Source organism: Plecotus auritus, assembly GCF_963455305.1.
Source record: "Plecotus auritus genome assembly, chromosome: 6".
Classification (NCBI taxonomy): Eukaryota; Metazoa; Chordata; class Mammalia; order Chiroptera; family Vespertilionidae; genus Plecotus; species Plecotus auritus.
Genome location: NC_137773.1, coordinates 40,581,629 through 41,008,467, shown reverse-complemented (window position 1 = coordinate 41,008,467; position 426,839 = coordinate 40,581,629). Strand labels below are relative to the sequence as shown.

The window sequence follows — 426,839 nt, the reverse complement described above, 5'->3', positions numbered from 1 at the left end:
GACTTGATATGCAGAAGCTTCTGGAATGTAGTGAACATAGTGCAGTAACATTAAGTAGTAATGGGTAACTTAACTGCGTTTCGAAGTAAGAATAAAGTGCTAACGTAATATAGTGTTGGCCTCTTCAGAGTAGACAATCTAGTTTGCTTAGCAAGTATGTTTTAGACGCTTTATTGGGTATACACTAGATTATAGCATGGCTCCAAAACCTATCTGTAACCACCTAAACATAACCCCAATTTACCTAAGTTTTAAAAGATAAGTAATCCACATAAATAATCTAAAATACCCAGAGTGAGAGGGAAGACAGATATAACCAGTCTTTTTCTCAAAATCAGTTGTGGAGTTACCCAAATCACAAAGATCTAAGCTAGCAGTTTATTATTTTTATTTGAGTATTAGAGGAGTTCATGGAAGAGTTACTTGAGACCCATTTTAGGATATAAGTATGGCTGGTAGGAATCTGAGGGAGCAGAGAATCCCACCTGACTTCCAGCTTTTCGTCTCTTTCTTGAAAACACTGTTAGGGCCACTTATCATTCAGGCTTTCCTAATTTAACTTGTGGTGTAAATTTGCAGCAAAATCACAGTATAGATTAAATGTCCATACTGATTGTTGCTTTGGCCAAGTTGTGTTTCTACTACAGATAAACCATCAGCTCAATAAAAGTTGGGAGTTCTTTTTCTCCATGTTTTCCATTTTTAGTCCCATTTTTCTCAAATGGAAGCCCTCTCTAGGAGGGCTTACAAGTCTTTTAAAAGGCCTTGTCAGGGACAAGGTCTTACAATGTTTGTTTCCAGCACCACATGCGTGGCACATAATAAATATAGAGAAATTAAGATTCTAAGATTAAGATTCTGCTTGGTGCAATCTCGACCCTGTCTCTGTGAGCGCGCTGCGATCACTTTCGGCCACCAAGCGGCGCTAAGGCGCCATCTAGGACGAACTCACTACGTTTTCCACAGGGTTTGAAGTTTTGAGTTTTTAAAAAATTGTCAGCATGGTTAATTCACAAGTTTAGAGGAATTTTCGCCAGGCATGAATAATGCTCCAGCCAGGGGTGGGCTGCAGAAGGCGCTCTGAGTCTCTGGGCGCATCTCAGACATCTTGGGATCGCAGTGGGAACTCATACTGGGGGGTCGAAGAGGTCCCCGCGCGGAAGTGGGTGCAGCCTGGCGCCCGAGACAGCTGAGGGCGGAGGTGCGTGCTGCACGCAGGGTCCGCCAGGCACGCGCTGGAGGCTCGGAGGAGCCAGCTCCCTTCCCGCTCCCGCCCCCTTGGCGCGCAGGGCTGACCGGGCCGCTCCTCCCCTGGGTGGGTCCCGGCTCCTTTTCTGGCAGAGTCTATCTGCATAGAGGAAACTGCCCAAAGTGGCTGTTGTGGAGTTGCTGGAGGAGGGTAAGGGGGCGTGCGCCGCGATCCGCTGCTGCCTGGAGCCCAACCCCTGCGCCGGGCCGACCTCGTGCCTCGGGTTCTCTGCCTGCTCCCGGCGCGCTCAGTCTTCAACCCCAACTCTGCACCGCCCCCTCGGACAGCACACGCAAAGATCGCGCCATGAGCCCGGGCGAGCGCGAAGGCGGCAACACGCGGAAGGGCGGTCCGGCTGGCGGCGGCGGGGGTCGCCCGGCGATGGCGGTGGGAGCCTGGGCTGTGAGCGCGCTGTGCCTGCTGCTCTCCGTGGGCTCAGCGGCCGCCTGTCTGCTGCTGGGCGCCCAGGCGTCGGCGCTGCAGGGCCGGGTGGCAGCGCTCGAGGAGGAGCGGGAGCTGCTGCGGCGCACGGGTGTCCCGGGCGCCCTGTCTACCTGGGCGGAGCCGCACCTGGAGCGCCTGCTGCACGAGGTGAGGAGCATTGGGGGCGATCCCAGGAAGGGTGTGCATGGGACTGGGGGGAGTGTCCGTGCCCTGGGAGCCCCGGGCAGTGTGGCAGTCTCCCCGAGGAGGGTTTGCCTGCTAGTTCTGTGCACGCGAGTCCACCCTGGTGGCCTGCGCGAGGAGCTGAGGTTGGCAAAGCAAAGTGCCGGCCCCGAAGGGGTCCTGCTGCCCCTACTCCAGCCTAAAGGTCTCGTTCCAGTGCTAGCGGCCTTGGGAAAAGTGAGTTAGAAGGGCCGTTTGGGGACGAGTTAGAGGGAGAGAGAGGATCCACGGGTGTGTGCGCTCTGACCGGTTGCTTCCCGCCTGAAGTGGACGCAGGGCTCCTCATCTGTGCCGGCATAATGAAGAGGCTCAAGGGGAAGTGTCTGGAGGGTGACTCTCATCATTGGCAGCAGCTGCTGTTCCTAGCAGCTGCTCTTCCCAACGCTGGTGTACCTGGAGGGGCGTGGGACCCCAGCAGGCAGGCGGCCACGGTGGAGGAAAGCCCCAGACAGACCCTAGGGCTGGGACCTTGAAAGGGATCTGGTCAGCCCGGCCTGCGCACCCTGCACCCCCCAGAAAAATTTGTTTCGAGGCAGCTCCATCCTGGAGATGCTGTGCTCTGGAGCTGCTGCAGCTGATTGTGCACTCCGTGCCACCGAGATCTGAAGGGATGCCCACATGAGACCGGTAGAGTGAGGGGAAGAAAAACATTCTGGGCCAGAAAACTGGGTGCCAATTTCAGGCTGCCACCTGGGCGATGCAAATACATCTGAGTTTTCTTGAAAGCATATAAGACTCTGACACTTTTATTACAGTTGCTGCATTTGGGTTCTCAAAGCCCTCCCCCAGCTTTTGTGCAGCAGTGCCTCTCCCCATAGAACCAGGGAGGCTAGACTGACTAGAGCTTCCCTGGCTGAGCCCAGCTTGCCTCCCTGTTTGAGCCATCCTCTTCCTTCCGGGAAAGGTGGATCCCAAGGGCCCTGCCCAAAGGGGTATCTTCAATTGTAGCATGAAAAACACATGTTTCAGGGTAGAGGAGAGGAAGGACAGGTCTGTTACTACCAACCCCCGGAACTGTACAGAGCTGTGATCTTTAAGTAAGGTATCCAGCGGTCTATCCATCATTGAGTGAATTTGGAATCCTTGGGGAGAATGGGAGAAGACAGCACCACACCTTCTAGTTCACCATACCTATTTCTTAGCACTTTAATTTAAGCCAGCATTACATCTCCTCTTGCTTGGATTTAGGCAAAATTGCTGCTTCATGAAATGATTTTCTCTTTTTTCCTGGAAAGTGTCTGCAGACTTGAGAAATCTCTCCAGGGTCCTGCTTGGCAACTCCTGGTGATGGTTTCATAATTGCAGCCCATTATCTTTTGGCAAATCCCTAGAGACCAGAGTGTTGAACTGATTTATGAAAGGTCAGTAAAGTTTCTACCTGTTAGTGCTAGAACTGTGGCTATTCTTTTGGATAGGAGACCCCTCTGAGTATAAAAATAAACCGCAAGCCCGGATGGAGTAAATCAGAAATCCCAGGAGAACCTTTTGCAAAGAACTTGCAAATTGTGTTTATTCTAATGGGGGGGGGGGCGGGGTCTGGGAAAGCAGCCACTTCTGAGGAGTGTGGATGGATCCTCGAGTCCTGAATTTGGAGGGTCAGCAGGGAAAGCAGTGGCTTCCTGAGGCGCGGAGCAAACCAAAGTTCTCTCTCTCTCTCTCTCTCTCTCTCTCTCTCTCTCTCTCTCTCTCTCTTTCTCTCCCTCCCTCCCTCCCTCTCTCTCTCTCTCTCTCTCTCTCTCTCTCTCTCTCTCTTTCTCTCTCTCTCTCTCTCTCTCTCTCTCTCTCTCTCTCTTTCTCTCTCTCTCTCTCTCTCTCTCTCTCTCTCTCTCTCTCTCTCTCTCTCTCCTAGAAAGGCAAAGGGAATATTTTGGAATCCTGGCATTTCCACTTCAGATTTGCTGCACAGTTCAGCATTCTGACATTAGCATGTACACATCTCAGCACATCCTACAACTAACTAACTAAACTTGGTATCTGAGGGGCATGTGCTCAGAGTACTAACTGGCCAGTTTTTCCATCCCAGTGGAGCATCAGAGATGCCATGGTGTGAATGCACTGGGGGTTGAGCTTCTGGCTGTTTGAGTGGCCCCTGTGAAAGGTATCTGTCTCCCAGGGCCAAGCTGTTTCTGCTTCTACCCATTCTTCTCCCAGATGTCACTGTCTGGAGAATGTGCACACCCTGGCTGGTAACCCTGAGAGTCCCTAGCAGAGATGAAGGGGCTGTGGGAGGCACATAATGGTGAGCTGGTAATTGGCTTTAAATAGATGGGAAGATGTTTTTTGAACTATTAGATGTAAAAGACAAATGAACTGAAAATAGCTTCAGGAAAGAACATTTGTACTTGAACATGTTTTTCAGTTCTAGTTTGTTTTCAGTAAAGCCTCTTTTAAGCTGGAGCTGAAGTAGTTGTGTATGTGAGAGTGCCTGCAGGTTGTCCTTTTACCAACAAGTTTGTTTTCAGAGTTTTGGAGGCAGAAACCACATCCAAATTAAAGAAGAGAAATCCTTACCAACCACACGCCACTTTAAAGTCAGAAAAAGTTTATTTTAAATAAACCAACAAAAGCCACTGTTAATATGGGGCCCACTGTGTTTGTTCCCTTGGGAACAGAACTATGAAATAACTTATTTGGGACTGGCTGACGTGCCTGACAATGTAGATCCAGAAGCTACAATAAGGGAATATTCATGTTAACTGGTGATTATCCTTCCATGCTACAAAATAAGAGAAATGGTTTTCAGTACATAAAAACAGGATTTTTGAGCGAGAATCATTAACAATAGTATCTTTAGTATGATCCAAAAATATAAATGCAAAATAAGCATCTGATATATGTTTTTAAGGTGTTTTAAATAGGCTGCCTAAGTAACCAACCCCCAATAGTTACACCTATAGTTACAATATTACAAAAGCTTGAATTTTACTACCGTAAAAAGTTTAATTCAAGAATGAAAGAAACATTAAGTTGTATTCAGAAGTCATTTCCAGCTTACAGTGGACTTATTGTTGGCTCTTGGTCTTCCATTGTCCAGACCAGTCAGTTCAGAAAACAAGAAAAACCCAGAGACCAAGGGTAAAATTCAAGCACTTTCCTTCCCTACCATCAACTAGATATATTAGTTGTTACCATAAAACCCAGAATCAACTGCGGCTTTTTCAGTCTCTGTCAGTCACTTGGCAGTCTGTCACGTGTCAGGACCGCTCTGTGGTGTACATTTTAATAAAGAGGCTCAGTTTTCAGTCCCGTGGCTAGAGATGGGTAACTACATTTGTCCCCTTGACATTTCCTGGCTCCCAAACCAAAAAAGTTTCTGTCCAATACTTCCTGGCACACTCACTTTCTCTGCTCTTTTTTTTTTTTTGGGGGGGGGGGGTGTGGGGCAGTTTGGAAGAGCTTCATAATAATAGCAGCATGATTAGATTGAGCCAACTGTCAGGGTATTCCTTTCACAAACATTTTTTAATTGTTAAATTGGACTTTTACATATTGGCTTTTTAAAAAATCTTTATTGTTAAGAGTATTACAGATGTCCCTCTTTTATCCCCTCCTCCCCCCCTCCACCCAGTTCCCAGCCCTGCCCCAGGCCTTGGCCATCCTACTGTCGGTGTCCATAGGTAATGCATATATGCATATAAGATCTTTGTTTAATCTCTTACCGCGTCCCCTACTCCACTTCCCTCTGAGAATCGTCAGTTTGCTCTATCTCCATGCCTCTGATTCTATTTTATTCATCAGTTTATTCTGTTCATTAGATTTCTTGTTTATTTTGATTTTTAGATTCAATTGTTGATAGGTATGTATTTGTTGCCATTTTGTTGTTCGTATTTTTTATTTTTTCTTCCTCTTCTTAAAGAATACCCTTCAACATTTCATATAATACTGGTTTGGTGGTGATGAACTCCTTTAGCTTTTTCTTGTCTGTGAAGCTCTTTATCTGACCTTCAATTCTAAATAATAGCTTTGCTGAGTAGAGTAATCTTGGTTGTAGGTCCTTGCTATTCCTCACTTTGAATATTTCTTGCCACTCCCTTCTGGCCTGCATAATTCCTATTGAGAAATCAGCTGACAATTGTATGGGTGCTCCCTTGTAGGTAACTAACTTCTTTTCTCTTGTTGCTTTTAAGATTCTCTCTTTGTCTTTAGCCCATGGCATTTTAATTATGATGTGTCTTGGTATGGTTCTCTTGGGTTCTTCTTGTTTGGGACTCTCTGTGCTTCCTGGATTTGTAAGTCTATTTCTTTCATCAGGTAGGGGAAGTTTTCTGTCATTATTTCTTGAAATAGGTTTTCGGTATCTTGCTCTCTCTCTTCTTCTGGCACCCCCATAATTCAGATGTTGGTACACTTGAAGTTGTCCCAGAGGCTCCTTACACTATCTTCATATTTTTGGGTTCTTTTTTTCATTTTGCTCTTCTGGTTGGATGTGTTTTGCTTCTTGATATTTCAAATCGTTGATTTGATTCTCAGAATCCTCTACTCTACTGTTGAATCCCTGTATATTATTCTTTATTTTAGTCAGTGTATGCTTAATTTCTGACTGGTCCTTTTCCATTTTTTTGGAGGTTTCTAGAAGATTCTTGAGTAAACTTATAACTGTGGTTTTGAACTCTATATCCAGTAGTTTGCTTTCTTCCATTTCTTTCATTTGTGACATGTTTATTTGTCTCTGCATTTTGGCTGCTTCCCTGTGTTTGTTTCTATGTATTAGGTAGAGCTACTGTGTCTCCTTGAGTTGGTAGAGTGGCCTTGTGTAGTAGGTGTCCTATAGGGCCCAGTGGCTCAGTCTCCCCAATCACCTGAGGTGGACACTCTAGGTGCACCCCTTTGTGGGCTGTGTGCACAGTCTTGTAGTTGAGCCTTGATTGCTGTTGGTGTCACTGGGAGGAATTGACCTCCAGGCCAATTGACTGTGAGGACCAGCTGGACTACAGTGAGAGAGCTTCTATGCAGAAGACACCCCTATGGAGCAGGACTTGCTTCAGTGGGGCTTTAGTGCTCACTGAGTCTGCCCCTTGAGTGTGTCACTTACGGATGTGAAGAGTTGTAATCTGGTATGGTCTGATACTGACCACTGGGTACACTGGCTCTTGGGTCTCCAGGAAGCTGCAAAGTCAGCCTGTGCCTGGGGCCACCCAGCAGGAGCTACAGAGAGATCTGCAGATTCTTCCTCTTCATCGGGTTTGGAAGTGCCCAGGTGAGGTCCAGCTATGAAGCAAGGCAGGCTGGTGCTGGTGCAGGGTCTTGGGCCTTTTATTGATAGGTTTGGGGCTCCCTGACCCAGCTGCAGCTTGTTTGAGAGATATTAGCCTGAACAAGGACAGGCCATTCATATGCGAAAGCTGCTGCACACAGCTTGGGTGGGTTTGTAAATTAGATGAGGTGGCTCTTCGGGAATCACTAGGGCAGAGCAAACAGAAATGGCTGCCAGTCAGTCCTGCCACTGGGGAGGTCCTAGCACAGGAACAATGATCCCTGAGAGCACTTCCGCCTGGGAGAAAGTCGCTCCTGAGTTCCTGCCCCGATGCCTGATAATCCAGTTCCTCCTCGTATGTGTGTGTGTTCCCCAGAGCCTCGCCCTGGTGCTGGGGCTCAGAGGAAGTAGGACCTTGTAAGTTCAGTTCATGATGCTGGCCTTTAAGAGGAACAGCTGGGTCTCCAGCAGCCTCTGTGTCCCTGAGCCCCGATCCGCAGTGGTTTTTACAGCCCGTAGTTCTTACTTCCCATAGGGACTTCTTTTCCCAGCTCTGGGACCCTGGGCTGGGGGTCTGGTGTGGGGTTGGGACACCTTGCTACTCCAGGAGGCCTCTGCAGAGACAGTCTCCTTCCCGATTAAAAAGGCAGCACACGTAGGTGCCAGACCAGCCCGTTTCGCACCTCCACACATCCTACCAGTCTCAGTGTGCTTTCTTCTTTACTTGTCTAGTTGTAGGACTTCCATTCAGCCAGCTTTCCAGCTGTTCTGGATGATGGTTGTTCTGTATTTTACTTGTAATTTTGATGTGGTTGTGGGAGGCGGCAAGTACAGGCGTTTACCAGGCCACCATCTTCAAATCCTACGTATTGGCGGCATTGCTCCTGAACCTGGGGAACCTGAACTGAATGAATGTATACCGGCAGGCAGAGAAGGGTTTCAGTCCCATCATATCACTCACTCTGTCATCTAACGTCTTCAACTTTCTAAGTCTCAACTTCCTCTTCCCAATATGCTGGTCACAACTGTCTGGGTAGTGACAAGCAAAGAAGATAACATGGAAGAAAGTGTTGGTCAGTAAGTGTGCTTTTGATGATGAGTAACAATACCTGAGTGTGGTCCCTTAAGCAATACAATCATTGAATTAGCTTGCAGAACCAGAGAAGCCTGGAAGTCATTCAGAAGGTTGTGGGTTAGTTTAGTGACCTGACCACGATGGGTGCTGCAATTCTAAGCATGAGTCTTCACACAAGAGTAGCCAAGGTAGAAGGGAAGGAGGCAGGAAAAAGAGTCATCTTCTTGATTGGCTTTCTCTATTATTTGAGTCAGAGGGGAGATTCCCAGCACCTCTTGGCAGACTTCCCTCATAGCCAGCAGACTTCCCTTATAACCAGAGCCAGGGCCCATGATCACCATTATCCTGTCACTGGCAAGGGTGATGGAGCTGGCCAATCTTGATTCATCCCCTGAGGCTGGGCATGTTGTGGCTTTTTGAGAAAAGAAGACTGAGAATGGCTAGGGGTCCGGTGAATGCCAGTAAGTGTTGTTACCCCAGAGGAGGACGGAGCAGTATCCATTGACCTGCCACAATTTTCATAACCAAACCCCCTTCCACTGCAGTGTTTCCCAAGCTCCATGCTCTGGGAACACTCTTCAGCCAAACAATTTCTGTTCCCCTCAGGGTCCACTCTCCAACTCTGCCTCTGGCCATAGTCAAAGGCAAGGTTGCTGTGCTTGGGATTCTCTCTGGTCCAATCTCATGCGTTGCAGTTTATGGTCTTTAACCCTTAAGCAGATGCTGTTCTGATCCCATAGTGACTAGCTGGAGTGGCCTCCACGCTGGGAATGGCACTCTAAAGCCCGGCTTTCCAACTTTCCCCACGTCAGACAGGGGGACGATAATACTTATTCATCAGGCTGCAGCAAGTGGAAGAGACTGCTTGGGCTGGAGGCAACTGGCCCAGTCACTCTGAGGAACAAGGAGATCAGTGCACCTGAAACCATGTATGGGGCCCTGTACCCATGAGGTGTGCGCAGGCAGCTCTGCTCCTGCTCCTCTCTGCACCCCCCTCATCCATAGGCCCCTTGGCTTTCTCAGTGGCCATATCTCACCATGGCCTCCAAGTCCCCTGCCAGTGCATGTACAGTTAGGGTCATGGTCCCCAGAGCAGAATGTCCCTTTTACCCTCACTGATATCATCTCATGAGAGTCAGCCTTTCCAGATGCCTTTGGGTCCTTGTTCCTTCAAATAGCAATGTGACAGATCCCTAGCTCAGACTGGCTTAAATTAAAAAGGGAATTTATTAGCTTGCGTAACTGAGAAGTCCAGGGAAATGCTGCTCGGGCACCGCTAGAGGCACCTTGATTTTGTGTTTCTCTGTATTGGCTCCATATTTCTCAAGATGCCCTTACTCTCCCAGGAAGTGGCAGGGCAGCTGCCAGCAGCTAGAGTTTCTCTTTCCCAGCAGCCCTGGCAGAAGCCCCCTGGTTCACTCTGAGGGTCAATATGGCCACTGAGGACAGTGGGGCAGCCTCTGATCTGCCAGGCTTGCGGGCGGGGTTCCTGTGTCACATGTATGAACCTCACTGGTGCTGAAAGGACTGGGAGTGGAGGATGGTCCTAGAGGACAGCTTGGAGTGCTGTTATTAGAAGGAGGAGAGGACACGGGGCTGGTAGATGACCATCCAAGGAATAGTGAGAGAGGGGCTTGGGCAAGAAGCTGGAGCCACATTCTGGAGAAATTCCTACCTGATGTCTTGAAATCCAGGTAAAGGATTTTTGATCTAATGAGACAGGCAGTAAGTTGTCGGTTTTTGTTCTGTCGGCATATATATGTACTAGTGGCCTGGTGCATGGATTCGTGCACATTGAAAGAAAAATAATTACAGCGGGGGTGGGGTGGGACCGCTGCCGCTGGTCGCGCTCTGCGGGGCGATCGGGCCCCCACTTGCATCTGCCTTGGCCTGGTGCCGCCTGCTCACCTGCTCCACCATCCCACCACGAGTCCCGCTGTCGTCAGGCCCATGGGAGCCGGCAGCGCCTTCAGTGATGCCCACTGCCAGCGCCGCATTGGCGAAGCCCGCCATGTTCCGCGCCGCCCCCTGGTGGTCAGCGCACGTCATAGCGAGCAGCTGAACTCCTGGTTGAACGACCACCTGAGGGGACAATTTGCATATTAGGCTTTTATTATATAGGATTGATAAATTTGGGTTTATCTGAGGCAGTATTGAAATCTGTATTTCTCTCTGAGTATAATACATTAAAAAATGTGAACTTAATAAGTTACAGAATAACTTAAAAATTTTGAAACTTCCCCATGACAGCCTCATGAAATGTGGAAGACAGAGGTTATTGTCCAGAGGGAGAAATGTGTCTGAGATGGAGGCAGTGACATGGCTGGGGCGCACAGAGCCAGGCCTGGGCTCCCTCGGGTTTACAGGATGCCATAGAACGGAGGAAACGGAAGGATGGGCAGGCACCCTGTGTTTGAGTTCAGTGTCCAGCCTACAGCAATGTGGACGTGTCACATGTCAGGGCCACCTGGTCCAAGGCCCACCTTCCTCTGCCTACTTTCATCGGCTTCTCAGGAAGTGTTCTCATGAGGAAGGAGGCCCCACTCCTCTGGCCTGGTCGAGGACTCTTTGGGGCACTCTGAGTCCCGGTGACTTGAATAGAGAGATGCGAGTGCTTGGGCGTTGCCACAGCCTTGCCTGAAGCTGTGTGTCATGGTGGCTTTGGGAGGCCTGAATTTGGAAGAGAAAACATTTTGGACAAGGAGTCAGAGGCCACTGTCTTAGTCCATTCAGGCTGCTATAACTGGGTGGCAAGAAAACAACAAAACACTTATTTCTCAGAGTTGTTTGTTAAAAAGCAAACATTTATTTCTCACATTCTGGAGACAGATGCTATAGTGAGAGCCTACTTCCTGGTTCATAGAGGGCTGTCTTCTCACCGTGTCCCCACATGGCAGAAGGAGGTCCCTTTAATAAGGGCACTAATCCCCACCTCCTCACACCATCACCTTGGGGATTAGGTTTCAGTATAGGAATGTGTGGGGACACAAGCATTCAGTCTTCGGCAGCCACTGGCTGCCTGCTTGCTGTGTGGCCCAGGCTGGTCGTGGGCCCCTCAGAGCCTCGGTTCTCTCCACGTGAGGTGAGAACACGACTCAGGCTGTCCGGAGGAGTCGTGGTTCAGAGTAGAGCAGGGAGGCCAGGTGGTATCTCTTGGGCAGCAGAGGGTGGTGAGCTCTGAGCACTGGGACCCACTGTCTTTTCCTTCCAGGGACCCTGGTGATGATATAATCCTCCACTTTCAGAGAAGCCCTCCCCCTCACCACATTTCTACAGGTTTCTCTCCTTTCTCTAGTTCTAACCCCACCAGGAGGCACTGCTCAGTGCCGGCGATGGAGAGTTCTTTCAAACCTGCTCTTTGCAGGGCAGGTGTAGACTCTTTTCTCTTTGCCCCTGGACACGCTCATCAGCTCTCCAGCGCTGCTTCTCCTGAGATGTGACCACCTCCTTTACTGAGGATGTTAATTCCAGTGTTGGGAACAGCACACCAACTCAGCAACCCTTCCCCATCCTCCTTTAAAAAAAAAAAAAAAAAAAAAAAAAGAACCAAGCTGTAATATTGATTTAACACAATTAGGTTATTGATAATCACACCACTCTAAAACAAGGACTATTTAACTTTTGGCAGCATCCATTTCAATTCTTATCCAAAGACAGATTTACACTTAACTAATTATTATCGCAGAGCATACACCATTTATCCCTTGCTTGTATATATTTCAAGCTAACAACAACAAAATTGCTGCAGCCCTGAACAGTGGTAGCACCAGCCAGTGCACCAAAGGGTTCGATTCCCGGTCAAGGGCATGTACCTGGGTTGCAATTTTGCTCCCCACCCCCGGTCAGAGAGCGTGCAGGAGGCAACCAATTAATGTGCAATCTCACATCAATGTCTCTCTCTCTCTCTCTCTCTCTCTCTCTCTCTTCTCCCACCCTCACTTTCACTCTCTCTGAAAAGCAATGGGAAAAAAATATCCTTCATGAGGATTAACAAACCAAAACCAAAACCAAACAAAAACGTTGTTGCAGGCCCAGACAATGTGACTCGACTCAGTTGGTTGAGCGTCATCCCCATGCACCAGGAGGTTGCTGTTCAGTTCCAGGTAGGACACATGCCTGGGTCGGGGCATGCAGCAGGCACATGCCTGGGTCGGGGTGTGCCGCAGGCAGCCAATGGATAGTTCTCTGTCTCTTTCCTTCTCCTTTTCTTTCTCTGGAATCAATAAACAAAACAAAACATTGTTGCAGATGCTGCACAATCTTTATGGTCATGTTTCATGACTGTAGAGGATCCCATCCATGGGATCTGCATCCTCTATCAACACAGCATCTAGGCTCCCTCCACATTTCTGTGGGCATAGATAACGGGACAGCCAATGGTTTTGTGGGCAAAGTCTCTTCTGTTATTCTTTAGGACAAAGAGTAACTGCCCATAGAGGAATATCTTCAGGTTTGTTTTTTTTTAAATATATTTTATTGATGTTTTTACAGAGAGGAAGGGAGAGGAATAGAGAGTTAGAAAAATCGATGAGAGAGAAACATCAATCAGCTGCCTCCTACACATCCCCTATTGGGGATGTGCCCGCAACCAAGGTACATGCCCTTGACTGGAATCGAACCTGGGACCCTTCAGTCCCCAGGCTGACACTCTATCCACTGAGCCATACCGGTTAGGGCCAGGTTTTTGTTTCGATTTTGGAACATCTAAGCTTGTCTGTGACATACATGTTTATCTTCCTGGCATAGTCTGAAACTGTCACGCCATTGTGAAGTTATGCTTCAAGCTCTATGCTGAGCAAAGTAGATTCAATCCATCTTTTGGTTGAAATTTTGTTTCAGGTGGATTTGTTGTTGTTAAAGCAGAAAGTGTTTGATAACCAAAAAAGCCTTAAAATAAGATTTGGGGAAACTCTGAAGATGTCTCAGAATTAGTCTCCTTTGCTGGTGTGGTGCAGAACCCTTTTCTGAGCAGCATTTGGCAGTGCTGAGCACTGCGCTGGGTCCCCGCTGTGACATCCAATTCTGTGAACAAATGTAACTCAGTTAGGGGACGTTCTCCGGAGGCCACACACACCCTCCAGCTCTCTCGGTTCGATTTTCTCCATGTGTAGGATAGGGATTAATCTTTAATTGTTGACAAAGGCACTCAGAAGACATCCCTTCATCATATCCGGAAACATATTTTAGGAGTAAGCACGAACGATTGGAAGAAAAAATAAGTTTGCAGATGTCGTTTTAAAGAAAGGCACGGCAGTGCACTCCTAGAGGATTAGGGGGAACGATGAGGTCCCTCCCTTGTGCCTGCCCTGGGCAAAAGGGTTCACATACATTTCCCTGTTACATAACAGCCCCAGCCCAGCCCCCCACCCCCGTGAGGTGGCCTTCCCTTCCCAGAGTGGGACAATGACTGGCCTCAGGTGGCAGCATATGCCTGAATCTGGGTAACCTGACTCCTAGTCCCCCTCCCTTTCTACAGTCGCCCTGCCAGATGCCACCCCACCCCTCCAACCCCCAAAAAGGGAAGCAGTAGCAGCAGCTTCTTTCTGTCTGTGGACATCCTCCGTAGGTGGCAGACCCGTAGGGTGGAGGGCAAGACTAGCTTTAAGCAGACCTGGGTTCACCTCTCATCCCTACCATTTCCCAGCTGTGTGACTTTCGGTAAATGGCTGGTTTTCCAAACTTCAGTTTGCCCATCTGTTAAATGGGGATTATCATCCTTGCCCTTAGGTTTCTGTGGGGATTAACCCCGTTGATATGCCCGAAGTGCTTCAGCGCATCATACAAGTCCTGAAAATGGCTGTTCTTATTAGAATGCTTTCTTTGTCTAAGCCCAGAAGGAATGTCTGTGTCTAATTGGGGAGGAAGCCCCGTGGTTACATGGCTGACCTTAAGATCCTTTTAGCACTGGGATTCTGCCAGCCTATTAAGGCCATGCAGAAGTAGAAAAGGTGTGAACATGTGTCCTGTTTCCGAGTCAATGATGGGGAAATGTGTCTTGTTGAAAAAAAGCAAAGATCAAATCAGCTTCATAACCCCATTTTTTCTTACTTTCATTTGAGCAAAATTTCACATTTACAACCAAGCTAAAAATGTAATTATTCTTGAAAATTAGTATATGGCTTTTTCATTGCGAAAGAGCTTCAAACACCTAGTAAATTCGCTTTGATTAATAGGTTTGTACATTTTTGTGATTACTCAATGTAGTACAAACTTCCTCAAATGCTTGTGAGTAACCTGGTGAACCAGAGGCCTCACACACATCTGTTTCAGTTCACACTGGTAAATGAGAAAATTTTAATTTCTGATGTAGCCACAAAATTTGGGGGGGTAGGGAGGAGTGCTTTCAAATGGGTAATGTCAACTTCTAAAACTGAATTCGCTTCCAACTTTGAATTGTGAAACAAATCATAAAGCAATTAGAATGTGTTCTTGTGTTTTAGAAGACAGTTTACATAAAATATACTCAACTTTGGGCCTCCGAGGAGGATCATCACATAAAAAAAGCAAAGTCTGTCCATTTATTTAACTACGCCTTTTTGTGTGATGTATGGGCTGTTAGCATCTACAGCATCTTGTTTCCAGACCCAGGTGGTGGTGCAAATGAAGGACAAGGTCACATGGCAATGGGATTAGAGTGTGTGTATTAGAGTGTATACGTGTGAGATCAATTATGCATACATGTCAGCATGCATGTGCACACACCCAAGTGAGTACATTGTGTGTCCACACATGTGAGTGCATATGTGTGAGTGCACACGTATGCACATATGTGCATGAGTGTGTTTGTGAATATGAGTGTGTGTGGGGGGGAGTTATGGGGCATGTACGTGTGTGCTTGTGTAGGAACCATTGAGGGAAGCGGGAAGGGTGAGACCTGACCTCATCGCCTAACCACAGAAGTTGTCCCTGCCAAGTCCTCCTAAAAGCCTCTCCAACTGTGGGCTCTGGAGTTAGAAGATTGGGTTTGAGTCTGGACCTGCCTCCAATGAATTGGCTTTTCCAAGCCTCCACTTCCTCGTCTGCAAAAAGGGTGCTTCACTTCATTTCTCTGAGAATTAAGTGATGCACTCTTCCCGGGAGAAGCTGCCAGTTCCCTTCTTGCCTGCCCTGTACTTTGCTAATCCTAACAATCAGATGGCTGCCAGGACTATTAGCCTTCAGTGCTAGGGGTCTTCCCCAGGCACAATTCCTCCTCCTCCTCCTTCCCACTCCTGTAAGGAGGATCCCACCTTGTAGACTTGGCCTTATGAGCTGAGCGGGAAAGAGATGCCTCACTACTCAGTCTGCGGGACCTGCTGATGGGCTTTCTTTTAGCCCCTTTATTTCAGTCCCATTGGTGGGGCCCTTCTTGAAATAGTTACTTGTTTGACTGTCTGAGTCCTGCCACTCCATGTCCCAGGGAGTTCATATTCTCAAGTTGGTCTCCCTCCCCTTGCTCATCAACCCTCAATGCCTCCCAGGCCAATAAGGTGAAATCTCCTCACTCAGCCCAGCATCCCAGTCCTCCGGGTACTTTCCACCTCCTCTCACTTTATTCCCCTTGGGCAGGTGGGAAATCTGAAGTAGGTAAGTGAAGGTGGGGTAGGGTGTCTGGGAGACTCCATCTCAATCAGTTTGCTACGGCTGCCTTAACAAAGTACCATAGTCTGAATGGCTTAAACAACACAAATTTCTTTCCTCACAGTTCTGGAGGCTAAAAGGCCAAGATCAAGGTGTCAGCAGAGTTAGTTTTTCCTGAGGCCTCTCTTTTTGGCTGGCAGATGGCTGTCTTCTCCCTGTGTCTACTCATTGCCTTTCCTCTGTGCATGTCAGACTCCTAATGTCCTCTTCCTATAAGAATACCAGTCACATTAGATATCAATAATTACCTCATTTTATTTAATTGCCACTTTAAAGACCCAATCTTCAAATACAGTCACATTCTTAAGGATGGGGGTTAGGACTCTAACATGTGAATTAAGGGGGGACATGATTCAGCCCCTAACACCATCTAATTAGACTTGACACATGAGGGGAAACCCCAGACACTGTGGCCAGGACCAAGAGAGCAGTGACAGTGGGAAGCAGGTGGAACTCAGTGTTGGGATTTATTATTTTTAAAAAATATATTGATTTCAGAGAGGAAGGGAGAGAGAGTGAAACATCAATGATGAAAGAGAATCATTGATCGGCTGCCTCTTGCACGCCCTCCACTGGGGATCAAGCCCATAACCTGGGCATATGCCCTGACCTGGAATTGAACTATGACCTCCTGGTTCATAGGTTGATGCTCAACCACTGAGCCATGTCAGCCAGGCTCAGTGTTGGGATTTAAACAGGCCAGACATGGTGGCTGGGCCTCTGGAGAAGACTGGCCATGGTGTGGAGAAGGCTTGGAAGCCATATACTGGAGCAGCCTGAGGCCTCTCCTCAATGGGTCAAAAGCCATGATGGAAACCATCTATTTCTATGGTGGGATTTCCTTGTCAGACCAGGGTGGAAAATCTCAGAAGGCAGGTTGGATGGGAAGTGAAGTGTATTTGAAAAATAATGAGTGGGAACACAAATTAAGGATTTCTGAAGAATTGCATTTTGTTTGCAGACCAACCCTTTCAAAACACACAAAGATACTGAGGGACTGAGCGGGACCATTAAGGAAATGTTTGCCAATGTGGTTTGGAACAGAGTGACTCCGTGTGCCAATGGGAGTCCCTGATTAAGCCCACATTCCTTAGAGAAAAGTGTCTGAGCTCCTGCCAAATGCTTGGGCAGGGCTGGATGCTCTCACCCACCTGACTGTAGCAAGGTTTACCTGGCACTGAGGCAGAACCTGAAGCTTAGTGTGGTGAGCCCAGGATACCAGCTCCACAACCCCGGCCAAGCCTGTGGGAGCCGTGACTGGGGTTTTTGTTATTTGGCTTTCTTAAGTATATTTGGCATACAATTAATTGACATATTTTAAATGTACAATTAGATATGTCTTGACCTGTGAGACCATCTCCACAATCAGGGTAGTGAACACTTTCATCGCCCTTAAAAGTTTCTTCTGCCTCCTTGAATTCTCTCTCTTCCATCCTTCCCCACCTGCCACCAGATGTTACTGATTTCTGTCACAATTGCTTAGTTTCCATTTTTGTAGAATTTTTATATAAATGGAATCATGCATTCTTTTTTGGGGGGGAGAGAGGTCTGATTTCCTTCACTTAATATAATTATTGACATTTTGTTTGATAATTTTGCATATATCAGTAGTTCATTCTTTTTATTATCAAGTATTATTATGAAGATATCCCACAATTTGTTTTTCCATTCACCTGTTAATGGGTATTTGAATTGTTTCCACTTTTTGGCTGTTACAAACAAAGCTGCTATGAACATTCATGTACAAGTCTTCATATGGAATATGCTTTAATTTATCTTGGGTATAAATACCTTGGCATGGAATGACTGATCATCTGATAGGTATATGACTAACTTTATAAGAAACTTCAAAACTGTTGTTCAAAGCCATTGTATCATTTTACATCCCCACCAGCAATGTATAGAGTTCAATTGTCCATATGTCTTTTTTCTCTGCCTGCTTTTATCACTGGTTTTAGGCAGTTTAATTCATGATATGCCTTGAGGTAGTTTTCTTCATGTTTTTGTGCTTGAGTTTCATTGAGATTCTTGGATCTGTGGGTTTATATTTTTCAAGTTTTGAAAGTTATTTTGGCCATTACTACTTTAAATATTATTTTTCTGTTCTTTGAGGACTGTAATCACCTGTATACAATTAGGACACTTGAAATCCCAAGTTTACTGATGTTATTCTTTCTTTAAAAAAAAAATTTTTTTTTAAATTGATTTCAGAGAGGAAGGAAGAGGGAAAGAGAGATAGAAACGCCAATGATGAGAGAGAATCATTGATTGGCTGCCTCCTGGATGCCCCACACTGGGGATTGAGCCCACAACCCTGGCATGTGTCCTTGACCAGAATCGAACCCAGCACCTTTCAGTCCATAGGCTGACACTGTAATCACTGAGCCAAGCTAGGGCTTATTCTTTCTTTTAAATTATTTCCCTGTGTGTTCATTTTGGATAGTTTCTATTGCTAACTTCCAGTTCATTAATCTTTTCTTCTGCAATGTCTAATCTGCCATTAATCCCTTACACCTTGTTGCTGTTGTTTGCATCTTAGCCATAATAGTTTTCATCTCTAGAATTTCAGTTTAGGCCATTTAATATTTTTGATGCCTCTACTTAACTTTCTGAACATATGCAGTGCAGTTAAGGTCTGTGTTGCACATTAGCAGAGTTGATACTGGAATTGGATCTTCCTGAGGAATCAGAGTCATCTGTCCATCATTCAAAAATTGTCCTCAACAGGGAGATTTCAGGGCTTCATTTAGGCTCTTCTTCTACTTCCAAGATTTTATTTATTTTATTTTATTTTATTATTTTCACTGAGAAGATGGTATTACAACTACAGAAAGAACTTCTAAAGAAGTAAATTACCATAATTCCAATACCAAAGCGAGTGGTATTTGCTAGTTGCTGCCACCCCAAGCCTGAATTTTTACACTGATGTAGACATTTTATTTATTGTACCATAAATATTGTTCCTTGTTGCTATATGGTCTTCATAACACTATTTCATGAAGATATGACAGTTTCAAGGGACTCACAGTCCCTCCCACTGTTTTGAGGAGGCACAACTTCCTCATGAATATCTTTTTTTTTTTTTTTTTTTGCTTCTGTTGATTTATTTCCTTAAGGGTATATTCCCTAAAGTAGTAATTTTTGTCAAAGGATCAGAATGTCTTTGTGGCTTTATTTGGAGCATTTTACAGATATTAATCATTACATCTTTTTTTGTATGTTAATTCATATTTCATCAAAATGTAGCCATTTGACGATGTGATAGAAAATCTGGTGAAATGTTCCAGACTAGCGCTCCAACAGCTCGTTAATAAATTTATCATCTGACCATGTAATGCTATTTTAAAAATCATGACTTTCCCTGATTAATTTTCCCTCTGTTCTTGCCATTCTTCCCTCAAAACTTCAAGTCCCCCTCCTCTTCTTCCTCCTCCACACTTCAGGAGGGAATGCTCCCCAAGTCTTCGTCTTTTCTCAGAAACTCATCCTTTGTTTACTTTTGGAGTCAGGACTTGTTTGCATATGTAAAACCAGGACCATATTGTTTGCAGATGCAAGGGGTACTACCAGATAATCGAATATAAAAAGGCGAAGCTTTTAAGTCATTTCTTACAAACCTGGACACAAAAGAATATTTTCTTAAAATTAAAAAAAAAAAGCACATGGAAATAAAGATTGTGGGATTAGGTTTCTAATTCAAACATTTCCCTCTGTGTTCTTAGTAGGGACAGTTACAAATACACAGAAAGTTAGGGGCCTGGAAACAGGGGAGGGTAGAGGATTAGGAGAGAAAACTTTGCAGATTCACCATCTGATCCAGAAAGATGAATGCATAAAAGGAGTTAGAATAAATGACAGAACAAAAATTCAATCCCAGTAAGGTATGATCCCTCTAGTAGCATTAACAGTAAGGTGTGTCTTTTACCCTTTCATCAATAGTTTCCTGGTTAGCTTTTTATTTTAACATCAGAGTAGCTTAAAAGTAATTGTGTTTCCTATCAGTATTTGATAGAGCCCCCCTCCCCTTTAGGGCAGAGGCCCAGATGAGACAGCAGTCCTTAAAAGCTACATGTTTTGTTTTATTTTCCAGTATTAAATGCTTTTATTTAAGAAACGGGGGAGGGGATTAAACGATAAAACAGATGAGAGCTCCACTAACAAATTGGCCTAAACTAGAAGGCTGGATTCTTTTTCCAGGTAAATTTTGAAATCGATACCTTTCAATAATAGCATCTGCGGATACAATGGGGAAAAGGTGAGTTCTGAGGTGCCACCCTTGTCCACATGCCCAGGCAGCTTCTGCAGCCTTGGGCTCAGTGAGGACCCACGTGGCTGTGGTGCTCCAGGGACCAGTGCACCAGGCTAGGGCTGGGGTGGTGTTTGCTGCTGCCAGGTGGGGAGCTCATTCCCCCCTCCACTCTGCCCCATGGGAGCCCTGGAGAAGCTTTGGGGGTTGGAGTGGGAGGCATTCTGGGGGATGGGGGGCTGCTCGCAGGTCGCTCCAGCATAGAGCAGGAGTGCATGGCAGGTGGGGAACCGAATTGGGGCTGAGACCTGACCATGTTAAGATTTTGGAGGCCTTCTGGACCAGAGGTGCCATGAGGATGGAGAGGTTGGATGCATTTAAAGGCAGCACCCTATTCCCTCTGCCTGCTGCAGCACTGCTTTCACACCCCTCCACCAAGGTGTCATGACCACACATCCGCATGCTCCCCCAAAACTTGGCCTTAATTCTATCTGTTGTCTGTTGCCCATCTGGAAAATGAGGGTGACTGGAGACAGGGATGGAGGCTTTGCAGGCAGCTGGAGCTAACCTGGTTATGGTGTGTGTGTTTGGCTCCGGGTCCTGGTGCTGGGCTGCTCCAGCCAGAGACAATACAGGACTTGGCTGGAGTCCCGTCTTCTGTGAAAATTTCAGGTTTGGCCTCAAGGGCTCAAGACCAGGGTGCCCTTTTCACATCCGACAAAGCAGTGCTTTAAAAATTACATTTTCATGTTTGAAACTCAAATACTCCTTCTGCCCGTCACAGTGCATTTTTTCACTAAGGTTAACACATTAGGGATTTGCTTTGTTTTGCTTTTAGAGAGGCTTTTATGGGTTTTTGTTTAGTTTTGTTTTTCCTAGAGAAAAGTTAATACTTTGCATATTCTTGTCAGGACTCAAGCCTAGGCTAGTTTGGGGGTTATGGACCAATTGCTTCACTTTCCTAAATCTAGATTGGGATTTGCGACTAATTTGTCCTTTTTTTTTTTTTTCGCCTTGTGTTCCCTCAGTGAGGCAGGAACAATAATTCGGGCCACAGAGGTTACTCCTAGGGTCAAATCAGGCAGGATGGTGCCAAGCTGTACTGTGAGCTCTCATAATAGTAGAGCTGTGACTTCTGATTTGATTTCTGTGGTAATTCTTTTCCCTTCACCTAAATCGAGCATAAGGCTGGGCATCCGCAGAGATCTTTGTTGAATTGTACAGAACCAAATTTTCTAGGGCAAACATCCCCACAGGTAAGAAGAAAGGAAAAATGCCATCCTGGTGGAGTGAGCCTGGGCCTGGTGAATTGGGGCTGAGCTCGGTGGGCTGGGGGGGCCGGGGGGCTTCCAGGGCGGACAGTGTGATCCGAGTACTGAAAGCTGCCACCAGGGCTCTGCCCAGCCTCCCACTTTCACTCGGACCGCACGGTCATTTTGGCTTTCCTTGATTTGTGTTTGAAAATGTTATAACAAAGCAGAAATGTGCCGCCTTCTTTTCAGGGACTCCCGAGTAATTGCTCCATGTTTATTTTTGTTTTTTCTCTCATTCCAAAACTGTCTGTAGAACTTAATGACCTATTAAAAATGTTCTCAAAAATACCCCCCATCACTGTCGATCTAGTTTTTTGTGTTTGTTTTTTTTTTTGATACATTGGTTTTTGCTGATTTTTCTATTTTGCCGCTCTCTCTTCTCAAGCTCATCCTCATTCTCCTCCATTTTCTTCTTGTTTCAGAAGTTGGAGGGACTAGTCAAGCTCCGGACTGTTCGGGAAGCGCCATCGGAATGCGTCTGCCCTCCGGGTAAGTGGACATTTGATCCTTGCTGGCTCCTGACTTCTGTAGGCCTGGCTTCTCTCTCTGTCTGCTCAAAACTGCCGAGGACATGGTCAAGATGACTGCCTTGGGTCTCGGGCTGTATGTTGTACCTTGTTGCCCATCATGGGGCCTTTCTTCCTACCTCTTCCCTAGCAGGCATGTCATTAGTCAAAGAGCACAGCATGATTAACTGTTTCGGTTTGATGGGAATGGTGGCATTGGCGGGGGAGCTGAGAACAATTAGAGATGACTTATAATAAAGGCATAGATGCTGGGACAGTACCAGCCATTCCATTCTGAAGATAGAAAAACAGGCACGAACCAGCCACAGGGTATTATCATTGTGACCTTATCTCTATTTCAAACCTTGGGGGGTCTACGGGGGAGTGGGAGGGGGGGGACAGGTCGTGATAAATAATCTGTCCAAATATTTTGTGTGGGTTTTTTTTTGTTTGTTTGTTTTCATTTCTTTTGGTGGAGATAGATGAAGGGAGCAGGAAACATGGTCTGAATTATTCAAATAATCATCTCTCTCTTGGGTTTTGGTGGTGTAGACCAGTATGGCTGTGAATAGAACTGGGATTTGTTGATTCCTAACTCATGTGGCTCGAATCCTGATTCATATCAGGTCTTCCTGGTTGTTCTCATGGGAGCTTTGCACAGACGATGACTGAGAATTTAGGTGTGTAGTTGCAGCCCTGGCATTTTTAGTGTTAGCATTAACCTCTCGCAGGATGGTGTGTAAAGCAGTGAATGAGTGGAAAGTCATAATACTTCCCAGGCTTCTTTCCATGTTGGATAAGGTGACAGAACATAGATCATAGCAGCTGAGCCAGTGGCCCTTAACCTTATTGTCACACCTTCCATCAGCCAAGTTGCATGGCATTTCCCAACCTCCTTCACTGGTCCAGAAATGAAGCATACTGATAATCAACATCTCAAGGTTGGGAGATGCCCAGGATGTCTGCAAGGGTGGACCTCCTGGTGTGAAAACTCAGTCTTTGGGGGCCCAGCAGGAGAGGACCTGATGGTCCAGCTTGAGCTAGCTTTTAGTAGTAGGACCTCCCCAAGATTTGATAGGAGGAAAAGGATATGACAAGTAATGACATCACTATTTGTTCAGTAAGTCAGAAGTTGTGTTTCAATGGGGTAAAAAAATCCAGACTCATAAATAATATTTGGATGATCTGCAAAATGTATAAAATAGGAATGATCCCCCCCACACACACTTTTTCTGAGTGTTGAGGATGTTTTTAAACTGGGAGGCACAATGCATTCATAAGATATGAAATCAGTTCCGTGGGTTACAGCAGTGTTTTGAAATGTTGAACTAGCATAGACTTGAATAAAACTATTGGAGTGAAGTTTTTGTTTCAGCTATTTCTATTTGTAGGCATGACCTGGATGGTGAAGTGAACTGGGTTTCATGCTGTGGGCTGCTGACAGGAAGCTTGAAAGTCCCAAATACATATGACAGATGAACTGGGAGGAGGAGGCAGGGATGGGGCACCGAGCTCCCGAATAAATCCAAGGCAGGTCCAACCCTTGTTCTTCCACTTATTAACTATAAGGGTCTTCACCAAAAAATGATGACAATATTGGAGTGAACTCTATAGGCTTTTTGAGGTCATAGAGAAAATATAGGTCAAAGCCCATGACCCAGAGGCAATCTTGTGTCCTGTCTTTTCCTTGGGGGACCCAAGAGGGTCTCAGGGAAAACTATGGAGGCTGAAAGGCTGGTCAAAGCCTCCAGTTCCCACTGACAAGAGGACAGTGGCCTTCCCTGCTCTCTGGGAGGGGCCCTGCTGGCAGTCAGCACTGTGCTGCTGTTGTCCAGGGCTCGTGGCTGCCATCAAGCCATCCTGGCAGCTGTGGTCAGTGTGGCCAGGCCCCGATGCACACTCATGCCCATGCCTGCTACACTTTCTCTCCTGTCACTTTGAGCTGGAAGACTCACTTGAGCCTTTTGGACCAGAGCCCTACATTGATGCAAAATCCCGGAGGCTGGCACATTCTCCAACAGAGGCCTTTTCTCCAACACCAGAAGCCTTAACTCATTCCCTTTCTCTCTGGCTCTGATCTGCCCTGCAGACTTTGGGAGTCCAGACACACAGACCACCCTTGCATAGCTTGGGTCCCATCTGATCTTAGATACCCGCAGATCCCCCTGGCCTGGCTCCTTCCCACGCCTGGAGGACAGTGTAATCTTTTGTCAGATCCTAGGATGCAGCAGACTGATAATCGAGGCCAGAGAAGGGGGGCGCCTCTTCTGTGTGTGCTGCCCATTGTGAAGCGACACTCTGGGGGAGCCATGAGGCTGAGAGGAGGGGCAGGCTGTTGCTCCTGCCTGAGTCAGTGGAGGGGGACTGGCAGGGCTGGGCCCTGAAGTAGTCCTGTGATCTTGGACACGTGAGAGGCCCTCAAGCCTTGCACCCCTCATCTATAAAATGGTCTAGTGGGTTGAATTGTGTTCCCCTAAAAGATATGTCCCAGTCCTAACCCCCGTAATTATTTCAGGGGTGGGAATCTTTTTTCTGCCAAGGGCCACTTAGATATTTATAACCTCATTTGCAGGCCATACGAAATTATCAAGATAAAAAATTAGCTCTGCTATATTTGGTCGAACATTTAATTAACTCACCCCTAAAGCCTTGGCAGGGCCAGACCAAATGATTTCGAGGACCTTCGAGGGCCAGACACTCCCCATCTCCGCCTTATTTGGAAATAGGGTCTTTGCAGATATAATTAAGTCAAGGATATCAAAATGAGATCATCCAGGATTTAGGGTGGGCCTTAAACCCAATGACGATTGTCCTTGTAAGATACAGGAGGGAGAGATTTGGGACACAGAGACACAGAGGGGAAGGCCCTGGGAGGGTGGAGGCAAGATCAGACAAAGCCAGGACCGTGGAAGGTGACAGCAGCTAATAGAAGCTGGAGGGGCATGGGAGGGAGTCTCCCTCAGAGCCTCCAGAAGGAACCCATCCTGCCAATGCATTGACTTTGGGTTTCTGGCCTTCAGAACTGGAGATGAGAAATTTCCATCATCTTAAACCACCCAGTTTGTGCTAATTTGTTGCAGCAGCCTTAGGAAATGAAAACAAATGGGAATAATAATTGTCCTGAGGACCTTACAAGGTTTCTGAGAGGATTGAAATGGGGGGGACAGAGGAGCTTCCCGCACCCGAGTGTGAGCATGAATGAGGTGCGAGTGTGGATCAGGTGTGCGGCTGCACCCTGGGAGGCGCCTGAGGCTGCTTGTTCTCACAGCTGCCCCTAAACTCTTCTCTGCCTTCCACAGACACTCCCAGGCTTTAGACCCTGCAACTGAGCCATGTCCCTTCCGTATTCCAACACCTTCTTATGCGTATTTAAATGCTTAAAAATGGCCCTAACCGGTTTGGCTCAGTGGACAGAGCGTTGGTCTGCAGACTCAAGGGTCCCAGGTTCGATTCCGATCAAGGGCATGTACCTTGGTTGCGGGCACATCCCCAGTAGGAGGTGTGCAGGAGGCAGCTGATTGATGTTTCTCTCTCATCAATGTTTCTAACTCTCTATCCTTCTCCCTTCCTCTCTGTAAAAAAATCAATAAAATATATTTTAAAATAAATAAATAAATGCTTTAAAATGTTTGAAGTTTTAAAATGTTTAACTTTCAGTAGGAAATAATATACAATGTGTTAAAAAAAATTCAAGGCCTACCAAAGATTACATGTGAAAAATACCCCCCCCACCCCCCCCACCACCACCATTCTCCTGCCCCCTGCCCAGGAGCTGTTACCAGGTGGCAGAGTCTTCCAGAGCAGCACTGGCTGACAGGACTTTGTGAGATGATAGAAATGCACATCGTCCAGTTGTCCAGTTGGTGGCCCCACTAGCTGCTCATGGTTATCAAGCCCTTGAAACTGACAAACTGAATTTTTATTTAATTTTAATTAATTTTAGTTTAAATCGCCATGTGTGGCTAGTGGCTATGGTAAGACAGCCTGATTTTTGAGAGTTTATGGACATTTCAGCCAGTAGCTTCCTTCCTGTTTTTAAACAAATGCTCTCATAGGTTGCTGTCCCTGTGTTGCTTTTTTCAGTTTGCAATTTCCATTTGAGATGGTCTGACTCCGTCCCATACCGGAGAGCAGGTGCTGCCTTGTTGGGGTTGAATGATGGAATCCTGTCTAGTTCTCGGGCTGTCCTCTGAGGAATGTGACCAGACCCCGCAGGGACACTGGTTTGTTTCTTGTCCTATGTTCTTAAAGACTGTCCTCCAGGGAACTTGTGGAGGGAAGGAGGGCTGCTGCTCGCCCTGTCATCTGCTTCCCCGTGCTTTGTCCTGAAGCCCATCACAAGCCAGGCATGCTGCAGGGCTGGGCGACATTGGGCTGGAGGACAGGAGCCCATAGCATGTTGGGGAAGGTGGCCCTCAGAGCAATAATCCTGAAACCTTGCAGGAGGGGCTGGGAGTGGGGGTGGCCCTGGAGCCTGATCTGTGGGAGACTCCGGCAACACCCCGCCTCACTGGGCTCTGAAGTTCCAAAGGATGGCTCCGAGCTGGCACTTTGGAGCCTGAATCCACGTGAACAGCTGCCTTGTGTCCCATCCTGCACGTCCTGGAGATGTGGGCCACTCTGGTGTAAAAGGTGGTTGCATTAACTAACTCTTTTATCAGAAACCTCGGAACACTAATTAATGTTCTGATCATGCTACATTAATAAATCAAAAAAAGGGAAATTATTAACTCATGTAACTGGAAATGAAAAGGTCAGAGGCAGAGCCAGAATCAGGTGTGTCAGGCTCAGGGCCTCTCCCTCCCTCTCTAAGCTCTTCTCTGTCATTTTCAGACAGTCTCTCCTCGGGGCCTGAAGGTGGCCCCAAACAGCTCCACAGGTAGGTCACTCCTTCTCAGCAACCCCAACAGAGCGCTCTGCTTCTCAAAAGTCCCAGCAGCAGGGAATGGAGAAGTGTTCTGGGCTGAATTGTGTCCTCAAAATTCACGTGTTGAATTCCTAACCCCCAGTACCTCAGAAAGTAGCTGTATTTGGAAATATAGTCTTTAAAGAGGTAATTGAGTTAGAATGAGGTCATTAAAGTGGACCCCAATCCAATATGACTGGTGTCCTTATAAGAAGGGGAGATTAGGACACATATATGCACAGACGAAGACCAGCCCAGGGGAGAGGCCTCAGAAGGAACCCACCCTGCCAACACCTTGATCTTGGACTTCCAGTCTCCAGAACTATGAAAAAATACATTTCTCTTATTGAAGCCACCCAGACTATGGTACTTTGTTATGGCAGCCCTAGCAAAGTAACTCAGGGGGCTATTGTTGAACGGGTACAGAGTGCCTGTTTGGAAAGATGGGAAAGTGCTGGAGATGTTCAGTAGTGGTAATGGTTGTACACATTAAGAATGTAGCAAACGCCATGGAATTGTGCACTTTTCAAAAGTTCAAATGGTAAAAATACATAGTTTTGTATGTATTTTACCACAATTAAATAAAACATCCCAGAATTGACCCGGAATGTCTTGGTTTGGGGCAGGTGCCTATCTCTGAACTAATTACTGTGCCTGGAGCATGGATGCACTGATCAGCTAGGTCTAGGTCATGTGACCTTTCTTGGATGGGGGTTGGTGTTGATGCTGCCAGAATGTGGACTGAGAATGGGGGAGGGGGTTGCCCTAAGAATTTTAGGGTGCTCTTCCCAGAAGAGAAAATGATACAGCTGCGTAGACACAGATGGGAGGTGACCATGTCAGTCCTGCTTCAGGGACAGTTGGCTAGCCACTGAAGCACACAGTCTTCTCCTGCTGTTGAACTTGTCCAACAGGCAGCATGGCCCCGTGGGAAAGCACTTGGACTCTCAACCCAGACTGCCTGGTTCAAATTCTCTGTCACTACCTCCATGACCTCGGATGAGTCATTTATCCCCTGTATGCCTCAGTGTTTCATCTGTGAAATGGGGTTTCTGATAGCATCTATCTTAAAGGATCGTTGCAAGGATTGAATGAGTAAATACATATAGAGGGTTCAGAACAGGGCCTGGCACTGCTTCTTGAGAGTCAGTTGTGGTCACTCTTAAGCCAGATCCATTGCCCCCAGGCCAGTGCAGATCCACCATGTGCGGCCCGTTACCTTCTTCATTTTCGTTGACGTCAGTCGGGACTGTCAGAGAGGTAGGGAGAGGAAATTCAGAGTTGGTGTTTGGCTGGGACTATTCTGGGGGGAAAGAACAAAGGCTTGGCAGGCTTTATTGGAATGTCCTTCTGGGATGTGGGTGAGAAAAGGCTGGTGACAGAGCACTGGAGTGAGAGAACCAGAAAGAAAAGAGACTGTGTAGCCTGGGGACTCCTGTCGGGCACTCATGGCCTCCAGAGGCCACATGCAAAGCCCCTTCACACAACTCACTGTTTCTAACCAGGCTCGACCTGCCTTGGAAATGTTCAGAACTTTTCGTCACTGTGGTGATACCCTCCATTTCCGTGTTGTGCCTTTTTTGTATCCTTATATAATAGACCAGCGACATTGCGTGTGGTTTCCACATGAAGTTCACTGTGCTTGCAGTGCAGGGTGACCTTCCAGAAATTAAGAGACAGATTAATCAGAGTTAGAGTTTCACTGCTCTGCAAAGTGTTTGGGAGTTTGAGCTGAGGAGTGAAAATCTACCTAGGAGAGCACAAAGCACAACGTGGAAATGACACAGACCCTGATACATCCATCGACAGCTTGTGGGAATGTTACAGAACAGAACAGACTTGGTAGAAACTGCTTGCATTCAGCCTATTTGTTCAAGCCATTGGCTTGGGAAAGAGCTTAGCGAAGGGAGTATATTTTCCTAGTACTTTGATGCTGGAAATTGTTATCCCCCTTCCAATTATTTCTTATTTGTAGAATTTTTAAAATGATACTTTTTTATGTATTGAATCCTAGTTGACTTGAGTTTATGGTAAATTTAAGTAGCGTAATGATAGTTCAGTTATACATGTCAGGCTGTGCAAAAAGGAAGGAAATAGTTTGTGTGTCTGATTTTTGGGGGGAGGGCTAGAATTCTCTAGAGAATGGTCTCAGTTTCCTCTCTACCATGCATAGATATTTGTTCGTCCATTCATTCATTCATTCATTTATTCATTCACTCATCTCTCTGTTCCCTATTCTGTAATTGTCCTGGGGGCTCTCTTGACAAAGGTTGTTAGAGGGATTGCAGATCTTGGCCGTTGGAGGACAACAGCACAGAAGAACTACAATATGTTGAGAACAGAAAGAGTATGAAGAGGAAAGTCCTACAGAGACTAAAGGGAGGGAGAGATCACCTCAGATCAGGATTGCAGATTTGGTTCCAGCAGAGAAACTCACTGAGAGGGTGCTGAGGGTGGGGACCTTATCTTGTTCCCTATCATGTCCCCTGACCCTAGAATGGTGTTGGGCATGTGAAGGAGAGATGGTTATTGTCTGCTAATGACTTCATTGGAGGAGAGGTCACGAGAACTTGAATGAGGGCCATGAGAATTGATGGCAGGGAGCAGCTGTCACAGTCCCTGGACCATGTGGTGGGCAGAACTCACAAACAGGATGGATGGGCTTGGGAGTGGACAGAAGTGCCCAAGGCTACAAGCCTGGGGGAAGGTCGATGCCCCAGTAGACACAGGAAATCCCCAAGAGGGATTTGGCAGGCAAGACATATAAGCATGATTTTGGACAGTGGCCTTTCGAACCACTTTGTAGACCCACTGATGAATGGAAGAAAATAATTAGAAGTCTTCTCTTAAGGCTTCGTCTAGCCACTCGGAATCTATTAATTATAAAAATGTACCGTGTCCTGTAAATAGAAGTCTCAAGGTTTAACTATGTACTAACCACTGGGATCCAGGGATTTTCTTGTGACCACCAGAGGGAGCCCACTATATTCATTAAATTCTATAGAATTCTAGCAGGAATTGAAGAGGATAATTAATATTTTAAAAATTTACTGGAAAGCACACAGAAGTTCAAATCAAGGGCAGTAAAACACAAAGTTCAACATAAATAACAAACACATGGTTCATAGTCATGAGATAAAAAGTGTTTTCGCAAAAGAATAAGGAAAGCCAAATACTTTTGTGGAAGAATAGGCGAAGGATGTGAATATATGGAGTCCCCAGTAGAAAAATACAAATGGTGACACTTCCCTTCAGTGAATACTTACAGAGCACCTGTTCTGCTCCAGGCACTGCTCTGGGCACTTTAGAAGATGGTCCATGTCATGAATAATTGTGGAAATACCTAGTAAGATCAGTTTTCAGCAATCAGATTGATAAAGTTTAAATTGTTTCCATCTTTCTGGAGGGAAGTTTGGCTTATAAACAAAAATTTGAAAAGTACAAACTTTCTGCCAGCACTTTCACTCCTAGGCTCTTTATATATTCTGACAGCTGTGTAAAGGTGCTTGTACGTTGATGTTTATCAGAGCATCACCTGTAGTAGCAAAAACATTGAAAATAACACAGGGAGACCTTTATAGAGGAAATACAGCCACAGCTTTTCAATAGGGAGAAAACTGATTTTAAAGCAAAATAACATCACAATGTGAACAGTGGGTGATTGCATTATAAGTGCCCTTCATTTTTTTTTCTTATTTGCATTTTCTCTCTTTTTTAAAAAATATATTTTTATTGATTTCAGACAGGAAGGGAGAGGGAAAGAGAGAAACATCAATGATGAGAGAGAATCATTGACTGGCTGCTTCCTGCACGCCTTCCACTGGGGATCAAGCCTGAAACCCTAGCGTATGCCCTGGACTGGATTAGAACCATGACCTCCTTTTTCATGGGTCAACACTCAACCACCGAGCCACACCGGCCAGGCACATTTTCTGAATAGTCCAGAACAACAAGTAAAACAGCTAAAAGGTATTTACCTGAAAAATAGACAGTTTCTGTTTCTGGCCCTGAGCTGGACACAGCCCTGTCCACATGTCTTCCTGGATCACACACCTATACTGCCCACCTCCTGGGAAATAGCTCCATCTGACTTAATGTCTACTGTCCACTCAGCAGGATACCTGACCCTCACCGGTATTCCGAAAATGTTTGTGTTTAGTAAACACTGTATTTCTAGAGGATCTTTTAAAGCTGAGAGGGGCACCGTAGAGATTGTTTCACATAGAAACCCATGGAGAGTAATAGAAGCAGGTCTTCTGGAATAAGACAGGCCTGGACTTGAGTCCTGGATCTGCCAATTAGAACTGTGTGAGTTATTGAACTTTTCTGGGCTTCAATGAATTATTCTTTTTTTTTTTAAAGAATATGTTTTTATTGATTTTTTTTTTTTTTTTGAGAGAGAGAAACATCAATGTTGAGAGAAAAATCGATCAGTTGCCTCTAGCATGCACCCTGACCAGGATCAAACCCGAAACCTGGGTATGTGCCCTGACCGGGAATCGAACCGGTGATCTTTCAGTGCACAAGATGACGTTCAACCAACTGAGTACACTGGCCAGGGCTGAGCTACTCTTTAATAATGGCACAGTAATTCCAAGTGTAGGTTTTATTCTTCATTCAAAAATATTTACTGTTATATTTGGGGGGCACAGAGGTGAACAAAACAAAATCTGTGCTCTGATGGAATTTCCATTCCAGGTGCCCAGGTTAGGGTAGAGAAGACAAATGAACTAAAACAGGTAAACCAATAAATAAATGATAACTGTAAATTATGATAAGAGCTATGGCGGCGTGAACAGGGTCCTTTGGTAGAGGGCTAAAGGGGTGCTGATATTAAGATATTCTTTTTTAAAAATATATATTTTATTGATTTTTTACAGAGAGGAAGGGTGAGGGATAGAGAGTCAGAAACATCAATGAGAGAGAAACATCTATCAGCCACCTCCTACAAACCCCTCACTGGGATGTGCCCACAACCAAGGTACATGCCCTTGACCGGAATCGAACCTGGGACCCTTCAGTCCCCAGGCCGATGCTCTATCCACTGAGCCAAACCGGTTAGGGCTGTTAAGATATTCTTTAGAAAGGGAGACCAGGGGAAGCTTCTTTGGGAAGAGGACACTGACAAGATTTGTGTGATGAGAAGCCAGGCATCCCAAGATGCTCCAGTGTCCCTCAGAATAGCAAGTTGATTCTTAGGCAGTCAAGAGGTTGGGGTGTCATCTAGGAGCTGGGAAGGGTCAGTGTCTGAAGCAAGCAGGTGAGGGCATGATGAGATAATGTGGGAGAAGTGGCTCAGGTCCATGTGGCCCGGCCCTCTTGGAGTGTGTATTTCATCCAAAAAGCAGTGGGAAATTGTTGCTGGGTTGAAAATAAAGAAGTAACATTGTCTAATTTATGTTTTCAAAGCTCTGGCTAATGCATATGGAGAGTGGACTTGGAGAAGTGCCTGAAAGGAAAGTGGGGGTCGAGGAAGTGAGGAAGCCAGTTAGGAGGTTATTGCAATGGTCTAGGCCAGGTGTCACCAGTGCTTGGGCTAAGGGCATGGTGGTGGAGGCAGTGGAAAGACTTGATGAAGTAGATGTGTACTTTAGAGGTTACATTGGCAGGACTCAGAGGACGACTGAGTAGTGGGGAATGAGGGAGAGAGAAGATGACTCTCCAGTTCTGGATGACACCCAGATTTTTGACTTGGACAGTTCAGTGGTGCTATTTGCTATAATGGGGGAGAAGAGGTTTATTATGACCTATTCACTGTGACATGACTATGGGACATCTGAGAGGAGGTACCCAGGCAGCTCCTGGATGAAATGGCACAGTAAGGTGGAGACAGTGGCACAGGACCTGGCCAGAGTGGGCTGTTGTCTGTGTGTGTTGACTCTGAGCACACGTATGTTGGGGGTGGTCATGAAGACAGCAGTGGGCTGTGGTGTTTGCCTCCTTGCTTACTCTGGAGGCTGGCAGACCTGTTCCTCACTGTCAGGGTTCTCCAGAGAAACAGAACCAATAAATATATCTTACATAAAGAGATTATATGTATCTTTATAAAGATGCTAGAGGCCTGATGCATGAAAATACATGCAGGAGTAGGCCTTCCTTCCCCCAGCTGCCAGCACCGGCTTCCCTCTAGCACCCGGGACCCGGGCCGGCTTCCCTTGGGCCCCAGCTTTGTCATGAAGGACATCCAGAATGATGTCCAGAAGACATCCGGTCTAATTAGCATATTACCCTTTTATTATTATACATATCTTGGGAGGGGGCATTGGGGGCTGGGTAGAGGTGGGCAAAGGAGGGGAAATGGGGGACATCTGTAATAGTGTCAACAATTTTTTAAAAAGATATATATATTTATAGACATGTATCTTTATAAAGATATCCTATCTAATAAAAGAGTAATAAGCAAATTGACCATACCTCTGCTACACCCACAAGCCATGCCCACCAGCCAATCAGGAGCGAGTATGCAAATTAACCCAGCCAAGATGGCTGCAGCCACAGAGAGAGCAGGAGGCTTGAGTTGCCCCCGGTGATGGAGGAAGCCAAGTTTCCACAGCCCTGGCCTGCCTTGGCCTCTGCTTAAGGCTACAAAGTTTCAATTATCCTATCTAATAAAAGAGTAATATGCAAATTAACCGTCACTCTGCTACACCCACAAGCCATGCCCACCAGCCAATCAGGAGTGAGTATGCATATTAACCCAACCAAGATGGCTGCAGCCATGGAGTGAGCAGGAGGCTTGCGTTTCCCTGGCAATGGAGGAAGCCAAGCTTTCCACACACACTGCCAGGCCCAGGCCTCCACTCAAGGCTACAAAGTTTCAATTATAGAAGATAAATAAATCCCAACAAAAATGGCTGCAGCCGCGGAGCAAGCAGAAGGCTTGGCTCTGCTCAAGGCTACAAAGTTTCAATTATAGAAGATAAATAAATCCCAGATACCAGGGCCTCCACTTGGGTCACCAGGGGGCGTGGCCAGCCAGCAAACCACCACAGGCCCCTCACCCAGGCGGCCCCACGCCCCAAGGGAACCCTCACCCTGATCCGGGACAGGGCAAACCAGCTGGCCCCCACCCATGCACCAGGCCTCTATCCTATCTAATAAAAGAATAATATGCAAATTGACCATCACTCCAGCACACAAGATGGCTGCCCCCATGTGGACACAAGATGGCTACCACAAGATGGCCAGCAGGGGAGGGCAGTTGGGAGGGACCAGGTCTGCAAGGGAGGGCAGTTGTGGGTGATCAGGCCAGCAGGGGAGGGTAGTTGGGAGGGACCAGGCCTACAAGGGAGGGCAGTTAGGGGTGACCAGGCCAGCAGAGGAGGGAAGTTGGGGGCGACCTGGCCTGCAGGGAAGGGCAGTTGCGGGGGACCCAGGCCTGAAGGGGAGAGCAGTTGGGGGGGACTAGGCCTGCAGGGGAGGGCAGTTAGGGGTGACCAGGCCTGCAGGGGAGGGCAGTTAGGGGCAAACAGGCTGACAGGGGAGCAGTTAGGCATCAATCAGGCTGGCAGGGGAGTGATTAGGGGGTGATCAGGCTGGCAGGCAGAAGTGGTTAGGGGCAATCAGGAAGGCAGGCAGGTGAGCAGTTGGGAGCCAGCAGTCCTGGATTGTGAGAGGGATGTCCGACTGGATCGGGCCTAAATGGGCAGTTGGACATCCCTTGAGGGGGTCCCAGATTGGAGAGGGTGCAGGCTGGGCTGAGGGACACACCCTCCTCATGCACGAATTTCATGCACCGGGCCTCTAGTATGTATATAAAAAGTGATTTATGCCCGGCCGGCATGGCTCAGTGGTTGAGCATCGACTTATACTAGGGTAAATGAGGTCACGGTTCGATATCCGGTCAGGGCATATGCCTGGGTTGCAGATTCGATCCCCAGTAGAGGGTATGCAGGCAGCCAATCAATGATTCTCTCTCAATATTGATGTTTGTATCTTTCTCCCCCTCTCCCTTCCTCTCTGAAATCAATAAAAAAGATATTTTTTTTAAAGTGATTTATTTTAAGCAGTTGGTTCATATGATTATGGAGGCTGGCAAGTACAAAATCTTCAGGGTGATTCAGCAAGCTGGAGACCTAGGACAGCCAATGTTCTAGTTTGAGTCCAAAGGCCGGGTGCTGTAGAACCAGGAAGGGCTGATGTTGCAGATCAAGTCCAAGGGCAGTCTGCTGGAGAATCCTCCCTTGTTTGGGAAATTCTCTTTGTTCTATTCAGGCCTTCAACTGATTATGGAGGACAGTCTGCTGTACTCTAAATCCACCTGTTTGAATGTTAATATCATTTCAGAAATCCTCACATACACATCCAGATTAATGTTTGACCACATATCAGGGCACCATGGCTCAGATGATAAATGGAACTACTTGTCACATTTACCTTCTCTGTTACTTCTCTCAGGGTTCTCCTCCTCCCTCGTCTCTCTCTCTCCAGTCCATTAGTTCTCTTATCCTGTCTTTCATGTGCTGACTGAGCCCTCCCTCTACCACCACCACTGCCTTCTTCAGACCCTCATCACCCTTCATCCTTTCCATGCCTTCTCAGGATTGGAGCAAAGCGATGAGTGATCTAAAAGCCTTCTCCATGGTCTTCAGGATCAAATGTGCAGTCTGTGTTGGCATGCGTCAATTTAATTCCTGCTTTCCTCTCTTGACCCATTTCTCCTACGCCCTATAGGGTGACTGTTTCTCAATCAGCACCCATGTGTCATTCCTTTGCTTGAAATGTCTCTCCCCTCCTGTCTTTCTTTTTGCTCCAAAATATTTTATTAGTAAAAGTTTTATGAAAAAAAGATTGAAGAAAAGTTACCTGTCACACTGAATAACATATTGAAAGCATGTGTATGATTGTGGTTTCTAATTTCTCTACAAAATTAACCAGCCATCTGGAGTAAAGAGAGTCAGAAATAGTAAATATAGTCATATCAGTTTTTGGAACACTTCAAAGTACAAAAAACATTGTGCTAGTTTTTAAGTGCAAAGAAAGGTCATCATAAAATTGACGTTAAAAATTCCAAATAAAAATCTGTACATCAAGGATATTTTTTAGGCCTTTCGTGTGCCTAGCACTCTGCAGAAAGAGAAGAGGGGACCCATCACATCAGGAGTTACAGGTCTGGCCCATTTCAGCTTACAGGACCATCTCCTACTTTCTCAAGGGGAACGTGTCTGTCAGGTTGAACGTGTCCCACAGGTGTCACCAGGGAGACATAGCGGTCCTGTCCGTGCCGTGCTTATCTACAAACACCATGCTGAAGAAACAGGGAGGGATTCTCAGCGACAACCTGAGCTGCAGAGCGAGGGCCAGAGGCATAATCTCCGCTCCTATCCTGATGATGAGGGTCGAGGGTCGGGCACACGCCCACCAGATCTACCACGGTGATACGTCGGAGATCCAGGCTGCCCGGTGCTTGCTATAGCATTCCCAGCTGCAGCCTCTAGAGGAGGTTTCGGGCTGTGAGTGTAGTCACAGTGATGAGTCTCCTTTTCTCATAGAGCTGATCCAGAAGTGCAGCTGCTGCTCTGATGCCCACGTTGACATTCATGGCTGCAGAGGTGGGCTCCCTGCCAGACCAAGCCAGGTTGGATGGACATACTTGGACAGGGCTCCCCTGTAGCTCATAGCCAGCAGTGCAGAACTCAGAGGTGGCTCTGTAATTACCCCCGTCGCTGGAGCACTTCATGTAACCATTCTCCGGGGCATTGAGTTTGCCACAGCATCTGACTGTAGGGACACAAGCCCAGATGGATCTCACTGCTGAGCTCCCCTCAATAGTCTCCCCTCCTGGCTTTTTACTTGAAGAATCTATATTCATTCTTCACAGTCCAGCTTTAATCTCACCTCTTCTGGGAACTTTCTCCATTTTCTAGGCACAATGTATGGCCCCCTCCACTCTGATCCTACCACACTTTGGGTATCCCTCAAAACAGTCCATAATGCAACTGAGGTTGCTTCACTTGCCTGTCACTCCCCCTCCACCCCCGCCTGTGAAACCCTGAAATTTCCCCCATGCCTGCATGGGGTTCAGCCCATACCAGATCCTCCAGTGAGTGTTAGATGGGGGTGAGGGAAGAAAGGACAAACGAAGCCCTTACTAAAGGAGCACGTGGAATTCAGCTCATTTTATAAATATGTTTGGGTGAGTTGTAGAGTCAGAGTCACAAGTCTGTTAGAGGACTGTTACAGAGAAGGGGTAGTAAAAGCTGTAAAAAAAGCTGCCACCGTGACATTGTGCTTCCTGAATTCCACTGTCCAGGAGCCCGCCAGCCGGCACGGGGCAGCTTCTTGACTCAGGTGTTGGCCCCTTCTTGCAGTTAGACTTTATCCTTACTTCCTTTCTGTTTTCCCCATGTTTTTACCTCTTGGCTTTTTCTCCTTGATCATCTTAGGCTTAACTCTGGCCAGGGCTTGGCTCTGCTGAGTTCTGAGTTGGCTCCAAGGCCAATGATTGGAAGTCATTAGCATTTGGTTTGGACCTGGCCAAGGTCCCTTTCCCATGAATCAGATCCGGTCCTGCCTGATGCCTTGGGGTACTTGCCACTCAGTCAGAAATGTTTTCCTACAGGGAAATGGTGCATAAATATTCTTCCTGAAAAGCCTCCTCAACCCTCTGTACACTTCCTGTGCATTCTGTTGCAATCCCTAAATTATATATATATATTATTGTTTAAAGTATTACATATAGTAGTACATATATCTCCTTTTTTTCCCCATTGACCTTCCCCCAGCCTCCCCTACACCCTGTCGCATGCCCTCATCCCACCGCCCCCCCCCCCGCAGTGTCTTGTGTCCATGGGTTGTGCTTATATGCATGCATACAAGTCTTTCGGTTGATCTCTTTCCCCCCTCCCCAACACTCCCCAGCCTTCCTGCTGTAATTTGACAGTCTGTTCGGTGCTCTACTGCCTCTGTATCTATCTTTTTGTTCATCAGGTTATAATGTTCTTTATTTCCCATAAATGAGTGAGATCATGTGGTATTTTTCTTTCATTGCCTGACTTATTTCACTTAACATAATGCTCTCCAGGTCCATCCATGCTGCTGCAAATGGTAAGAATTCCTTCTTTTTATAGCAGCGTAGTATTCCATTGTGTAGATGTACCATAGTTTTCTAATCCACTCATCTGCTGATGGGCATTTAGGCTCTTTCCAAATCTTAGCTATGGTGAATTGTGCTGCTATGAACATAGGGGTGCATATATCTTTTCTGATTGGTGTTTCTAGTTTCTTGGGATATATTCCTAGAAGTGGGATCACTGGGCCAAATGGGAGTTCCATTTTTAGTTTTTTGAGGAAACTCCATACTGTTCTCCACAGTGGCTGCACCAGTCTGCATTCCCACCAGCAGTGCACGGGGCTCCTTTTTCTCCGCATCCTCTCCAGCACTTGTCGTTTGTTGATTTGTTCCAATACCTAAATTGCCTACATTGAGGAGGGTTTGGGAGCTATGTAGACCTGGGCACTCCCCTACGGCTCCCTGGTCTGGGAGTCTCGCCTCCACACACGTGTCTCTCTGCATGTCTTCTCTCTCCTTTGACCACCGAGCCTCTCGGTGTTTCCTCCTGAGGTCTCACAGAGGTTCCGTGTGCTACCCCAAAGCTGGGCTGTCCCCAGCTGTGAGAGGTGGCACAGGCATGCCCTGCCATGAACCTGCCGTCCCATCCTCATGTGTGCCTTCCACCCTCGTTGGGCTGGTGGCATAGACAGAGAGAGCTGCCCTTGCTAAATTGTAGATAGGATTGGTTATGACCAAAACACATGGAAATATCCCCACTTTTCCTTTATCTCTTAATCTAGATTGCTCAAGGCCACTCCGGCACGTGGTGTTCTCATTTCATTCTTCCTAAGTGTTTATAGCCTGGGACGGCCCAGCTGGTGCAGGAGGAGGGAGACGGCTATGAGGGCTGGCCTTGTGGGTCTGCACTGTTCTGGGAGCAGAGGCGAGGGAGGGAGACCCTATGGATGGCGAACAAATGAGCGTTCCTTGGTCACTAGCAGCAGAAAGTCACTCAGGCAGATTGAGACGGAAAGGGGAAATAGTGGAAGGAACGCAGGGGCTCACAGAGGCGGAGTGCCTGCTGAGGAAGAGGCGTGGGAAGGGAGCATGCAGGGCAGCTCCCAGGTCCAGGCTGCAGGAAAGGGTGGGCAGCCCCCAAGTAGAAGCCTCAGCCGAGCATCTGCACCGACTCTTTCATGTGTGCCTCTTGCCCAAGATTCAGGGTCTCAGGAGAGAGAGTCCTGGGTGGGCCTGGACCCCGTGTCCACCCCTCTGCCCCAGGGGCTTCCACTGCAGGGCTGAGAGGCCCAGAGAGCACCCCCCACCTGAGTGCCAGGATGCAATGGGGGGCTCACAGTCTGGGTTTGGATGCAGGTGAGCCTGCCTGTGAAGGCCAGTTGTGCCACCTATCGGTTATGTGACCTCAGACACCTTATCTGACTCCTCATTTGTAAAATGGAATAGCATTATGTACCTGATGGCTTTGTTTTCAGGATACACTCAGATCAATGTATGGGGAACATCGATCTCAGTGTAGCCTCAGAACATTTTTGGCATACAGTAGGCATCTAATAAAGTCTGTTTATTTACCCGTAGGCCCCTAGGAGGTGGGAGAGCCAGACACAGATCATTTCGTGGGCATTAAGGGAGCAAGGACAGCATAGGGTGGGGCACTTTTCTTTTGTTGCCTCCTCCACGGAAAAGAAGGTCATTTCTGCTTAGACTCTTAGTTCCTTTGATGCCAGAATCCCTGTGTGAACCTCCTGCTCACAGATGGCAGGAGAGCAACTGCTTCCTCATAGAAGATCCACAGTCAGCATTTTAAAGTCCTTTCTTTTGGGTGGTCTTGGGGTTTCCCTCAGGATCCAAGGCTCTTCTTCCCTGCCCCACTATTCTTGTTTATTCGTCAGCCCCATCTTTAGAAATAGGACCGAATGCCTGAATGCGGCTGAGCTGCCTTCCCCACCAGGTCATGATTTTCATTACCCTAATGGGTTTGAAGTGGCCTGTTGTCTGGTCATTTCTTCAGAATTGGCCCTTGTGGCCCACTCGCTCACAGGCCTGCACAGAAAGAAGTTCAACGCTTGGAGGCTGAGGCTCCGAGGGGAATAGAGCTCACTAGGAAAGAACTTCCATCAGACAAAGGACAACTGCATGACCAAATCAAGGAGGGCCTGGACCGCTTCCCCCATTAGAAGCTCACACATCCATCTTCCCTTGCAGTGCTTTTTGGAAGATGTGTCTTAAAAAATGTATAGATCCTGGCCAGTGTTTCTCAGTAGTTAAGTGTTGACCTATGAACCAGGAGGTCACGGTTCATGTCCCAGTCAGGGTATATGCCCAGGTTGCAGACTCGATCCCCAATAGGGAGTGTACAGGAGGCAGCTGATCAATGATTCTCTCTCATCATTGATCTCTCTCTCTCTCTCTCTCTCTCTCTCTCTCTCTCTCTCTCCGTCCCTTCCTCTCTGAAATAAATAAAAATGTATTTTTAAAAATGTATAGACAAGGCCACCTGAGCCCCTGAGTGGTTGGGCAGCAGGTGAAGTGGAAGCACAGCTCAGAGAATGCACCTGAGCTGTGCCACCATAGGAGGACTGCACAGTGACTCTACCCCTGAGCATTACCTCCCGTTGGTGGAATTGGCTGTCACACAGCTGAGGATAAAGACAGATCCTGTAAAAAATAAATAAATAAATAAAAGACAGATCCTGTAAAAATAAATAATAAATAAATAAATAAATAAATAAATAAATAAATAAAAGACAGATCCTGTGGGCCCAAGTGCTTCCTGACAGCTCAGTGGTGCACAGGACAGCATCTTTATGATGTGTGACTGAGGGCCTTGCAGTGACCTTCAGGGCGGGGGGTAGTGCATTTTCTCTGTATGCTGTGGATGGGGTGCTCTGAGAGGACAGGGGTTGTCTCCTGAGGAAGGCCAGGAGCAGCTGCCCGGGAGTGACTGTCCTCTTCCTCCCCCGTCACCCCTGAGGCATGATTTGGGCTTAATTTCCAGGAGGGCAAAGTAGTGCCTCTCTGATCCTGTTTGTGCCCTAAAGTGTACATTCTGAACTCTTTCTTTCCCCACTAGGGATCCAGGAGCTCCATCAGGGACTAGGAATAGAGGGGGCTGTGGGTCAAGTTCTGCACTGGGGCACTGGCCCCTTCACCATGGAGGTAGTAAAGAAGGGGACGTTGTATGTGTGGAGGGGGAAGATGCTCAGGAGAGATTGCTTGCAGGAGGGAGAGTGTGCCTCAGGATGTAAGGAGATTGTCTTTGTGGAAGAAGGTGGAGGTGAGAGGGGATGGAGAAGTGATGCATGAATCCAGATCTGCCCCATCCTCACTGGGGGCAGGGACTGTGAGCCTCTCAGAAATGGCTGTGGGATGATTTCAAACCCTCTGGCCAGAATCTCCGAAGGCCGACTGAGTTGGTCTCCAAGGCTTCACTTAGGAAGTGAGCTTCTCATTTGCTACCTCACTGTGTTTCGTGCTCCCAGTGACCCTACAAATGTCCACAATGCCCTTGTCCAACAGCCCTGCTCAGCTCCTGTAGATGCATGCCAATGGCTTCTTTTATGGAGGCCATCCCTCTCATATTTGGTCTTCCTCTTTTCCTGCTGCCTTCTATTTTTCCCAGCATCATTGTCTTCTCCAGAGAACCCTGTCTGCTCATGGTGCACCTGGAGCAGGACAGCTTCAATTTTTTCATTTTTGCTTCCAGCCATTTTTGCTTCAGGCTTAATTTGCTCTAGGACCCACTTGGTTGTCTTTTGGGAAGTTCGATATCTATAGAGCTTTCCTCCAACACCATGTTTCCAGTGAATCCACTTATTTTTCCTATCAGCCTTCTTCACTGTCCAACTTTCACATCCACACATGGTAACTGACTATACGAGGGTGTGGATGATCTCTGCCTGGGTCTCTAACGACACATCTTTGCTCGTAGTGATCTTTTCTTTTCTTTTTTTTTTTTTTTAAATATATTTTATTGATTTGTTACAGAGATGAAGGGAAAGGGATAGAGAGTTAGAAACATCGATGAGAGAGAAACATCAATCAGCTGCCTCCTGCACACCCCCTACTGGGGACGTGCCCGCAACCAAGGTACATGCCCTTGACCGGAATCGAACCTGGGACCCCTCAGTCTGCAGGCTGACGCTCTATCCACTGAGCCAAACCGGTTTCGGCCCCTAGTGATCTTTTCTAACACTCTCGTTGCTGCCCTGCTGAGTCTCTCTCTTCCCTTGAATTCTTGGCTTTAGTTTCCATTGGAATTGATGACTAAAGCCAAAATGAACAAAATCTTTACCCATTTCAGCATCTTCATGGCCTGTGCTAAAGTTGTGTGTTTCTTCTGTGGTCATGATTGTTGTTTTTCGATGTTCAGATGCAGTCCTGCTTTGGCACTTTCTTCTTTCACTTTCATCAGCAGTCATTTCTAATGGACTTCTTTGCTACTTTCTGTTGGGACCTTTTCTAGTTTTCCTCCACACCAGTCATCTGCATATCTTGTTATTGGTATTTCTTTCATCAATTTTCACTCTTTCCAGGGACCCCTTTCCAGTCTTTACAAACTTATTATTGTAAAAGTAAACTGTGCTTACAATTAACCCACTGTCTCTACTCAAAAACAAAACAAAAAACAGAAAAACCCATAGCTCTAAAGTTAAAAAAAAAAAAAAGTCTGCTTTGTACCTCCACCTCCCCAACCTCTGCAATCCCATGAACTAGATGTAAATCTTTAATCACTTTAGTGCACATTCTGCCAGATTTTTTCCTGTACTTAAACAAATACCCACATTTATTTATTTATGTATTTATTTATTATTTTAGAAAGAGGGAGAAAGAAACATTGGTGTGAAAGAGAAACATGGATCAGTTGCCTCCCCTACACGCCCCAATCAGGGATTGAACCCTCAACTTGGATATGTGCCCTGATTGAGAATCCAACCCGCCACCTTCTGGTGTAGGGGATGACACGCCAACCAACCAAGCCACACCGGCCAGGGCAACCAAATACCCACTTTTAAATTCTTTAGAAATAAAACGATGTTTTTTGTCTTCACAACTTAAAAGTACTGTTCTTTGTCAGTCAACCTAAATAGGCTCCAGGTGCCCATGGCCATGCTCAAATCACCACCAAACCCTGACTCCAGGCAGTCAGCTGGGGGGTCCCTGCATCTTTCTGGCCTGCCTTCCCCCCCCCCCCCCCCCACACACACACACACAGCCTTTTCCTCCAGGAGCGCTGGTCCTTCTTCCTCCTCTGCCTTCCTGGACCTTTTCCAGTTTGTCTCCACATCAGTCATTTTCACTTTCCCAATCATGTTCACTCTGCAATGTAAAAGTCTCCCGCTTTGTTTCCAGCTCCTTTTGATTCTGGCCTTCCTGACCTTTCTCCCATCAGCCTCTCTGAAGCCACAGTGATGGGGTAGAGTGTGTGTGTGTGGTGGGGGGGGGACGGTGGCAAGCTAAGGCACTTCCATAGGAGGCAGTGGAAAGGCAGTGAATACACACACACTTAATACTGTGTCTGCAACCACAAATAGCTTTTGTCATTCTGATATCAACATATTCATACCTCTGATGTCTGCCTCATTATTTGTTTTCACTGTGTGTCAAAATAAAACTTAATACAGGCAAGAGCACATTTCCTAAATGCTGTGTGATGAATTGCCAGACACAACACACCTGTGTCCAGGCCAAGGAACAGCCTGTTTTAAGCTCTAGATGGATGGACTCACATGGTGTAGATTCTTTAGTCCTCAGCTGAGCAGTATATGTATCCATGTTTAGTTTTGGATCATTCATTTCTTTACTCATCGTTCTATTGTTGGGCATTTGAGTAATTTCCAGGTTTGGGGCTATAATGAGCAGTTTGGGGCTGCTATGAGCCATCTTGTATGTGTTTTGTGAAAATATGTGTGCATTTCTGTATGTTTACACTGTACAGCAGAATTGCTGTGCATAAGGTGTGCAGATGTTAAATTTCAGTAAATACACCTTTTCCAAAGAAGACGATAGTCTCCCCAAGCGTGGATGAGAATTCCAGCATTCCAAGTGCTCACAGTCTCGCCAGCCGTGGGCATTTCCTGTCTATTTTATTTCAGCCATCCTGGTGGCTGTGCAGGTCTTCGTCTGGACTGCCTTTTCTGTTCCATTGTTCTCCCCCCGCCCCCCCACCCCATCCCCCGAGCCAGAACCACATTATTTTAGTTACCAAAGCTTCGGTGTTTTTGTGCTTCAGGATTGTCTTGGTTATTCTTGGGCCTTTGCATTTCCATATAAGGTTTACAATCTGTTTGCCATTTCTGTGTGTGTGTGTGTGTGTGTGTGTGTGTGTGTGTGTGTGTGTTTAAAAGCTGCTGAGACTTTAAATGAGATTTGTTGACTATAGAATTAATTTAGGGAGAAATGACATCTTCACAATAGTGAGGCTTCCAATGTATGAACATGGCATAACATTTTACATTTTTAAGTGCAGAGGTCTTGCAAATATTTTATTAGATTCCTTCCTACCAATTTACTGGTTTGTGATGCTGTTTAAAATAATAATAACATTTTAGAAATCTGCTTTCTGTTTCTGCTGATGATTTTTCATGTTGCCCTTGTTTCCAGCATCCTTGCCACATTCATGTGTTAACTCTCATATCGTCTATAGAGTTTTATTGGTTTCCTATTCGTATGCCTTTCATTTCTTTTCTTGACTCATCGCTTTGGCAAAAGCCTTCAATAGTGCAGGATAGAATTATTACCATTTCTATAGAAGGCCCCCTGTTTTAGGAACTGAACTCAGAGGACACAGTAAGCATGCCCATTGCTTTAGGTTTTTAGCAGTTGTCAATCAGATTAAACTTTCCTTTTAGTCTGCTCAGAGGCTGTGTGGAAAGTTCTGGTTGGGTATTAAAACTGGTCACGTGATACTTCTGCATTTATAAGGTTATCATATGATAGTTCTTCCTTTTTTTCTGTCAAAATATTGTTACACTGATTGATTTTAGAATGTTAACTATCCTTGCATTCCTGGGATAATCTCCACTTGGGTGGGATACGTTATTTTAATATGTTGCTGGATTCAGTTTGTTTGGGGATATTGTACTAGTATCTGTCTTGATAGAAAGATGGTCTGTACTTTTCCTTTCTTCTCTTGTCAGGTTTTGGTTATCAAGATTATGCTGATCTCATAAAATGAGTTGGGAAATGTTTGCCCTGTTTCTGTTCCCTGGAAGAATTAGGGTCAGGTGTATTGTTGCTCCTTTCTTAAATAGTTGGAAGAAATCACCAATACAAACATCTAGACCTAGGATTTTCTGTTGGTTTTAATTAATTAATTCAGTTGTTTTAATAACTATAGAAATCGGCATTATTTTTATGCTAGCTTTATTAAGTTAAACTCCTATACCATATAATTCATCTATTTAAAGTATACAATTCAATGATTTTCAGTATATGCACAGAGTTACGTAACCTTCACCATAACCATTTTTAGAACATTTCGTCAATCCCATCATCTCCCAACCTCTCTACACTCTCAGCCCCTGGCAACCACTAATCTGCTTTTAGCTTCTCTCTATTTGCTTATTGTGGGCATTTCATTTAAATGGAATCATGAGTATGTGGCCTTTTGTATCTGGCTTCTTTCACTCAGCATACCGTTCTCCAGGTTCATCCATGTTGTGGCCTGTCTTAGAATTTCATTCCTTTTTCATGCCTGAATAATAGTCTATTGTATGGCCATACCACATTTTGTTTATGCATTCATCTGTTAGTGGACATTTGAGTTTTCACTGTTTGGCTATTATAAGTAAAGCTGCTATGAACATTCCTGTACAAGTTTTGTTTTTTTTTGTTTTTTGAGAAGTTATGTTTTTATTTCTCTTGGTCATGTACTCAGGCATGGAATTGCTAACTCATATGCTTCATTATTTTTTATTGCTAAACCATAATATGGATATACCAAAGTGTACTCAACAAGTATGTTCCTGATGGTCTTTTAGATGTTTTTATTTTTGCTTTTAAGCAATGTTCCAGGCAGTGCTACTCAAAGTGTGGTTTTTGAATGAGTGCTGGACCTGGTTATGGGTCTGTCACAAGATTGGGATAGAAATTGGGAGTGTTTGGAAACTGTTATAGCATTTTAACCAGTAATTTTATGTCTGTTGAATCTTTTGTTTTAAAAAATGAGCTAGTGCTTTTATGTTTTTGGTTTTCTGAATTTCATTTTCTACTTTATTTTATTGTATTTCACAAAAGTACTGGTCCCTGACAAACGGTAAGTTAGAATGTAAAAAGACAACTGGCTGCCCTCCACAGTTAGGTTGTGCACCTCCTGTCCACATGTGTTCCTGCAGGAATCATTCCTGGAGGCAGAGATGGCAGACCGAGACCATACTCTGACAAGTGAACAAGCCATTGGGCCTAGTCTGTGAGGAGGAAGGAGGAGCTTCTGTTCAGCTCCTTGGCACTAATGATGAGGATGAGTTGTGATGCAGTGAACAGGTAAACGGAATGCAGTATATATATATGATGGAATATTAGGCTAAAAAAGGAAGGACTTTTTGACACATGGTACAACATGGATGAACCCTGAGGACATTCTGCTAAGTGAAATAAGACGGGCACAACAGGACAAATACTCAGGATTCCACCTCTATGAGCCACTTAGAGTAGACAGATTCATAGAGACAGAAGTACAATGGTGGGTGCCAGGGGCTGGGGGAGTTGAGAATGGAAAATTGGTTAATGGGTACAGAGTTTCCATTTGGATGATGAAAAAGTTCTGGAGATGGATGGTGGTGATGGTTGCACAACACTGTGAATGTGCTTAATGCCACTGAACTGTACAGTTGAAAATGGGGCAAGAAGAGGACAAGACTAGAATTCCCGCTCTCTCCACATCCTTTCTGTGCGCTCACATGGTGGAGAGAGCAGGAGTTCTAGTCTTCTTCTTATAAGGACACAAATCATTAAGCTCCACCCTCATGACCTCGTCTAAGCCTAATTATCTCCCAAAGGCCTCCACTTCCAAATAACATCAAATTGGGGTTAGGGCTTCAGCATATGAATTTTTAGAGGACATAAACATTCAATTCATAGCACCCATTCACTTTCATGTGACCTTGGACAAGTACCTTCAATGCCTTGAGACTCAGTTTCTCCATCTGTAAAATGGGGACAATAATAGCCACTGCCCCACTTTTATGGGGTTACTGTGTGACCCAAGAAGAATCATGTGCATATACCTTTGTAAGCTGCAACTCAGGAGCTTAGACTTGTCAGGGATCAGCTTGTGTGTGTTTCTGGAGCTTTTTTCTCAGGGCATCTTGGGGCCTTTTAGCTGAATGCATGTGGCATTAGGTGGAAGGACACTCCTGCTGCTCTGTATCTGCAAGACTCCTCCTAAAAGGCCATTTCCATCCCCATGTGTTTTAGATTAAGGCAGCCACAAAGTGAGCTGGCCCCAGGAGTCTTGCCCAAGACATGAAGTTATCAGAGATTCCTCTTAATGACCTGATTATTTTTAAAGGGATAAGACGTCATCACCACTAGGTAAACAAATTCAGCCAAAAATGTGCCTGCTGTAAAGACCCTAGTTGGAACCCTCAGTTTCTCGATTCTGCACAGGGGTGACTTCAGGCCTCGGCTGGGACAGGACCCCAAAAGGGTATCTTTTAGGTGAACTCCACCCACATCAATAGATGACACACCCAAGCCAGCTTTTGCGCATGCCTCAGGTGTGTGGGCTGCAGCCGGGCCTTTATGCTAGGGCCCTCCCCATTCCGGTTGTCAGTCGGGAACTGTGCAATCTGTCTCGTCCCACTGGTTATCTGAGGAATGAGAGGCTGTGTTTGGCTAGGGCCAAGCTACCTTCAGCCATCCCAGGTTTGCTGAAAGAGGGCTGAGAAGGGGCTCTGAGCAGCAGCCTGTAGCCAGGTCCCAGAGGAGAAGGGGAAAGCTGTCCTAAGCGGGTACAGCAGTTGTAGCTCCCTGGGGCCACCGGTCTTTGCATAGGCCAGGCACCCCTCCCCCACCTCACCCCAGTTGGTGACCAAGTCACGAGGACAGTTTGTACTCAGTGATGTGCCTGTGCAAGCTGCAACACACCAGTCATCCAGCCGCCTCCTGGAAATAGAAGCCGAGTTAGAGCTGTTCTGGTGGAAGGCTGAGGTGGGCCCCAGGGCCCAGGCGGGAGATGAGGGGGTCGGCCGCTGATCTCAGGACGACAGATGGAAAAGTGGAGGAGGCCAAGGCTCCTCGTATTGGAGTCAGGAAGCTGGGAGAGATTGGTGTTTGTGAAACATTTAGAGAGCTGTCTGGCGCAGGCATTCCCACCCGGACACTCCTCCAGCTCCTTCATCTGGCACAGAAGGAAAAGCTCCAGGGCCAGTGAGAGTCCGCCTAGAGCAGCCCCAGGTCCACGGGCCTTCGCCCTGCGGCCACCACGCTCAGCACCCACCTCCTCATTGCTTCCATCCCTGGGCCCCGCTTGCCCCACACCTGTCCATTACCGCAGGCCGTCACCTCTAATGACCAGCACACCTTTTGCAGTGGCTTTGGACACCTCCTGCACAGTGCCTCTGGGGTGTGGCTGAGCTCCCAGGCCAGTCCCTCCCTTCCCTGCCGGGCCTGAATGCCGGGGCAGCCTCTCCCCTCCCACCTGGGGGACTGCGATGAGCAAGGCTGTCATTGTGGACACAGCAGCTGAGGATGAGTAAAGATAGGAGCAGGGCACATGTCGTTTAGTATAACGACCAGGTTTGCCGAGGAGCAGTGTGGCTGAACCGTTCCCTCACCCTCACCACAGCCATGTATTGACCGGGACATCTGGCAGCAGAGGCGTGTGGCTGGGGCCCTCCCCATTCCGGTTGTCAGTCGGGAACTGTGCAATCTGTTGGGGTTCAAGCCCTTTGTGGCTAGCCTGACCCCCTCTGTGTCATTGTCCCCCAAGCTCAGGAAAGGAAATACCCCATTGCAGACTCACCTGGCAGCCCCGCCCTGCCCCCCAGGGGCTGTGTGCCTGCACCTGGGCGATGAGAATGTAACTGGAACAGGCTTAAGCATCAAAGGAAGTGTACTGGGCTCCGGGGAATTCTGGTTCCAGAGGCAGTTGACATCTTGGTGTGTTTGCCTGTCCCTGGCTCTGCGCTCCCAGGTTGGTTTCATTCCCAGGCGGCTCTTCCCCTGTGAGGACCGTGACAGCCCAGCCCTGCCAGCTCCAGGCCCCATCCTACCAGCTGTGCAGCCACAGCGGTCCCAGAAGGATCTCACAAAGGACGTCCACAGGCCTGGCCATAGCTGCATGTTCCCCAAACCCGCCACGGTAGCTTTGCTTGGCCAGGCCTGGGTCATATGCCCACCCTTGGGCAGAGGATTAAGATCAACTTCACAAAACCCACATGGGCTGGGCGTGGCAAAGGGTGGCTCCCCGCAGGCTCTCCAGAGGAATTTGGGGTGCTAGTAACAGAACGTGGAGGGACGCTAGGAAGGTTCACCCACAGATGTGGACTCCAATGCCAGTACCCAACTACATGCCTTTGCTTCTCATCCCCCAGCCCAGAATCTGCCCTCTGCCCTCTGCCTCAAGGTCCTCCCAGCCTCACCTCCTCCAGAAGGTCCCCTCTGATTACTCTGCCTCACCCCATACCCCCACACCCCACCCTGTGCTTTCTTCCTCTCCAGAACCCCCCGGACACCACCTCTGTCAGCCTGCCTATGTGCAGTGTTTGTCCATTACTGCAGGCCATCACCGTCTTCCACTGTTACCCGCTTGGGGTATTTTTCTCCACATTTATTGGGAGGTCTTTCCCCATGTTGATGAGGCTTTTCCTGTGAGCCTTGGACTCATTGTCTTTTTCAGCTGTTAGGTGAATGAATGAATGAATGAATGAGTGAATGAATGAATGAATCAGTCAGTTGTTGAGCCACACAGTCTGTAAGACTCTGGACAGGGAACTCTGAAAAAATAAACCCCTGTTCTGTGATGTCAAGGAGGCAAGAGTCAGCCCCTGCCTGCTTGCCTGTGGCCAGGCTGGTCTAGAAGCTGGGATGCAGAAGAATCGGCAAGTGTGGTGCGATGTCCCCACTTGGTGAGAAGGGCCAGGAACCAGTCAGGTCAAGGCCCGACCATTACCAGGATGTTTGCCTGTGCTGGACAGTATTGCATCTGTCCCCATCCTTTTGGTGACCACATCCTGGTTTTCCTTGGGTAAAACCTCCTTCTCTAATCCCAAGCTATGGATTGGAGTGGGCTGACTCCACCATCTAGTGATAAGCACATAACCCAGTCAGCCCCCCAAAACGCAGTTTCTAGACTTTTCCTGGAACCAGGGTATCTTTACACTGGGTTGCAGAACTAGTGGAATTGGCACTGCAGGGGCCTCAGGATGCATAGCCCTTCCCCCTCCCACCATGAAAAAAGCCAACACACACAGAGAAACCGGAACTGGAAAATGGGGAGGGAGAATCTTGATGTTGTCATTGGAGCCCCTGGATCCAGCCTGAATCGTCATGGATTTTTCAGTCAAGAGAGGAAATGCATTCTCTTTGTGTTTTTTTTTTTTCATTTGACCCCATTCTGACTTGAAGATACAAGTCCTGACTGATGTACTGCCATAGTGAAAGCAGTTGTTCCCCAGAGATCCCGGCCCTCTGACACAGAACCATCAATGCTCACTCCCCTGGGTGTTTGCATCTTCAAGGTCCTTGTTAGAGATCACACAGACACACTGTCACGGACAGGAGGGGTTCTCGGGAAATGGCTAATTCAGCGGGTGACCGCCGTGTTCACAGCCCACGGGCCTCGGTACCAGGGCGTGTCGCAGTGTGGCCCTGTCTCAGGCAGGTCGGGGTCGGGGGCGTGTGTTGCCCACCTTGAGAAACGTTTCTTTCCCGTGTGCTTCACTCCAGGTCTCACTTAGGGTTCTCTGTGTTTGTCGGTTTGAGTTTCACATGCACTGTTGGTTCGGTCATGGAAATAATTACATGCACTGATAAAGCGTGGCAGTGAATGAAAGAAAAGGCTATAAAAGGCCCCGCCCTAGAGCTTCCAGGGACACAGAGGAGGAAAATTTCTGTCTGTGGTTAAACAGGAACAGAGCTTTGGAGCTGCTCTTCCGGGCCAGTTCCCGTGAAAACCATCTTTAACTCCGGGCCACATGCATTGCTAGGAGCTTGTCCACAACATGGAGTTTTTTAAAAATTCAGCTCCGGCCCTACCCGGTTTGGCTCGGTGGATAGAGCATTGGCCTGCGGACTGAAGGGTCCCAGGTTCGATTCTGGTCAAGGGCACATGCCTGGGTTGCGGGCTTGATCCCCAGTGGGGGGCGTGCAGGAGGCAGCCAATCAATGATTCTCGTCATTGATGTTCCTATCTCTCTCACCCTCTCCATTCCTCTCTGAAATCAATAAAAACATATTTAAAAAATAAATTCAGCTCTGGGCCTGGATAGGAGGTGATGCTAGGAACAGAAAATACAGGGCTGGGGGTGCACCGTCCATTACTGACACTATCTCTGTGACAATTATACCGTGGAAGCCAGGCTTGGTGTCCAAGGATTCAGGATGGACCTTCCTATTCTCAGACAGTGGGGGGAGACGGCAAGACATGAGGAAGGATGCCCTTCGGCAGAAGTGGTCGGCAGTCCCTATGCGCTGACTCTGGAGCCTGGACAGTGCCCCTGTCTGGGTGCTGGGTGCCTGCCTGGCCTATGACTTCTGGTGTTGACCATGTCACCAGACTGCCTGAGGATCACAGCGCCCAGCCCCCATTCTGCCCTCCAACAATGCCCAGTGTCCTCAAACATTAGCTTGTTGCCTATCCTTGGGTACAATTCTTCCTCAAAAAACTGGTGGACACCACTCGAGGTTGAGGATGGCTGTGAGTGGCCCCAGTGTCCTTGCTGGACGACTAGGGTAGGGTGTGTGCAGCTTTCAAATGATCCCCCGGCTGCATGGGGAAGGTGGCAATGCCTTTCCCAGTCCTGGGGTAGATGACTGGGACCAAACTTTTGTTCCTGTTAAGTAAGATATGTCCCGACTGGAATTCATGTGGCCAAATATATATATATCTTAATAGGCGAGCAGAAAAATCCTATCCCAAGGCTGGTTGTCCTCCAAAGGCAGTAACATGCCTGCTGAGTTTTCCTCTTTCTTCCTCTCTTGCTCCCAAGTTACAGAAAGCAAAACATCCAGGTCATGTTTCCAAATTTCATTTCATAAACTGAAAACACATTTTAGGTCTCAAAGGGCAAAAGACAACTTTATCTAGTTAAAGCTGAAAGATTTTAAGGTTTATATATCATGAAGTCATGTAACTCTTTCGTCTTTTTTAGGCAAACTAGGAGAATTGTTACTTTGTTAAGAGTTCATATTCTTTTTTTTTAATTATTTTATTGTGGTAAAATATATTTTCCACTTCAATCATTTTAAGTGTACAATTCAATGGCATTCATTTTATTTATAATGTTGCCCAACCATCACCACTGTCTATACCCCAAACTTTTTCATCAGCCCAAATGGAAACTTTGTAAACGTTAAGCAATAGCTCCCTATTTCCCCAAACCCTCAGCCCCTGGTGTAACCTCTAACCTACTTTCTGTCTCTATGAATTTGCCTAGTCTAGATATTTAAATAAATGGAATCATATAATATGTGACCTTTTGTGTCTGGCTTCTTTCACTGAATGTTTCCAAGGTTCATCCACATTTGAGTATGAATTAATACTTTATTCCTTTTTATATACTACGTTTTGTATATCCATTCATCTATTGACAGACATTTGAGCCACCTCATTCTTAAGTTTCAACCTTGAACTGTTTTGGGGAGTAAATTTAATAGTAACATTTTTATTCCTGTAAAGTCTTCTTTTTATAATACCACTTGGACGATTGAATAGAATGAAATAGAACTAGCCATTATTGATTGTCATCTATAAACCAGGTTCTATGCTAAGGCCTTACACATAACATAGTACCATCTCACTTAATCCTCGTAAAAATGATTTGATGTCAATATTATCACCCCATCTTACAGACAAAAAAATCTGAGGCCCAGAGAGGATAAGGGACTTGTTTAAGGTCACATAGCTACTAGTAGAACGTGGCTGAACCGAGCTTTGAACCCGGGTCCACCTAGCTCCCAAATCTACGTGTTCCCATCTTTTCTGCGCTCTCTCAGTAATCATGGAGACAAAGTGGTTCCTGCAGCTTTGTCACATTTAAGATGTCTCCTTCCCAAGTGTGTTGACACAGCCTTGAGCCCTGGTCCAAAGTGACCCAGGTTTTGTCCTTTAGTTTTAGTGTGTCCCATATCAGCTCTTCAGTGATGAGGGAGCATTTGTAGGAGTCACATGAATACGTGCTCCTAGGAGGTGTTACGGGAGTTTGGACGAGGCCTTTGAGTAACGAATAGATCTCTCTGCACTGCAACTGGGGAACCAGTGACCAGGTACCTCCACTGAGCCCTCTGCTCTGGCAGCAAAGTTATTGATCACACATGCATTCATTCCCTTTTCATTTCTACCTCCCTCTGACCGTCTATCCATCCATTCATCTGACATTCATCCACCCAGCCATCCATACCTTCATCTGACCATCTGGCATCCATCCACCCAACTACCCACTCATCCATCCGTCCATCTACCTAGACAATATTTGCCACAGGCTCTGGGATATATGATGGGCCACATCGATGATCAATGAGATAAACATTCTTTAACAGGGGATGGATCTACTCAGTAGAATGTATTAAAAGTCAGGAAACTTTATTCCAAAATCCTGATTCCTGGTAAAACTGGAAGACCAGGCAGTGCAGAGCCCAGCTTGCCCCATGGCAGGGCCCACCGGAGCTGTGAGCACCGTGCAGAGCCTTTGCCTCTAGTTCACCAGCCCCTGCCACGCCCCGTTGTCTTATACCTGGACCGAGCTGCCTGCCTGGTCCTAGGAGGCCTTTCAGTCTGTGTCCACCCCCCGCGTCCCCCCCATCCCCCCATTAGACTAGATTGTGTTTGCAGCAGCCACTTGCTGTCTCACGGTCTGCCTGGGCTTTTTTCCAGCACATTCTTCCCCTGAGCTCAGTTTCCTCATCTGCATAATGGGCGTTGGCGGGGCGGCGGGTGGGGGGGGGGGGTGTGGCGAGGAGATAATAAAAACTGAAAAAGATCTGCAGGCTGCAGTGTGCTACTCAAAAAAAGGGACTGCCGTCCCTGCGAGCCTGAGCTGGCCGGAGAGAGGATGGGAACAGGGCCTTGTTGAAAGGCTGGGTGTTAGGTTTAACAGGTTCTCCTTTTAATTGGGGTGAAACATTCGTTGGCATCCTTCCTGCACACTGCTTAGTACCCACAGAGAGGCCTTAGGGAGCACTCTGACCCTTTCCCCTGTGTCGTCGATGCTGTCGTCGATGCTGGGATGTTGGCATTTTTTACTCCTCTCACCGGGTAGGGGTACAGGTTTGCTTTTATCCACTCATCTATCTCTGCAACAAATCTTTATTGCACACCTATTTGCCAGGCACCATTCTAGACATGGGAGATATGAGAGCAGAATAAGACTGACAGCCATTAAGGGGCTTACCTTTACCCAGGAATAAATGACTGTGTGTCTTGCCATGTCTTGCTGGACGCTTCTGGCTGTTCTTGGCAGGGTGGGGGTGGGGCTGGATGGATAGATGGGAGGTGGGTGTGTTGCTGTAGATCTCACCACTGGAGTCTGTGTCCCAGCTGGTGCTGGCCCCAGGCCTGGATGCATCCTATCATGGCCTGCTCAAGGGGTGAGTGTGTCCCCCAGAGCCTTGCCCAGAGACACATCTGTCCACAATAATGGACACTTTCCACGCACACAGCCAGCGGATGGTTCGGCTCTGTGTACAGGAAGACCCGCTTCGCCAGTTACAGCAGCAGCCCTCATTCTTTCACTTCGCTGCTAATTATTTAGCATTGGGACAAGTGTGAGGTGCAAGGATACCTGGTGGGCAAGGTGGGCACAGTCCCCACCCACATGGAGCATTTGGGGGAGACTGGGCGGTGCGGGGGGGACAGCTAAACCAGGCCTGAGGAGGCAGGGCGCTTCTGAAGGGAGGTGACACCTAACTTAAGAAGGGTAAGTAGACACTGGGGAGAGCACCGGTAAACGTCTAGTCTAGAGAAAACTGTGTTTGGCAAGTGGGAGCCTGGAGCATTCAAGGAAATAAGCATCCAGTCCATGTGCTTAGAAAGCAGAGTCTGTACGTGGAGGGGGTGGGGGCGGAGCAGTGATGCTTGCCAGCAGAGAGACTGGGAAGAGGGTCACAGCGTTTAGATCATGTATCCTGTGCACCATGATCAAGGGGTTTGAAGGTACCCTAAAAGCCAGGAAGATCCAGGGGGGGTGTTTCAGGCAGGACATGCGTTGAGTGCTTTGGCCTTTTAGTGGGGCGGAGGATGGATTCGAGGGGCCAGACCTCAGGCAGGGGCTGGGGGCGAGTGAGGAGGCTGCTCAGTGGTCTGGGGCAAGAGGAGAGGTGGCAGCTGATCCTTGCACAGGTGTTTTGGAATAGAATTGATGGTGCTGGGGCTGCATCCCCCATGAGAGGGGACAGAGGCAGGGGGCTTGGGAGGTCTCGGCTGCTGGTGAGGGTGGCCATGAGGAGCAGGAGAGGGGAGCAGGCTGGTGGAAGAGAGGATCGTCAAGGGGGAATGTCACAGTGGAGGTGCCCAGGATCCTGGGAATTTGGTTCTGAGGCTTAGGGATCCACAGAGGGGGCGGGGGAGAGGGCTTGGCACCAGCATGAGGAACCCATAAAGATGAAGAGAACCTGTTTAAGGGGAAGGCATGGGAAGAGCAGGCCAGGCCGTGGAGAGGAAAGTCGGGATGGAGGCCCCGGGTGAGCAGGTCACCAGGGTCAGGTGACACCAGGGTCAGGTGGCACCAAGCACTAAAACATGTCCTCTGGATTCGGCATTAAAGAGGTCACGTTAACATTTGGTGTCGTTATTTGGAGGGAGAGTGGGTTGAGGAATGGTGGGAGGTGTGGGAGGGGGAAGAGATGAGGCTGAGTGGCCAGCGTCTGGAAGGGGCACAGGTGCGGGAGGTGTTCTAAGGGAAGGAGCTCAGAGCAGCCAGGAGGGCAGGAGACAGGCGTGCAGTGAGTTCGGTGTCGAGGGCCCTGAAGAAGCAGGAAGAGGTGGGGTCCAAGTCCACCAAGGAGGATGGTGGGTGTTAGGAAGCTGAGACAGTCCCCCCTGTGGCCTGTTTCCTCAGTGAAGGAGGGGTGCATACTCAACACTGGCAGGGGTTTGAGGAGACTGGAGCTGAATGGACAAGAGGAGGAAGGATTCCAGGCATCCGAAGGCTGTGGGAGATTTGTGGACCTGCCCTTCCCTCACCACCCCCTCCCTACGCAGGCTAGCTAGGGCCCCCAGCCCCTGGATAGCTCTGCACTCACTCTGGACTTGTGCCACTCCTCGTGCCACTGCTTGGCCGGCCCTGCCCAGCCCAAGGAAAGGCTCACAGCAGGCACTGCCTAGTCCTGAACCCATCCCCACCAAGATGGGCAGACTGCAGAGGAGGCTGATGGACAGGGAGGCTGAGATGGGGTGCTGTGGGTGGGGCACACAGAGGAGCAGAAGGGGCCCAGGGCATTGTGATGTTCCCCTCCTCCTCCCCCCAAGCAGACATCCCCAGAAGGGCTGGCTGGGCACTGAGCCCGCCCAGCCCTCCTCCACATCTGCAACTCAGCTGCTCCAAGAAGCTTGCCCAGCACACAGCTCTTGGGTGTCCATTAGAACAGACAGCAACTTTCTTCTGCATGAAAATGTTTTGCTTCAAAGAGACGGATTTTATTTTTATTGGACTCGGGGGGGAAGTAGCTCTAAAAATTAAAACTTCAACAGAAAACACAAACGGTTCTTGGTCCCCTTACTTGGCATTGTTCCTAATTATTAAGCCAAGCTCTGAAAATGCTGGGTTATAACTTGGATTGACAGCCAGTGTTATGCATTTGTGGATGATAGTAACCTGTGCCCTATGGGGGACTGGTATTCTGAGGCTGGAAATATATGGTCAGTATCTGGACTTGGGTATTTTTCTTCCCAATCTGGATTTTTCCATGCTGCCCCGCACCCCGGGATTCCCACAGCATCCTCTTTGTACATTGCTGGGGGCAGCTGGCTCTCAGCCGCAGGTCGATTCACATTGTAGCCCCAGACCTGTGGCCCCAGGATGTGGGACCAAGTGTGATGATGGATTTTGAATTAATTGATTTGTTGACAAAAGAATATCCAGTCTATAGAAAAGTTTATTTGAGTCACAATTTTGAGGACATGCCCAGAAGCAAAATCTCAAGGGTTTAATCAGAAAAAGGATTTTTTTTTTCAGCTCACCTAACTGAAATCCTCTGTCAATGTGACAATGTTGGGAATTGTCCAGGGCCTGGCACAGGGGGATGGGTTTGGGACTGGGGAGTGTCTGCTGTGAGTCTTTCTTTGGGCTGGGCAGGGCTATCTCTTTGCGCTGTTCCCTCCTGCCATGTGTTGGCCCCTGGCAGCTCCAGGCTTACATCCAACGAGATTAGTGTCCTGGAGGAAAATGAGAGAGCCTCTCTTCTAATAGCCCAATATGAGCTCCAGAGCGGTTTCTCATTGGTTGCAGAGAGTCATGTGCCCACCCCTGAGCCAATCATGGAGACCCTGGGAGGCCAGGCCTAAGTCATGTGACCATTCCAGAACCAATCATTGAGATCCTGGGAGGCGAAGCTTGGGTCATGTGCTCACCTAGTGGCTGGGATGCAGCTCCCTGTTTTGAGAATGGAAAACTGGGGACTGGTTTCCATAAGGAGAGGGATCCGTGGGGTGGACAAATCAGTAGACCTGACCTACAGCCTCTTTAATCCGTAGGCTGAGCAGGAGATCCTCTACTCACTGTGTGCTCCAACAGCAATTGCTCCAGTACTTCTAGTAGTGCTCCGCACCCCATCAGGCAACTAAATCTCTCTCCCTCTCTCTCTCTCTCTCTCTCCCCTGCCACATAGTAAACTGTTAAAGTAATAGGCTAAATAAAACAAAATGGAGGAAAGAAACCAGCAAACATTTATTGACTATTACTCTGTGCCAGGCCCTGTGGCGGGTATTTTAAGCAAGTTAATTCTTTTTGAACTGTTACTATTATTATTCCCATTTTACAGATGAGAACCTTGAGGATGGAACATTAAATGACTGGCCAAAGGGTTCACAGTGAGAGACTGAGGATTCAAAATAGAGTTTTCTCAAAAGAGTAAAGTTACATGAGCAAGGCTATAATTTACAACACACTTTTTTCCTTTTTTCTTTTCTTTTTTATTGCACTCTGTACATAGCCAATGATGGGAACTCTTCCAAGGTTCCACCCAGAAGGGGCTGGTTGGGGACGGTGGCTCGTCGCACAGGGGGGTGATGTGAAGCTGTAAGAGGGACTGAGGAAGGTCTCTGCACATCACTGTGAGGATGTAGTGCTAACTGGACAAGGCCAGGCACGGCCCGTGCATGCAGTATGCCGCCTTTACGTAAGTAAAAGGGGGGAACGCTGGATGTACATATTCATATTTGCTTAAATCTTGAAAAAGAAACAATAGAAGAATAAACACAGATTTACAAACCAAACAATGTACCTTGTTTCATAAGTTGGCTTTGGAATCATGTAAACATTGTACATAACTAAAACCCCAAATTAAACAAAAAAGAATAAAAGCCATCTCCTAACACTGAAAACAAACAGAAACAAACAGTTCTGTATACAAAATTAATGGCAAAACCTCACAGAGAATTGTTTTGAGTGACTTTGAAACAATTTGTGTAATCCAAGTGGGACAGAGACAAAAACAACCACAAATAAAAACTAAACTGCATTCAGTAGTCTTTTGGTTGCTAATAAGAGGGGAATTGTTGTTTTGAAATGATTATATACACAAATATACATATTTAACCATAAGTAATTACATTAGTGTCTTCAGAAACCGAGGTTTGCAGTATAAGGGAAGCAGTACAAGCATACAACCTTGTAAATTAAGTAAATCTTGTCATCGTTAATGAGAATTGGTAACAGCAGCATCAAGTCCTTGCTTTATTCCATAAGTAACTGCATTAATGTTGCTAAGAACAACCATACAGGTCTCCTGCCTGGGCTCAGACCCCCCTTTCCACCTCCCACCAAGCCTCCGTTCCCACTGGCCCAGGCGTTCATCTTTGCCCACAGTAGATGGGGTGGGTATTCATTGGATGGATGGGAGTGAGTATTTCCATGGCTCCTGGAACCCCAAAGTCTGTTTGGAGGATGTGCCTTGGATCCCCGGGTTTTCCTGATCACGACCCTGAGTTCAGGCCCCAGCTGCTGCTTGTGTGTGCAGGCCACAGTGGTGTGGGGCACCCAGAAAGCCCGAGGCCTCCAAGAACTGTCAGTCATCCATGCAGGCTAGGAACCACCCACCCAGGACTGGGACCCAGCGGGCTCAGCCCCACTGCCAAGGACAGGCTTCAGTCTTGGGGCGTGGCACGGCTATTCAGTCCTGCTCAAGAAGCAGGCCTTTGCTACTTTTGTTTTCCTTTGTTTCTTTATTTCTCCCATCCAGCGTCTCAAATCTTCTGGCTGACCTGCCTCACCTGTGCTTTGCAGGCTGTGGGTGCACTGCTAGGCGGGCATGACCCACCAGAAGTCTCGGTGGGGGTCTGAAGGCCCGGCATCTATGGACTTGAGGTTCCGGCTGTGAGACTCAGCACAAGGTCCCAGCCGGCCAGGCTTCCTGTCCTCTCTGTGGGGCCGCTGCCTCAGGAGGTGTGCGAGCCCTCGTGGTCAGGCTCAGCCTCATTCAGGTCCTTCTATGGTCCAGTTCCAATGATCGGGCACCCCGGCCCTGAGTCCGGCCCCCGAGCCTGGCCTCCATCATGCTCCTCCTGGGCCTCAGCCAGGCTTTAATGGGCTGCCAGTTACCTTTGTGTTATGAGTTGAATTGTGTCTCCCAAAAAGGCGTTGAACTCCTACCCGCCCCTCCCACCCCGCCCCAATACCTGTGAATGTAAGCTTATGTGGAAATAGGGTCTTCACAGATGATCAGGATGAGGTCAGTTAGGGTGATCCCTAATCCAATATGACTGTGTCTTTATAAAAAGGGGAAACTGGGCACAGAGACAGACACACAGAGGGAGAACGCCGTGTGGACGTGAAGGCAGAGACCAGAATTACACATCAAGAAACGCCGCAGTGCCTTCAAACCCCCCAGAAGCCAACCAACCCTGCTGACGCCTTGCTTTCGTACTTCCAGTGCCCAGAACTGTGACTGAAGGAATTTCTGTTGTGTGAGCCACGGTCTGTGTGCTTCCTCACAGCGGCCCCAGGACACCGAATGGGGACCGTCACATACTTGTCAGGCCTGACTCTTGTTTTAAAAAGCTTTGAGCCAACACTTAAAAATCCAAAGACCTCACGTAAAACTCAGATTTCCAGTTTCCTTGAAAAAGTCAGAACATCTGCCAACCCTGCTTGGCCACAGGTGGCAGGAGCAGAGTCGTGGTTGCCCCTTTTATTGGCCAGGGATCCCACAGACAGCTCAGTGCATGTCCCAGGGGGCACGTGTGTGACGTAGACAAGGTGCTTCACCCCCACAGATGCATTTGCCTCTCAGCGGGGCCCAGCCTGGCCCCAGCAGGCATTTGAGTTTTCCCTCTTTGTTCCAGTGCCTCCACAGCCAGCGCTGTACCTCCTCTGTTCCCCAGGCTCACCTAGGTAGCCTCCCACCTACTTCACTGTGTGTTTGTTTCCTAACCACGGAATATTGTCTTACAGAACCACACCAAAGCTTCTAATGTCAGTAAATTAACCTAAAAATGCCCTTTACTTCCCCTCCTCTAGGACCAGATACAGCTCTGCCTCCTCAGCATGGTTTAACCGGGAGCATGTCCACAGACTTCCTTTGTCTTTCACAACATTGACATTTCATGAAATCACCTCTCCCTTCCTACCCCGCCTTTAAAAAAAAAAAAAAAAGCAGAGTACTCCTTGTGTTGAGTTTGAGTGTGGTGTCTTCTGTTTCTGAAGACGCTTACTAGTATCCCTGACTTGCATTGTATCCACGCTCCCCCGTGCTGTGGCAGGGAGCTGCCGTCCACCCGGGGCTGGAGCTGCATATGGTCCGGTATGTGCATGGGCTGCCGTTCATTCGCATGTGGATGGACACTCGGCTTTTTCCAGACCTTTCTGGCCATGGACAATGCTGCTAGGAACAGCCCTGCACGCCTGTTGGCACGTGTGTGAGTTTCTCTAGAGTTTATCCAGAAGTGGTGCTGCTGGCTCATCAACCATGCAAACGTTTGACTTTTCAAGATAATTCCAAATTGTTTTTTCAAAGTGGGTGTGGTCCCTTCGCAATGAGTCAGAGGTCCTTCGACTTGATATCGTTTGGCCACCAAGTGCAGAGTGTGTGAGTTACTGTCTCGTTTTGGTTGTTGCAATGAGCATTCCTCAGGTGACTAATGGCGATGAGCATCTTTTCATGTCCTTTGACATGCGTGTGCCATTTTCTGGGAAGTGGTTAGTAATAGCAATAGTAACACCACCTCTTGTTTACAACTGGGGATGTGTGAGGAACTGTTCTAAGCACACACACCATTTAATCACAAAGCAGCCTAACGAGGTAGGTACCCTTATTATCCTCTTTTCATGGATGTTGCCCATTTCCTTTCCGGTTGTCTTTTTCGTCTTGACTCCTGACTCTTTCTGTTTTAGCTGGGTTTCTCTGACACCACCCTGGCAGGCGGGAGGGGAGGTGGGTGTCCAGGTCCCCACTCTGCCTCTGTTGACACCCACGGGGCACCCTCTGTGACTGCTGGGCAGGTTGGGCGTTCTGATACCCAACATGGTCTCCAGCAATAAGCCAGTGGCGCCTCATTACTGGCCTGCTCTGATACCACCACCCCAGCAGGGGTGTAGGGGTGCCTCCTTGTATATAGCCTTGAGGAGGTGGAATCCAGGCTCCCTACTCAGCCCTGGAGGGCCAGTGAGAGTAGAGTCACTCTTTTCCCTGTGTGGAGTAGACAGGTGATTGTCTAAACATCCTGTCATGCCAGGATGCCCTTTTCCTGGTTCGTTGGCTAGAGAGGGCAGGCTTTTGCTGGGGTGATTTGGATCTGTGCCCCTTGGCGCTTCTCGGCTCTGAGTCTGGGGTGGGTGAGGCAAAAAGAAAATGCAGGGACTCCCCACTGTATCCTGGGTCCTGAGGTCCCGAGCTGGTCTGCTTTCTCTCCACCACAAGTCTTATGTTTTACATATAATGCCCAGGGCTTCTCGTTGCTGTGAACAAAGTTTGCAATACCTGGTCAAATGGGAGCCTTGAACAAAGCAGGCAAAGTGACATTTTTGCAGATGACTCCCCCTTTTCAGAGTACACTGATGTCAGTGGATGAGCACATACTACGGCTCCTGCAGGAAAAGGCAAAAAACCTCCTTTAAGTAATTTTTTAAAATTTTAGAATAGATTTGGGTTTACATAAAACATGTGAAGATAGCACAAAAAACTTCCATAGACTCTGCACCCAGTGTCCCCCATAATTAGCATCTTACATTTGCATGCTACATTTGTTACAATTAACGAACCAATATTGATACTTTATTATTATCAAAATCCATACTTTATTCCGCTCTCCTTAGTTGCTACCTAATATCCCTTTTCTGGTCCAGGATCCCATCTGTGACACCTCATTGCCTTTGGTTGCCATGTCTCCTTGGGCTCCTCTTGGCGGTGGCAGGTCCTCAGACTTTCCTGGTGTTTGATGACTCTGACAGGTTTGAGGAGGCCTGGCCAGGTGTTTGGTGGAATGTCCCACAATTTTGGTTTATCTGATGTTTTTCTTGTGGTTAGACTGGGGTTTGGGATTTTTTAGGAGGGAGACCACAGAGGTGCAGTACCATTGTCATCCTGTGGTATCAAGGGTACATGCCCTCAAGGTGACTTCTCACTGTTGGTGTTAATCTGGATCACCTGGCTGAGGTCATGTGTCTAGGCTTCTCCACTATAAAGTTACTCTCTTCCCCCCTTTCCATACAAAGTGCTCTCTTTCATTCTCCAAATTTAAAAAGCATCTTTTATTTGTTTACATCAGTGTTTCTTAACGGAGGGACAATTTTTCCCTTCAGGAGATATTTGGAAAAAGTAAACTAAAATAGCGTCTTTTCCCTGTTGGGTGAATACATGTTTCTTATATCTGAGAATATTTGTATTTGTTTTGTACTGTTTTATTTTTGCTGATATTTGTCAAGTATATCTTTTCCCAGCTTTTTGCTTTTAATATTTCCATGGTCTTATGCTTTAGGCATGATTCTTTAATCATCCAATTGTCAATCTTTTTCTTTTAACTAATGAGTTTAGTCTGCCTATCTATGTAGTAATTACTGATAAATTTGGGCTAGTTTCTTTGGTCTTTTTAAAAGATTTATAATTATCTCACTTTTTCTAGGCATTTCTTTTCTAGTTCTCACCTTTTGTTTGATTATCTTAGTTTGTTGTTTATATTTTCTTTTTTTATCTGTTTCCTCTCTAACAGTAGTACTCTGCTACTGTTTTCACCTTTTCCTCAAGTAAACTTAATAAATAGTAAGATGTACAAACCTTACGTGTTTGCCTTGATTTTCTTTCTGAACACACTGTAGACCATCAGTTATTTTTTCTTAACACTTTAAAGATATTCTACGACTTGCTGACTTCAGATTCTTGTGTTGAAAAGTCTACTGTCATTTTAATAGTCATTACTTTAAAGGTGAGCTGCCCTTATTTCTGTGGATACTTTTAAGGTCTTCTCTTTGCCTTTGGTGATGTGTAGTCTTGTTTGTGTTCATACCTTGCCTTACTCTATTGCATTCTTGTGATATGTTTGTGTATATGTTCCAGTTCATTAATTCCCTCTTCAGCTTTATCTAATTTGCTCTTTAACATACCTATTGAGGTTTTTATTTCAACCATTATATTTTTCATGTTTGGAAACTACATTTTCCCCTCAGCTTCTAATTAATTATTCATAGTCTCTTTTGTTTTCTCACCTTTGTGATGTACCATTTTTTTTCTGTAAACATTTTATACATAATTTCTTTAACTCTATTTCTGAAAATTTCAATATGGAAGAGAAGATTGTTTACTGTTTCTGCTGAGTCTCAGTCAGAGTCTTGCCTTTTGACACATCAGTCTTTTTTAGGGGGGGCAGTTTTATTTTTTTATGGCAACACACATGTTAATCTTTGAATATGACCCCTTTCTTCATGGAAATCTATGAGACTTCTGTGTTGAAAGTGGAGAAGATTTCCTCCAGGTTGCATTTGCTTCTCCAGTAGACGCTGTGGGGAGCCACTGCTCTGGAACCGTATCCGTCACCTTGAGGATTTTGACTCAGTGAAGGTGGAATTCCAGCCCAAAGTTTCCTTTGCTGTTGACTCAAGGTCCTGACAGCAATGCTTCTATTGCTGTTTGCCCTTGGGACAACTTGACCCCTCCTGGCTCCTCACTGCTCAGGCTGCATGTAGCTCATATCTGGTTTGTATTTAGTGGGTGATAAATGTTCCTTGATGAAACATTTACTCTTTTGACTGCAGCACTGGCTCAAAGAGTGCTTCCTGTCCAGAATACCTTGACATCCTTGACGCCAGGAGCAGCGTTCTGAGATGAGATTTTTTTTTTTTTTTTTTTTTTTTTTTAGCTCTTCAGCCAGGGACCCAAATGTAATCCTGAGAGCTTAGAAAATATGTCTCAGTAGAACAAGGATCCTTTCCTCTGAAAAATCAGTCTTAGGCTCCAAGGTTTCAGAGATTATGAGATTCTACGTGAGAAATTTCTTTCTGAATTTAGTGCCAGGAAAGCCTTGTCTTCCCAGAGGGATTGGCCAGCTTCCTCTGCCTTATGGCAAGAGCTTTGTAACACATCTTACTTCCTTTCTAGCGCAAGCTGCCTGGAAGCATTGGGCAAAACAGATGTCATTTCCTACCAGCATTTTTAGTCCTTAGGACTGGCTTCCTCCTCTTTCTCATTTGTGTGTGAGTATATATATATATGTATATGTGTGTATATATATATATATATATATATATATATATATATATATATATATACTAGTGGCCCAGTGCACGAAATTCGTGCACATTAAAAGGGGATTAATTAGAGGAAATAATTTAATATTGCTATTTGCCCTTTCTCTATAATAGAAGTGTCAGAGATGAAAGAAAATTAGTAAAATGTATATGAAAACCTTCCTCCTGTCAGAGTCGGGCTCACCATGGGACCCAGAGTCAAGTCCCTGCCCACCCACATTCGCCTCAAAATCGCGTGAGACCCAGACCCGGCCACCCACCCCGCCATTGGGCTAGATCCAGACCCAGCCATTCCCACCCTTGTCAAGCCCCACTGGGCAGGGGACGTAGCCTCAGGTCCCCTGGCCCGGCGCCAGGACGGGGGGCATGGCCTGAGGTCCCCCAGCCCAGACTAGGGCAGGGGGCATGCCTTGAGGTCCCCCATCAAGCCCTGCCAGGTGTGGGACATGGCCTGAGATCCCCTGTCAAGCCCCACCAGGCGGGGGTGCGCAGCCTCAGGTCCCCCTGCCTGGCACCGGGAAGGGGGCACAGCCTCAGGTCCCCTGTCAAGCCCCACTGGCAGGGGGGTGCAGTCTCAGGTCCCTGTCAAGCCCTGCTGGGCGGGGGGCGCGGCCCGAGTTCCCCCGACCCAGCACTGGGGATGCACCTTGAGGTCCCCCGTCAAGCCCCACTGGGTGGGGGAGGGCATAGCCTCAGGTCCCTGCTGATTGCTCATTAAGGCTCCTTATGGGAACTTGGCTTCAGCTGTGGGTGTAGCCATCTTTCTGACGGAGTGATGGTTAATTAGCATATTCCCTCTTTATTAGATAGGATTTTTTTTTTTCTATTGATCCTTACAGAGGGGTAGATAGGAGGGAGGAGTGGGGAGAGAGATTGAGAGATAGAGAAAGAGAGAAAGAGAAAGAGACACCTATGTGAGAGAGACACATCGACTGTGCCTCTTGCACATGCCCCGAATGGGGCCAGGGGTCAAACCTGCAACAGAGATATGTGCCCTTGACCGGGAATTGAACCTTTGACTTTTCAGTCCATGGGCCAACGCTTCAACCACTGAGCCAAATCAGCCAGGGCTATATGTATATATTAATAAATTTATAGTCTATTTATCTCTGTATCTCTTTTATGGAAAGAGGCAAGTTATAAGTAAATTACGTTAGCCCTGGCTGGGTAGCTCAGTTGATTAGAATGTTGTCCCAGTACACCAAGGTTGCAGGTTTGGTCCCTGGTCAGGGCACATCCAAGAATCAACCAATGAATGCATCAATAAGTGGAACAACAATCAACAAATCAATTTCTTTCTGTCTCTGTCTCCCTCTCTCCCTTCTTCTCTCTCTAAAATCAATTTAAAAATAACTAAATTAAGTAAAAGTTTATAAACATTTTACATTTCCTTCCCTTGTGTTCTTGAGGTATCCAAAGGGAAGGTGTAACATGAGATATGTATGCAGGTTGATCTGGCTACAAGTTCTGAGGCTTCATACCTAAGGCATGAGTAAGCGAGGCATTTCGTCCTCTGCTCCCCTGTCTTGTGGGCAGATGTATCCCGACCGTTCTGAATGGCGATTCTCCCGCTCACTTCCCTTGCCTTCATGGTGGACTGGTGGGAGAGTGAATTGCTTTGGAGCTTCACCCAGCTTACGAGTAAGAACTAGACCTTGCCTACTGGTATATTAAGACATTTTCCCAGAGAGTTCAGAATGTACTAACACGCGTTCAGCTAGTGGAAAGGGGTAGGTATGTCATCCCCATATTATAGATGGCAGAACTGGGGTACCCTTGACTGCTCATTCTGTGAGTTCTGACTCTTGCTGTGTCTCATCCATTGCCTCATAGTTACCAACTACTAAACAAAGTGCTTCAGAACATGGGCTGTGGCGCTGGGCTGCCTATCCATATCCTTTCACTACTCACCATGTACTTACTGTGTAGCCTTTAGCAAAGCTACTCAACTTCTCTGTACCTCAGTTTCCTCATCTGCAAAATATGCAAAGTAATAGTATCTACATCCCAGAGTTGTTAGGACAAAAAGATTAAATATAGGAAAATGCTTAGAATGTATAGAAAGTACTCATAAATGCTGGCCATTGTTATTACTATTTAGTGTTACCATTGTTATTATTGCTGAAGGGTCTACAGTGGACAGAGAAGTGACCATCGGAACCTCCCAGTTGTCACATTCTGGGGACATTTCCCCATCTTGTACAGAACTTAACCCGTGGGAATCTCTAGTTCAGATCTACTGCTTCATTATCGCAACTCACTGCTCTCAGGGTCCCTGTGCCCTCTCTCCTTCCCTTCCTTCCCCACTCTGCCCGGCCAGCTTCACCCACCCTCGTGGCTCCAGGCGCCCTCATAGTCCGATGGTTGCAAATTCCTTACCTGCTTTTCCTCTGGGCATTGGTGCTCTACGTCCAACTTACTGTCAACTCTTCACCCTTCCTCCCCATCTCAGAGTGGCATCTAGCATCCTTCTAGAGGATTCAGGCTGCTAAGTTAAATTTTTTTTTCATTCATTCATGCATTCACTCACTCATTTTTTCATTCATTCCAAGGAGCGTGTCAGGCTTCTAACCCCTCCGAGGTTCGTGATTGGCCCCCAATACTGGGACTATGTTAGGCCACCCTTCACACCCTTGATTCAGGCTGCTGCTCTCACTATGAGCAGAATATTTAGCTCACTTAACCCAAAAACCCAGCTTCTCTGAGTTACAGTTCAGTGTGGCCTCACCAGTTCTATCTCAGGTTATGTAGTGGGTACCACAACACTGGGAGCCCTGCTGATGACAGTTGGACCCAGGGAGCCTGTGGTCCAAGTCTCATGCCTGCAGATAGGTCAATGGCTGATCACTTCCCACATGGGAGAATCTGAGCGAATCTGGGGTCAGAGTTGGCAGGGTCAGAGATGACAGCGTCAGATGTGTCTCTGGTGACCCCAGTTTTTCAAGGACCCAGCCCTGACCATGGGTATACCATTATTGTAGTCAAAGACTCAGTACCGCCATGGCCATCTGATGCTACTCCCATGTGGCTCCAAATTTAATGGGACCCAGAGACAAGTGTGCATATACAAGTGACAGAAAAATATTCTTTCTCCTCATGATCCAGCTGGATGGTGGGTGACAGTCCACAAAGCCTGGCTCAGGTAGGGTCCATGATGATAGCAAGAGGATACCGAATATTGGAGAAGGCGAACAGGGGACTATTGGGAGGTGTTAGGAATGTACCAGGGAGAGGTACTCTCTTGTTTGGAGCATCAGTGAGAAGTTTGTCATGGTGTTCGATGCCTGTGCCCCTCAGCCAACTCCTCTGAGGCATAGGTGGCCTCAATATGCCCAGCCAAGTCTGCCCACTTGGCCCCATTGGAGTGGTGACCTGCTGTGTTAGTCTGCTGGAGCTGCCATAACAAGACCACAGGATGGTGGCTTACACAACAGCAGTTTATTTTCTCACAGTTCTGGGTGCTGGAAGTCCAAGTCAAGATGTCAGTAGGTTTGGTGTCTGATGAGGACTCCCTCCTTGGGTTGCAGACTGCCACCTTCTTGCTGTGTCCTCACATGGCCTTTCCTCTGTGCAGAGAGAAAGAGAAAAAGGGAACCTTTGAGTTTCTTCTTCTTATAAACCCCCAGTTCTATCAGATCAGCGCCCCATCCTTATGACCTCATTTAACCTCAGTTACATCCTTAAAGGCCCTGTCCCCAAATATAGTCACATGGGAGATGAGGGCTTCAACATATGAATTCTGAGGGGACATAATTCAGCCCATACACCTACTTCCTTCCCAGCATGTCACTTTCCTGGCTTGTGACCTGTGTTGCAGAGCCAGCCCGCTCCTATCCCTCACCTCTGCATGAAGGGCGGTACAATGTCTCTGGCACCCTCTTGAAATATCAACTGAGTCAGAAACTGAATGTGGCAAACAAAAGCAATTTTATTCGAAGAATGTTATAACATCTGCACAACCTCCTTTTGATATAATTGAGACCCTCTGGGGTATTGCAAAACCAGACCTGATCCACACCCCTTTATCTCAGAACCAGACCTGATCTGCACCCCTTTATCTCTTTCACCCCTGCTGTGGTTTCTCTAGCAGCTGAATTGGAAACAGAACAGATTGCCAAAACAAACCCTGATGTTCCCACACACAGGAAAGAGGGGCTTAAATTGCACTTTCTTGAGTAGGGGCAGTACATTCACACTGGCAGCTCGTACCTAATAAAAGTCTGTTCTAGGATTTGTGAAAGACATAGGTTTTCGATTGGCAGTGACTTACGGCCTGGCATGATCGCAGGCTTTGTCCTTAGCCCGCCCTGAAGAAGACCTTGCTGAGGGCCCGATGTGCTCAGCCCCCCATCTGGTGAGGACTGCCCCCAGAGTAGGAGGGGTTAGGCTTTGGAAGGACCTGGAATCTTTCACCTGCAGCCCCCGTGGCCCCTCATGTCAGACCTGCCGGCCACCTCTGGCCCACCCAGGACCAGATGGACCAATAGGAAAAGTTCTTTGCTTGCACTTAACTTTCTGGGACCTTCAATGTGTTGGAGCTGCCGGAGTGGCCAGCAGGGCAGTGGGGCCTGACAGCTGGTCCCCAGGAGCTGTCCTCATAGAGGCGCTTTGGTGCTGGTATGAGGGTCGTGGACAGGAGGACAGTGCACTGGTGGTGCTGTTTGGGCTGCGTCCATAGATTTCTAGGGGAGGGCTTCTGGCATGGGAGGTATTTCTTGTACCCCAAGACCCAGAGAACACTGAGCTCCGGGCCCCTGGAGACCCACTCTCCCTCATGGTGAGGATCAGAGCTTTATTTACTCAGTGCCGTCTCTGTGAAATGCTTGAAAACGAGATCCTCAATCAGATAGAGTCCCATCCCTCAAGGAATTTCTATTTTAAGGCTGCAGATCTACACGTAAACCAGCAGTAAAAGATTTACTTAATGGATAGCACACGTGTAGGGCTTACTAAGGGCCAGGCACTATTTCTAAGCAGTTAACAAGAATTATGCCATTAATCGTTCTCTAACCTTGTGAGGTAGATAACACTGTTATTGCCATTCTACAGATGAGGAAACTGAAGCACAAAGAAGTTTAGGAACTGAACCAAGGTCACAGGACAGAAGATGTTGGAGCTGGTTTTCTCATCCAGGGAGCCTGACCCCCAGGCTGGACACCTCTCAGGAGCCCCTGCGATGAGTGGGGGCCTCCGAGAGGACCGAACACCTGAGCTGGGGCGAGGAGCTTGTCCTGGGGGTGTGGGGGGGGGGCAGGAAGACATCTAGTGGAGGGCACGTGTGTGCAGAGGTGGGGAGATGTTGAAGCACCCGGCCTGTTGGGAGTGGGGACTGATCTGGCCTGGCTGGGATCAAGTTCTTGTGTGACAGCCTGGCAGCCAGTGTGTAGAGACTGGAGGTGGGAAATAGGCAGCCAAGTGTGGCCTTTCTCGGCCTGCACCGTGTTACAAATGATCTTTTTAAAATACGTTTTTATTGATTTTTTTTTAGAGAGAGAAAAGGAGAGAGAATAGAGAGATAGAAACATCAATGAGAGAGACATAGATTTGCTGCCCACAACCCAGGCATGTGCCCTGACCGGGAATTGAATCTGGGACCTCTTGGTTCATGGGTCAATACTCAACTACTGAGCCACACTGGCTGGACCGAAATGATTTTTTATATTGTGGTAAAATACACATAACCTAAACTTCACCACTGTAACCATTTTGAAGTGTACAGTTCAGCAGTGGCTTTAAGTACATTTACACGATTGTGCAAACATCACCTCTGTTTCATTCAGAAACATTTCATCATCCCATAGGAAACGCTGTCCCCATTAAGCAGCTACTCCCCATCCCCTCCCTCAGCCCTGGCAACCATCTGCTTCTGTCTGTATGAATGTGCCTGTTCTGGATACAAACTTACCTCGGCCACGTAGGAATCAGGCAATAGGTGGCCTCCTGTGACCGGCCCGTTCACCTTGCACACCTTCAGGTTCACCCACGCTGCAGCTTGGGTCAGTGCTTCATTCCCTTCCATGGCCGAACAAGCAACATGTTTCTTTTTAGTCAGAATGCCTTTCGGGGGGGACCTTGGGTGCCCTATTTTACCCCAGTCACTCCCACCCTTTGTTACCTGTAAACACTGGTGTTACCTGCCTGCATTATCTGTTTCTGCCTTTGGTTTTAGACCAGCAATTTTCAACCTTTTTCACCTCATAGCACACATAAACTAGTTACTAAATTTCTGCTGCACACCCAAAGTATATTTTATTTTTTGCCGATCTGACAAAAAAATATAGGTTAATTTTGATTGATATACAATAATAGTAGTAGTAGTAGTAGTAATTACCTACCCTTTTTGCTCCAAAGTGACTTTTTAAAAAATCAGATGCCTATACATATATAAGGATTTCTGGTACCAAGAATTAACTAACCAGATGCAACCTTATAATGCAACATGGCCAATAAGATGCAACTCTAGTATGTAACCTATATACTTTCTTTCTCCCCCTATCACTCCCCTTCACTCTCTCTGAAAATCAATGGAAAAATATCCTCCGGTGAGAATTAACAACAACAAAGAAAAACTACTCTTCATTTTCATTGGTTAATTTGCTTTGCTTTATTTTCAATAGATTTGTCATTAGAATCACCCCCAAAACAGAAAGAATGAAAACCAACCCCTTTTGAAAATCTCGTGGCTAGCACAGAGTTGGTGCTCAGTTAAATGTGTTCTGTAATAGAAAGAAGGAAGTGGGCCTTATGAAATCTCTATTCCTTCCTCCTGTGTGCAGTTAATGACTACAATAGAAAAGTGTCTTTTTAAAGGCAAGCTCTGTTGCCCGAGCCGGTTTGGCTCAGTGTATAGAGTGTCAGCCTGCAGACTGAAGGGTCCTGGGTTTGATTCCAATCAAGGGCACATGCAGGGGCTCGATCCCTGGTGGGGGGCGTGCAGGAGGCAGCCAATCAATGATTCTCTCTCATCATTGATGTTTCTATTCCTCCCTCCTTCTCCCTTCTTCTCTGAAATCAATAAAAAATATATATATATTTTTTTTAAAGAGTAAGCTCTGTTGCACAATCCTCTGACTACTTTGTGGGATAAAGATGGTCAAGTTGGAATTGGAATCCACAAACAAATTAAACTGCATCTAAATTGGAAAAATAGACAAAAACAAAATCAAAAGAAAACAACACAAACCAGGGAAGAATGGGTGTGCATAGGGATAGAAGCTAAACTTTCCTGGATATGCCTTGTGGTTTTTAGATTTGACTTCAAAAACATGTAAATATTTAAACATGTAAAAAGTTAAATGATTTTTTTTTTAAAGTTAAACGATTTTTGAAAACTGGACCCCATACTTACTTTTCATACGCGTCTTCCCACTTCCAATCCGTGGGGGAAGGTGTGAGCAAAGAGAATCAACAGGGCTGTGTCTTGAGGAAGGTTTCCTGTGAGGCCTCCTCCTTGGAGCTAAATTCCAACAGTCTCTCACTGGGGATGCTGTGCAGCGCCAAGGGGCCTACCCTTTGGAGATATTTTTTTCCTTTTAAATCCTGTTTCATGTGGCATCTAATAGAGTCCATCCTCATCGTCTCCCCAGTACTTCATTTGAAAGAGAATTATGTGAAATTACATGCAAATGCTTAACTCTCATTTAGGTGTCTGGGTAGCTCAAAATTGGTCATTTGCAAGCCCTAACATTACACCAAAGTGGTGATCAGTGACCTGTTAGTTTATGACTCTATTCACATTTTTTTTCTTGTGGTAGAATATACATAACATAAAATGTACCTTTTTAACCATGTTTAAGTGTACAGTACAATGTCATTAAGCACATTCACAGGACGCAACTGTCACCACTACCCATGTCTAGAACTTCTTCACCTCCCCCAACTGAAACTGTTCACCCACTAAACAATAACTACCTCTTTCTCTCCTCCTCCAGGCCCTGGCAACCACCATTCTATTTCTGTGTCTATGAATTTAACTATTCTAGGTACTTCACAGAAGTGGACTCACACAATATCTGTTCTTTTATAACTGGCTTATTTCATAAGTACATTAGCATAATATCTTCCAGGTCATCCATATTGTAGCATGTATCAGAACTTCATTCCTTTATATGACTGAATAACATTCCATTCTATGTGCAAATATAGATAGAGTGTTTGTATTCCTCCCACCCCTATTCATATGTTAAAATTCTAACTGCCCTAGCTGGTTTGGCTCAGTGGATAGAGCGTCAGCCTGTGGACTGAAGGGTCCCGGGTTCGATTCAGGTCAAGGGCACATGCCCGGGTTGCAGGCTCGATCCCCAGTGGGGGACATGCAGGAGGTAGCCAATCAATGATTTGATCTCATCATTGATGTTTCTATCTCTCTCTCCCTCTCCTTTCCTCTCTGAAATTAATAAAAATATATTTTTTAAAAATTCTAACCTCCAAGGTGATGGTATTAGGAGGAGGGGCCTTTGAGAGGTGATTAGGTCATGAGGGCAGAGCTTTCATGAATAAGAGGCCTGAGAGTGTTCTCTGTCCTTCCTGCCATGTGAGGACATATCAAGAAGGCTGCCATATGCAGCCTGGAAAGGGGCCCTCACCAGACCTGACCTTGCTGGCCCTAATCTTTTTGGACCTCCAGCCCCTAGAACTGTGAGCAATATATTTCTGCTGTTTATAAACCACCGCGCCTGTGGTATTTTATTATAGCAGCCAGAATGGACTGAAATTATATATGTTTATCTATTCATTTGCTGATAGACACTTTGGGTTATTTGCACCCTTTTGTCCATTGTGAATAATGCTGCTTTGAACATTGGTGTACAAGTATCTGCTTTGAGTCCCTGCTTTCAAGTTCCTTTGGGTATATACCTCAGAGTGGAATTTCTGGGTCATATGATAATTCTATGTTTGACCACCAAACTGTTTTCCACAGTGGCTGCATCATTTTACATTCCACCCAGCAGTGCACAAGGGTTCTAATTTATCCACTTCCTCGCTAACACTTGTTATTTTCTTCTTCTTTTTAAATCATAGCTACACTAAGGGGTGTGTAGTAGTTTTGATTTGCATTTCATTAATGACTAATGACATGGAACATATTTTCATGTGCTTATTTGTCTATCTTTTTGGGAGAAATGCTGATTTGAGTCCTTTGCACATTTTAATTGTGTTTGTTATTATTGAGTTGTGGGCATTCTTTATACTTTCTGGATATTAATCATTTATCAAATACATGCTTCCCAAATATTTTCCCCCATTCTGATGATTGCTTTTTCACTCTATGGATAATTTCCTTTCATGCTAACAAATGTTTTTAATTTTTTATCTTTTCCTTTGTTGTCTTTGCTGTTGGTGTCACATCTAAAAAATCATTACCAAATTCAATGTCATGAAAAATTTCCCTTATGTTTTTTTCTAAGATTTTATAGTTTCAGTTTTTAAGTTTAGGTCTTTGATCCATATTGAGTTAATATTTGTATATGGTCACATTTATTGTTGCTATAAAGAATGTTTGTGAATATCCCTGACATCTTACACAAAGATGGGTTCACAGTAAAACCTGTGAAAGGCAGACTTTATATACTGTTGACTAGATATCTGTGAAAACTGGACTGATTTAACTGGGGAATTTCCACTGAGAAGTTTCCTTTGGGGTTTGGACTGTTGGAGGATGGAGGATAACTGAGACACTGCTGCTGATTGCATTTGAGACAATACAAAGGCATGCCATTCAAAGCAGGAGATTGAAAAATAACTATGGGATCATTAAAAAATGTTTACATAGGAGAATGCTCATGGGCCCCGTGCTTTTAAATGGTCTGCAGTGGTGTGGCAGGCATCTTGGGATGGGTGGAGGTGGGGAGGGAGGCACCAGGGTCCAGCTTGAGAGCTCCCTCCGCCTCCTGGGAAAACAGCAGCAAGGACTCAGGGGTGGCGGTGACCTGGGAGGACAGCAGGACTAGAGTCTGGGGAGGCTGGGTCTGGAGCCTGCCCTGTACAACAGAGGCATAGTTCAGTTTAGTTTGGTTTGGAGAACAGTCTTATGTATGATCTCACATGAACCTGTCCCCCAGCTTCAAGTTATCATCTATTTGCTGATCTGGTTTCACCTATCTCCTCTATCTTTTTCTTTTTTTTCCTGGAGTATTTTATAAACAACCTTATATTTGACTTGCTAGTATTTCATTGTGCGTCTCTCAAGGCTTAGGGCTTTTTCTCTCTTGCATAACCACAATGCTGTTATCACACCTAAGATGAATATAAATCCCAAACATCCTATACTTTCAGCCCAAATTCAGATTTCTTTACTTGTCCCCAATTATGTCATCTCAACATGGTATTACCCAGACTTTCTGACCACTTCCTGGTCCCACATCCTCAGGCCTGAAGGAGCCAGAATTCTTTCTGGAATGCAATAAAGAGTTGAAGGTACCTGGTGTGAGGGTGGGGGGTGGCCTCCCCCTGCCACCCAGGCCCTGGGGTGAGCTGGTACCTCCAGCGGAAGATAAGTGAGGATGCCTGCAGCAAGCCGAGGGGGAAGCCAGCACCTTGCAGTTGTGCATATTCTGTCCCCAGTTTCTATGACACCTTGGACAGGTGACTTTGCCGCTATGAACCTTCCTTTCTTCATCCATAACATGGAAATAATAAGACTACCAGCTCCACATTAAGTGGTGCACATAGAGGGCCTGGCAGTGTTGTTAGGTATTCAGTGAAGATTGGCTGTGGTCATCAGCAGTGCCATCACCAGCATTACTGAGGTGATGACCGCTATCCTGGTGAAGATCGCAGGTCACTGAGACTGGCGCTCCTGCTCTAGGCTGTCTCCCTCGGCCGACTATGGCCTGAGAAAGCCAGGGCTCCAGGGAAACCCATATTTGGGAGCACGATCCCTCTTAGAACACTAATGATGTCTTGATGCCCAGTACAGTGCCCAAATCCAGGAATCCTGGCAGTCTCTGTCCAGCTTGCATTTCAGGGCCCTGGGGTCTCTGTGCCCGTGTTCACTGGGGGAGGCCTGTGACAATGTCTTCTGTGAATGAAGGGGACAAGCAGAAGGCACCAGCACCTTCAGAAGCCACATCTGTTTCTTTTGTCACGACTTCTCTTTAAACCTGAGTATATTTGGCTTCAAAAATAAAATTAAATTAAATTAAATGGCTTTAGGTATTTTTCCTGATATTAATTGAAAACATTAATTTGATTCCTCCAGACACTCTCTCCATGGACACAGGAAGGGAGGGGGTTGGCAAGGGAAAGGTTTGCTGCCCAGATGGGGCCCCTTTTAGGGGAGTCCATCCAGATGTCCCCGGGCCGTGGGCCTTGATGCTAGAGGATGCTGGAAGGAAAGAGCCACTTCCAAGTAAAAGGGACCAGAGCAAGAAGACACGCAGCATCTGGGTGATAAAATACTAGCATGTAGGTGAAATAAGAAAAGGATGCTATTGTCCTGCGTCTGGAGGCTGAGCCCTTCTGCAGCACTCAGACCAATAGCTCAGGGGGACAACTGTTCCAGTTAGCTGGGATAAGCCTGGTTTGCTTCCATTGCATCCCAAACCCTCACTGAATTCCCCCAGGCTTCTTGGCTTCCCATTGGTTCTTCTGGCCAAACCCTGGTATCTCCCCATCTCTCACATAAAACTCCAAACTGTGCTCAGAAAGAGCTTTCAGCCCTAGCTGGCTTGGCTCAGTGGATAGAGCATCGGCCTGCAGACTGAAGGGTCCCAGGTTCGATTCCGGTCAAGGGCACATGCCTGGGTTGTGGGCTCAATCCCCAGTAGGGGCTATGCAGGAGGCAGCCGATCAATGATTCTCTCTCATCATTGATGTTTCTATCTCTCTCTCTCCTTCTCTCTTCCTCTCTGAAATCAATAAGAAATATATTTCAAAAAAAAGAAAGAAAGAAGGAAAGAAAGAGAAAGAAAGAAAGAAAGAAAGAAAGAAAGAAAGAAAGAAAGAAAGAAAGAAAGAAAGAAAGAAAAGGAAGGAAGGAAGGAAGGAAGGAAGGAAGGAAGGAAGGAAGGAAGGAAGGAAGGAAGGAAGGAAGGAAGAAAGCTTTCATCTCCAGTGCTCAGTGGGAGGCAATGGAGCTTGTCAGGGTCCAACAGGACCCTGCCTACTCCCCACCCCACCCTGACTGTAAATCCAGCGATGTTTAGGCCCTGAAACCTTCCAGCCCAAACAAGGGGCCTGAGTGACTGTTCTTCTAACTGGCATCTGCATTCTCATGTTTAGTTCTCTCTGAGCCTCAGTTTCCTCTTCTGTGAAATGGGGACAACCAGTCCTACTTCATGGGACTGCCATGAGCATAGCTTCCCCTGCTAGAATCGGCATCCCAAACACTCACACCTTGTGAAAGAAACGACTTAGCTACTGCACTTCCAACATTTTTCTTCGCCTTCTTTTATGTTCTCTTAGGAAAAGAGGGAAGGAAGGGGGGATAGGTCAACACTTGTAAACATCCATGTTTTCACTTAAAGACGGTTCTCACTGTTTTGTGTTTCTGAGCGGAGCCTTCAGATGTGTCCTTCAAGATCCTTGCTTCCCCACTGAGCAGCACACAATGATTAACCACCTCCCTTTGGACCAGACTGCCTAAGAGATCCAGTGGTGCCTAATAAGGAGGCATGAATGATACTCTTCTGGGGCCAGTTCTGTGCACACTGTCTGCTTTTCATTTAAACAAGCCATTTGTTTGTAGACAAGTTGGATTGCTGGGTTACATGGGTGACTCTGCCTTGCGTGAGTACTGGTACCACTGGCGGACTGTGCTCGCTCCTGCTGGCCTGAGCCCGCCCAACCACTCTGCCTCCGCCATCGCATGGATGGATGCCTCCCCCAAAACACAGTTGCTGTTCCTCCGCTCAGAGCGTTGTGGTCCTCAAGATGACTTAATGGTTTTGGTTGTTTTCTCAATCCTTGGGTTGCCTAGAAAACAAGTTCTTCCAGTAAATGAAAATAAAAGTGTTTAAAAGTCGTATCAACAGCCACAATCTCTCAGCCTTTTATGGCCCTTTGCTGTTAGAAGATGCAGTTCAGCCATGATTGCTTAGAGAACCCAGACTAGCCTGAGAGGGAGGAGGGACAGATATTCTGTTAACCCCACTATGTGGAGGGGCCAAGTGAGGCTCAGAGGAGTAGGGTGACACAGGCAGAAAGTACGGAAGCTAAAACTGGAATCCTGACATTCTGACACCCTGGGTTCAAATCTTGGCTTTCCCACTTGGTATTTGAGAGCTTAGAGAAGTAATTTAAGTCATCTGAGCCTTAGTTTCCTAATCTGTGTAACAGAGAAATGAGTAATGCCTGCCCTGAAGGGAGGATTAGATGAAGTTGTACACACAAAGGCCCTAGAATGGTGGCTACAGGAGCACATGGGCCCTGCCCCTCTGCCATTACTCTTGCTGGGTCAGTAGCAAAGAGCCAGGTGGTCAAGCAGCCCCACCCACATTGTTGACTAGGGCACCAGCACTTGCAGTGAAGTGAGTGGGAGATGGGTGTGGCAGCACAATCCTAAAATAGTCCTCAAGATTCCTGCCCCCTGCGGTACAGCTCTGTTATTTCCTTCCCTTGTGTGTAGGCAGAACCTGTGAATATGATGGGATTCCATGGATTATAGAGAAAAAAGGATTTTGCAGGTGTGATTGAGGCCACTAATCAGTTGACTTTGAGTTCAGTAAAACGGAGATAATCGGGTGGGCATGACCTAATCACACAAGCCCTTTCGATCTGGGTCTAGAAGTCAGAGACAGAGTAAGTCAGAGGGACCTGAAGCATGAGGGGCCTTTGGAGAGGACCCCATTGACAGGTCTCTAGGAGCTCAGATTGGACCCCTTCCCACAGCAAGTGAGAAAGTGGGGGCCTCAGTCCTACAATGTAAGAAACTGAATTCTGCCAACAGCCATATGAGTTCAAAAGAGGCTCCTGAGCTCCAAAAAGGAACTCAGTCCCACTAGCACGATGGTTTCGACCTGTGAGACCCTGAGCGGAGGACGCAGACGTCCACCCTACAGAAACTGTGAGTTAAGGTTCATGCTGCCAAGTGTGTGGTAATGTGCAGCAATAGAAAACTGATACAACAGCAAGGCCACTGCAAGGTGACTCTATTAGTTATCTATTGCTGCACATTACCACAAAACTTAATGGCTTAAACAATAAACATTTATGATCCTACGGTTTCTAAAAGTCAAGAATGCAGGTGCAACTTAACTGGGTGCCTCTACCTCGAGGTCTCTGCGGGACCCCTTCACCCAGGTGTTCCCGTAACTTATTATTTCACTTTATTTGGGTTTCTGCTCCAATGGCACCTCCTCCTCCAAGAGCCCGTCCTCCACTTGCTAGCACTCATCACTCTCTGTCTCTGATGCAGCTGCTTAATTTGTATCATGGTACATACTGTGAGTTAAGCTGTGTCCCCCCAAGAGATATGTTGAGTCCTAACTGCTGCTCCATGGGAATGGAACCTTATTTGGAAATAAGATCTTTGCAGAGGTAACCAAGTTGATATGGTGTCACAGAGGGTTAGGGGGCGCCTAACCTAAGGACTGGTGTCCATAGGAGATGAGGGAAATGTAGACACACCTGGCAGCACCATGTGATGACGGAGGCAGAGATGGAAGTGATGCATCAACAAGCCAAGGAACACCTAGGATTGCTGGCCACCATGAGAAGCCAGGGGAGAGGCAGGGAAGGGTCCTCTTTAGAGCCTTCAGAGAGAACGTGGCCCTGCTGACACCTTCATGTCCAACTTCTGACCTCCAAAACTGTGAGAGAATAAGTCTCAGTTACTTTAACCACCAAGATGTGGGTATTACAGCAGATATGCGATACTGATACAGTGTTATCACCACCTCCTCTCTCTTTCTCTACCTATCTATCTACCTATCAGCTAGTTTATGATTTGTAGTCTATGTTCCCCACTGGCACGAAAGTTCTTGAGAGCACCTGATTTTCTTATGTTTCCAGTGGAATCCTCCATTCCTACATCAGTGTTTTGACTTAATAAAAATGTGCTGAGTGAACTGATGAACATTTATCAAGTTAAAAAAAGAAGTGTCCACAATATAAATCTTCTACATGTCACATTCCTCTACAGTTCGAAAGGTTAAGAAAGAATTGTGATAAGTCCCACTGATCTGTTTCAATATGAATTGTTTTACATCTCACCGGGGAAGAAAAGATAGCAAATTTTTAGGCAAAAATATTTTCAATAAAACCCCCAGACCTGGAATCCAAAAAAATAATTATTCAGTTATGAATAAGATAAAGGGATATAGCTATTTAAAATTTATTTTTTATGTCGCCTACTGCTATATTATCATAAAATATTTGTGAACTAAATTCCACTGACTGCTCGGTTTGGGAGCAGGTCATAGTTTCACTGAAAACAAGAAAAGAAAAAAAGAACTAGGCAGGGTAACCCTTATGGTTAATTAGGAAAGAAATTGATACAAAATTCTGACTTTCAAGGGGCTCCTTTGAAAATCTGATGAAAGCTGAAGACTTGGACAAAAGTGCCCATTCATGCCAAATCTCACATGTACGTTTGGAGTTTTGAGGATTTGCTGAAGCCCGAGGTTAGGAACTCTTGTTCTGAAGGTTTTGTCAAAGCAAGTCCACGATCCTGGTGGGGACTGACCCCAGTCCTCTGGCTGAAGTCCACTTTCCTGTGGCCTGGGGTGAGGTGGGGGTGGTGTCTGTACATCAAAGCCGAGCACCATTTCTTTAGGTTGCAGTGAAATAAAAGTGGTTAGATCTTGTTGAGAAAAGAAAGTGTTTGAATGCAAAATGAATAACTTTGTGTGGTTGTTCAACATTTTTTCTTTCAAAGCTCTTAAGGCACTTTTTTTTAAAAGCAACTATAAACAAAACCTAATAGTGATGCTGGATAAATGTAAGAGTTCTGAGAGGCTCTGTCAATGAGGTTTTGGGGGTGCAGGGGTATTGTTAATTAGCCTGTGGCCTTGACTGTTCAGAGGCAAATGTCAGAAGGAACAGGAGAAACTTTTGAGTCGGACTCAAGATCCCAGCTCTCCCACGCACCAGCTGTGTGATCGTGGGCAAGTTACTTATCCAGCCTGAGCCTCAGTTTTCCCACCTATATATGATGAGAATAATAACACTTACAATTAGGTTTGTTGTGGAAACCAGGAATTACGCATTATAAGCACCCGGCACAGGCTTGCTCTGGGAATGGTAGCTATCGCTGCTGCCGCTGCCATTGTTAATATTATTAATTGACAGTACCTTACATTTCATAACGTATGTCCCATATCTGGCCATGTACCAGAAATATCTGGAAAACATTTAAGAACAATTCCCAGGCCCCACCCAAGAACTATTGAACTTTTTGGAGTGGAGCTCAAGTATGCCGGGCAGCTGCCATTTGCTTCTCCAGACCTGTCCACGCTCTGTCCACCCTGCTCTGGGCCCCAGGAGGCTGACCTGTATGGCCTGTGCGATCTCAGTTGACCTTCCTAAGGTCACTATGGACCAACTGTGCCCCTCAGGCAAGGAGATGGTCCTTAAGCGCCTGTCACACAGCTTCTCCGCGTGGCTTTCTCTTTCTCCAGGTTCAGATGGCTGCCCCCTCTACCCGCCCCTTTAGTCTTTGGGTTGCTTAAAATGTACCTGAGATTTTCATTTCAATGAGGGGTGGTAAAATACCAGACACAGAGACATATGACTTAGAATAAAAGTTTATTACTCACAGTTCCCAAGAGAAGGGGACACCCCACTCCTTGGAGGGCCACTCGGGGAAGCACCAGATTTGGTCAGAAGGCAGAAGGGACAAGGGAAGGCATGGCAGAACCTGTCCTGTGGTTTTCATAGGAGGGGAGGGAGGGGTGAGGCAGGGGAGGCAAACTGAGCAAGCTTAGGACTCCATCGTTTGAATGATTTCAGCAGGCTCTGGACTATGGAGATGGTCCCTAGTTGTCTGGGGCATCCTGGTTGGTGTGGGAGCAAAAAAAGGAAGTGGGGGAGATATGGGCTTTGGATTGGTTGGTTTGCGTGAGACGGGTGTGCCTGAAGACAAAGAGTTCGCTCGTCTCTAGGAATTAGCTAACCCTGACAAGGGCAGTCTCTCCCTGGCCAGCAAAGCATCAGAAGATGTCAAAGCATCATAAAATATAAAAGCCATCATTAATACAGGCCTGGGAACGGCACCATTCCTAGGCACCAGCTTGGTAAGTTTCTCTATTAAACTCTCCTCCAACACCCCCTGGAGAGTGCTCCCTGTGTTCTGCCAGGGACCTGATGGGGAGCTGCAGGGCTTTTCATATTCCCCAGGCGGTCCTGAGATAGCTGGTCCCTGGAGTAGACAGGTTTCCAGAACCATCTTTTGCATGCATGGAACTGATGGTTTGCAAAGCCATTTCAGGTCTAGTTAGATCTTCGTAGTAAGTCAGTATGGAAAAAGGACAGTCACCACAGAGGACAGCCAGGGATGGACTAAAGCACAGACTCCTCCCCTCCACCCACCCCCCGCCCCAAATATATATTTTTATTGATTTCAGAGAGGAAGGGCGAGAGAGAGAGATAGAAACATCGATGAGAGAGCATCATTGCTCGGCTGCCTCTTGCACACCCCCTACTGGGGATCGAGCCTGAAACCTGAGCATGTGCCCTGAGCAGGAATCGAACTGCGACCTCCTGGTTCATAGTTCGACACTCAACCACTGAGCCACACCAGCGGGGCTCAAGCACAGACTTCTGAGGGGAGGTTCCTGACACTTCCCAGGTGTCCGCTGCAGACCTCAGACTGGCTTCTCCCAGTGGGGCTTATGGAGTGGACCGCTGCTTAGAGGGGTCCCAGCGAGGGGGTGATCCACTGAACAGTGTCCTGAAGGAAAGGCCACTGAATTCTGTGGGAGTCCAGACAATTCCAGGCAATAGGAACGCTGGGTCATTTCCAGCCGAGTGGGATGCTGTGTCTCATGAGCCAGTGTGTCCTCCATGGCCTTGTCCCCCTCCCCATTTTGCATCTGTGTGTTCTTTCCCCCATTCTGGCCTGTTGATGAGCTTAGATTTAGACCTTCCCATTCATCTGCCCACACTGGCATCCTTTGGAGTTTGTCCTGCCCTTCCAGATTGAAGCCCAGCTCTGGGTCTGGGTGGGGAGCCAGGGTCCTCATGGCCTGGGAGGGCACTGCCCAGCTCTATGGTTTTGGAATATTCTTCTAGGCCGTCTCTAGAGTGAGGGAAACAGTAATCAAACAGTAATTGGTGGGCTGGGTCTCAGGGGTCTGTAATTGCAGAACCTCAGGCCTGCTCGCCTGGCCCGCAGACACTGGCTCCTGCTAAGGAAGGACACAGGGCAGAGAAAGTGGGGGGGGGGGGGGGAGGGCAAGAGCTCAGTAGTAGCTGACCCAGAGGAGGGGGACACAAAGCCTGGATTGTCAGCTCAAAGCAAGCTACAGTCCCAGGGAGGGGCCTGAGGGAGGGCTGAGCCAGATGTTAATCAACCAGGGCTTGCCATTAATTTATGAGTTTGGCCCAACAGCTGCTCTGCTTTTGTCAGGCAGATGTCTGCACGCTGAACCTCCAGTCTCTGGGTATGGAGGCATGAATGTCTCAGAATATGAAGGGTGAAGCTTTCAAGGGGCTGATTCAGCTGCCTGGAGTGACCACTTGCACTGTTAGACAAATTGGGGGAAATGTGTTTATGATGATTACCATAAGGAAGGCCAGTGAGAGGAGATGTCTAAGAAAAATTAAATAAAACCATGTTAGCGTTTGGGCCCCTGCACAGCGGGCTGGCTGAATGAGACACATCTGTGGTCCATCGCTGCCCTGGGACTGGAAGGGTCTCTCCACTCTAGGACTTCTCTGAGACCGAGGCTGCTGATCACCAGCTGCCACCAGCTTAGCCGGGAGATGGGCGGCATGACTGCTCTGCCACCAGGCAGGGGCTCTCTGAAGAGATGTGGACAGACACCTCGCCAGTCATGGCTGCCTGCATTGTGCTCAGCTCACCCAAGGGCGCCTGGCTGGGGCCCTCGCAGGACCCTGGGTGCAGATCGTCCCATCTCCTGCTCTTCACCCAAGACCTACTCCTGGGACTTTAGAATGTAGGTTTTCTCTCTGGCATGTGTGTATAGAATTTGTAGATTGTGGTGGGGCTTATAAAAACATCACCTAAGAGTAAGGATATAAATACTGCCCTGGCAGATGAGGCTGGGACCAGGGATGCAATGGACAGGAGAAATGAACCAAGGGAGCATGCTCCTGGGGAGTCCCAGGGGTAATGAGGGTCATTCTGAATCACGTTTAAAGTTGAGAATTTATCCACTTCTGGGTATATACCGAAAGAAGTGAAAGCAGTAGCTCATAACAGCACAATAGCCCAAGGGCAACCCAAGTGTCCACCGACAGGTGAGTGGATAAACGAATGTATCATATACACACAATGTAATATATTCAGCCTTTAAAAAGGAAGGAAATCCTGACACATGTGACAACATGAATGAGCCTTAAGGACATTATGCTCAGTAAAATAAGTCAGTCACAAAGGGACAAATATTGTTTATTCCACTTATATGAGGCACCCAGTATAGTCAAATTCAGAGGCAGAAAGTAGAATGGAGGTTGCCAGGGCCTGGAGGGAGGGGGTGATATGGTTTAATGGGTACAGAATGAAAGAGGAAAAAGATGAAAAATTCTGGATGATGGTGATGGTTGTACAAGGTGAATGTACTTAATATCACTGAACTTTAACACTTAAAAATGGTCAAAACGGTAAATGTTGTTATGCATATCTTATCACAAAAATATTTGTTTTTTTAAGTTTTATTTTATTGTTTAAAGTATTACATATAGTATTACATATGTCTCCTTCCCCCCCCCCCAATTGGCCTCTCCGGGCTACCCCCACCCCCCTAGTGTCTGTGTCCATTGGTTATGCTTATATGCATGCATACAAGTCCTTTGGTTGATCTCAAAAAAATATTTTTAAATTTAAAAAAAGTTGGGGACTTTTTTAAAAACATTGAGTCCCCCACCATCCAGATATCACTGCTGACATGTACACATAAGGAACTGTTTGACATTGAAATGGGGACTCAGAACTGTTTGACATTGAAATTGGGACTCAAACATTTTTTATTATTATATGTTTATTTCTAGTCTGCAGAGGCAAGATTTTTTAAAGGAAAGAAATGGGGGGAAAAATAGATACAGAGGCAAAGAAGCATTGAACAGACTGTCAAACTACGGCGGGAAGGCAGGGGAGGTTGTGGGGGGGCTGTAAGAGATCAACCGAAGGACTTGTACGCATGCATATAAGCATAACCAATGGATACAAGACACTGGGGGGGGGGGCGGGGCAGGTAAAGGCACGTACTGGGAGGTAGGGAAGGCCGGGGGGAGGTCAATGGCGGGGGGGAGGAGACATATGTACTACTATTTGTAATACTTCAAACAATTAAAAAATAAAATAAAATAAAAAAAGATGGACACACACACAAAAAAATAATAAAAAAATAATAAAAAAACATTGAGTCCTGTCCCCAAGCATGCCATCGAGGGGAATGATAGGCTCCACAACCCAAGCAGGGGTGCCCTGAGATCTGAGGGAGTGTGGATGCACACCTGGCCCCAAAGTCAGCCCCGCCCACTCTCTGAGGACTGCTGGTCACCCTAGTGTGTATATGTGTGTGTGTGTGTGTGTGTGTGTGTGCAAGCACGCGTGTGTGTGCACATGCACCGGCAGTGAGCCAGCTCAGAGGCATGCAGGAGTGAGGCGTGCACCGATTTCCCAGGCAGAGACGATCTTTGAAGTATTTGAAGCTGGAGGCCAAGCCCTGCAAGGTCTGTCCCAGTCGGACAATAATATTCACCTGCTGCCTCTCTCTCCTACTGGAAGCCGGGAAAGATGAAGGGAAACGATGCTGTGGAGCCTGAGGGCTGTGCCTGAGTCCCGGAAGCCTCCGGAAAAGGGAGTGCGGTTGTCGTTGTTGATCGGGCATTCACCGAGAACCGCCCCATTACCCCACCCACTCTGAGCTCTGCACATTTCCTCCCCAAACATAAACCCCCTCCTCCTCCAGCCACTGCACCCTCTCCCCACGTGAGGGCGGCGCCCCCAGGAGAGGCTGCTCAGGGAAGCGCACACGGGGGTGGGGTGGGGAGGGCGGATATTAAATGCTAGCAACCCACGTTGGAGAATGGCGCCCCCTCTGGATCTTTCTGAGTCTCGCTAGGTGCCGGTAAGCCCTCAGGGCCTCCCTACCTCTCGCTGATCCCCCTTTTCACACACGGAGAGTGTGGGCCTCAGACTCCCCGACTCCAGCAAGCTGCACTGTCTGCTTATAATTTAATAATTTCCTTTCCTGGGATTTATTTTTAGGGTTTCTCTCTATTTGGGGCATGTGGAACTGGTTTTCTGTTTACTGTAGTGTATAACATTTGCTTTTAAAATAACTGAGTGAAAAAAAACGTGAATCGATGTAAAGAGAAATATTAAATCAGTAATAGGAGAAGAAATATGTGGCTCGGGCAGGCATCCCGAAGCGGGTGTGCAGCGGGTGTGGATTTGCAACACTGGGTCGAAGGTTTCAGGGACACGGCCCTTGGGGGTCCCTACACATCCTCCCAATGCCAGCTCAACTGTCACCTCTTCTCTGGAGTTTTCTCTGACGTCCCACCCCACAAACAAGACAGCAGCCCCGTTCACAGTACGTGTCAGGCTGTATGGAGAATCCATTTCCTGAGACAGGGAGCAGGGTGAGGACACCCCCTCACACCCCTTTCCAGCCCCCGACCCCTCACCCCCGTCACCCAGTCCCCAGGCCCTGCTCAAAGCCAGCCCAGGGCAGACCTCAGGGGGTGTTTGTCACTGAGAGGCTGCTGGCCCCGGGCGTGGAAGTGTCTCCCTCCAGGGTTTGGGTAGGGTGAGGTCAGTGTTCCCAGACCTCTCTTTCTCCCAAAGGCCCTGTTAGTTTGTGGCTCTAAAGACCTGGGTTCAGGAAAGGAGCCAGGAGCAGCGAAGTGAAGTAACAACTAAAACAAAGGGCCCTGGCTCAGGCCCTGATCGGATTAACGTAGTCCACGTGTCTTGGCTCACCTTGTTAGGAGCTTCTCCAACGTAACCTTCTCATGATGGTAGTGTATGTGTGGGCTATGTATGTTTCTTCACATGTATTGTTTTATTTGTTCTTCAAAATGACCCCCCAAGGCAGGGACTGTTGTCCCCATGTTACAGCCAGGGAAACTGAAGCTATAGCTTGTACCATGGTCGAGAAGCTAGAATAGGGACACACACCATCTCCTGATTTCTGAACCTGTTCTGCTGTCCCACTCGGCCCGTCGGATCACTACCAGCTCCCCCGAGGTCATGGCTGCCCTCCACCTGGCCCAGCCTGACAGGGTTAGAGCTGCTCTGACAGCCCCTCTCCGCTGGTGATGTTATGGATCCCACACACTCAGCTCCGGGTGGACTGTGACCATGGCTCTGACATTTTCCAGAGTGGCCAAGGCCGCCACACCTAGCTACAAGGACCCAGGAAACAGCAACGTGCTTGGCCCATGGGCTTGTAAGACCCAGATGGAGGGGACCCCACCTGGGGCGGGAATGAGGATGCTGCATCATCAGGTGTATTCCAGCCCCAGGAAAGCGCTGAGGGCCGGGCGCCCAGGCCTGTTTCCTGCAGCTGTTAGAAAGCTCTGGGTCCCTCCAGCTTCAGGAACCGCAGAGTGATTAGCCCTTCTTTTTGTGACAGCTGTAGAAGAAAGAAAACAGATAAAACGGCTTTTAAATGACAAGGCCAGTGGCAGGAACTGGTGCTGCTACTATGAATGGCCTGTGAACCCTGCTCTGTGCACCTCAGTATATCAGCTCAGGTCGTCCTCACAACCACCGTGGTGGGTCCTGTTAATGTTCCCATTGCAAAGATGTGGAAATGGAGGCAAAGCAAGAGAGGGGGTGGGGAAGCGTTCAGGAGGATGGTGGCTGACTTTAGGGCAGAGTTAAGATGCCTCTGAGGATCGCAGCACGGGAGGCAGACGAGTGTTGCATTCACCGAGATGGGATCCAGGACGCAGGAGAAGGCTTGGGCATGTGAGAGAAGAGACTCGCAAAAGGTTTTCTGTTTTGTTTTCCCAAGTGCGGATTTACACGAAGGTCTGGAGTTGACTGGGAAGATGGACTGGAAACAGATTGGGTGGTCACTAGGGCCCCCATGTCAGTCACTGGTTAATCCTATGTAATAAAAGGGTAATATGCAAATGGACCTAATGGTGGTGGAAAGACCAGAATGACCGCTCGACCACTATGAGGCACACTGACCACCTCTCACTCCCTTTCCCCAGCCGGCAGGCTCCAATGGCGAATGTGGAACCGGGGTGGGTGGCACCAGGCCAAGGCCTCTGCCCCGCCGGTCACCCCACACACAGAGGGCGACCTGTGGCAGGGGCGGGGCCAGCGAGTGGGTGGGAATGGCTGACCTCTCGGTCCCATCCCCCCCGGCCATCAGGCTTCTATTGCCGATGGCGAATGGGGAACCCGGGTGGGTGGCGGTGGCGGGGGGGGGGGGGGGGGGAGGAGTGGGGGACGGCTGCAGGCAGCCGGGGAAGATGGCCCTGATTGCAGGCCAGGCCTAGGGACCATACCCACACACGATTTTCATGCGCCGGGCCTCTAGTGTTTAATATCACACAGAGAGACAGGTGTTACCTGATCCCAGGTATATGAGGAATCTAAAATAGTCAAACTCAGAGAAGCAGAGAGCAGGATGGTGCTTGCCAGGGCTACCAGGTGGGAGGTGCTGTCAAAGGTGCCAGGGGTCAGTGACTGGCAGGAAGAGGTTCTGAGAGCCACTGTCCAGTAGCACAGCCAGCAACACTGTATCAGACACTTAAAACTTTACTCAGGGGGTGGGTTCTTTGTGAAGCATTATTATCACTCTCACAAATAATAATAAATAAAGAGGCCGGAGGAGACTTTTGGGGGTGATGGGTATGTTTGTGGCATAGATTGTGGCGATGGTTTCCCAGAAGCATACTCATCTCCAAAGTCCAGTGGTATGTTAACTAGTCACAGCTTTTTATATGTCAATTATATCTTGATAAAGTGGTTTTAGTTTTAAAAATCTATTTAATATCACAAATCTCTCTACTTTTGGCTGCCTAATCCCTCATAGTACTCACCGCCTTTAAGGCCGTGGATAACCTACTTATTTCTATGTTTAGCGCTATCACGTTGTGTTCCCCACCCCCATCCCACTAGAATGTGGACTCCATGAGGGCAGGGCTTTTTGCCATCTGTTTACTGCTGTGTCCCCAGCACCAAGTTCCCCAGAACATACTGGAATATGCTAGAGGGGCCCAGGAAGCACACCCAAGCAGGACAAGGCCTCCTGCTCCTGCCCTAGGCGGGCCCTGCCAGGGGTGCCCTGCCCTGTCCCTGCAGGGCTGCAGAGCCAGCCTGCTCGGAGGGCCATGTCAGGAGGGTTATCTGTGGCCGTGAAGAATGCTTTTAAACCCATGTCTGGGGTTCTGACCTCTTGAGAGAGAAAACAGATGCACTGGTTAACCCTTTGTTGCTGTGGGAGGAGCCTAGTAAGTAGGTTTTTAGGGAGTTGGGTCAAGCTCGAGAATCTCTGGCCTTTGGACCAGCAGGGCTAATGAGAGCCTGTTGTTCCCAGAACCTGACTCTTGGACGTCCCTGAACTGGCTACAGGATCTCGAAAGCTGGCCTAAGAAGCTCGTCATTTGACAGGGTCCTTATTAACAATTGGAAGTCTGGCCCTTGTTTCCCGATGGGATCACTGTACACATGGTGCGAGGCTGTGAATGTGGAAGTGCTGGGGGGGAGATTGCCACTGGGAGGTCAAGAGGTCTTCCTAAGACCCCCACCTGGCTGGGCTTTGGATGTGCTTTTTAAATCGAATGAACTCTCTTGAGGGCTCAAAGTTATTTCTTCACTCATGTTAACAACAATGCATGGAATGTGGCCCATTTTGTCACATCCAGTGGCATTTGGAAGGAGATTGAAGATTTCTGTTCAAGTACAACCCACTGCTGTGTGACGTTGGGCAACTCACTTAACCTCTCTGAGCTATGCTTCCTTGTCTAAAAACCCTGTTGCATGGAGTTGTTATAAGGCTTTGGGCACACAAGGTATTGGAAGACCAAACCCACCTTCCAGGTCAGTTTTGATTGGCTGGCATAGTATTTTAAAGCATCTGAAAGAACAATTTTAAACCATAGGAGATGTACCTTAAAAATTCCTCTTCCCATGTTCTTTAACAAGGGAGAAGCTCTAGCAGCACAGGCTGGCACTCCTGCATTTCCACAGTCAGGGCTGAGTGACAGCCACAACCTGCACCTGTACCCCCCGGAGGACAGTGCCTTATAAGTAGCGACATGGTGTAAGCACAAGCAGTACACCAGGGAGAAGATATTGACTGAGTCTAACAGGTAACTGAACGTGGAAGCACCCAGTGTCCACCCACAGATGGATGGATAAACAAAACGTGGTGTTTACACACCATGGAATATTATCCAGCCCTAGAAAGAAGGAAATTCTGACACATGCTACAACACGGATGATCCTTGTGGATGTTATCCTGAGTGAAATAAGCCAGACACAAAAAGACTAATGGGTATAACCCCACTTATAGGAGGTTCTTAGAGTCGTCAAAGTCACAGAGACAGAAAGTAGAGCGGTGGTTCCCCCGGGCTAGGAGAAGGGGAATGGGGAGTTATTGTTTAATAGATACAGAGATTCAGTTTGGGGTAAAATAAAGTTCTGGAGATGGATAGTGGTGATGGTGGCACAACAGTGTGAATGTTCTTAATGCCACAGAACTGTTCACTGCAAGTGGTAAAGACTGTCCATTTTATGTTATGTGTGTGATACCACAATACAAAGGCGGGGGAGTATGTGAACATGATTTGCTAATGGACCACGCAGACCAGGAGCGTCAGATCTCTGCCCTGAGCCTGCACCCTGGCCCCACCAGTTGTTCTCCTGTAATGAGAGGTGCTCCTCTCCCTGACCTCTCCTACCAGGTTGGTTTCCCCCAGAGGGGAGGGAGGCCCCCTGCTATTTACACCACGTGGCCTGGGTAGGCCAAAGGGCCCAGACCTGCACAGTGTCCTGGGCCACAAAGCAAGGCCCAGATGTTCGAGCTCTTCCTTGTTTATAAACAAAACGTCTGCTCCCATCCAGACCCCCTGTGCTTACATGACAGAAAGGGCTGGGCGGGGAGGGGTGGGGGGAGATGGGCAGCCTTGCACACTTGGAAAGCATCTCTGGGCAAGTTGCTTGTGGGTACCCACCCACTCCCCCTCTTAGCCGGAGCCTCAGGTTGTTCGTGTACTTCTCCCGCCTTAGTTTCCTTGCCTGTAATACAGAGAAACTAACAATGCCCACTGTGAGGGCCACACCTAAGTGAATGTTTGCAAAGCATTCAGAACAGTGGTTGCCAGTAGCCAGGGCTTCATGCGTGTTTATTAGTGTTACTTACCCCCTCTTTTCCTGCCCTTGCCCCCTCTTCCTTCTACTGCCCCTTTCCAGACACAACGCTCTTACTCCACCTCCCAGCCTCAGCTCGGGAAAAGAAAGAAGAATGGACATCTTGGGCTTTTCTGAGAAAATAAACTTATCTCCTTGCATCTAATTAAAAGCAGAGTGTTCCCAAACACTTACCATTCCGAATCTTTGTTTATTCTCCAGTGACAGTAGGCAGAAATCTCTCTTCTCACTCGCGTGTTACCTAGACTGATGTGAAAACCCTTGTCTTGGCGAAAAGGTGTGCGACTCTCAAAATAGCTGGATTCCCCAGAGCAAAACAGCCCATCGGGGCTGCGAAAGTTCAATTACACTGAAAAAAGAATATTTCCCTTTATTTAGCTGTGCAGTGAGGCGTGAAACTGCACCTAACCATCCACTTCCAGGCCCTTTGAACATTTTGCCCCCCCGCCCCCGCTCCACCCCCCTGCCCCCAGCAGCATTTGGGCAAGGTGCGTGGGGCCAGCCTCCAGCTGGTTCTGCTTTACTAATTATTCCAAATAAATAGCAAACACTGCCTTCCTGCTTCTTCCTTCCTTTTCTGCAGTCTCTGCTCTTGGTAAGTGTTCGCTAATTTTCACATCTATTTCCATTTTGGCTCTAGTTCTGAAGAGGGATCCAGGGGGACATTTGTTAATGAAAAATCTGGGAAATTTGATTTGAAAACCATTCTTTTTATACAGCATTTAATTGCTGAAAGGATATGACTGGTAATTTGTAGTTAAATTTGTTAAATCCTGGAAGGTTTTGAGCTTTTTGTTTTTGTTGTTTTAGTAATGCAGAGTTGAAATTAAGTTAAAAAATGTTCCAGCTTTGTAGTTGGCCTGATTTTGTGTTTTCGTCAGCTGTTATGGATGGGGAATGTTGAATAGTACAACAATAGTAATTTAAGGATTTCAGAGCTCAATGGGGGTGATTTACAGTAACCTGAGGCTCTTAACATTATATTTCGTTTAAAATGTTTCCTCTTATTGTGCCTGATTTAATACAGATTCTACTCTTTTGTTCTTTATTTCTTTAAATGACTGAAATAAGTTAAATGCCTACAGGTTTATCTTAGCCCCAAATAGCAAAGATAAAAGGAATCAATATGAAAAACTCCCTATAAGTTATATCAATGACAGAAGAATGTTGAATTTTCATTACTGACCCGGGTAAATGCCTCAGCTGCTTTTGTTTCAAAGTTGTTTGGGGATTGGGCCTGATTGCTGGGGGAGGGGGAGAATCTGACTTAACCTCTTGGAGTCTCAATGCCATCTGTGAAATAAAACAGTGCAATTAGGTGGAGATGTTTACCATGCGTGAAACAGAGCAAGTGTTGAATATATGGCTGCTTTTATCATAATTGCTTCCTTCCAAAAATATTGAATAAGCTCCTACTATGTGCCAGGAGCTGTGCTAGGTGCCAAGAACGCAGCACTGAGCAAACGCAGCAATTCAGACCCAGATTTGCCGGATGGTGTCCGATTGCTGGGGTGGGAACTTGTGGGACGGCTCCTTTAAGTACAACAACAATGGATGTAGAGTTCACCGCGTGTGTTCTCTGATGTGCACTCCCGTTATTTTGGACGGGGGGAGGGCACAAGGAATGCCCTTAGTATTTATGAGAAGACAGCACTTGCCAAGGCTACTTCATGCCCATTCCCTCATGTCACCCTCTCACAAACTCCCTGTGAGGTAGGTACTGTTACCTTCCTCATGTTACAGGTGAGGAAACTGAGGCCACAGAGGTGAGGCAACTTGCCCAAGGTTGCAGAGCTTGCAGGAACTTCTGGATGAGGCACCTTTGTATCAACTGTTGCATGTTGGCTACCCTGGTCTCGCCCAAGTAGAGAAATTGTTTAGCAAACCTAAAAGCATTCCAAGCTTTTAAAAATTGGTTGTCCAAGCTATTAAAAATCGGTTGTGTATTTTCAGAGAGCAGTAACAGTTCACCATGCTCCTGAGGAGCCCTTCCCTGGTGGGATCGCCTTGTGGCTAACCGGGCCCAGGTCTGCTCCAAGCACAGTTTGGGAAAGCAGGAGGCACAGGGGAGTGAGTGGCAGGTCACTTGGCCCCCTCTCCCCAGCCCTTCTCAGCCTGTGGGTGATGGGCCATCTTTGCCACTGCTGCCCCTTGTGGAGGAAACAGCCATTACAATCAGGAGAGGTGGCTAGGAGATGGCCTGGAGCCAGTGGTCAGCAAACTCATTAGTCAACAGAGCCAAATATCAACAGTACGATTGAAATTTCTTTTGAGAGCCAAATTTTTTAAACTTAAACTTCTAATGCCACTTCTTCAAAATAGACTCACCCAGACCGTGGTATTTTGTGGAAGAGCCACACTCAAGGGGCCAAAGAGCCGCATGTGGCTCGTGAGCCGCAGTTTGCCGACCACAGGCCTGGGCTCTCAACAGCAACCAGCCTGGGCTCATGCACTGCTGCTCTCTGGAGAGTGCCTTTGGCTGTACGGTCATGGGAAGCGAGCCACTTGCAAGGGGTGAGGCAGCACCAGGAATTCAGCTCCTGGGCTGCAGCCAGCTCTTATCTCTGCACAGTCGCACGGAAGGCACCTGGTCCTGCTGCCAAAACCGTGAAGTGGCTTGTTTCTGCTCACCTGCCTCTCTGAGACAACGGTTCTCTTAATGGGGGTGACATCCAGACTTTCCCATGGGAATTTTTCTTCTCTTATTTGTTTCCTTAAGTTGAAAAAAAATATGTTGGTATGAACTGAGACACCCCATCCACAGGCCCCCAAAACTTGAATATCATAAAAGGGAGAAAGTGGTTAGGGGAGATCTCTCCCACATTGGACTGAAAACCACATACCAGCAAGGTCTAGGACTTACTTTTTCTTCCCTAGAGGCCCTAATGACCTACAGGTGGGAAAGTTGGTAAGACCTTTTGTAAAATGTCAAGGGCAAAAAAGGCGTCTCCCACACAACCCCCACCCCCGTGGGAGCAGGTATAAGGCAAGAAAAAGAAAGAAAACGGGTGTCATTTTCACTGAAACACAAGGCAGCTAGGTAGCAGGTAGATACCTGTAGACTGAATGGCAAAGCATTTTGGCAGCTAGGCTTTTTCAACTATTTGAATCTTGAAGCTGAATCTTAACGGGAGGAGAGCGGTCACACCCAATGAACTAAGTCCTTTACCGTGTCATCCTCTCCCTGAGCCTCTTCTGATAGCTCAAATTATGTTTCCTAATTGGGATTAACTGGTTGCTAGGATTAATTTTTTTCACTTGACAGAACTTTCCTTACAGGTTTTGTGGGGTTGGTTCAGACACCCTGCCTGTGGTGGCTAACAGTCAAGGGCCCACAGCCTGCCCTGCTCTCTCTGTGGGCTGGAGGCTCCACGGGCCCTGGGCTGGGGCCAGCCTCTTCTACTGGGAGGGTCACTGCTGTGCTCACCTTTACAAATGCCTTTTCTTCTGCTTGGTTCTTCTTCCCTTGGGGGAAAGAACTGCGGGCTCTCTAAAGCTTTCTTGGCCTGAGAAAGGTGCTTCTGTATTAGGTCTGCTTATGCTGTTTATTTTATTAAGTCTGGGGATTCTCTTCGTGGTGGATGTCTCTGGGTTGATGGCAGTTCCAGAGACTGTTGGGAGTGATTAGGCCAAAACAGAAATAAACATACTATGAACATAACAACTTGGCTTTCCCTGGCAAATTCCAAGTTGAATGCTGTTTGAAATACATTTCTGTACTTATAAACTAAGGCCTACTAATTGTAGAAACAGAAAATATAAAGAAGGAAATAAAACCCACCCATTATTCCACCATAGAGAGATAACAGTTGTTATTAACATTACGTTGAATTTTATTCTTTTTGCCTCAAAATGCTTAATGTGTATTTAACTAGATTGAGATAATACTCTATTAATTGTGTAGCTTTTCCATCATTGCCATATCATGAGCATTTCTCCATGGCATTCCATTGTTGTGAAAAAAATATCATTTTAAATGTTGTTTAAATCTTTTGTTATGGAAAATTGAACATATTTTGAACATTTTACAGAAGTAGAGAGAATAGTATGAACCCCAGGTACCAATTGCCTGGCTTTAACAGTTATCAAATCATAACCAATCTTGTTGTAGCTAGACTCCCATCTGTTAACCATCTGGAAGCAAATTACAGGTATCATAATTTGGGAAGGGGTGTAAATATTTCAGTACAGATATTTAGAAGTCAAAGACATTTTATGAAAACATAACCAAAATATCAGTTATTACACCTAAAAAAAATTTTAAATAACAAATACTTAATGTCAATTAAATATCCCATTAGTATTCAAGTTTCCCCATTGTTTCATAATTTTTAATAGTTTGGATCAGGATCCAGATCAGGTTCATCCATTGTGGTTGGTTGATTTGTCGGGTAAGTTTGTTCCGTCTGTGGATTCTTCCTCCTTCTCTTTCCTTGTGCCTTAGAACTTACTTATCGAAGAAGCTGGTCATTTTTCCTGCAGTTTCCCACAGTCTGGACTGTGATGTTTGCATTCCTGGGGTGTCATTTAGGAGGTTGCTCTGCCCCTGTATTTCCTGTAAATTGGTGGGTAGATCTATAGGCTTTGATAAGATTCAGGCTTGGTTTGGGGGTAAGTGGTAGTGTGTGCTCCCACCAGGACAATTCTTTTGTGATGTTAACAGCCATTGATGATTATTGCCCAGATCCATTATTTTATTAGGGATTTGTAAAAACGGTGATATTCTAATCCTGCTATTCTTTATCTATTAGCTGGAATACTTCTATAAGGAGAGACTGTTTAGTTACCCTGTAATAGTGTTCACATAAAAACAGCAGGATGGATCCCCCCCACCAATTACTTACCAATTTTCAAAATAGTGAGTTTGTTCCCTAGCATCTGACGAAGGGGGTCTGCTGAGTTTTATTTTTAATATTTCACCATTCGTAATGGCGAAGCGGAGAAGTTCTAGGATAGGTGCACAGTCTGTAAGGGATAAACACGTGCTACTTTTGATTGGTGGCAGGTAACAATCCTAAAGGTCGTGCATATGCTGGATGCGGTGTATCTAGTGGTCACCACAGAAGTTGATTCAAAGCTCTAGGATAGTGGTCGGCAAACTGCAGCTCACGAGCCACATGCGGCTCTTTGGCCCCTTGAGTGTGGCTCTTCCACAAAATACCACGGCCTGGGTGAGTCTATTTTGAAGAAGTGGCGTTAGAAGAAGTTTAAGTTTAAAAAATTTGGCTCTCAAAAGAAATTTCAATTCCTTGTTCAGTTTCCTTTCCTTCTGGAACCCCTATTATGCAGATGTTGTTTTGTTTCGTGTTGTCCCAAAGTTCCCTTAGGCTCTCCTCCTGCTTTTTAATTTTTTTTTCTAGAAGCTGCTCTACTTGGGTATTTTTTCCCATCTTGTCTTCTTGCTCACTGATGCGGTCCTTTGCTTCTTCTAGTCTACTCTTGATACTTTCTATTGAGTTCTTTACAGCAGCGATGTAATTTTTCATTTCTTCTTGGTTCTTCTTCATTTCCTCTTGGTTCTTACTCATATTGTCGAATTTGTCTTCCATTCTTTTCAGCCACCTTATGACCATTTCTCTGAATTCTTTCTCTAGAAGGTTGCTTGCCTCCATTTCGTTTACTTCCTTTTCTGGTGATGCTTGCTTTTCTTTCATATGCGGGCTGTGTCTTTGTCTCCCCATGGTCTCTCTTCTCTGGATGTCTGGTTATGTAGTTCTCTCTCTCCTTTCCATGGTGGAGTGTAGAGCTCCTCTGAATCCGTGTGTTTGTGCCAATTGGGGACCGGTGTTCTGGGGCTCGCAGCTGTTCCGTGGGTGCCGCAGTTGTGGATTTTCCTCAAAAGAAACTTCAGTCATTGTACTGTTGATATTTGGCTCTGTTGACTGAGTTTGCCGACCACTGCTCTAGGACATCCAGGAATGTGAGCCATCTTTTGTTAGTTGTCCTGTGGCCATTGGCTGCTTAATTCCTCTTATCACTTTCTCTCACTCTCTGGCCTGCTGTAATTTAATTTAGGACATCTCAGAATTTTTCTCTTGTTTTTACCATTAATGATAACTAATGGTTTAGTGTTACCAAATATTCAAAAAAGGGTGCCTTGTGGCTTTATATGTGTGTGTGTTTTATTATTATCATCAGCCATACGTTTATTAGACCACTATAGTTCTATTTAGAATTGCCTTTGGGGTGAGGAATTGGGAGATTTAGTGTTTTTCTTATCCATTAGCAAGATTTTTTTAATATCTTAAGGATGACAACCCTTTATTATCTTTATTATGAATGTTTTCCTCACTTTGTCATTGCCTTGTAATTTTTGTGTTTTTTTAACATATAATTTGAAATTTTTAAGCTAATCAAAGTTGATAATTTTTCTTTCATTGCGTTTATGCTTAGAATGTCCCACCTGATATTAATTAGCTTAGTGTTTACCTCTATTTTCTTCTAGTTTATAGACAGTTTTTTCCACCTTTATTGTTTGTTCCTTCTTTATAAAAGGAACATATGCTTGCCATAGTATAAAAGCTTCTATGACATATAGAAGTCTTCATTTATTTTTTTACTTAACTCTTTTGTAATTTATGGTGTGAGGAGAAGATCTGATTTAACTGTCTTCCAAATAACTTAGCCCAACAATCTACTTTTCTCCTGAATTGTACTCAAAATTGTTTGGTGCATGCACATCTTTCTTTCAAAGTCTGTACCAGTGCCACATTGTTTTAATTCATGTGGTTATGTAATACTCGTTAACTTTCTTGTTATTTTTCTTTTAAATGGCTTAGCTATTCTTGTCTGTTTATTCTTCTAAATACACATGAGCAGTATTTTGTCAGGTTAAACCAATGATATATTGATTAGAATGGCTTTAAGTGGAGTATGGACTTTCTCCTGATGGGAGGGTGTGCTGAGCTGAGGCACTTCAGACAGAAGAGTGATGTGTAGAGGTCTGTGTTTCCCGTGGTCCCTCTGAACTGATAGCCATGTGGAGCCTGGTGGGAAATTCTGCAGCTGTTCGTTCACAAGAAAGATGCTAGGGTCTTGGCCACACAGTGTGGTCTGGCTGGAATGGCCAGGAGGAGATGTGTTAAAGAGAAGGGAAGGAGGGAATGACGTCATACTTGGATATGGCGACTGGAACAGAAGAGAATTAGGATGACCCCTCGTCTCCCACTTGATCAGCTGGGTAGATGGTGGTGCTTTCCACCATGAAGAATTAATGACTCTAAAATTCTGTGCTTCTGTGACTGGAGAAAAAAATGTACTCCATGCATGCTCTGTGTATGTGTATGTGCTAGTATTTATCAAGGGGGCCAGGCGTTACCACTATTCTCTTTACATAGGAAGAAAGAAGGCTCACACTGGTGTACATGGAAGTCCTGGTCCTCCCACATATGGTACCCCTCTCACTGTCACTCTGTGCCATCATCCTTTTTCCCCAAAGAGACTCTGAGCAGAAAAGGTCTAGTGTGGGCCCTCGGTCTCCTTTGTCACCCTTACAGTGGTGGACTCAGTAAAAGATTGCTCCCATTCTTGAATTGTATCCCCCAAAACTATGTCTTGAAGTCCTAACCCCCAGTACTGCAGAATACGACCTTATTTGGAAACAGGATCATTGCCGATGTAATTAGTTAAGATGAGGTCACACTGGAGTAGAGTGGGCCCTTAATCCAAAATGATTAGTGTCCTTGTAAGAAAGAAGATGATGTGAGGACAGACACACAGAGAGAAGGCCATGGGACAACAGAGGCAGAGACTGGAGAGATGCAGCCACAAGCCAAGGACTGCGGGCCACCACCAGGAGCTTGGAAGGGACAAGGAAGGATTCTACCTAGAGTCTCAGAGGGAGCACAGGCCTGCCAATACCTTCATTTCATACTTCTGGCCTCAAGAACTGGGAGAGAATGAATTTCTACTGTTTGAAGCCGCCCGTTTGTAGTACTTTATGTGTATCAGCATCAGGAAATGAATACACGCAATAAGGCAAAAAACACAGTGACATGGAGACTTTTCGCCTACCCAGATCTTCCCTCCTTCATAGGAGTGAGAATGTGTTGTCACCAGGGTCTGTGGAGAAGAAGGGTAATACTGATGCTGAGCCCCTGCTGGGACCCAGGCTCCTTAATCCTTAATAGATTTGCTCATCTGAGCCTCGCAATCCTGCAAAGAGTATATTATCTCCATTTCATAGATGTGGATACTGAGGCCCACTAAAGGACTTGCCCAAACACTAGCCAGGCAAGTCCCCACCCAGTGGCATTGCTTGCGGGCTGTGTGGCCCCTGCTCTGGGATAGGATTCGCCGTGACAGCCGGCAAGCCTGTGGACCTAGGTTATTAGTACATTTAGTACTTTTGATAACTGTAAAGAAAGTGGCTGTTTTGTTCACTTTTTGATCTGAGCTGCTTTTTATAGGCTTTTAAATTTAGAAACTTATTTGAATAAAGTACTATGATGAGCTTTTTTATTTCCTGTCAGCAATTCTCTCAAATGTGGCCTGGATTTGTTAACCTAGTACTTGAGGTGGGACTCGGGGGCTGCATGTTTAAAAAAAGTCCTTTCAGCTTCATCTGTGATCACTTTTCAGGGCTGTTACTTAACTACCCAAATGTTGTGTTCTTATGTACTAATTATTGGGCTCCACTATATGAAGAGGGGAGATGGTTTGCAAAGACAAAGGTATATGTCTCTTTACTCTGAGTGTGAGAGTTGAACACCATCAAATAGCTTTTATGATATTCTGTACCTACCTGGCCATAGTGCCTATATTCCTGCTCCTAAATGGAAGATTGGAGACGATTTTTTATTTTAATATCACTAGTTCAGCAAATGCATGACATAAAGGAGACTTGGAGAGCCAGTCTGGAATCCTGATGAGAAGTGAAAAAAACATGGATGGCTATGGGCAAATGGTTTCACCTCATTGTGCCTAAGTTTCATCATCTATAAAATGGGAATAACATCCATCCACATCATCATTGTATTTGCTTTCATCTTCATCATGGTGAGTTAGTTGACTGAAAAAGGAACTGGAAGTATACCTTGCACCAATCTTGAATCCTACCAGCTCTGTGCCCTGGGATTCTATCAAAGTTGAAACGTTTTAAGTAAGGAGCAGATTTCATGTCCAACTAAAGTTGCTTAAGACTGAATATTGTGATTAACAGAATTGGACAAAATTCCAAATCCACATCACAGTCTCCCTATAGCACTTATAACAGCACTGTATATGTAGGAAGCACCAGAAAGTGAGTGGGTCCAAAGTGCTCCAACTTGTTTTATTTAATGGCTGCTCCATTCGTGTGGTTGAAAAGTGTTGAGGTATGTGGGATGTATACCATTTTCTAGACGCTCAGTTATCTTCCCCACAAAACCCCAGTGCTTTAGTTGTATTCAGTAGCCCTCCAGAAATAGTTCATACATATAAAAGCAGACATGTGTATGTCTCTTTTCCCTACATTTTTACAGCACACAAATATACAGCACTCACTGATCTGCACCTGCTTCCTTCACTTTGCAATCCACCTGGGAGAGCTTTCTTTATTAACATATAAAGAGCTTCCTCAATCTTTTTCTTCTCACTGTGTGGCATCCTTTGCATGGATGTGCCCTGGTTCCTTTAGCCAGTCCCCTATGGACACTCTCTCGCCATGGAGTAAATTCACACATCCGTCATTTCCCATAGGTATCCTGGGACAAAGGGTACATGCGTTGCTAGTTTTGATGGACTTTGACAAATTGCCTATTATCGAGGTTGCACCATTTTACGCTCCTGGTTATACCCTCACCTCAGTGTGTTATCAGGTATTGGATCTCAGCCATTCTCATAAGTAAAACGTACTATCTCAGAGAAGTTTTAATTTGCCACATGCTTATTATCAGTGTGGTTGGACATCTTTTCTTTAAATTTTTCCATAGTAGCTTTTGTTTCCATTAGATGGTTGGATTTTTAATTAACAATCTGTAGTAGCTGTTTGTGTGTAAATATGGGAAGTAAGCTCTTTGTGGTCTGAGTTTAATATATTTCTTCCCTGTGTATTGTTAGTCTTTTGAATTTGCTTAGGTAGTTTTTTTAGATATCCAGATATTCTTATTTTTTATATCAATTTTATCAATCTTATGACTCCTGCATATAGAAAGATCCTCACCACTCTGTCTCTAAAATAATTTCCCTTGATTTCTATTAGACGATTTCATGGTCTCATGTTTACCTTTAAATCTTTATTTGGATTTATCCTTTGTAAAGTATGTGATGTGAATCCAGCTTTTTTCCAAATAGTTACCTTGTTGTTCCAGCTGTTTATTGACCATTCCATCTTTTCCACATTGGTTTGAGACATCACATTTCTCATAAATTAAATTCTTGTACTTAATTTTTTTATTTTTTGGATTTTATTATGTTCCATTGATCTTTTTTAAATTATTATTATCTTAAGTTTTACATATGTCTCCTTTTTCCCCAATTGACCGCCCCCCCCTGCCCCCGCCCAACCATTACCACCCCAGGCAAGCCCCCACTGCTCCAGTGTCTGTGTTCATTGGTTATGCTAATATGCATGCATACAAGTCCTTTGGTTGCTCTCTAACCCCCACCCCCACCTTCCCTGCCATTTGTCTTTGGATCTATTTTTGTTCATCAAATTATGTTGATTATATCCCACATATGAGTGAGATCATGTGATATTTATCTTTCTCCAACTGGCTTATTTCGCTTACCATAATGTCTCCAGTTCCATCCATGCTGTTGCAAATGGTAAAAATTCCTTCTTTTTTATAGTGGTGTAGTATTCCATCATGTAGATGTAGCACAGTTTTTTAATCCACTCATCTGCTGATGGGCACTTACGTTGTTTCCAAATCTTAGCTATTGTAAATTGTGCTGCTATGAACATAGAGGTGTTCTGGTTGGTGTTTCTGTTTTCTTGGAATATAGTTCTAGAAGTGGGATTACTGGGTCAAATGGGAGTTCCATTTTTAACTTTTTGAGGAAACTCCATACTGTCTTCCACAGTGGCTGCACCAGTCTGCATTCCCACCAGCAGTGCATGAGGGTTCCTTTTTCTCCGCATCCTTGCCAGCACTTGTTGATTTGTTGATGATAGCCATTCTGACAGGTGTGAGATGGTACCGCATTGTCGTTTTGATTTGCATCTCTCGGATGATTAGTGACTTTGAGCATGTTTTCATATGTCTCTTGGCCTTCTGTATGTCCTCTTTCAAAAAGTGTCTAATTAGGTCCTTTGCCCATTTTTTGATTGGATCGTTTATCTTCCTTTTGTTAAGTTGTATGAGTTCTCTGTAAATTTTGGAGATTAAACCCTTATCAGAAATATCATTGGCAAATATGTTCTCCCATGCAGTGGGCTTTCTTGTTGTTTTGTTGATGGTTTCTTTTGCTGTGCAGAAGCTTTTTATTTTGATGTAGTTCTTTTTAAAATTGGCTAGTTAGTCTTGCATGTTGAGCTTTCCATATTAACTTTAGAATCATCTTGTTGGTATTTGTATGTGTAGATGGAACTTGCCAAGATAGAGTCATTTATGTCAAGGGAACTAAAATGGAACCAGGAAGCCATGAAGAAGTTTGCCTTATGCTCCTCCCACCCACAACTTTTAAAATTTTAAGCCAACTATGTAACCACATCTTGAACTTTACTTTCTCTCTACCATGGCAACCAGACCATCTGCATTCTTCACCACTAAAGGAACCAATCTCTTTCACCAATCAGCATCTTTCATTTGCATAGAAGACCGAAATGAGGACTGTGTCTATGGTTGCCTTTAGAAATCCCACCTTTGTTTGTCCTCTTTGGAGTACAATTTAAGTTGCTACCTGAATATGTGCCTCTGGGGTTGAAATCCTTTGCTCAAATAAATGCTTTTTATTCTTTGTTACAGCCTAGACCCTTTTTTAGGTTAAGGTGGGCTTACCCAAATGGTGTTAACTGATAGATTAACGGGAAGAATTGACACCTTTATGATGTTGAGTTGTCCTGTCCAAGAACATGGTGTGCTTCTCTGAGGGTTCAAGTCTTTTTTCTTTTTATCTCTTAGAAGATTTGGTCTTTTTCTTCATGTAGATACTTAAATTTCTTCTTCAATTTATTTCTAGGTGACTTGTATTTTAGAATAGGATAGGATAGAATAAAATAGAATAGAATTAGGATCTTCCATTATATCTTATAACTTGATTATTATTTTTATATATAGGAAAGCCATTGATTTCTATATAATTTTTTATGTCACCATACTACTGAACTCTTTCATTGGTTCTGATTCTCTTGGGATTTTTTAGGTAAACAGTTGTATCAAGAATCAGAGTGTTTTGAGGTACTGATTTATAAGAATATTGAGAATTAAGTGATCTTAACATTTCTCCTTTAGGGGACTGAAAATACCTGTTCTTAAAATGCAAATAACTCTTCAGTAGATTTCAAGTTTTCCCTTTTCCCGCTTTTTAATAGAAAACTTGCTTTGAAAACAAAGTCAGTATAATAGAAGTTGAAAATGTAGTTCTGATGGGATTTAATCTTAATAAAATAGAGACCTATAATTCTTTATGCTATTTGTACTCAGAATTAACTTTTATGTAAGGAAAAGCATGTTCTCAAGAACAATTTGGTAGAAAGAAAAAGTACCTAAGTTAAAGCAAGTACCTGGCACATGGTAATGGGAGGAACCCTAAACTGAGAGCTCAAAGACTTGAGTTTAAGCCCTGGCCTTGTCGCCAATTCATTGTAATGCACCCACCTCCTTGGGCCTCAGTTTTGTCATCTATAAAATAGGACTAGTGACAACTACCTAAAAGGATGTTGTGAGGAATCAGATGAGATCATGTATATTGAGAGCATCTAGCACACTGCATGGCCCATGGCTTATATGCAGCACATGATGGCTATTATTATTCAGAGATCTATTAATTTAAGCCACCCTTGTTGTGTTAAGATACAGGTTAGGCTGCTATAACATAGACCCCCCAAATATTGTACTTTAAAAAGATAGAAATGTATTTGCCTCTCGTGTAACAGTACAGGCACAGGCATAGATGCTCAGAGGTATTGGAGACTCAGGTTCCTACTGTTCTGTGGCTCTAACAACACAGTGTCATCTCAGGGCCCCACATGGCGGCCCCACATGGTTGCTCCAGCTCTCACCAATGAGTCATGATTCAGCCTGCAGGAAGCAAGACAAGGATGGGAAGGAAGCACATGCACTTTCTCTTTAAGATCATGTTCAGGAAGCTGCGCACATCACTTCCACTTGTGTGCCATTGCCCAGAAACTAGTCAGGTGGTTGCCCCTGCCTGCAGAGGAACCTGGGAAATGTAGGTTTATGCTGTTCTAAAATTTGTCTTGCTATAGGAGAAGGGGGAAACAAACATTGGGGACAGCTAGCTATTTGGAGCCACAATTTTGATATCTGAAAATTGTCCTGCATACCACCAGATGGGCCTGCTTGTCACCCACTTTGGTGTATAGGGGGTTGCAGGAGTGGGAAGGGCTGAGGATCCGTTATATCTTATTTTATTGCAAGGTCATGAGAGTGTATAATTACCATAACCATAGTAGCCTTGCTCATTCTCTGGGGTTTGCTTTGAGAGGCTGCCATTTCATGGTAAATGGATCTTGTGATGAAGATAATCTGGACTCAGGTATCTTGGTATTTGCTGAGGTGTAGCAGACACTGTTGGTAGAGGTCAAACTTCGATCCTCTTTGTGACCATCTCAGTGCCTGGACAGTGCTAGACTTACAGTAAGTATCCATAAATGTGGATTGATGACTGCTAGACTGATTCTAGTGAAAGGATTGTTTGGACACAATCAGTGAACCTCAGTTCACATCACTTGCTTAACAGCACATGTGGATGTGACCACATGTCAATGCTTTTATCCTAGGAGCCGTGGAAGAGGGCACTCTATCTATAAATCTGCCTAGCGACTTATTAAGACCAGACAACAAAGCTTCCCTGTCTCTCAGGCCACTTCTCTAATTAGGAAAAATAGTAAGTAAGAAGTTGGGATGGGGTGGGGGAGGTACGGCATCTTTGGAGTTTGAAAGCTATGTTTAGTCCGGGACAGCTGTGCCTTTAATTATCCTGTCTGAGTTGACTTTAATGAGCATTATTTTTAATGCCTTCATTTCAAGAGGAAAAAAAGTGCTTTTTGCATCCAAGCGTATAAAATAGTTTTATTCAACTAAGCTTGAAAGACAGAGTCATTGCTGTTGGGTCTGTAGCAACTCTGAGCCAGAAACCTCATATCAGAGTCTTGGCCAGAAGGCAAACGGCCAGTTGCTATTAGGGAATCACAGGATTCAGGCCAGCCTGGGTCCCCCTCTTCCCATGACTCTCTCCCAATGGCAGACACATGGGAAAGCAGTGCTGGACACAGGGCAGGCGGATCAGCCTCCTGAGTCTGACAGTTCCTCATAAACGCTCTTACTGACATGCCATGAAAACTGTGTCCTCACTGCAGGCTAAGACGTCACCATCAGCTCATTGCCCCAACTAGATACCTGGGTAGGCCGTTTAACCCTGTCAGCACCACATTCCAAGGGTCCCCAGGCTGATCCACCCCCTCTGCCTCACTTCAGACCCTTCACATTCTCTCCCTTCCATCTTGCCACCTCGCTTACCTTTTCTTCTTTTTCTCTTTCAACCATACTTTTTTAAATGATAAAAGTAATATAACTACACTTGGAAAACAGAAAAAAGAAAGAGTTATGTATAATTCTACATCCTAATAGCCATCATTAATTTTTATACATTTCCTTCTAGCATTTTTAATTATAAGCATAATTATTCTCATAATTATAATTATAGTTTATAAATCACCTTTTATCTTGGTTTTCCTCTCAATATGTTAATAAGCCTTTTCTGAAAAAATTCTATCCAGTTGTTCAAAAGACATTTCATGTTTTAGTTTACCACCCTCCTGTTATATACCATGGTTGGCCTCAGCCTGGTGGCTAAGTTGGTTGGAGCATTGTCCTGTACACCAAAAGGTTGCAGGTCCGATCCCTGGTTGGATGAGTAGGGAGGCAACTGATCTCTCTCTCTCTCTCTTCCTTTCCCTCTTCCACTCTCTCTCAAGTCAATACACAATATCAATAATAAGGTAAGGATTTTTTAAAAAAGGATACTATGGTTGGCTTCTAATTTTTCACCTTTACAAATGTAGCATTGCAATGAACTTTTTCACTATATGCACAACCTCAGTGTTTTGAACTATTTCTTTAGGATAGATTGACATCTCTTTGACTCTGTGTTTAAGTTGAATTTGCTAATGCTTCATTGCTAATGTTTCATACTTATATTCATAAGTGACACTGGTCCATGAAGTTTTAAGTATCAGAACTTGTGACTTGATGTCCCCAAATGTACTCCCTCCCCATCTTGACAGAAGTCCAGAATCATTCTCTGACCTCCGACATTTTACAAATCCATCTCTTCTCTCCCTCTTTGCAGCACTTCCCTGGGCTGCTCCGCCCATTGTCCTCATAACAGCCACAGTGATTTTTTTTTAATATAAAATGTCTATTTATTAAGCGTTGTAATCAGTAAAAGACAGTGTAAGTTGTTTGATTAGTTGTTGTTTTTATTATTGAGGTAAAATACACATAAAAGTTTACCATTGGAACTATTTTAAAATGCACAACTTGGTGACATTAAGTACATTTACAGTGTTGTGCAACCATCACCATTATCTAGTGCCAGAACTCTTTTATTACCCCAAATGGAAACCCTGTACCTGTTAAGTAATCCCTCCCCATCCCACTTCCTTCAGTCCCTGGCAACCACTAATCTGCTTTCTGTCCCTATGAATTTACCAAATCTGGACACTTTATATAAATGGAATCATACAATATATGGTCTTTTGTGTCTGGCTTCTTTTACTTAGCATAATGTTTATAAGTTTTATCCTTTTATGGCTGAATAACACTCCATTGTTTGAATATACTACACCTTGTTTATCCATTCATCCATTGCTGGACATTTGGGTTAATTCCACTTTTTGTTCATAGTAGAACTGCTATGAACATTTGTGTACAATTATTTGTTTGAGTATCTGCTTTCAAATGATGGACCTGTTTTCAGTGGAGAAAATGGAGTTGCTAAGTCAGATGGTAATTCTGTGTTTAACTTACTGAGGAACTGCCAAACTTTTCCAAAGTGGCTGACCCTTTTATATTCCTACCAGCAATATATGAGGGTTCCAGTTTGTTCTACATCCTTGCCAATACTTCTAAGAAAATATAGTTCAATTTAGGTCCTTAATCCATTTTGAGTTCATTTTTGTGTATGTTGTGATGTACGGGTCCATCAACTTCATTCTTTTACATGTGCGTGTTCAGTTCTCCCAGCATCATTTATTGAAGAAACTGTTTTTCCCCCACTGAATGGTCTTGGCAGCCTTGTTAAAAATAAAATAACTACAGTTGTATGGATATTTTAATGGGCTGTCAATTTTAGTCCATTGATCTGTACAGCTATCCCTATGCCAGGTCCACATTGCTTGATTACTATAGCTTTGTAGTAAGTTTTTAAATGGGAAGTATGAGTTCTCCACGTTTGTTCTTCATTTTTCAAGATTGTTTTGGCTATTTAGGAACCCTTGCAATTCCATATGAATTTTAGGATCATCTTTCCCATTTCTGCGAACCAGGCCATTGTGTTTTGATAGGATTGGCATTGACTCATTAGATCACTTTGGGGAGTATTGCTGTTTAAACAATATTAAGTTCTCCAATTCATGAACACAGGATTTTCCACTTATTTAGGTCTTCTTAACATCTTTTAAGCAATGTTTTGTGGTTTTCAGTGTATAAGCCTTGCACTTATTTGGATACCTTTAGTCCTAAGTATTTATTCTTTATGATACTATTTTAAATGAAATTATTTTCTTAATTTTTATTTTGTTTTTTATTGTTAGTGTATGGAAACACAACTGATTTTCTGTATTGATCCTTCAACTTGGCTAAATGTGTCAGCTCTAAGAGTTTTTTTGTGGCTTCTTCTGGATTTTCTATATAAAAGATCATGTCATCTCCGAATTGAAATAATCTTTTTCTTTTCTTGCTTGGATGCCCTTTATTTCTTTTTCTTGATTAATTACTCCGGTAAAAACTGCCAATACTATGTTGATTAGAAGTGACAAAAGCAGGCATGTTAAAGAATTTCCCTTCTTTTCCTAGTTTATTAAGTGTTGCTACTTTTTATCATGAAAGGGTGTTGAATTTTGTCAAATTATTTTTTTGCATCTATTGAGATGATCAACAGGTTTTTTGCCCTTTGTTCTATTAATGTGGTGTATCACCTTGATTGATTTATGTATGTTAAACCACCTTTCGTTCTCAGTATAAATTTATTCGATCATGATATATAATCTTTTTAACATGCTACTGCATTCAGTTTGCTAGTATCTTTTTTGTTGTTGTTGTTAATCCTCGCCCAAGGATTTTTAGAGAGAATGGGAGGGAGGGAGGGAGGGAGGGAGGAGAAAGAGAGAGAGAAAAAGAGAGAGAGAAGCATTGATGTGAGAGACACATCAATTGGTTGCCTCCCGCAATGGCCTTGACTGAGGCCCAGTTCAAATCTGCAACCCAGGTACGTGCCCTGGATCTGGAATTGAACCCATGATCCTTTGGTGCGCGAGCTGATACTTTAACCACTGAGCCATACTGGCCAGGGCCAGTTTGCTAGTGTCTTATAAAGGACTTTTACATCTGTATTTACAAAGGCTATCAGCTTGTGGTTTTCTTGTCCGGTGATGTTTTAGTCTGGCTTTTATATCAGAGTCAAGCTGTTCTCATAGAATGAATTAAGTGTTCTCTTGTCCTCTATACTTTGGAAAAACCTGAGAAGAATTGGTGTTACATGGTGATCTTGTAAGTACACAATCAGATCCCCATACTCTCGGGTTTAAAGCCCTGACCTGATTTCTCACCAGAATTTCCTAACATTGCCCACTAGATGCTGAATGTGTTTGTTCCTCATTTCCTTCTCTGCTCCAATCACACTGGCCTACAACATGTTTCACATCAGTTCTTCTCGACTAGAGGCAAACCTGAACCCTTTCACTGGGGAGGGAAGCTCTCCTCTGTCCCATCACGCCCTTTTGCGCATGCTCTTCCCTCTGCCTTCCAGGTTTCTTCCTGCACCATTTCACTTAGCTAAGTGTGACTCATCCCTTGAGGATCCTTATCTAAACTTCCAACTTACATATAATAATTTGGGTTCCCCATGGTTATTCTCTTTCATAGTACTTTGAACTTCTTTATAGCAGTGACCTCTGTTGGTGGGGAGCATAGGCTAGCACAGGGGTGGGCAAACTTTTTGACTCGAGGGCCACAATGGGTTCTTAAAGTGGACCGGAGGGCCGGAACAAAAGCATGGATGGAGTGTTTGTGTGAACTAATATAAATTCAAAGTAAACATCATTACATAAAAGGGTACGGTCTTTTTTTTTTTTTATTTCAATAGTTTTATTCATTTCAAACATTTTAACAAGAAGAATGTAAACACTAATTATTATAATTTGAAACTTCAAAAAATGGAGGAATCATAGCACAAAAACATACCTTATATTGAAGATGGCAAAGGCAAAATAAAATTGCCTAACAAAGGAAAGGTACAAAAGCCTTTCAAATTAAACTTAAATATAATAAAATAATTTAAAACTAAAACAAATAGAAAAGAACAAAATGTGCAAACAGTAAATTAAACATTTTCTTTAGTGCAACTTCCAAATTATGCCCGGGACGTAGATGTAGATGGCAATGTAGACTGGGTTGAAAGGTTTTTGGTCTTTAAAACATCAACTTCAGTGGGAACAGTGTTGTTGGTCTCCTTTTTAGATAATGCTCTGATACTGTGCTCTCCAGGGGCGTGTCTCCCTACATCACCACGATAACGTGTCTACGCATTCCCAGGGTGATGTCGGGGGACGCGTCCGCGGGCATTACAAGGAGCCTCTGGAAGATTGAGAGGTTGTTCCTTCTACTGAATGGGTGGATATAAATCCGCCCACTCAGAAGAAGGAGCTGCGGCCGTGTTTCCCGATGTTGCCATGTTAACACTGCTGCTGGTGAAGGAGCGGAGGGGAGAGCAAGAGAACCCTCCGCTCTTTCTGCTCCACAGGCCGGATAGAACAGCCGAATGGGCCGGATCCGGCCCTCGGGCCGTAGTTTGCCCACGCTGGGCTAGCGGGTGATGGGGTGACTGGGGGTTACTGTTATTATTGGGGTGACTTTCTATTTATTCCTGTCTCCGCATAGACTTCAGGTACCATGATGGCCGGTGCCATGTCTGTCTTTAGTTTACCCCTAAAAACTCAGTTCCTGGCCATGTGTCCTTAACATAGTATACACTTGATAAATATTGAAAAAGATTAATTAAAAATTGTCTGTTTCTTAAATGGCTCAAGCAGCATGCTTCGAAAACTAGTTGAACCCAGGACTAGTTAATTTTAGTAGTATCTGTTTTTATTTTTTTAATATCTTAAGTTATATGTAATATTCTCCTACAATATTTTCCAGTCCCCCATACCTCTAATTTCTACTAAGTATAGTGATTTTGCTCTATTTATTATTTTTTTAAAAAATAATTTTATTAAAGTTTTGTTTCTCTCTGCTCCTTTCCTTTAAAAACCACAAATGAATTGTGGGTAGGCATATACACCTAACCCTTATCCCAAGTCCTTTGTTCCTTCTGCTTGAAACACTTCCCACCAGTGGGTCACTCCCTCATTCCAGGTCTTTCTGCAGATGTCGTTTTCTCAGTGAAGTCTTCCCTCACCACATTCTTTCTTTTTAAATTATTTTATTTTATTTTTTTAATCCTCAATCAAGGACATTTTTCCATTGATTTTTAGAGAGAGTAGAAGAGAGAGGGAAAGACAGAGTGAAATATCAATGTGAGAGAAACATTGATTGGTTGCTTCCTGCGCGTGCCCCAACCAGGGCCTGGGCCAGAGAGGAGCCTGCAACCGAGGTACGTGCCCTTGACCGGAATTGAACCTGGGACCCTTCGGTCCACAGGCCAACACTCTTTCCACTGAGCCAAACCGGCTAGGGCTTGCTCTGTTTATTCTTGATTAGGCTTTCAAACCATATATATATATGTTTTATTTCCCTGTGCTTGAAGCTTTTATTTCTCTTTGGATCCAACCTTTATTTTTAAATAGGAGTCTTTTTTATTTCTAAGCTATTTTTATGCTTAATATTTTATTATTTGCTTCTAGTTATATAGTCTGTTGGTCAACTTATATACTTTCTGATTTTGAAATTATATTGTGACCGAAGAATATGTGGCCACCTTTAAAAATGTATGTATATGTTAAGATATAAAGAAAATGTCAATAAATTCCCCAAATTCTCTTTTTATTAGTTTCACCTGGTACTCAGTGAGACCTTTTGAGCTTGAGACTCAGGGAAGTCTGTTGAGTATTTCTTTCATAGTTATTGTCCTCTGTTCTCTCCCCCTGAAATTCCTACTTGAAATATGTATGGATGTGTATCAGATTTTTTTCTCCATGTCTCTTATTTTTTAAATGAGAGGCAAATGAAATGAGATGATAAGATAGAGTACAGTTTAGTGGCATGGCATAAGACAAATTATTTAACATCTTCCTGCTTCAATTTCCCCATCTGTAAAATGGGGCTAATACAGTATCCACCTCATGTGAGGATTAAAGGTGATAAAGTTTACACAACAATTAGCACAGTCTCTGCACATCATATGTGTTCAATAAATGTTACTTGCGCTTTGTCTCTGAGAAGGGAGGCATCACTTGGCTGGTGCCTCCAAGCTCAGAGCAGGAGCCCCATGGGCTTGGGACCCAAACTGGGGGGGAAAGGGCACATGTGTTGGTGATGCTGAGGTCTCAGGGGCCAGAGGTGTATGATGAAGCTGGTTCTGGAAGGTTAAGTGGAATGCTTTGGCTGTAAGTAATAGAAAACCTGACTTACGGTGCCTTTAAACTATTTTTTTGTGTGTTTTTTTCACATGACCAGAATTCTGGAGGGAAGTAGTGGTTGGAGTTGTCTCAGTTGCTTGACAATGCCATCAGGTTCCTAGTCTCTTTCTACTCCCTGGTCCTTAGTGGGTTGGCCCTAGACTTCATACTTGTCTTTCCATGGCTCTAAGATGACCACTCCATCTCCAGGAGTTACGTCTTTGTACCGGGAAGGAAGAAGAGGTGGGACAAAAGGCCTTGTTCCATGGAGCTTTGTCCTTCTTTCAGGAAGTTATTCCTCCCCAGCAGACTTCCTTTTCTGTCTCATTAGCCCAAACGATTGCCTGCCCGTCCAGGGAGAATGAACCAAGCATGAATCAACCCTGGGTCTGGCTTTGGGCTGAGGGCCTACCTTTTATAAAATATGAGGCATCTCCTGGGCCTTCCTGACCAAACTGGGTTCAGTGGTGAGGAAGAAGATGAGAGAAGATATGGTTGTTGATACTTGAACACTGTTAGCAACTTTTTCAGAATGCAGCTCTATATTTCGTATAGCAGGATGTCACAGAGACTTTTTCACCTGCCTACTTAGTAATCCTCAGTCCACATGTGTGAGATGGGAGGCATTCTGGTTATACTGTGTGCATGACATTTACCTGACTTTTGAGAAACAAAACGTGACTAGTTTGTAATGATTTATCCTTAAGGATCCATAGCACCTCCAGGACTCACCACTGTCTGGCCTCAGGAGTTTTGTGCCTCATGGGTTTGTTCATTACACAGCTCACCTAGCCTTCTCTAGCTTTGCATCCTCCTTCACAGTCACCTGAGAGTAAATGTTGAAGCCTTTAAATGGAGTTGCTCTTTTCATTTTATCCAATAGCTAAAAACTTGCTGCCTCCATGTTCTTGTCTTGGGGCTAGATTGCTCTAAGTTGGTCTCAGTAGTAAACTTTTTTGAATAAAGTCTAAGAAAGCCTGTGCTATGCTGGAACCCAGCAAGCAGATTTTTTTTAAAAATATATTTTATTGATATTTTACAGAGAGGAAGGGAGAGGGATAGAGAGCTAGAAACATCGATGAGAGAGAAACATCGATCAGCTGCCTCCTGCACACCTCCCACTGGGGATGTGCCCGCAACCAGGGTACATGCCCTTGACCGGAATCAAACCCGGGACCCTTCAGTCTGCAGGCCGACGCTCTATCCACTGAGCCAAACCGGTTTCGGCTAGCAAGCAGATTTTTTACAAGTGTGCGCAAGGAGGCAAAATCATTTGTTTGATTGGCCTCCTGCTGTGTACCTTCACCACGTAGAAGTTGTTATGGGGTAAAAGAGGCTACAGCCGAAACCGGTTTGGCTCAGTGGATAGAGCGTCGGCCTGCGGACTGAAGGGTCCCGGGTTCGATTCCGGTCAAGGGCATGTACCTTGGTTGCGGCCACATCCCCAGTGGGAGGTGTGCAGGAGGCAGCTGATCGATGTTTCTCTCTCATCGATGTTTCTAGCTCTCTATCCCTCTCCCTTCCTCTCTGTAAAAAATATCAATAAAAAAATATATTAAAAAAAAAAAAAGAGGCTACAGTTACAGCAGTAGGAATACTAGGTGTGGAATTAAGAGACATAGGTGTGAATAAGATAAGCCTCTTAATTTCTCCAGCCTTTGGTAAGGAGGCGATAATATCTACCTCCTTGTGCTGTTGTTAAAATTAAATAGGATGATGTATGTGAACTTACCTTGAGTAGTGCTGTTGTCACTTAGTGGGCATTCAGAACACGTGAGATGAATCTGAGTTACGTGGATAAAATGCAGGCCATATCTTCATGGGGAGATACACACACTTAAACAGCTTTAAAACATGGTAGAAAGTAATAAATGCCATACTTAAAAGTTTCTAGCCATGCAACACTGGTTCAACATGCTAAAATCAGTTGATGAAGTCCACCATATTAAGAACTAAATAAGAAAAAATCACATGATTATACCAGTAGATGCAGAAACGGCATTTGATTAAATTCAATATCCATTCAAAGTAAAGTCTTGCCCTGTCCAGTGTGGCTCAGTTGGTTGGACGTCATCCCTTGCACAGAGAGGCTGCTGGTTGATTCCCGGTCAGGGCACATGCACAGGTTTCGGGCTTGATCCCCTGTGGGGGGCATGCAGGACGCAGCTGATTGATGTTATGCTTTCACGTTGATGTTTCTCTCTTCTCCCTTCCTCTCTCTCTAAAAATCAGTAAACTATTTTTTTTTTAAGTCCTCTTAGCAAACTAGAAGGGAAATAGAAAAGAAATAGAAGGGAATGCCTTTAACATGAAACCAAAGGTAGATCTCAAAAGGTATTATTCTATTTACATGAAATTCTGGAACAAGCAGAAGAACTAGAGTGATGGATCGATGGTCTCAGGGGGTAGGGAGGGTGGGCGCTATGACTGATAAAGAAGAGCATTACAAAAATATGGAGCTAACATCATACCTAATGGTGAAAGATGGGTTGTTCTCTCTAGTAATCAGGGAGATCATTCATTTCTATGCAATATTGTACTGAAGTCCTAGCAAGTGCAGTAAAACAAGAAAACACAAAAGGCTGCCCTAGCTGGTTTGACTCTGGATAGAGCATCAGCCTGCGGACCTGAAGGGTACCGCATTCAATTCCTATCAAGGGAACTGCCCGGTTTGTGGGCTTGATCCCCAGTGGGGGACATGCAGGAGGCAGCCGATCAATGATTCTCTCATCATTGATATTTTTTCTGTCTCTTTCTCTCTCTCTCTTCCTCTCTGAAATCAATTTAAAAATATATTTAAAAAAAGAAAAGGCGTTCAAGTTGGAATGAAAGCAATAAAACTATCTGTATTCATAAATGACATGATTATCTACATAAAAGGATCCAAAGGAACTGTCAAACAAACAAACATACAAACAAAAGCTCTTGGAACTAATAAATGAGTTGTATCACAGGAAACAAGGTCAACATTTAAAATTCATGTTTCTATACATTAGTAACTAACACTTGGAAACTGAAATTTAACAAGCAGCCTCATTTATAGTACTTCCTCCTAAATGAAATATTTAGGTATAACTATAACAAAATATGTCCAGGATCTGTATACTGAAAACTACAAAATGCTGATGAAAGAAATCAAAGGAAAACTAAATAAATGGAGAGACATACTTGGTTCATGAGTTGCAAGATTCAATACAGTTAAGATGTCAGCTGTCCCCAAATTGATCTATAGATTTAAAGCAATCAAAATCTAAACAGGATTTTTTTCATAGATATCAACAAGCTTATTCTAAAATTTATATGGAAAAGCAAAGGAACTAGAATAGCGAAAGCAGTTTTGAAAAAGAAGAACAAAGTTGAAGGATCCACACTAATCAAGACACAGTAATATTTGCAAAAGGAATAGTCACACTGATCAGTGCAATAGCATAGAGAGCCCAAAGATAAACTCACGCAAATAGAGTAAATTGGTTTTTAATAAAGGAGCAAAGGTAATTTATTGAGGAAATGACAGTTTCAACAAATGGTGCTGGAAAAGGTGGACATCTGTATGTAAAAAAAAAAAAAAAAAAAATCTCAACCCAAACCTCATACCATATCCAGATATTAAACATAAATGGATTAAATATAAAAATCACAAAACTATAAAACTCTTAGAAGAAACCATAGGAGGAAATCTTTATGATCTTAGGTTAGGCAAAGAGTTCCTAGAGATGACAACCAAAAGCATGATCCATTGTTTTTTTTAAATTGTTAAGTTTTAACTTAAAACTTTTGTTCTGCAAGAGACATCCTAAATATAATGAGAAGCCTTCATGCTATGATAAAATATGTAAAAATTACATATCCAACAAAGGACTTGTATCAAGAATATATAAAGAACTCGCAAAATTCTGCAATAAGAAAACAAGCAACCCAATAAGTTGGGGAAAAGTTACTTCACCAGAGAAGATATATGGATGACAAATAAGCACATGAAAAGATGCTTAACATTAGGAGCATGCAAATTAAAACCATTATGAGATACCACTGTATACCTATTAGAGTGGGTAAACAAATTCTAACAATGCCAAGTGTGGCTGAAGATGTGGAGCAACTAAAACCCTCATGCTTTGCTAAGAATACAAAATGGTCCAGCCACTCTGCAAACACTTGGACAGTTTCTTAGAAAGGTAAACACACTCTTAGCAAATGACCCAGCCATCCCACTCCTGGGCATTTATCCCAGAGAAATGAAAACGCATCTTTACACAAAAGATCTTACATAGCATTATTCATAATTATTGAAAACGGCAGGGGGGCGGGGTGGAGGATGGACAAATGTTCCTTGGTGAGTGAATGGATAAACTCTTGTTCATTCATGTAATGAAATTCTACTCAGCAATGAGAAAGGAATGCTTGCAATGACTTGGATAAATCTTAAATGGATTATGCTAAGTGGAAAAAAATCAGTTTCAAAGGTTATTATAGTATATGATTCCATTTATATCCCATCTGGAAAAAGCAAAATTATAATGACGGGGAGCAAAGCAGTGGTCACCGAGAGTTAGAGAAAGGGGATGGTCTGACTGCAAAGGGCTAGCCTGAGGGAATTTGGGGGGGGGTGTTGGAGATGTCCTTTATCCTGTAAGTGGTAGCAATTGTAAGAATCCTTACATGTCTTAACTCATAGAACTGTACACTTTAAAAGAAAAAGAATTTTATTGTGTTTAAACTTTTAAGACTCTGGCCAGAATCTGAATACAGAAGGCAAGTGGCCACAAGGCAGCTGGCCCCTGCCTGATTGGTGTTGAATCACCTTCCAAAACAGGGGGGTTCAGCACTGGTTTGGTAGAGTACTCAGCCTCTCAAGTTTCAGCTCCCTTGAAATGTGGGGTTCATTTGCTGCCTCGAACCCAAATGGCGCATGCTAAGTGTTTTCACATGGGCACCACTTCTGTGCTCTAATGGGTTTCAGGGAATCGCCGTAGGTGGGGTGGGGTGTGGACCTGCATACGCGTTTCCTGCGACTGAGGACGGAGGCCACACAGTGCAGGCAGTGGCACAGATGAGACTCCACTGGGACCACACAGATTCACAAGCTGCTTCAAATCTGCCAGGGCCCCAACATTCCCAGCAACTAAAACGAAACAGAGAGACAGCCCGGGGTGCTGGAAACATCCCTGGCCTGGAGCGCAGGTCCCGTGTGACGGTGGGAGGCCACTTTACGTGGGTCTCCTCTGCTTGCGAAATAGAAATGGACTGGGGAACAGAATAGACCAGGGGCTCTCAAACGGAGCTCTTGAATTTTAGGGGTGAGAGGGAAAGGGTTGGAGTGGTGAAGGGGATGCAGGAAGTTGGGCCTGGCTTCCTTGGGCTAAGCAACAGCCCGAGCTGTTCCGCCCTGATGCTTTTATAGACTGGGCCACTGCACGAAGTCTGCTGGTTAAAGAGCAGCTTCTGCTGCTTTAAGCCAGGTTGAGTCACCAGGGGACCAGATGGTCTGTAAGGTTCCCGAGGCGCCTTGGGTTCCCCTGAATATCCACAAGCAAGTTGGTGGTCCCCCCGCTGGGACCCCGACCCCACTGCTCAGTGAGGGGGACGCTCAGGCCTATAAGCTTGGATTCCCGAAGGCTTCACTCTGGGATATCGCTCTGGACAGACTTAGGGGTAGAAAGTTTCTCAAAAGAAGCTCCAAATAATTTTAATGACAGCATTTTAAGTCATGTGGAGGGGAGGGTGATCTTTAAAAAATGTTCCCATCTAAATTTGCAGACCTGTTTGTACAAACAAGTCAAAGGCAATTTTCTTCATGGAATTACCAGCACATGGGACCTTGCGTTATACTTTTGTGCCTGAGACGTGCCTTTTCCTCTTTCCTGACCATATGCACCCCCCACCTCTGCCAGCTCACATAAAACAAAGAGAGAGACCAACTTCGGACTCTTCTCATAATGTTGGGGCTCTTGGCCAAGAAGAAAAGGAGAAAGGCAGGGCCGCTTGGGGGACTGACCAGGCCACAGGACCTGGCGTCACTTGGATGTCCCCGAAGGCCAGGTTGAAAGGTCCTGACCCAGTAGATGGAGATTCAGGGCAGAGAAACTGAGGCATAAGCTGATTGATTGGCCCTCTGCCCCATCATATGCAAGAGAGGAAGCACAGGGTTTCTTTTGTGAAGCTCCGATTCTTCTGTTAGGGGTGCTTTGGGGCCCCTGTCAGACATTGGATGGGTCTGGGCAAATGAGCAGAATGTTAAAGCACTTTTAAGCCCCACCCCCTTCCCCACAAGGTCTCTGTTGTGATACGGGGTCAGGGCTAGACAGCATGTGCGGACACCAGGTGCCCCACACGTAAAGGAGCCTCTGTGCTCAGAGGGGCCCCCTCGGTTTAATGCTCTGCTGTCATCATCTTACATTCTTAATAGTTTTTGATTAAGAGGCCCCACATTTTTACTTGGCCCTGGCCTCCACAAATTACGTAGCCAGTTCTGTCCGGAATTTTAGGTTTGACTTAATAGTTATTGCATTATAATTTTCATGTTGTATATCTTAACTCTCAAAAAATGTGTTTGACATTTCTACTTAGTTTTAAACTTATACTTAGAGTAATCATCTGGACTTCTTGCAGGGATTGCTGCCAGTCTAACTGTAGGGGAATGCGGACTGCCAGCCAGCAAACAGCTTTTTAAAAACCATGTGCGTGTCATGAGAGAGGATGTATAGACAGACACAAACAGATGTATAATCAAGTGCAGGAGGAGTTTCACATGAGGGCAGAACCGCTCTGTCATTGAGCAGACACCCTATTGGGGACTTCTAGCTGCCAGCTGTGCTGACCATGGGGACACTGAGAAACACAGCACAGCCCCTGCCCTCAGGGAACTCCTTGTTTAAAGAAGTGTTTTCCAGACTTTTTAAACCCCAGTACACATACAAATATCATACGTACATAGAAAAGTGCAGCAGTAGTTTTGTGGAACAGTGTGCTTACCATGCAGAAATATTCTATATCCTATTTGATTTTTTTGTGTGTTTTTTTTTAATGCTAGTTGTAGCACATGAAGTTGATTTCATAACCCATTAGCCTAAGTTTAAAAAGTATCACTCTGATGGGAGAGACTGATGTGCAAGCAATGACATTTTGATAAGTGTGATAATGGATGGGGGGTATGCAGACTTCTCAGACGAAGTGTTACTTGCTCTGAGTCTTGAAGGTGGAGAAGGAGTTTGCCCAGTGGAGACGGTGGCCGTGGTAACAAAGAATTCCAGATTCTGGGGCCAGGTCTGCACCTGGGAACAGGTGAGGGCTCCATGAGGCTGGGGACTTGGGGAGATGGTCTTGGAAAGGCAGGGCAGGGCTTCACATGCCAGGCAGGGAGCTCAGTCGCTGTCCTGTGTGAAGCACTGGAAGTGTTTTTAATAGTTTGATTTGGATTATAATTTATGCACCATAAAATTCACCCACTGTAAGTACACAGTCCTGCTTTCGTACAGGTTTTTAGTACATTTATACAGATGTGCGACCACCACCACAACCCACTCTTAGAACCTTTTCACAATCCCCAAGAGTTCCCTCGTAACCATTTCCAGTCAATTCCCATTTCTACCCCCATCCCCAGGCAACCACTAACCTGCTTTCCATCTCTACAGATTTGTCTTTGCTAGAAATTTCAAAGGAGTCATGCAATATATGGTCTTGTGTGTCTAGCTTCTTTCCCTCGGTATCCTGTTCCCAAGGTCCATTAATGTTGTTGTGTGTAGTAGTATTCTGTTGATTTTACCCACTAGGTTATATTATGCATGTGTGTATGTGTGTATGTGTGTATGTCCAATATATATACTGGCCAGGTGATGAACATTTGGGGTGTTTCCAGTTCGGTGCTCTATGAATATAGCTTCTCTGAGCATTTGCGTCCAAGTCTATGTGGACATGCTTTTCTTTCTCCCTGGGGGCAAGCGGAGGCGTGGAATCCCTGCGTTGTGTGGTGAATGCGTGCGTCACTCTTTAGGAAGCTGCCACGCTGACTTCCACAGCCACTGTGCCATTTTGCATTCCCACCAGCCGTGTACGAGGGTGCCGGTGTCTCCACATCTGCAGGATGCTTTGAGGTAGATGTGATTAGATCTGCCTTTAAGAAGATTCCTCCAGCTGTAGGATGGGGGTAACTGGGAAGAAGAAGGAGAGGGAGGAGGCTGAGGCAGAGGGAGAAGTCAAGGGACCACCAGGCTCAAGCTGGGACCCTGGGGGAGGGAGAGGAGGGTTGGGTGAACCCCGAGTACAGGGGACAGAAGCTAAGGAGCACTTCTCAAACTGGCTTCGAGTCACACAAGTGTCAGAGAGAGAAGATGAAGATGGTGGTGAGCTGGGAGCCAGACTTGCATCTGGATAGAGATGATAGTGCTGAGCCCCTGGCCTGTCTTAGGTTCCCATCAAGTGAGGCTGGTTCAGCAGTCAGGTCCCTTAGGATTGTTCCCAAATCCCTGAAGGAAGGGTTCCCAGCCCTGGCTGCCCGTGGGAACCACTGGGACTGGAAGAGATGCACTGTGGACTGGTTGTGCTTTAACTGCTCTGGGTGCAGCCTGGATGTGCAGAGGGTTCCAGCCCCAGGTGATTCCAGCATGCACGTGGACAGCTCCTAGGCCAGTTCCCAATTGGGGTGCACACTTGAAACCTTGCGGGGGGGTTGGGGGGGCGGGGGTTGAGAAACTGTGATGCCTGGGTCTTATCCAGAGCTTTTAGTATCATTGGGAAAGGATGAGGCCTGACCACCAGAACTTTTAAAATCTCCCCAGGTGATCAGAACGTGCAGGCAAAGGGTGAGAGCCGTCACTCCAGGCAACTTGTTTGGACCTGAGAAGCGTTCCAAGTAGATGCTTCCAGGGCCGGCATTTCCCATATTCTTGACTCTCTTGCTGTTTCATCAGTGCACCAAGAAACCTTTTTTCCCCCTTTTCAAATGCACAGATCATTTTTCTGAAGCATTTTATAGCTCATGTTAAAAAAAATAAAACCAGTGCCAGCCAGGTGACTCGGTTGGTTGGAGCCTAGTCCTCGTTCATCAAAAAGGTTGCTGACATACCCAGGTTGTATGGGAGGCAACTGATCGTTGTTTCTCTCTCTCTCTCTCTCTCTCTCTCTCTCTCTCTCTCTCTCTCTCTCCCCCCCCCTCCTTTTCTCTCTTCCTTCCTCTCTCTCTAAAATCAATAAACATACCCTTGGGTGGGAATTAAAAATTAAAAATAAATAAATAAATAAATAAATAAATAAATATAATAAAACCAGATTCCAGTGCACATGTTTTATAAATCCATCTGTTTTACATAAGATATTTACAAATACGGACACAGAAGGAATTTCAAGAGATTTGTGGGTAAGGAACCAGCATATTAGCTGTATGTTGCCTACTCTGTGGTCTGCACAGAGCCTGTATCCATAAACACAGATCAGACACACATGATGAACCGCGTACCTACAGGTAAGACAGCTTATTTAACAGGCCCCAGATCGTACTGGAGAGCTCATTTATGCATACTTTTCTTCCCCAAATATTTTCAGATCGTAAATTAAATAAACAAAACAATGGCTTGTACCTTTTGGTTCCTCCAGGTGTTTGGCACTCATGCATTCCTGCCCATGAAACCCAAGTACCTTTTTAGCAGTAACTTGAGGAGGTCAGAACCGACTTGATTTTTAAAGCGGCACTGTTTTACCAAGTGTGCTTGCCTGTTAGGTTCTCTAGGTACTGTTTGCATTCTTCACACTTAAGGCCTAGTTCTTTGGTGTGGACCAGAGCAGAAGGTCTCAGGACGGAGACAGCTGCCACACTGTGCCTCTGCTTGTCTCTGTCCCTGGTCCTCCCCCAGGGGATTATAACACGTCGCCTGAGATTTTTGAGGCCTGACCAGCAGCCTTGGGTTAACTTCAGACGGGTTTATTCTCTGCAGCCATCGGGGACCACTGAGTCCACAGTGGGCACTTAGACCAGGCCCCCCAGTGATGAGCTCAGCTAAGGCCCACCCCACCATCCCACCTCCCCCTGGGGCCCTTTGCTGGTCAGGGCCCTGGGTCCAGTCTCCCACTGCCCCCAACACTGAGTCACTTTCTTCTGCCTCTTGGCTGATGAAAATGGGAGCTGGTACTGGGGTTGATGGAGACATAGGGCTGCCCTCAGAAGGGCCAATTAAGGGATGGGGGAGCATGGAGCCGTGGCTGAGGGGTCTCAGGTGGGACAGGGGGCACCTTCAGGGCCTGGTCCCTTGGAACTCAGAGCAAGACCAGGGCCGTAGGTTCAGAGGCTGGAGTCACCCCTGGGCAGGGCAGCAGAAGATAGGTCACAGGTCATGCTGAGCAGGTGATAAATTTGGGGCTCAGCTACAGTCCCAACAGGAACACGAAGGCAGGGGCCAGAAGTCCCCCCACACACACACCCCTCCCCCCCACATGTCCATTTACCACTAGGAATGATTAAGGGTGGGGCTCATGCTGAGCCCAGGATGCCATAGAAGCAGGACAGTTCCTGGTGCCCACCTGACCCCAGGCTCTGTGCTCAGTTCCTCACCTGCAATCCCTGGTGGCTCATAAAAGAGCCAGAGGTGATTATGAGCAGCCACCACCCCCACCTCCCTCCATAAATGAGATGAAAGAGCAAGGTTATGCTCCACTGAGGTGGAGGGCATGGAATTAACATTGTACTTGGTGACAGACTTCTGGGCTCAAGTGCCTCCTCTATCACTTAAGAACATGGTGACATTGGGGAGGGAAACAAGGATTCACGAAGAGGCGAGGCTCTGATCCTCAGTCTCTTCCATTACAAAATGGGGGTGTCACCCCTCAAGGAATGTGAGTTGAGCCTGCCAGGAGCTTGGCACAGTTCCTTCATGGGTAAGTGCCCAATAGATGGTAGCTGTTAGTTCTGTGCTCTAAACAGGTGGGCTGTGGAATAAGCATCATTCATCTTCGGGTTCCCACCCCTTTGCTCAGCAAGGACAGCTTAGCTGGGTCACCAGAGGCTGCACGATGACACCACAAGAGGAGCAGTAGTTCAGCCAGCATCCTGGTGCCTTTGTTCTGAGGCCTGGAACTCGTATCTAACGGCACTCGTCACGCACTCTCCCTTTCATCCACGCTGACCTCTGCCTGAAGGCCTGCCTGAGCCCAGGTGCATCCTGTGAGGCTCAGTCAGAATGTCACCGGCTCTGTAAAGTTGGCCCCGGGTGGCCCAGCAGAACTGAACAGGCCCTCTGTGTCCTCCCATAAGGCCTGACCCGTCGCGATGCTGTTTGTAATGGCCTGTCGCATGGCTGCCTCCCCGTGTTCTGTGAACTCATCCGGGGCAGCGTCATATCCTATTATTAACAAAAAGAACAACAAAAAATGGCAGTCAGCATATTCTGTACTAACGAGGTGGCAAGCATTGTGCTCGGCGATTCTCGAACATGATCTGATGCATTCGTCCTCACAGGACCAGGAAGTTGTGAGGCCGGAGGTGCCTTCCCCAGAACCACCCCCAAACATGCAATCGGAGTACAAACAGTGCCTTCTTATGCAGCTCCCACCTCACCACCCTGAACCCAGTCGCCTCCCTCCCCTGGGCTTTTCCTAATCAGAAATTCGGGCGCTGCCAGGGAAGCCTGGGAGACGAGTCCTATTAGTGCCCAATTATACAGAGGAGGAAACTGAGTGAGAGCTGAGATACCTGCCCACAGGTTACCCGGCAGAGCCACCATCAGCCCACTCTGACTCACCACCCCACCCCACCCCACCCCACCCCCGCGCACACACACACACATGAAGTTGAAGGTCACTGCCAGTCCCAGTGGAGCCACACTGTTCCCCAGGCTCCATGTCTGCAAATGGTACAGGAGGTAGTTCAGCTGGGAGTTCCTGCCCTCACCCTGCTCACCCCTTCCCACTTCATCTGGTGATTAAAAGGGAGGAGAAAAAATACAGTACACACGTCCCCCAGGGCTGCAGGGCTCCAGGATCTGGTTCCAGAAACGGAAAGGTTACTTTATTAGCTGTCACAGAAATTTCGCCATGACCCCAAAGTAATTTCCCCAGAGAGAGGCAAATCTCCAGGAGCCAGGAATAGACGAAAAGATTACTGCTTATCCCGCTGGGCCAGCAGCGCCTGTACCCGGCACTTGTTTGGGGTCAAGCGAGCTGCTCTGGATTGGTGCCTCCCCTCCCTGGGCGGCAGAGGCTCCTGGGAAACGCGGGTCCGCCAGCAGCCCGCAGCTCGGGTCATTGCTGGGCGCCCTGCGTGAGCCACGGGCTGTGGGCACAGGAGCAGATGTGGCCTGCTAAGTGGGCATGCTGCAGTCTAGAAGGGAAGCACTGCCTTTCAGGAAGGGCCAGAAGCTCTGAAATCAGATGGTCTGTTACCCTCCAATAGAAACACCCTGCCCTGCAGGAGCCTCTTAGGGGAGGCTGAGCCACTTGGACCACACCCAGGAGGAGCCATGGGGAAGCCCCAGAGGGAGGAGCATGGTCGGGGCCATATACTCAGAAGGCTCCCTATGGCTTCTGTGTGGAAATGGGTTGCAGGAGACAGTATGGGAGCTTTGCACTGTCTAAGCAAGAGGCCACGTGGCCCCACCAAGAAGATGGAACCAGGGCATTCTCAGCATGGATGCCCCACGGGCCGGGATTGCCACGAGGCTCAGACGATCAGGGACAGAACAACTTACTCCAGAGGAAGGGAGAGGGAAGGCACTTCACTATTGGGTGGTGTGGTGGCAGGAGCCCTGGTCAGCCCCAGCTCTGACCTTTGTTGCCTGGCATCATTGCACCTCCTGGGGCTCACACACCCCCATCTGTAGAATGGGGATGACACTCATCTCCCAAGGCTGGGTGAGGGTTACACCCACTGAAATGCGGGCACCCAGCACAGGCTCACATTTCTGCATATCTGCCTGCTCTGCCCACACAGCACACTTGGGCACCTCTGCCAAGCGTGGTAAGAAGACGCCAGTCCAGTGAGGTACTGAGTGCAGTGGGGCCTCAGCTGACTGCGGGGCCACCCCATCTGTGTGCTGGCTCTCGGGACCCCTGGCTGTAGGAAGGGAGGTGGCTGGGTGGTGATTAAGATGCCGGGGCAGGCCCCCCAAACCCCGATGGAGCATCTGAGACTGATGGGCTCGCAACCTCTGCTTCTGAGCCCTCATACCAGCAGCTGAGGGGTTAAAATCCGGATCCTGGGCCTGGTTCTGGAACAAAATGAAGCTCTGAAATAGCCACAGGCCAAGAGAGTGGCAGTGCCCTGGAGGAGCAGGAGACATCCCATCCCCAGCCCAGTCTGACGCTGACATCCTGAGGTCAGGAGAAATGGCTGCTGTCCTGGTTCGGGGGCTGAAGCCCTCGGTGCTGAGAGAGACTGCAGGCCACCAGAAGCCATCGGCCAGGCCAGGCCAGACAGTCAGTCCACAGCATTCATTCGTCCTCTTCACACCGAGTTCTGAGGAATGGAAAGCGGCCCAGTTCCCGAGGCTGCCCAGGTCCCTGTCACTGCCGGGGCGCTGGAGGCCCTGGGCCTCACCCTGAGCTTGGCGTGTGCGGGTTCCGCCAGCCTCCAGGGGCCAAGGTGCTGAGGCCTCCGTGTAAACCCGGAGCCACGTGTCCTCCCACGAGAAACTTGGTGTTTATGGTTTCTATCCAGCAACTACTGAAATGTGTGTTCAGCTTTTATATTTTGACTCCATGGAATTAAGCTTAATCGCTTTATGTTCTGGAAAAACAATAAGAAGCATGGAGGCTTGTGGGGCTCGTCAAGTCCCGGCCCTACGGTGTCCCGCTGGTTGAGGTTTCAACAGGAAAAGTATCTTGAGTGTTTTGTGGTATAGGATGGCTTCTCCTTACATTCTTCTCTCTTCCGTTAAAAAAGCAAAAGCGCTGGCCCAGGGGTGCCCCAGGTCTGGCAGAGGTGCCAGCCTCGAGCTGCCCGAGCACCTTCCGGCCAGGACAGACGTCGATTTAGGAAGCCAGAGGCCTCGCTCTAGGAAATGCCTCCGGAGCCGGGCGCAGACAGCTTGGTGGCCTCGGGTGACGCTGTGCCAGGACTTCCAGTTCCTCTTACTCCTCTGCTTTCTGAGATCTGAGGCAACTGAGAATAGAAACAAGCTTGTGATGGTCAAAATGCCTGCTTCGTTTCCGAAAAGGCTGGGCTGCAGGGCAGAGCCCCGAGGGTGACTTGCAGACGCTTGCCCAGCCAGCCATTGGTGGGGCCTGGCAGGGCCTGGCCTGCCCGTGTCTCCTCAAGAGCCTGAGACAGTGAGGACACTCTGCCCACCTGGCAGGGAGATATGGGCCATGGTGGTCAAATCCTGTCCTGACTGCTCACAGGCATCATTTCCACTGCTGCATGGAGGGTCCAGCGAGGGTGTAGGAGATGGCAGACAGTTCCTTCCCAAAGCTTGTGGGCAAAGCCAAGCCAGATAAATGGGCAGGGAAGAGAAGGGTCTGCCTGCATGACCGAGGCACATGGTTAATGCTCAGGATACGTGCGGGGTTTTAACTGAGATGTGATTGACATATACCATTTATTAGGTTCGGGTGCACAACATAATGCTTCCAGCCACAGTTCCCACCACTCCCTATGGCCTCATACCAGGTCAGCCTTGCTTATTAGAGGAGCTGGTTGTGCCTTCTCATCAGGTTTTGTAATAACCCCTCCCATCCCCGTGGGACAGTGTGAGCACAGGTCCTCATCTTTTCGGATGAGCAAAGTTTCCTTCCTGAAGTTCCAATCCAGGACAGGAGGCCAGAGGAGTGGGTCTCCTGAATGAAATCAGTGACACAGCTGGTAGGTAGCTGACAGAGTCTGGACTGAGAGTCAGGCTGCTCCAGGGTTCCTGGGGCTGCCCCTTGGGGACATGGGAGCAGGCAGGATTCAGGACATCACCGGCTAATGCAGGTGGGAGGCCTCCCTAAAGCATCTCAGGGCTGTGGTTCACTTCCCACCCTGCACAGAGATGGCCTGGCACTGGACTGAGACAGCTCAGATGGACACCTGTGGACTTGGCTGAGGATCTGTGGAAGGGAGCAGGGCTTGTCCAGAGGCCTCAGCTCCTAGGGCACTAGGCCGGCTGGTGCTGTGGTACCTCCCACCAAAGCCGAGACAGCTTACCCCCTCATGACCACTGCAGGCGCCACCAAATCATAGTTTATGGCCCAGGAAGGACAAGAAATCCTCCAGGAACTGTCAGTCTGTTGATTGATTGATTGATTGATTGGGGGGAGGGAGGTTGTGTGGGTGTGTGCTTTTAATAGATTTTTTTTAAAGCAGTTTTAGGTTCCTAAAAAATCAACATCCCTCACCAAGTGGTATATTTGTTATAATGGATAGACCTACATTGACATATCATCATCACCCACAGTCCATAGTTCACCTTAGGGATCACTCTTGGTAGTCTGTGTGTTGGGACAAATGTATGATGTATAGCCACCAATATAGTATCATGCTGCCCTAAAGATACTCTCAGATACTCTGCCTGTTCATCCCTCCCTCCCCTACCCCTGACAACCACTTTTACTGCCTCCATAGTTTTGCCTTTTCCAGAATGTCACATATTTGGAATCATACAGTATGTAGCCTTTTTCAGATTGGCTTCTTTCACTTAGCAATATGCATTTAAGTTTTCTCCATGTCTTTTTATAGCTTAATAGCTCATTTCTTTTTTTTTTTTAATTCTTCATTGTTTAAAGTATTACATATGTCTCTTTTTTCCCCCATTGACCTCTCCCCGGCCACCCCCACCCCCCAGCACATGCCCTTACCCCCCTAGTGTCTGTGTCCATTGGTTATGCATATATGCATGCATACAAGTCCTTTGGTTGATCTCTTACCCCTCCCCCACCCTCCCCCGCCTTCCCTCTGAAGTTTGACGGTCTGTCTGATGCTTCTCTGTCTCTGGATCTTAATAGCTCATTTCTTTTCAGCCCTGGATGACATTCCATCGTCTGTACCCCAGTTTGTATATCCATTCACCGGCTGAAGGACATCTGGTTGCTTCCAGGTTTTGGCAATTAGGAGTAAAGCTGCTATAACATCCATGTGCAGGTTTTTGTGTGGGGGTAGGATTTCAACTCCTCTGTGTAAATACCAAGGAGTGTAATTGCTGGATTGTATGGTAAGACTATGTTTAATTTTGTAAGAAATTTCCAAACTGACTTCCAAAGTACCATCATGCATTTTCATCAGCTATAAATGAGAGTTCCTGTTGCTCACATCCTCTCCAGCATTCGGTGTTGTCAGCGTTCTGGATGTTGACCATTCTAATAGGTGTGTAGTGCTGTCTTGTTGATTTAATTTGCACTTCCCTGATGACATCTGATGTGGAAAATCTTTTCATGTGCTTGTTTCCCATCTGTGCACCTTCTTACGAGGTATCTGTTCCAGTCTTTGGCCCATCTTTTCATTGGATTGTTTGTTTGCTTATTGTTGAGTTTTAAGAGTTCATATAGCAGTCCTTTATCAGATGTGTCTTTCGCAAATATTTTCTTCCATCCCCTGGCTTGTCTGACAGTTTGTTGTATTTTTTTAAAATTTTTTATTGATTTTTAGAGAGAGAGAGAGAAATATCGGTGTGAGAGAAGAACATCCATCGGCTGCCTTCTGCTCTCCCCACACTGGGGATCGAGCCCAAAACCCAGGCATGTGCACTGACCAAGAATCAAACCGGCAAACCCTTCAGTGCACGGACAACGCCCAACCAAGTGAGCCACCCTGGCCAGGGCTGACAGTTTGTTTTTCAATGGCTGATCCAGACCCCATCTGGTAGGGAAGCTGCAGAGTCCCACACTGCAGGGGTGGTATGTGGCTTCCACCACTCTGACAGTCCCTAAAGGGATGGCTCTGAGCCAAACCAGGACCTACGCGCTGACCTCAGCACTGAGCGTGACAGCAGACATCAGCAGGGCCTGTGTCCAGCAGTCGAGTGTACATGGGGGCACACATGAGAACCCCGTGTCCCGGCCTGCCTCACGGGGCATCTGTGAGGAATGGTATTAATGAAGATGAGGGGCAGTGTGAGAGTGAGTCACTGGATGAAGAGGTGGGGGACGCCGGACTCAGAAAGGCACGAGCTCAGATGAGGGCTCCTAGACTAGAAAGGAACTCAGGAAAGTCCGAACCGTTCTGGTGGGTGGATGGACTTGTGGGTGGATTTTTCTCCTTTCCAGTTTCCAAAGGATGGATAATATTCTAGTAGATCTTCGTTGATTAAGACAACTATTTATTTAAAAACAACCAATTCTTGCCCTGGCTGGTGTTCGCAGTGGTTAGAGTGTCGGCCCATACACCAATGGGTCTCGGGTTTGATTCTGGGTCAACGGCACATTCTTGGGTTGTAGGTTCGCTCCCCGCCCCCTGTTGGGGCACGTGCTTGAGGCAACCAGTCAATGTGTCTCTCACATGGATGTTTCTCTCTCTCTCCCCATCCCTCCCTTCTACTTTCTCTGAAAAGCAATGGGAAAAATATCCTCAGGTGAAGATCAAAAAAGAATTTTTTAAAAACAACTGATTCTTACTGTGTCTGCTGCCATTCCTGACCATGCTAAACCAGGAGTTCTGCAGTGGCATTGAGGGGAGGGCCAGGACTGCGAGCCCCCAGAGGAGGGGGTTCCCGCCCGGGAGCAGAACTCCGGACCCTGATGTGGGGGCCTTACTGGGGTGGCGTGTTTAGAGGAGTGGGAAGTTCTGGGGGGCTGGCTTTCTGCTCCCACCGTCACCCGTGGCCACTGTGCCACTATGCTTTTGGGACACAAACCTAGCATGCTTTCCTAATTGGCTGGTATCGAAGCATCTTTCCAAATAAGTGCGGAGCCAGATAACAAAGGGAACTGCAATTGGAGGCAGGTGCTGGCAGTGAGCTCCAGTGTTCTCTGAAACGGCAGATGGCCCCCCTGGAATTCAGCGTTTCATCCCAGCCCCTCCCAGGCTGCCTGCTGACCCAAGCTCTACATTAATGGGTCACCCACTGCAGGCCAGATGTGTGCTAGCTGTTTCCACCACTGTCATCTCATTTGATTTTCATCCATCTCAAAACAGCCCTGTGCAGAGGAGGAAACTGAGGCAAGGGAAGAGACTGGGAGACAGCAGCTCTTCACGCAGTGCTTTAGACCTTACAGGTAGCTTCCTCCCCACTTTTCTCTTCTGGTTTTCTTCATCTTCGTGCCAGGTCTTCCTTTGTGTCTCCCCTCTGCAGAGGAGGAAATGGATGATCAGAAGGAATAAGCTGAGCCAAGGCAGAAAGTAGCAAGTGGGGAGAGAATCAGCCCTCCCTCCGGGATCCCAGCCCTGCCCCTTCCACCCTGACACTGCCTCCTGAGAAGGGGCTGCGGGCCAGGACCCTCTGTGGCCTTCTAGACCCAGATGAGGGCCCTACCTCGTTTACCGAACTCCCCACTGTGCCCTTTTTACACCTGTGATCTCACTGAATCCCCAGATGGCCTGGGAGAGTCAAGAAGAGAGATTAAGTCGTTGGGGTTTTCAGAACCTCAAGGGCTAAGCAACCTGCCAGGGTGGCCCAGCTGGCAGTGTCAGAGCCTGAGCCATAGCCGCGACTGCGGGTTCCGTGTTTCGTTGCGGAGCTGTTATTTTTATAAGGAAGAGCGTCAAGAACCCTTCTTCCTGACCTGGAGAGCAGGTGGCTGCAGCCGCCCAGATACTCCAGCTCCAGGGCGCTGTGGTCTTGTCCTGGCCTAGCACTGCCCTTCTTTGTTCGGCCCCTGGGTAGAGCATTGAATGTTCTCTCTCCCTTTGAAGTGCATATTTTACTGCCTTTCCCAGGGCAGCGCATAGCAGGGGGCACACTGGGACCTGGATCCAAGGATTTTCCCTGAGGCCTCGCTGTTCTGTCTGAGTCCAGCCCAGCGCGCACTCCAGGGTCCCTAGCGGGTAGGCTGATTTTAGATTCACAGGGCATCTTGTGCCCCGTGCTGTGAGGCAACTTCAAGAGGCGTTTTCATAGCCTGTGTCCTGGGGAGGATTGTAGAGCTGCCTCCACACCTAACCCAGGGGAAGTCACTGCTAGTGGAGGAGTGAATGGATGATACATGAATGAATGTGTGCCTGCCTGCCAGCGAGGCAGCAGGACTTAGTCACTTCCCACTGCCTGGGGGCAGGGAGTGAGCATGAACTTCCTCCAACTCAGCCCTTGGAGAAAATTCTAGATGAGAGAAGGCAGGGAGCCCTTGGTATTTCATTGTCGTGTGACTTTGAGAAAGTCATTTAAGTCTCAAGCATCAGTGTCCTCATCTATGAAATGAGCTTTTCCCACCTCTGAGTCCGCAGCCTTCCTGGGTTACCTGCACATCAGGAGAGTGAGGGGCCACAGTTACATACCTCCTCCACCTCAATTTCTGCAGTTCACAGACAGTCACGGTGAGCACATGGTGGGACACAGTGCCAGGTCCCCTCCCTGCGGCAGCCTTAGTTGAACCTCATTTTCCTCATGGTACCAGGATGATAAATGCATCTCCAGGACCACCTTGCAGGACTGAGGGTCAGATGAGGAGAGGGAATGTGCCCAGGCTTGGTACATGTGTTCAGGTTACATTTACATATAGTCACAATCCTATCTAATAAAAGAGCAATATGCAAATTGACCGTACCTTCACTACACCCACAAGCCACGCCTACCAGCAATGCCCACCAGCCAATCAGGAGGGAATATGCAAATAAACCAAACCAAGATGGCTGCAGCCACAGAGAACAGGAAGGAGGCTTGGGTTTCCCCGGCAATGGAGAAAGCCAAGCTTTCCGCCTGCCCTTGGCAGCCGATGCCTCCACTCAATGCTACAAAGTTTCAATTATAGAAGATAAATAAAGCCCAACAGAAATGACAGCAGCCACGGAGCTGGAGAGAGGGTTACCCGCGGCGATGGAGGAAGCCAAGCTTCTGCAGCCCTGGTCTGCTTTGGCCTCCGCTTAAGGCTACAAAGTTTCAATTATAGAAGATACATAAATCCCAACAGAAATGGCTGCCACCACAGAGCGAGCAGAAGGCTTGGCTCCACTCCAGGCTACAAAGTTTCAATTGTAGAAGATAAATAAATCCCAGATCCTAGGGCCTCCACTTTGGTCGCCGGGGGGTGTGGCCAGCCTGCAAACCACCACAGGCCCCTCGCCCAGGCCACTCCACACCCCAAGGGAACCCCCACCCTGATCCAGGACACCCTTCAGGGCAAACCAGCTGGCCCCCACCCGTGCACCAGGCCTCTATCCTATCTAATAAAAGAGTAATATGCAGATTGACCATCACTCCAACACACAAGATGGCTGCCCCCATGTGGTCAAAGATCCTGCCCCCATATGGACACAAGATGGCCACCACAAGATGGCCATCAGGGGAGGGCAGTTGGGGGCGATCAAGCCTACTGGGGAGGGCAGTTAGGGGTGACCTGGATGGCAGAGGAGGGAACTTGTGGGAGACTGGGTCTGCAGGGAAGGGCAGTTGGGGGGGACCCTGGCCTGCAGGGGAGGGAAGTTAGGGATGACCAGGCCTGCAGGGAAGGACAGTTAGGGGCAAACAGGCTGGCAGGGGAGCAGTTAGGCATCAATCAGGCTGGCAGGGGAGTGGTTAGGGGGTGATCAGGCTGGCAGGCAGAAGCAGTTAGGGGCAATCAGGAAGGCAAGCAGGCAAGCAGTTGGGAGCCAACAGTCCTGGATTGTGAGAGGGATGTCCACTGGGATCGGACCTAAACGGGCAGTCGAACATCCCTCGAGGGGTCCCAGATTGGAGAGGGTGCAGGCTGGGCTGAGGGACACCCCCCCACCCCTGTGCACGAATTTCGTGCACCGGGCCTCTAGTTTCATTATAAATACTACAAGTGCTGTTTCATGTGATTATGATAACATACTCAGGTAATGCTTCTCTTGTAATTTATTCCAACTCTATTGCTGAAGGACAAAGCATGACACAGGAATGCAGAATGTCCCTATTCCTAGCATCTTCAGTAACCATGGGGGTGGGGGAGATGATGGATTCAGGATGGGTGGAGGGGTGGGGGCTGACAGGTCCCTTCCCCCCCGTACCCCTCCTCCGACCTGCCTCCCAGGAGCTGTGACACTCAGGCTCTGTTTGGGCATGGCCTGCCTCTGTGTGAGTCATCCATGGGACCACTCCCTGCTGGCCCTTCTGGCCCTCAGTCCCCAGAGCCGAAGGTCTTCTCTGACTTGATTTTTGCTTTCTGTAGCTCAGAACCTCTGTTCTGGTCAAACCTGGCTTTTGTCTAATTTTCAGCAGAAACGCCAATTGGCGTGGCTTTGGGACAAATGCAGCTCCTGTGGGAAGTGTCAGGATTCAAGTGAGAATGTGGGGAACCTTTGCACCTGGAAGGTGCCAAGTAGGTGCTGGGTGATTTCCTTTAGACAGCATTTTCCCAGCACAGAGCTGGGGACTTCCCCCCTACAGAGCACAAGGAGCCCACATGTTATTTAAATGCTATGTGCTTCTAATAAAAATTTTAAAAATAAAAATAAATAAATGCTATGTGCTTCTAAATCATGTTTGGAGATGTAGCACCAGGATTAGCCAACCTCTTTACACAGTCTCAGAACTGGGGAGTATGGAGGATTCCGAGACTAAGTCTATGTCCTCAAATAGAAAGAGAAAGAAAGAAAACTGTCATTGTTTGCAGATGTTATGATACTGAGAACCCTAGAGAGTGCACCAAAAAGCTACTAGAACTAATAAAGAAATTCACTAAAGTAGCAGGATACAAAATAAATATTCAGAAATCAGTTGCATTTTTATATACCAATAGTGAACTATCAGAAAGGGAAACTAAGAAACTTATAAATCCTATTTTCAAGTCCATTAAAATAATTTTAAAAACTATCTAGGAGTAAATTTAACCAAGGAGGTGAAAGACTTGTACTTGGAAAACTGTAAGATACTGAAGAAAAAAAATCAAGCCCTGGCCTGCTGCCTTGGTTGGAGCATTATCCCATGCACCAAAAAGGTTTCGGGTTCGATTCCTAGTCAGGGCACATACCTAGGTTGAAGGTTTGGTTGCCAGTCGGGGCATGTATGGGAGACAACCATTTGATGTTTCATTCTCCCTCCTCTCTGTCTCTCTAAAATCAATAAACACATCCTCAGGTGAGGATTAATAAAAAGAGAGAGAAATTTAAGAAGATAAAAATAAATGGAAGCATATACTATGCTCATAGATAGGAAGAATTAACATCATTAAAATGTCCCAAAAGCGATCTATAGATTCAATGCAATTCCTATCAACATTCACATTTCACAGAACTAGAACAAATAATCCAAAAATTGATATGAAAACACACACAAAAAATAGTCACAGTAATCTTAAAAGAAAAAGAACAAAGTTGAAGATATCATATCAAACTATACTACAAAGCTATAGTAATCAAAACAGCATGGTACTGGCATAAAAACAGACCATAGATCAATGGAACAGGAAAAAAAGAACCCAGAAATAGACCCATGACTATATACTCAATTAATATTTGATGAAAGAGAACATATAGTGGGATAAAGACAGTTTGTTCAATAAATGTTGCTAGGAAAACTGGACAGATACATGCAAAAAAAATGTAATTAGACCATTTTCTTACAACATATGCAAGAATAAACTCAAATGGATTAAAGACTTAAATGTAAGACTCAAAACCATAAAACTCCTAGAAGAAAACATAGGCCATAAAACCTCTGACATTTCTCTTAGCAATATTTTTTCCTGACATATATATTCTCAGGCAAGGGAAGCAAAAGAAAAAAATAAAGGGACTACATCAAACTAAGAAGGTTTTGCACAGCAAAGGAAACCAACAAGACAAAAGGCAACCTACTGAATGAGAGAACATATTAACCAATGATACATCTGATAAGGGGTTAATATCCAAAATGTATAAAGAACTCATACAACTCAACACTAAAACAAAAAAACAATCTAATTTAAAAATGGGCAGAAGAGCCGAAACCGGTTTGGCTCAGTGGATAGAGCGTCGGCCTGCGGACTGAAGGGTCCCGGGTTCGATTCCGGTCAAGGGCATGTACCTTGGTTGCGGGCACATCCCCAGTGGGGGGTGTGCAGGAGGCAGCTGATCGATGTTTCTCTCTCATCGATGTTTCTAACTCTCTATCCCTCCTATCCCTTCCGCTCTGTAAAAAATCAATAAAAATATAAAAAAAAAATAATAAAATATATTAAAAAAAAAATTATAAAAAAAAAAAAATGGGCAGAAGACCTGAATAAACACTTCTCCAAAGAGGACATACAGATGGACAGTAGACATATGAAAAGATGCTCAGTGTCACTAATTATCAGAGAAATGGAAATTAAAATCACAATGAGATATAGTCTCATACCTAGTCAGAATGACTATCAATAATAAATCCACAAACAATTGTTGGTGAGGATGTGGAGAAAAGGGAACCCTTATGCACTGTTGATGAGAATGCAGATTGGTGCAGCTATTATGGAAAACAGTATGGCGGGTCTTCAAAAAATTAAAAATGCAACTGCCTATGATCCAGCAATTCCACTTCTGAGTATATATCCAAAGAAACTTAAAATACTAATTTGAAATAATATATGCACCCCTATGTTCATTGCAACATTATTTACAACTAGAGGCCCGGTGCATGAAAATTCATGCACTCGAGGGGGGGTCCCTCAGCCCCGCCTGCCCCCTCTCACAGTCTGGGAGCCCTCAGGGGCGGGAGGCAACCTGGCGATCAGGGGAAGGCGATGCCCCATCACACCTCTGCTGTTGCCACTGCCAGCAGCACAAGCCTCAGCTGGCCCTGGGCAGCTGGGCAGCCGCCATCTAAGGCTTGCCTGCACCTTGGGCCGGCCCTGGGCGGCTGGGCAGCTGCCATCCGAGGCTTGCTTGTGCCTTGGGCTGGCCCTGGGAGGCTGGGGGGCTGAGGGGACTGGGCGCCACCATCTTGTGGCTGTGGGCGCCGCCATCTTTGAGGGCGGGGCAGTCAATTAGCATATTCCCTCCTTATTGGCTGTGGGCGCCACCATCTTTGAGGGTGGGGCAGTCAATTAGCATATTCCCTCCTTATTGGCTGTGGTGCCACCATCTTTGAGGGCAGGGCAGTCAATTAGCATATCCCCTCCTTATTGGCTGTGGGCACTGCCATCTTTGTGATGGCATGAGGGTCAATTAGCATATTCCCTCTTTATTAGATAGGATAGGCAAGATATGGAAGCAACCCAAATGCCTATAAATAGATGAGTGGATAAAAAAATCTGTGGTACAAATATATAATGGAATATTGCCTGGCCATAAAAGTGAAATCTTGCCATTTGTGACAGCATAGATAGACCTAGAGGGTATTAAGCTAATGGAAATAAGTCAGTCAGAGAAAGACACGTACTATATGATCTCATGCACATGTGGCATTGAAAGAACAAAAGAAATGAGCAAACAAAATTGAGACCAAGTCATAGACACAGAGACCAGACTGATAGTTACCAGGTGGGAGGGGGTTGGGAGGCTGGGTGAAAAGGGATTAAGAAGTACAAATTGATAGTTACAAAATAGTCATGGGGATGTAAAGTACAGCAAGGGAATATAGTCAATGATATTGTAATAACTGATACGGTGCCAGGCGGGTATTGGAAATATTGGTGGCAGGAGGGACTCTTTGTATGGTATATGATTGTCTAGCCACTATGTTCTATACCTGAAACTAATGCAAAATAACATTGAATGTAAACTTTAATTGAAAAATAATATTTAAAGTTCTTAAAAAAAAAAAAAAAAAGGAGAGACTGAGTTCTGGAGGGAAGGAGGAATTGTCACCTGGTGGCCCCTGTCCCATCCATGTGCTCTCTCCCCAGGGCACTCTCTGCCTCAGACTCACCTGCTGTCTGTCCCCTAATGCAGTGAGTCTTAGATCCTATTAACAAATGACAGCAGGTGGGTACCTGTGCAAAAGGGTTTGACTTGATGGGAGGGGTTGCCTTGTGCTGAGACCGTAATCCATCATCAAATTCATCTTCCAACACAGGTATTAAATATCCCCATTTTATAGACGAGGAAAGTGAAGCTCAGAGAGGCTCAGTGACCCAAGCAAGATCACACAGCAATATTAGGGGGAACACTTCGTAAAGTAAATGGTTGTCTAACCACTATGCTGTATACCTGAAAGTAATACAAAATAATATTGAATGTAAACTGTAATTTTAAAAGTGTTAAAAAGAAAAGAAAAGGTCACACAGCAAGTAAGGACATAATCTTCTAGGAAAGCCAGGCGCTTCTGGGAGTGTCCGCGGGCTGACTCTCACACGCTTGTTCTCCTGTAGAAAAATATTTTTCTTATGGAACATACTCATTAGGTCAACCTGTATCTTCAAAAGTGAGATCATGGCTGTTGCTGTTGATAATTCACTTCAAAAAATGGCTTGGGTTGTTCTGTGGGAATTTTTAACACTTCCAGACCCTTCTTTCCCAGCCTAATCAGTTTCTTAAGAGAACATGGGAACAAGAGACCAGAGAGCATTTCAAGCTTCCCAGTAAACAAAGAGTCCCAGTTACCCTGTCCTGGGGCTGAGGTTCTGTGACCCCCTTCTGGGGAGGGGGCATTCTGTTTTTATTGCTGCTTCCATGGGGGGTTTCCCTGGGAATGGAACTCTGTTTCATGTTCTACAGATAAAATGAAAACAAGAAAGGCCCCCATGAGGTCAGCCCTTCCCCCGGGGAGGGTGGGGGAGGGGGGGTGACGACCACCCAAAGCCAGGACTTCAGAGCTCAGTGTGTCCCATTATTTGGGACATTCTTACCCGTTCAAGAACCAAAGCCCACATTCCCCTTGTGCTGTAGCCAAAAGGGAAGTAGCATCACAAGACAGGGAGGCAGGAAGTAGGGCCTGTTCTGTATGAGCCACGGCCCCCCTTTAGTCGGCACAGCAGCCCCACAGAAGTGCTGCAGAGGCCCCTGTTAGAGAGGGAAGCGGAGGAGCAGAGCACGGTTTCCCTCAGGTCCTAAGTGATGGGCTGGAGTGGACACTCGGCCTTGCTGACCAGAGAAATTTTTACTCAGCCCTCCCTGAGGATGCAAGCTGGGCAGGGGGAAAGGCTGCAACTCCAACACTTGGGGCTGGCCCTATTCATGGGGGGCAGCGGAGCACCAGAGAAGGGAACCGTGTCTGGACCCTGCCGTCTGGGTTCAAATCCAGCTCTGTCACTTAAAGCCCATAACCTGGGCCATTGTATATCTCCTGGTGCCTGCCTCCTTCATCTATGGCATGGGATGATGATAATACCTACCTCAGTGGGTTCTGCAAGTAAATGAGATAATTCAGAGTAACAGTGCCTACCCCCGTGCCTGGCACAGAACAGATTTTCGGTGAATATTTAGTGTCATGATCAGTGACTACAGTCCTGGCACTGAAGGTTGGAAGCTGGCCTGGCTCTGCTGTGCTCCCTTAGTCCTGGGACAGTGGCCCTTGGTGTGGCCACGGCCAAGTTGGACACAGTGGGCAATGCCACTTGCCTTAAAAACGAGTGGCCAGGCCTGGATGAGGGAGCAGGCAGTATGGGGGCAATGGCGTATGATCAGTCATCCTCTGAGTGTTTCTTGAGTACCTACTATGGGTCTGACAACATTGCAAGCACCAGGTTGTGACTAAGACAGGCAGGGTCCCTGCTGTTCTGGGGCGTGCATTCGGGGTGGGGGAGGTAGACATTAAATCTGTAACCACATTATATAGTCTTTGTACAATACCTGGATCTCTGCAGCCCTGTACACTGAGGCAAGGCGGTTTACTATCCCTGACCAAGGATTTAGGGCGAGGCCACCAACAGACCCAGAAAAACAAAGTATGATGTGTGTGCCTGAGGCTTCTTTTCAGTTCTTTTCTCTCTCGCCCACTTGTCTCCATCCTGCTACCCCCAAAGGGCTTGGGTGGGACATGAGGTAATTGGGCAGCATGGCTCACTGTGGGGCTGAAGGGCTGGCCAGCCATCTGGTACCCAGGAGGAGACCGGACTGGGCAGCACTCAGGTTGGGTCAGGCATCCAGACTTGGTTGAGATGGACACACAGTGGCTGGTTCCAGTTTCTTATTACAGGGGCAGCAGAATCAGGGTCTGGCCAGGAGGGCTAAAATTAAATCAGAGCTTAATCCATGGAGGAGCTTTAAGTCTAAGTATGACAGGGCAAGAAAACTGAGGCCGGAGCCCAGGCAAGAGGGCTGAGCTAAGCTGATACTAATTGTCATTATGTCAGTAATAAGAATAATAGCCAACCGTTACTGCTTACGGCGTGCATGGAAGTCTCGTGCTTGGTGTATACTATCTCATTCAGTCATCACAATCCTGAGGGACCTGCTGGCATTGCCCACAGTTCACAGATTATGAACCCAAGATATGGGGAGGTTAAGTAACTTAGCCACAGTCACACAGCTACTAAGCTGCAGAGCTAGGGTTTTACCCCAGTGAGCAAAGGATACTGGGCCCTCCAGACATTGGTCCTCCGCACAGGACTGACCTCCTAAGGCGGCTCCATCAGGGCTGATCCCAGTTAGAGGAAGGCCTTGACAGAGAAGCCCAGGACTGAAACATGAAGCCGAATAAATAACAGGTCCTGAATAAATGTTTGTTAATTGAACTGGAAGGAAAAAATGCAATTTTCTTTGGGCCCAAGTCAGTGTTATTGCTGCGGCCCCAGTTCAGAATGTCCTTGTTTTCTGCGGGTATTTTGTGATCTTTATCCTGATGGTAGAGACAGGCCACATCTGTTCTGTTAATGAACCCAGTCTCCTTGGCCTGGATGAAGGGGCGCAGCAAGGGGGCAGGCGCATAACCACCTATAAAAACCATCTAATCAGATGTTGGTGTTACTGGGCATTCTTTCAAATGTCCCTTTATCTTCAAGGGTTGGATTTCCCTCTGATACAGACCCCGTGGTTTTCTGCTGTATAATGATATCTCACTGGGGGAATGTGGATAGGCTGGGGAGGCAGTGCTGTGGTTTTCTCTCAAACGGAGAATCCAGAATGTTGCAGGCCTGATTTCCCGCCGTGGGCAGTGATTAGAAGCACAGTTCTGCTACTGAAGAGAGGATAGATTCTTTACCTGTAAAAATATTTGCAAAAACTAAAAGGTATTCATAGCAAGGAAGACAGTTTTTTGGCTTTAATCTGAAGGTAATGGTCCCCAGGGTCACGCCTCTGAAGTTAGTTGTCTGTGTGTGCACGTGTGTCTGTGAGTGTTTTGTGTACATGATGGTGTGCTTCTGTCTGGATTCTTATGCTGTACATGTGTATTTGTGTGCATGCGTGTGTGTGTGTGTGTGTGTGTGTGTGTATGTATGTCCATAGATCTGTCCATCGGGGAGGAATGGTTCTGCCTTGCCCCAATGCTAGTAAGCACAAGCCTCATTTCAAGACCAAACACGGCTGATACTGTGTTTGGAATGTTTTTCTTGGGTTGGGATTCATCAACAAGCACAATTTGTCAGCAGGCCCAATGCTGGTGCTTAACCACATGAAGTCCCTTATGTCTGAAAACTCCCGCTCTCATGGGGAGGACTCCCCTCCAGGAGGGAAGGGAGATGAAGGAGATGAGGCCAGACCTTGGGTTGTGGGTCAGTCTGTGCTGGGCCTGGATATTGGCAGTCTTCTCTCGCCATCAGCCCCTCTCCGCCTGCACCTATCCACATGCCAGGGTCATCCTCAGCATTCCCACTCCAGAGCCCATTCATCACCTACTTAGCTATGTGACTTTGGGCAAATTATTTAATTTCTCTGAACCTCACTTTCCTTATCTGTAAAATGGGAATGATACTACCACCAGTTGTGAGGATTAAGTGAGAGTTTTAAAAATGGGTATTATTATGGTTAATTCTACCTCCTATATCCCTCCACCCATCATCCCTCTCTAACCACACTACATTATCCTGGTCCAGGCAACAGCTCCTCCCTGGGCACCCTCCCCTCCAGACTCACTCCCTCCAGCCAGACCACCAGCACTGCCACCCTAGGGTCTTCCCTCAGGCAGATCTGACCCAGACACAAAGGAGGAGACAGTTGCTGATGGCCAGCAGCCAGCCAGGGGATGGGAGCAGATGACCAAGCGCCTGCAGCCAGCTCCTCGGCACCCTGGGGGCCTCTCAGATTGCAAGCCTCCGAAGGACAAGGATGCTCCTTCTCCTCTCCGTATGTGTACTTGGGGAATGGTAGGTGCTCGGTATATACTGTTTTCAGAAAGTGAGTGAATAGGAGGGTCTGAGCTGAGGGAGGAGAATGGCATCAGGGCACCTAATGTCTGAGGATTTCATAACATGGCAAATTGCCACTGAACCTGTTCCTGGCTCGTGGCTGAGGGACCCTGGTGTGCTCTGCTTTGCCTGCTACCCCTCCATCCATCCTTCAAGTCCCAGCCCTGACATCATCACCCCTCCCTGGAAGCCCTCTCTGACCCCACCCAACCCTGCATCATCCCTCCCAGATGCTCACTCTGGCTCCGCCCAACTCTGACAACTCCTGGAAGCCTCTCGGGGCCCCGCCCACCCCCTCACCTCTGTTTCTCATCTGTGCTGGATCTGCTACACCCTCCTTTCCTACAGCCTGGCTCTGCTCTCACCTCTTGTGGTCCTGCCCTCAGGAGCTCACAGTCAACTTGTTCGCCTCTCTCCACTAGGCTGGGAGCTCTTTGTGGGCAAGAGCCATGGCCTGTCTCTGAGGACACCTGCACCCTGAAATACCTGAGATCTAACCAACTCCCTGTCTGCTGGTGGAAACAGACTTAGATAGACTAAAGAGGAAACACTCCCCCCCCCCCAAAAAAAATAAAGCAATAACATGGCGCTTATACAACCATACTACACTCCCTCGAAGCTCCCAGCATTCTGACTCTGGTATGTGCTGTGTCTGCCTGCACCCTGCACCAGTCTCGCCCCCTTCCCCATTCCCACCCCCACCCCCACATAGGCTCAGGAGACCTTCCCCATTACCCCAGGCTGAGAAAAGTCCCCTTGTCTATGACCCATCACATGTGGAACTTCCTTCTCCTACTGATATCACACTTTGTTATAATTACTTCATCTGTTGTCTGTTTACCACCAAACTAAAGTGTGGTGAGATCAGAGATCATGTCTTTCTCACTTCTGTGTTCTCGGTACCTGGCACTTAAATAGAGCCTCAGTAATTGTTTGATGATGAATAAATGAGCCCTGAGCAGTAGGAACATCAACAATAACTGAATATATGATATTAGAAAAGTTTTCTGTACTTAAGTTCTGAATTTGTGTATTAAAGGACTCATTGAATTTTAGTTAAATGGTATAAAAAAAACTTCATTTAGATTTCGTGTGGCAAAAGCATTTTAAAAAGCAAAAAAGCAAATAAAAATATTCTACAAACATTCATTTGTGGGGGGGGAGCTACCATAAAGAGGATCCCATGACCAATATCTGCAAAATATCAAAAAGCAGAATAACCTCAAACTTCACCACAGTTCTAAGGATATGTGGGACTGTCCCCACAGAATTTGGGTAGAAAGGGTTATATTCAAGAATTCCATACACAGCTGTGTTGTCATTTAAGGGTGGATATGGAAAAACATTTCCAGATATGCAGTGTCTCAGGCACTGTTATTATTTCTGAGAAAGCTACGCTAGCATCTACACCCATGAGAGAAGAAAGGAATCAAGATCAGGGTCCAGATAGGAAGAACTCTGCAGGCTCCAAAATCAATTCAACCCATTAAAAGCTATGAGAGACATTGACAATAATTTAAAATTATAATCACTGAGTTTAATGCAAAATCCAAAAATTTTTTTCATAAAAGGGTAGAATGCTAAAAGCTTTAAATACCATTTGTGATACGTGCACTTTTTTGTGTATTATACTTTAATAAAAATTTTGAAAATATTTTCTACCATTTCTTGCTAATGTCCTTTAGTGCATAAAAATTTTTCATTTCAATGAAGTCTAATTAATTAACTTTTATTGTTGTTTGTGTTTTTGGTGTCATAGCTAAGACTCCATTGCCAACTCCAATGTCATGAAGATTTAGCCCTATGTTTTCTTCTGAGTTGTATAGTCTTAGCTTTAATATTTGGTCATGGATCTGTTTTGAGTTACTTCTTGTCTGTGGTGTGAGATAAGGGTCCAGCTTCATTATTTGCATATGGATATCCAGTTCTCCCACCATCGTTTGTTGAGGAGACTACCCCTACCCCCACCCCCGAATCTTGTCAAGAATTAATTAGCTATAGATGTATGTTTTTTTTCTGATTCTTAATTCTATTTCATTGGTCTATATGTTTATTCTTATGCCAGTACCATACTGTTTTGATTACTATAGCTTTGTAGTAAGTTTTGAAATTGGGAAATGTGAGTTGTTTAACTTGGCCTTTTTTCAATATTGTTTTGTCTATTCAGGCCCCTTTCAATTCCATATGAATTTGGGATTGGCTTTGTCGTTTCTGGAAGGAAAAGAAAAATCATTGGAATTTTGATAGGTTATTGAATTGACTCCAAAAACTGCTTTGGGAAGTATCACTATCTTAACAATATTAAGTTTCCCTATCCGTGAACATTGGATGTGAAGTTGTATGGTGTGTTTTGGTTTTTTTTTACATTATACCTTTGTTACATGCTTTAAATTTCTGCCCTAGCTAGTCTGGCTCAGTGGATAGAGCATCGGCCTGTGGACTGAAGGGTCCTGGGTTTGATTCCAGTCAAGGGCATGTACCTCGGTTGCAGGCTCCTCCCCAGGCCCTGGTGGGGTGGGGAGGCGGGGGGGGCGTGCAGGAGGCAACCAATCGATGTGTTTCTCTCACACTGATATTTGCCTCTGTCTTTCCCTCTCTCTTCCACTTTCTCTAAAATCAATGGGAAAATATCCTCGGGTGAAGATTTTAAAAAAATTTTTTTTTCTAGTTGAGTGAGTCTTCACTCATTGCTCTTTTACAGAATTATCAAAACTATTTAATGTGTTTTCTCCAGGTAAACCCCAATATTATATTTTTAAGCTCCAAAATAAGAGTGTAGATATAGTTATTGGTATGTCATCAACCTTGTAGGTTACAGAGATGGAGCATCTACTTACCTCTCCAGGAACAGGGATGCCTCCCAGTGTTTGCCTTCCCAGTGTCCCTCAGAAGGGTCATAGTGACATTTCAAGTTGTCTTCACAGGTCCTTTATTTCTTTCTTTTTTTTTTTTTTTTATTGTTGACAGTATTACAGATGTCTCCCATTTTATTGGGGTGACATTGGTTAGTAGGATCATATAGGTTTCAGGTGTGGATTTCTATGTTACAAGCTCTGTATATTGCCCTGTGTCCTACCACCCAAGTCAAATCATTTTTCGTCACCATATATCAGGCCCCCTTCACCCCCACCCCCCTCCTTTGATTTCTTTATGAGTTTTCTCTTATGTGTCTTATCCTTTTCTTGTAGCTATTGTAAATGGAACACTTTTCTATATGCCTTCTAACTGGTTATTATTCATGCATGGAAATGCTATTTATTTTGGTATATTAAATTTTCATCCATTTACTTTATTATGTTCGCTCATTACTTCTATTGGTTTTTAGTTTGTTCTTGTGGATCTGAGGTATCAAATCATATCATGTGTAAATAATTCTATTTTTCATGCCCCATTCCCACATTAGCACCCTCTCCTTTCTTGTAGCCTTCCAGAAACTGTCCAGTAATGGTGGTGGTACACCCTCATCTGGCTTTGATGGGGTGCTTTCCGTTATTCAGCCGTAGGTGTGATAGCTTCTTGGATTGGTTTACGTTACTTTTTTTTTTTTTTCTTTAATAATGCAGGGGAGAGGAAATACTTGTTCCTGGTCTCCCTCTTTTCACAATGCAATAAACCAGGCATGAATAACAAAAGCACTAAACATGCAAAAACCTTGCCATCTGGCCCTGGCCAGTGTTCCCAGTGGTTAGAGCATCAGCTCATGCACCGAAGGGTCGAGGGTTTGATTCCTGATCACCTGGGTTGCAGGTTCCATCCCTGGAGGCAACCAGATGATGTGTCTCTTTCACATCAATGTTTCTCTCTCTGTCTCCCTTCTCTCGCTCCCCGCTTCCATCCACTCTCTCTGAAAATCAATGGAAAAAATATCCTCGGGTGAGGATTAACACACAAAAAAAACATCCTTGCCATCTGGAGATTTTTAAACACTCTCCTAAATAACTATTGGGTCAGAAAGAAAATAAGAAATCACAATATGTTTAGAGAATAATCTAAATAAGAACGGTGCTGTAATAATCAGAAGTCTTGGAATATGAAGCAATTTAAACCAGTAAAAGGGGGAATTTATTGACTCACAAAGCGAAGCAGCAGAAACATCAGGGTGCAGGTGGCCTGGAGCAGGGCCGAGGTTTACCCATCCTCATTTCCCAGAGCAAACATAGAACTGGCCTCTCTGTGACCATCCCAGCCCTTCCGACCCCAGGGCTGCTTGTGGCCAGTGCTTGTGTGGGAGGTAAAGGCAGGCTCTCGGGGATGCACGGGGGGTCGAGCTCAGGGAGGGACCACCATGGCAGAGGCACCCTTGTGTGAGGGCATCATCCATACTGTGGTACCAATAGAAGCTAACGGACTAGGTTTGTGAATGATTTATTACTCCTTTATAAATTAAAACAAAGTCAAGGTGAGCCGCATGCGTGTTTTCCTGAGTAGGAGAGGAAGCATTATAGCTGGTGCCTTCACTCTGAGAATTCCAAGGGGTGCGGGCCCTGGTCTGTGTGAACCCCAGGGCCTTCCCATCCTCAATATCATGTGAGCATCTGTGTCTCTGAGGGATGGAGGAAAAAAGGGGTCTGTTATTAGCGATCTTTGTGCCCATGCTGCATAGTTATTGAGTGCCTACTGTTTGTGGTGGGGATCTGGATCCCAGGAGCCAATAGAGGGGCTGATCTAGGCTCATCTCATGCCCCTCCCTCACCCCATACTTCCACTGTAAGAAATGACCTGTATTTCTTATTACTTCACACCCTACCCACACCTCATATTTACAGTTACCTCATATTCTCACCTCATTGCCTTTGCATATGTTGTCCTTTTACCTGGAATGCCCTTTTCTTTCTGGAAAATCCCTCCTCCTTGCAGACACAGCTTAAGGTCTCTTCCGTGAAGTATGCCACACCCAGCAGAGTTGATTCCTCTCTCCTGGTGCTACCACAAATCTGGTGCTCTCCTCCACTCCGACCACCACATCCACATCCGTGTCCCCTACTGGTCTGTAGTCCTTCATTTCTATATGGAATGAATGAATGAATGATGATGGCAATGATTACACTGAATGCATTACTGAGGCTCCAACACCCAGCAGGATGGCCACTCCTTCTGATGGGCATGGTACCCGATGGGGATCTGGAGCGAGAGAACCCCAGCATTGGAGGCAGACCTGCCTGGCACACAGTAGGCCCTCATGAATGGTTGCTGTACCTTTTGGTTCTGACTGTTCACCACGTAAATAGGGGCAGGGTGAGCAGAGCATCACAGGGAGACACGGGGTGCATGACACCCCAGTCTGAGCCTCTGTCTTCTTTGCCTTTCTGTTTCCGGGAAACCCATGAAAGGCAAGAAAAGACCCATTTGAACCTCCTACAGAAAAATCTCTTGTTCTTTGAGCCTTTTATTGTGAGAAGTTGGACAAGTCTGTGGTTTGGAGTCCTCGGTGGTGGCCTCCCACATCTGTCACTTTCTGAGTTGCCCCAAAAGGCTAGAAGGTGCTTTCAGATCCATAGGTTTTCTTCACAGAAGCCTTTGTTCTTTTCTTTCCCTTCGCCTCAGATAGTCTCTCTTGGAAAGTATTGCAGATGTTGAGTGAAGTTGTGCTCATGGAAGTGGCTTCAAACAATGGCTGCCCATTTGCAAGGCATCCCAGCCAGGAGTACTAAGGACCACTCGGAACTACAAGGCCTCAGCCACCTGGAGGGTCTGGGCCTTTGTTTCCAGTGAGCAAACCTAATGCTCAAGCCTTCAGCACACTGTGAACATGGAATGCCATGGAAACGGGCTGGGACTCAGGAGGCAGGTGGACCCAGGCTCCGGGGCCTGTGCTCCTCGCTGGCGGAGCGAACATCATCTGCCTTTAAAGTGGGAAGAATACGCCTGCCCTCGAAAGGTGCTGCCAGACAATGGTTTAAGTTCTCCGACGGGAGCACCTGTGTATATGTGAGGGACACGCAGACGTGGTGGCGGATCAGAGCCTGGGTTCAAGTGTGGCTCAACCATTACTAGCCAGTGACCTTGGGCAGGTTATTTCTCCCCTCCCAGTCTGAGTCTCCTCTTCAGTAAACTGGGGATAACATAAGGATTAAGTGAGCTAATACTTGAAAAGCTGTATGTATGATGTCTAGCAAAAGTTTGACATGCGTCTGACTTGTAGACTATCTCAGGAAGTTGTTGTTTTCACTCCCTCCCTCACTTCTTACCACTCTAATTATCCTGTAATTCAGATCTGACAATTAATGGATAGTTTATGGTTTACAAAAACAGAAGCAACAGACAATGCCAAGTGATGGCCTCTGCAGTGACTCTCTGGAGTTTTCCTTGTTACCTCACATTGTTCTTGGTTTTGCCATTTCAGACTCATAAGGTATCTTTACTCCAAAGAGATCAAGGTATAATTGATACAAATTTTTACCTAACCTTGCTTATCCAGCAGCAGAAATGACTAGTGAGAGGGGGGTGGGCACTGGGCAGGGAGTGAGTGGAGATGGAGAAGGGGCCATACATGCTGCGTGGGTGGGAGAGAATATTCCAGAACACAGGAACTGATGTGTGATGGAGGATGTGTTGTTGTAGTCACTGCATACCCTTTTAATTAATTGGCTTTTACTTAATAAAACAATTCTGGTTTGGTGCATTCAATAATAATGATTGTAATCATAATAAGCTTTATGTCTATTGCATACCATTGAGGTGCTTGCACAGACACACACAGAAAGAGTTGGTTCAGTTACAGTGAGAGAGGCTGGCTTCCGCACAAGCACAAAGGAAAGGTGCTGGCTGAGGAATCTTAAAGCCCTCAGGTGGGGCTAGCTTCAGGCCCGGTTGGATCCAGTGACAAATTAATGTCCTCAGGATTCTCTGTCTCTTTTTCTTTGCTCCCTGTCCCTCCAGAGGGTCTGGCCTTTGACTCCCAACTCTCTCTCTGTGCTGGAAGGTACAGCTCCACAGCCAGGCCCCAGGGAAGCCGACCTCCAGCTGAGAGACATTGCACGCTCTGCAGTCATTTTCCGTTCATGGTTTCCCTCAGGAGAAGCACTTTGTCTGTTTGTATTTAGATGCCAGCATCCATGCACAAGGCATGGGAGCAGGCCCCTTCCGCCTGCCTTGCCTGGGTGTGCCCCTCACTTGCTCAAGGTCTCCCTCCCTGAGTGGCCTTGCCCCACTCCTCAGTGCTCTCAGCCTATCGAGAGTGTTTCAGTCCGTAACCCCAGGTTCCCCCCTCCCCGTGCCATTGTGTGGTGACCTCTGAGCCCACTGTTTACCATGACTGAGCAAACATTCCAGTGACTGGCACAAATGGCAGCTGTTTCTCCATTTCTTCTTCATTCATCTGTTTAACAGACCCCGTAAGGCTTGCTTAATCTTTCTGTCTGAATCACTCTCACTTGAAGTGGCCTTCATGTCCTTTTCTCTATCTTGTGTCTCTTCTTTGGTCATTACTGGGCTAAGTCCACCAGAGGCAGCCCCATTTGTGTATGTCTGGGCATCTGACCCAAGCAGTTCTCCATCACTCATAGCCTTCATGAAAGTCTGCGTCTTTTGACAAGGCTGCAAATTCTCTTACACTGGATTTGCATCATATTATTTATAGTCACAAATAACCTCCTCAAATAGCAGGTGCATTTACAACACACAGCGGTCAGCTTAACAAAGACAAAGCCAGGCACTGGTTTGATGAAGGGTCACTTAGTCATCACTAGTTTTGTGCTGCGATGACTTAGGCTTCTCTCTGTGAAGCCACAGGAATCATCACATGAGGACCCCCTAACAGTGTCTAAGGAACATAAATCTGATCATTGCAGCCTAAGCTCTTCACACCCTGGCCAATCTCAGTCACTCCAGACCCCATCGGTGAGGCCCCCAAGGTGAAGTCCAAGCTCCTTGCACAGCCCACATGCTCCATGAGCTGCCCAACCTGGCCAGTCCTATTTCTTAACTGTTTTCACACTTGCCCTACATTGGTTCACATCTCAGGGGTTCTGTCCACACCTTCCTCTCCTCCTGGAATGCCTGCCCCTTGATTTCCTGACAGTCATCTCCTCCTTCCAAACTCTGCTCAAGAGTCTCTTCCTCCATGACGTCCTCCCTGCCAACCCCTGCAGAGCTGATTCCTTCTTCCCAAGAACCCACAGGTCTGGCCGCAGCCACTACCCTTGCACCAACCCACTGCAACGCTGTCAACCACATTTGCTTCCTTCACCAGACTCCTCGTTCATTCCCAGGACCGAATGTAGAATATTTATTCAATTAAAATGAAGACAGGGAGAAGGAAAAAAAATCCATATTTGGGGTCTAGAGAAAGCTGTGGCACTTGAGTGTGAAACTCCCCCAAACTCCATTGCCAGAGCAATGAGGGTCATTGAACTCCCGCCCCCCCTCCGCACCCCCATGGGGTGCCCAGGGGGCCCCAAGCCTGCATGTACATCAGAGTCACCAGTTAAAACACAGGCTCCCAGACACCACTCCCAGAGACTGTCCTCAGCCAGTATGGAGAGGGCTCAGAAGCCTGCACTTCCCAGCAAACCACTCCAGCAGCTAGAGTGGCCTGGCCTGGTACAGGCCCATCAGGAATTGGACCCTTCCAGTGTCCACCAGCACTGTCAGGTGACTTCCTTTCATTGTATTTGTTCCAGGTGCTGCTGTAAAATTTGCCATGAATTTGGTGACTTAACACAAATTTATTCTCTTACGGTTTTGAAAGTCAGAGATCCACATGCGTCTTAAGGTGCTAAAATCAAGGTGTCAGCAGGGCTGGCTCCTTCTGGAGGCTTCTAGAAGCTGCCTACATTCCTTGGTTTGTGGCTGCATCACTCCAATCTTCTTCTGTCATTACATCGCCATCTGCTCTCTGACCTCCTGCTTCTCTCTCATAAGGTGATTACATTGGGTCCACCTGGATAATCAGCCTATCATCCCCGTCTCCTTATCTTTCATTTAATCACATCTGCAAAGTTCCTGTGGCTGTAGGTGTTCGTTTCCCAGGACTATCACAACCAAGTGCCACAAACCCGTGGCTCCAAACAGCAGAAACTTATTTTCTGTTCTTCAGACTGGAAGTCTGAAATGAAGGTATCAGCAGGACCTGCTCCCTCCGAAGGCTCTCGGGACGTCCTTCCTCGCCTCTTCCAGCCTCTGGCGGGCCCCAGCCAACCTTGGTATTCCTTGGCTTATAGCCGCATCACTCCCACTTCTGTCTCCATCCTCACATGGCTGCCTTTCCTCTGTGTGTGTCTGTGTGTCTCTCTCCTAACGAGGACACCAGTCATAGGGATTTAGTGCCCACCTGATCCAGTAGGACCTCAGTTTTACTGATTACACCTGCAAAGGCCCTGTTTCCAAATAAGTTCATTCGGATGTTCTGGGCCAACATGAATTTTGAAGGGACATTATTTGCATATTTTCCTATCACGTGAGGTAACGTATTTGCATGTTTAGGGGATTAGAGCATGGACATTTGGGAGAGGGGGCACTAATCCTCACCACAATTAGATGGGGCAGATACAGTTACCTCTACCTCAGAAGCAAGGAAACCAAGGCACAGAGGGGAAACTGATTTGTCTGATATCACAGGCTGGGACTTCAAGCCAGGTTTTCTGACATAAGCCGTGTGCTGTCAACACCCCAGCACAGCTGCATGCCTGACACGGTGCTCAGAGAGAGCTCCAGACTGAGCCCCCAAGTCCCTCCTCACTGTGGGGCCCCCGACTAAGTGAGCTCCCTTCCCTCCATCCCTCCCTGATCCCCCTTAGCACAGAGCTACTGCCCTGAGACTGCCACAAAGGGGGAGGGGAGTACATTTATCGAGCCCTCCCTTTTCCAGCACTTTCATGTGAGTCATCTGTTTTAATTCCTACAAACAGCCCTGAAGTGTCAGTATTATTAGGCCCATTTTACAAATGAGGAAAGAGGGGTTCAGAAATATTCATGTTTTATAAAAGGCGAGGCCAGATCTTGAACTCAGGTTTGCTGGACACCAAGCCTGGGCCCCTACAGTCCTGCCAGCCTGGCCATGTGATGCAGAAGCTCCACACGCCCTTCCTGGAGCCTGGGGGTACAGCTGGCGCAGGGTAGGGTGGCTCAGCCGGCAGGCAGCTCCAGGGCCGCTGCGTCCCAGAAAGCCTCCATCCATGGGACAGGTGGCCCCACGGCCATATCTCTTTGACCTTTGTTCTGTGGACGCCAGGGAAGCCCCAGATGCTCAGCTGTCCTACTCCTTTGAAGTCCACGCCAAGCAGCCCTGAGTCCTGCCAGGGGAGGGGAGAGAGCCCCTCAGGGGGAGCACCGGAACCCAGCGCAGGCAGAGCCGAGAGCCCAGCAGCTTAGCATGACTTCAGCTCAGCGGATCCCCTCAGCCCTTGCCTGAGGGCTTGAAATTCCAGCCCTGCTGCTTGTAACTTTGGGAGTCACTCGTCTCTCTGGGCCTCAGTTTCCCCATTTGTAGCCTGAGGGTAAGGTTGCCATCCTTCTCTCTCCCTATCAAAACGGGCACAGGAACCGAGGAACTGAGTTTTGAGTGAAAAACATTTGTTCAGGCTTCTTTCCTTTGTCTCCAGAGCTGTGAGCCTTCAGGCCACATGGTCCTTTGAACAGCCGGACACCATGTGCAGGCCAGAACCCCAAGGCTTTTGAAATGAATTCATCTCTTGAAGCAAAATAGTAACCAGTCCTGTAAACACAGCTTTATCGTTTGGAGCTCTTTGGGAGGTGAGCTAGGAGAGAGGGGGTGGAGGCCGGCCCCAGCCTTTCTGGAGGGCAGCACACAGCAGGGAGCAGGTTCTTTGTGAGCATGTGCCAGGCGTCATTCTGTGCCAGCCCTGAGTAAACATCAGGCTCAGGGGTGAACCCTGCAGAGAGCCTGACCTCAGGGAGCTCCAGCCTCGCAGGACAGCCAGACATGAGCAGATAACGACTGTGGGCTCTGCAGTATCAGAACCTTGGGCTTCTCCCTGGCTGTCCCAGCCCTTGTCCCTCAGGCAGGTCTGGTCCTCTCTCTGCTTCCTCCCTCGGAGCCCCCATTCCTCCTGTCTTCCCAGGTCATTCATGACAAGTGTTGATGGTCTGGGGCCACACTGTGCACCTGCTTTCTTGGGACAAAGGGGTGATGTCCTGTCCTGTCCTTGCCCAACCATGGTGGGCAGGGTGGTGGCAGGTCCACTCCACTCCTAGGCGCAGGGGACAGTGGTTGAAAAGAGGAAAGAGAGTCTTGATGGGTGGTTATCACTTTACCTCCCTGTGCATTGGCCCTGGTCCCACATGGTCTGACTGGTGCCGGGGCATCTTTTGAACAAAATGTTTGTGACCCATTCAACAAATCTCTTAGCTAGATGACAGCACACAACCGGGAGTTTAAAAACCCAGCTGTAGGTTGTTGTTGATCACGCACCCACTGTGGGTCCTCAGGCTCTTGTCCTCTCTGAGCCTCAGGAGATGATCCCGAGCCCCCAGAGAGACGATGGGGGTGAGCCCCAGAAGCGTTGTGTGCAGCGGGGAGCTGTAATAGCTGCAGTGACATGCCTGGGCTCCAGGAGTGTTTTTCTTGAGCCCAGACGCTGCTGGCACACTCTAAACTCACGCCTTTGTTTCCTTCCCTGCACGGACACATCCCTGGGCCGTACCCTTCCAGGGCCTCTCTTCTAAGGTGGCATCTTCTCCTCAACCGTCAGTGCACTGCGTGCAGGAGGGTCCCACTGACACCTGTGCAGGGTGAAAAGCCACCGTGTGGCTGTGACCCATCCTGGAGCTGCTTTCAAGATGAGGTGGCAGCAGGTGAGAGCGTGGTGGGGGCTGAGGGCCCCAGCACGCTGCTGTCCTCCTCAGCGGGTATGCACGTGGTCTGTCCCCGTGGGACCCCTTTCCATTTGTGTGCTTAGTGCAAGCTCCTCCGATTGTCAGCCCTGTTTACTGCCTACTCGCAGCACTCTCGTCTGGTTTGGTCACCTAGATTTGGCACATGCCAAAGCCACATGGCTTTGGGCCTGGCTGGGCTTCTGTTGACAAATTGATTCCACTTTAGATCTTCGAGACTGAAGCTTTCTTGACACAACCTTTCTTCCAAACCTTGCTCATATGGGGCAGGAAATACTCTAAAGCTATTTAGTTCAGAATAGCTTTCCTGAAATAATTGAGAAGCCACATGACCAAACTCATGACTTCAGTCCCCAGTCCTCACGCAGCAGGCAGATCCCATGGGCCACTCACCTCGAGTGGGGACAGTGGATCCTTAGTCCTGTCCAAGGCCGCATGTTGGCAGTCATCCTCTTATCAATGAGTGATCTGGTTCCAGGGACAGGTGGGGAGGCAAGTGGCATACTGTCAGAAGCCCCGGGACAGGGACTGTGGTCCTGAGCAGGGTGATTTGGCTTCTCCCCACCTATTTCAGGATGGCCAGCCAGAACTGCTTTGTCCACATGAGCGTCAGCTCTGCAGTCTCACTGTGCTCCACATCCTGTGGCCTTGTACTGCAGTAAGAAGTCAGAGAGCCCTAGCCAGTTTGGCTCAGTGGATAGAACGTCAGCCTGCAGACCAAAGGGTCCTGGGTTTGATTCGGTCAAGGGCATGTACCTCGGTTGCAGTCTCCTCCCCGGCCCGGGCCCTAGTTGGGGTGCATGCAGGAGGCAACTAATCGATGTGTTTCTCTCACATTGATATTTCTCTCTATCCCTCTCTCTTCCACTCTCTCTGATAATCAATGGAAAAATATCCTCGGGTGAGGACTGAAAAAAAAAGTCAGAGAACTTGTACTTTCCACTCATTTGTGCTTCTCCCTGCATTAAAAATTGCTCATGTTCTGACGATCACTGGGCAGTTCTGCTTGCAGTATGGGCCTGTGAGCAGTCTCGCTTGTTTTGTTTGTTGTTTTTTATAATGTGTCCCGTGGATGCAGTTTCTTTAATGTTTTAGAAGAAAGACAGATACGAAGTAGGTGTGTTGTTGGATGGACGTGCCCTGAGATTCCGGAGGGACACAGTGACACTACACAAATGCCGGCCTGGCCTTTCAGACGGGTTTTGTTTTGTAACAGCCTTATTGAGCTATAATTCGCTCATTATACGGTTCACACCTATTTAAAGTGTACACGTCGGTTATTTTTAGTACATTCAAAATTGTGCATTCATCACCACAACAAATTTTAGAACAGTTCATCAACCTGAAAAGAAACCCCACACCCAGTAGTGGCAATCCAAATGATCACCCACCATTGTCCCTGAAACCCCTCAGGCAACTACTAATCCACTTTCTGTCTCAATCAATGTCCCTGTTTTGGACTTTGATAGAAAGGGAATCCTAGAGTAGGTATGTGGTCTTTTGTGGCTGGCTTCTTTCACTTAGCATAAGGTTCTCAAGGTTCACCCACATTACAGCAGGTATAAGTACTTCATTCCTTTTTATTGCCAAATAACATTCTATTGTATGGACATATACCACCTTTTATTTAGCCATTCTTCAGTAGGTGGACATCTGGGTTATTCCTCCTTTTGTATATTATGAATAATGTTGCTATGAGCATTTGTGTACAAGTTTTGTGTGGACATATATTTCATTTCTCTTGGGTAAATAACTTGGAGTGGAATTGCTGATCATATAGTCACTCTCTGTTTAACCATAAGGAACTGCTGGGCTGTTTTCTGAAGCTGCTACAGCATTTTATGTTTCCACAGCAGTAAGTGAGGGTTCCAGTTTCTCCACATCTCACCAAGCTTTGTTATTGTCTGTCTTTTTTATTCTAGCCTCCTAGAAGGTATGAAGGGCCACCTCATTTTGGCCTCGTGTGCATTTCCCTGATGGCTAATGATGCTGAATACCTTTTCACATACTTATCAGCCATTTCTTTATCTTCTTTGGAGAAATGTCTATTCAAATCTTCTATTTTTTATTTGAGCTATTTGTATTTTCATTGTTGAGTTATTAAGTTCTTTATACAATATATTCTGCATATACTAGGACCCTTATCAGATATATGATTTGCAAATAGTTTTCTCCCATTCTGTGGGTTGCTTTTCACAAAAAGTACAAAAGCCTTTTAAAATTTTTTATAAAGTCCAATTTGTCAATTTTTTTTTTTGATTGCTTGTGCTTTTGTTATCATATCTAAAAAAACATTGCCTAATCCAAGGTCACAAAGATTTACACCTGTTTTCTTCTAAGATGTTTATAGTTGTATCTATTTAGGTCTTTAATTCACTTTAATTCATAATTGCATATGGTGTGAGGCAGGGGTTCATCTTTCTTTTGCGTGTGGGTATCCAGTTGTCCCAGGCTCGTTGGTTGAAAAAACTGTTCTTTCCCCACTCAGTTGTCTTGGCACCCTTGTCAGAACAGACAAGTTTTAAGAACCTTACTGAATCAGTACACAGAGCACTGAGAGGCTTTGCCAGGCCCTCTGTTGAGCTGTCTCTGCCCCCACAATACCCTATGCACTCGAGGTGTGGATGGGGTTGGGGTCTGTGCTGGAAGACCCTGGGGAGGACAGTGGATTAGAATGGATTGTGTGACCTCTTCCTTTTCATGGCTACACCTTTGTACCTGGGAAGGGAATGTGCCTGAAGTCCACACACAGGTGATCTGCTGCAGAGCGGCGTGCCTCCCTGCTCCTTGCTACCCTCCTCGAGCCGTTTGTAGCTAAATGACCATATGTCTTACAGTTCGAGGACAGTCCCAATTTACACCTGTTGTTCCCACATAATTATTAACCAGCCCCTTCCTCTCTTAAAATATCTTGATGATAAATGATACAGTCCCCTTGGTCATAAAGCAAGCGCCAGGGTGAGAATGTGGGGTCCAACCCATGTACCTTCCTGCCCTCCAGTCCCACTGACAGGGAGAACCGAACTTGCACTTCAGAGTTCTCAAAGCCTCAGCAGATGCATCCTGGATCCCACAGATCCACCCATGAGCACAGGTTGGCAGGACTCGCAGCCTCTGCGGGCTCGAGCAGCTGAGAAGCCATCTCTGGGAGCCTTTGAGATTGGCCCCGATGGAGAGCTTTCCGGGGTCCTGGCTGGGCAGTCCTGCTCCACTTCAGAAAGGGTCAGGAGGGCCAGACATGGCCCTGTCCACGCCACCCATGTGTGCTCACCCCCGAACTCGAGGGTGTGGTCAGGCTTGTATATTCACACCCACCTTGGGTTCTCCAGGGCCTCGAGGAGAAGCCATGTGCTGTGCAGGTCCTTGCCACTCACCTGTCACTAAATGATGAGTAAACATCTGTGGAGGAACCCACAGACAAGAGGGGAAGGCACTTTCATATACAGGGAATCATGGTTTACATCTAACTGATGGAGATCCAGCTATAACGGGGAGGGGGCGGCGGGGAGGGGAGCGGGGAAGGTACAAGTGGAGTAGAGCATAAAAGGAAGTAATTTAAGCAGTGCCAGCAGCTCCCCTCTGCGGGGCGGGATGAGAATCTGCAGCCCCTACCCGTGGGCATCAGCTCCTATGAGCCCATGTGAACACTGACCCTGTGGGTGAAGGCTGAAGTTATACAGCGTATCTTTCAAATGCAAATGGAAGAATCACTGTTGACTAATGCAGGTGCTGCTGATTGGTCTGACTCTTTGTGTAGCTGTCACACTGGGGGAAGGTGCAGCAGAGCCTGGTGCTGCAGGGGCGTAGGCTCCCTGGAGGAGGTGACCCTCTGTTGGGAGGAGGAGTGGGACTTTGCTGGTTGAAGGAAGAGGGAGGGGCTTCCAGTCACAGAAACTTCGAAAAGCAAGCGCTGTGACTTAACTTTGGGTGGTGAACATACAATACAATATACAGATGATGTCTTACAAAATTGCACACCTGAACCCTTTATGTCGCTCAATAAATTCAATAAAAATAAAAAACAGGAAAATGAAAAGCAATCCCTGAGGCAGTGGGAGTATGGGGAAATAAGGTGAGGCCCTGTTATGCAGGCCTTGGTAAGGAATTTTACACTGTAGTTAGTGATTCCCAAATCTGTGTTCCTGGAACACCTGACTCACAAGATGCTGCTGGGACATAGGATTCTACAGTCACACAAGTTTGGGAAATCTCACATACAACTTACCCCCCAAATCCTCACTTGGAGAGTTGCAAGGGATGTTAGCATACTAAAGGCCCTGAGAAGTCCTGTAGCAAACACCTTTTCCGACTGATGACTCAGGGCTTCCCGTAAGCCCTCCGGTAGCCTTCGTGCTTCACAGGAAGCCTGGCTCAAGCAATAACGAGCCATTGCAGGTTTCAGTGAGAGGAAGCGGCAGGATCAGATACCAGTGATGGAGGATGGGATGGCTGGTCTGTGCCGGAGGCAGGGAGACCACCAGCTGGCTGGTCACTGGCTAAGTCGGAGGGTCCATCTCAGTAGCTTACCTAGAAGGATCCAGAAGGAATTGCCTACAGAGAATGGGGGAGACAAGTGAGAAGACAGTGGCCGCCTCCAGGCTCTGTTAATGCTATATCTCACAGGCCCCCTCCCCAAGCAGCTGTCATCAGCCACGGGCCCCCCGGGCCTTCTCAGGACTTGGAAAGAGCCGTTGAAGGCTTCTTACTGCCAGCATGTTTACGTTCAGCAAGGGCAGGTCCTGTGTCCTGAGCCAGTCCCCTCTGGGCTCCAGGGGACACCGCCTCCAACAAGGCACACCTCGCCTTTCGTCACCTTCCAAGAAGGAAAACATGAGATGAAATGCAGTGCATCCCCGTGCCACCTTGGGCCTCTATGCCGCAGCAGAGCGGAGACCTGAACCTCCCAGGGGAGCTCCGAGCCAGATGAGAAACACTTCTTGTACTTTCAGCCAGACCTGCTCGTTGGCAGGCTTCTCTGAATAATTATCTGTAATGTATGCTTCAGGCCAGGGAGCACGTGAGACTCGAGACAGGGAACTGGATATCCAGCTGCAGCTTACGGGCTCCTGCAGGCAAACCTCAAGAAACAGCAAACCTGGGAGAATGGATCTGGTGGAAATGCACTGAGTGGGTATGGGTGTGGGTGGGCAAGGGCACAGGGAGGCTTTCTGTATTGTTCCCTTTCCACTTACTGTTTCCTATTCCTAATAGGTCAATTCTTGTCTAAGCTGCCCTCACTGTAAAGTCTGGGGAGGCCTCACAGGCAGACTGCGCAGGTCTCACTGTTTTCTATGCTTCTGGTTTCTGTAAGGCCGCCAGGGCCTCCCCAGGCCCTCTTTCTCCCCTGGGTGTGAAAGCAGGAAGCCAGAGGAGGGGACACCCAGCTGGGATGCTGGGAGCTGGGTGATCCCACACTGTCCTTTCAGTCATTCATTCATTCATGGTGTGTGTACTGAATGTGGCACTTGGCCTGATCTTTGTATTTGTGTTGGGGATAAAAGATAAACAGGCGTGCCCTGCTCAGTAGTTAGAGCGTCAGCCCGCACACTGAAGGGTCACAGGCTTAATTCCCAGTCAAGGGCACATTCCTGGGTTGCAAGTTTGATCCCTGGCCCCAGTCGGGGCAAGTGCAGGAGGCAACCAATTGATGCATCTCTCTCTCTCTCTCTCTCTCTCTCTCTCTCTCTCTCTCTCTCTCTCTCTCTCTCTCCCTCCCCCTCTCTCCCCCCTCTCCCTCCCCCCCCCCCGTCCCTTCCTCCCTTCCCCTCTATCTAAAAATCAATGGGAAAAATATCCTCCAGTGAAGATTAACAACAATAACAAAAATAAACAGTGATGGGCCTCCAGGAGTTCTTGGTCTAGGAGGGAGGCTGATAAACCCCAAAGTAGCCCATGTTGAAACTGGCATGCTGGGGCTGTGTCCACAGTGCACAGACACACAGCACAGTCCTGATCCCGCCTGGGAAGTTGTGGGCAGGGGGCAGAGCCGGGCCCATGCTGGGTTTGAGAAATAGGGTGTGCAACGGGCAGGTTCAGGTCGGGGTGCTCCGGTGAGAATCTGCATGTGCAAATGCGTGGAGGCTTGAATGAACAGTGTCTTCAGGAGCTGTGCATGGTGGGGTTTGAGCAGAGCATGGCATTTGAAGGGCATGCGGAAAGAAATGCCGCAGAGAGAGGGGATGTCAGGGCCCAGGGAATGGGGGCTTGATTGCCAGGCTAAGGAGTGTGGCTTTTGTCCAGGAAAGAGGAAAGAGGGCCTGGGTGATGGCAGTTCCAGAGAGGGTGAGGGGAATTAGGGTGTGGACGGAGCGGACAGCAGGAAAGCTGAAGCAAAGCTGAAGTCTAAGGGCAAAACCCAGGTCTGCCTGTGGACACTTAATGACCTATTCCATAGTAAAATAGTGGAAGCCACCTGAATGTCTAACGATAAGGGGGCATGGAGCCGTTAAATTTCAAAAGGTCTTCTCACACACAGCCATTTGGAGTGTGGGTCTCACCGCTTCCCGGGTTTCTCCCTGCCCAGGAACTGAGCCCCAGTCCCTGCTGCTCCTGCAGTCCACGGCTACTCCCACAGCCCATGGCAGCTCCCACAGTCCACAGCCTCCCCCACAGTCCACAGCTACTCTCACAGTCCGCAGCCTCCCCCACAGTCCACAGCTACTCTCACAGCCCAGGGCAGCTCCTACAGTCTACAGCCTCCCCCACAGTCCATGGCTACTCCCACAGCCCACGGCAGCTCCCACAGTCCACAGCCTCCCCCACAGTCCATGGCTACTCCCACAGCCCACGGCCTCCCCCACAGTCCACAGCTGCCCCCGCAATCCACAGCTACTCTCAGTCCACGGCTGCCCCCACAGCCCACAGCTACTCCCACAGTCCACAGCTGCCCCCGCAGTCCACAGCTATTCTCACAGTCCACGGCTGCCCCCACAGTCCACGGCTACTCCCCCATAGTCCACGGCTACTCCCCCATAGTCCATGGCTACTCCCCCACAGTCCACGGCTACTCCCCCATAGTCCACAGCTACTCCCCCACAGTCCACGGCTACTCCCCCATAGTCCACGGCTACTCCCCCATAGTCCACGGCTACTCCCACAGCCCACGGCTACTCCCACAGCCCACGGCTACTCCCATAGCCCACGGCTACTCCCACAGTCCACGGCTGCCTCTCAGAGCCTTTTGATGGAACCGAGTGGGAGATGGGGGGACCCCTCCGTTCTGATGAAGATGCTTCCCTCCCCCCGGGGCACAGGTGTCCCAGGTCTCAGTGACTGTGGGGACAGGAAGTTCAAGGAGGAAAGCAGACCCTCACTTTATCAAACACTATCCCTGCACACATACCCACATGTCTTCATGTCTACAAGCTGGAAGCAAACGCCTAAAAATGGAAATGTGTGCGCTAGGTTGGTGGGATGGTGGGTGGGTCTTACTTCTAAAATTTCCTGGAATCATATGTTGCCTTTTTAATATTAATATTGGAAAAAACACAGCCACACACACACACAGCCCTAGTCGGACACACGTGCAGTATTGCGTAGCCTGCCACACTAGCCTTCATTTTTCCAGTTCTCCCAACGCAGCTATGAACGTGTAAATTCCATGCACCTTGCTTTTTTCTGCCTTGATACAAGGAGGTCAGAACACATGGATTTTCATTTCCCCCCAAAATGTCAGGCTGATTATGAATGTAGGGAAGTCGGTGCAATACCATATGCAGTCCAGGCTAAGATGTCAGCTGATGTGGGCACGCTGATCCCACATCCCAGTCTTCTCAGTGCCTTTGGTGTGGGTGAGTCTGGCTTTGGCCTCTGGGACACAAGTCTCTCTACCCCGTCTCTGGCTCCTAACAGACTTGACCAGGTTTTCCATTAGATGGCTCTCTGATGCTGTGGGATAGACACAGATACTTCTCTCTGGGGTGGGAGGAGGGTGGCTCCAAGCACCAGGCTGTGGGGAGACCTTCCCACTGCAGTCAGGGCACAAGGCTGGGCTGCTGTCAGATGGTGCAGGGTAGGCCCCCCCTGCAGGCCTCCAGTGAGCACCCAAATGACTCTCGGAGGCTCTTGCCCTGACATGAGACACACCTGAGGGTTAATCCCAGCCCGGCCTTCTACCAGATGATTGTCACGTCCCCACTGAGCCTCAGTTTCCGCATCTCACAGACCTCCGGGGGTGGGTGTATAATCAGCCAGGAGAGAGGAGGGAGGTGAAGGCGTGCTGGGCCCTGCACAATGTGAGCAACCTGTCTCCCTGGTTTGGGGTCACCCAGGCCCCTGGAAAGGACTTCTCTCACAGCCCTCCAGATGGCCTCCGTAATGCCAGTCGAGGGCTCCGGGAGCGCAGGGAAGAGAAGCCGGCCTTTGAAAAGCTGTGGCCTCGTTTACAACCCGGATGAACATCACCAGGATTTCCTGGGGCTTCGTCTCATGTCAAGACTGAGGAGCCAACACCTCGTGAAAACGGGTTTATAGGGAAGTAGCCAGATAGGTAGGAGCAGCAAGGGGCGGCGTGTGAAGCCAGCTCGTTGTTAACTGCATTGGCGGTCACCAGCTCTGTGTGTTTGATGTGTGTGGGTTGACACCTCTCATCATTAATAAGAACTGTTATTTCTAAAAAACAGCTTCCCCGGACCCTGCTGCTGGGTCTTCTCACCTCATTTCCCTTTCAAATATGAGGGGCCTCTGCAGAGAGGTGAGATCTGCCTGGGGACATTTGAAAGTGTACAATTTATTGGCATTTAGTACATTCCTAGTGTTGTAAGCCACAACCACTATCTAGTTCCAGAACTTTTCCATCGCCCTGAAGGGAAACCCAGCACCTTGCACAGACCCCATCCACCCCTCCCCCTGCCCTGGGCAACCACTAACCTGCCTGCTGTCCCTTTGGATTTACCTAATCTGGACATTTTATATAAATGGATGCATACAACATGTGCCCTTATGTAGCGTCTTCTTTCTATTAGCATCAGGTTTTGGAGATTCACCCATCCTGTATGTAGCTTGGGTCAGCACTTCATTCATTTTTATGGCTGAGTAATAATCCATTGCATAGATTTACAGGTATCCCCCGCTTTTCGAAAGTTCACGTTATGCCACTTAGCTACGCAAGAACTACATCAGTAACCGTTTTTGCGAACAGAAAGAAATCCGAGGAGGGTTTCCACTTTTACTGGAAAAGGTGAAAAGCGGAAATAGCGTCCAGCGTTTGTTTTGCAGCGGCCATTACAGAGCAACGCGCACGCCACTGCGAGAGAGGCCCCACCGAGCTCCTTCCCTGGGGGCCGCTCTCAGCGTCCCAGGCCCCAGAGCTTTGAACTGTGTCTGTGAGCATCTGTGCTCTATCTCGGTTTATTTTGTGCATTCCTGCTTTTACTATATGTTAGTGTTATTTTAGGTTTTATGTGCTATTTGATGTGATTTGGTGGGTTCTTTTGAGGGCCTGGGAACTTTCAAATTGTTTGGAGAAATCTAATCAGGTGGGGCAGGGGTGAGGCAGGACCCGTCCTTGTGGGAAGAGCTGGCTCCAGCTGGAGTGGAGCATTATGCCTAGAGCAGTGGTTCTCAAAGTGTGGTTCCCAGCCCAGCAGCATCACCTGGAAAGGCTCCTATCAGTGTTCAGGGGCCAGGACAGAAGCTGAGGCCTGCTGTCTGGTGAGGGCTCTCCCTCCCAGGTCTGCACTCATGTGTGCCTGCCTCTCCTGCTGTCCCCCTTCCTTCCCTACCCTGCTGCAGGCCCCGGTTGCCACCTGAAATCACTGTACTTCCTTGGCCAGCTAAGGAGCCAGGCCATCCTGAATCACAGCTGACAAGCATCCCCTTCAGGCCCTCTAACCTAAGGGGACCGGGGAGGGGGGGGGGGGGAGGTAGGGGAGAGAGAAGGGGAGGGGGACAGACAGTGGTAAAGATGAGATAGTTCCAAACCCTGTAGCCAGGCTGGGCTTCTCCATCTGCTGTCCACCTGAGTCCTGGGTCTGAGCTCTTTTTTTCAATCCACACCCCTCTGGGGGATCAAGACCCCATTTCCTACTTCCTTGGAGTGGAAGGAGCTTACAACCATACTGATACCTCGGAGGGGACGGTACCGCTCCCATGAGGCTCAGTGAAGCCCTGGGCACCACCAGCTGGCACAACACCTCCCCCCCCCCCCCCCCACCGACCTTTTGAGCTGGGTTGAGCCCCCACAGGTCTTTGATGCTGATCACCAGTGGGGTATCCATGCCCCCCTCAGGTCCCCACCTCCCCAAGGTGACATCTTCCCCCAACCCCTGCCCTCGTTAGTCCCCCTCACGTGAGGAGGGAGCCGATGGGGTTCCCAGCGTTAGCCTCTTTGCGTTGTTAAGGCATAAGCTCTAGCCCTGCATAGGCTTCTCAGAAGAACTGACTCAGAAACAAACCACCCAAAAGCACCCTGGAGGCTGACCATTTTTTTTGAGCTTTTCACTCCCACCCTGACCACCTGACTTCCCCTCCAGGCAAGGTGGGTGCCTCTGATCAGGAGCTGGCCTCCAAACAGCTGGAATGTGGCTCTGCCCCTATGGGCTGTGTGACCTCAGGCAGACATCCAACCTCTCTGGGCTTCTGCCTCTCAGCTTAGAAACCCAGCCCCACAGGGACTGTGCCAAAACCAGGTTCTCCTCTGGGAAGACTCCCGTGTAATTGAAGCCTCAAAATAGGCTTCTCTGTGTTGGTCAGACTGTCACTGGGTAACTCAGTGTCAAGACTGCACCTCCCTCAGGTGGTCCCTGGGTTCCCCACGGGAGAGGGAAAGTGCCAGTGACAGTCTGACCAACAGTTTGATCAAGGAAACCCACCAAGGCACGCTCTGTTTGGTTCGTGCTGAAGAGATGCAATCCCCACGGCCATGCACTTTCTGGGCACTGTGAGGGACTGCCCAGGTAATGATTAACCCAGGACCCTTCACATGCCCCCTTTAGTGCTAATCTCCCAGCAGGAACCTTCCCCATGCTTGTCTGGGGCGGCAGGGGAAGCCTGCTGTGTATCCTCTGGCCTTCCTAGTGGAGAGAGGGCGTGGGGCAAGCTGGCAGCCCCACTGTGGCCCATGCACCTCCCCTGAGTCCTGATGAGAGCTGGCTACAGCTTTACTGTCCTCTCTCTCCAGTTGAAAGGGGCCTGGAAAAGCCACTTCCTAATTATCTCTTAAAAGCAGTGTCACCAGCTCAGATGGTTTGAGTTAATAAGTGAGGGGCCTAGTCTGCTTTCAAGAGTAAAATCAGGACATTAATCTGAAATGGCCCTATTTCGTAGGGTCATAGATTGGAGTGAGCCTATCCAGACATGCCTGCGTGTCCCCAGGGTATGGTCTCGGCCCTGCCTCTCCCTGATCCCAGTCCCCATGCCCACAGCTCAGAAGGGTCTCCCCAGTCTCAAGCCCTTATGTTATGCCCTTAGCAGGACATTCAGGGAGGAACAGGTGGAGTCCATACCTCCGCGTCTGCAGACTCAGGCCCTGTCCTTATGGTCCTTCCCACCAGGGCTGGTTCCCAAACTTGCCATAGACCCAGTCCCCTTGGCCGGGACCCGCACCCTCCCCCAGCCTGAGTCAAATGTCCCTTTTCATTCATTCCTTCTTGTTTTCAAAATGTTGGAAGAAAATGTTTTGATGTAAAAAATTAATACATTACATTAAAAATAATGAATCATGAATTAAATCAACTACAATTGCAAAATCAAAACTTGGAACTTACAATCAGATGTGGGTGGCAATGTTTTTTCCCTTTAGGAGAAAAATACAAAAGCAAACAGAGAAAAGGAACCCACAGACAAGCTCGCATGCAGGGGGGGAATCTAAGGCTGTAAAGTTTTACACGGCTGATCAGAGTGTCCACCCCCACACAGGTCATGCCTGGGTGCCACGCTGGGCTCCTCACAAAGGCCGCCTGCCACCCAGGGTCATGATCCCACCAATGGGCTGCAGTCCTCATCTTGCTTTGACTCTGGTGGCATGTGACCTGTGGACCTTCCCCTGCTCTCAAGGGCCCCTTTCCATGGCTATTACAGACAACAAAGCAAGTGGTTCCTCAGTGGCACGAAGGACTTTAGTAAGAAAAAAAAAGCCGAATATAGAATTTTCTATCCACCAAAGAGTGGCCTGTGCGTACAGTTCGTCACAGTTCACAAAGCATGTTTACATCGGTTGTATTCTTTGGGGGTCATGTTGGAGGCAGCGTGGGTTCAGGCGCGAGCCCCGGATGAGAGACTGTGGAGCTGGGCTCCAGTTCCCACCTGAGGCCGTAGGGCCTCCCTGCGCTTCAGTTTCCCAGTCTGTAAAATAAGCAGGCTGGACGAGGTGAGTGGTTTCTTTAAGTTTGTTTCATTTTTGTCTTTATAAGTCTAGTTTTTTTTTCTCTATTAATTGCAGGAGTAATATGATTTCTTGCTTATTGTCATAGTCTGTTTGAGCTACTATAACAGAATACCATAAACTAGGGGGCTTATAAACAACAGACATTTATTCTCCCAGTTCTGCAGCCTGGGAAGCCCAAGGTCAAGGCGCCAGCAGATTGGGTGTCTGGTGAGGGCCCACTTCCTGGTTCATAGATGGCCGTCTTCTGTGTCCTTACATGGCAGAGGGAAGGGGCAAGGGTGCTCCCTGGGGCCCCTTTATAAGGACCCCAATCCCATCATGAGGGCTCCACCCTCATGTCCCAATCACCTCCCACTGGCCCTACCTTCAAGCATCATCATATTGGGGGGTAGGTTTTAACATATGAATTGGGAGGAGGGGGCACCAACATTCAGTCTATAGCACTTACTATTTAAAAATATAACAGCACGGAAATGTCAGAGTCCATCTTCGTCCCTGCAGGATCCCTCTCCCCAGAGGTCCCACTATTACCAGCTTCATGTGGGACCCCCCGTAAGTGGGATAAATAAAGTCTATGAACAGCTGCACATCAGGCCTTTTTCCTCACATTTATATGCATATATGCCCAGATGTGTGTACAGCTCATGTTTAGCATTTTTACACTTTTTTTCACATTTCTAATAGTGCCTAGAATAGCACCTAATTTGCTAGTTAACTTGCCAAATGTTTGTTGCGTGGTTAAATTAATAAGTTGTTTGGGGGGTGGGGTTGTTTTTTGTTGTTGTTTTTCATTTGTTTTGTTTTTTCACTAAACCCTATGTCTTGGAGATCTTCCTGAGCTTTGTTTTCGGCTGCCGCAACACTTAACCAAACTTTCCCTAATACAGGTTCACAAGCTATATCCCGTCCCTTGGGGCTCCATGTGTACAGAACTCAAAATGCCCCATTTTTGAAAGGTAATATCATGTGTGTGCAGAGCCCCATAACCAGACATGCTGACATTTCTGCAGTGAAATGTAAACTACGCCCCGTAAGTGGGATAAATAAAGTCTATGAACAGCCGCACATCAGGCTGGGTGTGCCTCCAGATGTGTCTGTTGGGATGGGAGATAAACTGTGCTTAGAGCTTTGGGGATGTGGAATAAGAGGGGTGTGGGCTTTCGCACACAGTGCCTCGCACATCCAGACCTGTTGGGCAGACGTGGCTGAACCAGGATCTCCCCACCCCTGGTGTCCTCTCTCTCCCTGATGCTTACAGTCTCTGTTCTTCCCAACTCTGAGAGCTGGCAATGAGGGGGTGTGGTGTGGGCACTCAGGAAGGCAGCCTGCCCCCAGAGGCACCAAAAAATGCTTTCCAACAGGGCCCATCCCTGCCCTACCCCAGCCCAGCAGATTTGCCACCTGCTTATTCTCATCTTCACAGGGGGACTTCCCCCACGGCAACCACTGCCTTTTCCCTCCGGGTCAGTCGGCATTAACTACCCCCAGCTCTGGCCCTCCCTTTGGGACTGATTTTACTGTTCGGATCTCTGAATTTACGAAGACCTTTGCAATATTGCAGGTTGGCTCCCAGCCCTCCCTTCTGGTTTCCACACAGTCCTCTGCTCCGCACCCTTCCTTCTGAGGCACAGGTCTGATGGTGGCGTTTTCCTACTCAATGAGGCACGCCCGCTGCAGGGAAGCGGCCGTGGGCTTCAGGAGGGGGCCTGTCCACCCTGATATTGGAGCCGATGGGGTGTTTGGGCACATGTGCACTCCCAGGGCTCCCGTCGTGGGTAGAGCCCTTCTCAGTCTGGCCCTGCCTTCTCAGTCTCCTCACTGCCCCCAGAGTCCTGCCACATGCACAGGACCCCTCGCTGCCCCCAGCACCGTCCCCTCCTTCAGCAGCCTGTCCTTCCTCCTGCTCTGCCATTTGCTCTCCCTATACCCCCTGATGTAGCTGCCCCAAAGGCTCTCGCCATCCACATGATGGAATCGGCTGCCAGTGGGAGATGAACAGGGGGGCTGGGGAGGAATTCTGCAGGCAGGGGGCCCCAGGAGGAGGGGAGGCCACCAAGGAGATGGGGGGGAGTGGGGACAGGCGCCCCCTGGAGGTGAAGTGGTAGTCATGGAGCCTAATGGCTGGAAAGGAGAGAATCTAAGACAACTGAGATTTCTGGCTGCACTGTGACTCGACTTGAGCAAGTTTGTTTAAGCTGATCTCGGAAACAACTGGATTACTTTGGGGCAGCTGTGGGGTAACTAAGCCACTTGAAGACGGGGGCGGGGTTAGAATTTTGCTTCTTGAACACCATGAGGTCCATCCCTCCCTCACCAAAGGCATGGAGGAATGCACCCCCTTTACGTGGTTCCATGTTTGGAGGAGTTAGTGTTGAGTCTGACAGGTGTGAAACATCAGCCTATTATGGGATCCTGTTTGTTCAAATTACCTTAGTAGTGGCTCTCCTCGACTAATACGCCCCCACTGCCGGCGCCGACCCCAGGCGTTTCGAATGCACAAGTGTCTTGCCATCAGTCTAGTGCAGCTTCCTGCCACGCCCTGCAGAATTGGCCGCAGAACGGTCCACTTTGTCCTTGACACCGTCCTCCAGCAGTGACTCCATCCACGGAGGAGATACAGTTGCTGCGGCTCGTCTCTTGATTTGGCAGGTGGATGGAGCGAGGGCCCTTTGGCAGCGTGCTGGCCTCCACAGGGGAAGGTACAGGCCGCGCGGTTGCTTTGAGGATGTCACATGAGGCGGCCTGTGGATGTTTCCCATGCACTCCCCGCCCTGCTAACTCCTCATTTAGCTTCCTGAGCACTCTTTCATCCAAAGGTGCTTATCCCCTGGAAGTAAACAGGACATGACTTGTACACTGGGGGCTGGGGGAGGAGTTCAGTTGCATCTAGGGAGCTTGCTTTTATACAAATAAACCTTCAGCTCTGCCATCCACTAGCTGTGTGGCCTTGGGCAAGTCCCACAACCTTTCTGAGCTTCTATTTCCTCTTCTAGAAAATGGAAATTAAAGATGTTATGAGGGCACACTTCTCCATAAATAGTTGTTGAGTGCCTACCAGTACAGCAAGATGATACATAAATCAACAAAACAAATCAAAACCATGGCCGATGGAGCTCCCTTTTAGCCGGGAGACCAAAAATAAATGATGACGATGGTAAGTCAGTTATATAGTCTTCTAGAAGATGGCAAGTGCTATGGGAAAGAGAAAACGCAGATGTAGACCCTGGGGATCTGGAGTGTGCAGGTTGCAATATTAAACAGAGGTGGGGAAGGGGTCTGGGGTCCCCACTGGGAAGAGGACATTTGAGCCGGGACTGAAACCAGAAGAGGGGAAGTGGGGTCCCTTTGGCGGGCTTTGGCGTTGTGTCTTCATCTCATCCCCACAGCAACCCTATCTCATTGCTGCCCATGTGCCTGTTCTGTCGCTGAGAAAAACAAGCCTATAAGAGGGGCCCGTGGATAGAGCCAGCTGGTGCGTGGTGGCCCCAGTACTCAAACCCACATCAGAAGTTTGAGGGGTTTTTAAGCCTTTATTTTTGGCCAAGGAGGTTAATTTCTTGTTCCCACCATACTCAACCAGTTCTTCTAAGAAACCCTAAGTTATGTTACCCCTTGCCCTTGCAGTTGGCACAACTCCCCTCCCATCCTCCACCCCACCCTGTCCCCCAATATTTTATACTCATAGATGCCTCTCTGGTTTCTTAGTCCCAATTTTTTTTTTTTTTTTTTTTTTTTTTTTACCTTTTGGCATCATTTGTTCTTCCTCCTTCATTTCCTCTTGGCTGCGCAGGTCTGTTTAATAAGGCCACGGTTAACTCAGGCACCAGAATCAGCAACTAAACCCTTTGCCTAGCAGCTTTAATGAGAAACAGAAAAGTGGAGGAAGTAGCTCTCCTGCCAAGTCTGTACATTATGCCAGGGCTCGCAGCCAAGCCAGGTCCGTGTCGGAACCTGGAACGTTCAGTTGCACTTCTCCCGTGAGCAATGCCCTCCCCAGGGCCGCCCACCCTCCTAGGGCCGCCCACCCTCTAGTGCCCGCCTTCACCTCCTGACGCAGTTCCCATCTTCAAAGGAAGAGCCTCGGCTGCCCCCCCACCACCTTGTTTCTTAAAAAGGACCCAGAAACCCAGAGCTGTGTGTAGAATCGGACTTTTACATCTGGGCAACCAATTCACATGTCTTAAAAACACTCTGCAGGCCAGACAAAGCATGTCTGTAGGTCAGCTCTGGTCTATAGCTGTCATTGTGCAGCCTCTAATCTAAAAATTGCACTGAATTTTCTAGCATAGAGTTGGTCAGGTTTGATTTTTTTTTCTGAACTCGTTCTGAACCAATTTATTAGACCTTCAGAACTGTAGTTCTCAAGTTCAAGCTGAATCAGAAGGATGTATAGGTAATAGCTACAAAATTAATGCCTGGAACTGTTGTCACCCTCAGATTCACATTTGGACTGATGGAAGCCCTGGGCACAAGGCTCCACGCCCTTTCTATATGTGGGCCCCACACGCATTGATTGAGTCAGTCAATACGGAGATCCAGCCATCACAACCATCCAGACACACATAGAATAAAAACCAGTGGGGTGGGCGAGGTGAGGTGGATTGGGGTTGGGGATGGCTTTGTGTGGAGAGGACAGTAGAGGCTCAGCTGAGGGCTGGGAGATGGTGGGCTCAGAGATGAGAAGAGGAGAAGATGTTTCCATGGCAGTAGGAAACCCACCATCCAGAAGGGACCACAGAATCAGGCTCCCTGTCACAGGGCATGTGGGGTGGGAGAGCTTGAGCTTAGGCAAGGCAGGTGCCAGGGTCAGTTGGTCAGAGAGTCAGTGATGGTGCCTCAGATGGAGGCTTGGGTGCTCAGACCCTGGCTGTCCAGTGTCCAGGCCTGAGCCTGAGCTCAGCCAAGGGGACAGCAGGCCTTTGAGTAAAGCTGCCCCGTCATCACCTACAGCTAGAAAAACAAGGCTCGTCACTAGCCTTTGTCAGCTGTGCTCCCTGTCCCACTGTCTCTTAACATAGATCTCAGGGTGAAATGGACCAGCTGTGAATGGGCGTGAGCTCGTCATTCCACCCCTTTTGGCTGCAGCAGGGGATGCTGGCACCTATTTTGGTTTGAGGGCTGTTGCCTGGTGACGCTGCTTGAACCCACCCAGGCTAGCGAAGTGCAGAGACTTGGATGTGCATCTCAGGTTCTGAGTCCTCACTACGTATGCACAGAGCATTTCCTTTTACACTTGAAACACAAGGAGAAGGAAGCCCGCCCAGGATGGCAGGCAGCAGCCTGGCCCCGCACAGGCCCACGCTGTCTTTCTGGCAGGTGTCCCGTTTACACTTCCTGATTCCTTTGGCTCAGCGCCACCCTCCGCACACCACCCTCCACATGCCACCCTCCGCATGCCACCCTCCGCACACCACCCTCCGCACGAGGGCCATGCATGAACGATGTCATGGCCATCCCAGGAACGCTGATTTAGGATCCTACTGTGGGGATGCTTAGCACCGGTTTGGTTCTGGTCTTGGTCCTGGGACTAGCTGAACGTTTCCTAGGCTGGTTTTCATTCTATGTGTGTCTGGATGGTTGTGATGGCTGGATCTCCATATTGACTGACTCAAGGCGTGTGGGGCCCACACCTAGAAAGGGCGTAGAGCCTCGTGCCCTGCATGCTGAACACGTCTCTTGCCCATGACGTGGTCATTGGTTTTGCTCCACCTTTCACTCTACTCCCTATTGAACCAAATGCATTTTTGTCATTTGAAAGCGTTTTGGACAGTAGGAAAGAAGTTAAGCTGATGTTTCTCTTCTGATCTGTGATGCGGGTGTATCCTTCTGGTTTCCACATCCGCGGCCTCCCCTGTTCTCAGTTGCCGGGAGCCGGAATTGAGAATCGAGGTGTCTGCACAAGCATGGGAGGGTGGTGTGGGGAATGTTTTGTCTCTGTAACGGTCAGAGGGCTCCGAGCCGCCGGACCAGGCATTTTCCACTGGACAGGACAAAATGCACACTCACCAAGTCACTTTCTCTGAATTCTGCCCGGATGTGTTCCCATGACTGATGCTGTCCCTTCCCAGCCTGTGCTGAGTTGATTCAGCCAACCCCTCAGGAACAAAAGATGCAGCCCACCGTCCTCACCAATGGCCTTGTCCAGAGCTGGTTGTGGTGGGACCTTGTAAACCCTGAAGGTTCATACGCACATGAGCAGCTCTCCATTCCCCTTTCTCCTCCCGCGCCTGCCCCTGGCTGGAGGAAAGTCACCGCCTGCCCTGTGGTTGTGCTGCTTTGTGTGAGTTGGGCTCCGCTGCTCCAAACGCTACAGTGCAGTCGGTCCCCCTCCTTAACCTGCTGCCCTGACGTGTAGACTTAGTGGTTCCTTACGCCTTTCACATATCAAACTAAACAAAAATGTGTTCATCCTGACTTACGTGCCCCTATATATTGTCCCAGACTGTCCCCTGGGCGGTTCCTTGCTTGCCCTCCCAACATGTGTCAGTGCTTCTCACCCTCAAGGCCCTGCTCAAATACTGCCTTCCTGATAGAGCCTTTCTGGATTCCCATGTGGGAAGCTATGCCTCCGCCCACTGTGTCGTCTCCCTTAGGCAGCTCTGTGAGCATGGCCACCCCCTGGCCGGGCCGCGAGCTCCTCGGGGACAGCGGCTGGGTCCTGTCCCTCTCCACCCCCCGCAGTGCCCAGACCAGCCGGGCTTGGAGGTGGTGGAAATACCTCTGGGAAGCTTGGACTACGTGCTGCTGTGCACCTACGTGCTGGTGCCCCAGGCGTGATCTGCATTTGGGAGCAAGGGGTCCCCACAGGTGAGAAGAGGATGCATTTGGATGGTGCACTGGGAAGAAAACACACAGAGGTAGGATGGCAGCCTGCATTTGTTCATAACCAGATAAGATGAGCCCTCCGGAGCCCGTGCCTTAGACATGGCCACCAGCCTCCCTAACACTTGGGGGCTCCCGGCTTATACAGCAGGATCTAATCTCCATCTCTGGGTCTCTTCCAGTCAACATTTCAAGGAAGCCAGCTGCCCTGGCCCGCCAGGAGCTCACGCAGTCTACAGTGGGCTCAGAAATCTATATAAATGTGCAGAATACGTGATTTAGACTATAGACTGCTTCAGAAAAATGGGCAGTGTTCCACCTTTTGTGTGAACTTGCCGATAAGCCAGCGGGTGCTCCCTCCCCGCCACACAGGAGAAACGGGCACACAGAGGGGTGAGCTGCTCAAGGCCAAGGCCCCTCTCAAACCTGGAGCTCCTGTCAGCTTAATTACAGAAAAAGCACATCAGTGCAGCCGCCTGCATCTGGACATCATCAAACAACTTGGAGCAAATGCCGTCAGTGGTTTCCAAGCAGATCAAGATAGTGCTGATTTATATGCCAGCAATACTCCCAGATAATGATTTGGCCAGAGGAAAAATTTTGACCTGACCACAACTGCATTGTGTCTGATAGCAAATGAACTGCTTAACAGCCAGACCAAAACCCATTCAGAGAAGGGTCTTAAGTGCGTACGGTATAAAATTTGATTTCAACAAACACTCATCAAGTGCCCACTCCATTCCAGACCTGGACAAGATGCCAGGGAAGCAAAGGTAAAGAGAGCACAGCCCAGCTGGCGTGGCCGGGAAAGCTTGCACACGGACTGCTGGCACTACAGAGGTCTCTGGGGCCATGGAGGAGGGCAAGACCTGCTTCCGGGGTGAAGGAGAGAGGCAGGAAGTGGGGCTGCACCATGGGTCGGGAGCAGGGCGCTGTGTAGTTCTAGAAGGGGGTTGAGTATCAGAGAGTCGTGGGGACTTGTTCTAGTTGCAGTGACGGGTTTTTGAGGAGGAGGTGGTCTGAAAGCATTCTCCCAAGCAGGATGGAAAATGGCCTAGAAGGATCCAACAGGGTTCAGGCCAGAGGGGCAGAAAAGGTGTGGGAAGGTGGGGCTGAAAGCACAGGCTCAGGGGACAGGTGACCTAGTGCCCAAAGGATGCAGGAGATGATGCCCATCACGGGGTGCAGAGAGAACCCCAGTACAGGTAGGGACTCTCCTACACACAGACAGCCAAGCTAAGCTGAGAGCGGCTCCTGCCGCCAGCAGAGCTCCTGAGTGACCATCTGGGCCAGCTGGAGAGGAAGAGATGAGTCAGGCCCAGCTTTGCCCCCAGGAATCCGGGGCTGGGAGGGGAGATGGATCTTCCACAGATGGGATACCCGCTCTAATAGAGGGAGGCACCAGACACAGCAGATGACACTTGTCACTGACAGGTCATCTCGAAGGCTGTGAGGAGAGACCTAGCTGGGGAGGGTGTGAGCGCAGTTTGAATCCAGTATGTGTGGCCCCAAAGCCCTTGCTGCCCTCCTTTCTGCCTCACTCCTCCACTCAGCCCACGAGGAAGCTCCCAGCGTGGCAGGGAGGCCATTAGCAGGCAGACCCAGAGGAGCCTGGCCTGTTGGGTCAGGAAGGGCTCTGGGGTGGGGGAAGGTGACGTCAGAGCTGGGCATGGAGAATGAAGGGGATGGCTTTCCAGGCTGAGAACAGGAAGCACAAGGGTCTGCTGAAAAGAGCAAAGAGCTTACACAGCCATCCAGGAGGGGAAGGGGGCACCACACACCCAGAGAGGATGCTGAGTGGCCAGTGGGCAGAGCTCAGGCCATGTGGTAGAGACCAGGAAGCAATAAGGCAGGCCCAGGACAGACCTTAATACCTGCCAAGAGGCTTGTACTGGAACCTTAGGCATCTAGAGGACACGGGAGGGTTCAGGGAAAAGAATGCACCTGGTCAGATCCAGCCCTCATGAGCAAGGGGGAAGAGAAGGCCAATTGGGAAGCTAAGCCAGAGGTGGTGGGGCCTGGGGCTTGCACAGAGGCCTTGGTGCCCCCAGGGTGCCCCTGCACAGCACATCAAAGCACTGCACTCTCCCATAGTCTGCCTGAACAGGGTTTCCTGTGTGCAGCTGGGGCTAGGTCACAGTTATTTATCTAATGTTCTTGGATGGAGTCCCAAGAAAATAAGTTTGCTTATTTAAGCACACACACACCACAAAGCAACATTGCAAAACCCACTCCCAAAGAGTAATTGTAAAGAAATTGTTATGGCTCCAGTGGTTTATTGCTTCATTGATTTATCTGTTTGTGCATCAGTTCATTGGCCTGCCTCATGGTCCCCGTTGCCCAGTGCACCCAGGCTGGTATTTATAAGGCTCGTGGAAGTAAGCAGCCCCCAGCCCAGGCTTCCAAGCCTGCAGTCAGCACAAGGTAATGAGAACACTGTGCCTCAGGCAGGCTCTGTGAGCTTACCCTGGAACCCAAGTGGTTGGTGCCCTGCACCAGATGCCGGCCATCCCACTCATGAGGGGGCTCCCAATGGGGTCATCAGCAGTCATAGGGCTGAGGAGCACTTTTTATAGATCAAGGTGCCTGCAGTCCACCCCAAGCCCCTTGGCTCAGTTTCTGGGGTGGGGACAGGAAAAGTTCTCCGGTGACTCTGCTAATTAAAGGTGCAACCACTGGACCCGCTGATTTCCTAGGGCCTCCCCCCACCCTTCTAGAAACATAATCCACTGTCTATACTCTAGCAGGGGTCCTCAAACTTTTTAAACAGGGGGCCAGTTCACTGTCCCTCAGACCGTTGGAGGGCCGGACTATAGTTTAAAAAAAAAAAACTATGAACAAATTCCTATGCGCACTGCGGGCCCGGGAAGAGTCGGCTGCTAAGCAGGACAGGCAGCGGCACCCGGCGGGCCGGAGAAATGTCCTCGGCGGGCCGCATGTGGCCCGCGGGCCGTAGTTTGAGGACCCCTGCGTAGGCACTGGAGCTGGGAGGCACAGGGGCAGGGAGACATAGCTTGTGAGGAATGGGCATGACTATGACTATGGTGCTACCAGGTGAACAGGGGCCTTTTAGGTCCCCTTCTCCCTCCCCGTCAGCTCACCTCCTAAGGAGCTGCAGCTGGCATCCCACAAACCAAAAGATTCATATCTTGGAAATTGGGAAAGCAGATGTCAGGATTTTTGAAAGAAAAAGATGAGCTTCCTCCCCAGGGTGGGGGATGGACGGACTTCTCCGACTTGGAAAGGGTCTGTGTGGGTGGGACAGACAAGAGCAAGGCCAGGGAAGTGGCCCAGGAAACAGCAGGCTCAGGGGTGGCAAAAATGTGCAGAAAGACACACTCAGCTTTTAAAAGTCTTTTTGGCACAAGAAGTAAGAAGAGCCAGAAATGGGACCTGGGACAGCAGGGGTTACATCAGCAGCAAGGACAGGATGACTGGGGTCTGGGTTACCACTTCTGCTTCAGGTAGAGCGCATCTGATGGAGAACAGGGAGGAGAGATGTGAAGCAAAGGCTGTGGGGAAGGTGGTAAGAGTCCATGTCGCAAAGCAGGTGCAAAAGGCACTTGGCGAATCCCATCTCATGAATTTGAGCCACTAGACCCAGGTGAATTGGGCCCTGAGCATGGAAAGAAGTTGCCAATATGATCATGAAAATATGGCTGTGTTTTGAGGAAGAGGGTGGGATGCAGTATCAGAACTGTCCCGTTTTCTAAGAGATGTATCCTAGAAACTCCAGATGGGGGCCTGGGACAGATGATGAAGCGAAGGGACCATGCTCTGTGACCACCTGACAGAGCATCAGGGTCCACCAGGTGCAAGCCTAAGCAGGTCTCTTGCATGACTGTGAATCAAGGGTGTGTTTAATCCCCATACATTTCTACTTCAGATGGGTTGACAGAATATATAAATTTTTTTTGTCTGAGAAAAAGTCATTTGGACTAGAGTTGGGATGGGAACATAGCTGATTGGTTAATAGTCATAGCAGCCTAATCAGAAGACTGGCCCATAGTAGGACTCAGTAAACATTGGATGGATGGATGGGTGGGTGGGTGGATGGGTGGGTGAGCCACTCTCAGCCAGTAGCTAATATGTAATTTTCTTCTTTTGGACTGTGGGTTTTATGCTGTGGCCTAACTCCATGCACTGTTTTTAATAACTTGAAGACAGAAAGTGTATGCAGTGATAGTATTTGCAGATGACAGAATTACAAGTCAATGAAACCTTGATAAACTGTAACTATAGGTAATGAACAGATGCTTAGCATGAAGCAGTTGTGTCATATGGGTCCCAAAAATGCCATCTACACCTTTTACGACATTTTTTGTTTCCTGTCACAAGAAACCTAACTCAGAATGGCTAGAGCCTATAGGAAAACAAAAGGGTAGGCCACTGAGTTCACTTCAGCAGATGGGTCTGGGTGCTCAAAGTGGCACTGGGAGCCTGTGCCTCCCAGTGCGTCGGTCTGCTGTGCTCCATGCTGGCTTCATCTTCAGGAAGTGGGACCTTTGAAGCTCTTACCTCACTTTTTGTGCCTCAACCAAAGGAAGTCTCTCTTTCCTAACTGTTCCTGCAGATGTCCCATGACTGAGCCTCCTTGGTGTGGCCAGAAAAACAAGAGTGGACCAAGCAGTCACGTGCCAGAAGCCAGGGTGGGTGTGACTCACCAAATCCTTTGAACTGGCAATGGGGCGGGATTGTTCTACCAAGGAAAGCAGAATTGCCCATGGCAAAAGGAGACAGGACAGCTGCTCTGCAGGCCACAGACACCCCCACGTGAGGTCAGTGGTGGCTTAACCTGGATTCTGTGTCAGTCCCAGAGGTGCATGGCAGGCCCGGGGTTCAGTAGGACACACCCTCCACCCTTGGGGTTCCTCCAGGCTGGGAACCCATCACAGAGTCTCCTAACATTCCCCTTCTTGGCCCTTAAGCTGCCCCCAAGTTGATGGTGAGCTATGATTCATACCCTCATTAATCTGGCTCCAAACTAGGGCTCCCTCCATACCATGGGCTCAGGGTAGAAATGACAGGAGGAGCAGCTCTAAAGACTTGTCCTGAGCCAGTGACTGTCAGTTGGAGAAGGGGGCATCCATGGTCCTGCAACACCAGCAGTGTGTCAACTAGAAGAAGCTGGACCTAGGAACTTTCCTCCCTGCCGGTGATAATGGCCCCACACCCTTGGAGAAGAACAGGGAAACCCTGTGTAAATATCAAAACCCCTTTATCCCCCACTTCGTGTTTCCGAGGCAGTGCCTGTGGCTCCCTGTGTTATTTCAGCTTGTGGTTTGCAGAGGGAGGTCCAGACATGGTGGGAAGACCCCTGGAAGGAAGGCAGCAGGAGTCAGGATGCAGAGTCTGCCTGGCACCGGACCAGCTATGGGACCCTCTCCAGTCAGCTTATCTCATGGACCTCACTTTTCCCATCTGTAGAAGGGGACAGTAAGAGCTAGTGCACAGTGGTGGGTGCACATATGTGAAAGCACCTGTCTTTGAGGTGACTGTGGTTCCCCAAGGGGACAAGGGTCCAGTGTGGAGTGGGTGACCCCAGGAGTGGTGTGGGAGTGGTCAGGGTTGGAGATGTAGGGAAGATGGGAGTGCTCAGTATGGAGGTTCTGGTAGAGGCTACAGGCAGGTGTGTAAGGGAAATGAGGATGAGGGACCAAGGTTTGGGTGGAGGGGAAGAGCTGGGGAGAAGAGCCATGTAGAAAAGAGATGGAGCCCACAACGTGGCAAGGAGATGCAGGATGCATGAGAATCCAAGAGCATCCCTGTGCCAGGGCAGTGTCATGGATGCAGGGCACAAGAGCATCCGTTCAATATCAAAAGACATTGATTCCACATAAGAAAGCCCTTTTTCAAATGTCTTTCACTTCTTCCAGTTGGTCCAGGAGAGCCTCTCACTTTGGTCTTTAACACCCTTTAAACTTGCTAATCTCCCTTTTTTGCACAGAGAACAGACCTTAGGCTAAGCTCTTCCAGGCAAGGGTTTTGGCTAAAACTGTTGCATTGTGTAGCTTTCATTGTGTGTGATTTTTAACAGTCATCACGGGAGAGTGGTTTTTCTTTGGTGGTAGCCATAGAAGTTTTCTTTCCCAACATATTTACTTAAATTAAAAAGCTAGTTTAAAGAAAAACATACGTTTTAAAAAATGGCGCATGTGGCACAAGAATGATGAAAGATCCAGAAAGCAGCTCTCCCAGCACCTCCAGCAGCCTTTGCGTGGCTATCGCAGAGACGGGACCAGAGTGTGTCCTTGAGAGGTGTGGTCAAGCCATGCTAGCGGACCGAAGCTGAGTATCAACAGCTCCTCCCATCAGTCTTCACCGTCCACTAAGCCCAAATAAAGACCCCGGCACGTGTTCTTGTTCAAGCCCACAAGTGCCTAATGTCTTCTCTCCCATCTAATGGCGAATTTCTAGCCCAGGGACCTGGAGCATTTGTAGTTCTTAGAGGTGACTGGTTCCCCCAAAGGTTTTCACTGCAGAAACACAGCAGCAGTTAGTGACAGCTGCCCTGAGTATGACAAGGACACCACTTCCTGAACACCTGCACAGGCGTACACTGCACATGAGTTCCTAATACATTTGTCATTTGGATCCTCTCTATGGCCCAGCTAGGTATGTATTATACCCATTTTTAAGATGGGAAAACTGAGGCTCAATGAGTGTTTGTCTAGAGTCACACAGTTAGCACTCCATGTGAGGGATTCAACCTCAGATCTGCATGCCGCTCGCTCTCATGCTCTTTGCCTCTGTCTGACAGAAGGTTAGCTTCCCTGCAGGACTCTGCCCCTCCCACATGAGGCCCAGCCAGGCCCCCAGGACTGTGTGGTTTACATGAGCGGGAAAACCTGGCTATGTGCGTCACCCCTTAATAGTTGCCGCCACTTTAAATTAACCTGCTCCCAGGGGGGAACGATTTTGCAATCTTGATAAACTCATATTTCCTTGAACATAATTTATCAGTTTCTATTCTTGTTCCACCTTCCATGAAATTCACAGTGACTATATTTTCCCGAGGCCTGATCTGACAAAGAATTTGGGGCCATTTCTGGGCAGGAGGGCTATCTCTGGGAGACGTGGTTTGCGTGTCAGAGAGCTGGCATGCCAGGACATTCGGCAGTTTATGGGGACCACAGGAGAGAATTGTGGAATTGGAACTGCTGCCAAAGCCCTATGACTTCGGGGGATGGTGTGGGGCGGGGGGGAGGGGCTGGCTTCCTGGAGGCCCTGGCCTCAGGAAAAGCTTTTCTGCTTCTATAACCTCACCCTTAACCCCACCCCTGTTCCTCAAGACCCCTCTTCACTGCTCCCCCCTCTCTCCATTCTTCTTCCCAGCTCCTTTCTCCCTCCACCCCCCAAGCAAGAAGCTTGGTTTCTGGGAATCATCACAGCCCTGCCCCATCTTCTCCCCAGAAATCAGCTGGGTCACTGGTGGAAACTGAGGCTAGTGGAGGTCAAATGACTTGTCCAAGGTCACACTAATAATTACTGCAGTGCCAGCATCAGAGCCAGGTCTGAGTGCCTGTAAGGCCTCGGCCCTTTTCCCTCTGCTCATGGTTGCACCTCTATGCTTCCTGTCCTAATCGGTCACCCTGTACTCTTCCAACGTAAATTAGAAATCTTTCATTAGACAGACTGATGTGACATCTGACCCAGAAGTAAATGCACTAAATTTCAACCATAGTCTAAAGATAATGGAATCATGGATTATTTTCTCCCTTTATTTTTCCCCCCACTGGAACTATCCTATCTAATAAAGAGGGAATATGCTAATTGACCATCACTCCATCACAAAGATGGCTGCACCCACAGCTGAGGCCAAGTTCCCTTAAGGCAGACGTCCTCAAACTACGGCCCGCAGGCCACATGCGGCCCGCCGAGGACATTTATCCGGCCCGCCGGGTGCCGCAGCCTGTCCTACTTAGCAGCCGACTCGTCCCAGGTCGGCAGTGCACATAGGAATTTGTTCATAGTTTTTTTTTTAAACTATAGTCCGGCCCTCCAACGGTCCAAGGGACAGTGAACTGGCCCCCTGTTTAAAAAGTTTGAGGACCCCTGCCTTAAGGAGCCTTAACGAGCAATCAGCAGGGAACTGAGGCTACGCCCTCCCCCGCCCCCGTGGGGCTTGACAAGGGACCTCAGGCCGTGCCCCCCCGCCCTGACGTCAGGCTGGGGGACCTCAGGCCACGCATCCTGCCTTGGCACCAGGCTGGGGGACCTCAGGCCTCGCCCCCCACCTGGCAGGGCTTGACAGGGACCTCAGGCCTCGCCCCCCGCCCCAGCACCAGGCCAGAGGACCTGAGGCTGCACCCCCCTGCCTGGCGGGGCTTGACAGGGGACCTCAATGTGCGCTTCCTGTCCTGGTGCTGGGCTAGGGGACCTCAGGCTGCTCCCCGCCCCCAGTGCTAGGCTGGGTGACCTCAGGCCGCACCCCCCACCAGGCAGGGCTTGACAGGGGACCTCAATGTGCGCTTCCTGTCCTGGTGCTGGGCTAGGGGACCTCAGGCTGATCCCCCCACCCCAGTGCTAGGCCAGGGGACCTCAGGCCACACCCCCCACCAGGCAGGGCTTGACAGGGGACCTCAAGCCATGCCCCCCACCAGGCAGGGCTTGACAGGGGACCTCAGGCCATGCCCCCCACCCGGCAAGGCTTGACGGGGGACCTCAAGGTGCACTTCCTGTCCTGGTGCTAGGCTAGGGGACCTCAGGCTGCTCCCCCCGCCCCAGCGCCAGGCCAGGGGACCTCAGACCACACCCTCCGCCCGGTGGGGCTTGACAGGGGACCTCAGGCCGTGCCCCCAACCCAGCGGGGCTTGACAGGGGACCTCAAGGTGCACTCCCAGTGCTGGGTTGGGGGAACTCAGGCCGCGCCCCCGCCCAGTGGCGCTTGACGGGGGAACCTCAGGCCGTGCCCCAACCCAGCGAGACTTGACAGGGGATCTCAGGCTGTGTCCCCCACCTGTCGTGGCTTGACGGAGGACCTCAAGGCCTGCCCCCCACCCCAATCTAGGCTGGGAGACCTCAGGCCACGCCCCCCATCCTGGCACTGGACCAGGGGACCTGAGGCTGCACCCCCCTGCCTGGCGGGGCTTGACAAGGGTGGGACTGGCCGGGTCTCAATCTAGCCCAATGAGGGGGGCCGGCCAGGTCTCACGTGATTTTGAGGCACATGTGGATGGGCAGGGACTTGACTCTGGGTCCCGTGGTGAGCCCCAGACTCTGACAGGAGGAAGGTTTTCATATACATTTTACTAATTTCCTTTCATCTCTGATGCTTCTATTATAGAGAAAGGGCAAATAGCATGTTAAATTATTTCCTCTAATTAATCCCCTTTTAATGTGCACGAATTTCGTGCACTGAGCCACTAGTTTTATTATAAAGAAATAGACATTTTGCCCTGGCCAGGTAGCTCAGTTGGTTAGAGCATTGTGCCAATATGCCAAGGTTCATGTGTTCAATCTCTGGTTAGGGCACATACAAGAAGCAACCAGTGAATGCATAAACGCGTAGAACAGCAAATTGATGTTTCTCTCTCTCTCTCTCTCTCTCTCTCTCTCTCTCTCTCTCTCTCTCTCTCTCTTCCTCTCGTCCTCTCTCTCTCTCTCTCTCTCTCTCTCTCTCTCTCATCAATAAATATTTTGGTTAAAAAAAGAAACAGTATGTAAAGACTATATGTGTGTGTGGGGGGGGGTTATATGTATTTGACATGGGCATATCATGTTTAAACATACACACATTCACATATTTTAAATTGGGCATGACATTAAGCAAAATTAAAAAACTGAGCACTTCAGCTGACAATTCCATTTCTTTATATTTGGAGCAAACATCTTGAAATTGAGGGGCCTATTCAGCATTTGCATAACTCTTAGCCTAGAGTCAGGGCTGGCCTCTGATGGTTGCCTGACCTTGTCGAATCATTCAGACCAAATTCCAAAATATTTTTCCTTTTAAAGAGCCCAAGCAGACAGTTCAGATCTCAAAGGCATGCAATTCCCCAGTGTCTGTTGTTCCCAGCAAAGCCTCAAATCTCTCCCTGGCCTGACCCCAGGTCTCAGAGGCCAGGCTGCCCCTACCCCAGTCCCGCAGCCACACTGGCCAGCTCCTGGGGGCTCAGGCTAATACTGCTCACTGCAAGCTCAGAAGTGGTTGGCCTTTTCCAACACACATGAAAACCATTCTCCTGCAGGCTGGGTCCAACCAGAACGCCTGTGAGAAGGGAAGGTCACATCTGAGGGGTCGCATCACCAGGGACTTCAGAGAGCAGGTCTCCGGGAAGGCGGGCCTCAAGGTCACTTCCTGCTGGGCAGCCTGGGTCACCCAGGAGGGAACACATGCTGAATGCAATTAGGGACAGGAGCAGAGGGGAATGGAGGAACAGTCAGCATCCGGTAAAGGGAATTAATCTTTCGTTTGGTGCATCGCCACATTCTTCTGCAGAATTCAGGCAATACTTTAATTTTATTCAAAACCCCTTTTTTAAAAATTCATCCTCACGCCGAAACCGGTTTGGCTCAGTGGATAGAGCGTCGGCCTGCGGACTGAAGGGTCCCAGGTTCGATTCCGGTCAAGGGCACATACCTTGGTTGTGGGCACATCCCCAGTAGGAGGTGTGCAGGAGGCAGCTGATCGATGTTTCTCTCTCATCGATGTTTCTAACTCTCTATCTCCCTCCCTTCCTCTCTGTAAAATATCAATAAAATATATTAAAAAAAAAAATTCATCCTCACTTTTGTTGAATGCTTGCTAGTGTCAGCCTCTGTGGTAGACCATTTTATACAGAGTATCTCAGATTATTTGGAGAAGTGGGCGCACATATTCTCGTGGTCTGTGACAGTTTCATCTCCCAGGGGGAAAAGAAGTAATCTTTTTATTTAAAAAAATATTAAGACAAAAAGAGAACTTGATTGATTTTGTCTGACTGTGGACTTGGCCATTAGTATGCTGTGCATTTGAGATGCTAAATAGAAGTTTTGGTCATCAATGTAAACCTCTTAAGAAATTTTCATTCTTTAGTACCTCAAATAGTACCTGCAGGCAACAGGCCGAAGCGCAGTGAGCTTGTAGCTGGAAGAAGTAGCCCTAAGTCAAGTACCCAGATCTCCCACTTCTGTGTGGTATGAGCTCAGCCATATCATTCCTGTCCCTAAGCCTCAGTTTCTTCAAATAGAAAATAAAGGGGATGAACAGTGTAAGTGTTCCATGAGATAGAATGGGAATCCTTGCCAGGTGGTGAGTTTCCCCCACATGAGAACTAAGCAAAAACAGGATGAAAAGCCATTATAGAAAAGATGCTCAAGTGGACCCCATTAGACTGACCTCATGCATCACCGTTGTGTCTCTGGAACAGTATCCTCTGCCTGACAACAGGGTAGGTGCTAAATCAATGTTGGATGGATGGGTGGGTGGGTGGGTGGGTGGATGGACGTACTTCCACACTTGTTAGGAGGTTGAGCTAGCTGGCCATGAACAGATCCCTGCCTGAGATCCCTGACTTCTTGACCACTCTCCCAGAAGCCCTAACTCACACAGCTTCTCTCTGATACCTTCCCTGTGAAGATTGGCAACATTGGGCTCTGTGTGAATGTTCACAAGGCCTGTCATGAAGGCTTGGAGGTAAACTTCCTGAAGATTAACAAGGCAATGGATGCCAAGTGTCAGGCATGTAATGAGGGCTGGAGAGTGTTAGCAGCAGCTGCTCTTGCTACAAGAGGTATGGAGGGAACAGGGCATGACGGTGATGATGGCGAGGGGAGCAAGAGGAGGATGGTGGTGACAATGGCTCACAATGCTCTGATGGGAGGCAGAGACGCCCTCCATTCCAGGGCCTGCACTTGAAGCGCAGAGTACACTGAGTGGCCAGATTATTATGATCTCTGAACGCATAATAATCTGGCCACTCAGTGTATATCCTATATAATAAAAGGCTAATATGCAAATTGTCCCCTTGACCAGGAGTTCGACCAGCAGCCAGGCCGGCCAACTGCCCATGTCCCCTCCCCCTGGACAGGCTGGCCAGACCCCACCCATGCAAGAATTCGTGCACCAGGCCTCTAATATATGTGTATACACACACACACTGAGTGGCGAGATTATTATGCATTCAGAGGTCATAATAATCTGGCCACTCAGTGTATGTGCTCATTACCAGATTGCTCCGCGGTTCCCTGCTGATTTCTGCAACCTAGAAGGCAGCATCCGTGGAGTGAGCACTTGGGCTCTGAGCCCGTAGACTGGTGTTGTGTGCTGGGTCAGCACTGATTTCTTGGTGTGACTTGGGCAAGTTGTTTAACCTCCCTGAGCATCCAGTGCCCTGTCTGCACCCTGTCCTCATCAGCCTTGTTGTCGGGACCCTGGGGGAGGCCTGTGACTATAGACTACACACTGTGCTATGCCTGGGTCAGCAAGCAAACCCCATCTCCCCTTCAGTGCTGCTGAAAGTCTTTTTTTTTTATAACCACTTCATGAAGATATGATTCACGTACCATACGGTCCATCCATTTAAAGTGTACAAGGCAATGGTTGTTGGATAATCACAGAGTTGTGCAACAGTCAATTTTAGAACATGTACATCACTGCCAGAAAGAGGACCCGTACCCATGAGCAGTCATCCCCAGCCCTAGGCTACTTACTATCTCTGTAGATTTGCCTCTTTTGGACACTTCATAGAAATGAAATCATAATATGTGGACTTTTGTGCCTGCTTCTTTCACCTTTAAAGTTTGTTCATGTTGTAGCGTGCTCAGCACCTTGCCTCTTACACTGCAAGACAACCTGGAAATCATCCCCCATCCTCATTCCTTTGGTTGCACTCTGCTAATTTTAATAGGCAAGGTGTTTATCATTCAAGATTCCAATGGTATAAAAAGTGTTGGTGAAGCCATAGGGCCCATGGCTTTCCATGCCTACCCCGCTCAGTCTTGGGAGAGAACACACTTGCCCAGGCCCTGCCCACCACCATGGCACTGTTTCATATACATCATTCTCAGAGACAAGAAACAGTATCCCCAGGGAGTTTTAATTTGCAGTTCTCTTTGACTGAGCTTGAGCATTTTTTCCATATGTTTCAGAGAAAGTACTCTTTCCCTTTCAATGAATGATCTGATCGTACCCTTGGTCCATTCTTCCATTGGGTGGTTCATTTTTTTCTGGCTGATTTGCAGGAATGCTGTAAGGAAATTGCCATATGAGTTGGAAATATTTTCTCAGTTTGATACTCTTCCTGTGACTGCTTTTGGTTTGTCTTTTGCTAATATTTGGATCATGCAAAAAAAACGTCTAATGTAGTCACATTAATCAATCTTTTGTTTTATGGCTTCTGAGGTTTGTGTCATATTGAAGGGCCTCTCAAATCAGAGGTTATAAAAGAAATTTATGGCTCCTTTTAGTACTTTTATGGCTTCATTTTGCTTCATTCTTCCTAAAGGCTACAGAGAATTTCATTGCATGAGTATGTCATAATTCACCTCGCCAGTCTCCCGTTGTTGGGCATTTGGGTTGTTTCAAGTCTTTTTCTATTAAACATGATGCTGCAGTGAATAGCCCGTCATACGTCAGGCTTTTGTGCACATGTGGAAGCAGATCTTAGGATGAATTCCTAAAAGTGGAATTACTAGATCAAAGAGTATGTTCATTTTAGATTTTGAAATATATAGCTACATTACTTCTTAAAGAGATGTTTCCCTCCGCTCCGTGGTATGCCAGTGCGCCTTGCCTCAGCCTCACCAGCTCTCATTTTTTAAATGGGAAACATTGCCCTGTATTTTCTTCTCAAAATATTTAGTGTGGGGAGGACAGACAAGCAGACAAGCTGGCATAATGCGGATCTAGCGGCCTTCAGAGTGACAGCCTCAAAAATAGAACATGTCTTACCCTGGCTGGTTTGGCCCAGTGGTTGGAGCATCAGCCTGTGGACTGAAGGGTCGTAGTTTGGATTCAGGTCAAGGGCATGAACCTCAGTTGCCGGCTCAATCCCCAGCCCTGGTCGGGGCACATGCGGGAGGCAACCAATCGATATGTCTCTCTCACATCAATGTTTCTCTCTCTGTGTCTCCCCTCCTCGCTTCCACTCTTTCTAAAAGTCAATTGCGGGGGGGGGGGGGGGATAAATATCCTCAGGTGAGGATTAACAAAAAATAATAATAATATTTTGTATTTAAAAGATTTCAGCACAGGTTGTCTTTCAGGCTACAAGGAAGCCGATGGCCCTTCTGTGTTAGCTGGGGTGCATTCCTCTCCTGGAGGAAACGGTAAAGAGACCTGTCTTCACTGTATGTTAGAAAGAAGCCAGAATTTGAAAGAACTGTGCTTCCATATTTTCCCTTCTGATTAAAACCTTCCTTGTAGTGAAGGATTGCCCTTTATAAACATTTTAAGAACAATCGTTCTAAATCCCCGAGGCCACTGAGATTTTGTCCACCTTCTCCCTTCCTCACCTTCGCTCTTACCTCATTAGCTGATGTCTATTTTTATTTATTAAATTTGTTTAATGGTATGTTCATCTTGCTCATTTAAAAGGTGGCCATTTTATCTCTCTCTTCTTTTAAGAGAGAAAAGACCAAAGCCCTGCGTGAGGACGGCACCCACCTCTGGGCTACTGGCACCGAGGGGGAAGCACGACAGACAGGGTCTAATGAGGGCCTGAGCAGCATGGTCCTCCGGCCGCCATCCCAAAACGCTACTGACTGAATGGCTTTAACCACAGAAAGTAATTTCCTCACAGTTCTGGAGGCTGGAAGTCCAAGATGAAGGTGCTGTCAGGGTTGGTTTCTGGTGAGGGCTCTCTTCCTGGCATATGGACAGCCGCCTTCTCCCAGGGCCCTTTCTGGTGTCTCTTCCTCTTCTTAGGAGGACCAGTCCCGTCAGATTAGGGTTCCACCCGTATGACCTCAACTAACCTTAGTTACATTCCTAAAGGCCCATTGGGGATTAAGGCTTGAACATATGAACTGGGAAAGTGGGGTGGGAGGGAATGACACAATTCTGTCCCTCACAGCCTGGGACTCAGAATGCAGCTCAGAGGCTGAGCAACATGAAATCAGTGCTGCCCCCAGCAGGATACAATCCAGAAATCCCAACATGACCCAAAATCTGGTCCCTGACTGTGCTGCCAGCATCCTGTCTTCCCCATACTCCAAGCACACACTCCCTCTCAGATCCCCCCACAGGCCACACCCTCCCCCTCCTAGTCTCCCCCATACTCCAAGCACACCCTTCCTCTCAAATCCCCCCACAGGCCACAACCTCCCCTGCCTCAGGGCTGCACGGTGTCCCTGGGCCAGCATCCCCTCTTCTCATCCCAACCCCACCCTGGCCGTCAGACCTCAGCCTGACACTTCCTGACCCCTGAGACCAGGTCTGGTCACCCACACTTGTGGCCCATGCACTTCCTTCTGGGCACCAATTGTCCCATTGGTAGAGGCCTGCTGAGATGTGTCCCCAGCGCCCCACACGGACTGGCACAAAGGGACACTCAGGCCATGCTTGCTGCTGGACCACCCAGGCTGTGCACACACGCTATTGCTCATTCAAAGGTTGCTTCTAAGTAGAAAATGTAGTTCTTCCCTCCTCCTCTTCACCAGCTGGTAAACTGCTGGCACAGGGCTACGAACCGCCCTCTCTCAGTCCTTATCTAACGTTATTTCTCCTACTCTCCGTCTTTATCTAGAGTCAGAACCCTCCTTGCCCCACCTCCAGAGCCGTCCACTTGTAGTCTCCTGATTCCTTAGTGAGTGACCGAGCCCTCTGAGGCCAATTACTGAGGCTCCAAGTGGTAACACAGCCCCTGTCGGGGAGAGAAGCTTGTGCGCTGGAGGACAAGGTCTGTGCCTGGAAAGCAGGGCCCTGGGACAGTGAGTGAGCCATCGCAGGAGAGGCAGGAAGGCAGAGCAGGCAGGCCATGCACAAGCCTAAGAGGCTGAGGGTCAGGAAGCCGGCCGCACCACCTCTCCCTTCATTCATCCAGCCGTGTTTTCTGCTCACTCTGTCCCCTCCCTATGCTGGGGCATTGTTCTGGCCACTCCTCGCCTTCACACATCTACCCAGCAAACCCTCTGCAAGCACTTGCTGTGTGCCAGGCGCTGTGATGGGTGCTGGGACCCTGCAGGAGCTCTCACTGCCTGAGCTAATGATGGAGAAATAGGACATGCTTCAAAGCAGAGTGGGGCTGAGAAAAGGAGGAGCAGAAGGGGGGGACCAGGAAAGCTTCCTGGAGGAGATGACATGGGTGGCCTGAGGCATGAGTAGAAGCTGGCTAAGTGGGAAAGTGCTCGAGGTCATTCTAGGCAGGGGAACAGTGTGTCTGTGGGCTCAGCCAGCTCCGCTGTGTAACCTGATTAGAGGGTGCCTGAGGGGGAGGGTCAGAGAGCCTGAGGACCTGGGAGGTGGGAAAGACCGGAGGACACCATTAGAGCCAAGTGCCAGTGTGGGCACACACTGGCTTCTCTAGTGGCGGCAGCTGGGGGGGCCTTTCCCCAGCTCCCACCCACCCTTCCAAGCCTGGGAAGGAGAGAGGAACTGGGGGTGGAGGGTGGGAAGCCAGGCAGAGGTTCACCCCATCAGGGCCACTAGAGGGGCTGAAGCCACACAGACACCCCACCCAGGTCGGAGCTGGAGCAGGCAAGAGGAGGACTTGGTCAGTTACTCCTTCACTCACACAGTCAGTCCACAATCCTACATCCTCCCGTGGCTTGCCTGCTACAGCAGGGGAGAGAAGACAAAAACAAAACAAAAATGAAGCCCTAGTTACATCAGATGCTGACAGTGCTGGGAGAAAGGTAAGGCAGGAACGGGAGAGACAGTGCCAGGCCAGATGGGGGGCCAGGGGGGTAGGGGGCACTGTCATAGGGACCACCTGTTTTGTTGCCAAATGCATTCCGACTTTAATAAAATGATTAAGAAAGCCAGTCACCATGCCTCCGTCATCGCTGGATTACCAGCCAGCGCTGAAGGGTGCGGCCTCCTCCACCTCCTCACGTTTTTCAGCCCGGCTCCCAGCCCCCACCCGCGCCCAGCTGCCTGTCCCCACTGTTGTTCCTCTGCTGTTTCTCGGCTCCCAACTCATCGTTGGTTTTTACCTTGGGGAAAAAAAACCCAAGCATGGAAATCTTTTAATACAAACCAGATGCGGGGCTGGTGAAAATGTTTGTCTCGGCATCAATCACCCGGGCCTGGCTGTGCTGAGAACTGGGTAAGCCCTCCTCAGAGCCCCCTCCAGGAGTCTGTTCCAGACTTGCCTGATGAAAGGCAGGGGAACAATGCCACCTTCTGTGTGTTTAGTGAAGCACCGTTTCGCATATGCTCCCCACCACTCCCACGTGGATTTGGGTAGGATTTGGGATCAGCCTATCCTGCCAGTGCCAGTGGGGGTGGTTGACCCTCTGCATTGGAGAGTCACAGCTCTGAATGGGGCCTCACTCCCGCCAGGAGCCTGGAGTCCCCATGGTCCCCCTCCCGCCCACCTTCAGGGCTGTGTGCAATGGGACTGGGTACTATTTAAATTTTTTAATATTTTAAAATTGAGATATAATTCACATAACATCAAATTCGCCGTTTTTAAAGTGTACAATTCAATGTTTTTTCACATATTCACCATGCTGTGCAACCATCTCCACACTCTGTGGCCAGATCATTCCCATCACCCCAAAGAGAAGCCCTAGCAGTCACTTCCAATTCCCCCTCTTCCAGTCCCTGGTAACCACTATTCTACTTTCTATCTCTGTGGATTTGCCTGTTCTGGACATCTATAATAATAGAAGGGCAATATGCTAATTAGACCGGACGTCCTTTCTGATGAAGCGGGGCCAGAGGGGAGCCAGTGCCGGCAGCCAGGGGAAAGAAGGCCTCTAGTTTCTTATAAAATGGAATCATACAATGTGTGGCCTTTCCTGTCTGGCTTCTTTTACTCAGCATAATGTTTCCAAGGTTCATCCATGACTCTCTTTAAATTCAACCTCAATGAAATTAACAGTTCAGCTCTTTAGTTGGTCACATTTCAGGTGCTCAGTAGCCACGTGAGGCTTTCCGCTCCCACATGGGGCAGATAGTGCAGCAGATGTTCTTCATCCAGGCAGAAAGTTCTCTGGGGAACTCTGTCCAGTGCACCCAGTGAGGACAGGGCAGAGGAAGAGGGGGGTGTGAGCAGGGCCTCCCTGCTGGGCCCCATCCCTGCCTACCCGATGGGTGTTGACTCACAGACCCCAAAGGTGCTGATGGGATCCACCAAGGACTTTTTATATTTCAGAAACTGGTGAAACTCATGCCTTGCCAAGGGACCTGCCTCCAGGCAACCCGTGCTGGGCTCTGCTCTCAGCAGCAGTGCTCTTGGCCAGGGAGGAAGCACTGCCTGTCGGCGGCCCTCAGAGGCTCCTGCTGGCCGCTGCATGTGACTCCGATTAGTAATGATGGGAAAACTAGTTAGCTGTTACGACACAAACACAAACACAGCTCGGGGCACACGATCTTTTCAAGGAGGAAAGAAAATAATAAAAGGGACCCTTGTGTGATTTCACCATCGAGAGGCAACCGTTGTTGGCATTCTTGTTGGTAACCTCAAGATTAAGATTTGGGTGAGTGTGTGAGGGTGTACACATAGAACTATGCACAAGTCCATGATGCTTAAATGTGTGCGTATATTTGTGTTTAATTTTAAAAGATTGATTGAAGTACACAATTTCCCTTTCATCCCTGACCATTTACAGTGACCTTTTTACAGAGAAATTTGGGGCATTTCCAGAGGAATAGGTACCTTTTCTATCACTGTCCAACAAAACCAGTTCCCATAAGCTTATCTCTTTAGCCATTTTTTAAAGTGATTGGGCACAACATAAAAATTAGCAATTTACAGCTGTCTTGGACTTTGGGGAAAGAGAGAAATCTTGGTCTAAAACGTACTCTTTTAAAAAGCATTTTATAATGGAAAATTCAGACATTTACAAAAGTAAACCAGATTGCATAACAAACTCCCAGGGACCCATATGCAGCTGGGACAAAACTCAGCCACCCCACGCACAGCCCCTTCCCCTTTACTGCTCGGATTTACGGCTTACTTGTCTTTCTTGTAAAAAGCCCGCAGCTAGATTTTGGTTTTCATCCAGTCAACAGTCTCTGCCTTTTTTACTGAGAAGTTTATGCTTTCACCCCGTCTCTTGCTTTTTCTATGTTTTTTGTTTTGTTAATCCTCCTTTTTTATAAATAAAATTGTTATCTGTATGTCCCTCTGTCAAGACAAGAACTTTACTGTGTCCTCGTGTCCCCGATGTCTCCTCCACCCCGTCCCCCTCATCTTATTGAGGACGTGCTTCCTCGGTTTCCTTTCTTGGTCTTAGCTAATGGGTGGGGCGGGGGCGGGGGGCGTCTCTACTTGGGAACCTGATCTGACCACCCCTTGACTGTGTGTCATCTCGGTCTGTTTCTCCTCCTGTCTGAGTTCTTCCTTCAGGACTGTGTCCCACATGGGTCTTCATGTGGCAGACCTGCCGGGCCTCTGTGTTTGTGAATGTCCTGGTCATTCCGTCTGACTTGGCTGCCATTTTTCTGGATGTAAAATTCCAGGTTCAGGACTCAAAAGTTGAGAATCCATGTGAACTCTCAAAACTATGGCTCCCTCCTGGCTGGGGTGGCTCAGTGGTTGAGCATCAACCCATGAACCAAGAGGTTTTGTTTCCCTGTTAGGGCACATGCCCGGGGTGATGGCTCAATGCCCAGTAGGGGGCATGCAGGAGGCAACCAATCCCTGATTCTCTCTCATAATTGATATTTCTATCTCCCCTTCTCCCTTCCTCCCTCCGAAATCAATAAAAACATATTTTAAAAAAACAAAAACTATGGCTCCCTGTCATCTTGCAGCCGATGCAAGTGGTTTCAGTCTGAGCTGTCCCTTCGTCATGGGATTGCTCTCTCTGGAGACGGTCAGACTTCTCTGTCTCTCTGACAGTCTTAAATTTCATTATGATGTGTTCAGGAAGTGTGTGTTCTTAACTCTATTTGCCGTCCTACGGGCCTTGCAGTCCAAGAGCTTTCATCTTTAATTCTGGGAATCTATCTCTATTTTTCTTCCTTCTTTTTTCTTTTCTTTCTTTTGTTTTTTGTTTTGTTGTTTTTTCTACCTGTGCACACTTTACATATGGACAAGCTGAGTCCCAGAGGGGTTGCAGAATAAAGGCTTGGGGGTGAAAACCCTATGGTTTCAACTGCCTGCACATCTGTCCAGGATCTGAGGCTGTAATAACAGGGGTATAACCTCTTCAACAAAGGAGGTGATTATCTTGATCTGCTCGGAGGCTTGCCCTGAGGACTCGATTCGGGAACCATGGTCTCTAGAGGAAAGGAACTTCCTGGGTGAGGCAGGGCTAGAGGAGGCTTCTAGGAGGGAGAGGAACACCGCTCGTGGAGATGCTTCTGGGAACTGGAGTTGTAGTTTTGCCTGTTTGTCTCTCCGGAGCCTTTCTGGGGAGTGGTTGCGTTTGTTCTGTATGGTCCCAAGGGAACATCTAGGGCAGTGGTCGGCAAACTCATTAGTCAACAGAGCCAAATATCAACAGTACAACGATTGAAATTTCTTTTGAGAGCCAAATTTTTTAAACTTAAACTTCTTCTAACGCCACTTCTTCAAAATAGACTCACCCAGGCCGTGGTATTTTGTGGAAGAGCCACACTCAAGGGGCCAAAGAGCCGCATGTGGCTCGCGAGCCGCAGTTTGCCGACCACGGATCTAGGGCTTAAATGCATCGTTTCCACAGACACAAGTGACGGCTTCATCTGGTCCAGTGCACACCAGGTAGCAGCCAACTGGGAGGAGCCGCCTGTGGTCTCACTCGGAGGCTGGCATTGCTCCGGCAGGACCTTCCTCAGGCTCTCCCACGAGGATTCCAGCTATGCATGGTTTTGCCTGACTTTTTTAGGACCTTTGGACCTAAGTCACTGCACACCCAGTTTGGGAAGCCGTCTTTGTTGTGAGTCCCATGGCTGAGGCTGAGAGGGAGGGTGGGATAGCTCCCCTGAGCCTGGGGCATGATTTGGATGCTTGATCGGCCTTTGTTATCTCCCTGCATCTCTGGAAAGATCCACCTCAGAGTGACCAGCCAAGGGGTTGCTGTCTCCGCCGTGGCAGATGGCTCTGAGATGGGTCTGTCTGTCTGACTCCCTATGCCATCCTGCTGCCTCCTGAGAGGGGTGCCAAGAAGCTCAGGAGCACCTGCCCCAACACCAGGGATCCTGGGCATAGACAGCCGTGGCCCGCGGAGTGAGACTGCCCTGGTAGAACTGCCCTTCTTCCTCACCCCCCAAGTGTGCAGCCCCAAGTACAATACTTACCGCCCCCCACAAGCCTGTTTCCTCAGTGACAACATGGGGACAATGGAGTTGTTTTGAAGCCTGGATATAATGATCCATGCAAAGCACTTAGCACAGTACCCATCGCATGGTGACTGCTCAATAAATGGCAGGTATTGTGATTATCATTATTATTACTTTGACTCCTCCGTGATTCATCGAATCCCTCTCATTAATCAAAAACTAATGGTGGACAGTGATGCTTTTGTGGTCTGTAGAGCAACCCCAGTCTCTGAGCAGAGATAGAGCCTCCAATCCTCATATGCCAGGTAACAGTGCCCCAGCCTGCAGTGCCCCCGCCTGCAGTGCTCCAGCCTGCAGTTTTCCCAGCCTGCAATGCTCCCAGCCTGCAGTGCTCCCAGCCTGCAGTTTTCCCAGCCTGCAATGCCCCAGCCTGCAGTGCCCCAGCCTGCAATGCTCCCAGCCTGCATTTCCCCCGCCTGCAATGCCCCAGCCTGCAGTGCTCCCAGCCTGCAGTTTTCCCAGCCTGCAGTGCCCCAGCCTGCAGTGCCCCAGCCTGCAATGCTCCCAGCCTGCAGTGCTCCCAGCCTGCAGTGCTCCAGCCTGCAATGCTCCCAGCCTGCAGTGCTCCCAGCCTGCAATGCCCCAGCCTGCAGTGCTCCCAGCCTGCAGTGCCCCAGCCTGCAGTGCACCAGCCTGCAGTGCTCCCAGCCTGCAGTGCTCCCAGCCTGCAATGCCCCAGCCTGCAGTGCTCCCAGCCTGCAGTACCCCAGCCTGCAGTACCCCAGCCTGTAGTGCTCCCAGCCTGCAGTACCCCAGCCTGTAGTGCTCCCAGCCTGCAGTGCCCCAGCCTGCAGTGCTCCCAGCCTGCAATGCCCCAGCCTGCAGTGCTCCCAGCCTGCAGTACCCCAGCCTGCAGTGCTCCCAGCCTGCAGTACCCCAGCCTGTAGTGCTCCCAGCCTGCAGTACCCCAGCCTGCAATGCTCCCAGCCTGCAGTACCCCAGCCTGCAGTGCTCCCAGCCTGCAGTGCTCCCAGCCTGCAGTGCTCCCAGCCTGCAGTACCCCAGCCTGCAGTGCTCCCAGCCTGCAGTACCCCAGCCTGTAGTGCTCCCAGCCTGCAGTGCCCCAGCCTGCAAGGCTCCCAGCCTGCAGTGCTCCCAGCCTGCAGTACCCCAGCCTGTAGTGCTCCCAGCCTGCAGTACCCCAGCCTGTAGTGCTCCCAGCCTGCAGTGCCCCAGCCTGCAGTGCTCCCAGCCTGCAATGCCCCAGCCTGCAGTGCTCCCAGCCTGCAGTACCCCAGCCTGCAGTGCTCCCAGCCTGCAGTACCCCAGCCTGTAGTGCTCCCAGCCTGCAGTACCCCAGCCTGCAGTGCTCCCAGCCTGCAGTACCCCAGCCTGTAGTGCTCCCAGCCTGCAGTACCCCAGCCTGCAGTGCTCCCAGCCTGCAGTACCCCAGCCTGTAGTGCTCCCAGCCTGCAATGCCCCAGCCTGCAGTGCTCCCAGCCTGCAGTACCCCAGCCTGTAGTGCTCCCAGCCTGCAGTACCCCAGCCTGTAGTGCTCCCAGCCTGCAGTGCCCCAGCCTGCAGTGCTCCCAGCCTGCAGTACCCCAGCCTGTAGTGATCCCAGCCTGCAATGCCCCAGCCTGCAGTGCTCCCAGCCTGCAGTGCTCCCAGCCTGCAGTACCCCAGCCTGCAATGCCCCAGCCTGCAGTGCTCCCAGCCTGCAATGCTCCCAGCCTGCAGTACCCCAGCCTGCAGTGCTCCCAGCCTGCAGTGCCCCAGCCTGCAATGCCCCAGCCTGCAGTGCTCCCAGCCTGCAGTGCTCCCAGCCTGCAGTACCCCAGCCTGCAGTGCTCCCAGCCTGCAGTGCCCCAGCCTGCAATGCCCCAGCCTGCAATGCCCCAGCCTGCAGTACCCCAGCCTGCAGTGCCCCAGCCTGCAATGCCCCAGCCTGCAATGCCCCAGCCTGCAGTGCTCCCAGCCTGCAGTACCCCAGCCTGCAGTGCCCCAGCCTGCAGTGCCCCAGCCTGCGGTACCCCAGCCTGCAGTGCCCCAGCCTGCAATGCCCCAGCCTGCAATGCCCCAGCCTGCGGTACCCCAGCCTGCAGTGCTCCCAGCCTGCGGTACCCCAGCCTGCAGTGCTCCCAGCCTGCGGTACCCCAGCCTGCAGTGCCCCAGCCTGCAGTGCTCCTAGCCTGCGGTACCCCAGCCTGCAGTGCTCCCAGCCTGCGGTACCCCAGCCTGCAGTGCTCCAGCCTGCAGTGCCCCAGCCTGCAGTATTCCAGCCTGCAGAACCCACATACTTCCAGAGAGGGACTCACGCATCTGGAAGGATAGACCCCCCTAACTCCTCACTCCCTCCCCTGCTAGATCTGTGCAGAGCCTGGCAGCCAGCCCAGCTTGTCGAAGGGTCTCATTTATTTGAATTCACTTCATTTCATGGAACTAATTTTAAAAGTGGGGAGAGGTGATATCTGGGCTTTGCCATTAGAGCCTGCCTCCAGCTCAGAAAGGTGGGTGAAGCCTGTTCACAAACAACTGCACAAACTCTGGAGGGAATAGCTGCTCCAGCCAGGGGATTAACTGGAGGCAAGGAGGGGGCATAGCACAGGACCCTGGGAAGAGCCTGAGGGGGCAGGCAGCCTGGAGCCCTTCTCCCCACACACGCCTGTCTCCACACTCAGAGCCCTCTGAGCGGGGCCACCCCACACAGGCGCTCCCTTCAGGCTGCTGACTTCCTGATGTCCTCCGGCCTCACTCCTATGGGAAGTCACATTCCACTGTTGGGGGTGGCATCTGCAGGTACCTGTTTGTGCCATTCTGAGCTGCTGGCTTTGCAGGCGTACCTTGTTCTTACACATGAAAACCATCCCTTGCTAAAACAGAGGGCTTGCAACACCGGCTGCTCAAAAGCTGCACTTGTTTCTGCTTTGCTTTTTCCCCTTCGACCCTCTTACCATAGCCAGCTTTCCTCTATTTTAATTTTTTGTTGTTGTCGTTTTTTAAAGCACCATTAAGTCAGAGATGAAAGAGAGACTGTGCTGGGAGAGGCAGTGCTGCTAGGGCAAGATGAACTGTTAGCAGATCCTCTCCTTAATTATTGAGGTGAAATTCACATATCACAAAATTAATCCATTTGAGTGAACAATTCAATGGTATTTAATTAAAGTTAATTAAACACAGTGGTCATAGTGTTAGGCAACCATCACCCCATCTAATTCAGAAACTTCTAGCACCCCAAAAGGAAATCCCACACCCATTCACAGTCACTCCCCATCCTCCCCGCTCCTAGTCAACCACTAATCTGTCTCTGGGTTTGCCTATTCTAGGCATTTCATGTCAATGGAATCATACAGTATGTGGCCTTTTGTGTCTGGCTTCTTTCATTTACATACTGTTTTCAAATGTAATCAATGCCATAGGGTATATCTGGACTGCATCCTTTTTTGTTGCTGTTGTTAATCCTCACCCGAGGATATTTTTCCATTGATTTTTAGGGAGAGTGGAAGAGAGAGGGAAAGACAGAGAGAAACATCCATGTGAGAGAAACACATCGATTGGTTGCCTCCTGCATGAGCCCCAAAACAGGGCTCTGGCCAGGGAGGAGCCTGCAACCAAGGTACGTGCCCTTGACCAGAATCGAACCCGAGACCCTTTGGTCCGCAGGCCAATGCTCTATCCATTGAGACAAACCACCTAGGGCTGGACTGCATTCCTTTTAATAGCTGAGTTATAGCCCACATATGCATATGCTGAATCTTACCCACTGATAGACATTTGGGATGTTCGTACTTTTTGGCTATTGTAAACAATGGGGCTATGAACATGGGTGTACAAGAAGTTGTTTGAACTATTGTTTTCAGTTTATTTGCATATATGCCTAGGAGAGGAATTGCTGGGTTTGGTGGTAACTTTATGTTTAACTTTTAGAGGAACTGCTGATTCTTGCAGATGTGACTGAATGCCTGGCATGTGTGCTAGCCTGCTGTAGTCTGATTGTTTGCGTCCTCCCCAAATCCATGTGTTGAAATCTTAACCCCCAAGATGCTGCTATTAGGAGGTGGGGCCTTTGGGAGGTGATTAGGTCATGAGGATGTTGTCCTTGTGAATGGGATTAGTGCCCTTATAAAAGAGTACCCACAGAGCTCCCTTGCTCCTTTGTCTGCCATGTGAGTACACAACCATTTATGAACCAGGAAGTGGGCCCTCACCAGACACCCAATCTGCTGCCACCTTGATCTTGGGCTTCCCAGGCTCCAGAGCTGTGAGAAACAAATGTCTGTTGTTTATGGCCACCCAGTCTATAGTAGCTCCAACAGACTAAGACTAGGCTGTACCAGGTCCCAGCTTCACCTTACCGCCCTCAGAGCCCCATACTCTGCCTCTCTTGGCTTATTCTGCTTGTGTCACAGGCGGCTTCTTTTCCTCATCGGCCTGCCAGCTTGTATAGGACAAGACAAAGCCCAGAACCAGACCCACGTACAGCCACCCTAAAGGCTGGTGATAGAGGCGTTACTTGTATGCCACAGATCATTTGGAATTCTTTGCAAAGACATGATAGATGAATTGTAGCTCAAATTTTATGAGAAAACTGGCTTTTTGAATTAACACCATATATATAACCAAAGAACTTATATGCATATATGCAAAACCCATGGACAGAGACAATAGTGCCGTGAAGGCCTGGGGAAACGGAGCGGGGTTCACCAGTGGGGAGGGGGACACCTGTAATACTTTCAACATAAAGATAAACTTAAAAACAAAAAACAAAAACATCATGTCCAAATGGTGACTCCCAGTGCCCTTTCGATTTGTCATCTATACCGACAAGAGGCTGGGCAGAAGCTCCTTTTTAGCTTTCTTCTCCTCACTCGGGAGATGCTGGAGCTGCAGTTTCATATGTGGCTGCAAACTCCAGCATGAGGGCCTCCGGCTATTGTACATAGACCAGACCACTTGCTCTGGCTCAGAGGTTCAGAGGGAATAGCCAGCGTGTGCCCCACCATATCCAGTTCATGGAATCAGTGGAGTCATGAGATCGAAGCAGCTGCCATCTTTATTTCTGTCTCCCTTGTTCCTTGTACCTGCTGGGGGGATGAAGCACAGGATGAAGACGCATGCCGGTAAGGTTCCTGGTCACCCAGAGGGAATAGACAATCCCTCCATCACTTTAAGTCACAAAACACAGTTTCATTTGGGAAATGATGTTGTCTACTCCAAAATAATTACGAACAAATCATTTTCATTCAAAGGTCTTAGAAGGTTCAAAATGCGGCATTCCTATGCAATCCCACCTTTCATTTAATTAGATCACAGTTTGCTTCTGAAAATCCCTCTTGGTTCATGAACAATGGCTGGCCCTCGGGAAAGCAAAAACCTCACCTGCCCATCTTGCTCATCTTTAGTGATGAACAGCACTGGGCCGTGCCCCGAGGGGCGGGGCATCTCCATCTTTTGAAGGACATTGGGAGCATGCCCAGGCTGAGCCAGGCTGTGGGTGTGGGGGAGGCAGGTTTTGGGGGTCCGCTGCCTTGGGTGTGATTCTCAGTGCCATCTCTGAGTGTGTGACCTCAGGAAGAGCACCTCTTTGGGCTCTGTCACCTTACCTGTTAGAACATCCCCACCTCCTAAGACTTGAGGGAGAACAGGAGGCACCATCTGTGGAAATACCCAGACTCGGTAGGCGCTTGGTTTGTGTCATCTGTTAGACTGAGTGTTGTCTACGTGCAGATGGAAGGTAAATGACAAGACTCAGCAGTGCTTTGCTAGGGAACTGTCTCTCCCTCAGACTGGCCCGTGCAAGTGGGAGCAGCCCGCTGCTGTTTAGGTGCAGCTCCCCAGCTGGGCTCACATGTGCAAGCCGTGAGCCTGGGCTGCGGCTCTCTTTGAAGTGCTGACATGGACATGTTCCCATGAGCTCACTGCAGCTCAGCTCTAGAGCAGGGCCTTGGAGAGGCTGGCCAGTGCCGCCTGGTGGCTCCCCATTCCTACCCCACAGATGTGCGTCGTGTCTTTTGGAACGGGCAGGATTGGCGGGGGGTGGGGGGTGGGGTGTTCGGGCACGGGCCCTGGGTAAGTGGATTTGCCACCCTGAGCCTTAGTTTCTCTGTAAAACAGGTGAGAGGCCAATGTCAGAGAGTCACCATGAGGCTTCTCAGAGATACGGGCATACCAAGCCCTCTGCCGGGTACATAGTAGGAGCTTCATAACTGGGAAGTGAGCCTGATTAGAACTGGGCAAACTGAAAGGCATCACCACCCACTCAGGAACAGGCGGAAGGCGTTGAAGTTAAAGAGGGAGGCAGGGAAGGGCCAGGCTGGCCGAGCCTGCAGCCTGAGAGCTTCCAACCCTCCCCCAGAGCATGGGATGGAGGACAGGGGACACGTCCCCGTGCTGCTCCTCTAAGATGAAAGGGAAAAGTCTCCCTGAAGGTGCACAGATGTCTCCAAGCTCTGGGAGGAGGGCAGTCCTTTGGCTCCCCTCATGGCCTCCCCAGGTTTGGGGATTCCCATGCTACTAAGGCAGGAAGAAGCAGATGGGTCTGCCCTCCCCATGCTGGAGTCCCTAAACTGGACCCCACACATTATTCCACTAGGATATCTGCCCTCTGAGACCCCAGGAGCAGCCACCTCCTCAGAGGACCCGCCCACTGCCCAGGCTTCCTCTACAGATGGACGTCCTCCTGGCACTGGGCTGGGGACACAGAGGCCCTGATGGTTACAACACAGGGTGAGAAGCATCCAGATGAAATGACGCTGAGGGCACTGTGAGAGCCCCAAGACTGGATGCCTCAGACCCAGGAGACGGGGATGTATTTCCTAAAGGACTTGATCATTGGGGTGATCTTGCCAGGTAGGGAAAAGGATGTGGCTGGGCAGGGAAGCAGCCTGGATAAGGAAAGGGGTCTGTGTGTGCAGGGTGGGGACAGGGAGAAAGGGAGAGAGTGGGAAGAAATGAGGCTGGATTTGTGCAAAGGGCTTTAAATGCCACAATAAAGGACTCGAACTTGATCCTGTAAGCTTGATCACAAAGGGGCAATCACAGCCCAAATCCAGACTTGAAGGTGTTGAGCTCTGATATATTTTGGCCTTCATTATGTGTTTAAAATGTGAGTTAACTGCCCGGCCAGTGTGGCTCAGTGAATTAAATGTCATTTCATCCCAAGCACCAAGAGGTCACTGGTTCGATTCCCAGTCAGGGCACATTCCTGGGTTGCCGGCTAGATCCCCAGTAGGGACCATATAGGAGGCAGCCAATCAGTGATTCTCTCTCATCATTGATGTTTCTATATCTCTCTACCTCTCCCTTCCTCTCGCTCTAAAATCAGTAAAAACATTTTTAAAATAAAATGTAAGTTAACCATGAAAAATGTGGGACATTTCACATAAAAATCCTAATTTCTGGCTTCTCTTGAAAAAAAACGGAGGATCTGGAAACAGTCCATTGTAACTACAGCCCTCTTGGACGAGGAACTTCATGCCACTAGGAGGCTGCCGACTTTCCCAACACAGAGGCCGTGAAGAGAAGATGCCCCCCCACCCCTGACTCCACAGAGCCCAGGGAGTCCCCGGCTCACCACTGTGCCCACCCTCTGGCCAGTTCACATGCCTTCCTCCCAGCCGGCCCTGCTGGCTGGCCGCCCCGGCTGCCAGTCTGGGCAGCTGTCATTCTTTTGGAACTCTTTGTTCTCCTGGTGGAATTTAGAAGAAGCCTCTCCCAGCTTGGAGACTGGGCTCAACTATTTCCCAGCAGCTGATAACAGCTGGGATTAAAATATAAAAAACAGTGCAGATGTCCCAGTTCTGCCTGAAACGGAGAGTCGGAGAGCCGGCGTCCAAACTGCTGTGCCCTGCAGCGTTTGTGCCTGCCCCACCCTCCTGCCAGTGGCTGTCTCAGTCCTCAGAGCCACACCCCCCCGAGGATCACGGATTCCTGAGGGCCGTGTACTGAGCGTTGGGGGCACGTGGCCAGGAATGCCCTTGAGAACAGGGGCTTAACTGGATTGTGAGGCCTGGGCCTCAGCCCCTGGTAGCAGAGAGGCCACTTCATTTTTAATGCAATGTTACCAAGTGCCAGGCCTGTACTCAGTGCGTGATATGCCAGGTTTCCTATAAGCCTCACAAAAACTCTAGCGGGGCCTGGTCCATGTTTCTCAGTGGTTGGTGCATCAGCCCACCCACCAGAGGGTCTCAGGTTTGATTACTGGTCAAGGGCACATACCTGGGGTGCAGGTTCGATCCCCAGCCCCGGACAGGGTGAAAGTGGGAAGCAACTAATCGATGTGTCTCTCTCACACTGAGTTTCTCTCTCTCTTTCCCCCCCACCCACCTCCCTCCCTTCCACTCTCTCTGAAAATCAATGGAAGAAATATCCTCAGGTGAGGATTAACAAAAAACAAAAACTCGAGAAGGTAGGTGCCACATGATCCTGGGCTTCCAGACCAGGAACCTGAGCCTTAGGGAGATGAGCCCCAGGGTCACCCCCTGACCCTCACCCGTGAGTGGCAGAGCTGGGAGTCAGCCCAGGTCTGTTTGGCTTCAAAGCCTCTGCTGGCGACTCCTGCACTTTGTGACCTGATTTCCAGGGTCTGCTACCGTCTCTGCAAGATAAACCCAGAAGCAGCATTTCTGCCTTCCAGGTTCCTTCGACCAGGAAGCATTCCTAAGAGGCATCGACCACCCACACAGACCCTCCCCAGCCACCCAGCCAGTACCCAGTGAGCGGAGCGGCGGGGAAGGCAAGGTGACAGCTGGGCCAGTGCCCAGGCCGGACAGGCCTCTGCTAGCTTGTGATTTGGGGCAAGTCACTTCTGTATGGTTTTCGTCCTCTCATGTCAGCTGTTCAGCAAATATTCCTGAGCCCCGCTGGATGCCAGGCACTAGGCAATAAGCAGAACAAGATCTGTCCTGTCGGGGAGCTTACATTCTAGCAGGAGGAGGGCGTGGGATGGGCAGGCACCATCTGATGTGATGAAACACTGGGGAGTCAGTTAGCGAGGGCCCCTCTGAGGAGGAGCCACCTGAGCTGAGACCTGAATGATGAGAAGGGGGACATGCTGCCAGGTTGGCTATGCGGACTGAGGATGGAAGAAATACAGTGCATGGCGGGGTAGGGGGTCGGTACTTCCTAAATGGGGAGGGCGGCCTTTGGAAACATGAGGAATGCAGGCGTCTCTAGGCCCTTCCCCCGAAGGCCCCACCGGGAGGGCAGCACTACAGGGTCCTGGGGGCCCCTGAGAAGCCTGCAGGGACCACCTCTCCCCTCAAACACACACGTGGGACCAGCCAGCCAGGGGGAGTGGCGCTGGCCTTCAATTCCTGGAACTTTCTACCGGTGGCTCCATGTCACGTGGGCAGAGGGCCTCTGGTGCAGCTGTTGATTGCCTTTCATTTGCACCTTTCATCCTCCGTCCAAATGTGAGTGGACTGAAATTTCCCAGAGAGGACTCCATGGGGCCAGGCCTGACACAGGGTCCATATGACCTCATGGGTGTGGGGCCTTTTTAGACTTTTGTTGGCTCTTGTTCTGGCCAAGAAATTGCAGCTCTCTCCTAAGGGGGAGCGGGGCGGGGGGGTGGGGGAGGGGGGACGTGGGGTGGGAGGGGGGACGGGGGCGGGCAATGAGTGCTCTGTGGGGTCTGTGGTTTCTCTCTCTTTGCTGGCAGGGGGAGCCTGGGCCTCGGAAAGACCAGGGCTGGCGGGTGGGGCTTGGGGCCCGACCCACTGCATCTGGTGGGACACAATTGGAATTGAGGCTTCGTCCAGTTGTCTTAGGAATGGAAGCTGACTCTGGTGGATTCTAAAGGCAGATACAGCAGATTCCCCTCTTGGCTGGGTCATCTGCAGAAGAAATGAAATACGGTAGTGTTCACCTGGGAATTGTTTCACAAAATTTAAAAATCAATTTGACAGTGAACTTTCAGGCTAGTTTGAGGGGTCTGGGAGCAGCAAGTCCAGCCGACACTTAGAACCTGACATTGGCCGCCTGATCCGGACTCTGAAGGCCAGAGCCGCCCTTTGGTTTTCCTTGTCCTCAAGCCATCTTCAGTCCCGCCATTCACCTCACAAGTCCATCCTGCCCTCTCCCACTCCCGTCCCTTGCCTGGTTGGTGAGGCCCCATCATCTCATTCCTGCATTACTGCAAGAGCTGTCTGCTTGTGCCCCACTCCCAGGCCTCGAGTGGCCCCCTGGGACCATAGGCATTCACGTCAATACACATTGTCAGGGCCTGACCAGCCCCGGGAATCGGAATCTCTGGGGTGGCCGGGAAATTTGCACACAGCACAAACACCCAAATGGTTCTCCTGTTTGAGAACTGCTGGCCTGAAGGGTACAATACAAACCCAATAGGATCGGGCTCTGCAGACATTTAGGTCAGCGCTTCTCGCCGTGCAGGTCTGGGCCAGCCACATCCCCATCATCTGGAGCTGTTAGAACTACAGATTCTGGAGTCCCACCTGAAACGCTGCAGGTGATGCCCAGCCCTGCTCACAGCCCTTCAGGGGGTTGGGATGGGAGGACAAGGCTGAGCCGCTGCCTCTCCCTGAGAGCCTTTGCCTTGCTGTCCTCCTGCCAGCAACACTGTCCTTGCTCTGCCCAGGCAGCTCCGGCGTCTCTCCAGCCTCCTCTCCAGCGCAAGTTTCTCAGGAAAACCTGCACCCTGCGGGCAGGCTGGGCACACCAGCACTTTTCCTTCACAGCACTCACCAGGTTGGAATCTGGCACATCATCGGAGCAGCAGGGTCTGCCTCCCCCACTAGTCTGTAATGATGGTGGGGCAGGGCCTGTCTCACTCCCATTTATCCCCGGGCCCTGACACAGCACCTGACAAATAGCGGGGCTTCTGTTGGTAACTATCACCTTCCTCTCTTCCTAGCCAGCGTGGCTCAGTGGTGGAGCATCAACCTATGAACCAGGAGGTCATGGTTTGATTCCGGGTCAGGGCACATGCCCGGGTTGCTGGCTTAATCCCCAGTAGGAGGTGTGCAGGAGGCAGCTGATCAATGGTTCTCTCTCATCATGGATGTTTCTATTTCTCCCTCCCTTCCCCTCCCTGATCTAAATCAATTTTAAAAAATTTTAAAAATTATCACCTTCTTCTAAATAACATGAGTATGCTGCAACTTTGATTTTTCCGTTTTGGGCGTTATCTATTAGAAGACCAAGCCTTCCTTTTTTCTCAGGTCTTTGCAGGAAGCCTGCTATTTTCTCCCTGGTAGTTTGGGATCTTCTCCTTAAACCCTGTGTTCTGAGATTTTGAGGCAAAGTGCCTTTAGCAATGTCTGTTTTCTTTCACTGAGCTGGACTCTCAGGAAGAAATCTCAATATATTCAAATTCCTTGAATTATGTAATGATTTTTCCCTCCCAATTTCTCTGTTCTCTCTCTCTCTAGGTTTCCTTATCGGGGGCGGGGAGAGGAGGACCATCCCTGGACTGTTCCTGATGTCCTGACCTAGCTCTACCTTTTTTTCCAATTTTCTGCATCTGTTCATCTTGACTTACTTGGAGACTTGGCCCACCTTTCTCTTGCAACTCTGTTTCCAATGAAATTTTAATCGCTGCTATCATGTTTTTAATTTGCAAGAAATTTTGTGCAAATGTTCTCTGAATATTCCTTTTTAATAGCATCCTGATCTAAATTCATGGATATAATATCCGCCGTTCCTTCTGAACATTTAATTGTGGGATGTGGGGGGGTTTAATTTTCTGTTTCTGAAAGCCGTTGTCCTCTGAGATACTTCTCGCCACCTGTTTTGCCCTCTGTCTTTCATGCAAGAGGGCTTCTCAAACGTCTGGTGCCTTTGGCTCATTTTTCAGAGTGGAAACTATAAAGCTGACTGGCAGCTCGGGGCACAGGTCGGGCTAGTCAATCGTGGCTTCACAGAGCGTAAGCGGCTGGGTCTTTTCTCCGGTGCTCATCAGATTCCCGGGAAAGAGCCTTCCCATCTCCTGCCTGGAAGCAAAGACCAGCCGCCTGGTCTTGGGAGCCACGCTGAGGAAGGAATGCTCTTGGGGCCTCCAGGTTCGTGTATAAACTTCCTCTTGATGGCACTCCTCCCTCAACTGTGCCGCTGGCGTCCTGCAAGCGAGAGACTCTACTCCCCTCTCTCCGGAAAATGAACCCCCGGCTTAAGAAAGGGCAGCTGTCCAGATCAGAGGCAAATACCATCTCTGTCACAACTGCTCAACTCTGTCGTTGTAGCACAAAAGCAGCCATAGACAATCCATAAGTAAAACTTTATTTACAAAAATCAGTGGTGGGGCCTGGCCGATGCAGCTCAATTGATTGGATTGGGCGTCATCTGGAGCACCAAAGGGCTGCCTGTTCGAGTCCCAGTCAGAGCACATGCCCAGGTTTCGGGCTTGATTCCCAGAGGTAGCTGATCAGTGTTTTGCTCTCACATCAATGTCTCTCTCTCTCTCTCTCTCTCTCTCTCTCTCTCTCTCTCTCTCTCTCTCTCTCTCTCTCGTTCTCTCTCCCTCTCCTTCTCCCTTCCTCTCTTTTTAAAAATCAATTTTTTAAAAAGTCAATGGTGGACCAGATTTGACCCAAGGGCCATAGTTTGAGGCCCCTGATCTAGCTTCTAGCTCATCAGGTCTGCTGCTTCCTGAGCTTTGGATGTTCTCAACGCAGGTTGGGTGTTGCTCTTGAGCTTTTCCATTACTGGCTTAAAATCTTAGCTGTCCTGTTTCCGCACACAGTAATCCCTCATGCGTCTACTTCCCCACTTCCTAAACTTTGTTGCTGGGCTTCCTCCCCTGACCTCTTTGCCCTTAGAGCTCAGGTTTCTGGAATAATAGAGATAAATGAACACATTTATCTCCCATCCTTAACTCCCAGGCTCTTTTTAATAGGTCCCTCGGTTACAGAGATAAGCATCTAGCACTAGTTCTGATTAGGGCTGGTTCAATTTGTGTGTCTTCACCAAATGCTATTTTATTGTTGGGTTTTTTTAAATAAATTAATTGAACATGCACCACATAACATGAAAGACTTCTGTGAAGGCTTGAATGTAAAATGACTCCTTCCTGAGGCCCCACGAAGGGGCTGCGCTGCCGTCCTCGCCCAGGCAGGGCAGCGTTAGTCAAGCCAGCTCCCGCGATGCTCTCTCTGAAGGATCACGGCGCTGAGGACCATGGCTGCAGGATCTCTCTGTGGAGCACGGCCACGCTCTGCCCAATCCAGAGCCCAAGGCCTGGCCACAGCCTGGAGCTTGGCACGTGTGGTCCCTGCTTGTAAACAAGGTCCTGGTTCTCAGCCCCTGGACCTGGGGCCAGGAGAACAGAAGCACTGACATAGCAGGGCTTCTTGGGGTCCTTTGAGCACTCAGTCTCCCTGACAGGGATCACACTTCTATGCCAGGCGTGTCCGGTTAGCTCTGGGACATGTGGGGTGCAGGGAGAACCGTGACCCCAAGGAATTAGGCCTGGGGCCCAAGCACCCTAGAAACTTCAGAGTGGAAGCAGATAGGTCAGTGGCTGGTGCTGTCCTGAGGGCCACCCACCGGCAACGGCTGCAGTAGGCTACACGGACTGACTACCAGTTCTCAAACTCTGATATGTACCGTAGGCTCTGCCTCTTCTTAGCTTCCTCCCCTCTCCTGAGCCCGTTTCCCGCTCTGCAGAATGGAGATGCGGGATTGCTGTAAGGATCACTAAGGCAGTGCCATATCTGAGCAGTCCCAGCTAGGAGGTAGTCTCTGACGGAAAATGTCCGCAAGGCACGGGTGGAATTTCAGGTCTTGGAGTGGCCGTTGACTCCGCTCACCCCAAGCTGCTGCCACATTGGTTCTGGGAGACAGGGAAGACGAACAGGTTTTTAATCTGTGGACGCTCCATCTCCCCTTCTGTACTGAACCATTCCCAGCATCCATTGCCATTCCGGGCCCCGCAGCTCCTGCACATCTCTCTACGATCGGTTCCCACGCTCCATTGTAATTGATTGTTTGCATGTCATCTCCCAGCTCCTTGTGAGCCGCTCAAGGGCAAGAACCAGATGTACTCATCTGAGTATCCCCTGAGCCTGGCACAGAGTGAATCAATGTTGGGTGGATGGACGGATGGATGGATGGATGGATGATCTCAAGGATGAATGAACAAAGATTAATAATCTAGTGGGTGGGTGAATGATAAATATACAGATAAATATTTGACTGCCTGGATGAATAAAGTCATTCGTGCACCCAAAACTATGTATTGAGTAGTTTTTCTACAGCAGGATAAATGGATGGATGGGCAATGATGAGGTGAGAGTGCATGAGTAGAAGGAAGAGAATGAGAAGGTGGGGTGGAGGGAGAAACAGCATAACAGGTGAATAAACAGAGAATAAACTGGAGAAATGCCTGAGAGGACAGATGACCCGTGTTCACACGTTCACGGTCCGCTCTGGGGATGTCAGTGTCTGTGAGCCGAAGGAGTCGTTCCCAAGGTCCCAAGGAGGAGGGCTTGGAAAAAAGAATTCACAAACACTCTCTTTGTGTCTATTAAAAATGTATTTTTTTTCTCTAAATAAACTTTGAACCCACTTCCAAGTATGTTTGGAAAGAGCAGTGATGGCTTTCATGAAGGGTAAATTATAAGTGCTCCGCTCGGAGCTGTGTTCAGGGACCTTCAGAAATGCATGCGGTCCCCAAAGCGAATGCTAAAATGCGAACGAGACAAGAAACACATGGCGGGAATGACGCTGTCAGGCAGGCTTGCTACGAGCATATGTGCTTTACTGTTGATATTCGGCAAGTGTTCCAGAAAGAGGCCTTTCCTGAAACGGAGGTCAGTGAGAATACGCCCCTTCTCATAAATCCTTGGGAAATAAACCAGGCCTATCCCCCACACACATGCGGCTAATTATCTGGGGGCTCAGGCACTCCCCAGAGAATGGTTAGGAGCAGTTCACCCGGGCAAGGTCTGCCCCCAGGGTTTCTAACAGCCCTGGCTTGAAAGACTATAGCCACTTGCCCTTGGTTCATAAACTGGCATATTCCCAGCCCAGTGGGCAGAGGGGAACAGGCATAAGGAAGAAAAGATCTAGCCCTGACCGGTTTGGCTCAGTGGATAGAGTGTTGGCCTGCGGACTGAAGGGTCCCAGGTTCGATTCCAGTCAAGGGCATGCACCTTGGTTGTGGGCACATCCCCAGTAGGGCGTGTGCAGGAGGCAGCTGATCAATGTTTCTCTCTCATCAATGTTTCTCTCTATCCCTCTCTCTTCCTCTCTGTAAAAAATCAATAAAATACTTTTTTTTAAAAAAAAGAAAAGAAAAGATCTCATCTCCTTTCCTAATGCCCAGCAATGATCAGACCCAGACACAGCCGCCAATGGACACCAGAATCCAGAGCCTCTTGGTGTGGTCACTCATGACCATTTACCTTAGTCCAGTTTAGCCCGGGCCAGCCTCTCAGAGGACCAAGGCAAATTGCATGTGGTCCCTGCTTTGTGGGGCTCACAGATGGGCTGACAGCTCCATCCCTGTGGACCAAGTGCAAGTAAATATCTGTAGCCCAAGAGTGGGCATCCAGGAAGACTTCCCAGAGGAGGGTTCATGTCTTAGCTGGGTTTTGAAGGATGAGTAGGAGTTTTCCTGGCAAGAAATGAGAGAAGGAACATTGGAGACATGAGCAACCCAGCTCAGGGGCAGTGATTTGTCCTGGGCCAGGTGTTCTGGCAAAAGGTGGGCCAGGAGTGATATATGGAAGACAAGTAGGGGCTGGGCAGAGCAGGCCAGAGAGGGAAGTCGGGGTCAGCCTGGAATGGCCTTGGCCAAGGAGCTCAGACTGTGTCCTGAGAACAGTGAGGAGCTCGTGGGTGGCTTTAAAAGGAAGTACAGGATCCAATCTGTGGTTCAGAAGGACTGCCCTGACTGTGGGGGAGAGAAGGAAGGAAACGGGGAAGCCAGGGAGGGAGGAGGCTGCCACCGTCGGTTCACAGAGAGATGCGGTGCCGTACTTGTTCTTTCTCTTCCTGACTGTGATTTGGGGTGAGTTAACCGCGTGGTGCTGCAGTTCCACAGCTGTAAAATGGGGATAATAGTGCCCACTGCCCGGGGTTGTTTTAGGGTCACAGTAATACACTTAGAACACCAGGACAGGACCGAGGCGTGGCCAGCCACATAGGGTGGCAGCCGGGCACCTCTTGTACTTAGAGGCGGTGCTCAGGAAGTGTGGATGGGATGGATCCACCCACTCTCCCGAGGGCTGGTAGGTGGTGATGCTGTTCACAGGGACAGGGATTCAGACAGAGAAATGGGGTCGGGTGTAGACTAAGAGCTCTGGTTTAGGCCATTCAACCACCTCCCACTGTAATTGGTGAGGGGCTTCTGTTCCATCTCATCTAGTCCTGAGGCAGAACAGCCTGTGGCTCAGAGTGTGAACCCTGGCACCAGACCACCTGGGGCCAAATTTCAGTCTTGCTACTTGAAGCTGTGTGACCTCCAGCCAGGGACTGGCCCTCTCTGGATCCGGTTTCCTCCTCAATAAAATGAGCTGGAGGTAGCTGTGAAAATTGCATTAGGATGGATGTGACCTGGCACACAGTCCGTGCTCCAGCGGTGTACGCCGCAGTAGCCCTTGTGGCAGCAGTAGTAGAAATAATTGCTGGTGGTTTATGAACCCAGAACTGGTGTCCCTGGGTATTGTACACTCACAGCTTGGCTCCAGCCTCCCAACCCCTGAACACCCAAGGCAACTGGCATCAAGTAAAGTACATGAGGCTTGAAATACGTTGTAAGAAAGAAAATCATATTTAAAGAGAGAGAGAAAGGAAACCAAGTGGTTTCAAGTGTGTTTCCCAGACCCACAGCAACAGCACATCCCCATGTGAACGTAATAAAAATGCAAATGCTCCGGTCACTCCAGCCTCACTGAATCTGAAACGGATGTGCTGGAGCACCCTCCCCCAGCACTTTGGAAAATAACCCCGGCCCTCCCCCGTCACAGAGCTGGGTGGACCTAGGATAGGGCACCCAGGGGTCTCGGGCCAGACGATGGCATCCGACTAGAGGGGAGGCCAGGCAGTCCTCATTTCTTTTACGGAAACGAGGCAAGTGCTTGGGAATTAGACACAGCTAGGTTTGCATCCCAGCTCTGCTCCATACCGGCTGTGTGACGGGACAAGTCCTTTCCCTTTGAGCCTCTTTTACTTCTGTAGCGTAAGGTGGATGCCACCTCCCTGGCAGGGGCGCTGAGCAGAATAAATGAGCAGACATCTGTGCAACCCCCAGCACAAAGCCTGGCACATGGCAGGTTCGCCAGCAGGGGCCACCTTCCTTGCTCCCCGCAGCATTCCAGCTCTGGGAACGACCTTCCCACTGCAGAAGGCTGGCCTCCAGCTGCACGCAGGACCTGGGTCCACAGAAGGGAGCTGCCGCTCAGTGGGAGGCTCGCAGCTTTCCAGGCACTGCTCCCGAAGCCCCTGCCCAGCAAGCACCCTCCAGAGTCAGGCCAGTCCCATACCCCGGCCGAGTGGCACAGGACCTCGGGACAGACAGAAAGGGGCCACTTGTGTCTGGGGACACCCGGGCATCTCTGACCAGACTGTGGCCTCTGAATGAATGGGAGATGGCCCCAGGCAGTCCCCAGTGTCACCACAGGCAGGAGCCCTGGGGGCCAGGTGGGTTTGGGAATCCTGATGGCTGCACACAGCTGGCCTGCCCACACCCCTTCCAGCTGCCCAGACCACAGGCCCCTACCCACCAGTGCCTCCCCACAGGCAGTGCCACATGCCAGCCCATGTCCTCTATCCTCAGCCAGCCAGGTTGCTAACCTCTAGGAGACACATTCTGATTTTCAGTCCTGGTGCCTACACCATGGTCCATTTCCCCAAAGAGACGCACTTAGGAGGACAGCATTGGTGCCAGCAAGAGCCCTGGCAGCCCAGGGCCCCACTCCTGGCTCCTGACTTGCTCTTCAGCTAGGACAGGTCACCTCACCTTTGGGTCTCAGCTCTCTTCTTTTAGTGAAGCCAATCATGTCCACATCTCTCTCGCGAGGCAGCAGAAGCACTCAGCTCGTGGCCTGCACAGGTTTCCAACATGTCAGCGGCCGCCCCCTCCCCAGGCTCTCTTCGCCCACCCCCAGTCTGGGTCTGGTGTGCCACCAACGTGAGTAGTAGGTCTGGACCCCTTGATCTCGTTTTAAATGCTTTATTAAAGCTCCCACTGACTCAGGGGAGGAACCAGCCTGGAAAGTGCAGGCATTTCGGATGGTGTGAGGAGCACATGTCAAAAGCAGGCACACGTTGTTGGGGCCTCTAGTGTGGGCAGTGGCATGTGGCCTTTTAATGCATGGACCTCTGAGAGCCATCTCTGGGCCCCTTCCATTTTGTATGGTACCCGATATATTGAAAAAATAATAATAAATGCCAAGAAGTGGTTATAGAAATGGTGGGCTACTGTAACCACTCCCCTTCAGTGACCATCTGCCTGAGCGGGAGGCAGGCGGCAGGGTGCGGCAGCTGCACGGCCCCCCCCCCCACCCCCCCACCCCCGCCAGGACAGCTGTCTGACTTTGACAATCAGTTCCTCTTTTGTGCTTCGGTTTCTACATCTATAAAATGGAGATGATAATAACAGCCTTCCTTATAGGTTTGAGGCATATATGAGTTAACATGGAGTTGAGATTACTACCAAGCATAAACACTCAATAAATGGTGCCGCCAGACTCTTGTTTTATTAAACACTGTCAGGGGCTGTGTGGCTGCCCAGGACTATCGTTCCTTTGGAGAGAACATCGGTGTCCACATGTGAGACTCTGTGAATGTGAGGTGGGGACCACCTGCCAGCTCCCCGCCCCCCTCACCTTGCCATGGGCTCTGTTCATTTGGTCACTAAATGAGACGATGTCAAGGCAGGCTGGCCAGGTCTGGTCATCTGGTCATTGGGGCAGTAGGGACCTGTCTCACTTAGCAGCAGAAGTTGCTGGTTCTAAACAAACATCCCGGTTCTAAGCAAACATTTGCTCTACAGTCCCACAGCCTGTGGCATTGCTTTTCCAAACTGCTTTGGGACTTCCCAACAAACATCGGGGCTCGGGACCATCAGGCTCCCTGCAGTGTAGTGGATGATGGAAGACGCCTGCGGGGACATACGCCCCTTGGGAATGAGCTGTATTTGCTGAACAAGGGGCTGTGGTTTTAATTCCCAAAGGACAACGTGGCTCGCAGTGCTGGCCCAGCCCAAGCAGCCCACCAGCTGGCCAGCCTCTTGGGGAGTCAGTGCCCCCCAAGAGTACCATGTTCCCTGGGCCCACGAGGTGTGCCCAGGACCTGACTCCCTCCTCTGAGGAACAGAGGGCTTTGTTAGGCCAGGCTGGAAATGAGCAGGAAGATCACTCCATCCCCGGGTGGACTGATACTTGTAAAACAAAATTATCTGCAGAAATTATTTTTAACATTTTTTCCTGATTACAATTGACATACAATATATTAGTGTCAGGGTTACAACATAGTGATTAGCCATTTAGGTGATTTATGAAGTGATCACCCCAATAAGTCTACTCCCCTTGTGGTACTGTACATAGTTATTACATTATTATTGCCTATATTCCCTGTGCTGTATTTTACATCCCATGACTAGTTTGTAACTACCAATTTGTACTTCTTAATCCTGTCACCTTGTTCACCCAACCCCCAACACCCTCCTCTCTGGCAGCCATCAGTTTTTTTCTCTGTACCTATGAGTTTGTTTCTGTATTGTTTATTTTGTTTTTTAGCTTTCACATGTAAGTGAAATCAAACAATATTTGTTTTCCTCTGTCTGACTTCTTTCATGTAGTATAAGTGGGATTGCAGGGTCATTTGGCAATTCTATTTTTAATTTGTTTCACTTCTTTCACCCTCTAGAGCCATCCATGTTGTCACAAATGGTTATCTTTCGTTTTTTATGGCTGAGTAATATTCCATGGTATATATGTACCACATCTTCTTTATCCATTTATCCATCGCTTGACATTTGGGTTGTTTCCATATCTTGGCTATTGTAAATAATGTTGCAATGAACATAGGGATGTGTATATCTTTTCAAATTAGTAGTTTGGTTTTTTCAGATAAGTGGAATTGCTGGGTCATATGGTAGCTCTACTTTTAATTTTTTGAGGAACCTCCATACATTTTCCATAGTGGCTGCATCAATTTGCATATTCACCAACAATGCATGAAGGTTCCCTTTCCTCCATTCCTCACCAACACTTTTTTTTTAATTAATAATTTTTTTTATTGATTTCAGAGAGGAAGGGATAGGGCAAGATAGAAACGTCAATGATGAGAGAGAATCACTGATTGGCTGCCTCCCACACGCCCCCTACTGGGGATTAAGCCCGCAACGTGGGCATGTGCCCTTGACCAGAATCAAACCAGGACCCTTCAGTCCACAGGCTAATGCTCTATCCACTGAGCTAAACCAGCTAGGGCCTCACCGACACTTGTTCATTGATGATAGCCCTTCTGACAGGTGATATCTCGCTGTGATTTTAATTTATATTTGGAAGAGATGTTTTAATGATTTGGTCTTAGAAACTCAAATCTGGGGACCTCCCCTGACTTTTCCATTCAAGTGCACCTCCACAATGGCTCTGAGGCCCAGGCAACATTAGGGAGCTCAGGCTGAAGGTCTGGAGGATTTGAATCACTTGACCTCAACTCTCCTCCCGGAGTTCTGGAAAGAGAGTCCGATAAAGGGGCCTCCAGAGCCCACCAGTAGGAAGGGAGTCCCAGGCCTCAGCAGGTATAGTGGGCCTGGAACCCCTTCATCAGCTACACGTCCCTTGCAGTGTGAGCTGTTGTCTGTTATGGGTGCCAGAATCTTGTTACCAAGTCAACATGGACCTGGGCAATTCCAGCATGAAACCTGGGGGCTGCGTCTGGTATCAGGGACAATAAAGACTGCAACCAGCATGAATTCCTGCTCGCAGTGCTCCGGTTTGCATCACTTATGTGGTCAAATCATCTCTGACAAAGGTGCCAAGTCTGGCTACACAAAAGATAATATCCTTAACAAATGGTGTTGGGAAAACTGGATAACCACAGACAAAAGAATGAATTGGGACCTCACCTTACACCATAAACAAAAGAACTCAAAGATTTAAAAGGCAACAAAAACAAAAATAGAAAAATTGGGAGACATCAAACTTCAAAACGTCTGCACAGCCTGGTTGAGTGGCTCAGATGGTTGAGCATCATCCTGTGTACCAAAATGTTGCCAGTTCAGTTCCTGGTCAGGGCACATATCTGAGCTGAAGGTTCGATCCCTGGTTGGGGCATGTACACATCGATGTTTCTCTCTCTCTCTCTCTCTCTCTCTCTCTCTCTCTCTCTCTCTCTCTCTCTCTCTCTCCTTTCTTCTCTCTATCATGTGCTTGGGTGAGGCTTTAAAAATTAAAAAATGAAACTTCTGTACAGCAAAGGAAACAATAGAATGAAAAGGTAACCTACAGAATGGGAGAAGATATTTGCAAACCATATACCTGATAAGGGGTTAATATCCAAAATATACAAAGAACTCCTTCAGCCCTGGCCAGTGTTGCTCAATGGTTGGAGACTGGCCCAGGCATCAAGGGGCCCTGTGTTTGATTCCCAATCAAGGGCAATGCCCGGGCTTTGGGTTCAATCCCCAGGCCCAGTTGGGTCGGGTACAGGAAGCAACTGATCCATGTGTCTCACACAATGTTTCGCTCTCTTTCTCCCTCTCACTCCATCCCTTCCACTCTCTCTAAAAATCAATGGGAAAAGTATCCTCAGGTGAGGATTAACCAAAGGAAAACAAAAAGAACTACAACTCAGTGACAAAAACAAACAATCCAACTAAAAAATGGGCAAAGGACTTGAATAGACATTTCTACAAAGAAGATGTACAAATAGCTGACAGGTATATGCAAAGATGTTTAACATCACTTATTATTAAGGAAACGCAAATTAAAACCACAATGAGATATCACCTCACATCCATTAGGATGGCCAGTATCCAAAAAACAAACAAAACAAAAAAAACACCAAACAAACAGAAAATAACAGATGTTGGTGGGGATGTGGAGAAATTGAAACCCTTGTACACTGTTGGTGGGAATGTAAAATGGTGTAGCCACTATAGAAAATAGTAAGGGCGGGCCTCAACAAATTAAAAATAGAATTGCCAAATGACCCTGCATTCTCACTTATGGGTATTTATCCAAAAGAGTTGAAAACAGCATCTTGAGGAGATACTTGCTCCCCCATGTTTATAGCATTATTCACAATAGCCAAGAGGTGGAAGCAACTCAGTATCCACCACCAGATGGATGAATGGATGAAGAATATGTGGTGTGCACATACAGTGGAATATTTACTGAGCCTTTAAAAAGAAGGAAATGGTCACTTCACCAATAGGGGGGAACTTTTGAGGACATTGTGCTACGTGAAATAAGCCACTCACAAGAGGACAGATACTGCAAGATTCCACTCATCTGCGATATCTAAAATAAGCAAAGTCTTAGAAACAGAAAGTAGGATGGTGGTTTCTGGGGGGCTGGGGGAGGGGGAAGAGAGGGCTGTCCATGGATAAAGTTTCCAATTTTGCAAGATGAAAAGGTTCTGGAGACATGTGCACAACACTGGACATATGTTAACACTAACGTACTGCACTCTTAAAAATGGTTAGACGGTAAATTCTATGTATGTGTTCTTGACCACAATAACTTTTCTTTAATTACAGCATGTTTTTAATTTTTTGATTTTGCTTAACCATCCTGCTCTCAAGCCCCCAGTGCTGGCCAGAAATTCCTTCTCACTTGAGCCTGGCCTACAAAGGTCTCTCTCACTTGTTCTCAGAGGCCCTCCCTCCTCTCCATCCAGGATTCCCCCTTAACGAAAGTCGGGAAGTGCCACTGACCTCCTGACCTGAGCTGCTTTTGCTTTACTGCCCAGTCCCAATCCCTGGATCAGGGGCACACAATGAGCACCACTTAAAAACAGGAGGAGAAAAAAGGGAAAACACACAGGCGTGTGCATGCATACAACTACCCTGCTTCGGACCTGATTCATGACCAGTCTGTCTCTCCTCGGTGGTGGTTCTGGGAATTTGGGAGGGGGGTGACCTTCACGAGAAAGGGCAGTGCCTTGTAATACAGCCACAGTCTGTCCATCTACCTCGTCAGGGCCCACCGCAGCGCCTGGCACTCAGGGGGCGGGCAGGATAGAGACAGGTATAAAGTGCCATTTCATTTGTAATCTAGTGCATGCATCTTCTCTTCTGCACACCTTTCCCCAAAACAGAAAAGAATGAAGAGGGCAGAGGGGATGAAGCAAAGGCAAGATGGTTCCCATCATCAATTCAGATAGGCTCCAGCCATGGAGATGGAGAGCTGCATACTGAAAAGCTGCCTTCTCTGCAATAAGTCCCGAGAAATGTAGAAGCATCCGCCCGAGCAGGCGGGGCTGGGAGGTGCTGAGGGTTCTAGGGAGCCCAGGCAGGACAGTGGATGGGTAGGGTAGTGACTCTTCTTGCCGAGTTCAAGCATTTGAAATGCAATGATGGTGTCTTTACGTGGTGTGCTGTCACTGTTGTTTTATCGCTGTGGAGATTTAAAAGCATTGGTCAGGGTTTTCATAAAATAACTCCCACCTCGGCCTTATATTTCTCCTCATTTAGAAGTTTCTCAGTTGCAAACTCTTCTACCTCATGAGTTCCAGATAATAAACCTTTTTTTATTTCGGAGGGATTGTGAGTGGATAAATGAACAGATGATTAAATAACTGAATGAGAGAGTGAGGGGTGAGAACACAACCAAAAGGGGAAGGCTGGGAGGAGCAGGGGTGAGGGTGGGGCAGGAGACGGGTTTCTCCCCATACCTCTCCTCTCCGTCAGCCAGCAGGGTGGCGGGCAAGCTGCCGCCAGGATGCAGCTGCAGGGTGGGTGGGTGGGCCAACAGCAGGCAGGCTGTACCCAAACCCACTGGCTTCCCTTCTCAACGAGTCTATCCTTGTTTTCCTGTCTAGGGCCCCCTGGACGGCGTGGCAAGCCTGGAAGAAGAGGTGATCCCGGTGAGTCCCAGGTTCTCTTGTTCCTCAACAAGGGCCTAGAAGTCTGCCCTTGACCAGGGACTGAGCTGGATGCACCAGTCCCCATAGCACCTCATTACTCATGGGTCCTGGGCCAGCTCTCCTCCTCCCTTCCAATTCCAGCCCCTGCCCCTGGAGGCCACAGTGCCCAGTACCCCTTTTCCCGGCACTTGGCATCACAGTGCAGTGACTGTCCCACCCATGTCCTTGGCACCCTCCGAATCTTATATCAACCTCAGAAACTTCAATCCCTGGTCTCACGCTCCTGGCCTTGTGGGAACTGATGGTGATCCCACCGGCCCACTGGCCCTGGTTCTCCTGGTGCTCCTGTCCCTCCCCAGACTTGGCCTGCCCTTCCCTTGGCAGGGGCACCAGGAAGACACTCCTCCTTCCTTCCACTCGACCTGCAGACTCACCTGTACGCGCCATGCCTCCCCTCCTGCCATCTTCATTTCACCCAAAACGCATTGCTCTGCACATCCCCTACCCGAGACACACAGAGAAGCTTCCTCAGAGGCATCCACACACCACCCCTGTCCTGGCTGTTCCGCCTCGCCTTCCACTCGTCCCAGCCCCTCCGGTCTCTTTTCACTGCCACTCCGCTGACATCATCTGATGGTCATGCCAGCAGATGCTTTGCGTCATTATCTTCCTTGATCCTCGCTGTTGGCCACCCCACGTCCCCACCCTGTATTCCCAGCTCAGCTCTGGCCTGTGTTTCCTCCCACATCTCTGACCCCCTTCTATAGTACCCCACTTGCCTCTTAAATGAATCTGCTCTTGGCCCTCTTCTCTCCCACTCCTACGGCAACGGCACCCCCATGACCCTGACAGTGGCCCCCTTCCTGACTCCAGCTACATTATCTCCTCTGGAGTTTGGACTTGGCCCAGTGAACCAGCACCTCTGCTAGCCTGCTCTCCCCAGCTCCCCATCGCAGCCTCCCGCTTCCCTATGCAGACACCTAGGCATCATCCTGGATCCCTCCTCCCCCTCCCCCCGCCCCCACACACCAAATCCTGGTCAGTCTCCTCACAGTACATCTCAGACCTGTGCCCCTTCTTGGTCCTCATCCACAGCTCCTGCACCTCTCATCACCCCTCCCCGTGTCCCCACCTCCAGCCTCACCAGGGGTGTCTGAGGCCCTCCCACTCTGACCCTGCACTCCTGGCCTCCCCTCCCCAGGACGTCACCTCCTCTACCTGAGCTCATAGCCCAAGGAAGGTCAGTATTCTTTAAGTCTAGTGCAAGCATCTCCAAAGTCTTCACTGTTCAGCACAGAGTAGGCCCTGAGAATGTAAATGCACAAACAGTGAGTGAACGAATGAATGCATGTGTGAATGAACACATGCTCAGCCCCTAAGCAGCTTCTCCAGGAGGGCATGGTGTGATGCCAGAGGGGATCACCACCAAGGGGACCCCCAGCGGGTTGGGCCCGGGGAGCTGAACAGGCTCTCTCTGAGCCTCCGACTCTTCTCCCTGGCGCTGGGCGTGGGCTTCCTCCCCGCTGTGCTGCATGCTCGCATTATCTAGTTCCTTCTATAGAGGCCCCCAGATAAACTCGCTAGAGTGCCCTGGTAGGAAATGCCGTCATGGTTCTCTGTGTGCTTTGACTTCTGGAAGCTGAAGGCTGTTTCATGTTTGATTGCCATGGCTTCCTTTACTCTAGATTTTGTGTGTAATAACACACGCATGCACACACACCCACACACACACACACATACACACACACCACGGGCCTGCAAATACGCATTTCATCACTCAGTTCTTGTTTCTGTCCTTATAAAATGTTTTATTGCATTTTATTGTAAGCTCCTGACGTCCATTCTGGAAGGAGATGAGCAATACAAAGTGACTTTTTCTAGGGAAATGTATAATATTACTCAACTTACTCAAAACCCCGTTAGAATTATGACTCCAGTTTATAGCAATCGAAAAGTCACAGAAAGATAAGGACTTACTGGGCCCCTGATACTGTGTGCTGAGTCCTTTCAAGTTCCCCAAGTCATGTAATCCTCACAGACCCTACAAGATAAGCATCTGTTATTAGCCCCGTTTTGCAGATAAGGAAACTGAGGCTTCAAAGGAAGAAGTGTCTTGTCTAAGGTCGGCATTGGGCAAGGGGCGGGCGGCACCTTGCCCCCCTGGCCGCCCCCTCACCCCCCCGGCCGCCCTTTCCCAGGCGGTGTCCTGATCCCCTGCCTGTCGGAAAATGGTGTGAACAACCCGGAGCAGATGTTCCCCTCTGATTAGCTTTGGCTGAGCCGGTGTTTATTTCTAGTTTCACACACATGCACATCCTGGCTTTGGCACCTTCCCTTGTAAAACCAGACCTTTTCCTGTGTCCCGGGGAGCCTGCCTGGTGGACAGGGTCTGCCTGAGATGCCTTCCTGCTGCTGCTGCAGACCTGCAGACAGCCTGGCCTGCTCGCCTGCGCCTGCGGGGGCGGGCGCTCTCCAGCTGCAGGAGCCTTTGCCTGGAGAATGCCTCCATGGCCCCGCAGTGTTGGTGCGTGCTCCTGTCCTAATGGAATGAATGCTCATCTCCCCACTGGCCCATTTCTCAGCGGGGGAAGCCCGGCACTGCTCTTGTCCTCTGGGGTCATCTTTCCAGGGCCATTGAGCAAGATACTTTCTCCTTCTAGGTGCCCCCTTACCCCCAAGAACCTCCATTGCTCTCCCTCAGCTTCCCCTGGCTCCCCTGACTCCGCCAGCCTCTGACACCTCCCTCTGTCCCAGCACAGCCTGGTTGTGGTTGTCTCCTCTGAAAACATGTCTTTCCCCTCCACCAAAATAGAGGCTCCTGGGGCAGGAGCTGGGGCTGGACCCCAGGCACTCAGGAGATGGTCAATAAATGCTTGCTGACAGGAAGGGGAGGGCAGAGAGGAGGGAGAGGGAAAGAAGGACTGGTGAGCCAATGAAGGATAAAGGCTGAGGATGCAGGAAAAAAACAGGATGAAGCAATCAAATGCTGCTTGGCTGATGCTGTGCTAAATCTGCAGAGACAAATGGAGGCTCTCACAGACTCTCACAGCTCCCAGCCTTAGATCAGCAGGTTCAGCGCTAGGATTTTTTATCCACCTCGACCCCAAGAAACACTTTCTAAAAATCCAGTGGAAGGAGAACTTCTAAAATGGTGGGTTAAGGACCTCTGAAAATCTGCTCCTTTATAAAAGCAGCAAGAAAACTAGGAAAAATGGACCTTTCTGCAACTATGGAAATTAATGGAAAACTTGCAACAACCCCTTTATTCAAGAAAAAATTATAAATCTTGCTAAGAACAGCAGTGTTTGTAACATTTTAACTTGCCCACCTGCTCAGTTCCATACCCTTAAAAAAAAATCAGCCTTCCTGGCCAGGTAGTTCAATTGGTAGAGCTTTGTCCTGATATGCCAAGTTTGCGGGTTTGATCCCCAATCCGAGCATACACAAGAATCAACCAATGAATGCATAAATGGATGGACAACAAATTGATGTTTCTCTCTCCCCCTCTCTCTCATCAATAAATAAATAAAAATTAAAACAAAAACATAAGCCTTACAACCACAGTACCTGTGAACAGTAGCAGCCATCGAAGGAGACAAACAGGGTTGAAGGTCCCCAAAAGCTCATTTTCAGAAAATTGTCACTATCTGACATGTCTGTAAACTCCCTGGAAAAGCTTGTACACAGGACTTACCTTTATTTGACCTGATGTAGAGCATGCTCATTGGGAAAGCCCTGTGTCTAGAGTGCTTGCCAAAAACACTCAGCGGCAACTGTTTAACATCACAGCTGCCTGAACCAGTTGGAACAAACAAGAAGCTGACACAAAAACTTAAACAAAAATCTAAGTGATGAGATGTCTAAAGGGGCTTTGCAAAGCTCCGACATACTGTGATGGCACATGCATGTGAAGGGATATGTGCATGTTCAGGAAAAGCCTGACAGTCTCGGTCTTTCACGTCTGCCCAGGCAGACAATGAAGGCAACAGCAGAGCTGTGAAGAGGCGGAGCACTGAGTTTTGCTCCCGCCTACGTAAAGAGCCCCTCGCACCAAGTGGGAGACTCACTGGATAAGACCCTAAAGGAAACTTCTATCAGTGCTGATCATAAGCTAACCAAGCAGAGAATTCAACAGCTGCACATGACAAGGAATACACACTTTAGAGACTCCAGGAAAACCCCTAATCACTGAGCAACAATAACAACAAACAGCAAGAACAAACCCTAAAAAGTAGGAGCAGAATCTAATTTTCACAGTAGTCACATTAAATTACTATAAAAGCCGAGTTTTTAATAAAAAATTATGAGACACACAAAGAGACAAGAAAGTATGGCAATAAAAAGGGGGAGAAGCAATCAATAGAAACTGTCTCTGAGAAAGCCCAGATGGAAATGCTAGACAAAAAAATCATATTTGCTATTTTAAATATATTTAAAGAACTAAAGGAAACCATGTCTAAAGAATCAAAGGAAAGCCCAAGAATATGTACCACCTAATGGAGAGCATCAATATATAGAGAGGAAGTATAAAAAAAAAAGAAGCAAATAGAAACTCTGAAGTATAGTAACTGAAATGAAAAATTCACTAGAGAGGCTCAACAGTCTTTGGGATAGCAGAAAAAAAATCAGCAAACTTGAAGATGAGTCAATTAAGATTATTCAGTCTAAGGAAGAAAGAAAAGAGGAGAAGCGAGAGAAAGAAGCAGAAGAAATATGTGAAAGAAGAATGGCCTGGACCTTCCCACATTTATTTTTATTATATTTGTGATTATGACTTAGCACAGCAAAAAGATACAGATTAAAGTCAGCAAAAGTAAGAGGAACATAGGACCCCAAATTCCAATATACCCCTCCCCATGGAGTTGTACAGACAGCCCTAATTCTCCCATAAGGATGTGTGACAGCATGTGTGATGTTTGCCAGCCAGGAAAACTCACTTGAGACTTGCTGTCCAGTGTTTTATTGAGTGCCCATGTGGCTGACCTTAATTATTCAGTCTCCAGCCGCTCCAAAGGTCAAACTGATACAGCATGGCCAAAACCTCCACCATAGTTCACATTGTTGCCATAAACTACCTGGCGTGGCCCAAGGCCCCAGGTATTCAGCGACACTCCTATTAGGCAGCATATCCCAAGGACTGAAGGTTATTTCCTTGCAGCTGGTCAGGATCAGTTCTCTCTTTGGAATGTGCAGGTTTTGGACAACTCAAGTCTGTTGAGTAACCCTTTCCTACACACTCCCATGGCTCTTTCTTGTCATTCAAGAATCAGCACAAAGCCCAGCCAGTGTGGCTCAGTGGTTGAGCATGACCCATGAACCAGGAGGTCACGGTTCGATTCCTGGTCAGGGCACATGCCCAGGTTGTAGACTGGATCCCCAGTGTGGGGCATGCAGGAGACAACTGATCGATGATTCTCCCTCATCATTATGTTTCTATCTCTCTCTCTCTCTCTCCCTCTCCCTTCCTCTCTGAAAACAATATATATATTATATATAGTCTTTTTGTTTGTTTTGTGTGTTTTTTAAGAATCAGGACAAATGTAATCTCCTCAGAGAGGCTTTTGATAATCAACCATCCTTTTAAAATGAAGTAGAAATTAAGTAATGCCCAGGTAAACAAAAATGAAAAGAATTTATCACTATCAGATCTGACCTACAAGAAGTAATAAACAGATTCCTTCAGTCTGAAATGAAAGGACACTAGAGAGCAATTTCAGTCCACAAGAAATAATGAATTTCAGTGAAGGTAACTACATAAGTAAATGTGAAAGACAATGTAAGTGTATTTTTATTTACAACTTTTTTCTCTATTCTGATTTAAAAGTCAATTGCATAAAGCAATAATTATAAAATTGTGTTTATGGGTTTATAATGTAGTAACATGGTAAAGGATAATGAACAGGGCTATATTGAAGCATAGTACTTATAAACAAAAGTAAATTATTTCTAATCAAAACCATATTATCTTAAATTAAGATGTTAATTTTAATCCCCAGGACAACTACTAAGAAAATAACTCCAAAAAATAGAATTTAAAAAAATGAATGAAAATGTTACACTAGAAAACATTTACTTAGCAAAAAAAAGAAGCAGTAGTGAAGTAATAGAGGAATGAAAAAGACCTAAGACATAGAAATTAAATAGTAAATTCAAACACATAAGCCTTACCTTATGAGCAATTACATTAAATATAAAAGGGTTAAACAATTCAATCAAAGTCAGAGATTGGCAGAATCAATAAAGAAATAATGTAATAAAAAAACATTCATCATCATTAATCATTAGGGAAATGCAAATCAAAACCACAGTAAGCTATTACCTCATACCCATTAAGATGGCTACTTTCTTTAAAAATCAGAAAATAACAGGTGTTGGCAAGGATGTGGAGAAATTGGAATCCTTGGAATCTGTGGATGGAAATGTAAGATGGTACAGCCACTCTGAAAAATAGTATGGTAATTCCTCAAAAAATTAAAAATAGAGTTAGCATATGATTCAGTAATACCACTGCAGGGTATATATCTAAACGAACTGAAACCAGGGTATCGAACAAAAATTTCATAACAGTATTATTCACAATAGCTAAAAAGTCAACACCAGGTAAATGAAAAAACAAAATGTGGTATTTCTATACCGTGAAATATTATTCATTTTCAATTGATTTTTTTGAGAGACAGAAAGCAATATTAATGTGAGAGCAAAACATCAATCGGTTGTCTCCTGCATGTATTCATTCTTAAAAAGGAAATTCTGGGCCTAACCGGTTTGGCTCAGTGCCTAGAGCAGCCATGGGCAAACTACAGCCCGCAGGCCGGATCCGGCCCGTTCGGCTGTTCTATCCAGCCCGCGGAGCCGAAAGAGCGGAGGGTTCTCTTGCTCTCCCCTCCACTCCTTTACTTTGAATTTATATTAGTTCACACAAATACTCCATCCATGCTTTTGTTCCGGCCCTCCGGTCCAGTTTAAGAACCCATTGTGGCCCTTGAGTCAAAAAGTTTGCCCACCCCTGGCCTAGAGCATCGGCCTGCAGACTGAAGGGTCCCAGGTTCGATTCCAGTCAAGGGTATGTACCTTGGTTTCGGGCACATCCCCAGCAGGAGGTGTGCAGGAGGCAGCTGATCGATGTTTCTCTCTCATCGATGTTTCTAATTCTCCCTCTCCCTTCTTCTCTGTAAAAAATCAATAAAGTATATTTTTTTAAAAAAAGGAAATTCTGACACATGCTACAATATCGATGAAATTTGAAGGCATTACCTATGCCAAGTGAAATAAGCCAATTACAAAAAGACAAATATCATTTTATTTCATTTACTGAGGGAGGTAGTAAGCTCATAAAAACTGGAAGTAAAATGGTGGCTGCCAGGGACTGAGGGGAGGAAGAATGGAGAGTTATTGTTTAATGGGTACAGAGTTTAAATTTTTCAAAATGGAAAACTTCCAGAGATTGAATACATTATAATGTAAACATACTTAACACTACTAAATTGTACATTTTAAAATATTTAAGGTTATCAATTTTATGTTATGTGTGTATTGGCACAATTTTAAAATCTTTAATTGTATTTTTTTAAAAACATGATCCTGCCAAAGCCGGTTTGGCTCAGTGGATAGAGCATCAGCCTGTGGACTGAAAGGTCCCAGGTTCGATTCTGGTCTGGGGCACGTAACTTGGTTGCGGGCACATCCCCAGTAGCGGGTGTGCAAGAGGCAGCTGATCGATGTTTCTCTCTCATCGATGTTTCTAACTCTATCCCTCTTCCTTCCTCTCTGTAAAAAATCAATAAAATATAAAAAAAAAAAAACATGATCCAACTATCTATATATATAAAAGCCTAACATACAAAGTGTCTCCTCGGGAGTTTGACCGACCGGGAGTTCAATCACTCACTATGACGTGCAATGACCACCAGGGGGAGGCATGGAATGAAGGGAGGCCCCAGCCAGCAGCTGGCAGCCGCTAGGGGCCCTACCCATGCATAAATTTCATGCACTGGGCCTCTAGTATATGCCGTAAGAAGCAAACTTTAGACCGGGCAGCGGGTGGGCCTGGCAGTGGCGGGCAGGAGCCGAGTGCCCCGTGTGCACGTGTGGAGAAGCGGCGGTAACAGCGCAGCAGCGGGAGGCCCTCTGCCCCCTCCCGGGAGGCCGTGCCGTGCTCCACCCTGGTGGCCTCCATCACCCGCTCAGCTCTCTGCCTGAGGCGAGGAGGCCAGCTTGTGGAGTTGAGTGGCCTGAGCAGAGGCGCCGAGAGCTGAGGTCGGCGACGATGACGGCGTTGATATCGGTGGTAACTACGGCCTCAGCAGGCGGGGAAGATGAAAGGCCGGATCGAGCTGGGAGATGTGACACCACACAATAGTAAGCAGCTGAAGAGATTAAACCAGGTCATCTTTCCAGTCAGCTACAATGACAAGTTCTACAAGGATGTGCTGGAGGCTGGCGAGCTAGCAAAACTTGCCTATTTCAATGATATTGCAGTCGGTGCGGTATGCTGTAGGGTGGATCATTCACAGAATCAGAAGAGACTTTACATCATGACACTAGGATGTCTGGCACCATACCGAAGGCTAGGAATAGGAACTAAAATGTTAAATCATGTCTTAAACATCTGTGAAAAAGATGGCACTTTTGACAACATCTATCTGCATGTTCAGATCAGCAACGAATCAGCAATTGATTTCTACAGGAAGTTTGGTTTTGAGATTATTGAGACCAAGAAGAACTACTATAAGAGAAAAGAGCCCGCAGATGCTCAAGTGCTGCAAAAAAACCTCAAAGTTCCTTCTGGCCGAATGCAGACGCGCAAAAGACCGACAACTGAACAAATTACAAATGAACTTTCTTGCACTTGCTTGTCGCCAAATAAAAGAGAGGCCCATTGGTTCCCTCCCCCCCCCCCCCCGACTCCACTTTGTTTTGAAGCTTTTCCCACTCCTTGTTCTTGTTTTTCCTCCTTTCTTTCCTTCACTTTCCTCTAAAAGTTTTAATACTTTCAAGGACTTTCAAAATCAATCATGTTTAGGTTGTTTTTGTTTTCTTGTTTTTGTGAGCTGGACTGATTGTAGGAAGGAGAGGTATAGATCTGTTTATTTCACAGTTAAGATATATGGTCCCGAGAATTTGGGTATCAATTTCCATTTATTTTTAACTTTTTTAACGTCCTGCTTTCACATTGAAGGGCAGAGCCTACAAAATAATATATATTTCAAAAGACAAAAAGAAGCAGTAGCAATATCTTGTTCTCTAATCATAGACAAGTTTAGTGTGTTTGTGGTACTTTGGGTTTTTCAAGACTGTTTGTGGGATACTAATCCCTAGACATTGCCTTCAACTCCACCTTCTGGCCTTCTAAGTACTGTCTCAGGAGTTGGACTATTGTTATCCTTGTAAGAAATACTAAGCTAAAAAAAAAGAAGCAAACTTTAGATTTTAAAATGTAGTAAGTTGAAAATAAAATGCTGAGAAAACATATGTCATGCAAACAATATATTCTGATGTCAGACAAATAGATTTTAAGACAAATAAGGACATTTTATAATGATAAAAAAATATTTTTTAAATTATATACTAATATACACCTTAAAAGAGAGCCCACAAATACATGAAGAAAAAACTGACAATTGAAGGAATAAATAAACTGACTAACAATAATAGTTGGAGACCCCACTTTCAATAATGAATAGAACAAATATACAAAAACAACAACAACAAAGAAATGTAATAAATGAACAACATATGAATCAACAAGACCAAACAGACATTTATAAAATATTTCAACCAACAACAGCAGAAAACACATTCCTTTCAGGTGAATATGGAACATTCTCCAGCGTAGAGTGCATTTTAAACTGTAAAGCAAGCTTCAATAAATGTAAAAGGATTGAAGTCATAAAATATGTCCTTTGACCACAAAAGAATTAAAGTAGAAATCAATAACATAAGAAAATTAGAGAAATTCACAAATATGGGTAAATTAAACATTGTACTTCTAAATAACCAATAACTCAAAGAATAAACCACAGGGAAATCAAAAAATATTATTATATGAATGAAAATGAAAACAACATACCAAAACTCATAGAATATAGCTAAAGTAGTGCCTAGAGGGTAATGTATAGCTGTAAATACCGATATTAAAAAAAGAAGAGCAAACTTACACCAAAGCAAGCAGAAGGAAGAAAACCATAAAATTAGAGTGGAAAAAAATGAAATAGAAAATAAAAACAACAGGGAAAATCAACAACACCAAAAATGAATCTTTGAAAAGATCAACAAAATTGGCAAACCTTTACCTAGGACTGATCAAGAAGAAAATAGTGGGCACTTAAATTACTAAAATCAGGAATAAAAGAAGGGATATCACTAGCAAAATAGAAGAGGATTATAAAGGAATGCTATGAACAACTGTATGCCAACAAACTACATTACCTAGATGAAATGGACAAATTCCCAGAAAGACACAAACTGCCTAAACTGACTCAAGAAGAAATTAAAAATAAGAATAGATAGATAGAAAAAAAAAGAAAAAGAATAGACAGATAGAGAGAAGATCAGTAATTCAAAAGCTTTCCGCAATGTGAAGCCCAGAATCAGGTGGCTTTACTGATTAATTCTGACAAACTTTTAAAGAAAGATTAATACTAATTCTTCATAAGCTCGTCCAAATCCTATATAATAAAAGGGTAATATGCAAATTGACCCTAACGGCAGAACGACCAGGAATGACCGGTTGCTATGACATGCACTGACCACCGGGGGCAGATGCTCAATGCAGGAACTGCCCACTGGTGGTCAGTGCACTCCCACAGGGGGAGCTCCGCTCAGCCACAAGCTGGGCTGATGGCTGCGAGCGCAGCAGTGGTAGTGGGAGCCTCTCCCGCCTCCACGGCAACGCTAAGGAGTGCTAAGGATGTCCAACTGTTGAACATCTCCCAAGGGCTCCCGGGCTGCCAGAGGAATGTCTGACTGCCAGCTTAGGCCCACTCCCCAGGGTATCGGGCCTAGGCCGGCAGGTGGACATCCCTCGAGGGGTCCTGGACTGCAAGAGGGGAGCAGGCTGGGCTGAGGGACTGCCCCCCCAAGTGCATGAATATATATGAAGGCAACACATCCCAACTCATTCTTTAAGGGCAAATTTATCTTAACACCAAAACCAGACAAAGACATCACAAAAAAAGAAAACTACCAACCAATATCTCTTATGAATATGGACACAAAATCCTCAACAAAATACTAACAAATGAATCCATCAATAAATCAAAAAGATTATACACCACAAACAGATGGGATTTATCTCAGAAATACAAGGTTTAACATCCAAAATCACTCAAGGTAATCCTATATAATGAAAGCCTAATATGCTAAGTGTCCAGTCATCCAATCAGCCATTCAGCCAATCAAAGCGTAATATGCTAATGATATGCTAAGGCTGCTCAACTGCTCGTTATGATGTGCACTGACCACCAGGGGCGACAGTTGACCAGTTGACCAGTCGCTATGACAAGCAATGACCACCAGGGGGCAGACGCTCCAACTGGTAGGTTAGCTTGCTGCTGGGGTCTGACTGATTGGGACTGAGCAAGATGGGCCAGACATGCCCTGGAGCCCTCCAGCAGTCACTCTCCACTGGCCAACCTCCTGCTTCCCTCCCTGGCCCTGATAGTGCACCGGTGAGGTCCCTTGGCCTGGCCTGCACCCTCTCGCAATCCAGGACCCCTCGGGGGATGTTTCAGCCAGTCCCGCAGGCCAGACCAAGGGGCCCCACTGGTGCACAAATTCGTGCACCGAGCCTCTAGTCCTATCTAATAAAAAAGTAATATGCAAATTAACCATCACTTCGCTACACCCACAAGCCACACCCACCAGCCAATCAGGAGCGGATATGCAAATAAACCCAACCAAGATGGCTACGGCCACAGAGAGCAGGAGGGAGGCTTGGGTTTCCCCAGCAATGGAGGAAGCCAAGCTTTCCACCTGCCCTTGCCGGCCTAGGCCTCCACTCAAGGCTACAAAGTTTCAATGATAGAAGATACATAAACCCAAACAGAAACGCCAGCAGCCATGGAGCTGGAAAGAGCAGGAGGCTAGGGTTGCCCCCAGCGATGGAGGAAGCCAAGCTTTCCGCACACCCTGGCCGGCCCAGGCCTCGCTTAAGGCTACAAAGTTTCAATTATACAAGATACATAAATCCCAACAGAAATGGCTGCTGCCACAGAGCAAGCAGAAGGCTTGGCTCCACTCCAGGCTACAAAGTTTCAATTGTACAAGATAAATAAACCCCAGATACCAGGGCCTCTGCTTGGGTCGCCAGGGGGCGTGGCTGGCCTGCAAACCACCACAGGCCCCTCGCCCAGGCCACCCCACGCCCCAAGGGAGCCCCCACCCTGATCTGGGACACCCTTCAGGGCAAACCAGCTGGCCCCCACCCATGCACCAGGCCTCTATCCTATCTAATAAAAGAGTAATATGCAGATTGACCATCACTCCAACACACAAGATGGCTGCCCCCATGTGGTCAAAGAGCCTGCCCCCATGTGGACACAAGATGGCCACCACAAGATGGCCAGTAGGGGAGGGCAGTTGGGAGGAACCAGGCCTGCAAGGGAGGGTAGTTGTGAGCGACCAGGCCTGCAGGGAAAGGCAGTTGGGAGGGACCCAGGCCTGTAGGGGAGGGCAGTTAGGGGTGACCAGGCCTGCAGGGGAGGGCAGTTAGGGGTGACCAGGCCTGCAGGGGAGGGCAGTTAGGGGAAAACAGGCTGGCAGGGGAGCAGTTAGGCATCAATCAGGCTGGCAGGGGAATGGTTAGGGGGTGATCAGGCTGGCAGGCAGAAGCGGTTAGAGGCAATCAGGAAGGCAGGCAGGCGAGCAGTTGGGAGCCAGCAGTCCTAGATTGTGAGAGGGATGTCCGACTGCCCGTTTAGGCCCAATCCTAGGGGGATCGGGCCTAAACGGGCAGTCAGAAATCACTCGAGGGGTCCCAGATTGAAGAGGGTGCAGGCTGGGCTGAGGGACACACACCCCCATGCACAAATTTCGTGCACCGGGCCTCTAGTCTATATATAAAAGGCTAAGCAACCATCCGACCGGTAGCTATGATGTGCAATGACCACCAGGGGGCAGACGTTCCGACCTGTAGCTATGATGCGCACTGACCCCCAGTGGGCAGGTGCTCAATGCAGACGCACCCTGGAACCAGAGAGGAGGGAGCCCAATTCCGGATGCATTACCCAAGAACCACTCTCTCGCAATCTAGGACCCCTCAGGGGATGTTGGAGAGACAGTTTTGGCCCAGTCCCCGCAGGCCAGGCCGAGGGACCCCATCTGCCTGAGGTACCCTGCTCACTCCACAGAGGCCCTTCAAGCCCCAGCACCACCCCAGGTGTGACCAGCCAGGGAGGGACCACGGGAGGTTGGCTCCAGGGTGTATCCAGCCCTTCTCACCCAGTCCTGTCCCACCAGCCACCTTCCAATTAATATCCTTTCAATATGCACAAATCCATGCACCAGGGCACTAGTACATCATATCAGATAAAAGGCAAAACCACATCATCATCCTAATACATGAAGAAAAGAGCATTTGACAAAATCCACAGCCTTTCATGATTTAAAAAAAAAAACCCTCAACAAATAAGAATACAAAAAAAAAACTTCCACAATTTAGTAAAGGGCATTTATGAAAAACTCATAGCTAACCTTATACTTAGTGGTGAAATAGTGAATGCTTTTCCCCTTAGATCAGGAACAAGACAAGGATGTCCACTCTTGCTACTTGTACTAGCATTTATCATTGTATTGAAGGTTCTGTTTAGGGCAATTAGGCAAGAAAAAGAAATAAAGTGCATGCAGGTGGGAAAAGAAGGAGCACAACTATCCCTATTTGCTGATCCCATGATCCTGTTTGTATATAGATAATTCTAAAGAATCCACCAAAAGTGTATCGGAGCTAACAAACGTGCTCAGCAAGGTTGTGCGATACAAGACCATTATACAAAAGCCAATTTTATGTCTAGACACTTGCAATGAAGAATTTTTAAATGAAATTAAGAAAACAGTTCCATTTGCAAAATTATGAAAAAGAATAAAATACTCAAAAAAGAAGACCTAAGTAAATGGAAAGACATTCTATATCCATGGATTGGAAGATGATACAGTGTTAATATGGCAATACTCCACAAATGGATTTATAGATTTCATGCAATTCTACAAAAATCCTAGTTGGGTTTTCTTTTTAGAAATTGACAAACTAATCCTAAAATTCATATGAAAATGCAAAGAATCCAAAATAGCCAGAACTTGCCCTGCCCGGTTTGGCTCAGTGGCCACTGGGTCTCTGGTTTGATTCCCATTCAAGGGCACATACCTTGGTTGCCCTTGGTTCAGTCCTCGGCCTCAAGAAGAGTATTATAAAGGGGCATATGTGGGCCCGACCAGTGTGGCTCAGTGGCTGAGCATCAGCCTGTGAACCAGCAGGTCACGGTTTAATTCCCAGTCAGGGCACATGCCTGGGTTGCGGGCTCGATCCACAGTGTCCGGTGTGCAGGAGGCAGCCAATCAATGATTCTCTGTCATCATTGATGTTTCAATCTCTCTCTCCCTCTTCCTTCCTCTGAAATCAATAAAAATATTTTTTTAAAAAGGAAGGATAAATAAAATTTTGTGATTATACCAAAAAATCACTGAAGTGTATAGTTTTTTAAAAAGTGAATTTCGGAGAGAAACCAAGATGGCGGCATAGGTAAACACCTAAACTGCTGCCTCGCACAACAATTTCAAAACTACAACTAAAAGACAAAACAGACATCATCCAGAACCACAGGAAGGCTGGCTGAGTGAAAATTCTACAACTAGAAGGAAAGAGAAAAGCACACTGAGACTTACAGGAGCTGCATAAGGCAGAAGTATGGAGGCACGGGCGTGCGGAGAGGGCTGGCAATTAAGTACGCAGCTGGCTTTCTCAATCGGGAGGGAGGCAAAAGCTCCCGAATGGTCTGAACTCCAGTTCCAGGTGAGACTCTGGGCACCCAGACTCATACGGGGAGAAACTAGACTGTCTGGCAGCGGGTGAAACTCAAGGGCGGCTTTCTCTCAGAGGGGCTTGCAGCGATTACCGCGGAACACTGAGACCCAGGGGCCTCTTAGGGCAGGGCTGACAGGAAGCCATCACTGTTTGCTCTTCCCTGAGATCCCGCCCCACAAAGCCATTGCTGATTGCTCCGCCCTGAGACTCAGCCCCATCCAAGCTGAGCACAGAGGCTTTTGCATATGAAGGGCCTGGTCCTTTGAATTCTAAACTTACCTAACAAACTGCAGCTGGGTCAGTGAGACCCAGAACATCCAAAAGAAGGCCCAAGGCCCCACAGCAGCTTGCATTGCTTCACAGCTGGGCCTCATCTGGGCACCTCCAAACCCCAAACAAAGAAGAGGAATCTGCAGATCTCTCCATAGCTCCTGCTGGGTGGCCTCAGGCAGAGGCTAAATTAGCACCTCCTTGGAGATCCAAGAGCCAGTGTACCCAGGGGTCAGAGTGGGACCATCCAGATTACAACTCCTCAGATCCATAAGGGACACACTCAGGGGGCAGACTCAGTGAGCACCAAAGCCCCACTGAAGCAAGTCTTGCCCCATAAGGGTGTCTCCAGCACAAAAGTTCTCCCATCGTAGACACAGCTGATCCTCACAGCCAATTGGCCTGGAGGTCAATTCCCCCCAGTGATACCAACAACAATCAAGGCTTAACTACAACAAGACTGTACACACAGCCCACAAAGGGGTGCACCAAGAGTGTCCACCTCAGGTAACTGGAGAGGCTGAGCCACTGGGCCCTATAAGACACCTAGCACACAAAATCACTCTATCAACTCAGGGAAGCAGCCAAAATGTGGAGACAGAGAAACAGGTCACAAATGTAAGAAATGGAGGAAAGCAAATGACTGGATATAGAGTTCAAAACCCAGTTATAAGGTTTTTCAAGAATTTTCTAGAAAAGGCTGATAAATTTAGTGAGACCCTCAAGGATATGAAAAAGGACCAACTAGAAATTAAGCATACACTGACTGAAATAAAAAATAATATACAGAGATCCAACAGCAGACTACAGGATTGCAAGAATCAAGTCAAAGATTTGAAATACAAAGAAGCAAAAAACACCCAACTGGAAAAGCAAAAAGAAAAAAGAATTTAAAAATATGAAGATAGTGTAAGGAGCCTCTGGGACAACTTCAAGTGTACCAACATCTGAATTATGGGGGTGCCAGAAGAAAAGAAAGAGCAAGATACTGAAAACCTATTTGAAGAAATAATGACCGAAAACTTCCCCCACCTGGTGAAAGAAATAGACTTACAAGTCCAGGAAGCACAGAAAACTCCAAACAAAAGGAATCCAAAGAGGACCACACCAAGACACATCATAATTAAAATGCCAAGAGCAAAAGACAAAGAGAGAATCTTAAAAGCAGCAAGAGAAAAACCGTTAGTTACCTACAAGGGAGCACCCATACGACTGTCAGCTGATTTCTCAACAGAAACTATGCAGGCCAGACGGGAGTGGCAAGAAATATTCAAAGTGATGAATAGCAAGAACCTACAACCAAGATTACTCTACCCAGCAAAGCTATCATTCAAAATTTAAGGTCAGATAAAGAGCTTCACAGATAAGAAAAAGCTAAAGGAGTTCATCACCACCAAACTAGTATTATATGAAATGCTGAAAAGTATTCTTTAAGAAGAGGAAGAAGAAAAAAAAGGTAAAGATAAAAATTATGAACAACAAATATATATCTATCAACAAGTGAATCTAAACATCAAGTGAATAAAAAATCTGATGAACAGAATAAACTGGTGAATATAATAGAATCAGGGGCATAGAAAGGGAGTGGACTGACAATTCTCGGGGGGAAAAGGGTGTGGGGGGTGCGGGAAGAGACTGGATAAAAATCGTACACCTATGGATGAGGACAGTTGGGGGGGGCGGTAAGGGCAGAAGGTGGGGTGGGAACCGGGTGGAGGGGGGAAAAAAGAGGAACAATGGTAATAATCTGAACAATAAAGATTTATTTTTAAAAATAATAAAAAAATGAAGTCTAATAATACCAAAAAAAAGTGAATTTCATGATATGTGAATTATATCTCAATAGAGTGTGGGGTTTTTTTTATCTAATATGTTTACTTCCCACTCAGGCTTCTAAGCAGCACTACTGCCTGCCCTGCACAGTTTCTGAGCAGGGCACCTGCTGGAGCCCCCTGCATGCCCAGGCTCCCCTGCTAGACCCTGAATTCCAGGGTCTTATACCTGACAATGCCATCAGAGCCAAATTGCTGGAGGCCTGTCTGAGGTGTCATTTAAACAGGAGATTCGTCAAACCTGTTGTATAGTCAGGATTTGTTCTGCAACATGGATCCAAACGATGGAAAACTGCATCTGTGTTTCTGTTCTCCCTACAATCTTAGGGGTGTGTGTGTGTGTGTGTGTGTGTGTGTGAGAGAGAGAGAGAGAGAGAGAGAGAGAGAGAGAGAGAGAGAGAGAGAATGAGAATGGAGAATGTTATAGAGCCATGCGCTACATAACTGCATTTTGGTCAACAGCAGACCGTATATATGACAGTGGTCCCATAAGATTAAATAGGAGCTGGAAAGTTCCTGTTGCCTAGTGACATCATAGTCATCACAACATTGTAGTGCAGCACATTGCTCAGTTGCTTGTGGTGATGTTGGTGTAAACAGAACTACTGCACTCCCCGTTGTAGGAAAGTGGACCACATATGTACACTTATGTACAGTGCCTAATAGTTGATCATAATAATTAACAACAATGTTACTGGTTAATGTGTTTACTATATACTATATGTTTTATTGTTATTTCAGAGTGTAGTCTTTCTACTTATATTTTTTAAAAGTTTGCTGCGAAACAGCTTCTGTGTTACACCAGCAGCAGCCTCATCCATCTCGAGTTTACCAGGTCTCTTGATTGCATCATCCCTCGTGCTTGATTTAATCTCATGTTGTCTCGTACACTGACATGCTGTACAGGTTTGTAGCCTGGGAGCAAATAAGTACACTGTGATGTTCACACAGCGACAGAATCGCCCATCAGCATGTTTTTCAGGACATCCCCGTGGCTAAGCTGCGCGTGACTGGGATCCCAGCCTGCGCTGTGTCTTGGTGCCTCTTCCATGCCAGGGCTGTCCTGAGGACCCAGCGCATGCACAGTATCTCACTCCGTCCTCGTAGGAGTCCAGAGGCAGGGTGACTCCCCGCCGCACAGGGGCAGTCTTTGCCTCAGAGAAAACAGGCACTCGCTCGGAGAGCCAGGGTGCTGAGGCCTCGACACTCCCTGATAGAATCGGTCGAATTAAAGCCAGGGCCTGAGGCATATGCTAAGTGCCCGGCTCACGTACTCATTATTGGCTCTGAATTTGCCAACCCCCAAGCCTCATGTCATCTTGGTTCACTCTGCTCCACTGGGGAAACGCTGGAGGCATGACTGAAGGTCGTCCTCGTGCTGGGGTAGGTCTGGGTTTTCAAAAGTCAGGAGCCAGGGCCTGTTGTGGGGGGCAGAGGACTGGGTCAGAGCCAAGGCCTCCTGGGCAGAGCAGAGAGCCGGCGAAGTGGGCATCAGGAGTCCGGGTGCAACACAGAGCAGCAGGAGCGGGCTGTGAGCATGGACAGTGACCCTGGCGGCCTCAGGCACCAAGGCCAGCCCTCACCTCCGGCATGCTGTCGGGCACCCGCCAGGCTGTCGGGAAATATCCTTCCCAGTTTGCTTTTCCATTTGGGAAACACTCAGGCAGTGATCATCCTGGGAGGAGCTAAGAGCTCAAGGTGGGCACATGGGGCCCCAGAAACTCTACATGCCTCTGCTTACAAGCCACTCATGCACCCTCCAAACCTCAAGGTGCAAGTGGGAAACCCTGTCTGGCCACATCAGTTCAGTTAAAGAGGCCACAGAGTCATTGACCCCTCTACTCTCTCACTCATTTCATTCATTTCCCAAGTCATCTGGCTCTTATTTACTTGCTCCCGCATTCCTGACAGCAAAGTGAGCAGATCCAGCCAATGCCTGGAACACATGTTTGAAAGCTGTGTGCAGAATGAGCTGGGCCGTGGGGGGGACCACCACATGGTTGGATGGGGGCCCTCCCGCCAGCCTCACTCCCTAAACAGGGACCCCTGGACAGCCTGAGCCAGGCTTTTCCCGCCCCCCACCCCCACCCATCATCTTGTGTACCGCGCTCGCTGCAGGCCCCAGAGCCCATCTCCAGGGGCTACTGCAGCCGCAACACAGCCCTAGGGTGAAGTGAGGTGAGGAGGGCTTAGCAGAGGCGATGGCCTGCCGGGTGCCCCTCATCTATTCCGCTCACATGTACTAAGTGCATGTGCCTGCCAGGCCCTGTGCAAGGCAGGGGAGACGGTGGGGAGCTGAGCAGATGGGGCCCCAGCTTTCAGGGAGCTGCCTTGCTGATGGGGCTGACAGACAATAAACAACACACAAATAAATAATCACTAAAGAGTGTGACTGGTGCTGGAAAGGAAATAGGGAGCTGGTAGAAATCAGTGGGGCCAAGGGTGAAGAGACGCCTCAGACTTCATGCTGACGAAAGGCTTTTCCGAGGCGGTGGTTATGAACCATGGCCTGCCGAGCGCAGGAACACTGTAGCTGTGGATGTCCTGAGGCCAAAGACGGCGGGCCCTTGGGGAACCTAGAGAGACAGGTGGTGGCCGAGTGTGGGCGCTGACGAGAGCAGGTGCACACAGGAGAGCAGGAGTTCGGATATTATTCCGTGTGCAATTCAGAACTCCGGGAAGGGGTGGGCATTTTTTAAAGGCACCTGTAGCTGGTGGGGTTGGGGTGCCCAGAAGAAGGTGTCAGTTAGGAGGCTGTAATGGTAGTGTCCCCTGCGAGGCATTGGTGCCCTGGCAATATGGTGCCGGTCAGGCCCGAGGGAGTGGCTCGGTGTTTTGGAGTCTATAGGGTGGGCTAGATGTGGCCTATCCCACCAGCTACAGGACCAGTCTGGAATGCTGCCATCCATACTCTGGCCCCCCAGAGTGGGAATGGTGCCATGGTTTGGGGTCCCATGGCATTGCTTCTAGCCTGGACCACCCCCTCAGTAGTTGAGTGATCTGTCACACCACACACCTCCCGGGACCTCTTTCCAGCAATGTGGCTGTGAGGGAGAGAGGAGGACTGAGCAGGACAGAGGAGGGTGTGGAAGCAAAGGATGTTTTTCAATCAGAGGAATTGGAAGAGGACATACAGATGTCTGACAGACATGTGAAAAGATGCTCACCTTCAGTAATCATCAGGGAAATGCAAATCAAAACCACAATGAGATAGCACCTCACACCTGTCAGAATGGCTGTCATCAATAAATCAACAAACAACAATCGTTGCCAAGGATGTGGAGAAAAGGGAACCCTCCTGCACTGTTGATGGGATTGCAAGTTGGTGCAAGCACTATGGAAAGCAGTATGGAGAGTCCTCACGAGATTAAAAATGGAGCTGCCTTATGACCCAGCTGGGTACTTATCCAAAGAAACCCAAAACACTAATTTGAAAACATACATGCACCCTTATGTTCATTGCAGCATTATTTACAATAGCCAAGATATGGAAGCAACCCGAGTGACCATCAATGGATAAATGGATAAAAGGGGGGAGGGGACATCTGTAACTTTCAACAATAAAGGTAAATTTAAAAAATAAAAAGTGTGGTATGTGTATGCAATGGAATATTACTCAGCCATAGAAAAGAATGAAACTTGCCATTTGTGACAACATGGGTGGACCTAGAGTGTATTATGCTCAGTGAAATAAGGCAGAGAAAGATAAACACCATAGGATTGCACTTACCTGTGGATGCTAAAAACAAAATAAATAAAACAGAAAAAAAAACCTTATAGATACCGAGACCAAATTGATGGTTGCCAAGTGACAGAAGGTTTGAGGGCTGGGTGGGAAAGGTAAAGGGATTAAAAAGTACAAATTGGTAGTTACAGAGTAGTCACAGGGATGTAGAGTACAGCATGGGGAATATAGTTAGCAATCTATAATAATAAAAGCGTAATATGCTAATTAGACCGAACAGCCAAATGACCTTCTGGACGTCCTTCTGGATGACCTTCCGGACAAAGCCAGGGCTGCGAGGGCCAAGCCCCGGGCACGAATTTCATGTATCAGGCCTCTAGTATTATAATAACTATATTTGGTGCCAAGTGGGTACTAGACTTACTAGGGTGATCCTTCATAAGTGATATAAATGTCTAATCACTATCCTGTACACCTGAAATTAATATAATATTCTATGTCAGCTGTAATTGAAAAAAATTTGTTTTAATTATGAAATAAAATCAGAGGAATTGGAGCACATTTCAGAGCTGTGGGAAGGACCTGCCTGAGAGGTGGGCCTGCCTGTGATGGGCCGAGAGGGAGGTGGGTGCAGGGTCCCTGGAAGGTGGAAGCGAGTCAGCTCCTCTGCCTGAACCTGAGGGACCCAGAGAGGAGGTGGGCGCAGGCGCGGGTGTGTGCGTGTCGCATCGGAAAGATGACGGGCGTCCATCCAGCGGCTTTTCATTTCTTTGTAAAACAGGGAGCAAGGTCTTTGGCTGAAAGTGCGAAGTCAGCTATACAGATGTCCAATGACCAAAGCCATGCCCCGGCCACAGTCTCTAGACTCAGGGGACTCCCGCACAGCCCCGTGTTCCATTCGTGGGTATTAGCACCTCATACATCCGTTTTCAAGTCAAAAATCTTTGTCTCACCTCTCTCCTTCCTGTATGCCCCATGAGCCCTTCCACCCCCATCTCCACCATTAAATCAAAACTCCAGTCCTGTCTGTCCTCACAAGTATTTTCTGACGCATCTCTCTCCATCTCCACTGCCAGCAGGAGTCCAGGCTGGGTGGCCTACACAGGAGCAGCTGCATCGTGTCCTCTTGCCATTCCTGCCCCCTCAAATCACTCCTCCATGCCCAGTCCTTCGGGCCCCCACCCCTCCACCCCACTGGGTCATGACGCGGAGACAAGGCCCAGTGCTCTGTCTGGCCCTGCCTTCTCCCCAGCCCTCTCCTGCTGCCGGCCTCCAAAGCCCAGGGATCTTGGCGTGTTAGGAGCGTTCCCATCTCTGCCATGCTCCTCTCTCCCCCTTCCTCTCCCAGAAACCATCCCTCGCCCTCTGGACTCAGCCTAGCTTCCCGTCCTGAGTGGGCCCAGCCTCGACCCGGTCCTGTGCCTTCACCTGTGTAATTGTTTCTTAAATACCTGTTCTTTCGAGGAAAATTCTGAGTCCGAGACCTTGCCTCTTGCACTCACCCCTGGGTCCCATTACGTGCCTCCCTGTGCGGTCTCACTCTCCAGACTGTGGTCCCAGGTCGGCCGGGAGCAGACAAGGCTTAGTGGAAAGTATGTAGGGTTTTAAGTTGAGAGACCTCCTTCCTGGTTAGTTCCACACCTAACCAATTATGTGGCCTTAAACAAGCCACTTTTTTCTGTTGTCACCTGTCAAGTGGGAGTGTTCATTTCTCTCACGAATTGTCGAGAAGGTCAAATGCATCATGGATATGCAATGTGCTTTGCACACCAGAAAGTGGGCACGCCTGTCGGTGTCATGAGTGTTATCCATGAGTCTGCGTCTCTGGAGACAAGCCCAGCTAGCGCCGCCAGCTGCACCTGAGCTTCTAAACTCCAAGTGCCCTGTGCACCCTAGCTCGGAGCCCTTCACCCCCGGCTGGGCCTCAGGCACCGTCCACACGGCTGCTCAGCCCCACGCATTCCAGAGCCCTTATGCTTGCTCATCCCTCTGCCCCAAATGTTTGCTCCCCAAGTCTCTCCCAAAATTTGTCCTTCGGGCAGGAACAAGGTTCAATGCCTCTCTGGATGACCAAAATCCAACACGGGTGGCCCCAGCAAGGACCCGCAGCAGCCTCCTGAAATGAATGTGTTAACCCACACGTGCAGGATTGTCCTCACCCCCACACGCCCACCCCAGCCCCACAAGGGCAAAGGCTCTCCCTCGCCCAGCCACTCGGCCACTTGCTTTGGGGCCCATGACAGCATCTAAGCCTTGTGTGAGGGGAGGCCAGCAGCTGTTGGAGGGAGGGCCCGCCGGGGAGGGGCCCTCTCTCCCTTTGGTTCTGACTGTGGCCTCTCTGCTTGTGTTTTGCAGGTCCTCCGGTAAGTGCCCTGGATTATGCTCTCTGCTCCTGAAAGATAAGACATTTTGTTTTCTCTCTGTGGCACTTCCTTGAAAATAATACTTAGAGAGGTATGTCTTAAAAAAAAAAAAAAATCAGTCCAGACAGGGGCCGTATCTTTTTAAACCTGTAGATGAACACAAGCGCAGAACTCAGCAGGCTCCACTTGCCCCTGTGACCATTTTCCTTCCAAGAGAGCCGGCAGGAGCCTGGCTGCCCCGCCCCGTCCCCTGCTCCAAGGGGGGCACAGAATGCGAGCACCACACCCACATTTCTAACTGCCCTGCAGCAGTGGGTCTGTTTCCGCGGCTCTTGTCTCACGTGCTTTGGCACCTGGAGTCACAGTTACGCCAGGAATGAGTTGGGCTTCGTAACAGATTCCGGGCTCCGTTTCTCTTTGCCGGAATCCATTGGCTCCCTGGGTTGGGCAGTGGGCCATTAGGGCACCGGGTTTGAGAAAGGTGTAGGGGAGGGGCGGTGGCCAAGGCAGCATTGAACATCGGGGATCATCCGCCCAGAAACCCGGTTCTTCTTCAAGAAACGCAGCAAGTCTGTGAGCCATCGCGCCAGGTTTTCCGAGCCCGACAAATCCTGGCGACTCCATTCAAGAAGCACATTGAGCGCCTGCCCAGTCAAAATGCACCTTCCAAAGGAATTCCTTTCGGATGACTCTTTTATTTTTTACTTCCACTTACCATGATTCATTTCCTGATCAGCACCCTTCGGAATCCGGGCTTCTCGGCTCAAGCAGCGCCCCACTGAGCCCGAGGGCCAGCCAGCAGGAGTGTGTAGGTTGAGGCCACGGGCAGTTGCCCACAGTTGAGTCGTTCCTGGCATCACAGGGAAGGTAGTCTGTGTGGACTTGCCCAAGTGCATACTGCGGAGGGCTGTGGAGCAGGGGGCTGTGAACGTGCTGTTGAACTATTCAGTGCATTAAACAAATGCAGATCCTGAGGCTGCAACCTGGGGTGGATGCCACCCTGTGAGACGCTGCCAGGCAGGCCGTGCTCCGAGCATGTGGGGACAGAGCATCCAGCAGCAGTAAATGCCTGCCCTGCCATAGCTCTGGCTCCTAAAGCTGCCTTCCTCAGTTCCCCCATCCAGGGGCAGCCGCAGGAGGCCCTCATCTGCTCTCTAGGCCTCTCGGCGGTTTAGGAGCACTTTCCTTGGTGGCTGTGACAGCGCCCTTGGGAGCCCGTGTGCCGTGTGGTCCTCACCATGTGTGTGCTGGCTGCCATGGGAGGACGCGCGTGGATGTGTGCCCTGGTGGCCCCTGCAGCCTGGCCCAGTGCAGCAGGAAATGGGGTGCTCCATCCCCTAGACTTGTCAGAGCCCTGAGTCTCCCCAAAGGCATCGGTTACCCACCAGCAGCCTCTGCTGCAAACCCATAGAACATTGGGAGGGGGGGCGGTGTGGGGCCTGATTGAGTGCTAAGTGCTGCCATATGGTTTTCTGCTGAAAGTCTGATTATTAATGATGTATTAATTACCACAGGGGCAATCAGGACGAGATGGCTACCCGGTAATTTGCCATTTATTTTTTGCTCTCTTTGCCCTTTTCTCTCAAGCCAGTATTCTTCCTCCGAGCCTTTATTTGACTGTCTGCACTCCTCTCTCTCTGCTCCTCAGGGACTCTGGTCTTTCTTGGAGGCATTAGCACTGATCTGCAGGGCTGGCCTGGTGGGAACTGCCTTCCGCTCCAGCTGCCCTGCAGGCAAAGCAGAGCGGCTTTGAGACGTCGCCTTGGTGCCCTGAGCCCACCCACCTCTGCTCTTCCTGCCCTCTGTCTCCCTGAGCACAGGCCTATGGAGCACCCTCTTCCCAGAACTCCCGGCCCCGCCCACCCTCTCTGTCACCCCTAGGGAACGGGAGACACCTGGTTCCAGTTTGGCCTTTGTGGTGTCATCCCTTGTCAGGTCTTTTACAACTAACCCTAAAACGTAGCCAATACTGAATCAACGTGCCTAGCCCAGGCTGGGTGAGGGCCGCGGAAGAAGCAGGCTGAAAGGTAGCTGGCCGGGGCCGAGTCCTGCATAGAAGTCCAGACGCGCATCAGCGCAGGGGGTGAGCCTGTGGAAGGAGAGTGTGGCGGGACCATCGTGTGGGGGCTGTGTTTGTCCTGGGCCTCAGGCCACGGAGGGAGATGTGGGCTGATTCAGAGGCCTCTCGAACGGCCACATCTGTCCTGACCCTGGTGGTGGAGGCAAGGTGGGGGTCCCAGTCCTGCAGGAGCCGCCTTCCCAAGAGGCTGTGGAGGGCAGTCAGCCCCGAGCATCAAGGAAACTGGACTTGGATTCCTAGCTGGGTGCCCTCGGGGAAGGCGCTCACCCTCTCTGAGCTTCAGTTTCCTGCTCTGTGAAGTGGGGTGGTGAAGGCCTCCCTCACAGCATTGGAGTGGGATTAAATGAGACTGGGGAGGTCACAGTTCTACAAAATTCATCACAAGCCAGGCCCCGTGGGACTCAGTGGGGCCTTTGGGATCATTTATCTCCTGTTCAGAGTGGCCCACACGGGGCTCAGAATAGCGTTTGGGGTCAGCTCCCCCAGCGGCGGGCAGCCTGGTCCCGTGAAGTACCAGCCAGGTAGCCCCTGGGGGCGGGCCCCCGCCTCCCCCCCTCTCCCGGACTAGGGCAGAGTAAGGATCTCCAGAGCAGCCAGAGCCTCAGAACCACAGGCTTTTGCTGGAATATTTCAGCCTCCGGTTGTGGGGCCCTTCGCTCCAGCAGCTCAGAACTGAAAGCTTTCTGACAGAACCCTCCAGGCGACCTAGCACCCTTTACACTCCAACTGACTCTTGACTGTAGATGCCTGTGTCCACAGGGCTGAGAGTTAAAAATAATAACTAATAACAATAACAATAATAATAATGGCCAAGGGTGGTGGCTGGAGGCTGGTGAGAGGGTTCGTCCCTCAGCGCCCGTTGTCTTCTCCTCTGAGCACATGGGGACCCAGGACCCCTCCCTCCCTGGCATCAGAGAGAACGTTGGCTGATGAGGGGCGGGCTCTGCGGGCCACAGGCAGGAGTCCGGGTGTGGAGTGAGGCAGCCTAGGGTTGAATCCAGGGATTGAATCACTTGGCTGCCCTAAGTCTCCATTTCCTTCCCTGTGAAGAGAGGAGCTGGGGTTCAGGTGAAGTGAGGTCACTCCTGGAGCACCCAGACATTGCAGGTCACAGCCGACGGTCACCAGGTCATGGGGTGGCACAGGACTGTTGGGAATCTAGCCTGAGAGGGGTTACCGTGTGAGATGCTTGGTACCCAGCCTGGGCCAGAGACAGGGCTCTGAATGTGGGAGTCAGGAGCCGGGGGCGGACCTGCATGCCGTGGACCATCTGGTGTGCAGTTAGGAGCTTTCTGGGAAGGAGGCAGGTTAGGGCGCTGTTTGCTGGCAGCTCTGGTCAGTGCCTGTGGCCCCTCCAGCTCTTCACCACCAGGAAGCCAGTGTCACACCTGTGATTGCCCCAGGGCTGGGTCACCCCTTTTCCTGGGGTCGTCCAGCCCGAGTTTGCAGGCCCACCACTGTTTCCACACCAATCTGGGCCTTTTCCCTGGCAGGGCTGGCCCTGCTCGCCGCTGGGCCCAGGGCGTTGGTGCCTCCAGCCCAGGAGCCAGCCTGTGCCCCCCGCTGCGTGCCTCCAAGCACCCTCCGTGCAGCACTGCCTTGAGGGCCAGCCCTTCCATGAGGGCCACAGGGTGGGGGCAACGCCCCTCCTGGCTCCCCCGCAGCAGGGAAAGGTGGCCCATGTGGGCAGGAGGAGGGTAGGAGGCTCTCGGGGGTCATGTTGGGAGCTGAAACCCACCCTTGGCCAGTGGAGGGCCTGGCTCGCAGCCTGGGGTCTGTTTACAGGCCTCTCCGTGTGTTCATCCCAGAGGCTGGGGCAAGTTCCCCGGCGCGAGGGGCCTGAGCCGCCTCAGAGGCACCGCGTGTGCTGAGTGTCACAGGGGCTTCCCGCAGTCAGACCCCAGTTGGGTCCTGGTTCAGCTGTGCACCCTCGGGCCAGCTGCTCGGCCTCTCGGAACATGGGAAGATCACACCCGCAGAGCTGGAGGCTGGAGGAAAGATGAGCTTGGGAGATCATTCTGACCCATCAGCAAACATTGGCCGTGTTGGGAGAAGAAAACAGCTTTGAGACCCTGCAGTTGCAGAAAAGGGGGTTACCTAGTAAACCTCAAAACCAGCCTCAGGGAGGATTTATTTCATTTTATTTTATTTTATTTTATTTTATTTTTTTTTTTTATTTAGTAGTTTGTGCCTAAAACAAATCACTTCCTACGGGGAAGTATGAGCAAGAAAAGAGTCCAGGAGGGCCATGGTGAAGACTGCCGGCTGCGTTTCTGGATTAATCCAGGCCGGCCCCTCCCCTGAGCGAGACCCGCTGAAACCAGGTCCATATGTGGGCCTGATAGTGGGGGGAGGGGGAGGTGGACATAAGAGCCGCCCACATCTGTGGGATGGGGTGCAGACTAACACAGGCTGGGGTCCCATGTCCACAGCCGTCTTGCACAGAGGCTGGCCCGTCTTCCCTGCCACAAGGGTTCATTAATGGCTCTCTGCTGATGACAATAGAAGCGTGTTTATTATAAAACCTTACAAAATACAGAAAAGGAAAAAGCAGTCATCGTGTCCCTACCACCCACAGACAAGTCCTGTCGATATTTTTGTGTTTGTTCTTCCAGCATTTTTTATGCACAAGTTTGTGTCTATATTTCTTAGTCTCAAACTGCGATTACAGTGGACATGTCTTTTGTAGCTGATGTTTTTCACTTAATGTATCATGAGATTTTTCCACATCACTAAGAATTCTTATAGGATGTAATAGCTACATGGTATTTTATCATATATAATTTACTTAACCCGGTTCCAAGTTATAGTATTTATGGTGACAATTTTTCACCCTGCAGTCAACATCCTGGGAATAAATCTAGACTTACTTCCATGATTATCTCCTTAGGATAAATGTCTAGAAGTTGAATTGCTGGACCAAAGGGTTTGCACATGTTTCAGGCTTTTGATGTGTATTGCCAAATTGCCCTCCAGGAGGCTGTACTAATTTACATTCCCACCAACAGCGTATGAACACTGCATGTTTCCCCAAACCCTGGCCAACTGTGGGTATTATCGTACTTTTTAATCGATGCCAATATGATAAGTTAAGAAATAGATGTGTGTATGTATGTATCTTGTTTTAATTTAGGGTGTATTTTCATTAGAAGTATAGCTTTAGAGATTAATCTAGTTTTGAAAGGCTTCTGTAAGTGTAACTGCCGCCTGCTGGTAGAGTTTGGAATTGCAGGCACAGCATTTACTAGTAAAGAGGAAATGGGCAGGTTTAAGAGCTTTCAGGTCCCAGTTGGTCCAGGGACTGCAGACAACATGGTATGGGCAGCATAGGGGAATTTTAAGCTCAGAACATGGTGAGTCCAAGATGGGACCGGCAGAGGAGCACTGGGCACAGCATTCTTGCATTTTGGAGCAGTCATCGGCACTTACATGGATAAAGTGATTTAGCCATCTCATGACTAGGAGGCTTGGCTCTGTCTGTTCAACAGATCTGTAAGGTATGCCATGCCCTGTGCATTGCAGCCCACAAAGATGAATCAGACCCAGTCGCAGTCCTTGAGGAGCCGTGGGGGTCGGAGGGCAGCGCAGCCAGTTTGCCACGGGACAGAGAGGGAGGAACGATCAGGTGTCACTGAACTTCCTGGCGGTTCTTATCATAGTCCCCATTTTTCTCTCCAAACTCCGGCTTGTGCATTAGATGAAAAGACTTGTCTCTCATGCAGGACTCCATCTTGCCTATCCCTTGACTTTTGTCCAGGAAACATTAGAACTCACACCATCTCCTATTTACAAAGCAAAATCCGCACGTTTCCTCTTTGGCATTTGACCTTTGGGGCTCTCACCATTTAACTTTAGTGATTTTTCTGGTTTATTTTACACCTTCAGGATGCAATTTAAACATTTCTTGGGGGCAAATGTGTATTTGGTAACATTTTCCAGGGTTTAAGATTTTTCTGCATTTGGACAGATGAGGAAGGTGTGAGGCTGTGAGGCCAGAGGTGCATGGGCATCGTGGAACTCAGCACATGCCAGGCGGGCTGTGGCCCTGGGGTGGGGAGTGGGTGTGCCATCTCATCCACCAATGACTCTGTGCAGGTGCTTTTCGGGTCTTTGGGCCAGCACCAAGCAAGAGAGACAAGGCCTCTCCCTGTAGCGGGGAGGAGAGAAGCAATAAACAAGTAAACAAATAAACCAACAAGATAGCTTCAAATAATAACACGTGCCAGAAAGAGAATAAAGCAGGGACGGGATGCGAGTGCTGGCTGTGTGGATGAGTGGGTTTAAATTGGAAACTGGATTGAATAATCAGAAGGTTCTTGGGGAAGATGGCATGTGAGCTGAGACTTAAATGATGTAAAAGATTCAGTGATCTTGGGAGGAAAGAGCTCCTAACAGAGGAAAATGCACAAGTAATGAGTTGGGAACAAGCTTCATGTGTCCAGGGTGCCATGTGTCCAGCGAGGCCAGTGTGGCTGGAGTGAGCAAGCAAGTGATGAGAAGATGCTAGAAGGAAAAGCCAGGGAGGTCTCCAGGGCTCCATCGAGTAGAATCTTGGAGGCCACAGTGAGAGGTGGGAGGCCAGAAAACCTTGGCTCTGTGTTCATAGAAACCACTTGTCCCTAGAGACGTAGCATGGAGCCAAGGGCTCAGGGAGTCTCCCTCCAGAGGAAACCGGACGAAAGGACTATCCCCTCCCATCCCCCAAAGCCCTTCCATCATGCCAGGGAAGCAAGTGCACCTACCAAGTGCTTGCTGTGTGCACGCTCTCCCGTGCTCTCCCCGTGGGAGGCTGATGGTGTCAGCCCTACTTGACAGACAAGGAAGCTGAGCTCAGGGGCTGTCAGGGCTTGTCTGAGACACAGCCCACCGGCATGAGAAAGCCCAGCTAACACCCAGGCTGCCGTCTCTCCTCCATCACAGGAACTGCCAATAGTAAGCAGGTCTAGAGTGAATGTTGCACCTCTCCTCTTCACCTTTTTCTTACCTGGCCCTGGAGCTCACTCCCTGTGAACTGTTGTCCACCTCATTGTGAAGTTGTTAAGACCCTTTCTTGCTCTCCAAAAACACACACACAAAAAAAAAAACACACAAAAACAAACAAACAAAAAAAAAACACAAGTCTAACTTAAGGAAGAATTCATTTCTCCAGTCCACCTTCTATGCTGTCCCTCACTCATACACCTGTGTCATAGTCATTACTAGAAATTAGGAAGCAAAATATCCCCCTCATGATGAAATGTCAGGTCCTGTCCTATCAAGGAGCAGCTGAGTGGAGCAGAGCCAAACAGGGGACCAGAGTTGTGATGGAGGTCCCACCCCTGCCCTTAGGTGGTCACTTAGCCTTTCTGGGCTTCTGTGTCCACCTTTGCAAAGTGTGCGGCTTGGTCTGGATGAAAACATTAGAAATCAGATCTGTGCAGCACTTCAGTTTCAAAGCACATCCCATCCCTGTGCATTATGATTTGTACCCATTTCGCGGATTGAAAAACTGAGGTTTATAGTAGCCATGCCACTTTCCCAGATCTCACAGTGGCAAATATGTGGGCCTGGCTTCCTCCTGCAGACCCCTAGGGCCCAGATGGTGGTCTGTCCTACCACCTGCCTGTGACAGGGACAGATGTGTATATTAGGAAGCCTCCCTGCTCCGGGGCAGAGACTGTAGAAAGGGGTCCAGGTAGGAGGCGGTTGCAATAATTGGCAGCTGAAGCCTGAATTAAGGTGAGGGACCAGAACCGGCACTCCTCACGCCCGGCAGCGCCAGCCGCCCGGCACGGCGCCCAGGACCCATCTGGCTAACTGCACAGGAGTCGTGGGGAGCGGGAGCTGCACAGTGTCTTCAGAGCAGTAATGGGAGCACTGGCAGCCCGGGCCCTGGGACGGCAGAAGCTCCGCGCTGAAATGTGACCCATGCGGCAGGGCCTCAGCCTGGGACCAATTTCGAAATGAATGACTCAGTTTGACTGTTTGGAATTAATCAAGTGAACAAAGAAGGACCACAGAGCAGCACACATTCAAATTTCTTGCACTCTCGTGGTTTCAAAAACAGCTTTGATTGTAAAAATATAATGAGTTAAATGATTCTCTGGGACATCGCAGATTCATCTGTTTTTAGAGTCTGACATCCTACATCTCATTTTAATCTGACCCCTGCAGCGCTGCTCCCCAGCTCTCCGGATCCCGGTGGAGCGGGAACAGGATGAAAGCCGATTTCCCGAAGTGAAAGCCCCAGATTGGAACCGGGGAGACAGCCAGGCCCTCAGGAAAGGCCACCACGCCGGCCTTTCCTCCCCAGGTGTTCATTCACTCGGACCTCTTGCCTTGCGCACATGCTGTGTCCCCAGCGTCCCCTTGAGTGTGGGGCAGCTGAGAGACAGGAGACCTGTGCAGCTGCTGCTGTCCTCAGTTCCCAGATGCCTTGCTCACCCCCTACAGCTTCTCCCCTTCCAGGCAGTGGCCAGGGTGGCCCCAGTCCCAGTTTCAGCCTCTGTGGTGCCTGCCCCCCCAGTCCAGCCCTAGGAGAGCACGTCCAGGCCTTCTGGGTGTACCTGTGATGGCATCTTTGCAGAGAGGGACCCTCCAGACTGGTTGCTGGCTGACCTCTTCCCGCTTCCTCAAGCAGCAAAGCACCTCCCCCATTGCACAAAGAGGGTGCTCAGAGACCCGCACCAAATTCAGGTACTCCGGATAATAGACTTGCAAGAAAGCAGGTATTTTGGCATGAAGCTGGTCCACCCAACTTCTCCTGAAATCGGGGACTGGACCCCTGTCCTGTCCATGCGGTGGGGAGAGACTGGGCTTTGGGGCTGTGTAGACAGTGTGACCACAAGCACGTCCCTAACCCTCCTCAGCAGTTGGGGGAAGACTAGCGCTGTGCACACAGGCTGGGTTCCTTGACAGTTCCTGCCGCTGTGATGATCGCTGAACCCAGCAGGGGGCGCCCTGGAGGCCGAAGGAGTCCCTCTCTAGCCAGTGTCCCCAATGTCCAGCGTCCTGGCTGCACCCCCAGGCCCAGGGCTGAACGCAGCAGTCAGTGGCACCTACAGCAGCCTTCCCCGGGTCGAGAGCGCCCTCTGGTGCTCCCCGCTGGCCCTGGAGACAGTGGGAAACCGCGTTTTTTCATAGGGGCGTCCGCTTGAGGGTTCGTTCAACAAATACTTACTGTTTTCTCACTACATATGAGGGACTTTGTTTAGTATTTGAGATACTATCTCGAGAACTATATCTAGGGGCCCTGCCCCCATGGAGGCTGTGGTTGGGTTGGAGAGAGAATCGGAATTCACCTCCCTGTGCACAGTGGTCAAGGCCAGGAAGGTACAGGTTGCTGCAAACTATGAGTACTATAGGGGGCCCAGCCTACTGGGCTCAGGGGGAGGAAGGGAGGGACGAGCCAAGGTCAGAAGCTGGGTAGGTGCAGACAAGTGGGGAGCTGCGGGGAGGGGGTGTGTCCAGAGGTCGGAGAGAGAGGGCACTCCCAAGGCAGGCCAGGCTGGCGAGGGAGCAGAAGTGAGGAAGCCCTGGGAGCCCAGCCTCATTGAGCCAGGTGACTAGACTGCCTTCCCAGGGGCCACAGGGTGGAGGGAATGCGAAGTGACACCCAACCTGGGGAGAGGCAGACTGAAACAAAAGCCGCAATCCCATCAGGCCACCCGGGAGCAGCTTCCCGTCACCGGAGGTGTGCAAGTTGGGGCTGCACGCCCACCTATCAGGAAGGGTGTGTCATCTCCCACGATGCAGGGAGTTGTCCACTACCGGGGCCGCTCAGACCCACACTCAGTGGGACGGGATGGCACACGCCCAGCGTGAGGAGCCTGGGGAGGGCACTCACAGGCACCCTCAGAGCCAGGCCAGTGGTGGCCCTGGAGCCTCAGGGCCAGTCACTGTGGAAGAGGAGGTGGCGAGAAGACAGCAGTGGGTCTGTAACTGAGAAGCTGTGCTGTGGGTGAGGAGGGTTGAGGAAGGCTTCTCAGAGATGGCATGTGGGTCTCCAAGGAGACAGGGGGTGGGGGTGGGGGGGAGAGGCTCTGCCCAAGGGCGGTGGGGGAGGTGTGCCCGAGGGGGATGGTGAGGTGGGAAGCACTCAGGTCGTATCCCCAGCCGAAGTGGCCATGCTTGGCCTCTCCGAGCCTCAGTTTCCTCATCTGTGCAATGGGGATACTAATGGCACCTGCCTGGCAGGGCTGTGCTCAGTGTTGGCAACATCCAGATGACAAGGCAAAGGGGTGTGTCTTTTAGCTCCACCCCATTTCCTGGACTCTCCCCCCAGAACTGGCCCAGTGAATTATAGTCACACTCACCAACCTGCTGGGTGCCATGCTCCAGGTCGGGCACTGTCACCTGTGGGGGTTCGTTTCATCCACACCCCGCCCACTTCCTAGAGGAGGAAAAGGGCTCCAGAGAAGTTGTGCCGCTCGCTGTGAGGTCTGCAGGGCAGGGATGTAGCACTCAGGACGTCCCTGTGACTTCAGAGGGCAGGAAGGCTGGCCGTGCGGGGCAGAGGCAGGGAGGCTAGTGGAGGCTGGTCCAGGAGAGGCCAAGTCCTAGGCAGGGGTGGATGGGAGGCCAGAGAGAGGGCCACAGTTTGGAGAGATGGTTCAGAGCCAGGATTGCAGGCTCACAAGCTCATTATTGCCTTGCAGGGGCAGCCAGGTGAAGACAAAAGTGAGGCTGGCTGGGTCCAGGAGCAGGGGGAACGGTGGGACCTGGGCTGAACTGGGGGCACATGCCCCATCTACTGGCGGTGCCTCAGTTCAGCCCATGCAGATGGTTCATTACATCTTCCAATATTTCCAGAGAGGCTACAGATCCGAGGTTTACACGAAATCTCTCGATCCTTGAAGGCTCATTACCAGTGGGTGACAACTGTGTGGTCTGTGGGAACCAAGGAGGGCCCGCGGCCCCGGGGCAGCTGGCAGAGAGGCCCGATGATCAAACCTGAGAGAGGCCGGAGGGAGAAGCTGAGGGCCCCAAAGGCTAAGGCTGGGGTAGAAGGTGCAGAGCAGAGGTGTGGCCTGGGCATGGCCAGGGCAGCGGGGTCCCTGCAGGGCACTCACAACCTCCGTGTCTGCTGCCAGCTATCCCGGTCACCCTGTGCCCCGTGTCCGGAAAACGCCAGGTCTCAGTCGCATCTTCTGAGTTGTGCTGTCCCAGGAAGGCTGCCTCTCTTTATTTAGACTGTGTCCATCACGCTGCCCGGGGACTGTCACCCTCTGGTAGCTGAGACTCCGTCCTGCTAGATCGCCATCCCAGCAGGTGGCCACCAAAACGGGTGCCCGGCCTGTCTGCTACGTCCAGTGTCTCCCATCAGACCCACCCGAGCTGCAGACATCGGCCCTGAGGCCGCTCAGACAGACAGCCTGCCTCACTGGCCCACCTTCCATCCTCCCACACCCACGGGGAGTCCATTACCCCCTCCACCCCACCCGGGAACAGTTTTTGCTGAGACCTGACAGGGTAATTATGTAACAGGCAAATGTGTAATTTAAGCAGGTATTGGAGGATCGGTTCAAAGGCATCGCACCACCTCTTCTAGCCGTGATGTATAATGTGGACACACGGGTAATTGCTTCCAGCACACTGAGCGTGCTCTCTCCCAAAATAGAAGCCAGCTGGCTTCCCAGCCTCACAGACCCGCAGCGCTGGAAGGGACCAGGAGATGTTCAATCTAGGCCAAGGGTTACACACCCAGATGCCCCTGTGCACTGGCACGTCACCTCCACGGGGCAGCGGGCCAGGCGTGAGGTGTCGGGAGGGGCAGAGCCTGTGGCCTGGGCGGGTCCAGCTAAAGGAGCACTTGGCCCTGCAGATATTGCCAAGCATGGAGGCCCCGGAATACGAGGTCGTCAACTTTTCCAGAAAAGTCCAAACTCCGGATGTTTATGTGAAATGTCACGATTTTAAAATGTAGCAACTACTTGGGTTAGTTGTTTGTTTTTGTTTTTGTTGTTCTAACTGCATGGACCAAATCAAACCTGGCTCCCGGCCCAGCCCTCACTGTACAGATGAGGAGTGGGAAGGCGGCAGCATGTGAGGCCAAGGAGCGAGTGAAGGGCAGATCCCGGATCCCAGCTACAGCCCAGCAATCCCCTCGCCTGCTGCGAGGCGGGGTGCACTTGGTGACTGCAGAGCCCCCCTGCAGAGTGCCCCAGGCCCCGGGGAGGGGTCTCTGGGAGGAGCTGGGTGCCAGGCTGTGCACCAGAGCTCGAGCTGCAGCCAGGCTGGACCTCAGAAGAGAGGGTCCTTCCTTCCCGTTCCCAAAGGCAGGATTCAAGTCTGGAAAATTGCTCCGCCCCACAGTCTTGCTGTGGCCAGCATGTGTGCAAACAGCCTGGCCTGGGAAATCAGCACCACATGGAACCGGTCCACCCCGAGGGCCTGCCCCCCCTTTACACGCTGGCAGCCCTAATGAGAGAGCCTTCACACAGGAATGTGCACGGCCCAGCCGGGCCCCGGGCCCCAACAGCCTTGTAATTTGATGAATTGTCAACATCTGGGCCATAATTACTGGGCCCCGGACTGATAATCCTGGTAAGCCCCCTCATCCAGGGCCCCCTTCCTGGTGCATTTCGAGGCCTCTGTCCCCTGGCAGAGCCATCACCATTAATTACAACCAGAAAGCAAGACCGTCACCCAGCCCCGGCTCATCTGAGCATTGACTGCCGTCTGCATCCAAACACGGCCAGTTTATTGATTGAGTTCAGTTCAACAGATAACTCGCTGCTGGGTCAGGAGGCTGGACCACCGGCCGGTGTGGGGGAACTCAGCCAACCAACCCCTCTGCTGCAGCCTCCTCCCAGGCTCCGTTTCCCGAGGGACATTGAGACGCTCAGCTATGGAGCCAGTATACCCCACGTCCCAGACTTCTTCCACTGAGAAACCTCCTCTCTTTTGCCACCTTACTAATTTTTCTCAAAGGACGACCCTGTGGAATGCTGCTCAGGAAATACTCCACGGTGTGAGGAAGTGAGCAGACGCACAAGGCAGAGCTGGTGTCCACCTGCTGGCCACTGGGAGGGCCACACAAAGTCACTTCGCAGCACTCCCCATCCCCAGGGCCAGCGAAGACCCCAGTTCTGTGTCAGCTTGCCTGTCGGGTCTCCTGTCTCCGGTTGGTCTGAGAGGAGGACACAGGAAACTGGGGACTGACTGGGACCCGGGGAACTTGTCATTTGAGAGGAGACGGGCATGACCTCCATCTTACAGATAAGGAAACTGAGGCTCAAGGATACTCTGGTCCCTGTGGGAGGTAGGGGCTGCGCAGCAGGGGCGGGTGGGGAGGCAGGGGGGCTCTGCCTGCCTGACCTGCTTCTCGAGTGCAGCCCCGGGCCTTGTTTGCTTCTCACATTCTGAAAAGTCCTGGGGCACAGCTGGCCCCACAGGGACCGAGATGTGTGAAGCCAACGCAGGAATATCCCTGCTGGGGAGAATGGGTGATAAGGATGCTCAGAAGGGTAGACTGGCTCTCCCAGAGCCACATAGCAAGCATGTCTGTCTGACCCAGCACTCTCTCTGGCAGAGGGTCAGGGTGGAAGAGGGTTCAGAGAGCCCTGCCTGGGGAGGATCTGCTTTGTGGGGGAGACAGATGTACCTGTGAGGCTCTGTCCCACAAGTCCCCCAGGACGGCCATCTGTCACCCCCTCTACCCTGTGCTGCAGGAGAGGGAGCGTTGCATGGAGAGTAGGGCTGATTTTAGTCCTTGGACAACCCACTGACTCCGCTGCTTCATCTGTGAGATGGGGCCATGGGGCCTGCCTCCCAGGACTGCTGTGAGGGCAGCTGCCACGGTGGTATGGCAGGCCTCGGTCAAGTCTAAAGTGAGGAACATTCATAGAGAGTCTCCCTCTGTGTGACCCCCAGGGGCAGGTGCCCTCCCCTAGACTTTATCAGGGACACCTTGAAGGCGTCACACCATCCAGGCCCTGAGGCCCATCCATGGCCGTGACCGCTGTGAGGCCCATTGTGTCTTCCCTCCTGGCACACGAAGAGCAAAGAGCCTTAGTTAGTTCTCAGCTGCACCTTAGTCTCTTTTCTAATCCACGCGGATTTATACTGGGCAGACTTGGGGCTGCATTTGGGCTCAGTTCAGCAGGACTTACAGACGCACCCAGGGCCTGGGCACAGTCTCCGGTGGCGGCCACACTGGTCAAGGTGGCTGGGGACACCTGGGCAGGCGAGGTCCAGTAGGCAGTGGGAGGGAGCAGGGAAGGTCTGACAGCGGCGTGCAAGGGCAGACTAGAGGGGCGATAGTGGCTGGACGCCAGGGAGTTCACCGCAGGGTTTAAGTGCAGACAGAACACAGAACACAGGACGGAAGCGCTGTCCAGCTCCAGCCCAGCCTGCTACTGGCTGTGTGGCCTCGGGCAAGCAAGGTCTTCCCCTGGCTGGGCCAGTTTCCTGCTCTGCAAGACAGGGCGGTCACACCTGCCTCAAGGCTGTGCGTTGATTAAGACTCAGTATGTGGGTCACTAACACACACAGGAGGGGATCTGGGCCCGTGTAGGTTGTGGCGGCCAGAAGGCTGGGCCTGAGTGAGAGGTCAGGGTAGAACCCCCTGGGGCCATGGCCCTGAGGAGGCCTAGCAGGGCCTGAGCCTGAGGGCAGAGGCAGGTCCCATCTTAGGAGACTGCTAAAGGGAGGAGGGGTCTGGCATGTGAATCCAGGGGTCCGAACTGCCAGGAGCCCCCAAGAGGAGACCAGCCAGCTGATGGCCCTCAGATGATGGGACCTGAACTGTGGCTGGGGTTTACCGAGAACAGGAGCCCCCAGGGCCTGGGCCCCCAAGACTTTGGAATAGGCCACTCCTTCCTTCCCTCCACATCCTTCCCTTCCCTTTGGAATAGGCCATCACCTCCACATCCACACTCTCCCCCCACAGTGAGGCCAGAAGCACTTAAGAGGCCAATTTTCAGATCTGCCCAGGTTTCCTGCCTGGAGTGAGGCCCTGGTCTGAGTGCATCAAGGGGTGGCCACTCTCGGGTCTGAGGAATCTGAGATTGGCTGCTCAGGGCGGCCTGGAGGTCGAGCCAAGGAAACACGTTATTTACCACTAGACACAGTACCGGGGTACCAATTTCCAGGCTGTGCCTGACCCAAGGATGGAGGCAGGGCCAGGAAAGTCTTCTCAGAACAAGAGAGTGTCTCCGAGGAGGAGTCCCTCTCACCAGGGGCAGGGTCAGGGAAGGGCATTGCACGCAGAGGGAGCAGAGTGGAAAGAAGGAGAGAGCTCGGGGCGACCAGGGACACAGGGCAACCAAATGGCAGAGCCTGGCCCTGGCCACAGGAGACCCCAGTGCTGGGCCAGGATGCAGCCACACTGTTGGAACCACAGGGAGTGGCAGGCAAATCCCTGTGCAGCTGTGAGAGGCCATGCTGAGGCCGAGCTGCCCCTTTGCTTACCAGCCCCAGCATGCTCCCGCCTCCCTGCCTTTGCTGGATTGTTCTCTCTCCCACAGTGCCCCCCCCCACACACACACACACACACACACTTGCTATGTTCAAATACCCAAATGTTACTTTCTTAGGGTGGAGCTCCCTAATCTTTTCCAGTCTCCTCAGAGCCAACATACCCTCTCCCTGCTTGGAACTGGCGGGACCCTTTGCCTGCCCTGCCCCCACTCTCCACGTGGTGTTGTGTGCATTTGCACACGGTTCACCTTCCTTTGGTGGGACTCGGCGCCCACTGATCAGCACATGTTCTGGCCAGGCCTCATCCGAACACTGGGGGTGCGGAGCAGACCCTTTCCCTGGATCTCCTGGAGGGCTTGCGCAGACCACACGTTAACAATATGTGTCTCACGTGGGACAGTTAGAATATGTGCTGGGCACAGGGACAGACAGCCTGAGTCTGGAACATGGAAAAGCCTCTTCGTGGAAGAGGAGGTGACAGAACCAAGGATGATGCACAGAGGCAGGCAGTGTGTGCAACAGGCTCGGGGTGGGGGCGGGGGGGGAGCTGCCTAGATCATTTGCTGGAGTTGAGGGTGAAGTGTGCATGGGGATGAGGGTATGTTGACTAGCCAGAGGAGGACAGGGGTCTGCAGGGAGGAGATGGGCCGGGCCTGTAACACTCCCCTTCCCGCTTGTAGTCCTCCACACCCCACAGGGAGGGTGGCACTCAGTGAGGCTTTGTTAGGTATGTGAAGGGGGTTCGGTGGGGCTGCTTTGCCGTGGTCACTGGCCCTGTGCAGACACCACAGATCTTGTGGGGCCCGCGAGATGCCCCAGGTCTCAGGACTCGCCCTTGTGTTTTTTGCTTCCCTCAGCCTTGACTTTCACCTGTGAAGGCCACAGCAATGCAGAGTTGAAAGAACCGTCAGGACTCTTCCAGTTATGTCTTAGCTCCTTTGGGCTGCTGTAACAAAGTACCACAGAATGGGTGGCTTATGAACAACAGAAATTTCTTTCTCACAGTTCTGGAGGCTAGAAGTTCAAGATCAGGGCCAGCAAGATCAGATTCCGGGAGGGCCCTCTTCTGGGATGCAGACGGCGGGCTTCTCGCTGTGTCTTCACAAGGCAGAACAGAGCTCTGTGGGTCCCTTTTATAAGGGCACCAATCCCATTCGTGAGAGCTCCACCCTGATGACCTAATCACCTGCGGAGGCCCTACCTCCTAACATCATGTTGGGGCCTAGGGAACACATACGTTCAGTCCAAAACAAATTACAAGTGGCAGAAACTCAGTTCAAGCTGGCTTAATGAAAAATGTTTTCGCAAAGAGAAGAGTGCCTGGTGGTTTCGGCTCCAGCCCTTTGCCCTGTCTCTCCATCTCTCAGCTCTGCTTTCCTCTCTGTTCCCTCTTTCTCAAGCCATTGGTGCCCCAGGAGCGCCACAGGTGAAAAGGCTTAGCTCCATCGGGTGAAAAGAGCCCTCTTGCCCAAAAGGGCCACCTTCCAAAGCCCCTGAACCAATAACCCGAGCTGAGGGAATGCGGTCACCTGCCCAAGCCCATGGGTGGAGATGGGGTGGTTTGGGAGGAGAAATGGGGCTCTGTGCCCCCAAGGAAGGGAGCAGCAAACAGAGGGGGTTCTGGGCAGCCAACAACACTCAGATGCTCCCACCCCAAATCTGTGTGAAATGTACCCAGACCACGGGCTTGGCACAGGCTTTGGACTGTTGTCACTCAATAGTGTCTTCTAGGTCTTAACACCCAGAGGAAACGCCTTTCCCGTATGTAACCTCTGCTCTCTCTTTCTCATTTTCCAGGGGCCTCTGGGTCTGGATGGAAAGCCAGTAAGTGATGACAGGGCCGTTCTAGGTGGTCCTGGGATGGGTGGTCCTGGGATGGGTGGTCCTGGGATGGTGGGCACGGTGGGGTTGGGAGTGACCATGGGGCGCCAGCGAGAAAGATCATGGCTCAGCACAAAGAGAAGCCATTTGGGCATCAAACTTAAGTTCAAGTCCAGCTTCCCCATCTGCTGACTGTGCAACCTTGGGGAGGCCTCTTCACCTCCCAAGCCTGCGCTTCTCACCTATCAGAGAGACACATTAACCCTCCCCACTGTGATGGCGATGTGAAGAACTGCAGACAGCATTGTTCCTGCCACTCGGCAGCCCTCAAAGCATACAAGCCCCTCCCAGCAGGCCCCAGGCCCAGAGCATCCCCAGGCAGTCTCAGTACTTTCATGGTGGGCATGCGGCTGAGGAGTTCTCAACACCTGGGTCAGGAGCCTGTGGTCCACGGGTGTCCTCAACAGAATTAATGAGATGCACAGGTGACAACATAGTTAAATAAATAATTGATGGGTGGATGGATGGATAGATGGAAGAACAGTCAAAGTAGGTAATGAATCAATGATTGCACAAATAGTTGGATGCATGGAAGGATAGGTGGATGGGTAAATTCATGATGGTTGAGCAGACGAGTGAAGAAATGAATGAACGGACAAATAATTAAATAGTTGATTCATAATGTGTGCATTATTAAAGGATGGAGGAAAGAACCTGGGTGGACGAATTGTTGAATGAATGAACAAGCAAATCCACTACTGGTTGAAGGGATAGTGGACAGTTTGGGGAGGGATGAAGGCCAGTGAGCCGTTCAGCCCCTGACCAACGGTGCCAGCCCTAACCACAGGGACTCTGAGCCCCACAGTGTGCCTTGTGGCTTGACCTTCCTAGAAGGCCTGGTAACTTGGCAGGACTGAAAGAAAGACATTCCCCTGCAGCCAGAGGGTGAAGGCAGCCGCCATGGCCTGCGTGCAGCCACTCACACACACATACCCCAGCCTCCACGAGCAGTGGCTCCTGACCGGCACCCAGCACAACAGGGGCTGAGCAGGGAGGGCTCTGCTCTCTGGGGGGAGCAACTAGCGTATGTGCCTCTGTCCAGAGAGGATGCCAGTGACCTCCAGTCCCCTGTGTCCCTCATGCTGAGGACTGAGATGTGGAGGTTCCTTGGGGTCAGCACGGGCAGCCTCCTTAAGGACTGACAGTCTTGTGTGTTTTTCCACTCGGCCGCCCCCAGCTCTGCTCAGCCTCACAGGCCCTTCTGTACGCAAAGCCTTAGGGAAGCCGGCAGGGGCCAGCCCAGTCCTCCTCACTCACTGCTGTTCTTTCTCCACCTTCCTTCTCCAGGGACTTCCAGGCCCCAAGGGAGAAAAGGTAAGTGATGCTGGAGGCTGTGCAGACACAGGATGCTGAGGAAGGATGCCAGACACCTGCCTCCAAACCCCAGTTCCAGAGTGTGACCGTGGGCACGTCACATCCCCTCCTGGGGCCTCAGTTTCCCCATCTATAAAGTGGGCAGGTAGTGCCTACCTCCTATAATTGCTGTAAGGCTTCCATTTGACCATTTAAAGTGCCCGGAAGGTTAAATCTGAGTTCTCCAGACACCACAGTATAACAAAACTCAAAGCAGTCTGCCCAGTAATTAATTATGAAGGCGGGCGGTGCGAGGAAAGCCTGGGAGGTTGAACAGTGACTGTGGATGGCACTCTTTGTGGGGAGGACACCCCTGCCAGGAAAACAAATGGCAGAGAGCTAGCTGCCCCTGGGATCCTCACAGCCCCTTACCAGAGGGCTTCCTGGCATTTGGTGCTAAATGTCACAGCAACAGTCCTGGAGGGCTGGGACCTCTGAGGGCCTCATAAGAGAGCAGGAGAGAGGGGAAATGTGTGTGTCCCAGGGCTGACCCAGGTGTAGCAAGACTGACCGGGCACTTCCAGGGAAGGGCTGGGCTGGGCCACATCCACACCCAACTCCACCGGGGGTCACTTAGTTTCTGCCGGCCCGTGTTCTAGTTCACCGTGAGAGCTGAGCAAGGCACAGCTGTGTGGCGTTCGGCACGTCGCCCGTTCTGTGGGCCTCAGGTTCTCCATCTGTCAATGTAAACCCACCTCACAGAGCCATGGGAAGACTGTCCGAGGTAACAGTCTGCGTGTTTTTTGTGGACAATGAGATGTTCATGCAGTTGGCAGGTGCAGTGATTGCCTTCCCGCTGGTTCTGGCTGATGCCACTGAGTCGCAGAAATGATTAGGGCAGGGACTTTGAAACCAGAGAGACACTGGTGTCCTGGCATCTATCGCTGCATAACATACTACCCCAAACTTGGAGACTTAAAACAATCAAGTAATTATCATTCCTGACTGTTCCGTGGTTCAGGGATTCCAAGAGGGCACAGTGGGAGCAGCTTATCCCTGTTCTGCCGTGTCTAGGGCTGGCAATAGGTAACAGACCACCCTGGAATCTGCTCGTGGTGTGACCTTGGGCAGACTACTTAGCCCCTCTGTGCCCTCATTTCCTCATTGGAAAAGGGGGGTGGGGAGGATAGAGCCTGCACATGATTTTTGGTAGAGTGGATGAGACCATGTACACGTCACTCTGAGCGCAGAGCTGGGTATATGTGAAGTCTTCAAGCGGTGGTGACATATCTCCCTGTTTTTTGTTCCCAGGGTACACCAGGAGACTTTGGACCCCGGGTAAGAACTGAGCAAGACCCCCTCCCCCACCTACACAGTTTGTTTTATATTATAACTAGAGGCACAGTGCACAAATTCGTGCACGGGCAGGGTCCCTCAGCCTGGCCTGCGATTGGGGCCAATAGGGGCCATCTGTCCCAGACCTGATAGGAGCTGATCGGGCTGGCAGGGGGGAGGGACCAAGGAAGGTTGGCTGTGGGAGCACAGTGACCACCAGGGGGCAGCTCCTGTGTTGAGTGTCTGCCCCCTGGTGGTCAGTGCATGTCATAGCAACCAGTCAACAGGTCGTTTAGTCGTTCGGTCGCTTAGGATTTTATATATAGAGATAAAGCATGCCCTACAGCTTATCACAGAAGGTGAGTGAGCAGCCCCGCCTCCCACCCACAGTATATCCTGCTTCAGGGTTTCACTTAAATGGCCGCTGGGTCTGGCACAGATGGGAAGTCTCTGCCAGACGTCCCATAGCACTTAATCACTGTGGATGGGCAGACAGGGGGCCGGCACTGGTCTCAGACCAGAGACTGACCTTCCTGAGGACAGCCAGCACCCCAGGAAGAGGAGGGCTGTAGGGTCAGCAGCCCTGAGCCCACGCTCAGCTCTGCCACTTACCAGCCAAGTGACCTTGAGCGAGTCACTTTCCCCTCTAAGGCTCCGTTTCTCTAACTGTAAGTGCGGGTGACAGCTTCTACCCCACGCTACTGTGGTCAAGATTCAATGCAATCATAGAAGTGGGTACCGGGCACCCCACATGGAACAGTAGATGGGAGCCTCAGCCAGACCACCTTGGCCCTCAGTGGCCCCAGGTCTCAGAAGTGCCTCATGCAGAAGAGGGGTTTCCTCAACAGAAGCTGAAGCAGATGGAGACCCAGGTGGGATGGGCCTGCAAACGTAGGTCTTGGCCAAGGGTCACTTATTGGCCCTCTCCACCTGTGCCACAGCCTGGGCAGACAGCGGCAGCAGCTGAGAGGCTGAGAGGTAGGCATCAGCTGCCCAGAGAAAGGCAGGAAAGGGGCGTATTCACAGTTGTTTTTAAGAAGGTTGCGGGGTGGAAATTGTAGCCAATGGCCGGGCACCCACGGCAAGCAGCTGCCTAGGCTGGAGGTGGGCATGGAGCAGAGGCAGGGATAAAAGGAAAGGGGGCTGTGTGCAGAGAGCAGGGCTGGGCTTTGCAGTCCCAGGCGGGCTGGGCTGGGTCACTGTCCCAGCTCTGCAACCTCATGGCTCTGAGGGTGGTTGTGAGTCCGGAGCAGGGACGAGGGCTGGCCAGGCTGTTTCCCTAGAGACCCAGCTGTTCTGTGCTGAGCCTTTGATAGGAGGCCAGAGGCAGGGCCACATAAAGCTGGTGAGAAGTCCCTGCAGCCAAATAAAGGACGCCTTTGAGCTTGGTGGCTGCTGAAAAAACCCTCTGCTCACTTTCTGTCAGATGTAGAAGCTGATCTTCCCACCCCTCAGCAGACGAGAATTCCCCAGCCCTGGTGTAGCTGCCAAGCAGACCTCCCCAAGCCCCACCCCTCTTCACGGGTAAAAAAAACCCCTGTGAAATACCTCCACCCCTGAGAGTGACTCAAACCACAGGTCACCATCTCTCATGACCCCTGGCTGGCTGGGTCTCTCCTGTTGCAAGAGGGGCCGTGGGGCCTGGAGTTGAGGCGGCTATTGGCTGGGAGCTGGGCTTCCTTGAGGGGCCTCTCAAGAACATTTTGAGAAGCAGGAAGCCAGGACTGCCAGGCCTGTGAAGAGACACACAGCATCACTACCCCTGCATCCTAATGATTGCATCTGTCACAGGGCTCGCTCAGAGTCCGTGGGGGACAGGGAGAATCAGGCCCCAGCTCTTGGGGAGTAGCAAGGTCACACTACGTCTTTGGGACGGAGGGAGTGTAGCGGCCCCTGTGAGCATGTGGTCCACCACCCACCCACCCCCCACCCCATCACAGGCTGCCTTCTGTGGCTGGAGAGGTGGCTTTGCCTCCAGAAATAGCCCTGTGGTTTTCTAAATCACCCTCCTGCCTTTCTGACCACACGACCTGTTTGCTGTAGATGGTTTTCCCACGGCTCAATCCAGGCTTTATAAGTAGAGACCATCACATGTACAGTCGCCGCATCCTCAAGGTAGACTGGACGAGTGGCCTGTCTGGGCTGCTGGCTTGCGTGTTCCCCTCGACTCATCAAATTCCCAGGGTTAGACCTCAGCCGTCCGATCCCGGCGGGAGGAGGAGACAGCGGGCCAGCCTCATTTCCCAAGTAACGCATGGGAAGAACCTCAGAACCTCTCTAGGACCTGCTCAAGTGCCTAAACCCATTTTCTGCCTCAATAAGTAGAGTCCAGGCCCGTGTTTCCAGCATGAGCCCCGGAGCCGGAGTCCTATCCTTTTGGTCAGGACCTGGCCGTGTCAGACTGATGAGATCTACATGGTGGACTTGGAGAGCTTCCGCTAAGCTTTTCATTGGGAACGCTAGTGAGTGAGGTCTTAGGTGCAGCTGCTGGAGAGGTGAGCTCTTTCATATCATGGAGCGCATGGATGAACAAAGAGACCACTGCCTCAATGGCCTGTCTGGCCGCGTCACCCTGGTTAAATGATTACCCTCTCTGACGCTGGCCCTCCATTTGTAAAACAGGACACGAGCGGTGCCTGGCCAGATAATTGGATGAGAGAACCCCAGGATGCCCTGGCTTCTCAACCCTGGGCACACAGCAGGGTCCACTCCACAAAGGCCTGGTTACAGGAAAGTTAGGCACTGCTGGCACTGTGAGCCAGTGTATCCCATTCCCGTGCCAGTGCTGGGCAGCAGGCAGTGCCGGTGGCATTGTGGTCTTCCCTCCTTGCAGGTGGGGTCACCAGGTGAGGGCTCTGGCTGCCTGAGGTCTGACCCAGTACTAACCTCGGCCTGAGAGTTGGGGGTTTGGTGCTGCATGAGAGAGACTGTGTGGCCCTCTGTCGCCTTTTTTTTTTTTTAAGATAATTGTAAATTCACATGCAGTTGTAATATGTAACACCATGTACCCATCATCCAGTTTCCCCCAAAGGTGACTTTGGCAGCACCTAGTATAATCTCCTACCCAGGAAATTGATACAATCCACCAACCTTACTCAGACGTCTCCCACTCATTTGTGTGTTTAGTCTTACTCACTTTTATCACTGTTGTAGATTCGTGCAACCACCACACAAAGACCCCTCAGGCTGCTCTTCTATAGCTCTAGTCACCTCCCTCTCTGCCCCCATCCCTAACGCCTAGCAACCACTAATCTATACTTTTGCCATTTCAAGAATGGATGTAGCTGCAATCACAACGTATATAACGTTTTGAGATTTGCTTTTTCCCTCAGCATAATTACCATGAGATGCATCCAAATGGCTTCGTGTCGGTGCTCTGTTCCTGTTTGTTTGCTGCCGAGCAATGTTCCATGGTGGAGGTGCCCCAGGTGGTTAACCACTCACCATTGGAGGACATCTGGTCTCCAGTTTGGGGCACTTATGAATGAGACTACTATGAACATTCACGTACTGGTTTTTGTGTGGAACATGAGTTTTCACTTCTCTGGGACAAATGCCCAAGAGTGCACCTCTGTCACCTAATGAAGCAGGGGTGGCCCAGCCAAGGTCTCTCAGGAGGTCTGCACCCCCTTTCTGGAGGAAGGGGGCTGGTTGGGCACAGGTGCCTTCTCTCACACCCACCGTGTGTCATCTCTCACCTAAACACCGCAGGTGAGGGGATGGCACACTCCTTGGAGTCTAAAAGGCCCTGTTGGCCACTGAAGCTGTGTTTTGGGGACCTGTCCCTCCGTGTGGCCACCAACAACAAAGCCCTTTTCCCTGAGCCTGTCAAGGGCTGGGAAAGGGGAAGGCATTGGGCTGTCCATCTAAGGGGCCTCTCTCTAGAGACTAGAACCCCTTCCCTCACCCTCAGAGTCATGCCAGGCCTCATCTCTTTCAGGGAGACCAAGGGCAAGATGGGGCTGCTGGGCCTCCAGGGCCGCCTGGGCCTCCTGGGGCTCGGGGCCCTCCTGGCGACACTGGGAAAGATGGACCCCGGGGAGCACCAGGCCCAGCGGTAAGAGGACATGGAGCTGGACCACCCAGGACCTGGTCCTGCACCTACCAAAGCCCCAAACCCTGATCCCAGAACCAACCCAATCCCAGACCTATCCCCAGTTCAGACCGAAACCCAACCCTAACTCTACCACCAACCCAGACCCTTAAACCAAAACTAGCTGGGTTCCTAGCCCCAGTTAAGATCTTGACCCCAAACTCATTCCCAAATCCTAATCCATATCCCAATCAGAGTATCACCAGACCCTAACTCTCACCCTTACAGACTCGGACCCTGATTCCAAGTCCAACTCTTACCACTACACTCTAACCCCAAATAGTCCCATAGACCCTAACTCTGACCTTGGTTGCAATCTCAGTCCAGTCCTGACCCTGACCCCCATATGTAGGCTCTTTCTCTGCAGATCTTTTCCAACCTCTATTTCTTCCTCTCCCTTTCTCCCCCCCACCCTCCAGTACTAACTAGTTAGCCTTGGTCATCTTCCCATGGTCCTCACCAAACCCCGGAGGGCAGACCTCATCTACTTACTACCCCGTCCCTAACCCAGGGACTCCAACGTCTCCAATGTGAAGCCAGCACCTCCACCAAACTGCCACCAGGGTCCCCTCTCAGGGCAGCTACTCACCTGGCTCATCCAGTCCTTGTCCCATTGGGCACAGAATTCCCTGAGCCTAAACTTTCTCACCTGTGAAGTACGGACAATGACACCTACTTTTCAGGTTTAGTGAAGCTGAAATGAGCAAATATGATTGGAGCCTAGGCCAGGGACCGGCAGGAGCTATGGGCTCAGCTAACCATATGGTCCCTGCATCCCCTCATCTCTCTCCTCTGTATCCTCAGGGTCCCAAAGGAGAGGCTGGACAAGATGGTGAGACGGTCAGTACCCAGAGCATTTCAAAGGCCTGAGCTGGCAGAACCGTGGTTCCAGGCCCAGCAGCTCCTCTTACACACACACACACACACACACACTCAGGTTGTGTGTGCGGCTGTACGTGTGCATACATCCGAGCTGTTGTCCCCACCAGCAGTAGGAAGGGATGGCCACGCCTCCAGCCCCAGCAGAATTCTCACAGCCCTGCATCCCTGGGAGGGAGCCTGCAGTCTATTTGTCACTGCTTGAGATCTGATGAGGAGCTATCCAAGACAGGAAGCAGTGACAGCCCTGCCTCCTCCTCCCTGGGACTTGGTGTCATCCTTTGTCTAATGAGAATGATGAGGACAGATAGGAGCAACCTCCAGTATCCCCTTTAACACCTTCTCTTGTTCCAGGGCCCAAATGGACCTCCAGGGCCCAAGGTAAGTGTTCTTCAGTCCCTGTCCCCACGCCCCTGGAAGCCCAGGCAGCAGGGTTAGGGGACAGAGTTCTGTGACCTTAGGCGAGTTACTGCATCTCTCTGGGCCTCAGTTTACTCATCTGTTAAATGGGGGCATGATAAACCTTTTCTGCCTTACTTTCACACCAGGTTGTAAGGATAAAATAACAAAGCACATTAGCTTTTAAAGTCCTCTCAGATGTCAGCTCAGTGCTTGCTGGGTGGGAAGGCAGGCTCTGTCCTCCCTGAAGGAGCTGGAGTCCCTGGACTGAGCAGGAGGAAAGGGTAGGAAAGGAGCTCCATTTAGTGAGCACCTGCTGCGAGCCAGGGGCTTTTCATGCATCATCTCGCAGTGACCCTCTGAGGCCCTCTGAGGCTGGGGGCATCATACTCCCGCTTTCAAGAGCAGTGACTTGCCTGAGGTCATTCAGCTTGGAAGGGACTAGGTTGGGAGTGGAGTCCAAGTCTGTCAGCCCCACACCCATGTGCTCCTCTCTGAGGGGCTGGGCCCTCTGGACTGCGCTGGGCATGGATCATGGGGCCACTTCTCCAGAGGAGCAGACAGCCCAATGTCTCTGACCTTTTTCTTGCACCCCCACTGTCTGCCCCTCAGGGTGAGCCTGGCATTCCTGGAAAGAAGGTGAGGGGGGCCTGGGGAGGGGCTTCTCGGTGGGGGTGTGGGAGTGGGCTGGAGAGAAGGTCAGGGGCTGGGCACGGGGCAGAAATGGGAGCCCCCACAAAGAAGGTGCCCTGCTCCTCGGTAGACCTGAAACCTCACTGTGAGTATGTGTCTGAAGCCAGAATCTCATTCGTTCATTCATTCATTCATTCATTCACTCATTCACTCATTCACTCATTCGCTCCCTTCCTCAAACATCACATTTTTCCTGCCTCAGGGTGCAGCACAGTGTTCTTAAACTGTAGTCCCAAGACCAGCCTATTAGCATCATTGGGGGCTTGTTTAACAAGCATGTTCGTGGCCCACCCCAGATCCACCAAAACAGACACTGGGGGTGGGCCGTGCTCTGTCCAAGCAGCCGCAGGTGATGCTGATGTGCACTCAAGTCTGGAACCACTGACCCAGAGTGACCTTCTCCTACCTCTTCCATGCTGGGCCTCCTCCTCCTGCAGGTCTCAGCAAAGCTGCCTCTCCTCTGAGAAACTGCCCCTGGCCACCTACTGAAGCACACCCTCCCTGAGTCCCTCTCCACCCTGCCATCCCCTTAAATGCTCTGCCTGGTACTTGTATTTCCTGTCACGCTGCAATGTATTTCTCTGGAGATTTCCTTGCCCTCAGCCTCCTCTGACCCATCGAGCAGGGACCTTGTCTCCCTGGCCCGCAGAAAGTGCTCACAAGATCATTGTTGACGGAAGGACAAATTCCTCCCCTTCACCTGCCCGCCCTTTTCTTCTGCACAGACCTGCTGAGGCCATTCTGGGCTGGCCTTGGGCTGGTGGGAGCCGGGGACAGAAGTAGATCTGACCGCACCCCTGCCCTAGAGGGGCGAGGAGGGGAGGGAGAAGCTGCCCGTCCCTGTATGATCATTGTTGGTGACAGGAGTGGACAGCTGTGCTGGGGAGGACAAAGGGGTGTTGCCAGGGTGTCCAGGTCTGAGGCTGCAGCCTCCACCACTCTCTCCTCAGGGGGAAGACGGGATGCCAAGCCAACCAGGACTCCCTGGACCTCCAGGGCCCAAGGTAGGTACCAATGCCTCCCCCAGAGCTCCTCCTGCCTCCCATCTTGCACGGTTTCTTCTGCTTGGCGAAGCCCCTCCTGGCCCTTTCACATGGTGGGGCACAGGCTGATGCCCAGGACAGGCCACAGAGGGGCAGCAGGAAGGCCCTGGGCCCACTTGTCAACAAGGCTGGCACCTCACAGGCTATCTCCCCTCACACTCTGAAGTTCTCTGGTTCCCATCTTCGGTGCCCCACTCCCTGCCCTGTCCCCAGGCCAGAACTGATGTCATCCTGGCTCCCCAACCCCTCGTGACAGCCACCAAATCCTGGCCAGCCTGCCTCCAAAATGTCTCTTGAGCCCCTGAGCTGCCCCAGCTATGCCCCAGGACTCAGGCGGAAGGAGGCTATGATCCTGAGTCCCCTGGACTGGGCGGGCCCTGAGGTCCATCCTCTGCAGGTGGGCTCAGCCATGTTCTCCTAGAACTGCTACAGAAGCCAGCAGCCCTAGCCCGCCCCGCTGCTTCCTTCCATTTTCAATGTCTCTGTTGCAGGGCGAGCCGGGGAGTGTGGGGCCACGGGGAGAGAAGGGCGTGGACGGTGTCCCAGGGACAAAGGTGACTTAGCAGCATGCGGCTTCGGCTTCTGCAGGCCCCATTCAGAGAAGCACCCTGTCACGGGGAGGAGAAGTGGTTCACCTCCAATTTGCCTTTTTAAGTTGGGAATCCCTGGGGGGCCGCCTGGATCCTTGGGTCTTGGGTCTCGGGTCTCAGGTCTCATTGGACTGGCAATCAGAGACTGACCTGAGCGGGGGTCCGGGGGGTGGGGGCGGCAATGGGTCTGGGTGAGCTACGAGGCTAAGGCACCATGTAATGTATGTAGCCTTGGGCTCCTGGGCCTCAGTGGCCTATCTCTGAGGTCAGAGGGTTCCGCAGTCACACACGTGAGGCCCTGCGCCCTGGGGGGAAGAGGGGACTGGAGAAGGTGGGGAACCTTTGGCTTGGCTGTGTACACCTGGCTGCAACCACGTCGTCTCCACAGGGGGAGCCCGGCCAGCGAGGAGCCGATGGAGCCTCAGGGCTACGGGTAAGCAGTCTCTCTTCCAGCCACCCACAGAGGATCCAGGGGCCTGCCACTTTTTTTTTTTTAATATATTTTTATTGATTTCGGAGAGGAAGGGAGAGGGAGAAAGAGACAGAAACATCAATGATGAGACGATCATTGATTGGCTGCCTCCTGCACGCCCCCTACTGGGGATGGAGCCACCCGGGCATATGCCCTTCATTGGAATCGCACCCGGGACCCTTCAATCTTCAGGCTGATGCTCTATCCACTGAGCCAGACCAGCTGGGGCGGGGCCTGTCACTTTAAAAGTCCCTGTCACCAAAGGCCCCAGAGGAGCAGTGAGGCTCCAGAAATGGAGTATTTTTTTTAATATTAATTCATTTGTGATTTTTTCATTTTTAATCTCATAGTACATGCTTTCGGTAAAATGTTCAAATATGGATGTGACAAGACACATCCCCTCTTGTTCCTCTCTCCCGGGTGGGTGCTTGCCCTTCGAGAGACTTTTCTTGGCATAGTCAAACAGAGACCCTCACTTGTCACACATGGTGTAGCCCCTGCCCCTGTGGGGGGTCCTGGCCTTTCTCTCAGCCCGTCGAGGTTCGTTCCTGTCACCAGGAAGGAGCGCAGCGACTCCAGCTGGTCCCAAGGTCCCAGGCCTTCTGAGGCCAATGCCTGTAGGCACACCTTAGGCTGGCAACCTGGACCCTGCTCCGGCTCTGTGGCCCGAGCAGTCACATCCCCTGGTGCTCCTGGAGGCAGGTTTTCTCCTCCAAAAACCAGGTCTCAACCCACAGCCGGAGCTTGCAGGTGGCCGGGGATTGGATTAAGCTCACTGTGGGGAAAGTCAGTGTAAACTGTACAGTTCCATGCAGGTCATGACCATGGAGGCAGCCAGCAGGGGACCCCTGCCTGAGTCTCTCCGCCCAGGGCAAGGGGCTGGCCACAGGCCTGAACCAGCGTGTCCATGGCCGCTCACTCTTCTCCAAGCAGAGCGGTGCCCGGGTGGGGAGGGGAGGTGCAGAGGGTGAGGACAGGGCCAGCAGCCACGCGCTCACTTGTGTGGACACCTGCAAGTGGAGACACATACCCGTGGCCATGTGCTTGGGTGGCAGTGTGCTCCTACCAGGGCATGTCGGGGCCTAGGTGTGAGCAGCCTCTACCAGAGGTTGGGAAACCAAGGCACAGGCCTACACAGTGTCTTGGAGGGTTTGGGTGTCTGTTTGTGTTTGTTCGCCAACATTTAAAAACCTGAACAACATCACATCAAATTAGGCTTTCCACTTTCCCTCGAGAATTCAGGGCTGGGGCCTCAGTGGGCCTCAGTCCCCACATGACAGCCAAGTGCTGCCACCCCGATCAGGCGGGGCTTGTTCTTCAGTTGGCCCCAGGCCCCCTTTCCCTCCAGGTACCTGCCTGGTTCCTACACTGTTTTGTCAGTGAGCCTGGGTGGCAGCACAGTGAATGCCAGGGGACCAGACCTGAAGACCAGCCCTGCTGGGCCCCCAGGTTACAGCTGAGCTGGGTCCCAGGACTGCATGTGGCCCCAGTTCCTGGGTTCCTTGGGTGACATACAGAGACAAGTACCACATCACCCGCCAACGGAGCTCCTCTCTGAAACCTTCCTCTTCCCGCCTCAGGGTCCCCCAGGCCTCAAGGGTGAGCAAGGAGACACGGTGGTGATTGACTACGATGGCAGGATCTTGGATGCCCTTAAGGTAGCGTTCCTGGTGGCCCAAATGTGCCTTGCTGTTCATTTCCTAAGGGAATAACCACTCCCTTTGTGCATTAATCCACACTCTATACACAGGGGCCCCAACTTCACCAGGTGCTGTGCTGATACTGAGAGAGCTGCTATGATGTGGCCCCAAGCTCCCTTGGGGTCAAAGCAACAAGGGGCAGGGGCAGAGCATTTCCTGTGTCCAGCCCCAGCAAGGCCTCCTGGGGCCTTCCCAGGGAACTCAGGCTAGAGGGCCGGGTCTTCTAATGACCATTGGCGGAGGATGAGAGTGACCAGGCCCGCCCCAGAGCCTCGCTCAGGACATGGAACCTGTGAGCCCTGCCCAGCAAACCTGGGACCCATAACCAGTGGAAGAGAGGTTGGGTGCCAGGGAAGGGAGCTGGGGTGAGGGAGAGACGGCCATCAGAGACCAGACTGGATGGCACCTAACCCCACCTGAGCTTCAATTCCAGTTATTTCCCACAGGCCTCAGAGAAGTACCAGCTGATGGTAACTGTGGCCCACCAGGCCTGCATGGTGTGGTGTGGTGTGACGTGGCCCGAGGGCGTGTGCATGCATGGTGTGTCCCAGGCTGGCTAGGAGCTGCATGGGAGAAGTTCTATGAGCACAGGGAGGCAGGGAGTACATTTTGGGTGCCAGGCTGGGAGGATGACTCCATTGGATGGGCACCAGGAAGCCATAGCTGATTCTTTGAGCAGAGGGGCAATGCTAAAAAACACATCTTGGGGAATGGTGTGGAAGGTGAACAAAGTGGGTGTGGGGACAGCTGGAGGCAGGCAGGCCACCGGGAAGGTAGGTGCTGAGCATGGGCCTAGAGGAGGGTGGGTGGAATGAAGGAAGATGTAAGACGGGACATCTCAATGGAGCCTCTAACAAGAAGGGAGTAGGTTGGTGAGAGGAGGTGGAGGACTGGAACTTTGGGAGCTGAGGGGCTGGATGGGGTGCAGCCTTTGGGAGGGGATGTGAGTTTGGAGGGCGATGATGAGCCTTAGTGAGCAGGCAGCCTTCTGGAGGCCTAGGTCAAGATAGCAGCCTGGGACTCAGGTCAGACCTAGACACTAAAGATGGCTCCTACACTGTTTTGTCAGTGACCCTGGGTGCCAGTGCAGTGAATGCCAGGGAGTGCCTGTGTGACCCAGGAACTCCCCGGGGCAGGAGACAACAGGCAACAGAGCTGATGGTCGGAGAGGTCACAGGAGAAGTAGAGAAGGCAGTGCTGGGCCATTGCTGGGGATACAGTTTGGGGCTGGCATTTGAATAACAACTTCAGAGGCAATAGGGAGCCACCGCAGGATCTTGAGCAGGGCAGTGTTGTGAAGAAATCTAATTTTGGGGAAACGAGCTCTGAGGGCAGAGGGATTCTGAACTCTCCATGCAGTGGACACTGTGATATCTGACCTGACGCTTGGTGCCTCCTCCCAGGACTCCTTCAAGACCTGGGGCCTGACCTGGGTGGGTGGGAATCAGCTGCGGAAGGTCCTGACCCTGCTGTAGCCCAGCTAAACAGAGACAGGCCCCCCCGGGTGGAGGGGTGGACCAGCAGTGAGGGGGAGGCCCTGCTTAACACTGACCAGCCTGACTTTTGCGCACAGGGTCCTCCCGGCCCACCAGGGCCTCCAGGAATCCCCGGAGCCAAGGTCAGTACACATGCAGCTGTGTGGCCCCTCAAGCCTGTTGTCTCCAGAGCCCACCTGCCCCCTCTGCTTGTCGCCCCATGATCCAGCCTGGCCTCTAGAGGCTCAGAGAAAGGTGCTACTTCCTAGCCAAGCAGGATGCCTTCTCCCAGGCCCTAGTTACACTGCACTCTGGGGAGTTTCATTCACATGTGGAACCCCATAAATTGGCCCCTCATGACATCACAAAGTCCCATAGATGACATGGTCTTTCCTATGGCCTGTGTGCATCATTACACCCTGCCCACCTGGCTCAGGAGAAAGAGCCCAAGACTGTGAAATCAGACAGGGTCTGGTTCCACTATTGTCCCTGGGCTGTGTGGCCTGGAGCAAGTCATTTAACCCTTGGGGCCTCAGCTTCCAAAATGTAACCTACAGCCTGGGCTACGTCTGCCTGTAGGGACTGAGGGCATGGAGGGGTGGAGGTGGCCGGCTCCTGGCACCATGCTGGGCACCCAGTGGGTGCCTTCCTGGACTTGCAGGGACTTGACCAGGAACGGTGCGCTGGTTGGGGGCGGCAGCCTAGCCACAGATCCCTCTTGGGGACCATGGGACACTATAACCCCTCTTGCTGTCTGTTCCCTTACAGGGTGAGCTCGGATTGCCCGGTGCCCCCGGAATCGACGGAGAGAAGGTCTCTGAGCCATTCGTTTTCTTGGTGATACTGGTGCCAGGTGTCATGCTGTGTGTGTGTGTGTGTGTGTGTGTGTGTGTGTGTGTACACACACACACGTGTGTACGTGTGTGTGTACAGAGTTGGAGAACAAAATGTGCTACCTGTGTGCAATTCTGGAGCCTCACAGTGCCCCTGCATGGCTGGTTCTGCCCTTAGGCCTCGGGCAAGCTGCTCGCTTTCTGGCAGCCTCTGCTCCTCATCCCCAGGCGAGGGTAGCAACGGGCTGTTGTGAGGGTTAAATAACTCTATGTGTGGAAAACACTTAGAGCAGTGCCCGCTGCCATGCAGCAAAGAGTCTTCGAATGTGAGCAAATAGCATTACTGTCACTATTAGTACCATCGTAAGTACACACGTGTGATCCTACATAGACACCACAGTGTCCAATGGTGTCACGTGACATTTGTGTGTGTGTTTGTAGCACCGGATCCCTAGTGTGTGGCACATCATGGATGTTACACAAGTGGTAGAGTGAGGGAATGCAGAGGTTGGAAGGTGATTCTGTAGATGGTTGGTTGGCTGTAGGGGTTGGGGCTCCAATCTCTGGCTCCTGAGAGGTAAGCACAGGGTTGACCTGGAACCCCATAGTGCCCCCACATGGCTGCCCAGGCCCACCTGCTCCACTCCCTCCACTCCCACCACCCCCTGCACCCCTGTGTGCAGTGAGACAGGTGTCGGGATGCCCTCTTCCTATCTCTGTCCAGGCCCCTCGGTGCATTTGTCACCTGGGCTGGAGGCGGGGTCCCACAATGAGGAAGTAGGGGTCTGGCCTGGCCTGAACAAAGCTCTGGGGACCTGTCAGAGTCGGGGAAGGGAGAATGCCTGCTGAGCTGCACTGACCCCTTGTTCATGTGGCTTTCAGGGTCCCAAAGGACCAAAAGGAGACCCAGGAGAGGCTGGGCCAACTGGACCCAAAGGGGAAGCAGGTGAAATGGGCCTGTCTGGCCTCCCGGTAAGTGGCTGGATGGGCCCACCTACCCTACTTGCCTCACGTGGGGTCCCAAAGTGAATGTGTGCCTGCTGGCGGCCGGGGCCCTGTGGCCTCAGCCCAGCCGGGGCCTTAGGGCTGAAAGGAAGCTGATGCCCAGCCCACGTGCTCAGACTCCCCGAGCCCTCCTGAAGGGCCTGCTGCTCTCTCCCGAGGCCACTGAGAAGGTGAGATAAGGAGGCTCTGCCTGTGGAAGGGAGCTGGCGGTGGTTAGGCCTCGGCTCTGGCTGCCTGAGTTTGCATCCTGTTCATTTCTTACTGACTAGAACCCTGTACAACCCCCTGGGCCCCGGTTTCCCCACCTCTAACATGAGGGTGATAATTTCCCACTACGTGAGGGAACAGACAGCTCTGAGAATGGTGGCAGGCATGCAATAAATACCTGCTGTCACCATCATTGTCATTTTGATAGTTGGTCTTGGCGTGGATGGACTGGAAAAGCTGACAGGCCGAGCAGCCATCAGGTGCCACCACTTCATGTCCATTGTCCATCCATAAGGCTCGCTCAGCGAGAGAGGTAGTGCTGGGGCGGAACCAAGGTGCTGTCTGTGCCACAGGAAAACTACCTCGTGCACCACTGCACTCTGCTTTCTGAATGCCCATTGATCTAGGGAAACTGTTTTAAGCTGAACTGGGCAAGCTGGCAAGTCTCTGCTGACGGAAGCCTTATCGGGGAGGGAAGGGGGGTACTGCTCACTGTGGGTGGTCATCTGGTGATGGACATTAATGGTTCAAGGTCATCCTGTCCTACAGGGTGCCCACGGCCCCAAGGGGGAGAAGGGAGAGCCGGCACCTGACAGCCTATCAGAGAGCCTGGTAAGGGGGATTGCTGAATTCCAGAGTCTCCCCCCAATGCCCAGCCCAGGCCACCTGGAGGCCCAAGTCTTGGAACAGCAGGGGACCTGGCCTGACCAAACCTAGGGTAGCAGGGGAGGGGGAACCTCAGGTGTCCTCCACCTAAGGCCCATCTGAGAACCCAAATGCTAGCGCTGGGCCCCCCACAAGGTGGGGGGAGCAAGAAACAATGGCTCAGGGCCTGGTGTCCAGGGAGTGTTCCTCCAACACGTCCCATGAGCTCAAGTGTGGGTGGGTGAGGGGTAACGAGGCAATTTGTAACTAATCCACTTCTGACCCTTTCCTAGGCCCAGATCATAGTGGAGCCAGGGCCCCCCGGCCCTCCTGGTCCCCCAGGCCACATGGTAAGAATGTTTGGCTTGAAGCACCTGGGATACGAAAAGGGTGGTGGGCCCAGGCCTAGGAGCTGTGACTGGGGAGGGCAGAATTCCTTGGAGGGGAGGGGACATGTCAGGCAAGGAGGGTGGAGCTAGGATCTGGGCTTGCGGCCACCCCCCCTCCCACCCCCACCCCCCCGCCCGAGGTCAAGGCCACAGGAGCCAGTGAGTGGCCTGCAAGCCTTCATGACCACTGCAAGAGGGCCCTGGCCCTGGCCCTGATATGCTCTCTCCTCCTCCTCCAGGGCCTTCAGGGAATCCAGGGTCCCAAGGTGAGTCTGGGGCGTGGGTGAAACCCCCCTACCTGCTGCAGACTCACAGCCTGGACAGTTTCAGAAAGGCTTGCTAATGGGCCAAGTGAGGGCCCCACGCTTGGCCTCAGACCAGCCCTGCATCTTCCCAGGGCCTGAATATTCTGAGTCCCCTAAGGCTGGTGCCCCCTCATGCCCACACTTGGGGCTCTGTTCTTACCTCTTCTCCTCCTGCCTGGGCCCCGGTTCACTGCTTTCCCTCCTCACTGTTTCTCCCCTTTCTCTGTACCTCCCCCCTCATTGCCACTTCCCCTTATGCCCCCCACATGCACATCTGTCTCTCAACTGCCCACAACCGTGACATGAAGACTTGGGTTTGGTGTGTATTACATAATGTTGTGTCCTCTACCCTTAAATTAAAACCATAGTGTGGCCTGCCTGTGTGCCCTGCCCCAGGAGCCACACAGAGGGGGAGGCAGATGGCCTCACTGTTTGCCCTCCCCTGAGGGAGCCCATCTCTGCTTCCTCAGCTCAGAGGACAACTTGAGGACTCAGAGTCATGGACTCCCAGAGCTGAGTGGGCCGAGCATGTGGCCGGCCAGATGTGCTGCTTCTGGCTCTTCTTTGTCCCAAGGCCTCCCCAGATTATGTGTAGAAGAGGCAGATGCTGTCAGGGATGGAGCTCAGAAACTCAGTTGGTAGTCAGTCCTGCCACTTGCTTGCTATGTGGGTCCATCCCTGCCCGCTCTGTGCCTCTCTTTCCTCATCTGTGAAATGGGTGTGACCACAACCACCTATCATGAGTACTCAGGAAGCCCAAGTGCAGGAAAAAGTAAAATGCTCACACCGCAGCTCATTCTGATTATTTGCACAGAAAGGAACCTGGGCCAGACCTGACAGAGCCTGGAATCTGTCCCTCTGCCCTGCACACCTGGGCCCCCACAGGCCCAAAGAGTTCCTGGCCTTCCATCTGTCTGACCGCTTTCCCCTGACTGTGTCCCCCTTCACTTCCAGGGCTTGGATGGAGCAAAGGGAGAGAAGGGCGAGTCAGGGGAGAGAGGCCCCAGCGGCCTGCCTGTGAGTGTCATGAGCCTTGTTTGTCGTTAGAGGTGCTAATTCCTATAACCATCACGCCTCTTAATTTCATTCCTTTTTCATCCAGGGGCCAGCTGGTCCACTGGGCCTTATTGGGCTGCCAGGAACCAAAGGAGAGAAGGTAACCACTTTTTTTAATGCCCCCAACTATGGCTGCACACTGTGGTGTCACTCGGCCCTGGGGGTTCAACCCCTGCACTTCAGGGCCAGAGTTCAGGCTTGTGGACAATTTACAGGGCTGAAATTCCCAGCAGCTATGCTCCCTCACACCTTCTCTTTCTCTCTGCTCAGGGCAGACCCGGGGAACCAGGACTAGATGTAAGTATCTCACCATTCACTGTGATCAGGTCCTCTTGTGTGTAGCTTTTGCCCTCATGCTGCAAGTACAGTAGCATGATCTGGTTGGCTTGGGTGTAACCCCCTTTCCCACAGCTGGGACTGCAACTGCCTGGTTTCCCCTACGTTCCCAGTGCCAAGTCCAATGCACAGCCCAGAGTAGGTGCTTTTTGGATGGGTGGATGGATAGATGAATAGATGATGGATGGGTGATACATTGGAGCAGGGAAGTGGGGAGAGCAGTAAGGAGCCTGTTGCAATATCCCGGTGAGAAATGATGAGGCTTCTGCTAAGGAAGTATTGTGGGACGGAGAGGAGGGAGAGTATTAGTCCAAGGTTGACTGGATCAAGTGTCTGTTGGTTGCAAGAGACAGAAAACACAATTTAAACTGGTTTAAACTGACTCATAACTGAAAAATCCAGAAGTACTTGGATCCAGGGCTCAAGTGTGTCAACACAACACAAACTCTCAGCGTCTCTTGTATGTGATTCCTCTGTGTGAGCATCGTCCGAAGTTCCACGTGATGATGAGATGGAGCCAGTATCTCCAGACCTGCATCTCTCCAGGCCCAAATTCTGGAGAAAAACTATTTATCTCACTCTACTCTTTTTTTTTTAATATATGTTTATTGATTTCTGAGAGGAAGGGAGAGGGAGAGAGCGATAGAAACATCAATGACAGGAGAGGATCATTGATAGGCTGCCTGCTGCATGCCCCAAATGGGGATGGAGCCCACAACCCGGGCATATGCCCTGACCTGGAATCGAACCTCAACCTCCTGGTTCGATTGGATGCTCAACCATACTAAGCCATGCCATTTGGGCTCACTCTCTACTCTTTTAGAAAAAGTCTCATCAACTCTCATTGACCCCAGTTGGGTCAATGCTGAAATATCACTTGGCCAGAAAAATGCAGTGCCCTAATTGGCCAGGCCTGATCACATGCTCCATCCTGGAGCTATGAATGAAATCAATGAAGTATGAGAAAGGAGGGGGTTCCCAGGAAAATCAAGTAGCTCTTGGAAGGGAAATGGTGACCACATACAGGGCTGCAAGGCTTATGGTGTCTACCCTAGACTTTAAGGAGAAGGTGTCACATTGAAGAACAACTGCAGACAAGGAAGAGGAAGAACTCTAGCCTGAGTGTCTGACTGGGAGGGCCTTGTTTCATCGATGATAAGGGTCGGGAGAAGAAGACATCTGGACTCAGGGAGGTAGTCAGGGCAGAGCTAAAGACTCCATGGCCACAGCTGCCTTCTCGGAGGCCTGCGCTCAGGTGTCATCTCAAAGCCACACCCACAGTTGGACCTGGCAAACTGCTGGGGTGTCCATCCACAGACTCCCACAGGGTTCTACTTCAGAGGAAGCAGGGCTGGTGTCCTAAAGGCACGCATTTCCCTACATCGGCCTGCCTAGGAGTTGGGACTGGGCCAGTTGGTACCACGGATATGGAGGGAGGGGCAGAGATGGACAGATAAGAGAAGAAAACCTCAAACCTCATTTTCAGGTTTAACCTTTAATCCCCTTGTCAGGGTTTCCCTGGACCCCGAGGAGAGAAAGGCGACCGGAGTGAACGTGGAGAGAAGGTAGGATAGGAGGAGAGAAAGTAGGGGCAGCTGGAGAGGAGATGGGGCAAGAGCACAGAGGAGGGAGGCAGGTGAAGAGGAGGGAAGAGGCGGATAGGACAGGGGAGGCAAGAAGCAGGCAGAGAGAGGCGGGTGAGCATGTGGAGGCTGGGATGGGGGCAGCAGGGCAGGGTGGCTGCCAGCCCATCTCTCAGAGGTGCTGGAGGCATCCTGAGCATGGCAGCCATGGCCATACCCCCATCTCCCTTCTTGTGCAGGGGGAGCGAGGCATCCCCGGCAGGAAAGGAGTGAAGGGCCAGAAGGGTGAGCCGGGACCGCCAGGCCTGGACCAGCCATGCCCTGTGGTACGTGTCAGAGCAGGAGGGAAGCCCCAACCAAGGTCTTTGCCGCCTCCTGCAGCATCTTCATGTCATCTTTGCCTACACTGCCAGGGCCACCATCACTGTCACTCCCATCACAGAGGGCCCTCTTGCTCTAACCCTCACCCCACCATGGGTGCAACTTGAGATCCATCTTCTCTATAGAAAGGGAGACCCCCCAGGGCAGAGTCTGTTTCCGGAATCACTGCTCCTCTTTACTCCACTTCCTTGTCCATAAAGGAGGGTGGGACTGCCCTTACCTCTCTGAGTATCTGTTCCAACTGGGAGAAGGCTTTTCTGCCTGGATGGCCCCATGCTGTCCCCTGCCCCTCCCCCGAGTTCCCCAGACCCCTCCCTTCTCTGCTCCCACAGCCTCCTCCTCTCCTGCTGTGTCACCTCAGCCCCTGATGGCCCACCCAACCCAGGGCCTAAAATAACCAAAATTCAATTTCCTTTTTCTAGAAGGCAGCAGAGGTTACATGTCAAACTATTTCAGTGGAGCTCAGAAAAGACAGGGAAACAAAACAGCTGAGTTTCCATCCTAAACCTGACCCGATATTCATATCTGGCCCCCCCTTGCCAGGGGCATGGGAAGAGGCCACCTACCAAAGGGAGGTCAGGGCTGAGGACCCCCAGAGGCCCAGTCCTCTGACCTTAAGTGAGTCACTTAGCCCCCTGGTCCTCAGTCTCCTCTCCGTACAGTGGGGTGCTGGCCCACCCTCAGATGGCCTTGAAGAGCAATGAGAAAAAGACCTGAAGACCTGAGCAGTGAGCACGGGCAAAAAGTACCGAGGACAGCAGGGAGCAGGTGGCCCTGCAGATCTAGCCCCTGGGCCGAGACTTCCTTCCAAGTCATGAAGTCTTTGTCTTTGAAACAGGAAAATCCTAAATGCGGAGGCAAGCGAGGGGCACCGGGCTCGAAGGGCCTGGCGAGGGGCAGCGGGCCCTGCCCTGCGGTACATGGTCTGGCCTGCTGTGTGCTGTGCTGTGCTGTGCTGGCATCTGCCCCCTCTTCCCCGATCCTGCCTGCCTCCTCCCCACCACCCTCAGGCCCCAGCCTGTGCCCCTGCTAGATGCATGTCAGTGTGCCTTGGACAGAGTGAAGTGTTTTTGCCCAAGGGTCCCCCAGGGACTATAGGATCAGCCTTTGTCCCTCTCCAGTCCCCCATCTTCCAGGCTACTTGAGGACCATCTCCAACAACCCCCCACTTGTGTCTGATTGCTGAGCAGTAATGGCTAATGCTTCCAGACAAAACCCTGCCCAGGTTCCACCCTGCTGGCCTTCTCCTGACCCTGTGGCTCAGATCCAGACACAGAGACCAGGATGGGCCACACAGAAGGGGATCCCACTTCCTGAACTGTCCATATCCTATTCAATTCCTGAAAACTCTCAGGCCCTCAGGGTGAGGGTCTAAAGCAGTGGTCGGCAAAGTCATTAGTCAACAGAGCCAAATATCAACAGTACAACGATTGAAATTTCTTTTGAGAGCCGAAAACCAACTTCTGCGCATGGGCCACGAAGTTTCAATCGCACTGTATGTGCGCGCCCGCACGTGGTATTTTGTGGAAGAGCCACACTCAAGGGGCCAAAGAGCTGCATGTGGCTCGCGAGCCGCGGTTTGCCGACCACTGGTCTAAAGCCACTGTCGTGGCCACCAGGTCATGGCCATTAGGTCAGGTCCTCCCCCTAATCAGCAGATGTACAGCATGAGCCCAGCACTCCAGGGTCCTCCCAGTTCTGCCCTCTGCACAGGTGTCCCAACAAAGCCCCAGGGGATGCACTCAGGACAAGTGCAGGGAGGAGTGGTCTGTCCCATGCCTGGCTCACCTGGATGGGCAGGGCAGGCATTTGGGTCATGTTTCAATGGGCTCCAGCGACCTCACATGGCAGCTCCCTGGGCTGTACATCCCTCACCCAGGGCAAGCGTGTGCCAGCGTAGAGAGCTGACCAGCCCTTGCCCCATCACTGAAACCTTCTTCCTTTCCAGGGCACTGACGGGCTGCCTGTGCCTGGCTGCTGGCATAAGGTACCTTGTAGGGAAGTCTCCAGGACAAGCAGGGAGAAGTTGGGGGACAAGAGGGGCCAGGGGGTGGGCCTCTGCGGCTCCCTACATGACTGAATAGCCAGGTTTCCCTGTCACGAGCCTAGTTTTGATTCTCCCATCATGTGACCTGAGGCTTGGGGCCATAATCCTGAGTGATTATGCACAGCCCACCCTTGGCTGCATGGGGCTCACTCAGTATCTGGCCCAGCCAATGCCAAGCCATCAGCGCCCTATGGGACTTTGTCCAGACTGCCCCCGTCCCCCGAGAAGGGGTAGAAGCCAGGAGCCTAGGACTAGGGGAGGGGGGCCTGCCTGTTCCTGGGGAAACGGGCAGGATGGATGAGGTCCAGACCAGGGAGGGGCCCCAGGGGCCTCATGGCCCCTCCTCACCTCAGTCTTTCTCTCCTTTTCCAGTGATCAGTACCCAGCTCACCACCTGTACAGATCCATGTGGACATTTTTAATTTTTGTAAAAACAAAACAGTAATATATTGATCTTTTTTCATGGGATGCACTGCCTGTGGCTTTTAACCTTTGAGCATGTGCCTGGCCCAGCCCCAGAACAATCAGCATGTGAAGCTGATGGGAACGTGGACAGGCCAATCAGGGAATTGTGTACTTGAGGGGCAACCATAGGATTTGGTGCCTGGCTCAGATGAAGCTGCAAAGACGCCGGGTTGGGCCTTCAGTCACCTGATTAGCAGAGAGTCTGGCTGCCCAGCTGCCCTTCAAGAGCCTGCCCCCTGAAGCTCCAGAGCCCTTGGGGGGGCCCCTGGGGCATGGACCGCCCTGCAGCTGCTCCAGGCCTCTTCAGCCAGAGCCAGCTGCTTACCCTTCTGGACCCTGGTTCACCAAGGAAGGACAAGACTCCTACCCAGCACTTGCAGCTGGTACCAGGAGTTATAGAAAGCACCCCACGCAGGTCTAGTCTCTCACCAAGTTCATTAGGCCTCAGGAAGCCAGCCTGTTTGAGAACACATGTCCTCTGGCCAGGAGTATAGGCCAAGCACTGTGATCACCACCACATGGACCCAACTGCAGGGAGCCCCATGGTGCCCAAGTGTGGAGGATGGCAAGGCCTATGCTGGAGTGGCTGCTGCTTCCTGTCTGTCCCCACCACCCCAGAGCAGGGGTGTGATGAGACTTTGCCAGCCGGAGGAGATGGGCCTCTAGCTCAGAGCTTGGGTCCCACTGGCCCCAGTCTCCCACCCAGGAGAACTCTGGTCAGCTAGCCGAAAGTGATCTTCCGGGTGAACTGTACAGATGAAGAGAACCCCGGTGTGGTTCCCAGCTGGCCTAAGCAGGGGGCCTGCGACCTGAGCATCGGCGCTCTAAAGAAAGGCTTCCCCACCTCTGACAAAGGTCTCCAGCCACCAACTCTGGCCCAGCTACTTGCCTCCCCTCTCTGTGTAGATAGGTATTGCTGTGTGTAATAAACCATGAATTTGTGTCCGGTTGAGCCTGTCCTTGCAGACTGTCCCGGGGCACCTCTGGCTAAGGTTTCAGCCTGGCCATTGCAAAGTGGGGAGGGACAGAAACCAGAGAAAGCTACCCCAGTAACCAGAGGAAGTAGCTCAGGGTCATGGGGTTAAGTTTGGAAGACACAGACACAAGGCCTAGTCCTGCCACGAACCAGCTGAGCCTTCTGGACAGTCACATCACTGAGCCAGTGACCAGTGAATGCTACATAGAAAATCACCCCAAAACTTGTTGCCTTAAAATAATGATCCTTTTTATTTCTCTCTTACAGTTCTGAGGTTAATGGGCTCAGTGGGGTGGTTGTGGCTCAAACTCTCCCACACCTGGTAGTTGATGCTGGCTGTCAGATGGGAGGTCAGATGGCCAGGACACCTATCCGTCATGCTGAATTCCATGAGTGAATGTTCCATGGTGAACCAGATGGAAGCTGTGTCACCTTTTATGGCCAAGCCTCAGAAGTCATATGGTGTCACTTCCTGCCACAATCAGTGGTAAAGTTTTCAAGGGAAAAGTGTCAACATCATAGTTTAAGGAGGAAATGTAAGGGAGCTCTTGTTGCAGCCCTCTTAGAAAATTCAACCTGCCACCTCATCTATAAAAAGGAACAGTGATGCCTACACTCTGACTGTAGTTAATGAGGACCAACTGCGTGGAATACAAGAACTCGGGGCAGGGCAGGCACCTGGCAGCTCCCATAATTCTGAGTTCTCTCTCTTCCCCACTCCAAGACCAAGCAAGGGCCATAGTCTTGCAAACCTTTTCTACATTGTTTATTCCAGCTGGTCCTTAAAACAACCCTGAGAGAGGGACCCAGCAAATATGCCCATTTCACAGATGACAAAACAAGCACATCTGGGGTGGTATACTAGTAGACAAGGCCTGTATGACAGCATCTTAGGCCTTCTCCCTCCAAGAACTGAGACCTCAGGAGGGCCATGGTCTGAGTAGTCGCCCTGACCCCTACTATGTGGCCTCCTCACTAAGCAGAAGAGGCCCAGCGCTACACCAGCTAAGGAGGAGGAATGTGTCAAGTCCGCACCTCGGTCTCCCTCAATGGCTGGCGGTAAGTGGCAGGCCCACTGCTCAGCCAGTCGTCTTGGTCACCAGGGAAGCCAGTAGTGTGACAAGGAAGAGAAACACAGTGGGGCTGTGATGACTGATGGACATCACAAGCTGTCCAAGTGTCCTTCGGCATTCCAGCATAACCTCACAAATCTACTGCACTCTACAGTTTGTAAATTCACTCCTCCCTCCACTCAGGTACCTCATGGATCCCCCCACCTGTGAAGGAGGGAGCCTATGTGATTCATGTCACTATTTCCATTTTACATGTGGGAAAACTGAGGCTCTGAGGGAGTAGCCCTCTGCCTAGGGATAAACAACCGGGATTGTCCTTCTGAAATTGCTTGTCAGGACCCAGAGTCTGCTAGGCAGCACCATGCTGCTGGGTGATTGGTGGGCAGATCCTCTTAGGAGCCGCATGTGGCCCCTTCCTCAGACACCAGAGGAGGTCCCTTTCCTGCTCCTTTGGGTAGGGCAAGGTCATTATGGCCCATTGCTGCCCCCTTGTGGCCTCACACAGTATATCCTCAGGTCTGCAAACTTCTAATTTTAGAGGGTACAGATTGCTCCAAGAGCTTGGAGTCGGGAGGAGAGGCTAGAGAAAATGACTTGCTCGAGGTCCCAGATGAGACATGGGTGAGTGCCCTGCCCTACAGCAGAGCATCAAGGACCAAGGGTTTCACATCTCCCTGACAAGAACTACCCCCTTCCAGAAGAAAGGGAAGCACATTTATTGAGCCCCACTGTGTGCCATGGCAGCTAAACTAATCACAAAAATTCCTACCCCATGAGAGGAGTAGGGTTTCCCTCCTCCTGATCCCTAGGATACTACATGGGATAGTTTTGGGTGTCACAATGACTGGGAGATACTCCTTGAATTCAGTGGGCAGGGCTAGGGATATCAAACATCTGAAAGGCATGGACAGTCCCGTCCCATGATGAATCATCTCAATGAGAATGCCAGTGCTGCCTGCATTGAGAAACACCAAGGGCCAAATTTTGACTCAGCTACTTCCTCCTATTCCCTGCCCTCTTGGTCTCCAATGGCCCCCAGAAGGCTGGGCATGAAATAATAGATAGAGGAGTGCTTAGCCTGGGGCCAGAGGCAGAAATGAGTGGGCTTTTCTGAGCAGGAAGGAGAGGCTTCCTGGTGTTGACCTGCCCCTTGGCCTAGGAAATGGCCCAGTTGGGAAGCCTGGCTTGACCGCCAACTGATTTGCCACCTGACCCTGAACATCTGGAGAGTGAGTGAGATGAGGACTGGCTGCAATATTCTCACCCTCAACCCTGAGACTAAAAAAGCCCTGAGCCAACCTAACTTTTCTGAGCTGCCCTGGGCCACAAGACAGGTTCGTTTTGGGGCTCAAGACAGGGCCAAAGATGAACCCCAAAGGGTTGCCTGTGGCCTGTACTTCTTTTCTGAGGGTCAAAGCCCGCTCCCCTGTATGTGGGAAGAATTTTCGGTTAATTTGGGAGGCATTTTTTTTTCAATCATACATAAGGTTCAATTCAGCTTTGCAATTAAAAGTAAGAAACTCTATCCCGTTTAGAAGATGAAAAGTTCTGGAGGTGGATGGTGGTATGGTTGCACAAAGGGAACGTACTGAATGCCACTTATACATTTAACGGTTAAAATGGTAAATTTTATGTTATGTATATGTTTCCACAATAAAAGGGGAAAAGAAACTCCAAATATTCTTTAATAAATGCTCTAATAAACATTTTACATTTTTATGGGGGAAGAGATAAAGGAATCAGCGTTGAAGGAGCAAAGCAGAGAGCTGTAATCCCTTGTTCTAGGGTTCCTCAAGGCAGAGTCCCAGTGCCCCACCCCAGGAGGGATATCTCTCTGCTGCGCCAGCTTTCCATCCCCTCACTCCCAGGGGGCGGGGAGTCGGGCTGCACACTTGCTGTGTGTGAGAGCAAAGTCCTTTCCCGTTCCGGGCCTCGGTTTCCTGGCCACGTGCTTACTATGAGGCTCAGGAGTCCTCCCAACTCTCCTCCTGCCTAAACACTTGATGACTCCGTTAGCACGGACACAGCTCGCGGTCACCGGCCTGGAGTCCCAGCAAACACTCACGGCGCGTCCCAATTTATGCGCCGGGAAGGCGACTCAGTTACTGAATCCGGAGCCCCGATCCCGCCAGGGGAGCAGCGGCGAACGCACCTGGGGACCGCTCCCGCGCGGCGGTTTCCTTGGGATGACTTGGCTGTAGGAAGCCTGCCAGGCTCGTTCCCCGAAAGAATTTACGAACCTGCAACAGGCCGCGGGAGGGGGCGGTGCCACGGGGGGGAGAGGCGGAGCCACGGCGGGGCGGGGCGGGGCGGGGCGGGCGAGTGAGGGGGCGGGGCGGGGCGAGTGAGGGGCCGGCGCCGTCCCGCGCTCCTCTCCGCGCACCGGCCCGGCGTCATGGCCGCGGACCCCGACCCGCACGGGAAGGCTGCGACGCTGGCGCGGAGGCGGCGGCTGCTCAGGTAAGGCGACGGCGGCGCGGGTGGCGCGCACGCACGACCCGCTTGCCCTGCGCGAAGCCCGCCGGCCCAGCCCCGCTTTCCTAGTCTCCGAGCCTCGGCCCTGCGGGCAGCTGCTTCCCCTCGGCCCGTCCTGCGACTCCGGGCCCGAGCCCCCCACACCCGAGGCCGAGCTCTTGGCCCCCGTTTCCCCCGGAGAAGGCCTCTTGCCGGGCACCTGGGAGGACCTCGCCAGGGGCGGCCCGCCTCCGAACCTGGGCCCTGGCCCGAGAGCGACCCATTAAGGGGCTGAAGTTCAGACGCAGGTGGGGTGGGGAGGCGGCTCACTGGCAGCCGGAGAGAACCTGTGCGGGGACTCTTGGTGGGACGTGGGCACGAGGCAGCCTCTGGCGGGAGCCTGGAGTTGGCAGCCAGCAGGGCAGCAGGGTAACTGGACTGACAGCCATTGAGGGTGGGGGTCCCCTTCCTCACATCCATCCCAGCAAAGAAACACTGCCCTAGGGAGCCCCTTGGGTCTGGGGCGGCCACCTTTTCCCGGGACTCGAGGATACAGATTGGTGATGTGGACACATGCGGAAATGAATAAGGCCACGTAACTTTAACATGACTTAAGAAACAATTTAAGTTTTAGCAACTGCTTCCACCCCCCACCTCCACCCCCCGCCCCGCTTTTCCTCCTTTCCAGTCCTCACCTATGTGGGGGAACTGGAGGCAGGGAAGCAACAAGGTGCCCTTCACGCTTTTTTTGCCCTTTCCAGAAACCGGAAGGGGTGGGGGAGGCCTGTGATGGGTGGACTCTTCCTTCAGGCCTTCAGACATGGCTGTCCACTTTTTTTGCCTGTCTTCACAGCTCTTCCTGCAGACTCTTTTTTCCTGAGGATCCTATTAAGATTGTCCGGGGCCAAGGGCAGTACATGTATGATGAACAGGGAGCAGAATACATCGATTGCATCAACAATGTGGCTCACGGTCAGTACCATCACTCAGGCCGGCTGGGCAGGAGAGGAGGCCAAGGCTGCGAACCTGGTCCAAGGGTGATCCTGAGATGCAGAAAGGTGTGGAGAACTGGGGTTGAGCTGAGCAGAAGAGGCCCAATCTTTCTGGTGTAGCTGTCGAAGTTTCCAAGTAGGAGCTGTGCTAAACCAGGCAGTAGTCAGAGACTCTTGTCTGGGAGTCCAGTTCCACTTGGGACTGATGGCAAGCTCAGAGAGCAGCAGTCAGTCCAGCCACAACCAGCAGTGGTCTCCCCTGGCCAAGTGCTGGGGGTCATGGCAAGGCTTCAGCCCCAGTGACCATCTCAGGTCCTAGGGAAGAAAACTGAAGTAGGAATTCAGTTATCCAGATTGGGCTGCCAGAGCCAATGGGAGGAAAGTGAGTCTGACTGAGCAGGCACGTTGGAAGTTAATAAAGTAGAGGCTCTAGTCCCAGAACGCCTGGGTTTATACCCTGTCCTTCACTTATTTGTAATTTTAGGCAAGTTTCTTAACCTCTATTCCTCATCTGCAAAATAGACATGATAATGCCAAGTATCCACCTGAGAATGTTTTGGAGGATTAACTGAGTTAATTCTTGTAATTTGCTTTGCATGTGCCTGGCACCTGGCGAGCTCCCAACACATGTTTGCTGTTAGCATCATCTTTGGCGGTTATTACCTCCAGCCCCCTCTGACTGATGAGGTCAAGCCCTCAGACAGACACTCCCATCCCCCTCCATGTAGCACACCACCTCCCACCAAAGACGTGGGTTTCTAAATAGGGTTTCCGCCAGAATCCTTTCTCAGTCTCCCTTTTTAGAACTGGCATGTGTCTCCTGCCTCTGCCTTCAGGCTCCCCTCTTTCCTCTCCACCTCTTCCTCCAATACTGTGTCTTCCCTGACTGGGTTTACAGACTGGGGATGGGGGAGGGCCGGAAGGATAGGATGAGCAGAGTCAGCTGTGTGATGGAGGTGGCCCTCTTCCAGTTGGGCACTGCCACCCTCTCGTGGTCCAAGCAGCACATGAACAGAACCAGGTGCTCAACACCAACAGCCGATACCTGCACGACAACATCGTGGATTTCGCACAAAGGCTGTCGGAGACCCTGCCAGAGAAGCTCTGTGTGTTTTATTTCCTGAATTCTGGGTAAGTGTACTGCAGCTGGCCCCCTAGCAAGATGAAGAGAGTTGCTCACCAGTGAGCAGCATAGTGTAGCCGACCGAGTGCGGAACGAAGGAAGGCCCCAGCCAGCAGCCGGGGAAGGAAGGCCCTGGCCAGAAGCCAGAAGGCCTGATCGGTCCTGGTTGCCAGCCAGACCTAGGGACCCTAACTGTGCACAAATTTCGTGCACCGGGCCTCTAGTAGGATATAATGAGGCATAGAAGCAGACCTGGCCTGCTCTGAGAGGACTAGGAAAGGCTTCCCTGAAGAAGTGATATTAGACTAAGAGCTGACTAGGACCGTGGTCGGCAAACTGTGGCTCGCGAGCCACATGCGGCTCTTTGGCCCCTTGAGTGTGGCTCTTCCACAAAATACCACAGCCTGGGAGAGTCTCTTTTGAAGAAGTGGCGTTAGAAGTTTAAGTTTAAAAAATTTGGCTCTCAAAAGAAATTTCAATCGTTGTACTGTTGATATTTGGCTCTGTTGATTAATGAGTTTGCCGACCACTGGACTAGGAGATAAATAGATGAGGAGGAAGGGTGCTTCCCACTCCATCGTAAGTGTTCTTATCAAGGTTGGTTACCACACAGAACAGCCTGTGCAAAGGCTCTGCAGCAGAAGAGGCATGGTACCCAGCACACTGGAGGAACTATAAGGCAGCCAGTGAGGGAGGGGAGAAGGTGAGCAGGCACTGGGGAGGGAGACAGGGCCCATCATCCTGGACCTTATCAGCCAAATAAAGAATCTGTTTTTATCCTAAGAGCATTGGGAAGTCATCAGAGGATTTTGATCAGGCAGGTGATGTCATCAGGGCTGGTGGAGAGCGAGAATGGACACCATTAAGTGCCTTTTCAGCAGCCAGGTGACAGGTGATGGCAGCTCACACTAGAAGTGGCAGTGGAGACAGAGTGGCAGGCGATGACATGTACATAGAACCAGCATGCTGGGAGAGAACATTCCACAAATCATAGGTTGAGGCATTTAGATTATAGTAAGTATTATCATTATCATTGCCACTTGCATAGTACATTTATCAGTCCCCTCCAATAATTTCTAGGAAGTAGAATTTACATCTTCATTTTATAGATAAGGAAACAGTTTATTTTTTTAATACTTTTCAATTCTTCAGAATTGTAAGGAAAATACATATGAGTGGATATACATTTTTATATAAATATTTCTTAAGATAAAAATATAAATTACAATTCTACGTATGATCAAATAAATGTAAAAATTCATATTTATGCTGAGGAAACAATTAAACTGGATGTGTGTGTGTGTGTGTGGAAAGAGCAGTTTAAATGAAACTAGCTTGCCCAGAGCCACCCGCATAAGGAATGGAAGCCATAACCGGAACCTCTCTAGGAAGAGCAGGGAGCTGGCTCCAGGAGTGGGAGCCTCCTTGGCAGTGAAGGGACATTTGCTGGCTTACTCCACCAGATTTACTCTGTGGGTTCCAGCGACTTCCATGCTGCCAAATCCAGTGGTCTCTTTGCTGCCTTTGTCTTATTCTATCTCTCAGCAATACTGACAGTTACCACTCTCTCTAGAAATGCTTCTGGTCTAGCTTCCAGGGCACTGCGCATCCTCACTCTCCCTAGCTTCTGGCCGCTTCTCCTGTCTCCTCTGCCAATTCTCCTCTGTGCCTCAGGGCAGGTCCTCTCTGAACCTCTCCCTCCTGATCTCTTCCGTTCCCGTGGGATTACGTAGCATCCACGTGCTGGTTACTCCCAAACTTGTCTCTCAAGCCCAGATGCTTCCCATGCGTTCCAGCCTCGGGATTCTAACCACCCCCTTGACTTCTTGAACATCAGCTTCACGTGTCGAAAAGGCAATAAGGACATGATTGTCTTCTGCCAGCACCTGGAGTGGGACCATGGCCCCAGCTCTCCCTTACTTTCCTAGGCACTTACCCCAGACCTTCCCAAGAGGACATCCCCCTCACTACCACCCGCACCCTGTCTTGCCTGGTAAATGGCAGAACCATCTGCATCTCTGCTTAGGGCAGAAACCCCCTCCCAGTCCTGCATCAGTCCTGCCTCACCTACCTCTAGGATGGCTCCATCCACTTCCCTTTATCCTCATGGCCACCACTACTCTCACTTGCGTGTCCTCCTTGCTCTCCTCACTTCCACTTTTTTTTTTTTTTCATTGAAATAGTGTGTTCTTTTTATTTTAATTTATGACTGCTGTGGATGGGCAAGGGGCCACATACCAAACCTGGAAAGCTCGTTCCACTTTCATTTCCTTCTACTCCATCACACACACATAGCCAGAGGCTTCCTCCTCAAATGGAAGCTGAATCATGTCTCTTCTCTGATTAAAACTCTTCAGTGCTGCTTGCTGTGCCTGGAAACGTCCCCCTGAGGCTTTAGTGCAGGTGTTGCCTCCTCATAGAGCCCTTCCTGACCCCCTGTCTTAGCTCAGGCTGCCATAACAAAATGCCACAGGCCACCCCAGACCGGGAGGCTTAAACGGCAGCCATTTGTTTTCTCACTGTTCTGGACGCCAGATCCAAGGTCAAGGTGTCAGGAGGTTTGGTTTCTTTAAGGCCTCTCTCCTTAGTTTGCAGGTGGCCATCTGTCTTCATATGGTCTTTCCTCTGTGTACGTGAGCCCTTGGTATCTCTATGTCCAGATTTCCTCTTAGAAGGACATCACTCAGGTTGGATGAGGGCCCACCCTAATGGCCTTATTTTAACGTAATTGTCTATTTAAAGGCCCTATCTCCAAATACAGCCACATTCCGAAGACTTCAACATATGAATTTTGTGGGACACACAATTCAGCCCATAGCACCCCCTTATCTAAAGTAGGGTCCCATCTGGTCCTCTTGAGTGAGCATTCTTTTTTTCTTTGGTGTTTTTGGATTTTTGGAATGGTTTTGTTTGTTTGTTTTTTGCTTTCGTGACACATACTAGAATGTAAGTTCCAGGGGGGTCAGGGTCTGTCTGTTTCACTGTTTTTGCCCCTAGTCTTAGCACACAGAAGGAAGGCATTTGATGGATTTGTACCTAATTACTAATGAATGGTGTCCCAAGAATCTTCTTGCTGCTGGCAGGGCACCACCTTCTTCTGGGTTTCCCTGTAGGAAGCAGGCCTGCGGGAAGGAAAGCCCTTAGCTGTCTGAGCAGTGCCCACCTTTTCTGTTGTAGGTCGGAGGCCAATGACCTAGCCCTGAGGCTGGCCCGCCAGTACACAGGACACTGGGACGTGGTGGTATTAGACCAGTAAGTGCCATTCCCAGAAGCTTGGGCCCACCACTTGTTAGGGATCAATGAGGCTATAACTTTGGGTGCCTTGGGCAGGAAGGATGAGGGACCATTTCTGCAGAGACTCCCCAACACACTCCAGGGGGCTCTTTTCCCTGGTCTCTCTTCTAGGAGGGCAGCTTCTGGGGAGCTGAGAAAGCTTTGTGAGGGGTTAAGAGTTGGTCCCACATTTGAGGTTAAAACTGTTCCAACAGTGGCTTCCACGTAGTATGTGCTGCACAAGGCCCAGGGCCAGGGTTAGCGCCCTAGCACATCAAAGGTCATTACAACCCTGAGGAGAAGCCACTGTACATAGGAGAGAACTGACCCCAGAGGGCCTAAGTGATTAGCCCCTGTTACACAGCCAGGAAGCGGCCTCACAGAAAGTCTTACTGACCCCACAGCCTGTGCTCATCCCCAGCCCTAGGGGGCTATGTCAGAAAGGTTGCTCTTCCTTGTCAGAAAGGTGTGTCTCCTGAGGAGGGTAGATGCTTGTCAAGGCCAGGCCAGAGACTCGCGCCACTTGGGCCTGAGCCCACCCTCCCTTCTCCTCCCCAGTGCTTATCACGGTCACCTGAGCTCCCTGATCGACATCAGCCCCTACAAGTTCCGGGACCTGGATGGCCAGAAGGAGTGGGTCCATGTGGTACGCACGGCCCAAGGGGGCAACAGGTTGGTGACCACCCCGAGCCTGTATGACACGGCACTGTCACTCCCCACAGGCACCTCTCCCAGACACATACCGGGGCCTCTACCGGGAGGACCACCCCAATCCGGCTGAGGCCTATGCCAGTGAGGTGAAACGTGTGGTCAACATTGCACAGGAGCAGGGCAGGCAGGTAACTATTTGCATGGGTCCAGCCCAGCCAACAGTGAATATCACTTCCTCTGTTGCCAGCTGGTGCTAAATACAGGGAACCGGAGAGACTCCGAACCAGAAATGTGTCCTGGGGCCCAGGCTGGGCTGGCTTTGATTGTGAAGGAGGGTCCTTCGAGAAGGTACTGCCTGATTTCAGTAATATGAGTTGGAGGTAGAAGAGGAAAGCATCCTAAATAGAGGGTAAGGAACCACTCGAGTGTGAGACCAGGCTGAGCGGGCAAGAGGTGAGCCTGGAGAGGCAGGCGGACCCTATGCCAAGGCCCCCAGGTGCGGTGCCAAGGGGCTGGAGACCATGGCAGACCTTCGAAGAGTTTTAAGAGGGAAGGTAATAAGACTAGAGATACACTTGAATGGGGCCAGCCTGAGGGTGAGTAAGCAAAGTGGGGGGCCCAACCCAGGTCAGCGTAGTGGAGATGGAGAGGGCAGAGACAGAACACATGTGTTGTACCTGGAAGAGCAGCAGCCACGGTGACAGTAGAGGGGAGGTGGTTAGTGATTGGTGTGAGGGCTCTCTGGGTATACAGGTAAACACAAAATATAACAACAAAGACAAGCAGGCCACAAGGCCAGAAAGGTTGGCAGAGCCAGATCTGGGAAGCCTGGCCTATGTGTTTCAGATGCTCTACACTCACTTATATAAAACCAGAAAAGAGGTTGCTCTGGTGGCAGCAGGGCTGAGGGACCGGTTTTTCTATCCCATTGACCTTTCCCTCATCCGGCTGAAGTTTCTAAAGAAGTTTTAAGGCAGAACATAGTTTGGAAGTCATTACTGTGAGCAGAAAGGTCATTAAAGGGTTTTAAACAAGATGAGCTTAGTGTCTGGTTGAGGCATCACCCTGGTGGCTAGTTGGAGGATGGACTAGAAGCATCCAGTTCGAAGACACTGGCAGGAGGCCAAGGCAGAAACTGGCAGATCTGTGGGAGGCAGAAGTGTCCAGGTGGATGGCAAGGAGTGGGTGCAGGGATGATACAGAGGAAGTCAGGCTGTGCTGACTGATGGATGAAGGATCAGGGATGGGAGCAGGGGAGAAACAGGCTTGTGGGGGAGAAATCAGTGGATTTTTTCTGAGGCATGCTAAGTACAGGAGTCTGGAGGCATCCAGGTTGTAAGAATTGGTTTGAGGCCTGAAAGCAAACAGAGTCACAGACATTCAGATGTGATGAGGAGCCCGAACTAGGGGTGCAACAATGATGGTAACTCATCCTGCTTGGAACCAGCCCGGAGCCGGCATCAGCAGGACTCTTAATTTGCCTCAGCACCTCCAGGTCAGTGTTCCTGACATCTCCTCTTGTCCACAGATTGCTGCATTCTTCGCTGAGTCTCTGCCCAGTGTGGGAGGGCAGATCATTCCCCCTGCGGGCTACTTCCCGGAAGTGGCAGAGTAAGGAGGGGCAGCTCCAGGGAGGCCAGGGCTTTGTTCCAAATGACAACCTCCGTCTCACCTGTTTGCCAGAGTTTTCAAAGCCCCTGAAAAAATAGTGGCCCCTAGAAAGCCATCCATCTGCCTAAGGCCTCAACCTTACTGTTGGCAGAGCCAGGATTCAGAGTCCCAAGACCTCCCAGCTCCTGTTCTGATCCCTCTCACCACAGTCGCCCCGTCAGCCGTCAGCCCTCTCTCCTCTGCCACAGGCACATCCGCAAGGCTGGAGGGGTCTTTGTTGCAGACGAGATTCAAGTGGGCTTTGGCCGAGTCGGCAAGCACTTCTGGGCCTTCCAGCTGCAGGGGGAAGACTTTGTCCCTGACATTGTCACCATGGGCAAGTCCATTGGCAATGGCCACCCTGTAGCCTGCGTGGCCACAACCCAAGCTGTGGCAAGAGCATTTGAAGCCACCGGTGTCGAGTACTTCAATACGGTGAGTGAAGGCTCTGGGGAGCACTGAGGGTTCTGATAGGCCCCAGACAATCTGAGCAAAGGCCACAGACCTGGCACTGTGCCACCACAAAGATGTCTAAGATGCTATGGAGGTGGGTGGGGGCTGGGGAACAGTTAAAGCAGGTCAGAGGAAAATAACACCAAACCTCTTTAAGATTAGTATCAACCCAAAAGCTGTGGCAGATCATGCCTTATAAAATATATAGAAAGAAAACAAGAAGCCCTCTCCCTTCCAGCAGAAGCTGCCTACTGTGTGCAAGACCCTGTGCTAAAAGCTGATTAAAATGCATGAGGAGCTGTGTGGATGATGGATGCGCTAGGATTAGCGTTCGTGTTGCAGTAGGAGTATGGAGGAGGTGCGGTGCAGGATTGAGCGTTCCCTAAGTGAAGTGGATCCCCGGGTTGGAGGAGAAGCCATGGCATGTTCAGTGGCGCCAAGAGCGCAGTTATGTGGCGGGTGAGGGGAGCATGGTGGTCAGCAGAAGGCCTCATGGTAAAAGAGCGGAGAGTCTGGACTAATCCCCAGGGCTGTGAGGAACCACAGAGGGTTTTAATCTGTGAGAGACAAGATCTGAAATACACTTTAGAAGTTCTCGGTGTGGAGAAAAACTACAGGTAGGCAACTGGTCCAGGCAAGAGAGAAGGAGCCCAAATCTGGACACGGACTACAGGAAGAATAGGGAAGGACAAAGATAGAGGGAAAGAAGAACGCACTGTCACCTCCCTAAAAAGAGTCAGTTTGAATTGGGGCCTGAAACATGTCAAGGTTGGGCAGGATGGTTGAGATTTGTCAGAGGTTATTAAAGACGAAAGCTGGTGCTCTCAGCAAACTCACTACATACCCAGCTGACACGTAGACAGAGCCTCTGCCCTAAATAAGTTCACTGTTCAGAGGGGAGATGGGCTCATAACTCCTGCTCACAATGGTGCAGAAAGACTTAACGGTAGTGTGTTCAGAGTGCCAGGAGAGCACAGGGACGCGGGTAAGAGCATGGAGAAGAGGAATGGAAGGAGCAGGGGAGGATTCTTATGGATGTGGGAAGATGAGGAGGAATTGGCCCTGCGAGGAGGAAGGAATGGGTTGTGTTAGGTGAAAGACAACCCACTGGAGCCGGAGCCTGGTGTTCGTGTCTGTCTGACTTGAAGCGCACATGGATTATGTAGTCAGTCCATGGTTCATGAAAGACTCATCTGTTCTTGCATAGTCCTCTTTTAGTTAATCAGTTAATTGGTTACTTTTATTACTGATACAAGCATCTGAGAAGCCATCATCCCAAATAAAAGTTAGGACCTTGACAATAACCTGCATCTATTTATCCGTATGGTTGCTTCCAGTCCCTGCCTCCCCAGCCCAGGTAGCCATCACTCTGAATCCCTTATTCATTAGTTATTCTCGTTTTTTTAACTTTGTAAGAAGTGTATCATGCTGCATGTATGTAGTCTTCAGGGATTTGTGTGTTTTTTCACCTAACATCATATTACTAAGAGTCGCCCCCATTGCTTGTCACTGAAGTCCATTTGTTTTGACTCTTTATAACAATATCCCATTGTATAAACTACTTTGGTTTATTTGTACAATCCTGTTGATGTGCTTTGCAGTTGTACTCATGGTTTTTGCTATTGTGAACCGTGCATATTGATATGAACCATTTTTATAAACTCAGTTATACACGTGCAAGAGGGTTTTTAGGAGTGGGATTGCTGGGTCATGTTCACCTTCATTTTGAGACAATGACGTCTGTTTTCCAAAGTAGGTCACAAGTTAACACCCACTAGCAGGTATAAGAGATTCTGTAGGTCAACATGCTCTTCACCACCTCTTAATTTGTGCCAATCAAGTGGGGTATAAAGTTGTAGCCCCTCAAATCAGGGAGTTTTTTTTATATGCCATTCCCTGATTTCAACTTACGTGAAACATTTCTTCATATGTTTATTGGCCATGTGCTGCTTCTGTGAAATGCCTGTGGTTTTTTTTCTTTTGTCCACGTTTTGATTGAATTACTAGTGCTTTTCTTATTTATTTGTGGGGATTTTATGTGTGCATTTGTGTATGCATGTATAATTACACAGACACATACTTAGTTACATGGGGCTTTAGTTACATAGGACTCTTGAAACTTTTTATTTCTTCTTGAGTTAGTTCTGGTGAGTTATATTTTCTTAGGAATTTTTCATCTGAGTATTCAAAATTGTCAATTTATGTTTCTTATTAATACTTTCTTAATGTTTTTTTAATCTTTATCATTATGTTTCCTTTACTTTTACAATAATAGTTCTTTGAGTCCTTCTTTTGTTTTCTTTCCTTCTGCTTTCTTTGGGGTTTGTTCTGTTTTTGTTGTTTTTATTTCTTAAAATGGATACTTAACTGTTTTCTTTTTTTTCCCTTTTTTCCTTTTTGTAGATATATTTTTATTTTATTTTTTTAATTATATTTGTGTTGATTGCAGAGGGGAAGAGAGAGGGAGAGAGAGATAGAAACATCAATAATAAGAATCACTGATCAGCTGCCTCCTGCACACCCCACACTGGGAATCGAGCCCACAACCCGGGCATGTGCCCTGACCAGGAATCGAACCGTGACTTCCTGGTCGATGCTCAACCACTGAAACTACATAATAGGCCAGGCTGTTTTCTCTATTAATATAAATATTTAAGCCTGTATATTTCCCTTAAAGCACAGCTTTTACATTGTATCCCACTAATCCTATATAATAAAAGGCTAATATGCAAATTGTCCCCTTGGGAGTTCGACCGGGAGACCAGAAGTTCAATCGCTTCCTATGACATGTGCTGGCCACCAGGGGGCAGCGCGTAACATGTTGGGCCATCAGCAGCAGCACTCAGGCGCTGAGGGAGCGAAGGAAGGAGGAGGCAGGGAGGTGGGGAACCTGATTAGCCCTGACCACTGGCCAGGCCTAGGAACCCTACCTGTGCACGAATTTCGTGCACCAGGCCTCTAGTTTTAATATATAGTGCCTGGCTCGTGTGGCTCAGTTGGTTGAATGTCCCATGCACAAAGAGATTGCTGGTTTGATTCCCCATCAGGGCACATGCCCAGGTTTTGGGCTCAATCCCCAATAGGAGGTGTGCAGGAGGCAGCCAATCAATGTGCAGGAGGCAAACATCAATGATCATTGATGTTTCTATCTCCCTCTCCTGTCCTCTCTGAAATCAGTAAAAAATAATTTCTTTTAAAGAGACATTTACATAGTTCTGCAAACATTTAGAGAACACACATTTTTCTTGAGGACATGTAGAACAATCACATACCAGCTCACCTCAACACAGTTTACAGAATAACTATCAAAACAAGTAAGCATCACACAAAACATGACCTTTAACTTCAGTGTCCTTAGAAGTTAATAAGTTTTGAAAAACCTAGAACTGAATAATGGTGCTGTGGTTCTCAAACTTTTGGCCTAAGAATCTCTTTACAATCTAAAAGTTATTGAGGAACCCTAAGTGCTTTTGTTATATGTGTTATATTCTTAAGAGATACTTATTTATCTGTACTTTTCTTGAAATACCTTTATCTGGTTTTGGTATTAGAGTAATACTGGCCTCAAAGAATGAGCTGGGAAGTGTTCAGATCTCTTCCATTCTCTCTGAAAGACTTTTCTGAAGGATTGGTAGTAATTCTTTAAACATTTAGGTAAAATTGACCAGTGAAGCCATCTAGTTCTAGGCTCTTCTTTATAGGAATTTAACTTTACTATTCATTGTTCTTACTTACTATAGGTCCGTTCAGGTTTTCTGTTCCTTCTCAAGTCAGTGTCATCATTTCTTTATCTTCCTAGGAATTTGTCCGTTTGACCTAAGTTATCCAGCTTGTTGGCATAAAGTTGTACATATTATTCCCTTATAACTTCTCAAAGATTAGTAGTGATGTATCCTCTTTGAGTCCTGATTTTTGTAGCTTTAGTATTTTTATCATGGTCAACGTAGCTGAATTTGTCAATTTTGTTTATCTCAAAGACCAACTTTTGGTTTTGTTGATTTTTTTTCTATTGTTTTTCTATATTTCTATTTATTTCCACTCAAATCATTATTATTTCCTTCCTTCTGCTTGTTTTGGGTTTAGTTTGCTCTTCTTTTTGTAGTTTCTTAAGGTGAAAAGTTAGATTATTCAAGGTCTTTTTTCTTTTCCAACATAGTTGTTTATAGACAGAACTTTCCCTGTTAACACTACTTTCATTGCATCCATAAGTGTTGGTATGTTGTTTTCATTTTCATTCATTTCTAGGTATTTTCCTTTTTTTATTTTTTTTTCATTTGGTTAATCCTCACATGAGGATAATTTTTCCATTGCTTTTCAATGGAAAAGAGGGAAGGAGGAAGGAAGGGAGGGGGAGAGATAGAAACATTCATGTGAGAGACATATTGAATGGGTGCCTCCCACACGGGCCATGACCAGGGTTGAGGAGGGAACCTGCAACCCAGTTACGTGCCCTTGGCTGAGAATCGAACCCACGACCTTTCTGTGCATGGGCCAATGCTCTAACCACTGAGCACCAGCCAGGGCCATCTCTGGTTATTTTCTTTCTTTTTTTTTTTTTTTTTTTTAATATATTTTATTGATTTTTTACAGAGAGGAAGGGAGAGGGATAGAGAGTTAGAAACATCGATCAGCTGCCTCCTGCACACTCCCCACCGGGTATGTGCCTGCAACCAAGGTACATGCCCTTGACCGGAATCGAACCTGGGACCCTTGAGTCTGCAGGCCGACGCTCTATCCACTGAGCCAAACCGGTTAGGGCCATCTCTGGTTATTTTCTAATCTCCCTGACTTATTTGAACCATTGGTTGTTTAAGAGTTTGTTATGTAATTTCCACATATTTTTTAGTTTTCCAATATTCTATTATTTGTTTCTAGTTTCATTTCACTATGGTGAAAAAAAAATATTTTTTTTCTTTGTTGAAAGTATTACGTATGGCCCTAGCTGGTTTGGCTCAGTGGATAGAGCGTCGGCCTGGGGACTGAAGGGTCCCGGGTTCGATTCCGGTCAAGGGCATGTACCTTGGTTGCGGGCACATCCCCAGTAGGGGGCGTGCAGGAGGCAGCTGATCGATGCTTCTCTCTCATTGATGTTTCCATCTCTCTATCCCTCTCCCTTCCTCTCTGTAAAAAATCAATAAAATATATTTAAAAAAAAAAAAAAAAAAAAAAGTATTACGTATGTTCCATTTCCCTCCCCTCTCCCACATTGACCCCTTCTAGCCCCCCCACTCCCTGCCCTGCCCTCGGCCTTCATCACGCTATTGTCTGTGTCCATGGGTTATGCATATATGCATATAAGTTCTTTGGTTGATCTCTTCCCACCCACCCACCACTCCTTCCCTCTGAGATTCCATAGTCTGTTCTATGCTTCTAAGCTTTTAAAATATATTATTGGCCTAATATGTAATCTATCCTGGAGAATGTTCTGTGTGCACTTGAGAAGAGCACTTACATTCTGTTTTGTTTTGTTTGGGGGGTATTTTTAGTCAAGTGTTCTGTATATGTTAGGTCTAATTGATTTTTAGTGTTGTTCAAGTCTTGTTTCTTTATTGATCTTCCATCATTCTGTTATCAAAAATGAGAGATTAAACTATTGTTAAATTGTGTATTTCTCCTTTCTATTCTATCAGTTTTTGCTTTATATATTTTAGGACTCTATTGTTAAATGCATGTGTGTTTGTAATGGTTTTAACTTTTGATAAATGGATTCTTTTATCATTGTAAAGTGTATATATTGCTAGTTTATTTTAGGCACACTGATTGTTTATTATATACATTCAATATTACTTTGTAATAGTTTCAAGTGTACAGCATAGTAGTTAGACAATCATATATTTTATACTGTTCCCCCCCCCCCTTGTTATTTGCAGCTAGTAACAATTTCAATCTTAAGATTTTTTTGTCTGATACTAGTATAGCCACAACAGCTCTTTTGGTTACTGTTTGCATGGTATTCCTTTTCCACCCTTTTGCTTTCAACCTATTTATGTCTTTACCAGTGCTCTTTTTAATATATATATATATATTTTTTTTTTAATTGACTTCAGAGAGGAAGAGAGAGATAGAGAAATCAATGATGAGAGAGAATCATTGATTGGCTGCCTCCTGCATGCCCCCCCACTGGGGGTCGAGCCCGCAACCTGGGCATGTGCCCTGACCAGGAATCAAACCAGGCAGGTGGTTTAAACTTACATTGTTCAAGGGTCAACTATGTTTTAAAATGATCACCACAATAAGTATAGTTAACATTCATCACCACACATGGTTACAGTTGCTTTTTGTGTGGTAAGAACTTTTAAGATCTACTCTTTTAGCAACTATAAGATATGTAATACAGCCCGGCCACTGTGGCTAAGTGGATGAGTTTGACCCATGAACAAAGAGATCAGGGTTCAACTCCCAGTCAGGGCACATGCCCAGGTTACTGGCTCGATCCTCAGTAGGGAGCACGCAGGAGGCAGCCGATTGATGTTCCTCTCCCTCATCAATACTTCTATCTCGCTATCCCTCTCCCCTCCTATCTCTAAAATCAATTTAAAGTATGTTTTTTAAAATATGCAATATAGTATTTTTTTAATCTTTACCTGAGGATATTTTTCCATTGATTTTTAGAGAGAGTGGAAGAAAGAGGGAAAGACAGAAATATCGATGTGAGAGAAACACGATTGGTTGCCTCCTGCACAAGCCCCAACCAGGGCCCAGGCCAGGGAGGAGTCTGCAACCAAGGTACGTGCCCTTGACGGGAATCAAACCTGGCACCCTTCGGTCCACAGGCCAACACTCTTTCCAGAGCCAAATTGGCTAGGACTGCAAAACAGTATTTTTAACTATAGTCACCATGCTGTACATTATTTTATGGACTTACGTTTATAACTGGAAGTTTTTACCTTTTTGACCACCTTCACCCATTTTACCTACCCTCTTTGTCTTTTGATCATTTGATTATGTTGTATCTAGATATGGAACTCATTCTACTTTAGGTTCATTGAATTTCTTGGATGTATAGGTTGTTGTTGGGTTTTGGTTTGCTAAATCAAATTTGGGGACATTTTGAACATTATTTCTTCTATTTTTCATTCTGCCCCTTTCTCCTCTCCTTCTGTGACTCCCATTGACATATGTTGGTATGCTCAATTGTGTCTCACTTGTCTCTGAGGCTCTGTTCTTTTTTTCTTTTTCTTTTTTTCTCTCTGGTTTTCAGACTGGACAGTCTCAATTGACATATTTCTAGTTTGCTGATCCTTTCATCTGCCTGTCCAAGTCTACTATTGAGCCTCTCTAGTGAATTTTTTATTTCAGTTACTGTGCTTTTCAACTCCAGAATTTGTTTGGTTCTTTTTTCTCATTTCTATTTATTGATATTCTGTATTTGGTGAGACCTTGTTTTCATGTTTTGCTTTTTAGTTCTTTAGATATGGTTTCCTTTAGCTCTTTTAATATATGACACTTAAAGCCTTTGTCTAATAAGGCCAAAATCTGGGCTTCCTCGGGCACAGTTTCTATTGTTTGCTTTTCCTCTCCGCCTACCCATATGCACCATGCTTCCTTCTTTCTCTTGTGGACGAAAGGGGGGTGCTGTAATAAATGATAATTTCTGCCTGGCCAGTGTGGCTCAGTAGTTGAGCATCAACCTATGAACCAGGAGGTCATGGTTCGATTCCCAGTCAGGGCACATGCCCGGGTTGTGAGCTCAATCCCCAGTAGAGGGTGTGTAGGAGGCAGCCTTCAATGATTCTTTCTCTCCATTGATGTTTCTATCTCCTTCTCCCTTCCTCTCTGAAATCAATTTTAAAAATTTTTTTAAATCATAATTTCCTAACTGGGCAGTTCACGATGGATAGTCACACCCAAGCCTATAACTTTTTTTTCTTTTTGCCTGTAACTTATGAGCAAAGGTTTAAGCAAGCCTGCCCACTGTTCTTGTGCATGTAAGTTAAGACACCTTTAAATTGCCAGAATAACCCTTAACCACCCTCAAGAGAGCACATAATCTTAACTACCCTATAATCCAACCCCTGAAACCACCTTTATCTAATCTTTCCTATATTCCCTTAATTTCAAATACGTAAAATAAACTCCAAAACTGTCATACTCTTGAGCATTTGAGATCTCGCTTGTCTTGCTTGTCAGTTTTGGCTCTCAAGTACTCATAAAAATTCTCTTCAGCCCTGGCTGGATGGTTCAGTTGGTTAGGCATCATCCTGATGCACTGGGGTTACATGTTTGATCCCCGGTAAGGGCCAGTGTGGGACTCAACCAGTGAGTGCATGGTTAGGTGGAACAGCAAATCAGTGTTTCTCTCTTCTCTCTCTCTCTCTCTTAAATCAGTAAATTAAATTTTCTACAGGTTTGGAAGTTTTCTTACGTCAACACTGCATGTTTCAGGGTTTTTTTGTTGTTGAAAACTGGACATCCTATATAATAAAAGCCTAATATGCTAAGTGTTCAGTCAACCAGTCGGCCGTTCAACCAATCAAAGTGTAATATGCTAATGATATGCTAAGGCTGCTCAACTGCTCGCTATGATGTGCACTGACCACCAGGGGGCAGACGCTCCGACTTGTAGGTTATCTTGCTGCTGGGGTCCAGCCAATTGGGACTGAGTGAGACAGGTCGGACCTAGCCTGTGCCCTCTCGCAATCCAGGACCCCTCAGGGGATGTCAGAGAGCCGGTTTCCGCCCGATCCCAAAGGTCAGGCCTCTAGTTTTAAATAATATAATGTGGCAACTTTGGAAGTCATAGTATCTCCTCGTAGTTTGTTACTGCTTTTTGTTGTTCTTTGTATAATGCCTTCTTTGAACTAATTCTGTAAATCTGTGTTTTTTGTCATGAATAGCCACTGTAGTCTCTGCTTGGTTCGCTTAGTTATTATCTAATGATTGGGCATCTCCTTAAATACCTGGAACCAAGAGGTCTCTCAGCCTTTCACGAGAGTTGATGTGTTGTAGTGTGGGTAGGGTATGCTTCAGCACTCAGCCAAGCACTTTACAACTCAGCCTTAGCCTTCCCTTCCTCCTCCTTCAGAGCCTCAAGACTTTTCAGATCTTTCCTGAACATGAACTTAGCATTGGGCATGAGCATATTTCTACACATATACATGGCCTTCTAGATTTCCAGAACTGTGTCAAAGCTTTTGTTCATTTTCTTTCTATTGTCCCTCTGGGGTGATCTTGGGGGAAAGACCTATCTGTTGTGTTCGTTGAGCATCTTGGGCAGGTCATGATTCTACACCAAAGACATACTACCTTGTAGCAAGTTTGTGGTTAAATAATATACAATATGTAGCCTCAATGTATCCTTTGTCCATTCCACACATAATTTGTTTTTGACCTATCAAAAAGCTGCCTCATAGCAGAATCAACTTGGTAGCTTTTTGTGATCTCAAGTATGGGGCTCTGCATACAAATTTTCAAGATAATCTACAGGAGACCAATACACACCCATTAGAATGGCTACAATTAAAAAGACTGACAAGCCTGGCCCGGGTGACTCAGTTGGATGGGCATCATCCCATGCACCAGGAGGGTTGTCAGTTCAATTCCCGGTCAGGACACATGCCCGGGTTGTGGACTCGATCCCCAGTGGGGGGCATTCAGTAGGTTGTGGATTGATGTTTCTCTCTTTCTACCTTTCTCTCTCTAAAATCAATTTAAAGACATTAAAAAAATAAAAAAAAAGACTGACAATTCCAAATGTTTTTAAGAATGTGGAACTACTGGAATTTCATAGGTCTATGAAAGTAATGATACCACTACTTTGGAAAACTTTGTTTTTTATAAAATCAACTATACATTTATCATATAATCCAGCAGTCTGATATTTACCCAAGAGAAATGAGAATGTATGTTTACAAAAGAACTTGTTATAAATATTAATGTTTTATTCTTAATAGTAAAAAATCAAAATAACCCAGGAGTTCATCTACAGGAGATTGACTAAACAAATTGTGGTATGTCTATACAATGGAATACTACGCAACAACAAAATGAACAAACTACTAATACACAACAAAATGGATAAATTTCAAAAACACTTTGAGCAGAAGCAGCAAGGCACAAAAGGGGTACACATTCTGTGATTCCATTTATATGACATTCTGGAAAAGGCAAAACTGTAATGATAGAAATCAGGTCCGTGGCTGTCTGGGCCAGTAGTGGAGGGGGATACAAGTAACTCTGGAAAGTGATGGAAATGTGTTGTGTCCTCATTGTGGTGAAGGTTCTAATTTTACACATTTGTCAAATCATACTGAACTACAGTCAAATCATATTGAACTACAGCATAATGTTTTGGTCAACAACAGACAGGTTGATGTCAGAACATCTGAACCTGCCCTAGCCAGTTTGGCTTAGTGGTTAGAGTGCCAGTCTGCGGACTGAAGGATCTCAGGTTCAATTCTGGTCAAGGGCACGCATGTACCTCCATTGCAGGCTCCATCCCCAGCACCAGTTGGGGCACGTGCGGGGTGGCAACCAGTCAATGTGTCTCTCTCACATAGATGCTTCTGTCTTTCCCCCTCCCTTCCACACTCTTAAAAAAAAAAAAATCAATGGAAAAAATATCCTAGGGTGAGGATTAACAACAAAAGAATGTAGAGAATTTTTGAAAAAAATTGAGCCAGCCCAGCCGGCGTGGCTCAGTGGTTGAATGTCGACTCAGGAACCAGGAGGTCGCTGGTTTGATTCCCAGTCAGGGCACATACCGGGGTTGTGGGCTCCATCCCCAGTTGGGGGCATGCAGGAGACAGCCCATCCATGATTCTCTCTCACCATTGATGTTTCTCTCTCTCTCCCTCTCCCTTCCTCTCTGAAATCAATAAAAATATATTTTTTAAAAAACTGAGCCAAAATTATGTCAGCCCTGGCCAGCATACCTCAGTGGTTAGATTGTTGGCCTGATAACCACAGGGTCTCGGGTTCTATTCCCATCAAGGGCACATATCTAGGTTGCAGGTAGGCTATCTGCAGGAGGCAACCAGTTGATGTGGCTCTCTCACATCGATGTTTCTCTCCCTCCCCCTTCCCTTCCATGGAGCCCACCCTGTGTGATTCAGTGGTTGAGTATGGGCACATGCCCAGTTGTGGGCTTGATTCCAGTAGGGTGCATGCAGGAGGCAGCTGATCAATGATTCTCTCTGAAGTAAATAAAAACATTACAAAATAAAATCAATGGAAAAAAATATCCTCCAGTGAGGCTTAACAAGAACAAAAAAAAATTATCTAACCACTGTTTTAAAATATTTAATGTCATCTTAGACTAATTAATGTCAACTATAATTGAAAAATTAAAATAAGGGGGGAAATATTTGAGCCAGAGGATACACCTGGAAGCAAGATCTCAATAGAATGCGAAAAGTGCTTCCAAGAATAGCATTTTGCAGCTTTTATGCCTTTGGCATTAAAAAGGGAACTAAGGAAAATTACAGCCAGACAGGTGTGGCTCACTGGTTGAGTATAGACCTATAAAGCAGGTCATGGTTTGATTCCTGGTCAGGGCACATGCCCAGGTTGTGGGCTCAATCCCCAGTAGGGGGCGTGCAGGAGGCAGCCGTTCAGTGATTCTCTCTCATCATTGATGCCTCTCTCCCTCTCCCTCTCCCTGTCCCTTCCTCTGCTGGACATCTGACATGCCCTTTGCCCCTGGCTCAGTTTGGGGGCAGCCCAGTGTCCTGTGCAGTGGGGCTGGCCGTCCTGGATGTCTTAGAGAAGGAACAGCTGCAGGCTCACGCTGCCTGTGTGGGCAGCTTCCTGATGGAGCTCCTCAGGCAGCAGAAGGCCAAGCATCCTATCATCGGGGACATCAGGTGAGGCTTGAGGCAACAGTCACTACCCACTAACCAAGAACCTGCAAGAGACCTAGAGTCATTTCTTCTTTCACCTAACCACCTGGGATGGTGGGAGTCTACTTTCCACTCCACAGGGGAAGAACTGAAGCACTGAGAGGGGCTGTTGTCCAGAGTGGCACTTCTAGGGAGGGGAAAAGCCAGGATCAAGTAGCTCTGACTCCCCCCGCCCCATGCTACCCCCTCCACCACCACCTTCTTCCCTGTCCAAAGTGAGAGCCCCTCCCCATTGCAGTTACTTCCTAAACACACACCACCACCAGTTCCTGTGTCTCCAGGAGACAGAGGTACAAGCCCTTGTGGACTTTCCAAAGGGGCTTGGCTGAGACCCAAGCACAGGGCAAGGGTAAGGCCCGTGGTCCCTCAGGCCTGGACTCCTGAGATGTCACCTTCTGCTCCAGGGGCGTCGGGCTTTTTATTGGTGTGGATTTGATCAAAGATGAGGCCACAAGGACACCAGCCACCGAAGAAGCTGACTATTTGGTATCCAGGTACTTTTTCTTCAAACAAATTGCCTTTGCAGAGCTTCTCCAGGGCCACACCAGGGACTGGGGATAGACAGGACTCCTGCTCCTTGTCTGGGTGGGTGTGTCTAGATGGAACATCATCTCTGGACTTGGAAGCCCCCTGCCCAAACTGGTTCACATTTTTCACTTGAATCTAGGTAAGACTCCAGCCTCAGCACCTTTCTCCCCTTTTATCTCCATTCCTCATGCCTATCCTTTCCCCCACCTCAAAAAATCCTTGGAAAATGTGTATCATTGTTTGGAATTCACATAAAACAGAATGTAAAAAAATATTTCCCTCCATGAGGTTTTTCGAGACTGACACCTCCCCTAAGTGACTATTCTAGTCCCTGCCTTCTCTGTTGGTCAGACACATCTGCCCACTCACCTACCCCATGCTCACCCCACCCGTCTCAGCTCAAGAATCCAGCATGGCCCGTTGGAAGGAATCAGATCTGAGGCCCAGCCTAATTTCCTCCATCTAATAGCCACTTGTGATTTCTCCAGCTCAGCTAGGAAACTGGTACCAAGCATAGGTGTTTCACATTTAGTAGGTGGTAGAGCTGAATTCGAAGTCCAGACCTTATTCTTTTAATATATTTTTATTGATTTCGGAGAGGGAGAGAAACATCAATGTTGAAAATCATTGTTTACCTCCTGCACACCACCTACTAGGGCTCATGCCCACAACCTGGGCATGTGCCTTTGACTGGACTTGGACCCAGGACCCTTCGGTCCACAAGCCGTTCTGTTCACTAAGCCAAACAAGCTAAGGCCATAGTCTGGGACACCATGGCTCCTGACAAGACTTAATATAAATTTTAAAAAATGGAAGTGGAACCTGTCTGGTTTACCTCAGTGGTTAAGCATCAACCTATGAACCAGATCAGTTTGATTCCTTGTCAGTACACATGCCTGGGTGGTAGGCTCAATCCCTGGTGGGGGGGTGTACAGGAGGCAGTTGATCAGTGATTCATTCCCTCATTGTTTCTATCTTCTCTCTCCCTCCCTCCCTCTGAAACCAATAAAAATGTATTTTTAAATGGGAGTGGATGTCAGAATATAAATACAATCATGTCAGACCCTCAGTAGCCAAAATACCTTCCTAGGTGGAATTTTTTTTTTTTGGGGGGGGGGGTGGCATTAAGAGAACACATTGGTTTGTTGTTCCACTTTTTTATGCATCCACTTGCTGATTCCTTTATGTGCCCTAACTAGGGATCAAACCCGCAACCTTGGCATATCAGGACAATGCTCTTATCAACTGAGCTACCTGGCCAGGGCACCTTCCTAGGTTAAAAGTATAAGTGTGGAATATTAAAAATGATTCTTATGTACCAATGATAGTGTGGTAAAGTCATCCTCCTAAAAAGAACTGGAAATTGAACTGACAAGAACTGTCTGGAAATTACAAGATTACTTGTGTGCAGGGAGCAGGGGAAGTTACTGAAGCTAGATAAGGGGATGGCATTCATTGTACCACTTTGTAATGTTGGACATTTTCCATACATATACAAAGCAAGCCATATACATCATATAACCAGGGGTCCTCAAACTTTTTAAACGGGCCCAGTTCACTGTCCCTCCGACCATTGGAGGGCCCAACTATAGTTTAAAAAAACTATGAACAAATTCCTATGCGCACTGAAGGCCCGGGACGAGTCGGCTGCTAAGCAGGACAGGCAGCGGCACCCGGCAGGCCGGATAAAGGTCCTCGGCAGGCCGCATGTGGCCTGCGGGCCGTAGTTTGAGGACGCCTGAATAAACCATAAAGTGGAAAATGCAGGGACTACCGACTGGAACTCCAGGGGCAGATAAGGCTATGCCCCTTCTCAAGGCCAGGTCCACATGGGCCGTTGACGCCAGGGTACAAAGGATGGGAATCAAGTTTTGCAAGGGGTAGCCAGTGCCCTATCCTGGGGGGCAGGGGTGCTGGCCTGTGAAGAGTTCCAAAAGCAGTGTGGCCGCAGCCCTAACCAGGAGGCCGAAGCCAGGCACAGAAAGGCCTTAAAGACCATGTGAAGAGCCCTGGGCTGGTGGTATAGCAAGGCTGTTATGTCCTGTCCTACAGGCTGAAGGAGAACTACATTTTGCTAAGCACTGACGGCCCTGGGAGGAATGTCCTGAAGTTTAAGCCCCCAATGTGCTTCAACTTGGACAACGTACAACATGTGGTGGCAAAGCTGGATGCCATCCTAACAGGTAAACATAAAGCCCAGTGTCCAGCTGACCATGTCCCTAGAACCCAACCCAGCAACTACAATAGTCTAGTGTGCTCAACAGCTGGGCTAGGTATCCTCTGGACAATGCAGGAAGCAAGGAGCTGAAATGGAGAGGGGATCTTACTGGCCCAGGTCACTTATTTCTGCCTGTGCCTGGTGGGGCTTCCCAAGCACTGGGTAGGTGGGAGCTGAGCCAACCCCCAAGGGCTGTGTGTGCAAAGCTCTGGGCAGGGGTGGCCCCCTAAATAGGTAAAGTCCTGTATCTTGGAGATCAGAGCGGTCCCTCCCTGTCCTCCACCTCTGGGCTATTTCACTTCTGCCCCCAGGGCTCCAGAGCTAAGGGCCAACCCCCTGTTCACAATTGGGAGGTGATATAAAACCTGCTGGATGAGGTGAGGCACAGAACTGGCTTAGGTTGCCTATAGAGGAGCCTCTGGTTGAACTGGGGTCTTGGGAAACTTGAGGGTAGGCTTTTTCCTTTGGGAAAATTGTTGCTGATCCTGTGGCTGGTGCCACATACATATAGGTCAAGGGTAGGGGATCGTGGCCCTATCCAGTGAGCCCAACTCCAAACTGCCATTCAAGAAGCTTAGACCCTGAGGGCAGGAGGAACCTTTAACAGAAGAGAAAGGTTAACCAGTTTGGGTGGTTATGGGGTCTTTTTCAGACATGGAAGAAAAGGTGAGAAGTTGTGAGACGCTAAGGCCCCAGCCCTGTGGTAGCCCTGCTGTGTAATGTCCTTTACTAGGTGAGTAGGCCACAACTGGGTTCCTGAACTGTTGTTCTGTAACCCCCACGAAACCAAGCTTTTTTTTTTTGTAAATTTTGTTTCAAGTAATGTCCCCTTCCCATAGGATAATTCCAACATTGGGAGGCTCTGGCTACCTTGAGCTCTCTCCACCCACCCCTGCCAGAAAATCTCCAACATTGTTTGCATTTGTTGGCTGAGGCAAGAGGGCAGGAGTAGCCCCATCCTCCCCAGCCAGTTCCTTCTAGGAGGGGAAACAAAACTCCTTTTCAGGCTCCGACCACCTAGACCAGTCCCACAGCCTGCTGCCTCCTCTTGCCACCAGACTTGAGGTGCTCCAATCCAGCAGCAAATAGGTGCTGCCAGAGTAGGCTATTACATTTCAGCCAGGAGGGGGCATCCTTGATTGTAGGTTCACTGTCCTGGAAGACAGAACCCCGTTTTAAGAAAGGTGTTGTTCTAAGGTGTCTCAGAATCCCTGCTGCACAATCTTCACCCCCATGAACAGCTGCCTTAAACCTCCAGCCATTTCCTTCCTTTAAAGGGGCCCAAGTCCTATGCACCGCATATCCCACACTCACCCAGGCTTGGGGGTTTTTACATTTTTATTTCAAAAGCTTGGATAGCTTCAATATCCAGGTCGTGGCAAAATCAGGACACGTGTAAAATACCTTACAATACATTAGATTCCCAAAAGGTACCAAAAAGTACAGTAAAATTAACACTTCCATTACAGGAAATGTATGACACAAATAATATAAAATTAAAAGGTGAAAAAAGGTGACACTGGTTTCCTAAGATAGACTTTTTTACAACCAGGGTCCACAGGTCCAGGATGCAGAGCGGCAGCAGGAAACAGACCCTCCCACCTGGTTCTGGGTAACCCGGTAATAAAATCAGCCCACAAAGCCGCTCTGGCCTCTGAGACACCACACGCTGCCTAAAAACAACTAGAGCTCTGGAAATAGTAAACAAGAGAGTGATTTCCAGGGGGGAAATTTTAAATAAGATGCACATGGGACAGGCCATAGAAAGTATGCCAAGTTAAATTTGGTACATAATTGTTTGTGTTCACTCAATATCCAAACAAAGCGTGTGCGGTCAGACGGGCACTCTTGCCGAAGCCTCAGTATGGCTTGTAGTTATTCTGATGGCCACCACGTCGCTGGCTCTTCCCGTAATTCGTACTACCCTGACCTAGGGACAAGAACAACAATGATAGCAGCTAGATTTATTGAACATTTATTCCTGTGCCAGGCGCTTGGCTCAAATCCTCACCAGAGCCAACACCCCTGGGGCAGGCTACAAAGCCCAGCCTGTCTGACTCCAAAAGCCCCTGCTGCCAGTGACCCCTGCACTTTCTGTCCTGCCTCCCAGGTGGGTGACTGGATGGGGCCGCCCTCTCTCCTACTTACTGTAGTCGTAGCCGGGGCCGTAGCCGTAATAGCCATAGGGCGAGTAGTCGTAGCCGCCATAGCCGGGCCCGTAGCCCTGCTGGTAGCCGTAGCCCTGGTTCCAGTAGTTGCCGTAGCCCTGATTCCAACTCTGACTCTGACCTGTGGGGGGAGCAGGGCACAGGGGCCCATGGACCATTTAGCACACGCAGGAGCTAGGATGGAGGAAATCCTGCCCTTTGGGTGGCGGGGTTACTATGGCAACTCAGTAGAAGCCAAGGAAGGGGCTGCTGTCCTGGTATAACAGGGCCCTAACCTGACCCTGCACTTAGACCCAAGCTGCAGAGGAAGACAGAACGGAACCTAACTTCTCTCAGGGCCAAAGAGCAGCAGGAACTCATTCTCACTCAAATCACCCTCTGATTACCCAAACCCTCTCTGGCAGCTTGGCCTTAAAAAAGATAGAGTTCAGGCTTTGGAGTCAGAGGGCCTAGGGCAGAAGGAGGTAAAGCGCCTGGCACAGCCCTGCCCTACCTTCTGCCCACCCACCCATGGGTGGACCAAGACTCAGGACAGCCACAGAAGCCCATCAGGCCCCTCACCCCTACCCCGCAAAGTACAATACAAATCTTCCGCTGCCCTGGGGCCCTAGACCATGTGGGAAATATAGGCTCTTCCACTCCAACCAGCAGCAGCACAGCCCAGACCCAGGAGAGCCATTTCTGTCCCTGCCCACCCTGCCACACCAGAGACCAGAGTAAGCCCCCACAAGACAGGCATGGAAGCTCCATGCAGGCAGGGAAACCAGACCCATATTCATCCATGTTCCACTCACCTCCACTTCCACCACCACCACCACTGCCTCGGTTCCCTCTGTTGCGGTTTCCACGGCCCCCTGAGCCATACTGCTGCTGTTGATAGACTTTTCTGGGCAGAGCCACCTTGATTTCACACTACAAGCCAAGAGGACAGGAAGTCAGGCCACTGGGACAAGTTCTGGGGAGAGACTGTGCACAACGACCTTCATTTACAAACATTCGGACTTGGTCCATCTTCTCAATAATAAAATATGATAGGCTATGAAACCACATTTAGGCTAGAAGCTCGGAGAACCATAACTAAAACCGACACAACCAAGATCCACATTAGAGCCTTTTTGGCTCAAATCTCCCAGTGACTATACTGGGAATCATGGATACAAACCCAGGATTAGGACAGCTCCATGTTTAACAATTGGGAGGAGAGGGACAGCAGGGCCAATGCCAGCTCAGTGTAGCAAAACACACCAACTGTTAGGTCTATTGCCACCTTGGTCCTACTAGACAAGGTCAGAGAAGGCTTCCCGGATGAGAGCCAGAGAATCAAGTACACTTTCTGACTTGACTTTACAGGGGGAAAAAAAAATGAAGCATCCCACTCAAATGTATAGTGGTGACCCCGACTTCCAGCTTACAGAAGAAGAAAGCCACTAAGGCTCAGGGCAGAGCTTGCCTGAAACCAGACTGCTACCGCTACCCCTCCCCCAACCACTGGTCTGTAGTTGGGATGGGCCAAAAGCCCTATGTATGTCCCCCAGAGCCAAGTCAAGTTTCTGCTTAGCTCAAAAACCTGCCCATTGTGGGTGGAGGTATGGTCAGGGACCTTCCAGTGCTCCCACTGAAATAAATCATAAGTGCATTTTTAAAAGTACACTGGAAAAGAACAAAATAAAAATAAAACCCTGGCTGGTGTGACTCAGTTGGTAGGATATTGTCCTGTGCACTGAAGGGTTACTGGTTGATTCCTGGTCCAGGCATATGCCCAAGTTGCTGGCTCAATCCCTGGTGGGGGTATGGAGGAGGCAGCCAATTGATGTTCTGTGCTCACATCGATGTTTCTCTCCCTCCCTCTCTAAAAATCAATTTTAAAAATTTTAAAAAGGGGGACATCTATTATACTTTCAACAATAAAGATAAATTAAAAAAAAAAAACTGCTCTCCCTCCCTAGCTTTCATGTCCCCCTCTATACCTAACACCTAGACCACCACCACCACCCCACCCCCAATGCCTTTGCCTTTCCCTCTCCTAAGTTCCAAGGGCCCTTTCTTTTGCTTTTTTAACTTGTTTTCTGAGCTTACACAGTTCAGCTGGCTCACTTCTACCTCTGTAACTTTCTCTTTTGAAAAAAATTAAAAAATAAAGTACCCTGACACATACTCTGCCCCCAACTAAGACCAGTGAAAAAACATTCCACATAAGCTGTCCCCATATAAGTGTATTCCTGTAAAACTGGCAAATTACCCCCACCAGTGATACAATCTGATGTTTTCTACCCTACTGAATATACAACTAAATACAGTATTTCAAGACCCACTGCCAGCAGTGACTAGTGCTGCCCTATAGGCTCTTCCTGCCCATTTTTCATTATGGCAAAAAAAAAAAAAAAAAAGGCCTGTCTATATCCCTATCCACTGGGCTAGCTAATGGATGGTCTTATCCAAATGTCCCCTAGGATCCAATCTCATTTTACATGAAATTTAAGAGTCCAATCCAATCTTTCCAAATTCCCAGCCAGGAGTACTGAAGTTTTCAGGAGCCCCACCCTACCTGTCCAACTTTATCTGGCTGCCACTCCAGCACAGACAGAGCAGAGCCTATCACACCCTGCCACACCCTCAACACACAACTGCCACCTGGAGAATACTTAAAGCCATACTACCCTCTCTCTAGACCAGAGTTCAGGGGTAACAGCTATCTTTCTCACTTCTGTTCATTTGAAGGTAAACTGGCCCTGGGTATAAATATAAATGAGCCAGGACCCTGGGGGCTCTTTGGGAAGGATCTTGCTGGGATGGATTTGACTAAACCAGTGTCCAAAGGGGATGGAGAAGAATAAAGATTTGGTTTTGGCAGCAATAAGGAGAAAAGCTCTGCAGCAGTTTCTATAGTAAGCAGGACTTCACTGCTGGGGAAAGAAATCAGTGAACGGCAGAAGTTCCAAAATCTTCTGAGAACTGCAGATCTTAGACTCTAGATTCAGAACATCTTAATCTCTAGCTTTAAAGAGACTACTCAGCATGGTACTCTGTTTTTACTGCCAGGCTAAGAGCTCCTTGAAGGCCAGGACCATCTGCCCCCCAATCAGGGCTGTAGACCTGCAGAAAAACAATGAGGTCTCACTACCCTGGAGAGCCCTTGGAGGCAGCCCAACCCCTAAGCCGCACCTGCAAGGGGCAGACCTCTCCCGGCAAGAGGCTAGACCAGGGGTGGGCAAACTTTTTGACTCGAGGGCCACAATGGGTTCTTAAACTGGACCGGAGGGCCGGAACAAAAGCATGGATGGAGTGTTTGTGTGAACTAATATAAATTCAAAGTAAAGGAGCGGAGGAGAGAGCAAGAGAACCGGATAGAACAGCCGGATCCGGCCCGCGGGCCGTAGTTTGCCCACGGCTGGCTAGACACACATAACTGCAGACACTTTACCTTACTTCCACTGATGGTGTGGAACTTTTTCTCTAGAACCTTCTTCACAGGTTCTTCCTCTTCTTTAAAGGTGATGAAAACAAAACCTCGTCTTTTGTTTGACTTTGGATCCATTGGAAGATCAATGGCCTCAATCTGTAAACACAGGCAAAAGCTCAGGACCAGTACCTCCCCAGGGCTCACAGGGAACTGGATGGAGAAAAGGTCCATAAAGCAGCCTCACTGAGGAGGGCTCCTCCAGTCAGCCAAGGCTGTCAAGGACCAGGAAGGCCACCTCAGGGCAGATGGCAGGCCACTCACCTCCCCAAACTCGCCAAAGTACTCTCTGATTTTCTCCTCAGTGGCTTCAGGATTCAGACCCCCCACAAAAATTTTCTTTACAGGCTCCTTCTTCATGGCCATAGCCTTTTTGGGGTCAATGACACGGCCATCCAGCCTGTGCTCCTTCTGGTCGAGGACCTGTTCCGACAGGAGGAAGCTGGGTTCTAACTCAGCAGCACAACTCTACACAATGCTCTTCTCTTTGAGCCATGGAACCCCAACACAGGTACACAAAATGTTTCATCCCCTCCAAACTCTAACCCCAACCTGACTTTCCAACCCAACCATCAAATGTCAAGTACAGCTGGTTTACCTGTAAATCAGTCCTCACCGCCCCGACTTTTCCCATGTTATCCTGTACACCCTCTTCCTGCCTCGGCAGTTCCAGTTTAAGGCCTATCTCCAGAAGTAAAGCAGCAGTGACTGAAGGAAACTGGGCTGCTTAGGGTCAGAATCCTTACTCCACCACACTTAGCCACCTATGTGAGCTTTTCTACTTAAACTTCTGAACCTTAGCTTGTTTTCTGTAAAATGAAGCTAAAATAATGCCTATCTCATAACAACCTTGGACTCTTCTCCAGTCCTCACAGTAGTGTTTGCAGAGTCCAGAACAGGCAGAGGAAGGCAATAAATGTCCACTATCATCTTCCTATACCACTCCAGCCCACTCACTACCCTAACTAAACCTTTTTTCAAAAACAGGAACAAGGAGCTGCTTTTCTCAAAGCACTCAACCATGTGCAGAACACACAAGCTAATCATGCTCCAATATTAGTGTCCTTAGAATTTACTGCTTATATAAAGTACCCAGCTTACCTTCTCCACACTAGCAGCATCTTTGAAGAGAATAAACCCAAATCCTCTTGACCGGCCAGTGTTGGGATCCATTTTTATTGTACAGTCAACGACCTCTCCAAATTTGGTAAAATAATCCTTTAGGTCCTTTTTGCTGGTATCCCAGCTCAGGTGACCAACAAACATTTTTCTGAAATGGTAGGGTGAGACACATAGCAACAAATCTTATAAGAAAGCTGTGATTTTAGGACTGGTCCTAGCAAAGCATTCACTGAGAAGATCAGAAATAAAGCCACAATCTGGAACAAGACTATCCCTTGAGCCCCTAAGGGCTCTATCTTTGGAAGATGTTAAATCTTTACTAACTACCCTCCCAACCTCAACCTTGACTCTAACCAAGTTTCAGGAGACAGCAAACCCCGACTGGGCGAGGGAAAGGAAGGACAACCTGGCCAGGGGTACAGGCTCTGAGCGCTCACAACTGAAAGCAATTTGTGTAACAACCATGTATCAAAAGGCTACCGTCTCCGCCATTCTCCGCCACTTCCGAAAATTCGCTCTCAAGGAACTAGCAGCTTCCGGGTGCCCAGACCGTAACCCCGCCCTCGGTAGGAGGCGGAGGAAGGAGTACACGGCCCAGGCACGCGCCAACTCCGCCCACGCAGCCCCCGCGCGGCCCAGACCTGCTCGGCCCGAGGTCCCAGTGCACTCCCCTTCCGGGCGCCCGGCCCGTCCCTGGCGCCGCGCGAGAGGCCCCGGGGCGGCGCCAAAATCGACCCAACAAACTCCTACAAACTCGAGCGCGAGCGGCGGCAAAGCGGGCAGGCGCGGAGAACAAGTCCGCTGCCCGAGCCGCCCCGGCCGCCCGCCCCTCCCCCCGCCGCGTGGCGCCAACAAAAGGCGGCCCCGGAACAAAGGCGGCGTCCTGTCGGCCCACGGCCGCACCTACCCCGCGTCCTCCTCTTCCTTGCTGGCGTTGATCTTGTCGCCCTCGGCGCCGTTCTGGTTGCTGGCCGGAGGTGCCGCGCTCCCGCCTCCAGCGCTCGCCGCGGCCCCGCTGCCCGGCCCGGCCGGTGACTCGCCTTCGGGGGCGGCCTCGTGCCCGTTCTCGGTGGCGCCCGTCGTCTCCATGAGCTGCTCCTCACCGGTTTCCGACATTAGACCGGAGCGCGGCGGCTCCTGCAACGAGCGGCCACAGCACGTCAGGCCCGCGCGGCTCCCGCCGCCTGCCCCCCGCAGCCCGCGGCCCGGCCGCTCACCTCGCCGCCGGTGACGCCGCGAGGCCCGCTCGTCCCCACCCGCCGGGAAGGTGCCGCGAGGCTCCGCCGCGCTCAAGCTCGCACTGCCCGGTCTCCCCTCCCTCCGCCAACGGAGCTGCCGCAACTTCGCGCGCTCCTCCTCGACCACCGCTGCACGGAACCCACCGCCCAAAAGACTTGGTTAGGCCCGCACAGCGCCGCCTGACAATGCCGACTCGTGGCGCTCTTTATAATGCCGGAGCCGGGGCGCCCACCTCGCAACAAGAGGCATGCTCACTGGCTGTGCCCGTCCGTCACTCAACCCTGCGCCGGCGTCCTATTGGCCACGTCGGCGCGCGCACGCTAGATCCGGGCGGGCTTTGTCCTCATTTTAGAACCCGCGCGAGCCTGGGCCCTGCGGAGCGTTGCCTGATTGAACGACGTTCCAGCCCTAGGCTGAGAGGCTCCAGACATACCTTCCGTCCTGTTAGGCCGCAATCTCTCCCCTCCTGGCGCCCCCAAACCCAGCATTGACAGTCTCAGCCACTCCATTTCCCCAAAGAGGGAAGTAGGTTCGAACAAGTCTCGCAAACCAAGATCACCCGGCTGGAAGTGGCAGAATCCGGGCTGCCGAGCTTGGGCGCGTAGGGTCCCCCAAGGTCCTCGGCTCAGAGGGATGGCGACGCAGATCGCCCTCCCCTTGACCTTGGTGCCCTCAAAGCCCCGCGCTCCCGCCCTTTCTGCTGTCTCCCGCAGTAGGGAGACGCGGTTTGGGGAGGAGTCCTGCAGAGATCTGGTGCCTACCATGCTGACTAGGATGTGGCGAGAGAAACTATAGAACCATGGTGTTCCCCAATCAAGTCGCCCAACACCACCTTGACGATTAGCATCGCGTTTATACTTTTGATTACTTAAAATTTTTCATTTAAATTAACTCACTAATTTTTGCTGAAATTTAATTTTTTTAAAAAAAAATTCCACTAACATTTTCAAAATCATGATGTCGGGGGTTGGGTTAGTTAGTTCTCTTTTTCTAATATACAAAAACCCTTAATATTATCTCCTTGACAACCAAATTTAAAAGGCCTGCATAATCCTGTGATTCCTTTTAATCATATGGGTCCCAAATGGACCAAGATCACAACCTCTGAAGCCTGAACAATAGCACAGAACACAAGTAGCTGACATTCATCCGCTGGATTCCTGCAGCTGGATCCAGTGTGGCGGGCTAGGCCTTCTATTTTCGGATCTGATCTCCTAACAGCCCTGTGAAAGGTGGTACCATCGTCAATTTATAAATGAGAACACTGAAGCCCAAAGCCTTGGGCCATGGTTTACTCCCCAATCCAGCCAGCCAATGAGTTGCCATGAGAATGAAAAATTTTTACACTTGGAAAAAATAATCAACTTCAGAAAATCAAGATTTGGCCACACAGCACTACATTCCCCCCAAGGTATCAATCAACTAGAGCTGGGCATCCACCCCCAGATGAGCAAATGCCCTCTAGTTCACCCCAAGGCCCACCTGACCACTTCAGACTAGGTTCCATAACTGGAATTCACATATATCCATAAAACCTTGGTCATATACTGATCTGGCTTGCAGTGAAATCCAGAACAAACGCACCATGCCATCTCCACCTAAGCCCTCACCCACCCACAGACATAAGGACCAGGGATGTGACTCACAGGAGATGATGGGTGCAGCTACCCAAGCAATGAAGATAATTCAGGTGATTAAGTTCAAATAGTCTAAATGCAGCCACAGGGCATAACTATTGGGAACACAAATTCACTTAATCTGCCCTTGTCCACCTGGATTCTCTTAGCACAACCTGGGAAACACTTTCAACATGTCAAGCCTAAGGATAACATTCAGACCATGCTTCAAAGTTTGCAAAATGTTTTCACCAACATGGCTTTATTGGAGATTCAAAATAATCTTGTGTGTTCTTATCCATAATTTATAGAGGAAAATGCTGAAATCACACATCTAAAACTGTGGCCACAAAGCCAGCATTTCCAACTCCATATTGTTCCAGGGCTCAGGGCTACTGTAGGCCAAAGAGTCTCTGAGCTCCTGAGTTCCTTGGTCTGAATTAGATCTTGTGTCAACTTCAATTCTGCTGCTCAAATGAAGCAATGGCTTAGAAAATACTTTACAAACTATAAAGAACTGCAGACCTGTGGGGGTCAGTCTTCGCCCAGAATGCTTTCATATTGCATCCAAGGGTATATCTGACAGAGGCAGAGAACCGGGATGTTGGAAGCACCAGAAAGTCGCTTTGACACAAGGATCTCCACTCTTATTATTGGGTCCCAGCTACAAAACTAGAGTAGAGGGCTTCTTCCATGACAGTGAGGTTCTCAAATCAACAAGGAGCTCAGGCTGTCAGGCAATATATGTATAAAAATGTGTACAATCATCAGTCTAGAATAAAGAGGACAGGCACAAAATGCATTTTCAAAGTTTTTAAAATTACATGAATTCATTTTTCTCACAATCTTTTTTTTTTTTTTTTGGCTGAGCCTGCAAAGTGGAAATTGCAGGAGTTAACTACAAATATGACGTGACTGCAGTGGCCAACTCCCACGCAAGCCACTGCCCACTCAGGTCCCCGAGCTCCAGCTCCTCCACTTCAGGGCTAACTCTGGCTCCAGCCGGAGGAAACTTTTTAAAACGCAAGTCAGATCTTGTCACACTGTGTGAAAACCCTGGCTGGCTTCCCACCACTCTGAGAATGAAATCCTAACCCTGAATATGGGTGGGATGAGAAAGCCAGTTAGGAGTCACAGAAATCCATGCCCTGCCCAAATACCTCCTTGCTATGTGGTCAGAGTGGAAGGGTCACTTCTGGGCCTGGGCATAGAGGCCAGCCTCCCCCAGACCTCCCTTCCCCTGGAGACCACGTGTTCTGATGCTGGAGCTACATTATGGAGAGCTGTTCAACCCATGTCACACTTGCCATGAGCAAGAAAGGAATCTGTACTGTCAAGCTACTAAGACTGGGGGTTTATCTCTAGTTGCAGCCTAGTCAAGCCTAACCACTCCACTGGACTTAAGAGGCCTGGCATGAGCCACCCTAGCCACACCTTATGCCCACTCTTCCCTCTGGCTGTGCTGATTTATTTCTTAGAACTCACCTGCACCCTTCTGGAGGTACCTTTGCACCTGCTGTTCCCTCTACCTGGAATACTCTTCTCCAAGTTTCACCTGCCTACTCTACATATATGTGTGGGTTGAATTGTGTCCCTTCCAAAAGTATGTTCAAGTCCTAAACCCTGGTACCTATGCATGTGACCTTATTTGGAAACAGGATCTTTGCAGATGTAATCAAGTTAAGATGAGGTCAAACTGGAGTTGGTGGGCCCTTAAACTGGTGCCTTATAAGAAGAAACGATACCCATAGCCATACACAAGGAAAATGGCAGGTAATGACAGAGGCAGAGATTGGAGTGATGTGTCCACATGTCTTGGCAATTCGGGCTACTAGTACAGATTACCACAGACCAGTTAACTTAAACAACAAACATTCATTTTTTTCTTACAGTTCTAGAAGCTGGGAAGTCCAAGATCAAGGCACTGGCAGATCTGGTGTCTGGTGAGAACCTGTTTCCTAGTTTGCATATGGCCATCTTTTCACTGTGTCCTCACCTGACAGAGAGGAAAGAGAAGGGAGCTCTCCCTGGTATGTTCTTTTTTCTAATATATTTTATTGATTTTTTTTACAGAGAGGAAGGGAGAGGGATAGAGAGTCAGAAACATCGATGAGAGAGAAACATCGATCAGCTGCCTCCTGCACATGCCCCATTAGGGACGTACATGCCCTTGACTGGAATCGAACCTGGGACCCTTCAGTCCGCAAGCCGACACTCTATCCACCGAGCCAAACCGGTTAGGTTCTGGTCTCCTCTTATAAACTCATTAATCCCAACATGAGGCCCTACCCCCATGACCTCATCTAACTTAATTGCCTCCCAAAGGCCTGACTTCCAAACACCATTACCTTGGAGATTGGGTTTCAACATATGATTTTTTTTTTTTTTTTAATATAGTTTTACTGATTTTCAGAGAGGAAGGGAGAGGGAGAGAGAGATAGAAACATCAATGATGAGAGAGAATCACTGATTGGCTGCCTCCTGCATGCCCCCTACAGGGGATCGAGCCATGTGCCCTTAACCGGAATCTAACCCAGGACTCTTCAGTCCATAGGCCGACACTCTATCCACTGAGCCAAACCAGCTGGGGCTCAATATATGATTTTTGAGTCCATAGCACCAACAAACACCAAGGATTGCCAGCCACACCAGAAGCTAGGAGAGAGGTTCCCCACCAGAGCCTGCAGAGGAAGTGTGGCCCTGCCAACACCTTGATTTTAGACTTTTGGCCTCCAAACTATAAATTTCTGTTGTTGTATGCTACCCAGCTGGTGGTGCTTTGTTACAGCAGCTCTAGCTGACTAATACAACATCCATCAGACTTCTGCTTCCTCCAGGAAGTGGTCTGTGATGCCCCAAGGAAGTGTCCCTCTCAGAGTAGGGACCATACAATATTGATACCAACCATGAGCTCAATGAGTTCCTGCATTAGGTCTGTCCCCTTGACCCTGACACCTCCAGGGCACCTCAATACCTGCAGAATGAATAAAAGATCTCTTGACCTGGGGTTACTAACTGGTTCCTTATGGGCCAAATCTGGCTCAGATGTGCTTGCTTGCTCTGCACAGCATTTTCAACATCTTAAGAAATTATTTACCAACATTTATGAAGTATAATATTTCTAAAAAATGTTCTATTTCCACTTACTTTTGGAAAATTGTTAGATGACATAGTCCCACATATCTACAGAAGCTGGATGGGACAGGTGCCATCCAGTTCACCCCAGCCCCCACCAGGTCCTGTCATCTTACTCCTGGGCCCCTAAATTAATTTTCATTGGTGGAAAGCATCTGAGGTGTCAGTCCCTAACTAGGCCCCATGAAGCTCAGCTTCTCCATCTTTCAAACAGGGATGACAACACCTGCTTCTCAGCACTGCTGCAGGGATCCGAGAATGTGTGCCAAGTGCCTGGCAGGTAGCAGGTAGAAATGAGAGGTGCTAGGACTAGTACCAACACTGACAAATAGAAGCATCCAAGGGAAGCCTCCTCCTCTGCTGAGCTTCCCCCTGCTATGTCTCAAATCAATTCTCAAAACAGATTTGGAAGTTCTGAAGAAGCTCTAACGGCTGGTGCCCCGCCCCCCAACCCCCAAGGCCACATTCTTATGACAGCCTCCTGTGCCCAGCTTGAGTCTCAGAGGCAGCCTCTGCCCAACAAAGGCAAATCAGAGATGCCCAGGACACCCTTCTGGAATCAGACCTCAATGGAATATGTGCTTCACATACAGACCTAATCCTCCCAGTCTCCTCAAGAGCCCGCAAGTTCATACAGTGGACAGGGCACAAAGAGGGGCTCAGTTTGGTTTCATGTCACAATCCACTTCATAGCTTTTAAAACTTCACATTCCCAGGCCCCTGAGGTTGGATTCTCATATATATATATATATATATATATATATATATATATATATATATATATATATATATATATATATATATAGTGTTCTGAGCACTGGGCATTGGGGTAGGAACAGATTTAGGGCCCACTGCTGCAGACCAGTAACGGAAAAGCCTATAAAATAGAAATGCCCAGTTCCTCTGAGAGGCAGCAGTGCCTCCTCAAAATATCAGCCCTGGAGGCTCTTTAGTTTATGCTTTAGGGCCTCAGTTTCTGGTTATGCAACAATTCGTCTATTCACTCATTTATTCACACCTTGGCTTCAACTGCTATTGATATGTCCACACCCCTTTGGAAAGACTATTTTCTGAACTCTAAACCCTCAGGCATAAAAATCTCTACTGAACTATCACCAAGGCACCTCAACCTCAGCATATCCCAAATGGAACACATGACATTCCCCTGAGCGCTGACCCTCTGCTGGTGTTTTTGGCCACAGAGAATGCCTCTACCATCTACCCACCTGTGCAAGCCAGGAACATAGCTGTGTCAGCCTCTCTCCCTCACCTCCCCCATTTGGTCTGCCATCTAGTCCAGAATGTGCCTTCATTATTCTGTCACCTGCACTCAGGTTTGGATGACAGGATTATCAGTCAGGGTGGCTACACGGTGGTACCAAGCCGAGGTAAACACTGTAGAAGATTGTTTCTTACAGATTAACAATTCAGGGTAGGTGTTCAGGCGAGAAGCGACTCACTTCCACATGATTATTTAAGGACCCAGGCCCTTCCATTTTGTGGCTCTACCATCCCCTTGGGCCTTGTCATCTGCAGAAGAAACCTGGGGAGGAACCAGTGTGGGAGTCTTCATGGTCCAGGCCTGGAAGGCCTCCACTCACATTCCACTGGCGAGAACTCTGTCATGTAGCCTCACCTACAAGGGACACTAAGAAATGAGCTTAGCTGCTTACATAAAGAAGGCAAAAATAGGTTAGGTGCCCAGTCTTCACCACAATAAGCTTTCAACAACTGCATGTTAATGACAATGAAGGGACACCCTTTAATACAGTTCCTCATGTTGTGGTGACCCCCAACCATAAAATTACTTTCGTTGCTACTTCATAACTGTAATTTTGCTACTGTTATGAATCGAAATGTAAATATCTGTGTTTTCCTATGGTCTTAGGCGACCCTGCTAGCGGTTCTCAACCTGTGGGTCACGACATGAGGAACTGTATTAAAGGGTCGCGGCATTAGAAAGGTTGAGAACCACTGCCCTAGAGGAAAGCTTTCCTTCAGTCAAGCAGCCTTTCAGGGAACATCACCAAGCACTTGTCCTGGGTAATATGCTGGCCTCCACCATCAGAGGCCACTCTGCCCTGGGAGCTGAACATACTTTCCAAATGGTGAGATGAATGTTATATCAGAGAAACACAGGACAGGGACATGTGGGAGGCACTGAACCAAGCTAGGGAGGTGGGTAGGAAGGATAAAACTTCCCACAAGAACAGACAGGCATCCAGGCTGCACCATGAAGACTAAATGGGGGCGGGGTGGGGAGGGGTCCTCCAGGCAGAGACGGGGGGCGGGGGGGGGGGCGGGAAGGGGGTTTGGGCAGAGAAAGCAGATTGGGAAACTGTAAGTAGCCCCACATGATACACAGGAGCTGAGATTGTGCCATTGGGCAGGGGCTTTACATGCCAACCACGAAGGATTCCTTTTATCCACCAGAAACAGGAAGTCAGTAAGTACTGGGACAGCAATAGTCCAAGGGTGGGGATGGAAAAGAGGGTCAATATGAGACATTAAGGAGGAGAAGGCAGAACTGCATCCATGTGTGGCTACAATCCCAACTCCATGCGTAGGGCAAGGGACGCACTAAGTCTGGAAAGTTGGACCATAACCACCCAGTGGACGGCCTTGAATGCTAGTCTGGGCAAGAAAAGTGGTAGGCAGGTACTGTCTGCCTCTCTCAAGGAGAAAACCATCCCACCTTAGGTGACAGCCTCTCATTTCCTGGTTAACCTGCCTCCACAGGCATGGCCTTCTTTTGTCCATTTCTTCTAATATAAGAGATGATCGCTTTCAAAGACCAAGCTCAAACCCCTCATTAACAGAGAAGGAAACCAAAGGGCACAGAAAGGGAGAGTTTTATTCTATGCAAGCTGCTATAACAAAATACTTAAAAAGACTGAGTGGCTTATAAACAAACATTTTATTTCTCACAGTTCTGGAGCCTGAAAAGTCCAAAATCAAGGCATTGGCAGGCTTAGTGTCTAATAAGAGCCTGCTTCCTGGTTCATAGACGGCTGTCTTCTTGCTGTGTCCTTACATGGTAGAAGGAGTGAGGGAGCTCTCTGGGGTCCCTTTTATGAGAGCACTAATCTCATTCATGAGGATTCCATCCTCATGACTTAATTGTCTCCCAGAGGCCCTACCTTCTAATACCGGCACCCTCAAGCTTCAGTCCCAGCAGGGCTACCCAACAGAAATACGATATAATGCAAGCCACAAATGCAAACACATGCATAACATTTCCTAATAGCCACATTAAAAGAGAATTAGAGAAAAAAAAAGAGTATTAGACAATTAGTAAAAAGATAAAAAGAAACAGGTGAAATTAACTTTAATAAAACATTTTATTTAGTCCAATCTATCCAAAATATTATAATCTCAAATGCAATCAACACAGAAAATTATTTTACTTGTTTTTTTTGGACTACCTTGGAAACCCATCATGGATTTTACACTTATAGCACATCTCAATTCAAACCAGATAGTTTATTTTTTTATGAGTTTATTTGAACTATACTGATGACATGCCAGGAAGCAAGATCTCAAATGCTCTCCAGACCAGATAATTTTCAAGGGCTCAGTAGCCACATGTGGCCAGTGGCCACTAGATTGGACAGCACAGATCTAATCCAGGGATTGGCAAACTATGGCCCATGGCCCAAATCTGGCCAGTTGTCTGGTTTTGTATGACCCTCAAACAAAGAAAAGACTGTTTTTTAAAGAATAGTATTTCATGACTTATAAATTCTAGGAAATTCAAATTTAGTGTCTTTAAAAATAAAGTTTTTAATTCTGTCAATAAAAATGTAGAGAAGTGTTTTATCTCTTCATATATTACGTACTTACCTCCATAATACCCTCGATTTTGCCTCTGGGTTCACACAGCAGAAAATACCATCTGATCCTGTGTAGGAAAAGTTGCCCTGCCCTGTTCTAGACCATCAGCTCCCCCTAAACTCCAATACAGGAGCTCCAGATTTGGCTTTGGAATCAAGAGGCCCAACCCAAATCCCAACTGCCAGGCGTCTCTGAGATTTAGAACAAGCCATTTCCCCTTTTTGAGCCTCAATTTCCTTCACTGAAAATCGGGACAGCACTCAAATGGGTGTAAAGAGGGTGAAAACCCGGCACAGGCCACGAGCTGGTCACTCATTCACTGGTTGCCATTGTCCCTTGCTTTACACCTCTGGCTGCAGCACCTACCCACCGAGCCCCCTCACCTGACTCAGTATCTCCTCCTGTGGCAGCCCCACCAGCCGCCTTCTCCCAGCATCCTGAGCAATCTCCGCCTCCACTGGCCAGAGCCCCACATCCACAGCTTCTGGATCACTTTGGCAGCGCAAACCTCCATCTGCCTAGAATAACTTCCTCCCTGCCTGCCTCACCAAATCCTGTTTCCTGCAAGATGATACCCACGCCCCGCCAGCAGTGCCACGAGGTTCTCAGCCCTGCCGCTCGGTCTCCAGAACCGACCGTAGTACTTCCGGCACGCCCTCGGGTCGATCTGCGCACGCGCAGGGTTGGATCCCTCCAAGTAAGGATCAGTTCCCAGCTGGACCTGGATGTAGGTCCCAACAAATACTTCTGACTGGCCTAGCGAGGCGTGGGCCAGATGTTCAGATCCAGTCCTTTCTTTCCCCTCGACCCCCATGATAAAAAGCCTCCTCAATTCCGACACCACACACCTTAATCCTGCCTGCTCCCTGACTTGGCAGAGCTTCCTCCCAGTACAACCCCTCCCACCTCGCCTAAATCCTGCGGGCTTCTGCCTTTCCAGAACGAGCTCCAGTCATCCTCTCCCCGCCCCCCCGGCCCGCCCCTGCCCCGCCCAGGTCAGCTAGATCACCTGCTGATTTATGTTGGTCTTGGTCTATCTATGCTATAGCGCCCGCCCACCCATTTTCCTTTGTCACCTCTTTACTATCTTTTCCTCCTGGGGAAATGTTCCTTCTAAAATTGACTTTCTGGCCCGGCCAGCGTAGCTCAGTGGTTGAGTGTCGACCTATGAACCAGGAGGTCACGGTTCCATTCCGTGTCAGGGCATATACCGGGGTTGTGGGCTTGATCCCCAGTGTGGGGCATGCAAGAGGCAGCCAATCAATAATTCTCTCTCATCATTGATGTTTTTATCTCTCTCTCTCCCTCTCCCTTCATCTCTGAAATCAATTTAAAAGAAAGAAAAAAAGAATCAACCAATGAACGCATAAGTGGAACAACAAATCAGCATTTCTCTCTCTCTCTCTCTCATTCCCTTCCTCTCTATCAAATCAATAAATACACTAAAAAAAAAAAAAAAACTAAAAAAAAATATTTTCCCGAAATGCCACGCTGACTTTTCTAAGCTCTCAGTTTTACACAGTAAGGTATGTCCCAAGCAGTTGTGCTGGAGGAGAGTTCCATCCACCACTTGATGGTCCCTCTCTCCTTAGAATCTGGCCCAAACGTCAGAATTCAGTTTTGGGGAGACACCAATTGCTGCTAATAAAACTAGGCGGACATATAGGGAAGAGCAACTTGACTAATACTGCCATACAATACTGACATAACTGGCCTAGGAATGAATTAAAACAGATTTACAATAAATTGCATAAACCATATATAATTTTATTTTTCTCTTCTACTTAAAATCAGCTCCTAGAGTATGCATCTAGCTTGATAAAATTCAATTAAAAAGCTCACCCTCAATTAAAAAATGGTCAAAGGATCTGAACAGACATTTCTTCAAAGATATGCAAATAGCCAATAAGCACAGAGAAGTTGCACAGCATCATTAGCTATTAGAAAAATCCAAATCAAAACCTCAATGAAATACTACTTTACACCCACTAGGATTACTGTATAGTAATGAAAAAGTCAGGTAACTGCAAATATTGGTGAGAATGTAGAAAAATTGGACACTGCTGGTAGAAATATAAAATGGCACAACCACTTTGGAAAAACAGCCTGGCAGTTCCCCCTAAAGGTAAACATAGTGTTACCATTTTACATAGCAAATCTATGTCAAGGTATATACCCAAGAGAATCTAAGCAAGCATGTCAAACTCGCGGCCAGCGAGCATGCAGCCCACCGGCAGTGAGTTTGACATGCTTGAGAGCATATGCCCACATGAAAACTTGTTGTGAATGTTCATAGCAGCACTATTCATAAGAATCAAAAGCTGGAGACAACCCAAGTGTCCATCAACAAATGAATGGATAAAATGTGGTATGTCATACAATGGAATGTCATGTAATAATGAGTACTGAGTGTGGATGAACCTTAAAAATATTATGCCAAGTGAAAATACACCTACACCACATAAACCACGTTGGATCTGGCACAGATCTGTAGGACTGGTGTTAGAAATACATAATGTGGTTTACTATGGACATATTTGCTCTTGGCACTGCATTATCTAAAAAAACTGACACTTGTGACCTGGCCAGGCCAAGGTTCCTACACTTTCACTATCCAGCCATGTTTCATGACCATTGAGCTGAGGTCTAACGCCAAGTCACAGGTTATGAACACCAGCACAAGATTGGAGATAGCAGACCTGGGTTCAAATCCAGCTTTATGTGAGATGGATGGAGCTATTCACCTTTATAAGCCTCAGGAAATAATGAGGGTATTCTTTGAGAGCAATGGATGAGATATCACATGTAATGAGCTTGGCACATAAACATTACTCCTTCCTCCTTCTTATAAGAACTGAGAGGGCTTCAAAACTGAGGGATGAGGTCGGTCACACATTTGCTTGAGTCGGGTTTCCCTAGGAAGAAATTCTCTGCTGTACAGATTTCCTCCTGCTATATGCACACATCTGGCAGCACCTCTCCCTTTTGCGACTCTGGCACATTGTCATCTGTCCTATAATACAGAAAAATGTTCACAAGAACACCACTCAGGAAGAGGAGCAGAAAAACACCCTGCAGCAGAGCCCTGCCAGCTGTGTGTTCAGAGGCACTTGACTTCCCAGGGAGGGCCAGAACTGCCACCACAGGACCTAGGGGAGGAAGAAGGGAGAGGGGGCTTGGAGTGAGCAGTCAGGCAAAACTGACAGTAACCACCAGTCCTAATGCTGGTCCTTAATGGCAGGAAGGGCCGTCTTTTCTCAAGAAATTCCAAAGGAAAAACATTTAAAAAGTCAATTTTTGGTTACACGGTACATATAAAGTGTGTTCACTTTCACATTATTTTTTAAATTATTTTTAAATATATTTTATTGATTTCAGAGAGGAAGGAAGAGGGAGAGACAGATAGACACATCAATAATGAGAGAGAAGCCCTGACTGGTTTGGCTCAGTGGATTGAGTGTTGGCCTGAAGTCTGAAGGGTCCCAGGTTCAATTCCAGTCAAGGGCATGTACCTTGGTTGCAGGCACATCCCCAGTAGGGGGTGTGCAGGAGGCAGCTGATCAATGTTTCTAATTCTCTAGCCCTCTCCCTTCCTCTATGTAAAAAATCAATTAAAAAATATATTTTAAAAAAAATAATGAGAGAATCATGGATCCACTGCCTCCTGCACACCCCCTACTGGGGATTGAACCTGCAACCTGGGCATGTGCCCTTGACCGGAATCAAACCCGGGACCCTTCAGTCCCCAGGCCAACGCTCTATCCATTGAGCAAACCAGCTAGGGGTCAAATTATTTTTTATTGCCTATATAACATATTTTCATTTTTCAATTGATATATTTTCCTATTTGTGAAATTAGTTGGGGTCTAAGGTTAGGATGAATTATAACCTACTTCTTATTAAAATACTAAATTTAAAAAATCCATTTTTCAACTTAATGACTGGTTACAGAGTTAAAATGTCAATTTTTTTGTTTTTGTCTTTTTATTGAATTTATTGGAATTAGATTGGTTTGCAAAACCATACAGGTTTCAAGTGTACAATTCAATAAAACCTCATCTGCACACTGCTTTATGTGTTCGTCACCCATGCAAAGCCTCTTTCCACCCCCATTTCCCCCCACTTACCCACCTCCACCTACCCCTACCCCCCTTCCCTTTGGCTATCATCACACTGTTGTCCGTGTTCATGGGCTATGTTCTTTGGCTAATCCATTCACCTTCTTTCATCCAGTCCCCCAACCCCTTCCCCTCTGGCAGCTGTCAATCTGTTCCATGTATCCATGCCTCTGTTTCTATTTTGTTCTTCAGTTTATTTTGTTCATTAGATTCCATATATAAGTGAGATCATATGGTATTTGTCTTTCTCTGACTGGCTTACTTTACTTAGCATAATAATCTCCAGGTCCAACAATGCCATTGCAAAAAGTCAGTTTTCAAAAGGTCAATTTTTAAGTTGGCTTAACTGTGTTCCACGCTACCTGCAGACTTCTGAAATCCCACATACAGGCCTGTTCTACCACCACAAAAAGGCAGGCCATCCATCCCATAATCAAAGGCAATTAATTTGTAGCAATTATCTAATTAATTTCCATGCAGTGTCCTAAGACACCGTGGGAGAAGTTGGAGATATTAAGATCCACCCCAGTCTAGGCCTGCTGACCTCCCTAGTGTCACTGTCCATTAATCCTCTATAATAACTGCAAACTGGAGGCCGACTCAAGGCTGTCTCCACCACACCCTGGAGTGCGGTACCCACAGTGTCCACGCAGGTTTCCTCTTCACTCTGCTGTCTCCATGGCGTCCTCTGTGCGTGATACCAGGCCGTAGTGGGAACTACAAGGAATAAGGGTTAGGGAGAGGCGGCGGCGGGGGAGAGGTCTGTAATTTTAGATAAGGTGGTCATCAGGGGAACCCCCTCCCGTGGGTAACATTTGAGCAGATCCCCGCGGGAAGAAGGAGCGGGCCACGGGCTCCCTGGGGAACGGCGTCCAGACCGAGGCGCTTCAGCGAGTGGGGCATCCATCGCTTGCCAGGAAAGAGAGAGTGTTAGACAGGGTGCGAGAACGAAGAAAACTGTTAGCGGCGTCAGGCTTTACCTGCACCTTGGCACCGGGGACACAACACCCAGGACCAGCTCAGGACCGGGGACCTGCCCGGCTGCGCACTGTCCACCTGAGGGGGCAGGTCCTGAGGCGATTTGGAACCTCAATGGGCTTACTTCGCATTCTAGCTTCCGAGTCCTAGACTCGCAGGTTTTTGCCACGATCACGTCCCCTCAGACTTGCTCAAGCTCCCTGGGAGTCCTCGTGATGCGGAACTCCCACGAGCCCAAGCGGATTCCCAAGTCCCGCCCCATGCGTCCCCGCCTCCCTCCGGGCCCCGCCTCCATCCAGGCTCCGCTCGGAGCCTCAGGTTCCCTCAAGGCTCGCGGTGCTCGGCCCGAGCCTCGCCCCTAATCCGCTCCGCGTGGTTTCTGACTGGAGGGATGGTCCCGCCCCTTCGGCCTAGACTCCGCCCCCAAGCTTTGTATATAAGGGCTGAGCGTCAACGATTGGTCTGAGTCCGAGACCTCCTTTCCTAATTGGCTGTGATGTTCTGTGGGTTTCCCCAGAGCTGTGATCCGGAAGTGATTCCTGCAGCGCGGGCCGCGTGGATCTTCTACTGGGGAATCTTTACCACTGCCGCTGCGATGACCAAAATAAAGGGAGATCCCGAGGGGCGGGAGGCTCAGGCGGAGGCTTGCTCCGGGGAGCGCACTTACCAGGAGCTGCTGGTGAATCTGAACCCCATCGCACAGCCCCTGGCTTCTCGCCGCCTCACTCGGAAACTCTACAAATGCATCAAGAAAGGTGCGGTGGGCCGCGGTGGCCGGTGAGGGTGCGGGTTGCTGGACGAGGCCCGCTCCCCTCCCCGCAACTGACTTATGTCATTGCAGCCGTGAAACAGAAGCAGATTTGGCGCGGAGTGAAGGAGGTTCAGAAGTTTGTCAACAAAGGCGAGAAAGGGTAAGAACCCCCTCCTGCTGGATTTTGCATTTTAAACGGTAATGAAGGTATCCTTACTATTTAGTAGGTGTTCGGTAAAAGTACTCTGATTCTATTAGAAGATAATCAAGCAGTCAGTAAATTCCCTTCAACAATCCCTCACTTCACTTACCCTGGCGCTAAGGGACACCACGGGGAAAATGAATTCCAGGGGAAGCAAATCGAATAAACTAAATGTGTTAGGGTAGACCCCACCTTCTTTCATTCAGCGACTATTTTAGTGTCTACTCTTTTTAGGCACTGTACTATGGGGAGACAATTCCTTTAATCAAATAGTCACATTCAAAATTAAAAGTTGTGATAGCTATGAAGGAAAAGTATAGGATGCAGTGAGAGACTTAATTACCCTACATCTTTCTTTCCTGGCATTTATCACAATCTGAAACTCATTTGCATTTTTATTCCTTGTAAGCTCTATGAGAATAGGGTAAAGCCATACCCCACTTTATCCCCAGGAGTGTCTTGTGCCTTGTAGGTTCTCAAGAGATAAATTGCTGGGGAGATTTGATGCTCAATGGGGAGTTTGACCTAGGTGGGGGTAGCTGAGATCTGAAGATACAGGAATTGGTTTGGAGGAGAGGGGCTTTGCCAGAAGAAAGTAGGTCCCAGGGCAGGAGAGGGTAGTGGTGGGCAGAAGTGCTCCGTTCTCATGGAGCTTTGTAAACCATGGTAAGTTTAGTTTTTGTACTCAGAGCTTTGGAAGGGCATTGAGGATTAAAGCCAGGGAACATCAACTTTGAATAGGATCAGGCTCAAGAGTAGATGGGGACACTGAAATAGGGTACTGTAGTCTAGAAGAGGTGAAGGTGATTTTGATTAGGTTGGAGATGGAGGGAATTAAAGTGTTTATATCTGAGAGGACTTTTGGACATGGAGTGAGGGGGTGTGGGTTCCATTTGAAAGGACTAAGGGCCCACACTGAGATAGTGAACTGTGGGGGAGGGGCTGGGTTTGTGTGGGAAGATCATGAGTTTGATTTTAGACAAGTTTTTGAGGTATCTTTTAGATTCGTAACCCCTCTCCCCAGCATAGAGAGATGGCCATATGGGCTACAAACTTGAGAGAGGGCCAGGCTGGAGAGAATAAATTTGGGAGTTGTCAGGACATACTAGTAGATGGAACTTGATGCCATGACTATGGATGGAGTCAGCAAGAAGGTACTGAGAGGGCAGCCAAGGACCAGGCTGTGAGGAGCACCAGCATTTTTTAAATATATTTTTATTGATTTCAGAGAGGAAGGGAGAGGGAGAGAGAGACAGAAACATCAATGATGAGGGAGAATCATTGATTGGCTACCTCCTGCACACCCCCTACTAGGGATCAAGCCCACAACCTCAGCATGTGCCCTTGACCAAAATTGAACCCAGGTCCCTTCAGTCCACAGGCTTATGCTCTATCCACTGAGCCAAACCAGCTAGGGTGGAGCATCAGCATTTAAAAGCTGTTCAGCCTGGCTGGTGTGGCTTAGTGATTGAGTTGTTGCCCTATGAACCAGGAGGTCACAGTTCAATTCTGGTCGGGGTACATGCCTGGGTTGCAGGTTCGATCCCCAGTAGGGGATGTGCAGGAGGCAGCTGATCAATGATTCTCATCATTGATGTTTCTCTCTCTCTCTCTCTCTCTCCCTCTCCCTCTCCCTTGCTCTCTGAAATCAATAAAAATAAATAAAAGCTATTCAAAGAAAAGGAGCCTGCAGAGGAGGAGAGTCCAAGAGGCAAAAGGAAAACTAGGAATATGGACCCAGTACTTTAAACCAAGAGTTCTTTCCAGCTGTTTGCATCTCACAGACTCTTCCGTGTTTTCCGGGCTCCTGAGGGCCTTACCAGAGCCTGGCACTTTGCCAGCTAGGAACCCCAGCTGAGGATTCTCTGGCAAGCCTTCATTGGTTCCCTGTCATTCAAGGCCCATGCTTGGTCTGGCACTCAAGGTCCTTGGGTCTGGCCCTTGCCAATCTTTCTAGCCTTCTTGTCTGCTCATCCCCATTCTGGATTCCAAAGCCATCCCAGGCTGCCATCCGCCTTCCTCTGTATATCTGGTGACATTTTGATTCTCCTCTTTAAATGTTTTTTTTGCCCCCTGCTCCTCCATGGGCTTCCTGACAGTCATCATTCAGCTTTTTGTTCAAGTGTGGCCTCCTGACTCCTTTTTTGACTCCAAAGAGGGTTGAGCTCTTACTCCTTGGGGTCCCTTCCATCCTTCATCTGTCCCAATACGATACCACTTGCCACACTTGGTGGCATTTGTTGCCAAGAAATAGAGATCACCTTTCAGAGTTTGGGCGACCCACATTAATAACTCCTTAAGGGCAGGAGCCATCTTATCTCTGTCCCAGTCCAGAGGTGGACCTTCAATTAAAAGAGGGAATGAGCCCTAACCGGTTTGGCTCAGTGGATAAAGCGTCGGCCTGCGGACCCAAGGGTCCCGGGTTTGATTCCAGTCAAGGGCATGTACCTCGGTTGTTGGCACATCCCCAGTAAGGAGTGTGCAGGAGGCAGCTGATCAATGTTTCTCTCTCATCAATGTTTCTAACTCTATCCCTCTCCCTTCCTCTCTGTAAAAAATCAATGAAATATATTTTTAAATAAATAAATAAATAAAAGGGAATGAACAACCCTGGCCAGTTTGGCTTAGTGGATAGAGCGTCGGCCTGCGGACTGAAGGGTCCCAGGTTCCATTCCGGTCGAGGGCATGTACCTTGGTTGCGGGCACATCCCCAGTAGGAGGTGTGCAGGAGGCAGCTGATCAATGTTTCTCATCAATGTTTCTAACTCTCTATCCTTCTCCCTTTCTCTCTGTAAAAAAAAAATAATAAATCAATAAAATATATTTTTAAAAAAAGAGGGAATGAACAAGCTAGAAATGACTGTTTCTGTCATTTCAGGATCATGATTTTGGCAGGAGACACGTTACCCATTGAGGTATACTGCCATCTCCCAGTTATGTGTGAGGACCGGAATTTGCCCTATGTCTATATCCCTTCTAAGACGGTAAGGCGCACCCTCAGCTCTGATCTTGGTCAACACTAGAGGAGAGGGTCTGGGATGGGGTCTCGGCAGCAGTCCATTATGGAAAGAGTGAACTTTGGAGTTAAGATGGGTCTGGGTGGATTCTTGATTCAGCTGCTTCCTAAGTAGGGGACTGCTGGTAAGTTATCTCTCAGCACTTCTATTTCCTTGTAAAATGTGAATCTTCTCCTCTGTGGCCTGTAAGAATGAAACAGAAAGTATACAGTATGTGGACATGCTCTGTCAACAAACATGCTGCACCTGTGTTAGTCCTGTTAGGTGGGTGCAGTGCTTTAGAAGGGGTGTTTTAGGGATCCGGCTCCTTATCCTCACATAGCAGGAGCCACATCTGGGGCACAGGGAGTGGGGGATGGCAGGAAACTGCCTAAGGGGACAGCCCCTGCTGGGCTGGAGCCCTTTCACAGTTGCCATGTGGGAATGTAGGCCCAGTGTAGCTGGACTACTTGAAAGCTTGCTGAGTTTAAATGATGGCAAGCAATTTTAACTGTTTTAAAATATGTTGCTGACCGAATAGCAATTAGGCCGGTGGGTCATAAGTTTGTGACTCCTTGGCATACAGGTTGTGCGGCCTTTTTTCCAAACAGCCCTTTTTCCTCTGCAGGACCTGGGTGCAGCTGCAGGCTCCAAGCGCCCCACCTGTGTGATAATGGTCAAGCCCCACGAGGAGTACCAGGAGACCTATGATGAATGCCTGGAGGAGGTACAAGCCCTGCCCCCACCCGTGTGAAGGACTTGAACAGCAACCTGGGCACCTGCTCCAGAAGCTGTTGGGCTGGCAGGGAGCCAGCTGGCTGCCCTCTGCTGCTCACACTCACAGCATCTCCTAGTCTGAGGCACGTATTTTTCCCAGGCAGCTCCAACAGCATCTTCTCCATCAGTGTTATTTCCTGTTGAGTTTCCTGGCACTCAGTTTCAAGAATGAGGTGTGAAGGAAGTAAATGCTAAGACTAAAATGTGATGAGTCTGTGGCTGTTTTTTCTCTTTAAATATGTTTTTATTGATTTTAGAGAGAGGAAGGGGGAGAGAGAGAGAGAAACACTGATCAGTTGCTTCCTGTACACACCCCAACTGGGAATCAAATCCACGATCTGGGTATGCCCTGACCAGGAATTGAACCAGGGACCTTTCGGTGCGTGGGACGAAGCTCAACCAACTGAGCCACACCAGCCAGGGCTCTGTGGGTGTTTTTTAAAGCAGCAGCCCTGTTGTACAAGTTATTTAATCTTCCCAAATCCCCCTGCCCTGATTTCTAACATGAAGGTAATGAAATTTTATGTATGTAAAAACACCTTCCCTAGGGACTGAAATCTCCCATCTTTTTTGCCCAATCAGAGATATACGTAGACTGGGTTCTTCCTGACTGGGCACTGTGGCTGGCATGGTCCCACCAGCAGCAGCAGCAGCTAGGCCATGTCAGTACCTATGTGCAGTGGACATAATTGCAGCAAAGGAAGGAGAAGGCCTGTGAATATATTTGTTCAAGGTTATAAAAAAATGGCATTCAGTTCTATCCCAGAGTATTTACTGGTGGATGATGGATACAGACAGTTGTAAGGCTATACAGTGGGAGCAGTGGATAGGGCGTTGGTATGGTAGTAAGACCTGGCTGAGGGCAGGGATGAAAGACAGTTGCTGCCACCACTCAAGTCCTCTGCTCCTCTGTCCATTGCTACTAAGTCAGTGGCAAACATAAACAGAGACAGCAGGAATACAGAGGCCAGCATCTCCCTGCCCGTACAGTCAAGGAGCCAGCTGCCCAGTGCAGGTTTGTTCATCTCCCTCCATGGCCCCTGCTGTGGCACTCAGGCAATTCTGAAATGAACCACAATCCACTGAAGCCAACCACTCCAGTGAGACAGCAAGTCTCATGAGTGAAAAACCTCTTTAAATAAAGTTCCTTCCAGGCAGGAGTCAGAATATGATGCGTTTCCCATCTGCTGGGTTCTGCTCCATGGGACAGTAGGGACACTTCAACCTGCAGAGGGGGGAGAACCAAGAATGTCTGAGAGGTTGGCTAGCAGGAGAGCCAAGCCAAGCAGGAGCAGAGCACAGGGAACTTACTTTCCTCCGTTAATGAGCTTGTTGAGTGCATCTCGGGAGATAACGTGGCCACAAATGAGCTTGATGGGAGGGTTGGAATCTGACGTTTGCTGGCGAAGGATGGGGCAGGCGAACACTGAGTGGTACCAGCACTTCATGCCTAGTTCAATCTCAATCTGGGGAGGCCAGCCAAGGGATGAGTCCCACTTCCTGCCGTGGCTATCCCCAGTGCCTTCTTCCCACACCTCCCTCAGCCAGGGCTCACCGGTAACTCATCCTTGTGACTCCAGACCCCTGTGCACTGCCTCTGCTCAATCACAGCTTTGATGTTCATCAGCACGGGCAGTGCCACACAGCCAGAGGCAAAGCTGCAGAACAAAGAGCAAGGGCTAGAGTGGCCAGACCAAGACCCCAGCAGACAGACAAAAAACCTGCACACTTGCCATCAGCACGGGACTCGGGTCAGGGTTCTAAGTTGGCACATGGTTAAATCAGTCCTTGAGAATCAGGTTGCTTATAAAGTGCCACATATGTAATTACGTGTCATTCTAATGCACCCTCAAACTTGAGAACATACAAGAGAGAAAAGATCCAGGGGGCAGGTTTCTGCTCATCCAAACCACTGAAAGTCCTTGGTGTGATGGGGACTGATCTGTTTGAAAGGCCCCCACTCTGCTGTCATAATGCACCCCTATAACTGGTTATCAACTGGGGCACTTGGAAACAGGACAGATTTAGACCTCACCATGATCTGGGTGGGCGTGGGAGCAAACCAGCTGGAGCCTTGGGTGCTAAATGGCTATGATGCAGAGGGTTGTTGTGCTGTGTGAGCGGCAGATGGTACTCCTGCTGGGAAATACTGTCCTATAATCAGTCTACCACACAGTGGAGCATGAGATTCCATAGTCAAAGTAAATGCACCGTGACACTATCCACTATGGTGTAGTGAGTGGCTCTGGGGTCAGGTCCATGTGCCCTTTAAGTTAATTCATGTCTTGAGCCTCTGTTTTCTCTTCTGTGAAGTGAGTACCTCTAATCCTAGGTCACTGAGGAGTCATGAGAAGAGCATTATTGTACAGGAGCCTTCGAGTGAAAACTCTCGAAACCTGTAACTCAGTTACTCAGATTACCAGAGAGGAAGTGGTGTTTGACAGAAGAGGCTGAGAGAAGGCCAGTGCGGAAAGTCTTGTGATAATCCAGCAGTGAGGTGCAGGCAAAATGGGGTCCTCATTCAAGAGGCCTTACAAAATAGGAACCTTGACCCTGCTACTAACCTCATGGTGACCTTGGACCATAACTCTTCCTAATCTCAGTTTCTCCAACTGTGGACATAAGTAGTTCCTATCTGGAAGATGGACTTACTTAGAGAGCCAGTTTAGGTCTGTCCCTGGCACATGACCCAGCCTCGGCAAATGGTTTCCCTTGAAATCCAACCATTCACGCTGCCCTGTCCACAGGGCTGGCTGTACCTGACACTGAGGGGCGACTCCACAGAAAGCCCCAGCAGGGAACAAGCATCTCGGGTAAAGGTCTCACAGATCTCAGCCCAGTGGCTGGTGTCCAGGAGGTGGCAGTAGGGCGACTTCTCCAAGCCCAGCCGCAGGTATACCAGGCTGCCCATCATCACCTGGATCTCTGCAAGGCAACCAGGCGCAGCTCAGCACATGCAGACCAAGGCACAGGAGGCAGCCGCTCCTCACGGCTGGGTGCCCAGCCCCAGGGACAGTATGGCTGTGGAAGCAGGATGGGGAGCAAGCTGAACACCAAGGCTCTGAGGTGCCTGGCCTGGCCAGGCAGGGACTGAAATGTCTTTAGGTAAAACTGGTTTTCCCAAAAACCCAATGGTTCTCTTCTCATCCTTCAACTGCATCAGGGAACAAACCTCAAATCTCAGGGTGGCACTCTATTTTAGAACACTAGCTAATACCTCTTTCTAAAAAACTTTCAAGAGGCATCTAGCTAAAATTTAATAATACTGATTTGTTTTCATGTTTACCTTTCAGTAAAATGTGAAGTAGTAAATATGAAGGGAGCTAAAGAAAAGTTACTAGCAGTATGGTGGTTACTGATGGGGAACATCTGGAAGGTGAAACAAATGACTGAGATTTAGAAATCCATATGTGAAGGAAGAGGGCTCAGGCAGGGACCTGCAGAGGAGGTGCTGAGGCAGAGCAGCATGCGGGCAGGCGTGAAGTGGCACACATAAACCCAGTATGATGTGTGTGTGGGTATGGCACAAAGCTGGTGACGGGAATCGGAGGTGGTTCTGAGATGAAGCTAGAAGGGTGTGACAGAGACCGTGAGGAAGAGCCTTGGGTTTGGAGTTCACCTTGGAGACAGTGAAGGAGGGGTCAGAGTTCTCAGGCTAGGAGCAGCACCCTGGTTAAATGCTGACATCTGCCAGAGCCCAGCAGCATCTACTACCCTAGACACTTACCCCGCTGGTGCAGCCGAGCAAAGGGCTGGAAGTGCCTGGCATAGCTGAGGGCCTCCAGCTGCTTGTCAGGGCCACCAGCCAGGAGGTGAATAAAGTACAGTCGGTGCAGCTTGAACTCCAGCGAGCTGTTAAGCTCAAGCAGACGCTGCCTGTGGGAGATGGCCCATCTGGAAAGAAAGGGGCTGGTTGAGTATGGAGCTGGTGGGATGAAAGAAGGAGTCCCGAGGGAGCTGGGACGGAGGGGTGGGATCCAAAAGCCTATGTGAGGCCACAAGACAGAGCTGGAGGTATGTCAAGAACACTGGGTGAGGTGAAGACCACAGACAAGCCCTGCCCCCTGCTGTCCCACCCAAGGCCCACTTACTCCAACGCTGGTCCCAGGTCATGTTTGTGCAGAGCTTCCAGTATTCGATTCAACTCCAGGAAAGGCTGCTTGAAATCCAAGTCCACGTTCAGTGTAGATTCCTGTGGGGAGAGCATGATCCCATCACTGGAGGACACTTTCCAAAATTCTGTTCTAATAAAACCTCATCTGTCTAAGACAGGCTGGAGACCTTGCATGAGGAGCTGTGGTCTCCTGCCAGCCACTTAGCCCCTCTTATTTCCAATTCAGTTTTGGGAAGCTGAGTAGACAGGGCAGACTATAACCTCACCCAGGTAATGGAGACAGTCCCTCCCAGTCCCTCTGTTGAGTAGCATGGTGAGAAATTATTCCTTTTCAATCCTCTTAATTACTTTAAGAGAAAGGATACTTTACTTTTACTGCCAGTGTGCTTTAACACCTAACAGTGCTACTCTGTCATTTTACTAATCTTCCTTTTTAAGAAACTAATCACTTTACTAGTCCCCCTTGACTCAGAACCCTGCCTGGCAACCAACCCTAGTTAGAAATTAATGACTTCGCTTTTCACTGTATCTATTTTTAATTTTTTTATTTATTGATTGATTTTAGAGAGACAGAGGGAGAGAGACATCGATTTGTTGTTCCACTTATTTATGCATTCATTGGTTGATTGTTATATGTGCCCTGACCAGGGATCAGACCTGAAACCTTGGTGTATCAGGAAAACGCTCTCTAACCAACTAAGCTACCTGGCCAGGGCTCACCGGGCTCCCTTCTATTTATGGCAGGAGACCTGATTTCCTTTCTAATATAAATTTATTTCTATAATAACAGGAATGTATTATAAAAAAATGATTGAGTAGAAAACAGAATAGGCAGGTCCCAGCACCTTCCCCACCAAGCCATTACCTGGCACAGCTCCTCAGCCACGCTGAGCATGCCCTGCTGGTACAGGTGCTCCACGATGGCCATCTGCAGGATCTGCTGCTGCTTCTCCCGGGAGTCCCACACTGCATCGGAGACTACACCGCATACCTCAGAGTCAAAGTTCTGACAAGGACGAGAGACAGGGCCCTGTGACTCGGCACTCGCATTCCTCACACTTGCTTTCCTGATTAGCCCTGGGACATACCAACTCCAGGTATCCCTGTCGCCACTCCAGGTGCCCACATGCTCACCCTGTCAATGGCTTTGCCCACTCGGGAGACACTGCTGTGAATGTCCTTGTGGTCCGAAGCCAGTTTCTGCACGGTGTCTTTGATCTTCCGGCAACACTGGGACATCACCAAGGAGAGGGTGGCTGAGAGAGGGGTCCCCTGGAGAGCTGCAGAGAAACACTAGCAGTGCGTCAGGACACAGGAACAGAACTTGTCCCTGCTTCCTCTCCCCACAGAGGCCGAGGAGGCAGCCCTGAACTCCAGAGTGACTCAGCTTCTGGCTCTAGCTGGTTTGGTTCAGTGGATAAGAGCCTCAGCCTGCGTACTGAAGGGTCCCAGGTTTTATTCTGGTCAAGGGCACATGCCTGGGTTGTAGGCTCAATCCCCAGTAGGGGGCGTGCAGGAGGCAGCCAATCAATGATTCTCTCTCAACCTTGGCTCTCTCCAGCCTCTCCCTTTCCCTTCCTCGCTGAAATCAATAAAATATATTTTCAAAAAGACTCAGCTTCTATTTCAGGTCCTGTCAATTTTAAACTGCATGACTTCATTTCTGTCTTCATTTCCTCATCTATAAAATGGGGGAGATAGCACCAGCTTGTAGGTTGCTGAGAACTGAAGATGATTTGGCACTTACTATGGGTAAGTACTTTATTTCGGCTCATTTAATCCTCACCCTTGTGCTGTGCAGTGGGCACTATCAACGGCCTGTCCTATAGCTGAGGCAGTAACTTGCCAGGTGACACAGCAGTTAGAGATTTAAAGTCTGTGCTCCTCACCACCACACTGATGGCTCTTGATTATCTTGAGTGAGATGCCCTGTGTAGGAAGGCTTTGAACCTTAAAACACTGTCCTCACATGAATGCCTCTTATCAACTAGAGCACACCAGGTAGGCCAGGGGCAGCCAGGGAAGCTCAGGGATTCCTGGATCAGGATTCTAGCTCGAAGTGGTTTCTCCCTCATGGCCAGGGTAGAGCCAGACCAACCACCAAGAGCAGGTGAGACTTGGAGGAGAAGAAAGCAAACTGGGCATTGGACCCTTCTTCAGGCCCAGCATCTACACCACTTCTCTAGTTGCATCACCTCGGTTCAAGGAAGAGATGTGACCAGAGAGGGCCAGGGAGACTTGCAGCTCTGAGAGCAGAAGCCCTGGAAGAGAGATGCATTCTGCCAGGCTGCTGAACAAACAAAATGTGAACAGGAGCTGTTGGAGCACGTGGGCATCTCAGGGGAGCAGCCTCTGAGAATGAAGCCAGGGTGGACTGAGGGATCACATGGGTACCTGAATGCAGCCGGGCCTGGACCCTTCAGTTACCTGAACCCATAAATCCAGCTCCCTTGATTTGTGTGTATGTTTGTTTACACTAGTCTGAGCTGGGTTTCTGTCCTTATAAGTGAATGAGGCCTGAGAAATACAAAAAGGAGGTGGTGGCTGGGCCACCCATCTACCCCAGAAAGACACTCCACTGCCAGCATCAGCACTGCTCTCAGAAAGCCCAGCTTGCCACTCTTTTCTCACATTTTGCTCCCCCTAGGTCACAGAGGGCCACACTGCACATTCTCTAGCCACGTCTCCTTTAGAATGAAGCAACACTCTTAAGAAACCAATGCCTTTTTAACCTGGAATCCCCCAATTTCCACTGCCAAGGACCCACAGACAACCATTAGTCCTGACAAATCCCCATCTGAGAAGAAACTCTCTCCCTGTGAACACACTGCAGCCATAGCCACCAAGAGCACAGACAGTGTGAGTTTTGGACCAGCAAAAGAAAAGTGTTTCTTCCACACAGTTAACAGATTCCATCAAAAGCATGGCACAGCCCTAACCGGTTTGGCTCAGTGGGTAGAGCATCGGCCTGCAGACTCAAGGGTCCCAGGTTCAATTCCGGTCAAGGGCATGTACTTTGGTTGCGGGCACATACCCAGTAGGGAGTGTGCAGGAGGCAAGCTGATTGATGTTTCTCTCTCATCGATGTTTCTAACTCTCTATTCCTCTCCCATCCTCTCTGTTAAAAAATAAATAAATAAATAAAATAAAATAAAATATATATTTTTAAAATAAATAAATTACTGTTAAAAAAAAAAAAAAAAAAAGGCATGGCACAACCGCCCTGGCTGGTGTGACTCAGTTGGAGTGTCATCCTGTGTACCAAAAGGTGGTGGGTTCGATCCCTGGTCAGGGCACATACCCAGGTTGCAGGTTCGATCCCCGGTCAGGGCATGTGTAGGAGATACCTGATCAATCTCTTTCCCTTCCTCTTTCTGAAATCAATTAAAAAAAAAAAAAAGCATGGCACAACCACATAATGGTAAGAGAATGGGGCAGAATCCCTATGTACTGATACAGAACACTCCCCAAGACAGACTGTGTAGGGGTTAAGAGCAAGGTGTTCCCTCTGTGTGAAAAAAAGGAGGGGGAATAAGCACTTCTACATGACATCTACATGTGCACACAGATGCTGCATACAAGGGCACCTGAGAAACAGAATGGGATGACTATTGGAGAGAGGCACAGAAATTGGGAATCAGAGGTGAAAGGGAGACACTTTTCACTCTCAGCCTTTTTGACCTCGAAGTCTTTTCCATGTACATACATTTTTTTAAATCTTTATTGTTGAAAGTATTACATATACTCCCTTTCTTCCCCCATTGACTCCTTCTAGCCCACACCCTAAGAAATAAAAAGGAAACAGACTCTACTTTGTAGATTTGTTTTTCTCAGTGGTACTAAGTATAGCAATTCTGAAAATACTTTCCATGTACTATAGAAATTGAGCAGATGAGAAATATATCAGCAGTCAGCCTTCTCACTGTTGGAGAAGAGAGATGCAGCTATGGATGGGGCAGTCTGGGAGGAACCCTGTGATACTGAATTATAATTGGAGGCATCATTGTAAATGCATTGCCTGCAATATACTAAGACAGATGGATGGATAGAAAAGAAGAAAAAATATCCATTTGCTTAAAAAACCCTAAAAACAATGACACCTCAGTAACAACCTAGATCATGGTTTCCAAATACCATTTCCCACCAAAAGAACCATGGCTACTTGCAAAAATTACTGATTCCAGGTAATATCTTATTGTGCCAGAAAATAAGGGAGTGCTGAAAAAAATAACAAGTAATAAATTTAAAAGACAAAAAAGGACACAGAGGTGAAAGAGTGCTGAGATAATTGAATATTCACATGTAAACAAATTAAGCTGAACCTTACACCATACACAAAAATTAACTCAAAATGGATCAAAGAGCAAGTGTAAAAGCCCAAACTATAAAACTCTTAGACAAAACAGAGGTGTACATCTTCATAATCATGGATTGGGCAGTGGTTTCTTAGATATGACAATAAAAGCATAAGCAACCAAAGAAAAAATAAAGTGAACTTTATCAATATTAAAAACTTTTGTGCTTTGACTGTTGAACCTTAGAGGGAAGGCAGGGGAGGTGGGTGGGTGGGAAGAGATCAACCAAAGATCTTGTATGCATATATGCATAACCCATGGACACTGACAATAAGGTGGTGAAGGCCTGGGGCCAGGGGCAGGGTGGGCTAGAAGGGGTCAATAGGGGCGAAAAAGGGAACATATGTAATACTACTTTCAACAATAAAGATTAAAAAACAACAACAAAGAAACAACAAACAAAAATAACAATAAAGAGTCCATAAAAAAAAAAAAACTTTTGTGCTTCAAACAACACTATCAAGAAGTGAGAACAATCCGGGCATGTGCCCTGACCGGAAATCAAACAGTGACCTCCTGGTTCACAGGTCAACACTCACTCACTGAGCCACATCAGCTAGGCTATTATTATTTTTTTTTTTTAAGGGAAAAAAAGTTTTAACAGAGTTACCATATGACACAGCACAGAAAAAAGAAGTAGCTATTCACTCTACAACAGGGATGAACCTTGAAAACATTATGCTAAGTGAAAGAATACAAAATGCCACATATTGTCTGATTCCATTTATTTCTTTATTTTAATCCTCACCTGAGGATATTTTTCCCATTGATTTCTAAAGAGAGTGGGAGGGAGGAGGGAAGGAGAGAGAGAGAGAAACATCTACGTGAGAGAAACACATCAATTGGTTGCCTCCCACTTGATGAGCGCCTATGGGGGCTGGTGAACTTGCAAACTGCAACTGAGGTATGTGTCCTTGACTGGGAATGGAACCCAACACCCTCCAGTCACAGGCATATGTTCTAACGACTAAGAAAAACCAGCCAGGGCTGTACAATCCCATTTACTAGTATATGATGTGTCCAGAGTAGGTAAGTCCACAGAAAGCAGATTAGTGGCTGCCAGGGGCTAGGGTAGAGGGAGGAATGGAGGAGTTATTGTCTCTTTTGGGGGTGATAAAAATGCTCTGAAATTACATGGTAATAATGTTTGTACAACTCTGTAAATACACTAAAATCACCAAACTGTACCCTTTAAAGGGTGTTGTGGGCTTTTTTATGTGAATCAGCTCAATTTTTTTTTTTTTAAAGGACATAGGAACTAGGGAATACCTCTGGGCAAATCTAACACAATTTGAGCATCAAAATGTTTAACAATAACACAGTAAAACCCATTGAATAAGAAGTTCTGAGTGAGAACTAATAATAAATATATATGTGGGAGAAGGGAAAGTTTTTCCCTTATAGTTGAATGCCAAGTAATAAATATATGAGGAATGACAGAGCAGGAAAAGTCACCCTGTTACTAAGTAGCTTTGGGGTATCCTAGGCCCACAGGAAGGCAGGAATGGGGCTCTGGGGTTGAGGGGGGATGGACACCCACCTGCACTGGCCAGCTCAGCCCGAAGCTGTCCTACGTAATGCAGCAGCTCCTCCAGGCTCTGCTCGCAGTGCTGCCCGTAGGTCAGGAACTTCTGTAGGACCTTGTCCACCTCTCTCTCCACGCTCTCACACTGCTCCATGGTGGCCTCTGCCTGGGGGCAGGAGGAGGGTCCAGTGTCAAGCCCCATCTGGGGGACACAGTGGGGAGGGCTCCCCGATTCCCCTTACCACACCCATATCATATATCAATGCTCAAAACTGCCCAGCGTAACATATCTGTCCACAGCTCCATCAGCCCTAGCCAGGGTGCTAGTGGAGTGTGCAGGCAGGTGTGAGGGCAGGGGTTTTTTGACTCATGGTGAGAAAACTCTGTTTCCAACTCTTTTCACTCTACAATCTTGCTCATCTCTCTCTCTCCCTTTTTTTGTTGTTTTTACAGAGAGAGAGAGAGAGAGAGAGAGAGAGAGAGAGAGAGAGAGAGAGATCAACCAGCTGCCTCCTGCACACCCCTTACTGGGGATCAAGACTGAAATCCGGGCATGTGCCCTGACCAGAATGGAAAAGGTGACCCCTATGGTTCAAAGGTCAATGCCACACCAGCTGGGCCACAGAAGCCTTCTTTCTCTTCCTTGACTACATTCACTTTATTTCTTCCTCAGGGCCTTTGCACTGGCTGTTCCCTCTGCCTGGAACAGTCTTCTCCCAAATCTTTTCCATGTTTGGCTCCTTGAAGTCTCAAACTTCATCCCTTCAGAGATGGTCTCCTAGACCCAGTACCTCTCTGCCCCACCCCCACACCATTCACTCTATCATATCACCCTTTTCCTTACAGATCTCTAGTTGAAGTTTCTTTTTTTAATTTTTTTTAAAATATATTTTATTGATTTTTTACAGAGAGGAAGGGAGAGGGATAGAGAGTTAGAAACATCAATCAGCTGCCTCCTGCACACCCGCCACCGGGGATGTGCCCGCAACCAAGGTACATGCCCTTGACCGGAATCGAACCCTGGACCCCTCAGTCCTCAGGCCGAGGATCTATCCATTGAGCCAAACCGGTCAGGGCTCTTTTTTTTTTTTTTAATATACATTTTTATTGATTTCAAAGAGGAAGGGAGAGGGAGGAGAGAGAGATAGAAACATCAATGATAAGAATCATTGGTCAGCTGCCTGGTGCACGCCCCCATCTGGGGATTGAGCCTGCAACCCGGGCATATGCACTGACTGGGAAACGAACCTGGAACCCTTCAGTCCGCAGGCCGACGCTCTATCCACTGAGCCAAACCCGCTAGGGCTGGTTGAAGTTTCCATCTTTTCTTTTGTCATTAACCAAAACTGAGGGGACGAAAAGGCCCACTATTTTCCCTAGAATACAGCCCCTGCTGGGAGTTTCACCTGCATTAACGCAAATGACTGCCAAACTCTTACTCATGCTCCAGAAGACCCTGACCTAATGCCCTGCCTGGCCCTCTCATCCCAGCCGGGTCCCAGCCGGGTCGCAGTAGGACGGGATGTCTGAGTTCGAGCGATTCTCCCGACAGAAGCGGTTCCTCGCGTGTCCTGGGAGTCTGTGGGGCTTCAGTTCTCGGCCGGGGCCCACGACTACGGAGCAAACAAGTCCAAGGGCGGACTGGGGCGGAGACTTAGTCGGGGGGCTTCGGGGGAGGCCCGAGGCCTGGGAGCCCGGCCGAGCTGCCGTCCGCCGGGCCCCTCCGCGGCTGCCCTCGGCCCGCACCTCCAGGCCGGGACACCGCGGCTCTCACCTGCTGCTGCAGCCCGAACCCCGGCTTCCGGCGCTGCTGTCATCGGACCGGAAGCCGCGGCGGTTGCTCCGCGGATCCGGACTCGTCCACTCGCAGCTTCGCGGAGGGGTGGCCGTCCCGCAGGGCCGCGGCTCTCCGCCTGGGCGCCGAGCCTCACCTTCCCGCGCGCCCAGAGTGGAGTCGCCCACAGAAGCGGGTGTGGGCGGGAAGCCGCACACCCCTCAGCCCCGGCGTACGCCGGAGCCCCAGTGCCCGAGGCTGCAGCTGGACCTCGACCCTCCGCGTCTGCGGGAAGGGATCGGACCCACCCGCTCGCTGGCCCGGGAGGTTTGGGGGTGCATGGGGCTGGCGGGGCGGCTTCCCTACTGGGAAGAAGCGCCTGGCCCGCCCGCCCCCCACAACTCCGTCCAAGCGTCCCGCTTCGCGCTCTGAAGCCCTAAACCGATGACTGTTCAACTCCGCCCCCGCCCTCTGCCCTCACTCAAAGGAGACTACCCCACGGCAAGGGTCCGACAGGCTCTCCCGCGATGGCTCCTTGATGCTCTTTTTGACACATCAAATGATGTTTAAAAGAAAAGTCACTTTTTTTTTCTGTCCCTAAGTCAGTACTTAACCTATCCATTGGGCATTCAAACAAGACGATTAGACTGCTGGGATGAGGGTACCCAGTCCCTGCTCTGCCGCCCCCCAGCCGTTGTCCCTCCTGAGCGAACAGGGGTGGAGGCGGGGAAGGAGAGACCGGGTTGCACAACTGTCCTGAAGAGGAAGGGTGACCCCAAACCCAGGCCTACTGAATTCACACTCCTCCCAGAGCAAGGGGTTGCTCTCGAGGGGCAGGGCAGAGGAATCCCCCACCCCTCCACAAGCCTTCGAGACTGGAACTAGAAAAGAGCCCAAGCCCAGCCGTTGTGGCTCCGTCGTTGAGCGGCGACCTATAAACCAGGAGGTCACGCTTGGATTCCTGGTCAGGGCACACCCCTGGGTTGCGGGCTCGGTTCCTAGTAGGGGGCGTGGAGGAAGCAGCCAATCAATGACTTTTTCATCATTGTTTCTTTGAAATCAATTAAAGAAAAAAAAAAAACGCCCAAGAGAAAAGGCTTGGTCTCGGTTTTGGTTTTCCTGACTTACTGCTCCCTTTCCGTGTCAGTTTCATTCCAGGGCAACCTCCCACCGCCTTCAACCCTCCAGGCCTCCTCCCCAACCTTCACCCCCAAGCACCCTTGCACAATCTTGTTTATTTTCTGTATAACACTTGCACAAACCAGTTTTTTAAAAAATAGCATTTGACTTAAAATTATCTTGTGTGTTTGTTTATTCTGTCTTTCGGCCCCTAATACCCCTCCCCTTAAGAATAAAAGCCCCATTTGGACCAGGACTTGGTACTCAGTACTGCTGTATCCCCAACACCATGTACTTGGAAGACCTTAAGCTCAGAAATACTGAGGTACCTAATATCCTCCAATGGCTCCAAAACCTTCTGCAACACGCAGAGAAGGGGCAGTCCAGAGCCCCATATCCTGGCGAGTCCGGTCTGTGCACACCCAGCCTGGGTGGTCCAGGCCCACACGAGTTTGGGGGCGGAGAGTTGAGTGAGCCTAGCCTGGGGCCAAGCGCTGAGGCCCAGGCCGCCTCCGCCTCCAAGCCAACTGGACCCCACCGGTTTTCCAGAGCGCCCCAGGCTTTCCCACTTCCTCTGGAGGAGCCTGACTGGACCTGCCAGCTAGGCTAGGTCTGAGCAAAGCCCAGCTTCTTTGAGGACTTTGAATGCCAGGCTGACACCTCAGGCAGTTTCCCCTTTGTCATTGCTTCCCCAGGATGTGGTTCTCCTTGCATCTCTGTTTTGTCACTTTACAGTGTGCACCAAGTTTTATTACATAGTTGATTTTGTCAATTTTACCCTGTTTCGATTGTGTTTGTTTTCATTGGGAGAAGAGGCTGCTTCAGAGCAGAAAAACAGCTGTTCTCCACCAATTCAATAATAGTCTGTTTAACCTTTTGCTAGTTTCCTAGGATTTGTTTTTAAAAATGTAACTCTTTGGTACAACCCTCCAGGCCTCCTCCCCATTTTACATGTCCATTTCATTTTGCACGTGGAAGTGGAAGTGCAACGTCTGACATTGTTTTCCCACATTTTTGTCCAGTTATCACAGCACCTCTTACTAAATAATCCTTCTTACCTTCTCATTTTGAAGCCCTACATCATCATATTAGAATTTTCTGCAATATGGAATCTATTTCTGGCTCTTCATTCTTTCCATTGAAGCGGTTTTATTTTCACATCAATGTCATATTGTTTTACTTGCTACTTTGTAATATGTTCTAATATGTGGTGGGATTAAATAAGGCTCACAAAAAGTGGGGCAAAGAAACACAAGGTAATTAAGAAAGCAGGTCACTGGTTGCCTGGGGATAGAGGTTAAGGGCTAACTACAGAGGGGCACAGAGGAATTTGGGGGGGATGCCAGAACTATTTCATATCTTGATTGTAGGGTTAGTTATACAACTCTGCATTTGCCAAAGCTCTAAAAACTGAACTCTAAAAAAGATGAGTTTTCCTGTATGTAAATTATACCTTAAAATGGGAGAAGGGAAACAGATACGCAAAGAACACACTAGATAAATCCTTTAAAAAAAAAGCTCTTGACCTAGATGGCAAGCCCTGGAATGCTCCCTGAAAACACAGCCTTCCTTCCCTCAGAGTGAGTCCTCCCCTGCAAGCTGGTGGGTGGTGGCAGCAGCTGGTGATGCACCACTACTTGCCCTCTGAAGAACCTGGGAGCGTCAGGTCTCATCCCATGGAGCTCAAGTTGCCAGCTCAGGCCGTCTCTTCCTTCCACCCTCCAGGTGGCTCCCAACAAGTTTCCGCTTCTTCTCCCGGTTCCTGCCCCTCCTTGCAAGGCTTTGGTTCAGGCCAGGAGTGGCTACATCATTTGCAGACCCCAGAGCAAAATGAAAACATGAGGCCTCTTGTTCAAACATCATTAAGAAGTTCAAGATGGCAATAGCAGGGCATTGCACCAAAGTGTACGGCCCTTCTGTGTGTGGGACCCTACATGACCACACAGGTCACACACACATAAAGCTAGTCCTGGTTCTGGCCCTTCCCTTTGGCTGCGGTTGAGACCCACCCACAGTCACAGGAAATGAAGTCTCCCTATGTCAGACAGAACCCTCCCCCAGGCCTGCCCCACGCTTTCCTGTGTCCCAAGTCCAGGCCCGTCCTAGATGCCCTCATCCCATGATGCTCCTGAGGAAACCCCAACTCCCCTCTTCAGAGAAGCTTACCCGTTAAAGAAAAAAACAAAAGCACTGGCCGGTGTTCTCAATGGTTAGAGCACTGGCCCGAGCACCAAGTGGTCACGGGTTCGATTCCCGGTCAAGGGTACATACTTGGGTTGCAACCAATCGATGTCTCTCTCACATCCATGTTTCTCTTTCTCTCTCTCCCCCTCCCTCTTTCACTATCTCAAAAAAGTCAATGGAAAAAATATCTTCAGGTGAGGATTAACAAAAAAAAAGGGGGGGCCCTAGCTGGTTTGGCTCAATGGATAGAGCGTCGGCCTGCGGACTGAAGGGTCCCAGGTTCCATTCCAGCCAAGGGCACATGCCTGGGTTGTGGGCTTGATCCCCAGTAGGGGGCGTGCAGGAGGCAGCCGATCAGTGATTCTCTCTCATCATTGATGTTTCTATCTCTCTCTCCCTCTCCCTTCCTCTCTAAAATTAATAAAATATATTTAAAAAAAAGGGGGGGGGGGGAAATAAAAAAATTTACTCATGACACTTGTTAGAATGGTAAGGAAGTCTTTATTCAAGAAGGACTACAGCGATGGAGATTTATAGTAGGAGACAGAGAGTGGGCTCAACTCCAAACACAAGGAAAAATAGAATTTATGGCCAAGGACCAGACTGGGGGTCAGTGGGTGGAAAATTACTAAGCCCGGCTGGCGTAGCTTAGTGGTTGAGAGTCTCGACCTATGAACCAGGAGATCAAGGTTTGATTCCCGGTCAGGGTACATGCCAGGGTTTCAGGCTTGATCCCCAATGGGGGCACGTGCAGGAGGCAGCCAATCAATGATACTCTCTCATCATTGAAGTTTCCATCTCTCTCTCCCTCTTCTTTCCTCTCCGAAATCAATAAAAATATATGTTTTAAAAAGAAAAGAAAATTACTAAGAGAAAACCTCAGGGGATAGAGGGCATTCTGGCTAAACAGGCCACAGGATTCTCACTGAAGGCAGGCCAGTGACCCGTGGAGGATGAGAAACCAAATTAAATGTGCAGGGTGATCTAGTATAGAGGATGGGCAATTCTGGCTAAACTAAGGATTCTTGCTAGAACTGGACTGAACAAGAAAGGACACCTTCCAAGGCCAGACCTCTTCAAAAAGAGCTCACAAGAGCCTAACAAGTCCTGGCTGTTGGTTGGGTTTCATCCATGCACCAAACAGTTGCAGGTCAGGGCACAAGCCGGAGTTTTGGGATGGATTCTCAGCAGGGGGCGTGCAGGAGGCAGCCAATCAAGGGTTTTTTTATTGTTAATCCTCACCAGAGGATATTTTTTCCATCAATGTTGTGCTATCGCATGGATGTTTCTCTCTCTCCCTTCCTCTCTCTCAAAAAATTAATTAAAAAAATTAAAATAGCTTAACCAAAGTTTGGCCAACCTTAGTCACCCCCACTCCATCACCTAGATAAGTGAGCCCACTCTCCTCTGAACTCCCATGGCACTCCCATCTCATCTCACGTGACATATTTCACTTTTGTTGTAGGAAACCACACATTCTTTTTCTTTTCTGAATCCAATATAATGGGTGAAGCCCGGCCCCATGAGGTAATGGATTGCCACTGTGGGGCCTGCATAGTCTTTGGAGACAGGATCACTATACCTACAGCCCCAGCCCCCCAGTCTCAGAAATTTCCTCTCATGCTCCCTCTGTCTCGTTCACTATCTGACTTGATCGCTATATTTGCACTGTCCTCTCTGAAATCAATAAAAATATGTTTTAAAAAGAGAGTCTCAACCTATGTCTCCTTCCTCCACCCACCGGGGAAAGGGCCAAGAAGGCAGAGGCCATGGCCACCTCAGCTTCCTCACCTGGGAACCACGCCAGGCCCTGAGGGAGGCAGCAATACATCACTGTGCAGTGAATAGCACCTAGCTCTGGCACCCTGGAGCTTGACAAACCTGGTTCACATCTGATGCCCATGGGGGAATGAACACTCGGAGCAGGAACCTGTCCCACCAGCTCAAACCCATGTCCGTCAGGGGAGGGGTCTGGTCCCTCCTGACTCCAAAGCTCCCCAGCGCTTTCTGGGGTTGGAGCCAGAGCAGCTCTAGGGATAAAAACAAGACATGAGCCCAGTCGGTGTGGCTCAGTGGTTGAGCGTCTACCTATGAACCAGGAGGTTACGATTTGATTCCTGGTCAGGGCACATGCCCAGGTTGCAAGCTCAGTCCTCAGTGTGAGACGTGCAGGAGGCAGCCAATCAATGATTCACTCTCATCATTGATGTTTCTCTCTCCCTCTCCCTCTCCCTCTCTGAAATCAATAAAAAATATATTACAAAACAAACAACAAAAACAAAACAGCTCTGGCTGGGCAAGGCCCACAGTCGAGATGAAGGGACAATTCCAGCAGCATAGAAAGAGCTGGTGGAGAGGCATATGGGGGCTATGGGCACAGGGAGGTGAATTGCCCTGATTTCAGAAAAGGCTTCCCTGTCCAGCCGACGTGGCTCAGTGGTTGAGCGTTCACCTTTGAACCAGGTCATGGTTCAATTCCCGGTCAGGGCATGATTCCCAGTGGGGGGTGTGCAGGATGCAGCTGCTCAATGATTCTCTCTCATTACTGATATTTCTCTCTCTCTCTCCCCCTCTCTGAAATCAATAAAAATATAATATTATTAAAAAAGAAAAAAGGCTTCCTTGATGAGACAAGATCTGAGCACAGTGAGGGGGCTTTGCCTAGAGAAGGAAGGCCCAAGGCCCAGAGGGCTGCTAGGGTCAGAAGGGGCACCACTATCAGTGACTCAGCGGGCTGGACTGCCAGAGGCTTCAAGTGACAGGCTGAGGGGCCCAGGGAGCATGACACCATCTGAGCTGAGAAAAGGAGGGACCAGGGGTAGGGAGCCCAGGGTGGGGCTCACCACGGTTCTGAAGAATTGGCTGCCTGGGCCTATTCTGCTGGTGGAGGGGGCCCTAGGGGCCTGCCAGGGGCAGGAGGGAAGAGCTGCCCTGAAGCAGTAGCCACTACAGTGGCACCTGTAATTGTCTGGTCCCAGAGCCCTAGAGCCACCAAGCTGGCTTGGGGACTTGGAACTGGTTCGCCAGGCAGGGATGAACTAATAGGGATCAAGTTTCCTCTGAGACACCTCAGCTTGGCTCTCTTGAGCCCTCCCCCTGCATCTGGGCCTGGTCTTGGTTTCTGGCATAGCTGCCAAGTTTTGGTACCGCCCACCCACTCCCCACTGGCAGTACTGGCAGGCCCAGCTCTCTAATTGCTGGGTGAGGAGCTGTTCTGCAGAGGTGGTACATGGAAAAGTGGACCCTGGCCATTGCTGGGCATGTGGGCACTCAGTCCAACTTGCTCCAGGCCTTGAGGAGGGAGTGGCCCAGACTTCAGGCCAGCACTCAGCTGTGGGGGCGGAGGGGGCCCTCCTGAGGGCCACTGGCCCAGAAACCTTGGTTTGGGAGGGTCTGAAATGGATACTAAGGCCTGTGGGGAACTGACCCAGGTGTTCCCTCTCCCTCCCCAGGCTGAGGGGTGGGCCTAGATGAGTCCGAGCTAGGCCCAGGGGTCTGTCCTGGCTATAGGTTCCACTAGCTAAAGGGACTGGAGCCAGGGGGCAAGTAATGGAGCAGAGGGAGTGGCAGGAAGCAGCCCAGGAGCCCCAAACACACCCCCTCAGACACACCTACCACCCACAGCACATTTCTACACACACCTGCCACTCACAGGGCCAGACACACCATCCCCTTGGCAGTCAATTCACACACCCCTCTCCACCCTGAAAAGGCAGGGCACACTGGCTCACACTCTACAGCCCAATTCACACCCCATGCACAGGCCCCACCTGCTGGGGCCTGAGTGGCTGCCAGGCTTGGCTAGGAGGGCAGGGCACGGCCACTGGAAGCAAACTGGGGAATCTCTTCTGAGAAGTGCCTGCCCCACCAGAACAGACACTGGGAGGGGAGAAGTCTCTCTGTGTGCTGCTTCCCCTGGGGCAGAAAGATTCAAACCTGAGCCCCCATGCCCTGGCAGCCTAACAGTGCCTGGCAGAAGAGAAGCCCTCAATACGTGGCAGCAGTCACAATGATTCACCTGTAAGGGCGCCGAGCTTCACTACAAGGGCAAGGGGTGGGGAGATGCTACCTGCACAGCCAGTCTGGGTCTGTGCACCACGCCACCCTGCAGGAGGGGGCAAAGGCCCAGAGAGGAAGCCAGGTATCTGAGAGGCAGGGACTACTTTTCAGAATACAAATGAGCTCATATCTCACCCCTGCTTAAAAATACTCCAGGGTCCTCCATGCCTATGGGGAAATGTCCACGTTCCTTGCAGTGGCAAAGGCCCATTACCCACTGACCCACAAGCTTTCTCTGCCTGTCTCCCGCACCTTCCCAAAGCCCCATCTCTATGTAGGGGGGTGGTGAACCACAGCCAGACAGGAAGGTGAGAGGTGGGTTCTGGGAGGGACAGGTCCCTACAGGAGCCTTAGGGAGCTCCAGAAGAGGCTGTCTTAGGCTAACCCTAAACCCAGCAGGGGCCTGGGCACTGGGGCTGACTTTCCACCAAGAGAACGTTGCATGTTCTAGCAATGCCTTGGGTGACTTGCGCTTTTGTTTTCCTGGGTTCCCTGGCATCGTTCCTTCTGAAAAATCCCACTGGTGCCGAAGAAAGGAATTTCAGCCCACACGGCAGCTACGGAACCATGTGATGCTGGGGCAAGGAGGATGACTCCTCCACTTGCCAACACACGTGCCCAGCAGCTGTGCATACAGGAACTGGGTGCAACCTCCCACTGACCAGGACTCTGGGAGGAGCTATAGTCCAGGTCCACAGCCCCAACCCCAACCATCCTTGATCTAGGCTGGGGACAGGCCCAACGTATCACCAAGGGCCCCTCATAGAAAACGTGGTTTTATTCTGGGGGAGGCCAATGTTATTTTCCCAGCCTTCCTCCCTCATGCCTGCCCATCTACATCTTGAGCGCCTCATCTCCCACTCTTCCTTTCCTAGGGCCACACCTACTCCAGGAGCAGGCTGGGCCCTGCACGGGTACTTTTCAGCCAGGTGGGCCTGGGCCTGGCTCCTGCTGCTGGCACCCTACCCAGCCCACAGCCCCACTGGGATCCCTCCTCTCGGTGAGCCTCCCTGTCCCTGGCTGGCTTCAGCAGATTCTGCCCCAGATCAATGTCAGGAAGGAGTCGGCTGTCTCAGGGAGGGCTTGCCCAAGCCTTCTTCTGACAGTGCTTCTGCTGTCAGCTCTCTCCACTGGCCTCAGATCTTGGAGGACTCAAGCCGAGGACTCCAGGGCGTGGAGGGCTCCCGCAGCGCCTGCAATTCCTGTTCCAGTGCCTGGTTGCGGCGGTACATGTCCATGTAGCCCCCCTGGATCTCTCGCTGGTAGCGCAGCACCCGCTCCTTCTCCTCCTGCCAGGTCCGCCGCTCCTGCTCGAAGCGTAGCGCCTGCTCTTGGCCCCGGAGTCGCTCCTGCAGCAGCTCAGCCCGCAGCTGCTCAGCACCATCCCCGGCCTCACTGCCTCCTGCCTCCCCCAGCAGCCCTCGGCTCTTGCAGTCATCAGTCTCACAACTACCTGAGGCTTCCTCCCGGGGGGCCTGCTCCTGCAGGCTCCGCACAGCCTCGCGCAGCCGGGCCAGCTCTGCGTCCTGGGCCTGGGCTTGCGCCCGGCTGCCCCGAAGTTGTGTCTTTAGGTTGAAGATCTCAGCCAGCTTCTGCGCCAGCTCGGCCTGGGCCTCCCGCAGCTGCTGCTTCAGGAGGCTAATCTCCGCTGTCTTCTGGCACACCTGGAAGGGGCACAGGAGGGGCGAGCACCAAGCAAGGCTGGGTCAGGGGGCTGGTTGGGGGTGGGCAGAGGAGGGGGCTGCAGAAATGGGGACAGGAGAGTTCCTGAGAGCCCGGTCTCTCACCTCCCATCGTGCTTCCTCCTCTGGCCGAGTGTTGGGGTCAGCATCTGGGGGCCGATGCTCAGCGGCCAGGCCCTGCTGTGCCCGCAGCTCCTTGCGCAGGCGACGCTGCTCCTGCTGGGCCATGAACAGTTGTAGCTGGAGGTTTCTCTCGCTGCGCTCAGCCTTCTGGACCACCTCGTGCAGCCGCTCCAGGTATAAGCGCTTCAGCTCAGACAGCCACAGACGCTGGCGTTCCTCCAGCACCTGCCAAGGGAAAGAGGCACCTGATAGCCGCAGCCTACGTCCTATACCCAAAAACCACAGGACCAGGGCCCAACGCCCTGGCCACACGTGCCCTACCCTGGGATGCCCTCCAGAAGTGAAGTGTTCCCAACATATTCCCACCCTCCCCCCGCAGGGAGTCTCTCCCTCCCTCTTATACAACCCCAGCAAGAACCACGAGTGACCTGACATCCCACCATGTGGGGTGGGGGGAGAGGAGCTGATGCATCTCCTTCTTTCTCTCATGTCCAGAGTCATGTGGGGGAACTGGCTGAGGACACTGCCCAGTACTCCAATGCCAAGGGATAGAACAGGACCCCAGGCAGAGGCTGCCCTCACCTGTGTGAAGTGATTGACGCCATCCTGGTCACTGAGGCCTCTCTTAAGATCCTCACAGGTGTCGGGAAGCATGGCCACCACCTCCTCGGCAGTGTGGCAAGAGAGCTCATAGGGCGGCGGGGGCTCAGGCAGGCCGTTCAACCCGGCCAGTGGCCCAGCCTCCTTTGGGCTCCGAGAGGCACGATCCAGAGAGCCCCCAAGGTGGTTAATGTGGCCCAGGGAGGAACTGAAGGGGCCAGGGCCCATGCCAGGACTTCGGCTAAAGCTGCCCCCACTGGAGGAGTCAGACAGGCTGGGCTCGGGTTCGGGGCCGCCCTCGTCCAGGCTGAGGGCGTGCAGCAGCTGGGCACGGGCCTGTGCCTGGCTGGCCCGGGGCCCTGGGCTCAGGGGTGGGTGGCAGGCCAGAGTGTGCAGACTGCCGTTGCTGCGCCACAGCTTCTGGCCCTTGTGGGCCGCCAGGCTCTGCATGGACAGGAAGCCTTTCCCGGTGCCCGCCACAGGCTTGAACACCGATGGGCGAATACGGCACTGCCAGGAAGAGAGGGCAGGGTAAGGCCCTGGGCTAACAGCACTGCCCTACAATGCTCCCACAGCCCTTGGGGTCCTTTCAGACATGGAGTGCCTGCCAGTGGGAAGCAATGACCAGGCTAGTCTATAGCAGGACTTTCAGGTCCAAGCCCTGTCCCAGCGCCGAGGTCTCCAAGGAGGTCCCAAGTTCCCCCATCCCACCCTCCCACCCCAGGGAGGGGTTTGGGCAGAGGTGCACCTTGTCAAAACGTCCCCGCTCGGGCAGCGAGGTCTTGCTGAAGTCACCGGCCCGGGGATGTTCCTGGTAGTAGAGGGTGGCATAGTCGGCAGGCTCGTTCCGAGCAGCCCTCTTGGTGGTTTTGCCGTCTTTCTTAGGCAGGTGCAAGTAGCTGAGGAGCTCACGTTGGCCCAAGCCCTTCCGGAGGAGCCCATCAGGCTGGCGGGAGCCTCGGGATCCCTCAAGTGCTGCCCGTAGCTCTTCAGGGGAGAAGTCCTGCCGTTCCAACAGGCTGCCCACGCTGCCCATGGCAATGCCAGCAGGGCCTGGGGCTGTGTCCATGAAGTTTCAACACGGCACAGGCAGCTGCTTCTAGAGATCAAGAGGCTCCATCAGGGGCAGGTGGGTGCTTGCTGCCCACCTGCCCTTGATGCCCTAAAACCAGGTGCTTGTTCTGTGTCAGCTCCCCATCTGGCCCAGGCCCAGGAGAGGCAGCTATGGATATGGAGAGAATGCAGCACAGAATACCTAGGCTAGCAAGAAGGAGGGGCACAAGCCCTAAAGCCACCTGCCCGGTACCCCAGCATCAGCTAGCAGCTGGTGTGTGATTGGGGGTGGGGAGGTATGGATGAGGGGAGGCATTGAAACAGCAGGATGGGACCCTTCCCAGGACTGGGCCAGTTGAGGACTCAGGCTCTGTCTGACTCTGACCTTGCTCACTCTCCTGCTAGACTCCCCCCCACAATTTGGGAAGTAGGCAGAGGACACAGGGAACCAGGGCCAGCCGCCTCAGATACTCCATTCCTTCTTCTTTTCTTGGGAGAGGGGAAACCCAGTTCAGCCCTCTTCCTGCAGAGAGTGAGTTCCCCAAGGGAAGCACCTGGCATGGGTGGGGTTGCACCAGGCAATGTGAGGGATACAAACAGGAAGGGCCCGAGGGGAGGAAGGATGGAGGGAACAATGGCCACAGTTTCCGGAACAGGTGTTCACCTTGGGCCATGGTGAGAGGCAGGGGGAAGGGGCAGCCAGAGCCCCTGCCAGCCCTTACATATACGCTAGAGAGCCCACCACCAGGTGTGAGGATGGGGGCAGGGGTGTCTCTAAATCTTGACCCTGCATTGAGCCAGTCAGTGTGGGGGGCCTGGCTTCCTCATGCGTACAGTGGCCATGACAACTCATCACTCAGGGATGCCTAGAGAATGGGCTAGATAATAGAACAAAGCGCCCAGTCAGCAGCCAGGGTCAACGCAGGCTGACCAGAGCAGAGCTTAGCTCGTCAGACAATGAGCATTACTGGTGGGAGACTCAGTGACCAGGCTCCCACCTGTGCTGGGACCACACAGTGGAGGTGGGACCTGTCCCTAGTGCCCGGCTGGATCCCCTGTGCTAAGCCCAGTGCTCAGCATGCTGGATGAACCAATGCCACCTTCTCTCCCTCCCACCCAGCTGCTCCCAATCTCAGTTAGACCCCAGCAGGCACGCTGCAGCTGTGAGTCCCCCACAACCTCCCCAATATGCTGCCGGGACACCCACTCCCATCCCAAACAATGGTCGTTAGGAGGTTAGCCATTTCCAGGTTTTGTGTTTGTGGAAGACAAAGCTCTCTAGGAGTAAAAGGGAAGGAGGGTGCAGCCCTGCCCCCTCACATGTGGCCCTCCACCTCACCCTGGGCAAAAGTAACCTTCCCAACTCTTCCCTCCCAGGCCCCAGTTCCCTCAACACCTCCGGTGGTGTCATAGGCCACACAGGGTCAGGGGACTCTTCCAGGTAAGGAATAACAAGTGCTAAGCACCTACAGCGACACAGGGGTCTCACTGAGTCCTGAGACCTAGGTACTATCTATTTTTTTTAGGTAAGGACACTAAGGCTCTGAAAGGTGAAATGGTTTGCCCAAGGTCACAGAGCTGGTCAGGGTGAGGACACCATGGCTGCCAAATGACCAAGGATGTCACCCATGTCCCAAAGAGGTGGAATGGAAGCACTGATCTCCCAATCTGACACCACTTCACCATGACAAACCCACCCAGCACACTGTGTCTGAGAGGGCAATGAACTCCTGTCAGAGAGGTGGGACAGCAGACAAGCTGGTCTCCTGCCCTGCTCTCACACTGATTCTCCATGGGGCACCTCTCCTCACCATGCCTCAGTATCCCCATCTCTGAAGTGGGGAAAGACCCTGCCCGCCCTGCCTTCCTTATGGGATTACCGTGACAGTCACAGAGACAACAGAGGCAAAAGGTCTTGTGAACTGTAAGCCCAGTGCAACAAGGCGGGGTGGGGTGGGAGATGCCGATGGACGATGGTGACAGTGATGCCAAATACGCTCACTTCATCCCAAATACACACCATCACACCTTCCCCTGGGCAGATCCTCACTTCCTGTCTCAGGGAGCAATAACTGACATCCCCTGTGCCCCACAAAGAGTCTCGGTCTAGAGAGGCAGCCATGGCCATAACAGCATCTACGCCAGCCACACATATGTTGCAGTCCAGTCAGTGCCACCAGCAGCACAGAGGCTCCAATATTAGAGGACACAGCGCTGAGAGTCCAACGGCAGACAGTCACGCTCAAGGTCACCCACACGGCACTGAACACGCTTTGGGACACATAAACATAATAATACAGGAATACTCCAGCAGGAGAGACCAGGAGAAACCATCTAGTTCCCTGCCCAGAGACTAGATGCAGTGGGGGTTGTGTGTGTGAAGGTGGTGAGGGAGGCAGGAGGCCAGCTTCCCACCACAAGTGACTTGAGCAATTAGAAACAGCTATGGAGATGGAGGAAGAGGCATAGACAGCCCCTTTCCTTTGTCTTTCTTTAAGGCCCCCACCCTCCACCCCTCTTAAGTAACTTCTCTGGCTGTATTACCAGCTAGTACCTTTTCCTACAAGGGTCCCTCCACCTCCCCTGCCTCCCCCCAACACACATACATTCCTGTTGCTTGGAAGCCCAGGGACTGGCCTGACCAGACCAGGACAGCTGTGGGCTGGAAAGGATTTGGTGGGGAAGTGGGGGAGAGACAGCAACTGGGGAGGGATCAGAGCCTAAAGCCAGATGCCGCTAAGTGCCTGGGCTTGCTTGCTCTGGGGCCCAGAGATCTGCCCAGAGCTGAAAACTCCCCATAACCCTACAGGCTAGGTTTGGGCTGGGCCTTCTGCACAGGCCCCAAGTGGCCCCAACAGGTCCTTTACTCCCACTCCCATCCCCTAGCCCCAAGATTAGCCAGCAGACTGAAAGTCCTGAACACAGAGGGACATCTCTTTTGGACCACCCCTGGTGGAGCCAGGAGAATGGGCCTGGGGGAGCAGAGACAGAACATCAAGGAGGCATCCTGGCATCCATTAGTGGGTGCCTTGGTGTGTCAGCCTGACACAGGGCTACCATAGCCTCACAACACGCACAGGAGGGGAGTAGTGTCAACCCCCACTTCATAAGAGAAAACTGAGGTCCAGGTGTTGAAATAATGTGCCTCAGGTCATGTTCTGCTGCACAGGAGGAAGTAAGTGCACAGGCTCCCCACCATGTATCTCCTCTGGGGTGGGACATCCCAGAGCAAGTGGGCAGGAAGCTCCCACTCCTAACTCCGCTGCATCAGCCCCTCCTGAGCCCTGACAGCCCATAATGGGGTGTGTGGAGGGGGGGTGTCCCACCACCTGCTGGGGAATCAGTTTTGCTAAGGGGTGTGTCTGCAGCTGCCCCTGAGGAATGGGACTGGAATGTCCCAGTTCCAAAAGAGGGGGCAGTAGATGTTGAGGGGCCAGCAAGGGGGCATACCCTGGACACCCTGCAACACTTGAAGAGGCAGAGCCGTGTCCAACCCCTGCAGGAATGATGCTTTGTCCCACTATAGAGTCACTTACAGTTGCACGGCACTCTACAGTTTTCTTCAGCCCTTTCATTCCATCATCTCATCTCCATGAAAGCTTCGTAACTGCCGAGTAGCAGTTACTGTCACTCCATTTTACAGACAAGGAAACAGGTCCAGAAAGAGGAAGCAAGTTGCCCAAGAACCCACAGCGATAGCCATCCCAATTCCCTGGGCAAGGTCCTCAGCACTGCATCAGGCTATCCCAGCCAGGGGTCACCACTGCCCGCCATGGGCACTCATTGCTGTGTATGTTTGTCTGCCCAGCCCCCACAGCTGCTTCTCCCAAGGGCGTGTGCAACCATGCTGGGTTGGATTCCAGTCCCCTTAGCCTGGAATCCCTCCAGCCTGCCCCTGGATCAGGAGGAAATAGTGGCAGCACTGCTGCTTGGGGACTTTTAGCACTGGAAGCTGCTAGCTCTAGAGGCGGTAGTGGGAGCAGGCTGGTCGAATTCATTCACAGTCTGGCACATGCACACCCACACATAGCCAGCCAGCACAAGAGCCCTGCCCAGGAGGGCCATGGGAGGAGGCTGATCACCTAGTCCAGGATGGTGATCTCTGCCTCTGCCTCCTCCCCAGGCCAAGCAGGGAGAGGGCATGGTGGCCAAGGCAGAGGGACAGCCAGGCTGAGCCCCTGATGCAAAGGAGGAGAACCCCAATCTGTTCTTGGGGGAGAGTGGTGCCGGTGGAAGACGATGGGTCCCAGTTCTATTTCTGTACACAGCCAGAGCCCTGATTTCGGCTGGCCCTGGGCCAACCCTCACTTTGGCCAAAGGTTGTGGCGTTGCTCTGGCCGCCAAGACGTGGGAGCATCCCTGGTTGGGGGCCCAGGAGGCAAGCTGGCAGCTTCCGCCTGTACAGGGCAGGGGGGTTGAAGGACGAAGCGGGTATTGCGGAGGGGGCGGGAAAGGGGTCTCATGGGGAAGAAGAGGCAAAGGAGGTAGGCATCCTTTCGGAATTTGCCCTGGGAAAGCTGTGGCAGAGTCTGGCTAGGGCTCCCCAGAACTGCGGGAGGTCATTTAACTACCTGGGGGACGGGAGGGGCAGTCTCTTCCTGGCGCCTTCCTGGGGCCTGCCCGGAGCGGTTGGGCTGGGAGACAGAAGCCGAGGTCAGGCTCCCTTGCCAAGGGCATCTGCCCCACCCTAGCAGCAACACAGGGGTCCCGAACGCAGATTCACGTAAAGCGCGTTTGCGGGGATTGCGGAGAGCAGCATAACCTGCTACCGGCTCCTCCAGCGGAGCGTGTGGGTGGGTCCCTGATCCCGAACCTCAGTGCCTCGGTGCCCGGAGCAGGGGACACCTGGGCGCACACCGCACCCGGGCACCCCCGCCCACTTAGACGGAGACCTCGGCCGGCGGGGCTGAGGCTTGGCCAAGGTCGCCGGGAAAGGGGAGACCTCGCGAACGGCCCCACCCCCCGAGTCCAGCCCCGGCCCCTGGCGCGCCCCACTTACCATGCTGGCACCGCTCCGCACCCCGCGCGCGCTGCACTTCCCTCGCGCGGATGTGAACCCTCTCTCCAGGGCGCCGGTCCTGTGGAGACTGCGAGCCGGGCCGGAGCGGCTGGGTGGCAGACGTCGGGAAAACGCGGGCGGGCGCCGGAGCCGGATTGACGAGGGAGGGACGCGCTCGGTGGCGCTGGCTCGCATGCCCCAGAGGCGGAGGGAAAACCTGGCCTGACTCACCCGCGCACCGCCAGCCCAAAGCGTGGCCGGGGCCTCGGGATGTGAGGGGAGGGGACGAGGGGCAACCCCCGCCCACTGCCAGCCAACCTGAGCCCCGCCCAGGCCCCACGAGCCCCCTGCCGGCTGCTCCTTGCGCGGCGCCGCTCTGTACCCGCCCGCTCGGACCCTGGCTGGTCCGTTTCCGCGAGCGCGGACGACGCCCCCAAAGCGCGCTCCGCCTGCCCCGCTCCTCCTCCTGTCTTCGCGGTCCCTCTCTGTTTCCTGAGCAGCTTCGGAAAAGGCTCGTTCAGTCCATCACCTCCCTGATCCTCGCCGTGTTCTCTTAGGTAAATATTATCCCCTTTTGAGGCTGAGCAAGATATTACTCCTGAGAGGTGGAAATCCAGCAAATCCAGATGCCTTCAGGAACCAAATAATTTGAGTCGAACACTTGGATGTAAGACAGTAGAAAAAATGGAGACAGAGACAGAAATGGGTACATAAAGGCATTCAGATTGAAAAATATTAAACACCTGTGTCTTCCTCAAAAAGTGAAACAGAGTTATCTTCTGACCCAGCAATTACACTCCTAGGTATATACCCCCAAAAATTGAAAACAGGGACTCAAGTACCTGCACACCAGTGTGTGTGACGGGACTATTCATGTAGCCAAAAGGTGGACATAGTTGAAGTTGTCCACTTGATGAATGGATAAACACATTGTGGTATATCCATTCGATGGAATACTATTCAAAAGGAATGAAATGCTGATACATGAATGGAACGCGAGTTTGCAGGGATTGCGGAGAGCAGCATAACTTGCTGCCGGCCCCTCCAGCAAGTGAGCCTCCAAAAAATTATTGCTAAATGAAAGAAACCAGACACAAAAGGCCACATGTGTGATTCCACTTATAAGAAGTAGGTAAATCCATACAGAGAGAAAGCAGTTAGTGCCAGCCGCTGTGTAGAGAGAGAAATGAGCGACTGCTTAAAGGGTATGGGGTTTCCTTTTTGGGATGAGGAAAATGTTTTGGAACCAGACAGAAGTGGTGGTTGCACAGCATTGTGAATGTACTAAAAGTCATTGCATTGTACACTTTTAAATGCTTAATTTTAGGTATGTAAATTTTATCAATTAAAAAATAAAGACATTGCACACTCACCCGTGGATCAGATTTGGGCCATGGGTCACCAGTTTGCCAATTTCCTGTCAACTTAAGAAACATCCAAACATGTAGAGAATTTTTATTGAGTTTATTTGCACCAAACTGATAACATATGCCGGGAAGCAAGATCTCAAATGCTCCTGCGAATAACCGTTTACAATTTCTTTTATGCCTTTGAGATTAATGAGGGGAAGTAAGGAAGATTACATGAAAGTGGGAGAGAGCAAGGTAGGGATATGATTACTGAACATATTAGAAGGAGGGGTCTGAAAGGGAACATTTCCAAGGTGTGTTACCCTATATATGCACAGGAACAATGAACAGGGCTGGCTTACAGCAAACATAAGCCTTTTACTAAAGAAGTTACATGCCTGGGTCGTGACTACCCACCATGACCTGCTTAGTTAGGAATTTATGATCAGATCACCCTGTGAGGTTACTTTCCGGAGAACTATTTAAGAAAATTCAGTAGATACTTTGGTGTCAGCCCTTGAGGAGCCCCCAGTCTGGTAGGGTTACAAATTGATAAAAAACAATTCAACTGAGTAAATTTGAAGGTCTTTATTAAGCCATTCACAAATCAGCATCCCATCTAGCAACTAGAAGCGTTCTCGGAGAAGTTGTACAAAATGGAAGGATTTTATAGGCAGAAGGGTGGGGCGAGGGAGCTATTAGTGAAAGAAAAGAAAGGATTATTTTTGGACCAGGACATCTTTTCTTTGGGGGAAAAGACAGGAAGGGTTTTTATTATATAGATTGTCTCTTCTTTCTATGAGGGATGGAGAGGACCTATGTGACAGATTATTTTATTGGTTCTTGACCTGGAAATCCAGGAAATTCCATACTGGTTGATTAAGATTATGTTTCTGTGAGAAGTTGTGTGGATGAAAGGTGGTTCTATGGACAGTAACTTCACAAGGTGATCGGATCATAAATTCCTAACTGAGCAGGTCATGGTAAGTAGTCATGCCCCAGACATATAACTATTTTAGTAAAAGGGTTATCTTTGCCTTAAGCCAGCCCTGTCCATTTTTTCTGTGCATCTAGATTAACACATTTTTGAAATGCCTCATTTCAGACCACCCCTTCTAATACATGACTGCCCTCAAGAGAGCATGTAACCCATGGACACAGACAATAGGGTGGTGAAGGCTTGGGGTTGGAGGGTGGGGGCGGACTAGAAGGGGTCAGTGGGGGGCGGGAGGAATGGGACCTATGTAATAGTTTCAACAATAAAGATTTAATTTTTTTAAAAAGAGCACATTGCCCTAGCTGGTTTGGCTCAGTGGATAGAGCGTTGGCCTGCGGACTGGAGGTTCCCGGATTCAATTCCAGTCCAGGGTACATGCTCGGGTTGCGGGCTCGATCCCCAGTAGGGGGTGTGCAGGAGGCAGCCGATCGATAATTCTCTCATCATTGATGTTTCTATCTCTATCTCCCTCTCCCTTCCTCTCTGAAATCAATAAAAATATATTAAAAAAAAAAAGAGAGCCAAAACCGGTTTGGCTCAGTGGATAGAGCGTCGGCTTTTGGACTCAAGGGTCCCAGGTTCGATTCCGGTCAGGGGCATGTACCTTGGTTGCGGGCACATCCCCAGTGGGGGGCGTGCAAGAGGCAGCTGATCGATGTTTCTCTCTCATCGATGTTTCTAACTCTCTATCCCTCCTCTCCCTTCCGCTCTGTAAAAAATCAATAAAATATATTTTAAAAAAAAGAGAGAGAGAGAGAGAGAGAGAGAGAGAGCACATAATCTTGTTAACTATCCTGTAATCTGATCTCTGCCTTGCTTTCTCCCACATTTATGTAATCTTTACTTTCCCTCCTTACTCTCAAATGCATAAAAGAAACTGGAAACTTATTCTGAGGAGCATTTGAGATCTTGTTCCCCAGCATAATGTTGTCAGTTCAGCTCAAATAAACTTATACAAATTATCTACAGATTTGTTTTTTATTGATTGATTTGAGAGAGAACAAGAGAAAGAAACATCAATTTGTTGTTCTACTTATTTATGCATTCATTGCTTGATTCTTTTATGTGTCATGATTGGAGATCAAACCCAGAACCTTGGTGTACAGGATGATGCTCTAACCAACTGAGCTACCCCGCCAGGGCAAGAAATTCTCTACAGGTTTTAATGTTCCTTCTTTTTTTAAATCTTTATTGTTGAAAGTATTACATAGGACTCCCTTCTTTGCCCATTGACCGCTTCTAGCAGGTTTTAATGTGTGTGTGTGTGTGTTTTTTTTATTGTTTGAAGTATTACAAATAGTAGTACATATGTCTCCTTTTTTTTTCCCCATTGACCTCCTCCCGGCCTCCCCTACCCACCAGTACATGCCTTTACCTGCCCCTCCTCCCAGTGTCTTGTATCCATTGGTTATGCTTATATGCATGCGTACAAGTCCTTCGGTTGATCTCTTACAGCACCCACCCCCCAACCTCCCCTGCCTTCCCGCTGTAGTTTGACAGTCTGTTCAATGCTTCTTTGCCTCTGTATCTATTTTTTCCCCATTTCTTTCCTTTAAAAAATCTTGCCTCTGCAGACTAGAAATAAACATATAATAAAAAATGTTTGAGTCCCAATTTCAATGTCCAACAGTTTTGAGTCCCCGTTTCAATGTCAAACAGTTCCTTATGTGTACATGTCAGCAATGATATCTGGATGGTGGGCACATGGTGGCAATGCAGGTCCGACCCTCTCTGGTTTGGTCCTAGGCAACCTGCTGCGTCGTCAGCGTCTTCCATCTCTGGACTGTTTCTCCTCTTGTCTTCGTGGTTGGAGCAGACCTGTCAATTCCTCTCTGTTGCAGGAATCTACATGGTCTTGGAGTTGTTTTCTGAAAATATACAAACATATTCTCGACCAAAAGTTAATAAAGGAATCTTTTCTATATAATTGATTTGGGATCCTTTTTATTTTTGCCCAAATGATTTTCCTTTGTCTTATTTAGACACCATGTGTGTTTTTCATGGGTGTCTTGCTGTTAGCGGGTTTTAATGTTTCTTACCTCAGTTGAAACAGCAGTTAGATCAGGTATTAAATCTAGGTTAGGTATTGTGTACGAAAGAGGGCCACATATTGAACCTGACAAGCTCAGGGGAGGCCTGCGTGGTGGGCCTTGCAAACTCAGAGACCTAAAGTAATCGCACAGGATGGTCTGAAATTTAAACTTCCTCACTAAAAACAAGTTATGGCGGGTCTCATTCTGGGCTGAAAGCTTCCTTGACAAAGGTCAATCTTTGAGTGAGCCCATCTATTGTCTTTTTGCAGCTAAGATAACATACCTTTGGAATTTCAGACCCACTTTTTTCCAGACCCATCAGGGGACAGTCTCTCACAAGAGCAGGAGACCATAGAACCCTCATTGTTTTTTGTTAATCCTCACCTGAGGATATTTTTTCTATTGATTTTTAGAGAAAGTGGAAGGGACAGGGAGAGGCAGAGAGAGAGAAACATCTATGTGAGAGACATCAATTGGTTGCCTTCCGAAAGTCCACGACCAGGGTATCAGGGTATGTGCCATTGACCAGAATTGAACCCGGGACCCTTCAGTCCATGGGCTGATGCTCTATCCATTGAGCCAAACCAGCAAGGCCCTTCATTGTTATCTTGTTGCCCATATACCATCTCTATGTGCTGTAAATGTTAGCTATCCTGTACCCACCATGTAAAAGTAGTGTCTCTCTGGTTTTACTTTTTGTCCCGTCTCAGAGATTCCCCACTTTGCTTCCTCCTGCCTACCCAATCTACCACCAATGGATTTCAAATAGCCGCTTTATGTCTGCTCCTTCGGTTTTAGGGTATAAAATGCTCTAGAGCATTTTCTTGATCCATTGAGATTTTTGTTTCCTGGCAATTGTTAGTTTGGCTCAGATAAACTCATGACTTTTTCTTAGGCTAGACATTCTTTTGTCAACAGTATCATGGGCTTTTAGCAGGAGTGACACCATTTGGAGTTGTGCTTTTTTCCTTTAACAAGATAAAGGTTCAGAGCAAGAGCACTCTTGACCTTCGGGGAGACCTGAGGAAAGGCCTCACTGGGGAAGGGGCTTTTGTCAATGTCAGAACATTCAAATATCTAGAGAATTTTTTTAAAATATATATTTTATTGATTTTTTACAGAGAGGAAGGGAGAGGGATAGAGAGTTAGAAACATCAATGAGAGAGAAACATCAAACAGTTATAAACACTATGACTGTTCCTAATAGGGGATGTGCCCGCAACCAAGGCACATTCCCTTGACTGGAATCGAACCTGGGACCCTTCAGTCCTCAAGCTGACGCTCTATCCACTGAGCCAAACTGGTTCGGGCTCTAGAGAATTTTTATTTTTTATTTTTTTAATATATATTTTATTGATTTTTTACAGAGAGGAAGGGAGAGGGATAGTTAGAAACATTGATGAGAGAGAAACATTGATCAGCTGCCTCCTGCACACCTCCTACTGGGGATGTGCCCACAACCAAGGTACATGCCCTTGACCGGAATCGAACCCGGGACCCTTCAGTCTGCAGGCCGACGCTCTATCCACTGAGCCACACTGGTCAGGGCTAGAGAATTTTTATAACAATTTATGTGAGCCAAAACTGATGGCATGCTGGGAAGCAAGATCACAAATGCTCCGGAGAATGACAGTTTTGCAGTTTCTTTTATACATTTTGTTACTTGAAAGTGGGGGAAAGCAAGGCAAGGATTAGATTACAGGACAGTTAACAAAATTATGTGCTCTCTTGAGGTTGGTTTATCCTTCCAAGGGATTTGAAAAAGAGGCATATCAAATGTGTGTTAACCTAGATGCTCAGAAACAACGGACAGGGCTTGCTTAAGGCAAAGATAAGCCTTCGACCAGAAAAGGTATATGCCTGGGATGTGACTACCCACCAAGAACTGACCAGTTGGGAATTTATGATCAGATCACCCTGTGAGGTTACTTTGGGTCACTGCACTTGTCAGATTTATTATCAAACCCCATTTTCGTTCACATTTTTGCGATGGTACTTGAAGGACAGAAGAAAGCATTTCCATGGAGGAAGGGGTCAGGAGCAAGCATCTGTTGCTGGAGAAGGTTGCGCATGGTGGGGCAAAGGCAGACTTCCTAGTGAGCTCAGAGCCCTGGGGGTGGGAAAGGTCAGTGGGAGAAGGGAGCACAGGCGGCAAACTGGAGCAGACCGCAGACCGGAAAGGCCTCTTGAAATGGGGTCAGAAGCCTTTGAGGTGCTGAGAGAGGGAACTGTGAAGGGGGGGGGGGGGGCGGGTACACAGGCCTCTGAGGTGGTCCAGGCAGGATGCCCGCTGATTAGAGGAATCTCAGGGAACAGAAACTGGCCATGGAGGGCAGGGGCACTGGGGAGAGGAGGAGAGGGGAGTTGTTCATGTGAGGATTTGAAAGAATTGACTTGTTTGGGCAAGAAATTACAGGAAGCAGGGGAGGGGGTAAATTCTATGACATCTCAGATTCGGCTCCTCCCTTTTCTGTTGTTATAAACACTATGACTGTTCCCAGGTCTTCTGACCTCCAGGCCAGTGTGCAGGAGGGAAAGGAATAAGAAGACACCCCGGAACCCAGAAATGTCAAAGACAGAAGGGGAGAGGGTAGGAGGGTCCTGGCTGGATGGAATACCTAGTAAGTGGCTGCACACCAGAGCAGGGCAGCTGCAGGTGTGAGGCTGACAAGCCCTGGCATCTAGGCAGAGAGCTTGTCTCCCACCTATACTAGGGCCTTCTCCAAAGTGGGGGTTGCAGAGTGCAGGGGGCTGAGGTAGAGAATAGCCTGGCTCCATTCCTCTAGCAGAGTTGTCATTCAAATAAACGAAGGTCAGTTTGGCTGTCTGGCTCAATGGTTGAGCATCGACCCATGAACCAAGAGGTGGCTGGTTCCAGTTCCAGGCCCTGAAGGGGGCGTACAGGTGGTGTTTCTGTCTTATGGATGTTTCTATCTCTCTATCCCTCTCCCTTCCTCTCTCTCTAAAAATCAATAAAAACATTTTTTTTTTAAAAAAAGCTCAGGTACCCAGCCCCCTCCAGGCTGGATCATACTACCTGTCCCCTGACTCCTCCTACACAGGATCCAGACTCCAGGCTGCTAAGAGCACTCCCTTCCCCTCCCCAGAAGTTGGGGAGTGAGCTGGCCTGGCAGATGCTCCCTCCTGTCTGATTTCTCGGAGCCCTTTGAGGTTGTCCTTAGGAAGTGCAAAGCTGAGGGGATCAGCTGGGCCAGGGGAGAGGCACTTTTTGCCCCATCAATGTCTCCCCGTCTCCCTCCAAGCACCCTGCTCTCTCATGCCTTCCTATGCATACTCACAAGCACGAACCTTAGGGCGTAAACCATAGAGCGTTACATTGAACCCCTGGGTAGCCTCAGTCCATCCCCCTCTGATAGAAAAATTGAGGTCTAGAGAGGGGACATGACCTGTTCCCCAAAACACTAGGCTGCCCTCCCTGCGTCACCCTGGTGGGGAGGAGCCTTTGTTCACCCCTGCTGACCCCCGTGCCAGTCCTCCCTGGTGACCAGGGCAGCCCCAGGCCTCAGCTAGTTCCTGGCAGGGCTGGGTCTGGAGGCTGGTTTCTTGTTGCCTAGACTGGTGCTCACTCTGTGTACCTGCACTCCTCTCTGTGCAGGCTGCCTCTTGTTCTCATCTCTGTCCCCTTGGCCCTTTGCCTCCTCTGTGCCTTTCTGAGGCCTTTGAGAAAAGAAGATGGTCTGGGCAGAGGTAGACCGTGAGAATCCACAGAAGCCAGGCCTCTGTCACCCTCTGAACACTTGCCTGGGCAGCAGGGGGACCTTTATACAGTGAACTTTGCTCACCTTGCTGGGCTCACAGGACAGACACCCCTGCCTGGATTACCTTCCCCAGCTTTGGCATACTTGTGGAGTTGGCTAAGGAGCCACACTGCCCAGATGCCAGGAGGTGAGGCACTTTGGGCACCAGGCCAGGGGAAGGGAAACCAAGCTCCCTTGATGCACCCACTTCCTGAATCAGCTGACCTTGGGCAATTTAATTTTTCTCTCTGCACCTCAATTTTTTCTCAAAAAGGGGATCATAATTTGGCTGGGAGGATGAAGTGAAGTGACATCTATAAAGCACCCAGGGCCTGGCCTGGCCAATGGCTGGCACCCGTAGTGCTAGTTTATCCTTCCCCCTTCTCCATGTGTGGAAAGTTTGTCAGAAGAACAAAATGCTTGCCATGGAGCCTGTCTTAAAGTGGCCAGGAAGGCTGTGTGCTGTCCCCACCCAGCACACACTCATGTCAGCCTGCCTCCTGGGCTGGGTAGTATGTGCACCATGCTGCCTGCTAGTGGCCAAGACTGTAAAATCCTGGAGCTGCCGTGGAGAATAGCAATTGCCTCCTTTGCTCTGGCCACCACCTCTGGCTTCATCACCTTTCTCCCTGACTGTTGCAGCAGTGTGCCTGGGCTCCCCACCACCCAGCCATCGCCCACTCTGCCCCAGAAGGCACTTTCCAGCCCACATATTCTCTGTTCCCACACTTCTATGCTTGAGATGTATCGTCCCAGCCTCAGGACTGGTCCTCGGGCTTTCTCTTTCCAGCCTGGCCCCTGCTGCATGTAGAGGACTGCCTCAATGTCCGCACCTGTAAGTGCTGGTTGTTGGGAGAACCCAAATTACTGACTGCATCCTGTGTTGCTTCAGCAGCACTTACTTGTCACACGTCACCAGCATTTCTAAGTCACCTGTCTGTTACCCCTAGGAGACAGGGAGTTCTGAGCCCACAGGATTGGACTCCAGTTCACATTCAGACCCCCCAGGGCCTCCTCCATGACATAACAGCTCACCATGCTCAGGTCCAATCCACCATCTGCAAAAAACCACCACTTTATGGCTGCTTTCTAACCAGGAGGGTGAGGGTGGAGAAAGGAGGCCCTGGCTCTAATCCTGGGCTTCTCTGAGCCTCAATTTCTTCATTTGCAAACAGGCAGAATTATTGTGAGGATAAAATGGCATAAGCCCAATGAAGGAAGGACTTGACAGCTGTGTCCCCCACCCACCCTTCACTACTTGCTCTCTCTTGTACTCTCTTGTCCCCTGGAGCTGCCCAGGCCCCAGCCCAAGGGAGGAGGGAGGAGAGCTGGGCTCTCTGGAGAGGATTTCAGACCTTGCAAAGAGCAGGCTAACAGGTAACTCCTGGTGCCCCCTCTAGCTCCTGCCAACAGCTTCAAGATTGTTCTAACCCAGAGCTGCTGTGTCACCATGGGGCATTGTGGCTGTCAGGACTGAGGCAGTAGGACCCTGCTTGCCTGCCCTCACACCCCACCCAAGCAGATGTGCCCCACACCCTAGGGTGAAAGTGGACTCCTGGGATCTATACTGTCCTCCCTGAGTCACCCTGGTGGGGAGGAGCCTATGTTCACCCCTGCTGACCCCCCTGCCAGCCCTCTCTGGTGACCAGGGCAACCCCAGGCCTCAGGTGGGGAGGAAACTGAGAGCTGCCAGGACTTGCTCAGATGCCTGCCCTGGGCAGAGAGCTCAGACCTGCAAGAGCCAGCCCAGACTACAGTGTGACAACTGCCCTGAGAGTCCAGGCAGCCGACTGGCCCACTGGCAGGTCACCAGAAACCTGGCCTGCCCCACAACCAGGCCCAGGACCAGCTGCCACCCTGGGTGGTAACAGGGAACTGGCTCTGGAACTTGGGAGACCTCGGCTCCAACCTTGGGTGCAGTGATTCATGGGTGAGGTGTATGGGGTGAGGAGGTCAATGGCAAGAGGAAACAGTTGTGCAGATCGGTTGCACAACATGTGAATGTGCCTAACACTACTGAGCTGCACACTTCAAAATGGTTAAGATGGTAAATTGTATGTTCTTTGTATTTTACCACAATTAATTAAAATTTTTTTCAAAAGAAAGAATGAAACTACACTGAAGTGAACTTGGATTCTCACATTCCAGAGCTAAATGAAGGTGCTGGTAGTGGGCCTTTTTATTTTTTAGCAAGGTCTTTACTAGATTACTTTTAAAGCTTAATGACAGGCATTTCCAAATATGCACAAAGGTATAGAAAAACCTCCCATGTACCCATCACTCAGCTTTATGATTTTATTTATCTCTATATAAACACTCCCTTTATGTCCCTAGCCCCACCCCCACTCCCAGGTTATTTTTTTAAAATATGTTTTTATTGATTTCTGAGAGAGGAAGGGAGAGGGAGAGAGAGAGATAGAAACATTGATGGGAGAGAAACATCTATGGGCTGCCTTCTGAACATCCCCTACTGGGGACTGAGTCTGCAACCTGGGCATGTGCCCTGACCATGAATGGAACTGGCAACCTCCTGGTGCATGGGTTGATGCTCAACCATTGAGCAACACCAGCTGGGCATCCCAGGTTGTTGTTGTTGTTATTATTATTATTATTTTAATCCTCACCCGAGGATATTTTTCCATTGATTTTTTTAGAGAGTGTGGAAGAGCGAGGAAAAGACAGAGAGAAATATCAATGTGAGAGAATTGTTTGCCTCCGGCATCAATTGTTTGCCTCCTGCACATGCCCTGACCAGGGCCCGGGCCGGGGAGAAGCCTGCAATCGAAGTACATTCTCTTGACCCAAATAGAACCCAGGACCCTTAGTCCGCAGGCTGAAACTCTAACCACTGACCCAAACTGGCTAGGGGGTCCCAGGTTATATTAAGGCAAATACTAGCCATTATGATATTTCATTCATCAATATTCAGTGTAATCAAACATTTTTTTAAAAATATATTTTATTGATATTTTACAGAGAGGAAGGGAGAGGGATAGAGAGCTAGAAACATCGATGAGAGAGAAACATCGATTAGCTGCCTCCTGCACACTCCCTATTGGGGATGTGCCTGCACCCAAGGTACAAGCCCTTGACCGGAATCAAACCTGGGACCCTTCAGTCCGCAGGCCGACGCTCTATCCACTGAGCCAAACCGGTTTCGGCCGTAAGCAAACATTTTAAATTGTAATGTGCATCTGTTTTAGGGTGGGTGATGTCACAGGTACAATTACCTAAAACAAGGCTGAAGAGTTCAGACCCCCAGCATTTGCTGGCAAGGCCTGTGGCAGGCGGGCAGGGGTAGTCTCTCTGCTTTGCCCTTCACCAGTACGGTACCACCTGCCCACTGACATTCCTCTCTTCCCTTTCCTCAAGGGAAGGCCAAGAGAAGTGATCTTTGGGGTTACCCATGGGACTTCTGCCTGTGCAGAAAGATGGCTGAGAGATTCAAGTCCCCTGCTTCAGTGCTAAAAGCGGGGCACTTCCCAGGGAGCATAGGAGCCACAGGCCTGAGCAGTTAGGGCTGGTCTTGGAGCTCTCAGCCACCTGCCCACTCACGCAACCCCTCACTTATGTGCCCACCCAGCGGGCCCCTCACCTCTCCTTCTATCCATGCCCAGCCAGTCAGCCAAGCTGGGCACAGCCCTCGTGGATCCTGGCTCATGAAACACCACTGGCCTTGGACATCTGGAAGTCGGCCCCCTTTCCCCTGTATCTTCTGCTGAGGCAGAGGTTTCTTAGGCCCCTGCTCTGTTCTGATTCCTCCACCGAGTAGATGTTCCCACACAGCCCCCCGAGCTGGCTTCCATCCCCAACCACAAGCAGGCCCCATTCACAGAGCCATGTGCCGCCACCACCTCTACCCAAACATTTACCCAACCCCACCCAGGAGAGCCAGACAGGCTGGCACACACCCTCCTCCACTTGGCACTGCCACACCTCCAACCCTCCCTCTGTCCAAGCCTACCAGGGTGGCAACTCCCTCGCCCTTGCTCCACCTACTCCAAGATCTGGGCCACACACGGGGTCCTCAAGGTCCTCAGAGCACATGTTTGCCATGTCCTTGGCAGGTCCAATAGCAGGGAGTTCAGGTCCTAGACCAGCCTTTTACTCTGCACACAGCTGCCAGCCCCAGAGGCCTTACTAGGCTCACAGGGACAAAGAGGGCACCAGAAGGGGCGAGGTCCACCCCTTGTCCCTGGGTTAGTTCACCAACATTAGCTGGTGGGAAGGTGACACAAGCCAAAGAAGCAGCTTATTACAGGTTCATCCTTTAGAGCACAAGAGTGCACTGAGGGGAACTTCTATGAAAGAAAAGGGAGGGAGAGGATTGGGCAGAGGTGCCACCAGTGGCTCTGCATGGAGCTGCAGATCTAACTGCTTACTTGAGGTCTTACCGCACCCCCGGCCCAATAGGGCAGAAAAGGCCCTTATCCCACCACCTTGCTCAGTGGCTGGCCTGTAGAAAAGAGCAGGACCTCCATTTGAAAGTAAAGATGGAGCCAGAAGGTGCCAACAGCTGGGCAGTGAGGCCTTCCTTGCAGGGGTGCATCACCTTGTCCCACCCAGGACAGACTGTGTGCCCTGGGCTACAGGCATAAAACATAGAATGGGCCCTAACTGGTTTGGCTCAGTGGATAGAGCGTCGGCCTGCGAACTGAAGGATCCCAGGTTCCATTCCGGTCAAGGGCATGTACCTTGGTTGCGGGCACATCCCCAGTAGGGGGTGTGCAGGAGGCAGCTGATTGATGTTTCTCTCTCATCGATGTTTCTAACTCTCTACCCCTCTCCCTTCCTCTCTGTAAAAAATCAATAAAAATATATTTTAAAAAATATTTTTATTTATTTCAGATAGAGAAACAGAGAGGGAGAGAGATGGAAACATCAATGACAAGAGAAACATAACTGATCAACTGCCTCCTGCACGACCCTACTGGAGATCGAGCCCACAATCCAGGCATGTGCTATGACTGGGAATCTAATTATGACCTCCTGGCTTATGTGTCGGTGCTTAACCACTGAGCTACACCAGCCCGACTATTATTTTTCTTTTATAACAGTCCATCTTCAGCTAGATTGACGCACATATTTACCAAGTTTTGTCCTCATTCCTCCCTGCATTCATGATCTTCTTCTCAGATCATTATTCTCTGTTTTTGTCTGAAAATGTATTTATTTAGCATTTGTTTTTTCTTAAAGAATAGTTTTTCTGAGAATAATTCAAAGTTGGCTGTCATTTTTCTTTAGTTCATTGAAGCTATTGTTCAACCACCTGCTGGCTTCCATTTTTACTATTGAGAACTCATATATAGTCTAATTCTGTGAATCAGTCAGGTTTCACTAGAGTATGCTGCAGTAACAAACATCCCCTAAATCTCCTTAGCTTGCAACAACAAGGTTTATTTCTAGCTCACTTTCCATGTCCTGTGTGAGTAGGCTACAGCTCCCACCTGGGACGTGCTAGTGTCCTGGTAGAGGGAAAAGAGTCATGGCAAAATAATGTGATGGTTCTTAAAGCTTTTGCTGAGAAGTAGTGGCAGACATGGTTTATCCTCACATGTCATTACCCTGGCATGTCATTGGTCATAGCCTTAGGTCAGCAGGGTGGGCAAGTACTGGTCTTCCACAGAGATTGGTGGCAAATAACTGGGTATAGTAATGCTATCTACCCCACTATGTCTCCTTGAAGAGTTCTGTTTACTTAGGGTCTACTCAGGAAAATACAAGCCATACTAATTTTTCAAATAAAGGAGATATAATACACAAGGTGGATTGTATATGCAGATTTTGGAAGCCCGAAAGAGTAATCAGGATGCTGCCCAAATAGTAATTAAAGGAAGCAGCTGTCACTCATAACCTTAGGAGGATAAAGGGAAGAGAAGGCTAGCCTAGCCGGTTTGGCACAGTGGATAGAGTGTCAGCCCACCAACTGAAGGGTCCTGGGTTCAATTCTGGTCAAGGGCACAAACCTTGGTTGCAGGTTTGGTCCCTGATCAGGGCGTATGCGGGAGGCAGCCAATTGATGTGTCTCTCTCATCGATGTTTCTGTGTGTCTCCTCCTCCCTTCCACTTTCTCTAAAAATCAATGTAAAAAATCCTCGGGTGAGGATTAACAACAAAAAAAGAGATAAGGTTAACAGGATCTAGGGTATTGGAGGAGGACCCCCCGGCCCTGGGGCCCTGTTGGCTTGGGCTATTACCTGTGAGGGGGTTCAGTGTAGCTGGTGCTAGGAGCTGGAGAGCTGGAGATTCCTGAATTGAAGCCTACAGGAAGTAGACAGGAAGGGATCCCATTCTCCCTCCTACTAATCTCCCTTTAGTGCTTCCCTTTGGCAGAATCGAACAGGAAGTCAGCTGGCAAGGGGGCCTGGGGAATGTGGTTTGCAGATCCTAGCCCCAGCATCACAGAGCATATTATAGAAGGACTAGGGGCCCGGGGAAGGAAATTCATGCACGGGGGGCGGGGGGGGGGGGTTGTCCCTCAGCCCAGCCTGCATCCTCTCCAATCTGGGACCCCTCCAGGGATGTCCGACTGCCCGTTTAGGCCCGATCCTGGGATCGGCCCTAAACGGGCAGTCGGACATCCCTCTCACAATCCAGGACTGCTGGCTCCCAACTTCTCGCCTGCCTGCCTTCCTGATTGCCCCTAACCGCTTCTGCCTGCCAGCCTGATCACCCCTTAACCACTCCCCTGCCAGCCTGATTGATGCCTAACTGCTCCCCTGCCAGCCTGTTTGCCCCCAACTTCCCTCCTCTGCCAGCCTGGTCACCCCTAACTGCCCTCCCCTGCAGGCTTGATTGCCCCCAACTGCCCTCCCTTGCAGGCCTGGTCCCTCCCAACTGCCCTCCCCTGCTGGCCTGATTGCCCACAACTGCCCTCCCTTGCAGGCCTGGTCCCTCCCAACTGCCCTCCCCTGCTGGCCATCTTGTGGTGGCCATATTGTGTCCACATGGGGGCAGGATCTTTGACCACATGGGGCAGCCATCTTGTGTGTTTGAGTGATGGTCAATCTGCATATTATTCTTTTATTAGATATCATAGAGGCCTGGTGCATGGGTGGGGGCCAGCTGGTTTGCCCTGAAGGGTGTCCCGGATCAGGGTGGGGGTTCCCTTGGGGTGTGGGGTGGCCTGGGCGAGGGGCCTGTGGTGGTTTGCAGGCCGGCCATGCCCACCGGTGACCCAAGTGGAGGCCCTGGTATCTGGGATTTATTTATCTTCTACAATTGAAACTTTGTAGCCTTAAATGGAGCCAAGCCTTTAGCTCCCTCTATGGCGGCAGCCATTTCTGTTGGTATTTATTTATCTTTTCTAATTGAAACTTTGTAGCCTTAAGCGGAGGCCTGGGCCGGCCAGGGTGTGCAGAAAGCTTGGCTTCCTCCATCGCGGGGGAAACCCAAGCCTCCCTCCTGCTCTCTCCATGGCCGCAGCCATCTTGTTTGGGGTTAATTTGCATACTTGCTCCTGATTGGCCAGTGGGCGTGACTAGTGGGCATGGCCTGTGGGTGTAGCAGGGTGATGTTAATTTGCATATTACTCTTTTATTAGATAGGATGGGTTTAGACCTGAGAGGCAAGAGGTAAATAACTGGCACAATTATGTATTGTTTTCCTCTAGATGCTTTCACTATTTTTCTCTTTGTCATTGATTTTCTACATTTTCACAATGATGGATCAGGGAGTGGATTTCTTTTTATTCTGCTTGTGATTCATTTGAGATTTTGATATCGTCCATCTATTCTGGAAAGTTCTCAACTATCATCTTTTCCAGTATCACTTCTGTTCCCATCTCTCTTTCTCCCCTTCTTCTGGGACTGCAATTAAACATATGTAAGATCTTTTCATTGTAACTTCCATATCTATAACTTTTTCTTCTGTATTTCCCATCGTTTTGTCTCTCTAGACTTCTTGTTTTTCAAATATGTTTTTATTGATTTTTAGAGAGAGAGGAGGAAAGGAGAGGGAGAGAGAGAGAAACATCGATTGGCTGCCTCCTGTACTTGTCCCAACTGGGGATTGAACCCAAAACCCCGGCATGTGCCCTGACCTGGAATTGAACTGGCAAACCTTTCATGCATGGGATGATGCCCAAGCAACTGAGCCACACCAGCCAGGGCTGTATCTCCATACTTCTTGTTAAATTGTTCTCCCCCCCCCCTTTTTTTTTTAAATTGATTTTATATAGAGAGGAAGGGAGAGGGAGATAGAGAGATACATATAGAAAGAAAAACATCAATATGAGAGAAATATTGATCAGGTGCCTCCCTTACACACCCCCACTGGGGATCGAACCTGCAACCTGGGTATGTGCCCTGACCGGGAATCAAACCTGCAAACCTTTGGTGCACAGGACAACACTCCAACCAACTGAGCCACACCAGCCAGGGCCTTCTTTTATTTATTGATTGACTGATTTTTAAAGAGAGAGAGATATCAATTTGTTGCTCCACTTACTTATGCATTCATCGGTTGCTTCTTGGTTTGATTCAACCAGGGAACCGAACCCTAATCCTTGGCATGTCGGGATGGCACTCTAACCAAGTGAGCTATCAAGCCAGGGCTGGGTTATTTCTTCTGACCAGCCTTCCATTTCTCGAATTCATTCTTCAGCCATGTTATATCTGCTGTTAAGCCAGCCTTGGGCAAACTATGGCCCGCGGGCCGGATCCGGCTGTTCTATCCGGTTCTCTTGCTCTCCCCTCCGCTCCTTTACTTTGAATTTATATTAGTTCACACAAACACTCCATCCATGCTTTTGTTCCAGCCCTCCGGTCCAGTTTAAGAACCCATTGTGGCCCTGGAGTCAAAAAGTTTGCCCACCCCTGTAAGCCCACCCATTGAGCTATAACTTTTGGGTTTTAGTTTATTGTATTCCTTTTTTGCATATACTATGTAATTTTATAGTTTCCAGTTCCCTGCTGAAGCTTTTAATTTTGGCATTTAACTTCTTAAACGTAGTAAGTGTAATTTTTTTTTAGTCTGGAGTTCCTCCAGCTCTATTTCTGTTGACTATTGTTTCCGATGGATTTAGCTCAAGGAATCTTGCTTCCTCATATGTCTGTGTTTGTGTGTGTGTGTGTGTGTGTGTGCCCGCGTGCGCAGGGTAAATATTGTGAGTGTGAAATTATTTGCAGAGATTATTTGGAATGGGGTTGTTTTGTCATTCACCAGAGAGAACTTTCTATTGCTTTTGCCAGGTGCCTGGAGGGATGAGCAAACTGAGATCATCTTAGTTCATACTTAGGGCATGATGTTTTCCGTAGCACCTTGATGACTCACAGCTGGACTGCCATTCAGGGACAGGCTGACATGCTTTCAGTTCATCTTTATTTCTGGGGTACAGTCTTTTGGGGGCTCAGCCCAATGTGGGGTGTGGTTTATCAGTCCCCACCCTTGACAGGCCCCTGACCAATTTTTGTCTCCAGCCATGCAAGGCCACTAAAACTGAGACCTTGACCTCTCACCAGCCTCAAATCTCAGGGTCAACTCTTTGGAATCCTGTCCTCTCCTGGACCTGGGCACAACAATCCCTCACTCACTATCTAGTTAGCTCTTTGATGCTATTAAGAATGTGTATTGGTGTGTGTGTGTGTGTGAGAGAGAGAGAGAGAGAGAGAGAATTTTATAAACATTTGATCAACTCTTGCAGTTGTTCTCTGCAGGAGGTTTTATCCAAGATATCTAGTCTGCCTCTTACTGGAAGAAAGGTCTTGGTTTGCTTAACTATCAGTGTGGAGGATGGAACAGATGATGCAAGAGTGGTTTCGGGGAGACCAGTTAGGTTAATCCTTGTGGGAGATGTCATGAGCTTAGGTGAGGACATTGGAGCTGGAAAGAGGACAGATTTGAGAGATACTCTGAATGTTGAGTTGATGGGCTTGTTAGATTATGTGTGGGGATGAGAGAGATAAGGGAGAGGATGCCTCAAGTTTTTGGCATGAGTAATCAAATGAACGATGGTCCCAATCTTAGACAAGTGTCTGAGAGGAAGAACAATTTGGTGAGAGATCAGCAGTTTGCCTTTGGGAATATATATTTGATGAGGCTTTGAGATGTCCAAGTGAGCATGTTTCATGGGGCAGTTGCTGATTTGAATCTGGACTTCAGGCAGAGATATATAAAAGTATGAGTCTTCAACATGTATGGGGCATTTCAATTCCGTAGTTTTCCTGAATGGAAATATTTTAATTAGAATTTTTGCGAACACTGGTGATTTTTTTCTTGGGTCAATAAGGGATTTGGGGAATAAATTGCATTAAAGTAAATTAATTCCTTCATAACAATTTTAAATTCAGCACAGTCAAACCATTTCTCATTTTTAAAAAATATGTTTTTTTTGGTTTTTAGAGAGAGGAAGGGAAACAACAAGGAAAATGACTTTGGGGTGAGTCCAGGTGAGTGTGGCAGAGCTCATGGGGAGGAGAGGCCCTTCCCTGACTCAGGCTGCAGGCAAGGCTGCCAGAAGGCTCCGTACAGAGAAAGCCTCCAGCTGCCTCTACCTGGGGTTGTGGAGAAGCAGGAAACAGCCAGAACAAAGGCTCCAGTCTGAGGGCGGGTAGCCCACCCAGAGCCCAGGAGCCTTTCTTCCTGGGAAAGTGGGGAGGGACTGAAAGGGAGTGGAGCCCGATCATCAACTCCCTGAAAGTCAAGCTCGAGCTTTTTGACCCTGGCATAAGTAACTGAACATCAGTGGAGTTTTTAAAGCAAATAAGTTACCTAATGAGTTTCTAAAATGTAATACCTATGAGGGGGCAGGGATTCTGGTCTGTTTTGTTTTCAGAACTAGTAACTACTGAACAAATAATTTGGTAATGCAGAAATCAGTGAAGGAATAAATGTGTTGTAGGAAGGTCATCCAGGCCACAGTGAGAGGCTTGACTGGAATGGGCAGAATCTGGGAAGAGTCAGGAGGCTGGGACTACCAGGCCCCAGGTGAGGTCTGCCCGGAAGAGCAGGCATGGACTGAGCGGAGGGGCATAGTGGCAGGAGGGTTAGGGGTGACTTTACCGTTTTCTTTCTTTGCTTTTTTTTTTTTTTTTTTTTGAAGGAAACCTCTCTTTATTTCCTTCCAGAATAATTTCCAGGCCAGTTTTTAGAGTTTCTCTTAAAAGTTTTGGTCTTGAGCAATGAGGAGAGAAACCAACATGGTGACATAGGTAAACACCTGAACTTGCTGCCTAGCACAACCACTTCAAAACTACAACTAGCCCTAACCAGTTTGGCTCAGTGGATAGAGCGTCAGCCTGCGGACTCAAGGGTCCCAGGTTCGATTTCGGTCAAGGGCATGTGCCTTGGTTGTGGGCACATCCCCAGTGGGAGGTGTGCAGGAGGCAGCTGATCAATGTTTCTCTCTCGTCGATGTTTCTAGTTCTCTATCCCTCTCCTTTCCTCTCTGTAAAAAATCAATAAAAAATATTTTTTTTAAAAAAAACTACAACTAAAAGACAAAACGGGCATCATCCAAAACCACAGGAAGGCTGGCTGAGTGGAAATTCTACAACTAGAAGGGAAGAGAAAAGCATACTGAGACTCAGAGGAGCTGCGGAAGTAAAGTGCAGAGGTACAGAGGCGCATGCAGAGAGGGCTGGCAACTGAGTATGCAGCTGGCTTTTTCAATTTGTAGGGAGACACAATCTCCCGACTGCTCTGAACTCCAATTCCAGGCGAAACACTGGGGACCCAGACTCATATGGGGAGAAACTGGACTGTCTGGCAGTGGGCGGAACTTGAGGGCAGCTTTCTCTTAGAAGTGCTTGCAGCGATTACCAAGGGACACTGAGACTGGGGGCCTCTTAGGTCAGGGCTGATGGGAAGCCATTGCTGTTTGCTCTGCCCTGAGACTCTGCCCCATCCCAGCTGTGCGCAGAGGCTTTTCAATATGAATGGCCTGGTCCTTTGAAATCTAAACTTACCTAACAAACTGCAGCTGAGTCAGAGAGACCCAGAACATCCAAAAGAAGGCCCAAGACCCACAGCAGTTTGCATTGCTTCACAGCTGGGCCTCATCTGGGCACCTCCAAACCCCAAACAAGAAGAGGAATCTGCAGATATCTCCGTAGCTCCTGCTGGGTGGCCTCAGGCAGAGGCTAAATTAGCACCTCCTTGGAGATCCAAGAGCCAGTGTACCCAGGGGTCAGAGTAGGACCATCCAGATTACAACTCCTCAGATCCATAAGGGATACACTCAGGGGGCATACTCAGTGAGCACCAAAGCCCCACTGAAGCAAGTCTTGCCTCATAAGGGTGTCTCCAGCACAGAAGTTCTCCCATTGTAGACACAACTGAGCCTCACAGCCAATTGGCCTGGAGGTCAATTCCCCCCAGTGATACCAACAACAATCAAGGCTTAACTACAACAAGACTGTGCACACAGCCCACAAAGGAGTGCACCAAGAGTGTCCACCTCAGGTAACTGGGGAGGCTGAGCCACTGGGCTCTATAGGACACCTAGCACACAAAGCCACTCTATCAACTCAGGGAAGTAGCCAAAATGCGGAGACAAAGAAACAGGTCACAAATGAAAGAAATGGAGGAAAGCAAACTACTGGATATGGAGTTCAAAACCATGGTTATAAGGTTTTTCAAGAATTTTCTAGAAAAGGCCGATAAATTTAGTGAGACCTTTGAGGATATGAAAAAGGACCAACTAGAAATTAAGCATACACTGACTGAAATAATAATATACAGAGATACAACAGCAGACTAGAGGATCGCAAGAATCAAGTCAAAGAGTTGAAATACAAAGAAGCTAAAAACACCCAACCAGAAAAGCAAAAAGAAAAAATAATCCAAAAATATGAAGATAGTGTAAGGAGCCTCTGGGACAACTTCAAGCGTACCAACATCTAAATTATGGGGGGGCCAGAGGAAGAGAGAGAGCAACCAGTAGGAAGTGTGCAGGAGGCAGCTGCTCAATGTTTCTAACTCTCTATCCCTCTCCCTTCCTCTCTGTAAAAAAATCAATAAAATATATTTTTTAAAAAATCTGATGAACAGAATAATCTGGTGAATATAATAGAATCAGGGGCATAGAAAGGGAGTGGACTGACAGTCCTCGGTGGGGAAAGGGGTATGGGGAGTGCGGGAAGAGACTGGACAAAAATCACACACCTATGGATGAAGACAGTGGGGGTGTAAGGGCATGGGGTGGGGTGGGAACCAGGTGGAGGGGAGCTATGGGGGGAAAACAGAGGAACAACTGTAATAATCTGAACAATATAGATTTAATTAAAAAAAGTAAAGATTAAAAAAAAGTTTTGGTCTTTCTTTTTTACACCAAGCAATCTACAGGGCTGCTGCTTCGACTTTACCGTTTTCACTTTGAGGGCTGGACCTTCATCTTTGCAGTAACTGCACGGTGTCTGGCCCAGAGTAGCTGCTCAAGAACTACTTGCCGAACATTTAACAAAAGAACATTCTAGGTCTGTTCAAAGAACCACCTGCCCTTGACTCCAGCAGTTCGGTGGCTAATCACGAATTTCTTCCTCCAGAAACCTGCTCTTGTAGCATTTCTTCCCAGTTTTCTTTGCAGACATTGCCTCATTCAGTCCTTATCATAACCCCAAGAAGTGGGAACTATTAGCTCCATTTTACAGACAGAGACACAAGCGTCGGGTGAGGCAGGATAGTAAGAAACTAGGAAAATTCCTTGGCAGGTGGATTGGGGAAACAGACAGATAGCTGAACAAACTTGTTGAGCAATTTACAGCCAGAGAACAAGTCACAAGATCTTATCTTCCCTAAACAAGGACACTTAAGAGCAAATGGTTTACATATTCCAGACCTCCAGAGCAGACCTGCCTTGTCTGGTTCCTCTTTCCTAACGTTCTTTGAAGGTGAAACTGACCAGAGAATGACCCTGACCTCTTTATAAGTTCATTTTGATTAATCAGCATATTGAAGGAGACACCTTTACTATTCCATTGAGATCCTCCTCTGAGGTCTCCCCTTTAGAAAACAGATAAGAACCCTCATGACAAAGGACCCAGCACACACTCTCCTGGGAGTACACCTGCACCCCTTCTTTTCTCAGGCATGTACTTTTTCACTCTTTCCCCTAAACTTTAAAGGTCCCTAGGAGACTTGCAACCAGAGGAGCAGTGGGCAGCGGCAGCTCCTCCCAGGCTTACCCCTTGAACCTGTCTCCAAGGCCCCCTTTTCCCTGACTTGTCAATGAGCTAAAAGCAGCCCTGCCTTGGCCCACTTCTGCCACTGTGTCTTACTTCTCAGCAAGTCCACACACTTTTTTTTTTTAAATCCTCACCCAAGGATATATATATATTTTTTTTATATATATATATATTTTATTGATATTTTACAGAGAGGAAGGGAGAGGGATAGAGAGTTAGAAACATCGATGAGAGAGAAACATCGATCAGCTGCCTCCTGCACACCTCCCACTGGGGATGTGCCCGCAACCAAGGTACATGCCCTTGACTGGAATCGAACCCGGGACCCTTCAGTCCGCAGGCCAACGCTCTATCCACTGAGCCAAACCGGTTAGGGCCCAAGGATATTTTTCCATTAATTTTTCTTTTAGAGAGAGAGGGAAAGACAGAGAGAAATATCGATGTCAGAGAAACACATCGATTGGTTGCCTCCTGCACCAACTCTGACCAGGCCTGGGATTGAGCCTGCAACTAAAGTACATGCCCTTGAACAGAATCGAACCTGGGACCCTTCGGTCCACAGGTTGATGCTCTATCCACTGAGCCAAACCAGCCAGGGCCACACACTTCTTTCCTATACTGTTTCTAGAGGCCAAAGTAGCCTCACCCTGGCTCTCTCCTGTTGCTCCTTCTATCCTAAGCCCTTCCTTATTTTACTGTCCCCAGCTCAATGAATGTACTCTCAAAGTCACCTGGGCTTGTGTTGTGAAATCTTTCCTGCACAAAGTCAAGAACCCACACACTACAGGCTGGCCCTTAGGCAGACCTGCTCCAGGCCTGCTCCCTTTCCGGTGACAGCAGGAATTTGTGTGAGTTCACCAGGGTAAATGTGGGACAGATGAAATTCCGACCCAGGTCTGCAGGTCTCCATGCCAAGGATTCTTTATCATGTAGCTGGAAATACCTGAGCAGCAATGTGAAAGAGCCCCAGATGGCATGTGGATTCATTGTTAATCAGGGTATTCCTAAGAGCTCGCGTTCACTAGCCCTTCATGTGTGCCCACTGCTGCTCCAAGCCCCAGACATGAGTCGCCTCATTTATTCCTCAAACACTCTTTGAGGTCAGTCTGTCTTCGCCCCATATTACAGATGTGGTATTGGCAAAGTATAAGGGGCAGAAAACACCTTGGGCTGACACAGCCAGGAAAGACCTTAGGAGGAGGGAAGCTGAGCCCAGATAAGATGTAGGTGGGGAAGGAGGAAGGCATTCCTGGAGGAAAGCCTAGCTTGAGCAAAGGTATGAAGGAGTGGGTAGAAGGGAGGGGCCCCAGTTCTAACAGAAGAGGGGAGAAAAAATAAAAACGAAGAAGGGAGGCTGAGGGGACATGTTCTTCAGGAGCCAGGCCTGGCTGATTGAGGTCTCGCCACAGTGGATCTTGTAAGGTTTAATCAGAGATGTAAGACTTAACCCAACCGAAACCAATAAGTTGACCAAGACAAGCAGGTTAAAAGCGAAAAATCGCATTTATTGAAAGCTCTCGGGTGAGGTCCCGAGGTCCAAGAGCACAGGCCGGGGGAGTCACACTTTATTCACCGGTGGGCTTCACCGGTGGGCTTAGAGAAAATGAATTCAAATTCTAAGCAAGGTTACAAGCAGAACTTCCCTTTTTATTAAAGAGCCAGCCCTATGTGCACTTAGTGGTTATCTCGCTGCTGGCCTTGAAAACAACACAGTTCTATCCAATTAAAAAATGCACCTGGCATGGCATTGAAATTATGGGCATATCTAGTCTCTGGCCTACAAGTTCAGACAGCCTAAGTTTATTTTCCTCATTATTCAAGCAGGCTAAAGCAGGCTAGAAAGCAAAGTTTGTAAAGTTCCTGCTTTCCCAGCCCCAGACCTTACAGATCTTAGGGCAGGGTCTTGGGTGATGGCACGCACTGGGCAGTGGTGAGGAGGAGGGCTGAAGAGGTAGAGACGGCTGGCTGATCAGGACAATGGGCCTGGGCCCAGTGAGAGATGGTGAAGACCTGAAATAGTGGACATCGGGAGAGAGGGAACAGCTTTCACAAGTTAGGATGGACAGAACAGGTTACCCACTACTTCTGAGTGTTGAATCCAGTTTTAGGTGGTACATTTTCAGAGGTTGCATAGTGCCCGTAGGTTTTTGTTTGCCTGCACAGTGTGTTTTATTTTTTTTTAAATTAATTACTGAGTTAAAAAAAATCAGGACATTTCAAATACAAATAAAAATTTTCTGTTTCTCCTGGAAAATGAGGGATCTGGCAATACTGGGGTCTCATTTCTGTGGGGCAACAATCGCCTGAAACTAAAGTGGCTGTTTCTAATAGATGGGCACATACTCTTTGCCACAGTCCCCACCACTCCCTATTGTACTCCACCCATCTCACTCACTGATGTCATTTGCTTGGCCCCCATAGGCACTGAGTTTGTAACAAAGGATTTGGATAAATTGGAGCGTTTTAGGAGGAGCGGCCAGACTGACTAGTGACTTGAAGTATGTCCTGTCAAAACCAGCTGGAGCAACGGGGGATATTTACCTTCTGGGAACGAGATCATAGCCTTCACATTTAAAGGGCTAAGGTCGAGGAGAGTAGGCATGTCTGTTCTGTGAATCCCCAGGGAAAAACAAACAAACAAACAAACAAAAAAACTAGGACCAGTGAAAATGTGAGTGTGGGGGTGGAGAGGGGAGACAACAAGGAGACCCGTTTCACCTTGACCTAAGGCTGACTTTGGAACATCATAACGTTTCAAGATGCAACAGGTAACATCAGAAAGAGGCGAGCCCCTGGCACAGATGTGAGGGCCTAGTTTAGGCTGAGCCTGGGCAATGGCTTCACCACAGCCATTTAGAGGAAATCTAAGTGTTGCATAGACAGCTGAACTGTCTGCCCTTTGCGGTTTATTCCAGCCTGCCAGAGCGGGATTCTGTGCCCACAGACTGGCTGCCAAGTTGAAGAAGGAAGAATTCAAAATGACCCCTGCACTGCTGGCCTGGAAGCTGAAAGACTACCTAATCTGCTGCTACTAGAAGAGGGAACTTGGGAGGAAGCTGCAGGAGGAGCAGGATGTTACATTTCTTTGTGCTGCAGGGAGAAAAGCCAGGGCATTGGGGCAGAAAGATTGGGTCTTTTTACCCTTCCGTGCCTCTGTGTCTTCCTTAGTAAAATATCTGTCAGGGCTGTGAGGAGGGTTTAGGTGAACACACCTGAAAAAATGCTGTGTTCACCCAGTGCTTGGCTGGTAGCAGTCCCTGGATAAAAGATGAGTGTACCAGCCCCATGCTCTGTCCTGAGAGGCATCACTGGTCCTGGATGGAGCAGGTGAAAGGCCTGGGTTCTGGTCTAGCCCATATGGCCAGAAGTCTGGCATCCAGTTTCTTTCTGTGGGAGGGAGAGGCATGTTAGATGACCTCTAGGGGACCTGCCAGCTCCCGGTCACCTGACAGGAGTCTGGATGGCTGAGCTTTCTGTCCAAGTGAGACAATTGGAGGCCAGAGCAGTGGGTGTGGGGGCTTCTGGAGGCAGCTGCTGTGAATGTACTTCCTAGATGAGAAAGGGAGCTGTGATGTTGTGATTTAGAATAAGAAACATATATTTGATCTTCCTCCTAGTTCCTGGCACAGAGCTCCCAAAACCCTTGGAATTTCCTAAATGATAAGAGTGATCAATGTGTCTTTTGTTATGTTAATGAAGTGACTTTCAAGCCCCACCTAAGGATGGGGGCTGGTTGCCTAGAGAACCAAACTTGTGATTAGAGGGGTGTAACTTTCAGTCCCACCTGACCTCTGGGGAGGAGAGGGGCTGAGGGCTGGATTGTGCCAGTGAAATAGCCTCCCTGACCCCGTCTTGCTCAAGCCTGCTGTATTCTAGTATATAAACATGCTAATCATTATAGAGGAATTCTACTTGCGGCTTGAGGTTTATTTTTTCTTTAAGAACAGCCCCCTTGCCCAGTCGGTGTGGCTCAGTGGTTGAGCGTCAACCTATGAACCAGGAGATCCCGGTTCAATTCCTGGTCAGGGCATATTCGGGCTCCATCCCCAGTGTTGGGCCTGTAGGAGGCAGCTAATCCATGCTTCTCTCTCATCATTGATGTTTCTATCTCTCCCTCTCCCTTCCTCTCTGAAATCAATCCTATCTAATAAAAGAGTAATATGCAAATTAACCATCACTCTGCTACACCCACGAGCCACACCCACCAGCCACGCCCACCAGCCAATCAGGAGCGAATATGCAAATAAACCCAACCAAGATGGCTATGGCCACAGAGAGCAGGAGGGAGGCTTGGGTTTCCCCGGCAATGGAGGAAGCCAAGCTTTCCGCCTGCGCTTGCCTGCCTAGGCCTCCACTCAAGGCTACAAAGTTTCAATGATAGAAGATACATAAACCCAAACAGAAATGGCAGCAGCCACAGAGCTGGAAAGAGCAGGAGGCTAGGGTTGCCCGCGGCGATGGAGGAAGCCAAGCTTTCTGCACACCCTGGACCGCCCAGGCCTCGCTTAAGGCTACAAAGTTTCAATTATAGAAGATACATAAATCCCAATAGAAATGGCTGCTGCCACGGAGCAAGCAGAAGGCTTGGCTCCGCTCCAGGCTACAAAGTTTCAATTGTAGAAGATAAATAAACTCCAGATACCAGGGCCTCCGCTTGGGTCGCCAGGGGGCATGGCCGGCCTGCAAACCACCACAGGCCCCTCGCCCAGGCCGCCCCACGCCCCAAGGGAACCCCCACCCTGATCCGGGACACCCTTCAGGGCAAACCAGCTGGCCCCCACTCATGCACCAGGCCTCTATGCTATCTAATAAAAGAGTAATATGCAGATTGACCATCACTCAAACACACAAGATGGCTGCCCCCATTCAAAGATCCTGCCCCCATGTGGACACAAGATGGCCACCACAAGATGGCCAGCAGGGGAGGGCAGTTGGGAGGGACAAGGCCTGCAAGGGAGGGCAGTTGGGGGCGATCAAGCCTGCAGGGGAGGGCAGTTAGGGGTGACCAAGCCGGCAAAGGAGGGAAGTTGGGGGCAACCAGGCCTGCAGGGAAAGACAGTTGGGAGGGACCCAGGCCTGCAGGGGAGAGCAGTTGGGGGGGGACTAGGCCTGCAAGGGAGAGCAGTTAGGAGTGACCAGGCCTGCAGGGGAGGGAAGTTGGGGGGACCCAGGCCTGCAGGGGAGAGCAGTTGAGGGGGACAAGGCCTGCAGGGGAGGGCAGTTAGGGGAAAACAGGCTGGCAGGAGAGCAGTTAGGCATCCATCAGGCTGGCAGGGGAGTGGTTAGGGGGTGATCAGGCTGGCAGGCAGAAGCGGTTAGGGGCAATCAGGAAGGCAGGCAGGCAAGCAGTTGGGAGCCAGCAGTCCTGGATTGTGAGAGGAATGTCCCAGATTGGAGAGGGTGCAGGCTGGGCTGAGGGACACACACCCCCATGCATGAATTTCATGCACCGGGCCTCTAGTAAAAATATATTAAAGAAAAAAAAGAACAGCCCCATTGCTAGAAGGTGCCTCACCCAAGGAGGTGGGGAAATATGTAAAAAAATAATTATTATTATCAAAGATTTGCAGAAGCCTCAAAACTGGATTTAGATCAGCAGGGGTTAACAGAGTGGGAACAAAGAGATTTGGAGATTTCACCTCTTTCTTAGGTCGCTCCTGGTGCCCAGATGTCTGTGGTCCTCAATGACCTCTTGCCCTTCCCATTTTTCCTTCCTTTGACATAAAAGTGTGAATTCTGGACTCTCTTAAGATGGATTTAAGGAACCTCTAAGACCCCCATCTTCTCAGTTAGGTGCCTTCTCTTACTCCAAATTCTGATGTTTTGAATATTGGCCTTTTGGAAATGTTAGGCACCTGAACTTTCAGACTAGTAATAAGATTGTTACTGGTGTAAGTGGAGTTCTTGTGGTGTCTCGAGGAAAAGAATTTCCTGAGGTCCCCATGGGACAATGGGGTTTTGTGGCAAAGCTTTATTGATGGTGTAAAATTAAGAGGGTTCCCCTCCAAAGCCATATCTCTCTGTCTTGCCTTCAGCAGGGCCAGAATTAAGGCCACTGCCCATAATTTCTGTCCCATATAAAATATAGTCCAGTCCAGTATTTGGCTGGCTTAGCTTGTGTCTCCAGCTACAGTTCATTGCCCATGGGACATGGGTCATGTGGCTCCTAAAGGCCACATGGCTGTAGAAAGGGAACAGACGAGCACATGGGCGAGTTCAAGTCATGGAGCAAGAGAGAGAGGGAACAAGGGGAGAGAGAACTCTATTCTGGGGACTTTAATTCCCCAAGATTTTGAGCACTTGCCAATGATCTTTTTCCTAGGCTAGACTGACAGCCAAGCATTTTCCCTACTGTTGGGGGCTTTGAGAATAGTACCAGGTGTTAGACCGGACCTGGGTTTAACAACCCCAGTACTTGGAGTTCTGGCTAGGAAAGAATATAGGCATGCTAATCATTATAGAGAAATTCTACTTGCAGCTTGAGGTCAGACCGGACCTGGGTTTAACAATCCCAGTACTTGGAGTTCTGGTTAGGAAAGAATTCAGAGCCAAGACTCAAACTATAAGTGAACACTTATTTGGAAAATCACAGAGACAGAAGAAATTCATAGAAGATAGGGCTTAGGAAATAAGTTATAGAGGCAAAAGAAGGGCTCTTGGAGTTTGGCAGTGAGGAAGGTATGGAAACTCACCTGGGGGGCATGATCCCAGGAGGGAGAGCCCCTGGGTCCTCCTTTGCTGGTTCGGGAGGGCCCATAGGGGAGGGAGGCCGAATGGAGGCAGCAATCAGTCATCCAAGTAGGATTCCGAGGCAAGCCCAGGACCAGCTGCTGCTGCCTACAGCTCTCCCAGTAGAAAGCTCAGGGTGACTGAAGCCGGGGTGATGGATCCCCTTCCCCATGGAACCCTCCCTGGTTTTTGCACCAAATGTTAGGGTTGCCGAAAGAGGAACACACGAGACCAAATGTGGTAAGGGATTATAAATGTATTAGGTCATCTGGAGACCAGATGGGCTGAGCCCCAAAATGGTGCCAGCACCCAGGATCAGGGAGTCAGAGATTTTAAATTATTTTATTATTTATCTGTTTGTTTTTCAACATCATTTTTTTATTTTTAATTCTCACTCAAGGGCATTTTTCCATTGATTTTTAGAGAGAGTGGAAGAGAGAGGGAAAGACAGAGAGAAACATTGATTAGTTGCCTCCTGAACTTGCCCTGGAGCCTGCAACCGAGGTACATGCCCTTGACTGGAATTGAACCCGGGATCCTTCAGTCCGCTGGCTGACGCTCTATCCACTGAGCCAAACTGGCTAGGGCAGGAGTCAGAGATTTTAAAGGACTCTAGGCAGGCTTTTTGGGTGGGGAATTCTCTGTTCGTGTCTGGATCCTGGACAAATCTGGAGGGGAAAGATAATGGTCTTAGCAAATAGAATGTGGTCTAAGCCAGCAGTCGCCAACCGGTGGTCCGTGGACCACTGGTGGTCCGTGAGGTCTCAAAGGTTGGCCACCACTGGTTTAAGCCAGTGGTCGGCAAACTCATTAGTCAAAAGAGCGGCAAACCGCGGCTCGCGAGCCGCATGTGGCTCAAGAGCCGCAGTTTGCAGACCACTGGTCTAAGCAAAAGGGAATGTCAGTTGTGAAGTGGTCTAAAGGTCAGTTCCCAGGGGAAGGGGTATTGATTCAATTATTAGATCAGACCTCACAGGCCCTCTCTCCTAAGGGTTTAAGGGTGGAGAGTGTAGAGGAGGTCCCAGGGGAAGATCTCAACAGAATATCCAGCAGCTTTCCAGGTGTGTTCTTTCAGGGTCTAGGTCTCCACTGATTGATTAGCCAGCACCAGGGAAGGAGGTCATTATTCAATGCAGCTGGACCTGAGGTCAGCCTTGGTGTTGCTTGTCTAGTTTTGCTGCTTTTCTGGGCCTGGAGCGGAAATACAATTGAGGCCTGGATGTTATCTCTAGGGAGAAGTGGTCAGAGGGTCCAAACCCCATGACCAGCCATATGCTAGGGAAGAAAGGTCACCCTGAGGCAAGGTCCCACCCTACAATTGTCTTTTGTTAAGCACCCAGGCCTTTCCGCCATGGTGACCTTCTGTACCTGACCCATCATCCTTGCTCTGCTCATGTCTAACTTCCTGCTACACTGTCAACCTCTCTTCACATGTACATCATCTCTTCTTTGTTTGGTCCCTCCCCCCAGTGATCTTCAGGGAATGGACCTGTGAAGCTTTAGCTTATAAAATATGAAGCTGCCCAGGAGACCATGCTTATAATATCTGGTCTACCCTTTGCTCTCTTCTTATTATTAATATTAACAAACTAGCTAATCATGACAATAGCAGGATGAGTCACCAGTGGTCAATGATTTAATCAATCTTACCTAAGTAATAAAGCTCCCCTGGAGCAAAGCAAAGAACACAAGTAGAAAATAGACATCCCTAGGGAGCAGCCCCTTGTTCTCAGTGCTCATCCCAACGAGTCCTCAGCCAGGGAACATGCTTCTGGACAGCAAGCACTTTGGAGGTTAGTGATGCTGAGCTCACACACTCTCTCAGAATACCAGCATTATCCCAACAGTAGCTGAGACGCATAGATGGTAGTTCTATGACATTTCTTTCAGATTCTTTGTGTTATTCAAGAATGAAGTCAAACCTGTTTTGTCAAACCATATAAAATATTTATTCTAATTACAGTCTCCATCTTATAAAATGTTTAATAGTTTCTACTTCTGTGATAAAAAAAAAAATTGCTAGCAACAGTTCAATTTGTTTTTAGCAATATATACCTCAATAGCCGAAACCGGTTTGGCTCAGTGGATAGAGCGTCGGCCTGCGGACTGAAAGGTCCCGGGTTCGATTCCGGTCAAGGGCATGTACCTTGGTTGCGGGCACATCCTCAGTGGGAGGTGTGCAGGAGGCAGCTGATCGATGTTTCTCTCTCATCGATGTTTCTGGCTCTCTATCCCTCTCCCTTCCTCTCTGTGAAATATCAATAAAATATATATTTAAAATATATATATATATATATACCTCAATAAAAGATGCTTTTGCCCAGCCAGCATGGCTCAGTGGTTGAGCATCGACCTATGAACCAGAAGGTCATGGTTCAATTCCAGTTGGGGCATATGCCCAAGTTGCGGGCTCGATCCCCAGAGTGGGGCGTGCAGGAGGCAACTGGTCAATGATTCTCTCCCATCATTGATGTTTTGATCTCTCTCTCCCTCTCCCTTCCTCTCTGAAATCCATAAAAATATATTTAAAAAAACCCACAAAAACCCCTACCTTATATTTATATTGTTTTGGTCAATTGTGTACTACTTCTATTTCTATCAATAATTCAATTCAGAAGAAATATTTAACATTTTGGATTTATGGTCAACAGGAAATAAAGTAAATTTCAAAATTTCAATAATATACTTTTTGTTATACCTAAGTATAATACAATCACCAGTAAAAGACTTTGAAGCCTAAAAATACTATATTGCCTTATAATGAAGATATGGAGGACTTGGAAAGGAAACACAAATTCATGGAGAAAAAGGAAAAAATGTAAAACTTCCAAATGTTGAAGAAGAGCTTGTTGATGGATTTAAGAAACTTTTTTAACATTTATATATTTTTTGGATACATTTAAAACAGCGATTTTAAACTGGTGTGCAGCAAGAATTTTTAAAACATACAATACCTGACTATTTAGTTATGGGCATTGACCTCTTTTCCCTTAGATTGCCAAATAAAAAAATGACAACAGTCAACACAACAATAGCCATCCAGTATGAATGCCCTATCTTGAACCATAAATATATAGGTCATATAATAGAGTTGCATCTTCTTGGTCACATCACATAATAAGGTTAGAGAGTCCTCCCAATACCCCAAGGTTGTAGGTTTGATCCTGGTCAGGGCACATATAAGAATCAATGAGTGAATGCATAAATAAGTGTTTCTCTCTAAAATTCAATTTTTAAAAAAGAAGTAAGGTCCTAGCCGGTTTGGCTCAGTGGATAGAGCATCGGCCCTCAGACTCAAGGGTCTTGGGTTCGATTCTGGTCAAGGACATGTAACTTGGTTGTGGGCTTTATCCCCAGGTCTGGTTGGGGCCCATGCAGGAGGAACCCAAACAATGTGTCTCTCTCACATCAATGTTTCTCTCTTTCCTCCTCCTTCCCATTCTCTCTTTTCCGGTTGAGTGTTTTTTGCTTCTTTGTATTTCAAATCTTTGACTAGATTCTTGCGTTCCTCTAGTCTGCTGTTGGGTCTCTGTATACTATTTTTTATTTCAGTCAGTGTATGTTTAATTTCTAGTTGGTCCTTTTTCATATCTTCGAGGGTCTCATTATATTTACCGGCCTTTTCTAGGATATTCTTGAAAAGCCTTATAACCGTGGTTTTGAATTCTATATCCAGTTGTTTGTTTTCCTCCATTTCTTTCGTTTGTGATCTGTTTCTTCGTCTCCCCATTTTTCACTGCTTCCCCGAGTTGGTAGGGTAGCTTTGTGTACTAGGTTTCCTATATGGCCCAGTGGGTCGGCCTCCCCAGTTAACCTGAGGTGGACACTCTTGGTGCACCCCTTAGTGGACTGTGTGTACAGCCTTGTTGTAGTTAAGTCTTGATTGTTGTTGGTATCACTGGGAGGAATTGACCTGCAGGCCAGTTGGCTGTGAGGATCAGCTGTGTCTACACTGGGAGATTTTCAATGCTGGAGACAGCCTTATAGGATTAGCCTTGCCAGATTGCAAAAGCCTCTGTGCTCAGCTTGGAAGGGGTGGAGTCTCAGGGAGGAGCAGACAGTCTTGGCTTCCCGTCAGCCCTGCCCTTGTGTGCGAGTCTCCAGACCTCTGCCTTCCGCGGTTCCCGAGTTTCCACCTTACAGTCCAGATTTCCCCCGTAAGAGCGTGGGTCCCCAGGGGCTCGCCCGGAACTGCGGTTCAGTGCAGTCGGAACTGGGGTTCAGTGCAGTCAGGAGCTTCCGACTCCCTTCCGCTAGGGATAGCCTGTGGTAACCTCTGCAGTCAGTCTTTGTGCACACTCGCGCCTCCAGACCCCTGCCGCTGCGGCTCCCCTGAGTCTCCAAGTCTCCGAGTCTCCATGTGCCTTTCTCTCTACCTGACAGTCCAAACTCCCCCTGTATGAGCCTGGGTCCACAGGGTTTCGCCCGGAACTGAGGTTCAGTGCAGTCAGGGGCTTCCTTCACCCTCTCGCCAGAGAAAGCCAGCCAGGCACTCCGCTGCCCTTCCTCTCTGTGCGCACATGTCTCCATACCTCAGCTCTTTGCTGCTCCTTCTCCGTGAGCTTTCCTCTTTCCTTCTAGTTGTAGAATTTCCACTCAGCCAGCTTTCCTGTGGTTCTGGATGGTGTCTGTTCTGTCTTTTAGTTGTAGTTTTGAAATTGTTGTGTGGGGCAGCAGTTTAGGTGCTTATCTATGCCGCCATCTTGGTTTCTCCCCCATTCTCTCTTAAAAAAAATTCAATGGAAAAATATCCTTGGGTGAGGATTAACAACAAAAATTAAAAGAGAAGTATGTGTATATCTGTTTTACTTTTTATCCAGTCTCGAAGATTTCCCCCTTTGCTTTCTCCTGCCTCCCTAATCAATCACCAGTGGATTTCAGGTAACCCTCTTACATCTTTCCCTTTGATTCTGATTATAAAATAAGTGGTAAAACTGCCATTTTCCAGAGCATTTTCTCAATCTATTGAGATTTTGCAATTGTTGTCATTTTGGTTCTAATAAACTCATAAAGATTCTCTATAAGTTCAGATGTTTCTTATGTTGAAAGAACTCAGAAGACACAGTTTGGACCAGAGGAGATTGAAATGCTGAGCTAAAATCTTGGCACCCCTACCCTATCCCTGTGACTTGTGAAGAAGATGCACTTGGCTACATTTCTTTGCACATCTAAGCAGTGGTGTGATGTGCAAATCTCAACCATCTTCCATCCGGATCATCCCATCCCAACACTCCTTGGGGTAGGTGCTGGTGCCCTTCTTTCAGAGATGAGGAAAGAGGCTTTGGGGGTAAGTCAGTTTCATGAGGACATGCAGTTATTATTTTTTTTTTCATCTTTATTGTTGAAAGTATTACATATGTCCCCTTTTTTCTTCCATCTACCCCATCCAGCCTACCCTCATCCCCTGCCCCAGGCCCTCACCACCCCACTGTGTGTATCCATGGGTTATGCATATATGCATACACAGTCTTTGGTTGATTACCTTCCACCCACCCACCCACCCTCTCCTTCCTTCCCTCCAAGATTCCACACTCTGTTCCATGTTTCCATGTCTCTGGATCCACTCAGTTCATCAGTTTATTTTGTTACTTATATTCCATATATGAGTGAGATCATGTGATACTTATCTTTCTCTGACTGACTTATTTCACTTAGCATAATACTCTCCATGCTGTCTCAAAGGCTAAGCGATTCTTCTTTTTCACTGCTGCATAGTATTCCATGGTATAAATGTACCACAGCTTTTTTATCCACTCATCTACTGATGGGCACTAAGATCTGGGCTGTTTCCAGATCTTAGCTATTATAAATTGTGTTGCTATGAACATAGGGGTGCATACATTCTTTCTGATTGGTGTTTCTAGTTTCTTGGGATATATTCCTAGAAGTGGGATTACTGGGTCAAATGGCAGTTCCATATTTAATTTTTTGAGGAAACTCCATACTGTTCTCCACAGTGGCTGCACCAGTCTGCATTCCCATCAGCAGTGTACTAGGGTCCCCTTTTCTCCACATCCTCGCCAGCACTTGTCATTTGTTGATTTGTTAATGGTAGCCATTATGACAGGTGTGAGGTGATACCTCATTGTCGTTTTAATTTGCATCTCTCTGATGATCAGTGACTTTGAGCATTTTTCATGTCTTTTGGCCAACTGTAGAGGACATGCAGTTATTGAAGCTGGGACTCTCCAGCTGCCCAGCTTGAGCGTCTCACTACAGTGGGCTCCCTCCTGAGGCTCCAGTCTCTCTAACTCGGTCCCTTAAAGATTGCTATGGCAGCATGAGCCAGAAAGGCAGTCTTTCCTCGGGTCATGGGAAAACACTGCTTGCAGGCACTCTGTGCTGATTGTGTGTCAGAAATCAGAGAGAAGGCATCTTTGGGCAAAGTTGTTGTTTTAAGCTGGTCTCAGTGTGGGTATACCACACAGCCCTTGTGGTTCTTACTATGATTGCAAGATGCCTTCAGCAATAACCTTCAGGAAACTTTGAATAAAAGAAAACAAGGTTTGCCCTAGCTGGCTTGGCTCAGTGGATAGAGCGTCGGCCTTCGGACTGAAGGATCCCAGGTTCGATTCCTCAGTCCCTAGTAGGGGGCATGCAGGAGGCAGCCTGTCAATGATTCTCTCTCATCATTGATGTTTCTTTTTTTAAAAAAATATATTTTATTAATTTTTTACAGAGAGAAAGGGAGAGGGATAGAGAGTTAGAAACATCGATCAGCTGCCTCCTGCACACTCCCTACTGGGTATGTGCCTGCAACCAACGTACATGCCCTTGACCAGAATTGAACCTGGGACCCTTGAGTCCACAGGCCGACGCTCTATCCACTGAGCCAAACCCGTTAGGGCTCATCATTGATGTTTCTATCTCTCTCTCCCTTCCCCTCTGAAATAAATAAAAATGTATTTACAAAAAAAGAAAACAAGGTTTATTACTCACAGTTTCTGGAGATTCCACAGTGAAGAGGTGGAGGGAGGAAGGGAGAGAGGGAGAGAGAAAGAGAGAGGGTGAGAGAGAGAGAGAGAGGGTCCCTGGGGTTTTGCTTTTATGGTGTTGAGGGTGGGAGCCTAGGGTTTCTTGGGTTCACTCTTCAGTAGTGAATGTAAAGCATAAGAGCACTATTTAAAGGCAAGAAGAGAAAAACAAAAGCCAAACCAAAGATCTCATATCAGAGGAACTCTGGGGATGGAGAGCAGCCTGGCTCTGCTAGCCGTGTGGCTGGCACCGTGTTTACTCCCGACAGCCGCCTTTACAGTGGATGCCAGGGCAGTCAAAAGCATGAATCAGGCACTTGCATCACAAAACAGACAAACAAACAAAACTTAGGCATTTGCCAGACAGCTCTGGAGAAGAGGACAGGGCCTCTGGGAGTACGTTGGAACAGTTCACAGTGGCCTGGCTCTTTCTGCTCAGGTGTAAGACATCTGGAACAGCTGGGGACAGACTTGCTCATTGGTGTTCTGAGAACCAGTTCACACAGGGTAGAAAGCAGCGGGCCACAAACTGGTTTCATCAAATTGTTTGCCTGTGTCCTCTGCACGCTGGGGTCTAAAACCTTGCCCTCAGTACCACTGGACATAGAGGTCACAGTGGCTTGTTTGCCCAATATTGGGATGAGACTTTGCTTCTGGTGTATGCCTCTAAATCTGTTCTGCTGTCACCAGGGGTAAGTCACGGAGAGTGGCTTGGGCTCTGAAAAGACTCCTAGGAGTTAGATCCCGCCACAATCCTGCCAGGAACAAGCACAGTGTCTGCAGGAGCATTGTTTTTTTATGGAATTAGAGCTTCCTTTACCCATATAGAGGCAGGGGACATTTTTCCTGATCCTTTTCCCTATAACCAGCCACTTTGTAAGATATTTTTCTCCCTAATTTTTATTATGAAATTTTTAACCAGTAAAGTTTTTAAAAAGCAAATAACTTGTCTGGAAGATATTCATTTAAGAGGAGGGTTTCCCATTAATAAGCCACATGTCTGCTCCTCAATGAAAACTGGCTTAGTGCAAGGTGGGTAGGTAGCAAATTTGTACTGCAGGGCTGGCTATGGGAAACAAGTGACCACAAGGGGGCAGTAAAAGCCAGTGGATGATTGAGGAACTTTAAAAAATATATTTATGATTTTTAGAGAGAAAGAGGAAGGGAGAGAGGGAGACACAGAGAGAGTTGTTGTTCCACTTATTAATGCATTTACTGGTTGATTCTTTTTTGTTGACTTCATAGAGAGAGTTGGAGAGACAGAAACATTAATGATGAGAGAGAATCATCAATCAGCTGCTTCCAGCATGCCCCCCTATAGGGATCCAGCCCACAACCCGGGCATGTGCCCTAACCAGGAATTGAACTGTGACCTCATGGCTCATAGGTTCATACTCAACCACTGGGCTACTCTGGCCGGGCCGTTGGTTGATTCTTGCATGTACCCTGACTTGGCCACAACCTTAGTTTATCTGGACAATGCTCCAATCAACTGAGCTACCCAGCCAAGTCTGATTGAAGAACTCTTGATGGAGGGAGTGGGAAGGAGTGGCTCTCATACAGCACCTGGCCTCTCCAGAGGGTTTCCCTTATTTGTAACATGGGGACCCATGGGCATTTAACTTATATCATGGCAATTCTATAGCAAGAAGTCTCCTGGTCTGTATTTGGTTGGGGGAGGGAGAATAGGGGAAGAACAGGTATTACCAGGAAAGATGAGCCCACCCAGCCCACCCCATCTTTCTCCCATTTCCAGGAGGCCAGAGAGGCCTGGGCTGGGGTAGGGGATGGCCAGGATCTTTTGTTCTCAGATCTGAGCTCCTTCTCAAGAGCTGCCAGGCTGTGCCAGAAGGTGTGGAATGAAAACATTTGGTGTATTTCAAGAGAAACTGCTGTGGTCCTTCAGGAGATTGAAAAAGGCAAGTGGCCCCACCTCTTGTGCCTGGTTTCCTGGGATGGACGGAAAAAGACAAGTGGACCCTGCACTCATGATACTGCAGTCCTTTGGGTGGGTTTGGCTCTCGAAGGACTGGTGAAGCTGGCATAATGTGTAGAACTATTGTCTTCTAAAGTTCATGCTGGCTAGTGACAGATCTCCTGCAGGAGGGCTGCTGGCATTCCCAGAGAGCTAGCTGAGCTGTGCTCTGAGAACTAGAGCTCTATCCTGCATGGAGGGGGGTCTTCCTGCCTCCCTGCTTCTCTCCCTCCCTTCTCCCCTCCCTTTTTTCTCTTCTTCCTGGGAAATTTCACATGTAGGTAAAAATAGAAGGAAGAGAACAATGAGCCCCTTGTATCTACCAGCCAGCTACAATGAGTATCTCCTGAACACTCTTGTTTAATCTCTATCCACCCTCCTCAACTCCCACCACTGGATTATTTTAAAGCAAATCTTAGACATTATAAGATTTTATCCATAAATATTTTAGGCTGTATCAAAATGAGAGGCAGCATGCCTTTATCTGAGATCAGAGAATAGCTATTTGGGAAGGAGAAGAAATTTTTTGAAGCCCAAACACAATGCCATTATCACACCTTGCCATCTCCTAATACTCAATTCTTACTCACATTTTCCTGATTTTCTCAGGAATCTGTTCTAGTTGATTGGTTTGAATCAGGATCCACCTAAAGTCCACACATTGCATTTGGTAGATGTGTCTTTAGATCACTTTTAATCTCCTGGAACCTTCTTGGGACTTTGTAAGCCTGGGAGAGCCTTAGATGATACAGAAAGGGGGTAGGGCTTCCTGCCTCCCAGGGTAATATTAGAGTCCCTCCAAGTGCTGGTACTGCCCTAATTTAATTTGGAAAAGAAGGGAGCTTTCCATTCCTTGCATCCTGAGCATAAATAATCTCAATGAATTATTACAACAAACCCATAAGGTAACAGCTATGCCTAATTTACAGATGAAGAACAAGGGAGGCTTTCCAAGTAAGTAGAAATGACTATTTAATTGGAAAGTTTTACCTTTTGTTTCTCTTCAGCATTTCTGTTTGCCCTGGGACAAGAAACAGGGGCAGCTGCTACCACTGAGAGCACAAGGACCTCTTGCTAGTTGATTCCATCTGAGGAACTTCTGAGAGTGAAAAGCGGCGGGGGGGGGGGGGGGGGGGCTAGCTACGAAGACAGCAGGCATAAATTGCACGTGTACTCGCCTGCATGAAATTTCCAGTTGTTCCACATCCTTACCAACACAGCATGTTGTTGGCTTTTAATTTGTGCATTTTCATTACTCATAACTACCACAGATACCTATGGTCTTTTTGTTCCCATTGCAATTTTTTATTAAAATACTTTATATGTCATAAATGTGACACATGGATATGTATAAATATGTGCATATAAGGTATGAAAAATAATAGAATGATCCCTTATATGTCAAACATCAGCTTAGGAAATAGAAAACTAAGAAAATCTTTAAGGCCCCCTGTTGTCCTCTCCCCAAATGCATCCCATCCTTCCTCACCCCCATGGTAACCCTGCCCTAAAATTATTTTTATTTAATTTTATTGTTTAGAGACCCTGCATTTTTAAAAAATATTTTTTTTATTTATTTTAGAGAGGAAGTGACAGAAACATCAATGATGAGAGAGGATCGTCAATCAGTTGCCGCCTGCACACCCCACACAGGGAACTGAGCCTGCAACCTGGGAATCAAACCATGATCTCCTGGTTCATACCACTGAGCCACCCCAGCTGGGCTATTGCTTCTAATGCTCCACAGAGGATTCTAGTGAGCGGCCAGGGTTGAGAACCACTGGCTGGCGAACTTGTAGATCCTAAATCGTACTTGAATTTGTTCTCCTTAGACATAGCTCATTTTCTTAATGTATTATTTAACTTAAAACTACATTTTGCTTTTGCCCAAGTTTTGTCATCAACTTTCCTTTGCCAGCAGGAAGCAGCAGAAAGAAAGGGACCAGATTATTATGACCACCTGACATTTGTAGGCAAATTAGCCATACACTGCGTCGTATGGGCTATGGAAGCTGAAGGCCTGTTCGAACACCTTTGCTGTCTGCAGTTACCAAGATAAAACGTCTCCAATTCGCACAGAACACAAGGATTGGACAGTCGAGCATTGGAAAAAAGTCATGTGGTCCGATGAATCATGTTTCCAGTTGCATCATGCAGATGGCAGAGTGAGAATTTGGCGGAAACAGCATGAAAGCATGCACTCCACATGCATGAGTACAACCCTTCAAGCTGGTGGGGGCAGTGTTATGGTTTGGGGCATGTTTTCCTGGCATGATTTGGGCCCTTTAATTCGTGTGGAACAACGTCTGAATAGCACAACATACCTAAGTATCATTGCTGATCAAGTTCATCCTATCATGTTGATGGCGTATCCCAATGAAGATGGCTTCTTCCAACACGACAATGCGCCATGCCACGGTGCTCATATTGTGCAGGAGTGGTTTCAAGAACATGAGGGAGACTTTACCTTGCTTAGGTGGCCCCACAATCACCAGATCTCAATCCAGTTGAGCATTTGTGGGACGAAGTTAAAAGAGCCATCAGGCAGCTGGTTCCACAACCATCAAATCTCACAGAACTGGACAGTGCTATTCATCAGGCATAGTGTCAGATTCCTCGCATCACCTTTCACCATCTGTGGAGTCAATGCCAAGAAGAATCGCCGCAGTATTGAAGGCAAAAGGTGGCCCAATGAAGTACTGATGGGGTGGTCATAATAATCTGGCCACTCAGTGTATAGGAGGAAACAGAACCTGGAACATTTAAGTGTTGGAACACAGCGCCAGTTCTCTGGAAGTATCCAGTGCCACTACAGAGCCCAGAAATCAAGCATTTCTTTCTCCGTTGTTGTAGGTGGATTGTTTTGTGTGGGTTTTAATATTTTTTTTTTTCATTTCAGAGAGGAAGGGAGAGGGAGAGATAGACATCAATGATGAGAGAGATAATTGATTGGCTGCCTCCTGCATGCCCCCTACTAGGGATCAAGCCCGTACCCAGGCATGTGCCCTTGACCAGAATGGAACTGGACCCTTCAGGCCGCAGGTTGATGCTCTATCCACTGGACAAAACCAGCTTGAGCTTTTTGTGCTTTTTAAAAATCTAAAACCATTCCAACATTATAGGGAGCACAATCTGGCTAATAGCAATTAATTTTAAGTCAGTGAATTCAAGGTCTGAGGCCAAGTCCTTCATGTGTGGATGTGGGAATGCCTGTCTTTCTGAGAGGCCCTCCAAGTCCTCAGCAAGCCCCAGCGCACTTTTAGGAGGGAATGGTTAAGGTAATGAGGCAATGTGACTCTCTGAAACACAATAAAGATGGCCTCACTCACTGTTTTAAAGCCTGTAAATGGCAATAAAAGCTTTTACTTATTGGGTACTCCCTATGTATCAGATACCATACACTACCAGATATGTACATTACCTCACTTATTCTCAGCAACCATGCAAGGTAGGCAGGCATGAAAAGTTCTACCTTAGAGATGTGGAAACTGCCGAAACCGGTTTGGCTCAGTGGATAGAGCGTCGGCCTGCGGACTGAAGGGTCCCAGGTTCGATTCCGGTCAAGGGCATGTACCTTGGTTGCGGGCACATCCCCAGTAGGGGGTGTGCAGGAGGCAGCTGATCGATGTTTCTCTCTCATCGATGTTTCTAACTCTCTATCCCTCTCCCTTCCTCTCTGCAAAAAATCAATAAAATATATTAAAAAAAAAAAAGAGATGTGGAAACTGAGGCTCAGAGAGGTTCAGTGACTTGCCTGAGGTCGCAGTGAATTGGTGGTGGAGGTGGGATTACTACCTCCCCTGGCTGAGGCCAAAGTTCCAGTTCCCTAACCTGGATCCAACCCCAGGAACTTTTCTTCCAGATAAGTCTCATTGGCCCTTCAGTTTCTGCCTGCCCACATTCCTGCCTTGGCTTCATTTCTCTGAAAAGCAACATGATTTCATTATGTGCTGAGTCTTCTGCAGCAGCAGAAAGTGAGAGGTGGATGTGACAATGTGGTAGGAAGTCTATGTTTTCCCACTCTGGGCTGAGATTCTAGGCCACTGCACAGAAAGGGCAATTCTGCAGCTTCTGGTGTTGCCAGCTCTAAGGGTAAGAGAGAACATTCCCTGGGGTGGGGCCACCACTCCTGAACTTCTTTCTCACTCCCATTTCTAGGGAGCAGAACAGACCCCTCTCCTGAGTTGTAGCCCCCAGGACCGTGAGGCCTAAAGCCCCAGTGATGAGGACGTGGGGTGGGTCCTCTAGCTGTGAGGGAGGAAAAGTCACCTCAGGAAGCAGGTCAGCCCCCAAAGCACTTTGGACTTCCCATCCCTTAAAATTCAGAATTTTCGCAGCGTGTGCCCCTGATTTCATGCCCACTAGGTAATGAGCATCTGAGTCTAGGCCTCCTCCTGTCCTGGCAAAGGGCTTTCAGTGAGTTCTCAGAGGGAAGGAAACTGCTGCTCTGTGCTCATTAGGAAAAGGGAAGCAGGGCCGCCCACAGCATGTGCTGCTCTTCAGGGGACTGCGTGGATTGTTCTAAAAAAGGAAATTGGTGCAAATGAGCTTAAATGAAGCAGAATTAAAGCTGGCAGGTAGTGTAGCAGCTGCTGGCAGATAGGTAAACAAGATGGAAAGGGCAAGTGAACAAAGAAGATGAAGTCAGGTGTGGGGAAGAGGTGGTCCCAGGTCTTCAAGACAAGACAGGAGAGCAAAACATCAGCCTTAGGGCAGAGAAGGCCTGGGCAACAGCAGCTGGTGCTGTGGGCTGCAACCTGCCACCTGGGAATTTCAATTCAATTCCATTAAAACTGAGTGCCTATGAGGCAGCAGGCCCTGTGCTAGGTACTGAGGACATAGCAATGAACAAGAGACACAGGTCCTGAGCTTGGGGGCCGATGTTCTAGTGAGATGAAGGAACAGGGGAGAGAAAATAAATAAGATTTCAGTTAATGATGCTAGCTGTGAGAGCAATAAAAAGGGATGATGTATGTGTGAGTTTGTGTGTGAACTCTTAAGAATGGGTAGTCAGGCCGAGACCGGTTTGGCTCAGTGGATAGAGCGTCAGCCTGCGGACTGAAAGGTCCCGGGTTCGATTCCGGTCAAGGGCATGTACCTTAGTTGCGGGCACATCCCCAGTAGGAGGTGTGCAGGAGGCAGCTGATCGATGTTTCTCTCTCATCGATGTTTCTAGCTCTCTATCCCTCCCCCTTCCTCTCTGTGAAATATCAATAAAATATATTTAAAAAAAAAAAAAAAAAAAAGAATGGGTAGTCAGGAAGGCCTTTATAAAGGAGCGGACAAGGGGATACTGGGGGTAGTCATTAAGGAAAATCATCTACATCCCTTCCTATGGGAAGGAAATACTCAGTGCTGCACTATCAGACAACAAATAGTTACCGTTTCCATTTACTTCTTTCTAATCCAATATCACAGCCTGGGGAGTTCTCAACTCAACCTTACTTGTGGGTGAGGGGGCATAGCTCATACAGATGCAGTAGCAGAGGAAATTCTCAACTGCCAGCCTGAAGGGAAGGGCAAGATTCTATTGTTTACTGAGCAATTGTTATGCTGCTCATATGTAACTTATCTTAAAAAATTGTTTTTCCTTTGGGAATATTTGAAATCTACAGAAAAATTATGAAGATATTACAGAAAATTCCTGTATAGCCTTTACCCGGCTTCCCCTATGGTTAATATCTTACCTAACCATAGTGCATTGGTCAAAACTAAGAAATTGACAGTGGTGCCCTGGCAGGATAGCTCAGTTGATTATAGATTGTTGTCCCAATACACTAAAGTTGTGGATTCAGGAAGGTCTCTCCCTGCTCAAAAATTTCCCTGTGCTTGAAAACACTGAACCCAGAGAATACAGTATAGGTTGCACAATGTGGCATACACAGATCCTCATGGTTCATCCCAACCTTCCCTCTGCTGTCCCCACACACGCACTGCTGCACTGTATTGGCAAACAGGGACACCCAGAGCTCCTTCCAGGTCCCTGACATAACATGCTCTCTTCATCTCTCTACCTTGCACATGCTGATCCCTCCAGAACTCTTCCCATCCTGACAGCAAACTGACTCCACCGGCAAGCCCACGTCTCCTGGAGAGACCTTCCCCAAGTACCTTGTACATTCTTCAGGCACAATGCCATGCTCTTGGTCCCACTGATGCTCCAAGGGACCTACCCAGCAGCCAAATCCCCATCTTAATCCAGCAGAGGAAGCATGGGGCAGACACTTTGTATCTCACCCATGGCCCTGGTTTCATCCCAGAGGTGGGAGGAACATCAAACCATGTTGGCCAGCCCTCCCCATGGGCCCTCTCCAGCTAGGGAGAGGAGGAACAGTCTGAAGGATAAGGAACATCTGTGCATGGGACCTGCTGTCCAGGCCAGGAGTGAAGGAATCTGGCTCTAAGGCCATGTTCCACTAGGTACCAACTCTTTTACCTTGGGCAAGCTACTTAGCTCTCTGTGCTTCACCATCCTCAGCAGGTGCTAGTTCATCCTGGATTTATTTCATCCACACCTGATCAGCGAGATAGGGATGTTAGCTCCACTCCACAGAGGAGGCAACAAAGATACTGAGGAAGCAGTAGAGCTACCTGCTTCTTCCCCCTGCAAACCATTGCTCAGCCCTCTCCCACTCTCCTGGAGGTGGCAGCAGCAGCCATAGCGGAGTGTGGGGCCCCAGGTCGGAGTTGTGCCCCAGCCCAGGCTGAGTCAGCTGATCCTGCTTTTCTTCTGCTCATTCCACATCCTTGGTGCAGGTATAAAGGAACACTCACATTTGTGAGTTCTTGCTATGTGCCAGATGAGTACAGAGCTAAGGGCTATGATATCACATCCATTCCCACCAACTCCAGGAGGCTGGAGTTTTGCCTCCACGTTACTGAAGTCCAAGATGATTTAGCCAGGGTTGCCTGGGAGACTGGCATACAGAAAGCATGCCATTCCCCTCTCCTGGACCTCAAGTTGAGAAAGTCCTGCCCACCACCCTTGCACTGTAATTGCAGCCTGTTTGCCCCTCACTGTGGGGCTAAATCACTGGGTAAGACCAATTTAGGATCACAAGGACCCTCTATTATACACCTGAACAGTTACATGGAGCCCGAAGCTTCACTCGGCTCATCTTTGCTCAAGTCTCTTCGCTTATGCTTAGGTTGTACAGTGCACAACCCACACAACTGCACACAGCAGCTCAGAGGAGTCTTTTTAGAGTAGAGCTATTGAATCCACCCTCCTGAACTCTAGGACCTCAATCTCCTCCTCCAGTATTTCAGGTGTCCTACTTATTGTTAAACCAGCCTTAACTGTCCCGTCTCCTCAGACTTCTGCTGCCAATCTTTGGCAGCCAAACACCTTAAAGAAGTGATCTACTTTGCAGGGCCCCTGGCCTCCCACTCTCTCATTGGCCCCAGGCTCCCCTCCAAGATCACTCCCCAATTCCATAGTCTCCTGAGCTCCCCTCCTTCACCTCTCCTTGGCATTGGGTGATCACTTGTGCTGTGGGAACACCCCAAGGATTCTCCCACTTCTCATCTTCTTCCTCCGGCATCAGAAAAACGGCCCTCACTCCCTCAAGCCATGACTTAGCCACTGCCGACACATGCTGCCTGCCCTGAGTCCAGTCCTCTGGATCTGTCCATCTTAGAGAGGCAGGTGAAGTCCCCTTCCCAGAGTCAGAGCTCGCTAGAGCCTGGCGGTGGTCACACTGCCCCAAGGGTAACAAAGCCTAGAGGGCTGTGGGCGGTAGCAGGAACCTTGTGCCTTTAGCTTCTCTCCCACCTGAGCTTCCCCTGGTCTTGCCATGCCAGCCCTAACCCAACTCCTTGCCAGCTTATAACAAAGAGAGATGTCATCTTTTCTCCTATCCCCTTCCCCTCAGCCATAGGTGACAAACTGGTGGTTCACAACACATTTTGTTTGGATTGCCCTACTTTTTAAAAGTTTCAATTAGTTGCTATCATTTAATAATTAACCAATTTTACTTAAGAATCCAGACTTCTAGTTTCTTTTAAAAAATCAGAAGATCAGCAACACAGGCCCACATTCCTACATGGTGACAACCAGCTAGAGCTGCTCTCAGTTGTTCCCTTTCTGTGGGGCTTGCTCTCTGGTTTCTGCACTTTAAGACTCCCAATGGCCCTAGCCACTCATATCAGCAGCGTGGCCTCTAAACCATATCTCCGCACGAGGCGGTCCTGGGGGAAGGAACAAAAGCCCGCAGGTCTCAGCATGCAAAGGAGGGCAGAGCAGAGCAAGCAGAGGCAGGGCGGAGAGTCCCAGTTGGGAGCCACATCCCAGCCTCTCTCCATCACTGTTTATTGCTAGCAGCATCCCAGGCACCCTGTGTGTCCTGTCCTGGCTCAAGCCTCCCTCTGGGGGCCAGGCTGCTGCAAACACGTAGCCTGCTGTCCACTCCTTCAGACTACTCCACATCCTATTGGAGCTGGGCCCAGGGCCTGAGGCTTTGTCCAGGGCCTGAGTAGCAGTATGGCCTGTAGGTACAAGCCTCCTTACTGTTCAGCCAACTCAGCCAAGTGTGCACCAGGGGGTAGCAGCCTTGTCACAGTCCAACATGATGTTGAGAACAGTGCACGGGGCCCCACCCACAGACAGGGCTGTACGAGCATCCACACGGTACTTCACAGTGTTCAGACCTCCCTCCCGGTCCACCTTGAATTGTTCCTAGGAAGGAAAAGGGGAGAGAGCATATATTCAGGACTTTGTGGGAGCCAGCTGTATATTGATGCCCCATGACCTCATCATCAGAGGTTCTGTGACCCCATTGAAGAGAGGAGTGACGCTCACAGCTGTGAAGGCTCTCCCACAGCTGTATGCCCCAGTAAGCAGGAGAGAAGGGGTTTTCAGTTGACTAGTATGGCTCCTAGAGAAGAGCTGTTTGAGGGATGGGAACTCTTAGGTTGCAGGTCCGCCTGGGATTCTGGCACCTTCAGCTGAGTCCCTTCCACCCAGCCTGTATGGGGGTCATCTGACCTAGGTCCCAGGACCCATAGCAGCCACCAACCAGGGAAAGGTACCCAAACAAAATGCCATCGACTGAGCTGGGCCAAAAAGGAGTGGAAAGAACCATTTGGACCCAAGTAGAACTTGGTGAAATACTTGGGCCTGCTGGCTCCCCCATGTCACTGCCTATCCATGCCTGATCAGGGAAGCAGTCAGCACCTGTTTTTGAGCGGCAATGCGCTTCTGGTCCCTCTTCCGCCAGGCTGGGTCATGCAGGTGGCGAAATGTCTTGTATCCAGTTGTGATTCCCGAGGGGCGGAATAGCTAAGGAGGCCAAAGGAAATTGGGTTAGGCCATCCCTCCTGGAGCCCTGGCCCTCACTAGTCCTCTGGGGTCCCACTGCCTGCCACAGGCCACAGGCCACAGGCAAGGGCCTGTCTTCCCATTATGCAGAAGAGGTGTGCTAATTTGGGGGCAGGACTAGGATCAGAACGAGCTGAGGATCTCCAAGCTGAGGGCAGAGAAGGGAGCCTCAGGGCAGCCAGGATGGCTGAGGTGATGGTAGGGGACCTGGGGGTGTTACCTGGAGCCCAGCTCCTTTGATGCGCCGGTAGAATTCATCGTCCTCACGGCCCCAGCCCCAGAAGCGGTTGGACATCCCGTTGCACTAACACAGAGACAGACAGCATCACTTGCCTCATCCGCCCAGTGTGCTCTCTAGTCTCTTACCACTCAGGAGTACCCAGCCCCCTTTCCTCCTCCCCTGGAAGTTTGGAGCAGACACCCAGATGCAGTTCCCACAACCTCTGCAGTATTGGGGGGACAGTCAGCACATCCCAGTCTCTGTGCCCATCTAATGGGGCCTGGAACTTGTGTGAGATGATTTGTTTCCCCAAAATATCTGACTGGCAGGAGGGCACCTCTCTGGGTAGCTCGTAATGGGCAGAAGTACCAATTCCTACTTGCCCCTTCCCATTTCTTCTGGGCTCAGCCCTGGTTTCTTCCTCTGTGTGGGAGAGGAACAGTTGGGCTCTATGGCAGATACCAGTTTTTGCTACCAGATTAGGGACTTCATTTACATAAAGCTGGCTTTAGTTTTGTGAGGAGCAGGAGACTCAGTTCTAAGCTACTCAGTTCTTCCCCACCTTCCCCCCGGCCACAGTGAGTGAGTGACTCAGGGATGGGCCCAGGACACAAGTCAGACCAATCAAGAGCCTGTGTGGTATGGCTCTGGGACTCCTGTCTGGCTGTCGGAAAGGGAGCTCCCTCTTCCAGTGGACTTGGGCCTAGACAGATACAGACTGCAACTACAACAACCACCCCTCACCCTGAGTATCTGGAAAGAAATCCTGCCTAAAGAAGGCAGAAATGAGAGAAATGAGGAAAGAGAAATGGTGTCCTAGTGACACTGTCTGAGAGGCTGGGCAAGCCACACAGGAAGCAACACCCTCCTCTGAGCCCCAACCAGACCTATCCATTTTAAGACTCAATGAACCCAACTTTTATGAAGCCAACTTTCCCAGGCTTTCTGTGCTGCGCCTGAATCCTCTCTAACCGACCTGCTTGTTCCTGCTCCTCTCTCCTGTCTGTGGCTGTTCCTGGGTTCCCTGCTGAGCCCCAAAACTGCTGCTCCTCCTGTCAGTGTCCCCACCCAGGTGGGAGCTCCCTGGCTCAGCAGAACAGGCTGGCTGGGCCTCACCAGCTGGTAGTGCTGCTTGGAGAGCAGCAGGATGCCGCCGACATAGGTCTTGTAGTGGTAGAGCGGGTGGAGCTCTGGGGAGGCCACATGGAAGGGCCCTGCCTCAGGGAAGCCATAATCCAGCTCCTCGTTGAGAGGGAGCAGGTCCACGTCGTGCATGGCGATGTAGTCTGTGCTGTTGCTGCTCTCCAGGAAGCCCACATTGATGAGTGCTGCCCGGTTGAACCTGTACAGGATGGCCAAGGCTGGGCAGGGTACAGGCAGCGAGCTGGCTCTCCCCCAGACTCTGCAGGAGAGCCCGTCCTCTACACCACCCACCCTGGGGCCTATGCTGCCCTCCAGGCCGACACTGATTTCACTGTGGTGCTATCCAGCTTCACGTCTGTTCCTCCATTCAGCGCCCAAATGTTTACTGAGCACCTACTATATGCCAGAAACTGTTGAGAGCATAGGATATAACAGTGAGAAATCAAAGCCCTGCCCTCAAGGAGTTGATATACTAATAACAGGAGACAAAAATAAACAAATAAATACTTAAAAAGCCAGATAGTGGTAAGTGCTGTGGAAAAAAGTAAAGCAGGAGGTCAAAAATGAGGTAGTTGTTCTTTTAGACATGTGCTCAGGGTAACAGGGTGAAGGGTGAGTAGAAACCTGAAAGTGAGTAGAAACCTGAAGGCCAGAGGGATTGAGCCCTATGGAAATCAGGGGAAGGGGGCTCTGAGCAGAGGAGAGAGTGCCTACCAAGGTCTGAGGCAGGGCAGACACCAATGTGGCCAGGTAGTGAGTGAGTGGGGCGTAGAGGATGAGGTCAGAGGGTGACGGGCCCCTGATGGGCTTAGGCTTTGGCCGTGATGAGATGGGGAGCCACTGGAGCGCTTAGAACAGAGGCAAGACACACTGTGACTTAGGGTGCAACAGGATCACTCTAGTTGGGGTGTTGAGAGGAGACTGGAGGACCAAGGTGGAAGGATAGAGGTGAGTTGAGAGGCCATTAAAATAATTTAGGCAAGAGATGACAGTGATTTAGCTCAGGGAGGTGGCAGTGAAGACGGTGAGAAGTGCGCAGATTCTAGATGGATTCTGCTGATGAATTGGATGTCTCGTGTGAGGCAGAAAGAAAAGTGGAGAATGATTCCAAGGCTTTTTGGGCTGCGTAACTGGAAGCATGGAGTTGCTATTTCCCGGTTGGGGAGGAGGCAGGGGAAGCTGATCTGGGCAATTCAGCTTTGATCAAGTAAGCTTGAGGTGCTTCTGAGCCCAGCAAATGTAGAGCTGCGCAAGTAGATGGATGTGCAGGTCTGGAGTTCAGGAGAGAAGTCTAGGTTGGGAATACAGCCTCGGGAGTCACCAGAGTAGAGATGGAACCTAATGGTCTGAGCCTGGATGAGATCCCCCAGGGAGTGACTGTAGCCAGCAAGGAGACACTCAAGAGCACTGAGACCAAGAGACCAGGGAGATGAGGCAGAACCTGGAAAGAAGGTGGGAAGGGCAGCCAGTGAGAAAGGAGGAGACTCAGCGAGGGCTGCCCTGGAAGTCAGACAGAGATGTTTGAGGAAGGAAGAAGTAATCCATTTGGCAAATGCTGCTGAGAAGTCTACAGGATGAAGGATGATTAATAAGGTTCATTGGTGATGTCAGTGAGAGCTGTTTTAGCAATGAGGGGAGAAGGGGGAGGAGTTTTGCTATAAAGGGGAGCAGAGAAATGAGGTGATAACTGTGGGCAATGTGCAATTTTGTATGCTGATGCAAATGATCCAGAAAGGAAGAAAAACTTGGTCATGTAGGACAGAAAAGGGCTCACAACTGGAATGATGTCCTTGAGTAAGAGACGAGAATGGGAGCCAGTGCCAGTGGTAGAGCTGCCCCAGCAGAGCTGGGACAAGGCATCAAAAGCAACCGTGCACAGAAGATGGTACACAGGGCCAGGGGTTGGGGACTTGCACAAGTTTTCTTCCAATTAGTTCTGTTTTCTCAAATAGAAAGCAAAGTTGGGGGGAGGATGGGTGAGGAGAGGGGAAAGGCAGCAGATTAGAGGAATTCAAGGCTTTCAGGCAGGGCCGAGGAGCTTCCTGGGCCAGGGCTCATTGTCTCCAGTCACATCAGCTGCCCAGGAGCAGGTGTGAATTAAACAGTCAGGTTTCAACAGGCAGAAATTGTGCCAGGCAGAAAGGGGCAAGGGAACTGAAATATGTGCAGGGGAATGATTTTAACAATGAGCCAAAGCCGAAACCGGTTTGGCTCAGTGGATGGAGCGTCGGCCTGCGGACTGAAGGGTCCCGGGTTCGATTCCGGTCAAGGGCATGTACCTTGGTTGCGGGAACATCCCCAGTGGGAGGTGTGCAGGAGGCAGCTGATCGATGTTTCTCTCTCATCGATGTTTCTAGCTCTCTCTCTCCCTTCCTCTCTGTAAAATATCAATAAAATATATTTAAAAAACAAACAAACAAACAAACAAAAAAACAATGAGCCATGGAATCCAAGTTAGGTCAGGAGAAAGTGAGGACAAGGTGAGTGAACAGTGAAAATTGGGAGCATCGGCAGGCTCTCTGGAGTACACTCACCTTTCTTCCCTCTCAGGTATGCATCTTTACTTTTCTCTCCTAAACTCTAAGGATTCCCATGAGACTTGCAACCAGAGAAGCAACAGCAGTGGCAGCTCATCCCTGGCTTACACCCTGAGCCTGTCTCCAAGGCCGCCTTTTCTGACTTTTCAGTGAGATAACCAACCTTGCCTTGGCTCACTTCTTTCCCTTAACGTTGCTAGAGAGCCAATCAGACCACCACCAAGGCTATCTCCTGTTGCTTCTCCTGTCCTAGACTTTTCAGCGAGCTAAAAACAGCCCTGCCTTGGCTCACTTCTTTTACTGTGACTTTTTTTTGTTGTTAATCCTCACCAGAGGATATTTTTTCCATTGATTCCTAGAGAGAGTGGAAGGGAAGAGAGAGAGAGAGACATTGATTGGTTGCCTCCTAAATGTGCCCTGACTGGAGCCAGGGATTGAACCTGCAATTGTGGTACGTGTCCCTGACCTTGAATTAAACCCAAGACGCTTTGATCTGCAGGCTGACACTCTAACCACTGAGAAAAACTGGCCAGGACTTTCACTGTGACTTTACTTCTCAGTGAATTCACACAGCCCAGTGTGGCCCACTTCTTTCCTATAACGGTTCTAGAGAGCCAAAGCAGAGCACTTCGTTGGCACTCACTCTCTCTCTCCTGTTGTTTCTCTACCCTAAGCCCTTCCTTTGTTTCACTGTCCCCCGCTTTAATAAAGGTACTCTCAAATAAAAATAAAAAAAAATTGGGGTGGTGGGCACATGGTCCTATATAGATTTTGTAAATTAGTAATCCACACATGTAACCTATGTGTTCATGTAGACTAATGTCACCCCAAGAAAATTAAAAAAAAAGAAAGAAAATTGGGAGCATCCCGGACTACAAGGCCTGGTGGGGTCCAGGAACTGTTGCGAGTTTCCAGAGGGAAGAAATTAGAGGGAAAGGTGGGGGTGAAATGTGAAATGCTTCGATTATGATTACGGAGTAAAGATTTTGGTAAGTGCAAAGATTTCAGGATAATGCCAGACTGTGAACTTTAAAGCCATTGTATTGACACTCTCTTCGTCTAATCCTCACCACCAATCCCGTGGCAGGCCCTGTCTGTGCTTCCTCCATCCCTTCTACATGCTGACCAAGTCCCCATCATCTCAGACAACTGCAGTGACCACCCACAGCTCTTCCTGCTCCTCCTCTTGTCCTGGTATAATCTACTCCACGTACAGTACCCCTATTTTAAAATGGAAATCAGATCAGGGCCCTCCCCAGCCCCAAACTTTCCCCAAAGATTTCTGTCAACCCCAGTGAGAAGGGTCCCACCTCCTTCCCTCCTGCCACTGACCTAGGTGGCCCTTCACAGGTCTGAGGCCCACCAGCATTGGGCTGCTGCCAGGAAAGGGAGCAGGCCCTAAAAGGCCTGGACAAGGTGACGCCCCTGGAGAGGGGGAGCAGGGTCAAGTAGTCCCTACCTGAAATGATCCACCTGGTTGAGCACGTAGATGTGGTGTGGGATCTTCTTCCTGATCAGGAAGCGATGCATGTGGGGCACAAAGACCAGGAGCTCCTCAAAGCGTTCTCGGAAGGGCACCAGCACTGCCAGGCGGTGGGGGCCCCATGACGGATCTTCTTCCCAGTGCTCAGGGGGCGGCTCTGGGGGACAGGCCCGGGGTGGACCTGGGGTCTCCTGCCCTTGTCCCTTGGCTGCCCAGGCCATGTCACCGGAGCAGCTGAGCTGCAGCCAGAGCAGGGAGAGGAAGCCCAGTAAGAGACAGGCAACGAAGAGGTGGAAGACGGAGCATTTCCGGGGAAGGCTGCTGGGAAGCAGCCTGGACCTGGGACAAGAGCAAGGATGGTCAGAAGGGCAGGTCTGGTCTGGGACCGTCACAGACCCCTTCTCTGGCTTCCCCACAAGCAGGGCTGGTCTGCCTAAGCACCTGGGAATTAGTACAAAAGCAACTTTAATGCTTTTGCTCATGCTGCTACCATCTATCAGAATACAGCCCATGCCCCCGCCTCCAGAAAGCCCTCCAACCACTCCTGGGTCGCAGAGCTGCCCATTCCTTGATGCTTTCTTATTTTCTGTGAATGAGCCCTGGCCAGACCATGAAGGCTGGGATGAGGCTCCTTGTATCTTGCACTTGCCCCGCCCCAGGACAGTGGTTCCCGTCCTGAGCTGATGGTAGGAGCCTGGACTTAGAGATCTCACCCACTGCCTCCCACACCCTGCATGTTCACCACCTGCTGAAACGTTGGCTTCATCCTGCTTCTCACACCAGAAAGCTCCCTAAGATCTGGGTCTGTGCTGGCATCAATCCCCAGTGAAAACCCCCAATGTTTATTTTCGGAAGATCAGGCCTGCCCGCAAATCAATGCAAGGCCCAAATTAACTGTGGCAGTTCACTGAACAAGTCTCAAAGCTTCAGTCCAACAGGCAGCCCATGCGACAAGAGCTGAGAGATGGACTAGGGAAAGAAAGATTGGGGCTGGGGCTAGCACCCGGGCTCATTTCAGAAACTGGGAAGACAGCTGGTATCTTAAACACTGCGGTAGTGTCGAGAGATTGGCCTTTAGGTTAGAAAGTACAAAGAAACAAGTGGAATTCACCTGATTCTTTTGCCCCTCTCTCTGGAAGTTCCTGAGGGTAGTGAAGGAGGAGGTGAGGAATCCAAGAAAAGGGAGGCTTCCTCTGCAGGACACCCCATGAAATAATCAGCAAAGCAACCTCTCTATGACCTCTATGAGGCACCATGCAGCTACCAGGCTTATAGATTCTACTTCCTAAGTGTCCCTTGACCCTTCCTCACCTACTGCCTCTCTTCTGTGCTCAGGTCTCATTGGTCCTTGTCCAGCTCAGACCTCTTCGAGCTCATGGATGATCCTTTTCTGTTTACAAGAGAAAGACCCAATCCCTTGGCCTGACAGTCAAACCCCTCTGTGACCTGGCCCCATCTCATTGGCCCTTACCACTCATCCAGTGCTATAATTTGGCCAACTCTGAGCTCCTCTGCTCACCATATTCCTTCCTGCTCCAGCCTCACACAGCCTGCTGCTTCTGCCTGAAATGCCCTTCCTATTTTATCTGTCTGAAAGCCCCTCACTGATCCTTCAGGGCCAAACTCCCATGTCATGGCCAGCACTGCCCATCTTCTCACATATACAAACTGAGATACATGCACCTTCTGTGTTTCCATGGCATCTGGTATTTCACTCTTTGGAGTACTTAAGAAGTTTGTAATCCCCCAAGTCCCTGCTTGTCTTACCCATAAATAACCAGGCTCCTGTCTGTGGCTGCAGCACCAGACACACAGCAGAGGGCATGCTAAGTGAGTTACAGGAAGGGTTCAAGCAGCCAGGGCATGCTTTAAGTTATACAGTTAGAGCCACACCAACTCCTGCCTCTATAATGGCACAATTGCCAACCAGAAAGCCAGCAGTCCTGAAGCCAGGTCCAGGTCCCACACACAGCAGAGAGATGGCTGGGTAGGACACCTTCACAGTGGGGCTTCTGACTTACCCCCCATTGTCCTGTGGTGGGGGTTTCCGATGGGGAGCAGAACCCAATCCTGCCAGTGGCCTGGGAAGGCTGGAGTTTCTACTGATTCTCCCTCTGAGCTCTTTCTGAGGATGGGGTGGAGACCGGGGAGGTGGACATGGGGAACTATCCCACCTTCAGGGGAAGAAGCAATGACCATTATCCAGAGTATGGCACGAATTGGGCATTTCATGCACTTTCACATGCTGTTTCCTTGGGCTAACTTTCCCTTCCTACCAGTATCACATCCCCACTGGGTACTCTCAGCCGGAGCTGTTAAAAGTCTAAACTATCGAACAACTTAATTCAGAGCCGAATCCCAATTCCTTGGGACAGTGGACAACACTGAGAAGTTGCCCTGATGCCACCTGATGGCAAACTCCAGATCTGTAGTCCCATCGGCTCCCAGGGCCCAGGCCACCCTGCTCTGAGGGGCAGACCAGATGAGATTTTTTCTCCTTCTTCAATCTGTGCCCAAGACTAGGAAAGAGAAGATTCAAACCGAGGCAGGCTGGCTCCACAGCCAGCACTCTTCATTGCTACATTAGCCTGCATCTGTTGCATGGATCTTAGTACCCCTGTGTCAAAAGCGAGAAGAGACATCAGTAACTTTTTCTGAGAACACAGTTTTTTCCCAAAGGTTTATGAAAAGGGATCAAGAAATGAAAATTTTCCTCTACTACCTTTCCTTTCTTCTTCACACAAATCGTAGTGATACAAGGTTTGAATACTCAAATGCTCTGATGATAGCACCTCCAAATGACAAGGGTAAGTGGAAGATACCTCCTCTGAGCCAGGCACAGTATCAAGGACTTTACATTTGTCTCCTTTAGTCCTCATATAGCTCTCTTCCCGGTTTCAGAGATGGAAAAGCTGAAGTCAGAAAGATTAAGTGATATGTTTCTGGTCACATGATGGTTAAAGAGGATTTCTGCCCAGGGCTGACTCCACAGTTCTGGCTTTCTTTCTGTTATATTCCTGTCTTCTCACTTCAACACCAACTCTGAAAAATCTCCAAAGATAAAGAGTTGTGCCCACTACATTCCAGAACCATTTGGCACATGGCAAAGTTAAGATATTTAAAGAGAACGAGGTGTCATTCACTGGGTAAAGACTCACTATGTGTTCTAGGTGAGAAGAGTTTGGGGGGCACATCTCAAGATTGAAGTGTCCTCCCAAATGTAGACAACTAAAAAGCTCCATCTCCCCAATTCTGCTTTAGTGGTAAACATTAGCTAAGCTCGGGGCCAAGGCCATACCTAACACACGGAGCAGGCTCCGTTCAAGTGCAGCGCAGGAGAAGCGAACCAGTGTTAAGTGAGGAGAGCCGACTACGTGCCAGGCAGCGGCCAGGCAGGTGGAGGGACAGAGCTTCTGTTTGGTGTGTTCCCTGGGGTGGCCCAGCAAGGAAGGGGAAGCGCGAAGGAGGGATGGTCTGAGGCTACATGGATGTGATGGGGAGGTGGAAACCAGAAAAATGGAACACAGACTCCTAGACCAGGGACAGAAAGACAGAGATCCATTCAGAGAGGTCAACAGAGTCACTGACCAGCACTAAGATAGAGGCCAGAGGAGAAACTCCTAAGAGAAAACGACTTGCAAAGAGAGAAACAGAAACTCACAAAGGGAGGTCAACAGAGAAATGCAGACCCACGGGTGACGGAGCCCTGCAGAGTGACGTAGACTGGAAGACACAGAGACAGACACCCAACTACAGAGACTCATGACCCACAGACCCTCAGAGAGCCCCGCAGAGAGGAGACGCGATGGCCTCGAGCTCCTAGATTCCGCCCCGTGGCCGGTAAAGATCGGCACCCGGAGGACAGGGCCCGGGGCCGCCGCCGCTCACCTGCCGTCCTCCCAGGGCAGCTGCGCCGCTTTCCTCCGGGAGGGGAACATCGTGGGGGGAGGCGGCCACGCATGGGGATCGAGCTCCCGGCCGGGCGGACCCGGCCTCCTCGGCCTACGCGGCACCTCCGCCTCCCGCCCCGCCCAAACCCGTGGCCCAGCCCCTCGGTCCTACGGGTCCTCCGCTCCGGCCGCGCCGTCTGCTCCCCGGAGCTGTGGCGTCAAAGGTTCCGCCTGTGGAGAAACACGCGAGCACGGCTACCACTTGACTGCTGACTGCCCCTGCTTTTTAACATCCCGAGAAACTGAGGCCCCAGAGGGGGCTCAAGTCACTGGGCTGGGGCTGGACTTAAGACTCCAGACTTTCAAACCAGCGCCCTGGGGTAATGTGCATCTTCCTCCTCCTCCCAAGGGAAGGCAAGGAGCTTCTGGGCCTCCTGGCTGTTAACTCAGGTGCATTCTTCCTCTACAACAAAGCTTGGAGGACCGCAAAGCCAAGCTCAGGGCTTAGTTTTGCGTTCAAGAGATATCCCATGGAGTTAGAGCCAGGCACTACAGACAGACCGACTGGATTCCAAACTTGAAAATCTGCCAATTCAGCTATGTTTGGGGGCAAAACAATCTCTGTTCCCTCTCCTAAGTGCCTGATCTACATGATTGCTGTGAGGACTAAAGGAAAAAATAAACTTGGTACAGAGATGGGCACAATAGATTTAGATTTAGTTGTCTCTTTGGGCTTCTCTTGGCGGTGACAGTTTCTCAGACTTTCATAGAGGGAATCAGAAAAAGGACATAGGTGACAACTCAAGAAATCTGCATTAAGTATGGACTTTAGTTTAAAATAATGTATTACTAAATTCACTAATTTTTTATAAAATTGTTTTTATTGATTTCAGAGAGGAGGAGATATAAACATTGATGAGAAAGAAGCATCTATCGGCTACTACCTCCTGCATGCCCCCTACTGGGGATGGAGCCTGCAAACTTGGCATGAGCTCTGACCCGGGAATCAAACTGACTTCCTGGTTCATGGGACAACGCTCAAACAACTGAGCCACCCGCCTGGCTACATTCATTAATTTCTAACAAATGTACTATACTAATACATGACGTTAATAATAGGGGGGACTCCCTGGTTGGGTTACAGGCTCAATCCTCAGTAGGAGGCATGCAAGAGGCAGCTGATTCCATGCTACTGGTTAAGCCCATCAATATCCTTATCCCTGCCTACCCAAGGATTTCTGTCCTTCCCACACCTGCAGCATTCCTGTTCAAAAAACTGCATTCTAGCCCTAACCGGTTTGGCTCAGTGGATAAGAGCGTCGGCCTGCAGACTCAAGGGTCCCAGGTTCGTTTCCGGTCAAAGGCATGTACCTTGGTTGTGGGCACATCCCCAGTAGGAGGTGTGCAGGAGGCAGCTGACCGATGTTTCTCTCTCATCAATGACCCTGCATTCTAACTAGGCATTTCCTTACAGCACCATGACAAGTCTATCCTGAGTCCACCTACTCTGGAAATGCAGGGATGGCACTTCATGAGGGAGCTGGCACAGAGGAAGTGGTGTGGATTTGAACCCCAACCCAATTTATTTGTTGGATGTTCTTGGGCAAAACCACTACCCTCTGCTGTGGGAAGGTATGGAGAGGATAAAAAGAATGAAGTTCAGCACCGTAAATGTGGCTCAGTGAATGAGCAATGACCCATGAACCAGGAAGTCACAGTTCAGTTCCCAGTCAGGGCACATGTCCAGGTTGCCAGCTCAACCCCCAGTAGGGGACATGCAGGAGGCAGCCAATCCATGATGTTTCTCTCATCATTGATGTTTCTATCCCTCTCTCCCTCTCTGAAATCAATAAAAATCTATATTTAAAAAACAAAGATTGATGTTCAAAGGTGGGTACTCGTCTTGGAATGTGAAGTGCTTTGCCCACTGGAAGAACTGACATTCCCTGAAGTGTTATGCCCACTGATAGTAGAGTAACTTTACATTGTACAAGAAGTCTTTTTTTTTTTTTTTAATTTTTATTGGGAAACCAATGTAACAAACCTAGGCTTATTGAAAATGAAATCAGTAACTAAGACTCTGCAGGCCCCATCCCCAGCCAGCACCAAGACCTCTGCTTGCCCTGATCCCAGTTCCTCGAGCCCCAAAAAGGACATCTATGTGAAAAACCTGGAGTCAACCTCAGGACTACTTTCCCACTTTGCAACCCCCTCCATCCCACCCTCAACTGACACACACACCCTGGATCAGCAGGCTGGGTTTAGGCCCAAGGAGGTTCTCAGGGTGGCAGAGAATCACAGCTGTATCACAATCTGCCTAAAATCCCAAGTTAGCAAGGAAGACAAAAAGAAAACTGGCTTGCCCACCCACTCCCCTCCCTGCAGCCACCCCAGATAACAGCCTCACATCCCTGATCAGTAACATTGTGATTTTGAGGTGCCATTGGGACTCCCAGTGGCTTCAATAGCCCCCAGGAGATTACTGCAAAGGCCCAGAGCTCAGGAGAGGGGGCAGGCATTTGCCCCACCACCTGCTCAGTATGCTCCAGCTGAGCTGCTCCCCTTAGCTTGTGCCTGGGGTGCCTGTGACCTCTCTTCCCTCCAGAACATCCATGGCTGGGAATCAGTCCTCCTGCCAGAGAGAAATCAGTTCCAGGAGGCCTCTTCTCCCCCAGCCTGGGAGGAAGGATGGCTACACCAGCTTCTTGGCTTCAAAGAAGCTCTTGAGGTGTCGCATCTGCCAGACACCGATGGCTACGAGGATGAGGGTCTGCAGAATGGACCACCACAGCACCCGTTGGTTGGTGCTCTCGCTGGTCTGCCGGAAGCGCTCCTCTCGCCACTGTGGGAGGGGAGAATGGAAGAAGAGCCTGAATTGGCTGGGCCCCACCTGGGTCTGTTAGAACTGCTGGGTTCCCTCCCTGGAGGATGGTCCAGGGCCAACTAGTTCTGCACAGGTACCAGTCAAATGCTGCAAAGAGACACCCCACGTGGGGACTGTCTTCACCCTCACTAGCCAGATGACCTCAGGTAACTTAAGTCTGTTTGCTCTGTCAGTTACAGACCTCCCAGGTCCTACCCTGGTGCTTAGAGGAGAGGTAAAGTAGTTGTGATATCACCATCAGGCAGAGCTGTCCTGAAATGCCCAGGAATGGGCTTGCTCTGAGTACTCCGCTCAGGTCTCCCAAACTGCTCCTTGAAGATTGTGGGCACAGGTTGCAAATTGGTGGTCCAGGGGCTGCACCTGGCCCATACATGTGTGTTATTTGGCTCACACAGTATTTTGCCAACATTTAAAACCAATTAATTTTTCACACAAAAAACCTGGACCTCTAGCTCCTCTTAAAAGCCAGAGCCAGCTAGCATTCTACAAGCCTGTTCTTGGCTGACAACAGTAGCTGTCCCTGGTTAGGCAGGTTACTATCCTACCAATCCTTATGGTCATAGATCCATTAATGGAACCTGCTTACTCCTGGACACAGGTGAGTTTGAAACCCCTGGGATCACCTAGAGCCATGGAAATAGCACCCAAGTTTTGGTATCAATTCCTGCTGTCACTTAGTGTAACTGTGACCTAGGGCAAGAACAGCCTTTAAGAGACTGTCTCCTCAAATACAAAATAGTTAATAATAGCCATCTCACCTTTTAGACTTGCAAAGTAGACAACCTGGTATGTTACATAATAAATCTGACATGTAACTCCTGGCTGAGCCAGTAGGCAGCTTCTGAGAAAAAGCCCACTGATCCTAGCCTAGCCACTCACCCGCTGATAGTTCTGTTCTTTCTGGATCTGCTCTACTTGCTCCACCAGCTGTCGTACTCGTAGTTGCAACTCACTCAACTTGTCTTTGGCAGCAATTTCTGCATAGTCATTGGCGTGTTCACCCACCTGAATGTCCAGATGAACTCTCTGTGAACAGACAAGGAAGATAAAGACAATCAGGTAGCTCTGCTCCCTCTTCATGCCAAGGACTGACAGTTAGTCCACCCATCTTCCTTAAATTGTTCATTAAGCCAACACTGATGAAGCCTCCTCAGTGTCCAGCTCTATGGGGCTCTAGACACACAGAAAAGAATAAGCCTTGGCTGATGACTCTGTCCAAGGTATATGCAAAGAGCTCCACATACTCATCTCATACCCACAGTATCACCAGTCCCCAGTCCTTAACAGGGGCTAAAAGCTAAAAGTACAAGTCCCATGCAAGTCCACTTACCAACATGCCTCCAGCAAAAAGGGAGAACTTGGTGGAATTGGAGTGAAGACAGATCTGATGCTCGCCAGGGGTATGGGATGTGAAAGTGAACCTGCCTTCAGAGCCATACTGCCGGGCCAGAATGACCTGAAGAGAAAGGGCTTTAGTGAGTTACTGCATGGAGCTGGACGGTGCTTAAGGCTTTAAGTGCCTCAAAAATCGGCAAGCAGAGCTGCAGACATCCCACAACACCAAATGGTCCAAAGCTGCTCAGAAGCAGTTGCCAAAAGCTTGTCTGAAAACTATTTGGAGTAGGGGTAAAAAAAAAATCAGGCATAGGTTGGCATGTGACTGCTCCTGGGAAGAGTTTTCTTTTATTCATAGCTCATGCCCTTTCAATGATTTTGGTGTAATTCATTTTTAAGTGACAGCTAAAGGGTTTTGAGGGTTTTTTGGTTTTAATCTTTGTCAAAATTTAAAGCTGCTCATTCTTTTTGGAAAGTACACTGTTCTATGAAATCCTGAAGTGTAGATGTCACAGCTTTAGAGTTGGCAAAAATTGTTTCTCAGCACCACAATTAATCCTCTTATCACACTTATAAGAAAGATGAATTTCTATAACACAGATGGCTTAGGGAAAGTAACTGACTGACTTGGCGGTATCATGCAGCAGTCAATAAGAGGTTGAGAGGAGAGCCAGTATTGCAACAGTCTAAGTTAAGTCTGGAGCGAAAATCCGGGATTTCCCCACATAACCAACTGTTTTTTACCAATTTAGCAGATGTGGAAACTAGGAGGGGAAGTATCAGCGCCTACCTGGTCTAGCGCTTAAGTGCAGAGCGGAGGGCTCAGCGGGGCAAAGGGGGCCGACTCACCTTATCTTCTGGGTCCTTCACCTCCACGAACATGCCAAGTCCGGGGGTGGCTGGCTGGTACTCCTCCCGCTGCTTGTCATACAGCTGCGTCCGGTAGTTTCCTGGAGGGAAGCCGGGCGAGCCCAAGTCAGAGGTGACTCCAGGTCCGCGGCAGGTAGAGCACCGCGAGGCCGGCTGCTCCCGGCTCTGGAGCGTTGCTGACCCTCCCACACCCCGCGCCCCAAGACCACATTCTTATTCCCAACTGTCCCCATCCCCCCGCACCTATAACCATGGTCTCGTCCGGAATCTCCTCAATAAAGCATTTCTTCTCTGTCTCCCCGATGTGAAAGTAGAGCGCGCCTCCGCGGGCCGCAAACCACAGTAGCAACAGAAGGGCCCGAACCACCCAACCCAGCCCGGCTCCCAGCCAGGGCCTGACGATCCGCACACCCAACTCCGCAGCCATCTTGCCCCACCTGACGGCGCAGCCGCAATTGGCCGCGCCACGTACCCTTGCCGCCGCCGCGGGGCCTATCGGGACAGCAAGTTCCGCTGGGGCGGGGTGGGGAAAAACAGGACTATAAATCCCGAGATGCCTCGCGACTATGGCGCGGCTTCTACCTGGAACCCAATTGGAATTGAAGTCACATAATGTAAAGTTTCTCTCCATCGGGCCCTCGTCGCGGCCCGGCGACTGGTGATTATCTACTTTTTACAGATGATGAAACTAATGCAGTTTGAGGTTGCGGAGCGAATTATGAGCAGACACAAGGTTCGAACCAAGGATCTCTGATTTTCTCGGCATAGCATCTGCCATCATGGGTTTGCTTCTGTATTTAAAAATTCAGCTTTGAAAAAAATGACACAAGCAATGCTCAGATTTATCTTCAGATGTTTTTCAAAATAGAAAAGGAAAATCACCGTCTCCCTTTACCACTTTTTTGCCCCCAAACCTCTATCACTCTTAAATCCGGTCTGTATGGTTTCAGGAATCCTACCATCATCACCAGTGTACTCCTCCACGAGGCCTTTGCTGCTGAATCCCGGCTCTTCGCTGGACCCAATGTATTCTGTGCCCCAATGGCTGGCAGGATAAAGGACCATAGGGCTTCTTGGGACAGAACAGGCCGGTTTTGAAGAGCTCTGCACTAAATGTGAGATCAGCAGGGGTCTGGACCCTTCCCTTCGTGACCTTCCTGAATTTTACCCAAATTTCAGTGTGTTTTGGTAGCTCATCACAAAGTTGCATAGAAGCTGGAGGTTCCCCCCCCCCCCCCCCCTCTATTTGAGATTCTTTTTGTTTCATTTGGCCCTAGGGAGGGAGATTTAGTGGGAATGTGTTCACATTTCCCCATCATTGAGAAGTCTATCTCATTCTTCTTAGAAATAGTATTTCATAACATGATTGTACTTTATTTTTTAAGCATTTCTCTAATGAAAGTGATTAAGGTTTCTTTTCCCTTAATTATTTGCTCTTACAAATAATGCTGCAATAAATATCACTGTTCATTGTCTGTGGCCGGGTAGCTCAGTTGTCCATATCCCATGGTTGCAGGTTCCATCCCAGATCAGGGCACAAACATGACTAAACCAATGAATGCAGAAATAAGTGGAGCACTAAATAAATGTTTCTCTTTCTCTCCCTTCATCTCTCTCTAAAATTAATATATATATGTCTATTTAAAAGCATTAAGTTTAACCTAACTGGTTTTGCTCAGTGGATAGAGCGTCGGCCTGCAGACTGAAAGGTCCCAGGTTCGATTCCGGTCAAGGACATGTACTTTGGTGGCGGGCACATCCCCAGTGGGAGGTGTGCAGGAGGCAGCTGATTGATGTTTCTCTCTCATCGATGTTTCTGACTCTCTATCCCTCTCCCTTCCTCTCTGTAAAAAATCAATAAAATATATTAAAAAAAAAAAATAAATAAATAAATAAATAAAAGCATTAAGTTTAGGAGAAACCAAGATGGCGGCATAGGTAAACACCTGAACTTGCTGCCTAGCAAGTTCACTGGGAGGAATTGATGTCCATTTTGTCTTTTAGTTGTAGTTTTGAAGTAGTACTTCAAAACTACAACTAAAAGACAAAATGGACATCATCCAGAACCACAGGAAGGCTGGATAAGTGGATATTCTACAACTAGAAGGGAAGAGAAAAGCACACTGAGACTCAGAGGAGCTGCGGAAGTAAAGGCAGAGGTACGCATGCACACGAGAGGGCTGGCAACTGAGTACGTGGCTAGCTTTCTCAATCGGGAGGGAGACACAAGCTCCCGACTGCTCTGAACTACAGTTCCAGGCGAGACTCTGGGGACCCAGACTCATATGGGGAGAAACTGGACTGTCTGGCAGCGGGCAGAACTCGAGGGCGGCTTTCTCTCAGAGGTGCTTGCAGTGATTACCAAGGGACACTGAGACCCAGGGGCCTCTTAGGGCAGGACTGATGGAAAGCCATTGCTGTTTGCTCCGCCCTGAGACTCTGCCCTACCCCAGCTTTGTGCAGAAGCTTTTGTATATGAATGGCCTGGTCCTTTGAAATCTAAAATTACCTAACAAACTGCAGCTGAGTCAGAGAGACCCAGCACATCCAAAAGAAGGCCCAAGACCCCACAGCAGCTTGCATTGCTT

General features: G+C 49.0%; 8 protein-coding genes and 1 pseudogene across 38 annotated transcripts; 4 read left to right on the top strand and 5 right to left on the bottom strand.

The window, feature by feature from the left end:
- The first annotated feature begins 1,420 nt into the window (after window positions 1-1,420).
- COL23A1 (collagen type XXIII alpha 1 chain) lies at window positions 1,421-282,369 on the top strand. The gene is made up of 29 exons (XM_080672775.1): window positions 1,421-1,840; window positions 21,786-21,852; window positions 217,625-217,669; window positions 240,828-240,835; window positions 242,350-242,376; window positions 258,114-258,140; window positions 259,485-259,511; window positions 260,802-260,828; window positions 264,766-264,882; window positions 265,723-265,758; window positions 266,152-266,178; window positions 266,809-266,835; window positions 267,840-267,893; window positions 268,424-268,486; window positions 268,911-268,955; window positions 270,575-270,652; window positions 272,268-272,312; window positions 272,938-272,982; window positions 273,885-273,974; window positions 274,764-274,826; window positions 275,153-275,209; window positions 275,488-275,514; window positions 276,508-276,570; window positions 276,656-276,709; window positions 276,880-276,906; window positions 278,457-278,510; window positions 278,768-278,854; window positions 280,858-280,896; window positions 281,329-282,369. The coding sequence occupies exons 1-29, from the start codon at window positions 1,556-1,558 to the stop codon at window positions 281,329-281,331; spliced, it is 1,614 nt and encodes a 537-aa protein (XP_080528901.1). The 5' UTR covers window positions 1,421-1,555; the 3' UTR covers window positions 281,332-282,369.
- LOC308251909 (N-alpha-acetyltransferase 50-like) lies at window positions 225,985-226,490 on the top strand (annotated as a pseudogene). The gene has a single exon. The product of its transcript is annotated as an N-alpha-acetyltransferase 50-like (transcript).
- Window positions 282,370-285,776: 3,407 nt separating the features above from the next.
- Window positions 285,777-312,763, top strand: PHYKPL (5-phosphohydroxy-L-lysine phospho-lyase). 4 transcript variants are annotated; one of them, XM_080675673.1, is made up of 13 exons: window positions 285,777-285,930; window positions 286,778-286,896; window positions 287,888-288,047; window positions 291,217-291,291; window positions 291,871-291,958; window positions 292,035-292,151; window positions 293,492-293,574; window positions 293,823-294,048; window positions 305,716-305,870; window positions 306,311-306,400; window positions 308,487-308,617; window positions 309,305-309,385; window positions 312,171-312,763. In XM_080675673.1, exons 1-12 carry the CDS (start codon window positions 285,866-285,868, stop codon window positions 309,370-309,372), a joined length of 1,377 nt encoding a protein of 458 aa, XP_080531799.1. In that variant the 5' UTR covers window positions 285,777-285,865; the 3' UTR covers window positions 309,373-309,385; window positions 312,171-312,763. The 4 variants fall into 4 exon arrangements, with proteins under 4 accessions (XP_080531799.1, XP_080531798.1, XP_080531801.1 ...); XM_080675672.1 differs by lacking the exons at window positions 309,305-309,385; window positions 312,171-312,763 and having other exon boundaries at window positions 308,487-308,871; XM_080675675.1 differs by lacking the exons at window positions 292,035-292,151; window positions 293,492-293,574 and having other exon boundaries at window positions 285,782-285,930; window positions 291,871-291,984; window positions 312,171-312,737.
- Window positions 309,455-330,531, bottom strand: HNRNPAB (heterogeneous nuclear ribonucleoprotein A/B). 15 transcript variants are annotated; one of them, XM_080675688.1, is made up of 8 exons: window positions 316,782-316,879; window positions 316,307-316,536; window positions 315,379-315,547; window positions 314,542-314,700; window positions 314,242-314,376; window positions 311,615-311,732; window positions 310,801-310,941; window positions 309,455-309,807 (listed from the first exon to the last, which is right to left on the bottom strand). In XM_080675688.1, exons 2-8 carry the CDS (start codon window positions 316,513-316,515, stop codon window positions 309,800-309,802), a joined length of 939 nt encoding a protein of 312 aa, XP_080531814.1. In that variant the 5' UTR covers window positions 316,516-316,536; window positions 316,782-316,879; the 3' UTR covers window positions 309,455-309,799. The 15 variants fall into 15 exon arrangements, with proteins under 15 accessions (XP_080531814.1, XP_080531815.1, XP_080531813.1 ...); XM_080675689.1 differs by having other exon boundaries at window positions 316,810-316,872; XM_080675687.1 differs by having other exon boundaries at window positions 316,617-316,868.
- A 207-nt stretch (window positions 330,532-330,738) lies between these two features.
- NHP2 (NHP2 ribonucleoprotein) lies at window positions 330,739-335,252 on the top strand. Its single transcript, XM_080671905.1, has 4 exons — window positions 330,739-331,074; window positions 331,161-331,230; window positions 334,151-334,256; window positions 334,897-335,252. The coding sequence occupies exons 1-4, from the start codon at window positions 330,816-330,818 to the stop codon at window positions 335,020-335,022; spliced, it is 561 nt and encodes a 186-aa protein (XP_080528031.1). The 5' UTR covers window positions 330,739-330,815; the 3' UTR covers window positions 335,023-335,252.
- A 27-nt stretch (window positions 335,253-335,279) lies between these two features.
- Window positions 335,280-347,735, bottom strand: RMND5B (required for meiotic nuclear division 5 homolog B). Of its 7 annotated transcripts, none has more exons than XM_080671898.1 (10): window positions 346,814-347,735; window positions 345,055-345,205; window positions 340,294-340,439; window positions 340,025-340,165; window positions 339,137-339,237; window positions 338,773-338,939; window positions 337,805-337,970; window positions 336,601-336,703; window positions 336,357-336,511; window positions 335,280-336,270 (listed from the first exon to the last, which is right to left on the bottom strand). In XM_080671898.1, the coding sequence occupies exons 2-10, from the start codon at window positions 345,191-345,193 to the stop codon at window positions 336,207-336,209; spliced, it is 1,182 nt and encodes a 393-aa protein (XP_080528024.1). In that variant the 5' UTR covers window positions 345,194-345,205; window positions 346,814-347,735; the 3' UTR covers window positions 335,280-336,206. The 7 variants fall into 7 exon arrangements, with proteins under 7 accessions (XP_080528024.1, XP_080528028.1, XP_080528025.1 ...); XM_080671902.1 differs by having other exon boundaries at window positions 336,357-336,445; window positions 346,814-347,243; XM_080671899.1 differs by having other exon boundaries at window positions 346,288-346,842.
- A 7,203-nt stretch (window positions 347,736-354,938) lies between these two features.
- On the bottom strand, window positions 354,939-362,880 carry N4BP3 (NEDD4 binding protein 3). The gene is made up of 5 exons (XM_080672771.1): window positions 362,633-362,880; window positions 357,329-357,679; window positions 356,563-357,090; window positions 355,963-356,205; window positions 354,939-355,839 (listed from the first exon to the last, which is right to left on the bottom strand). Exons 2-5 carry the CDS (start codon window positions 357,647-357,649, stop codon window positions 355,312-355,314), a joined length of 1,620 nt encoding a protein of 539 aa, XP_080528897.1. The 5' UTR covers window positions 357,650-357,679; window positions 362,633-362,880; the 3' UTR covers window positions 354,939-355,311.
- A 45,687-nt stretch (window positions 362,881-408,567) lies between these two features.
- Window positions 408,568-419,324, bottom strand: B4GALT7 (beta-1,4-galactosyltransferase 7). 7 transcript variants are annotated; one of them, XM_080676335.1, is made up of 7 exons: window positions 419,161-419,311; window positions 416,584-416,662; window positions 415,249-415,611; window positions 411,226-411,451; window positions 410,110-410,193; window positions 409,746-409,850; window positions 408,568-409,247 (listed from the first exon to the last, which is right to left on the bottom strand). In XM_080676335.1, the coding sequence occupies exons 3-7, from the start codon at window positions 415,491-415,493 to the stop codon at window positions 409,092-409,094; spliced, it is 816 nt and encodes a 271-aa protein (XP_080532461.1). In that variant the 5' UTR covers window positions 415,494-415,611; window positions 416,584-416,662; window positions 419,161-419,311; the 3' UTR covers window positions 408,568-409,091. The 7 variants fall into 7 exon arrangements, with proteins under 7 accessions (XP_080532461.1, XP_080532458.1, XP_080532462.1 ...); XM_080676332.1 differs by lacking the exon at window positions 416,584-416,662 and adding an exon at window positions 417,294-417,446 and having other exon boundaries at window positions 419,161-419,306; XM_080676336.1 differs by lacking the exon at window positions 419,161-419,311 and adding an exon at window positions 417,294-417,397.
- A 1,852-nt stretch (window positions 419,325-421,176) lies between these two features.
- Window positions 421,177-424,698, bottom strand: TMED9 (transmembrane p24 trafficking protein 9). Its single transcript, XM_080672471.1, has 5 exons — window positions 424,495-424,698; window positions 424,231-424,331; window positions 423,377-423,502; window positions 422,926-423,072; window positions 421,177-422,004 (listed from the first exon to the last, which is right to left on the bottom strand). Exons 1-5 carry the CDS (start codon window positions 424,676-424,678, stop codon window positions 421,855-421,857), a joined length of 708 nt encoding a protein of 235 aa, XP_080528597.1. The 5' UTR covers window positions 424,679-424,698; the 3' UTR covers window positions 421,177-421,854.
- Between the last annotated feature and the right edge of the window lie 2,141 nt (window positions 424,699-426,839).

What these genes read in the sequence shown, in the direction of transcription:
- NHP2 (XM_080671905.1), top strand. Translation starts at nt 330,816, where the DNA reads ATGTTCTGTGGGTTTCCCCAGAGCTGTGATCCGGAAGTGATTCCTGCA. An exon ending in GTCAACAAAGGCGAGAAAGG is followed by an intron (nt 331,231 to 334,150) that starts GTAAGAACCCCC and finishes CTGTCATTTCAG; the next exon opens with GATCATGATTTTGGCAGGAG. An exon ending in TCTATATCCCTTCTAAGACG is followed by an intron (nt 334,257 to 334,896) that starts GTAAGGCGCACC and finishes TTTCCTCTGCAG; the next exon opens with GACCTGGGTGCAGCTGCAGG.
- COL23A1 (XM_080672775.1), top strand. Translation starts at nt 1,556, where the DNA reads ATGAGCCCGGGCGAGCGCGAAGGCGGCAACACGCGGAAGGGCGGTCCG. An exon ending in CAGGCCCCAAGGGAGAAAAG is followed by an intron (nt 259,512 to 260,801) that starts GTAAGTGATGCT and finishes TTTTGTTCCCAG; the next exon opens with GGTACACCAGGAGACTTTGG. An exon ending in ACGGTGTCCCAGGGACAAAG is followed by an intron (nt 268,487 to 268,910) that starts GTGACTTAGCAG and finishes TCGTCTCCACAG; the next exon opens with GGGGAGCCCGGCCAGCGAGG.
- PHYKPL (XM_080675672.1), top strand. Translation starts at nt 285,866, where the DNA reads ATGGCCGCGGACCCCGACCCGCACGGGAAGGCTGCGACGCTGGCGCGG. An exon ending in GACGTGGTGGTATTAGACCA is followed by an intron (nt 291,292 to 291,870) that starts GTAAGTGCCATT and finishes TCTCCTCCCCAG; the next exon opens with TGCTTATCACGGTCACCTGA. An exon ending in AGAAGGAGTGGGTCCATGTG is followed by an intron (nt 291,959 to 292,034) that starts GTACGCACGGCC and finishes CACTCCCCACAG; the next exon opens with GCACCTCTCCCAGACACATA.
- RMND5B (XM_080671898.1), bottom strand. Translation starts at nt 345,193, where the DNA reads ATGGAGCAGTGTGAGAGCGTGGAGAGAGAGGTGGACAAGGTCCTACAG. An exon ending in GTCACAAGGATGAGTTACCG is followed by an intron (nt 336,512 to 336,600) that starts GTGAGCCCTGGC and finishes TGGCCTCCCCAG; the next exon opens with ATTGAGATTGAACTAGGCAT. An exon ending in AAGCTCATTAACGGAGGAAA is followed by an intron (nt 336,271 to 336,356) that starts GTAAGTTCCCTG and finishes CCCCCTCTGCAG; the next exon opens with GTTGAAGTGTCCCTACTGTC.
- N4BP3 (XM_080672771.1), bottom strand. Translation starts at nt 357,649, where the DNA reads ATGGACACAGCCCCAGGCCCTGCTGGCATTGCCATGGGCAGCGTGGGC. An exon ending in GCGTCAATCACTTCACACAG is followed by an intron (nt 356,206 to 356,562) that starts GTGAGGGCAGCC and finishes TTCCCTTGGCAG; the next exon opens with GTGCTGGAGGAACGCCAGCG. An exon ending in AGGAGGAAGCACGATGGGAG is followed by an intron (nt 355,840 to 355,962) that starts GTGAGAGACCGG and finishes TGCCCCTTCCAG; the next exon opens with GTGTGCCAGAAGACAGCGGA.
- HNRNPAB (XM_080675685.1), bottom strand. Translation starts at nt 316,515, where the DNA reads ATGTCGGAAACCGGTGAGGAGCAGCTCATGGAGACGACGGGCGCCACC. An exon ending in AAGGAAGAGGAGGACGCGGG is followed by an intron (nt 315,548 to 316,306) that starts GTAGGTGCGGCC and finishes CTACCATTTCAG; the next exon opens with AAAAATGTTTGTTGGTCACC. An exon ending in ACTTTGGCGAGTTTGGGGAG is followed by an intron (nt 314,377 to 314,541) that starts GTGAGTGGCCTG and finishes CTGTGTTTACAG; the next exon opens with ATTGAGGCCATTGATCTTCC.
- TMED9 (XM_080672471.1), bottom strand. Translation starts at nt 424,678, where the DNA reads ATGGCTGCGGAGTTGGGTGTGCGGATCGTCAGGCCCTGGCTGGGAGCC. An exon ending in GGACGAGACCATGGTTATAG is followed by an intron (nt 424,332 to 424,494) that starts GTGCGGGGGGAT and finishes GCTTCCCTCCAG; the next exon opens with GAAACTACCGGACGCAGCTG. An exon ending in TGAAGGACCCAGAAGATAAG is followed by an intron (nt 423,503 to 424,230) that starts GTGAGTCGGCCC and finishes CTTTCTCTTCAG; the next exon opens with GTCATTCTGGCCCGGCAGTA.
- B4GALT7 (XM_080676332.1), bottom strand. Translation starts at nt 419,210, where the DNA reads ATGTTCCCCTCCCGGAGGAAAGCGGCGCAGCTGCCCTGGGAGGACGGC. An exon ending in CCACCACAGGACAATGGGGG is followed by an intron (nt 415,612 to 417,293) that starts GTAAGTCAGAAG and finishes CTCTTGTCCCAG; the next exon opens with GTCCAGGCTGCTTCCCAGCA. An exon ending in CCAAGCAGCACTACCAGCTG is followed by an intron (nt 410,194 to 411,225) that starts GTGAGGCCCAGC and finishes TCTCTGTGTTAG; the next exon opens with TGCAACGGGATGTCCAACCG.